The sequence below is a fragment of the Rhinatrema bivittatum genome, chromosome 6 (genome assembly GCF_901001135.1).
Source record: "Rhinatrema bivittatum chromosome 6, aRhiBiv1.1, whole genome shotgun sequence".
Classification (NCBI taxonomy): Eukaryota; Metazoa; Chordata; class Amphibia; order Gymnophiona; family Rhinatrematidae; genus Rhinatrema; species Rhinatrema bivittatum.
Genome location: NC_042620.1, coordinates 50,188,514 through 50,645,115, shown reverse-complemented (window position 1 = coordinate 50,645,115; position 456,602 = coordinate 50,188,514). Strand labels below are relative to the sequence as shown.

Sequence of the window (456,602 nt, the reverse complement as noted above, 5' to 3'; positions counted from 1 at the left end):
CTCCCTCTTCCAGTCCTATGCTTAAGCACCAGGACTCCCCTCAGTTCCCTGTGGGTGTTCCTGACAGGAATACTGATAGCACTGATGATGAGGTTGATCCAGATTCCCTGGAAGATAGGGAAATTCCTCCACGGCTGGAACCATATCGAACCATGTTGTGGTTCTTTCATACAGATGAACTTCCAGCCCTGATTTCCCAAATCTTGAAACAGCTGGGTGTTCCTGGTTCGGATGCTATGTCAGAGCCGAGGAAGAATCCTATTTTGGTTTCCTTACGTAAAGCCTCTTGTTTTTTCTTGGTGATGGATGCCATCCAGAAATTGATTGATCTGGAATGGGATGCCCCAGAGGCAAATTTTAAAGGAGGTCAGACATTGGAAGGCCTGTACCCCCTAGATCCAGCTGTTACAGAGCGTTTGCGTTTTCCCAAAGATGGTGGTCTGGTATGTGACATGTCTAATAAGATGACTATCCCCATAGAGAAAGGACCAGCCTTGAAGGATGTACATGATAGAAGGATTGAGGCTATTCTTAAGCAAGCCTTTGAGGCAGTGGCGATGAATTTATATATTGCCTCCTGTTGCACCCTAGTGGTGAGATCTTGTCTGCTTCTCTCTCAGGAGGTTGATGAGTCTGGAGGGAATTCCAGTGCGGTTATGGAGCCTGCTGCCGCCTTTTATCAGTCGCAGGCTGTGATTTTGTCTGGACCTCGGCAAGAAGAGTGTCTTCAGTGATAGTGGCCAGGCATCAACTCTGGTTATGAAATTGGTCAGCTGACGTCTTCCAAAGCCAGTCTTACCAAGATGCCCTTTAAAGACTCACTCTTGTTTGGGAGTGAGTTGGAGAAACTGGCCAGTAAGTGGGACAAGTCTCCGGTGCCTTGGTTGTCGGAGGATAAGAAGCAGTTACAGCGCTGCGTTGGTATGAGGGGTCATTTCTGGGGTTCCAGGCATTTTCATCCCTCAGAAGGATGAACTTTCAGCGGATTCGGCCTTTCGGTAGGTGTCAGTCCTTTCGTCCCCAGCAGCCTAAGAGAGGAGCGGGCTCTGGTGATGGACCTTCCAGAGCTTCCCAATGAAGGTTTGTTGACCCACCTTCTGCAACAGGAAATAGGGGAACGTCTCTCCTTCTCTTTTATCAGAGGTGGGTCAAGATCACGTTGGACCAATGGGTTCTGGAAGTGATACGCGAAGGGTATGCACTGGAATTTCACAGAATTCCTCAGGACGTGTTCATGGTGTGCCCTTGCCACTCCCCCGAGAAGAAGCAAGTAGTGGCATTTGCGCTTCAGAAGCTCCTTGGACTGAGGGCTGTGGTTCCGGTGCCCATGTCTCAAAGTATGGGGCGATATTCCATTTATTTTGTTGGGCCCAAAAAGGAAGGCTCCTTTCGTCCCATCTTGTATCTCAAGAGGGTCAACCGTCACTGAAGGTGACTCATTTTCGAATGGAAACCTTACACTCTGTAATAATGGCGGTGCAGTCGGGGAATTTCTGACCTCCTTGGATCTGACAGAAGCTTACTTTCATATTCCCATCTGATTGGATCACCAACGCTTTCTACGCTTTGTGGTTTTAGGGCACCATTATCAGTTTTGGCCATTGCCTTTGGTCTACCCATCGCTCCCAGAACATTTTCCAAGATTATGGTGGTGATAGTGGAGGCCTTGCAAAAAGAAGGAATCCTGGTGCCACCTGTATTTGGACAACTAGCTGATTCGAGCCAAGTCTCAGGAAGACAGCCACCTGGTGACACACAAGATAATCTCCTTATTGCAGGAGCTCGGTTGGGTGGTAAACCTGACCAAGAGCAATCTTCAACCATCCCAGTCGTTGGAGTATCTGGGGGTCTGGTTCGACACGGGACAGGACAAAGTTTTCCTACCAGAAGTTCGGATCCAGAGATTGATGTCTCAAGTGCATCAGTTGATGAACACCATACACTCGACGGTGTGGTCCTACCTACAGGTACTCAGCTTGATGGCAGCTACCCTGGAAATGGTGCCATAGACAAGGGTGCATATGCGTCCTCTTCAGCGCTCTCTGCTATCTCGATGGAACCCAGAGTCTCAGGATTATGCGGTTCAGCTCCACTTGCTGATGGAAATCTGCTCCTGCTTCCAGTGGTGGTTGCAGGAAGATCATCTGAGAAAGGGAGTTCTCACAGGACAAGCAAGGATGGTTGTCCTCACAAATGGGTGACATCGATGGCATGGAGCCCACCACGGAAAACTTCTGTCAAAGTTTAAACAGAACTTTGACTGGCCCCTACTGGGCATGCCCAGCAAGGCACTGACCCTGCAGCCAGCAGGGGTCTACCCTTCAGTCTTCTTTTTTCCGCGCAGCAGTTGCCACGCGGTGAAAGGAGCTCTCTACCACGTTCCTGACAGGATTTGGAAATTAATTCCTAAGAAAATTTGCCCCTCAGGGGTCTCCCTTCGACAAATTTTTTAGTCATCTTACGGAACCCGGTAAGTTTTTTGCCTTCTTCCATAGACTACCGTCGAATTGGCCTCGAGGCCGTTGGCACTTACCGATCCCCAGCCTAATTTGGCTTTCAGCCATGGCACGGGGTTCCGTCGTTGTCCAGATTGTACCCGGACTATGTTCCATCACGACCCCCACAGGGTTGTGTAATGTGCTTGGGGTAGTGAGCATGATGTCCTGACTTGCACCAAATGTGCCTTAATGACACCCAAGGGTCGCAAAGCCAGGATGGAGAAGATGGGGCTCCTCTTCCATGCACCCACCCCAACGCCATCGATAGCATCGACGTCATCGGAACCGGCACCGTCGAAGTTGTACCATCATCGCCAACCCTTCCGGTGACCGTCCGCCATCGATCGCTCTCGGCCGTCGACTCCCGTCCCTTCCCCAGATGGGCGAGGGGATCGGAAGAAAAGCATCGCCATCGACGGCACAAGTCTCGGCCTGTCGAGGATCCACCAGCCATCGACCTCTGTTCAAGCCGAGCCACCGACAAAGAAGCCGCGAACAGACCGGACACCCTCCACGTCTCGTTCGCCCGGCATCGAGGAGGAAACCCTCACCCTCCCGGGGTGCGGGGGCCGTGATCCCACCGGTTACGGTGGTACTTCCGGCCCTGCCTCGGCCCTCCCTCTCCCGTTGAGCCGGGTATAGTTACCCCTGGTCTCCGGCAGAACTGACCGGCTGGTCCAGGAGGCCATCGAGAAAGCGATGAAGAAATTACAACCTCCATCGGCACCGTCTCCAGGCACCGGTTCCAGTGCCCGCCCCCAGCACCGACACCGGCACCGGCTTCGCCACCGAGGAGGGAACCGACCACCGAGCCGTTGGTACAAGCGTTAGCACCGCTACTCAGCCGTATGGAGGCGCTCATGACGGCCCTTCCATCGGTGATTCCAGTGCCATCGACAACACCACACCGTCTCCGACGGGATTCTCATCGGCAGGAGAAACACAGTTTCGAATTCCCCCTTCCGGGGTGGTTCCATCGGTACCTCCTGGCATATCTCCAACCGATAATCCTTCGGCTCCATCGATTCCGCGCCAGGCACCGATTCCATCGGCATAGCACCCGACGCCATCGATGCCATTTCTGATTCCACCTACGGCACCGATTCCACCTCGGTTTCCATCGATGCCCTCAGAACCTCAGCCAGGTCCATCGGGGCTACAGCCCCACATGATCCCTATGATACCTGGGGTGATGATGATGATACATCTCTGACACAGATTTGCCTTCGCCCGCCATCTCCTACAGAGAGTAGAAAAAGATCTCCTCCTGAGGATCTCCTCTTTCATTAATTTTGTAAAAGAGATGTCAGAAGTTGTACCTTTTCAGTACAATCTGAAGCCGATTGATAGACACCAGATGATGGAACTACTTCAATTTCTGGATGCTCCAAAAATCATCGCTTCCATCCCTATACACCAGGTGTTTTTGGATCTGCTCAAGAAAAACTGGGAATCTCCTTCATCGGTGTCTCCAGTTAATAAGAAAGCTGACTCCACATACCTTTGTCCAGTCAGCACCAGGTTTCCAAAAGCCTCAACTGGAATCATCGCTCTGTTGTAGTTGAGTCTGCGCAGAAGAAGGCCAAGCGTCTTAAGCCACACTCTTCTACCCCACCTACCAGGGACAACAAGTTCCTGGATAGTGTGGGACGAAAAGTGTACCATGGAGCTATGTTGATTTCACGCATAGCTTCATATCAGCTCTATATGACTCAATACAACAGAGCTATCCTTAAGCAGATGCAAGACTACGCTGACACGTTACCGGACCAGTACCAACCGCAACTTCAAGCCCTTCTTCACAAGGGTTTTGAGGCAGGGAAGCACGAGATTAGGACCGCCTACGATATATTCGATGCTTCCACGAAGGTTTCAGCCACAGCCATCTCAGCCAGACGCTGGGCTTGGTTAAAGTCATCCAACCTTCGCCCAGAGGTCCAGGATCGTCTTGCTGATTTACCCTGCTTAGGCGACAATTTGTTTGGAGAACAAATTCAACAGATTGTGGCAGAGTTAAAAGACCACCATGAGACGTTGAAACAACTCTCGTCTATCCCACCTGAGGTGACCTCCAAGCAACCGCAAAAGAAGGACTCTAAAAAGTCGTTCTTTCGACCACGTCGCTACTACCCTCCGTCAACTAGGGCTCGTCCTGTACGGTCCTCTAACAGGCCTCAGCCTCGTCAGCCGCGAAAGCAAAGGCCTACTGTAGCCCCACCTCCTGGGCCTGCGGCGGGCCTTTGACTTCCCTGTATTGAGCACAAGCCAACTCCCTCTTCCACACATCCCTGTGGGAGGTCGTCTGTACCACTTCTTACACCGTTGGAAACAGATCACCTCAGATCAGTGGGTGCTAGCAATTATCGCACAGGGTTACCACCTCAACTTTATAACACTTCCGCCAGACTCCCCGCCCCTTCAGGCATGGAGTCTAACCAGCCATTTGACTCAATTACAACAAGAAGTATTCCTTCTTCTACAATCAAATGCTATAGAACCCGTCCCTCCTTGTCAACAAGGGAAAGGATTCTATTCCAGATACTTCCTAATACCAAAGAAATCAGGGGGACTTCGTCCAATTCTGGACCTTCGAGCCCTCAACAAGTATCTGCAAAAAGAAAAGTTCAAGATGGTAACCCTGGGCGCCTTGCTCCCTCTGTTGCAAAAGGGGGATTGGCTGTGCTCTCTCGACCTCAAGGACGCTTATACCCACATTGCGATAACGCAATCTCATCGCAAGTATCTGCGTTTTCTGATAGGCCACGACCATTATCAATACCGGGTACTGCCTTTCGGTCTGGCATCTGCTCCACGAGTCTTTACCAAGTGTCTCGTAGTACTAGCAGCATTTCTCAGGAAGGAAGGTGTCCACGTCTACCCCTACCTGGACGATTGGCTCATCAGGGCCTCTACCCCTCAGTTTGCTCAATCCTCCCTAAAATTGACAATTCACACACTCCTTTCCTTAGGGTTTCTTGTCAATTACGAGAAATCTTGCTTGGTCCCATCTCAGACCTTATCCTTCATTGGGGCAGACTTGGACACCTTACAGGCAAAAGCCTACCTTCCAATTCAACGAGTCCACACTCTCATGTCCTTAGCTCGCCAGCTCCAGTCGCAACACACTGCCACGGCTCGCCAGTTCCTCATTCTCCTAGGACACATGGCATCCTCGGTTCAAGTCACTCCCATGACCCGACTAGCCATGAGAGTAACGCAATGGACTCTACGACACCAATGGATTCAAGCTTCTTCAGCTCTGTCTCCATTATCCACAGTCACCACAGGCGCTACGCCTATCCTAACCTGGTGGACGACTCGGGTCAACCTCCTTCAGGGCTTACCCTTTCTTCCACCGGATCCGCAAGGTAATCCTAACCACCGACGCTCTCACATCGGTGGGGAGCCCATGTGGACGACTTCCAAACCCAAGGGTTATGGTCTCCAAAGAGGAAGCGAACACCAGATCAATTTCCTGGAACTTCGAGCAATCCGCTATGCGCTCCGAACTTTCAAAAGATCATCTATTCATCAGATAATCTTAATCCAGACGGACAACCAAGTGGCCTGTCGGTACATAAAACAAGCAGGGAGGCACAGGCTCCTTCCCTTCTGTGTCAGGAAGCTGCGCAGATCTGGGCGGAAGCCCCTCTCCACTCCATGTACCTCAGGGCCACTTACTTGCCGGGAGTAGACAATGTATTGGCAGACCAGCTGAGCCAGTGTCTTCCACCACACGAGTGGTCACTCGATCCTCTGGTAGCGACCTCTCTGTTTCACAAGTGGGGGTTCTTCCCCGCATAGACCTCTTTGCGTCCCCTCAGAACCACAAAGTGGACGATTACTGCTCTCTCATTCGGAGCCGGCACTCTCGGCCGAGGGATTGCATTCTCCCTCAAGTGGACAACCGTCTGCTCTATGCATTCCCTCCACTTCCTCTTGTGTCAAGGACTCTCGTGAAGCTACGCCAGGACGGAGGAACCATGATCCTGATAGCACCTTACTGGCCACGCCAAGTATGGTTTCCAATACTCCAGGATCTCTCCATCCGCAGGCACATTCCTCTGGAATGGACCCGCATCTTCTCACTCAAAACGACGGATGCCTCCTCCATCCCAACCTCCAAGCCTTGTCCCTGACGGCATGGATGTTGAAAGGTTAGTCCTTCAACCATTTCACCTTTCGGATTCAGTTTCTCGGGTCCTGATAGCTTCACGAAAGCCTTCCACAAGAAAGTCTTACTCATACAAATGGAAAAGATACACATCATGGTGCACTTCTCAGTCCCTTGATCCCCTTTCCTGTCCACTCTCCAAATTCTTGGACTATTTATGGCATCTCTCTGAATCAGGTCTTAAAACCTCTTCTATCAGAATGCATGTCAGTGCGGTAGCCGCCTTCCATAAAGGTATGGGGGTACTCCTATTCAGTACAACCCCTAGTAACACGCTTTCTTAAGGGCTTACTCCATCTGAAGCCACCCTTACGTCCTCCGGCCCCCATCTTGGGACCTTAATCTGGTTCTTGTCGTCTTATGAAACCACCTTTCGAACCTCTGCACTCCTGTGATTTGAAGTAGTATCTCACATGGAAAGTATTATTCCTGTTAGCTATTACTTCAGCTCGCAGGGTTAGTGGAGTTACAGGCCTTAGTCACCTATTCCGCCTTACACTAAACTCCTGCAGGACAGGGGCGGTACTACCGCACTCACCCTAAATTTTTACCCAAGGTAGTTTCTGAATTTCATATCAATCAATCCATCATACTACCACTTCTTCTTTCCCAGGCCCCATTCCCAACTCTGGGGAACAGACTCTGCATACCCTAGACTGTAAACGAGCTCTAGCGTTTTATCTAGGACCGTACAGTTGCTCACAGAAAGAGCACTCAATTGTTTGTCTCCTTCCATCCTAACAAGTTAGGACAACCTATGGTAAACAGGCTTCTTTCCTCCTGGTTGGCGGACTGCATTTCCTTCTGTATCAGCAAGCTGGCCATTCCTTTCCAAGACCGTGTCAAAGCACACTCTGTGAGGGCCAATGGCGACTTCAGTAGCACACCTTCGATCGGTGCCGCTTCCTGACATCTGTAGGGCTGCAACCCGGAGTTCTCTCCAATACCTTTGGCAGCCCACTATTGTTTGGACACAAGGCTGGAAGACAGGACTCCATCTTCGGCCAATCTGTCTTGCGTAACCTTTTTCCAACATGATTGTACCAACACCCTTCCACCTGCCCGGTGGGGTGCGGATGCCCTTTCCCAAATTCCACCCCAGTTGTTGTGCCTGTTTGCACGTCGTGGGTGCATTTGGGTGCAAGCCAGGACATCCTCAGCTCGGTACTCACCCATTTGTGAGGACAACCATCCTGCTTGTCCTGTGAGAAAGCAAATGTTGCTTACCTGATGTAACAGGTGTTCTCACAGGACAGCAGGATGTTAGTCCTCACGAAACCCGCCCGCCACCCCGCGGTGTTGGGTTCGTTTTATTTTTACTTTCTAGGCACTGCCTGTAGCTTTGAAAATCAGACTGAAGGGAGACCCCTGCTGGCTGCAGGGTCAGTGCCTTGCTGGGCATGCCCAGTAGGGGCCAGTCAAAGTTCTGTTTAAACTTTGACAGAAGTTTTCCGTGGTGGGCTCCATCCTCGATGTCACCCATTGTGAGGACTAACATCCTGCTGTCCTGTGAGAACACCTGTTAACATCAGGGTAGCAACATTTGCTTTCCCTTTCCTCTTCAGCCTGGTTGGTACTTATGATGGATGTGAGTCTCCCTGGTTGGTACTTATGACGGATGTGAGGTTCTCCACTATTGGGGGGCTCACTGTCTGGCGTTAACGGCCCAGGGGCGCTGAATGCTGAAGAGTCCCGCTGGAATATCAATCTCCTGGGGCCCGGGTGGTACGGCTGGCATGTTGCAGTTCGGACGGTGGGGGTTCATCGGTTGTTTGAAGCCATCATGCTGTTTGACTGATTTTTATGGAATTGAAATGCAACAGAACACTGTGCGGGATTCGCTCTGCATAATTTTGCAGTGGAGTGTGTGAGACAGTACAATTTGAGAATGTTACGCTTAGAAGCCCGGTAAAGTGATAGATACACAAGTGCGTTCTTGTTGAACAATATTGGACATCTCGGAAGCAGTGAATAAGAAGCAGCGATATGGTTAATTGTTGCAGTACTCAGCGTAACAACTTATTGCGGATACATGCATTTTGATTGAGGAAGGAGCAATCAAGAATTTAGGATAGTGATAGACACGGAGAAGAGAAGAGGAAACAACATCCCTGGGGGGGCCGTAACAGAGACTTTGTTGGGATTGATTGGAGACTGTCCATTTGGTGATTTTGGATGGGAAGTTTTTTAAGTGAATGAATGGGTTATGTATGGTGGTATGTGTGTGATATTTTAACTGGGGGGTGGTATTTTGGGGGGGGGGAGGTTGTAATGGTACAATTGTTGCAGTGTAGCTGGGTATGCCAGGTTGTGTTGTATCAATATAATGTTGTATTATGTTGGGATATAACTGTGTTGAAGTTGATAAATAAAATGTTGACTTTTGTAATTCATAATATGTATATTAATAGCCGATTTCTTTGATCTGTTACTTCGAACACCTCTGTTTCAGTGTATAGTTTATGCTTGCAGTTCAGCCACAGGCTGTGGTATCAAGTAGTTTGCATGATGTCAGACAACGCGACGATGGTGGCATATATCAATCACCAGGGAGGAACCAAGAGCCAGCAAGTGTCGCAGGAAATAGACCAGCTGATGGAATGGGTGGAAGGTCATCTGCAGATGATCTCGGCCTCTCACATTGCAGGAAAAGACAACATAAGAGCGGGCTTTCTCAGCAGGGAGAGTCTGGACTCAGGAGAGTGGGTGTTGTCAGCCAAGGCGTTTCAGCTGATTGGAGATTTCTGGGGCCTTCCATTCCTAGTTCTGCTGGCGGACTTCCTCGAAATGCGAAGGTTCTTCTTCGCTTCTGCAGTCGCAGGAGAGGTCCGTGGTCTCTGGGAAGAGATGATCATGTTCAGGTCTGGCCGGAAGACAGATTGCGGGGGCTAGTACTCCTGGTAGCTCCGGATTGGCCCAGGCATCTGTGGTATGCAGATTTACGACGACTCCTGGTGGAGGCCCCCTTTCGTCTTCCGCTGCACATGGATCTGCTTCAGCAGGGACCAGTTCTTCCGAGGATCTGACTTGATTCTGTCTTACAGTTTGGCCCTTAAGAGGACTCGCCTGTTAAAGCATGATTATTCCTCTGCAGTGATTGCCAGTTTACTCTGTGCTCGCAAGTTCTCCATTTCCTTGGCTTATGTGAGGGTTTGGAAAGTTTTTGAGGTATGGTCTGAGGAGCAAAGGTATTCTTCCTCATTCAGTTAAGATTCTTCTCCTTCTGGATTTTTTGCAGGATGGATTGAATAAAGGCTTGGCCCTTAATTCCTTGAAGGTGCAGGTTGCAGCTGTTGCCTGTTTCAGAGGCCTGGTGAATGGTGTTTCCTTTTTGTCTCATCCTGATGTGGCCTGTTTTTTGAAGGGAGTGAAACAACTTAGGGCCTCCCTTGAGGTTACTGGTTCCATTGTGGAGTCTAATTTGGTGCTGGACTTTTTGACAGGCCCTATGTTCCGATCCACTGCGTAGCCTTTCCTTACGGTTGCTGACTTTGAAGACTGTGTTCCTGGTGGTTATATGTTCTGCCCAGCGGATTTCTGAGTTGCAGGTCTTGTCTTGCCAGGAGGCCATTCCTTCGGGTGACTCCAGGGGCATTACAAGCTGTGTACTGTTCCATTCTTCTTATCCAAGGTAGTCTCGGACTTTCATTTGAATCAGTCCATCTCCTTGCCATCCCTGGATAAGGTCATGGATGTGGAGGAGTTTCGCCTTTTGCGCTCCTTGGATGTTAAGCGTCTTGTCGTACGGTATCTGGAGGTCTCTGAGTCTTTTGAAAGACATATCGCCTGTTTGTTCTCCTTGGCAGTAGTAAGCAGGTCGCTTCGGCTTCGCGGGGCTACCATAATTCACTGATTAAGGAGGTGGTCACAGCCACATATGTGGGGATGCTGGAAAGCTATAGCATATTCAGGTTAGGGCTTCATTTCACTAGGGCTCAGCAGTGTCATGGGCGGAGGTTAGTCTGTTTGTCTCCCATCAATATCTGCCAAGCTGCGACGTAGTCCTCCTTACACATTTTTGTCCATGTTTTATTGTCTGATATGCAGGCCCAGAAGGATGGCAGCTTTTGCATGTGCGGTGTTGACTGGACCGCGGGCAGGCCTCCACCCTGTTGGGGAGTAGCTTGGTACATCCCACTGATCCTGAGTCTATCTGTCTACATGCTAGGAAATTGAAGAAATTACTTTACTTTGATAATTTCGTTTTTCTTAGTGTAGACAGATGGACTCAGCTTTCCGCCCTTGGCTGCTATATGAGTGTGTCCCATAGTCTTTCTGTGGGGCTCTGGGTCCCAAGTGATTACTGGTAAGTGTTTCATCCAGTCCCTTGCTTGGGGGTACCTAGAATCTTATGTGAGTTTCAGCTGATTATGGTTGATTGAGTACAGTTCTAGTTATCTGTTTTTAATCATGTGTTTACTCAAGTTTTTGCTAGTCTGGTCCATAAGTTGCTTTTGAAGCTAATACTGGCAGGCTGGGGTTACTGCAGGGCTATATATACTGTGACGTCAGCTTGCTCCATCTCCATCTGCTGGCAGGGGAGCATAAACCACTGGTCCTGAGTCCATCTGTCTGACACTAAGGAAAACAAAATTATCAGGCAAGTAATTTCTCCATTTCAAAAGTTTAATTGATACACAGTTGGTATTACTACTTGGTGTCTACTGTATATTGTGTGTGTACATTGTACAAGACTTGTTTTAAAAAGGCACAGGAAGGATTCATTTTCATTATCACTGAAACAATGAAGTCTTGCTCATGTTTGTATTTTCTCCTATGAAATTTATATTCAAGTGACAGAAAAACCATATGCTAATTATTCATTGAAACGTAAGTTCAGAATTGAGTTACTGATTGGCTTGTAATATGGGATGCAAAAAGGAGTGATAAACTATTAAACTTTGATTTGTTCTATACACTAGGAATCAGCAAATCATCAGTATTTGCTGATTTCTCCCACCCACATCCTCCATAAAATTCTGTGAAATTAATTTGGAGGGATAATGTTTGTCATTGGAAAGTGTTTGTCAGTTTAGTTCTTGGTTCTGAAATTAGACAAATTTAAAACATTAGGTATGCCTTTATATATTGTAGTTTAGATTCCCTTTTAAGGTATGCATACTGTACAATCTAATTACATACAGTTCAGGACAGGATACTTAAATGAAAAATGATCTCCTCTTACACCATCCCTCTTCCCCCCCTTAACCACTGTGGATCAGTTGTCAGATATGTTTTGTATCATATTAATGATGTCATGAAGTATGTCTTCTATAACAGCTATGCACCTCTAACTGCTTTCCTAACTGCTCGTATCCACTGAAGCAAAAGCACTAATGAGTACCTAGGGTGATCTGAAAGGTCTATAAAAGGCATCACATTATCAGAGAATTGAGTCATTGTAGAATAGAGAAAAGCATCTGCACTGAAAATGGACATGTGCAAAGCTACAGTTAATCTGTTTTTGTTGAAAAAAAAAGGTGGGAGAAAGTCTCCAAAATAATGCCTTGATAGTAGAACAACTTCAAAACTATTTTCTTATTTAATATTTGTTAAATGTTTTTATTATTGTGACATATAAAGCGAGAAAATATATCAAAATTTGAATGCAAGGAATTTTTTTTGCCTTCCACATATCTAAATTTAATGAAGGCACTGTAAGTCACAGAACATATTTTATACCAAAATAAATATATTGTACATTTAAAGGACAACTAGAAAATGAGGTTCAAAGAGAACGCCAAATTTTGTTGGCAAGCAAGATTTATTTTACTGAATTCAATTTCTACTCTGAAATGTCTTAGCTATTGCACAGTAACATTTGTAAAGGCATGATCAATCGAAATCTTTGTTCCTTTAAGGGACCAACCCTAAAAAAATTGCATTTAAAAAAAATATATTCATTATGAACTTTTTCTTTCCAACTGTAATTAGTACTGCTAACTATTTCAGAAGAGCAATGACACTCCTGACCCATGGATTTATGAGGATTCTTCCACTGAACAGCTTTCTTTATGAATATAATAATATCATAAATGCACTAATTAATTGTACCTTGGTGTAGAATACTAGTAATAAAATGGATTTTATATGTAGTTTTAGATTTAATTACTTGCCTTTCCAAATCAGAGTTCAAAGCAAGTTAGGTTCAAATACAATAGTAATTTCTATGCCCCATGGCACTTATATTTTAAGTTTGTATGACTGTTAATGCAAATATATCAGTCCAACTAGTATGTGTTGGTGGTAAAAACTGTGAAAGTTACTTACCTGCAACATTTGTTTTCTTAAGAATATTTCCAGTATAGATCCACAACAAAGTATATCCCATGCTACTGATGCTAGTAATAGCAGTGGCTATTTTCTAAGTCAACTTGATTAATCGGCAGGTAATGGACTTCTCCTCCAAGAACTTATCCAAACCTTTTTAAACCCAGCTACACTAACTGCACTAACCACATCCCCTGGCAACAAATTCCAGAGTTTAATTGTGCGTTGCGTGAAAAAGAATTTTCTTCAATTAGTTTTAAATGTGCTACATACTAACCTCATGGAGTTGCCCCCTAGTCCTTCTATTATCCAGAAGAGTAAATAACTGATTCACATTTACCTGTTCTAGAGCTCTCATGATTTTAAAGACCTCTATCATATCCCCCCTCAGCCGTCTCTTTTCCAAGCTGAACAGCCTTAACCTCTTTAGTCTTTCCTCATAGGGGAGACGTTCCATCCCCTTTACCATTTTGGTTACTATTTTCTGAACCTTTTCCAGTGAATCTATTTCTTTTTTGAGTTGCAGTGACCAGAATTGCACACAGTATTCAAGGTGGGATCTCACCATGGAGCGATATAGAGGTACTATAATCACTCTGTTTTATTCACCATTCCTTTCCTAATAATTCCTAATATGCTATTTCCCTGTACGTACCCGGATCAGTCCAGACTGTGGGTTGAGCCTCCTTTCCAGCAGGTGGAGACAGACTAAAACTGAAAGGATATCCTATATGAGGACAGAGCCTATCCTGTAACCCTTCAGTATTTGTCTGTCTCCAGCAGGTGCATCAGCTCCCCTTTGGTTTCCTGATTTAGGCTAGTCAGCCTTCTCTTCTTCCTTTCTTCGGATCAAGCAAGTACTTCTTCTTTAGGATCTTGATTGGCTTTCTTTCAAAAAAAAAAAAAATAGAAATATAGAAATTAGTTTTCTTCTGTACAGGAGACAGCCCCGTCTCCTGGCTTTTGCCGGACTCAGGGGGGCTTTGCCCCTTGTGCGGAGCATAGCCTGAGACCATAAGTGATTCCCGGTGTGGGGACCGACGCTGTTAGTCCAGTGGTCGTCTCCCCCCCTTCCTCATCCTTGCTGCTGTGGGGACTGAAACTGGTGGTCCAGTGCTAGTCTCCCCCCCCCCCCCCCCCCCATTTTCGCAGCTGTGGGGCCCGAGGCTTGTGGTCCAGTGTTCGTCTCCCCTCCCATCCTCGCTGCGGTGGGGACCGAGGCTGGTGGTTCCAGTGCCTGTCTCCCCACCCCCCTCCTCTGACTGCCCAGGGAGCCTAGAGCTCCATTGCTGTCCTCAATCTGTGTTACAAAAAAAAAAAGGACATAATAATTATAATAAAGCAGCAATTTAATACTGATTTTTAAATTCTACTTACTGGGGTTTTTTACCGGCATCCAGACAGGCAGGAGTCAGCAGGGTTTCTCCCCTGCTTCACTCCTGCCAGCAGGCTGTCAGTCAAATCTATTTTTAACTTTGTTTCTTTTCTTCAGAGCCGCAGTTGGCAGCTTGCCTTCTCTATGAGCAGCCCTCATCGTGATTTTCGCGAGGGGGGCTCTGCTCAGCCTGCCTGCCGGGTGGGGAAGGCCCCTCCTCGGCAGGACAGGCAAATTTAGCTCGGGGATTGAGTCCCCTCAGCATGGCCAGGGCTGTTCCCCGGGTCGGCAAAGCCTAGGAACGGCAGCCATCTGGATTGTTTTGGCGGCTTCGTTTTCGGGAGCTGGCTGGGGCCCCAAATTTTTCGGAGGCCCCCCCCCCCCCCCCCCGATTTCAGCCCCGTGGCCCCCCAGGATGGGATCCCTGGCCCCCCCCTTCGCCCCTTCGCCCCCCCCCTCCCCCGGGTAATCCAGGGCCCGTTTTTTTTCTCTGGATTTCTCCTCCTGCACAAATCTTGTTTAACTAGCCTGCAGTAGGAGGAGGGTCCCCCCCCCCCCCCCCCCCGAAAAAAAAAAAGAATGTGTCCGTGCCACGACACATGTGTCCGTGCCACGACACGTGTCCACACGTGTCCGTGCCACCACACGTGTCCGTGCCACCACACATGACCCGGCCGCGAAGCCCCGGGATTGCTTCGCTTGGGTGGGGGTGGTTCTGGGGGTGGCCTCCCTCCCCCGGTGGCCCAAGGTCTTCAGGATCCTGATCCCACCTCTTTTCCTGTGATCACCCTCCCGTTCCTGGAAGGGGACGTTCCCAGGGTCCTCCGCATGTTTTTCAAAGGAGGAATTGGGGCTGGAGGGGCCCTCCGTGGATACTCTTATGGCCTCCTTGAAAAAAAAAATTATACATGGACCCGGTCCTGGCAGGATTTAAGGCTCCGGCAAGTGATTTCCATTTCATCCTCCGCACGAGCTGCTGCTCTTGCAGGCATGGGAGGCTCCCATAGTGGGACTCCGGGTGGAGCGTGCTCTGGTCAAGCTCCACACTCATCCCGAGGTATGTTTTAGATATGTTTGAAAATTCCACTTGGGTACTTCTCGGTCTCTGCGCGGACAGGGCCGTAAACTCGAGGCATATATACCATGCATTTTTTAAGTCTGGCTCTCGGGGTTCACTCGGCTCTCTGCAACAGCCTCAGGCAGTGGGCAGGCCTCAGATGGGTTCAACAATTACTCGGCACCCAGGACCCTCCCGTCTGCAGAGGCAGAGCAGACTGACCGTCTGGAAGCCATCATCGCTTACGGGGCCGCTGCGCTCTGCGACCTCCTCCGCGTCCAGGCCTAGCCGATGGCCTCTGAGGTGTCCGCCACACGACTCTGGTGGCCAAATTGATCGGCCGACCTGTCCTTCAAGGTGCGACTCGGCACGTTGTCCTTCAAAGGTAAGTTGCTCTTTGGGGAGGACCTTGAGAAGCTTATGGATTCCTTAGGGGACAACAAGGTTCATGCGCTTCCGTGGGACAGTCTGAAACATTCACGCTCTTTTTCACCCTTCGTCCACCTTCCGGGGGACCGTGACGGTATATGCCCCACAGACGAGGTAGCTCCTCCGGGAGTTGTCTTCTCACTCTCAGTCCTGCTCACAGCTTTTAGTGGGTGTTGCTCCCTTCGCGAGGGCTGTCCTCGCGCTCTGCCCCAGAGCCTGCCCCGCAATGAAGTTCAGTTGACCCGTCCCTAGGTCCCTTGTTGAAGCGGCCACATCTCCCTTTTCTGGAGGAATGGGTCGAGATCGCGTCGGACCTTTGGGTCTTCGACATTGTCCGAACCCTCACCAGACTACGGAGTCTGGGCACAGCGGTCCCGGTTCTGGAAAGGGAGCGTGGCACAGGCCAGTATTTTACTTAGCACTCAAGGGGATCATCCGGGCCCTTCAGATCCCATGCTTCCACATGGACTACTTGCGAGCGGTCATCGCGACGGTTCGCCCCGGAGAGTTCCTGCGTGCTCCCATACTCCGCTCCTCTGCGATTGCCTGATGTATCTTCGCTCCCTCATCCTCTACAGGTCTTTTCAGTCTAGGGCGCTGCCCTTCAGCCTCACAACTACGCCGCGCTCCTTCCTCGAGGTCCCGGTGATGGTGCTTAACCGGGCCCAGTCGGTGGCTCTTGCCAATCAAACGGTGGATTGGGTATTAGCTCTCCTCGTGTCTCTCAGGTGGATATTGAATTCTTCAGAGAGCAACCCTTAGCCCTCCCAGGACTAAGAGTCCCTGGGAGCCCACTTCGACACTCGCAGGGGGCGAGGCCTTCTTGCCTCGTGCGCAGGCCCTCAAGTTGCTTGACCAGATTCGGAATCGACTCTTGCTGCCTCTTCCCACGGCCTGGGACTACCTGACTGTCTTCGGATCCATGGTCCTCCTCCATCGACCTCGTCCCCTGGGCATTTGCTCATATGCGACCGTCACAGAAAGCTTTGCTATCCCGTTGGCAGCCGGTGTCGGAACAATCTCACATGCAGTGGTGGTTTTCGCTTCCTCATCCTCTCCAGGGAATGCCTCTCCTAGCTCCATAGGGGACGATAGTAACCACAGATGCCAGTCTCTGGGGCTTTGGTGCGGTCTGCCTATCCCAGTCCACCCAGGGGATCTGGTCGCCAGTCCAGTCTCGCTGGCACATCATTCGGTTGGAGGCTCCGGCGGAGCGTTTGGTTCTGCTGGAGTTCTTCCCCTGCCCCACGGCGAAGCGATCATGGTACTGTCCGTCTACTCCACCGTCGTGTCTTACATCAATCATCAGTGGGGCACCTGCAGTCATCTGGTGGCTCTAGAAGCCACCGTCTCTTCGCCTAGGTGGAACAACACCTGGTTTGCCTAGCGGCCTCCCACATCGCAGGCAAGGAGAAAGTTTTCAGGCCGATTTTCTCAGTCGCCAATCACTCGATCAGGAAGAGGGGGAACTCTCGGACGCCGACATAGCCCTGCTTGTCGGCAGGTGGGGTCCCCCCCATCTGGACTTAATGGCGACCTTGCGCAATGCCAAGGCCAATCGGTTCTTCAGCGCTGGCGGGAGCACGACTCGGAGGGCATGGATGCTCTGGCTCCCTCCTGGCCCACGAAAGTCCTTCTGTACGTGTTCCCTCCGTGGCCCCTGATGGGAAAAGTTCTCAGGAGAATAGCATTCCACCGAGGGACAGTGGTTCTGGTAGCACCCGAATGGCCTCGCAGGTCATGTTTGGTGGATCTTGTCAACCTATCAACGGCTAGACCACCTTCCTTGGATTCCTTGGCTGGAGCCCGTATTTTTCGACCAGGCCGATCACTTCTGTCTAGCAGCCTGCTTTTGAGCGGCGTCGCCTGAGGCGTAAGGGCTACAAGGAAGAGATTATCCCCACCTTGCTCGAGCCCGGAAGCAGTCGACTTCTCTAGCCTACGTGCGCGTTTTGAAAAGTCTGGACTCAGGTGTCCCAGTATGTCCGTTCCGGTCTTGGTGGTCCTTTGCTTTCTTCAGAAAAGTTGCTTCATGGGTCTCTCCTTCAGTTCCCTGCGCGTGCAAGTTTCCACTCTCTGCTCTCTCCTTGGACGGATCGAGGGTCATTCTTTAGCGGGCTACCCGGTCGTGGTTTGGTTCTTGAAGGGAGTCATCGTGTCCATCGTGGAGTCTTAATCTGGGCCTCCAGGCCCTCTACTCTGTTGCGGTCGAGCCTCTCCTTCGGGCTCCATTCAAGGACCTCATGCTCAAGGCAGTTTTTTTCTTACTCTATCTCCTCCGCTCTGTGTTTTTCTGAGATTCAAGCATTGTCCTGTTCGGGACCCTTTGTTTTGCGCTTCTCCGATTCCGGTGTTCCCCTCAGGAAGGTGTCTTCCTTCTTGCCGAAGGTCGTCTCCACCTCCCATGTAAACCAGTCGGTAGAGCTTCCAGCGTTTTCTCCGGAGCAGATTGCAGGTACCGCTGGCAACCACCTTCGTAAACTGGATGTCAAATAAGTTCTATTTAGATATCTTCAGATCACCGATGGCTTTCGGGTCTCGGACCATCTTTTGTCCTCTTGTGTGGTCCCACTCTGGGCAAGCTGGCTTCTCAGACCAACATTGCGTGATGGTTGACGGAGGCCATTTTCCTCGGCCTCTCTTTGCCAAAATATAGCGGTTCCGGAAGACCTTAAGGCTCATTTACTGCGTTCTCAAGCTGCTTCCTCGACGGAGAGCCTATCAGTCACTCCGCAAGAGATTTGCAGGGCCGCCACCTGGCCATCTCAGCATACTTCTACTCGCCCTTAGTGTCTCGATGTGCAAGCACTGTTTTTTTATTTGTTATTTTGGGTGGCGAGTGCTTCGAGCGGAACTGTCTCTGTCCCACCCGGGATAGGGAAGCTTTGGTACATCCCACAGTCTGGACTGATCTGGGTATGTACAGAGAAAGGAAAATTAGTTCTTACCTGTTAATTTTCGTTCCTGTAGTACCACGGATCAGTCCAGATGCCCTTCCTTGTTTGTCTTTCTTTCTGTTTTCTCGAAGCTTGTACTTGCAGATTTGCAGATTTTGATACTTCATTCTTCGGAAGAATACTGAGCAATTACACCGGAAGCCTTGGTTGTTCAAGTACCAAGTGTATGCAAGAGTGGTTAGTCATACCATGTTTCTTACATTGTTCTACAATTACTCTTTTGAGTTTTATGGTTACTTGCTTGATCCTATTCTGGTTTTGTTGTTTTCTGCTTTGACAATGGTTATACTGAAGGGTTACAGGATAGGCTCTGTCCTCATATAGGATATCCTTTCAGTTTTAGCCTGTCTCCACCTGCTGGAAAGGAGGCTCAACCCACAGTCTGGACTGATCCGTGGTACTACAGGAACGAAAATTAACAGGTAAGAACTAATTTTCCTTTGCTTTTTTGGCCACTGCAACACAATGAACTGATGATTTCGATGTATTGTCCACTATAACTCCCAGAACATTTTCCTGTTTGGTAATTCCTAACATGGAACCTAACCTCGTATAACTCCAACGTGGGTTGCTTTTCCCTATGTCATCACTTTGCACTTGTAATTTCATCTGCCATTTGGAAGCTTAGTTTTCCAGTCTCACAAGGTCCTCCTGCAATTTATCACAATCCACTTGTGATTAAACCAATCTAAATTATTCTATATCATTACCTCATTCGTCATTCCCCTTTCCAGATCACTTATAAAAATATTAAAAAGCACTGGTCCAAGTACAGATCCCTGAGGCACTCCACAAGAGGCACTTACTGAAGCAGCCCACCTCCTTCTAAGGCACTAGCTGAAATAAAACAATTTGATTATGGAGAGAAACTATAATTGATGCTACTTACACTGATCCTGGTGCACCATGTGGCCAACAAAAACAAAGTAAACTTGAAAGATGGATGAAAAACCTACCTAAAGAAATTAGAAGGGGTGAGACATTATTGTGGGGCCATGTGCTTTAGATGAAAAATCCCAGCAAAGAAGAGAGCGAGAGATCAGAGTACTGCAATCTATGGGCTCTGCTGAAAAGATAAGACAAAAGGCCCTGCTAGAAACTTTGATGTGAAACTTTTGCATCAGGCTTCATCAGATGATGTCACCCATGTGTGAGGACTTCCATCCTGCTTGTTCTCAGAGAAAATTTAATATCAATCTCTTCCCCCCCTCCCTTTTTTATCTTTTTGGACCTCTAATTAGATGTATGATTTACAAATCTATAACATGAATGTCTCAATCCTACTGCAGTCCAATGTCGTAAAACCGGTTCCCCGACTACAGCGAGGAAAAGAGTTCTACTCCCGATATTTTCTAATTACAAAAAAGTCAGGCAGCATTTGTCCTATACTGGACCTTCGTGCCCTAAACAAACATCTCCGCAAGGAAAAGTTCAGAATGGTAACCTTGGGCACCATGCTCCCTCTCCTACAAAAGGGAGATTGGCTCTGCTCTCTAGATCTTCAGGAGGCTATGCCCATATAGTCATAACTCCTCCTCATCGAAAATACCTCAGATTCTTAGTCGGCCACAAACATTTCCAAAACTGAATGCTACCGTTCAGCCTAGCATCAGCACCCCATGTAGTTACAAAATGCCTCTCAGTAGTAGCAGCTTACCTACGACAGCGCAGTATCCACGTCTATCCATATCTAGACGATTGGCTACTCAGGGGTCCTATCAAGGACATAGTGCTTCAATCCTTCCGTCTCACTATACAACTGCTACAGTCCTTGGGATTTCTCATAAACTATCGCAAGTCAAATCTGACTCCATCTCGTTTATTTATGTATTTATTTAAAAGTTTTTATATACCGTCATTAAGTTATTTACCATCATAACGGTTTACAATAGGGCACATATATCAAAGAAAATATAGATCATAATTTACATGGATGGTGCCATTATCATTCAGTAACAAAACAACATTAAGTATAATATGGTTTCTGACGTGGAATTTACATGAAAGAAATTCACATGGGGGATTGTATGTTTTATTGCAATTCAACCTGTCTGTTTGACTTCAATTATCAGAGGGATAAACTAATTTCCAGGTAGTATCTGGAAATTGTGCGTTAGGTGCTCTATGTCCGCTTATCCTTATTTATTTATCGGAGCAGATCTAAACACCATTCAAGCCAAAGCGTTCCTCCCAACAATCCAAGCACGTGCTTTGTCAACCTTGGCCAAAGCAGTACAGACTTGCCGAACCACTACAGCTCGTCACCTACTAACCTTGCTAGGTCACATGGCATCCACGGTTTACATTACTCCAATGGCTCGACTAGCCATGAGAGTAACACAATGGATTTTAAAGTCCCAGTGGTCCCAATCACATCAACATATGTCCTACATTGTCCACATCACCAGTCAGCTTCGCGTCTCACTAGTTTGGTGGATACAGGAGTCCAATCTTCAGATTGGACTACCTTTTCAACCTCAGGAACCTCAAATTACATTAACAACAGATGCCTCCAACCTGGGTTGGAGCTCAGGCGATATGATATGCCCTCTTCATTTTTCAGGATTGCTTGTCCAACAAGGTAATCCTAATCCAAACGGACAACCAGGTAGCAATGTGGTACCTCAACAAGCAAGGAGGCATAGGCTCTTACCTGCTATGCCAGGAGGTGGTGCAGATCTGGGCCTGGGCTCTCTCCCATTCCATGCTACTGAGAGCAACCTACCTGGCAGGTGTGGACAATGTGATGGTGGACAATCTCAGCCAGCCATTCCATCCCCACGAATGGTCCCTAGATTCCACTGTAGCAAACCAAATTTTCCACCAGTGGGGCCGCCTGCACATAGACCTCTTTACGTCAATTCACAACCACAAAGTAGACAACTTCTACCTAGCTTGATGTTACCCAGGTAGAGAGTCCATCAAGCTAGGTTGAGAGAACATTGCCCAAATCTCATCTTGGAGTGAGTTTCCTCACTCCGAAGGCCAGCTAATCTTCACAAGAGACCACTCTTCTGTTCGTAGATGTCATGTAGCATGTCAAAGTGGCCCCTAACCCCCTACACACTTACCTAATCCCCACCTCGAGTTACTAGGTGGGCCTACCCTAGGGATACAAATACCTGCCTATGGGCAATGATATTATGGCCAGGCTCGTGCTATCTCTCTCTCTCTCTCTCTCTCTCTCTCTCTCTCTCTCTCTCTCGTCTGGGATCATTGAAAACCTGGTCCCCCAGTGGTTGAATGCAGGAAAGACATCAGGTTTGGCACTTATCGCAGAATCTGAAATGGTATCGCAATGTGCACTAACTTATTGCGATAAATACTATATTAGCATAAAACATGCCCCTTTTGCTATCGCATGCGGTACTTACCGCATTTTGATAAATCCAGGCCTAAGTTTTGTACCTGAGGCAATGGAGGGTAAAGTGATTTGCCCAAGGTCACAAGGAGTGACAGCAGGACTCGAACTCAGGAAGGTATGTACCATTTATATGAGGTGCCTAGTGCAACATCAGCTGCTATTAATGGTGTACAAACAGTTTATTTCCCTTGCTCATATACTGATTTATTGGCTATTGAAAGTTCATTACTGAATTTTAAAAAACACCCGAAAAAATGCACGCTCCAACATTTAGGGATCTCAATCAGCTTTTGACAATAGTTTTGCCACGTGACTTACAAAGTATTTCTTTACAGGGCTTAATCCTAAATTGAGAGAAAAAGTAGCAAATGCATGCATCACTTAGGCAACTGAAATTCCGTCCAAAGTTTGTGCCATTGCCCAGACATGCTGTAGGCAAATGATGTCAAATAAGAGCTTGCTCACAAAAAAACGTATCCACCACAATTTATAGTAATGTTTTAAGGGACCTTCATATCATCCCCTCACTTTGACATCTTTTAGAGCCTTACGTAATGCTCTATCGATGAATCAAAGGGGTATTCCTTTTAATCATTGGTCCAGCATTTTTAACAATTTTTTTTGAAATATTTTTGCAAGAAACGTTTAAATATTTAAAAAGTGCACTACTTCCCTGTTTCATTGAAGTTAATTCATGCCCAACACGGTACCATGTTTTGCAATCTGCTGCTTCAGGGGCTAGAATCAGCATATATTCAATCCGGGATATTTCTCCGTATTCAGTCCCAATTTACTCTTCTGAAATACAGCAAATATACACTTTAGAGTCTCACCAAATAATCAGGAAAGTCCAAACAGAAAAGATTTACATTGACTGAAAAAGTTGATCGTCTCTTTTTTTTTTTTTTTTTTTTGCATTTTCAAACTGTATGCAAACTAGGGATGCACAGAGACTGTTGGGGATTTTCTTTCTCTTACTGTATCTTCTGCTCTTCAATCTGAACCTATATATGTCCTGTCAGTCTCTGTAAAACCAGTTAAATGCTTTGTGGATACTGGGGCTTCTTCTACTTTACGAATGGAATCTACACCACCAATTCCATTATCAGCTGAAAAGGTAAAAGTTGTGGGTGCGACTAATAATGTGGAGACCCTCCCCCTGTACAGACATGTCCTCTGCAAACATCACATGCTTTTTTGTTGTCTTCCTCTCCTTTAAATTTATTAGGAAGGGGTTTATTATGCAAATTGGATTGTACTATTTCTTGCTCTCCTGATGGGATTTTTCTTACCTTTCCAGAAGAAATTTTTTGTATGGTACATTTAGTTTTGGATACAGCCCCTTCAGCTTCTGTGGGGCCAGTTTCATCAACATGTGTGTATCCCCCTGATTTAGATCTTTCACAGGAGCCTGACAGTTTGTGGGCTAAAGAAAGTAATGATGTTGGGCATTTACATATTGATCCTGTTGTGATTTCAATTAATCCAGCTAAAAGGTTGCCATGGAAACCACAGTTTGCATTGAAACCTGAGGCTATTGAGGTGATTCAGCCAGTGCTAAGGGATCTACTGGCTCAAGGGGTTTTAATAAAATTGTCGCCTGCAGATTCATTTCTTTGCAATACCACCTATATTGCCTGTGTTAAAATCTCATTCTGATAAATACAGGTTTGTACAGGATGTCTGCTGGATTATTGATGTAGTTTTATCTAGTACTCCCATAGAACCTGACCCTTACACTCTCCTATCTATGATCCCACCTGAAGCTCAGATGTTTACAGTGGTAGATTTATGCTCCATGTACTTTACTATTGAAATTTCCCCCAAGTCATGTTATTTGTTTGCATTGTCATTTGAAAGTCAAAGGTTAACCTGGACTAGGTTACCCCAGGAGTTTGTACATTTACCTTCTATTTTTTTCAGAAGCCCTATACATGGTTTTGGGGTCCTTTTCTATGTTAAAACAGAGCCTCGCATCAGCCCTGGCATTAAGCTTACCAGCTATACCTTATCTTTTTCATTATTTTGCCACGAGCAAAAGGGAGTTGTGTCAGGGGTTTTAACTCAGCTACATGGAGGACATCATAGACCTGTAGCTCATTTGTCACATTGATTAGATTCAGATGCTCAGGCACTCCCTACCTGTTTGAAAGCTTTGGCGGCTGCTGCAGACCTGGTTGATATGGGTCAGCCCTTCATGCTAAGTCATAATTTTATATTTATACACCCCACATTCTGTAATGATCCTACTGAACCATTCCAAAACTCAGTTACTGTCTAATGCATGACTTACTCGTTATGAACTATTACTTACAGGAATTTAACTATTTATCGGTTACCTCCTTTAAATCCTGCATCACTGGTGCCCATCCTAGAGGATGGAAACCCACATGTTTGTGAAGAAGTAGTGCAGCAGGATGCTAGATTTCAGTCTGATGTTTTAGATGTTCCTATTCAGTATTCAGATGTTATCTTTTTTATGGATGGCTCTTGTAGCTGTGACCCTTCAGGGGCTTTGATTGCTAGTTATGCTATATGTTCTCCTTTTCAGATGATGGAATCAAGAAGGCTCCCTTCACAGTGTAATTTAGCTCAGATAGAAGAATTAGTGGCATTAACTAGAGCTTGTCAAAGAGCTAAAGATGTCACAGCTACAATTTTTACAGATTCTCAATATGCCTTTGGATTTGTGCACAATTTTGGAGTTATATGGAAGAGCCAGGATTTCTTTACTACTTCTAGGTCTCCCATTAAGAACACTCAATATGTAAAAGATTGTTAATGGCTTTATTTTTACCCAGCTCAAACTGTACAATATTCATACCAGTGATTTATTGACCCTCATAACATCCCACGGTCTCTTTGGGCATCTCTGCTCTTTATCAAGCCGCAATTGGGATCATCTTTAATCATAGGTCATAGATTCACTTGTGTGTAAAACACTTTTTGTTCATTTTTTTGTTTTGCCGATTTTTCATTTAAATAAAATATTCCTTGAGTGAATTAGCTCAAGAATACTTCCCTTTTGGGGATGAACGGAGCACAGTCCATGGAGGGCGCTACCCTTCCAAGAAGATCAGACTGCAGTTCGACGTGCACGTTTCGCGTCCAATGCTGCTTCAGGAACTCCTCTGACTGTGTATTGTTTCCGCATTTGCAAGCCAAAGTATCTTCGGTTACGCTTTAATTTAACATCGCGAACGTATACATTGCATCGAAAAATCGGCAAAACAAAAAAATGAACAAAAAGTGTTTTAATTGCGGCTTGATAAAGAGCAGAGATGCCCAAAGAGACCGCGGGATGTTATGAGGGTCAATAAATCACTTGTATGAATATTGTATAGTTTGAATTCGGTACTGACTATCTTACTATTAGAAGTAATTTCAAGAGAAACTGACGTATAATCTATTATCTGTTGTGATCTTCATTGGTTCAGAAATAAGTTTGGAGTGTTTCTTATAATTTATTTTTAACCAAACAGCTAACAGTGGTAAAGTGTTCTGGACAATGATCTGGTTGTTGCAGCTGCAGGTGGAGCAGCTCTGACTTTGCCTCAGGACATAAATATAACTATTTTGCTTTCTTCACAGATACCTGAACAAGTGACGTTTGTTGAACTCTGTACCTTGCAGCATGATGCTTCTCCAGAGCATGCATTATGACTGAAATAGGGTTGCACCAAAGCACTGGATGGCCTATGGAGGGGATCTAATGCATTGCCTGTTGCCCCTTCTAATTTGTTACCTTTCTTATCTAGAGTGGTACATGCCTGTTCTCATTCTAGCAAGCCAGATGTGATGAAAGAAATTATCTCTCATTGGTGGGCTCCTAAATTGGAACCTATAGTGCAAAGTGTGGTTAAAAGGTGTTCTACTTGTACAATCCATAATAGAGAACGAGTTATGAGTTGCACCCTAACATCTGATTGCAAATGGATTTTATTTGTAATTTTGGGGATGTTTAGGGTATCCACATGTTAAGATAGTTGCTTGCAAATGAAGATAAATAAATTTGAAATTATTTAATTCAAATGGTTAATATATCATTTTTTAGCAAACATTATTTTTGGAATATTGTTTAAATTAATTTATGCTATTTTGAGAATTGATTATGATGTATTAAGAAATAGGATTAAGTAATTCCATAAATATAACTAATTATATAAAAAATGAAAAAATAATTAGTACAAGAGGATATGAGATATTTGTGAGAATAAACATATGTATGTCCTTATGTGTTGATAGATATTTTATTGTAATGACACAGGTATTAAAATGGAAATATATCCTCACGGTAGCCTGCATGTTTAATGAGTGGATTGAGGCATTTCCTACAGCTAAGTCTGACGCGGAGACTGTAGCAAAAAAAAATATATATATATTAAAAGAGCTTATGCCTTGGTTTGGAATTCCTGAACTCATTGAAAGTGACAGAGGTCCTCATTTTGTTGGATAGGTGATACAAGAAGTGGGAAAAGTATTAGGGATTAAACTACATCTGCATTGCCCTTATAGACCAGAAGCCTCCAGTCCTATTGAGTGGTTGAATCAGACTCTTAAGGTAAAATTGGCTAAAATATGTGATGAGACTTCTCTTAAGTGGCCAGATACTTTACCTTTGACTTTGATGAGTATCCAGAATATGCCAAACCATAAGCATGGACGTAACGCCACATGAGATTTTGTTTGGGAGATCTATGCCTATGCCCACAATGCCTAAATTGCCAGTGGATTTAAATTTTGCACAAGATGAACTAATTCTACATTTTGTATCACAGTTGCTCCACCAAACCAAGAAAATTCATCAACAAATTACATCTGTCTTCAAAGAGCCACCAAATACCAAGACACCAGAATTGCAACCAGGAGACTTTGTCTGTTTCAAGGTATTCAAACATGCACTGCCTGAGACCTTGTTGGAAGGGCCCTTATCAAGTACTGTTGGTGAGTCATTCCGCACTGAAGTTACAAAGACTAGATCATCGGGTCCATGCCAGTCACTGCAAGAAAGCTTATGACACAGTACAAGCTATCCTTATTGATGGAGCTGAAGTCGCCACAGGTCCAGTAAAGCCAGTGTCAAGTGATTAAAAGTTCTTGGGTCGTACTAGAGAAGGGAAGGCCCAGCTGGATCCCTTGTCATCTGAGTGTGTTGATCCAAGTGTTCCTGCTGCAGGGTATGGGAAAACTGGCCAAGATGTACCTGATGTGTTTTACAATGTAGTGGCCCTTGATTATGCCATTTCTGCTCTTTGATAAAAAAAAATGGCTATGTGCGGATCATCAAAGCCCTCCAAAGCAAGTTTAACCTCACAGAATTTTGGATTTGTGCATGAATACCATCTTCAGAGCTGAGGCTTACTGTTAAGGTTATAAGGTGTTGGAGTGGGTTCTTGGGTATTTATTTATTTATTTATTTTTAATTTTTATATACCGATGTTCCTGTAAAGAATACATATCGCACCGGTTTACAAGGAACTGAACAGTCGCCTCCAGGGCGGAAATACATTAAAACAGTCGCCTCAAGGCAGAATACATTAACACAAGTATACAGGAAAACTATTAAAAGAGAACTTTCATAAACTCAATTACTGCTGTGATGGCTACTCCCATGGGGAGGAGCCCCGTGAGGAGCCCCGTAAGGAACCGCAGTACTAGGCTAGACTATACACGCAGACACAGAGAGGTTGTATTTATTGTACAGCTCGATGGTACTGCCCGGGGAGCGGGCAGCAGTGAAGGTAACCCAGCAGAAGTAGTCCAGGGGTCCTCAGCAGAGGAGACCAGTCTCATACTCGAGTCAGTGATAGGCAGCGCGGCGTAGCAGGGACAGGTCCCAGATGTAGACACAGAGCGCTGAAAGTGAGACAGACTGAGGGTTAGTACTCACTGAAGCAGAAAGCTGTATTGTTGCAGGTCCTGGCAGGCACCAGATTAGGGAGAGCAGGCCCTCGAGGAGCGAGGATCCGGTATCCCAAGATTGGTACCTGAAATAGAGCAGAAGGGCCCCCGAGGAGCGGGTACCCAGGTTAGTGAAGAAATACCCCAAAGGGCAGAGAGAGCTTCCTGCGGCAGCTGGGAAGTGGCAGAGCAGCTTAGACTGGAGGTAATCCAATCCTTGCTAACTCAGTTTGTTAGCAAACGAAGGGCAAGCTAAATACCAGGATGTGATGATGTCATTCGAAAGGGACACCCCCAAGGTTCCTGCCATGATGTGGATTAAGACCCTCAGGAAAATAATGGCGAACACAGTCGCCATTGCCAATCCGGGGACACTGGAGAAAACGGCATGAAGACGCAGCAACAGCCATCTTCCCAAGGCTTGAGGAGAGAGAAGGAAGAAAGGTTAGGCATAGAGGTTGAAGCCATCTGAGACCGGACGCAACACTTACTTACCTTCTTCAGCTTTTCGGGCACTGCCAGCAAATCTGACAGATCCTAGCATCACTCAGGTGCTGACATACGCAGGTAAAAGTGCTCTACCACCAGGAATAGATACTATTGATTTAATGGCTCCTGCTATGTTTGCTGACTGGTGTCATCAATATATACCAGACAATCAAACTGTGCCTTACAATATTCATGATGATTTTCCTCACTGCCACGAAACCATGACTGTTGCAAATGACACTTATACAGGTCCTCTTGGGTGGCAATCTAATGGTTCATGCATAATGGTGATTGAAAGTGGTGGGTTGCTTTTTCCAGTAAATATATATTTCAATGATACTTTTGCTAAAGTATACTTATATAAGGAAGCTTATGAACAATATGGAACATTTGGTAATTATTTAGCTTTGCCTAATACAACTGGACCAACATGTAATTGTACCCCTGCTGAACATTTATATCTGATGCCTCTTTCTTGACTCATGCACCTCCTTATTCATCTCCATTGTTATTACAAAGTTGTTCTTCCCACGCACAGATATGAATAGGCTGTATACTCCTCTACTCATCCCAATAATGCCAAGGGCAATGTAGGAATTAATGCCCCAGGATTATTTTTTATGAACAGAAAAAATACTTTTCTCTATTTATTGTTTTCCAAATCTGACCAGTCAAAGTCCTAAAAATTACTACCCACACATTCAGCCCAATAGACAGGTAAAACGTACTTTTAAGACATCTGTGGAGCTCCTTTATCCAGGAGTAGGTGTATATGAACTGCATTCCGCATTTATGAATTTGGCTTCAATAGTGAACAAATGGCCCATGAAAGTAGTACAGCTTTATCAGGGGTACAAGGGGAAATATCTTCCTTGGCTGGAGTTGTGATTAATAATCACATGGCACTGGATATGTTGTTGGCAGAAAAGGGAGGGGCACATCAAGTGATAAATGTTTCTTGTGCATATAGGGGTAGATTTTCAAATAGCGCGATTTGGCGTACTTTTGTTGGCGCATCAGGCGCAAACAAAAGTACGCTGGATTTTAGTAGATATGCGCGTAGCCGCGCAAATCCGGGATCGGCGCGCACAAGGCTATCGATTCCGTATAGCCGGCGCGCGCCGAGCCGCACAGCCTACCTCCGTTCCCTCCGAGGCCGCTCCGAAATCGGAGCGGCCTCGGAGGGAACTTTCTTTTGCCCTCCCCTCACCTTCCCCTACCTAACCCACCCGCCTGGCCCTGTCTAAACCCCCCCCCCTTACCTTTGTCGGGGGATTTACGCCTCCCGGAGGGAGACGTAAATCCCCGCGGGCCGCTAGCGCGCCGGGACGCAACCTGGGGGCGGGTCCGGAGGGCGCGGCGACGCCCCCGGACCACCCCGGGCCGTAACCACGCCCCCGGGCCCGCCCCCGAAACGCTACGGCCCGCCCTGAAAACGCCGCGCGGATCGGGCCCACCCCCTCGACACGCCCCCGACACGCCCCCCTCGGAAAACCCCGGGACTTACACGAGTCCCAGGGTCTGCGCGCGCCGGTAGGCCTATTGAACATAGGCGCACCGGCGCGCAGGGCCCTGCTCGCCTAAATCCGGGCGGATTTAGGTGAGCAGGGCTCTGAAAATCCGCCCCATATTGATCAATCAGGAAAAATTAATCAGTCAATCATTACTTTGAATGATTTGGCTCACCAAGCCAATATGTTGCAAAAAGAAATGGGAGAATGAAATTGGGAAATTGTGGGGATGGGGTCATGATTTAAAGGGCTAGGTAGGAAGATCGCAGGTTGACTATTGGTAATAGTAGTCTTTTTAGTGGGTATATTGCTTTTTTGCATGTGTGGGCAATATATTTTTCCCTTACCAAAGAAATCTGTCCACTGCTTCTACTATTATGGCATTCAAAATTTCCGAGTTGCCCACTGCTCCAACTGCTACCTTCATACCTCACGTGGAAGAAATAGATAAACTTCCTATGGCAGCTCTTGACATAGAAACCTCTAGAGTGTAACTGACCTATTTTTAAGACCTAACACAAGGGAGGAATTGTCATGATTAGCCAAGCACTGCTTTTACTTGCTTCATTCAGTGTTCGGTATCCAAAGCAGGCCAGAGGTAAATGATTGTGCAGTGTAAAGATTAGCAATTAATGACATATATTAACATGTCTGAAATGTATCACAGTTGTGTAAGAGGATGTTAAACGTCAGAATTCTGGTGACAGGATGAAAGAGGAAGTAGGGCTAAAGGTTATAAAAATATGCAAAAAAATAATTATGCTTGTTTAAAGTAAGAAAGAAGAAATAGCAATGTACAGGTCAAGATGACCTAAGAATGCTGAGATATGTGATTCATGCTGATTTTAGAGTATAAAAGGAAGCACTGTGGTGGTCAATTTTAGAATTCTCTGATGAGATGTGTTAAGTCAGAGAGATTTTCTTGTTTCGCATATCAATAAAATTGATAATACCTATTGCAGCCAAGTTTGATTTGATCATTCTTTCATCTCAGTAATGAGAAGGCCCAGGGATAAGAACATAAGAAATTGCCATGCTGGGTCGGACCAAGGGTCCATCAAGCCCAGCATCCTGTTTCCAACAGAGGCCAAAACCAGGCCACAAGAACCTGGCAATTACCCAAACACTAAGAAAATCCCATGCTACTGATGCAATTAATAGCAGTGGCTATTCCCTAAGTAAAATTGATTAATAGCCATTAATGGACTTCTCCTCCAAGAACTTATCCAAACCTTTTTTGAACCCAGCTACACTAACTGCACTAACCACATCCTCTGGCAACAAATTCCAGAGCTTTATTGTGCGTTGAGTGAAAAAGAATTTTCTCTGATTAGTCTTAAATGTGCTACTTGCTAACTTCATGGAATGCCCCCTAGTCCTTCTATTATTCGAAAGTGAAAATAACCAAGTCACATCTACTCGTTCAAGACCTCTCATGATCTTAAAGACCTCTATCATATCCCCCCTCAGCCGTCTCTTCTCCAAGCTGAACAGCCCTAATCTCTTCAGCCTGTCCTCATAGGGAAGCTGTTCCATCCCCTTTGTCATTTTGGTTGCCCTTCTCTGTACCTTCTCCATCGCAACTATATCTTTTTTGAGATGCGGCGACCAGAATTGTACACAGTATTCCCGGTGTGGTCTCACCATGGAGCGATATAGAGGCATTATGACATTTTCCGTTCTATTAACCATTCCCTTCCTAATAATTCCTAACATTCTATTTGCTTTTTTGACTGCTGCAGCACACTGAGCTGACGATTTTAAAGTATTATCCATTATGATGCCTAGATCTTTTTCCTGGGTGGTAGCTCCTAATATGGAACCTAACATCGTGTAACTACAGCAACGGTTATTTTTCCCTATATGCAACACCTTGCACTTGTCCACATTAAATTTCATATGCCATTTGGATGCCCAATCTTCAAGTCTTGCAAGGTCCTTCTGCAAAGTATCACAGTCTGCTTGTGATTTAACTACTCTAAATAATTTTGTATCATCTGCAAATGTGATAACCTCACTCGTCGTATTCCTTTCCACATTATTTATATATATATTGAAAAGCACCGGTCCAAGTACAGATCCCTGAGGCACTCCACTGTTTACCCTTTTCCACTGAGAAAATTGACCATTTAATCCTACTCTCTGTTTCCTGTCTTTTAACCATCTTGTAATCCACGAAAGGACATCGCCTCCTATCCCATGACTTTTTAGTTTACGTAGAAGCCTCTCATGAGGGACTTTGTCAAACGCCTTCTGAAAATCCAAATACACTACATCTACCGGTTCACCTTTATCCACATGTTTATTAACCCCTTCAAAAAAATGAAGCAGATTTGTTAGGCAAGACTTCCCTTGGGTAAATCCATGTTGACTATGTTCCATTAAATCATGTCTTTCTATATGCTTTACAATTTTGTTCTTGAGAATAGTTTCCACTATTTTTCCCGGCACTGAAGTCAGGCTCACTGGTCTATAGTTACCTGGATCGCCCCTGGAGCCTTTTTTAAATATTGGGGTTACATTGGCCACCCTCCAGTCTTCAGGTACAATGGATGATTTTAATGATAGGTTACAAATTTTAACTAATAGATCAGAAATTTCATTTTTGAGTTCCTTCAGAACCCTAGGATGCATACCATCCGGTCCAGGTGATTTGCTACTCTTTAGTTTGTCAATCTGGCCTACTACATCTTCCAGGTTCACAGTGATTTCGTTCAGTTCGTCTGACTCATCACCCCTGAAAACCATCTCCGGAACTGGTATCTCCCCAACATCCTCATTTGTAAACACGGAGGCAAAGAATTCATTTAGTCTTTCTGCAATGGCCTTATCTTCCCTAACCCCTCTGTCATCTAATGGTCCAACCGACTCCCTCACAGGTTTCTTGCTTTGGGTATATTTTTAAAAGTTTTTATTATGAGTTTTTGCCTCTATGGCCAATTTCATTTCAAATTCTCTCTTCGCCTGTCTTATCAGTGTTTTACACTTAACTTGACAGTACTTATGTTTTATCCTGTTTTCTTCAGATGGATCCTTCTTCCAGTTTTTGAAGGATTTTTTTTGGCTAAAATAGCCTCTTTCACCTCACCTTTTAACCATGACAGTAATCGTTTTTCCTTCCTTCCACCTTTCTTAATGCGCGGAATACATATAAACTGCGCCTCTAGGATTGTATTTTTAAACAATGTCCATGCCTGTTGAACACTTTTAACCTTTGCAGCTAAGGCAGAGCTCCCCCCATTCTTATGACTATCCAGAAATATACGCAGTTGGTCCAGCTCAAAGAAAATATAACGAGCATTATTCCAAATTAAAATACATTTACAAGGATATCTAATATTAACCCTGGCTCCCATCAACCTCGCTTCCTGGCGCATCTCCAACAGCTTTTTTCTTCGAATTTGTGTAGTTTTAGTAATATCTGGAAAGATCCAAATCTTTTGTCCATAGAACTCTTTCTCCCTGTTTCGCTGAAATAATTTTAGGACCGTATCTCTATCAGTAGAAAAAACAAATGAAACTGAGACAGTTCCACGAGACTCGACTTGATTCTCCGATGAATTTTCTAGAAATGCTGTTAGATTATCACCATTATTCAAGGGTGGATTAGCTGGGTTCAAACTTGATGTATAAAATATATTTGCTATTGGAGGAATGGCTTCAATAGGCATAAGTAAATTCTCTATAAGAAACTTTTTGAATTGATCTCTCACAGGGATCAATCTCACCTGGGGAAAATTCAAAACCCTAAGGTTTAGATATCTTTGAGAATTCTCCATATTTTTCATCTTCCTATTCAGCATTATATCAGATTTCACTAAGTTAGATTGTATTTCTTGAAATATAGTCATTTTAGTATCCAATTCTTTAATTTTTGCTTCATGCTGTGCCACGCATGGTTCAATCTTTTTAATAGATTCTTGATTACTAAGAAATGCCTGTGTTAAAGATGTAATCGATTTCTCCAAAGTTAATAAAGCACTCCAAACCGTCTCTAAAGTTATTTCACTTGGTTTAACCAGTCTCTGAACAGGGATTATGCCTACCTTATCCCCTCGACAAACTTCTGAAACCATAACGATTTCGTTAGTCGAGTCTTCTTCCTCCAATAGATCTACCAGGGCAGCATTTGGCTCCAAAACTGCCCATCTCACCATTTTGGGCTTCTGTTCTTGCCGTCCTCGATGCTGTCCCCCATTTCACTTGCTGCAAACATACCCTTTCCCGCCTCTGTAGCCGTTTCTCTCTCTGCTCCTCGCTGGGAGATAATCTGGCTCAGGTTAGGGTTGTTGCTGTGAGTCGGAGGCGAAGGCTTCTAGGGCGCACCAGGACTCAACAATGTTTGTGGATCCTGAGGTGAGTCGGTGTGTCCCTCGCCCAACACCCCTGTGGATCTCTCTCCCGGTGTCGATACCAATGTCGGAGTAAAGAAGCCCTCTATCGTAGGCTGGGAGGGAGTCATCACAGCAGGTATAGAGGTTTCCTGTCAGACTCGCCCCTTCCTCTTGGTATGGGACATAATGATAATAGTAGCGGTAATAATTCCAAAGAGAGCAGAGCCAGCTTTAATGCGACCTCTCCTCAGGGCGCCATCTTGGATCGCTTCCATTCTAGTCTTTTCTAAACCTCTAAATAAGCATCAAAACCATTTCGGTAACATTCAAAAAGGTATCTGATTTACTTCAGCTTATTTTCCAGAGGTCAAAAAAGTCCACTGACCATTAATTTCACCAACAATTTGCATAAAAACATTACTGATTTATTTCATTTCATTTCTATTCCATTTTACTTGACAGAGGAAACTAGCATGAGCTTGCCCTCTCTACAGCAATAATATGCAGCTGAAAGAGGTATGGGTGATGATAAGACTTACAGAGGGAGACTTTGAACAATAAGAACCCTTTTATCTTAACAACTGTTCATTAACAAATTTAATTTAGCGAAGCAGCTTGATCTTTTTCCACAGTCAGGGGTAGATTTTAAAAGAAGCGCGATCAGCCTACTTTTGCTTGCGCATCAGACTCAAGCAAAAGTACGCTGGATTTTAGTAGATACGCGCGGAGCCGCGCGTATCCACTAAAATCCTGGATCGGCGCGCGCAAGGCTATCGATTTTGTATAGCCTGCGCGCGCCGAGCCGCGCTGCCTCCCCCCGTTCCCTCCAAGGCCGCTCCGAAATCGGAGCGGCCTCGGAGGGAACTTTCCTTTGCCCTCCCCTCACCTTACCCTCCCTTCCCCTACCTAACCCACCCACCCGGCCCTGTCTACACCCCCCCCCTTACCTTTGTCGGGGGATTTACGCCTCCCGGAGGGAGACGTAAATCCCCGCGCGCCAGCGGGCCTGCTGCATGCCGGGCCGCGACCTGGGGGCGGGTACGGAGGGCGCGGCCACGCCCCCGAGCCGTAGCCACGCCCCCGTACCCGCCCCCAAAACGCTGCCGACACGCCCCCGACACGCCGCGACGACCGGGCCCGCCCCCCGACACGCCCCCCTCCGAGAACCCTGGGACTTACGCGAGTCCCAGGGCTCTGCGCTCGCCGGGAGGCCTATGTAAAATAGGCTTCCCGGCGCGCAGGGCCCTGCTCGCGTAAATCCGCCCGGTTTTGGGCGGATTTACGCGAGCAGGGCTCTGAAAATCCGCCCCTCAGAGTTGTGCACAGAGGGGCGGATTTTCAGAGCCATGCTCGCGTAAATCCGCCCAAAACCGGGCGGATTTACGCGAGCAGGGCCCTGCGCGCCGGTAAGCCTATTTTACATAGGCCTACCGGCGCGCGCAGACCCCGGGACTCGCATACGTCCTGGGGTTTTCGGAGGGGGGCGTGTCGGGGGGCGGGCCCGGTCGTCGCGGCGTTTCGGGGGCGTGTCGGCAGCGTTTTGGGGGCGGGTACGGGGGCGTGGCTACGGCCCGGGGCGGTCCGGGGGCGTGGCCGCGCCCTCCGTACCCGCCCCCAGGTCGCGGCCCGGCGCGCAGCAGGCCCGCTGGCGCGCGGGGATTTACGTCTCCCTCCGGGAGGCGTAAATCCCCCGACAAAGGTAAGGGGGGGTTGTAGACAGGGCCGGGTGGGTTAGGTAGGGGAAGGGAGGGTAAGGTGAGGGGAGGGCAAAGGAAAGTTCCCTCCGAGGCCGCTCCGATTTCGGAGCGGCCTTGGAGGGAACGGGGGGGAGGCAGCGCGGCTCGGCGCGCGCAGGCTATACAAAATCGATAGCCTTGCGCGCGCCGATCCAGGATTTTAGTGGATACGCGCGGCTCCGCGCGTATCTACTAAAATCCAGCGTACTTTTGCTTGAGTCTGATGCGCAAGCAAAAGTAGGCTGATCGCGCTTCTTTTAAAATCTACCCCAGATCACTCTTCTACTGAAGTAAACTGGTTTCAGTTTCTTGCCTGTTTTTCGGGGTGGATCACATAACTGTTTGAAAGTAACAAAACCACATCTCATAAGCCTATTTATATTGGATCGGCGCGCGCAAGGCTATCGATTTTGTATAGCCTGCGCGCGCCGCGCTGCCTCCCCCCGTTCCCTCCAAGGCCGCTCCGAAATCGGAGCGGCCTCGGAGGGAACTTTCCTTTGCCCTCCCCTCACCTTACCCTCCCTTCCCCTACCTAACCCACCCACCCGGCCCTGTCTATACCCCCCCCTTACCTTTGTCGGGGGATTTACGCCTCCCGGAGGGAGACGTAAATCCCCGCGCGCCAGCGGGCCTGCTACACGCCGGGCCGCGACCTGGGGGCGGGTACGGAGGGCGCGGCCACGCCCCCGGGCCGTAGCCACGCCCCCGTACCCGCCCCCAAAACGCTGCCGACACGCCCCCGGAACGCCGCGACGACCGGGCCCGCCCCCCTCCGAGAACCCCGGGACTTACGCGAGTCCCGGGGCTCTGCGCGCGCCGGGAGGCCTATGTAAAATAGGCTTCCCGGCGCGCAGGGCCCTGCTCGCGTAAATCCGCCCGCTTTTGGGCGGATTTACGCGAGCAGGGCTCTGAAAATCCGCCCCATTATGATAACACCAATGACATTAACAGGCTGCTTGCTTACTTCCAATATACCTGCCAGCAATCAGGACTTAGAAAAGATGTTATTTTGTTCTAGTTTATTTGACAGAAGAAGCTGACATGAGCATGCCCTCTCAGCAACATAAACAAACTTTTGCAAGAACATGGTGGTAACAAAGAGGTATTTCATTCATGAAATAGAGCTTTCAAATAATTAACTTTTTCAATTCACAAATGTACCACACTTTAGGTACTTGTACATGTACACAGGTTGTTGTTTTCTAAAAAGAAATTGCTCTCTCAGCTTACTGCTTAGCTTCCAAATTTAAATCATCATGTTTAATCCCAAAACCGCCCTGAAGAAACAAAAGTTAATTTTCAAGCTTTTCTTTATATCATGTTACTTAGATGGCACTTATCGACATATTACAAGATAATACTGTTTGCCTTGTCTATTGCTATATCAGCTACATTTAACCCAATTTGCAATACAGTCAATAGAAGCTTTCCTATAATGGTTTGGAATATGTTAAACTCCTTTACAGATTGATGGTCTCTATTCCATTTACAATTATTCATCAATGAAGACCCATGGTGCTTGAATTTGGTGAGTGATTATTTTGATATAATTGATATTTATATTTCACTCAACTTGCCTCTTTTTGAATACTAGCTGAGAAAAATTACCTATCAGTCCCTAACCTTTCTTCTGTTCTGCAAGTAAAATCAATTTGTTTCTTTCCTGTGAAATCTATATTCCACTCACTCAGTCAGATTGTTGTCTTTTTTTTATTGTCCACTTGTTTCTTTGAAGCATGGAATGGTTTATCTTATTTTTATCCTTTTAGACTACTATATATATACTGTGTGTGTGTATATATATATATATATATATATATCAGAACATAAGAAATTGCCACACTGTGGCAGACCAAGGGTCCAACAGTGGCCAATCCAGGCTATAAGTACCTGGCAAGTACTCAAACACTAAGTAGATTCCATGCTACTGATGCCAGTAATAGCAGTGGTTATTCTCTAAAGATCAGATTTTCAAAGCCACTCGCGCTCATCCATGTGCGTGGTTCCTGGCACGCACATGTGGATGCACCAATTTTCCTATACCCCTACCTAACCTTCCTACCCTTTCCCCTCTCTTTCCTGACCCCTAACCCCTTCCTAGCTACTTACTGCACCTCCGCAGCAGAAGTAACCTCTGTGTGCCAGCCGGCTGCCAGTGCATGCTTCCCCTGGACAGCAGCTAATGACACTCTCCCGGACTGACCCCCACCCGCCCAGACCATGCCCCCGGCCTGCCCCTTTTGCAGGGCCTGGCACTTCTGCATGTAATGGGAGTTATGTGCGTGGACGGGCCCATTCTAAAATGTGCACGGTGCGTTCAAGGCACGGCCACACACGTAACCCCCGTTTTTTATGCACGCAGCCGTTTTAAAATGGGGCCTTTTTTTTTTGTCAATTATAGTTTATTAACCATGTAACATAGAATACAACACCATTAATTAGCAACCGTTAACATAAGTTATACACATGGTTTGGTATATTACATGTCGGGAGGTACACTGCTAGACTTACAAGGAATCATCTTCAAATAAAATGGCCATGAGCTTTATCCAACAACAGAGCAACCTAGAAAGAGATCAAACTGTACATTCAAGGAGAGCAGGATCATGGTAGCTAAATCTTCTCATTGGAAAGTGAACAACCGCTATTTCGCCAATTCAAATAAGGTTGCCATATATTCAAAAATTTAGATTGGCTACGGTGTTTTTGTGCTGTTAATTGATACAGGACTTGCATAGTGTCCAGCTTTTTAAGGAGCACCGGTAAGGTAGGAGCATCACTCTGTTTCCACTGTGCCGCTATTACACACCGGGCCGCAATCAGAATTTGATGAATCAACAGCCAGGTATACCGGCTATCTGTAACCGGAACACTGAGTAGCGCCTGTGCAGGCGATAAAGTGTAAGGCTGCCCAAAAATTTGTGTAAACAGATTGGACACCACCTCCCAGAATTGCTGAAGCTTAGGGCATTCCCACCACATGTGGAGAAACGTTCCTTCCTCCCCGCATCCTCTCCAGCAGTCTGCCGACGACCGGAGTTTGGCTTTCCATAACTTGTAGGGAGTACAATACCACCTCAATAAGACCTTATATCCATTTTCGGCCAGTGATGCAGAAATAGAACTACGTTTAGTAGTCATAAAAATAAGGTCCCATGTGTCTTTATCAAGCGGAGAACCTAAATCCTTCTCCCAGGCCTTTACAAAGTTGGGGACGTAGGCGATATCAGTATTTAGAAAGTCATAGAGTTTTGAAATGATTTTACAAACCTTATCAGCCCCGTTACACCAATGCTCAAATTGCGTCATCCCCAAGGATAGGTCCTGACGGACGGAGCTGGTGTTCAAGAAATGTCTAAGGCGCAAGTACTGAAATACCTCGCAATCCCCTAAATGATAACGATCTTGAAGGGTTTGGAAGGATAAGATGCTCCCCGCTTCCCACAATTTCCCAAAGGTTTGGAGATGCTGGTCTTTCCAACCCTTATAGCTATTAGTAGTCCACCCAGGGGAAAAGGTCATGTTGTGAAATAAGGAGGAACTCATGAAGTACAGTCTGGAGCCTCCAATCTTGCACCTCCAATTCCGCCACACCAGTAAGGTGGTATGGAGAGCTGGCGTTACCTGGCCCCCTGGTATCCACGTAAGCCGCGGCTGCCATGTCACCGCCCACAGCGGCATCGGTCTCAATATCTCCTGTTCTATATCTGCCCACCGCTTTCGCTCCCCTTCCTTATGCCAATCTATGATTGCTCGAAGTTGTGCAGCTGCGTAGTAGTGCACGAGGTTAGGCACGCCCAGCCCACCCTGTAGTCTATGCCTATATAATGTGGCCCTCGCCACCCTTGGAGGTTTACGCTTCCAAATGTAATCGAAAATCTTTTTCTGCCAGCATTAAGCATGGTGGTAGAGATCGAGATTGGGAGAGTCTGGAAAAGATACAGAAACCTTGGGAGGACAGACATTTTAACTGCGGCTATACGGCCCATCCAAGATAGCTGATGCCTTGTCCAACTATCTAACTCCTTGAAGATTTTTGCTGTAAGAGGAGTATAATTAAGGTGAAAGAGGTCCTCCAATTTGTTACTAATAAGTATCCCCAGATATTTTAGCCGATGAGGGGCCCATTTAAAAGGGAATTGGGTCTTAAGCATCTTGATTTGATCGGCCGATAGTGAAATGTTTAATACCTCTGATTTTTCCAAGTTGAGCTTGAAACCAGAAACCGAACTGAATTCAGCTAAAGCTGAAACCACCTGCTCTAAAGAGCGAAGTGGGTTGGTCAATGTGAACAGAACATCGTCTGCGAACAGAGACATCCGGTAATCTATGCCCCCCACTTCTATGCCCTTAATTTGTGTCGCAGATCTAATTTTAATGGCGAGAGGTTCTAGAAACAAGGCAAATAGTAATGGAGACAGAGGGCAGCCTTGTCTAGTCCCTCTCCCGATCCTGAAAGGCTCAGAGTATGCTCCGTTCACCTTGACGCAAGCCTGTGGGGACTCATATAATGCATGTATCCAACTAAGAAAAAACGGCCCAAAGTTCATTCGCCTCATTGTGTGAAACAGATAAGACCAGTGAACCATGTCAAAGGCTTTTTCCGCGTCAATAGATAGCAGGAGGGTAGGGATATTTAACCTCCCTGCCCACCATATTAGATCTAGGATCTTCCTAACATTGTCGGCCGCCATTCTGCCCGGTATAAAGCCTGTCTGGTCTGGATGAATTAAATGAGCTAGTACCAAATTTAGTCGATTTGCCAGTACTTTCGCCAATATTTTCAAATCCAGATTTATGAGAGATATAGGACTAAAATGGGGCCTTTTAATAGCATTTAATGGACTTCTCCAAGAACATATCCAAACCTTTTTTGAACCCAGCTACACTAACTGCACTAACCACATCCTCTGGCAGCAAATTACAAAGCTTAATTGCGTGTTATGTGAAAAACTTTTCTCCAATTACTTTTAAACGTGCTATTTGTTAACTTCATAGAGTGCCCCCTAGTCCCTCTATTATCTGAAAGAGTAAATAACTGATTCACCCTTACCCATTCTAAGACCTCTCAAGATTTTAAAGACCTCTATCATATCCCCCCTCAGCCTTCTCTTCTCCAAACAGAACAGCATTAACCTATTCTTCCTTTCCTCATAGGGGAGCTTTTCCATCCCGTTTATCATTTTGGTTGCCCTTCTCTGTACCTTCTCCAGTGCAACTTTATCTTTTTTAGATGCGGTAACAAGAATTGTACACTGTACACAAGGTTCAGTCTCACCAGGGAGCGATACAGAGGCATTATTACATTTTCTATTTTATTCAACATTCCCTGCCTAATAATTCCTAACATTCTGTTTGCTTTTTTGACTGCCGCAGCACACTGAGCTACCGATTGTAATGTATTATCTACTTTGATGCTTCGATCTTTCTTCTGGGTGGTAGCTCCAAATATGGAACCTAATATCGTGAAACTACAGCATGGGTTAGTTTTCCCTATATATGCATCACCTTGCACTTGCCACATTAAATTTCATGTGCCATTTGGATGACCAATCATCCAGTCTCACAAGGACCTCCTGCAATTTATCACAATCTGCTTGTGATTTAACTACTCAGAATAATTTTGTATCATCTACAAATTTGATTACCTCACTCGTCGTATTCTTTTCTAGATCATTTATAAATATATTGAAAAGCACCAGTCCAAGTACAGATCCCAGAGGCACTCCACTGTTTACTCTTTTCTATTGAGAAAATTGACCATTTAATCCTATTCTTGGTTTCCTGTCTTTTAACCAGTTTGTAGTCCACGAAAGGACATCACCTCCTATCCCATGGCTTTTATGTTTTCTTAGAAGCCGCTCATGAGGGACTTTGTCAAACGCCTTCTGAAAATTCAAAAACACTATATCTACTGGTTTACATTTAGCCTCATATTTATTAACCCCCTTCAAAAATATGAAGCAGATTTGTGAGGCAAGACTTCCCTTTTTTCAATCTATTATCCACAATGATGCCCAGGTCTCTTTCCTGGGTGGTAACTGTTAACATGAAACCTAACATTGTGTAACTATAGCAAGGATTATTTTTCCCTATATGCATCACCTTGCACTTGTCCACATTAAATTTTACATTAAAATTCTGCCATTTGGAAGTCCAATTTTCCAGTCTCACAAGGTCTTCCTGCAATTTATCACAATCCACTTGAGATTTAACTACTCTGAATAATTTTGTATGATCTGCAAATTTGATTACCTCATTCATATTCCTTTCCTGCTCATTTATAAATATATTGAAAAGCATCTGTCCAAGTACAGATCCCTGAGGTACGCCACTGTTTGTCTGTGAAAACAGGCCATTTAATCCTCTCTTTTAACCACTTTGCAATCCACAAAAGGACATCGTCTCCTATCCCATGACATTTTAGTTTTCTTAGAAACCTCTCATGAGAGACTTTGTAAAATGCCTTCAGGTACTGTGACTGTTTATAATGATAGGTTACAGATGACTAGAGCCAGATATAAAATTTTACATTTGAGTTTTTTCAGAACTCTGGAGTGAATACCACCCAGTTCTAATTATTTATTTCTCTTTAGTTTGCCAATGTGGTCTATTATATCTTCCATTTTCACAACAATTTATTTTAGTTTCTCTGAATTATCACCATCAAAGAATGTTTCCAGTGTGTGTATATCCCCGACATTCTCGTCAGCAAAGACCAATGCAAAGAATTAATTTAGTACTCACTAGCCTTGTCATCCCTCAGCGCCTTTTGCCCCTTGGTTATCTAGCAGTCCAATTGATTCCATCACAAGCTTCTTGCTTCAAATGTTCTTGGTAAAGTATTTATTATTACATTTTGCCTCTATGGCAATCTTCTTTTCATCCACAATTATCAAGGACCCACTTCCTTATTCCAATACGATTTTGACCTTCATACTAGGCATCATAGTGTGGTAAATTCTTACCCATATCACTCTGCCTTCTTTATAATCATCGGTCAGTCCATTTCATTTTTATAATTTTCTTGATGCAATTAAAACACCCGGTGATGATAAAACTATTTTTCTTTGTAAATTAATAACCAACTTATCTGTATATCGCCGTGTTCAGTTCGTGGTATATCGCCGTGTTCAGTTCGTACTTTTTTCTTTTTTCTTTTCCCGTGTCAAGCTCAGATGCCCTTTAGTTAAATCAGCAATACATCCATTATTCATATTGCTGAAATTTGCCCGACATTGCACAATGTTTCGGACCCATGTTCAGTCCTTCTTCAAGGGCGAAATTTTCTTAGATAGCATGGCGGCTCTCAGCGTTTTTCCTGAAAAGAAAGTCAGGAAAAACGCTGAGAGCCGCCATGCTATCTAAGAAAATTTCGCCCTTGAAGAAGGACTGAACATGGGTCCGAAACATTGTGCAATGTCGGGCAAATTTCAGCAATATGAATAATGGATGTATTGCTGATTTAACTAAAGGGCATCTGAGCTTGACACGGGAAAAGAAAAAAGAAAAAAGTACGAACTGAACACGGCGATATACCACGAACTGAACACGGCGATATACAGATAAGTTGGTTATTAATTTACAAAGAAAAATAGTTTTATCATCACCGGGTGTTTTAATTGCATCAAGAAAATTATAAAAATGAAATGGACTGACCGATGATTATAAAGAAGGCAGAGTGATATGGGTAAGAATTTACCACACTATGATGCCTAGTATGAAGGTCAAAATCGTATTGGAATAAGGAAGTGGGTCCTTGATAATTGTGGGTGTTTGCTAAGGGACGAGTTTTCCTATCATCAAACAGATAGGCTGGTTTGAAGACAATTTAAATCTTCTTTTCATATCATCTCTTGGCCTACCTTATTAATATTTGACAGGTAACTTGTCAGTGTTTACGCTCTTTCCTATTTTCCAAATTTGGATCTGCTTTCCATGTTCTGAAAGATGTCCTTTAGGTTTTAATTGACTCTTTCACGTCTCGTCACGTCACGTCCTTTCACGTCATACTGGCAGTTGTTTTGTTTTCCTTTGAAATTCTTTTGTAACCATATAAGGGTGTTCTATAAACTGTCTGATACTGAATACTTCCTTCTCCCCCCAGGCACCACACTAGTCAGGCCGGGCAGTGCTACAGACAATTACTTCTATCACCTCCTTATACATATGTAATCCAAATAGCTCAGAAAAGACCACAGGATTTTCCTCAGAATCAGACTTCTGTTTATCAGACTTTTCAGGTTTAGCAGTTAGAATAAAACAGACAACACAGGCCTCTACCGTCCTTGCAGCTCAGCATAGGCTTATACTCAGTAAAGTTCTGCAATCATTAGTGAACTTAAACATAATCAGAGACTTGCTTAGGTTATATTAATAAATGTAACTAACTCACTACCCCTATAACTTTAGCAGATTACCTTCCATTTCACCCTAATGCGGCCTCTGAGGAGAGGTCTTGGAGGCGGTCCTTGCCGAAGCGTTCTTGTCACCTGTAGCTTGCTGAGCTTGGGAGGCTTGACTGTAAAGGAAAGACAGGTTCCACACAAACAGCCAGGCTTTCTTATGTGCTACCTTCCTGGATGCCGCATTGTCACAGGGAGGGACAGGGGTGATGGCTCGGGCATCGTCTTCAGGTGTTAATGGTTCTTCTTTTTTCAGCCACTTGAGCCCTCTCCCTGGCTGCTTTTTATTTGAAAACGGTTTTTATTATTTTGCCAACATACAAAACGCAGGAGAGAAGCATGACACTTCATCTCTCTCCCACCAACAGTGCCATATAGTACAAACCATAACTAACCCCAACTTCAATTGACCTCTCAGTTTCCCACCCTCCCTACCCACCCCCCTCCCTCCTTCCCAATCGCCCCTTGGGGTCAATATCAAAGTCAAGTCCAACATCCATCCCTACGTATATGAAAAAGAATAATGAGTCCAAAATTACTAAAGCATCTCCACTCAGTCCAGAAGGTCAGCTTGAATCATTCATTAAGAATCGAACTGCGCACAGTCTGTGGTAATGATTGTAGGTAAACATCCCATATGGCTAGAAAACGTTTCTTGTGGCACGGAGTATGTCGCATTGTCGCCGCATCTAGTAGCATCATTCGATGAAAGCCATTTCTCCAGGTCCAGTAAGAAGGGGGTGACACCTCTTGCCAGTGTAATAAAATAGTTTTCTTCCCCACCAAACAAGCCTTATGTATAAGCAAGCGACTTCTCAGCCCTCTAATTCACAGTGGAGAAATGCAACCAAACAGAAGCCATAGCGGGGATACTGGGATAGCGACCTCCATCAAAGTCTCTAAGTAGTGAGCCACTCTAGCCCAAAATTGATAAATATCGGGACATTCCCAGAAAGCATGGGATAAGGTACCCCTTGCATGTCCGCAGCGGACACAGGCCGCCGAGGGAGAGTTCCGTAAGTGGAAGGCCCCCTGCGCTGATACGTAGCTTCTCCGTAAGAATTTATATTGCATTTCTCTAAAATAAGAATTTACCGAGAGCTGGGATATCCGCTTAAACCTTGCTTTAATAATATAAACATTGACTTTGAACACTCCATCTCCATTCCATCTATCAACCAAAACAGAACAAGTATCCACCGACACCAATTGCCGGAGGCGCTTATAATAATGAGATAAGGAAGGAGTCTGGTCTTTATCAAGAGAAAACATAGCCTTCAGTGCCTGAAGATGGGATGTTTGCAGGAGGGAGGGAGGAAGGGAACTGACATAATGCCTTAACTGCAGATATGGAAAAACCTCCACTGCGGGTATTCCATAACTTCCTAATTTCCTGAAAAGGCATGAGGGCTCCCTCCGGAGTCAGTACATGACCTAACAGGTCTATACCCTGCCTACTCCATCTTTGAAAGGCTGCTGTTTGGGAACCGGGAGTAAAATCGGGATTCCCCTGGATTGGCAGCAGCGGAGCGCAAACCCGTGGGATCTGCAATAGCCACGTAAGGCGCCCCCAAGAGGCCCGAATAGGTCTGGTAAGAATATTTTGCACTAGATAAGAGGGCACTGAGGAGGCCCATGCCTGTAATAGAAAGTGCAAAGATGTGGAGGCCGCCACCTCCAAATCCGCTGGCAAACTAATAACCGTAGACGTAGTCAATAACCAGTCCCGGATTAGGCGTAAATTACTAGCCAAATTGTAAAGGGCTATGTCCGGGATTCCCAAGCCCCCCCTCCCCCACTGTTCACGCATCCAGACCAACGGTATACGAGACCTGCCCCCCTCCAATAGAAACGGCGTTGAGCCTTGTCCAACTGTCTTAGCTCCATGGCCCGAAACTGCAAAGGAAGATTCTGAAACAAATATAACCACTTGGGCAAGATGATCATCTTGAAAAGATTAACTCTGCCTCCCAATGACAGCGGTAAATGGGCCCAACTGATCAACTTGTCCTGAGTATGTTTTAAGAGCGGATTGACATTCAATTTATAAAGCCGAGAGAGGTCTTGGGGGATTGTAATTCCAAGATAACGAAACGCTTCAGCCGCTCGTTTTAAAGGGAATTCCCTGTCCCATCCATCCAACAGAGAGTCCGGATAGGCCAGAGCCTCTGATTTGTCTAAATTTAACCGGAATCCGGAAAAAATCCCATAATCCCAAAACATTTTAAGAAGGGGATGAAGAGACTGTCGGGGGTCAGTAATAAATACCAAAATATCGTCCACAAAGGCGGCATATTTAAAAGTAATTGATTGGAGACGCAGCCCCTTTACCGTCTTGGCCTCTTGTATTTTTAGTAGCAAGGGCTCCAGTTGGAGATTGAATAAAAGGGGAGAAAGTGGACACCCCTGCCTCGTGCCCCTAGAAATTGAAAAGACCCCGGAAGAAGAACCATTCGCCACAATGATGGCTTCCGGGTCTTGATATAATAAGCGAATTACATTTAAGAAAAATCCCCCGAAACCCATCCGCTGCAAAATCCAAAAAAGATAGTCCCATTCCACCCTATCGAACGCCTTTACAGCGTCAAAACTAACAGCGAGGAATGGGGCCTCCATCAACTGGCACATAGTCATAGCTGCTAGCACTTTACGGATATTAGTTAAACCATAACGCTTGCGGATGAAACCCACCTGATCAGGACCCACCAAACTGGGGAGCACAGCGGAAAGATGGTCTGCCATAATCTTAGCCAATAATTTTTGGTCAAAATTTAAAAGAGAGATAGGGTGGTATGATTCAGGAGTCAAGGGATCCTTACCCGATTTCGGGATAAGAACAATATGCGCCCTATTGCTATGAGCTGGGAAGGAACTACCACCTGCCAAGGCACCCACAACCTGGACCAAAGGGGGGACCCACCAGGTCCAGGAGACATTTATAAAATTCTGCCCCATATCCGTCCGGCCCCGGAGTCTTGAAGGCCTTAGCTCCCCCAATTACAGCTTGCACTTCAGTTAGTGTCACCGGACTGTTTAAAAAAATCTGCTGCTCGCCAGTTAGCTGAGGGAGGTGCAGTTGCGCACAAAACTGGGCACAAGCTTCGGGGTTCCAATGTTCAGAGGTGTACAAACCCTTGTAAAATTCCTGAAACCTATGTAATATGTCCTCTGTGGCAGTAAGGATTCGACCCGCAGAGGCTCGTAGGGCCGGTATATATCTAGACCCTCGAGTAGCTGGAACCAAATTTGCAAGTAATTTCCCGGATTTATTACTATGCTGGCAAAGCTTATACTGATAATATAAGAAACTCTTTCGAGCCCGCTGATGTAGCAATGTGTTAAGTTCCCCCTGGATCGAAAAATATTGCACCCGAGCCCCTTGTGAGATCCTACGAGTCAGGGAAATCTTGGCTCTCTGCAATTTGGCGGTTAAGGTCACAATCAGGTGATTAATGACTTTTTTCCTGTGAGCCATATAGGAAATAATGTCACCTCTTAAAACCGTTTTGGCTGTGTACCAAAACAATACCGGATCATCCACATGTTGCGCATTCAGGGGTGGCGTATTCTAACCAGTGGGCTCACAAGTACTCCTGAAATTTGACATCATGCACCAAATAGTAGGGGAACCTCCATTGAAAGGCTGTAGCGGGACAATGCCCAATCTGCAATTCCAGACATACCGGGGCGTGATCAGAGATAACAATTTCCCCAATAGTCACTTCTCCCACCTGAGACAGACAATGTGTGCTTAGTAAAAAGTAATCTATACGGGATAACTTGCCATGTGCCCAAGAGATGTGTGTAAAATCTTTTTCCCTCGGATGCAGGAGATGCCAGACCTCCACCAACTGAAGCGATTGCTCTAGATAGGAAGGACCCTTACCAAAACCCTCTCTCGCCCCCGAGGGCGAGGACCGATCCAACTGGTCATCTCGAATAGTGTTGAAATCCCCACCTACTACTATGCAATCATCAACGTAAGGTAAAAGCAGTCGGTAGATCTCCTGATAAAAGTTTGGGCTATAATTATTGGGAGCATAAAGGTTACATAAGATTACCTTTGTTTGGTGAAGTTCAGCTATCAATATAATATACCTTCCCATCGGATCCTTAATAGTGGAATGAACCTGAAGAGGAACCTGCGGGCTGATCCATATGACCACCCCCGCAGATTTCGTAGTACCAGAGGCATAATAAACTGCCCCTCCCCATAATCTACTTAATTTATCATGCTCACTATTAGTTAGATGGGTTTCTTGGAGGAACGCAATACTGGCCCGCTTACGTTTAAGAAGAGCCTGAATTTTTGTTCTTTTAATAGGGGAATTTATCCCACAGACATTCCAAGTAATCAGAGATGTGGTACTACTAATGAGACATCATAGTAAATTTTTCCAAAAGATTAACCAAAGCTTCCCTATGGCAAGGGTCCTCCCAGCCGGAACCCCCACCAATACAATACCAAAGGACTGAGTGAGAATTTAAAAAAATGAAATAGGTCTGAGAAAGAACAATCAGATGAACCCCAAGTAGCCTTCTACAATTTCCCAATCCCCAAAAACCCCCCAACTCTCCCCCCCCCCCCTCCTCGCAACTCCCCTGGCGAGGGTTTCTCCCTGTCCCAAATGAGAGATCACTACCATGTGCATCCATTATCCACACACTTAACATCAGAACAATTTTAAGGACTAACAACAACAATAGGAACAAGTAAGACAATGTCCCAGCTCTTCTCAGCCAAGAGAAATGAAGTACCCCAGCTTCGGACTTCTAGACAGCATATGAACAATCATAAGCAGTAGAAATTATAAGGGATATAAACAATTATAAACCCAAATATTGTCTCAGTCCGTTCAGAGTTTCATAATAGGAGCATATCTAGATTAAAGAAACGGCGGAGTGAAAAAGGAAAAAAAAATAAATGAGAACAAGCAAGTCAATGAACAATCGGGACATTCAATAAAGTAAATTTCCAAAACAAGAGGAAAAATTCCCCACAGTCAAATCCCACAGCATGGGCGCCAAAAGGCTGGAATATGAAGATAATCTCGAACTCCCCGCAATGGCTGTAAAAATGACTCGATTTCTTAAACACTTCCAAAAAGGAAAAATTAGGGTTATCACTGAAGACTGTAAAGAACGAGCCAGTAACGACTCTTAGTTGCGATCCCACCAACGATCTCCAAGCAGTAGAGAGAGTAGACATGACACACACAAAATTGAAAACAAAAACAGGCTGCTTTCAATCCACTGAATCAAACAGGTACAGACCAAGTTTAGGTGGTCTATCTTGCCTTTATCAAGCAGTTTGAAGTAAGGCTAGCAGTGCAAGTTATCGGCTAGGCGAGGCTGCAGTCCCATTCGCCTCCCCAGTTCCCGCCACGTGCAAGAGGGATCGGGCCTCCTGAGGCGAGGTAAACCACTTCACCCCGGCCTCGGTTGTGACCCGCAAGCGAGCTGGATAAATCAGAGAGGCCCGCATCCCCTGCGCCAACAACTGGGTGCATATGGGTGTCATAGCCCGTCTCTGCGCGGCCACTGCCGCCGAAACATCTTGAAAAATAAGCACCTTTTGGTTATCAAAGTGAAGCGTGCGGCCTTTTCGTTTTGCAGCCAGAATTTCTTGTTTATGGGCAAAATTAAGAATCTTTGCCACCACCACCCTGGGTTTCTCTGCGTCGGACCGCCTAATTCCCAGCCGGTGCGCTCACTCAATTCGCAGGGTGCCCTGTGCAGAGGACAGAGAGAGATCTTTAACAAGCCAAGTTTCAAGGATAGACGGGAGAGCTCGATCATCTAGGGCAGAGCTTTCCAAAGTGTGTGTCGCGACACTTTAGTGTGTCGCCTGCAGTGTGCCGGTGTGTCGCGCAAGCCCAGTGCACGTGACACACCGGCAAGTGGGAGCCAATGCGGCCGCCGGTGGACCTCATCCCACTGGCGGCTGAGCAGTGAGGTTTTGCTGGGCTGGGCTGGGCTGTGCTGTGTGCCGGAGACACACAGCAGGAAGATCGGCATGGCCGTGGTGGAGTTCACGTCACCACGGCCCGAAGAACAAGGTCACGTCTAAACGTGCAGGTGCTCCGCCTCCTTCCTGCCCACACGGCCCCAGAAGAAAAATGTTGCCAGAGCCGCGTGGGCAGGAAGGAGGAGCATCTGCCACGTGCAGAAGAGGAGCAGCGTTGTTGCAGCGGTCTGAGAAGAGGAGGCGGCCCAGTAGCAGGGTCCCCACCGCGGATCGGCCCGAGAAGATCAGGGCCGCTGCAGAGCCCATCCTGCAGCGACCCGTGAAGAGGAGGCCCAGAGGTAAGAGAGAGGCTGAGGGCCCGTAGAGTGCGTGTATGAGATGAGTTGAGAGATTGTGTGCGTGTATGAGATGAGTTGAGAGATTGTATGTGGGAGTGAGGACCTGAATGTTTGCAGAGACAGCATGTGAGAGCCTCTGTGTGTGTGAGAGAGACAGCATGTGACAGTGAGAGCCTGTGTGTATGAATGATTGTCTGTGAGAGCGAGAGGTTATGGTGGGTATAAGAGCATGAATGGGTATGTATGTGACAGTGTATGTGTGAAAGAGAATGGATATGTGAGTATGTGTGAGAGAGAGAGAATAACTTCCTAATCCTTGACAAAATGAGGGTGACTGGAAATCAAAAGCTCCCACGTATGGACAGCAGGGGCTTTTTAAAATCCTTATTAGGTTTAATTATTGGGCGTTATTTGATATATGTGCTGTTTTGAAATATTTTATTGGTGTTTGGGAAAATGTAAAAAATGTATATGATTTTAATTAATAGAAATTCTATTTATCAGTAGTTTTAAAATATTCTTTTATTAGTATGGTTTTACTATTATAACTGATGCTTTATGTTTCTTGATTTTATTTGTTTTATGAGGAATGGTGGTTCTGTTTTTCCATTGTTAATACACAGAGTCTGGCTTCTTGGGGTTTCCATTTCAGTTTTTGTCTAATTTGTGCCCCTTTATTTTGTATTCTGTATTTGGTGAGGGTCTGTCTCTGCTCTGTGTGTGTGACCATGATAAGAGATTCTGCTAGCATAGGGATCTATAGCAATCTGGTTTGTTTTGTTTCCTCAGTAGGTGGTGTATTGGTATTCTAGGACCCAGTGTAATATTTACCCTTGCTTTTTCACAGGTAGGATTATTGTTGTTTGAGTCCTTGGTGTTATTACTGTTATGTTACGATGGGATTGCAGTATAGATTTTGAGTGTCTTTTTTGCGGGGTTTTGTGTTAGTTCACAACGTGCCTGGCAGTGGAAGGTGTTTGTGCTGCTGTTACTGTGAGGTGACACCATCTTTTAGTATGATGAGCTGTAAGGGAAACATCCAAGCTCCATTGTTTGGGGGAATTTCAGTGGATGCACAGAGTTACAGAACTGGAGGTGCAGGATTTGTATTGACATTCTGTCCCTTCCTATAAATTCCAGACTTCACTCTCATAGACATATAGAATTAGTTTAATGAGGCAATCAAATAATTATATAGTGTGAAACTGGCCAGCTTTTTAAAATTACGCAGAAGACCCTTTGGACTTTTTTTTATTAACACCAAATATTCAAACGCCGTGTTCATCGCATCAAGCTCATATATCTCATTAAAGAGGTAAATTGAATAACACAATAACTTTGTTTTATTATTGTTACTCATAAATTATAACAATAACATTAATCTTGGAATATTATATATTTTTAATATAAATGAAAGATTTTCACAAGATAGGTTGTGTCGTGAAACATTTTATTATGTATATATTTAAGGAAACATACGTAAATTGTCGAAATACATTTCTTTCGTTTAACCTTTAACCTCTGGTTTGCTAGTAGATGAATTACTGTGTCCCGAAATTATGTTTGTCTAAAAAGTGTCTCACCAACATGAAAAGTTTGGAAAGCTCTGATCTAGGGACTCAGGTAAGCCGATAAACTGCAAGTTAGATCTTCTCGAGCGGTTTTCTAAGTCCTCAATTTTTGCCGTATTTTTATCAAGCTCAGCTCGTAGTGCCGCCATCTCCATTTGCATCGTGCGGAGGCCATCTTGCGTATCCGAAACACGGCTTTCTAATTCGGTACATCGGCTTTCAAATTTATTTAAATTTGTCAATATGTCGGCGACGGCCGAAGAAATAGACTTGAGCTCGGGTCCCAGCGTTTCTATGACCGCAGACTTAATTTCGGCAAGCACCGGTGCAGAGAGCTGTTCAGTGGGCCCAGCCGCGGCAGCCATGATAGGCTCTGTATGCGGCAGCAGCACATCTTTCCCCTTGTCCTTTGCGGTTTTAACAGATCGAGTCGGCATACCCAAATGATGGTCGCCGTGATGAAGAGGTCAATGCCTCCGTAAAAAAAAGGGGCACTTAACTGATCTTTGCGATGCAGATGGGGGTCGATTTCAGGGATCAGCCGCCGAGAGGGAAGGAATCACATCCTCCACCCTCAGTACACCACGCAATCTCCTTCCCCTGGCTGCATTTAACAGGTAACACACAAATATGTAAGAGACCACATGCATGGTCAAGCAGCGGGACAGATGGGGGTCATTTCTTCATTTCAGACTGCTGATCCCCTTTCCCATCAGAGAGGGGTCACTGCTTCTGCCGTGTGGTGACTCCAGAAAAGGATCTGATCTCGGTCATGTAATCTCTTAACCAGTGAGCTATCCTGCGGTGTCAGCATTTTTCTGTGAGCCAACCTGTCTGATAATCTCGCCCTTTGGATAGGCTATTTTTCATCTCCAGGCAGATTTAGGCTGTTTGCAAGTCTGTGATCTGTCCCTGTCCTGGGCAGCTTAGTTCATTGTTTGCAGAGAAAATCTATAGCCCTTAAGTTAAACAGGCAGATCAGATAACCAGAGCATGTATTGTTATTCTGGTCAAAGTTCTTCATCTTGTTTTTCTGCTAAAACATGCACGTCAGTGTCCCTCTTGTGATGTCGGTATTCATTTAGTTGCATACAGTGGTCAAAACTTCTGGTATCTCCTACATTTTAATGCATGAAATACATTTTATCTGAGCTTTCAATAAGGCATTTTTTAAACAGTCATGCTTCATGCAAACCTTCACTCTTTTTTATTATTTTTTTTAATCTCCTCTTTTTATCGTATTCTCCATTTTTAAAGTTGAATGCATCTGCATTAATTTTACTTAATGTTCTCCTGCCAGTGATTATGTCAAATTTGATTGTAATTTAATCACTAATGCTAAGTGGTCCCACTGTTATCCTTTGCACCATGTCCAGCATTCCACTGAAGACTAGATCTAAAATAGTTCTCCCTCTTGTCTGTTCCAGGACCAACTGCTTCATGAAGGAATCATTTATGGCATCCAGAAATGTTACCTTTCTAGCATTTGGAAAATATTAGACTAGCAATAGTCTAATATTTTCCAAATTAGACTATTGCAATTCTATTCTACAAGGTCTTCCCGCCTCTTCCACCAGACCTCTTCAGATGCTTCAAAACTCGGCTGCTAGAATCTTAACAAATTCCAACAGAAGAGACCATATCACACCCATCCTCAAAAATCTGCACTGGCTCCCTGTAAGCTTTAGAATCTTATACAAGTGTCTCACTACCATTCACAAAACCGTTTACAACCGGACCCCTATCGATATCCAATACCCACTCACACTCCACACCTCTTCAAGACCCATCAGAGAAGCTTACAGGGGATCGCTACATCCCCCCTCCCCCCAGCCAAATCCACAATCCATTCAGCCACCAAAGAACGAGCCTTCTCGACAGCGGCGCCAACCATCTGGAATACTATGCCCCCTGACCTCAGACAAGAACCCTGTCTACTGATGTTCAGAAAAAAACTCAAGACTTGGCTATTTCAACGAGCCTTCCCTTAATCTGGGACCCCCTCAGCCGCAGTCACACTCCAAGTTTGAGTTTGTTAACGTTATTTCCCCCTTGTTCTTTGTAAACCGATACGATATGATCTGTATCATGAATGTCGGTATAAAAAAGCACTAAATAAATAAATATCCAAATTAGATTCTGGTATAGTTAAAATCTCCCATTACTTAGTGATCAAATGACACTTTTTTTTTTTTTAATTATTATTACCATCAGTATGGTCTCTATATCAGGGTGTTTAGCATTTGTTAACATTTTTATTTTTATTTTTTTTGTTTGGCAGAATCAAGGGTAATTTCTTTTGTGCCTGCACCCTACCCTTCTGGATTGATATAATATACTTTAGAAAAATACACTTTCTTATCTTTTTTTCTGGAATGCTCAGTAAAAACATAAGGTGGATTTTTGTTTTAATTGCTTGATTCCATTTTAGAAATATTATTTTGGCAATAAAATGCTCCAGGTTCATGCTTTGGTTACAAATCATTGCATGTCTCAGGTGCTTGAGAGATACAAGACCAAAGTACCAAGGGCTGGAAAGAATTTCTCAGAAATGCACAGTCTTGTGCCTGTTTACATAACTGACTTCTGCGGTTCACCGGGAGGGCAACTGATTAACGTACAAGAGAACAGATAACTTTGTGATTGTAAGAATTTACAAGGGGAGAAACTGTTATGAAATCAGTTTTGTGGAGCACTTTCTGTAGGTTCATTATATTCTGTGGCCACCAGCTCCAAGGACTTGATAAGGAAAGGATAACAAAAGTGTTTATTTTTACTTCTGATAAAGAAAAAAATAATAATCTAGAGAACATTCCAAAATGACTCTGTTTGAAGAGGGAACAAGAACTTTTCAGACCTCTTGCAAAGCTGATGGCACAAAAAGGATTTGAGCCTTGTTTTCCGGTTTAATTGTTTTTTCTTTTTTTTTTTGTGTGTCTGTGAAACTTTTTTTTCATTTGCTTTCTTCAAATGTAACAAATATGGTAATTTGCAACAGTCACAGAAATATAAATCTTGTGAATTTTGTCTCCCAGAACCTGTATTGTAACTGGTAAGAAGGAAATTGAAGCCCTTTGAGTGACAAAACTATTCAATATAGATGCTCAGAATGCCAGTCTTCTAAATCATTCTGCAGAAGTAATAACTCATCCCGTCATATGTTATTAACCTGTCTCGGATTCAGAATTCTGTTTTTTTATTTTGCATTGGAAAGTTACAAGCCCCCCCCCCCCAAAAAAAAAAATGCCACTGTGCAAATCCAGTTGTATGTCTGATGCAAACCCCTACTGCTCTTTCCCATTTTGCCAGTGCTTCCAAAAATCGTTGAATGTCATCCATCACCACCTATAATCATGTTGGTTATAGAACAAAGGAATAAAAAGTCACATTTTAGACAATTACACTGCACTGAAAGTGGTCTCTTTTGATTTCCTTCTGTCAATGTTGAGAAACTCTTTGCAACTGATAGAACAGTGCTTTTTTAAACAGGATTCCCTCTGCAGGGTCTGGGAGCAGAGCCAGAATTTTGGTGCTCATAGGCACCCTCTGTGTGTGAGCGGAGATGGGTCCCCTGGAGTTGGGGGGGAGAAAGGGAGGTCTACTGTAGTGTCACCCTGCCTGGGTCTTCATCGTCTTTTTCCAGATCCTCCCCTCACCATCATCTATGGTTGGTCCAGCGCTGAAGGAATACTGCTATCAGAAATCCAGGTGGTACTGTGCCTTCAGCAGTAAACAGGAAAGATCAGTGTGGGGGGCCCTGTGAACTAACTGTACTCCTAAACCCTGGGGAGGCTCTGCCTCCTCCTGCACTGGCTTTCTGTTATTAAGAAGACCTACGTGAGGGGTGGAGGTCCCCGAAGGCCTTGTGAGCATGCACCGTCTCACAAAGCCAGAACTGAGCTTTCTTGTTTACTGCTAAGGGGGCAGCACTGCCCGGATCTCCACTGGCAGGGTTTATGCAGCGCTGAACTGATTAGGTAGTGCCTTCAAAAGTGCCTGCATTTGCCTATTTACTAATCTTTGTCTCCTTTCCTGCAGTCATTCCCAAACCTGTCCTAGGGGCAGCTAGTCAGGTTTTCAGGATATCTGCAATTTAAGTTCATGAGATATAGTTGCATACACTGCTTCCACTGTATACAAATTTATCTCATACTTTAAATCTGCCAGTTGCCAGTTTTCATGGAGTGTCCACTAGCCCAAGTGTTTCTCTATTTACCTCTTCCACCCCATTCATGATTTAAAAAATCTCAATCTTATCCCCTCTCAATTGTCTCTTTTCCAAGCTAAAGAGCCATAATTTGTTTAGCCTTTCTCCATAAGGGAGTTTTTCCACATCCCTTTATCACTTTTCTTGCCCTTCTCTATACCTTTTTTTATGTCAGCTATATCTTTTTTGAGATGGGGTGACCAGAAGTGCACGTAATACTGAAGGCGCAGTTGCACCGTGGATCTATACAAAGGCATTATGTTATTCTCAATTTAGATAGGAATTATTTGGAAAGGAATAGAGAACTGTAAGTTACTTGCTGGACAGAGTGGATGGACCATTTGTTGTTTATCTGCCATCATTTACTATGTTACTATCGTGCTGTTTGCCTTTTTGATTGCCACACTACCAAAGAGCCAAAGATTTCAGGGTATTGTCCACAAGGTCTCTAAGACAGTGGCGTAGCCACGGGTGGGCCTGGGTGGGCAGGTGCCCACCCAACTTAGACCCAGGCCCACCCAACTGGCACCGGAACTGCAAGGCTGTCGCGGGATCCCATCCCCGCGACAGCGAACAAGAGAACCCACACCTCGCGCGCCATCACGGCACACGTGGGGAAGCGCTGCTGCGGCCGTATGGCCAACCGGTCTTCCTGTTCGGGGGGGGGGGGGGGCGGAAGCGCCGCGCGCAGCTTCCGCTTCCTCCCCACAATGCAGGAAGATCAGCTGCCTCTCCTGCTGCCACCCGTTCTCCTGCTGTCTTCGGACCAAACGGCCCGCCAAACTTCCTGTTTGGGGGAGCGGAAGCGCCGCGCACAGCTTCCGCTTTCTCCCCCAAAGCAGGAAGATCAGCTGCTGCCACCCGTTCTCCTGCTATCTTCGGGCGTCGGGCCGTACTGCCCGCCGATCTTCCTGCTTGGGGGGGAGGGAGGAAGCGGACGTTGTGCGCTGCGCTTCCGCTCCCCCCCCCCCCCCCGACAGGAAGTTCGGCGGGCAGTACGGCCCGACGCCCGAAGATAGCAGGAGAACGGGTGGCAGCAGCTGATCTTCCTGCTTTGGGGGAGAAAGCGGAAGCTGTGCTCGTGCTTGAATGTGTATGTGTGGATGAGAATGGGAGTGTGTGTGGGTGAAAACTGGAGCCTGGGTGTGTATGTGGTTGAGAATGGAAGCTTGAATATGTGGGTGAATGGGAGCTCGAATGTGTGTATGTGTGGTTGAGAATGGGAGCCTGGGTTTGTGGGTGGGTGAGAATGGGAGCTTGAATGTGTGTATATGGGTGAGAATGAGAGCCTGGGTTTGTGTGGGTGGGTGAGAATGGAAGCTTGAATATGTGTATAAGAATGGGTGCTTGAATGTGTGTATGTGTGGGTGAGAATAGTACCTTAAATGTGTATATGTATGGATGAGAATGGGAGCTTGAATATGTGAGGGTGAGACTGGGAGCATGGGTTTGTGGGTGAGAATGGGAGTCTGGGTTTATGTGTGTGGGTGAGAATGGGAGTCTGGGTTTATGTGTGTGGGTGAGAATGGGTGCCTGGATGTGCGTCTGTGTGTGCATAAGAATATAAGCCTGGGGAGGGGTGAGAAAGTGAGAACTTGAATGTGAGCTTGGGGGGGGGGAGAGCATATGAGAGTGACAGCTTGAGTGTGTGAGAGGGAGTCTGTGAGAGAAAGCGTGTATGAGTGTGTGTGTGTGTGTGTGGAAGGGAAGAAGACAGTAATAGAAGAAAGACACTGAAAAGGAATTAGGAAATGAGCTATAAGGGAAAAAATGGGAAAAAGACCAGGACCAACTGATTAGAAAAATACAAAGATCAGACAACAAAGGTAAAAATATATATCTATATTTTGAGATGTTAGCAATTTAAATATAAGCAACACAACCGCTCTCTCAAAATTTATGGACAGGTAGGAGCCGTGTATAAAATCGTAATAATAAGAAGGCTAAAGTACCACAAATCACCGTGAATTATGTTTGGATCATTAAGTAAACCTCATACTTAGGCGTAGATGTGAATGCTGTGCTGCATAATTTGGCATTATTTATCAGTAAAAAAACAACTAGTAGCCCTGCATGCCTACAGCCCACCCATGTTAACCTTGTGCCCACCCAAAAAATCAATTCTGGCTACGCCACTGCTCTAAGATGTTTTTCCTGGGTAGTGACTCAACATGGAATCCAGTATTGTGTATCTGAAGTTGGGATTATTTTTCCCTATGTTTACATTCGTTTACATTAAATTGCTTCTGCCATTTAGAAGGCCAGTCTCCTAGTCTCGCAAGGTCCTGCTGCAGTTCCTCAGGATCTGCTGATGTTTTAACAACTCAAAACAATTTTGTGATTGCCTCATTTGTTTTCCTTTCTCCAGATCATTTATGAATATGCTAAATAGCACAGGTCAGTGGCGTAGCCAGAATTGATTTTTTGGGTGGGCACAAGGTTAACATGGGTGGGCTGTAGGCATGCAGGTCTACTAGTTGTTTTCTTTACTGATAAATAATGCCAAATTATGCAGCATAGCATTCACATCTACGCCTAAGTATGAGGTTTACTTAATGATACAAACATAATTCACGGTGATTTGTGGTACTTTAGCCTTCTTATTATTACGATTTTATACACGGCTCCTACCTGTCCATAAATTTTGAGAGAGCGGTTGTGTTGCTTATATTTAAATTGCTAACATCTCAAAATATAGATATATATTTTTACCTTTGTTGTCTGATCTTTGTATTTTTCTAATCAGTTGGTCCTGGTCTTTTTCCCATTTTTTCCCTTATAGCTCATTTCCTAATTCCTTTTCAGTGTCTTTCTTCTATTACTGTCTTCTTCCCTTCCACACACACACACACACACTCATACACGCTTTCTCTCACAGACTCCCTCTCACACACTCAAGCTGTCACTCTCATATGCTCTCCCCCCCCCCCCAAGCTCACATTCAAGTTCTCACTTTCTCACCCCTCCCCAGGCTTATATTCTTATGCACACACAGACGCACATCCAGGCACCCATTCTCACCCACACACATAAACCCAGACTCCCATTCTCACCCACACACATAAACCCAGACTCCCATTCTCACCCACAAACCCATGCTCCCAGTCTCACCCTCACATATTCAAGCTCCCATTCTCATCCATACATATACACATTTAAGGTACTATTCTCACCCACACATACACACATTCAAGCACCCATTCTTATCCACATATTCAAGCTTCCATTCTCACCCACCCACACAAACCCAGGCTCTCATTCTCACCCATATATACACACATTCAAGCTCCCATTCTCACCCACCCACAAACCCAGGCTCCCATTCTCAACCACACATACACACATTCGAGCTCCCATTCACCCACATATTCAAGCTTCCATTCTCAACCACATACACACCCAGGCTCCAGTTTTCACCCACACACACTCCCATTCTCATCCACACATACACATTCAAGCACGAGCACAGCTTCCGCTTTCTCCCCCAAAGCAGGAAGATCAGCTGCTGCCACCCGTTCTCCTGCTATCTTCGGGCGTCGGGCCATACTGCCCGCCGAACTTCCTGTCGGGGGGGGGGAGCGGAAGCGCAGCGCACAACGTCCGCTTCCTCCCTCCCCCCCAAGCAGGAAGATCGGCGGGCAGTACGGCCCGACGCCCGAAGATAGCAGGAGAACGGGTGGCAGCAGCTGATCTTCCTGCTTTGGGGGAGAAAGCGGAAGCTGTGCGTGGCGCTTCCGCTCCCCCAAACAGGAAGTTTGGCGGGCCGTTTGGTCCGAAGATAGCAGGAGAACGGGTGGCAGCAGGAGAGGCAGCTGATCTTCCTGCATTGTGGGGAGGAAGCGGAAGCTGCGCGCGGCGCTTCCGCCCCCCCCCCCCCGAACAGGAAGACCGGTTGGCCATACGGCCGCAGCAGCGCTTCCCCACGTGTGCCGTGATGGCGCGCGAGGCGTGGGTTCTCTTGTTCGCTGTCGCGGGGATGGGATCCCGCGACAGCCTTGCAGTTCCGGTGCCAGTTGGGTGGGCCTGGGTCTAAGTTGGGTGGGCACCTGCCCACCCAGGCCCACCCGTGGCTACGCCACTGGCACAGGTCCTAATACAGACCCCTGGCGCACTCCACTAATGGCCTTTCTCCATTCAGACATTTAGTCCTGTCCTCTGTTTCCTATCTTTTATTCAGTTACCAATCCACATTGCCTCCGATTCCATGACCTCTCATGAGGGACTTTTGTCAAATGACCTCTGAAGATTCAAATACATGATATCAACCAGCTTACCTTGTGCTTGCATGTTTATTTACACCCTCAAAAAAATCTAATAAATTGGTAAGGCAAGGCTTCCCTTTGGTTATCTAGTGGCTCCACTGTCTGCCTCACACACTTTTTGCTTTGATTATATTTTATGTTTGAAATCTTTTTAATAACATTTTCAACAGATAAGACATTTCCAAGACATCTCCACATGACGATGAGGTGTTTCTGCACACCACCGTGAAATACTAGTGTCAAATTAACATTTAACTATTGACAGCGTTAAGAAATCCCCATCCCCTGTACCTTTATAATCCAATCCCCCCTTACCCCCCACCCCCACCTAATCCCATACCCAAGGAACAAGCATTCCAAAATTCCTGAGCATTATCCTTAGTCTCATGCACATCCAGCATTTTATGATATATCATTTATAAACAAACTTTGAGCTCTAGAAGATAAAATCTGCAAATAAGACTCCCAGATCTTCAAAAATAGTTTGCCTGTTAGTTACATCCACCTTTTCTATGTACTTTTCCATAACATACATAGTAGGAATATGATTCAGCAATTGCTTTACAGTAAGGACTTCTGGCATAATCCATTGCCTAAGGTAGTCCTCCCAACTCTTGACACCATCCCTCCAAGATACCAGTGACTACTGTTGGTAAATGCCTATTTCTTGATCCTTCTACAGAAGGAAGAAATAGTATTCCTCCCAGGATCCTCTAAGTCAAAAATCTCAGCCAAGTCTTCCCTCTTTTCCTGCTTTAATCTCTTCTTGTCCAAGGATAAGGCATAATATCTCACCTGCAAATATGCAGCATAGAAATGTTGATGAGGAATATTAAAATTTTCCTGAAGGTCTTGGAAAGCCCTTAATTCACCCTTTTCTGTGAACATTTGAAAAATTATCTGTACATCTCTTCTCCTCCACTCCACAAATACAGCAGAATGTAGTCCCAGATGAAAAAAGCTGGTTTTCAACCAATGGTAAGTAGTGTGAGTTTTTATTAATTCAAATGTAATTTCCTTCACAACTGTTTCCAAGCACCCCTCAGAGGAGCAAAGAACAAAATTGTTTGCAACTGTCCCAGAAGTGCATTACCAGTGGAATGAAGGAAATATCTAGGCTCCAAAGGCTTCAACAATTCCTTCTCCGTGTCCATAAGTCACTCTCCTACATGGTGGAGGAAACAGACTAAAATATACTGCTTAAGATCAGATAACCCCATGCTCCCCTCTCTCCAAGAGTGTCTGCAATGTTTGGAGTGCTATTCTTATTTTTCCTTATATGCATCACTTTGCCCTTGTCCATATTAAATTTCATCTGCCATTTGGAAGCCTAGTCTTCCAATCTTGCAAGGTCCTCCTACAATTTATCACAATTTGCTTGATATTTAACTACCCTGCATAATTTTGTGTCATCTGCAAATTTGATCACTTCACTCATCGTACCCTTTTCCAGATCATTTATAAATATATTAAGCACCAGTCCAAGTATGGATCCCTAAGGCACTCCACTGTTTACCTTTTTTCACTGGGGGCCGGATTTTAAAAGGGTTACGCGCATAAGTTATGCGCGTAACCCTTAAAAAAGCCCCTTGCACGCGCTGAGCCTATTTTGCATAGGCTCGGCGGCGCGCATAAGTCCTGGAGCTTCGCAAAGGGGGCGTGTCGGGTGGGCGGCGTGAATTTCAGGGCGGGGCAGGAGGCATGTCGGGGGCGTGATGCCGGCCCGGGGGCGTGGTCAAGGCCTCCAGACCAACCCCTGGGTTGGGTGATGGCGTGCCAGCAGCCCACTGGCGCGCGCAGATTTACACCTGCCTCGGGTAGGCATAAATCTGCCGACAACGGTAGGGGGTTTAGGTAGGGGAAGGGAGGGGAGGCAGAAGGAAAGTGTTCCCTCTGAGGCCGCACCGATTTCGGAGCGGCCTTGGAGGGAACAGGCAGCACGCGCTGGACTCGGCGCGCGCAGGTTGCACAAATGTGCACCCCCTTGCGTGCGCCGACCCCGGATTTTATAAGATACGCGCGGCTATGCGCGTATCTTATAAAATCCAGCGTACTTTTGTTCACGTGTGCGCTGTTTTTTAAAATGTACCCCATTGACATCAGACCATTTAATCCTACTCTCTATTTCCTATCTTTTAACCAGCTTGCAATCCACAAAAGGACATTGTCTCCTATCCCATGACTTTTTAGTTTTTTTAGAAGCCTCTCATGCAGGACTACTTTGAATGCTTTCTGAAAATCCAAATATGAATCTACCAGTTCACCTTTGTGTTCACATGTTTATTCACCCCGTCTAAAAAATATAGGAGATTTGTAAGGCAAAAGAATTCCCTTGGGTAAATCCATGCTGGCTGTGTCCCATTAAACCATGTCAATCTAAATGTTTTGTGATTTTATTATTTATAACAATTTCCATGATTTTTCCCTGCACGGAATTCAGGCTCTCTATGGCCTAAAGTTTCCCGGATCACCCCTGGGGTTACATTGGCCATCTTCCAATCTTCAGGTACAATGGATGATTTTAATGATAGGTTACACATTAACTGAAATAGGTCTGAAATTTCATTCTTTAGTTCTTTCAGAACCCTGGGGTGTATGCCATCTGGTCCAGGTGATTTACTTCTTTTCAGTTTGTCAATTTGGCCTACGACATCTTCCAGGTTCACTGTGATTTAGTTCAGTTCATATGAATCATCACCCTTGAAAACCATCTCCGGAACGGGTGTCTCCCCAACATCCTCTTCAGAAAACACTGAAGCAAAGAAATCATTTAATCTTTCTGCGATGGCCTTATCTTCCCTAAGTGCCCCTTTAACCCCTTGATCATCTAACCGTCCAACCAAATCCCTCACAGGCTTTCTGTTTTGGATATATTTTAAAAAGTTTTTATTGTTAGTTTTTTCCTCTATGGCTAACTTCTTTTCAAATTCTCTCTTAACCTATCTTATCAATGTTTACATTTAATTTACCAATACTTATGCTTAATCCTATTTTCTTCTGATGGGTCCTGCTTCCAATTTGTGAATGAAGATCTTTTGGTTAAAATAGCCTCTTTCACCTCACTTTTTAGCCATGCTGGCAATTGCTTGATCTTCCTTCCACCTTTCTTAATGTGAGGAATACATATGGCCTATGCTTCTAGGGTGGTATTTTTTAACAATGTCCACACCTGTTGCACACTTTTTACCTTTGCAGTTGTATCTTTCAATTTTTTAAAAATTATTTTTCTCATTTTATCAAAGTTTCCCTTTTGAAAGTTTAGTGCTACAGCTATGGATTTACTTATTGTCCCTCTTCCGGTCATTAATTCATTTAAAACCAATCTGGCATTATTATCGGAGAGATTGTTTTTCCACTGGCACAGAGTATCAGCACAATTTAAAAGAAGCAACATCCCCTGAGGAAAGACTTATGTCTGAAACACAGCCACATTGGGAGGGCAGTAAGAATCTTTACAATTAGTGCTTGATGCTATGTGTTGTTCATTGTTGATGAGAATGGACAGTTCCTTTAGAAAACAAATACTGTTCTGTTGAGTTGGGAAAACAATCCAGTGACCATAAGAAAATTTAAGATGAGGACATTTTTGAATGGTAAAAAGTACAGGCACATTTTTTAGTGCTGTATAATATTTGTTCCTACAAACAAAACACACTTTATTTTCAGAATGAATTCACATCAGTCTGTTAGGAAGGTTAATGATTATAACATGTCATGGCATTGATTACCAGGTGGTAACAGATACAAATTAATTATGAAACCACAACCCTTTCCATTAAAAAAATTTTTTATTGTGATGAAGGATTCATTAGAGAGTTTCACTTGTGAGACTTTTTTTTGGAGACTAACTTGATTTAGAAGAATGTTAATCTTTATAAGAAATAATTTCACAAAGACTACTGCTTATTAAAAAAAAAAAAAGAATTGTGTAATATATAGAGAATAGGCTAAAAGGTGTGAGCTGAGTTTTGGTTAATATGTTGCTTCAGGCAGTAACCATCTTCAGTAAATATTTTCTCATTGTCTTTCTACATCAGGGATTCCCAGATCCCATACAGCCAGTCAGGTTTTCAGAATATCCACAATGAATGTGCATGAGATATATTTGCATGCATGGGAGATCCAGAATAAGAAAATATCTCTCATATATTTTAATTATGGATATCCTGAAAATCCAGCTGGCTGTGAGGTCAAGAGGACAGGATTTGGAAGCCATACTCTCCACTTTCCTCCCTGCAACTTCACATCATCTCCCCTGCACTTGTCCATTAAACTTTTTTTTCCCCATAAACATAGAATGGGGAAAAAAGCGATGGAAAATCAGGCCCTTAGAAAATAAGAGTTTGGTTGACACAGTCCCTTTTAATTAATGCATTTCATGCAATTAATGCAAAAATGCTGCCCTTTGTAACACACCTTAGAAGGATTAGTATAGAAGAAGCCTTAAATGAGTTGTTATCCTCAAGGTCATTTGTCTTGGGATGCAGGTCTGATCTTTAACCTGTTTTTGGAGGTGCACCACCAGCAGTTCTTCTTCTTCTCACTTATGTTACGCATTAATCATTCTGATGTTTGTACAGAAGCTATGGTCATGCTGTGTGCTGTCAACCCCATGCTGTTACTCCGTATCTCATCTGTCTCTGTTGTAGCTGAAACCTTGTCAGCAATATCTTTAGATTTTCAGTGGCTGCCCTTTTACAACCTTGTTCTTAACCTTGATGAAAACTGGCTAAAGATAAATGATATGGTATTGTGAACAGGCTCACTCTGTTCAACAGAGTCTATTCATTAAAGAGTAATCAATGTTACTTGAAAGGACATAATAATGCAAATGCAAAATTTGTGCTATGAAAAGACAAGTTTCACCTTATTAATAATAAGCTATTGAGGAAAACTGCATCAAATTTTTGTATTTATATACACTTTTTCATGCAATAATTTGCATCTTGTCCTTACTATGATGGAATTATGGGAAAACACTGACCAGCAAGAGAGTAAAACTAGCAACATTTTTTTAAAATGTAAATCTTTTTATTGAAAGCATAGAACACATAACAAACATGGACAGTAGGCATTAACATTGCAAGAAACCATCTATGTCAATATCACATGCTTATAGTATAAATGCATCACAATTCAAGAAAATCTGATTGAATCTTCATCCCCACCCTATCCCTTCCAATGATCACATAATGGAAAAGATTAATATCATCAGGAAACATCCCTTTCATACAAGTGTAACCACAACAGAGATGGATAATTGGTCTTCTTAACATGCTTTGTATTCATAATTATAAAGGCACAATCTTATAGTACACTGGGTATCACTGGGTAAGCCTCCAGGGTCTTAACCAATGGCTCCAGAGATACAATAAAAAGGAGTGGGGACAGCGGGCATCCCTGTCTCATGCCCCTTGTTAATGAGAGTGGAGAAGAAGAAATGCCATTAACCCATATGCTAGCTGTTGGATTTGATTATAAAACCTGAATGGCCTTCTTTATAAAACCTCGAAATCCCATAATGTCTAAGACCTCATGTAGGCAGGGCCGGCGGAAGCACTAGGCGAACTAGGCGATCGCCTAGGGCGCTGAGCATTAGGGGGCGCCGAGCCGCTGATGGCCAATGGCCGCCGGTGGACGTCATCCCAATAGCGGCTGAGCGGTGAACTACTGCTATGCTGTGTGCCAAATACACACAGCAAGAAGATCGGCGGGGCCATGGTGGAGCTCAAGTCACCACGGCCGGAAGAAAACAATCGCGTCTAAACATGCTGGTGCTCCAGCTCCTTCCTGCCCGCGCGGCCCCGGAAGAAAAATGTTGCCGGAGCCGCGCGGGCAGGAAGGAGGAGGATCATCAGCCAATGCAGGAGCTTCTCCTCCTTCCTGCCCGCGCGGCCCCGGAAGAAAAATGTTGCCGGAGCCGCGCGGGCAGGAAAGAGGAGGAGCATCAGCCGCGTACAGAAGAGGAGCAGCGCGGCTCGAGAAGTCCGGGGCCGCTGCAGAGCCCATCCTGCAGCGGCCGTGAAGAGGAGGCCCAGAGGTGAGAGAGAGACTGAGGGTTTGTACAGTGTGTATGTGTGCGTGTATGAGATGAGTTGAGAGACTGTGTGTGGGAGTGAGGACCTGAATGTTTGCAGAGACAGCATGTGAGAGCCTCTGTGTGTGTGTGAGAGAGACAGCATGTGACAGTGAGAGCCTGTGCTTGAGCAAGACAGCATGTGGGAGTGAGAGAGAGCCTGTGTGTGTGAGAGTCAGACAGCATGTGCAAGAGAGAGACTGTGTGTATGAATGATTGTATGAGAGAGAGCATGTGACAATGAGAGCCTGTGCTTGAGCAAGACAGCATGTGGGAGTGAGAGAGAGCCTGTGTGCCAGAGTCAGACAGCATGTGCCAGTGAGAGACTGTGTGTATGAATGATTGTATGAGAGAGAGCATGTGACAATGAGAGCCTGTGCTTGAGCAAGACAGCATGTGGGAGTGAGAGAGAGCCTGTGTGCCAGAGTCAGACAGCATGTGCAAGAGAGAGACGGTGTATACATGATTGTATGAGAGAGAGCATGTGAGAGTGAGTGCCTGTGTATGTGTGTGTGTGAGAGAGAGAGAAAGCATGTGAGAATGAGAACCTGACTGTGTGTTTGAGGGAAGAAGACAGATGGAGAGAAAAGAAATATGTTATAAAAGGAATTGGCAAAAAAATAAGAAAGGGAAGGTGGAAAAAAAAAAGCCTGTGACCAACTGATTAGAAAACTAAGATCAGACAGCAAATGTAAAAAAAAATAAATTATTTTTTACTGATTGGAACATGTAATCTTTGGGAATGTGCAAGAGTAGCACTTTCTCTATGCGGATCTCACAATGTACCATGAGGCCTGCACAGAGGAGGCAGCAGAATGGGCTTCAGTGCCAATAGTAGCAATCAGCACCTCCGCAATAGCCATACAGCAACAGTGACAGTGGCAGCAGAGGAATGAGAGAGGCTCTGAGGTTGCTGGCAAAAGAAAGAGAGGGGGGTCTCTGCCTTTAGTGTGTGCATGTGTATGAATGGGAGTTTGCCTGGCGGTGTATGTGTGTGAATGCATGGGTGCCTGCCTGAGGGTGTGTCTGTGTATGAGAATGAATGGATGTCTTCCTGGGGTTTGTATGTGTGAGAATAGATGCCTGCCTGTTTGTGCTGTATGTGTGTGTGTGAGAATAAATTGGTGCCTGCCTGGGGGTCTGGGTGTGAGAATGAATGTGTGCATGCCTGGGGGATGGGGAGGGAGTGGTGTGAAAATGAATGGGAGCCCGCCTGGGGGTCAGTGTGAGAATGACTGGGAGCTTGCCTGTGTGTGTGTGTGTGTGTGTGTGTTTGTGTGAGAACGATTGGAAGCTTGCCTGGGAGTGTGTGTTTGTGTGTATGTGAGGGAGCCAGTGAGAGCATGAGTGTGTATGAGAAAATCCAGGGGAGTAAGAGTTTGTGGGGGGGGGGGGGGTGTGGAGGGGGAGAGAGTGCCTTAGAGCCTGAGTGTGTCAGTGTCTGTGAGAGCGAGAGGTTATGGTTGGGTATAAGAGCATGAATGTGTATGTATGTGACAGTGTATGTGTGAGAGAGAATGGACATGTGAGTATGTGTGAGAGAGAGAGGATAACCTCAATCAAGAGCTCCCATGTATGGACAGCAGGGGCTTTTTAAAATCCTTATTAGTTTTAATTATTGTGTGTTATTTGATATATGTGCTGTTTTGAAATATTTTATTGGTTTTAGGAAATTGTAAAAAATGTATATGATTTTAATTACTAGAAATTCTATTTATCAGTAGTTTTAAAATATTATTTTATTAGTATGGTTTTACTATTATAACTGATGCTTTATGTTTCTTGATTTTATTTGTTTTATGAAGAATGGTGGTTCTGTTTTTCCATTGTTAATACACAGAGTCTGGCTTCTTGGGGTTTCCATTTCAGTTTTTTCTAATTTGTGCTCCTTTATTTTGTATTCTGTATTTGGTGAGGGTCTGTCTCTGCTCTGTGTGTGTGACCATGATGAGAGATTCTGCTAGCATAGGGATCTATAGCAATCGGGTTTGTTTTGTTTCCTCAGTAGGTGGAGTATTGGTATTCTAGGACCCAGTGGTGCACCAAGGGTCTCCGGTGCCCGGGGGCCAATGCATGTGTGCCTCTCCAGCATCCCCCCTTAATCCTTCTTGTACTAATGCTTAAGGTCACAGAAGGTCACATCAAATCCAATGAACATTAGATCTGTGACATTGAAATCCTGACAGAATGTTAGAATGTTAGAAGAGCCGCCAGGAGTCGAATATTTTTGCTAGACGTATGCCCTTTCACGAAACCTGCCTGACCGTTGGAAATTAAATCAGGCTGAACTAGTTTTAAACGGTTTGCTAGCACTTTCGCAAACAATTTAATATCTAAGTTTAACAAAGAAATGGGTCTTGATGAGTGGGCCTGAACAGAAAACCAACATGGAGAAGGAAATCCCCAGAATCCTCTATTTTTATTTAGCCTGCCTGTGCTGAATGAACTCTAAGTGACTTTCTGAGCATGACTTGCAGAATTTCCCTAGATATCTATAAAGGCAGTCAAGCTGGCACCAGAAAGGTAAGGCCTATTCATAGGGTCATATAGAAGAAAGCAACGGCGGGAACTTAACAAAGGAGAAACCAACGGTGGGACCTTCAGGCCATACGAACACTACAGAGGCACTCTTTCTCAACACAGCCATGTGTTAATTACCTTGACCAGTAAGATTTTAACAGAACAAAGGTCTATCTCAAGAGTGAGGGCAAATGGGCCACACCTGGGAAAACTAATCAGGGCAGTTCAGAGATAGTCATTATGTGGTTACATGACAACCTATGTAAATGATTCTTTGGGCAGTCACGTACACTAGAATCTTCCACAATATTGAATGTTATCTATAAAAGAAGGATCACTTCCTGTATACGATGAGGTGCTGGTAGTCAGTGTGTAAAGGACATGGCATCCGCATCTCCCAAGAATACTTATACTAAAAAAAATAAAAAATTATGCTTTCTACCAAAATCTAAGTGTTCTTGTCTCCCTGGCCATAAGCGTCATAAAAAATGGTGTGGCACTTAACAGTCTATATGAAGATGTCAATTGGAGATTCCTGCCAGGTTTGGGTAAAACAATAATCTGCACCTGTTTCATAGTATCTGGAAAGATACCCGCATCTATCATATCTGTGAACACTTTTTGCAGTGAATCCAGCACATCTGGAGTTAGTAATTTATAAAATAGAGCAGTTAATCCATCTGGATCTGGAGCTTTTAAAAGCTTAAGCTCTGTAATGGCTGTACCAATCTCAGAAACCTGAATAGGGTGATTTAAGTATTCTAGTTGCTTCTCTGTCAACATCGGTAAAGACATCTGTGCAAGAAGCTACTCCCCTTCTTTTGCATTTATTTATTTATTTATTTATTTATTTAACAGTTTTATATACCGAATTTCTTGTATCAGGATTACAAATCAAAACGGTTTACATAATAACAATAACAGTGCCTCAAATAGTGCAATTACATAAAACAGAGGAATACATCTATATGTTCTTTCATCTACATGTTCTTTCATAATATACATCTATATGTTCTATATGTACATCTATAATATATACTATATATTATATATATAGTATATATAGTATATATATAATATAATATATATATATATATATATAATGTATATCTATAATATACATCTATATGTTCTTTCATAATATAGTCTAAAAAGTTCCCCAACAGCATCCAATGAGGTCACTACCTTCCCATCTTTATCAGTCAACGTAGGGATAAAGGATGTCCCCCCACCTTAGGTTTAACAAGACCAGTTAATAGTTTACCCGCTTTGAAACCATATAGGTATACTTTATGTCGAAGGGCAGTTACCGAGGATAACGTTCTATGGTGTAGTTTATCATTAATTACCTTTTGTACCTGAACTTCTGTTTATCCCCTTCTAAATTAGATTGGACATATTTCTTTTTCGCTTCTTTTAACTTATCTGTAAGATCTAAAATGTCCCTATCCAGCTCTCTTTTCTTCCGTAGTGTATATCCAAGGATCTCCCCGCGCAACACTACCTTTACAGTTTCCCAAAATAAAACAGGCTAGTTTTTATGTTGTTCATTTTGTTTCTCATACTCCTGCCATTTATTTTGTAGGAATTACTTAAAATTCTTATCTTGAATCAGCCAACTAGGCTTTTTCCAATTATTCTTACCACTTCACAAGTTCTCAAATGCATAATACATGTAACCGGACAGTGATTCAAATCTTCAATTTCTACCTTAGAGCAGCAGGGAAATAAAGATTGGGAGACAAAAAAATAATCTATTCTTGATTATAGGGATGTGACTTGGCAATGTGAGTATAATCTATAGCACTAGGATTTAGAGTATGCCAGATGTCAATAATGTGTAGAGTGTCACAGAAAACATTTTATCCTTTTGAGGACCTTGCATAAATAGTCAGATTCCCTCGTTGCCAATCCAACTGAGGGTCCATGACACAGCTCATATCTCCTCCCATTATTACATTTGCTGTTCCCAAGTTAATTATCTTCGCCATCAGGTTTGTGAAAATGTCATAATGTTTTGGGCCATATACAACTACTAGAATAGTGGGTTTCCCAAATAAAATTCCTTGAACTATCACAAATCTCCCATTTTCATCCAGGATAGTTTTTTGCTCTGTAAATGTTACAGATTTGTGAATTAAAATGGCCACCCCTCTACTTTTAGAGGTACCAGAAGAGGCAAATACTTGACCCATCCACCGTTTCTTGAGTTTCATGTACTCTTTGTTAGACATGTGCATTTCCTGTAAGAAGGCTATAGTACCTTTTAATTTTTGTATGTGCTTAACACCTTTTCCCTTTTAGTGGGTATACCTAGACCTGCTACATTCCAAGAAAGCATTTTTATTTGGGAACCCATCAGCTGTAATCACCATGTTAGGCGATATGTTAATACTCATAAAATGTCAAGTGTCAACCGTAATTTCCTTGATCCAGCTCCATAATAAACAATGAATACATACATGCTCCTCCTGGTTCTCTGTATCCATACACAGGTTTTCCTCCTGACCCCCCCATGGATCCTGTCCCCTCTCCCAATTTCCCTTTCTCCCCCCCCCCACGAATCATCCAATCTACATAGTCATCCACTCCACACATCGGAGAGTGGGGCATCATAACTGATGCGCTCGGGTGTTGTTCCCATAACTTATCTCCCCAAATGTAAATGGGTCTCTTATCGGTTGAAAGAAGGAAAGAGGAATCAGTAATAATAATAATAATAAAAAAAAAAGATAAAGCAAATAAGAAAATGAACGCTCCTCTTGCTAATAAAACACCTTCTAGCCATGCTAGTGTAATTAGTGTTCTTTGCTAAATAGCACTGAGGTAACTATAAATATAACAAAGGCGCTGTCAGTATCTAACTTAGTCTGTATCAGAACAATGTTCAAGGATATCACTTGCAGGCTTCCTCATTCTCGCCGGTAGTTCGTGGTTGCATTTGGGCAAAACACATAGACCAAAGGTCAGTCTCATCAAATTATTTCTTCTGCTGCTTGCTGCTCATTAATTGTTCCCGCCAAATCTCCTTGTTGTTTCTTGAACGCCATTAAAAATGTCCATGCGGAGATCGGAGGAAGTGATGTCATCAGGCTGAATGGCTGTTGATTTTGACTTTAATACAATATACGAACAGTAATTTTTCGCTTTGAAAACAGAATATAACAACAGTGTTATTGATCATTTGAAGAACGGAAATTTACAGGCCGGTTATTCCTTTGATGTAGTTATCCACATTAGTTTAAATTCTAGTTAACTATTGATAAATCATTGCGTTAAAACAAACCTCTAATTAAAGGTCTATGACAGTTCGTCATCACGTTGAGACGTGATTGATGATTGGTTCACGTAGAAGAGCGTTTTAAAAAGCTGTAGCCATTTTGTTGGCACTGCTGCGCCGATAAACAAAAAACCCACCCCGACCCATTTGGACAAGAGCAAGGTGTTGCATATAGGGAAAAATAACCCTTGCTATATAGAGATGTGAATCGGAACAGGAATCGGTTCAGATTCCGGTTCCGATTCACATGTGGGTTTTTTTTCATCGGGCCCGATCGTGCTTTTGTTTATCGGCTGAGCCGATAAACAAAAAACCTACCCCGACCCATTTGGAAGATTGGGCATCCAAATGGCAGATGAAATTTAATGTGGACAAGTGCAAGGTGATGCATATAGGGAAAAATAACCCATGCTGTAGTTACACAATGTTAGGTTCCATATTAGGAGTTACCACCCAGGAAAAAGATCTGGATATCATAGTGGACAATACATTGAAAACACCGACTCTGTGCTGCGGCAGTCAAAAACAACAAACAGAATGTTAGGAATTATTAGGAAGGGAATGGTGAATATTATTAGAATGTTAGGAATTATTAGAAAGGGAATAAAACAGAAAATGTCATAATGCCTCTGTATTGCTCCATGGTGAGACCGCACCTTGAGTACTGTGTACAATTCTGGTCGCCGCATCTCAAAAAAGATATATTTGCAATGGAGAAGGTACAGAGAAGGGCAACCAAAATGATAAAGGGGATGGAACAGCTCCCCTATGAGGAAAGACTAAAGAGGTTAGGGCTGTTCAGCTTGGAGAAGAGATGGCTGGAGGGGGGATATGATAGAGGTCTTTAAAATCATGAGAGGTCCAGAACGGGTAAATGTGAATCGGTTATTTACACTTTCGGATAATAGAAGGATTAGGGGGCACTCCATGAAGTTAGCAGACTAACTAATCAGAGACATTTTTTCACACAACGCACAATTAAGCTCTGGAAATTTAAGCCAGAGGATGTAGTTAGTGCAGTTACTGAAGCTGGGTTTGAAAAAGGTTTGGATAAGTTCTTGGAGATGAAGTCCATTAACTGCTATTAATCAAGTTGACTTAGGAAATAGCCACTGCTATTACTTGCGTCAAAAGCATGGGATCTACTTAGTGTTTTGGTTCTTGTCAGGTACATGTAGCCTGGATTGGCCACCGCTGGAAACAGGATGCTGGGCTTGATGGACCCTTGGTCTTACCCAGTATGGCAATTTATGTTATTTTAAATTTTTTAATAAACATAATTGATATAAATATATTATCTAGTAATTTCATTGTATGTCCCCTAGTGTTTGTATTTTTTTAAAGCATAAACAACAGATTCATATTTACCCATTCTGCTCCACTCATTATTTAATAGACCTCTATCATATCTCCCATTAGTCGTCTCTTCTCAAAGCTGAAGAGCCCTAACCTCTTTATCCTTTTTTCATAGGGGAATTGTTCCATCCCCTTTATCATTGTCATTGCCCTTCTCTGTACCTTTTCTAATTCTGCTATATCTCTTCAGAGATTCAGTGACCAGAACTGCACACAGCACTCAAGATGAGGTCGCATCATGGAGTGATACAGAGGCATTATGATATTCTCTGTTCTATTGTCCATTCCTTTCCTAATAATCCCTAGCATTCTATTTGCTTTCATGGCTGCCACTGTACACTGGGCAGAGGATTTTAAATATATTATCTATGATGGCGCCTAGATCTTTTTCTTGGGTGGTGCCAGTGTGGAACCTTGCATCGTGAAGCGATAATTTGGGTTCCTCTTCCCTATGTGCATCACTTTGCACTTGTCTACATTAAATTAAGTCTGTCATTTGGATGCCCAGTCTGCCAATTTCGCATATATGCACACAAGTGTCCCTTACTCTCATGTTCCATCTTTTATAAAAGTTGAAAATATATGCAGACTTTCACACGCACAGATATGCATGTAAAAAAGGGGCAGTCTAGGGGTGGTGCAAACACTTATGTGCGTACATTTGCCAACTTACTCGTGTTTTTTACATCTGTTCATTATCTGGTATAAGTGATATTAAATATGTTTATTGTGTTGTAATAACTGGATGGGAGGTCTGGGTGGAGTTCAGGTAGAAGAACCAGGAAGATCTCCATGATCTGGGGAAGGACTGGTGGAATTGTTAAACTGGTTCATTTCATTTATGCGCGCATGTTTTAAAATTGGCCAACTTGAGTAAGTCCTACTTTGCATTAATGTGCAAAATATACGTGTGTCTATTTTTTAAATCGGTAGAAAAATTACATGCGTTCAATGCATTGATATATATTTTTCAATGCATTACATATATTTACATGAAAGCTTATGTTGTGGGTGGATATATATTATATAACGGGTGTATATCAAATCGTGCAGGTTATAAAATACTTGCATATATCTGCTCACAGCCATTTGGTGCATATATGCTGCCACGCACATTTATTTGAAAATTATTCTCTCTGAGGTCAATATTCAAAATGATTTCGTTGGATAACCTAACAGTTATCCATCTAAGTGACATAGCCAGCTATTTTTAGCCCTTATCTGGCTAAATTCTAGAATTTAGCTGGATAAAAAGGTGGTGGTGGTGGTGGTGGGGGGGGGGGGGGGTTTGAGGGCATTCTGGAGAGGGACTGAGATATCCGGCTAATCTAGCCGAATATGTGTATATCCGGCTAGGTTAGCCTGTTAACTTTAGACCTGCTGCTGAGCAGTTTTAAAGTTATCCAGCCTTATGTGGCCGGACAATGTGTAACTTAATTGGATATCTTTAAAAGATATACGACTAAGTAGCGCTATCGGTACAGAATGGAGAGACCCATTGTATGCAGCGTTATGTCATGAGTATTCATTGTGGCTATTCAGAAAACTGGGCTAGTTAAATGTGCCTCCAGCATCCCACTCCCATGCCACACCAAAAAGTGATTATCTTAGCTACATCTGAAAATTTTGCAATTTCACAATTTAAAAAAATTTGAGGTTCATATTCAGAGGTATTTAGCTGGATAACTCACAAGTTATCCAGTCCTTAAGCAAATTGGTGGACAATCTTGTTACATCCACAACCCATCTCTTATAACTTTGGACCTTAGACCTGACTGCACCAAATCTGATGTTAGGTACAGCTGGGGAGAGGGGCGGGGGTGTTGTATTTTTAAGGCTGCAAATACTTTGCAAGGGTCCACCCCAGAATATCAGATCTTCTACTGGTTTAAATGCTCAGCATGCCAAGGAAAATTGTCTTTTAATCTAATGGAGGTGATAGAGGAAGACAGCTCCTTTACTTAAGCTCTCCTGCGTTATGGAGAGCCAGGAAGCACAGAAGTAAAAGTAACTGTCCCAGTATGTTTCTGCATTGGTTACCAGTTGAACAAAGAGCAATTTATAAAACATAATGCATTATACATAAGATACTTTATGGAGAAATGACAGATTGGCTTAATACTACTATCAGACTACATATCCCACAGCGTGCACTGAGATCTGCAAACAAGGGTCTGCTCACAATACACACAGTCAGAACTGCCCATTTATGTGAAGTGCGAGATCGATCTATTTCAATTGCAGGTCCCAAACATTGGAACAAATTACCACCTGAGCTGAGACTTCAATCCAACAAGAAACAATTCAGGAAAGATTTTAAAACGTGGCTCTTCCAACAGGCATACATGAGTGAGAATCAAGCCCAAAGCTAAACCCATTTTTAGCTTTGTATGATTTTTATAGTGGTATTATCTTAAAAATTGTTTTAATTATTGTAACTAATTTATGTTTGTTATCGTTTTAATTGTTTTTAGGTGTATTTGTATTATTTTTATTTTCTGATAATGAATTTATTTTAAACAGTCAAGATGGATATTCTCCATACAACGGTATATAAAACTGTTTAAATAAATAAATAAATAAATAAATAAATGTATGTTTCTCAGTGCCAAAATAACCAAAGTGCTGTAGTACTAGAACCTCACATAGCCCATGGACCCCCTTATGGAAAGGCTCAGCCTAATGCTATTTGTAAAGAACAAAGGGCTTGAATGAGTGGATAATTTATGGAACTTTTTGAGACAAGAAAGAATATAGAGGTTAAAAGGCTCCTTAAGACAGATTGAGTTCTTTTGATCCATTATACTGTTTGGGTATTACAAATTTAAAACAAAAACAAACAAACAAGAAACATAGCACAATTAATGGCCAATCTTTTCTCCAGCTCATCCCCCACTTCTAAAATGACAAGTGACAAGATAGAATAACATATACATAATATAGTAACAAATTAATGATGGTCCATCCAGTCTGCCCAGCAAGCTTTATTACAGTAGTTGCTGCCGCACTGTGATCGTTAGCCCCATGCTTCTCTTTTACTAAGTGATGAGCCACCTTGAAAACTCAAACAGTGTGCGTGTCGTGCACGGCTTATGGACTTGGCCATTGAAGCAGTCCTGTGCTTTTTCCCTTATGTCTGCATATCAGTATCCCAGAGCATAAACGTCAGGGCCCATGGTGGTAATCTGAATCCAATTCTTCTCCACCCCACTCCCTTTGCATTTTAGACTTTACAACCATGCTTCCTTATCGTTCCCCAGATCAGTCCAGATGCATGGGTTTTTCTCCCCTACCAGCAGATGGAGACAGAAGAAAAGCTTTACTGACACTAGTGTGGCACCTGCAGTTCCACTCTCTCATGGAATTACATTTTAAAATATGTGGCGTTTATGGCTCTCTCAGCCAAAAAGGTTCCTGACCCCTGCTCTAGCATATGATAGAGGTGCAAAACCTGCAGTCTGGAGATTTAAAAAAAAAAAAAAAAAAAAAGGTAAATTGCTCCCAGAGTGTTAAGTGCCGTGAAGGGCCATCCCCCTGGTAGAGTAGCACGAGCAGGGGGTTGGTAACCCTTAATTGACTTTTCCTAAAGGTGCTGAGGAGATTGATAGCCAGGAACCTGGCTCCCTCCATTTCCCTGCATGGCTCTCATTTACTCTCTCATGGGCAGTAAGGAGAAGACAGCTAACAGGAAAGTATTATTGCCTTTGCCCTTTCTACATCACTTGTGGACTCTGTCACTTTAAATTAAAAAAAAAAAAAAGACAGAGCTGTTTGGCTCAGGAGAGCCGACAGAGGGGAGAGTGAATATGCAACAGGAGAGGCCAGGGATTGGCTATGTATTGCAGCAGGGAGGTTTTAGCTGTGCTGGGGTAAGTCCACCTTCTGGGGGGCTCATGTGGAGGAATGGCAGCACCCTCCGACTGAGGGAAGCACTGCCAGGCATGTGGAGAGTGACAATCATGTTTAAACTCATCGGTGCTATGCAGCAAGGGGTAGATTTTCAGACGAGCGCGAACAGCCTACTTTTGTTTGCGCTCCAGGCGCAAACAAAAGTACGCTGGATTTTAGTAGATACGCGCGTAGTCGCGCGTATCGGCTAAAATCCTGGATCGGCGCGCGCAAGGCTATCGATTTCGTATAGCCTGCGCGCGCCGAGCCGCGCAGCCTACCCCCGTTCCCTCCTAGGCCGCTCCGAAATCGGAGCGGCCTAGAAGGGAACTTTCCTTTGCCCTCCCCTCACCTTCCCCTCCCTAACCCACCCGCCCGGCCCTGTCTAAACCCCCATCCTACCTTTGTCGGGGGATTTACGCCTCCCGGAGGGAGGCGTAAATCCCCGCGCGCCAGCGGGCCTCCTGCGCGCCGGGCCGCGACCTGGGGGCGGGTACGGAGGGCGTGGCCACGCCCCCGGGCCGTAGCCACGCCCCCGTTCCCGCCCCCAAAACGCTGCCGACACGCCCCCGCAACGCTGCGCGCTCCGGCCCCGCCCCCCGACACGCCTCCCGACACGCCCACTCCGAAAACCCCGGGACTTACGCGAGTCCCGGGGTTCTGCGCGCGCCGGTGAGCCTATGTAAAATAGGCTCACCGGCGCGCAGGGCCCTGCTCGCGTAAATCCGCCCGGTTTTGGGCGGATTTACGCGAGCAGGGCTCTGAAAATCCGCCCCCAAATGTGTTGGAGTTGGGGAAGGTGGTTCTGAGCTGGCCAGCGCAGCTTCGGAGGGTAAGGAATGCTCCTATGCAAGGCTGCTCTGTAGCACGAGAACTGTGACCATTTTGGAATTGGCACCCATGCTGCAGGGGAGGGGCATGGCTCTCCTCCTCAGTTATCCTCAATCACTGAAGGCTTTGAAAAGGTGTGAGGCTGGTGGGAACTCTCTGTGTCAGAATCTGACTCCAAAAGATGCTTTATCCAGAGAATTTGTGCTTCTAATGCACAGAAACATTTTGGCCAAGACGGAGACATTAGGGAAACACTGCATTCTGCAAGCCTCCCATGTTGAAGTAAGCCACAGAAAGTATCTTTCCCCCCGAAGAGGGCTAGGGGGGCCGCTGCATACTCTGTCATAAGAGCCGTATGGATGAGGCATCAGAGAACTCAGGAGATGAAGGGGATCCCTCATCAGACCCTCTGCTGGAAGAAGAAGGGGACAATGATCCCTCAAGAAAGGGGATCATTGTAGGGGAAGGGGAGTTAATGAGTAAAGATGGCCGGCGCCATCTTTAAAGATGGCGCCGGCCATCCAGTGCTCCTACCATGTGCCAGGGGCCGGCCAATGGCACGGATACCCTGTTACATGGTAAGGGCAAAGGGGCATCGGCGCCATTTTTTTTTTTTAGAACAGCTGATGCCTGGGAACAGGAAATCTTTCCCTGAGGCCCCCCTGGATCTCTCCCAGAGGCCCCCCTGGACCACCAGGTAATTTTAAAAGGTTTTGGGGGGGTGGGGAGGGGGGGTCGATTTAAAGGGTTGGGTGGGTTGTTTTTTTTTAGCAGCGCGGGCCTCCCTAAAAAAAAAGGGTCGGGAGGGTGGGGGAGGCTAAGGGGGCTTGATTTAAAGGGTTGGGTGGGTTTTTTTTTTTAATCGGGCTATTGGCGCCATTTTAGTGGCAGCCAAAATGGCGCCGATGGCCCGAGAGCGGGAGATCGCGCCGGGACCCCCCCACTGGACCACCAGGTAACTTAACATTTTGGGGGGTTTGGGAGGGTAAGGAATTGGTTTTAAAGGGTCGGGGTGGGTTTAGGGGTTGTTTTGGTGTGCCGGTTTTCCCACCCTCCCCCAAATAATTCCCGTGCCCTATTTAACAATACAATACAAATGCCCCTGACGATAAATCGGGAGCATTTGTATTGTATCGTGCACTCTAATGATTTAGAACGATTTTAAAATTATCTGACAATAATTTTAATCGTTCAAAAACGATTCACATCCCTAGCAATTAGTTGCTCTGGAGGAGATCTGTCAAGGGGGAATTTTGTCTTCACTACACACTTTCATAAAGCATTAATGGCTGGATGTGTGGGCTACATAAGCTGCTGGTTTTGGAGCGAGTGTGCTACATGCGGGTTTCAAGTTCCTGCCCAGTTTAGGGGAGCTTGGGTAAATCCCCTACATCCAAGCTGAACTGGGAAATAAGGAAAGAAAAAATGGTTCTTACTTGCTAATTTTCTTTCCTTGAGTTTCACAGATCAGTCCAGAATTTCACCCTCTCTGGAAAGATCTAGTCTGTGTATAGATAGTAAGAATTTTAGGGAGTTTGAGAGTTTTCAATCTCCTTTACGGACTGAAGGGCTCCAAGTTAGGGGTTCAATCTTTCCCCTGCTCATTTTGGGAGAGGGAATTGTTTACTGTTCAGTAACATCTTTGCTTGTGGATTCTGCAACCTGAGGTACTGCAGGAGGTACACTAGCTTAAGTAACAGTATCAGTAAAGCTTTTCTTCTGTCTCCATCTGCTGCTAGGGGAGAAAAACCCGTGCGTCTGATCTGTGGAACTCAAGGAACAAAAATTAGCAGGCAAGAACTAACTTTCCTATTTATAACTGTGTTCTGATTTGAGTTCTAACTATGCTATGATTTTATATATTTACAATTGTTATTAGCTGTATTTATTTTGTCAGTTTTCTCTTATTGGTTATGTTTTTATTTGTTCATATATTCATCATGTTTAGCTTTAATTGATTTTGATTATTAAATTATATTTTTATTAGTCATTGTTTGTCATCATCTTTTGGAAACCATATTGATGTCTTTTTAAATGTTGTGATTAATCAAGAAATAAGCTAAGCTAAAATATTGGTCTTATATAGAATCCATAGCAGACAAGAAGCATAGCTTCTGATTTTGTTGACTATAGCCCTAATGTGTTATATTCTTAATTTAGCTGCTAAAACCATAAAGTCACCTGTCTAGGAAGTCTGAGTTAAACCTCCATATTTATGTTGATATTCAGCTCTATTATGAATGGTTAAGAGATACTGAAGGTTCTCTGGAATTGGCTATTTCAAGGCTTCAGCGTTGGCTGTCCTAACCTATGCTCACATGATTCCACATCTGGTTTAATGCAATGCCATATTTGTGGGGTTACCCATTGATGTAATTGCAATCAGTCTAGAACCAGGAAGCTCGTATTCTGGTTGGAAATAGCTCAAAAAACCATATTTTCCCCCATCCGGATCAGTTATATTGGCCATCAGCCACTAGTCAAGCAAAATTCAGTCTTGAGTCTGTTTTAGAGCTCTGAATAAGCTGGGTTAAAGTTATTTTTTTCTATTGGTCTATCCCAGTCTGCTCTCTGAGATCACATAAGTTGCTAGTTATTCCACCATGCCAAATGAGCAAATCTGTCATGGCTCACAATAGAGCATTCTGCTGTATCACACCCACCCTTTGGAACAGCCTTCTAACTGAAGGAGCTTCACATGCAAAATGGCAGTAGGCCTTTTATGAAGGTAAAAATTTGTCTTTCTAGCTTGCTTTATGGCCCCTTGTCAAACTAGTCCTGCTTGACTGGGACCTCTTAGATGTTTTATAGAACTTTTATTTAAAGACAATTTTGGAAAAAAAATGTTGTATGGTCCTGAAGAATGGTTGGCAGGATAGGGGAAGCAAGTTCAAACCACTAACTTCAGTCATTTACTACCTGCCACTAAACACCCCTCTATTTCCCTCTCTTTACACCTAACTGGTTTGTTGAGTTTATGGTAACGTTATTGTTATGAGGCTGGCTATTACTAAAAATACTTTGCTTAAATGACTGAGTTAAATTATTGCTGTAAATGTATTTTATGGCTGCCATTTTGCTATTTATTGTTCAACTCTGTATAATTCATTGCTGCTTGTGCTTTTTGACAATTTTTTATTGAGTCTCACCCAGGGCACTCTTGTAGGTAGGGTGCATAATTGAAACTTGTAAATAAATAAGGAGGATGCTAGAGAGATAATTTGAAACAGCAATAAGACTTAGCAAAGTAACATACAATGTAGATTTCTGGTGGCAGTGGTATTTCTTCACAGCCTCCCTCCTGAAGAAAATATGCAAAAATTGATTGTGTAATCTCTATGGTATAGAATGAATGTTGCCATAATAAATAATTCAGCAGTAATAAAAATGTAATTTATATTTTATGGGCTTTGTTTTATTATTTCAAGTACTCTCATTTGTATAGTATTTAAACTATCATCTTTATTAATTTATACTTTGCAAACCAGTCTCAGATTAATTGCATTTTTCTTTTTTGATTGAGTGAATGTTGCACTTAATCAATGAAAAAAAGAAAAGTCAGGCTTCTTGGATGCTGTCCCTCTGCCTCTTAAAGTTAGCTCATCTGGTACAGTTGTATAGTTCTTTCACAGCCAAAAGTCGATAGTTGGGTTGGTTTTTTTTAAGTGATAGACATTTTTTAAAGACAGGAAGAACCACTACATTTCTATTAGTGAATCAAGAAGTTTTAAGAAATGAAAAGAAAGTTGCAAAAAAGGTCACCTTTGGGAATAAATACTAAACGGCATCCAATCTGAGGCTTTTAATACATAATTACTCCACACAGCGCAATATATAATACGAGACCAGGACCTTACCAGATTTTTCCTCAGTATGAACTATGATGTTAGGCAAGTGATAGCTCCCAGGGTGCAGATGTTTAACCACGATCTCTACTACATGACAGGGGGGTGCACAATGCAAAATAAACCATTTTCTCATTATTGAATTCATAGATTTTCATTGGTGATTAGAGACTAAACTATTAGGGATGTGAATCATATTTCTGACAATTGAAAATATCGTACGATATTTTCAAAGTTGTCAGACATCGGGGGCTCCCTGCAACCGATAGGAAAACCCCACAAAATTGTTCGTGGGGTTCTCTTATTTTGGGGGAGGGCGGGAAAAACAGCACACAAAAAATAATCCCTAAACCCACCCCGACCCTTTAAAACATCTCCCTTAGCTTCCCCCCCCCCCCCCGACCCCCCCCCTCAAACGTTTTAAATTACCTGGTGGTCCCGGGAGCGATCTCCCGCTCTCGGGCCATCGGCTGCCACTAATAAAAATGGCACCAATGGCCCTTTGCCCTTACCATGTGACAGGGTATCCGTGCCATTGGCCAGCCCCTGTCACATGGTAGGAGTAATGGATGGCCGGCACCATCTTTAAAAATGGCATGGGCCATCCAGTTTTGGGGGAGGGGGGAAAGCTAAAGGAGCTGTTTAAGTGCCGATAAAAAAAACCCCAAAAAAACCTGATCAGGCAGCACGAAAAAAAATTCACGATGTGAATCGGAACCGGAATCTATTCCGGTTCCGATTCACATCTCTAGAAACTATGCTGATCAGAATACTAGAAGATGCTTCACTGCAATAATGTGCGGATGAGAGAAATCCACAGATTTGGCTAGGCTGGAGATCCAACAACCTTTTTCCGCATACTAAGAGACTTTCTGCCAGAGAACACAAATGTTTGTAAAACTAAAAGTCATATTTATATAACTGCCAAATGCAAATTTTCCTCAAACACATTTTTACACAAAACCCACCTAAAATTTGGCATTTTGTGCTGCCGCAAGAAGAGCCACTACTGCAGCTAGAGCCAGGAATGAAAGGAGCTGCCTGCACCACACAAACAAAAACTTAAGCCTTGGCTCCTGACAAGTTTTGGCTGCACCCAACTTTTCTAAATTAGATCTGTTAGAATTAGCAGACAAGATACCCATTTCACCCCAATCTCGTTGCTGCATATTGACTCTGGATTAACACATTTCTTTCTAACAGTTTTCTCCACTAACCAGTACAAGAACAGACAGGTTTGAAATGCCTAGTTTACTGGGGCAGGGTTCCATTAGTCATGCTGGCCCTGAAGAAAGCCAAACTGTTTACAAGTACCCCATGTAAGAATTATTGACAATACATAATGGGGTAGATTTTGAAAGGGATAGGTGCATAACCCTTTAAAAACACTCCTGCGCGGGCCGAGCCTATTTTGCATAGGCTCAGCAGCGCGCGCGCAAGCCCTGGGACGCGCTTATGTCCCGGGGCTTTGAAAAAGGGGTGGGGTTATGGGTGTGGCACCGGTCCAGGGGCAGGACAGAGGCCTCCAGCACAGTGGCTGTGCCGGGGGATGGCGTGCCGGCAGCTGGCCGGCACTCGCAAGATATGCCAGAGGCAGGCGTTAACTCCTTGAAATAAGGTGGGGAGGGGGGGGATTTAGGTAGGGCTGGGGGAGCAGAAGAAAAGTTCCCTCTGAGGCCACTCCAATTTCAGAGCAGCTTTGGAGGGAACGGGGAAAGCCATCAAGGCTCCCCTAGGGCTTGGCACACACAGGGTGCACAAGTGTGCACCCCCTTGTGCGCACCGACCCCGTGCGCATGTTATAAAATCGGGTGTGCATTTGTGCATGCCGGGTAGCGCGCACACATGTACCCCGCGCACGCTCGTTTAAAAATCTACCCCAATATGTCAGTACTTCAGGCTAATTCAATAAAATGTTCTGACTTACAAAGAATCCCTATCTTCCTATTTTGTAATAATGGGTTGTCCTATGTTGAACCTTTGAGAATTACCACCAGGCCTCTACTCCAACTCTTTGTGAATGATTATATGACTGAACCTTGCAAATTTTATTTTCTGGAAATAAAAAGTCTGAATTCTGCCAGTGGATAGGTCAATGTTTTTTTGTTTTGTTTTTTTTTAAATAATGACAGCTCCAAAACAGCCATAAGAGTTTTTAAATCAGACCATTAATGAGCAAGGCTCGTTAACAGCCTTAATTTACAATTACCTTATTTTAACCCTTTACTAACTTATGTTAAAAGATACTGCTTTAAAAGAAACAGATGCCAATTACATGTTCATTTTATATTCAAATCACATTGCTTGCACAGTATTTTTCACATGAAGAGTTACAATTTATAGCCTATAATCCATACTCATGTAATGGCAATTGCTACAATATCGAACTGGAGAACACGAATTCAAGCTGCACAGTACATCCTACCATAAAGACATTTCATTAGCTTCTGTTTACAGACAGGGGAGCCATAACACTGGACAACTCACAATTCGTGCATGTCATGTGAATACAGTATTTTCATATTCCATTGAGGAAAAAAAAAGCTAAATTACACCAAACATAGTGCAGGTATTTTGACACTATGCATCATAAGAACATTGCCACAACATAACAACTTTTCAGTAAAATGGATTTTTAAAAAGCCACTATGGTTTGGGAATCATACTGCTTTTCCAAAATGTAGATTATTACATCCTTTGTGCTGCATATCAGAAAATAATAAATAGAACAAATTTGCCAAAGTGAAAAATATTACACTGTACAGGGTGCCTTTAGTGTAAAATGCCTGGAGTCAGTCAAACTGTTTTGCTAATGGAGGGCTTTTGCCTATTGCAGGCTGCTTTGCACTGTCTGGCATTTAATACCTGTTAGGACCCCAAAACATTTACAGAGAAATTAAAGTTTAATGCTTTATTATACAGTAACTTCCAAACAGCACATTTAGCTCCTATAGACTTCACTTGAACAAGTTAACTAAAATACTCTCCTGAAGATTATTAAAAATAAATAATCTACAGTAATGTAACTATTGCACTTACAAAACAAGTATCGATTAGGCTCTCCCTCAACCAATATCAAAATATTTAGCCAGGCTTAAGGCTGGTATGCAGTTCAAATGCTGCCGGCCTCGCAAAGTTATCCTGGGCTTTAAATGACATGTGCACTACACTCATGTACAGTTATTCTGCTGCACTGCTCACGTATGGAAGGAGAGGACGGTACAGGAACTCTAAGAATTACAGGGTTTAGAAGAATGATGTGTCAGCTGAAAAGGCCCCAGCCAGTCGGAAATCCTCTTTTGTTAAGACGCTGTACATGCGTTGTGGCAGTGCCTTAGAGTAAGGTGCAGGTCGGGGTACAGTCGTTCGCAAAATAATTTCACGGCCAGCAGGTGGTGGAAAATCCGAAACCGCTCCTGAATTTTGTCTTCGATCTTCAGACTTCTTCAGTTCATCATCCAGTGGAGACATTGTTGCAACCTTAAAGGGAAAAAAAGACAAAACAATTAATGGATGCTAAGGAAAGATGCGATACCAAATGAAACATGTAGATGATACCTTCATATGAGCAGATGTTTCAACATCAATATGGAACTCAATCAAATCTCAACATGTACACATACAAGACAGACAAAATTATAAAAAAAAACCAAACCCTTATAAAAACTGTAAGATACCTAACTCAAGCTATTGATGAATTTTTGCCTAGCAGGGGGTCCCAAACAACTGGGTTTTTTTTGTTAATTTTCTATTTACAAATATAGCACTCATGAAAGATGCCAGACTGACAGTACCAAAAACAAAAATAAGAGGGGGGTGGCACCTTATAGACAATTTATCGAGGCATGAACTTTTGAGGACAGTCTAAAAAGGTGCCACCCGCCTCTGTCATTTCTGCTACAGCAGCCTAACATGGCTATCCCTCCGCTGATCTGAACCAAAATCAAAGCTCTCCAATTATCCAATTCATAAGCTGTGTACAGGCAGTGGCCGTAAACATGTCCCCCTCTGAAGGGATTAACTCTAAGGGAGATTTGGGAGCTTAGACTCAGTGGGCCCCAGCTGCTGGCAATGCCTAGAGTAGCAACACAATTGAGATTTTTATTTTAAGAAACCATGATCTCATTTTATGTAGAAGAAACAGAACCCTCTAACATGAGTATACGGTTTTATATTTAAGAAAACTATGTCATCTTAATAGACCAGTGGTTCCCAACCCTGTTCTAGGGACCCCCCCCCCCCCAGCCAGTCAGGTCTTCAGAATATCCACAATAAATATGCATGAGAACATTTTCATGTTATGGAGGCAGTGCATGCAAATTCTCTCTCATGCATATTCATTGTGGATATCCTGAAAACACCGGTAAACAAATTTCTGGGAACATTTTGTTTCCTCCACAACCTACGGTGAAACAAGTAGATTTTAACAAGCTGAACACAAATATGCATTTATTATGTCTGTATCATGTACAGTTTGCTAGAAATGTGCGATATACATTAAGCATTGTTACATGTCTGTTGCGGCATAAGCTATAATGGCAATGTTGGCACCAGAAAACAAAATTAAAATGTTTTGCCACTGTTCTTCGTTTGTAATCACTGTCCGACACTTCACAGATGAGAGTCCAACAAGTCACCCAGCATGGAGGGGTTCCACTTGCCTTGATACCGTTTCTCCATTTTGACAATGTCTTGATGAAACCTTTCACGATGTTCGTCACTCACAGCGCCAAGGTTGTCTGGGAAGAAGTACAAGTGGGAATGAAGAAAATGTATCTTCAATGACATGTTGCACTTCATCAATTTGGATGCCTGAAGCAGATTTTCAACCTGTTCGACATAGTCTGCTGTCTTATAGTTGCCTAGAAAGTTACAAACGACATTCTTGAAGGTTGTCCACACAACACATTCTGTACCTTGCAGAAGACTTTCTTTCTGTTCCCTCCATATCATTGGGATGGTAAACGGCATGGATGGTCGCACACCTTTCAGCCAAGCTCGCAGACTATTGGGCGCAAGATGCACAACATATGAGGAACCCATGCTCTGTCCTGGTCACCAATTTTGCACCCGAAGTATAACTCGTATGGCCTTTTTTTTTTGGAATTTTCAACAATGTTTACATTTATTATAATGTCTCCAGAAAAATACAGAGATAAGGAAAAGAAAAATAAGCCATTACATCTGGCATTAATACCTATTCAAGAAAAAGATATACTTTTCCCCCTCTGTTTATCATAGGTAAAAAGGAAGATCCAATATGTTAAGAAGCAGATATTACAAGTAATAATCAAATAACAAAGATTAGCATTAACATAAGCTCACCCGTTACTATCTTTATATATGACCTAACCTCCCCTGGAGACAAACTTAGGAGTGAGTGTCCAGATATTTCCATAGATGCGATGGTTCTGTGAAAACATATTTAGTATTTTGAAACAATAGTATACATTTGCAAGGAAACTGTAAATTAAACTTTGCCCCTCTAGTTACAACCTCATTTCTCATAAGAAGAAATTTTTTTCTTTTCTCCTGAGTTGTTTTTATAATGTCAGGAAAGACCCGCACTTGCTGACCATGGAATTGTTGATCCGGATTTCGGAAAAAAAGTCTAAGTACGGAATCTCTTTCTGAAATATAAGTAAATGTCACTAATAGAGTTGCTCTTGATGTAATGGGAGTCTCTGTAGATTTTTCCAGTAATTCTGTCAAATTTAATGACGATATTTCCTCAATAACTTGTATCTCTTTTCCTTTTTGATCTTTAGGTGATGGTATATAAAATGCTTTTGATATGGTTGGAATATCAGTTTCTTGGAACCTCAAAATCTTTAAGAAATAACTTTTAAGCATTTCTTTAGGTGGAATAATTCGAGATTTGGGGAAATTCAGAAACCTCAGATTGGATCTCCTCATTGTATTTTCAATCACTTCCATTTTGTTTGACTGCAGAGTTTCTGACTTAATTGACTTGAATTTCCTTAATTTTCATTATTTCTTGCTCCATTTCTGATATAGATGTCTCCATCTGACTTGTCTTGTTCTCAATACTTTGCACTTTATTAGCCTGTTCTTTTAACATTATGGAAATGGATTTAATGGATTTATGCATGCCTAAAAGTAACTTCCACACCTCATGTAAAGTAATTTTTTCTGGCACAGTCATCAACATCTCACTCGTATCTGGCATTATCACTCCTACCTCCAAGTGGTCTCCTCTGTCCGCTTCTACTTTCCTTCCCTTCTGATCCTCGGCTCTTGGAGCCCTGCTCTGGGCTCTCCGAGTCAGTCAGTGTATCACTACCAACTCTCTGGGTCGGTGAGATCACGAGGGTGACTGGGACAGCTGGACTCCCAGATTTTTCCTCCGTTCTCTTGGGAGGTCCTATTGGCGGACTAGGAGTCCTAGGTGCTCCGGAGCTGAGGGATGTTTCCTCGGCCATCGCGGTCGACGTCTGCTTCTCGTCGAGCTCGCCAGCAGCCCCTCCCTCCGGTCTCTCAGTAACGGGCCTAGCAAATACCTCCTCAATCCGCGGTTGTCGATCTTTAGATGTCGGCGTTGAGGTAAGTGTCTCTCGAACTCGAGCCTTTCTTTTAGTATGTGGCATCATGAAAAAGGCAATATATTTTGAAGAAGAAAAAGAATATAGAAAGGCTCGAAAGAAATCTTTACTGCGGAGCAGAGGTTTCTGCGTGTGTTTATGCAGGCGCCATCTTGGATCCTCCTCATATGGCCTTCTTAATGAGTGCAGTCATACTCCTTTTCTGTGCTTTCAGAATAAACTCACCACAGATGTAACAAAACATGTCACGGCTATTACGACATTGACGCAACATTTCAAAAAGTATATGAAATTAAATTCACAAGCTTTAAACTCAACAGTTTTAGCGATACGATTTGCTCATTCACACAGACGCTGCTGATTATATAAGGCTGCGTCATCATGGAAACAAGTTGGAATCTTGCAGCCAAGCTGGGGCTTGCCCGAGCAAGTTCTGGCATGATCAGGCAGAGTTTCTTAGTGTATTTTTTAAAAAGTTAGTTTCTGATACATTGCTTGTGGCTGTCAAAAATACGACATGAATTTTAAAAATCATAAAAACTACTGTCCAGCAAGAAAATATATGTACGCGTGATTATGTTTTAAAATTTCACAATTATTGTAACACAAAATTGGCCATTTCTCAAAAACCTTATGTGATGTACAAATTTCGAAGTAATATCTGTGATCAGCATCAAAAAATCTATTTGGAACACCAAAAAGCCTGAAGGAAACAAAAACTTTGTTTACCAGTGAAACCTGTCCCCAGGACAGGGCTGGGAACCACTGTAATAGATCTTCGTAATAGGCACTTCCAGCCTGAAAGACAGCCTTCAATTGTCTTATGCTTAATCATTGGTCTAGTCCATCAATCCAGCAATTTTTTATTTTTTGCATGTAAATAAATTCAGACTGATCTGGCTTAATGTACTTGAGTAGTTATTTTCAAAAAGCAACATATCAGTCTCATGGGGTTCATGACATTAATTTCTTAAATATAAGATTATATACTCATGTTTTAGGGTTCTGTTCTTGTATTTTTTCCTCTGTACTTACTGACATTTTATGCAGACCATGAAAATGTTTTCAGATGATGAGTTTTTAGCAGACTGCTAATTGTTACCCACATTTTACTGACTAGCACCTTTACTAACTTTTTTTTGTCTTTATATGCAGTCATTTACTATGTTACTATGTTAGAGTGGATTCACAGTCTCTTTTAAGACTTGGGGGCCGATGTAATAAGACCTGCAGTGAAATCGGTCTGTGCATATTTTATTTTTGTGTGTATGCAGAAAAAGCAGGCGCCTCCAAGGGATGTAATAAGGGAACAGCATGCAAATGAGATATGTGCAGAAAATCATGCAAAACAAATATCTGTGAAGATATGCACACTAAAACCAGTGTTGAGGGCCCTATGCAATAAACTGCACACAAGGAGAAATTACTACTTGCTTGATAATTTCCTTTCCTCTAAAAATTGGCCTGCCTTCTACACCAGTGGGTTATGCACGCCTACCAGCAGATGGAGCTTGAGTAAAGCTGACTCACTGACATCATCGACATATAGCCCTGCCCCAACATCAGCCCGCCAGTATTCCTAGAAAAGCCAAACTGTGGACAAACTGATTAGATTTGAACATGACAACTTTTTTGAGGAGCTCAGTGTTTCCCAATTTATTATTTTATTTATATATTTATTTATATTTATTATTTTTTTTATATACCGACATTCATCTCAATTGAGATATCACACCGGTTTACATTCAGGTACTGTAGGTATTTCTCTATCCCCAGAGGGCTTAGAATCTAAGTTTTATTGACTGGAAGCATGAGTAGTTAATTGTTAACATTCACTAATCTTAGAGCTGGTTATGTCACTTACCAGTCCTTCAAAAGAATCAATAGAAATAACACTTTGTCATTTGCATATCAAGGACAAACTAAAAATGAGTAGGCAGTCCAGGGTCGGTTGTGGATTGGCATGCCTTCAATAGAGGAAAGAAAATTCAGGTAAGTAGTAATTTCTCCTTTCTCTGCCCTCAGGCAGGCCAATCCACGCCTGTGGGATGTACCAAAGCTACTCCCAAAAAGGGCAGGAGGCTGCTCATGGTCCTGTCAACACTGCCTGCGTAAAAGCCGCGTCTTTTTGAGCCCTAACGGTAATGCTTGGAGGAAGTGTGAAGGAGGACTATGGTGATGCTTGGCAAATCTCAACAACCGAAGTTCTGCCCATGAAACCACCTATGCCCTATTGGAATGCACTGTGACCTGGGTAGGTAAAGGGAGATCTGCATCCACGCAGTCATCCATGATGACTTCTTCTATCTAACGTACTATAGTTGCCCGCATTGCCAACTCACCTTGTTTACCTCTACCATGGAGCACAGTCGATCAGACTTCCTGAAAAAGTGAGTAACCTTCAAGTACCACACCAGATGTTGCTTGACATCCAAGACATGCAACAGATGATAATCATGCTCATCTTTATCCCTGTCCAGCGTAGGCAGGAAATTACTGATGCAAATGAAACAAACTACTTTCAGCAAAAAAGAATGTACTGTCCTCAGTTATGCAAATGAAACAAACTACTTTCAGCAAAAAAGAATGTACTGTCCTCAGTTATGGAGAAAGTTGTCAACAAACAACTTACAGAATTTCTTAACGAAAATAATATCCTCACCTCAAACCAATTTGGCTTTCGTAAGACTATGAATACCGAATCGTTACTAACATCTTTATCAGACACTATCATCTTCAACCTTGAAAAGGGCCAACCTTGCCTCCTCGCTCTCCTGGATCTCTCATCAGCGTTTGATACCGTAAACCACACGTACCTCCTGCAACGATTAATAGACATCGGCATTTCAGGAGCAGCTTTTAACTGGTTCAAATCGTTTTTGGAGAACAGATCATACAAGGTCAAGATAAATAACAAAGAGTCCCACACCATCGAATCCAAGAGGGGGGTACCGCAAGGATCATCCCTCTCTCCGACTCTTTTCAATATTTATCTGCTCCCGCTATGTCAACTACTCACTAACCTTAAGCTAAGACATTACCTATACGCGGATGATATTCAAATCCTCATCCCTATAGAAGACTCCCTACACAAAGCCATATCATACTGGAATAAATGTCTGTCTGCTATCAACAATCTACTCACCAGCCTCAACTTGGTCCTAAACAAAAACAAAACCGAAATCCTCATTATAGCACCGGAAAACTATACCCCCCCTTCACATTCTAACACTAATCAACATCCGGACACCACCGGGCACTTCATCACGCAACAAGTTAAAGACCTGGGAGTCATCATAGACAGCAGACTCAATCTCAACAAATTTGTCAACAACACAACAAAAGAATGTTTCTTTAAACTTCAAACATTAAAGAAACTTAAACCACTCCTCCTATACAGGGACTTCCGCATGGTTTTACAATCCATCATACTCCCAAAATTAGACTACTGTAACTCTCTCCTCCTAGGCCTACCAGCATGCACCACCAAACCACTTCAGATGGTCCTGAACGCCTCAGCAAGAATTCTCTCAAATGCCAAGAAAAGAGATCATATCACCCCAATCCTCCACTACCTCCACTGGCTTCCAATTAAATACAGGATCCAATTCAAGTCTCTAGCGATGATACATAAGGCCTTATACAACATCGCGCCTCTCAACTTAACATTTCAAATTCAACTACACACATCCGTAAAACCTACCAGAAGCGCTTATCAGAACAGACTAATCACACAACCGGCGAAATCCGCTCTAAGGAAACGTGCACTGTCGACAGCGGGCCCTTCACTTTGGAACTCGCTCCCTCCAGACCTGCGTCTGGAACCATGCCACACTACATTTAAAAAGAAACTTAAGACTTGGTTATTCAAACTAGCCTTCCCCTAGAACCAAGAACAGGAAAAAAGTCTTTTCACTCCCACAATGATATTTTTCAGATCTTTTTTATTCTTCATTATTCAATTAGAGATTCACATATTCATGCTGTCTACATACAGTCTACATACATATATTCATGTGGACTTACATATCTCCATGTTATTTTTTGATTTATTAACCGCATGTCTATTAATGGTTTAATAGTATTTACTATTTGCCTACTTCTAATAATTTGTTTCAAAGTAAAAACTTGTTTACTTCGTTTGTTTCAATGTTAAAACTTGTTTACTTATTTTTGCTCAATGTAAAACTTCGTTGTTTAATCCTGTTCTATGTAAACCGCAAAATGTAGCGATTGTTACTGTTCTATGTAAACCGGGGTGATATGTATATTATACAGGAACCTCCGGTATATAAATTATTTAAATAAATAAATAAATACTGCTCTCAGAATAATTCGTAGAAACAGATCACGACAAGAAAGAGCTTGCAGCTCGGAGACCCATCGTGCAGAACAGATTGTCATGAGAAAAACTGTTTTCAAGGTGAGCCGCCGCAAAGAGACCATATAGCGGCCGAAAAACAAAGACCAGATTAAGGTTCCAAAGAGGCACTGGGAACCACAAGGGAGTATGTAAATGCTTCACGCCCTTTGAAAACCTGGACACATCTGGATGAGAAGACAAGGCTGCACCATTGATTCACCCCTATAGCAAGCGAGAGCTGCTTCCTGCACCTTCAGAGTGTTAAAGGCCAAGCCTTTAACCAAGCCCTCCTGTGAAAATTCCAATATCAGTGGAAATTTCAACTTTGAGCGGATGAGAACCTCACTTTTCTCACTAACTCTCAAATGCTCTCCAAACTCTAACATAACCTAGAGATGCAGAAAATTCCCTGGCCTGGAGCAAAGTGGAAATCACTGCAGAAGAATAACCAAGGGCCAATCCGTAAGACAAAACCGACCCCAATTGTCATGCAGTATGGGCCCCTGGCATAATAGATACTGAGTGGTAGTCTGAGAGAATTGTCCACCAGTAGCCTCTGAAGATCAGCATACTATGGCCTCTGGGGCCAATCCGGCGCAAACAGAAATACAGTTTTGGTCTGACTTGCAGTCTTCTGAATGACCCTGACTATCATTGGTCATAGCATGAAGGCATACAAAACTCTGCTCTGTAGCCAAACCTGAATGAGAGCATTGATGCCCATCACTCTCGGATCCCTTCTGTGACTGTAAAACCATGGCACCTTCACGTTGAAGAAGGTTGCCAGGAAATCTAGGTACGGACGACCCCAGCACTTCACTATGAGTTGAAAACCTTTGTCTGTCAACTCCCACTCATCTGGGTCCATGACTTGCCTGCTGAGGAAGTCAGCCCTTACATTGTCCTTCCCGGCAACGTTGGAGGCAGATATGTCCTAGATATGTTCTGCCCACACCATGAGCACATCTACCTCAACCAACACCTGTTGGGTTCTGGCCTCGATGATTGATATAGGCTACCGTTGTGGCACTGTCCGACATTATCCTTACTGCTCGAACTGCCAGCTGCTACACGAGCTACAAGCACGCCAGTCGAACTGCACATACTTCCAACCGATCAATGGTCCACTGCCATTCCTCGGCATTTCAGCGACCTTGCGCCACCAACTCTTGACAGTGAACCTCCCAATCCAGAAGGCTCACATCTGTCTTGAGCAGTAACCAATCCGCACCTCCACAGAAACCTCCTTCTTGAGAAGATCCATTTGTAGCCACCACTACAACTGGACATTCACCTCCAATGGTAATTGGAGTCTCACTGTGTACTCGAGATTGTGGATTCCACCAAGAAAGCAACGTGTGCCGAAGGGACCTAATGTGCACCCTCACCCAGGGGACTACATCCATTGTGGCTGCTATTGATCCCAGATCCTGCAAATAAGATCACAGCGTTGGACCAATAGCCATCCTCAGGGCCTGAACTTGAGCAATTAACTTCTGAACGTGAATCTCTGGCAGAAACACTCTCCCTGCTCTGCATCAAATTGCATGCAGAGATATTCTAGCATCCAAGATGGCTGTAAACTGCTCTTGGCCAAGTTCACCACCCAGCCTAGTTGCGAAAGCAAGGAGATCACCTTGCAAGATGCCAAGCAACTCTTCTGCAATTTTAGCCCAAATCACCCAGTCATCCAGAATACCCTCCTTGCGTAAAGATGCTGTTACCACAACCATGACCTTGGAGGTGGTCCTGAGTGCTGTAGCCAGCATGAAGGGCAGGGCCTGAAATTGATAATGATGACCCAGAATGGCAAAGTATAGAAAACACTGATATTACTGGTGAATGGCTATATGTAGATAGGCCTCTGTCAGGTCAAGAGAGGCAAGAAATTCCCCCGTTTGTACTACTATTATGATGGAACTTAGAGTTTCCATTCTGACATGAGTCACACGTAAATGTCGATTGACCCCTTTTAGATCCAGGATAGGCCAAAAAGACCCCTATTCTTTCTTGGGAATGACAAAATAAATGGAATAGAGCCCTGTATTTTCTTGTGATCTGGGAACAGGAACTACGTCCTTCAAATCCAACAGCCTCCTTAACGTAGTTTCCACTGCCACTCCCTTCTGTAGAGAGTTGCATGGAGAGACCACAAAGGCATCCGGAGGAATTCTAGAGCATAGTCATCCCTTACCACCTCCAGGACCTATTGGTCTGTCGTAATCTGGGCCCACCTTTGAGAAAAAACGAGACAGACGCCAATCTCCTGATCCAGTAGGTGAGCCCCCACACTTTTATTGTGAAGAGTGAGGTGGCTCCAGCCCTAGAGCCTGCATCTTTATGAGGCTTCTTAGGCCGAAAGGACTGAGATCTTATGATGAGACCCTTGAGTAGTTGCTCCTCTGTAAGGACGAAACAGACAAATCCCTGAAGCAGCCCCTTGAACCAAAAGGATGCGCTGCTGTCTTGTCTTCTGGCAATTGAGGAGTCTTGATTTCCCCTAGCTACTTCACCATCTTCTCCAACTCACTGCCAAAAAAGAGTTTGGACTTGGAAATAGTGTCTGCTGACCAATTTCACAGCCAATTCTCTAGTGGCCATCTACACCAAGTCACAGCCTGCATCAGCTAAGAATGTGGCCCCAGGTTCCATCACTGATCTGCCATCGGACCCCACTCCTTGTGTCTCTTGAGAGAGACGCAAACCAATCTGAGCCACCAGGCAGCAGCAAGAAGCAATTTTCAAATTCATAACAATGGTCTCAAAGGCCTGCTTAAAGAGAATGTCAATCCTATCCTGAGCATCTTTTAGAACTGCCCTTCCTTCCAACAGAATGATGGTTTGATTGGTCAAGGCATCCATCTTTCAGAATTGCAACTGATTCTGTGCCTCCAGAGCCAAGGGGTACAAATCTATTAGAGCGTGTCCTCTCCCCCTTAAAACTTGCCTCCGGGGCACTCCACTCAAGATCAATTAACTCCTGAGTTGTATCCAGGATGGGAAAAAAACAGGATGCTTTGTGTAAGGTTATCAAAATAGGATCTTTATTTGTAAGCCTGTAGCGTCACCCCCATCCAAATCGAGAGTCTTCAGGGTCTGAGCCAATAGACTTGGCAACCTATCTCTGAAAAAACCAGAGTAAAGTCCAATGTGGCTCCAAATCAGGTGGAATTTCTCCCTCCTCTAGAGGAGAGAAATCCAAGTCCCCATCGGAGTCATCTGACATATCATAATCCACATCCCCTAAACATCTCCAAGGACAGCCTTGCTGCAAAGCTTGCCCGCAGTGGCTGACAAGTAGGAGCCCCAAGCATGTGAACCCTGTTTAGAAAGCTGGTTTGTTTCTGCTGGGCGCTCCTACAGAAAAGCCTGCAGACCCTGGAAAAAGTCACCCAGGAGAAGGATGGAGCCATACCGGGGCCCATGGGCCCTCTGACATTTCCAACCCTTCCCTCGGAGATGCCTTTGTTACCGGGTAAAGGAGGGAGGGGACCTGTCCACTGTGTCACTTTGTGCCCCACTCCCTTCTGCAGTCAGCACAGCCCGAGGGGATGTATTAACATTGCCAAATTCTGTATCAGCCAAATTGCCTTGAGTATCTAAATGGCACTGAAACCAGCCCTTATATGGCAACCTCACAGATAGTAAGGCACTTAGACTTTTTTGTCCCCGGCACCATAGCTTTCCTGCACTCGGCTCTAGGCAGCCTCCTGTGTGCACACCAACCATCCAAGTGTGTGTGTACAAATATGTGCCCAAAACTGGGCCTTGGCCTTCGCACACAAACACCCCACATGCGCTAATACGTACTCAAATCTAGGCCACGGCCATTACACACACAAGTACAAGCACATGTGCGCGCCTGCTTCAGGCCACCGCCGCATGGTGAGAATGCATGCACACACCTACGCGTGCGGGAAATAATTTGCTGCTGCAGCCTACTACACAGCTGACTGAACCAAGCCGGAGGAGCGGGGCCTAGCCCAAAGGTTGCTCAACCCACCCAGCCTGAGCCACCTCCACTCTACTCAAACTTCCCAGAGAAGAGAGAGGGAAAAGGGGATAAGATGCTGAAAAACAAATGAGGAAAGGAAGAACCAGTAAGGGAAAAAAGAGGGGACTAAAACTTCCTACTTTTTTTTTTAACCTAAGCTCAGCCCTCCCTGGCTGAGAGTACGATTGGGTCACTGGCTACAGGGACAAAGGGCACAAACCTTCACTGCCAAACACTTCCTTGTCCTCACTACCGCCTCTCTCAAAAAAAAAGTCTAGACCAGGCTCACAGATTTAAATCTCTCAACTGATGGAGGGACCAAACAGGTGTCATCTCAGGAGCTCAAGCAATGAGTTTGAATCTTCTATCTTCTAGAATCCTCTTTTTTTTTTTTTTTTTTTTAAAGCGCAAGATATTCCCAGTAGGGAAATACATGTCCACCATCTGCTGAAGATGGAGAATATTGGTGGGCTGTCAGGGCAGGGCTATATGTTTGTGACGTCAGCGAGTCAGCTTTTCTCTGTCTCCATCTGCTGGCAGGAGTGCATAACTCACTGGTGTGGACTGGCCTGCCTGAGTGCAGAGGAAACCTGCATTAATGAAGTGACCCGTGAATGATTCTTGGTTGAAAGCCTTTAAGAAAGTAGGGAGTTATTGGTCCAGGAGTGGGACTGAAGGTGGGTTGAGTAATGTCTAACCCCTTCATATGTCATGTCACCGACTGCATGGGAGCTATAATGGCAGATGCAGATGAGTGGGGGACATGCAGCAGAGATCGGGAAGGGGCTTAAAAAAAACCCATTCATTATTTCTGACATGTGCCTGTTCCCTCTCTTCTGGTTTCTGTTGCTTAATTTTTCAACCTCCAGACAGGCACTTACACTTAACTCCTGCCCTGACTCAGGCACTAAAGAAACCTTCATAAAAAAAAAAACCTGAATCACCACCAGCGCAGCTTTCAGCATTGCCCTTGAATAGTTAATTGCCTCTTTTGCATGGCATTAGTATGGACTTGTGCTAAACCACAATTCAAACACCCACAAGTCACCCAGTGATATTTAAATACTTTGATTGTATGCACCAGTCTTGCTCTTTTTCAATAATTTATATTTTTATTTATTATTTGTGGGACCTCCAAGTACACAGCGTATTTAGATAACACACAGCTTTTACTCGAGTCCAACTTTATTTTATTTTATTATGCTGATTCTTCTTAAAAACTATACCCGGACCTCAGGAACTCACAACTTCTTTTTCATTAAATTTTTCTATACAATCAAAGTATTTAAATATCACTGGGTGACTTGTGGGTGTTTGAATTGTGGTTTTCTATAGAAGCCCCCAGCTTACTTTAAGGATTGGGTATGGAGTTGGTGACTTGTGCTAAACCAGCCATGGGTTTCTAGTGGGTTTGAGTGTGCATATTTTCCACACTAATCACGTTATTACGTACACTTTTAAGATTAGCGCAGAAAAATGCGCACAATACCAGGGACACAAACCAGTGGCAGATCTACTGCAACTTATTACATTGGCCCCTTAATGACACCCTCCATATATTAATTGGAAGAAGTCTGGAAGAGGAGCCACTACCTGTTCCATATCATTTGTCATCTCTGCAATGTCTCTTTTGATCTTCATTGGTTCCTTTTCTAAAATGTTTCCTATATGACTAGATTGGCAATTTTTAAGTTATTTTAATGAAAAAAAAATGTATATCCCCCTATCATACTGAATCAAATGTCTATGCTGAGCCTAATGATTTTGTTAAAGCATCTCTTTTTTTGAATCCCCTATGCCTGATCCTTGAGGGCCACAACCCATTCAGGTTTTCAGGATTTCAACAACAAATACGCATGAGATTTATTTGCATAAGGTGGAGGCAGAGCATGAAAATAGATCTCGTGCATTCATTGTGGCAAACCTGGAAGTCCAACTGGGTTGCAACCCTTGAAGACAGAGTTGGAGGACCCCTGTCCTATGCTGTCCGAAAGAGAGGTCAGGAGTACCCAGTTATTCACTTCCAGATTGCTACATTTTTCCTGCAGTAGCATAAAGCTTGACTTTTGGTATTAACTCCTATATAATATCAGCTTATGTTAATGCAGGCCAGTTCTGACTTAGTCATGTGCCATATGGTGGAATGTAAACATCTGCTAACAGGAGCAGCACAAAAGAACGTCAAACTAAACATGATTTTAAACTATTGCTTATTCTTTTGCAGTGTGTCCTACTCGCCCTTATTTTAAATGTGTCCTAGTGGTGATAAGAGTCCGTGTACAAAAATAAGATGTGCATGATCTGTGGATTTCTAATGATTAAAAAAAATAAATAAAAACCCCCCAAAAAAAACAAACCCACTCCTTGTGCATTCAATTAATACATAGAGATAACAAAACAAACCAGGATGTGTTTCTTTCTGGAGCTGCCAGTGCAGCAATCACTCACTCTCCCATTGTCCAATGAGATCAGCTCCAGAAAGATCACACCCTGATCCGCAGATTGTTTCCGCAGCATGCAGTAACAGGATGCACACAAAAAACATGGATTTTAGCCAGTAAATCCAGCAGGCCCAAACAACATCTCGGTTTTTGCTCACTGACGTTTGATCCCCAAACCAACACTTCAAAGAGAATGCAAAATAGCATAAGCCTGTAACATTGCTTAGCACAGTATACCTCACTCAGCAGCTTCGGGAAACCCTGACTTTATGAATGGCTCATTCAACTTTCTTTTAATCCATTTTTGTTTATTCAAAGGTTCAGTTGGATTTTTATTTGGCCCTGGCAACTTCCTCCTGCTCCTCTGGGCTTCCAAGCTCAGACAGAACCAGGGCTGGGATCGGACACAAATGAGCCCTCATGGAAAACTATCTGGGGATTTTTTTTCTTCAATTTTATATCCTCTCCCTCCTTACTTTAGTCCATTCATTAGAGCGACAATCCTCAGCAGGGAGCCATTCACCAGGGCTTCTTCTGGAATCCAGCCACTGGGTGTCACTATTGCACAATGACTAATCCCCCCCTCAAAATCCGGTGGCTGCAAATGTTGCCTCCGCAGCATCCTCAGCCCTCGTCAATATGGAAAGTGGAAGACCCGGGTGGAGAGCTGAACTGGACAAGCATTTTGGAAGAATAGGCAGTTCTTCCTTATATCAAGAGGTTTTAAAATCCACAAAGTAAAACATTTGTATTTTGGGATAGTAGCATGTTTTCTGTACAAGCAAGTATGAAGTCAGCTGATGTGTCAGTACTATAATCTACTGCAGACAGTGATTAGTTCAAGTGCACCTACATGAAATGTAAAAACGGTGAGGGAAAAATGAGGTAAGAAAGGCTAGTTGTTACCTCATCAGGAGATTCAGTCAGCTTGAGAAAGGGTGAGACGAGAGACCGTGATAAAGACAGAAACAAAGCCAAGTCTGAGATGGTTTATAAGGCAGTAGACAGTTTTCAAGATTTTGGTTTTAAAAGACAAGGTACTTAATGTATTTCCCTCAAAAAAAAATATCACGATAAACATGCTGTGCACACAATACACGACATACACACCATTGAACAATATACACAAATTCTCTTGCTCATTCAGTTTGATAAAACAAGTCTGAAGAAATGAGCACAGGCTACTGAACATCTTTTAAATGGAGGACATATGATCTGTTTAGTTTGTGTGTTAACAAACGGGCTTTGCTTCATGTAAGGAAGTAAATAAATGCTGGACATAAAACAGAAACAGAGAATGTCCTTTTGGATCAGAAAGACAGAGTATAAGTAAATCAAAAATAGGATTAATATATTATGTTTGGTTAAAATCACCAGTTTTTCCACCTGGGAGGCACAGTTTTGGTATGTGGAACAAGGAATGCTGTTTAACAGAAAATGCAGTCAACTTAATGGAATTTGTCCTATCCTGCTGTTTATTTTTCATGAAAAAACCAAACCTTAGTCCTGGACTATTGTTCAAGGAAAAGTGATGCCATCTCCCTGTTATGACACGTCATCTGACGTTCAGCTCATAGAGCCAGGAATAGCGCAGTCATGCACTGGATCGGACCAGAGCACAGCCAGGCTGGATCAGGATTTGGGATAACTGTGCCAAGAGCATTCTGTTAGGTTGCTACTGAACACACACCAGAAATGTTTAAGTGCTTTAAAAAAGCAGGACTTGCAAACCTTTTAGAAATTATAACTTACCTGCTAGTTTATTTTCCTTTCTTTCTGCTACCCCACTCAAGCACATATGGGTTACCTCCCTTGGTTCAGAAGATGGAGGCAGAGGTTTGATTTTTTTTTTTTTAAATTGATGACACTAGTACAAATGTCACAGCTAGAACCGGTAGAGCCAGGATTCTGACAAAGCTAAACGTACTAAACGGTTGCATCCTCTACTTAAAAATAAGCTTAAAATTTCTAAATAAACTTTCGTTTGAAACTTGAACTGTCTGAAAAATTGAAAACCATTAGCATAAAAAAATACTTACTTAAAAGAAGTTATCTATTAAACGTTGTCACTTCACTCATGCTTACGCTGTTTAAAATAGCATCTTGTAAATTATCTCGACTATCTTTTGATCTTTTAACTATTTCTTTATTTTCTTTTTAAAACACTTCCCAGATGGGTTTCTTGACTCATGAAACAGAAGTAAAGGAAAGAAAATTAACAGGGAAGTTATAATTTCTCCTGCCTCTTCTTTCTGCTACTCCAGCCAAGAACATATGGGGAGCACCAAAACCCATTTATTCTGGTGGATATTATTCCCACCTTTAGGACATCGCGTCACATGTCACATCCTGTTTAGCAAGAACATCCAATAAATGTCTTGCAAAGGGACTTAAGGTCGACCTGGGCTTACAGCTCCTAGCTCTGCCCAGGAAGAAGATTGTGCTCTAGTTGAATGAGCCTTGATAATTTTCAGGAGGTGGTCATCCTTGCAACAAGTATGCTAAAGTCATTGCTTCTTTAATCCATCCAGCTATGGTAGCTTTAGAAGTGGCTGCCCCCTTCCAAGGACCGCCATACAGAATGAATAAATGATCTGAACTATGGAGTGCATTTGTTTCTTCTAGATATTTTATTAGAACTCATCTTATGTCTAAACATTTTAGAGATACTTTCTCTCCTCTACATTCTGCCGTATCAAAGGATGGCAGGTCACTTGTTTTAGGCGGAAAGCAGAAATTACTTTTGGCAAGAAAGGCAGCACTGGACTTATCACCGATTTATTTGTGAATTTGAGAAGAGGATCCCTGCAAGATAATGCCTGCATCTCTGAAATTCACCTAGCAGAGAAGAATATCATTAGAAAAAGTCTTCATAGTAATAGGATTCAAAGGTTCTAAAGATGTCTTTGCTAAGGACCTTAATACTAAATTTAAACTCCGTTGTGGAATCACTGTCCTAAATGAGGGACATAAAACACTTTACACCTTGAAGGAAACGTGTAACATTCCTATAGGCTACTATAAATAGTCCTTTAGATTTTCCTCTAAAACATGCAATTGCTGCTACTTGAACCTTCAATGATTTGAGAGCCAAACCTTTATCTAGACCCTTCTGAAAAAATGATAGACTTTCTCCTATTTCAGAACGCCATGGAATAAATTATTTGCAATGTGACTCAAAAATATGCCACATGCACATAGGCTAAGAAAGTTGAATTTTTCTTAGAATTCAATAGTGTTTTTATTACTGATAGAGAATAAGCCTTTTTAACTAGTTGTGCCTTTTCAAGAGTCATGCCATATTCGAGAATCAGCATGGTTTGTCCATTATCGGGCCTTGTTTGAGAAGGCCTCTGAATTTGGTAACTTTAAGGGTTCATCAGCTAAAAGTCTCCATAAATTCACATACCATGGTCTCGTTGGCTAATCCGGTGCCATTAGCACCACTTGTGCCCTTTCTTTCTCTATTTTCCTTAGCGTGCACCCTATTAGTGGCCATGGAAGGAATACAGATATTAAAAGTCCCTTTGGCAATGTTTGTATTAGAGAATCTATGACTTCACTGCTGTATTCCTTTCATTGGCTATAAAGCCTTTTTACTTTTGAGTTTTTGTGGGTTGACTTCAAGTTTAACTTCTTCACTATTAGCTGATATGCCTCCTGGGTCTATGGGATTCCGACTGAGAACGTCCATTTGCAGATGTGTGTGAAGCAGATATATGAATTAGATTCTCTTCTGTCCAAGCAAATAGGAGTTCGGCCTCCTCGGTTGTTCCATGACTTAGAGTTCCCCCTAGTTTGTTTATGTATGCTATTGCTGTGGCTTTGTCACTTAGAACTCACTATATTCCCCTTGAAAATCCTTTGAAAATGAAGCAAAGTCATTCTTACGGCCCTTATTTCCAGACTGTTTATAGACCACATACTTTCAGACCTTGTACATACTGATTCTGACAACGGGCTCCTGGCCACTGGCATCTGTTGCTAATGTATACAACTTGGATATTCTATCAACATACCCTTTTCTAGATTTGGCCTGTGAGTCCACCAATGCAGACTCTCTCTTACAGAACTGAGTAGGGTAAGATAATAGTTGCAGCCTTGTAGCTGGAATTTCCACCTTGAGAGCAGTGCTAATTGCAGAGGCCTCATGAGGGTTCTTGCCCATGGTACCAACTCTATTGTAGAATATATGATATCAAGAAGTTGGAGATAGTCTCAGGCTTGAGATGCTTTTTGAGTAGTGAATTTCTTCACCTGCAATAGAATCTTTGATAGTCTCTTTGGAATTAGAGAGATTAATTCTATCAATCAATCTAGGCACCTAAGTGCTCTATCATTGGCAAAGGCTGAAGATTGCTTTTCTCAAAATTTATTATACAACCCAGACTTTGAAGCAGGTTTACTACTCGATTTGTTATTATGACCCCCTCTGAATAGGACTTTGATTTGATTAGCCAAATGTCCAAATATGAATGAACCATAATTCCCTCTCTTAAAACTGCTGCTTCTATTACCATTACTTTTGTAAAAGTTCTTGGGCTGCTGCTACGCATAAAGATAGGGCTCTGAACTAATGTCTCTCGATTATACAAAACTGAAGAAACTTCTGGCAGCTTTTTCTTATAGGGATATGGAAATATCCCTCTGCGAGCTCTAGTGAAATCAGAATTGCACACTTTTGGATTGAAGACACCAGTGAGCGTGAAGCCTCCATACGAAAATGTGGCATCCTTATAATTTTGTTCATTCTCTTCAAATCTAGAATTGGTCTGAATGAGCTTTTTTTTTTTTTTTTTTATTTAGAAAATAGATTGAACAGCCTTGCCGCTGCTCCCTTGAGGCACATAGCTTGCATCATTATTAACTTCTTTAAAGTTGTGTGAATAACATTTATCTTTGAAGGTGAATACTTCGATAATACCATGACGACTTCCGCACTGGGAAAACCAACTCTAGCGCATAACCATTCTGGATAATATCTAAGACCCATTGGTCTGCTGTTATTTGGATTCACTACTTGATGAACTGCTTGAGATGGCCACCTAATGGCTGCATCAAAGAATGGATCTGCAGACCTTCAATGGGTATTCTGGGTTGAGGTTGTGGATCTAGAGTGAACTTGGTTTTCTGGCCCCTCAAAAGGCCTGCAACTTTCCTCTTGTTCTTGTATTTTGTGAAGTAAACTGCCTGCCAGGATGTGCCTGGCTTCTCCATATTGAGCTCGCTCTCTAAAGATATGGTTTCTCATTCTGAATCCATCTTCAGACAACCTTTGTGGCTTAGAATCTCCTAAACCCTTAACCTTTTTTCCTGTTCCTTTCCAAAAAGGAGTTTCCCTTAAAGGGTAACTTGCACAGGTGAGTCTTAGACCACGAGTCAGCTGCCCAACAGCAGCCTTCTGGCACCCACTGAAAGACCATCTGAAAAATGCTGTCACTGACTCTATCCTTGCTATCTCTTTCTGCAAGCTGTTGGATCCATTGCAGAAGGGCTTTTGCAACATAGCTCGAACAAAGTGCTGCCTGCAGTGAGGAAAAGCAGAAAAGAATTGCTTTACAATTAATTCTATTTTCCTATCCTGAGTATCTTTAAGCACTGTGTTACCTTCAACAGGAATAGTTATCTTTCTGGTAACTGTAGACACCATTGCATCTACTTTTGGCTTTTTGAAATAAACATGTCTGTATTTCAGCTGGCAAGGGGTATAATTTATTAAACATTTTTAAACGCTGGTGCCCAGCTTCTGGAGACTCCTATTCTGAGAAAATCATATTTTGTCTCTAGATGTAGTGGGAATGTAGTTGAGGCCCTTCGCATACCCTTTATAATTGGTTCCAATTGTGGGGACTCCTTCCACTTTACTCCCTGACAACCTTAATGCAGAGCTAACCTGAGATATTAAAGTTGATATTTCTTTCTTAAGGAATAGCCTTATCACTACATTCTCATCTCCTCCTGAAAAAAATGTCTCCCTCTTCTAGTGAATTGTCATTGCTGCCTGCATTTTCTTCATCATTACCCTTATTCAGAAATCTTATATTAAGCTTCTTTCTCTTCTGAGGTCTGAATGCTGTTAGCTGCTTAGTAGGTGACTGGGAGTTAGTTTCATAACTTTCCTCTTGTCCTTACAATGCCTGAGAGGCATGATAAAGGAATTAAAAAAAAATTGGGGGTGAATAACTGTTTGTGGAAGGCAAGCCTAAATCCATATTCAGACTCAACTAAAATTTCTCTGGCTGCAATCTTGGGGGCTCCAGTGACACAGAGGAGATATTTTTAATGGAGCCTGGACCTGATCACACAGGCTGCAAAATGGCTGCGTCATCATCAGCAACGGAATTCTGAAGCTCAAGGGGCTCCTATAAATTAGTATCGGTCACTGACTGCAGTTTTGTTGGCGGCCCTGGCTCTGCAAGCTGTCTTTTTGAAATATGTCCCGATTTCAAAACCTCAGCTTTCTCTGTGGTTCCACTGCAAGCAGGACAGCAAGAACCATTTGCAGAGGCCGACCGCTTACAACTGCACGAAAGACAGCGGCAGCTCTTTTCTGACACTGATAAGCTGTTTTATTAGCTTGGCTTATTTCAAACTTTAACGTTACTAATTCACACTAACTCCGGAGTAATAATGGCAGAAGGTTATCTTACCTTCGGAGCTTCATTTAGAAGAGCTGAGTTTGTTAGAGTCAAATCTCACCGCTCTATGGCTTTTTTTTTTTTTTTTAAGTGTAGGGAAGGTAACAATATCCTAAAACAGCTCTCCTTAAAAACTGTTCTTTTTGGAGTGATGATGGACTTTATAGAATTTCTGTGAGCGTATTGCAATGAACTGAGATTTATCAGCAAGCTTGTAGTTCCTTCTTAGGGGGATATGTTTGAACTGTTAGATGGTTTTTGTTTGTTAGTTTCCCTTTTTCCCTTACACTGTGTATGTACTGATATATACATGAAGAGTTATATTAAAAAAAAAAAAAAAAAAAGGCTTTTTTTCAAACTCTACCTGCTTTCACACCTGGGGCAGAGAGTAGAAGTAAATCTAGGCTTGCCTCAGAGTATAAATTACTTCAGAAGAATGGTCTCTGCTCAAAACTGCCTGCAGCCAGAATAGTAGCTATAGCAGCCAATTTTAAAATTCCCCCTTTTGGTGGGAAAGCTTTAAATGGTGTGCCTGAATCAATATCTGTCCATCCAAAAATTGGAGACAGACAATACTGGAAGTTACATAAGTACTGTCATCAATTTTAAAAAAGGACTGCCTCCATCAGCTAGACGAAGGGATATAACCTATATGTTCTTGACTGTAATAGCAGAAGGACGATGAAAAACTGTTTTTCCATCATAGTCTGCTTTTATCTGCGTGTCTTAAAACATCAGGTACACAAATTAAAAAATAAAGCGCCAAATGAGTTTCTGTCAGTTAAGAACACGTCTAATGTAGACTTAGAAAACTCTACAGAAAACAGTTAATTAGGTCTGAGGGTGAGGGCAGACTATTCCACTTTCCTTTGGTGTTAAAGGAAAGTGATGCTTAATCAGCTTTAACTTATGCCGGTTTCTACTAATTCATTCTATTTGTAAAGTCTTGTGGATACTCTCAACACATACTGCCTCCATAAAACATATGCAATGCCATCACACTCTGCTTCCCATAATTTCTCTCATTTGATGTATTCAGGCTGACTCGTCCTCCCTTGATCTACTCACCAATTGTCTCTGGCTATACTATCGGGCCACAATATCAGTGACCAGAAGGGCTTTGGCTGATCCCGATGGGATGGAGTGCTGTCTTGTAAAGCAACAAGGACAGACTCAAGAGGACTTTTGGTTACTTCAAAACAAGGTGAAAGCCTGCCCAGACACGAGCAGAAGCTTCACACTGGGATCAGTTCCCAGCATGGAGAAAAGCAACTACACTAGGGACAGCGTGTGAACCCCTGGGGCAACGGTGTTCTTCGCTCGCCAAGCATGATGGAAAAATTAGTTCTAGAAGCTACTTTACCTACGAGTGATACCAATGTCTGAACTAAAATCTGATGAAAGAGTAAACAATGTTCTGTAAGCATCTTGAATTTGTAATCTAGTCACTCATGTTATAACAGAAACAAGAAATTAATTTCCCCCTAGTCAAGAAACTCAAATTCCATGATTATATCTGCTGGAAAAATATTTGAAAATCCTAGGTATACGATAATTTTTATGGGCCATGCAGGGATGACTAACTCCAATCCTTGAATGCCACAAAAAAAAGTCTGCTTTTCAGGACAAATTATACAAATAAAATATATCTGATTCATAACCTAGGTTATTTTGCCATATTTGATTTTCCATCATTCAGATTCTTATCATAGTGAACTACAATATATAAAATTAAAATACATTACTTGTTAACTAATATGTAAAACCAAAATCTCTTTTCACATATACACTAGTTAAAACCAATCCACCCATTTGTAACCCTGCAAAGTAATGCCTTTTGATTCTTCGTTAGACATTCAGCAAATTCCCCCAAAACATAGAAAGATGAAAGCAGAAAAAGACCAGCCTATCTAATCTGCCCATCCATACAACTGCTAGGCTCTAAAATCCTTCCCGCTCCCTCAAAGATCTCCTCTCCTTGTCCCATGCTTTCTTGAATTTAGATATTGGCCTTGTCTCCATCACCTTCACTGGGAGGCTGCTGCATGCATCTACTACCCACTTTCAACTTCATCTTATGACCCTTCATTTCAGTCCCCTTTCCATTGAAAGAGACCTACCTGTTATGCATTGATACCTCTGAAGCATTTAAATATCGCCATCATATCTACTATATCTTGCCTTTTCTTTAGAACAAAGAACATTGACAATTTTAGTAACCAAACCACCCTCTTGACAGACTCTATATCCTGCAGTCTCCAGAATTGTATACAATATTCCAAATGAGATTTCACTATGGACTTATGCAGGGCCAATATCACCTCCTTTTTCTGCTGACCTTTCCTCTCTTTATGCAACTAAGAAGCTTTCTGAGTTTTACAGTCTTATTCGCCTGTTTAGCCAAATCCCAGATCCCGCTTTTGGTTTTGTGTATAGAAGAATTCAACCCTCGACACTTTACTGCTCCCTTGGGTTTTTTGCAGACTAAATACCAGCCAATCTCATCCCAAGGTCTGGATAAATAACTAAGCCTTGATTTGTCTGAAAAATGTAAGTAATTTTTAATATGGAAATATATTGCAAGTATTCATTGTAGGAATCCTCAAAACCAGCCCTGCATACAGAATTTGAGGATCAGAATTTGCCAATTCTGAGACAGCAAAAAACAGACACCCTCTTCCTCCCATATGCCTATTCTCCACCCCATCTCTCCTCATGGGGTTTCTCTTCTTCCTCCCCCACCTCATCTTTCTCCATAGTGCCCCTCTTTCTTCCTCCTTCCCCATCATCTCATCTCTTTTCATGATGCTCCTGTTCCTCTCCCCCTCACTACCCCCCATCTCTCTCCATGGTGATCTTCATTCTTCCCCTACCCCCATGGCACTTGTCTTTCCCACATCTGTTCTCCATGGGTACCTAAATCCGTCCTACCTCTTCCATCCTGCCTCCATAACAAAAACTGGGAAGACAAGAGCACAGGGATGGCACAAGATCAAATACGTTTGGGCTCTGGGGTCCTCCCCACACTCACCCTCTTTAGAAAGGAAGTATGCCTTTGGTATGAAGGGGGAGGAAAGCAGTTGCAGGGACACCTGTTGTGTCCTCTTCATTGCAGATTTCATTTCTGTGGGAGCCCAACGGAGGAAGATAGGATCCTGTGGAAGCAATAGGGCTTTTCTTTGGTGGCCACCAAAAGAGCAATACTGGCTGCAGACAGTACTTCTTACCAGCTTGAAGTTGGGTAAGTTGCCAGCAGCCGACTAGACCGCCCTACTTAAGAATTTGGGTGCCAGCATTGAAATTTTGGGCACTTGATCAATTTCTAGCTCCAGTTATATCATTAATTTTATGTTCAAATCTTTATTTGAAAGCCAAACCACAACAGCATAATACATAGAGTTCCTTGTACATATGCACAGTAAGGTACAAAAACAGCATGATTACAATTTAAATTCTCTCCACTAACACATTGCCAGAAAATTGCCTTTAATTGACAGTAATATAACTACACAGTAATGACAAGGTTCCCTAATAAAAGAATAGGGATTACAAGTTTATAATGCTAAAAATCATTAAGCAGAATACCTGTCGTGCTCTATGGCAAGGAATGAATTTAAGGCTCTCAGATATCCAGGAAATCTTTCCTCTTCTTAAACAATCCAAATTTTGTAACGTTTTCCCAATACAAGAGGATGCAACGCATTTCTCCAATGCATCAGCGAAGGGGGGAGTATGGAGACCTCCAATTCCTCAATATCAGTTTTTAAGAATCATCAAAGCCTTCCACAACCACAATTTCAAGTATTTACTTCCAACAGTAAAATCTGTCAGATCATCAAATATCATAACTAGCTGTTCCTTGCATTAAGGTTAAGACAGACCTGTAATCAAGCATTCTTAAGAATACGTCCCTTCTTGTAGAATAAACTTACACAGGCCTTGCATCAATTACAAGTTTACAAACTTTTTCAGAAATTGTTAAATCCCATCTATTTCAAGAAACCTTTTCAGTCCCATGATTAGAGAATGCTATTTTAAAAATTGTTATTAATGATTACAGTATTTGACTGTATGTTTATTTTATTGGTCATTTTTTGTAAACTGCTAGACAGATGTCTCGGCAATATGCAGAATATAAATTTTTTAATAAATAAACCTAATTCATTTGCAAAGAACATCCAACAACATTACCAAGATATTTCAAGATGCACAACCCAAAATCATTGGATAAATTTACAAGACCAGAAAAGAAATGACACCAAGTTCCTACTTCCTGTTCACATTTGATACACCCAGTCTCTAAAATTTTTGAAAGAAAAGCCCTTCTCTGTGAGAAATAAAATATCAAGAATTTGAATTGTGTGAAATGCAATAAAGTATTTTCTGTTAGTATATTAATCTGTGTGAATCTTGATAGACTTTTGTATCTATCTGCAAACTAAATTTGTTTGCATTTTTGCACTACAACATCCACATTATATGTTATCTCCATTTGTAAAAATGTGGAATAAAATGATGAATTCATATTTCCCGATTTTCCAAATTAGCTATCTCTTTTATGGCACTGCATGCTTTCCTCAAATATTCTTTCCCCAATGAGTACATATAGTATCATGCTTGAAGATAAGCAAAAAATTGTTTGAAATCCAATATAAAGCTCTTCTGCTGAGTTGTAGCTCTCTGCAGATTGTTATACACCTGCATTCGAGTTCTCCAGAAATGTTGGACCAGTTCATCAGCTGCAGGAATTTCAATAGCCAGGATGGAAAAAGGCAAAGAAACAAGATGCCAAATGTAGATTTTAAAGAACAGGGTCATCCCTGTAGATTCACTGACATGCTTAGTGTGGGCAAATTCGGTCCAGGAAGAAACTTCATCCACGCATTCTGATGAGCAGAAGAAAAGTGTCACAGTAACTACTCAAGGTTTGATTGACCCTCTCTATCAAGCTGTTAGTTTAGGGATAATACCCTGAAGAGCAATAGAAATTAATATCCAAATTCTTACAGAGGCCCTCTAAAACCTGGCAATGAACTGAGTCCCTTGATCAGAAACACTGGAGATTGGGATCCCATGTAAGCAGACAATTTTATAAAAATGATGGCAAGTTGTGGTGCTTATGGCATGAAAATGAAATGTGCCATCTGAGAAAAACAATCCACTATCACTAGGATCACTGTACATTTGGACAAGGTCAAAAGATCAGTTTAAAAAAATCCATGAAGAGATGGATCCAAAGTATTGAAGGAACAGAGAGGGGTCGTAATTCAAATCGGTTCTGGCACAGGCCAAGACATAAATCTACAAACCTTATGCAAGAATGGCCACCAAACGATTCTAGAAATTCAATGATTTTCTTAATTCCCAGATACTCTGAGATCTTGAGTCATGTTCCCATTTGAAAACATCCGGGAGACATGAAGGTACAGTCAGAATTGATACCAGAGGTTCCTGAGCTGTGGATTTTTGAAGAGATTTCCAAGATAACAATCTTTATGGTATTTGTGACACTCTTAGAAGCTTATTCTGAAGAGTGAGGGCTTCCTCTGAGGAGAACTGTTGAGAAAGGGCATCGACCTTGACATTCTTTGAACCAGATGGTAAGAAATGATAAACTATAAGTGGGCAAAATAAATGGCCCATTGAACCTCCCAAGGATTCAATCATCTAGCAGCCTAAATACAAAATAGTTTCTTATGATCCATAAGGATTATAATTGGAAAGCTAACTGCTTCCAACAGATGTCTTTATATATTTTATGGTGAGGAGCTCCCAGTTTCCAATGTCATAATTAAGTTCTGCTAGAGCAAATTTATTAGAGAGATAATCACATGGAACTAGGAAACTGGATCTGGTCCTTGACAATATTATCTGGCTCCAATTTCAGAGGCATCAACTTATAGTACAAAAGGCAATGCTGGATCAGGCAGACATATGATTGAAACAGCTCTTCACATCAGCTCCAATCTTTTCAAAGGCTTGCTGGGATTGGGGGGTTCCAGGTCAAGGCAATAAGTGGAGCCACTATCCTTGAGAAATTCTGAATAAATAGCTGATAGGTGCTGGCAAAATCCAGGAGAGTCTGGATAGCTTTAAGGCCTGAAGCTACTGGCCAGTTAAGTACTGTAGAAACCTTATCTGGATCCACCTCGAAGCCTTGGTCTAAGATTATATAACTCAAGAAATGGACTTGTCTTTGCTCACACATGCATTTCTCAAATTTAACAAAGAGCTGGTGTTGGCGAAGTTGGGAGAAGACTTCTGTAACATACTTCCTATGAATGGTCAGGTCCAGGGAAAAAAAACCTGAATGTAGGCCACCACATATTGAAAGAGGAGGCCCCCAAAATATGGCATTAACAAAAGCTTGAAAGACAGCAGGGGCATTACAGAGACCAAATGGAATAGCAATATTCATAATGGCCATCCCTGGTATTAAAGGCAGTTTGCAACTCATCTCCTTGTCTAATCTAGATGAGACTGTAAGCTCCCAGTAAATCCAAATTTAGAGGAAATCTTAGCTCCCTGAAACTGGTCAGAGCTCGTAAATTAATAGCAAGGGATAATCTTTAACATTAATCTTGTTAAGACTCCAATAGTCAACGCATCTTCTAAGGTATCTGTCCTCCTATACCAAGAACCACCTTATTCCGAGAGAAAACCCTGAAGGTTGGATAAAGCCATAAGCCAGATTTTCCTGTTCATTCTCTGAAGTGGCTTTGGTTTCCAGACCTGACAAGAGATATGTTAACTACACAATGGCATGGTTCCCAGGAATAATTCAATGGCACAGTTGTATTCCTATACTTTTTTTTTTTTTTAAACTAAAAGACATCCACAAAGGAGTGGTAGTACATTAGGAGACCTGGGGCTACCGCTACCACAGATGCTACAAAAGTGTAATCCATACATCCTGGGTCTGGAAAACAGGATTTAAAAAAACACAGAGAACCAAGAGACAATTTGCCCTGATTGTCATTCAATAAGTGAGCTGTTTGATTGGAGTCATGGTAAGCCCATAATGGAGAAATTACTTACCTGCTAATTTAGTTTTCCTTAGTGTAGACAGATGGACTCAGGACCAGTGGTATTGTGCTCTTCTGCTAGCAGATGGGAGACCGAGTCAGATTTCAAAGCTGACATCACTCTAGATATACCCCTGCAGTAACCTCAGCTCTTCAGTATTCTCTTTGAAAAGCTATTGTGGATATATCTTTGCTTAAATAACTTGATTAAAACTTGATTGAACTGGTTCAACCAATTTCCAAACTAGAGACCGCCAGTGCACTCATCCAATTAATGCTGACACCGGACAACTGTGAGTGTCTTGAACTAGGGGTATTTGCTTATTCTTGAGGTTTGCTATCTGAGGCAGCCATGGGCAGGATGCTGAGTCCATCTGTTTACACTAAGGAAAACAAAATTATCAGGTAAGTAATTTCTCCATTTCCTAGCATGTAGCCAGATGGACTCAGGACCAGTGGGATGTACAAAAGCTACTCCCGGACATAGAGGGAGGCTGCCCGTGGCCCACTTAGTATTGCCCTTGCGAAGGCTGCGTCTTCTCGGGCTTGAACATCCAGGTGGTAGAACCTGGAGAAGGTGAGTATGGAGGACCATATTGCCGCCCGACAGATTTTGGCGGGCGACAGCAGCTTGGTTTCTGCCCAAGAAACTGCCTGTGCTCTCATAGAATGAGCCTGAACCTGTAGTGGTAAGGACTTTCCTGCCTCTATGTAGGCTGCCTTGATTATTTCCTTGATCCAGTGGGCTATGGTCGCCCGTGAGGCCGCTTCTCCTTGTATCTTCCCGCTGTGAAGAACGAACAAGCGATCCGTTTTGCACACCGGTTCCGATCTTTCCAGGTACCACACTAGGAGTCTTCCAACATTGAGATGGCGAAGAAGGCGTGAGTCTTCCGAATTCTTATGTTCATCCAGAGATGGTAGTGAGATGGTTTGGTTCAAGTGAAACTCAGAAACCACTTTCAGTAGGAAGGAGTGGACGGTGTGCAGCTGTATGGTTCCAGGCGTGAACCTAAGGAACGGTTCCCGACAGGATAGTGCCTGTAGTTCGGAGATGTGACGAGCTGAACATATTGCCACCAGGAATACAGTCTTCCATGTTAAGAGGCGTAGAGACAGACAGCGTGTTGGTCTGAAGAAAGCCCCGGCTAAGAAGTCTAATACTAGATTAAGATTCCATAGAGGCACCGGCCACTTTAGGGGTGGTCGGAGCTGTTTAAACCCCTTTCAAGAAGTGGGAGAAATCCGGATGGGTGATAGCCAGATACTGTCCACTTTGGCTCTGAAGCAGGACAGTGCGGCTACTTGGACCTTGAGGGAGTTGAGTGACAACCCCTTCTTCAGAACTCCAGAATTATGGGAATCTTGGCTGTCTGCAGGAGTATCCTGCGGTCCTCGCACCAGGCTTCAAATACTCTCCAGATCCGTATGTATGAAAGGTATGTGGAGAACTTGCGCGCTTGGAGAATGGTGTCAATCATGGCCTTTGAGTAACCGTGCTTCTTCAGAGAGAATCGAGATGGATCTTCGTTGAGAATCGGGCCCTGCCAGAGAATGTCGGCACAGAGGGTTCAATGCAAGGAGTCTTTGCATGTCTGCGTACGATGGTCGTCTTGGCCAATCTGGGGCCACTAGTAGAACTAATCCCCTGTGATGTTCTATCTTGTGGATGACCTTGCCCAGTAGCGGCCATGGGGGGGGAAGGCATACAGTAAGTCTTCCTCTGGCCAAGTCTGGATGAGAGCATTGATCCCTTGGGAGTGTGGCTCTTGCCTGCGGCTGAAGAACCTTGGGACTTGGGCACTGAGCCGGGTGGCCAGTAGATCCATGGCTGGGAGGCCCCAGCAATTTACTATCAGTTGGAAGGCTGTGGTCAACAGCGTCCATTCTCCCGGGTCCAGGCTCTCTCTGCTGAGGAAGTCTGCTGAGACATTGTCTTTTCTTGCGATGTGGGAGGCAGAGATCCCTTGTAGGTTTATCTCCGTCCATGCCATGAGAGGGTCTATCTCCAGCGACACCTTCTGGCTCCTGGTTCCTCCCTGGCGGTTGATGTAAGCAACCACTGTAGCGTTGACAGACATTACTCGAATCGCTTTGCCTCGGAGTCTGTGGCTGAATTGCAGGCACGCTAATCTGACTGCTCGAGCTTCCAGGCAGTTTATGTTCCATTCAGTCTCTTCCTTGTCCATTGTCCCTGGGCCGTCAGTTCCTGACAGTGGGCTCCCCACCCTTGCAGGCTCGCATCCGTGGTGAGCACGGTCCAGTTCGGTGGGGATAGGCTTACTCCTCTGCTTAGGTGGTCTTCCTGTAGCCACCACTGAAGCTGAGAACATACTTCTGCTGGTAGATGGAGGCGAATTGAGTAGTCTTGGGACAGTGGATTCCATCGTGATAGTAAGGAGCGCTGGAGCAGTCGCATATGGGCCCTTGCCCACAGGATGACCTCCAGGGTTGATGCCATGAGGCAGAGGACTTGAAGATAGTCCCATACCTTGGGGTGAGCATTGTCAATCGTAATTGTTCCATCAGTTTCTTTTTCTTCGGGGGAGGGAGGAAGACTTTGTTCTGTTTGGTGTCGAAACGGGCCCCCAGGTACTGTAGAGATTGAGAGGACTGCAGATTGCTCTTGCCCTTGTTTACGACCCGAGTTCCTGCAGTAGGCTTTTGACTCTGCTGGTCACCTGCCGGCTCTCTTCCGAGGACTTTGCCCTGATCAGCCAGTCGTCCAGGTAAGGGTGTACCAAGATCCCTTCCTTCCTCGGAACTGGTAATAGTGACCCAGTATCGCAAAGTGTAGAAAACACTGGTGGTCCTGATGGACTGGAATGTGAAGGTAGGCTTCAGAGAGGTCCAGGGAGGTTAGAAACTCTCCTGGTTGTACTGCCATTATGACAGATCGAAGAGTTTCTATGCGGAAGTGTAGTATCCGCAGATGCCGGCTGACGTTCTTGAGATCCAAGATGGGCCAGAATGATCCTTCCTTCTTGGAATAGCGCCCTGTATTTTGTTAGGGCGTGGGAACCGGAGTTATTGCCTTCAGACTGAGTAGTCTTGTTAGAGTGGTTTCTACTGCCAGTCACTTGGTGTGGGAGTGGCAGGGTGGCATCATAAATTTGTCTCGAGGGATGCTGCGGAACTCCAGAGAGTAACCTTCTTGAATAATGTTTAGTACCCATTTGTCTGACATTATATCGACCCATTTTCGGTAGAAGAGGGCAAGTCGACCCCCTATCGCCTCTTCCTGTGGATGGGTCAGCCCAATCTCATTACGGAGCATGGCTGAAGCCTGCTCCCGGGCCTGCTCCTCTCTTGGTCTGTCGGTTCCAAAAGGGTTGGGACCTTCTGGAGGGACGAGGTGCCTAGAACTGCGAGTTCCTGTAGGGTCTAAAGTGCTGTGAGCCTCTGCCCTTGGTTCTTCTGGGGGAGGGACGCTGAGATCTTTTACTTCTATCTTCCGGTAGCCGAGGCACTGGGGATTTGCCCCATTTGCTGGCTAACTTCTCCAATTCGCTTCCGAACAAGAGAGATCCTTTAAAGGGCATTCTTGTGAGATTCGCTTTTGATGTCGCGTCCACAGACCAATTCTGTAGCCATAATTGTCTTCTGGTTGCCACTACCAAAGCAACACCCCTGGCTGAGGTACGCACCAGGTCTGAGCTTGCGTCTGTCAGGAAGGCTGCTGCAGGTTCCATTATCTCACCGGTATACGTTCCGGAGTTACTTGCCTCCCTCGAAAGGAGCAAGCAGGAACGTGCCACCAGTGCACAGCAGGAAGCAATCTGCAGTGTCATTGCTGTTGCGTCGAAGGCCTGCTTGAAGATGGATTCTAATTGTCTATCCTGAGTATCCTTCAATGCAGCCCCTCCCTCAACAGGATTCGCTGTTCTCCGAGACGGCACAGACCATAGTGTCCACTTTTGGGAAACACAGGCGTTCCTTGGTTGCTGGCTCTAAAGGATATAGGGCCTCCAAGGCCCGACCCCCTTTGAAACTGGCCTCCAGGGTATCCCATTCCAGGTCAATCAGTTCCTGGATGGCTTCCATCATTGGAAAATAGCATGAGGCCTTACGGAGGGACACCAAGATGGATTTCTTCTTTGGTTCTGCCATTGGGTCCGTGCCTGGAATAACCAGCATCTTCAGAGTCTGGGAAACAAGGGCTGGTAATTCATCCCGTGGAAGAAGCGAAGGATGGTTCCATTCTTGGAGGGATTTCTCCTTCTTCCAGGCAGTCACCTTCATCATCTGAGGTGTCTGGATCCCTGTCAGGGAAGTTCTTGGTTAGGAAAGGCATGTCTCGAGGCATCCGAGCAGGGCTGGGAGGATCTTGTGCTTCCGGCAGGGGTTGAGCCCAGGGCACAGCCAGGGCTGATTGCGCCTGAACGAAGGCTTGCAGGCCTTGGAAAAATTCCAACCAGGAGAAGGTCCCTGGGTCCATGTTAATCCCAGGGGGAGTCGGAATAGGGGCCCCAGAGGTGCCCTCCTGTGGAGAAGCATAGATCCGGGGAGCTATCGTTGATAGTAGATCTGGACCCATCCCCCGACAGTAAGGGACCAGGTTTTGGTTCCCCCTGGGCTTCTTCGCAATGTTGACACAAGCAGGACTCCAATTCAGGCTGTGCAGCTCTTATGTGGCAGGCTGTGCAAAGAGCGTGCCTTCTGGCCTTCTTGGGCGCCCGTGCCATTGTGTTTGCATGCGTGCAGTTGTAAACACGTCTGTGCGCTCAGCTGTGAGCGCAGCTATGTGTGTCTGAATTGGACGCGCGCAAGTTAGGCACATCAGCCGCCCGGCCTGCCCCGCACGTACCGCCGGTCAAGAAGGGAAGATGGCGCTGACGACCCCTGCTTGTAAGATGGCGCCCCCCCGAGGGTCTCCACATCTATGAACCCTTGCACCGGATCGGGGCCTAGCCTAACCAAGGCTGCTCAACCTGATCAGTGCTCCTTTCTAACCTTGCCAGAAGAAGAAATTTGGTATGGCAATCCAAGCTCTGGAGAACAGAGGCCTGAATTTAAAGATTTTTTTTTACCTGCTCTTGGCCCTTACCGATCGTGTGCTGGATGGTCTCCAGCTGCGGTGGGGGGGGGGGGGGGGGGGGGGAAGAGAGAGGGAATCACCTTCACCACTGGGCTCGGTTCTACACCCCGCTGCCTTTCAGCCACACTGGGGGCTAAGTCCACGTCGGGAACTGGCTACCGGAACAAGGCACACCTCTGAGGGATATCGGAGATCACCTCAGGAATTCTCGACTGGGGGAGGGTCCCTTAAGTATCACCGCAGAAGAGTGGGGCTCAATCTTCTTTAAGGTAAATTTTGTTTCTTCTTGCTGTAATTCTTAACACTATTCTAGTGTGTGGGATAGTGTCCGCATCTGCTAGGAGACGGAGAGATACTGCTGAAGTTACTGTAGGGGTATATCTAGAGTGATGTCAGCTTTGAAATCTGACTCCATCTCCCATCTGCCAGCAGAAGAGCACAATACCACTGGTCCTGTGGTACACGCTAGGAAAGGACCATTCATGAAGGTGATTCAAGAACCCAAAACGAGATAATCTCAGAGTGCCACTTGTCCACCCTTAACTTCAGATCAATGGTGACCTATTGCATTTCACCTTAAGCAAATGCCCTATCACTGATGGCTATTACACGATTCAGTCTTAAGGGTATCCCATGTAGACAAACAAAATCCTGACTGATGAAATTCCCAGCCATCCTAGAGTCAATAAGGGTATATGCTTCTGGGGATCCTGAAGGCCAGTGTCTGAAAACTGAGAAAGGTAAATGCTGCGCCAAATGAAGTACTGGAAGAGAGACAAGGCCAAACAGATCTCTTATGTCATGGGCCATGAACTTTGACAAGAGCTGGATGTGCAGGGCAATTCTTGGCCATGTTCAGTACAATAGAGGCACAATCCCAACCTCCTTCTTTGGTCCTACTCTGAGATATCTAAACCCCAATGCAGCCTAATTCTATGGGCTCTTTGGTCCTTGCGACAGGGTCTGGTTGGGACACAGGCAAGTACTAAGGCTGGCATTCTCAAATGTGAGTGTTAAAGCACAGACAGAAACCATGGTGTCTGGTTGGAAGATAACTCCTGACAAGCCAATTAAACTTTAATCCACTCTATAGGATTTTCCAAAAGGCTGCCAACAAAGCCACATCATTCCAGATAGTCTCTGCTGCAATTGTATGGAATTAAAAAGCATACTAATCTACTGTACGGAGGTCCCCTGTTTAACCTGCAGGAGAGAAGTGGAAACAAACTAAATGCTTGGATTATTGAAGATGAACCTAAAGGCAGAAATAAAAACATCAGAATAAAAAAAAAACAAAATTAAGGGGATCTTGTTTGCCCCAGAGCAGAGAGGCCCAAGCCAGGGCCTCCTCTGTTAACAGAGAGATAAGATAAGCTACTTTGGAGTAGTGATTAGGAAAGCAAGAAGCCTAGATAGCGAAAACAATTGAACACTGATGCAAAAGTCTCCTATAGGATTCTGGGTCCCCAGAAAAACACAGGGGAGTCTAAACCCAGAGCTCCCTCTGTGGCCACTCAAAAACTGCAGGACGCAGAGAAAACTGACAGCCACTGCTTGCGGCTGCACCTCTTTAGATCCCAGGTTGGAAGACTACCAAAGCTGTGGGGGTGTTTCAAAGGAATTTCAATTTTTCTATCTTGAGGATCTTTTGAGGGAAATGTTGTACTCCTCAGGATCCACAGAAGCTGGACGATGCCTGGCGACTGCTGTACCAAGGCATCTTCCTGAGGTGTCTGTAACAAGAACCGAACCATGACTGGAGAGAGAGGATACAACTTAAGTTTTTTTTTGTTTTTTTTTTTTTACTCCTTTGAGGCCACCTTCCAGGGCCTCCCATACCATCAGCACCATGACTTCCACCTCAGAGTGCAGGCAAAAAGCTCTGGTAGATTTGAAGACGCCCTTAATAATGGGATCCTAAACTGGAGCCTCTTCAATCTTGGGATCCACTATTCTGAGACAGGAAACTACTCTAACAAAACTCTCTTTGAAACAAATGAATAACGATCTCATTCTCTCTCTCAGAAGACACCTGCCCTTCTTCCATAAAAGTACAGCTGGCTGGGTCCACCTGGTCTTAGGGATCCTCTAGTATCTTTCTATAAGATGAAGGATCAACTGCCTCCCTAGAGCGCTTGTGGAGAGCTAGGTCTCCAGAAGGGTCTTTACTAGTCCCAGAAGAGGCCTTGCACTTTCCTCCAGGCTGCTGTAAGGCATAGAAAGCGGAAGAAACCTGGGCCCATAACTCTGTGTCTGGCTCACGTAGGGGCTATCTGCAGGGCTGGATTCGGAGGGTCACCAAATTCTGTGGCAGAATATATACAAATCTGCTAAAATATTGAGACACCTGCAGGAGCCTGGCCTAAAATGGACAACGCTCCCGCCAAAACCCCTGCACCCGAGGTCTTCTCCAACATGGGCTTCAGCCACAGATCATCTGAGGGAGACTTTTCCTGAAGTAGGAGGAGCTACAGCTCCACCGGAACCTCTCCCCCCACCCCTGTTGGCGCACTCCAAAAGACCGCCACACCTGAACCACCTCCCCAGCGTACACTTGCCCCAAAGGAAGAAAGCCGCACAGCCCGATTCATTCTCTGCCCGATTCAATGGGCCTCCTAGTCTCATAAATGAGGTAACCCTCATCTCTGGGTTCTACCAAGTTCCCTCTGGAACTGAGAACCTTTCCAAGTGAGTTCACTCTCCTGAACACACCAGGGGCCTGGCCCAATGCAATGTCAGTGCCTTCCAGAAATCCTGCTGCACCACAGAGTCCTATCACCTGCTGGAGGCGGCATACACTGGGCTGTTGCCATGCTACACTGTCTCTAGATAGTGGCGATGATGTCACGGAAGCAATCTGTGGGCTCTACCTCTATCTACTGGTAGGGGTGATAACCCACCTGCTTGGACTGTATTGGACTGGTGTAGCAGGATAAAATGGAAATTCTGGAGCAACAGATTTCAATTCATAGACCTGACCCCTATTCTTTTGTTCTGTGAGCACCAAAGAGCGAAGGTTATTAAGACAAAAAAAAAAAAAAAGGGAAAACTGGACCATAAAGGTTCAGTCTATGGTGCTTCAGAGGCATTTCTATCTTATGACATAAGGTGGCATATAGTTAATCTCTAATATACTCTAAAACAATAACTAGAGGTGAGAAAGCCCTCATAGAAAGACTACAGATCTGCAAATGTGCTGCAATAATGTAAAGGAAGTTAAACGACTGACTGACTGTCCACCAATGGTATCCTATAAAATATATATGAGGCAAACCACAAACAAAGACATACAGTAACTGCAACTGTTTATGATTTCTCTGCTAATCAATGCTAAAATATCAGATTTCATGTAGAGATTCTCAATGCTGTTTCCATTCCAGTGTAAGTAGTACAGGTTTCTGATAATACTGCAATTAGGCAGAGTCATCTATTATAAATCTGTTTCCTTATTCTTCCTTGCTTGATGCAGCTTTAGTACGGAGTAGCTACAATAAACGTAGGTTTCCAAAATTTCATTGCAAATAAGGGAACTTCACAGCTATGCTGAGGTCCAATAAAAATGACCAATCATGCAAAAGAAAGAACAAAGTATAAAAATGAAGAAATGTCTACCTATTTCACTAAAAAAGAAAAAAACCCCTCCAGTATGGTAGAAAAGTCCAGTTTTCTAGAACTGCAAAGAAGTCTGGTTTCCAGGATAACCAAAATATTCTTATTAACTTGGTTCTTAGATCAAAAACTTGCAAATATATTAATGGGATATCTTGAAATTTAGACCTGTTTGCAGCTCTTAAAGATTGGCGTTGCTTATCCCTGATGTATGAAAAAAGGATCAGCAGAAGCATGAGCCTCAAGAAGTTGAAAGTTATAAATGCATTTTCTTTTTGTTAGAACATAAAACAGATCTGTTGCAGATACAAAACTGGAAACAAGGATGGCAAAATGAGGAATGTGCTGTAGCCTCTTTATCTGGCATGCATTCTACTGCTGAGAACAACAGTTACACCAGCTCCCGAAGGAGTCTGCATTGTCCAGTCTATTGCACGCAAGTTCCAAAACCAATAAATTCAGTCTAAAGGGAATATCATGCTATATTAGTCTGTCGCCATGATTAGGGCTTCAAAAGAAAAGGGAGAAGTGAAATTTCCAGCTTACCCGCTGAGCATTCACAAACAGCTTGTGAATGATGCTACCAGCTGGCCCTCTGCCTGCTCCAATGACTGACACTTCTGGTTGCTCTAGAAGACAACTCACAAACCTAGTAACAAAAAAAGACAATAAAAGGAAGCAACTCATGAATAGCCAAGCTCATAACTATGTCAATCCTGCATGTTATTATCCTTGACTGGAAGTTCTCAAATGTGATTCTTGCAAGAATTACAAAAGCTTGCCATCTGTCTGGAAAGCAAATATTGTCAAATGCTTGCCAGCATTATCTAGCTAAGCGACATTTTGAATTAAACTGGGATCAAATATCCATAATCTGTTAGCCATCTCTTCCGTGATCTCCATACCATGCTCCTTTAAAAGGGGGAAGACTGCATCAAATATTTCACCAAAGATACAATTTTGGCATTTCAATACAACATATTACTCTAGTCTGTTTCAGGGCTTGCATTACGGGGATGTTCTGATGGCTGAGATAGGCACAAAGCAAAATAAAACAGGCATGTCAAATATATTTATATTACACTGTAAATACAGGTACATGCAGTACTGCATTTTAAATGTTCCAGAAGGTGTATTTTACAGGTGAAAGAATATACATCAGAGCCCATTCAGCTGCAGCTGGCAGTAGCCCCCAAACACAAGTGAAATATAGTATTTAATTCATGTACTGGCAGCAAGAGTCATAAAAACAGCACATAATTGAGTGGTCCAAAAGCTGATTGATCATGGTTTCTCACAGGTTTGTAGGTCTGTTACGCTCAGAAATCTGTGAAGTATGTACCAGAAGCAAATATCTGCTACCTTTCCAGTTCCTGCTTTTCCTCCGCTTGCTCGCATTTGTCTACTGCAAATTTTGCTTTCAGGGATCTTGCTCTGGCGACAGTAGCTTCAACATTTATGATCTGATTAATAATTTCCTGCAGGAAGAAAATATACATTTGAAGCACTACTACAAAATGTGTCAGCACCAATACATGACTTCATTTTTTAACTGAAAGACTTACTTCTAATTTTTTGTCATCTGAATTTGGATAGCGTAAAACTTTACTGGAATGAGAGATTATCTGCTTAATAATCTTCTTAACAGAGGGAATATCTTCAACCATCTCTGTAAGAATATAAATATATATTTATATACTGTGTGTACATGTGCGAGATTTTTATCCCAATTATAAATTTAACAAAAATATGGCAAGAAAAATCATACGACATGGAAAATAACTGTACAGTGATATTAGAGGAAAAACAAATCAAACTGTAAGCACTTACAAACAGAAAAAACACACAATCTCAGACCAAGTCCACAATAAAGGCAGGGGAAACAAGGCTGAAATAATAATGAATAATAAGATTATAGGCAGTTATTATCAAACACCAAGCAAATTCTAGAAAGATCACCTCACATGTACCTAAACAGGTATCACCCCCCCACACACACACACACGTTAAAGGAAAACAATTCAAGCAGAAAATAAATGAATGGTCCTAATGGGTGACTAATAATCTGGAGAAGGTCAAAGAAGGGTGACCAAAATGTTAAAGGGGATGGAACAGCTCCCCTATGAGGAAAGGCTGAAGAGGTTAGGGCTGTTCAACTTGGAGAAGAGACGGCTGAGGAGGGATATGATAGAGGTCTTTAAAGTTGAGAGATGTCTAGAACGGGTAAATGTGAATTGGTTATTTACTCTTTCGGATAATAGAAGGACTAGGGGGCATTCTATGAAGTTAGCAAGTAGCACATTTAAAACAAATCAGAGAAGATTCTCACACTCAACGTACAATTGAGCTCAGGAATTTGTTGCCAGAAGATGTGGTTAGTGCAGTTACCGTAGTGGGTTTAAAAAAAAGATTTAGATAATTTCTTGGAGAAATTCATTAACTGCTATTAATCAAGTTGACTTAGGGAATAGCCACTGCTATTACTAGCATCAGTAGCATGGGATCTACTTAATGTTTGGGTACTTGCCAGGTACTTGTACGCCTGCAATGGTCTCTGTTGGAAATAGGATGCTGGGCTTGATGGACCCTTGGTCTGACCCAGTATGGCAATTTTTTATGTTCTTTCCAACTGAAAAAGGTGGGGGGAGAATCTCTCCTCCAAAAACAAAACAAAATTCAGGATACTTTATAACAAAAAAAACAAATAAACAAACAAAAAAACCCCACATCTGCCCCCAACAGAACCACCTGTGGTCTCAGCCCAAGAAAAGCTTCCTGCTTGCTCTGGCTCATCTTATACAGTTCAAGAAAATCACTGACCTTCTGATTATAGAAAAGGTCTTTATTGCAGAAAAATACTTTCAGTGTCCAGCACCTATCGGGCTCTGGAACATTCATTACAGCCTCACTTCTAGTCACATCTATTCCTGAGTCTATTCCAAGGCAGCTGAAATGACCAAACTCCATGTAGACACCAAGCTGTCATGGGCTCCTTCCTCCTCGTTTGCAAGTAACCAACCTTTGAGGTGGCTGGCATTGACTTGAGGGTGGGGGATAAGAGGGCACTTCAGATTTTCTGTCAAATACTTTGTAAACGTATCTTGTGAAGAGGTAAATAGGAGATCCAAGGAAATCCACAAAACTTAATTGTTGAATTTAAGATTTTCTAGTTTATTTAATAGAATCAAATTATCTTGATTTTGCTTTCACAACCCTGTGGACGCGATTTATGATCTTCAAATGTGTTATTTTGATTTTAATATTTAGTAACAGTAACATAAGAAAAGATACACGTGATTAATGCATCCAGTTGTGGAAGATTCTATTCACTGTCCAAACTTCCTGCAGAGCCATGGTTTTGGACACAGATGGGGCTGGAGACAGTATAAGTTTTACTGAGGAGAGAATCAATACTGGCACCAGCAGGCACTGACGAACAGTCGCAATCTCTCACACACCTGCAGTACTTCTGGACAAAACCTCTACCATGGGGGAAGCAGATCCTCCTAACAAGAGAACGTACATCCAAGACTTGGGCCCAGAATTACAATCTGCTCTATAAGTACATATATAACTATATAAGATTTGCCATACTGGGTCAGACCAAGGGTCCATCAAGCCCAGTATCCTATTTCCAACAGTGGCCAATCCAGGTCACAAATACTTGGCAAGATCCCAAAGAGTAGTAGATTCCATGCTGTTTATTCCCAGGGATAAGCAATGGATTTCTGCAACTCTACCTTAATAATGGTTTATGGAATTTTCCTCCAGGAACTTGTCCAAACCTTTTTTTTAAATGCAGCTACACTAATAGCTTTCACCAAATCCCCGGCAATGAATTCCAGAGCTTAATTATGCGTTGAGGAAAAAAAAAAGTTCTCTTATTAGTTTTAAATTCATTACGTGTGCTCTAGTCTTTGTACTCGATGAAAGCATAAACAACCAATTAACATGTATTCATTCCACTCCACTCATTATTTTAAATACTTCTATCCTATCTCCCCTCAGCTGTCTCTTCTCCAGGCTGGTGTCCTAACCTGTTTAACCTTGTCTCATAGGGGAATTGGGCTATCCTCTTTACCATTTTGGTTGCCCTTCTTTTACTTTTTCTAATTCTGCTACATTTTTCTTGAGATGTAGTCACCAGAACTGCAGACAATACTCAAGATGAGGTTACACCATGGAGCAATACAGAGACATTATGATATTCTCTGTTTTATTCTCCATTCCTTTCCTAATAATTCCTAGCATTCTATTTGTTTTCTTGGCTGCTGGTGCACATGGAGCTCCAGATGTTGACTTGTTCCCAAAACTGCTGCCCATTCTCACTGAGATTGACTTCCTCTTGCAGTGACTCAGTGAGAAACTATGGTTAGGAGAAATGGAAAGAATCTCTTCTCAGAGCTAAGGGCTACCTCCAAACTTGAGAGTATCACATTCACCTGCAGCTGCTCTGTGATGAACATGGAGAGTATAGATGACACCCGCCATTGGACAAAGGAAGGTATCCATAGGGACATACACCTGAGTAGAAAATTCAGCAGGGTAGGGTCTTGATTTACTGTTTATGTTACACCTTATGTCAGTAAAACACAGCAAATATATTGCTGAAATCCTGGTCTTAGCCCACACCCAATAGAGCTGCCACAGTATGTATTTACATGTCGGCCATCTTGACCCCTCCCTGTGATATGTAGGTTATGAAGCCTATTACTGGTCCAACATAGAAATTATCTTCATAGAAGTCTGTAGTCTGAATACATTGTATATTATAACATTTTTGGACAATTTTTATACCAGGCCAACAAAAGATATCAGTACCTATAAAGAGCTGAATTTCCACCAGTACCAATAAGGTCACTAGACATTCTCTTTGGGGCGGATTTTAAGAGCCCTGCTCGCGTAAATCCGCCCGGATTTACGCGAGCAGGGCCCTGCGCGCCGGTAAGCCTATTTTACATGGGCCTACCGGCGCGCGCAGACCCCGGGACTCGCGTACGTCCCGGGGTTTTCGGAGGGGGCGTGTCGGGGGGCGGGCCCGGTCGTCGCGGCCTTTCGGGGGCGTGTCGGCAGCGTTTTGGGGGCGGGTACGGGGGCGTGGCTACGGCCCGGGGCGGTCCGGGGGCGTGGCCGCGCCCTCCGTACCCGCCCCCAGGTCGCGGCCCGGCGCGCAGCAGGCCCGCTGGCGCGCGGGGATTTACGTCTCCCTCCGGGAGGCGTAAATCCCCCGACAAAGGTAAGGGGGGGTTGTAGACAGGGCCGGGTGGGTGGGTTAGGTAGGGGAAGGGAGGGTAAGGTGAGGGGAGGGCAAAGGAAAGTTCCCTCCGAGGCCGCTCCGATTTCGGAGCGGCCTTGGAGGGAACGGGGGGAGGCAGCGCGGCTCGGCGCGCGCAGGCTATACAAAATCGATAGCCTTGCGCGCGCCGATCCAGGATTTTAGTGGATACGCGCGGCTCCGCGCGTATCTACTAAAATCCAGCGTACTTTTGCTTGAGTCTGATGCGCAAGCAAAAGTAGGCTGATCGCGCTTCTTTTAAAATCTACCCCTTTGTGTGTTATGTCTGTGTGTTTAGCAAAGTATTCCTGGACTTACCAAACCTTTCATGGTGACTCTAAGGTCAGTCAGGTTTTCAGGATACCCATAATGAATATGCATGAGACAAATGTGCATATGTTGGGCACTCAGTATATACAAATTTATCTCATGCATATTCATTGTGAATATCCTGAAAAACTGACTGGCTATGGGGTCACCAGGATAGGTTTGGGAAGTCCTGCTCTATTCCCAAATATTTATTAACTTGAAATATTGTCATTTACCTTCTTCTTTCACTTTGAGAACAGCAGCATGAATGACACAAGGCAAAAGATGCCTTGTAAGGTCAGCAGGTTTCTGAACAGCAAGATAATGAAGCACCTAAGATGACAAAAGAGAAAGAAATATCCCTAAGTTTTCCAACTGATTTATCACAAAAAGTACACTGAACTCAGTTCGGAAGCAAATGGAGGAGGGGTGGGCATAAGATGAGGCAATGACTTCAATCAGTCCTTCAGAGGTTTTTGTCCCAGGTCCGCCAACAAATTTCTGTATGACGACTGCGTTCCCATGACCTGTTCGACTGAACTTTAAGAAGTCCATATTCAAAAGTCATTTAGACTGATAACGTAATAGTTATCCATCTAAATAGCTTACCTGGCTATATTCAGCCCTTATCCGGCTAAATTCATAGCCACCGCACCGCTGAATATACTCTGTTAGTTACCGGTTATGTATCACTGGCTCACTAGCACAGCGGCTGAATATGGACTTCTAAATATATAGAAGCACAGAATAAAAAACAAACCACACACGAAAAAAAAAAATCACTCTCAACTCTACTTATCCACACAGTAAAATGTGTATTTGTTCATCATCCCTTTTCCCATGACTATTGACAAGACTCGTTACAAAAAGTTATATATAATTTACCTCAACTAAATGATAATCTGAACCAATAATATAAATAAGAATACTTATAAAACTGAACTAATTTTTTGTTGAATGACAGTAAAGGTAATAAGATTAAAGCTATGCAGGCAGGATGACTTGAGACACAAATATCACATTCTCTCGTATTTCAACAGCCAGGCCATAATAGATTGGAGGTTGGAGTGCAATAGAGTGGGCCTGGTTCTGAAAGATTAAAATTAGGGACAATCCTAATCTGATCAGTTCTACGACAGTCTTATCAGAAGAGGGAACTAAGCTTTCTTTGTCCAGTACAAGGCATAGAAAGTAACTGCAAATAAGGGTCTGCCCAACTGCAATTCTTCCCTTGGTTTTCTACCACCCTGGGGAAAGAAGCATACAAATTTCCATATGCAAACCAACACAAGCTTTCCCCCTTCTCACCCTTCTCCTTCCCCCACATTTCTTCCACTTTACCTTTCAAGCCCCCACTACCACATCTCTCCCAAGTAAATCCAAAATTTGTCACACAGCTCTCCTCTGTTGGAAGGCCATTTCAGTCCTTAGCTTCCTCTTTGATTCTTACAAGATCAAATGTAATCCAATACTCAGGTCCCATTCCATATGATAGCAAAGAGACTACTTGGGTTATCTAGTCTGCTCATCCTCAACTATTTAGCTACACAACCCTTACCATTTTCCTCAGAAATCCCCTGTGCTTATCCCATGTTTTCTTGAATTTAGATACTATCCTCATCTTTAACACCTTCACTGGAGGCTGATGCTTGCATCCATTACCATTTTTGTAAATAAATATTTCCTTAGATTACTCCCGTTTACCTACATCCCATGACCTCTCTTTCCAGAGTCTCCTTTCTGTTGAGAGACTTCCTGTGCATTGATACCTCTAAGTAAATGTCTCTTATCATATCTCCCCCCCATCTTACTTTTCTTCTGTATGCTTAAATCATTAAGCCTGTCCCCATATGCTATACAATGAAGATCACTGACCATTTTAGTAGCCACTCTCTGGAACGACTCCATCTTGTTTATATCCTTTTGAGGTGCCTTCTCCAGAACCATACACAATATTCCAAATTAAGTCTCATCATGAATCATTCCTCTCTCTACACACCCAAACATCTTTTCTGGCTTTTTTTGTCTCTTTATTCACCTGTCTGGCCACCTTATCATCAGATACAATCACCCCCAGATGATCTTAAGGTGGCCAAACAGGTGGAAAAAACGACAGCAAAAGCCAGAGAGATGCTCGAGGGAATAGGGAGAAGACTGATAAGTAGAAAAAAAGGAGGTGTAATAATCCATATAATCCACACAGCCAGCAAAAAATTGGTGAAGTTGTTATTCAAAATAAGTGGCCTACCCAAGTCTCATATATAGTTGGGTTTTAAGCAATGCAGCCATATCACTACTATTAAAGATTATAACCACAATGTGCATATATTTAGCCACATTGAAAGGATTCCTGGGGGAGTTTAAGTCTCTCTCTCACCACAAACATTCGCTCCCTTTTTCTCTCTACACACATGCTAGGTCTCTCTGTCTCTTCTTTGGTTGCTACTGGGATAAGCTCCAACTGAAGCACTATGGGCTGCTCCCTCTACTGCTGTTGTTGCCCCCTCACCTCCAACCCCAGGTGTGCCATCCCGTGCAACTGCACAGTTTGCACAACTGGTGGTGCTTAGCCTGGATGGTATATGCATACTTGCTGGAGTTACAAAATACTATCCAGAAATTTCCACCCGTTTTTTGTATAGGTTTTTTTTATGATTTTACTATTATGATTAATGTTTATATTTTGATGTTTAATGAGGAATGGCAAGGATTCTGTTTTTTCATTCTTGAATTGCATACAGAATCTGGTTTGTTGCATTTCCAGTTCAATTTTTGTCCGGACACTCCTATATTGTCTGTCTATTCTATATTTGGTGAGGGTCTGTGTGCTCTGCATGTATCACTGAGGTGAGGCATTCAGGCTGCTATATATCCCAAAGCTAGAAAGCTTACTCTGTTTATCTAAGAGGTGGTATATTGGTGCTTTAGGGCCTGGTATAATATTTGCAGTGTTGCCTTTTCATAAGTATGGTTGTTAGTATTTGAGAGCTGGCAGTTAGTGTTAGTTTGGTATGGGAGGTTTACTGTATTGTGATTCAGTTTACTTAACTTTCTGAGGATCAAACTCACACCCAAATAGTGTTACAATAGGCTTAATACCACATGGGTTCCATGTATCTTTTTATTTTCTGCAGGGTTTTCTGCTTGGCATCACAGCAATGCATGTACATTTAATATACAGCATATACTATAAGTGATATTTTTACCTCAGAAGATTAATTTGAAAAGTCCTTTTCATGTAAAATCTATTATAAATACATAATTTTTTAATTGTGGCAGGGAGGAGGGAAGGGCACAAGACTATAAGGTTCACTTAGGACACCCAGTACCCTTGTACCAACCCTGCAAACTCTTATATACTTGGGCCTTCCCCAACCATCCTCCCTCCCTCCACCAAATCCATCTTACCCCGTCCGTGGGTCCAAAATGAGTAAATGGGGCAAGAAGCGATCCACAGGCACCCCCCCCCCCCCGCCGCCTTATCTGCTGATATATTAAAAAAAAAAAAGTGCCGGCTGGCTGTGCGGCCAGCACCATTTTGTTGTATGGCTTCTGTGCAACCAAATGTCGCTGAGCACAGGGCCAGCTGGGGATCGTGCCTGCTCCATTCAGGCAGGGGGTTTTCCAGGTACAGAGAAGGAACAAAACTGAGACAGAGACAGATGCATAGGGGTAATCTATCTGCTTAGATTGGGCAAGCAGGGGCTAGGGAGGTGATATGGTAGAGGGGGAGGAGGCAGGCAACTCAGCACTAGCCCGGAGTATGTTGGGGGCACTGCCCCTCACGTATTTCCCCTAAACTATGCCTGTAAAGACAAAGTGTGAGAATGAAAGACTGACAAGCCCGTTTCTATTGAGCGTTGGTTACTGGAAAAACAAAAATTAAGTGTTACATAAAACAGAACAAGAAGGGGGGAAGCATAGTAATTGTTCACACAGGGGAGTCAAAAAAAAAAAAAAATAGTGCTGGCCCTAGTACTGTCCCTTTGAAAACTGGTTCAAAGTCCACGAGTTAGAAGTGCCAGCAGACTTCGTCCCAGTGCTTTCAGTCTGAAAATGCTTGTAGGTTTATAGTTCCTAAATTATGGAACCAGCTCCCATTCCAGATCAGAAGTGTTCATGATTATCTGCAGTTCCATAAAGAAGTAAAATCGTGTTTTGTTTTTTTTTAAGTCACTTTACTAATGGCAGATTATGATGCAAGGATATAATAGTTATTTTAATGATGTATATTTTTTTGTTCCTATCTCAGAGATCTATTAGGCATGTAATATATTTAAAAAAAAAAAAAAAAAGTAAAATACCCCCCTTTATGCACAAAATAAAATTTAAAATGTTACAAACATTATGCATTTAAAATCCATCAGACAGCATCGCACCTTTTCTGCTTCTCTTGTGTCATCAAACAGTCGTTTCTGCTTGCGTGCTGGAATTGGCCTAGCCGTCTCCCAGGCCTCTACCCACATGTTGCTAGGAATCTTCATCCTGGCGCTCAATTCTCCCTTAATAACTATATTTCCTTTTTCATCAACCTCTTCTTCTTCCACATAATCCCGAGGAGAATACCACCTCACAAAATCTTCCAATGAACAACCGGGATTGGCTGCCTAAAATGGAGATAAAACTGTTCATAAAAAAACCCTTGGCAGGGTTAACCCGTATATACTGTAGTACCAAACGGTCTCTATACATCTTCAGCAAAACTTGCAAGTTTGGTTCCTGCAGGCTTGACACAAATATATTTTATGCCTGCATTCATAATTATTTGTGTAATGAGTAATGAGAATTCATCTGATAAAAAAAAAAGTTCTAGCATTCAGATGCATCAATTATTTAGAATGAATATCCTTTTAATTCCCAATAGAAATAAATAGTAATGGTAAGATGGAAAACCTCCCCTTCTCTTTGAAAGCCAAAAATTAAAATCATAAATCAATCTAAAACACTATCTATTCTTACAGGTGTACAAACATAATTAACCATAAAAGGCCCAAAGGTTTTAACAAAATGCCTGTTGTATAATTAGAAATGACCCAAGCAGCAGGAAACAAGGAAGAAAATGAATACTGTACTTACTGATGGATTTTCTAGCCTAGTGCTTTTCAATTTTGACTCTACTGAAAAGTGATCAATATAATTTTCAATAGAGTAGGTTCAACCCAGCTCCTCTTCCCCCGCCCCCAAAGTTGGGACCTGATTAGTGAATTTAATGGAAGTTACTGTGATTCCTGAGGATTGGACAGATCAAATCAGCCCTTTAATGCTTTTCTGTGAGCTAAAGTGTTAAACAAATTACCTTCATAGGAAACAGAATACACCCACATTCAAGAAGGATTACACGCAGAATATTGATATTGGCAATATAACTTTCAAAATAAGAAAATTCTATTTAAACCCTTCCCATGCATTAAGACATGGGAGACAATTTATTTGCAGCGAAGTAAAAGTGCCATTAATGTCAACCTTTAGATTTCTAAGCAGATTGCTCAATATTACTTATGAAATAACAAACATAGAGATCAGTCAATAAGGACCATTTGGCCTATCCATCGTCTTCTCTCTATGGAAACAGATTGCCTAGTTGCCAATTGTATAAGTTTGACCACCTGCAAGCAACTCCTGATCCTTTTTGCCATTAGCTGGGAGTGTAGACATGCACCCTGGCACTCATGCTAGGCAACCTGCACTTAACCCAGTTATATCTGGGAATGTGCCAAACACCTTTCATCATACTGAGCTGGTTAACCTTGACATTGAAGAAATTACTTACCTGATAATTTCGTTTTCCTTAGTGCAGACAGATGGACTCAGGACCAGTGGGTTATGCTCCCCTGCCAGCAGATGGAGATGGAGTCAGGTTTCATAGCTGACGTCACCCTAGACACACCCCTGCAGTGACCTCAGCCCTTCAGTATTCTCTTCAAACGCCACTGTAGACATACTATTGAAAAAACTTGATTAAAAACAGATAACCATAACTGTACTCAACCAAACAAACACTGAACCCAGTAAGGTTCTAGATGGCTTTGATCTAGGGACTGGATGATTGCTTACCCGTAATCTCTTGGAAACTATATTCCCTCCATGGGTTCTTGGGCAGCTGTGGGTGGGATGCTGAGTCCCATCTGTCTACACTAAGGAAAACAAAATTATCAGGTAAGTAATTTCTTCATTTCCCAACGTGCAGCCAGATGGATTCAGAACCAGTGGGATGTACAAAAGCTACTCCTGATAGGGGTGGGAGGCTGCCCGCGGTATGGTTAACACCACCCTTGAAAAGGCTGCATCCTCTCGGGCCTGAACTTCCAGGTGATAGAACATGGAGAAGGTGTGCAAGGACCACCATGATGCTGCTCGGCAGATGTCGACGGAGACAGCAGTCTAGCTTCTGCCCATGAGACTGCCTGAGCCCTAGTGGAATGAGCTTTAACCTGAAAAGGTAATGGCTTTCCTGCCTCCACATAGGCTCCAGTGACCACCTCCTTAATCCAGTGAGCTATGGTAGCCCACGAAGCAGGTTTGCTCTGCCTCCTTCCACCGTGAAGGACAAATAGGTGGTCCATGTTTCAGACCTGTTCTGAAACTTCCAGAAACCGCACCAAAAGCCTACTGACATTCAAATGACAGAGAAGGCGGTATTCTTCCACGTCCTTGTCCTTATCTAGGGATGGTAACGAAATGGACTGATTCAAATGAAAGTCTGAAGAATGGGTGAGAAGAATGGAATTGTACGAAGCTGTAACGCTCTTAGAGACATCCAGAGGAACAGTTCCTGGCACAAGGCCTGTAGTTCAGGGATGTGACGTGCTGAGCATATTGTCACCAGGAACACTATTTTCAAGGTTAATAAACGCAAAGAAAGACTGTGCAGTGGCCAAAAGGAGGGCCCTGCCAAAGTTCCAATACTAGATTAAGATTCCACAAGGGAACTGGCCACTGTAGGGTTGGCCGAAGGTGCTTCACCCCTTTCAGAAAACAGGCCACGTCCGGATGAGCTGACAGGGAGGTTCCATTCACCTCACCCCTGCAAAAATTCCAGAATAAGTGGGATTTTGACCACCAGAGGGGGGGTGGACTTGGCATTCCTCGCACCAGGCCTCAATATACTCTTCAGACCCGCACATATGCTAGGGACGTAGAGAACTTCCGAGCGCGGAGTAGGTGGCAATTACAGTCGCAGAATATCCTCGCTTCATCAGGCGAGCCCTCTCAAGGGCCAGACCGTAAGACAATACAGTTGGATCCTTGTGTCGGACCGGTCCCTGCTGTAGCAGGTCCCTGTGTGGTGGGAGGCATTGGGGGGGGGGGTTATCTCCACCAGGAGTCTCCGCATGTTCGCATACCACAGACGCCTGGGCCAATCTGGTGCTACTAGTAGGACTAATCCCCTGTGGAGCTCAATTCTGCAAATGATCCTGCCCAGCAGGAGCCACGGAGGGAAGGCATATAGCAACTCTTCTTCCAGCCAGGTCTGAAGAAGAACGTCGATTCCCAGGGACCATGGATCTCTTCTGCGACTGAAGAATCAGGGAACCTTCGCATTGTGAGATGAAGCCAACAGGCCAATGGATGGGAGGCCCCAGCGATCTGCTATGCCTTTTTAGTCCCTTTTAATTTTAGTATTAATGCATTTTTTAGTGATTAACTCACTATTATTCCTGTTATTTATTTGAATTATTAATGTATATTTTAGGATTTAAGTTTTTGTTTTTATTTACATTTTAGTTATTTATAATTGTTGTTACTTTATATACAGGAGTTTTATGACTGCATTTGTTATTGTATTTTGTGCTATATTTTGAGAACCGTTACGATGGCTTGTCTTAGTGATGGTATAGAAAACTTAATAAATAAGTAAAATAAATAAATAAAGGCTTCTGCTGACACTTACTCCCTGGGTCCAGACTCTCCCTTCTTAGAAAGTCTGCTCTGACGTCTTTTCCTGCAATATGTGAGGTTGAAATAGTCTGTAGATGTATTTCCGCCCATTCAATAAGGTCGTCAATCTCCTGAGACACCTGCTGACTCTTGGCTCCTCCCTGGCAGTTGATGTAGGTTACTGTCGTTGCGTTGTACGACATTATGCAGACAGCTTGACCCTGGAGACTGTGACTAAATTGCAAGCACGCCAGCCTCACTGCCCAGGCTTCCAGGTGATTGATGTTCCAGAGGGCCTTCTGCTGGAGACAGAGAAATACTGAAGGGCTGAGGTCACTGCAAGGGTGTATCTAGGGTGATGTCAGCTTTGAAACCTGACTCCGTCGCCATCTGCTGGCAGGGAAGAATAACTCGGTGGTCCTGAGTCCATCTGCCTACACGCTAGGAAACTCCCCTTTAGCCCTTCCACCATTCCGTAGCCAAACCCAAAACATTTCTTTACATTTACCATCACCCTTTTTGCTTGACACCACTGTCCTAGTTTTGGTCAGTACCACCTCTGCTAATAGGCTAATTCAGGCATTTACAACCCTCACAGTAAAATAGCATTTCTCTATATTTCCTCCAAGCATCCTCCATCTAACTTTATATCATGAGCTCTGTAGCGACCAAGAAGAAGAGATCAGTGTATAGTGAAAGACCTTTATTCTTACAGTATTCAAGCCAGACTCTGGCGGAGTTTCGCTCTACGGGATAGAGCTGCCTCAGGGGTTATTGTTTAGAATATTCTTCCTTTTATTTTTTTCAAATGAGAATACTTAGGTCATATGTAAGCAATGGAATGTACTTTAAAACTGTGACAATTGTGTCTGCAAATGTGACTAGGTTTACTCTCACTCTAGTATAATGAGCGCTGGCACAAAACTCGCACGAATGCCACATTTCTTCTTTATGTGATCTAACGCGGAGGAAAGCAAAAGTTTTAACGTTTAAAGGGCAATTTCATAAGATTAGTCTTTAAAACTGTATTGGCTGACTAATTCCACAGCTGACGTCTGGCCACTATCACTGAAGCCACCCCTCTAGCAGGTGGCTTTGGTGATAAGAACATAAGAAATTGCCATGCTGGGTCAGACCAAGGGTCCATCAAGCCCAGCATCCTGTTTCCAGCAGAGGCCTAACCAGGTCACAAAAACCTGGCAATTACCCAAACACTAAGAAGATCCCATGCTACTGATGCAATTAATAGCAGTGGCTATTCCCTAAATAAACTTGATTAATATCCATTAATGGACTTCTCCTCCAAGAACTTATCCAAACCTTTTCTGAACCCAGCTACACTAACTGCACTAACCACATCCTCTGGCAACAAATTCCAGAGCTTTACTGTGCGTTGAGTGAAAAAGAATTTTCTTCGATTAGTCTTAAATGTGCTACTTGCTAACTTCATGGAATGCCCCTTAGTCCTTCTATTATTTGAAAGTGTAAATAACCGAGTCACATCTACTCGTTCAAGACCTCTATCATATCCCCCCTCAGCTGTCTCTTCTCCAAGCTGAACAGCCCTAACCTCTTCAGCCTTTCCTCATAGGGGAGCAGTTCCATCCCCTTTATCATTTTGGTTGCCCTTCTCTGTACCTTCTCCATCGCAACTATATCTTTTTTGAGATGCGGTAACCAGAATTGTACACAGTATTCAAGGTGCGGTCTCACCATGGAGCGATATAAAGGCATCATGACATTTTCCGTTCTATTAACCATTCCCTTCCTAATAATTCCTAACATTCTGTTTGCTTTTTTGACTGCTGCAGCACACTGAGCCGATGATTTTAAAGTATTATCCACTGTGATACCTAGATCTTTTTCCTGGGTGGTAGCTCCTAATATGGAACCTAACATCGTGTAACTACAGCAAGGGTTATTTTTCCCTATATGCAACACCTTGCACTTGTCCACATTAAATTTCATCTGCCATTTGGATGCCCAATCTTCCAGTCTTGCAAGCTCCTCCTGTAATGTGTCACAGTCTGCTTGTGATTTAACTACTCTGAACAATTTTGTATCATCTGCAAATTTGATAACCTCACTCGTCGTATTCCTTTCCAGATCATTTATATATATATTGAAAAGCACTGGTCCAAGTACAGATCCCTGAGGCACACCACTGTTTACCCTTTTCCACTGAGAAAACTGACCATTTAATCCTACTCTCTGTTTCCTGTCTTTTAACCAGTTTGTAATCCACGAAAGGACATTGCCTCCTAACCCATGACTTTTTAGTTTTCGTAGAAGCCTCTCATGAGGAACTTTGTCAAACACCTTCTGAAAATCCAAATACAATACATCTACCAGTTCACCTTTATCCACATGTTTATTAACCCCTTCAAAAAAAATGAAGCAGATTTGTTAGGCAAGACTTCCCTTGGGTAAATCCATGTTGACTGTGTTCCATTAAATCATGTCTTTCTATATGCTCTATGATTTTGATCTTGAGAATAGTTTCCACTATTTTTCCTGGCACTGAAGTCAGGCTCACTGGTCTATAGTTACCCAGATCGCCCCTGGAGCCTTTTTTAAATATTGGGGTTACATTGGCCACCCTCCAGTCTTCAGGTACAATGGATGATTTTAATGATAGGTTACAAATTTTAACTAATAGATCAGAAAATTCATTTTTGAGTTCGTTCAGTACCCTAGGATGCATACCATCCGGTCCAGGTGATTTGCTACTCTTTAGTTTGCCAATCTGGCCTACTACATCTTCCAGGTTCACAGTGATTTCGTTCACTTCGTCTGACTCGTAACCCTTGAAAACCATCTCCGGAACTGGTATCTCCCCAACATGTTATTTAAACTTCGGTATAGAAAAGTTATAAATAAATAAATTAGTAAACACGGAGGCAAAGAATTAATTTAATCTTTCTGCAATGGCCTTATCTTCCCTAAGAACCCCTTTAACCCCCCGGTCATCTAATGGTCCAACCGACTCCCTCACAGGTTTCTTGCTTTGGATATATTTTAAAAAAATTTTATTATGAGTTTGTCTCTATGGCCAACTTCATTTCAAATTCTCCCTTCGCCTGTCTTATCAATGTTTTACACTTAACTTGACAATGCTTATGATTTATCCTATTTTCTTCAGATGAAACTTCTGACAGGTCTCCCTCCGGTTCCCTTCCTGCAACCTGTTGGGAAGGGCCGGGCTCAGCGAAATCAGTTGGAGACAACTTGCCCTAAGCCTCCAGGCAATGCTGAGAAATATTAAGAGGACCCCCAGCTTTGAAGTCCAAATATGGCAAGCTATGCAAAACACAAGGCACTTAAGCTTCTTTGCTACCGGCGCCATGGAAAAAAGGGAAGTCCAGAGGCAGCATGCTCAAAAACACAAGTGCTGAACAATTGTGTATCCGTACCCAGACATATATATATATAGATAGATAGATAGATAGATAGATAGATACATACATACACATATATGCACACACTCTGCTGAATGCTTGTACAACGCATGCCCAAAATTTGGACATCCAACCAAGCGGTCCTGACAGACGTTCAAGCCTGGACGCGTGAACAGACATTAGGCACCGCTTTTGCAGGCAAATTGCGCAAAGGTCGACAAGGCCTATCCCATGGCATCTCACCGAAGCCTGGGAGTGGGGCTTAGCCCAAGCAGCCATTCAACCCGCCAAACTACCGCAACTCTCCAAGTCCCCTATGGAGACGGGAACGCATGTGTGATTGGTGCGCCAAGGCTCAGAGACCAGAAACAGAAGAGAGGTCCCTAATTCTCTCTCCTCTTCTTCTTCTTGTTTTTTAAACTCTTTACCTGAGCTCAGCTCATCCCGACCAAGTACAGAGTCTGTCTCCAGCAGCAGGGGGAAAGGGCAATTGCCTTCACTGCTGCGCTCAGCTTCCTGCACCTGCTAAGCCTCAGCAGAATCTCTCCTGGCAGCTGTCCATGCCAAAAACGGCTACTGGAGTGAGGCACTCGACTGAGGGTGGGATCACCAGATCTCAGGAGAACTCAACTGAGGGAGGGACCATAAGGCACTGCCTCAGGAAAAGCGGTGCATTTGTTAACTTTTTTTTTTTTTTTAAACAAGCAATCCCCAGTAGGGAGATGCATGTCCACCATCTGCTGAAGACGGAGAATACTGGTCTCCAGCAGATGGTGGACATGCAGAGCAGGGATACATATACTCAGACATCAGCTTTGATCAGTCTCCATCTGCTGGTAGAGGTGTGGATTAACTTGTCTGAATGCTGAGAAACTGGACATTTCTATCATATTCCCTTTGCTTTCTTTCCTCCAGGGGCAACATTTTGAGTTCTTTAAGCCTACCTGTATAAGGTTTGTGTTGTAGGCTCTGTACCATTTTGGTGATTTTCCTCTAAGCTACTTACATCCTTTCAATGTTTTTATACAATGAAAACAGTTCTCAAGGCAGGACCTCACTAGTGACCCATATAAAGGTAATGTTTCTTTACACACGTCCCTGCTTCTTTCTTACAGTGGCAAACTTCAGATCATCGGAGATGATTACTCCTATGTCCTTTTCCTATTTGGCAGCTGACTGTTTCGATGCTCCTAACTGATAAGTAGCTGTTGGGTTTTTCTGCTCTAGATGCATCATTTGATTTTCCTGCACTGAAGTACAGTTTCCAGACCCCTTATGTGTTCCAGGTTTTTCAAGTCACTATTTTGCCCATGCCTTCTGGTGTTCCTAGCCTGTTACAGATTTTTGAGTCATCTGCAGACTGACAAATTTCCCTTAAGCTGTTTTCAAGTGTTAAGATATTGAAAAGAATTGATCCTTGCATCAAACTTCACTAGAGTAAATGCTAATGGCTCCAAATTCTGTTTCTTAACCCCACTCGTCAACAAGTTAATTTTCCGTTCCACTCCCATGCTGACTAGTTTGCTTACTACTCTTCCATATGGAACAGTATCAAAGGCCTTACTGAAATTCAGAGAGGTTATACTCGCCTCCCTGATCCACAGATTACCCCACTACCTACAAGTATATACATAGATGGAAAAATAAAACTACCCTAATAGTTGTTTATGGAGAATACTCTATATACCATGAAAAAAACACAGCTCTCCAACAGTAAAATTATCTTTAATGTATTATACATGGTGACCTCATACTAGGCATTATCAAAGTGTGATTGCACGCAAGTGTTTTTTCTGCCTTATATCTAATCACAGGTAGTAATTCTGATCTCAGCAACACACAACATTATATTAACATTACTCCTGTTTCCCACATGAAATGGATTCCAAAATGACAGCAGACGCCACCAAGGTCTTATGATTTAGTGGCACTGAAAGACATTGAAAGATAAGTTCAAAATTTAAAATTAATCAAGAATATTGAACGTGGGAAGACAAGAATTTTAATTGCAAAGAAATATATATAAAAAAAAATCTTAAGTAGGTTTATGCATTTGAAAAATCTGATTAAGAGATCAGCAGTACCACCACTAGCCTATGATTAGACATAAGGCAGAAAGAACGCTTGTGTGCAAGCACACTTTGATCCCTAGTATGAGGTCACCATTTATAACATAGTAAGGAGAACTTTACTGCTGGGGAGCTGTGGTGCTTTTCATGGTACACATAGATTGATTTATGCTACCAGAAAAGTACCAATTACCTTAAAAGCTTCCATATCTGAAAGCAAGCAGGCACTCTGCATCCGGGCCCGTAGGTGTGCTCCTTCTGCTGAGGTCCCCAATTTAGCCAATACCTCGGACTGCTCTTCCAGCAAATCTTCAGTCATGGGTGAAGGTTCCTGAAAAGTCAACGTCTGTAAGTCATCCTTCTAGACAGGATTCATTAAACATCGCACAAGAACAACAAGGATGACAGCTATCATAGGAGCAGCAGCGTTTTAACCTTCGCTGATACTTGAAAAGCATTTTAATGAGCATGATGTAACCTAATGAAACCCTCAAAAATCTGCTAGTGACTGCTCAAAGCGCTGGTGCTATGCAGGTAACAGCCCCTCCCCAAGAGCACCTCTATTTTCTCTGACCCCTGTGTGCTGCCACTGAAAACAGTGCACTGCTCCTGGACAAGCCCTCCAGGAGTACAGCTGTGGAAAATATTTAGAAAACTTAAACACACCAAACAAAATTTATAGGACATGGGGAAACATTGTTTTCCCTTAAAATATACTCTGTTTTTCTTTTGTGTTTTTCTGCTTTGATTTGGCTTTTCTTTTAATCCCCCTTCTTCTTCCTCTCTCCTTCCAACCTCTTCTTCACCTAACTTTACAATGCCAAGGCTGCAGTGAGTTTCCAAAACCTGGAGCAGTAGGTCTACAACCTTTTGATTTTAGTGAGCCCTCTGACAGGAGCATTCTGTACAAGTCAAGGTGATGTGGGAAACTCTGGACAGAACGCATGTGGCTGGCAGACTTATTAGGAAATGGATCAATATCTTGCTGTTTCGAAGATGTTAACGATCAGAAGAGTAAACTAAGAGATCTCTGCAATGGACTAAACATTTACAATTATTTGTTCAAATAAGAAAATCTTAAAAATGAAGAGCGCTAAATTTTTGTTCCCTAAGTGGGATAATAACTATGGAATCAACAAAGAAGGGTGCATGTTCCTGAAAACAACAAGGCAGTGTCAAACACAGCCAGCGAAATAAAGTTCAGTGAGTGCTAAACTGAAGAATCCAGACTTAGGAACTGATTTACTAAACCTTTTCTCCCATTCTGTCTCTTTGGGAAAAATGCTTAGTAAATGAGGCCCTTAAAAAGAAATGAAAGATCTATTATACTTAATCTTTTCAAAATATTTAACGATGTAAAGGTAGCAAAGCCCACTTACTCAGGTAAACACAAGTTTTGCATGCGTAAATTCCTTTTGAAAATTACTGTATTTTTCGCTCCATAAGACGCACTTTTTTCCCTCCAAAAGTGGGGGGGAAATGTATGTGCATCTTATGGAGCGAATATAAAAAAACAAAACAAAACAAACCCTAAAAATCTAACAAAATCCCCCCACCCTCCTGACTCCCCCAAGATCTGCCAATTTACTACAACCCCCCACCCTCTTGACCCCCCCCCCCCAGACCTGCCAAAAGTCCCTGGTGGTCCAGCGGGGGTCCGGGAGCGATCTCCTGGGCTTGGGCCGTCGGCTGACAGTAATCAAAATGGCACTGACGGCCCTTTGCCCTTACTATGTCACTGGGGCCGACCAATGGCAGCGGTAGCCCCTGTGACATAGTAAGGGCAAAGGGCCGTCGGCGCCATTTTGTTTACTGGCAGCCGACGGCCCAAGCCAAGGAGATCGCTCCCGGACCCCCGCTGGACCACCAGGGACTTTTGGCAGGTCTTGGGGTCAGGAGGGTGGGGGGTGGTTTCCCAGAGAAAGAAAGGTTTTCTGATCTGGGGAGTGGACCGAAATCAAAATGGCCCTCCCCAGACCCAAAAGCAAATGGGGAGAAAATAAAAAAGTTATGCACTCCCCTAATTTGCTCCATAAGACGCCCGGGGACAGAGCCAGTTTAGCACAAATTTTTTTTTTTTTTTTAAATTTTCCCCCTCTGAATCCTAGGTGCGTCTTATGGTCAGGTGCGTCTTATGGAGCGAAAAATACGGTACCTCCTAGCTGAATAACTCCATGAGGGGTGCCTGTAACAGGTGTTATCAGATGCCTTTCAACAAAAAAGGCATCCATTAACACCGTTAATTGCTAATGAGTGGAGAACATATTTTGATTACATTTACATTTTAATTTTTTTTTTTTTTGGGAAATAAAAATTCTTCTAAATAAATATTTTAGGTTAATTCCTATGCCCTCCAAAATTCAGGGCAAGGTAAAAGTTTACATACATAAAATTAGTGTACATCATTAAAAGAACAGCTGAACATAAAAAAAAAAAAAAGAATTTAAGAAAATATCTGCAGCAGAAGCCAGGACAGAAATGCACAATTATTCATAACCTGGGGCAAATGCTTGACGGAATCTCTGCTTTTAATGATTTATTTTGAATTCTGCCTGGTTAGTAATGTTGCAGATGGACAGTAGAACTGGTGAAGGAAAATGCTCATTCTCAAGTGACATCAAGACATGCAGATCTATGGGAAGGTATATCAAGAAAGTTTTGAGAAGATGAATGGAGTGTTCTAACCAGGGGTATAAATGTGAAGTACAGAGCTACTCCAGGATGAGGTGATGGTATAACTGTTACTAATTTATATTGAACTTGCCAGGTGACTGGGAACCAATATAGCAATCGAAGAACAGGGGATATATGTATCAGATAATAGCAGAGCCGTGGCATTGTGTGTTAATTATAATGGTCATAGGGTGACTTTAGGAAGACCAGTATATAAAGAATTACAGTAAACCAAGCCAGTAAGAACTAAAGCTTGGCAAAATGTTCAGAAATCATGTGTTTAGATGATATGGCGCAGAAATCACATTTTGGCAAAGGAGGCTTGAATGACTGATTTGATCTGAGGTTTCATTGAGAATGTTGGATCTAATGTTATACCTAAATTGTGAGCCTTATGTGTAATATGACGAGTCTGATAATCAAATAGAAAGGAATCGGGAACTGAAAATGGTGAAACACAGCCAGCTATCATGATCTCAGTTTTGCAGAGATTCAATGATAGTTTGTTCCCATTTGCCACCTTCTTATGGTTGAGACACACGATGAAACGAAGTGAGTAGAACATAATGGGGTAGATTTTCAAAGGGGTACGCGCATACCCCTCGAAAACCTACCCCAAACCCCCCCTGCGCGCGCCGAGCAAGCCCTGGGATGCGCGTAAGTCACGGGGCTTGCATGGAGGGACGTGTCGGGGGGCGTGCCGCAAGAGACACGGCATTTCGGGGTGGGCCCGGGGGCGTGGTTGAAGCCTCCGGACCAGCCCCCAAGGTTGGGTGATGGCGCGCCAGCAGCCTGCTGGCGCGCACAGATTTACGCCTGCTTTCCACAGGCGTAAATCTGCCAACAAAGGTAGGGGGGGGGGGTGGGTTAGGGAGGGGAAGGGAAGGGAGGGGAAGGTGAGGGGAGGCGGAAGGAAAGTTCCCTCCGAGGCCGCTCCGATTTCGGAGCGGCCTCGGAGGGAACAGGCAGCACGCGCTGGGCTCGGCGCACGCAGGTTGCACAAACGTGCACCCCCTTGCGTGCGCCGACCCCGGATTTTATAAGATACGCGCGTAAAATACGGCATACTTTTGCTTGCGCCTGGTGCACGAACAAAAGTACGCCCGCGCGTACATTTATAAAATCTACCCCAATGATTTTAATGGAAAATGAACTGAATGTCATCAAAGTACAATCTATATGTAATGCCAAGTGGGGAAAGTAGTGTGCACAGTGGCCTCAGGTAGACATTGAACAGTACAGCAGACAAAGCAGAGCCTTGAGGGACTCCAGTATTTATCGAGTGCCAAGATATTGAGGTTTAGGAGGCTATATGAATTAGTTTTGAATGTCCAGGCAGATAATGGGGCCCCTAAGAGGGATGGAGCTGATTCTACCACTCAGAAAGCATCTGAAGTATCGAATGACCAAATCTGATGTGTCAGGAGTCAACATCAAGATAATAAAGGATGTGCACCCTGCGTTGCAGCCTTGCAAATCTTCTCAATGGAAGCTAATCTTAGAGGGGCCACAGATGCTGCCAGGGCTCACATTATGAGCCCTAACATGTCCTTTTAGAGTCAGACATGCCTGGGCTTAAAAGATGATGCAATCTGCTGTCCATTTGGCTACAGCAATATCAGGCTTGTTTGGGTGAAAAGTAACAAAAAATTGAGTGGACTTTTCTAAGGGTTCTGCTTCAGAGAGAAGGCAACAGATGTTTTGTAACCCAAAGGATTCAGGGCTTGTTCAAGTTTACAAACATGAGGTCTGGAAAGATGACTGACTAGGTTAAGTGAAAATCGACCACCACCTTAGCAGTAACTTAGTGTGAATATGCACCACCCTGTCATAATGAAACTTAAATATAAGGTGGATAAGGTCTAGGGCATGCATCTCACTGATTCTGTGGGCTGAAGTGACTGCCACCAAAAACTGTGACTTTTCAGGTCAGGTACTTTAACCTATGAGTCTAAAAACTCAAGTGAATTCTCTTCAGCTGGGTAATAACACTACTGAGTTCTCATTGCTCAGTGAGCAGCTTGATGGGAGGCTTAAATTGAAGCAAATCCTACACAAATTTGAAATTTCTATAAGAGAATTCATGAATAATTTGAGAATTCTCAAACATATCTTGCAGCATCAACCATCTCGAAGATAAGTTTTGTTTTTGTGTCCTTGAGTTTGTCATAAGAATTGATAAATGTGGTATTTTCCTGAAAATAAATTGCTGGGATCAGTAGAATACTTTTGAAAATACTAATAATAATTAAACAAGCTTTAGGCCTGGATTTATTAACACCGCCGAGCTCTCTGAATCCCGCGGTAATGGGGTGGGGGACCACCAGTGATAGCTGGCATGCGTGCGATAGATTTAGAAAATAACCCCCTTAGAGTTTATATAGGAAGAGGATGAGGATCATGGGAAGATCAATGGCATGCTATAATGTCTGCTATTATTTTTGTGATTTTAGTCTCAATCCCCAGGACAGCATCCAGTTATTTATTTTTTTAAATAAAATGTGCTTCTCTTCAAGATTCCCCCCTTCCTGGACAATCACATCCACCTACAAATCTGTTCCTCTACTGATATTAACATTTCCCAAGAAAACTCCATAAAGCTTGCAGACTGAAGTTTCAGCCACTTTTGATCCAAGCATGAAATAAATGTGGAGAACATAGTTCACTTTAGCTAGATTTTTGAAAGATGATGAGTTCTGAATGTATATGAAAGATCACAAATTGGCAACAGCCACGGCTGAAGCCTTGATAATTGGGCTGTTTCAGAGTTTCAAACTGGTGCTAATTTAACCCCCTCTTGGTGCCATTAATTTAAAAATCTTAAAATTGCAACAGAGAGCGATACTAAGATAGTCATTTATTTTGCAAAACCGAATAAAATAGAACTAATCCAGAACATGGTGCCTAGTTATGTAATGCAGGAATTGGTGCTTGGCTCACAGCAGTTGGCACTGCATTTATGTATCCTGGACCTGTACAAAGAAATTGCAAAGGCTGAGATCACCTGCCACCTGTGAATGCACAGTTATGTAAGTGCCGAAGGGCTAAAGAAGGAAACAGGTGACGTGGGCACTGCAGCAGAACGAAATGAAATGCATGTTACTATAGAAACAAGGGACCGCTAGTGCCCGGCACATGGTTCCAAAGAAGGAACACCGCAGGAAACAACTGCGGCACTAGAGAGCAGAACAGAAATCAAAGGTGCTGATTAGATCCCGCTTCATGGGGCTTTGCATACGATCAATCTGCATACTTTTCACTGTATCTTTAAAAAAGATAATTTGCTCTTAATGGGATGCACTGTGCAGCAACAAGGGAGATATGATTATACATAGTTTTTATGTACTGTGTCAATGATCAATTAAAAGTTAAATCTTAAAGAAAAAAAAAAAGCCACATAGATCGGGGGGGAAATGAATGTAATGAAGATTCAAAACGGTCTATGGCACAGAAAGAGTTAAACATTTTGCATACTACAGCCTCGATCACCAATGGATATTTATAAACATTTGTATACAGACAACCAACCACGGGTGCCGCCCACTTCCTGCTTTGATTTCCACCCTTCACATATAATAGGTTCACGTGTCCACAGCCGTGCCACAACATTGTATATGCTCAGAACCAAAAGCCAGAGATGGGGCCCCAACCCCATGCCGCTCTCGGGATGCTGTAGAGAGCATTTACAACCCTGGGGGTACCATTTCCTTTTACACAGCACTCAGTGGCTGGATTTAGGGTCCATGCTTTCAGGGTTCCAGAAGGAGCCCCGGCACATGACCACCAGTCAAGGCCTGCTGCTGCCATGAATGGAGCAGGCGAGTTGGAAGGGGGATATAAAATTAGAGAAAAGAAATTTCTGACTCATGGCACCGGATTCCAGACCTGGTTCCGACTGAGCTTAGGAACTCCAAAGGAGCAGGGGGGGGGGGGGGGGGGAAGAATGCTATTAACACCTCAAAATGCTAAGTGAATTCTGCCAATAAAAATATGAACACTCTAAAATCGTATCCCAGGGAAGCTGCAATGGAAAAGGAGGATACCCACAAAGCAGCAACCTACAAGCCAAAGCTGAAAAATTATTAAAGACTTATAACCACTACTAATCAGCGAAAGAAATATTCCCTGCTCTTCCAGTTCCAGCTTTCCAGCAGTCATTTAATTTGAAGCAAAAACCAGTAAGACTCAAGCTTCAAAGAGAAGCTCAGCGAGAAGAAAATGACACAAATCCTTCCATGATACCAATACTAATGATATCAGCACCTACCAAAGGGCCTTCCTGTTACCTCTATGGGAAAGTCATGTTACATACAGGGTTCACACATTTGCTTTCCTCTATGAACAAAGTGCATATTATCCAATGTAGAAAATGTGAAGATCTTTACATCAGTGAAATAGATAGAAAAAAATACATTTTAACAAATGCAAGATAACATCACAGAGAAGAGCAACCAGACCACTGCCTCATTGACATTATAATCAGAATACTAAAAGGGAGCTTTGAATCTCTCCAAGAATGTGAGATACTGGATATTAAAATGAGCACACGCTTTGAGATAGACACAAAAGGACTAACTCCAGCTATTACCGGCAATACCTTCCTACAACTGAAAATTCTGTTCAGTTCTATCAGTTCTCACGATCTTCTGGAAGCACATCAGTGCCCTCCCCCATGCAATCCTTTTACTCTGCACCTCCTGTACAGCTTTAAAATCACCACCACCATAATACAACCCATAACTTGCTTGTATAGTTGATCATCATCTTTAGCTCTTTGCCACTGACCTGATGGAGGAAGCATAGCGCCCAAAAGCTAGCCACAAATGTATTAAATTAGTTTTATAAAAAAAATTCTAAACACAACTTAATTACTATCCTTCAGTTCTTTGTATAAGATCTTTAGAAACTCAAATGGCAGACAGGGAGTAGACAGCAAAAAGATTAATGTAAGTTAGAGATCCAGGATTAAAGACAGTTTTCCCTTTTTTCTAGATTTCTCATTGTCTTATGTTCCATGTAATTGACAACAGCTTGAATATTTTGCGCTTCAGAATATTTAAATACATTTCTAACAAGATGAATATCTGGGGGAAAGCAGAGTTGCTTACCTGTAACATGTGTTCTCTAAGGACAGTAGGATGTTAATCCTCACACATGGGTAACATCGTTTGATGAAGCCTGGCACAGAAAACTCATGTCAACGTTTCTAGAACTTTGTCTGTGACTCACTGGGCATGCTCGGTGTGCATTATACCACACGTCTACATGGGCTCCCTTCAGTGTTCTATTTCAACATTAAGAAAAAGGAGATGCCAAATCCGAGGAAAGGTGGGTGGGTTTCATGAGGACAGACATCCTGCCATCCTGAGAAAACACCTGTTATAGGTAAACAACTCTGCTTTCTGTGAGGACAAGCAGGATGGTGGTCTTCACACATGGGGAATTCCTAGCTAGAGGTTGCCCCCAAAGAAAGAAAAGGAAACCGCAAACAAATACCAACAGGCAAAACAATATTTTTGTTGGTGAGAAGCTTTTTTCGTTTATACACTTAACCTATGCAGGAAGCCTGGAATAAAAAGAACGGGCCCTAGGAGGGAAAAAGATTTGGGTTCTAAACCTCAAAATCCAAAAGACAGATTGGTAAAAGCTATTGTCACAACAGTCTTCGCTATCTAAGCAATAATGAGATGTGAATGTGTGGTGAGAACTCTATATTGCAGCTTTGAAAATCTCCATGGGGACTGATCACAGGTGAGCCACTGAAGCTTCTATGGCTTGGATAGCGCGAGCCTTGATATACTCTACCAAATTCAGCCCCACTTGGGCATACAAGAGGTGATGCAATCTTCTAGCCAATGAGATATAGTCTGTTTGGCAATAGAAATCCCAAGCTTGATTGAGTCAGAAGAAACTAAAAGTTAGGTGGACTTTCTATGAGCTTCAGTCCACTCCAGGTAGAAGGCTAAGACTCTCTCTTGCAGACCAAATTGTGCAGTGCTTGTTTACCTTGATGGACATGTGGCCTGGAAAAAATTTTTAGAAGGATGATTGGCTGATTAAGATGGAATTCAGATACCATATTAGGTCAAAACTTAGGATGGGTGTATAAGACGAACATATCGTGATAACATTTGGTATAAAGTGGATAAGTTACTAGAGTCTGGAGCTAACTGACCCTATACGTTGAAGTGACTCACCAAAAACATGACTTTCCAGGTGAGATCCTTCAAGTCACAGGACTGCAGCAGCTTCACAAGCAGTTTTCACCAGTTGAGACAGAGCCACACCAAGATACAGCAGGTGGCCTGATGGAAGGCACAAAATGGAGAGACGCTGCATAACATGGACAACTAAAGTCTGCACAGAGATGGGTTTACCCAATAGATAACCTTAGTGCCAAGCGCACTAAGGTTATCTATTGATCTTGAGATCAGATCCAGACAACTGTAAAATGTAATCAAGCAGTTTTTGGGTAGAGCAGGACAAAGGCTCTAGGGCCTTCTGTTCACACCACCCGACAAACCTCCTCCAGTTAAATCCATAAGGTTTTCTAGACATATCCAGCTGAAACAGAAGGGATGGAAAATGGAACTCGATGGTGGTAGCAGATCAATTGCCAGTGGGCACTGATGGCGCATTTCTATGGAAGAGAAACACTACCAAAAGAAAAAATGACCTAAAAATCTTAAAGGTGAATTTTAAAAGCCTAGTGCGCTCCAAAATCAGCACATGTAGGGTATACATGCACCTGCCGTATTTTAAAAGCGGCTCAACTGCACACATCTCCTGCAGCAAGCACATCTCACTCTGATTCAAAAAGAGATGTGGTGTGGGCAGCGTGTGAGCATTTTGGGTCTTGGCCAATAGATATACGCATAAATACTTATGCGTCCCAACATGCACCTAGGTCCAGTGCTGCAAAACTTCACTTCTGCTATTGACGAGGTGTAAGTCTAAATAAAACCAGTTCCAAGCTTTGCAGAAGGGTTTGAGGGATCTGGGTTAACTGGGGGGAGTACAGGCTATTAAACCTGGGGGGTGGGGTTATCTTGAGGACCTGTCCCTATACACTGGATGAACTGGTGAAACTGGTTATGGCAAGGACGTGCGCCAGTTTTAAAATTCCCTGACTTGCGAATCTGAAATCCAATTTATGCAGTTGGGTGTGCACAAGCTTAAAATTGTCCATACTTCTGTATGTGTCCAAGCTATTTTATAATGTGCGCGCAAGTTATAAAATCCCCGTGTCCCTGAGCAGGCTCATATGTGTGTCTGTTTGAAAGTTACAATATCTTACAGAAAACTATGAGGAACGAGAGCGCAGGACAGTGTGACAACCTATCCAATTATCTGGAAAAAATTACCAAAAACCCAAAAAGAGGAGGGTGAAGTACCACACGGTGATCAAAGAACTCCACAGAAAAAGAAATATTAAAGGGACCTTGCATGGATGTGTAATCCAATGGCATGTGTGGGCATGCCCAATAAGGCATAGTCTATCTTCTGGAAACATTGCCATACTTTTCAATGACTAGCTCCCATGCATGAGGGCTGCCATCCTGCTTGTCCTCAGACTGAAAAAAACATGCTCTCCAGGCTGGTTGTTCTAGTGGTGCAGAAATTAATTATTCACTGACATGCACTCCTCACTTTAACTGCCTATACCAATAGATGGCTTAAATGACTTCTGAGGGGGGTTTGGTGCTGCTACCTGATTTATAAGCTGTCACTGACAGAAACTTTACTGGACATTGCATCACTATTCCAACCAGCAAAAGAAAAGAATGTAATAGTCAGGAGATTTAATCAGAGCAATCTCCCATAACAAAAGGGTGTGCAAAATCACTGGACATTGAATTGAAAGAATAAAAAGATCTTATTCATTTTTAACACACTACCCAAATTAAATAATTTTATGACAGCAGATTTATCACTCAACACAGCTTTATCCTACACTTGTGAATTTTGATAGTCAATTTACTTCTGGTATCCTTAATTAAACAACTGCTCTGAGGTCTTGACAATATTATAGTGGAGTGGAAGAGTAACCTAGTGGTTACAGCAGGGGGCTGTGAACCAAGGAAGCCAGGGTTCAAAATCCAGCTACTGCTCTTTGGGACCTGTTGGGACCTTGGGCAAGTCACTTCAACCTCCATTGCCTCAGATTATGAGCCCTTTGGTACCTGAATGAATGTAATCCACTTTGAAGTGTCTGAAAGGCAGAATATAATTAAATAAAATATAGGAAGGCAGGATGATTTGCCACCTTTGATAATGAAAGTGCGATTAAAAGAAAATAGGGTAAAGCTGTATAACAGTGCAACTGTGATAATCACTCAAAATGGGGTCAATTGGCTTGTGAATCATTCCTAACCTGGTTTGTGTACTGGGACAAAATTTCAGAACAAAATTGCAAAACGTATGCACAAAAGAGAGTGGCAGCTTCACATTATGCCACACCAGAGCTTTTGTGGGATATTTTCAAGAATGATCCGATGATTCTAGGAAAATATCTTTCCACTGATTTTAAAAAGGAAGAAAGAAATATCAGGTCACCAAAAAGTATTTTAATGTTCTGTGAACAAACTTTCTAACCTGTGTTACCGGGATGTACAGAGGTTCCCCAGAATGCAGCAGCGTGAGCTTTCCAGACTGATGAAGGCGACCTTCTGGTTTCAAGTTGGGAGGTTCTTTGTTTCCTTCTTTTGGGGTGCTTTTCTTCACCCCCTCTTCACCATTTCCTTTCATTTCCTCCGTATCACTTAAACATTCAAAAAACTCTTCTTCACTGTCACTCCAGGAGTCCCAGGATTTTCCCGTCTCCCCCTTTTCTTTCTGATGGTCAGTGCTGGAATGATCGCCTACGCTGCCAACATCTCTCGATGATCTTGTATCCAAGAACTTACTTGGAGAGCAGACTGAATTATTTCCTTTCTTCCCTTCATCTCTTGCCTTCTTTCTTTCAATACAACAATTTAGCATCTGTAACAAAATCCTCAAGTTAAGTAAAACCTTTGCGTACAGCAAGAAGGAAGTAACTTGAACATGACCTTGTGAAAACTATTTTAGTCAGAATTGCTTATTCAAAATTGAAGAATACTGCATGCTTGTATATGGGCTATTAAAGCATGCACATTTATCAGCTCAGCAGTGAGGATGAATTTACAGTCAAGGTATCACACAGTTCCACAGCTAATTTAGTTCCAAAGAGAGATCAGTTCAATTTATTTCAAAGTACACATTTGGAAAAAGTATTTGTTTATGAACCTGCAGAGAAGCAAAAAAAAAAAAAAAAAAAAAGGCATGCAGAATTTGACAATTATTTTCCCTAGTAAAAAAAAAGTCCTTTTTGACTCAAAGATAATCCATGAAAGCAAATTCTGGATAAGAACATCTCTTACAAAAACAAAAATTCAACCAATATCATCTTAACCTCCAGGAACTCAATCCAATTTAATTTTATAAATGTTTGCTTTTGTGGCATGTTATACAGAAGCTGGTAAAGTATTTTAGTATGTTTTTTCCTTACATAAGCTTGTTTCTTTCAAAAGCAAAATTCGTCTACATTGCAAATTTTACCTGGAGTTTCTGATGCAGTAAGCAACATTTCAGATCTGGGGGTCCATTAATTAACCTACAAAGAAGGGAAAAAGCCACTGAATATATAGTACGGCAACTGAAAGCTATATATTATCATAATTACCAGGACGTTAAAAACAATACAGGAATGTTAGACTCATCTATAGGTAAAAAGAAAGAAAAGTTCTGCCTACTTTCCTTATGAGCAGCACTTCCCATCAAGGAGGATCATTCCCTCCACAAACACATTTCAACATTACACAACCAGGAAGCATCATTGTTCACCAAGTCCATTTTAGGGTGGCAGGCAACAATAGCTCTACACTGAACACCTAGCAGAGGGGGAAACTGACATACATGGCCACACGTGTTTACCTGAGCATTTAGTTATGCTGAAGCTCACTGGGAAGGGCACGATATCCCATGGCCTAAAATTCTTATACTCACAGTGTAAACTGGGGTACATGTTCCAGGCCACAATGATTGGCTCTTTTCTGCCACCGCTGTAGTCAGCTATGAGGCTATAAATACATTTCCTTCACGTAGCTTTTGTCATTACCCGACTAATCATGGTGGAGGCTGCAGCATGCATTAGAAATGCTTTGGAAGAAGCACAGCTCTCCATTTGGTCGTTACTTCAGGGTCTGATAACTAATATTACAATGTTAAATGTTAATATGCTGCTGCCGTTTCAGCTTTTCATGGTATTAACAATGTTATCACGTGCCATTCTCTGCCACTTGCTTTATCCTCATCTGACTACCTTATAGGACTTGATATAGCCAGGGTCTACATCTTAGTCATTGTAGGCAAAAGTTTAAGGAAGTTTTACAGAAGAATGTTAATCATTTTGTTCTACAGAATGGCATCTTCCCCCAAAGCAAGAACATAGCTGAAGCCCCCGACCTCTGTACCAGCAGGAAGGCCAACACGTCACATGCTGAAGGGCAAAAATGATTTTTATTAAATATTTTCAACTGCTTGAAGCATAAAACTAAATGAATTTAATGGAAGGTCTTCATATCCAAAAGAAACATTTCTACCAAGAGGAATGGCTGCTTTAAAATCTCAAAACGTAACTTAAGCAACTTACAATATTCAATTGATAAATCATTTAATGCTCTTACCCTGGAATAAGATAATTGTTTTCCCATCTGTAGCGCATTTCCAGTACAAACTCCTGCCACAGGTGTGCTACCCCTTTCACACCTCCATGATAGAAGTTAACCATACACAGGCACAAAGCCAGCTTGTATGTTAGACTATCTGAGGGTGCCGATTTGAACTGACTGAAGAGGTTCTAAACGTGAAGAAAAAAATAATTTTAAAAAATACCAAAAATATGCTACATGTGTGAATATGTTTTTAACAAAGATAAAGGCTTTCTACAGATAAAACAAAACTACCATTTTTCCCCATAGACAAAGAATTGGAGAAAAGCTTTAGTGAATCAGGCCCATGGCTAGGTATGGTACTGCAAATGTACAAATAGATGTATTGATTGAAAGACACTTATTTCAGCACATTAGATCACATGATTTTAAAAAGTGAAATTGGGCTGATAATTGATAACTAAGAAGAATTTTCAAAAGCCATTTAGCTGGGTAAAAGGGTTGTCTGAACACTGCCTATATCCTGTATATGGGTAAAAGTATGCACGGGGATAAAAAATGCACATATTTTTAGCCATGGGAAAATTAGGTGGGCTTAGGTCAGGGAAGGCAGCACAGAGTTTTACATTTTTAAAACTATTATGCATTGTTTTTCAGGGGAAAAAGGAAGTGCAAATCTCTGGAGTTTCTTTTATCCAAGCAATTTCCAAAAAGGGAAGTATGCATATACATTCCCTTTGAAACTGATGCAAAATCTGTGAGGGAAAGCACCCATGGACTTTGGGAAAATGACCCCCTAAGAGTAAAAGTGACATTGCACAGTGTAATCTTTTCAAACACTTCACACATACACTTTCTGGGGCTGGCCGAGTGGCAATCCCTGGGAGGAAAGGAAGTCTCAATCATTGCTTTTCATTAATGCCTGCTGGCTGAAATCATGGCCCATGGCTACATGCTGTGACGGAAACTGGGCTGCATGGACTAGCACTGCAATGGCTGGGCTGAAGTGGGAGAAGAAACAAAAACCAAGGGGAAAACTCCAGGTAGCCGTGAAAGGAAAATTGGTTCTTACCTGCTAATTTTCATTCCTGTAGTACCACGGATCAGCCCAGCCTGCTGGGTTATGCCTCCCCTTCCCGCAGATGGAGACAGAAAAACTAAGTACGGTGCACCCCCTGTAGCCCCCTTCAGTATAAACAGTATCAAAGCAGAAAAGGAATTTGAACTGGTAACAGGAATCCAAATTCAAATGGCTAAACCAAATCTATGAAAAATCAACCATGTACAAAATAAGAGCACTTGTGAAGTCTTCACCCTGCTGTGTAGTATGACAGTAAATTAAAAGTTTTGAGCGGATCCAAAACATTTCAGAACATGTAATCTGGGCAGGCGTCTGGGCTGATCCGTGGTACTACAGGAATGAAAATTAGCAGGTAAAAACCAATTTTCCTTTCCCTGTACGTACCCGGATCAGCCCAGACTGCTGGGATGTACCCAAGCTGCCTTACATAGGGTGGGACCTAGAAAGCCCTGCTCGAAGCAGACTGCTTCTGAAACTCTCTGTCGGGAGCCCTAACATCCAAGCGGTAATGCCGAGCAAAGTATACAAAGATTTCCAAGTCGCCATCCTACAGATCTCCTGGGGGGAAACCAACTGACTTTCTGCCCAGGATGCAGCTTGAGACCAAAGCGAATGAGCCTTAAGACCGTTTGGAACCGCTCGCCCGTGACATATGTACACCGAAGCAATAGCTTCCTTCAACCACTGGGCAATGGTGGTCTTGGAAGCCTTATGCCTTTTCTTAGGACCCGCTCCACAAGACAAAAAGATGATCCGACAGACAAAATTCATTAGTGACCTCCAAATAACGCAGAAGTGCCCGCCTGACATCCAACATCTTCAATTCACGTGCATGCGGAGAATCTTGATCCAAATCTGAAAACACAGGCAACTCAACTGACTGATTCACATGAAAGGCTGATACAACCTTAGGAAGAAAAGATGGCATTGTTCGCAGCAAAATGACGGAATCTGAAAACCTAAGAAAAGGTTTGTGACAAGATAGAGCCTGAATCTCAGAAACTCTCCGAGCCGAGCAGATAGCCACCAAAAACACCATTTTGAGCATAAGATCCTTTAAAGTAACGCGCCTGAGCGGTTCAAAAGGAGGTTCACACAACGTTCGAAGGATCAAATTCAAACTCCAAGAAGGACAAACAGCCTGGAGGGGTGGATTCAAGTGCTTAGCACCTCTAAGAAAAAACACACCACATCAGGATGAGCCTCTATGGACACTCTCCTTCCACCTTCCCTTGTAAACAGCCTACAGCCGCCACTTGAACCCTTAGAGAACTGAAAGCTAACTCCTTCGCCAAACCATCTTGTAAGAAGGCTAGAATGTGGACTATCGAGGCATGCCTAGGGGAAACTTCCGACCTACTACACCAAGATTCAAAAACTTTCCAGACTCGGACATATGTAAGAGAGGTTGAAGTTTTGCGAGCCCGCAAAAGAATGGAAATCACCGGATAACCCTTCTTTCTCAACTGTCGCCTCTCATAAGCCATGCCACTAGACAAAAGCGATCCACCTGGTCAAAAAATACTGGACCTTGCCTCAGGAGATTTGGAAGATGACCCAGACGGAGTGGGCCGTTCACTGCAAGGTTGATGAGATCTGCGAACTTCGGCCTCCATGGCCATTCCGGAGCCACCAGAACCACCGTCCCCAGATGGGCCTCTATTTTTAAGACCTTACCCACCAGGGGCCAAGGAGGGAAGGCGTAGAGCAGAATGTCGTGGGGCCATGGAAGGACAAGGGCATCCACTCCTTCCGTTCCATGCTCTCTTTTGCAACTGAAGAAGCGCAGTGCCTTGGCATTCCCCTGAGTCGCCATTAAATCCAAATGGGGAATCCCCCACTGATGAGTTAACAACTTGAACGCCTCTTCGGACAGCTCCCACTCTCCGGGATCCAGTCTCTGACGACTCAGAAAATCCGCCTGAATGTTGTCTACCCTGGCAATGTGAGAAGCCGTTATCCGGAGCAGATTTCTCTCCACCCAGGCCATGAGCTCGTCCGCCTCCACTGCCACGAGATGGCTCTTTGTTCCTCCTTGCCATTTAACGTATGCCACAGTCGTCACATTATCGGAGAGCACTCTCACCGAGCGATGATGAATGAGAGGCAGGAACTTCTGCAAGGCCAATCATACTGCCCGTGTTTCCAGACAATCGATGGACCATTGCGCTTCCTGCTGTGTCCATTGGCCTTGCGCCGCTTGAGACTGGTAAACTGCTCCCCAACCAGAAAGACTGGCGGTCTGTCGTCACAATGATCCACTGAGGGACTTCCAGATCCACCCCCTGAGACAAGTGTTCGGGGATCAACCACCAAGCTAGACTGGACCTGGCAGGTTCCTGGAGCGGCAAGGGAACTTGAAACTCCTCAGATTTGGGATCCCAACGTGAGAGCAAAGCCCTCTGCAATGGTCTCATATGAGCAAAAGCCCAACTCCAGAGTAGACGCCATAGGACCAAGCACCTACAAGTAGTCCCATGCCTTGGGAACCGGTAGGGACAATAGACGACGAACTTGAGATGTTAGCTTGTCTATCCGTTCCTGAAGAAGGAAAACTTTCTCAATCTGAGTATCGAATCTCGCCCCCAAAAACTCCAGGACCTGGGTAGGACACAACTGGCTCTTGGCAGAATTGATGATCCACTCCAGAGAGTGAAGGGTCTGCACCACTTTGGCAACCGCCGTCTTGCATAGATCCTCTGACTTCACTCGAATGAGCCAATCGTCCAAGTAGGGATGGACTAGAATCCCTTCCCGTCGGAGAGCCGCTGCCACTACCACCATTACCTTGGTAAAGGTGCGGGGAGTGGTAGCCAGCCCGAATGGTAGGGCCTGAAACTGGTAATGTTTACCGAGGATCATGAACCGGAGATATCTCTAATGGTCCTTCCAAATCGCAATGTGCAGGTATGCTTCCGTCAAATCAAGGGAAGCTAAAAACTCCCCACCTCTGAAGGAGGTGATTACGGAACGTAAAGTTTCCATGTGAAAATGGGGCACTCGAAGAGCTCTGTTGACTTTCCTTAGATCCAAATATCTGCCGGTCTTTAGTTTGTTCGAAGGGACTGGGATCACCGCCTCTAGGTCTATCAATCGACGAAACGTTTGAGACACTTTTCTCCAGGGACCCAGCAGGGAGACACCAGAAACAGATCACACAAGGGACGAACAAAATTCAAGGCGTAACAGTGTTCTATAATGTTTAGAACCCAGTGGTCAGATGTGATTTTGACCCATTCCTCGTAAAACAGGGACAGCCGTCCCCCGACGACTGGAACGCAGGAGTGGGTCGGCGCTATTTCATTGGGATGATTTAGCTCCTGTTACACCCACGGTGCCGTTGTATCGGGCAGGCCTACGGCCGCGAAAAGAATGAGACCAAAACTGAGACCTCCTGGCCGTCTGCCTTTGGCCAAAAGGAGCCGGTTTAGACTGGCGATAATGGCGCTGACCTCTAAAACGAGAACGGGAAGGACCAAAACCCCTAGAGGCTTTCAGCCTATCCTCCGGGAGCTTGTACATCTTATTCTCCCCCAAAGACTTAATGAGCTGTTTCAAATCATCCCCAAAAATAATTTCCCCCTAAAAGGAAAAGCTTCCAGCTATGATTTGGAGGAAACATTGGCTGACCAATTATGGAGCCACTAAACCTTGCGGGCTGACACTGCCAAAGCCATAGTACGCGAAGACGTACAGAGGAGATCGTACAAAGCATCGGCCCCATACGCCACCGCAGCTTCCAAATGATCAGCCTGCTCCACTTCTTCCGGAGAAAGATCCCTGGCACTCAGTAGCTGTTGTACCCACCGGAGACTCACACACTGTATCAAACTACTGCAAACAGCTGCCCTAACCCCAAGAGCAGACACCTCGCAGATGCGTTTGAGAATATCAAGCTTACGATCCTGGGGGTCCGTGAGGGCTGCTGCCCCAACAACTGGAATAGTCGTACCCTTCGTGACTACTGACAAGGCCGTATCAACCTTAGGACCCTTATGAAGATCCAGAGAGTCGTCTGGCAGCAGGTACAATTTGTCCATAACTTGGCCTACCCGAAGGCTAGCTTCCAGAGTATCCCACTCCCGAAACATCAGCTGAAGCAACATGGGATGAAATGGAAAAGTTCTAGTCGGGTGGGGGGGGGGGGGGGGCAAAATACCGGATCCACTGTGTCCTGATCCTGAGGCTCCTGTCCAGCCAGTATGCCCAGCTCCACGAGGACATGCGGGATCATCGGCTCCAATTCCTCCCTACGAAAGAGCCGAAGGACCCGAGGATCATCCCCTTCCACCAGCACCACACGCTCGGAATCTTCATCCAAATCCACTTGAAGCGGATCCGCTGGCACGGTATTTCCCTGGGACCAGACCCTCCCCCGACCACCCTAATCCAGGAGAGCTCAGAAAGATCCGGCCTAGGAACCTTTGCGGGAGGAGAGGGCCCAGCCACAGGCCAACCCAGAGCAGGCTTCAGATCCCCCGTGGGCATAAGGCTAGCTAAGTATGCCTTATGCATCAATAAAACAAAGTCTGCCGAAAAGGGTGGCTACATTCTCCTGTGGGGGGGGTTCCCAAAGGAGCAAGGGAAGTGGGAAAGGAGTCGCGGGGAGACCTGGGGCACTGCGCCCACGGGGGATCCGAAGCCTGCTCCGGGTTGGCCTGTGACTGGGCCCTTCGGCTCTTTCGTAGGGAGGAATTAGAGCCAATGAGTCTGCATGTCCTCGCGGAGCTGGGCATACCGGCCAGACAAGAGCCTCAGGATCAGGACACGGTGGATCCGCACCCTCGCCCCCAGGGAGATACCAGGAGCAAAGGTTCTTGTGGGAGAGTCGCGTTGCTGGCTCCCTGCAGGCACAGCATGCCGAGGTGCGCAGCATTGCTGTGGTCTAGAGAAGTGGAAGCCTCAAAAATGACATCTGGAGCCCGGGAGGCCAAAACAAAAGCGTTTGTCTTTTTTTTTTTTTTTGTAAGTCGGCAAATCGACGCGTGCTGGCCTCACCAGAACACAACTCGTGGTTGTCTGGGCCAGGGGGGAGGGACCGGCTCACCGGTAAATCCCCCCCCCCAGTCACTCACCGCTGAGCTGCTCCGGGAATGTGGGAAGCTAAAAGGAGCCTCCGGCAATCCTACCACCGAGAAGGGAAGGAGAAAATTAACCGTCCCCTCGGGAGGCTTTTTTTTTTTTTTTTTTTTTTTTTAGAGCTACAGTAGCTTTGAGTTAGCCAAACAAGTAAAATGATTCCTGAACATATCTTTTTTTTTTTTTAAGAATCAAGCTACCAGGACTGCAGGCTCTGCCACCTTCATCTGCTGGAGACAGAGAAATACTGAAGGGGGCTGCAGGTGGTGTCCTTCAAGTTCTTCTCTGTCTCCATCTGCTGGAAGGGAGGCATAACCCAGCAGTCTGTGCTTATCCGGGTACATTTGTATAAATCACTGCTAATTTGTATTAGATGTGCTAAATATTTTCCGTGAATAAAATTAAACACAGTAGCTCATATTTCTCACCTGTTTGACTTCAGGAGAAATGGCTTATTTAGGATCACATTGGAAGTCATGTTCACGCCCTGGGAAGCTAGCCAATAACTACTTACCAATCCATACCTTTCTAGCATCACTCAATAATAATTTGGCAATGCATTAAGAAAGCATTTTATGAGGCTTGTTTGATTTTAAACTTGAGCTCCTGGCTTTCTGGTGTTTATCTGTGTGTGCTTTTCAGTTTGTATTTTTCCCATTTACTTCTGTATTTTTCCAAATGTATTTTTTAAATTTATTTTACTTTAAATAAATCTGGATTGGAATCTGCATCTTTTCACCTTTATTTCTTTTCCTTGGCTCTTTGGCATTGATATTTAGAGACTGAAGAAAAACTATACATTTGCTTCCTACATATAAGAACTTTCTTTTAAACCAGTTCATTTATTGGTTTTTTTTGGTTTGTTTTTTTGTTAACACTGGATTGGCAAACATGCACATCTCCTTCATCACCACCTATTCCTTTATGGCATTTACATGTTTACTAGCTAAAAAATATAAGGATAAAATGTAATCACAATTCCATTTGTGCTTTATTTTTAAAAATGCAATACCAGGAACATTATTTAAAACTTGTAAAATAAGCCCTTTTCCACATAAAAATAATACAGGCAGATAAACAATGGCTTACAACTTGATCCTGGCTTTCTTTTTAGACTTGCAAGACATACGAACACTTGAAATACAAAGTATTTTTCCCTTTAATCATGCTCAGTAAATGTCTACTCAACATATCCGACAGAAAACAACTGTGACTTTGTGGAAGCTCTGATCCCTTAATACAGAACATGTTCCCTAAATAGCAGAGTTACTCACAGTAGAGTCCCTGCTTCCCTTCCCAAGTGTACAATCTTTCCATTACTCATTCTTCAACTCTGATGGGAAATTCTCTTGGCGGTTAAAGAGTGATTTCATCGCCTAGGTCTGCACTTTATGTTGTTAAAGAACAATTTAAAAACATGGCCGCAGTTCCTATGGTTCTCAGAAAGATATTTTGAACAGACATTTACCAAGCTGAAGAAGTAAACGAAATATGAATTGAGGGAGTTATGCTTGGAAAGATTTAACTGAATGGTAGGTAAACATACTATTGGGAAAAATATGAGTGTAGTGAGAGCTCCTAACAATCAATCCATAGCAAACAAGAGGAGTTAGCGCTCACCTAGGGATACATAAATGTGTCAATGAACAAAAAACAGAGAAATTACTTATCTGATAATTTCGTTTTCCTTAGTGTAGACAGATGGACTTGGGATCAGTGGGTTATGTTCCCTTGCCAGCAGATGGAGACAGAGCAAGCTGATATCACAGTATATATACTCCTGCAGTGACCCCAGCCTGCCAGTATTCCCTTCAAAAAAGCAACTGTGGACAGACCAGCAAAAAACATGATTAAAAACCAACAATAAACGCTGAAATTGAGTAAAAACATAGGTACTCCAATCTAGGGACTGGAGGAACACTTACCAAAAATCCAATGGGATTAGTATCCCTACAAGAGGACCATGAACAATCAAGCAGCAGGTGAGGGCAGGAAGCGGAGTCCATCTGTCTACACTAAGGAAAATGAACTTATCTCCATTTCCTAGCGTGTAGACAGATGGGATGTACCAGTGGGATGTACCCAAACTACTCCCGAACACGGCGGGAAGCTGCCCTCGGTCCATTCAACACCACACGTGCAAAGGCTGCATCCTCCCGGGCCTGCACATCCAGACAATAAAACATGGAAAAAATATGTAAGGAAGACTACGTCGCAGCACGGCAGATCTTGACGGGACAACAAACGAACCTCCGCCCATTACATTGCCTGAGTCCCAGTGGAATGAGCCTTAACCTGAGCAGGCAATGGCTTCTCAGCATCCACATACATGGCAGTTACCACTTCCTTAATCCAGCAAGCTATAGTAGCTGGCGAAGCAGGTTCACCCAACTTCCTTCCACTATGAAGGACAAAATAGGCGATCTGATTTTCAAAAAGGTTCAAAAACCTCCAAATACCACACAAGTCTCGACATCCAAGGAATTCAAAAGGCAAAACTCCTCTGCATGCCTGACTTTATCCAGAGATGGCAAAGAAATGGACTGATTCAGATGAAATTCTGAGACCACCTTAGGCAAGGTCACCCGAAGGAATGGCTCCTGGCAAGATAATGCCTGCAATTCCAAAATGCACCGCACAGAACATATAGCCACTAGGAACACTGTGTTCAGGGTCAACAACGGTAAGGAAAGGCTGCACAGCGGTCAAAATGTAGGACCCGCTAAAAAAAAAATCCAGCACCAAGTTAAGATTCCATAACGGAACCAACAACTGCAAGGGAAGCCAAAGGTGCTTTACCCCTTTCAAGAAACGGGCCACATCAGGATGGGGAGACACCATTCACTGTGCCTCTGAAACATGTAAAAGACGCTACCTGAACCTTCAAGGAATTAAGAGCCAATCCTTTATTCAAGCCCTCATGTAAAAATAAATAAATAAATAAATAAATAAAATGGAAAAGAAGTGGGATCTTAACTGAACGAGGAAGAACACCGCGCTCCTCGCACCAAGCCTCAAACACTCTCCAAACCCACATGTATGTTAGAGAAGTGGAGAACTTCTGAACGTGGAGTGATATGTGTGCCTGAGCTTGAGACCAACATGGAGACGGCAACTGTCCCAGAATCATCTGCTATCTTAGCCTTTCTGGCCATGTGAACTTTAAATGCCCTACTAAGCCTGACCTGGAGGAATTCCAAGGACATCTGGACAGCAGTTGAAGCTGGCAACAATTTGTGATGCCTAATTACAGGGTCACAAGAGCAGAGGGCAATGGTTAGAAACCTCAGGCTAGAATGTCATTACAGGGGCATCTGTAAACACAGCCTAAGATGTAACGATTGCCCTGAACAGCAAGATTTTAACAGAACAAAGGATTATCTAAAGAGTGATGGTAAATGTGCCCCAACTTGTAGAACTAACTGGTATGGGTAATTTAGGGATAATTTATCATGCTGTTGACATGACAACATATGTAAATGATACTCCAGGTGGTCACGCAACTTAAGAATTTATGACCTATTACTGTATTGTATTTTACCTATATAAGGATCAGTTCATGTATACAGATGAGATACTGGTTAGTCAGTTTGTCAGAGAACTGGCATCCAGCATCTCCCAAGAATACTTATATTACTCAATAAAAAGTTATACTTTCTACAAAATCTAAGTACAGTGTTCTTGTACCCATGGATAAGCGTCATAAGCGTGTTTGGCGCATAACAGGAGTAAGGTGGCAATCGTTGCAGAAGAATAACTACATTTGAACAGGTGAGCCCTCTCAAGGGCCAAACCATAAGACAGAATCGAGCTGGATCCTTGTGAAGAACCGCCCCTGCTGCTACAGATCCATGTGCAGCAGAAGACGAAGAGGAGTTTCTGTCAGAAGCCTCCACAAATCCACATACCACGGATGCCTGGGCCAATCTAGAGCCACCAGGAGTACTAGCCTCTTGTGAACTTCGATCTTGCGAATGATCATGCTCACCAAGGGCCACAGAGGAAAGGCATAAAGCAGCTAATCTTCCAGCTAGGACTGAACAAGAGCATCGATACCCAAGGACCATGGCTCTCTCCTGCAACCGAAGAAGTGAGGCACCTTTGCAATGTGAGAAGTAGCCAGCAGGTCGAGGGACGGGAGTCCCCAGCGATCCACTATCAGCTGAAATGCCTCAGCAGACAACCCCGGGTCCAGACTCTCCCTGCTGAGAGAGTCCACTCATACATTATCCTTGCCTGTGATGTGGGAAGCCGAAATCATCTGTAGATGATGAACTTCCGCCCATTCCATAAGGGGGTCTATTTCCTGCGACAATTGGTGCAGGCCACAGTCGTCGTGTTGTCTGACATCATGCAGAACGCTTGAACCTGTAGTCTGTGGCTGAACTGCAAGCATGCCAACCTGAAGGCCCGGGCTTCCAGGCGATTGCTGCTCCAAAGGACCTCTTCGGCCGTCCAATGGCCCTGTGCTGCCAATTCCTGACAATAAGCTCCCCAATCCAGAAGACCCACATCTGTGAGAACCAACCAGGTTGGGGCGGACAAGGATACACCATCTCTCAGATGAGCCTCCTGCAACCATCACTGGAAGCGAGAACAGATGTCCGTCGGCAAATGGAGGTGAACCGAATATTCAGAAGACTGCGAGTTCCATCAAGACAGCAGTGAGCACCGAAGAGGTTGCATATGCGTCCTTACTAACGGCAATGACTTGGCTCGAATCAGCCAGTTGTCCAGGTATGGGAGGATTCCATCCTTTCACTGCTGCTATGACTACCATAACCTTGGAAAATGTTCTGGGAATGGTGTCCAGTCCAAAGTGCAGTGCCCGAAACAAATAATTGTAACACAGCACTGCAAAGCGCAGAAAACGAGGGTGCTCCGACCAAATGGGAATATAAAGGAAGGCCTCGGCCAGATCCTCTCCCAATTGCACTGCCATTATCACAGAGTGCAAGGTTTGAATCTGAAAATGAGTCACCCGCAGATGACAGTTGACACCCTTGAGATCCAGGATGGGGCAAAAGGAACCTTCCTTCTTGGACACCACAAAATAAATGGAATAACGCTCTGTACTTTCCTGAGAAGTGGGTTCGGGAACCACAACCCTCAGACGGAAGAGCTGTAGAAGCGTAGAATCCACTGCCTGCTTCTTCTGCGGGGAGTGGCAAGGAGACACCATGAACATGACCTGAGGAGTTCCGCCCCTTATCACTTCCAGGACACACTGATCTGATGTGATCTTGACTCACCTCAGATAAGAGAGTGATAGGCAGCCCCCTATCTCCTTGTCCTGAAGTTGGGTTGGCAAGCCTTCATTGGGAAGCAGAGACAGGCCTGAACTAGAGCCTGCTCCTCTCTCGGACTGCCAGAAATCCCTCATTTCAGAGGCTGAGACCTCTGAAATGAGGGATTCCTGTAGGGACAAAAATGCTGGGAGCCTCTAATACAACCCCTCAGAGAAAAGGGGCATTGCACCTACTTCTTATCCTCCAGCAATCTGGGAAGTGAAAACTCGCCCCATTTACTGGCCAGCTTTTCCAACTCATTCCCAAACAAGAGCAAACCTTTAAATGGCATCTTCATAAGATTCCTTTGGACCAAAGTCCACTACCACAGCTTACATCTGGCTGCCACCAAAGCCACTCCGCTGGCCAAAGTATGGACCAAATCACAGTTCACATCTGCTAAAAAAGCAGCAGCGGGTTCCATAACTGCTCTGGGACTGATCCCAGAATCATCCACCTCCTGAGAGAGAAGCAGACAAGAATGGCCACAAGAGTTCAACAGGAGGCAATCTAAGTTCATTGCCACTGCATCAAAGGCCTGCTTAAGGATAGACTCAATCCATCTATCATGCACATCCTTCAAGGCTGCTTCTCCCTCCACGGGAATAGTTGATCGCTTAGAGATGGTGCAAACTAGTGTATCCACCTTGGGAAAAAGCAAATGCAAATGCTCTCTCGCAGCTGGATCCAGAGGGTAAAAAACATCCAATGCCTAGCCTCCTTTAAAACTTGTTTCCGGAGTGTCCCATTCAAGATCAATCAGCTCCTGAACAGCATCCATAACAGAAAAAAAACCAAGAAGCTTTGTGCAAGGAAACCAAAATGGGATTCTTCTACTCTGACATAGGATCCTTCATCTAATGCAGCTAATTATAGAACTCATTTGAGCAAATACCAGACAAACATTTAAGGCTAAAAAAGAATACCACTCACATAGAATCAAAGATCTAGAAAATAGTCCTAAGGCTTTATTCCACTTTGTGCATAACCTTACTCAGGATCATAATTTGAATAGTGTCTTTGACAAATTTCTCTCTGCTGATTCTTTTTTAAAGTATTTTATACTGACGATAGAGAATTTTAGCTTAACCTTTAAAGATGTTGCTCCCAGGTTTCAAACTAATACTGCTGAGTGCCCTCCGAGGTGGTTTCTTCATTGGAAATTTCAATATTGTTTCACACATGAACAATGTCATTTGTCCTATGATGAATGTTCCGGTTTCTGTTTTTAAGAGTATCATTGATATCCTTAGCTCATCTCTCACATGTATAGTGAATGCGTCTCTCAATATAGGCTCTTTACCTAAAAGCTTAAAACAGGCAACCTCTCTTGAAAAAATCTAATCTCGATGTTAATGATCTACCAAATTACAGACCCATTTCGTCACTGCTATTTGTTGCCAAGATTATTGAATGCGCTGTTTTGCAACAGCTCACTGATTTTCTTGAACATAATGAAATTCTCAATCCCCGTTTGGTTTTCGTCATTCCATGAATACTGAACTTCTTCTTACTTCACTTATTGATACTCTTAAACGTGACCGATAGTGGTTAACAATTTCTCTTTGTTTCCCTCGATATATCTTCAGCCTTTGACACTGTGGATCACATTTTGCTCTTTCGACTTCGTGATTGCGATGTTGCGGGCTTAGTTCTCTCATGGTTTGCTAACTACTTAGAGGGTCGTTCACAATCTGTTAAATTTAAACAATTAACTGCAGCTCATTCTCTAAAATCTGGTGTGCCGCAAGGTTCCGCGTTATCTGCGATGCTTTTTAATGTATATCTTGCACCAATTACTAAATTACTGGCCAATGTTACAGATGGGTTTAAAATCTATGCAGATGATATACAATTCTTCATCAAAGTTCAATCTTCTTGGCAAAATACTGTAGAACATCTTCAACTATATTTAATAACGATTAAACAGTGGCTACACAGAATAAACTTTCCCTCAATACTAAAAAAAAAAACAAAAAACGGAGTTTTTGCTAATACATCGACCTCCCTCTGAGCCTCAGAATGATTCTTTCATTCTAGATGATTTGTCCTTTGCTGACAATAAACCTATCAAAAGTTTTGTCTTCTTTTTAGATGCCACTTTATCATTTAAATCACAAATTAAAGTACTTATCAAAATTGGGTTTTTCAAATTACGTTTGATATCAGGTTTACGTCATCTACTTTACAATTCTGACTTTCATATTATTGTACAGGCTATTATTTTTCCACATCTTAACTACTGTAATAGTCTGTTCTTAGGTTTACCAAAGTCCACTTTGCAACCCTTACAGTTATTACTTAATTCTGCTGCGAGATTAGTATCGAACACAAAACGATTTGAACATATTTCACCCATTCTTTCCCATTTGAAATGGTTATCAATTTCTGAACACATTAAATATAAAATTTCCATGATGGTGTTTAAACTTCTTAGCCCTGACACGCCTCCATGGTCTAATGCGTTATTAAGAATATATCAGCCGACTCGTGAATTGAGGTCATCTCAACGTGGATTACTTGATATACCCTCCATCTGCCTTGCTCATCTTACTACCACACGAGAAACAGCTTTTTCTGTTGTGGCCCTCGCGACTTGGAATCCTTACCTTTTGGGTGCATGTACAAGATAATATTTAAAAATTCAGGTGTTCTTTAAAAAGCTTCCTCTTGCAATACGCCTACGGTGGGTTCTGAATAACTGACGATGGTTAAGGTATCTTTTTGATTGATCTGGTTCAATACAGATTATTGTTTGGAATTTTTTGTGTTTCTTTTATTATTTTATTTTTCATTTATTTCTTTTAATTATGTGATGTTGTTTTGTAATGTATTATGTATTGTTTTTTTATTTTTGTTTGTTTTTTATTTTTGTTCTTTATTTTTATATATAGTATTTTAATGGAACAAAGTCAGTATGGCTTTACCCAAGGCAAGTCTTGCCTCACAAATCTGCTTCACTTTTTTGAAGGAGTTAATAAACATGTGGATAAAGGTGAACCGGTAGATGTAGTGTACTTGGATTTTCAGAAGGTGTTTGACAAAGTTCCTCATGAGAGGCTTCTAGGAAAAGTGAAAAGTAAAAAGTCATGGGATAGGTGGCTATGTCCTTTCATGGATTACAAACTGGCTAAAAGACAGGAAACAGAGAGTAGGATTAAATGGACAACTTTCTCAGTGGAAGGGAGTGGGCAGTGGAGTGCCTCAGGGATCTGTACTGGGACCCTTACTTTTCAATATATTTATAAATGATCTGGAAAGAAAGACGAGTGAGGTATTCAAATTTGCAGATGATACAAAATTTTTCAGAGTAGTTAAATCACAAGCAGATTGTGATAAATTGCAGGAAGACCTTGTGAGGCTGGAAAATTGGGCATCTAAATGGCAGATGAAATTTAATGTGGACAAGTGCAAGGTGATGCATATAGGGAAAAATAAACCATGCTATTTATTTTATTTTTTATTTATTTAAAAACTTTTCTATACCGTCATATAGTAGAGCACCATCACAGTTTACAGTTAGGCACAAATATGTGGTTTCTAAGTTATCCAAAGGGTGCCATTATTATACGGTTACATAGTTCAATAATATACTCTAAATGGGAATGGGTGTGGTTACCATTTACTATTAACTGTCTTTATAATTTAATACTTAATTGTGAGAGAATAACTAAAATAAGCAATACTGCTTTTTCTTGGTGACTTCCTGCTTTGTGTATGTGTTATTCCACTACCTCACTGTGAAATGCTTTTTTGAAGAGCCATGTTAGGTCCATATTAGGTGCTACTACCCAAGAAAGATCTAGGCGTCATAGTGGATAACACATTGAAATCATCTGTTCAGTGTGCTGCGGCAGTCAAAAAAGCAAACAGAATGTTGGGAATTATTAGAAAGGGAATGGTGAATAAATGGAAAATGTCATAATGCCTCTGTATCGCTCCACGGTGAGACCGCACCTTGAATATTGTGTACAATTCTGGTCGCCGCATCTCAAAAAAGATATAATTGCAATGGAGAAGGTACAGAGAAGGGCCACCAAAATGATAAAGGGAATGGAACAGCTCCCCTATGAGGAAAGACTAAAGAGGTTAGGACTTTTCAGCTTGGAGAAGAGACGGCTGAGGGGGGTTATGATAGAGGTGTTTAAAATCATGAGAGGTCTAGAACAGGTAGACGTGAATTGTTTTTTTACTCTTTCGGATAATAGAAAGACTAGGGGGCACTCCATGAAGTTAGCATGTGGCACATTTAAAACTAATCGGAGAAAGTTCTTTTTCACTCAACACACAATTAAACTCTGGAATTTGTTGCCAGAGGATGTGGTTAGAGCAGTTAGTATAGCTGTGTTTAAAAAAGGATTGGATAAGTTCTTGGACGAGAAGTCCATTACCTGCTATTAATTAAGTTGACTTAGATAATAACCACAGCTATTACTAGCAACGGTAACATGGAATAGACTTAGTTTTTGGGTACTTGCCAGGTTCTTATGGCCTGGATTGGCCACTGTTGGAAACAGGATGCTGGGCTTGATGGGCCCTTGGTCTGACCCAGTATGGCATGTTCTTATGTTCTTATTTAAATTGCTTTATGTATGTTTTATTATAAATCGCTTAGACCTTTTTGTGTTTAGCGATCAATACATTTTAATAAATTAAATGAAATGATCCACCTCAGGCACTCCCAGCATTTTCAACGTCTGGGAAATCTGGGCTGGCAGCTCATCTTTATGAAAAAAAATTTAACATGATCCAATATGGCTCCAAACCAGGAATCCATCTTCCAAGGAACCAGGATCTGACTCATCGCCCATGCCATCTGGCTCCCTTTCAGGGAAACCTGTGGTGAAACGAGACGTGCCTCGATGCTTAACCATAGTAGTGGAAGAGGGAGGGGCCACCGGCTGAGGATCCGACCTGACAGTAGAGGGCGAAGCCAAGGCCTGAACCTAGGCCTGTAAACCCTGAAAAAAATTCCACCCAAGAAAACGCAGCCAGATCCAGGCCAAGCCCAGAAGGCATTGGAAGGGGCCCAACAGAACTGCCATCTCCTGCAGAGGATCCAATCAAGGAAGCACCCAGATCTGGCGCACCTCCAGTCAAAACCGGAACTGGACTATCATCAGAATGGGAGGATCCAAGCTTAGCAAAATCCGAGGAAGACACCTCTCCCTCAGCATCTGCATAGTGCTGACATATTGGAGTACAGGTCAGACTGAGAAGCCCTAATGTGACAGGCAACACAGACATCAAGGCACTTAGGCTTCTTGGTTACTGGTGCCATCAGCAATGGTAACAGTGCGTGAAAGCAGCTTGTGCAGAAAAAATTACGCGCATAAAAATTAGGCGCCAAGGAACAAGCGTGACAAGGCTTGCACACGTGTGCCAAGCAAAGCATTGTCGTATGCACTAAAAAGTTCTGTACACAGGGGCGCTTGCTGAACACGAAGTGCACAACGTGTGTGCAGAGCCGGCACACTGCGCACACCAACGTCCTGTAGAGGGCAGTAAGAGATGCAGAAAAGCACATGAAGAAACCACCAACACAGCCTACCATGGGGAGCGCTGACAAAGCCTAAAGCGGGGCCTAGCCCACTGGGGCTGCTCAACCTGCCAGGCTGCCCAGATCCCAAAAACTCTGATGGGAGCGGGAATAGACGTCAGTACGGCGTGTCGAGCAACCGGATGAAGCTCTGAAACACTGACTGCCTATATTGCTAAGGGCAAAACCCTGGTTTGGGGGGGGTTTTTTTGGGTTTTTGTTTTTTTTTAAAACACTTACCCGAGCTCAGCACTTACCGACTGAGTACAGGGACAATCTCTGACTGTGGGAGGAGAAGGCTTTAGCCATCACCGTCGCACTCAGCCTGCGCACCCACTGCCTTTCAGCTGCACAAACAGCAAAGACCATGCCGGAGCCTGCTACCGGATCAAGGCAGATCTCTGAGGGACCACGGAAATCACCTCAGGAATATCTTAAACTGGGGGAGGGACCTTTAGGTATCACTGCAGAAGAGCAGAGCTTTTCCTTATCCTCAATTTAGAAATCTCCTTTCAAAACAAGGCAATCCCCATAGGGAGATGCATGTCCACCATCTGCTGAAGACGGAGATTACTGGTAGGCTGGGGTCACTGCAGGAGTATATATACTGTGATATCAGCTTGCTCCGTCTCCATCTGCTGGCAGGGGAGCATAACCCACTGGTCCTGAGTCCATCTGGCTACACGCTAGGAAAGTAAAATTTCTCCTTCCAAAAAGTCAGAAAAATACGTGTTTAGCAAATCAGGGATATTTCCAAAAGATTTTCATAAGCATTTCAGCAAAGAACGGCGGCTATTGAAAGTTAGTCCAATAAAAAAGGTACTCCCTACAACTTGTTTATTCACCTTTAATTCTACATAAGAAATGTTTCAGAAAGTATAGTAACTTGTTCAGACTTGGTCCTCTGACTTCGCAACTGCAAGATCAATTAGCACAATCATTGCAGATATTATATTGTACATTTTTTCCCAAAGGAAAAAAACAGGGCTTGTCTCCATTCACCACAAGTAATGTTAAATGAAAAACAGAATGGAGAAATTACTTACCTGATAATTTTGTTTTCCTTAGTGTAGACAGATGGACTAAGGACCAATGGGTATAGTGTACTCCTGATAGCAGTTGGAGATGGATCAGATTTCAATCTGACGTCAGCCCTAGTACATATACCCCTGCAGGAAGTGCAGCTCTTCAGTATGCTCCTCGAAAAGCATTGTGGATATATGCATGACTGAATAATTTGAATAACTTAATTAACTTTATAACTCTGTTAACTTAATTAATTTGAACCGGTTGAATTGGCTATAGCTGGAGGCCGCCTGTGCCTTCAACCGAGAAATGTCAACACCTGGTAGGATGGGTGCCCTAGATGAAGGGAAGCATGGCTTACCCGTGAATCACTCGCTCCCGGGGATGTCCCCCGAGAATTCCATGAGTAACGGCAACCGTGGGTGGGATGCTGAGTCCATCTGTCTACACGAAGGAAAACAAAATTATCAGGTAAGTAATTTCTCCATTTCCTAGCGTGTAGCAGATGGACTCAGGACCAATGGGATGTATAAAAGCTACTCCCGAACCGGGTGGGAGGCTGCCCGTGACCCACTTAGTACTGCCCTTGCAAATGCTGTGTCCTCCCGAGCCTGAACATCCAGGTGGTAAAACCTGGAGAAGGTGTGGATGGAGGGCCATGTTGCCGCCCTGCAGATCTTGGCGGGTGACAGCATCTTGGTTTCCACCCAGGACACTGCCTGAGCTCTAGTAAAATGGGCCTTGACTTGTAAGGGCAGTGGCTTGCCTGCTTCTACGTAGGCCGCCTTGATGACTTCTTTGATCCAGCGGGCTATGGTTGCGAGGCTGCTTCCCCTTGCTTCTTCCCGCTGTGAAGGACGAATAGATGGTCTGTTTTTCGTACGGATTCCGACCTTTCCAGGTATCGGACTAGGGGCCTGCAGACATTGAGATGGTGTAGGCTTCGAGCATCTTCCGAATTCTTATGCTCATCTGTCTATGGTAGCGAGATGGTTTGGTTGAGAGGAATTTTGGGGAGGAACAACGGAACTATGCGTAACTGGATGGTTCCCGGGGTGAGTGAGGAACGGCTCTCGGCAGGACAGTGCTTGTAGCTCAGAAATATGACGGGCCGAACAGACTGCCAGCAGGAAGGCTGTCTTCAGTGTTAATAGTCAGGAGAGACAGGCCGCGGAGAGGTCTGAAGGAGGTTCCTGCTAGAAAATCTAGGACCAGGTTGAGGTTCCAAAGAGGCACCGGCCACTTCAGGGGTGGTCGGATCCGCTTGACTCCTTTCAGAAAGCGAGAGACATCTGGGTGAGAGGCTATATGCTGCCGCTCTCGTTCTTGGTTCCGTAGCATGACAATGCAGCCACCTGTACCTTGATGGAGTTGAGAGACAATCTCTTCTTTAGGCCGTTCTGCAGGAATTCCAAAATCGCAGGAATTTTGACTGAGCGTGGTATGTCGTCGCAGTCCTCGCACCAGGCTTTGAACACTCTCCAAATCTTTATGTATGTTAGGGATGTGGAGAATTTGCATGCTCTGAGTAGGGTGTCAATTACTGCCCCCAAGCATCCGCTCTTCCTTAGGCGAGTCCTCACAATGGCCAGACCGTAAGAGAGAATCTAGCTGGATCCTCGTGGAAGATCGGTGCCTGTTAAAGCAGGTCTCTGTGTGGAGGTAGCGGAAGGGGGCTCCCTGTCAGCAGTCTTCGCATGTCTGCATACCACGGTCTTCTTGGCCAGTCAGGGGCCACTAGAAGTACTGGTCCCCTGTGGTGATCTATCTTGTGGATGATTGCGCCCAATAGGGGCTATGGTGGGAAGGCATATAACAGAGTCTCCTGTGGCCAGGTCTGTACCAGGGTATCGATTCCCTGGGACTGGTGCTCCCGCCTGCGGCTGAAGAAACTGGGTACTTGGGCGTTGGACTGGTTTGCCAGGAGGTCCATGGTTGGTGTTCCCCAATGGTTTACTATCAATTGGAAAGCTGTGGTCGACAGCCTCCATTTCTCCTGGATCTAGTCTTTCTCTGCTGAGGTAGTCTGCAGCGATGTCTTACCCGGTGATGTGGATGGCCGAGATCTCTTGAAGATTCACTTCCGCCCATGACATTAGGAGGTCTATTTCTAGAGACACCTGTTGGCTTCTGGTTCCTCCCTGACGGTTGATATAGGCCACTGTTGTGGCATTGTCCGACATTACTCTGACCGCTTTGTCTCGGAATCTATGACCGAACCTTAGGCAGGCTAGTGTAAAGGAAGGAAAATCACCAGAAGATATCAGAGACTAGGAATAAGTTAAGGTAGCTGTAAACAGCATCTGAAGGAAAGCTGAATATAGGAATCATTTAAGGTCTTTTGAAGGTGGAACTGGTAGCTGATTCATGAAGGTTGAATAGTTGCAAAATGCATCTGAAAGTGTGTTCTAAGAGGATAAAATATATATGTCTCTAAGATGAACTTTTTCTAATTCTCTAGCTAGTTAGCATAAACTGTAAAGAAAAACTTGAACTATGAAGAGACACTTTGTATCTATACAATTCTGAAAGCCCAATATCTCTTGAGGTGCTGAATAAGGGAATATATAATGTTGGTCATACATATTCACCTTTAATCTGAATGGCAATTCTTCACATGAACACAACATTTACAGTAGTGTTATGCAATTTGAGGAAAAGGGGAAATGTATTTTATGATTCTCAAAAAGTAGATTTTGGATCTGCAAATACATCTAACATAAAAGTTCAAAAAGGGCCTGTGTGGGCCCCGCAATCCCTTTTTGAAGCATCTGTTGCCAATGTTACTTGGTGAGGAGTTAGACGTAGTGATGCTTCTTCCCTAAGGAGACTAGCCACCAACATAGCTCCTGCTTCATTTCTGTTGAGACTTCCACTTTAGTAGTTAAGGGTTAAGTTAGATGGCCCCACTGGAAATGAAGGCCTTTGTACAGATGTATGTGAAGATAGGTAAATCACACTACGTCAATTGTTATCACTCTGTGGCCGAGAACAACCAGCAACTCACTGGCTGGGTTCAGCAGTCCATAGGCCAGAGACCTATGAGTGTGCACTTGATCTGACAGAAGAAAATTGCTGTAGAATCTATTTATGCACCAGTGAAGTTGATTTTCTGAGAGGGAATTGGAGATTTCTCAGAATTCACTACAAATCTAGCAACTGCAGGAATCATATTGATTTCTGCAGGGAGGTTAGTACGCTTTCTTGGGATATCGCTGTCACAAGCCAGTTGTCCGAACATGGGAAGACTTGGATGCCCTGACACTATAGATGAGCTGCTGCGACAGCTAGGCACTTGGTGTAGACCATCTGTGCTGCTGATAGGTCAAAGAGGAGCATTTTGTACTGATAGTGGGAAGAATCTACCATAAAGCATAGGTAGTGCCAGTGTGAGGGATGGATGAAAATAGGAGCATAAGCAATTTTTGATCCAGATTATCAGAGGGATAGCTGTGTTAATCTGGTGTAGCAAAACAAGAGCCAGGTGGGACCTTATAGACTAACCAATTTATTGAGACATGGGCTTTTAAGGACAAAGTCCGCTTAGTCAGATGCATGAAGTACAAAGGTGGGTAAAATATATAGGATTTGGGTGGGCGGGGGGGGGGGGGGTGGAATATAGAACAAAAAGAAGGCACTGAATTAGGCAGGATGTCGAAACAGTATGATAGTAGACTATTGAGGTAAGCATGAAAAGACAGAATGATGTGAGAACAGTTAAGGTCATAGATAGTTGTAGTATGCCATGAAACCATTGTCTCTGTTCAGAGAAATGGCTTAACACCATCACAGTAGGTCTGAACAGAGCCAGTGGCTTCATGGCACACTATAACTATCTATGACCTTAACTGTTCTCTGATCATTCTGTCTTTTCACACTTACTTCAGTTGTCAGTAGTCTGGACTATAAAGCTGTTAATACTGATTCCATATCCTGCCTGCCTAATTCAGTGCCTTCTCTTTGTTCTGTATCTCCACCCTACCCGATTCCCATATATTTTACCCACCTCTGTACTACCCTTCATACATCTTGGACTCTGTCCTCAAAAGCTCATGCCTTAATAAACTGGTTAGTCTATAAGGTGCCACACACCTCGTCACTTTAGATCCAGAGCGCGCATCCACTGCCCCTGCTGGATAAAGGGGTGGATGGTATGCAGGAATTTCATTTTGAATTTCTCCCAGAGTATGCGCTCATTCAAGCTTCTTAAATCCAACATGGATCTCAGTTTCCCAGGCTTCTTGGAGAATAAGGTGGAGGGAGTAGACCCCCTGGCTATGGTGATGTGGAGGAACTGGTTTGATCGCCTACTGCTTGCAGAGTGACTCCACCTTCAGGCAGAGTTGCGCTGAGTGAGATGGATCTGCACTGAAGGCTGAACAATGAGGAAACCTAGAAACATAGAAATGATGGCAGAAGAAGACCAAACGGCCGATCCAGTCTGCCCAGCAAGCTTCGCACGTTTTTTTCTTCTCATACTTATCTGTTTCTCTTGGCCCTTAGTAACCTTTTGGTTCTATTTCCCTTCCAACCCCACCATTAATGTAGAGAGCAGTGTTGGAACTACATCTAAGTGGAATATCTAGCTTAATTAGTTAGTGGTAGTAACTGCCGCAATAAGCAAGCTACACCCATGCTTATTTGTTTACCCAGACTATGTAATTCAGTCCTTGTTGGTTGTTGTCTGTATATAGATCCACTTTTCTTCATTCCCCCTTCCGTTGAAGCAGAGAGCTATGCTGGATATGCATGAAGTATCGGTCTTCCTCCCCTGCCGTTGAAGCAGAGAGCTATGCTGGAAATGCATGAAGTATCGGTCTTCCTCCCCTGCCATTGAAGCAGAGAGCTATGCTGGATATGCATTGAAAGTGAAGTATCAGGCTTATTTGGTTTGGGGTAGTAATCGCCATAACAAGCAAGCTACTCCCCACTTTTTTGTGAATGCAAATCCTTTTTTCCACATTTCCTCTTGCCATTGAAGCTTACAGCAATGTTGGAGTCGCATTAACCGTGTGTATGTTTATTGTTATTAACTCCAGGCAGTAGCCGTCATTCCCGCGAGCCACCCACTCTTCATTCACATCCTCTAGACTTTATGGATCCACAGTGTTTATCCCACGCCCCTTTGAAGTCCTTCACAGTTCTGGTCTTCACCAATTCCTCCGGAAGGGCATTCCAGGCATCCACCACCCTCTCCGTAAAGAAATACTTCCTGACATTGGTTCTGAGTCTTCCTCCCTGGAGCTTCAAATCGTGACCTCTGGTTCTGTTCCCGATGGAAAAGGTTTGTCCTTGTCTTTGGATCATTAAAACCTTTCAAGTATCTGAAAGTCTGTATCATATAACCTCTGCTCCTCCTTTCCTCCAGGGTGTACATATTTAGATTCTTCAATCTCTCCTCATAATTCATTTGATGAAGACCCTCCGCCTTTTTTGGTCACCCTTCTCTGGACCGCCTCCATCTTGTCTCTGTTTCTCCTAGCAAATGGGTAGCTGGGAGAAACACAAGTGATATCGAGGCTGCATTATCCTAAGAAACTCAGTGATCTTTGGTGATTTTGCACCATTTCCTCAGGTAGTGTTGGAATCTCCCACCAGGATAATTGCTGGATCCGAAAATTTGTCAAAAACTTGGTCCAGGCTTGGGCTGGACTTGCTGTGCGCATTCCTGCTGTTGACTTCGAATTGGAAGTTATTGCCGTTGCGGAAGTAAAGAAGGCATCCAATATTGCTGGAACTGCCAGAAGGGATGTCTCTGGAAATTTGATCTTTTAAAAACATAGAAGGTATGTCTTGCAAAAGACTATCATACTATTCCCATGAAGAGGGATTGTACCATCATGTGCTGATCCTTAAATTTGAGCTACTGTTTCTCTGAGTTTTTCACTGAAAAGTAATCACTCAGGCAGGGTATATCTGCTAGCTTTTCGTGGACAGTCATGCAGGCTACTGGCTCTCAACCAGGCCACGTGGTGAGTTCTGATGGAGTTGGATGAGGAGCATGTGGTGATACGGAATGCTTCTTAGATGGAAGTGTTACAGTTATGTTACAGTTGTACCAGTTCTTGTATTCTCTTGTTTTATGTACTGCCTTTGGGCGAAGTTGCAGTTTCTTGTAAACCGGGGTGATTTGTATCCCATACAGGAACCTCGGTATATAAAAGATAAAAATAAATGGAAGCGTATACATTCTGCAGCATCTAAAAGAGCTGAGAAATTTCTGATTCTGCATTCAATAGCTGGAAGAAAATGTTTCTCTTTTTGCATACAATCATATTAAGTACTGAACCTTGTAGAACTGGTAAGCAGAAATGCATTAAGCATGGAGCTTTGAAACATCTTTTTGGCAAAATTGTCCAACAGTTTGAGATCCTTGTTTTCTTTGGTCTTAAGTGCTGATTCCATTACTACAGACTGATGGGACAATTGCACTAATCCAAATACCAAGGATGTTTGAATTTAAGGTCAAGTTTCCTTGCCACAGGGGCACAGGAAATGCACACTCTTATTAGTTTCCCACATTCTTATTTCTAATTATTTGAAGGTTACTATGGACTGGGATAGCTGCTGGCTCCATTCGTATTTCCAGAATTGGGAGGACCCCCAAGACATTTGCACAAAGATCTTTGTTCTTATACACATTTACTCTGAGTGCCTTTCCCAGCTTGTCCAGGAATCTGGGATAGGAAAGGTCTTCTTTTGGAGACTAGTGTTCTGGATGCTCAGGCGGGAGGTTCCTTCTTATAATTTTGCCACCAAAGAAGTAAAGATATGTCTCACTGTTTCCACTGCTTGGTTGAGAGGCAGACGTGTCCTCTGACCTGGCATCAGTGGTGAAATATCCTCTTCAGATACTAGAATCTAATCTTGCACATTCTCCAGACTCTGCAGGTTCTGGGTCAGACGCCAATCAGAGATGAGGGAAAGCAGAGAGCAAATAGCATCATGTGTTTTGAAGTGTAGTCCTTGTTCCAATCATTTTGAACTTGAGAGTGCTCTGGTAATTGGTGGTGGTAGGGGTATCATGTCCCTTTCCGCTCCCATCAACAATATTGGCCATGCATACAACCATGTAGGGATGTCTGCAGCACACTGTGTCGATGTTTCCAATGGTTTAATGGTCAAGGGCATCTAGGTTTAATGTTCTATGGCTCTATACACCAAGGACGTTTGCATCGGTGGTGCAGAGTTGAGCTCTATGCATCGATGGCAATAATGCACCATGTGTTGATGCACTTGAGCGCCTGCGATTTTCTGTCACAGACTGTTCTCTGGTGGTTCCACAGAGTGGCATCTCTTTTTCTTTGATTCATGTCAGCTTTTACTACTTGACCCAAAGGATCCGGATTGTTCTGCCAACAGGGGAGATATTTTGGAGGAGCTCTTGCTCAACTCCATTCCCAGTAACACAGATGAGGCTGTACTTTGCAAGGAGGGCTAACTGTCTCTTCTCTTGAGACTTACGCAGTTCCTCCGTTTTCCAGGCCCTCAATCTGTGGGGATACGGGACATCTGTCAACAATCGTAACAGTTGGCTTGGTTGTAGTCTGCAATCAGCAATGGTAGCAGAGCCCATGTCCATCGGAGATGGACATTTTCCTTCCACAAACACAGTCCTTGAATCCACCGACTGTGGCCTTTTTCTTGCTGGAAAAGGGGGAAAGACACCGGTACTCTTATGCAGGAAGCATTTTTTTTTCTTTGAAGGACCATAGGGCAAATCAAACATGTGAAGGAAAAAGGTGCTGGTACTTAGTATCAGCAAATACTACCTGAAAAAAACCCCACATATTTTCACAGTCTCTGACACTAGTGTTGACCCTCCTCCCCTTTCTTGAGCTGCAATAACACATGCAGGCAATCTAAGACTTACTGATTCTGTATTACTTAAAACACTGTGAAACAGTGCATTTTCTCAATGACCTGATGGAGAGAGGATATCTTTAGAAAGTTACTCACAGATGCATTATTTTAGTCTAATAAAAAATATCACCTATAAGTTGTTTGTTGTCCCTTATTTCTACAATTTCATAAGTAATAAATGCAGTGACCAACATACAAAATGTGGGTAAGAACTGTTCTCATACTGCAGCATAATACTAGCAAGGCAGCTCAGTGCATTAAATGGAAAACAGCTTATTTTACTGAACAAATCCTTGGGATTTTTTTTTGTATGTGGTAACTGGACAAATATTTGGATTTCAAGAATTGTGATCTAAAAATGATGCTCAACTCAGTTTTTTATTCAAGGTAGGGGGCAGGCTTTCTAAATCAGGAGAATATTTTTCTAGCATCATGTCCAGTAAACTCTTCGGACTATCATGACTGGTCAGGCAAATTCAAAATATCTCAATCAGATCAGGGACTATTATTTTTACCACAATTTTTAGTAAAGCCATGGAAATCAAGGTCAATAAAACAAGCCATAAAATACAATTAGGAATGCGTTCTGACAGGCTCACTACCTTTTTTTTTTTTAATTACAGGTTTTTAAAGGTCAATACTTTTTCGGGCTAAAAACACTTCAGTCTGACTTACATATTCCTCACTGTCTGATGGAGTATTGTTTCCCACAGAGGAAGTGCCACATCTAGCTTCCGATCCATCTGCTGATTTGTCAGTTGCATCTGGGAACAAGAACTTAAGAGGAAAAAAAAAAAAAGCACAGTGTTTTCACATACATTTCCCCAGACATACTGACATCTTTTGCAAAATAGTTTTAAAAATAAATTATAATTAATTCTACAGCTAGGTGACAGCAGCACAGGGGCTGTGCAGTGCAAGAGAATCATTTAGCATTCATCCTCAAGCCTGTGTGTAATGGGGAGGGAGGATGGGATTGTTTCAGCACCCTGCTTTATACTACTATTTAATAACACAAATAAATGTTTAGCCTTTTGAAAAAAAGGGGCTTCTCTGAATTGCAGGAAGGAAGGATTCAGTAAGTACATATTTTAAACTGTTGACAGGCATATTTTCAACCTGTATATATTATATAGTCAAAAGGACAAGGGGCACTCCACTCTAAACTGTGGATTGGACAGAAATAAATTAATATTAAGAATATAAAGAAGCCCCAATACCCTTATCACACAGATATTATATACATACCAAAATATAAACACCAAATTCAATAGACTTTTCTATATCTTCAAAGGCTTTAATCAAACAACATATTGATTTCTGTAAAATATTATTGAGATCCCTGCTACCTAAAACCAACTCACAATAAGCATTCACACACAGACACATACGCCCACCAAAACCTTTTTAAAAAAAATAAGCCCTGCAATAAAGGAACAAAGTATCCCTTGTAATAGTGAAACAAAGTATCTCACCCTTAATAGCCCAAAGTCTATCCCTAAAAATGAAACACAGTAGCACTCTATAGATTTAAATGCAGTTTGGAAGGCAGATTAATATTGCAAAGTCTTTTGGCTTAAGGGAAGAAAACTCCCTTCAAAAGCTTTTTTCAGATAAAGTGCCTCTTTCAAAAGTTATAGATGTACAAAAAATCTTTGTCCACAGAGATCAAAGGATTCAAACAAGTCTTCCCTTCTTCAAACCTTCTCCCTTTGCCTGCTTTGCAAAGAACAATCCTGTATTTTTAAATGGCAAACTGTTCACCCACTAGGCTTACATCAAGCTATTGAATGGGAAGCCTTTTTTTTTTGAGGTTTTAAATAAAGTTTTGCCGTTCAAAATATTCAGGATATAAGAGCGTCACCCGTGGTTGATATTCTTTCAGTCTGACTCACCAGGGAGCAGTACTTCTGTGTCCGTAGTTTGGAATCATACAGGTAAAATGGGGGGTTTAAGTTTTGTTTTTAATGGATATTTAAAATGCAATTTGAAATACTGAAGTGATTTGAATAGTCTGCAGTAAAATGTGATGAGATTTGTAGGTGCTCATATTGAAGCATGGATCATTACCATGTTTTGCTTGTTTGTAGTGGCGATAACCTAAACGCTGATTAACAGCGCCGCTGAACAAGATGTACTGAATTTAGTGCGTCTGACTATGAAATAATAGTGCTAAATGCTAAGCTGTACACCTGTGCCGCTGGAAGCTGAAGAGTAGCAGCTTTGGAGACTGTCTGCAAAGAGGCGGCTCTTTTTTGAGCTTTTTTTTTTGATTCAAGTATGGTTTGAATCTTATTCAGCTGACAGAGATTGGGCGGGCGATTTAATAAAAGTACCGCTGAATGATCTTTCTGAGTATGCCCGTTCACGGGTAAAACGTCAGATTCTTCAGAGCAGGCCTGAATGCGGGTGAGAGGTCCATTTTGAGTCCCCCTGGGTTGATATGAATGACGCCGCTGTGAGATAGAAAAGTTTTGCTGAAAGATCCCCCTGAGGAAGTTTGATCACGCGTGAAACAGACTTTGTAGGAGCTTTCCCCCCCCCCCAATTATGGCTATGTTTAGCACACAAGAACCTGTAAGGAAGAACGTCCTTTAAAATAAGGTTTGAAGGAGGAAGGACTTGTTTGAATCCTTTGATCTCTGTGGACAAAGATTTTTTTGTACATCTATAACTTTTGAAAGAGGCACTTTATCTACATTATAAATGGGCTCTGACCAACGGCCCGCAAATGCGCAGTAGATCGCGGCTCAGCCCGACGTTCCGCACATGCGTGGGCACGTCGGGCAGAGCGGAGTGGCTGCGGGAGGAAATGGAGCCGTGTGAGGGCTGCGGGGAGGCACGCGCGCAAGAGAGAGAGACTGTCTGTGCCATCTAGCGAAAGCGAGGCCGCGCGGTGCTGGGGGAGATGGGGATGGAGTGCTGTCAGTCTCAAACACATAACAGACGTGAGAACTTTGCAAGGTCTGGCAAGAGCACAGCGAGAAAAAATGAGGGAGTTGAGAAGGGCTAAGGGAGAGGGAAGGTGTTGTGGATGAGGTGAGAGGGGAAGGAAAGGGAAGTTGAGGGGATGGACGGAAAAGGGAAGAGGATATGAGTAAGTGGGAAGGGTAAGACGTTCTGGAGAAGAGAAAAAGAGGGAATGGAGGAGGGTTGAGGGAGAGGGAAGGTGTTGTGGATGAGGTGAGAGGGGAAGGAAAGGGAAGATGAGAGGGGATGGAAGGAAAAGGGAAGAGGATATGAGTGAGTAAATGGGAAGGGTAAGACGTGGTGAAGAACAGAGCGGCTCTGACCAACGTGCCGGTCTGACCGATGGAATCTCGCCCGTTTTAACAGGCTTAACGGCTTGTCTGATATAAGCTTTTGAAGGGAGTTTTCTTCCCTTAAGCCAAAAGACTTTGCAATATTAATCTGCCTTCCAAACTGCATTTAAATCTATAGAGTGTTACTGTGTTTCATTTTTAGGGATAGACTTTGGGCTATTAAGGGTGAGCTACTTTGTTTCACTATTACAAGGGATACTTTGTTCCTTTATTGCAGGGCTTATTTTTTAAAAAGGTTTTGGTGGGCGTATGTGTCGGTGTGTGAATGCTTATTGTGAGTTGGTTTTAGGTAGCAGGGATCTCAAAATATTATAAAGAAATCAATATGTTGTTTGATTAAAGCCTTTGAAGATATAGAAGAGTCTTTTGAATTTGTTTATATTTTGGTATGTATATAATATCTGTGTGATAAGGGTATTGGGGCTTCTTTGTATTAATATATACACATATATACATATACACACATACATACACAATAAAAATATTAAATTGGTTGACATCCACTAGTTTTTACAAATCATAAACCACAAATGAAGATCAAATGCCAAAAATCTACAGAATGCATATGGTATGCACACAGGAGAGGAGTTAGATATCATGTTTGCTTACCAACAGAACAGCATTTAGGACTTCGTTATTTAATGGAGATTCTTCTGGCCCTCTGTGTTTGCGAATTTTTTTCTTTGCACTGTGAACCATGCTCGTGACAGATAATTTATGAATGGGAACTGGTGCTGGCTCAGTGAGTTTTGACAAGGCATGGCTTATGTCAGCGGTCTCTGTAAAAGAAGAACTGAAACTAATATGCTCTGAATAGTTAAAAAGTATTGTTTCCAAACCAGTGATAATTACAGATTTTGCAACCTACTTGGGAGAATAAGTATACTGCAAGTCATGCTATCAGTCTGTACTGTATATTAACAAAATATATGCCAGATCGAGGTAAAAATAGCAACTGAGGGATCCTTCTCCCAATTTAAACTCACAATCTGGGGGTGAAGATGATTCCCCTGCTTTTGTGTCCTCTAATGGCCAAATCCCAATCAATGTGCATTGATTGGGATTTTGGGGCAAGTACGACAGGCAGGGCAATTTCCAAAAGGAAGTCCCCAAGGTAACTAAGTAGATACCTGGATAAATTCCCCAGGCTGAAAACTGCTCACCTCAGTCCCCATCAGTGGCAATAAAAGTACACATTTTCTCAGGACTGGAACTGGAAGGTATGAGTGGGAATTTCATTTGAAATGAAATGTTTAAATAAACAAACATGAACCCAAGTTCCTTGTTGATCCCAAATTTCCATAGGCAAACTGTTGGCAGTTTCAAAATTACACCAGTACTGTTTATTGTCATTAAAAATAAACAGCACTTTTGAAGTCTTACCCCACCTTTTCCATTCTCTTCAAAAGCTGACCGGCCAAGAAGCTCATCAGTTGATTCCTTTCGACGACAAAGCTTGAAGAATTCAGTTAGGAAATCGCCTAGAAAGGAAACAATCGCATCTTCTAACATTAGAGAAAACCAACTTTAGAAACAAACAACACTTCTGCAAATGTTATTTGCATCTTACCCAACAAACACTGAGGATTATCAGCTTTTCTGACTCTCACAGACCACTGGGGAGCTTGAATGGGATCCAAATCACTAAAAATACAAAAGATAAGCATTCACATACTATTTTTATTAAGTCAAATTGTTTCTAAAAGTTAAATTTTGATTACTGCTTCATTTAAAGCAACAGAAAAGATACCAGATAAACACTGCCAGTGACATTATTATTTATTGAGGTTTTTTTATATACCGACATTCGTTTAGTAACATCAAATCGGTTTACAATCAACAAAGATATAGCATCAGCGCTAAAAATGAGAAAATAGCGATTAGCAGCAGTGCTTTATAGACATGCAGTCTATTTTCACATTATACTGCAATGCTGATTGCTTACTTTACCATCTTTTCCCCACCTAAGGATCTTAAAGCCCTGGTAGAAAGGGGACAGGATAAAGAACATTCAAATACCTCAAAGGCATAAATAATGTTAGAAGGGAAAGAATTATTCATTGGAAAGAAAGCTCCAGAACAAAGGGATGTATTATGTTTTTTCTTGTATTTATTCTATTATGCTATTTTACTGTTTTATGGTGTTTACTGATTTATTACGCTATACTGAGTTATGTTATTCTTTCTAAAAATATAAACAGCTTTGGGGCCCCTATTGGAAAGGAAGGTGGTATAAAAGCCAAAATAGAAAACAGAAATATAAGGCCTAAAGCGGTAGGTGATACATAACATAAGGAAATACTTCCAATTGTTTTGTTACAGCCAATTCACCGCCACATTTTTGGTACTTTCAAGAAATAACTGCAATTTTAAACCTTAACCACAGTTAACTCAAATTAAGAAAACACACAAAAGTAAAAGGATTAGAATAAGAAAACTAGGCAAGGTAAAGAAAAAAGAAGGAACTGCAATAGTAGGATATTGCAAGGTCTTTCGGATTCCAAACTTGATGGAACCTATGTACTCATTTCTTTTCTTCCACTGTCAATCGCACCATAAATTTTACTCAGCCCTCACCATGAATTTAGTGATAGACCCTTCTTTCAGTCTGCTGCAATGGCAGCACCTTGCAATTAAGAGGTGATTGATAAGCTTATTAATCAGAGATGTGTACCTTCCCCCCCCCCCCGTTTTGTGGTTCAGTTCGGGTCCCCCACGGATAATTTCGCTTTTCCCGCGGTTTGGGATTTTTTTTTTCATGGTTCCCAAATCTCAAGTTAGTGCACACTAACACAAAATGCAAATTTTTCCAAAATCTTGGAAAAATTTGGTTTCAGAGCACTCCTGAACCATGACGAATTAGACAATTTTGTTGAAATTGTCTAATTCGTTTAAAATGAATTCACATCTCTATTATTTATACCTCTAATCTGTAAATCAAAACAAGAAAATTCCAGGATCCCCGTTACCCTTCTACTTTCATGAATCTCAAAGTGGTAGAGCGCTCTCCTCACCACAATTTATCCGAAACTTTGGAGCAGATTTTCTGCAAATGTACCAGAGCAAGGTACCACCATAATCAAATTTTATAGCCATTCAGTGGGAAATTAGTGGAAATGGAAGATCTGCTCATTTTTTTTCTTTTCATTGTGCTTTTTCGCCCAAGCTTTTCTATACTGAAATACTGGTTCTAATTTCTGACACTGTAAATTATACATCTTAAAAATCAGTGCCGTCATATGGCTGTATATTTGACAAAAAAGTCCTGCATCTGAAACACCAATCTCAGAGCTTGTTATTTCTTTACTCTCTAGGACGGGGTAGGAAACTCCGGTACTGGAGTGTCACAAAGAGGCCTGGTTTTCAGGATATCTACAATGAATATGCATGAGAAATATTTACATACAATGGAGGCAGTACAAGCAAATATCTCTCATGCATATTTCATTGTGGATATCCTGAAAACTAGACCTGTTTGTGTCACTTTAAGACTTGAGTTTCCTCCCTCTGCTCTAGAAAATCAGTAATCAACATTAGGAAGCTGGAATTTCTCTTTCAAGAACTGAAAATTTAAGAATCCATCTCCCTCAACTTCTCAAACCTACCACCTCTGAAAAATGTCAGATTCCAAAACTGGAAGAAAAAGCACATCATTCCCAATAGATATAAGAAATGAAAGAAGCCTCTTTACAGTATTGCTGAGTCTACTCCCTCCATCCTCTTACATGAACTCTAGTCCAGGGCCATTCCTTGGGGATAAGAGAGCAAATGGGGTTGTGGTGCTGAATCGGGCACATTGCTCCACACTCTGCATTTTGGGAGCTGCCTTGCAGTGGGTAACCAGCAGCTACAGAAGAGGCATCAGCTGCATGTCTGCTTGTGCAGCACAGAGGAAGGGGCAGCGTTATTAACTGCTCAAAGCAAGTCTCGGACTGCAAAGCAAAACAGGTGCTTGAGAGGGTTAAAAAGCTGGTGATGGGATGGAAGGAAGAAGAGTGCTTGCTAAGATCCTTGATCTTACCCAGAATGGCAACTTATGTTCTTATGAAAGGAGGGGAAATGGGAGAGTGGCTGGCTAGGGTCTGGAAGAGAGAGAGAGTACCGCCTTGGATCTGCAGAGGGGGTAGAGTGGAGGGGTAGCCTAGTGGTTACAGCAGAGTGGAGCAGTAGGCTAGTGGAAGAACAGTGAGCTATGAACCAGGGAAGCCAGGGTTCAAATTCTGCTGCTGCTCCTTGTGACCCTGGGCAAGTCATTTCACCCTCCACTGTCTCAGGTACAAACTTGAGGCCTTACTTACTAAACAATTTTCCTATAGACACAGCATGAGAGAAAAGCCTTAGTTAATCTGGTGATTAGATTGCAAGCTCTCTGGGGACAGGGAAATATCTACAGTACCTGAATGTAATCTACTTTGAAATGACTAAAAAGCAGAATATGAAGCTCAGGGAGAAGCCCCTATCCACTCCGCTCCATGTGTTTCAATCTCCCCCCCCCCCCACCCCCCCAAACTATGAGGATTGTCAGCCTGCTTGTCCTCAGAGAATCTATTTACCACCACTGAAAAGTGCTTTTCTCTTGAATTCTTATACCCTTGAAGAATTTGAGCATGTCTATCACATCTCCCATATCGATATCCATAATGTGCATATTTAGGTCTTTCAGTCTTGACTGTACTGAGCTCATGATTCGGACTTTATACCATTTTAGTCATTCTCCTCTACCGTACCTCTAGAATTGTGGCATCTAGAGCTACACAATATTTCAAATGAGATTTCAGCAATGAATTGTACAGAGCTATCAACAACACCTTTTTACTGCTGTTTGCTCTGCCTTGTCACACCAATTTAACAACCCCAGTCCCCTTTCCTGTTCAGTGGTCATCAATTATTCTCCCTCCCCCACTTCCAACCCACCATCGTGTACAGCTCTACTGGAGTTCTGCATGCCAGTACAGGTGCTGCACTTTTTTGCATTAAATTTTAGCTACCATAGCAATGACCATTCTGCAAGTTCTTTTAAATCCCTTGCCATTTCCCATGCAGGGTCTACAGGTCTCAGATCGGGCTTCTGCAAAAGCTAACTCATTAGACTATGATTTAAAATTGTATACTTACGAATAAACATCATTATCCACAATGATACCTTCTGTTAGATAAGGCCATGTTGCTGCTAAATGCAGTTCACTGAAAGTATATTTAAATCAATTAAATTTGCTTTTGGACATAAAAAAATATCTAACACAACTGAAAAAATACCACTAAAAAGCAGGAAACATTGTAAACTCCCTATGGAAGTTTTGTAGTGATACCAAGGTGTTAATTTCTTTTGTTTAAAAAAGGAAAATTGGTTCTTACCTGCTAACTTTCGTTCCTGGCATACCACAGATCAGTCCAGACTCCTGGGTTTTGCCTCCCTGCCAGCAGATGGAGACAGAGAAGAAAAGCTTTACTGACACTACTACTTAATCTAGTGTGCACCTGCAGTCCCTCAGTATGGCCTATACCCAAGCCAAGAAGAGAATAACTATAACAATAACTGAGACCCTCAACCCCCATCAACGAGCTGAAGGAAGGTGGAGCCTCTATGGGAAAACTCATTCCAACAACATTAAGCAGAACATCATGTAACTAAACAAACCACTCTGCATTATTTACATACTGCCACAATGAGCGAGCTTTACTGAATGGATGGGGTTCTGGACTGATCTGTGGTATTCCAGGAACAAAGATTAGCAGGTAAAAACCAATTTTCCTTTCCTGTTCATATCCCAGACCAGTCCAGACTCTTCAGATATTCCCATGCAACCCTATACTGGGCAGGAACATGACAGCCTCACTCATAGTCCATTCGCACCAAAATCAGCCGAGTCCAGCATCCGGACATCCAACCGCTAATATCAAATAAAAGTGAGTAGTGAAACCCAAATAGCTGCCTGACAGAACTCCTGTGGGGAAGCTAGCATACTACACCCACGATGTTGTTCATGCCCCAGTAGAAAGGGCCCTCAGTCCCTCAAGAACCAGTCAACCCCTGCAAATGTATGATGATCCAATTGCCTCCTTTAGCTGGTCTCTTTGGACCATTTCATAGTGTGAATAGGTGATCCTATTTCCGAAAGCTGATGGTAACTTTCAGATCCCACAACAATGCTCGACCGTAGCCTAACCAATGAGGCTCTCTGACTAAGATGAAATGCAGAGAATACCATTGGCAGGAAGAAAGGCAGTGTGCGCCATGACATGCCTGCCTCTGAAATGTGTAGAAAAGGGTCCAAAATATTTCTCACAGAGCAAAGAGCAACCAAAAAGACTACCTTTAAGGTGAGATCCCTTTAGAGACACCCTTATCAATAGCTCCAATGGAGCTCCATGGACCACTTGCAACATCAAATTAAGATTCCATGAGGAACACATTTTCTTCACTGAAGGATGCAAATACTTCTCCCCCAAAGAAAAAAAATCAAGCCACATCCAGCTGAGAAGCTAAGGCCACCCCTTCACCTTACCCCAAAAACAACTTAAGGCCGCCACCTGCACTTGAAGGGAATGAAAAGCTAGTCCATATAACAGACCCCTTTGCACAACAAGTCAAACTATGTGAAATCAAAGCTTCAGAAGTTTCAACTCTACCCTGAAGTTTCATGTTTCGAAAACTTTCCACCCTCTAATATAAGCAAAGGAAATGGAAGGTTGTCTAACTTGTAGCAAGGTGGTAATGACCTCTCCGGAGTATTCCTTCTGTTTCAACGAATCCTTTCAAAAGCCAGACTGTGAGACAGAGCAATCTGTCTGATCCAAGAGCACTAGGCCCTGTCTAATAAACACACGAAGATGACTGAGTCTTACTGGTCCCATCTAGGGACCCGTATAGTTACTAGGTCCACCAACCACTGCCACTGTGGCCATTTCAGAGCCTCGAGTATCATCTTTTCCTTGAGTCTCTCTATCAGATGCAATGGTCTGCCCACCTGAGGCCATTTGGGGGGGGGGGGGGAGAACATGTATGAGAATCGTTGTTGGTCACGGTAGGACTAGAGCGATGATACCCTCTATTCCTCTCTCTCACCTGTGACTAAAAAAGGATTCGCCTTGGTACTCTGTCTTGACACCATCTGTTCCATCTGGGGTCTACCACACACTGTACCCAAACCTAGAGTAGTGCTCAATGTATTCAGTTCTCCTTCTCCGAGGTCCAACCCTTGCTGACTGAGAAAATCCTAAAAGTCATCTACACTGGCGAAATGAGACACCGGTAGAGCCATCAGGTGCTGAATGTACTGCATATATATATATTTTTATGGTGAGGGTTAGGGGGAGGTTTTTTGAACAAAGATTTGTGAAATAGAGGTTATGTGAGTGTTGTCTATTTTCAGATTTGCATGGAACCAGTGGTCACAGAATGGAGACTAGTACTCAGCCGCAGAGTATTTTGAAATGTTGATATCCATTAAGGATTTTGCAAGCTGGTCTTAATATAAATGCGATATACAAACTTTCCCCTGATGCAGTTTGGCAAAGGAGCTGCCGAAACGCCATGATGTCAGGTATTTCTGAATAAGGATGAAATATGTTGGTTGATATTGAGGCGGTCTGCACATCCCACAAGGAAGGATTGTGTTTCCTACACAGGTGACACAGATGGAGTTGGAACATTGACGGTGATTTGTATACCCTGAAATAGAAAACATTATGGCAACAAAGTATTGAATTGCTCTACTAACTTGAAGGTTTTTGCAAATGAAAGAGATAATGACTTTTAAATGATCATCATATTGATATGGCTATACAATGATATTGTTAAAGCAAAAGGATATTTTTAAGACAGTGATTAGATTGCCCTGATAATATAGGTTAAGTTATAGGGGATAAATAGTTTACAGGGGGTAGGCATGCGGTTTGTGTGAGTTGAAGAATGAATCGGGATGAATGAATGGTTGGTTGGGCTGGTTGTTTTAAGAACATGAGTATCATTGGTTAAAGATATATTTATGCAGTTTAAGAAATAAGAATAAATTGACAATTGAAAGAACTAAATGAGTATAATGTTATTTGGTGAGCAGAAATAGGGGGCCTTGTCTTTGATGTATTTCTGGTTGCTCCGCCTAGCCCAACAACTCCTTATACTCCTGAGAGACCTTACAACATTTGGTTCTCCTCTATCGGTTGATATAAGCCACTGCATTGCTTGATAGGATTCGCATCATTCTACTGTGCACCCACATTCTCACTTCTGACAGACTGATAAACCATGATGCTTCCTCCAGCCTTGAGCCGTCTGCCCCCAACAAACAGCTCCTTAACTCCAAGAGGCTGGCCCTCAGTGGTTACTACCCTCTGTTGTAGTGTTTACAAGTCCACCATTACAGAATGAAAGTGGTGAAGAAGCAGTTAAACACCTTTTGACATGTCACAATTAAAGTCAGTATTTTTGTTCTCAGTTTTGTTTCTTTTGTTTTGTTTTTTTTACATAAGCAGTTTTTTTTTAAGTACTAACATAAACTTGCACTTCTTGTCCTATTTTATTTATTCAGTTTTATATACACCAATGCTTGGTATTTACCTTCACAACGGTTCACAATTTCTGATATAATCAATAAAATATAAAGAAAATACAATCATAATAAAAGTAATTAAAAAGAATTAGTTAAGCGGATCAAAGGAATAAAAGTAAATACATTTAAATTAAGAATTGATAAGAATAAAATAGATAAAATAATTGATAATCAATTAATTAGTAAATTAAATTAAATAGCACTGAAATAAAATACAATTACTGGCTGACATCTGTTCTATACACTTGTTCAAAAAACCATGTTTTCAATGCTTTTTAAAAAAATTTCAAATCCTTTTGGAGTCTAAGCTCAACAGGTAAGGTGTTCCACAATTTTGGTCCAGCTAATGAAGCAGCTCTTTCTCTGACAAAAGTTTAGCAGATGCAGACGGAATAGTAAGGAGACCTTTATTAGCTGAACGCGAGTTTCATTGTGGGGTATGAATAGGAATAACTGCGTTCATCCTAGACAAAAGGACTCTTGGCCTTGTTGTCCTAGACAGACTCACTCCATAAATTAGGTAAAAGATGCTGAGCTACAAGATTATAGAACATTTTTTGAACAGAAACAAGGCCAGTTTACATTCCATCTAACTGCAAGCCATAGATAATTATTTTTACCTTGTATGCAGATTAGGTTAACATGGAAGCTGAAGGCAAATTACCATATGCCCATTCAGATCATTTGTTTATAATAAGAAAACCAATCATAGAAATTTTTTGCAAGTATGTAACCTAGCTTAGGGGTGGATGAAACAAGTGAAGAAACCCTATAAATAGTCTTGCTATCAGTAAAATCACTTTAGAGAGTGTGTTATATCGGTGCTTTGCATAGCACACTGCCTCTCTCTCTCTCCAAGGTATACCTTATATTATTGTGTATTGTATTAATAAAAGAAGTTTGTTTTTTTCTACAGCTGTTGGTTTTAAGCATCTATTTTCAGAGAACCACAACTCCTCCAGTCTGGGATGTCCAAGCCAATTCTTGCTCCAGGCTGACCAGAGAAGGCCACAAGAAACCATACCTGGACTCTTCCCGAGCAGCAATGGAAGTTGAAAACTTTACAAATGACAGGTTCCAATGAGAAAGGATTGCCCTCTGAAAGGGCCGCATATGAGCAAACGCTCAGGGAAACTAGATCCAGCATTGATGCCATACAACTCAGAACCTGTAGATAGTCCCCAACCCTGGGAAACGCTAGCCTCAATAAATGGCGAATTTGTATCTGCAGCTTCATCACCCTGTCCACTGTGAGAAACACCTTGCCTCTCCTGACGAAATGGGCTCAGATATACTTCATGGAATTGATTGGAGCAAGGTTATTCTTTGCCAGGTTCACTGTCCAGCCCAGAGACTGCAACCTCTCCATGAACCACAGCATTGACTGTTGTCACATGGCTTCTGACTTCATCTGAAAGAGCCAGTCATCCAGATGAGGATGCATTAGGACTTCTTCCTTCCATATAGCTGCAGCTACTGCCACCACTGTGGAGAAGACTTGCGGTGCCCTTGCTAATGGAAAGTGTTAAAATGAAAATGATCATCTAGAATCATAAGTGTTAGGAACTTCAGATACTCCATCCAAAATGGTGTAGATAAGCCTTGGTTAGAACCAAGAATGCCAGGCATGCTTCCTTGCGGACAGCTGCTAAGACCGATCAAAGAGTCTCTATACTACACATGATACCCTAAGGATCATAGTCACCCTTCTGCACCTCAATAAGGGCCTGTAAATTCCTCCTTTCTTTGGGACCATGAAGTAATTGGGATATCTTCCTTTTCCCCCGAGATCAGACTGGCCTTAAGTCATTATAAGGCCCCATTTACAGCAGCTCACTAACCAGAGCTTTCACAAGCTTGCTCATGCCCTTTACAAAAAGACTGTACTCTGCCAGAGCTTTGCCTCTGAAAGAAGGAAGATACTTTATTCTGTCAATTTCTCCTGTTGAACCCAAAAAGCGGACAAATTGGGAAAGTTGTGCTTGCTTCCTTGTGGTCCATGCTTGGATAACTTATGCCTTTTGGACTCTCCCAGATGTTTCACCAACAGCTCCTGGTCCTCCCTGATCAAGAGCCTGCCATTGAAAAGGGAGAGAGCCCAGTTGAGATCCAGACCAGATATCCACCAACCAAATCTTCAACCACAAGAACCTTCTGGCCGATACCAAAATCATAATGCTAGGGAATGTCCCATTCAAACCATAAAGTGCCTGCATGGTAGACCATTTCCACCTCCCAGTGTCCCGCATGCCTGGCGGGAGCAGAGGAAACTTTGCCTGCTCCTAATGCATGCCGCACCTAGCAGAAACATTCGTGTCGCATAAAGATACTGCATACCACTGTCCACCTTCCAGTCCTGCGCAACCTTCAGAGTGGCGGAGCTAGCACCGGGATGGTGGCTTCCTGGATCACCGCAGACACCGAAGCCTCCATCTTTGGCAGTGTCAAGAGCTCCAAGGCCTCCTCCTGCAGTGGGTACAGCTTCACCATGGCTGTTCCCACATTATGCCAGTCTCTGGAATATCCCACTCCCAGTCCATCAGTTTTGTTTTTTTTTTTAAACCTTTGGAAGAGAAAAACCCTCACCGATTCTCGTGAGCCCTTCATGATGGGGGTCTATCCTTCCATGACCTGACTCTTCCTGTAGCCACTAAATTTGTAACTCCTTCAATCCATGCTGAAAAGGCAGACCACCTTAGGATCAACCCCTTCAGTCAGTCAGTCAGTCAGTCAGTCAGTCAGACACCTCCGCAGGATCCTGCACCAATTTTCCTGCTGGAAACTTGGCCACCAGAATATCTGCTCCTTCGCATTGTCTTGCTGACCTCGCAAATCAAATAATTGCAAAATATTCCTAGACTTCCGATTTTTTTTTTTTTTTAAATAGCCTTTGGCAACTCTGGGAGCAAGCGTGCTTCTCCCCTGCCACCTTCCAAGCAGGAAGATCTCATGCAGAAGCAAGACCAACTCCAACACAAAACCTTGTGATTATATGCAGGACTATCCTCAAGGGGATCCTCAGTGATTTCTAAGATATCCCGCACCTGCCCGAGGCTGGAGATAGAGAAAAGAGGGGATTTCCCCCTCCCCTTCCTAGCTCATTCTTTTCTCCTACACAGGTGGACAAAATGGCCACCAATTCCACGCTTGCTGAAATAGCCGTGGCACCTGCACCCGATGATCAGGATACACTTTTCTCATCGGTGGAGATGCAGCAGCCACAGAGGCTTGTCCCATATGTGGCTCACCATATCACCAGCTTCTACCACAAACTTCTGTCAGTGCCATCAATGCCTTTGGGGCAGACGCTGAGATCCATGTTCATTTTCCCCCCTTAGTGGCCCTTCACCGACAGAAAGCTGTCTGCCTCGTGGTTAGTCTCCAAACACTGGCCAAGTCAGCCATTGCCTATCAGCAGATGCTGCTGTGCCCGACTCCCTTGCAAATTTTACACTTCTACCATCCTGCTGGGGACAGAGATACTGAGGGACTGCAGGTAGCACACTAGGTTAAGTAGGAGTGTCAGTAAAGCTTTTCGCCTGTCTTCAATCTGCTGACAAAGAGGAAAAATCCAGGAGTCTGGACAGATCTGGTGTATGAACAGGAATTAGCATGACACTGTTTTAGCAAAATCAATTAAAATATGTAATTTACTGCTGATCATCCTTCTCATCATAACTCTAGAAATGGTTGATTTGTACAAGTCACCTACAGATTAGAACAATGGGTTAAGGGCCAAGGAAATCACAATTCAAATACTTTCCCCAGTGATATTCCTTGTGATCTTGGGGAAGTCACTATCTTCCTGGTGTCTCAGGTATCCATTTATACTGTAAGCTCTCTGGGGCAGGGACTTATTCTACCTGAACTACTACTAATGCTGTAAAATGCCTTGTATTTGGGGGAAAAAGAAAAAAGGAAAAATCAAAACTTATATTACTGTATTACTAACTTTAGGTGTAAATATTTGCATGCTGGCTATATGTCATACAGAAGCAATACAGAATAAAAACTCAAAACTATGTTGAAAACTTTCAATACCAATGAAATACAGTGCCTTGTAAAAGTCTTCACACCCTTGTACATTTTTCACATTCTACTGTCTATAAAATACAAATCAAAATGCTTCACAGTAGGAATTTGTTTCACTAATTTACCCAATATATTCTAAACTTTCATTGTGAGAACAAAAATAAATATGTCAAAAAAGTTAAAATAAAAAAATAAGTCTTCACACCCCTTGTCACAGCAAACCCAAATGAATTCTGGTTCAAAAATTGCCTTAACAAGACTCATGAGACATTAAATAGAGCTCACCTGTGTCTAATCAGGGCAGTTGAGCTGATCTGATTACTTCTCCATGAAGAATCAAGCTGTTTCTGTTTTATTAAGTGAATAGGAGCTGTTGAAAGAACTCCAGGATAACATTTTTTAATATATAGCTTGGGAGAAGCCTATAAGAAAATGTCAGTGTGTTTGAATATCCCATGGGGCACTATCAGGTCCATCACTGTAAAGGAGAAACAGTTTGGTACCACCAAGCCACTGCAGCAATCAGTGTCCCTCCAAGGTCAGTAGCCATAGGTTAAGAAAGCTGCTACAGAAAGTCCCTGTGAGGCCTAAGATTACTTTAAAAGAACTGCAGAGGTTTCTGGCTGAGACTGGGGAAATATATTGCCTGTTCTACAATTTCAAGAATTCTCCACAAACATGGCCTCTGTAAATGCAGTGGCTTCCTTCTTGCCACTCTCCCATAAAGACACACCGAGGGGACATTGCATGCATGTAGGATAGATTTTGAAGTTTGATGGCAGCAAAATGAAAACTTTTGGTCTTGATGCTAAGTGATATAAGAACTTAAGATTTGACATACTTGGTCAGACCAAAAGGTCCATCAAGCCCAGTATCCTGTTTCTAACAGTGGCCAATCCAGGTCATAAGTATCTGGCAGGATCCCAAGAGGTAGATAGATTCCATGCTGTTTATCCCAGGGATAAGCAATGGATTTCTGCAGCTCCACCTTAATAATGGTTTATGGACTTTTCCTCCAGGAACTTGTCCAGACCTTCTTAAAATGCAGCTATACTTAACAGTTTTCACCACATCCTCTGGCAACGAATTCCAAAGTTTTATTATGCACCGAGTAAAAAAATATTTTATTAGTTTTGTATGTATGTATGACAAACTCAGGATATCACCCTCTTAACACCATCCCTACAATAGAGCATGGTGGAAGCAGCATTATATTGTGGCGATGCATTGTAGCAGGAGGGACAGAGAAGCTTGCGAAAATTGAGGGAAAGCCAGATGGTACAAAATACAGGCAGATCATGGAAGAAAATCTGTTCCAATCTGCTATAAATCTGGGATTTGGGGGGGGGGGGGGGGGGGCGCAGAATAATGATCCTAAGCATAATGCAAAAGCAATAATGGAATGGGTCAGCAAGAAGAAAGTGAATGTCCTCGAGGGGCACAGTCAAAGCCCAGATCTGAATCCAACAGAAAATCTGTGACAACTGGACTGCAGTCCACAGATGACTCCCAGCCAACTTGAAAAAACTTGAGCATTTCTGCCAAGAAGGGCAACAACTGCACCATCCCGCTGTGCAAATTTGGTAGACACGTATCCTAAATGATTTATGACAGTTATTACTGCAAAAAGGACTTTTACCAAGTATTGAATCAAGGGGTATGAAAAGTTATGCAATCAACCTTTTGGTGTTATTCTTAAGTACTTTTGGAATATTTCCATAATTTTTCTCACAATGAAAGAGCATGATGTGTATAGATCAGTGAAAAATCACTTTAATGCATTTTGATTTGTATTTTTTAGACAACAGAATATGAAAAATGTACAAGGGTGTAAAGAATTTTACAAGGCACAGTTTTTCACCCTCTTTTCTTATTATATATTAATGTGTCCACTTTACTCCCAGTATGGATTTCTCTCTTTGTATATTTAGAAGCTCACCTAATAGGATCTTCACATGCACCGAAAGGTAATTTTCCAAACTCTAGGCCACCAACCTCTCCTCCAATTAATGCATCTATATCTGAAGAGATAAAAGTAAGTTTGAGGTAAAAGAAAAGGACACTATTTACTTTATTATGGTAAAAAAAAAAAAAAAGATGAAAAATGGAAAAGCAAGTTTGCTTACCTTAAACTGCATTTTTCGTAGATAGCAGGATCAAATACCCATTACATGTGGGTGATGTCATCTGACAGCACTGAATGAACTTCTCTCCAAGCTATTAGAACTTTGAGATCTACTGAGCATGCGTGGGAGGTCCCACACAGGTTTTATCTTGTGAGCCTCCTCAGTCTATATCAGAGCTAATCTAGCTATGAAGTCAATTCTCCAGGAGGTGGGAGGGTATTCCATGGCTAATTCATCCTAACTACAGAAAACACCATTTATGGTAATCAAACTTGTTTTTTCCATCGATAAGCAGGCTGAAGGAGCCAATAAAAGTGGAGAGTCCCGAGCTGAGGGCTGCAGCAGAGCATTTGCTTAGTAAGCAATCCGGCCCACACCATGGAGAATGGAGTACAGTGAAAACAGATGTCGCAAAACTTCTTGTACAAATTTACTGTCAGTCTAATAAGTTATCAAGACAATAGTGGGATGTAAATTTATGAATGGAAGACCAAGTTGCAACTTTGCAGATATCTTCAATAGGTACTTCTTGAAGATGAGCAACAGAAGCAGTCATGGCTCTCACTTAATAAACCTTTGGAGAAGCTGTGACTTGCAGTCATACTAAGGTGAATGGATTCAAGACAGCCAGACAGATAAGGTATGCTTGGGTATTGCTACTCCTTTTGGGATTCTATGAAATAAACAGTTGAAAAGTTTTACGATGTGGCTGAATTTGTTTCTTGTAATACATTAAGGCCCTTTTGCAGTTCAGAATATGCAGGGCTTTGTAACTTTCATGCACATGGGGCCTAGGAAAGAAGGTAGGCAATATGATGGATTGATTGACATGGAAAGCCAAAATTACCTTTGGCAAAAACTTCGGGTGAGTATGAAGAACCACCCTGTTGTAGAAGAACTGCATGTTATAGAGGATGTGCATGAGAGCTTGGAGTTCACTGACTCTTCAAGCTGAAGTCACAGTGACAAGGAATACAACCTTCCAAGTCAAGTACTTCAGAGGAGCTGACTCCAGTGACTTAAAGGGAGACTATATTAGTTGGGAAACGACTACATTCAGGCCCCACAAAACAGGTGGTTTTTGTTCCAGGGGCCTGACATGCCATAGACCTTTCATGAAATGAGTTATCAGTGAACAAGTAGAGATTGGATTGCTATCCAATTGTACATGGTAAGCTGTTTAATGTTGAGGTGCGAGACCTGCGTGAGCAAGGTGGAGCAGATATTTCAACAGGTAATTTTATTTATTTAAAAACTTTTCTATACCATCGCAACGGTTTACAAATAGGTACTTCAGTTCAAGAGAGAAAGGGGCCAAATAATTTTTACAACACTTTTTGGATTATCTATTCCATTTGAAGGGTTTCAAAATGAGATTAGTGTGTCCACAATCTCTGTGGATTAAGTGGAGATCAACAATCACTGAGGGCTCAATATCTAAATTGTGAGTTTGAGGGCTAAGTGGTTGGGCTGATATGTCCTGTCTCCCCCGAGTTAACACAGGGTCTTGTTCCCAGATATGTGGGGGAACTACTTGAAAGTTGTTTGAGATATGCATACCAAATCTGTCTAGGCTACGCTGGCGCTATAAGGATCAGCTGAGCGCAGTCCTGAAGAACCTTTTGTATTGTTCTGATGATAAATGGCAACACTGGAAAAGCGTACATGAGGCTTTGTCGTTAGTTGAGGATTAAAGTTAGTCTGTGACTGTTTGGCAGAACGGAATAAATATTTATTTAGTTTTGTGTTCTGTTGTGGTGCAAATCGGTTCACCAATGGTAGACCTCAAACTGAAGTTTGTGAGCCATTGATTATTTTATTTATTTAGGGTTTTTATATACCGACATTCTTGATATACATATCGAATCAAGTCGGTTTCCATAGAACAAAACTGTTGCTGGTAAGGCGTTACATTAAACAAAGAACAGGGTATTGAACAAAAAACGTACGGCGTTACATTAAACAATAAACAAAGAATTGAACAATAGAAAGTAAATCAATAAATATTAAATATTGAATATGAAATATAAAATAGACTACAAAATTTGTCAAATAACATGAATAAATGGTACGGTTAACTGCAAATAATTGGTAGGTAAGGTTGAAATGTACTGGTTGGGGTATACAGGTGACAGTGAGCACTATTGTAGGGCTAAATATGGGAAGAGCATGAGCTAGTGAGCTAATGCATCAATAAAAGGTCACTGTAGAAACCACTCATGTAGTTGAAACACTGCTGAGTCAATCTACCAGAGTGCTTGAGATGCCCAGTAGATTTTTAGGGCATTGTAGCAAAGAGTTCATGATCCCATTCCTCTTTGCTTGTTGATATAAAACATGGTTGTCAGTTTGAATCAGTACGCTTTTCTCCTGAAGAAGATGCGCAAAGGTTGACAGAGCATATCTGACTACTCAACTCAAGTAGACTGATTTGACAGCAGCTCTCTTGAAAAATTTAGAAGCCTGTGTTTGAACAGTCTTGGTATGTGCTCTCCACCCTTTTGGGAGGCATCCATCGCCAGCACCACTTGATAGGGGAGCGAGTGAAGAGAGACGCCTTCCTTGAGAATCTGGGAGTGCAGCCACCACTGTAATTCCTGTTTCATAGACACTGTGATTTGTACTTGAGACAAAAGTGGTTGAGTTAGTTGATCCCACTGGGTAGGTAGACCCCACTGGAGATAGTGGATATGACGATGGATCAGTGGGATGACACAAATGACCATTGCCATGTGACCGAGGACTATGAGGAGTTTTCTGGCTGTTGAGCGAGGAAGAGAGGAAGTTGTAGATGAGCGAAGTCATGGTATTCACTCAGTCAGGAGGCAGGAATGCTCTTTCCTACAGTGAGTTTATCAAAGGCCTGATGAATTTGAATCTGAGTGGGCTCCATGCTTGATTTCTCAATATTGACCAGAAAACCTAGGCAGTGTAGACGTTTTGTTGAGCTCAGGGACCAGAGCAGCTTGTCTCATGATTTTGCTGTGATGAGCCAATTGTCCAAGTACAGGAATACTTGTGTTCCTTGATGAAGGAGATGGGCGCATTTTGTAAAGACATTCTGGGCCAAGGAGAGTCTAAACAGGAGTACTTCGTACTGGGAAGAATCCACCTGAAAGCAGAGGTGGTGCCAAGGCGAAAGGCAGATGGGTATGTGGGCATATGCATCCTTTAGATCCAAAGCATACATCCATTTATCTTTCTGCATGTAAGGAAAGATCATGCTGAGAGAGTTCATTTGAATTTTCTATGTTTATTCAGACGTCTCAAGACTAGAATGGGCTGCAATCCTCCCATTTTCTTAGGGATAAGATAATATTGGGAATAGAAATCTTGCGTATGTTGAATTGTTGGGATTGGCTCTATCGCTTGTTGTTGGAGAAGTAACTGGATTTTCAGACAAAGCTGCGGTAGATGAGATGAATCTGGATGCAGAGCCGAACAATGTGGAATAGTGGCTGGGAGAAATGCAACCGGTACCAACCAAATATTCTTAGTGAACTGATGTCACTTCTTTTTAAAATTCTGGATTCTTCTCCCTACTGGGAGAGTCAAGAATGGATTTTTTGGACGGATCAAAAACTAGGCCCTGATTTGAGCTGGGCGTGTTGTATGGTGTGGTTTTTGGCTGATGGCGTTCTTTGTCAAGGCCTGGCAAAAAGTGATTAACACTGGGCTGGAAGGGGTGGGCAGACTGTACTGTTGAAAATACTGGTAGGGCCTCCTGTGGAAACATGGTTGGTTGTATGGGTATAAGTGACTTTGCACTGTGGAGGACTGTTCAATAACAGCTGAGAGTGATTTCACTGCCACATTTTGGTCCTTTACCTAAGTGACCACTTCCAGGAGCTTTTAGTTAAAAGACTGTCCCCAAGCAGGGGAGTTCTGCCAATTTTTCATGGACATCCTTCTGTATGCTACTTACTCAAAGCCATGCCATACATCTAGCCCCTATGGAGGCTGAGGACGTACATGAAATGGAATCAAAGGATTCTTAGATGGATTGAATTAGGTGGCGGATGCCCTCTTCCACATCCAGGAGCAGTCTTGGATAGTAGTTGCTTTACTCAGTGGCAGGTAGGAAAAGTTTCAATTTTTGAATGCAGTCATGACTATAATGCACCATATAGAACTGGTGACCAGATAGAAAGGCATTTTGAAAAATGTTCTTGCCAAAAGTTATCTAGAAGTTTGTGGTCTTTTCCTGGAGGAGAATTTGAGTGAATCCATGTCTTTTTTGCCTTTTCATGGTGGACTCAACCTCTACCGACTGAGGCAGCAGCTGGATGATACCAGAGTCCAGAAATTGCTGGACTGTATTTCAGGTCCAGCTTTCTTGCTAAAGGATTGACCAAAACAGGAGTCTCCCATATTCTCATCTGTAGAACACTGAAGATGTTGTGAACTGGCAGGGCCCGCTGGTTCAGCTGGAGCATCCCATATCTGAAGGCCAAAGAGCCCAAAACGGGATTCTTTGTCTTTGCAGACATGGGTACTTAGTGCTGTATCCCTCTTTTCCATAACTTAAAGTAAGAAAGAATCTCTGGAGGTGAGGCATGATCCTGAGGATCTGGAAGTGGATTGGAGGATATGCTGGTAGAATCTTCATCAGAGCCTAAAGGACCTGGCTCACTTATCCAAGACTCCAATGACAAAGAGGGAAAATCATGATGGGTATCCGGTTGACTCAGAGGAGGGGGGGGGCCTGGTCTAAAACCTCTGCTGCAATAGACGATTAACCCCTAATGAAGAGTTCTTATTATGAATTCACTACTATAGGTGAGATCAGGACTCCGGTCTGTTGCATAACCATAGCGATGGTGGACAGGAGAGGCTGGAACTTTCCTTCCATCTCCTTGGTCAGAGAGGTAAAGAAACCACCAAATTTGTGATTTGGTCGAGCGAGTGATGTATCCTCTGGCCTGTTGTAAATGGTAGGACAGGATAGGCTCCTGCATAAGAATCGTGGCCTGTTAAAAGTAAGCGGTACAGAGGAAGGATGTTGCAGTCTCCAGGCAACGTCTTTCCACCACTAGTCTAGGTGAGGCGAGTGCCCTGGTTATGGGAGGGGGCAAGGGCAATCTGACCCCTTCTCCTGCAGATCTAGGATGGGTGTGTAGAGCAGTCTTGGAGAAGCAGCCTGATAAACTGAAGCTCAAGGTAGATGCATCAGTAGCTTCAATATGGAGAGCATTTGGACATATTGGATGTTCTGGTATGCTTCAACAGGTCTTTGGAGATGCACGTCGAGGAATCCAGTGCAGGTTAACAAGATTGCACTGGCTGTATCAGAACTGCACCATGTCTCCTTGCATAGTGCATTGTAGGATTATGTGGCATAGAATCCTGAGCATCATGTGATCAAACAATACAGATATTGGTGTCCTTGTCGAATCATGCACCTCGGAGTCTCAAATGCATCGGTTCAAGATACACTGGGCGAGTTGATGCATCGTGCATTAGGGAACGTTGATGCTGTTTATGCTGACAGTGCCAATGATTGTCACATCGACTGTGCTGGTGCCAATGCACTTTGCTTACAGTGGTTGTGCTTCTTCGAATCAGGCTACGATGGCTCCAGTGATTGATGCTGATTTGACCCTGTGGCTTCAGCCTAATTGGTGGTGGTGGGGGGTGGGGGGCGTAGTGGCAGTTGTGTTTTAGAGGAGCTCCTGCTCAACTCCTTTCCTGGTGAGGCAGTCGAGGCTGCACTATAGGACAAGAACCTACTGCGACTCTGGAGAGATTTATGTGGTTCTTCAATGCAAAGTGCCCTAGAACATTGTGTGCATGGGGACATCTGTCCAAAGGAATAATCAGTTCTTCTGCTTGTGTTCTGGGCAGAGGCATCGGGAACAGTTCATACCCATCTGTGAGGGATAATCTTTCCACAGATACAATTTTTAAAACCGCTCATCATTATCAACTACTTCTTCTGGCCGGACATGATGGAAGAGAAGGCCACGTTTCTTTGGGGTTTTTGTGGTACCACTGAAAAGTGCTGCTGTGGGGCTACAGAGGCAATTGAATAAGAGGCTGAAGAAAAAAATATTGAATTTAAAATGAGAAAAATTATTAGGAGAAGCTGAGTTCACATTCATGCTGTGCTCAGACAAAAAAAAAAAATGACTGAAAAGGCTCACAAGGCAACACCTACGCAGGAACTCCCGCACATGCACGGTAGAGCTCAAAGCTCCAGTAGCTTGGAGAGAGGAGTCCGTTTGGTAATGCCAGATGACATCACCCACATGTAATGGCTAATTCAGCATGCTTATTGACGAAAAAAAAATACAATTTGCAATGAAATATAAAAATATTAATACACAGAGAAAGCCAGAAATGAAGGCAGAATCAAGCAGGAGTAGCATGGCTGACAGGATTCCCAGGCTCCACCAACTGAAGATGAGGAGCTGCTGAGAAGATGGTCAGCAAAAGCCTGTTCTGCCCTAGCATCATGAGCATGTTCAAAAGTCATGGACCGGCACTTCCTGCTGATGATTTTAAGATGCCCAAGATCTGCAGCAGGAAGTACCAACCCATGAGTTCTAATTGTGGTGAGGGTAGACAGGAAGCAAAATGGTGGGACAGGCTTCTGCCACTCATGTTATTTGAGGGCAGGAGGGAGGGAGGGGAGAAATAGGAGGCAGACACTGGGGAAGAAATGGAGAGGTGGCAGCAGCAAGGGGTAAAATGGAGGCAGAGAGCATGGGAGAAACAGAAAAGGAACAGAAGAATAGGCAAGAGCTGAAAAATGTGGAAAAAAAAAGTTAGGAATAAGAAAAAAAGACAGCAATGAAGGGAAGCTAAGACAAGAGAGCTTGCATCCCCTTGTGGCAGCAGCAGTAGATGGTGGTGGTGTTGTAAAAACAGAAAAGAGCAATTCTGCTGGGCGGGGAAGCACTGTGCTGGAGTCAGGTGTGAACACTCTCTCTCTCCCCCAAACACACACACACACTCTCTTGCAAACATATACCTGAATACACTTCCTCATCCCAGTGATTCCCAATTCCCAGCCCCCAGCAGTGCTCTACCCCCTGCCCGCCAGTATTCATCTATCCCCTCTTTCCCTGCAGGCTGCCTGGAGGAGAGGGACTGGAGCAGAACACCCCTGGTGCTCTGCTTCTTAAGTCTGAAAAGAAGTGGTGAAATCTGTTCCAGGTAATTCTGCTACAAATTAAGCCTTGGTTGGAAAAATAGCTGTCCTAAAGTTAGCTGGATAAAGTTATACACGTAATTATCTGTAAATATTCAGTGGCAGACATAAACAAGCCCCTTCGAATATTTAGATAGCTATGCACATAGCTTTTCCTCTTAACAACCTACTGAATATGTTGACCTTATTGTGTCTATTCTTAACTATAAGATAAGGGGACTCTTCTTTCAATTTTCTACCTATCTGCATCACTTTCTGTCTTTAGCAAAATTAACACCACAAACGATGCAGAAAATTAGAGGAAACTTGAATATAAACTCTTTTTCTTTCGAGAATGGCGGCTTTAGCACAGCTCCTAGGAAGTGCCATTCTTTAAAAATGGGAAAAGAATCTAGTAGGAGGAGACTATTGGGTCAATATTCAGTAAGCCGGCAAGTGGCAAAATTATGTGGATAAAGTTACTCAGATAACTTTAGCCGAATATTCAACAGGATGAGTTTCGTGCTGAACATACTCTGCTGAATTTACCTAGATAAAGTTACTGGGTAACTGTTGCTCTGACTTACTAAATATGGCTTTTAAAAATAATAATCAATAACAGAGCCCAACAGCAGTCTAGCTCCCCCTCCCCATCACAATAAATGATTGCACTGTAGCCAGCTGGACCCCTCCCAACTTGCTTTTTACTTTTGCTGACCTGAGCAATAAATTCAGGTACAGCTCCCAGCTGTCCCGGCATTTAATATTCACGTATTCCCTTCACTTGCTACTGATTGGTCCTTTAACTGACAGCTGTGAAGGCTACAATTTAATCATTTAATTATTGGGATCCAGAAGGGGTGACTCACTGGCTAGAAATTTTCATTTGCTGTGATGGTGGGGGTCCCACAGTTTACAATTTGTTTTATTTATTGGGGAGCTGTGGGTTGTCGGCTGCTGCTTTTGTTGTTTGTTTGTTTTTTTTGCAGTTATCAGTCTAACTTTAGGCTGGAGCTTTTTTCTGACCAGAGTAAGCCAGGTAAATTTAAACTGTTCCCTAAGAACATCCACATCTTGACTCTATCATCCAAGCTAAGCAGGGCAAGAAATTGAAACCCCATTTGAATACTGACCCTCACACTTTTAAAGACCAGCATCTCAGGAATTACCTAAAACTCGAACTGATTAAGATAATAGCTGAATTTTTTTTTTCCCCCTAAACATGCTTCAGTGGCCCTGCTGCTCAATTCCAGTAACACTTTGCATGCCCCAGACCCAGTAATCTCCAGCAGAAAGGAGGCAAACAGAAAAGAAACAGTTCTCTCTGCAAATAACCGTTTTCTCCTTCCTCTTCTCATTCACACCGACGAGGCATGCGTGGACTGGCCCGGGACTGCGTGTGTCTGGGGAGCTACCATTCTTACTGAGGGAGCAAGAACAAAGGCGACAAAGACACCAGCAACCATGGCAACAGCCGTGGCAGCAAGATTCTTTCCTTTCTGCACGCCGGGGATCTGCCGTGCCTTCCAAGGGCTTTCAAAGCTGTGATAGAAATTTTTTCACATTTTTTTCCCCCGATGAGGTACTGATTTTGCTAGAATTCTGGGCTCTCAAAAACTCTGAAAACATAAAAGATGCCAACAAAATGCCGTATACTTTCAGGAGATGAATTTCATCTTAAAAATACCCCCGTCAGTAATCTGTCAGCCTGTGCTCCAAGGTGAGAATTTTTCAAAATTTAAACCTCACATTTGGAACATCTAATTGATCTGCCTGAATAGAAAACTTGACATTCCTCCAAAGCACACATTTTCTGGAAGAGTGCCTTACAGAAATGAGTGCTCACATTAAAAACAATTTTCTGACACTCAATTTTTTTCTGTGTCTTACAATCAATTTATTTGGTTTCCAACCATTTAATATGAAAGACACATCTAGCTATAACAAACAGCAATATCCAAAACGTAAGAGAAAATCAAAATCTTAGAAAAATATTAAAGCAGCATAGGTGGAGGAGATGGACATAAGAAAAGCACTCTAGCGTTTTCTGGAAAAAAAAAAAGATCAAGATCAAAGTCTATTAACAAATATAATATAAATTTTATTAAGACAGTTTAAACTTCAGACAAATTTATTCAACACGAATATATGAAAGAAAACTGCATGCTGAATTAAGAATAGTATTTGCCAGGGATCTACATTAAGTAGTGAATCACATACTTTGTTTCCTATTCCTTTCCCTTACAATCTCTCCTTCTAAGGATCAATTTCTTTTGCCAAGGTTGTTTTAGTAATAATAAATGATAAATCGGTTGTAAACCGTGCAGAATTATGTGAGCTCAGTTCTGCAGAGGGATTCCTACATACAGTACCTAACAGTTACTCAAAGCGCATTAGGCATAGCCACCTCGAAGTGCACAATTTTCCAAAGGATTCAAGGATAACCAGTGTCACTCTTGGACAGTGGCTAACAATCTTCAAAGTAAGAAAAATTAAAAACAAATATGGTGAAATTACTTCTTACCTGATAATTTCCTTTCTTCGAAGTAGGGTATGCCAGTCCACACCAATGGGTTGTGCACGCCAACCGGCAGATGGAGACGGAGAACGACGACTCGCTGAAGTCACCCTCATATAGCTCTGCTCAGGCATCAGCCAGTCAGTATTTCTTCAAAAGCAAACTTAACAAGAAATATCGCATCTTACAAACACTATTCAAAATTAACCTTGTGGGTCTTCCCCCCCCCCACAAAGGGAACATTGGACTCAGCTCCACTAACAAACAGAAAACCAGAATATCCTAGAAGAAAAACAGGACTCACTTACCCTGTGTTTTGTGCTGGTCCAGCTGCATGAGAGATCCTTTAATCTCATTCCTTCCTTGACAAGGATCTAGCAAAACAGAAGAAAGTTAGCCACCCCAAAGGAAACCCAGGGTGGGTTGGCGAACTGGCTTTGCCCTAATTCGAGGAAAGGAAATTATTGAGTAAGAAGTAATTTCACTTTCCTCTTCATCCAGGCAAACCAGTCCACACCAGTGGAATGTACCAAAGCTACTCCCCAGAAGGGCGTGAGGCTGCCTGAGGCCCAAGAAGCACTGCCCTAGCAAAGGCAGAATCCTCTCATGCTGCCACATCCAGCAGGCAAACCTATGCAAAGAAGAACATGTCGCTGCTCTACAGATCTCTGCTGGAGAAAGCAAAAACAATTCTGCCCAGGAAACCACCTGTGCCCGGGTTGAATGCACCAGAACTTGCCTTGGAAGAGGCTTCCCAGAATCCACCTAGGTCACTGACACTACTTCCTTAATCCAACGAGTTACTGTACCCTGAGAAGTCACCTCAACCCCCCTTCTTCACCCCTGGTGAAGAACAAAAAGCCGATCTGATTTCCAAAAATCATTCATAACCTCTAGATAACCTAATAAATGCAGCTGCACATCCAACAGCCTCAATTGCCTTTATTCCTGTCCATCCATATCCGTCTAAGGATGACAACAAAACAGACTGATTTCAGTGAAAATCCGAAACCACCTTCAGAGGAAAGGCATGTACTGTCTGAGTCTGCACCCTATCCGGCATGATAATCAAAAAAAGGCTCTCTGCACAAGGCTTGCAATTCCGAAATCCGCCTCGCTGAACAAATAGCGACCAAAAACACAGTCTTCAGGGGCAGTACACTGAAGAAAATGACCTGAAGAGGACGAAAAGTCAGACTCGCCGGAAAGAGGACCAGCTTCAAACCCCACAAGGGTACTGGGAAACACAAAGGGAATCCATAGGATACAATACTGCTAAAGAGCGATCACCTCTTCTGCTCCAAATCTATCAGCTAAACAAAGATAGGGAATAGATGCCAGAAGTCTTTTCCAGTACTTTATTGTGGTGGAGACGTTAAAATTAAACAGCCCGACTCAGGCCGAGTTTCGCCGTTCTCATAACGGCTGCCTCAGGGGCTTAGAGAATCATGGATAATGAAAATAAGATATTTCAATGCAATTAAATTGTGATCCGCAATGGAAGTTTCTTTTTCATTCAGTGAAAACTCTTAAACATGTGGACCATACATCTAATGGTGCCTTGTATTCCATGCCAAACTCATTATGAGTGGAGACTACATGTTTGGCATGGAATACAAGGCACCATTAGATGTATGGTCCACATGTTTAAGAGTTTTCACTGAATGAAAAAGAAACTTCCATTGCGGATCACAATTTAATTGCATTGAAATATCTTATTTTCATTATCCATGATTCTCTAAGCCCCTGAGGCTGCCTGAGTCGGGCTGTTTAATTTTAACATCTCCACCACAATAAAGTACTGGAAAAGACTTCTGGCATCTATTCCCTATCTTTGTTTACCCGACGTCTTTTTTAGATCGCCTACCCTCTTGTTTCCTGAGTCCAAATCTATCAGCTCCTGAACGCCCTTGTGCAGAGGAAAAAAAAACAGGATGCCTTGCGGAAGCTAACCATTTACTGGATTCTACTTTGGATCTTAGCGACTGCTGGCAAGGTCTCCTCATACCCAAGGGCTTTCAAGGTCTGCAAAATTAAACCAGACATCTCGTCCCTGTCAAAGAGCCGAAGCATCGTTCCATGAAGCTCATAATCTGGGGGAATCTCCCCCTCTTCCAAGAATGGCTCATGAGGAGGATCCAGATTCCCCACCCGAGTCTCCTGAAGGATCCCCATCTTTGCCTTCTCCTCCAACCTGTCTTCTTTTCTTCTTCCCCCTCCTGAGAGTAGACAAGGACTCCTTGGAACGCTTCCTAGGCCCTGAGGAAAGAGACTTCTGAAGCGGGCGATCCCTAGCTTCCTCCTGGGGCCCTTCCTACCCATGGCAAAAAGCCTGGAACCCCTTAAAATTTCCACCCATGAAATGGCGGAAAGATCCATCGCCAGGGGTAGGCAAAACCTTCTCTGAACCCATTCCTGAGGGGACTGGTAGGAGAGAAGGTGGAGAAGACTCCTCACCCTCCCTGGTAGGAGCAGCTGCCAAGCCTTCTTTTTGTAAACCAGGAGCCTCAAGTCCCTGCAGGGATAAATTCCCCCTGAGGAGACATCTCCCTAGGCCTCAATACACTTCTGGCACACATTGAGGGACCTTTATATGGCATGCAGAGCAGACGCAAAGCTTCTTCCCATGCTGCTCCCCCGATGCCATCTCACGTTCTCTCTCTTCCCCTGATAAGCTGAGCAAATGCTTCCTACTGAGTGTCTCAACAGCACCTGCCACATGTCCCTGTACTGTCGCACTAATATCCAGCCGGTGCAAAAATTGCCCGCAGCACTCCTTGACTAAGCGGTCCAGTGCGGCTGCGATCACAGCTGCCTCTTTGACCAGCCTAGTAATAATCACGTCGGCACCTGCTCTCAGCGCTGCCTGACATGCACTTTTTTTTTTTTTTTTTTTAATAAATTAAAAAAACTCAGACAGATATGCAGAATGGCAGGGAGGAGAAAGAAGAGAGCAGGATCAGACAAAGAAGAGGACTATGCAGCAGGGCTGAGCCCAAGGCCTCCTTACCCTACTGGATCTCTTGTGTCAGGAGGAGAGCTAGGGCCACAACCTTCACCTCACTCCTGTCCTGATCCGTCTCCTGAAATTTTTCCAGACTCTCAACTGAGGGAGGGAGAGAATGCTATCACCACAGAAGGTCAAAATGGCCTGTTCAATCCTGGCAGGCTGAAATCCACAAGTAAGAATGCATGTCCATCACCTGCTGGAGACAGAGAAAAACTTACTGGCTGGTGCCTGAGCAGAGTTATACGAGGGTGACATTGGCGCTTTGTTCTCAGTCTCCATCTGCTAGTTGGAGTGCATAACCCACTGGTGTGGACTGGCTTGCCCTCTTGAAGAGGAATACCCAATTACTTTGCGATGGGCTAGAAAACAGATAGAAAGTGACCTGGATGTGCCCATACAGAAAATCTGCAGCAGTATGCAGAGTCCAGAAATGTCCAGTTCGATGCTGCATGTTACCAATTAGATTCATCCCGTTCTTCCCATTTTCTGCTATTATAGGAATGGCTCTGCGGGCCTTTTAACTAATAAGCCAATTGTTCTGTGAACAGCAGGGAAGAACAGCACAGCACAGCAAACCACCTTCTCTTCAATACGCCTGCCAGCCTACCCTGACACTATATATGAAAGGCTGTCCCTGTGCTATAAATGCAGGGAGACACAAGTCTAAAAAAATAAAATGACAGCTATTGAAGTGTGGTTTGAGCTTTCTTTAGTGCACATGCCCCCTTTTTCCTTAATTGCAAGCTGAGCAGGAAGGGCACCTCATAATGTAGCCAGATGACATCAAAATGTTTTTCTGACCCAATTTAATATTTTGGATGAGTAAGTCTAGACTTACTTGGAGCTTATTCATGCCTGCTAGGTCTCCAAATCAAACCTTTAGTAATTTTGAAATAAATGTCAAGAATGTGTTCCATCTTCTGTTTCAATCTCATACCTGGTGGTTGCTGTGGCCAGAAATACTGTAGCCAATCTTGAAGAACATAGGTAAAACGAATTGCTATGCTAACCGGAGGTAGTGGAGTTAAAGGACATCCCTGAAAATATCAATAATAATGGTTTCTATTAGCAAACTGCATGTAAAAATAAAAAGCCTGAAACAGTAAATGAACCACAGTTTTCCAATTGCCTCCATATCTTCAAAACAGTGCATGTTCTCCCTGTATATGTGCTAACAAAGAATGCATACGCAGAGACATTCTGTGCTTTCATGCAATCCTGTTACATGGTTTCAGCTGAAAGCAGCAATTTATCACTGTCTCTAGGACATCCAATCAGAAGACAGAACTGAAATCCTGACCTATTTAAACAAGGTTTGAAGTTTTCAATAAAATCTATAGGGAAATGAAAAAAAAAAAAAGCCAATTTTACCATCGTTTTCTGAAATTAAAATATACAAAAGAAGATTGATGTCGGTTTCACATGATTCCATTTGTCAAAAAGAAGAGCTGAATAACCAAAAAATGGCCTAGATGGTATGAAACGCACATTAAGCAGAGCTGTAAGAAACACAGCACAGCAGGATGTTGAAGGCAGCAGTGCCACCTAGACCATTTTAGCAAAAAGAGAAAAGAAAAAAAGGTTGTCACACAGTTACTAAACCTCATTAAATTCTGTCTGCCAAGACTGTAAGCTTTTTATTAGGAGTCCACTATTTCTATTTTACTCTTTGATTTATAATCTGCTTTTCTTGCAATGACAAAGTGGCTAGCATCAAAGAACAATAAGTACAATAAAAACATCCATCATACACATTCTGGAAAAGCATCCTCTCTGTGAAAGAGGGGTTAACACTTGGCATTTTGATTACATATTTTATTTTATTTTTTTAATGTTTTATGCATTTGATTAAGTTTATTATGTGCTTTTGGTTTTCTGTGAACTGAGGTGCATGGTCCTTTGATGGACCCAAAAGGCAGTAAAATAAACTTCAGATTAGATTATACATACCATAAATTCAATACATTATACATAATAGTGATGTGCAATCGTTTTTCCCAAATTATGCAATTTCAACAAAATTTCCTAATTTGGAATGGATCGGAAGAACCGAAAAACGATTTAACTTTTTCCGAAATTTTGTAAAAAATTCATTTTCGCTTTAGTGCGCACTAAGGGGAGTTAGTGCACACTAAAGCAAAAAAAAAAAAAAAAAAATCGGAGCCCCCGAAAAAAAAAACACCCTGAACCGCAGGAAAAACGAAATTCCCGCAGGGGGGGCACCGAAACGAAGCCCAACATGAAAACTGATTCCGAAGCACATCTCTAATACATAATGAAATAAAACGAACAAGTTTTAATCACAAAACATTCAACCAATCTAACTACCCACTTTCCTGACCATCCTCTTTTTCTCATCAAGGGGCTGTACTGTCTATTCAGTTTCCTCACTTCTCTAAACCTTGGGCATCTTATCCTATTTGCAAAAATAATTTTAAAAAGATGTATTTTCTTGTTCAGTAGTACTGTGTTAGTGCCATAACCTAAAGAGTCGTCCTCTCCCAGAGGCATTTCAGGCTACCAGTTCTTTGGAATCAGCTAGGCTAACATGCTTCTGGGTTTATGGAAAAACCACGATCTTTTTTTGCCAGGCAGCAACAGAGAAAATGATGGCATATAAACCAGTACGGCCCATCTAGTCTGCTCAATTTACTCTGTTGGACACCATCGACAAGGTGTGCTAACTCCAGTTCTGAAGAGCCACAAACAGGTTGGTTTTCAGGCTGCTCACAATGAAGATACATAACGCCATGCTGGTCTGACCACAGTTCACTGAGCTCAGCATCTTGCCTCTAACAGAGACCAGTCCGAGTCACAAGTACCCAGCAGATCTATTTCCTGTTAGTCCCAGGAATAGCAATAGCTTTCTTAAGTCTACTTGGCAAATAATGTTTTATGGACTTTGCCTCCAAGAACTTGTCCAAACCGCTGTGCTAGCCATCTCAATCACATCCTCTGGTTACAGATTCCACAACTTGATAGTGCGCCGAGTGAAGAAGTACTTTCTATAATGGGTTTTGCATCTACTGGTTATTAGTTTTATGGAGTTTCACTTTGTTTTAATATTTTTTGAAAGGGTAAATAACTATCCTTTATTTACTAGTCGCACTCCACTCATAATTTTAAATAACCCTCTCTGTCTCATCTCTTTTCCAAGCTGAAGAGCACTAACCTGCTTAGCCTCTCATCACAGGGGAGCCATTCCATCCCCTTTATCATTATTACCCTCCTCAGTAACTTTTCTAGTTCCATTATGTCTATCCTGAGATGGGGCAACCAGAACTGCAGACGATACTCAAAGTGCAGTTGCACCAGTATGATATTTTCAGTTTTATTCTCCATTCCCTTTCAGATCGTTCCTAATATTCTATTTGCTTTTTTGACTGCCATCACATACTGAGCTGAGGATTTCAATGTATTGTCCACAAGGTTTCCAAGATCCATTTTTTTGGGTGGTAACTCCCACTACAGAACCTAGCACTGTGTACCTGTAGTTGGTATTATTTTTCCCTGTGTATATTACTTTGCACTTTTCCACATTAACATTTCACCTGCAATTCAGATGCACAGTCTCCCAGTCTCACAAGATCATTCAGCATTTCCTCACAATCTGCTGTTTCAAAAAGTTTGAAGAATTTGGTGTCATCTGCAAATCTGACCACCTCACTTATTCCCTTTTCCAGACCATTTATGAATATGTTAAACAGCATAGGTCCTAGTAGACTGGTATGGTATCAATTGCACAAGATAATTAGCAGGTGTAAAATTATGCAAATAAGTTTACAAATGTATGAGCTCTTGGCCCCTCCCCAAAACGCCCCTAGACCACCCTTTTTTTTTTTTATGTATGTATTTTTAAAATAGCATGTATCCGAGTACAAGCTACTTATGAACTTATATACTAATTTTATATGCGTAAATGTTTTGAAAATTCACCCTTTAAATTGTAAGCCCTGTGGGGACAAAGAAATACCTACAGTAGCTGAAAACAATCTACTCTGAAGTGCATGAAAGGTAGAATACAAATCAAATAAATAGGTCATTATTTGTTTGGTGGCCCCACCACAGTAAACCCTTGCACCAGGTCTTGCTCTCCACCGATGACCTGATCTAAAATAGTTGCCCCCTCATCTGTTCTAGGTCAACTGCTTCATGAAGCAGTCATTCAAAAGCTTACTTCTCTAGTGTATCCCGAAGAAACGCTGACCCAGTTGCATGCCTTACCCTCCACTGTATACAAATATATCTCATGCATATTAACTGTGGCTGCTCTGAAAACCAAACCTGTCTTTGATTCTTTAAGGACCAGATTTGACCAACCCTGCAATAGATCCTAGTCAAGTTAAGAGGAAGAAAAGAATGGGAGGAGGAAGAAAATGGCAGAGTCATTGATACACATCAATATTTAAGAATTCTTTTGTTTTCCACTTTTTCCATAACCTTTATGGAAGCTGAGGAAAAGAAAAGAAACTTTCATTCTGATACACAAGATGACTGTTGTACAGGATCTTAATGTACTTTTTAAAACAAAAATACTTACAATTTTTGATTTAAAGATATCCAGTAACCCTGATAAGTGAGTATACTGATTTGGTACTTTACGAAGGTGAACCATTTCAAAATCAGTTCGAACTCCAGGGCCCTGACATTCTCCAACATATAATCTTCGCCATTTTTGATGTATTTGCACAAATAATGGCACCTGACTGCAAAGAAACAAAAAAATCTCCTAATATTACATTAGAATGCATATCACATCCATTATTCTGGACGCCTTAGTACATAACACGTAAATAGTGATTTTATTCAATTTTACTTATAGCTTGTTTGTTAGATAATCATGCAAAAGCACCAACAATAGATTTCATGCAAAGCAGGTATGGTCACATGTGACAGGTTGTATTGCATATCTGAGAGTCACTTAGTTTTGGCTTGCCAAACTTACACAAGTAGCTCAAGGCATCGCTTGTACCGTACAAAACCTGCTCATTTATGCAAGTGTACCATCTGCAGTGCCTAGTTTCTTAATCTTCATTTGTTGGCAGTTTACAAAGCCACTGAACTATTAATTATTACCTACCAGCCAGTGTTCCCCAAAGCAATAGAAACTGAACTAAGAAGAAGGTTGCACTTAGATTCACTTATAACCGCATCATTGGCAGCTGGAGCAATTACTACAAATTCTCGAAGACCATACCTGTAAGAAAAATCAGAAAAGACTTAATAAACTACAATACAAAATTCCACACTAAAATTACAACAGTAAGTTTGCTTACCGCAAATGGAGGTCTCCTTAGACAACAGAATGAATTAGCCATGATGTGTGAGCGACATCATCTGTTGGCGCTGAATGGACCCATTTTTCTAGCTCAGTAAAGTTTCACTATAGAGCATGCATGGGAGTTCCTGCATGTGTGCTGCTTTGTAAACCTCTCAGCGAACTATAGAGCTTAGCTTTAGCTGGGTAGCAGACTCTCCAGGGAGGCGGGCTAATTCATCCTCTTGTTTATGGAGAACCCATTTACAATAAGCAAACTGGCTCTCTCTTGACAAGCAAGGCTGAATTAGCCACGATACATGGGGAGTCCCAAACTGAAGGTTGCATGGCAGAGCACTTACCGAAGAAGCAACTCTGGCTTCCTGTGGCGAGTGGATTACTGGATGACCAGGCTGTAAAAATCCATTTGCCCAAAGCTACTGTCACTTTTGGAGAGATTGCTGAGACAGTAATGGAATGTGAAGGTGTGAACTGACGACCAAGTTGCAGTTTTGCATGTGTCTTGGATTGGGACAACTCTCAATTGATGAGCTTTGACAGTTTGTGATCTGAAGGCTAGCCAAAGCATAGCAATGCTTGATACAATCTGTTAGCCAGTTGGACAATGAGCAATTGGCAGCAATTACACCCAGTCTCTGTTAGGAGACAAAGTTGACAAATCTGATAATGTGGTTGATTCTTTTCAGAGAATAGACTAAAGCCTTTTTACAGTCTAGTGAATGGAGAGCCTTCTCCCCTTTATGAACGTGAGGTCTTGGAAAGAATGTAGGAAAAACAATGGCTTGATTCAAATGAAGTGTAAAAATCACTTTTGGAAAAAACTTAGGATGAGTGCAGAGCACTAATCTGTTGTGAAAGAACTGTATGTACGGAGAGTAACGAACCAATGTTTGCAATTCACCGACTCTTCTAGCTGAAGTGATGGCCAAGAGAAAAACCCCTTTCAAGGTAAAGAACTTTAAGGAAGCAGATTCCAACAGCTCGTAGGCAGGCTTCATCAGTTGAGCCATGACAACATTTAGATCCCATGGAACTCGTGGCTTCGGCACCAGAGGCCTCATATGCCATGAACCTCTCAAATTTCAATACCAGAGGATGGATGGAGGATGAGTGTGGTAAGCGACAATAGCACTGGGTTGTATTTTGATCAACAACTTGCTGAAGCCCAAAGAGGAAAGGGAGAACAAGTATGAAGCCAATCTTTTGGAGCATAGGCAAATGGCTTCAGTGAGCCAGCCTGACACTAGGATGAAAAGTGCTTCTCATACTCTCATCTAGTAGCAGCTTCCTAGCCGAAATCACAAAATGTCTTCGACCATCCTTGATAGTGACCAGGAGACTATTGAGCACTCAAAATCCATGCAGTCAAGTAGAGGGAGTATAGGATAGACGCCAGTTACCGAAAACAAAGATGTGCACAACTCAACTCTACAGCTGTGCACACAGACTGAACCAAATTGCAATACAAAGATGGAGTCTTCAGCTGTGTGATGATTTTGGCAACTTAATATGAGACTGTGAATCACAGAGAAGAAACTGCAATTATTCTTCCATATCAGATATCTGTTTACACCTCCCCAAGTGCTAGTACACCTCAGACACACAAACTACTGAGGATCATCCTTGGTGAAAACTTTGTATCTAGCCATACTCATTGAAACCAGCTATGAATCTCATTACCAACAATGAGAATATTCACATACATCCGGACTCAGAAGACATTATCAGTATTCCACCAACCTGTGTATGGATGGTGTGTATGAATGCCTCGGCAAGAATTCTATCAAATGCTAAAAAAAGAGACCACATCACCCCTATCCTTCATCATCTACACTGGCTACCAATTAAATACAGGATCCAATTCAAGTCCTTAATGATGTTACATAAGGCCTTATATAACATCGCTCCACTCAACTTAACTTTTCCAATTCAGCTACACACATCCGTGAAACCGACTAGAAGCGCATATAAGAACAGGCTTATCACACAACCGGCAAAATCCTCTCTGAGGAAACGCGCTCTATCCACAGCGGGCCCTTCAATCTGGAACTCACTTCCCCCAGACCTTCGACTTGAGCCAAGCCACGCTACATTCAAAAAGAAACTTAAGACTTGGTTATTCAAACAAGCATTCCCCTAGAGCTAATGAGCAAGAAAAAAGACATCTCTTATCCGTTTTTTTCCCCAGCATATATCTCCCTGAAGAAATCAATACTTAACTGTACTTAAAAGCATATGTAATTATATATATTACCCTGTTACCTGGATTAATTAAGTTCAATGTTATTTATTTACTTTCTTATTTAATTACTTATTTACTTATTAACCCGCATGTTATTTGTTAACTGTTTAGCAAGATTATATCCTATTCTGTTTCTCAGATTAATTATGTTCAATGTAAATGTAACTGTTCAATGTAAATCGCTAAATGAAGCGATAGTTACGGTTCCTTGTAAACCGGAGTGATATGTATACTATACAGGAACTTCCGGTATATAAATTTAATAAATAAATAAATAAATAAATGGTGGTGACATCCAATCAAGATCAATGTTGGAGCCTATGGAACTGAATATGCAATGAAATTCTGAGCAGAAAAAAAGGACTCTAAACTGCAGATTTTTTTCCCAAAGAATCTTTTCCCAAGGAATTATTCCTCAGTACTTGCAGATATCTTGCTGACAGAACTTTTAACTGTTGTAATTCACTACACCTGTGAACTAGCAAGCTTAAGGTTAATTTCCTTGCCTGGGATAGCCTACTCTGTTAACCTTGGAGTAGCTGCCTTGTCATACTTGCCAACTTTACCCCTTCTGGAACCTTGTCCAGCCAAGTCCTTCTTTACCCTGTCCCTGCTGACACACCTCACAGAGATATCAGTGAGATCTTTGGGTTCTATTTTCCTTGAGATTGTGATATAACCTCTCATTTGTCTGTCAGGGTGTTGCTGCATTCCTCTGTGCCATGCTGTGAGACAGGTCCAAGATCTCTGCAGAAGTGTGACACGCCAACGGTTAAGGGTGAGATAAAACTGGCTTTATTTTTTCAGCTAGGTTAATTAGTCTGGCATTGTGTATTTGTCAAGTGCAGGTTGACTGAGATAAATAAGCATAAACTCATACATTATCGTAACAGTGTTTTACTCTGTCAAAAACTTAAAAACAAAACTATATTTACCATATTAAGTCCTGTAAATCATTATACTGCTATAATAAAATGGATTGATAACCTTACAAAAAGTACAAGCTTCTTCTCCCTTAACTATTAAACTATTACAGGTTTTCGGTTAAATCAAATAATCATCTGTAAATCATCCTATAGAAAGAGTTGCTCGGATTGCATAGTTGATCCTCTTCTTGAGCTGTTAGAGCCAGATCAGATCCCAGGGGGATTAGTGGGTGAACCAATAACCTGACAAGGTAAGAGAACCACACTTGCCTGGGCCAAGCTGGATCAACAAGGATAAGATATGTCCAGTCCTCAAGTACTTTCGGTACCATCCTGACCACCAACAAAGGAAAGGCATGCAGCAGATCTGCATCAATTTGAGCAGAAAAGCATCTGAAGCAGATCTCAACCTGTTTTGACGAATGGAGCAAAATTTGCAGACATTCCTTTTTTTCTGACACAAATAAGTAGATTGGCAGGCAACCCCAGAGGCTGAATAATCTGTCTGCCACACCTAAGGTCCAGGGATCATTCATTGGGGTGAAAAACCCTGCTGAGGTGGTCCATTAGCATGTTGGAGATTCCAGGAAGGTAAGTCACTCGGGGGAAAGCTCTGTGAACGATGGCCCACTCCCAATTTTTCAGATTCCTCACAGAGGATACAGGACCCTAAGCCCCCTTTGTTCATGTAGAACATTTCTACTTGTTTATCGGTTTGGATCAGAATTATCTTTCTCTGAAAAAGTTGTGAGAAAATTCTTAATGCATTTCAAATAGCTCACAGCTTCAAAAGGTTTATCTGGAACAGCTGATCTGCTGCCAATTAAATCCCTTGAGTAGATGCATCTGTTGCCAGCATTACTTGATGAGGCAGAACTTGAAGAGGGGCACCTATCTCCAGGATGTCTGGATATCGCCACCAAAGGAGGGACAATTTCATCTCCAAGGTTACCCAGGCAGGGTGTGATAAGGAATAATGTAGCTAATTCCACTGAGAGCTGAGGCTCCACTGAAGAACTCTCATGTTGCAGCACATCATAGGGACCACAAACACCACTGCCGCCACATGTCTGAGGATGAACAAAATTGCTCAGGCTGGTACTTGATCTTGCTTCAGCAAGTTCTGTCCCAATTTGATGGAAGAAATGCTTTCTCTTCTAATTACTCTATCCACGCCCCTATGAACTCTATTCTCTGTTGTAGGTTTGACTGAGAGAATTGACTATAAACCCCAGTCCAACACCCCTGCTTGAGAAGGTCCCATCACAAGCCAGTCGTCCAGGTAAGGGAAGACAAATTCCTTGAAGACAAAGGTGTGTTGCCACTACTGTTAGGCATTTCATGAAGACCCTTGGGGCCATATTGGTAGTGAGAAGAATCCACCACAAATCTGAGGTATTTCCAGTGAGACAGATAGATAGGTATGTGTGCATAAACATCTTTCAAATCTAGGGTGCAAATCTAGTCTCCCACTTGGATAAAGAGCTGGATGGTATGTGGAGCATTCATTCTGAGCTTCTATAATAAGTATTTGTTCAATCTTCGTAAATCTACGATTGGTGTCAAACTTCTTAGGGATGAGGAAATAGTGGGACTAGAATCCCTTGCCATTTTTTTTGGGAGGGGAAAGGTTCTATCATCTACTGGCTGAGAAGAGACACTATCTTGAGATGGAACTCAATCAAGTGAGATGGATTTGGATTGAAGGCTAAACAGTGATGCAGCACTGGGGGACAGCAAAAGTGCAAACAGCAATCAGATTCCACAATTTTGGAGGACCCAATCATCCTTGATTATCATCTGTCAATCTTCGATAAACAGGTGAATCCTCCCCCCCTACTGGAGGTGTCGCAATCTGAATGTCTAAGTCTGGTCAAAAACTACACCTGGCTTGAACTGAGCCTGTTGTAGTATTTTAGGCTGATGCCTCTCACACAGTCATCCACATGCCGAAAGCTGCTGCTGCTGCAGCAGTGTAAGTGGAGCATAATACTGTTAAAATTTGCAGAATGGGGGCTTCCGGTAAAGATGGTGGCAGGAAGCAGACGCTGAGAAGATCGCATCCGAAACATTTCTGAGTTTTGCAAGTCATGCCTTCTAAACGCAAAGGAAAAGTGAGGGTATATCCGCCCGAGATAATACCCTCACCCATACAGCAAGAAATTTTTCGTTATCTACTTACACCTGGAACTCCAGGATCCGAGGACACCGCTGGATGCAGAGACTTGGGAGAGTCTCTGGCACCCTTGGAGGAGGTTTCCCTGAGCCCAGATCTGCGTCGGCCACCAGAGCGGAGGGGCGATGAGAGTGACGCGAAGGATGACCCGGGAAATAGCATTGCTTCCGGGGTCACCCGCGGAACCCAAGGGGGAGCTGGATCCCCCTTGGGGGAAGACATCGCCTTTGACCCCAGAGAGGTTTCCCATGTTGCAAGAAGCCGGGGAACCGGGAGAGCTACAGAGGCTGAAACACCTGATCGAAGGCACGATTGTGGAGACTCCGGGCACTGCTGGTGCAGTTGAGGGAGAGACCAGCGAAGGCGCCGGATTCAGAGGTGATCCCCCTCGCCCGTGACCTTAGACGGTATCTGGGACCTAGTAGTGGGATTCAGATCTGAAATGAAAGCTGCTTGTTTAGAATTAAACCAAGCCTCACTTAAACAACACCAGGAATTAAAAGTCTTGGAAGGGAAACTAACTGAGACTAATTCTAGGATAACCCTACTGGAAAAAAAAGAAGAAAAGACTTTGGAATTTAAAGCTGTAGTAGCCAAGGATCGACTGAGGCTTGAAAAGCGTATGGAGACTCTGGAGAATAATTCTAGGAGTTTAAACTTACGGTTCTTAAATTTCCCCCATATTGTAGGAGAGTCACCATACACTACATTAAAAAAGTTCATGGAGGAGATATTAGGTTTCTCAGAGTTAGATATGCCTGTGGTGAATTCTTGTTATTTTTTACCTGTTTCTAGAAGTAGAGAATCTAACATTCCCTTTCAAGGAGATTTGACCAATTTTTTGGAAAATTCTAATTTAGTGGTAATAGATAAAGGTACTTTATTAGTTTCTCTACTTACATCTCTTGAAATAAATAAGGTTATGAAGGTGTATTTTAGGAAATATCCCGTTATCTACCATGATTCGAATGTAAAAATTTTCCCCGATTTAGCCTTGGCTACACAACAAAGAAGGAAGGTGTTCTTGAACTTGCGTCAAGAAGCAATAAACTTAGGTTATAATTTTCAACTGCATTTCCCTGTAAATGCTTGATTAAAAAAAGGGATGAATGTAACATTTTTTACTCCAGAGCATTTGGCTAGGTTTATACAACTTAAAAGACAACCCACTTCAACACCAGATACATAGATAAATTATTACAGGTGTTATCCAAGCCACCATCTTGTTTTTTTCCTAAAAATTTGTGTATAATTTATCCCTACTAATATCAAGCCCTCAATTCGAATCATTGATTGTTATATTGAGAATTACCACATATGTTTCTATTTTATTTTTTATGTTTCTTATGTTTAATAATGATATGTGATAATGTCTGAAATTTTGGTTATGAACTATTTTGGTTTGTAAAAATATTTGAAAAATTAATAAACAAAAAATTTAAAAAAAAAAAAAAATTTGCAGAACGGGAGTTTCTGGAAAAAAGAGCCCTTAAAAAAAAAAAGTAAGGACATCTGAAGAAAGAAGCCTGTTCTTGTTGAATGGCTGCATATTGCTCTTATTTGGGTCACTGTTTCTCTGATCTCGACTCCAAAGAGACTATCTTCAGGATAGGGGGCATTTACCAACTTGTCATGAACATCCTCCTGCAGGCTCTCACACGCTATTGTGGTGTGCCCAGACAGCAGCTGCAGAGAATCTCGCCACAGTATCGAATAACTCGTATACTGACTGGATGAGATGGTACTCACACTCCCCTGCAACCAGGAAAGCCTGTTGATAGTCTCTGGACAGATAGCAGGAAGGCTATGAGAGGCTTAAGCTTATCATCAACGCAGTTGTTTTACTGCACTGCATATAGTTAATGAGCTACAATGTAGGCGTTGAGCACAGAACTTTGAAAGACCTTCTCAAAAATTGTCCAACAACCTTGTGTCCTTATCTAGATGGGTACTGGAAAAATTTCTGGTCTTTTTAGCTCATTTAAACAGACTCCACTACCACAGATTGATACAGTAGCTGAACTACCCCAAACCTTGGGGTCTCGAACTCTGTATTTAAAGTCCAATTTCCTGGCTTCCAGGGGACAAGAGGCTGGAATCTCCCATATTCCCATTTGTAAATCCCACAGGATCTAATGGATCAGGATCATTGCTAGTTTAGAAGACATTTCCAAATTCTGATATAGTCTGAGGACTTCCATGTGGGGGCCCTTATCCCTACAGAAGTTGACCCAGATAGCCTTATCCACCTTGCCAGGAAAGTATGAGAGGTCTTCTGGATGAGATGAATACTCCAGCAGGCCGAGTAAGGGATCTGAGGTATCCTCCCTCTTAGACTCTTCCTCAGAATCGAGAGGTGGAGGACACTAACCCATGACCTCGAAGATGACTGATTCAGAAAAGGTCCTTGGTAGTCTTGGAGGGAAATACCATCAAGGCATATCTAAGACAATGGTGTCCTGTGCTCCTTCCTCGAACTGCTGGGTAGATTGCTGTGCAGAGAGGGATTGCTCGCCTGACTGATGTGGGCTGCTACCCACTGTTGGAGTACTCTGATGGAAGCTCCAGAAGCTTGCAGGCAAGAGGGTCTCTTCCTTGAGGAAACAATTCTAACATCTAAAACAGGAGAGGTTGAAGGGTGCTCTCCTTGTCACTAGCTGCCAATGAGGTAAAACGTTTTCAGTTCAGTCATCTGATCTATTAACTGCTGTGTCTTTTGTCCCAGAGGTGGGGAAAAGAGATCATCTTCAAAACTAGCATATGGTCATCCTCTTGAGAAGCAAGTACTGGACTCCAGAAAGAACTGCCCTCCTGGGCTAACTATCCTGATGGCCACAAAGAGATCAAAGGCATAATGGAGCATATGGGATTTGGTGTCTCCAAATGAAGCCCATAGGCAGATGAGAGAAAAGTCTGGAATCTGGGAATAGGTAAGACAAAGACAAGGGCTCCAACATGGAGGAAGGTAAGCAGAAGGACTCTCTTCCAGGTCTTTGCAATGCCTTTTCCTGCACAGAGTGCGAAAAGGGCGGGTGTATCGACAATTCATGCTTCAACACAGACTTCTGGTTTGGCAGTGTAACCACACCACCACCTCTGATGAATGGTGTTTCTTCCCTGTAAAGAGGGAGAAGCGGCCTGCAAGTGCACAGAACAGCCTCCCAGCTCCTGTGCTTGATGCTTCCATATTTTGCTTGACCCCTAAACTGTGGCAGATCTGGAGCCCTGCGCCAAAGTTGGGGAAGCTTTTCCCAAATAGCTCCTGTTTAACTCTGCATGGAGGGAGCCAGAGGAGGCCCCTATCCGAGAAGAGGAACAGCTCCAGCTTTTTACCGACCTGCAAAGTTCCTCCATCTTCCAGGCTCTGTTCCTCTGGGATCTCAGCAACATATGACCACAATCATAACAGTTAGCTGAATTATGACTGAGTACGTATAATAGATATCATGGCCATCAGTAATGGACACCTTGCAGCCACAAAAGGACCCTTGAGGTAGAGGGATGGTCCATTCATCACTGGATAACATCACTCACATCATGGCTGATTCAGCCCTGCTGGTTTGATAGAGGATTGCAAATTATATTATGTACCACAATTATTGGTTGTGTCCTTGCAAACCCTATGAATCTCTGGATGAAGTTATTTTTATAACAATGGAACAAATTATCCCCACAGACACAAAATGGGAGGAAATATTTAGGACATCTAGCCCAAAGAATGGGATCTGATAGGTCCAAGCAGTGTGTACAACATCACTTGTGCCACAATAGTCACAAAAGGTCCAATCAGGTCCAGTAACAGAGGCAATGCGTGATGCTTCCTAATATGACTGTTCTCAGATTTTCAAACTGTGAGGTGCTGCATGAAGAACTTAAAAATGATTTTACAGTAACATTTTACAATTTAACTATGTGAAAATCACTAATTGCCATATCTACTTTTGAAACCCTGCCCAACACGTAGAAGGCAGAGTTTTATTTCAAGGATCTACTGTCATTTGATGCAATTACTAACCTTATAAATACTGCATATTTTGAGAGGAAAGTTGAATTATGATGTAATTTTCTACTGAATTAAGTTTTTTGGGGAATTGCACATTTTTAATCAAATATTTTTGGTTTATCTTTCCTTCTGTAAATCACCATGAGCCTCAAAGGTAGTGGTATATATATATATTTAGGACTTCACTGCATTAGACAGAACTCTTTAACCTGTTATTGCACAGCATAGAACTAAGAAAACATGGATGGTGCAACAACTTATCATGGCTTTTGACTTTGGAAAAACCAGATTTGATTCTGGATCTGTTTCTGCTCCTCAGACTAGCAGAGGATGCTGCGAAGACAGCATTCAGAGCTCCTGGGGACAGAGAGACCCAACCATCACTTAATAACAATATCTATGAGCCAGATTCAGGTTGAACAAGTTCCAGACGGAGCTATAGTCTGTAGTGCCAGGTCCAGGATTGTTGCTGCAGTGGCTGATTAGACAGGAAAGGGTTAATTATAGAAGATGCAGGGAACAATGCTCCAGTAAAGCTTGTTCTGAGTTTATCTTCCCCGGCATATCCTTCAAAATTTTTGTATCCTTAGGAAGCCAAATGGAGAAATTATTAAAGGGGGACTCATAGGCATACATACGCATAGAGATAACACTAAGCTTTCTTTCTCTTCAGAAAGTAGCCTAAAAATCATTTTTAGGAATAACAGACAGGACTGCTTACAATTTTAGTGCATTAAAATGTACTGGAAGCTTGCAAAATTTGTTTAATCCTGGTATTTACAGTTCTAATAGTGAATGCTCTTAATTTTAGCAGAATAATTAAGGAACCTATTTTTAGCATAGGACTCCTTGCCTTTGGAAAGTAGATTAAAAATCACTATTTATAGAATGGCAATGCAATATGTTTCCTCTAGCCATTAGTGACATGGATTCTAGTGTTCAAAACACTGAACTACAAGTCAGAAGTCTTGAGATGTTTCTTCAAAACTCCCATATGCCATCAACTTTGTGTGAGATCTTGGACAAGTCATTTTTACCTCTCAATTGATTATACATGGGCAATATTACTTTTCTCTCCCTTTTGTAAATGTCTGTGTAGTCCAGGCAGCAGAAATTTGTTGCCATTCCATGCTGGCTGAATGTAGATTCCCCTAGTACTAAACAGGGTCAAGAGCTAGGATTCTATATGGAGAAGTCTCTGTACATTTTCATTCTTCTCCCTGCTGCCCACAAGTTTCAACAAGCATGAGATCCAAGAGCAGCTCATAGATAATAGCACTAACCCTTGACGTGTTCCAACTGGATTAACTGTTACAAATTACAGAAACCTCCCCCAGTGTCAGTGCTCCCCAAATTGCTTTACTTGTTTCAAACCCTGCCCATTAGTATACCTCATCGAATTCTCGCACAGTGGCAGAAGAGGTTGTTGATGTACATATGGGGGGGGAAACATCCCCGCATTGCTCGTTGCACTTTATATAGACATAGAGCTCGGGGAGGCATGGGGGTTCCGAATTTGGAGCGCTATTATAGGGCGGCTCGTTTTAAATCTATAGTTGATTGGCTCAAGCAGACCAGCCCGAAGCAATGGTTTCGCTTCAGTCAACAATTATACGGGGAGGTCCCGCTCTGTAGTTTATTATGGCAGCCTAGGAACACTTGGGTGGTAGATCCCACGACTGTCCTACCGCCAACTATGCTTTTCGCTCTTCAACATTGGGATACTTGCAAGAGGGCGGTGTTGGGGACCCGTGACTACCACTTGTCTACTTACTTATACGCAAATTCAGCCTTTCCTCCGGGTTACGGGAGTACGACGGCACTTAGATGGAAGACCAGAGGTATCAGCAACTGGGGACAGATAATGGGTGCTAGAGGTCCACTCCCCTTCTCAGATTTACAAGTACGATATGGACTGGAGGAGGGCGATGTCTTCTTCTACTTGCAGTTATGCCACTATGCGCGAACGTCGTTGGCTTCCACTCATATTCAACAGGGGCCATCTGAGTTCGAAAAGTTGTGTCAGAAAGCAGACTTTACGGTTAAGCTTATGTCTAGTCTGTACAATTTGATGGGTCTGGGTGCGGGGGGGGGGGGGAAAATAGAGGGCCATGTTGGCATGGGAGCGCGACTTACAGTGTACCTTTTCCACTTCCGATTGGGAGGGAATATTCGTGGGCGTAGGAAAGGGCCTCATTGCAGCGTCGCTGGTGGTAAATTCCTTAAAGATGCTGTTTCGTTGGTATTTCTATCCGACCCGTCTACATAGTATGTCCTCCAAGTACTCTAACCTGTGCTGGAGGGGATGTCAGTGTGTAGGTACCTACTTACACATGTGGTGGACCTGCCCTGTGCTACGTACATTGTGGCAGGCAGTGGAGACCTGGATTCACCAGCTGTGTTTAAGTTCGGTGGCTCTATTACCACAATATGCCCTATTGGGTATCCCAATGATCCCGAGTAAAGAGAACCATTCTCGGCTGGTGAATTTTATTTGCACAGCCACTAGGAATGAAATTGCCAAGAAATGGAAAACAGCCATTGTTCCAAGAATAACCGAAGTGCAAGCAAAATTGAGCCATATATATATCATGGCGGAAATTACCGCCAAACTCCGCAGACAACAGCGGAGGTTTGGGGACATTTGGTTGCCATATCGGACTTGGTTGGAGACCCAATCGAACTCCACCGCCGCTTGAGACCCTGTCTTCTCTGTGATACATGAGAGTTGTGTTTTCCCATCGCAGCATACTGTCCCTTCTTACCATATTCCTGATTCTGTATATTGCACATCACCCTTTTGAGCACACTTGGGGGGGGGGGGGGGAGGGGGTTAGTTAGTTTCGATAAAATGAGACAAGGACACATGGGTCATTCGCAGTTATCATTTCATTTCATTTTATTATTGTATTCAATACTGTGTGCATCTCCATCTTATGCTATGGTTGGCATTATTTCGTATGATGTATCACCCTATGAATGGCTGTATTTTGAATCTGGTGATTTTCTACCTTCCTGGTTGGAATAACTGCCTGTTGTTGAACCTGATACCTGTTGTTCGTGTCACTTGTCTTGAATAAAACATTTCATTTCAAAAAAAAGAAACCTCTCCCAGTGCACTTACCATCTTACCAGACAGTGAGCTCTTGGAGGAAAATCATTATTCGTACACAGCACATCTTGCATGGACTCTGGAAGGGCATCTGTGAAACCATTTGATACAAATAAAATATTAGTATTTATTAAGAGCTGGATTTAAGGACTGGGGAAAATGTTCCAGCATTGTTTGTGCAAGGCGTTCATTATTTTTTTTGGCACATGTTTAGGCTACGTGGAAACTAAAGGCTTGGGCTAAAAAGACAAATATAAAACCAAACAGGTAAACAATTGCAATTTTCAGTTCAATCTGTTTGCCATAATATTTTAATGAGATTTTGTCTTTGTGCAGGCAAGCTCTGTAAAGTTACTTTTGCATTAAAAAAAAAGTAAAACAGGTGAATAGAGACTTACTGTAAATAAACTGGAAAAAAACCAAACAAACAGCAACCAAAGCAGTGTGGGTCACAGAAAATAAAGACAGTTAAAAGGAAGAATCTATTCTGCAGGGCTAGGTCAGAAGAGGATAGAACAGTAGCTGAACACACAGGCAGAGCTGACCTGACTGCATGCATGCACACAAGGAAAAAAAACAAACACCCAGGTTTGCCTGCTTTCAAGTCAGAGGTTAACTCTTTTGAGCTAATCGCACCGAATACAAAAGAAGCAGTGAATGTGTAGGCCAGCCACCATTTGCAGTATAACAGAAAACAAAAACTTTATGCAGAGTAAAAGCATGAATAGCAGCATTAGCAAACAGAAAAGGAAGCTGTGGAAACAGGACACTGTGAAAACAGTGCTACTGTATTCATATTTTACATATAGGTGTATTCTTACCAGAAATCCATAAAAGCATAACATAACAAGTGGAGAAATTACTTACCTGATAATTTTGTTTTCCGTAGCGTAGACAGATGGACTCAGGACCAATGGGTACAGTGTGCTCCTGATAGCAATTGGAGACAGAGTCAGATTTCAATCTGATGTCAGCCTACATATACCCCTGCAGGAAGCTCTGCTCTTCAGTATTCTCCTCGAAAAGCAATTGTGGATATGTGTGTGTATGTGTGTTAATAACTTGGACTGGTTGAACTGATTTCCAATTGGAGACCTCCAGGGCATTCAACCGAAAGACGCCGACATCCAGCAACTATGGGTGTCGTAAACTAGGAGTAAAGTCTGGCTTACCCGTGCTTGTCTTGCTCTTGGGGATTGTCACCCGAGGTTTCCGGATTTTGGAGCAGCCGTGGGCGGGATGCCAAGTCCATCTGTCTACACTAAGGAAAACAAAATTATCAGGTAAGTAATTTCTCCATTTCCTAGCGTATAGTAGATGGACTCAGGACCAATGGGATGTACAAAAGCTACTCCAGAACCGGGTGGAAGGCTGCCTGTGGCCCACTTAGTACTGCTCTTGCAAATGCTGTGTCCTCCTGGGCCTGAACATCCAGGCGAAAGAACCTCAAGAAGGTGTGAATGGAGGACAACATTGCCACCCGACAGATCTCAGCGGGTGACAGCATCCTGGTTTCTGCCCAGGACACTGCCTGGACCCTTGTGGAATGGGCCTTGACTTGTAAAGGTGGAGGCTTCCTTGCCTCTACGTAGACCGCCTTGATTACTTCTTTGATCCAGCAGGCAATGATTGCTCGCGAGGCCACTTCCCCTTGTTTCTTTCCGTTGTGAAGGACGGACAGGTGGTCCTTCTTTTGTATGGATTCCGATCTATCCAGGTATCGAACTAGAAGTCTGCAGACGTTAAGATGGCGAAGAAAACCTGAGTTTTCCGAGTCCTTGTGCTCGTCTGGCGATGGCAGCGAAATGGTTTGGTTTAGGTGGAAATGAGAAACCACCTTCAGAGGGAAGGAGGGTACAGTGCGGAGCTGGATCCCGCTGTGGATCTAAGGAGCAGTTCCCTACCAGATAGCGCTTGAAGCTCGGAGATGAGATAGGCTGAACGTATTGTCACTAGGAATGCAGTCTTCAAGGTCAGGAGATGTAGGGACAGACCTCGTGTTGGTCAGAAGGAAGCTCCTGCTAGGAAGCCCAATACTAGATTGAGATTCCATAGGGGCCGCGGCCCCTTTAGTGGTGTCAGGTTTGCTTGACCCCTCTCCGGAAGCGGAAAACGTAGACTGATGCCGTCCACTTTGGCTCTGAAGCAGGCCAGCTTGGCCATCTGAACCTGCAGGAATTCCAAGACCATGGGAATTTTGACTGTCCGCGGAAGGACGATGCGTTCCTCACGCCAGGCTTCGAATATTCTCCATATTTGTATGTAAGTTAGAGACGTGGAAAACTTGCGTGCTCGCAGCAAGGTGTCAATCGCTGCCCCAGAGTATCCGCTCTTCTTCACGCGAGTCCTCTCAATGGCCAGACCGCAAGAGAGAATTTGTCCTTGCTGGAGCAGGTCCCTGTGTTGAGGTAGACACAGAGGGTTCCCCCGCCAGAAGTCTTCGCATATCTGCGTACCATGGCCTTCTTGGCCAGTCCAGGGCCAGTAGAAGTACTGGTCCCCTGTGGTGTTCTAGCTTGCGGATGATTCCACTCAGTAGTGGCCATGGGGGAAGTGTACAGCGGGTCTTCCTGTGACCAGGTCTGGACGAGGGTATAGATTCCCTGGGATTGTGGATCTCGTCCATGGCTGAAAAACTTGGGAACTTGGGCGTTGGACCAGGTTGCCATGGTTTACTATCGACTGGAAGACTGTGTTTGATAGCATCCATTCCCCTGGGTCTAGACTCTCTCTGATGAGGTAATTCACAGTGAGGTTGTCTTCTCCCACGATGTGGGTGGCTGAGATCCCTTGTAGGTTTGCTTCCGCCCACACCATTAGGGATTCTATTTTCAGGGAAACTATTTGGCTTCTGGTTCCTCCCTGGCGGTTGATGTAGTCAACTGTTGTGGCGTTGTCTGACATGACTGACAGATTCACCCCGGAGTTTGTGACTGAATCGTAGGCCGGCTAGTCTGACTGCTCGGGCTTCTAGTCTGTTTATGTTCCATCCCGACTCTCTTGTCCCATTGCCCCTGGGCCGTCAGTTCTTGGCCGTGGGATCCCCATCCTCGCAGGCTTGCATCCGTGGTGAGTAAGGCACGGATCAGTGGGGATAGTCTTACTCCCTTGCTCAGATGGTCTTCTTGTAGCCACCATTGGAGCTGGCTCCGAACCTTTGCCGGTAGCTGGAGGCGAACGGAGTACTTCTGGGACATTGGGCCCATCGTGACAGTAGGGAGCGTTGTAGTGGTCGCATGTTGACCCTTGCCCATGGGCCGACTTCTGGGTGTACTCCCATATCTTGGGCGAGCACAGTTCAACCGTTTTCGCAACTGGCTCATCAATTTCCTCCTCCTTGCAAGGGAAAGGACGACCTTGTCTTGTATGGTGTCGAACCGAACTCCCGGGTACTCTAGCAATTGGGAGGGCTGCAGGCAGATCTTGGTTGTGTTGATGACCCACCCGAGATTCTGCAGTAGATTCTTGACTCTGGTGGTCGCCTGATGACTTTCCTTTGGAGGTTTTGGTGAACGTCTGAGAGGTAGTAGCTAGTCCGAAGAGTAGCGCCCGGAACCGGTGATGATGGTCCAGTATTGCAAAGCGTAGCCAGCGCTGATGGTTGTGATGGGCCGGGATGTGGAGATAGACTTCTGACAGATCCAGAGAAGTCAGGAATTCTCCCAGTTGTACTGCCCTTATGACAGAGCGTAGGATTTCCATGCAGAAGTGCGGTACCCTCAAGTAGCAGCTGACGGTCTTGCGGTCCAGGATGGGCCGGAACGTTCCCTCCCTCTTGAGAATGATAAAATAGTGACCAGTATTTTGTTGGTGCTTGGGCACAGAGGTTATCGCCTTTAGGTTGAGTGGTTTTGCTAGTGTGGTTTCCACTGCTGTCCTCTTGGGGGGGGGGGGGGGGGTGTCACGGTGATCTCACAAATTCGTCTGGAGGGATGCTGTGGAAATCCAGGTAGTATCCCTCTTGAATGATGGTAAGGACCCAATTGTCTGCCGTTATCTCGCCCTATCTTTGGTAGAAGAGGGTAAGTCTGCCCCCTATGACTTCCTGTGGATGGGTCTGTTGATTCTCATTGTGGGGCGCGGCTGGGACCTGTACCCGAGCCAGCTCCCCTCGTTATTTATTTAAAAACTTTTCTATACCATCGTTTAGTGATATACCATCACAACGGTTTACAAATAGGCACATAAATAAGTTTGAAATGGATTTACTTTAACCAGAGGGTGCCATAGTTGTTCAGATACATGATTCGGTATTATAAGCTATATGTAAAGTGTATTAAAATTCTCTTTATGAGTTATGCCTGTTCCAAAAAGGCTGACTCTTGCCTGCAGGGCGAGAGAGAGAAGGGCGCAAAGGGAGAATAGCGCTGGTTTCTTTTGTTCCTGTCCTCTGGTAGCCAAGGTACAGGGAATTTGCCCCATTTGTTGACGAACTTCTCCAGGTCGCTTCCGAACAGGAGGAATCCTTTAAAGGGTATTCCTGTGAGGTTCATCTTGGAGGCTGCATCGGCTGACCAATTTCGGAGCCATAGCTGCCTTCTGGCTGCCACTATGGATGAGACGCCCCTGGTTGAAGTACGTATCAGGTCAGAGGTCGCATCCATGAGGAACGATATCGCAGGCATTGTTTCGGCTGAAGTGGTTGCGTCCCTGGAGAGAATCGAGTAGGCACGTGTTACAACGGCGCAGCAGGAAGCGATCTGCAGGGTCGCTGCTGCGACATCAATTAACTGTTTAGGAATAGATTCCTGACGTCTGTCTTGGGCATCCTTGAGTGCAGCTCCTCCTTCGACTGGGATCGTACTGGGCTTTGAGATAGCGCAAACCATGGTGTCCACTTTTGGGAACCCAGGGAGCTCTTTGGCCGTGGGTTCCAGGTGGTATAGGGCACCTAGGGCCCATCCTCCTTTGAAGCTGGCCTCCAGGGCATTCCATTCCAGGTCAATCAGTTGTACGGCCTGCAGCATTGGGAAACAGCATGAAGCCTGGCGGAGACTGACGTAAAGCTGAGTTCATCTTTGGCTCCGCTGTGGTACTTGCGCCCGGAATGGCCAGCGTCTTCAGGCTCACAGGCCCGAGATCTGGTATTCGTCCTTAGAGAAGCATCGCATCATGGTTCGGTATAGTTCCCTCCCTGGAGGGATTTCCCCTTTCTCCAGGGGTTCAGGCTCTTCCCCCGAGGTGTCAGTGTCCCCTAAGGGGAGGCTTTTACTCGGATGTGGCACATCTCAGGAGTGGTCCGATAAGGGTTTGGAAGGTCTTGCTCTTCCGCTTGCGACTGGACAAAGAGTTTGCAGCCCTTTGAAAAATTCCACCCAGGAAGGGGTCTCTGGGTCCCTATTGACTCCAGCGGGGTTCCCCGAGGCACCCATTTGAGAAGGGGCCGAACCGGAGGTTCAGAGGTCCGGACTATCATTGGTGGAGCTGGATTCCTCTACTGGCTGAGGGGGCCTAGTTTTGGTCCCCCTCCCCCCCCCGAGTCTCTTCACACTGCAGGCGTAGGGCAGGGGCCACTTCGGGTTGCGCAGCTCTCCGGTGGCAGGCTGGGTTACTTGGCCGGCGGTACCATGGTTTGTGGAGTGGCTCAAAACTCGTGTGCGCGCATAGCTGGGCGCGCTGGGAGACTTAGTTGTGCACTCTGGGTGCATAGACAATGTGCGTGCAAGCCGCTATTTGTGCGTTTAGCGGGGATGTGTGTGCCACTGTGCGCACAGGCTGGTTTGGGCGTCCAGTGCCGCTGGGCGCACGGCTCAGTTGTGCGAACATTACGGCGGTCAAGAGGAGGAAAATGGCACAGACGACCACGCAGTCAAGACTGCGACCCCCCCCCCCCCCCCCCCCCGGAAGGTCTCCACAAGGGAGGACCCTCACACCAGATCGGGGTCTAGCCCAGACACGGGCTGCTCAACCCGATTTAACAGACGCCGGATGGACGACCTGTGCAGCTAGCCGAGCCTCGGAGACCGGAGACTTTAAGAAAGTTTTCTACCTTACCTTGTCTCGGCGCTTCCCGATCTCGTGCTGGGCGGTCTCTGGCTGCGGGGGGAGAGGGAATATACATTCACTGCCACGCTCGATATTGCACCCGCTGCCTCTCAGCCATTCCCGTTCCTGGGGGCTAAGTCCATGCTGGGAACCGGCTACCAGACCAAGGCTTACCTCTGAGGGATCTCGGAAATCACCTCAGGAATTCTCGACTGGGGGAGGGACCCTTAGGTATCACCGCAGGAGAGCGGAGCTCGTCTGTAGAGGTAAGATTTTCTTCTTTGTTTTGGAATTTTCTCTCTTCTTTGGTTTGGATTTTCTAACGCTGTGCAAGCATGTGTTGAGTCCCAAACTGCTATGGAGACGGAGAAATACTGAAGAGCTGCACTTCCTGCACGGGTATATGTAGGCTGATGTCAGATTGAAATCTGACTCAGTCTCCAACTGCTATCAGGAGCACACTATACCCATTGGTCCTGAGTCCATCTGCTACATGCTAGGAAAACCTTTATTTACTGGGATTCATAATAAAGGAAATGATTAAATAGATCAATTTCAAATCTTTAGGAATGAAATAAAAGAAACACACAAACTGTCAACCTTAATGAAGGAGAAATTACTACTTTCCTTTTCTTTAATTAAGACAGGTTAATACACACCAGGGGGTTATGAACCTCTACCAGCAGATGGAGACGGAGCAAAACTGACGCCACACTATATATACCCCTGCACTGACATGCAGTATTCTCTGCAAAAGTCAACTGTGGACAACTAAAAAAAACATGAACAACATTGAGCTCAGACAAGGAGTGTAATATCACTAATCTAGGGACTGGATCTGACACTTATCAATAATCCACAAAAACGCAGCCACTCAGGAGGGCAGTATCACCACTATCAGACAACCAAGGGCGGGAAAGTGGATTAAACTGTCTTCATTAAAGAAAAGGAAATTATCATCAGGTAAAATAGTCATTTCTCCTTTCTTAGCATGCAGACAGGTTAATCCACACCAGTGGGATGTACCAAAAGCTACTCCTGAAGAGGGTGGGAAGCTATCTGTGGTCCAATCAACATCATACGCGTGAAGGCTGCATCCTCCTGTGCCTGCACATCCAGGCGGTAGTGCCTGGAAAAGGTGTGTAAGGAGGACCATGTCGCAGTTCGACAAATCTTGATGGGAGACAATCGAAGCTCCGCCCTAGTGGAATAAGCCCTAACCTGACTAGGCAATGGCTGCTCAGCATCTACATATGCAGCCATGATTACCTCCTTAAACCAGCAAGCTATTGAAGCCCGTGACGCCGGCTCACCCAGTTTACTCGCACCGTGGAGTATAAACAGACAGTCCATCTTCCTGAGAGGTTCAGAAACCTCCAAATACCTCATGATATGCTGCTCGACATCCAAGGTCCGTAACAGGCGATATCTATCCACATCTCTCCCTGTCCAGAGTCGGCAGGGAAATTGATTCAAATGAAAATTCGAGACCATCTTAGACAAAAAAGATGAAACAATTCACAGCTGTTCCACCCCCGGATTAATTTGCAGAAATGATTCTCAGCAAGACAAGGCCTGCAGTTCGTAAACTCTATGCGCAGAACAAATTGCCACAAGAAACGACGTCTTCAAAGTGAGTAACCTCAAGGAGAAGCTACGCAGAGGTTAAAAGGTGGGACCTGCCAAAAAAATCCCAAACCAGATTAAGTCTCCACAAGGCCACCAGTAACTGCAAGGGAGGACGAAGATGTTTCAACCCTTTTAAGGACTGGGCCACATGCGGGTGGGCCAACAAGGGTTCACCATTCATCTGACCTCCGGAAACAGGCAAGAGCCGTCACCTGTACCTTCAAGAAATTAAAGGCCACCCCCTTGATCAATCCATCCTGCAAAAAATCCAAAATGAGCAGGATCTTAAACGAAGATGAACCCCTCGTTCCTCACACCAGACCTCAAACACTCAACAAACCCAAACATAGGCTAAGGAAGTAGAGAACTTTCGAACTTGAAGATAGATGGCAATCACAGCAATGGAGTATCCACGCTTCAGCAACCAAGCCTTCTCAAGGGACATACCTTAAGACAAAATTGAATCAAAGCTTTGTGAAGAATAGGTCTCTGCCACAGCAGATCCCTGTGGACCGGTAATCAGAGAGGAGGGCCACCAGGAGCCTTTGCAGATCGGCATACCACGACCTCCTGGGCCAATCTGTCGCCACCAGAAGTATCATTTGGGGGAGGGGGGGAGGACGACTCAGAACCAACTGAAGAGAACAGGCAAAGAACTCAAAGGGGCATGGGATAAACACTGTGGATCTCTAAAAGCTAGAGGACGAAAATGAGATAAGCATGCAGGGGGGTAATTTGCTGGTACGGCGGTTACTACCCTTAGCAGAAGGCATGGAGATTACTATCCTTAACCGTAATGCTTTGATGCTTTTAATGCAACTACAAAATTACTCCCTGCTTAGACGGTGGGGGGAAAAGAGGAACTGGATTCAGAAGACAACCGAGGGGGGAGAGAGAGAGAGAGAGAGAAAGAGAATTCAGGGCAGGAGAACTGCCTCATTTACCTGGTGAGACATTTCCTTTTCTTCATTGACTGTGTCTCCTTTGCAATAGGGGTGAGGGCGTGACCCTAGCCCCAACAGAGAGTGTCCACTGCTGATGACATCATGGGCTGGAAGGCCTTAAAAGAAAAAGCCCCCAGTGGCACGCAGTCGACGCCGGCACGCAGCTTAGCAGCAATTTGTCTTTTGGAAATACTATTTACCATTTAAAAGAACTTCAAAGTGAGTAAACAGTTTTCTTTGCCTGTAACTCTCCCTGAAACTCTCCTCTCCCTCCTGACCAGGAGATAACAAGAGTACTCTCTCAGAGAAACATAAAAGAGGTGATTTATTTGTTACCTATTTTACCATATGCCTCATACAAAAAGAAAGGCACGGTTGAGGGAGGCTACTACTTTGTCTCCCTTTCCCCACACCATCACAGCCTCAGATTGAGTCCTTTTTTATGATGCAAGCCACTTCTACGCCGGTGGAAGGTGCCGCAGGGGATGTCACTATAGAGCGAAATGTGGCCCCCAGGGCAGAGGTCATCTCTTTGAGTCCCGGCGCTCCTTGTACCCCTTTCCCCACCAACTAAAAATCTAACAAATATTACAAGACCCATCTTGCTAGATGAGAGTCTTAATTCAATTATTGAAAAGGGAAAGGAGGACCTTGCTGTGGGGGGCAAAGAGGATCATAAGTCTGAGTTTGACGTAATACTTCCTTCAGTGGCACCGATTACCCTAGAAACCTTGTGGACGGCAATTAAATCTTTGGAAAAGGCAATTATAAATTGAACTCAGTCAACATCTGATTATCAAAAAAGAGTTTTGGACTTGGAAAATGCAAATATTTCTAGTAAGAGCAAAATAGATGAAACTGTGAAGCGATTAGATAATGTAGTGTCTTTACAATCGAATTTTGTTAATGAAATGATAAATGTAAAGAAGTTAGAATATATTGAGAATGCATTGAAATACCCTAATTTAAGGGTTCTAAATTTTCCTATTCAAAACCTAGTATCAGCTAAAGATATGTTTGTAGATTATCTACAGAATATATTAAAAATGCCACAACAGGCAGTACCAGCTATAGCCAAGATATTTTATATAACAAAAAGGGGGGAAGACTGAGAATCAATTAGAAACTCCACAAGTAGAGGAACTGAACCTGACGGAGGTATTGGAAACCTCCATGAGTACTGAGATTAGATCACGATCCACTTTGTTTGTACAATTTCTATTTCAATCTGAAAGAGATACAGTCTTAAAGATGTTTTTGAGACATCGAGGAGAGAAATTCTATGGACAGCAGATTTGGATTTACCCAGATTTAGCCAGAAGTACCCAAATAAGAAGAAAATAATTTTTGAAATTTAAATCTGATCTAACAGCTAGGGGTGCCAGATTTATGCTCAGATATCCATGCAGATGTTAGTATATAAAGAACATAAATATGTATTCATGGAGGTTTCTAGTCTTCAGTCTTTTTTAGATTCTCACCGCATAAATGCAGCTAATGGTTAGGAGTAATCTAAGGATAGTGGCTTATTATCTCTGAGAATAAGAGGTAGGGGAATTTACCCCCCCTAGGTTTCTTTTTTAATTACCGTAATTTCTTTTTGTTGAACTCGCTCAATACTTTGTCTCCTGGATTACTTTAGTGACGATAGATATTGATTAATAATATATGAAAAATAAGAAATTCTTGTTCAATTATGATATCAATATGTATGCATTATATAATGTTTAGTCATTATATTCGTGAAAATTCATAAATTTAAAAAAAAAGAAGACAACAGAGGGCTCCAACTTCCATGGTCTGGGATACCGATACGCAGATATAAGGGAAAAAGCACAGGACTGCTTCTATGGCCAAATCCTAAAGGAAACGAAGAAAGCGTGCATAGGGGTAACTTGCTGGTGTGGCAGTACTACCTTTAACCAATAAGCCTTGATGCAACTGCCACATCACTCTTTGCTTTAAAGGAAGGGGGTGGGGGGTGGGGGTGAAGGGAAGAGGAATTTGGAATCAGGGACAACCAAACGAGCCATGGCTTTTTTAACAGTCTGGAACACTGATGCGCAGACATTAAGGACTGCTTCTACGGACAGGCCCAGAAGCAAAGCATGTCAAGCAGCATGGGGGGTAACCTGCATGGCAGATACTACCATGGGAAGCTTGCTGAGCAGAGCGGATGGACCATTATTCTTTTTCTGCCGTCGTTCTATGTTTCTATGTACATAAGACGTCTGGCTTGCCTGCCACCTCTTGCAGTATGGCCTATATTCTTTGGATTTTGCTTACATGTTTACCGAATATAGAATGCCATCAGTACACCTACCCTAGGACATTTTAAAGTACATTGATAAAAAAATAAAATACAAATACAATTTGCCAAGTTTTGGGAGTGCCTAATATTACATATAGTGTAGACCCACAAGAATATGCTCAAAGTAGTACAGAAAAAAACATTTATCTACCATCTCCCGATTCTTCTCTCTCTTCTCTCTCACAGGACTCTTGTACCAAATAATGATGAGTTACTGAGAATTTGAAATCAGCAAAAGAAACTTCCTCCAATTTCTCCTCCCATGTTCCAGAAGTATATTCACCCTGCACAGAAAAAAGGGAAAAATAAGGTCAATATGTACTGGTCCCCTTTTCCTCCACATACATATGAAAGCAATACCATACAAACCAAGATCCCCCACTGGCTAAGGATTAGAAGCCTAAATTCTACCAGTGCCTTCTTTTTGGTTGCCCCTGCAGTGAGCAACCACTGCCTTCTACTATGAAGCATATACACAACTCCATGGAACAAACAAATTCTACTGAATTTAAAACTTATCTGTGCTGCGTCCAGTCACAGACAGCTGCGACCGCTCTGCCTTACCTCTTTTCTTCCCTTTTCTCCCTCCTTGGGCAAGATGGCTGCCTCCGGTGCAGAGGGCCTCAGAGTCTCCAGCTTAGCATGGGAGTTCCAGTCCACCATACTCACTTCCCTTGGCCTCCTAGAGCGCGCGCACACATCTCCTACGCTCAAATACACGTCATGGCAGAAACCTCGGGGGCGTCCCCACCGCATGACATCAATACCTCCGGGTATATCAAGCCTCTGCTTCGCTACCACCTTTGAGTTAGCAAGGACTTCGGTTTAGCTACTCTGACCGCTCTAAGCTGCACGCTTAAGACGCTACTTTCACTCCAAGGGCCTCGCTCCTCTAGAAGCTCTAGACACCCGCTCCTCGGGGGTCTCTCGCTTCCAACTACCCTTCGGGGCTTCTACTAATTAAGACAACCGCTCCTCGGGGGTCTTCTCTCTCTTCTCCATCTCAGGATCTCGGACTATAAGAAAATTATTCCTTACCTGCTAATTTTCGTTCCTGTAGTACATAGGATCAGTCCAGACCGTGGGTTATGTCCCCCGTCCAGCAGATGGAGTCAGAGCAAACTTCCGAGGGTGCTGACATATAAGCAGGTGCACCCTCCAGGGATCCTCAGTATCGAGAATATCAAAGCCTAGCGAAAAACAACACTAGACAGAAAGTAGGATGGATCAAGCGCCAATCAAATTGTAACCACAGAACATATAACCAATGCAACTTGCAAGGAGAACTGTGAAGAACTAGGCAACCACAACAAAACATCAGAATGCAGGAGTTGGAGGGACAGGAGATAGAACGTACACGAGCAGGCGTCTGACCATTACTGAAGAAAAGAAACCTGGGTGGGCGTCTGGACTGATCCTATGTACTACAGGAACGAAAATTAGCAGGTAAGGAATAATTTTCTTTTCCCTGTACGTACTAGGATCAGTCCAGACCGTGGGATGTACCAAAGCTTCCCTAAACCGGGTGGGTCCCTGAAGACCCTGCTCGGAGGACCCTGTCCCCAAAGGAACCCGCCTCATCTACCGGCATTTGCAACCGGTAATGCTTCGAGAAGGTGTGTAGCGACTTCCATGTAGCCGCGCGACAGATTTCCTGAATTGGAACATGTTGAGACTCCGCCCGGGACGTGGCCAGGGCACGCAACGAATGAGCCCGGACCCCCTCCGGGGGAGCCTTCCCGGCGCCTATGTAGGCCGAGGACACCGCTTCCTTGAGCCACCTTGCGATGGTAGTCCTAGACGCTTGCAGTCCCCTCTTGTTCCCGGACCAAAGCACAAAGAGATGGTCGGACGTCCGGAACTCATTGGTCACTTCCAGGTAGCGCAGCAGAGAGCGCTTCACGTCGAGGCGCCGGAGGGCCTGGGGCGCATCTGCCGGGAAGGCCGGCAGTTCCACCCACTGGTTCAAGTGGAAGGAGGACACCACCTTAGGTAGGAACGAAGGAACCGTTCGAATGGAAACTCCCGAGTCCGTGAAGCGTAGGAACGGTTCCCGGCACGAAAGCACCTGAAGCTCGGAGATGCGCCTTGCCGAGGCTATGGCAACCAGGAACACCGTCTTAAGGGTGACGTCCTTAAGGGAGGCCTGTCGCAGCGGTTCGTAGGGAGCCTTACCAAGGATCCGGAGCACCAGGTTGAGATTCCAGGAGGGATAGGGATGTCGCACCGGCGGCCGCAGGTGCTTGACTCCTTTGAGGAAGCGCGAGACGTCCGGGTGAGACGAAGGATTTGGATTTCCCGTGGTACGAGCCAGGGAGGCTAGAGCAGAGACTTGCACACGCAGGGAGTTGTAGGAGAGACCCTTCTCCAAGCCCTCCTGGAGGAAGGCCAGGACCTGACGGAGCGAAGGCGCCGTTGCGGAGGCTCCATGTCCAGCACACCAGACCTCAAACACCTTCCAGACCCGTACATAGGCGACTGAAGTGGAGGTCTTACGTGCCTTGAGAAGAGTGTCTACCACGGTTACTGCGTATCCCTTGCGCAGGAGACTCTGCCTTTCAAAAGCCAGGCCGCGAGACAAAAGTGTTCCGCCTGGTCCGAAAATACCGGACCCTGATGGAGTAGCCGCGGAAGGTGTGACAATCGCAGAGGTCCGTCCACTACCAGGTTGAGCAGGTCCGCAAACCACGGGCGCCGCGGCCATTCCGGCGCCACCAGAATGACCTGCCCTGGATGATCCTCTATCCTTCGCACCACCTTGCCCACCAGAGGCCACGGCGGGAAGACGTACAGCCGAATATGAGGAGGCCAGGGTAGCACCAGGGCGTCCACTCCTTCCGCCCCGTGATCTCTCCTCCGACTGTAGAACCGCGGAGCCTTTGCGTTGCCCGACGTTGCCATGAGGTCCATGGCGGGAGCTCCCCAGCGCCGAGTGATGAGTGACATTGCCTCGTTGGAGAGAGCCCATTCCCCCGGGTCCAACGTCTGCCGACTCAGGTAGTCCGCCTGAATATTGTCCACGCCTGCGATGTGGGAGGCCGCCAGGCGGTCGAGGAACCGCTCTGCCCAGGCCATGAGACGGGCCGCTTCGAGGGCCACCCCCGGGCTCTTGGTGCCTCCCTGTCGGTTGATGTAGGCTACCGTGGTCGCATTGTCCGAGAGAACCCGGACCGCACGTTGCCGGATGAGAGGCAGGAATTGAATGAGCGCCAGACGGACTGCTCTGGTCTCCAGGCGGTTGATCGACCAGGACGCCTGTTCCTGTGTCCACTGCCCCTGAGCTGAGCTTCTGAGACACACGGCCCCCCAGCCGGTCAAACTGGCATCGGTTGTGACCACAATCCATTCCGGCGACTCCAGGGGACAGCCCTGCGCCAGGTTCTTGGGGTCTAGCCACCACCGAAGACTGAGTCTGGCTGCCGGCGGCAGAGGTAGTATCGCCTGATAGTCCTGCGAGACCGGTTTCCACCGCGAGAGTAGCGCCATCTGTAGGGGCCTCAGGTGTGCAAAGGCCCAAGGTACCAGGTTGATTGCGAAGGCCATCGAGCCCAGGATCTGCAGGTAATCCCTCGCTATTGGGACCTGGAGAGCAGCAAAATGGAGGATTTGCTCCCTCAGCGACTGGGCCTTGTCCGGCCGCAAGAAGACTTTGCCTTGAGCGGTGTCGAAGCGTGCTCCGAGAAAGTCCAGCTGCCGAGACGGAAGGAGACTGCTCTTGCCGAAGTTGACTACCCAGCCTAGAGACTGCAGAAATCCGACCACCCGGTCGACCGCCTGCTGCCCCTGAGAGAGGGACTTCGCTCGGATGAGCCAATCGTCCAGGTAAGGATGTACTAGAATGCCCTCTCGCCGGAGCGCAGCCGCCACCACCACCATGATCTTGGTGAACGTCCTGGGTGCCGTCGCCAACCCGAAGGGGAGGGCCTGGAACTGGAAGTGCTGTCCCAGTATCTTGAAGCGGAGGAGCCTGTGATGGTCCGGACGTATCGGAATGTGTAAGTAGGCTTCCGTCAGATCCAGGGAAGCTAGGAACTCCCCCGGATGAACGGCCGCTATTACCGAGCCGAGGGTTTCCATGCGAAACCGGGGTATCCAGAGGACCTTGTTGATTTCCTTGAGATCTAAAATGGGACGAAAGGATCCATCCTTCTTGGGCACCACGAAGTAGATGGAATAATGACCCGAGCCCACCTCTCCGGAGGGGACGGGAGAGATGGCCCCCAGGGCTAGGAGCCGGTCCAGCGTGCTTTGTACTCCCAGGCGTTTGTGACTTGCCCCGCAGGGCGAGAAGACGAATCTGTCTTTGGGGCGATGCCGCAAATCCAACGCGTAGCCGTGCCTTAGAATATCCAGGACCCATTGATCCGTGGTGATGTTGGCCCACTCCTCGTAAAACCCGGCTAGTCGTCCTCCGATCCTCGGGAGGGGGAAGTGGGCCGGCCTGACATCATTGGTTGGACTTGCCGGAAGCTCCCTGCGCCGAAGAATCCCTTGGAGGTCTGCGGCCACGAAAGGACCGGGTCCAAGACTGAGACCTGTTCAAGGGGTTTCTCGGACCCTGGGGCTTGGCGCTCCGAAATCGCCGTTGAGAGCGAGACCGATTCCTGGAGAAGGAATTGGGCGGACGATATGACCTCTGGCGGTCCTCGGGCAACCTATGTACGGAGTTTTCCCCCAGGGATTTAATGATCTGGTCAAGATCCTCGCCGAAAAGGAACTTCCCCTTAAAGGGTAGAGAGCCTAGGCTGGACTTGGACGAGGCGTCCGCCGCCCAATTCCGAAGCCACAGCAGTCGCCTGGCGGAAACAGCCGAAACCATGGTCCTCGCCAGGACCCGCAGCAAGTCGTGGAGAGCATCGGCCCCGTAGGCAATGACGGCTTCCAGCCTGTCCGCTTGCGCCGCTTCCTCAGGTGGCAATTGCTGTGAAGTAAGGAGCTGCTGCACCCACCGTAGCCCCGCACGCTGAGTGAGTGAACCACAAATAGCTGCGCGGACCCCCAGCGCAGAGACCTCGAAGATCTTCTTGAGGCAGACTTCTAACTTCCTGTCTTGGACATCGCGGAGGGCCGTTCCCCCTGTAACGGGAATCGTGGTCCTCTTGGTGACGGCAGAGACTGCCGAGTCGACCTTGGGTACTTTAAGCAGGTCCAAGAAGTCTCCGGGGAGAGGGTAAAGCTTGTCCATGGCTCTGCCCACTCTGAGCGACGCCTCCGGCGTGTCCCATTCCCGTACCAAAAGGTGTAGGAAAGACTCATGAATCGGGAACGTTCGCGCCCGGGGACGTAGGCCCGCCAGGACAGGGTCCCCTTTGGAGCTTGCTGAGGCTACGGAGGGAGCCGGAGGCCCAGGCGGTTCGACGGGCGGGTCGAGATCCAATTCCTGGAGGACGTGTGGGATGAGGTCAGACAGCTCCTCCTTTCGGAAGATCCGGAGCACCCGTGGGTCGTCACACTCCAGGTGCGCTGCCAGGAGCGAATCCTCATCAGCCGAAGCCGGGTCACTCCCAGGGTCCTGCGGTGGGGTCGCTCCGCTGGGTGGAAGAGCCAGGAGCGTCTTCTGTCCACCCCCCGAGGGCGCTGGATTGGCCCCCCCACCCCCACCAGCCGGGGCATCTTCGCGGGCGTGGGGTTCGCTTGACCACCGCCGGGCGACCCCCCCCGCCGGCTGCAGGCTCTGGCGGTACGCCTGGTGCATTAGGAGAACAAAATCCGCCGTAAACCCCCCTGCCGGTGGAGGGACGGCGAGGGCGAGGTCCGTGGAGGGGCCCGAAGCGATGGGGGGGGAGGATGAGGCTCGAATCGGCCTCAAGCGCGGCGAAAACCCATGCTGTGACTCCTCAGCCTCCGAGTCAGCAGCGCTCTCTAGCTCTAAGATGGCCGCCGCTCCCGCCAAAGAAGGGGGCGGGGCCTTTCCCCTCAAGCCGCGGCGCTCCGAGCCTGACGGCGAAAAAGGCGGGGAAGCCGGTCCGGGCTCCCCCCCGGGGAGAGCGACGCCGGAGGAGACATCCCGTGATCCGCCCTGCCCCGGGTCGGCGCCGGTAGCCCCCTGAAATCGCTGCATGGCGTCCGGTCGGGAGGGAGAACCCCTTCAGCGACCGCCCCTGGGGCCGGATCCGGGGAAACCGCGCCGCGGGAGGAGCAGGCTCGTCCGCCCAGGCTCAACTCCGCGAACCCTCCCCTCAGGAGCAGCAGGGGAATGGGACTTCCCTGCTGCCGCGGCCCCGGGGAATGAACACGTCGCAGGGCCGAGGGGGAGGGGTGCAAATCGCGGCGCTCCGAACAGGGGAGAGACTGGCTCCACCAGCGTGCCCCTGAGCCGTCCGACGGCGAAGCTGTGAAAGGAAATAACAGCAACAGAAACTTACCGCCGGAGAGAGGAGGAAAAAACAGAAGAACAAAGGGCAGACAAATGAGAAAATTAGTCCTGCTGGCAAGCTAACCAGGGCTGCAAGACCCGGGCAGGGGCTCAGAGAGACTCCCTGAGGAGAAGAGAAAATATATATTTTTTTTTTTTTTTAAACTCTATTTAATAATTTAGAACCCAGGCCTGCTTGATCCTGTCCTGAGAAGAAAAAGATAGAAATAGTGGGGCAGAAGCCACCAACTGGGGAAGCAAAGGTTCCCCCACTCGCATCTGCTGGAGTCAGAGAGATACTGAGGATCCCTGGAGGGTGCACCTGCTTATATGTCAGCACCCTCGGAAGTTTGCTCTGACTCCATCTGCTGGACGGGGGACATAACCCACGGTCTGGACTGATCCTAGTACGTACAGGGAACAGGTACTCGTTCCTCGAGGGCCTATCGGTCTATGTATCCTGCACCACGGACCTTCGGTCCCACCATCTCATCATCAGGAAGACGCCTACACTCCTGCGAGTACCTCTACGATCCGGTGCTCCAACTCCACCCACCAGCCGTGGCGTTACCCGCTCTGCGGGCTCCTGCCTATCGTGAACATCTGGGTGAGATTCTACATCAGAGCCTGTTGAACATATTGGCACCTCGTGGATCTCAGTGCCTTACCTTCGTGCTCCACACCATCTATCTACAGCAGTACAATAAAGCCTTCCATCCAGCTCTGTGTCTGCTGAGTTCAGCCTATTGCTGTGGTTCCCCATGGGCGGAGTCATCTCCACAGAGACCAAGGGTCCACAATGCCACAAACACAACAATTTGTAAAACAGTTTCTATTGCTTGCATCTGCCTTTTGCCCTCCAGTACTTCCCTGGGCTTTCGTCCTGCTAAATCTCTCACTGAAGCACTGAATGGTACTCTGCTCTCAAAGTTTACAGCAGAGGGCTAGAGAAGCTAGAATAGTTTGTAATTAAGATGAGTTTCCATGACACAAACACTTCATATGCAAAAGAAAGAAATCTTAACTGTAATAAATACAAGAGTTTATTGTGAACCGGTATGATGTGTCCCACGAATATCGGTATATTAAAAGTTCATAAATAAATAAATAAGTCATTGCACTTGATTCCTCCTCCTGTCCTATGAACATAAAAAAACCCAGAGAGCTGACAATGCACCGGCCATCTGATTATAGCTCAAAACACGTTGAATGAAAAAAAGATGCTTTTACCCGCCCACCCCACCCCCTCCCAAAAAAGAGCTACCTGAGTTTAGTCCTATCGCATCAATGATTGACTGTATGAAAAACAAATCTAATGCCACCTATATGACAGTGTCTTAAGAGGAAAGGGTAACAGATCAGCTTGCACAATAAACTTAAAAATAAAACTACACAGGGCCATCCATTATGGATTCTAGTGAATATTACAATTTTAACATATCAGACCTTTTCTGGAGGCTTTCTTGAAGAATGTCCAATTAATTTCCAGTCATTCAAAACTTCTTCAACTTTTGAAATAAATCTGAAAGAGAAACAATGAAAGTATTTTTACTGCACTGCAAATCAGCTACCCCTTTGGGGCCCAGCAGCTTCCTCCTGTTCTCCTGGGCTTGAAACAGCTCCTACCTGAGATTTTATCTCCATGTTTAACCCCGTGCCAGTCTTCCACTGAAAGCATGAACGTGTGCACCCTTCAGTCAGCCAAGAGGTCAACGCTGCCTCCACAGCATCACCAGCCCAAAAACCAGAAGAGGAGCTTGGAAATCAAACCTGGCCAGCTCATGTAAGGTTTTCTTTCAACAAAGAGAAAATCTTGTATCTCAAAGTACTTAAGAAGCAGCCTCAAACATGGACCCTGGGGTACTTTTGTTTTCGGAACAATTCCATTTAAGAATTATTTTTTCAATTCACATTTTAGTAATATGTGAATGAGAATGAGCTGAGGGTTTGCTGTATTTTGCCTATGTATGGTAAAGGAGAAATTACTTACTTAATAATTTTGTTTTCCTTAGTGTAGACAGATGGACTCAGGACCAGTGGGTTATGTGCTCTTCTGCTAGCAGATGGGAGATTTCAAAGCTGACGTCACCCTAGATATACCCCTGCAGTGACCTCAACTCCTCAGTATTCTCCTCGAAAAGCCATTATGGAAACATATATTGACTGCTTAAATCAACTTGATTAAAACTGATTAAACTTGGTTAAACTGATTCAAACTGATTAAAGAACTGGAGACTGCCAGTGCACTCAACCAATATAACGCCAACACCAGCCGAACTGCGGGTGCCCTGAACTAAGGGTAGGCAATGGCTTACCTGTATTTGTATAGTCTAGAGCAGTGGTTCTCAACCTTTTTCCCCATCGTGACACACCTGACAGACCACGCTCACGTGTGACACACTGCTCATTACAATTCACGGCGGAAATAAAAAATAAAAGAAAAAGATACGTATTCTGTCTGAACAGAAATTGCATAAATAGAAAACAGCCCACACCAAAACAGCACCAATTTCCAGCACTTAAACAGTAACCACCTTACCTAAGAAAAGGCAACACTGAAAATATTACACTAGGCCTTAAGACACCAATACATCTTCTATTAGGAAAATGGACCAAGTCAGGCTATTAAAGAGCCCTACACAGAAACTACACATCAGCAGAAAAACTCACCTGAATCACATGTGCTGACCCTCACCTAACAAAGAATAAAGAGATCAAAACGCATAACTAGAAGCATGCAGAAAAAACTGAATTGGAAACCGCAACAAGCCAGAGTCTCTGTATGCAGTGTAACAAAGGAAAAAAGAAACATCACCCATCCTTATAAAACAAATCAAGAAATATAAAATCAGTAGCAGTAAAACCATATTAACAAAAATCACAGATTATTTTAAAATAGCCGATGAATGGAATATCCAATAATTAAACTCATATCAAAAATTTCTAGATACCAATAAAATATTTCAAAATAGCAGATACAAAGGCCCAGTAATGAAAAATAATAAGGATACAAAAAAATTTTTGCTCTGCATACCTGGGAACATTTGATATCCAGGTGTCCTGAGATTGTTCTGAATTAGCAGGAGGAGGGGTGGTTTGCTTGCAACTTTCTCCTCTCTCTCACAATCATTCACATATACACATGCCTTTTCTCTCTCTCTTATATAGGCTCTTAATTACACATTTACACACATGCTGTCTATCTTTTCACACTTACACACACAGGCTTTCAATCACACACATACATGCTTGTCTTTCTCTCTCACACAGACTCATTCACATGCTTACAAACATGCTCTCTCTTTTTCTCTCTCAATTACACACAGGCTCTCAATCACATACTCACATGCTCCCTCAATCACACACAGACACACATGCTCTATTTATACATACACATTATTCAACATAAGTATTCAGACATTACATTACTTCAGACATTACATACAGTCTCACTTCTTTCAACATGATCTCTTTCACACACAAAAGATCTCAATCACATACATACTTTTTCACACAAACAGGTTTTCAATCACAAATTTACATTAATGCTCTCACACACAGGCTCTCAATCATTCACATACATGCTATCTCACTCACACACACAGGTTCTCAAACACACATGCTTGCTCATTCACTCACTCCCCCCCCCCCCCTCCAAACTAGCGGCAACCTAAAGACAGCAGCAACCTCCTTCGTTTTCAGCCCTCGTGGAGAAAGGAGTCCCATCAGCTGTGGGGGGTTGACATTCTTCCTAATTTTACTCTGAGCCATGCTGCACATTCTTCAGGCTGCTGCACATGCTGCACATTCTTCAGGCTGCTGCACATTCTTCAGGCTGCGCCTCTCTTCTTTCCTTCAGGCTGATGCCGAGCGCACTAGCAAGGTCTCTTCTTCCTGTGCATGCACCTGCTGCTCACCACTTCCTCTTCCGGGCCGCGGGGACGGGAAGAAGAGAGAATGCTGGTGCTGTTGACTCCAGGTGTCCTGCCGCGTTCCGCCCGGGATATCAGCATTTTAAACCTGGGCGGAGGACCTATTTCGCTTGAGTAGGGGGAGCAGCTGGGTCAGCGGAGGACCGGGAAGTGTGGAGACATCTGCGTGTTCTTGGCGTCACACTAGTGTGTCGTGACACACCGGTTGAGAACCGCTGGTCTAGAGGTTCGCTTCCCAGGCTCCTCTGCAGTGCTTCTCTGGGGCAGCTGTGGGCGGGATGCTGAGTCCACCGTCTTCAATGTTAAGAGGCGTAGTGACAAACTGCACAGTGGCCTGAAGGAAGACCCTGCTAGAAAGTCCAATACCAGATTGAGATTCCATAGGGGGATCGGCCACTTTAGGGGTAGTCGAAGTTGCTTAACTCCTTTTAGGAAATGGGCCAAGTCCGGATGAGCTGACAGACGGATTCAGCTTACTTCAGCTCTGAAGTAGGAGAGGGCTGCTACCTGAACCCTGAGGGGGTTGAGTGACAACCCTTTCCTTCATATCGTCCTGCGGAAATACCAGAATCATTGGAATCTTGGCCGTTTGAAGGGGTACCCCCGCAGTCCTCGCATCAGGCTTCGAATATCCTCCAGATCGTTGAGAACTTCCATGCGTGGAGCAGGGTGGTGGTCACGGCCTTCAAGTAACCGGGCTTCTTCAGGCGAGTTCTCTCAAGGGCCAGACCGTAAGAGAGACTCAAGATGGATCTTCGTGAAGGATCGGGCCCTGCTGGAGAAGGTCCCTGTGTGGAGGGAGGCACAGAGGACTCCCCGCAAGGAGTCTTTGCATATCTGCGTACCATGGGCGTCTGGGCCAATCCGGGGCCACTAGTAGGACTAGTCCCTGTGGTGTTCCATCTTGCCCAGTAGAGGCCATTTGGGGGGGGGGGGGGGGGGAGCGTACAGTAGTTCTCCTCTGGCCAGGTTTGGACAGACGAAGGTGACGATCCCTAGGGAGTGCGGCTCTCGTCTGCGGCTGAAGAATCTGGAGACTTGGGCATGTAGAGATGTGGCCAGTAGGTCCATGGCTGGGAGGCCCAGCAATTTATTATCACTTGGAAGCCTCTGGTCGACAGCACCCACTCCCCAAGATCCAGGCTTTCTCTGCTGACGAAGTCCGCTGAGACGTTGTCTTTCCCTGCGATGTGGGAGGCTGAGATCCCTTGTAGATTTACCTCCGCCCATGCCATGGGGGGAGGGGGGTCCTATCTCCAGGGACACCTGCTGGCTCCTGGCTCCTCCCTGGCAGTTGATGTAGGCAACCGTTTTTACGTTGTCCGACATCACTCGAATCGCTTGCCCCTGAAGCCTGTGGCTGAACCGCAGGCATGCTAGTCTGACTACTTGAGCTTCCAGGTGGTTTATGTTCCATTCCGCCTCTTCCTTGTTCCATTGTCACTGGGCCGTCAGTTCCTGACAGTGGGCTCCTCACCCTCGGAGGCTCGCTTCTATGGAGAGCACAATCCAGTTCAGTGGGGATAGGCTTACACTATTGCTTAGGTGGCTTTCCTGTAGCCACCACTGAAGTTGAGAACATACCTCCGCTGGTAGGTGGAGGCAAATTGAGTAGTCTTGGGACAGTGGGTTCCAGCGTGATAGTAAGCAGCGTTGGAGTGGCCGCATGTGAGCCCTTGCCCATGGTATTACTTCCAGAATTGATGTCATGAGACCGAGGACCTGAAGGTAGTCCCAAACTTTGGGGCGCGTAGTGGTCATCAATCGGTGTACTTGTTCCATCAGTTTCCTCCTCCTCGGGGGAGGAAGACTTGTTCTGTTTGGTGTCAAAATGGCTCCCCAGGTACTCTAAGGACTGAAAGGGCTGCAGACTGCTCTTGACCATGTTCATGACCCAACCGAGTTCCTGCAGGAGGTTCTTGACTCTGCTGGTCACCTGAAGGCTCTCTACCGAAGACTTCGCCCAGATCAGCCAGTCGTCCAAGAGAGAGTATCAAGATCCCTTCCTTCCTCAGTGTTGCCACCACAACCACCATAATTTTGGAGAATGTTCTGGGGGCGGTTGCCAGGCCGAAGGGTAGCACCTGGAACTGTTAATGGTGGCCCAGCACCACGAAACATAGAAAACATTGGTGGTCGTGATGGACTGGGATGTGAAGGTAGGCATCGGAGAGATCCAGGGAGGTTAGGAACTCTCCCGGTTGCACTGCCATTATTACTGAGTGGATAGTTTCCATGCGGAAGTGTAGGATCTGCAAATGACTGTTGACGTTCTTGAGGTCCAGGATGAGTCTGAATGACTCCTTTCTTGGGCACAATAAAATATATTTTGCTGGGGTGTAGGCACCGGAGTTATAGCCTTCAGACTGGAGTAGTCTTCTCGGTGTGGATTCCACTGCCAGTCTCTTGAGGTGGGCGTGGCAGGGTGATATCATAAATTTGTCCCAAGGGAAGCTGCGAAATTCCAAAAAAAGAGTAGCCTTCTCATATGTTTAGTACCCATTTGTCTGACGTGATCTCGATCCATTGTTGGTAGAAGAGGGAGAGTCAGCCCCCTATTTCCTCTTCCTGTGGATGGGTTGGCCCATCCTCATTGGGAAGCTCAGGTCGATCTGCCCCCAGACCTGTTCCTCTCTTGGGTTGTCGATGCCAAAAGGACTGCGTCCTCCCGGATGGCCGAGGTGCCTGGAACTATGAATTTCTATAGGGTTGGAAACATAGGAAGCCTCTGCCCTTAGGTCTCCCGGGGGAAGGGCGCTGGGATTTTTTTCCTCTGTCTTCCGGTAGCCGAGGCACTGGAGATTTGCCCCTCTTGCTGGTTAACTTCTCTAATTCGCTTCCGAATAGGAGATCCCTTAAAGGGCATTCTTGTGAGGTTAGTCTTAGAGGTCGCATCTGCAGACCATAACTGCCTTCTTGCCGCCACTACAGAGGCTGCTCCTCTGGCCGAGGTATGCACCAGGTCTGAGCTTGCATCCGTCAGGAAGGCTGCAGCAGGTTCAATCGCTTTTCCGGCATCCACTCCAGAACTATCTGCTTCTCTCGAGAGGAGCAAGCAGGAGCGAGCCACCAGTGCACAGCAAGAGGCGATCTGCAGCATTATTGCTGTCACGTCGAAGGCTTATGGATGGATTCTAATTGCCTACCTTGAGCATCTTTCAATGCTGCCCCTCCCTCAACAGGAATGGTTGTTCGCTTCGAGATGGTGCAGACCGTGGCATCCACTTTCGGAAAACGCAGGTGTTCCTTGGTCGCTGGTTCCAAGGCCCGACTTCCTTTAAAATTTGCCTCTGGGGCATCCCGTTCCAGGTCAATCAGTTCCTAGATAGCTTGCAGCATTGGGAAATAGCAAGAGGCCTTACAAAGGGACACCAAGATGGGGTTCTTCTTTGGTTCCGCTATAGTAGGAGACCAGGGCTGGCAATTCTTTCTTGTGGAAGAAGCGAAGCATGGTTCTGTATGGTTCTAGGCCTGGAGAGATTTCCCCTACCTCCAGTGAGCCTCCATCGTCATCTGTGGTGTCTATTTTAGATTTAAATCTTAGTGGAACACAGGATTTGGTGAGAGAGGTAATGGTGGTGGGGCCACTTGGAAACAGTGATCATAACGATCAAATTTAAACTAATAACTGGAAAGGGGACAATAAGTAAATCTGCAGCTCTAACACTAAACTTTCAAAAGGGAAACTTTGATAAAATGAGGAAAATGGTTAGAAAAAAACTGAAAGGTGCAACTGCAAAAGTTAAGTGTTCAACAGGCATGGAGATTGTTTAAAAATACAATCCTAGAGGCGCAGGCCATATGTATTCCACACATTTAGACAGGTGGAAGGAAGGCAAAACGATTACCATCATGGTTAAAAGGTGAGGTGAAAGAGGCTATTTTAGACAAAAAAAAATCCTCCAAAAATTGGAAATAGGATCCATCTGAAGAAAAAAAGGACAAAACATAAGCATTGTCAAGTTAAGTGTAAAACATTGATAAGAAAGGCAAAGAGAGAATTTGAAATGAAGTTGGCCATAGAGGTAAAAACTCATAATAAAAACTTTTTAAAATATATCCGAAGCAAGAAACCTGTGAGGGAGTCGGTTGGCCCATTAGATGACCGAGGGGTTAAAGGAGCTCTTAGGGCAGATAAGGCCATTGCAGAAAAACTAAATGAATTCTTTACTTCGTGTTTACTAATGAGGATGTTGGGGAGATATCACCCCTGAAAACCATCTCCGGAATTGGTGAGTCAGATGAACTGAACGAAATCACTGTGAACCTGGAAGATGTAGTAGGCCAGATTGACAAACTAAAGAGTAGCAAATCACCTGGACCGGATGGTATGCATCCTAGGGTACTGAACGAACTAAAAAATGAAATTTCTGATCTATTAGTTAAAATTTGTAACCTATCATTAAAATCATCCATTATACCTGAAGACTGGAGGGTGGCCAATGTAACCCTAATATTTAACAAAGGCTCCAAGGGTGATCCGGGTAACTATAGACCAGTGAGCCTGACTTCAGTGCCGGGAAAAATAGTGGAAACTCTTCTCAAGATCAAAATCGTAGAGCATATAGAAAGACAAGGTTTAATGGAACACAGTCAACATGGATTTACCCAAGGGAAGTCTTGCCTAACAAATCTGCTTCATTTTTTTGAAGGGGTTAATAAACATGTGGATAAAGGAGAACCGGTAGATGTAGTGTATTTGTAATTTCAGAAGGCGTTTGACAAAGTCCCTCATGAGAAGCTTCTAAGAAAACTAAAAAAAAGTCATGGGGTAGGAGGCGATGTCCTTTTGTGGATTACAACTGGTTAAAAGACAGGAAACAGAGAGTAGGATTAAATGGTCAATTTTCTCAGTGGAAAAGGGTAAATAGTGGAGTGCCTCAGGAATCTGTACTTGGACCGGTGCTTTTCTATATATAAATGATCTGGAAAGGAATACGACAAGTGAGGTTATCAAATTTGCGGATGATACAAAATTATTCAGAGTAGTTAAATCACAAGCGGTTTGTGATACATTACAGGAGGACCTTGCAAGACTGGAAGATTGGGCATCCAAATGGCAGATGAAATTTAATGTGGACAAGTGCAAGGTGTTGCATATAGGGAAAAATAACCCTTGCTGTAGTTACACGATGTTAGGTTCCATATTAGGAGCTACCACCCAGGAAAAAATCTAGGCATCATAGTGGATAATACTTTAAGATCGTTGGCTCAGGGTACTGCAGCAGTCAAAAAAGCAAACAGAATGTTCAGAATTATTAGGAAGGGAATGGTTAATACAACGGAAAATGTCATGCCTCTATAATCGCTCCATGGTGAGACCGCACCTTGAATTCTGTGTGCAATTCTGGTCGCCGCATCTCAAAAAAGATACAGTTGCGACTGAGAAGGTACAGAGAAGGGCTACCAAAATGATAAAGGGGATGGAACAGCTCCCCTATGAAGAAAGGCTGAAGAGGTTAGGGCTGTTCAGCTTGGAAAAGAGACGGCTGAGGGGGGGGATATGATAGAGGTCTTTAAGATCATGAGAGGTCTTGAACGAGTAGATGTGAATCGGTTATTTACACTTTCGAATAATAGAAGGACTAGGGGGCATTCCATGAAGTTAGCAAGTAGCACATTTAAAACTAATCAGAGAAAATTCTTTTTCAATCAACGCAGAATAAAGCTCTGGAATTTGTTGCCAGAGGATGTGGTTAGTGCAGTTAGTGTAGCTGGGTTCAAAAAAGGTTTGGATAAGTTCTTGGAGGAGAAGTTCATTAACTACTATTAATCAAGTTTACTTCTGCTATTTATTGCATCAGTAGCATGGGATCTTCTTAGTGTTTGGGTAATTGCCAGGTTCCTGTGGCCTAGTTTGCCTCTGTTGGAAACAGGATGCTGGGCTTGATGGACCCTTGGTCTGACCCAGCATGGCAATTTCTTATGTTCGGGTCCCTGTCAGGGAAACTCTTGGTGAGGCGAAGCATGTCTTGAGGCACCCGAACAAGACCAGGAGGGTCAGGTGTTCCCAGCTGGAGTTCCACCTGGGTCGCGGCCGGAAATTACTGTGCCTGAACAAAGGCTTGTACTCCCTGGAAACATTCCAACCAGGAGAAGGCTCCTGGATCCATACTAATCCCAGGAGTAGTCTGAGTAGGGGTTATTGACATGTCCTCTCGTGGGGAGGACGTCATCTTGGAATTGCAAGGTTCCAGGGAGCTGTCTGAAAAGGTAGCTCCCGACCCGTCCTCCCGATCAGGCTTGGACAACTTTTGGGAATCTAGTCCTCCCTGAGCTTTCTCACAATGTTGACATAGGCAGGACTCCAGGTCAGGCTGTGTGGCTCTAATGTGGCAGGCTGTACAAAGGGAGTGCCGTCTGAGCTTTTTTGCCTCCGACGCCATTGCCTCTGTGAATGGTCTTTAGGTAGCCGGCACGCACAGGGAATGTGGTGCTCACAAGTAATGCGCCTCGATATGCGTGCTGTTATGTGCGCGGCTATGAGCGAAGTTGTGCGTGCGGTTAAGTTGTGCGTCCAAGCAGTGCAACCTGTCCTTCGCATACCGACAGCTGAAGAGGGAAAGATGGTGCTACAGCCCCCCGCGCGCAAGATGGCGCCACCGAAGGTCGCCACATGGCTGGGCCACTGAGCCGAAACATGGCCTAGCCCATCCAAGGCTGCTCAACCCGTTCGGAGCCCCCTGTACCTTGTCGGATTGATAATGACTTCAGTAAGGTGCGCCGAACACGGGGACCAGGGGAAGACTCACTGGAGCCCTTCTTCTTCCCGCGATTAAAGTTTCCTACTTACCTGGTCTCGGTGCTTACCGGCCAAGTGCAGGAATGGTCTCCAGCTGCAGGAGGGAGAGGGCTTAACCTTCACCGCTGCGCTCAGCTATGCACCCGCTCCTTTCAGCCGCTTTTGCGGCTAAGTCCACGCCGGGAACCGGCTACTGGACCAAGGCACACCTCTGAGGGATCTTGGATATCACCGCAGGAGAGCGGGGCTCGATCTTCTTAAAGTTAAGGTAACAATTTGTTTGTGCTGGATTCCCGCTAACACCGTGCTAGTGTGGGGATAACATCTGCATCTGCTAGGAGACAGAGAAATACTGAGGTCACTGCAGGGGTATATCTAGGGTGAAGCCAGCTTTGAAATCTGACTCCATCTCCCATCTGCTAGCAGAGGAGCACATAATCCACTGGTCCTGAGTCCATCTGGCTACACGCTAGGAAAAAATGGATTAAAAATGAAACAGTATAGTGGTAAGCCTAAAAGCAGGATAAGTCAAACCAAACCAGAATGATACTTGAGAATTCTGACTTAACACTAAGCCCAAGAGCTGAGCCAAATTAGTCAGTAGAGGGAAAACACAGGCAGGCAATCTTAAGCAAAACGTAAAATCTTTTTCCAACCCTTTTATACTTCTAGTTTGATTAGTTTTTGCTTCTATGCTTGTTCTTCATCATCTGTTCTATTTTGTTCCATTTTTTCGTTTCAAACTTGTCATCTTCTAGTTTTCAGTTTCTCTTTCCTCCATCTCTCTTTGTTTCTGCCTCTCTACACCTTTCCATTTTCCCCAGCCCAGCTTGGTTTTGCCATAGCTCATAAGAACACAAGATATGTCATACTGAGTCAGACCAAGGGTCCATCAAGCCCAGTAACCTGTCTCCAACTGTGGCCAATCCAAGTCACAAGTACCCAAACATTAAAAACAGATCCCATGCTACTAATGCTGGCAACAAGCAGTGGCTATTACCTATTGATGAACAGCAGTTTGTAGACTTCTCCTCTAGGAACTTATCCAAACCTTTTTAAACCCAGCTATACTAGTTGCCTTAACCACATCCTCTGGCAACAAATTCCAGAGCTTAGTTGTGCATTGAGTGAAAAATAATTTTTTTTCCAATTTGTTTTAAATGTGCTACTTGCTAACTTCATAGAGTGCCCCCTAATCCTCGTATTATCCAAAAGAGTAAATAACCGTTTCAAATGTACCCATTCAAGTCCTGTCATGATTTTGTAAACCTCTATCCTATCCCCACTCAGCCATTTCTTCTCCAAGGTGAAGAGACCTAACCTCTTTAGCCTTTCCTCACAGAGGAGCATTGCTCGCCCTTATCTGTGCAACTATATATTTTTTGAGATGCAGCAACCAGAAATGAACTCCATATTCAAGGTACAGCCTAATCACTGACCGATACAGAGGCATTATAAACAAACATTGTTTTATTTGCCATTCCCTTCCTAATAATGTTTGCTTTTTTGACTGCCACAGCACACTGAGCCAATAATTTCAATGTCATATCAACTATGACACCCAGATCTTTTTCCTGGGTGGTAACTCCCTAAAATGTAATCTAACATTGTGTAGCTCCAGCATGGATTATTTTTCCTTATATGCATCACCTTGCAATTGTTCACATTAAATTTCATCTGCCATATTGACGCCCAATCTTCCAGTCCCATAAGGTGGTCCTGCAATTTATCACAATCCGCTTGAGATTTAACTACTCTGAATAATTTTGTGTCATCTGCAAATTTGATCACCTCACCTCTTTCCAGATCATTTATAAATATATAAAAAAGAACCGGGCTAAGTACAGATCCCTGAGGCAATCCACTGTTTATCTTTTTCCACCTTAAAAGAGACCACTATATCACAAAAGGATATCTCCTTCTATCCAATAACCTTTTAGTTTTCTTAGAAGCCTCTCATGAGGGACTTTGTCAATACCTTCTAAAAATCCAAATACACCACACAGACCAGTTCACCTTTAGCCACATGTCTATTAACCCCTTCAAAATAATGTAGCTGTGTCCCATTAAATCATGTCTATCTGTGATTTTATTCTTTATAATAGTTTCCACAATTTTTCCCGGCATTGAAATCAGTCTACAGTTTTCCAGATCACCTCTGGAGCCCTCTTTTTATATATCAGGTTACACTGGCCACCCTCCAGTCTTCAGGTACAATGTATGATTTTAAAGACAGGTTACAAATTACTTATAATAGGTCAGAAATTTCATTTTTTAATTCTTTCAGAACCCTGGGATGTATACCATCCAGTCCAAGTTATTTATTACTCTTCAGTTGGTCAATCCACCGATTTCTGACTAAGAATGCTTTATGACCGCTGATTCTTGTACATTGTTAATTATGTTATAGTTGTTGTTTTTATTTATTGATTTTGTTATGCCTCTCAGTATTATCCCTCTTCCTGTTAATTGTATTCTTCGGTTACTTGTAAGGGCTCTGCCCAAAAGTTTTTGTTTTTTGTGAACCGATACGATGTGCGAACGGCTATCGGTATAGAAGAGACTTTAAATAAATAAATAAATAAATAAATAAATAAATAAATAAATCTGGCCTACTATATCTTCCAGGTTGGGTGAGTTCATCTGAATTGTCACCTTGAAAACTGTCTCTGGAAGGGGTATCTCCAACATACTCTTCAGTTTTTATTACGAGTTTTTGTCTCTACAGCCAACTTCTTTTAAATCCTCTTTTAGCCTGTCTTATCAACGTTTTACATTTTACTTGCCAATGCTTATGTTTTTTCTAATTTTCTTCAGATGAATCCTTCTTCCAATTTTTGAAGGAAGAGCTTTTGACTAAAATTGACTCTTTCACCTCACTTTGTAACCATACTGGCAATTGTTTGGTGTTCCTTCCACCTTTCTTAATGCATGGATTACATCTGGATTGTGCTTCTAAGATGTTTTGTTGGGGTTTTTTTGTTTTTTTTAAACAATGTCCACACCTGTTGTACACTCAACCTTTGCAGCTGCACCTTTGTGTTTTGTAACTATTTTTCTCATCTTATCAAAGTTTCCCTTTTGAAAGCTTAGTGCTAGAGCCATGGATTTACTTACTGTCCCCCTTCCAGTCTTTAGATCAAATTTGATCATATTACCATGCTGTCCCTATCCTTTTTCAATATTCAATTGATAGGGAAAAAGATCCCAATAGTTCTGGACCATCTTAAAGAATTCAAACCAGATATTTGTGGTATCCCAGAAACCTGGTTAAAACCTACGGATACAGTTTTGATTAATCAATTACCCCATTCTGAATATGATATATTTTTCTAGCCCTAGGCTAGAAAATAAAAAGGGAGGGGGTCTTTTACTCCTGGTCAACAAAAATTACCACATGATACTTCAAAAAGTAGTTTTAGCAGCACGTTACGAGGTGGCTTTTTACAAATCCTGTCTTTTACAGATTTGTTTAGTATACATGCCTCCAGGACTTCTTGACCATAACTGTTCTCCACTTATTGAATTCTTTACATCTATGCTAGATCCAACTATCCCTGCACTAATTATTGGCAATTTTAATTTACATGTAGATATTTGGCCACGTTCGCCTAGCTGTGAGACATTTATTAATACTCTAGAAACCCTGGGTTTCTCTCAGCTTATTGACACTCCTACTCATAAAGCAAGCCATACTTTGGACTACTTGTTTGTGAATGAGGCTTTTGAAACTACTACCATTCCTAATAGTTGACTGGTCCCTTGGTCTGACCATTATTTGATTACCGTACTGCTGTAATTTCGTTAAAAAATACTCAATTGAAAACCAGCTTTAATGATAAAATGGAAATTGAATTTTAAAAATCTTGTTCATTAGAGGACTTAAGTATTCTTCTTGAAGCCTTAGAAAAAGTGGATTCCTCAAGCACGCTAGAGGCAGTTAACATCATGGAATCAGGCCATGGTGGACCTTGTAAATAGATTATGCCCCACGATTAAGAAATTGATTCCTTTAGGGGCTAAATCTAAAGCTCCTTGGATCTCTGCACATCTTAAAACACTCAAACGGGGACTTAGGAAACTAGAAAGAGTGTGGCATAAACTTCAAAATGATACTTGTTTAGCTTCAATATAGAGAAGCCATTAATTCAGCAAAGAGAGACTACTATTCTGACCAAATTCATAAATTTCAATTTAATCCCAGGATACTATTTTCATATGTAGCCGAGCTTACTAAGATGAGAAGCTCTTCTTGTTCTTGGGATAATCTAAAAATTAAAAGTAATGAATTTGCATCTTTCTTTAAAAACAAAATCCAAAATGTGTTAAAGGTTCTTAATTCCCAACCACCTCAGAATATTATCCTTCCGACGAATCCTTCGGTAAAGTGGTCAACGTTTGATTCTGTCTCATCTATTGAAGTCACTAATCTCATCAAAAGGATGAAGCCTGCCAATCATCCTTTAGATGAGATGCCTATAAAATATCTTAAAACAGCTCAAGATATTATAGTCAAAAGAGTGGCTATGATTATTATTTCACTTGAGGAGGGTCTGTTTCCAGAGTCACTGAAATGTGCTTCAGTGAAACCTATTTTTAAAAAAACCTCAGCTAGATCCGGATATTCTAGCAAATTACCACCCTAACTCTATCCTCCCCTTTTTGGCCAAACTACTTGAGAAGGTGGTGAATACACAATTGATGGAGTATTTAGAAGATAATCATTTGCTATTTCCCTCTCAATATGGTTTTCGGAAGAACCACAATACAGAAACTCTTAATTTCATTAATCGATACCATCCAAAGAGGGTTTGATCAGAACATATCTTATCTATTAATACTCTTAGATATTTCAGCAGCATTTGATACCGTTAATCAAGAAGCTCTTCTAGTAAGACTCCAAGAAATTGGTCTGACAGATACGACATTAGCCTGGTTTAGATCCTGTCTTACGAACAGATCTTTTATGGTCAAATTGGGAACAGTAGAATCAGATAGAGTAGATTTAAATACAGGGGTTCCTCAGGGCTCTTCATTGTCCCCAACCCTATTTAATATCTACATGGCCCCCCTTTGTAGGTTTCTTGCAGGGTTGGGCTTAGTAACTTTTTGTTTGCCGATGACGTCCAAATTCTTACATAGAAACATAGAAACATAGAAATGACGGCAGAAGAAGACCAACCGGTCCATCCAGTCTGCCCAGCAAGCCTTACACTTATTTTTTCTCATACTTAACTGTTTCTCTTGGCTCTTAGTAACCTTATGTTCTAATTCCCTTTTCACCCCCACTATTAATGTAGAGAGCAGTGATGGAGCTGCTTCCAAGTGAAATATTAAGTTTGATTAGTTGGGTAAGCGGCAGCATAGCTCTCTGCCATGAAGCAGAGGGCAATGCTGGAAACGCGTGAAGTATCAGCCTTTCTTTTCCCCTGTCAATGAAGCAGGGAGTCATGCCGGACATGCACCGAAAGTGAAGCATGCTTTGAAAGTCACATTAACTATCATCAAATATTGAAAAGCCTAATAATTGGTAATACCTATAGCCCATGAACCCATCCCTGTTTTTTTCTTTTTTTTTTTTTTAATTGGGAGATGGATGCCCTTCGTCCTTCTACTCTGTGAAGGTGGACACCTACCACTGGCATCCCGCTCCGTGAATGCCTCTGTGGCTACTGCCGCTCCATGCAGTGTTTTACTACCTGCTCTTTATATGCGTCCTCTAGAACTGATGGATCCCATCCCTGGTTTTTTTTTTTTATTATTTATTTAATTGGGAGATGACAGCCCTCCATCCTTCCGCTCCGTGAAGGTGGACACCTATCACTGGCCACCGGCATCCCGCTCTGTGAATGCCTCTGTGGCTACTGCCGATCTGTGCAGTATTTTACTACCTGCTCTTTATATGGACACCTACCACTGGCATCCCGCTCCGTGAATGCCTCTGTAGCTACTGCCGCTCCGTGCAGTATTTTACTACCTGCTCTTTATATGTGTCCTCTAGACCTGATGGATCCCATCCCTGTTTTGTTTTCTGTTTTTTTTTTATTTAATTGGGAGATGACAGCCCTACATCCTTCTGCTCCATGAAGGTTGACACCTACCACTGGCCACTGGCATCCCGCTCCGTGAATGCCTCTGTGGCTACTGCCACTCTGTGCAGTATTTTACTACCTGCTCTTTATATGCGTCCTCTAGACCTGATGGATCCCATCCCTGTTTTGTTTTTTGTTTTTTTTTATTTAATTGGGAGATGACAGCCCTCCATCCTTCCGCTCCGTGAAGGTGGACACCTACCACTGGCCACTGGCATCCCGCTCCGTGAATGCCTCTGTGGCTACTGCCGCTCCGTGCAGTGTTTTGCTACCTGCTCTTCTTCCCATTAAGGGCTCCCTCCATGATACATTGAGACTATGAGATATGTATTATAATTCGATTAAAAGCTTCTTACCCACATGTCTTTATCATTAAATAATACTAAAACCGAGATTATGCTTGTTACAAATAAAGTTACAGGAAAAATAGAGTCAGACATTTCAGCTTGTGCTTCTTCCTATAAAATTTATTTATTAAAAAATTTTTCTATACCATCACAACGGTTTACAAATAGGCACAAAAATAAATTTGAGATAGATTGTACTTTAACCAGGGGGTGCCGCAGTTGTTCAGATACATGATTCAATATTATAAGCTATATGTAAAGCGTATTAAAATTCCCTTTATGGGCTAACCGTAGATGCAGTATACTGTATAACTTAATACTTAAGTGTGATAAAATAAAAATAAAAACATATGTTCTCAGGTGACTTTCGCTTGTGCGTATAAGTCCTTTTCTTGTTTCTTAGTACTACCTATTTCCCATTCTCACTTTGAAAGGCCTTTTTGAAAAGCCATGTTTTTAAGCTTTTTTTTGAAGAGTTTTTGATCCCTCATTAGTCTTATTTCGGGTGGCATTGTGTTCCATAATATAGGGCCGGCTAATGACAGTGCTCTTTCCCTTACTTGTGTCAGTTTAGCTGTCTTTACAGAGGGTATGGTTAGTAAGGCTTTGTTTGCTGATCTGAGATTTCTTTGGGGAACATGTAGTCTTAATGCAGTGTTTAACCAATCAGTATTTTCTTCATTAATTAACTTGTGGATTGTGCAAAGTGTTTTAAATTGTACTCTTTGTTCGATTGGCAGCCAGTGTAATTCGGCAAGAGTTTGAGTGATGTGGTCCCTTCTGCTTTTTCCAGTTAGGATTCTGGCTGCAGAGTTCTGTAAGATTTGGAGTGGTTTTAGTGTTGAATGTGGTAATCCAAGGAAGAGTGTGTTACAATAGTCTGTGCTAGCGAAAATAAGTGCTTGGAGAACGGTTCGAAAGTGCGCTTGGGTTAGTAGTGGTTTTAGCCTTCTAAGGACCATTAGTTTTGCATACCCCTCTCTGACTTTCAATGATATGTGTTGTTTGAGGTTGATTTCATTGTCAATTACTACTCCTAGGTTTCGAGTTTTTTTGGTTAGTTCCACTGTCTGATTGTTTCTGAGTTTGATGGGATTCTGGGTTAATTCAGTTGTTTTTCGTTCAAGGTGTATGAATTCTGTTTTTTTCAATGTTAATTACTAGTTCCATTTGGCACAGCAGTTGTTTAATTATGCCTAGGTATAACATTGCTAGGTTCAACGTTTTTTCAGTTGTTTCGTCTACTGGTAAAATTAGCTGGATGTCGTCCGCATATATGTAATGTATGATACCTAGTCCGGCTAAGAGGTGGCATAGGGGCAGCATGTAAATGTTAAATAGAGTCGCCGAAAGTGCTGATCCCTGGGGCACTCCGGTTTTTAGCTGGATTTTGTCTGAAATGGTGTTTTTTATCTGTACCTGAAAGAATCTATTGTCTAGGTAGGACCTGAACCATTCAATTGTTTTGTTTTGAAGTCCTATTTCTTCAAGCCTGTTAAGTAGTATGTTATGATTTACTGTGTCGAATGCTGCTGATAGGTCTAATAATATCATAATGTAGTGTTTCCCACTGTCAAACCCACGTAATACATTGTCTGTTAGAGAGATAAGTAATGTTTCAGTACTATAGTGTTTTCTAAAGCCGTGTTGTGAGGGGTAAAGTATGCTGTTGTTGTCTAAATGTTCAGCTAGTTGTTTTTGTATCGTTTTTTCTATTAATTTAGCGAGCATGGGTAGGTTTGAAACAGGTCTATAGTTACTCAAGATGTTTGGGTCGCTGTTTTTTTTCTTCAGTATTGGTTTAATTATAGCCCCTGTAAGAGAGTCTGGCATAAGGCCTTCATTAAGCGATAGGTTAATTATTTTTGCTATAGTAGGGGAGGTTATGTCAGCTAGTTTTTTTATATCCATGGTGGGAATGGTGTCAATTTTATGAGGGGCGGGGTTCAAATTTTTTTATCATGGATTCCACTTCGAAGCAAGAGATCTGGGTTGTGTGCTTGATACTGAATTAAGTATGAAAGCGTCAGTTAAAGCTGACTTTTATGGTCTGGGAAACAGATAAGCACAGCACAAACTACCATAAGCTTACTAGACAAACTGGATGGAGCATTTGGTCCTTTTCTGCCATCATTTCTATGATAGAGGAATTAAGTTCCAGTTAATTTTCAAAGGGATTTCTGCAGGTAACGTAGTGCTCTACCCATGAGAATGGTCCTTTAGAAAATGGCACAACCAATAAGTGCAAAATTACATGCACATACTGTTTTCACATGCACATACTGTTTTCACATGCAAAGGGGGAATGAAATCTGGGGGGGGGGGGGGAGGGGGGGGAATTGGGGTGTTTTGCAAGCTATTTGATTTTTAAAGTAGTATGCGCAAATTCTCTTTGCAAGACCACATGCAGCAAATAGAAGGAGTAATTGTGTACACACGGTTTTGACAGGGTAGCTTTCAAAGATGAATTTAAACTAGTATAACGTATGCACTATATTACAAAATTACCCTCTGATTCCACTACTAAGTGGGATCAGTTGGATTAGTCTATAAAAGAACTGATTTTCATAGAGAAATCAGTGGGACAATCAGAACTACAAATCCAGGTAGTAATCAATAGGGTACAATCAGAACTACATAAACTTGTTCCTTATGACATGGAGGAATGGAACAGCTCCCCTATGAGGAAAGACTAAAGAGGTTAGGACTTTTCAGCTTGAAGAAGCAACAGCTGAGGGGGGATATGATAGAGGTGTTTAAAATCATGAGAGATCTAGAACAGGTAGATGTGTATCGGTTATTTACTCTTTCAGATAATAGAAAGACTAGGGGGGGCACTCCATGAAGTAAGCATGTGGCACATTTAAAACTAATCGGAGAAAGTTCTTTTTTCACTCAACGCACAATTAAACTCTGGAATTTGTTGCCAGAGGATGTGATTAGTGCAGCTGTGTTTAAAAAAGGTTTGGATAAGTTCTTGGAGGAGACGTCCATTACCTGCTATTAAGTTGACTTAGAAAATAGCCACTATTATTACTAGCAACAGTAACGTGGAATAGACTTAGTTTTTGGGTACTTGCCAGGTTCTGATGGCCTGAATTGGCCACTCTTGGATACAGGATGCTGGGCTTGATGGACCCTTGGTCTGACCCAGTATGGCACGTTCTTATGTTCTTAGGCAAGAGATAACCCTAGTGCCTAACAATATTCAAGCTCTCTCCTCTCCTTCCTTCTCACGTTACCAGTGCACTCTTTTGCCTCCCTTCAATGCCACTGATCTTTCTCCTCTACAAACTCTCCCCCACATCCTCCCAATGTCACTGTATTCTCTGCTTTCCACTACCCTGCCCTCCCGCTACATACAACATGCTACACTCTCTCCCCCACATATTCTGCCTAGTGCTTTTTTATCCTTCTACTGCCCTTACCCCAAATCGATAATCTCCATCTCCTCCACGCTGGCTCCTTCTCTCCCAGCTGGTGCTGTCACACTTCCCTTTCTATTTATTGGCTTCCTCCTTGCTGGCACTAGACCCAAACTGGGGGTAAGTCAGCCAACACCAGAAGAAGCTAGTGGGACTATCACCACTACCAAGAAGGTGGGGACTAAGGGTACCAGAATTCTGTTCTACCTATATATGTTTTTTTAAAAAGAGAAAACATTCAAAAACCAGTTGTTTTGTAATCCTAGCAAAAAATGTGCAATACAAGTGCACACACGTAACCAGAATTAGACTGCTAACTTTTCATAGACACCTGTATAGTTATCTAACCTAGAGAAACTCAGGCTAAATTGTTCCAACATGGAAAGTAAACCTGTGTACTGCTTTGCATGCACAATCTATGAACAAGATGGCTTTAATAGCAAATAAGAGCACCGATTGTTAAATAGGCTGAATTATAATTATCTCCAGTAGCACAGTCAAAGAAGTTGGCTCCCGTAGCGCGTTTGTATTTGTTTTGACTGCTGCTGATGTGGAGGTTGCGAGCTCCTCCGCCCCGCCTACCTTTACCTTTCCCACTCTGAAGCTGTCGTAAAGTCCGTGATCTCAAACACCTCCGACTCGGGCTAGAAAAGAAACAAGCGACATTAAAATAGGAATCCCACGGGAGGCGCGAAAGAAATTCCCCCAATCATCCGCGGCAGAGAACTCACATCACTGTCCGCCGCCATCTTGCAAGGCTCGGGGGGAAGTGTTGAGGGAGTGCGCGGTGCACGCTGGGTAATCGGCACCGGGAGGGGGAGCGTGGAGGAGGGCAGGGCCGGAGGATAAGGGGAGGCGCTTTGTGATGAGTGTTTCTCCCTTAGCTTCAACGAAAGTTTAGTCCCCGACTAGAACTGGGCGGTTGTGGTGAGGTGACTGTCATTTATATCAGAGACACTCCCGCAATAAATAAATAAATAAACAAACAAACAAACAGTTGTAAGGGGATTGGGGACAACAATTTTTATACTGACAATTCGAGAAAACTGTTTTTGACGTGTATTTGCGTACGTGGGTCCTTCTGAGTTCTGCTCACCCTGAGATGGAGGGAAGGTGGGGACTACACAGACTCTCTCTTCCCTATCCATGGAACTACTTTATTTTCAATTAATATCCTCTATCAGGCAGTACAATATTTTTGGTGTCTGTGGCTTTTTCTGGCTCAGTATCTCTTTTTCCTAATTTTCTGCTCGTCTCTATTCCTTTTTTTTGTTTTGTACTTCTATGGTGTCATTTTTCTTTTATTTCAGTTCTGTTTTTTTCCTTTGTCTTTCCTCTTTTCCTTCTTCCCTTTCTATTCTTCCTGCCAGCTTTCCTTTTCTCGTTCCCCTCCTCTCCTCCTCTCCTCCAATCCTTATCCCCTTCGAATATTGGCTTCCTGCTCCCTTTCCCTCCCTGCTAGCTCTAATCTCCACGGACAAGCAGGAAGAAGGGACCCACATGTGGGTGATGTCATGCCACAGTGCCATATGTGGAGAGTGTCAGCTCATTGGCTCAGAAGCCTAGAAAGTTTTGCACACTGGTAGGGCTCCTCCCTCATTTTCCATTGGTGGAATGGATAGTAGTGTTCAGCAGCAGATCCTCTCTTCACTCTTTTTGTAATTATTCAGGATCCCTTTTTATCTAACAATGGCTAAGAAAAAGGCTCAGATTTCTAGAATTGCGCAGCCTGTAATTAAAAAATGTCCCTCACAAACACATATATTCACTGCCTGGGAATGGAGCCATTCAGCATGCTCATGCTGGTCTCCCAAAATTGTTAAAGAGGAAAGGTTCATCTGCAAATACTGTTTTCAAATAATACTGATACTGGAACTGGTTTCACTAACTTTGTGAAATCACAAGTACTCAGGTGCACAGAAGCTGACTGAGGCCTGGATTTTCTAATATCGCACAGGTTTGTGAATCCTGCGGTAACGGAGGGTGGGGGCAAAGCGGGGCGGGCCTGCGAAAGCCAGCAGCAATCGCATCACCGCAGTGTTATCGCTGCCGGATTTCGCACCAATAGTGCCACCATGAAAGGTGGCGCTATTGGGTGTGCTACTGGCGGCGATAACGGATCTTACCTTATCGCCGCCAGCGAAGTTACCGCCGCGTTCGCCTTGACGCCGCCCCGACGACTCCTCTTCCAGTCCCGACTCTGCCCCTATCAAGCTATCATATTGATAGAAAATGACCCCTTAAGGGTTTAACTAAAATGAAGTTGAATGACACCTACTCTCTACTCCAGTGGATGGCAACTTTGATCCTGAAGTGCCACAAACAGGACTGGTTTTCAGACATTCGCATAAGATAATTATGAATGTAGTGGAATGATGCATGTAAATATATCTCATGCATATTCATTGGATATCCTGAAAGCTTGTTTGTGGCACTCCAGGACCAGAGTTGCCAATCCCTGCTCTAACCACTTCCTTGCTTCTGAAAACAGATAATAGTGAGAGAAGGAGAAATTCAGATTCTGAGCAAGATGCCTAAGGTTGCTCATTTTTGCAGCCCACTAGATGTGTCCACTGGTCCTGAGGATGAGGTCAAAGCAGTATGACCTCCAAAATGCTTTCTAATTACTTTCTTTCCATGGAAAGCAGGTTATAGTGAGAAAGTTAGAGCTTAAGACTATGAGCAAGGCTCCTATGTCTTGGCTTACTTATCTTCCTAGCCCACTAGACTGGCACTGATGTCCATGATGGTATTGATGCCATGCCAAATGCATTTACCACCGAGGTGGCCAACTTCACACCTCAGGCAAACTTTTAACTTTGACAATCACTCCTTTTAGTTTTTTTCTAACTGATTTCCTCAATTTATTGTAGTCTCCCTTTTAAAAGTTAAATGCCACTGCAGTAGTTTAAATAGCATCAGCTTTCCAGTGGTAATTTAAATGTATTTGCATTATGATAATTATTGTCAAGCAGAATCACCACTTTTACTCCTTGTACCAAGTCCTATGTTCTATTGAGAACTAGATCTAAAGTAATTCCCTCCATCCGTTGATTCCTTGATCAGCTGCTACAGGAAGCAATCATTTATAGCATCTAGGAACTTTACCTTCCTAGCATGTCCTGATGTGACATTTACCCAGTCAATATTTGGGTAATTGAAGGTCTCTTAATCTTCTGCATAGCAATACACTATACTACCACTGAGCCATTAGGTTGACCCCTGGATTGTATTTATTTTCATTTTTAAATGAATTATGAAATTTGGGCATTCATTTTGATATAATCTGCAGTCTAGAAAGATTTTTGTATGTTCTATTTTGGGCTGCAGTCTTTAAATTATAACTAGAATATTGAATATCTCTCTTCTATGAGAATACACTAAGCAACATTTAAAAAAATATTAGGGAACTGGATGAATAGTAATAAAAGTTGAAATTAGGATATTATATTGGTAATTGTCTGGGACAAGGAGCTTTGGGTAGAAATAAAGATTAAGTAATAAAACTGAACATCTTTCAATAACCTTGAGTTCTGTTCTTTGTCTCAGTACAAGCCACTGAGAAATACTCAGCTGACTCTCGGTTGCCTTAGTAGCAAAGAGTAAACTAAAGATGCCTTTTGTGCTGCTGGCTGGATTTCTGCTGGGAAGTGGCTGCTTACTTTGAGGGATACGGACTGCAGGTTTTCCAAAGTCTGGAGTATGTGGAGCCTGTAAAACTCATAAATACCGGATGAGTACAGATGCCAATATTATTTTATTGCTAAACTATGGTGACGTGGACCTGGCACCAAGATTCTTGCTGTCAAGCAAGGAAAGCCTTCCTAGGACGAGCATGCAACAGGTGAGATATACTCTGTTTTATCCACTTACGGAATCAAAGTCAAGCACTATGAAGTAATTAGAAGTAAAAGCATTCTGACCAAAAGCCATAGAGAGAAGTCAATAGAAATGGAAAATAACTATTTAATGCTATTATTAAAACCATTTTTTAAGACATTCTTTATGTTCAAGCCACTTAAGAATGCAATCTGTCCATGCAGCATTTATTCAGTACATTTTCCAGTGTAGCCAGGATTTCCTTGGTTCATATCCTGACTATCACAAATTCCCTGTGTGAACAAGTCATTATCTCATTGCCCCGAGGTTTATCCAGCTGTCATTTGATGACAGTAAGAATCTTTTGCTGACTACAGTTATAAAGTGCTTTCAGGTCTTTCCTGGATATGTTTCTATCTATTATTATTGTTTTAATTTAGTAGTAGCAAAAACTGTTGGTGTTCATTTCCTGAATAATATTGCATTGGATAGTAACAAAACAATTGCAAGTGAACATTTCTAAAACACTGTATGTACTGTTTTGTCTGTTATAAGACTGTCATCATTTGACATCTGTATTAGGCAGGTTTCCATGCCAATATGGCAGATAATCACAAGGCAATGTAAACTGAAGTTGCAGTTACCCCTGATGCTCCTTTTGATTTTCTCAGATTTGCTATGAAAGATAACAGTCAATAGGGTCTTGTTTCCGGGGAAGCCGCTCAGCATCACTGAAGCCAATGTTCCATTTAGAGAGTTCCTTCCGGGTTCCCAGGAGCCCCATTTCATTTGTATTAGGAAATGATAAGCTTAATAAAGACTGTTGGCAATCCACAGCAGGACACTGCCACTTATTCCATGACTTTCTAATTTCCTAAGAAGTCTGTCATAAGGGACTTTCTCAAGTGCTTTCTGGAAATCCAGCCTCACTATATCAACTGGCTCACCTTTATCCACATGTTTATTTATGTCCTCAAAAAAATGTAGCAAATTTGTGAGGCAAGACTTCCCTTGGCTAAATCAATGTTGGCTTTGCACCCATTAAACTATGTTTATCTATATGTTCAGCAGTTTTGTTTTTTATGATGGTTTCTACCATTTTGCCTGGCATGGATGTCAGACTCGCTGGTCTGTAATTTCCTGGGTCATCCCTTGATCCCTTTTTAAAAATTGGCATTACATGTCACAGTATTTCCCCGTCCATGCACAGGTTTTTACTACTAGTACTGTATAATGTAAAAATAATGTGGACTTAGTTTTTATTTCATAAAAAGTACTTGAGTGAACAACTCTGATAGCTGACATATTCCATTAACCAACTTGGGCTATTCCCCATACATGCCAGATAATGGGGATTTTTCTGTACATATAGTATAGTATAGTATTATCTCCTCTGGATAAAATGAACAAAAGCTGAATGTACAGCTGCATCTCTATTAAAAGTTTGGTAAGTGTGTGTGTATGCGTGTGCGCGAATGTGTGTGTGTGGTTGTTGTGGGGGTGGAGGGGATAGGGAAGGGTCTCCTCTAAAAATCTTTAAAAAATCTTAAAATGTCAGTGAAAAAGCTTTGAAAAACAATAGTGTAGCATCTATATGCTCAAATTCGGGCAAACTAAGCTGAAAAGTAGGAAAACAGTGACATTTTTTTCTGGTTGATGCACATTATTCTCGTAGGAGAGGATTTAATTGAGGCATCAGTTTGCTGCATGGCTCAGTTTAATCCTGGCTATACAGTCAATGTACCAAACAATATTTTCCATAGTAGGCATATTTCATGTTGATTTTATTTGGTTTTAAGATTTTTTTGTGGCCACCTGAAAGATGAATGACAATACACTCATCCACGAATTTCTAGAGGCTGTTGCAGAAGGTGATCGGGAAGTAATAATCAGCAAAATCTCTGCAGTTCATTCTATCCTTGGAAACATAGACTTCCAGCACCCTGAAACAGGAAACACAGCTCTCATTATTGCTGCTAAAGGAAATCTCAGTGAGGTAAACAGTGCTTTCTTTAAAGTGCTTTGTCAACCTTGGTTCTTCTTATTCTGTATGGATGATGTAAATACAACAACTATAATTTTATATTTAGGTGGTTTAGCCAGATACCTGCATTAGGATTAATCACTGTGATATCTCTTTCATATTTGTGGATCAGGAATTGAATTGTAATAGGCTCCTTGGTCTGTTCTGGATGGCCCAATCACACACTGAAATCTTCAATTTTCTACTTGTGCATCAAGTATTTGCATCTCCCCTGGTTTCCTCAGATACGGTTTAGAGTTGTCCTGAAATGACACAAAGATTAAAGCTAGTTGTACATGCATAAGCAGCAGATTGAAATAAAAGTGGTTGCAATGCATTTCTGGAGTTGTATTCCACATACTGAATACTATGAAGATTGAATTGTAAAATGTGTATAAAAGTTAACTGTTAGTAGTTTATTATATTGATGCAACTGCTAATGTATTGCAGAGTTCTTTGTTAATATTTTCTATATTACCTTATGTTAATTTTATAATTAAAATAACTTTAGAGGTACAGAGATGGGCAGATTGTAATTTTATGGCGCTTTGAATGCTATCAGCCTGCTCCTGAACCTTTAAGGGGTTGGGTTCAAAGGAACACTGCTGCTTAGGCCAAGTGCCGCTGGGATGGAAGAGAAATGACCCTTTCAACAGCATCCCAAGGCAGCTGCCTACACTGCCTAGTGAAAAATAGCACTGATCTACCGGACCAGCCGAAACTATTAACTTGTGGGTTATAAAAGAGATCATATTTTCTATGCATTTCATAGTCAAGACAGATTACAAAAATACAGGTAGAAATTTCTTAACTGTTAGTAAGCCTGACCTTAGTGATAGCCCATCAGTCGGTCTATGCAACAAATCATTGTGGGAGATTCGAGGAAGAATGGTAATCAAGGAGCCAGGCATGAAAAGATTGACAAGGTCCCCATGAAAAGTTAATTTCAAATAGCATCTGCAATGTGGCTTCTCATCATATGGTTTAAGATTATATTGAATATCACTTTATTAAAATCACAAGCATGCAAATATACAAGCTTGCTTACATAATCAACTGTGGTCTATGACATTGCAAAAGAAAGCACATTGGGCAGACCAAATGAGCTTTACAGCCTTTATCTACCATCATATTCTCTGCTTCTATGTTAATAGCATGAAAAGCTGATGACAACATGGGATAAAATCAATAAACATACTCTCTATTCAAGGCCATAATTCCCTTTTATCTATCCACTCCTTGTTGCTTTTGTAGTCAGAATGAGAATTATAAGCAACAAAGCTTTGATTATGTCATCCCTTTAGCATCCTCCTGAATGAAGATTAAACTTTATTTATTACATATTGCTTAATACTGAATACATTTGTTTGCAAGCTTCTAGAGAAATTAAATTACAGCAGTGTGATACATTAACTCACTGAAACATAGCATGTCCAAAGGGGTTACAATAAGTAATAAGGGAGAAAAGATTACAGATTACAAAGATTTACAGTGCTGTATTATTACAGGGGTGATTCATTACTTTTTACACATGGGAAAAGTATCAGTGGTATCAAATTTATTTTGCAAGGAAAAGAAAGTTTTTTGTTTTGTTTTTTTAACAAAATGTAAAGATCTTTTAGATTTCTATGAAAATAAGACCCAATGATTTATTAACCCATTCTGCATTCATTGTGTAATTTTGTCCTTTTCATGGCATTGCAGGTAGTGGGAATCCTTTTGGAAAAAAGAGCAGATGTCACGCTGTGTAACTATAGTCATCAGACAGCTGTACATGTGGCTAATCGTGCTATCCAGAGACAGCTCCTTTCTGGTATAAACCGAGCCTCTTTTCCCCAGATGCAGCTCATGCAAACAGCATGGCAAGGTGATCTCCAAGTTCTTCAGCACCTGCTGGTGAGTTAAATGGAACTTTCTTTTTACAGGATTATATCGTGGGAAAAAATGTATTGTCTATTCCCCGCCCTGCCCAACCTTTCTTCCCTCTTTTCCCTTCCAGCTTCATTTTTTTTCTCATTTACCCTGATTTTATTCTGGTTCCACAATAACCCACAAACCATTAACTGAACAATGTCCTGTTCCCTCCCCACAGAGTTGGGCTCTGTCATAGGTGCTCAGCTAATATTAGAGATTTACATGGGACAGGAATGACAGAATTTTTTATAGGGCCTAAGGCAGAACACTTAAATTAAACAGTGAGAGTCCCTGTACTACTTTTAGTAACACAGTGACATAGTAGATGTTGGTAAATAAGGAGACAGCATGTAATGGTAAATGGAACCTACTCTGAAGCAAGAACCATGAAGCGGAATGCCACAAGGATCAGTGTTGGGGCCAGTTCTGTTCATTATATTTGTAAGAGACATTGTGGAAGAGAGAGAAGGTAAAGTTTGTCTATTTGTGGATGATACTAAGATCTGAAAAAGAGTGGACATGCCAGAAGGAGTAGAGAGAATGAAGTTTGCTTGGGGAATAGCCACTGCTATTGATTGCATCGGTAGCATGGGATCTTCTTGGTGTTTGGGTGGTTGCCGGGTTGTTGTGGCCTGGTTTGGCCTCTGTTGGAAACAGGATGCTGGGCTTGATGGACCCTTGGTCTGACCCAGCATGGCAATTTCTTATGTTCTTAAGAAAGCTTGGGCACTGGGATTTAATGCCAAGAAGTGCAGAGTCATGCATCTGGGATGCAGTAATCCAAAAGAGCTGTAAGTGATGGGGGTGAAAGACGATGTGCATGGACCAAGAGAGGGATCTTTGGATGATAGTGTCTGGCAATCTGAAGATGGCGAAGCAATGAGACAAGGCGATAGCTAAAACCAGTGTTAGGATTGTGGACCCTTGTATCGGGGTGAGTTTGGCACAATCTACAGGGAAGGCCGTGTAGATCCTCACCACCAACTGGTGGAACAGATGGTGCAGAGACTGAACTGGAGCTTCACCTGTACCAACCCCTTTCCCCTCAGATTGAGCCTTTGGGTTCTGGGGGCTGCCCGATCTTAGGTGGCAGCCTCTGAGAAACAGGCAGAAGAGTAAATCTGGGGTCAGGCTAAGGTCAAAGGCAGGCAGCAGGCAAGGATAATGAGAGTCCAAGCTATGATCAGTGGCAAGAGGCAGGCAGGGACTTCGAGAGTCCTGGCTAAGGTCAGTTACCAGTAATCCATCTAAGGATAGGAATGTAGAAGCTGAAGAGGATAGAGAGAGGAAGGCAAGGGTGGACGAGGCTGAAGAGATGAAGGCAGATTGGATGAGGCTGAAGACATGGTAGGTTACATGAGGCTGAAGACTTGAAGGCAGGTTGTACAAGGCTGAAGACATGGTGGGCAATAGGCTGAAGACCAGAGGAGCAGCAACTCACACTGAAAGCTGGCGACCCGATGCTGAGGCACTGTAGCATTCCACGATCAGGGTTTAAATACCCGGTTGTGTGATGTCATCTACAGGCACCAGCAAGCACTGTTCCCAGAGTGGAGCCTTTATGGGTTGGTGCTTGTGATGTATACATGCCTAGGGGAGGTTCCGGCAGTCGATGGTTGTGGCATCTGGCTGTGAATGGCGGTCAATGGTGGTGGAGTTCAGCTGTGAATTGGGGTCCTTGGCGGGCCTGGCAGTGCAGGGTGAGTGAGCCATTTTGTGGGGGTAGCCCACAAGCTGGCAAACGTAACAGCCAGAATACTGCTGGGCTGCAAAGAAAGAGAAATAACCATTAAGAAAAAGGAGGTGATAATGCCCTTGTACAGGGCCTTGGTGAGGCCTCTCCTGGAGTACTGTGTTCAGTTCTGGAGACCGTATCCAAAAAGGATAGAGACAGAATGGAGGTGGCACAGAGAAGGGCAACCAGAATGGTGTGGGGTCTCCATTGGAAGACTTATGATGAGAGACTGAAGGATCTAAATATGTATACCCTGGAACAGAGGAGGTGCAGGGGAAATATGATACAAACCTTCAGATACCTGAAATGTTTTAATGATGCATGAACTTCAAACCTTTTCCATTGGAAAGGAAACAGTAGAATTAGGTGTCACTAAATGAAACTCCAGGGAGGGATGACTCAGAACCAACATCATGAAATATTTGTTCACGGATAGAGTGATGGGTGCCTGGAATGCCCTTCTGGAGGAGATGGGGAAGATGAAAGCTGTCAAAGAATTCAAAGGCGCATTGGATAAAATACTGTGGATCCCTAAAGGCTAGAGGATGGAATGGAAATGAAGAAAAGGGGGAATGGAGGTAACTCTCTCGGTGCAGTGGTTACTACCCTTAACCAAATGGGGATTACTTTAACCAAGAAGTCTTGATGCTTTTGTCGCAACTGTAATATCACTCTCCACTTTGAGAGTGGGGGTGGGGGGAAAAGGGGAATTGGATTCAGATGACAATCAATATGAGCCCCCTGGTCTAGGGTATTGATATGCAGACATAAGGGAAAAAGCACAGGACTGCTTCTACAGCCAAGACCAAAAGCAAAGCAAGTCAAGCAGCATTGTCTGAATTTTCAAGAAGGCTAACAGTAATTTTTTATGGGTTTGACAGGTTTTGCTTATAAATAAAATAACTCGGCAGACCGCCGTATTGCGGCCGTTTTCATTACTGGCAGTCAGGCAGCCGCAGCGGGTCGCATTAGCAAGGAGGTGCTAAGGTCGCACAAGCTAATTTACATATTGCATGGCGCCCCCCCCTTGCGGGCGCCATGCGTGCTTTAAGAAAGCGGGCGCTGAAAAGTCAGCGCCTGCTTTCCGCGAAGATTATTGCATTGGCCCCTATGGCTCTATACACAGCACAACAGCTACTGGTTCAAGGCTGGCTGCAATATCCTTTGCCCTAACATTTTCTATTCCTAGTCCAACAGTCAGGACTCACTAATGTTTTTACCCCTTCTCTCCCCCAGCTACTGTTACCACCGCCCCTCTGTCTCTGTCACAATAGTGCTTAAATTCTTTCCTGATTCTGGTTACTGCTACCTCTGCTAATAGCTGTACCAAGTATCTATCATCTTATTTAATTTAGTTTAAAAATACTTATAGCCCTCAAAATCCAATAAATCTTGTTCTGAGCAGGTAACTAAGTCAACATACATAATGAGTAACATAAAATAAATACAAAACAGTATATCAATACATACAAAACAATCCATCAAATAAAAACCAAGGCTCACTTTAAACAATTAAATCAGAAGCCTGAGTAAAGAAAATTGCTTTAACTTGCTTCCTAAAATCTTTGTAGTTAGGCATTTTCCGCACATGAGCTGGGAGTGAATTCCAGAGGAGAGGACTGATAACAGAAGACATTCCTTTTCTTTAATTTTTATGGTGAACTTCTCAGTAAAGAAGCATTTCTTCCCTTTTCTGCTGAACCTTCTTCCTTCCTTATCATGCCGTCTTGTCCTTAAGGTTTTTTTTTCTTAAATGGAAAATACCTCCTCTTATGCTTTACTAAAACTGTACATATGTGAATGTTGCTATTATATTCCCCTTTTCCTTCTCTCGTCCAATGACTACATTTGCAGTTCTTTAAATCTCTGTATAGTATTTGTGTTCCAGACCCTGTATCATTTTGTTAGCCCTCTTCTGAATTGTTTCCATCCTTTCAATGTCCTTAGAAAGGTCTGACCCTCCGGAAGTGAACACAGTACTCAAGGTGGGGGTCTCAGTAGTGATCTCTACAAGGCAATGTTGCCTCCATTTTCCTGCTGATGATACTTCTGCTTAGGCAGCCAAGCATTCTGTTAGTTTTTCCTGTCACTAAATAAACCTGAGCTGATTACTCATAGGTCCTTTTCCTGTTTGGCAGTTGCCAGGTCTTGTCATCCTATTTGGTAAGTATCTAATGGACAGTAGTAAAAGGTAGCAGGTTGGGTCCACTGGCAACGACCACCTTCTGCTTTTCGCACAGGGGGAAAAGGAAACAAATTTAAAAAGATTCTGGGTTGTGACCAAAAATCACCACTGCTAATGGGTGGTGTTCATGATTTCACACTCTTCTGATTTGAAATACACCTTCTAAACCCTCGACCACTCTCGTGTTTTGTAAGCCTCCTTCCAGTTCTTTTTCTACCTCTCCCAGGTGTTTCTTCTTTGTTACGGATTTTATGTCACCTGCATTTTTTTTCCTTTCAGTTGCTTTGAGATAGCTCTAACAAAATGTATTTGAAAGGACGGGCCTTAGCAACGAGCCTTGATAAACCCCCACTTGTGACTGGTCACATTACCCTCACCAGCGTGGGTGCCATGGACTGTTTCTGTATGTGTTATGCTGCATAACCAGTTCCTCACCGCTTGACAACTTTCTGCCGCCAGTTATAAACTGGTTAGTTTGGATTCCAGCCTTCTACGTGGAAACAGAGTCAGAAGCCTTACTGAAATTCAGATAGGCCACATCCATCCATTTCTCCCCGATCCTCTACTTTTGTCACTTCATTAAACACAGTAAAGTTTGTTTGACAGGATCTCCCCTTGTAAACCCATTGCTGTTGAGGCTCCTATAATCTACCTGTCTCAAGGTACTGCACTATCCTTTTCTTTACTAGTGCTTCTATAGCTTTGTCCAGTACTGAAGTTAGACTGCCAGGACTAGGGTTAACTGCCTCCTCCTTCTTTTCCACTTTTCTGGCATGAGACTACGGGCCTCATTTTCAAAGGAGTTTACCGCGTGCGATAAATTCGCAAATCGCGATGCCCTAGACAGGTATTTTAACCCCTATGGGAGGGCCACCTAATAACTCGGGGTGGGGATTAGGTATGAGCGTCGGGGGTTGGGGGCCACTTTCGCATTCCACATGAGACCTACGGACAGAACAGTGGTCTCTAGTGCAGATTTGCTGGCCGTCGGAGTGAGGACGCTCACTCCAAGAAGTGGTTTGGGCAACGTTCTCTCCACCTAGCTTGATGGACACTCTACCTGGGCAACAACAAGCTAGGTGGAGAGAATGTTGCCCAAACCACTTCTTGGAGTGAGCGTCCTCACTCCGACGGCCAGCAAATCTGCACTAGAGACCACTGTTCTGTCCGTAGGTCTCATGTGGAATGCGAAAGTGGCCCCCAACCCCCGACGCTCATACCTAATCCCCACCCTGAGTTAGTAGGTGGCCCTCCCATAGGGGTTAAAATACCTGTCTCTCTCTCTCTCTCCCCCCCCCCCCCCCCCCCCCCCCCCCCGGGAGCCTGACACACTGAAAGAATCATCGCACACTGGGAAAACATCACGTGCAGTGCTAATGTTTTCGCGAATGGCGAAAACATCGCCGCACGCGATGTTTCCCCACTGCACGAAAGAAGCCTCATTTGCATTGGTAACGCCCCCTAATGCGTTACCAATGCGATATTGGAAAATGAGGCCCTACATCTGCTTATCTTCCAGACTCTTGGGACCTCTCTTAATTCCGAAGACAATTTGAAAAGGGCTATGAGGGGTGCAAGCAGCACTTCCTTAAGATCATGTTATTTAAAAAAAAAAAAAAAAAGGCATTTGTATGCTTAAACACAGGGCTAGATGTAGATGTACTAAGGGTTTTTCCCATTTTCTGACTCTGGGAAAGGTACTTAGTAAATTTGGTCAATAGAGGTCCAACAAATCAGTTTCCCTGAATCTTTCAATGCAGCAGATGGGACTCAAATGGTAGTCATTTCAAATCCTGATGGAGTTTATATAAGAATTACGGTAATGTTATTTGATTTTCTTATAGTGAAAAACACATACATTCTCATTCCTTTTTCTGAATAAAAACAGGAGTGGTATCTTTCAGCTATGTGTGGTGGCATATGCATGTGATTATCGCCGCATGTAGATCTATGACACTATTTTATAACCCACGCATATCATACATGCACATATTACAATATACGCATATCTTTACCCCGGAACATTCGTGTGTATGCATGCTTCTGCACGAATACATGCAAATACTTTGAAAGTGAGTATTTCCATGCATTGAATGTGTGCGCTTTTTTCTATTTTAAAAATATATATACGCACGTATATTTTACATGTGAAAAATACAGTAGGACTTACTTGTGTAAAACCTGATTTATACACATAAGTCAGCATATTATAAAACATGCACACACAACTGAAATTAACCAGTTTACCAATTACTCCATCAGTTAGCCCTGCACCTTCTCCAGATCATCGAGATCCTACCGGCTCTTCAGCCCCAACTCTCCCTGTACACTCAGACCTCCCATACACCAATAATACACAATACACAAGTCTATTTTCAGTTACACCAGATAATTAGCAGGTGTAAAATTACGTGAGTAAGTTAAATTATAGATGTGTAAGTGTATTTAAATAGCAACTTAGACATGTAACACCCCTACATTGTCCCTTTTTTACATGTGTATATGCACGCGAAAAATAAAGTACATACGCATCTTCGACTTTTAGAAAATAAAGGTTACGCGAATACAGACTTCTTATGACAGTAACTTTCAAACTGGCGCGTGGGTGCACATGTGCGTGCGTTCATCGGCCTGCACCCAGGGACATGGCTTATTTTATATCTTGCCTGCGTATATGTGCACGTATTGTAAAATAGGCTGGCCGCGCGCACATGTGCCCCAAATTTTAAGTGAGCATGCGCATGTGTGAGCAAATGCCACTTCTACCGCTTAAATCAGGGGATTTTAAAAGGGGCGTGTGCTGACGCCATTTCTGGCTTTACTAGTTCGTCCAGTTAAAAGGTCTTCCAAACCCCACTGGTTTAATAGCCTTCACTTTGCCCAGTTATCCCCAACCTTTAAAACCCCACCGATCGACCTATTTGTCTTTTATTTTATAACTTACACAGCAACCATAGCAAAAATAAAGTTACAGGGCAGGGGCGAACAGCATGCGCTAGAGCGCAGACGCATTTAAGCACACATCTCAGCTACACATCCTGAAATGCCGATGCTCTGCCCAGACCATGCATATGCCCACTCCTTTTTGAAAACTTCTGAGATGTGTGTGTTCCGGGAGATAAGCTATATCTAGGCAGCTTTTAAAGTGTGCTCGGCGCGCATCAACCCAACATATGCGTGCATCCCCTAATTAATGTGCAAGTTGGGCTAATTTTTGGATGCTTAACTCTTTGAAAATTCACCCAAAACTATAATAGGTAAATTAGAACCTTCCAAGTTAGAGGAAAGAAACACATGGAGATGTAATATCTTTAAATAGAGCAATACTATAGAATGGTTGCCATTCAAATGACCTAGTTAACAAAGATTTTGTGTTCTGCCATAACGTTAATTAGTAAATAAGGGTCAGTACATTAGCAATGTCATGTAACTGACTTTTAATTTTGCATAAAATATATAATACAATATAAAATAATATGTTTGCAAACAAGCAAAACAAGAAAATAATTGTGACTTTAATGATTTTAAGTCAACAGAAAAATTCCTGGATATAAACTTTAGAAACCAGCATGGTCTTACTGCTCTGATGTTGGCAGTGAGAGATTTGGACCTGTTTGAACATTTTCTTGACATGTCAACAGACTATAGACCTATTGATGTGCTAGAAGAGCTTCTCAAACATCATGCGTGAGTATCAGATAATATTAATTATGCTATGGTATTAGCATCCCAGCTGTGACTTATAGTGAATTCATGACTATTACCAATTTGTGAAATGAAAATTCAGGGATTGCACTGGAAATTATAAATGTGATTACTACTAATCTTCTATCCAGTAGTAGTTATGATCCAGTAATGACTATGAACATGCTGGGAAAGCATGCAGAGGCATCACTTTGGGAGTGCTTTCCAGCCTAGATTTGCAGACGTTGATGGTAGAGTTCTCACAATACATATTAGGGCGAATTTTAAAAGCCTGGCACGCGCCAAAACCGGGAGATACATGCATAAGTCGGGCTGGCATGTGCCGAGCGGATTTTAAAAGCTGCCTGTATACCGCGCACAAATGAAAATTTCCAAAAAAAGGAGTAGGGCGTGGGCTTTCCCAAATTTCAACTTGAAATTAGCGCGTAAATACGCGCACAAGCGTGTGCTGGGGTTCCCTGCCATTTAACTTTACTTCTGCTATGGAGAACATAAAAGCTGTAAAACAAAAAAAATCTAGACAAATCAGTGGGGTTTTAAGGGTCGGATCTAACAGGGGAGAAGGGAGGCTATTAAACTAAAGGGTTTGGAAGTCCTATCCCTTCACTGGGCGAAATAGGAATGAACTGGGAAAACGGCTAATGGCGTCGGCTTTTAAAATCCCACCACTTACGCAGTAGAAGCATCATTTGTGCACGTAGGTGCGCGTCCACTTAAAATTGCGTGCACTTGTGCGCGCGGTCAGGTTATTTTATAACATGTGTGCATATACGCGCATGTGTTATAAAATGGTCACGACCCCGGCGCATCTGTTTACCATCATTGAGTACATGCTATGCCTTAGTATAGTTTTTCCACTTGTTGCAACAGGGGTCTGTGTTGGGGGGGGGGGGGGGAGGTAAGCAAGTTTAGGGGTGCAAGGTCCTGTCTGCTACAGGACACTTTCAGTTGCCCTCCCACCTCACTTTGCGATCCTGACTCAGGAAAAAGACAATGTGTTATCCTCAGAAATAAGCTTTTGTTTATCAGATTTGGCAGGATTTAGCATTTAGAAAATGACAACAATTCCTGTCTCTAACATCCTGGCCACTAAGCACTAATTTACCCTAAAGAAACTTCTGTACCATGGGTGGTTACAAACCTTAGCCTGCATAATATATTAACACTTGTAGCTAACTTATTTACCACTGGTCCAGACTTCAGGTGATCTCCCCTATTTACCTCTGAAGCAAGCTCCAGTTGGAGAGCTGGAGAATGTGGACAGACGAGGAGGCTTGACTCTGGGATGGGTTCTGCCAGAGCTGCCGGCTGTCTGGGGCTTGCTTCTGGGTCCCTTCCTGTACTGGCAGAGCTGTTGGGCTGCTCTTGGTTCCCCTTCGCCTTAGAGAGCTCACCACCATCTCTCGTCAGGGCATCTCCTCTCTCTGATCTCCTGGCCATACCTAGTCTTCTCCTCGATAGTAGGGAGTGCTGGTCTGCTTTGGACTCCCCTTTCACTCTTCCTTTCCTGGTCACTCTCAGGGTTCACTCCCCTTCTCCTTATTTCTCCCCTGTCTTATACTTTCCATCTGATAAACATGCATAAGCTCATGCATAATCACGTGGTGGGTGGAGGGTCTTTGCTGCATTGCAGGTCTTTCTCCCCCCATCTTCGGGAGGTCCTGCCATGTTGCAGGTATTTTTCTCCCTCCCCATATCTTCGGGGGGGAGAACCGCCACGTCTGTATGCCAAGCTGTTATGCCAGAGTGTTTTTCTGTCTCAGACTGCCCCCTCTCTTCCAAGGTTGGGGATCTTTCCCCCTACATTTCTCCCTTCTTAAGCGGGATGGGCCAGCAATGAAGCTTATCTCACTTAAGCCTAACTATTGGCTATTTATGCAGGCCTTAACTGTATGACATATTTGACCACCAATGATATCATCATATTGTTAACCTGCCCGCGACTGTGCGGGCAAGTCCCCTACCTCTCTCCCAGCTGCTTACCTGAACGCGGCTGACCACCGTCGCTGCAGTCTCCTGTCCTGCGTGGCAGGGCTGAACCCTCACCGGGGGTCTTCCTCCGTGGCTGGGGCATCGGGCCCCTCCTGATGACGTCTTCTGGGCATCCTCTGGCTAGCCCTATAAAAGGGCTTCACTTCCAGTTCTGCTTTGCCTTGCGTCAGAGTTCTTAGCTCCTGGAATCTTTTGTATTCCAGTGCTCCACCAGGTCTTCGTTCTTCGTTGGAGCTCCATGTCCTGTCTTGGTTTCTGATCCTTCGTTGCCAGTCCTGATGTTCCGTGATCCAGTCCTGATGTTCCGTGATCCAGTCCTGATGTCCCTGATGTTCCGTGATCCAGCCTTGATGTCCTAAACCCCTGGTTCCTCATCGCCACCTTTCCTGGCGTGCCATGTCTGGTCCGTGACCAGCCCCACGGGTGGGCTATGTTGGGCGCCTCGTGGCACAAGGCCTGCCTTCTCGCCTGCAGCACAAGCCTCTGGATGGTCATCCTTGTCTGAAGCCAAGTCCCATCTTGGTCCTGTGTCCTAAATCTCGTCTCGGCCCTCAGATTCCCTTGTGTCTGCTCCATCCATGTGTTAGACGCTGCAGGAACCTGCACCGCTTCAGCGTGGCCACGACTGGCCACAGGCGGCTGTGTAGGGCGTGTCCTGGTGCAGGCCTCTACAGTATCTGGGACATGTTCCTCGCACTTGCTTCACTTCTCGTCTGGAGTCTGCTGCGCATCCAGCATGGTCTGTAACCAGCCTCGTGGGTGGGCTGTGTAGGGCGCGCTGTATCGCAGCCTCAACCTAGTACTTGATCTTGAATCCTCGTTTTCAGTACCTTGTTCCTGAGTCTTCGTCTTCTGTACCTTGATCCTGAGTCCTCGTCTTCAGTATCTTGATCCTGAGTCTCGTCTTCAGTCTCTGCCTGAACCATCGTCTGCCCTCGACCTCCGTCTGTCCCGGCGTGCCTGCCATTCCCCATTGGCGGGTCCAAAAGGACTATCGGGTGGCCGGAGGGCTACCTCAGAGAACAACATTGCATTGTTGGTTCTCACCTGGCTCGCTCGGGTTCGGTGGAGGTCAGGGTCCTGTGTCTACAATCTCCACCCATGCTCGGACACGTCTCGCCTGCCTCAGTACCGCCTTGGAGCCCACTGGGGTCGTGCCGTGGCCCAAGGGCACACAATCCCCTCGGAAATGGGACTGCTCTCCTAGCGCTCCCTAACACATCATCAACATGAGGTAGGAATAATAGTAGTCATGGTACTTATAAGGAATCATAATAGTAATAATAGAATGGGAGTATCATAATAATGTAATAGATAGGATAATAGTGAATAAAACCATCATTAAATAAAAGACAAAAAATTTAATGCAGAAAAATAAATGGGTAATGTAAGTAATATGGCTGATGGGGGCGGGGGCAGGCAGTACCTCCTTGGATGACATGACTGGCAGCCATATAGGGGCTGATGAGGTGCATTAGTGCCCCCTGGGCCTGGCACTCTGGGCAGTTGTTTGCCTCTTCTGATAGCCCTGGTTCTCCCCTCTAGTCCCCCTTTCCTGCCCAGCTTGCTTCTGACCTTCTGAGATCATGTGTGAAAGAGAGAGAAGGAGCATGTATGAGTGTGTTTGTGTGTGACAGAATGAATGTGTATGTGTATGGAGAGGGACACAGGAAAAGGTTTGTGCTACCCACTAATGCCGGCTTACAATCAATGAGAAATTGAAATGGGGAGCTGCTGAGTATCAGGGGCCCCCTTTATTGCCCTGAGAGGCTGTAAGAGAAATTGTTGCCTGTGTGCAGCCTGTCAATTCATTATTGCCCTTTAATGCATACACAGATACAGTGATTAGGCAGTTCACTGGATGGATATAAAATCTATGCTAATGAGGGACACCATGTCTCTTCTCCCCACCCCCGTTCCTCAAGTGTCCGGACCTAGTCTGTGTAAATGTTGGCAACCCTAGTTGCGGCCTGAAGAGAAACTTGCAGGGCCAGGAGAGAGGCCTGCAAGGCCACGGCAGAGCTCATCCTGCCGCGGCTGGAAGAAAGCTGTTCCAGGGCCAGGAGAGTGGTCTTCAACATTGCGGCAGAGCCCATCCTGCCGTAGCTGGAAAAAATCCATTCTGGGGCCAGGAGAGAGGCCTGCAAGGCCATAGTTGAGCCCATCCTGCTGCGGCAGGAAGAAAGCCGATCGGGGCCAGGAGAAAGGCCTGCAAGGCTGCAGCAGAGCCTATCCGGCTGCGGCCGGAAGAAAGCCCTAACAGAGGCGGGAAAGAGGCCTGCAAGGCCGTGGCTGTGCGCATCCTGCGTGGCTGGAAGAAAGCCATTCCAAGGCTGGGAGAGAAGCCTGCAAGGCCTCAGCAGAACCCATCCTGCCATGGCCAGAAGAAAGCTGTTCCGGGGCCGGGAGAGAGGCCTCCATGGTTGTGGCAGAGCCCATCCTGCCACTGCCGGAAGAAAGCTGTTCCGGGTCAGGGAAAGAGGCCTGCAAGGCCGTGACCCAACCTAGCCTGTCGTGGCTGAGAGACAGCCGTTTGGGGCCGTCGTTCAAATGTCAGGAGAGAGGCCTGCAAGGCCGCGTGACCCTCCCCCTTCCTCCTAATTTAGCAGGAGCCGCGCAGTAGCAGTGGCTTCCTTCCATCTCCCTTTGGGCAGTGAGGAGCAGCGCTGCCATCCAGTAGCAGCAAAACAAGGCCTAGAAGAAAGGGGGAGGCCTGAAAGCTGTAGGTATGTATGCTTGTGTGTGTGTGTGTGTGTGTGTGAGAGAGAGAGAGTGCCTGCACTGTATGTGTGAGTCAGCCTGCATGTGGTAGTGTGTAAGAGTCTGCATGTGTGCATGAGAGAGTGAGCGAACATGTGTGTGTCAGAGCCTGCATATATATGAGCGTGACAGAGCCTGCATGTGTGTGTGAGATCCTGCATGTGTATAAGAGAGTGAGAGAACCTGCGTATGTCTGAGACACTCTGTATGCATGAGAGAGCAAGACAGCCTGAATGTGTCTGTGAGAGTCTGTGTGTATGTGAAAAGGAGAGACACTGCGTGGGTGTGTGAGAGCAAGAGAGAGCCTGTGTATGTGATAGCATACATGTGAGTGAGAGAGAGCATGTGTGTCTGGGGGGGTGGGGGGAGAGGATAAAGAAACCCCCCTTCCCCAATCCTCATGTGTTTGCTGTTTGAAATATTTGGAATTTGGGAAATAATTTAAAAAAGTGAGTCATTTTAATTACTGAATTTTCATTGGCTGTTGCCTGCTTGACATATTTATTCTTTTTATTAGTATGGTTTTAATATTTTGAGGTTTTGTATTTCTTGACTTTATTACTTAATGTTTTATGAGGAATGATGATGTTTCTGCTTTTCCGTTGTTGCACTGCATAATTATACAGTCAGGCTTGTTGTGGTTTTCAGAGAATATGTTTGAGCGAGAGAGAACAGTGAATCAATGAGCATATGTGTGAGCAAAAAAGACTATTTAAACCAGTGACTATGTGTGAGCCAGAGTTTGTGAGCCAGTCAGCATGTGTGTCAGAAAATATAAGGAAGTTTGTGTAAGAATGAACATGTGTGCTAGTGAATGTGTATATTCGAGAGAGAGGAGAAAGTTTATGCATATCTCCTATCCTGATTAATCCTGACAATCTCAGGGTGACTGGAGTCTAAAGTTCCCAGGTATGGAGAGCAAGGGATTTTTTTTTAGATTTAGCTTTAATTATTGGGTGTTATTGTTTTGAAATATTCTATTGATATTTGGAAAATTTAAGAAAACAGTGTTATATGTTTTTAATAATTGGTTGTTCTATTCATCAGCTGCTTTGAAATGTTATTCTTTATATGAGTACAAGCCGTTAAGCCCGTTAAAACGGGCTACATTACATTTTGTTTTCAGTCCATTTTCTAACACAGCACCCTTCTACACTTTTTCTCCCTCTCTCCCCCTTCCCCTCGTTCACTCCTCCCCTTTCCTCCACTCAGTCTTACTCACCCTCTGTCTCCCACTGCCTTCTTCCCCTCACTCTCACCTCCCTCCCCTTCCCTCAGTCACTCCCACCTCTCTCCCCTTCCCTCAGTCACTCCCCACCCTCTCTCAATCCCATCCCTTCCCCCTCAGCCCTCCTCCACTCCCTTTTTCTCTGCTCCACAACTTCTTACCCTTCCACTTACTCACATCCCTGTCTCTCACCTCTCCCTCTCCCCCTTCCACTTACTCACATCCCTGTCTCTCACCTCTCCCTCTCCCCTCACTCTTCCCCACCCCCTACCTACCTCCCTCCCACACACTCACCCACTCCTCCCTCCCTCTCACTCAGTCCCTCCCTCTCACTCCCTCCCTCCCTCTCTCCCTCCCTCTCTCTCCCTCAGTCCCTCCCTCCCAGTCCCTCCCCCTCTCAGTCCCTCCCTCCCTCAGTCCCTCCCTCCCAGTCCCTCCCCCTCACTCAATCCCTCCCTCCCTCCCTCAGTCCCTCCCTCTCACTAAGTCACTCCCTCCCACTCCCTCTCTCCATCCCTCCCACTCCCTCCCTCCCTCTCACTCAGTCCATCCCTCCCTCGCTACTGGCCGCTACCGCCCGCTGCCGCTACTGCCGCCGCTACCGCCGCCTGCTGCCACCGCCGCCGCTACCGCCGCCCGCTGCCACCACCGCTGCCGCCGCTACCGCCGCCCGCTGCCGCCATGTTTTTTTTTTCCTTACCCTGCCTAAGACCGACGTGCTCGCCCGCACATGCGCATTAGAGCTGCTCTCTACTGCGCATTTGCGGCACGTCGGTCAGGCATCATTTATCTAGTTAGATAGTTTTACTATTATGATTGATGGTTTATATATCTTGATTTTATTGTTTGATGTTTAATGAGGAATGGTGATTGTTTTTCCATTGTTGCATTGCTTACAGAGTCTGTCTTGTTAGTTTCCAATTTAGTTTTTGTCTACATGTTTCTAGTTATACTTTCTCTTTATTCTGTATTTTGTGAGGGTCTGTCTGTGTTCTGCATGTGTGACTGAGGTGAGGTATTCTGCTAGCATGTAGTTTTTGTCAGGCTCTTCAGCTTGGCTTGATCTGTTTTCTTAATATTAGGTGTATTGGTGTTTTGTGGCCTGGTGTAATATTTGCAGTGTTGTCTTTTCATAGATAAGGTTGCTATTGTTTGAGTGCTGACAGTGCTGTTTTTGTATGGGAAGTTTACTATATTGTAATTCAGTTTACTTAAAGCTTTCTGATGGCCGACATGCTTTACAATATTCCCAATTACATATGGCTGCAGTGTCTTTTTTTTTTTTGCAGAGTTTTCTGGTTGGTACCACAGTGGTGAATGTAATTAATTCATATATTATAATGATATTTTTACCTTAAAACACTGAATATTCTTTTTCATGTAAAATCTGTTACTATAAATGGTTGTTTTTAAATTATTTGTGGGAAGGGTAGGGTTAGGCATGTGTGCAAGGCTGTAAGGTTCACTTACGATACCTAATACCCTTCACCAGCCCTGGCTGCACTAGCTCCACAAGAGAAAGCAGGATTCCATCTGGAGCTGTGCTGCTTTAGGTTAGTGGCTCTCCCCAGTCTTGGCCAGGGCTTAATATTCCCTTTTTATAAGCCCAGGGAACAGTGTGGATCATTTCTGGTCCCTCCTCCCCTGGGGTCTGTAGGCAGAGCACAGCCTGAGAACCATAAAAGCCGCAGACTGTGTAGCCTGCAGCCAGTGGGAATGCACTAGAGAGGTGGGAGGGTTGCAGAGACGTGGAGGCAAGGCACAGGCACAGGTCAGAAGGGAGTAAGGTAGGAAAAAGTTCCTATGCAGTGTCGGCGAGGCTTCTGTCTGAGGTGACTATACTGAGCTCTGAGAGAAGCAGCTGGCCCTGGAACCAGTGAGTCTCTTACAGAATGAGATTGGGAAAGGGAAGAGGTTGCTGCAGAATCGGGAAGGACTGGCAGCAAGCAAGAACTTTACACCACGATGAGCAGTGCTCACTGTAAGCAGTACAAAAGTAGCATGTCAGAGAGAGTATATGTGTGTCTGTGTCAGAGAAGGTGAGAGAGAAACACACACCCATACCCACTTTGTCTGTGAGAGAGAGTATGTGAGTAGGTATCTTTCTCTCTGAGATACACACACACACACACATTCTGTGTGGGGGTGAATTTTTGTGTCTGAGAAAGAGTATGTGTCTTTGTGAGTGTCAATGTGTATGTGCCAGTAAAGTTTCTGCAATCTAAAAATCTGTTTGTGATTGACTGTGTGTGTGTGCCTGACACTGGCTGGCAGTGTCATTACTTGCAACTGATTCAAGAACTAGACTGAGAATCCAGGATATATCTCTATAAGAGAGATAAGGAAATGTGTAGGAGGCCCAACCAATTTGCATGGATGGAACAGAGGCTGCAGTTCTGCTCACTCCTGATCTAGAATGTCTTCAACTTCTTAGTTATTTAAGAAAGATGAAGTTTATTTTGGAGATATTTTGGCTCAGTGCTACTAGGTTCCAGTTCCAGAGTTGACTTGGTGTGCTTTTGAGAGCTGTTGATACATGTGCTGCAGGGAAAGTGCATGAGGGCGATAGATACCCCATGGGCAAGTTTTGAAAAAATCCCCTGGGCCGATATTTTCCTGCAGTCCTCCCCTACCGATGCCTCATACAGTTCCAGAGATGGGAGCTGTGGGAGGTTTCACAAGTGCATAGCTTTATGGCGAGACCTTCCCCGTGTGTGGCTCATTAGGGCCTTTATTTTTTTTAAAGAGGGTGATTGAAAACAGGAAGTGGGCTACAATCATCATAGCTAGGGCAGGTAAAGCATAAGACAGTATATAGTCACTTTGTAAAATATCTTCATCTCTGGAATCATAGTTGTAGTCAGCAATTTCTGCTGTGTCTTGGTCTACAGATAGTTCCACAGTGTGAGAGTCTTTATAGCCTAAAAGATATACCAGGTTTATTTCAAAGTTGATTTCATGGCCCCAAAACACATCTAGGATTTCTACCTCTGTGGGAACTGGGTCTGGTTCTAGGTAGTATAAGGACACACTCCCTACAGTAACTATTGAGTTCTTAGGTACTGTGACTAAAGAAACATTACTGGGTAAGGGAACCTTACTGGTAACATCATGCTCGTTAGAGGGGTGCTAACTAACCAAACATTATTTACAACAGCAATCTTGGTTTCGGAGAATTCATCATACTTTGTCATGGTAACCTTACATTTCTCTCGGACGTTGTCCGAGGACAAACCACACAGAGCTTCTATAGTATCCTTAAGGAAAGGCTTACTGGAACATTACCAGTGTATCTCCTTTGTTTGTTGGCATAGGCCTAAATTAGGAACTAAATATTGCTGTGGGTTGTCACTCTGATAGGCTAGAAGGGCAGGGGTATCTACATGCAGGTATACATTGTTTGTCCACGTACCTACATTAATTACTGTTTTCAATTGATAAACATTCTCAGGCAAAATGAAAGGCAAATTTAAAACATACGCAACCTCCATATTCTCAATGTCCACATACAGAGGTATAGCATAACACATATGATAAGCAATATAGACCTGGATAGGCTCGATGTAACTTTAGCGAAAGCCTCTATAATGTCAGCTGGAGAGACTAAATAGGTTGGAATCTGTCCTTTCATTAAGTTACTCATGCTGTTGTCCAGCTCTCTAAACAAGTCATTAGTGAGCATTTGAATGGGCTGGATAAAAGTACGGTCTTTACTCAGTATGATTTTAATGGTGGTAATGTACTCTTGGTTATGCTCAGTTGCTTGAGAATGTAGGTTAACCAAGGTGACAGTGTTACTTAGTGTTTTACCTTGAGAAGCTAACTGTTCTTGTTGGAGTCGTATCTGCTTAGAGATATTTATCGTCCTGCAACGGACAATGTCATAATGCTTCTGTATCGCTCTGTGGTGAGACCACTCCTTGAGTACTGTGTACAATTCTGGTCGCCGCATCTCAAAAAATATATAGTTGCGATGGAGAAGGTATAGAGAAAGGTGACCAAAATTATAAAGGGGATGGAACAGCTCCCCTCTGAGGAAAGGCTAAATAGGTTAGGGCTGAAGAAGAGACGGCTGAGGGAGGATAAGATAGAGGTCTAGAATGGGTAAATGTAAATTGGATATTTACTCTTTCGGATAATAGAAAGACTAGGGGTCACTCCATGAAGTTAGCAAGTAGTATATATAAAACTAATCGGAGAAAATTATTTTTCACTCAATGCACAATTATGCTCTGGAATTTGTTGCCATAGGATGTGGTTAGTGCAGCTGGGTTTAAAAAAGGTTTGGATAAGTTCTTGGAGGAGAAGTCCATTAACTACTATTAATCAAGTTGATTTAGGGAATAGCCACTCCTATTACTAGCATCAGTAGCATGGGATCTACTTAGTGTTTTGGTACTTGCCAGGTACTTTGTAGCCTGAATTGACCAGTGTTGGAAACAGGATGCTGGGTTTGATGGACCCTTGGTCTGACCCAGTGTGGCAATTTCTTATGTTCTTTAACAGTGTTCTGCAAATTTTTCAAGGAAACTTCATTGGCAATGGGCATGGATTCACCAAAAAGGGAACCAAGGGTAGAAAAGATAATGGATCCAGCAATTAGTCTAATAAATCTTTTTGGTCGGTCTAAGGCTTTTCTAATGGGCTGGATCATAATTTTGTCCAATTGGCTAAGAATGTTCTGCAAGTTCTGGGTAAAATATTTCAGATGATCCTTGAACCAAGCTTTAGTTGCAGGCAAATGCATGTTAGTGAGGTTAAAAAATTTCTGGATCACATGTTGGGGGTCCAGCAACACAAAGACTTTCTGGGTGACAATCTGGGACTGCATGATTAGGAAGCCAGAGGTGTCTTGCATCATGATGCTGGAGGAGGGACCAGGCTCGACCAGCTTGGCAGTTTCTGCTCCTGTCAGTAGCAGCACTAGGATGATCACCCTCAGGGATTGGGTCTTCATCTGAAAAGCAGTAGAGAACTACTCTTCTGCTTTATTGATAATGTCAGTGTAACTGGGCACACCAATTTGATCCACAAATTTACGAGAATGACAAGGTCTGAGCTGGTTAATGTGGACCCATTTAAGGACATCGTCACCATCAGGACGGTAAGCCTATTGGGGGTGTTGGCCTCTGATCCCAGCCCCCCTTCTGGGAGGATGGGAGGAGCAGCTCCCTCTCCCTGTCCCAGGCTGTATAGAGGGGGGCGGGTATGTGCGTCTCTTGCCTTTGTTCTGGCGAGAGATTACGGCTGTATTTAGAAGCTAACACTTCTGCTTTGTCCCTTGGTTCTGATAATTTGCCAGTCTTGGGAAAAAGGCTGTCTGTGGCTCTGTGTTGTGCACCCTCACCGATCCTTAGGGAGGTGTGGGGTCAGGGGCACTGCTTGAGCTGTGCTGGAATTTTTACGCTCACCGCCCGCTCGCAGCAGCCCTCGGTTTTCTGGCAGTGGCGAGGAGCCACTGCTGACGCACATCGCCCCAGCCCGGGCCCTCTGAAGCTCTTGCCTGCGTGGCGGCCTAGATGTTGCTGACCTCCTCTCCTGACCGGTCCTCCCTAGGCACGTGTGCATGCGCTGCTCCGGCCCATTTAAAGGGCCAGCAGCGGGAAAAGGGTGCTCAGCCCCCACTGATGAATTCGGTCCCTCCGGCATATTTAAAGGCTGCCTCTGGCTCCAGCAAACCGACTTGGCAATGTTTCCCATGTTCCTGTCTCAGCGTTTCTGTTTCAACGGTCCTGTCTCAGCAGTTCTGTCTCAGTGTTCTTGTTTCAGCGTTCTTGCTCCAGCACTCTGATCCCAGCTCTCCGGTCCCAGTGCCTCCACTCCGGTTCTGATCCTTGCCCCCTTCGGGCCCATCCTCTGGCTTTGGACCTTGGACTGGACTGACCACCACCTACTGCTGCCTGCCTCTGACCGGACCTGACCTATGCCTATTGCTGCCTGCCTCTGACCTCGGATTGGACCTGATCACCTACTGCTGCCTGGCTCTGACCACAGACTGGACCTGACCACCGTCTTCTGTTGCCTGCCTCTGACCTCAGACCGGACCTGACCTGACCATGCCGCCTCCTGCCTACCTTCAGCCTTGCTTGACCCATGCCTGTCTGGCCTCCGGTCCCTGCTCCAGTCCCTACGGACCAGGCTTGGCCTGCCTCTTGCCTACCTTGAGCGCATGGCCCCAAAACATCTGTCTCTTATGGCCACTCTTCTGGGACCAGCCACGCAGAGGCCCACTTAAGACCAGCTGGTCCCAGCACCCAAGGGCTCAACCTGCGGGGAACGAAGGCTGGTAATGGCGAAGCTCCTATTGGCCTCTGCTTCCGATTCAGTCTCCCCTCGCAAGGGTGGAGACTTATGGGTTCTGTCCCCATAGGTAGCGCCAACACCACCTCGGGCAAGAGTCCTCAATCCCTAACAGGAATATTCTGCTGCATGCATGCCCAGCTTTGGAGAGACATGATTTGGTCTAACATAAGTTATTTTTTCTTTCAGTAACTTGACCATACTTTGTGACAGCTGGAGCTGGTACTGGGATTCATTTAAATTAAGTAACAATTCTTGGTTTTCTTTTTCTAACTTTAAATTGGCTTCATGCAGCTGGCAAAGATGAGCTGCATTTTGTTTGCTTTGTTTTTCTGCATAGAGCTGTTTATCTTAATTTTCTAGTGAAAGCTGTTGGGTTCATGTTTTATTTTCAGTCTTTACTAAGTCAGTCTCAGCAAGGTATGTCTCTTGAAGAGACAGGCTCTGTAGTTCAAGCTGCTGGATTCTTTGCTGTCTTTGATATCCAGTCACAGCTAATTTCAGTTGTAGGTCTAACTGGTTTTCTAAAGACTTAATTTTTTTTCTGACTCTTCTTGCTGAGTTTTAATAGCTAATTCTAATTCCTGAAATTGATGTTCATCTTCATCTGAATCTGTCTCTCCATCTTGCTCTCTGACCTTTTCCTGCAGTTCCTGGATTTTTTTCTAGGTGTGCAGGTAGTTTATCTATACGAGGGTCTGTGGGCTGAGCTTCAGCAATCTGTGTTTCTAAAGCTTGTATTTTATTGTTAATTCCAGGATTTCTTTTGCTATTAAATTGTGATCTGCTTCTTGCAGTGCACATTTTTCAATAATGCTATTTCTTTCTTAGCTGACTAATATCATTTTGTAATACCTGAACATAAGACTTGCCATACTGAGTCAGACCAAAGGTCTGTCAAGCCTAGTATCCTGTTTCCACAAGTGGCCAAACCAAATTGCAAGTATCTGGCAAGTACCAAAGCATTAAATAAATCTCAAGCTACCATTGCTTAATAATTAATAGCAGTTTATGGATTATTCTGCTAGGAACTTATCCAAACTTTTTTAAAACCCATCTACAATAACTGCTGTAACCACATCCTCTTGCAATGAATTCCAGAGCTTAACTATGTGCTGAGTGAAAAAGAATTTTCTTCAGTTTGTTTTAAATGAGCTACTTGTAAACTTCATGGAGTGCCCCCTAGTTCTTCTATTTTCTGAGAGAGTAAATAACCTATTTGCATTAACTTGTTCAGGTCCTTTCATGATTTTGTAGACCTCTATCATATCCCAGTCGTGCCTTCTCCAAACTGAACAGCCCTAACATCCTTAGCCTTTTCTCATAGGACAGCCATTCCATGCCCCTTATCATTTTGGTCGCCCTTCATTGCACTTTCTCCAGAGCAACTATATCTTTTTTGAGATGCAGCGACCAGAATTACACACGGTATTCAAGATGCGGTCTCACCATGGAACAATACAGAGGCATTATGATATCTATCGTTTTATTTTCCATTCCCTTCTTAATAATTTCTAACATTCTTTTTGCTTTTTTGATAGCCACAGTACACTGAACCAACGATTTCAATGTATTATCCACTATGATGCCTAGATCTTTTTCCTGGATGGTACCCCTAAGATAGAACCTAACATTGTGTAACTACAGCAAGGGTTATTTTTCCCTATATGAATCACTTTGCACTTGTCCACATTAAATTTCATCTGTTATTTGGAAGCCCAATCTTCCAGTCTTACAAGGTCCTCCTGGAATTTATCACAATCCACTTGAGGTTTAACTACTCTGCATAATTTTGTGTCATCTGCAAATTTGATCACCTCACTCATCATTCCCCTTTCTGGTTCATTTATAAGTTATTTATTTATTTAAAATATATGTTATATATAAATTTTTATATATTTATTTATATATGTTATATATTTATATTTATAGATTTTATATGTTTATTTATAAATATATTAAAAAGCACTGGTCCAAGTACAGATCCCTTAGGCACTCCACTGTTTACCTTTTTCAACTGTGAAAATAGACCATTTAATCCTACTCTCTGTTTCCTGTCTTTTAACTAGCTTGCAATCCACAAAAAGACATTACCTCCTAATCCCATGACTTTTTAGTTTTCTTAGAAATCTTTCATGTGGGACTTTGTCAGACACCTTCTGAAAATCCAAATACACCACATCTACCGGTTCATCTTTGTCCACATATTTATTCACCCCTTTCTAAAAAATGTAGGAGATTTGTGAGGCACGACTTCCCTTGAGTAAATCCATGCTGACTGTGTCCCTTTAAGCTATGTCTATCTAAATGTTTTGTGATTTTATTCTTTTGTGATTTTATTCTTTATAACAGTTTCCACAATATTTCCCAGCACTGAAGTCAGACTTACCAGTCTATAGTTTCCTGGATCAACCCTGGAGCCTTTTTTAAATATCGGGGTTACATTGGCCATCTTCCAATCTTCAGGTACAATTTTGCGCAAAATGGCGCCGGCCGTACGGCAACACGATTCGACTGCAGGAGGTCGTTCCGGACCCCCGCTGGACTTTTGGCAAGTCTTGGGGGGTCAGGAGGCCCCCCCAAGCTGGCCAAAAGTCCCTGGGGGTCCAGCGGGGGTCTGGAACGACCTCCTGCAGTCGAATCGTTTTTCCGTACGGAAAAACGATTCGCGGTAGGAGATCGCTCCCGGACCCTCGCTGGACTTTTGGCAAGTCTTGTGGGGGTCAGGAGGCCCCCCCAAGCTGGCCAAAAGTCCCTGGGGGTCCAGCGGGGGTCCGGGAGCGATCTCCTACGCTCCTGACGTCGGGGGACAAAAAAACAAAATGGCGCCGGCACCATTTCTACAACGCACGGAGGTGCGAGTGTAAAAGATCACACCGGGACCCTTCCTCTGGACCCCAGGTAATTTAAGGCATTTTGGGGGGGTTCGGGAGGGTGGGGGATTTATTTTAAAGGGTCGGGGTGGGTTTTAGGGTTGTTTTAGTGTGCCGGTTTTCCCGCCCTCCCCCTTCCCCTCCCCCCCCACTGGACCCCAGGTAATTTAAGGCATTTTGGGGGGGTTCGGGAGGGTGGGGGATTTATTTTAAAGGGTCAGGGTGGGTTTTAGGGATGTTTTAGTGTGCCGGTTTCGATTTACATTATTTACACGATTTACACGATATTTAAAAAACCCAAACTGCGACGATCCGATTCCCTCCCCCTCCCAGCCGAAATCGATCGTTAAGACGATCGATCACACGATTTACATCTCTATAGATTAGTTGACTTGGCAATTGCTCCTTTTAGATTGGTCCACTGTTGATCCACATCTCTCACATTCTCCCAGCTTTTTTTTTTTTTTGGACCGACTGGCATTTTTTTTTTCAAAATTCTGCAACTCTTTGGTCTTTCTGTGCCTACTCCAGTGCTTGCTATTGTGTTTCCTTATTTTAAAATGTATAACTTCAACAAACGTTGATTTTATACATGGCTTGATAAAATAGAATTCTCAAGTAGCAGAACAAAATAACCACAGCACTTATTTGTAGCTGTATATGCAAACAAATGTAAATTTCCTGCTGAAGGATCTGGTCTTTTTTCAGTCTGTAGATTGAATAGGTGAAAGGATAGTAGTACTTTCTGAATGAGAGGTTTTAATAGAGTTGACTGATAAGTAACTAGAAATGCCTGGGCTTCAGCTCCCTCCTTGCTGGTATGCTGTCACCACTACTATCTCCCCTCATCTTATCATACTCAAAGCAGGTGTAACTTGCCTTCATGGGGTGCACAGAATAAAGGGGGTCACCCAATTCCCAGATATTTCCGCTACTTTCCCGGACCTCTCTTTCGCTCAACATACCTAACGGCAGCTCCTGGGAATGGCTGGGGGTTCAACCAGTGTGGGGGTGGGGGAGGTTCAACCTCCTGAGCTCCTGGCGTCATAGTGGATAACACAGTCTTTGGCATCTAACTTTCACCCCACTCTCTTGCACTGGTCAATAGAGATGTGCATTTGGTTTTCCTGAATTAGGCAATTTCAACAAAATTGCCTAATTCGGTATGGTTCGGGGGAACCGAAAAACGAATGCAATTTTTCTGAAATTTCAGAAAAATTCATTTTTCGGGTTAATGCGCACTAACTCCTGATAGTGCACACCAACCTGAAAATTTAGGCCCCCCCCCCCCCCCGAAAAAAAACCCCCGAACCACGGGAAAAACAAAATTTCCCACGGGGGGGCCGAAACGAAGCCCGAAATGATTAAAAAAAACGATGCACATCTCTACTGGTCAGTATATACTCACAAGGCTGGTTTTCTCAAATGGCTTTGAAAATAAAGCATGGAGTCCAATTGTGGGGTTCATCTGAAAAAATGTTTAACTTAAAAAGGGTGATCCAGGATAGGATAGCGAAAATCATGAATAGCAAAATGAAAATCATGACAACAAAAACTGTGGTTTCTTTCTCCATGGTGCAACCTTTGTTCCTTCTCTTTTTTTTCTAACTGAACCAGTGTCTTCTTCCAAAATCCTTTCCCCCTGGAGGGTAAGATAGATCTCTTCCACAACCAGCATCACAGCCAGGATAGAATGGAAAAAATCCCTTTGTTCAAAAATAGATATCCCCAGAACTTCTTCTCAAAACGTATCCCCATAGATATTCACCCTTTGCTATTAACTGGATATAAAGGTGAAAACCAGGTATCCAGCCCCTTCAAGAACTGTCTGTCAGGAGCTGGATCACAGGGTCTCAATAGCAAAACTTCTTCCATACAAACATCTTCCAAAAGTCCAAACTAGTTCAAACTCCTTTCTTAGCAAACTTGGAGGCTCACAAGACTACTCAGTCAATCCTAAGTAGCAGAAGAAAGACCTTTCTGTCAAGGAGCAATTTATACCCCTGAGACCTGTCTCAAAAAAAAAAAAGACAGCAAAAAGTAGTGGGAGGACCCAAAAAATGCAAAACAGCCAATAGCTGGAAACAGGGATATTATTGGTAGCAGCGGCAAGGCCGGGCTACACAGGAGAAGCGGTTGGGGCCAGTCCTAGGCTCAGTGGGTGTGGGGGCCTCGCAGCCCATACGCGCATGGGTCTCCTTTCCAATCAGAAAGCCAGTGTGAGGGAGGGGTTTGACCTGGCCTACACGGGCCCCGTGCACACTGACTGCTAGCAGTGCCGGGCCCAGAACTGGCTCCAAGCGCTTCTCCTGCGTCAAGAGCTATGAAATGGGAGGAAGTGGTGGCGGTGGCAGATAGGAAGGAGAGCTGAAGGCCTGATTGGGGGGGGGGGGGGAGAGATAGGAAGGAGGAAAGAAAGCACGAAGGTCTGGGGAAGGGAAGAATGAGTGGAAGGCAATAAAAAACACTTTTGCCTCATAATGATCTAGTTTGTTAGGAGTGGTTGTTTCATTGTGCTTTACTAAATTGAACTCTTGTTAGATTTTTTTACCCCTCTTTTTCTCTGCTGTTTTTTTTTTCTAGAGACCCCATGCTCTGTGATTTTAGCGGAAGATCTGCCTTGTATTATGCATCTTGCCTGAAGAGTTCAAGAAAACAGCAACTGATTGATATATTAATGAACTCATTACCTCAGTCAGGTATTTTATAACAAGCCTTCTAACAAGCCTTGAAAATTCTGCTTTAAATATTAAAAGCTAGAGTCTTGTCATAATTGTTGCAAGGGAATTATTAAAATAAGTTTACAGTAAATACCAGTGCTTCTCAACCAGTGTGTCGCGTCTCCCGGTGTCCCACTGCCCCCTTGTACTTTCCTTCTCTCTTTTTCCAGCCCCCATGGGCCATTTGGAAGCCTCCTTTCTTCCTACCCCCACTGCCCAATGGGAAGCCTCCTTCATTCTGCCTGCCCCCATGCAGGCCAGTCGGAAGCCTCCTCCCTTCTACCTGCCAGTGGGAGTAGGAAGACGGGAGGAAGCTTTTGATTGGCCGGTGAGGCAGGCATCGCATAGCCCAGAGGTGGGGTGGGAGGAATGGCAGTGTCAAACCCCAATGAAGCAAGGCCGCCACGGGAGCTCATCCCCATGGCGGCGAAGAGGAAACACTGACCCCGAAGAAGCAAGGCCGCCACGGGAGCCCATCCCCATGGCGGCGAAGAGGAAACCCAACCTTGACCAAGGCCCAGGTGAGAGCTTGTGTGAATGGGTGCTTGGGTGAGAGCTTCTGTGTGTGGGTGTGAATGGAAGCCTGGGTGAGAGTTTGTGGGTGTGAATCGGTGCCTGGGTGAGAGCTGGTGTGCATGGGTGCGAGAGCATTTGTGTGTGATTGAGAGCTTGTATATAAGAGAGCATGAGTGTGAGTGAGAAAGAGACTGGTCAGGGAGGTGGTGCAAAAAAAGAAGGCCCCCCGGAGTAAAGCTGTGGCGGACCTGGAGCCCATCTCTGCAGTGAAGGAAGAAGTTTTTGGTGAGAGTTTGTGTGTGTGGGTGTAAATGAGTGCCTGGATGAGAGCTTGTGTATCTGTGTGTGAATGGGTGCCTACGTGAGAGCTTGTGTCTGTGGGTGTGAATGGAAGCATGGGTGAGAGCTTGTGTCTGTGGGTGTGAATGGATGCATGGGTGAGAACATGTGTCTGTGGGTGTGAATGGATGCATGGGTGAGAGTTTGTGTGTCTGTGGGTGTGAATGGATGCATGGGTGAGAGCTTGTGTGTCTGTGAGTGAATGGCTGCCTGGGTGAGAGCTTATGTCTGAGGGTGTGAATGGAAGCATGGGTGAGAGCTTGTGTCTGTGGGTATGAATGGGTGCCTAAGTGAGAGCTTGTATTTGTGGGTGTGAATGGGTGCCTAAGTGAGAATTTGTGTCTGTGGGTGTGAATGAGTGCCTGTGTCTGTGGGTGTGAATAGATGCATGGATGAGAGCTTGTGTCTGTGCGTGTGAATGGGTGAGAGCTTGTGTGTGTGGGTGCCTGGGTGAGAGCTTTTGTGTGTGTGGGTGTGAATGGGTGCCCGGGTGAGAGCTTGTGTGAATGGGTGCTTGGGTGAGAACTTCTGTGTGTGGGTGTGAATGGAAGCCTGGGTGAGAGTTTGTGGGTGTGAGTCGATGCCTGGGTGAGAGCTGGTGTGAATGAGTGTGAGAGCATTTGTATGTGATTGAGAGCTTGTATATAAGAGAGCATGAGTGTGATTGAGATAGAGACTGGTCAGGAAGATGACTAGTGTGCATATGTGAGAGAGAGACTGGTCAGGAAGATAACTGGTGTGAAAGAGACTGAGGCTGGTCATGGGGTATAAGTGTGTGTGTGTGTGTGTGTGTGTGTGAGTGAGTGAGTGAGAAAGTGAGAGTGACTGGTTGTGGGCGCTAAGAAAGAGGACTGTGAGGACAGAGCTTCAGCAGCCCTTGCTGCTTCTGGTGAGTGCTATTGGCCTGGAAGGGAAAGGAGTAAGAGAGTTGCTGGAGAGGGTAAGTAAAGGTGGCTTTTAAAATTTATTTTTCTTGATTGACTGCCATTTTAATTATTGGGTATTATGCGATGTCTGCTTTTTTGAAATATTTTATTGATATTTGGACATGTTTTAATAATTTTTATGAGTTTTTAATTGTTGGATATTATTCTGTTCAGCAGCTGTTTTGTAACATTTTTACTATAGCTTTACAATTATTTCTGTGTGGGGCTCTATAGCAGCTTGGCTTATTCTGTTTTCCCAATAGGAAATGTATTAGTGTTTAGGGCTTGGTTTAATAGTTGTATTTCTTAGATAGGATTGTTACTGTTTGAGTGTGTTCCTTAATGCAGGTGTAACTTTGTGCGGGTTAGTTTCTGTGCATTATTGCAGATCCTGGGATTATGTTAGGTGCTATATTTCTCTTTCCATTTCTCCAGGTTCGCACTGCATGCAGAGTGGCTTTTTTGGTTTTCCATTCCAGTTTCTGTCTCCATATCTATAATTTGTGGTTTTTCTGTACTTGGTGAAGGGTGTGTGACCGAGGTGAGGTATTTTACTAGCATGTAGGCATTTGTATCAATCGTATTTGTTGTGTTTTCTCAATAGGATATGCATTAGTGGTAAATTACTGTCTTTTCATAAGGAAGGCTATAGTGCCTGGTAGTAAAGGGAGTTTGTTTTGCTTTTACTGAGATGTCATCAGAACCAGAATATCTTTTTTGTATGGTGAGTTGTACAGGGTAATGCCCTAGATCTGCTCTGCACTCATTGCTGGGGGTTGAGGGGATTCCTGTGGATGCAGAGTGCATGTTTACATTTAGCCCCGTGATGGTCACATGTTCAGTGTCACGCATGTGAGAACCATCTGTCAGGTGTGTCCCAGCCAAAAAAAGGTTGAGAACCATTGGTATATACTATACAAGCAAACTGCTTTATGAATGTGAAATCGGGGTAGTATAGTTCTACATGTAAGAAAAAAATACAGGTTTCAGTGTATGATCATAATGTATGTATTATCCCAGCATTGCCTACAGTCTTCTATTAATAGGAGCTAAGCATTTCTAAGTTAGGGTAACCCACTATCTCCATTTTTTTTTCAGTCAGTGTTTTACCTCCCTGTATGAATGAATTTGTAGTTCTGATTTCCCTAAGAAAAACAGGGCAAGTCCATTTATGCAGTGGGATAAAACCTAGGCTGAATCAGTCAGCCCTGGAAAAAAATAAAAACACCAGAGACAATTGGTAATTCTGTTCTAAACAGTCTAATGATATTTATGCTGGAAAATACAGTTTCATACAAACTGGCATAATTTGTGCATCTTTACAAACAGGCTGATACAGTAAAGTGCGGCCGCGGTTACCCTGCTTCTAACCCGCTTTCTACTGACAATTTGGCCGCGTTAGCCCAACCCGCGATTCACTATCCCTTTTAACCCATCCTTACCGCTTCTTTAAATCAACGGGTACCCCTTTCCGCCCGCGGCATGTATATGAGATGTAAACGATCGGATTAGCTATTCCCCCCCATTCAGTAACGCGCGTCCTGACTATCGCCTTTTTAACCTGCAGTTTAGCCGTGTGTTTAACCTGCTAATTTACCGCCTACCCCTACCCCTGCGTTAGAGGCAGGGGTAAGGGTAGACGGCAAACTTTCCCCCAAAAGAAAATAGCAAGCAACGAGGGCCTGACTTTTACGGTCTGGGAGTCTGTTAAGCATGGAAGTAACCTGCACAGCATGGCAAATGTTGCCGTGGGCTTGCTGGGCAGACTGGATGGGTCATTTGGTCCTTTTCTGCCATCATTTCTATGTAAGTGGGCTTTTGAAAATTGCTACAATAGATGTCATTGAATTGTCCATAGGTTTTACACATGTAAGTGCACTTTACATGTGTAAATGGCTGAGAAAGAGGGAGAGACAGAGCCTATTTATAAGGCCTTCATAGCAGTCAACTGTGTATATCTCTATAGGAGGGCCAGCTAATAGCTCTAGATGAGGTGTTGGTGGTGGTTTAGGGGCCAGTTTTAGATGCAGAGTGAGACGTACAAACAGCCCAGTACACCAAGGTGAAGATTTGATGTCATTTGAAGTGAGAAAAGTCTCACAAAAATGAGATTTCTACTATGCTATCTCACCCTAGCTTGATGGCTCCCTGTTATAGAGTCCATCAAGCTGGCCCTCCTATAGAGAGATAAATAGTTGAATACTGTGAAGGCCTCCCCAGAGACTCTCTCGCTTTCTCTCACTGCACTCCATTGCACTTCCCTCTGCCTCTCCCAAAAATGGCCGAAATGCAATTTGCAATCGTTAACACAAATTGCGTTACAGCTGTTTCTGGCATATCGCACAGCTTAATGCCAGGAAAAAAGGTGTAGTTATTTCCGGCATTAAAACCATGCAATAGCACACGTTGTGCTATCGCACAGTGAGATATTGCCCCTCATTTTAATTTATCCCGGCCAAACCTCTCCCCAGTCTCGTCCTTTCTAAAAGTTTGCATTCACGTCGTGCGGTAACACAATTATCACGTGCGTTAAGGTCATGACGCATTTTGATGAATGACCCTGTTAGCTTGAGAGCCTATACAGTCAACTAAACGTTGTCTTCCCAACTTCCATGTATCATAGAACTCAGTTCTTAATGCGGAACAATGTTTATTAGAATGAAGAGAAACAGTTTCAACACTCACAATGACTTGCAAGGTGAGAAGAAGAGCTGTACAGACAGCGGCCTGGTTAGCTGCTATGAGTTCTGGAGCTTAGCAATCAGACAAAGACCACTGCGGCTTGTAGTAAATGTTGTAGCTGCTAGAAAGTAAGGCAGACTAGCAGCGTACGGGAAATAGACGTAGAAAGGATGATGGCTTTCTGGGAGCTTGAAGAGTAAGAAGGAGAGCTGTTAGCTTGTAAGAGTCCGCTTCTAATGGAAACCTCAGCAGGAAATTAGACAATCCCAGATTTCTTTGAATCGAAGGACAAATAGGAAGAGGAGGGAGAACACAGGGAGGTAGGGAGGGCAGACAAGAACATATGCAATAAGGGGTAGATTTTAATACATGCGCGCGCATGTTATAAAATCGTTGAGCTAAGTGCACATGTGCACTGGATTTTGTAATCTGTGTGGGCATGGGCATGTGCGTGCAGCGCGCACAAGGGGAGAGGGGAAATTATGCAGTTCTCGCATGGCGACACATCGTGGCCTTCCCCAGTTCCCTCCCTGTCCGCTCCAATTAAAGAGCGGACTGGGAGGGAACTTCCCTACCCCCTACATTAACCTCCCTTCCCCCTTCCCCTCTCCTCCCCAGCCCTAAATCAAAAATTATTTTTTGGCTACTTTTGTTGAGCAACTTACTTCAGCTCCCGAGCTGAAGTAAGTTGTGCGTGCTGGCAGCCGGCCGACGCGCGAGGCTCCAGGACAGTAAATAATGGCGCTCTCCTGGCCCGCCTCCCACCCCACCCCTTACAAGAGGCCTCTTGGAAAATACGCCCAGCGCACGTAAGGCCCGGCCACAGGCATAAAGACCGGAATTTACGCGCGCCGGGCTTTTAAAATCTGCTCGTAAGGGTTCAGCAACATTTAAACATTATCTAATAAGGAGAGCTCTACATGCACAGAATCTAAGGTGTGCAATTATCATAAGATAACACAGGGTGGCAGCATATTAAATATATACAAACACTGCATTGGCAGAACAGTGTGCGTGCATTAACAGCGCGCATACTTTTATCCACAGTGAAATAATGGGAGCAGACAGGGGTGGGGGAGAGGGAAATTACATCCGGAGATTGTATGATCAAATCTTCTTGCATAATTTCTAATGCATATTTTGAAACTGCTTCAGTGCAGGCACCAAAATATCCCAGTACATTTTATCTGCATTATCCGTCCTGGCCATATGTTCAAAGGGAAACTGAGCAAGGAGCTTCCCTTTGAAAGTGAGCTTGCAGTCCTGCGATCACTCTCATTATTGTCCTCTTAATTGTAAATTAGACCCCTGCATAAGTCCAATTCCTATTCATCATACATGGGAGGAAGAAACAGGCCAAGTAGGAGGTTGCTGGGAATGGATGAAGTATAGTGTGGTAGCCATAAAGGCCAACCTAGGTCATCCTGTTCAGCATGGAGAAGAGATGGCTGAGGGGGGATATGATAGAGATCTTTAAAATCATGAGAGGTCTTGCATGAGTAGATGTGAATCCGTTATTTACACTTTCGGATAATAGAAGGACTAGGGGGCACTCCATGAAGTTAGCAAGTAGCACATTTAAGACTAATCGGAGAAAATTCTTTTTCACTCAACGAACAATTAAGCTCTGGAATTTGTTGCCAGAGGATGTGGTTAGTGAAGTTAGTGTAGCTGAGTTCAAAAAAGGTTTGGATAAGTTCTTGGGGGAGAAGTCCATTTACTGCTATTAATAAAGTTTACTTAAGGAATAGCCATTGCTATTAATTGAACCAGTAGCATGGGATCTTCTTAGTGTTTGGGTAATTGCCAGGTTCTTGTGGCCTGGTTTGGCCTCTGTTGGAAACAGGATGCTGGGCTTGATGGACCCTTGGTCTGACCCAGCATGGTAATTTCTTATCTTCTTATGTTCTTATCCTGAATTTCACTAGCTATCAGGGCTCTAATGAAGATATGACAGGCCTAGTAAGCTGTTGATGGATATAAATTGCTAAAGAAGAAGAAAGAAAGTGCAAATGAATAGGTCGCAATGGGCTAAATGGACGTGAAAAAGGATTAGGAAATGGAAAATAGATTTCAAACATTGCAGCAATAATTATCTCAGGGATGGGGAACAAACCTGAAGACTTCATCAAGACCATGAAAAGACTGGGCATTAGCATACCGAGCCTGGCAAGAATAAAGGGCAAGAGAAAAATAAATTAATAAAGGGCTATTCAGGTATACAAATGAACAACACGTAGTAGCTTTTATAATTAACCCAAAGATGGAAATTAACATCTTAGAAATAAAAAATTTGTTCAGGAGAATATTTAAATTACAAATACAAAATAGCAAATGTATGCCCCCTGCACTGAAGAAGAATTATATTATATGATTTTTTTTAGATCCATGATCACCTGGCAGTAGCAGATCCACATTACAAAATACATGCAATGGGTGATTTTAATAGGAAGATTGGTACAACTGTAACAATCTAATAAATATCTTATAGTATGTCAGCAAAACACATCAATATATCAGTTCTGTTTAAGGAGCTGCCGTCTCCTTCTCCCCAGTTGTCCTACACAAAGCACGTTTATCTTTGACGCTAGGACTTTATACGTATACAGCCCCTGAGGCAGCCAAGCATATGGTGGCGAAACTCGGCAAGAGTCGGGCAGTTTTAATGTAATACGTCTCCATCAAAATAAAGTGCTATTACGGACATTTGGCATCTATTCTACTTTGTTTATCCTTACAAATCTCTCTAATGCATATCAATTCTGGCAATCCTGGAAACTTGACTGACTAGGTGTGGCCTCCCTGGGTCTTTCCCTTGCATCCTCCCTTTTGTACCAACCACGTCTTCTCACACTGCTCGTTGAAGATCCTTACTGAAGCAGAAGACAGAGGGCTCTAAACACGCACCATTGCCAGTTTTCTACTTTCCTGAAACTTTCCCCACACCTTTGACCTTCCCTTCTGGCGTGTGGCAGGTCTTCCACTTCTTGCCCCTGCACTGACAAACAAGCCCTATATGCCAGACTTACTTGTAAAGCCCTTGGAAGCCAGCAGGAGGAACCAAGTGAAAAAGAGAACTGGGCATGCTCAGTTTAGCTTCCTCATTATTTAGAGTGCTTGTGCTATTTAGTTTGTCCTTGGTATGTGATTTGGTCAGGTTGGTAAGTTATTTTTTTTTTTCAACAAAACAAGAGAACCTTTCTGTTCTGCTCACCAATTCACCATTCCATACACCTCATCATATTGATTAAATGATTTTATTTCCAAATTTCTACATTTACAATATTCTCACTTATTTAAATACACCAATCACACCTCATTCACACAACCACATCCCACTAAAAATATATACTGGTATTTCTTGTATAGATTAAAACCCCACTCTTATTTCATACCCACAAATGTGCAAAAATCCACCTCAGCATTTCAAAATCCCTTTTTGTAAATGAACGCTGCCTTTTTGTTAACATTTAAATCTTTTTCTTTGTTTCACAATAGACCCTCAATAATTCAAGATTCAGTTCCCAATGATGGCTCAATACTAGATCCTTAATAATTCAGTTCCTAATGATGGCTCAATGCATAAAAGTTATTGTTTCAAACGGCACAATTCTCAAGGCCCACTCAATTCCCACTGGTGGAAGATGCAAAATTGTTGTTTCAAAAGCCTGAATTATTAAGGATCTAGTATTGAGCCATCATTGGGAACTGAATCTTGAATTATTGAGGGTCTATTGTTGTGAAAAAAAGAAAAAGATTTAAATGTTAACAAAAAGGCAGCGTTCATTTACAAAAAGGGATTTTGAAATGCTGAGGTGGATTTTTGCACATTTGTGGGTATGAAATAAGAGTGGGGTTTTAATCTATACAAGAAATACTAGTATATATTTTTAGTGGGATGTGGTTGTGTGAATGAGGTGTGATTGGTGTATTTAAATAAGTGAGAATATTGTAAATGTAGAAATTTGGAAATAAAATCATTTAATCAATATGATGAGGTGTATGGAATGGTGAATTGGTGAGCAGAACAGAAAGGTTCTCTTGTTTTGTTGAAAAATAATTTATTATTGGACAAGGGATTGTCGGTATTGATATTGCTCAGGTTGGTAAGTTACCAGGTCAGAGCAGATTTTAAATAATGTTCATTTATCAAGCTCTTGCTAAATAGTGTGGACAGTGAGCATACCTTGCTGTTTAGGTAGAGCTTGCAAAAACATTTCATTTGGATATGATGTTCTTTGATTTCCATGTGCAGGTGCACAATTTTTTGCAAGCCCGCACAAACATCTCTTAGGACCCCTTTAGCATGCCCTGTAAAACCTTCCTGCATAACATGCTATTTTACTGTGCATGCTGAAGTTAATTGCTTAGGTCCCAGCATGAATTAAATTTCATATTTATATTTGTTCTGGAGTAATTTAACTTATTCATAGTTGAATCAGATCTTATTCCTTCACAGGCTCATTGTAGTGAAATTGATTCTCTGTATGTCTTTACTGCACAAACTCTTCTTGACATCTCTAGCCTTCATCTTTTCTTCCATTTGTAGAATATCTAGCAGTATATCCTGTCTTTCATATTACTTTTCTCCTGTGATGGCATATTCTGCCAGAGATATGACTCCAAAGCCAAGGGCGGATAGTGCACAGACAGGACAAGACTGGCAGACTCTTATTGGAGTAGGAGCAGGATGTCTTTTACTTGTGAGGGTTACCTTTCCCATGGGTTTAGCCCTCAGGTACTGATGGCTAGCAGGACTTGGAGAGCAGGAAATACAAGGCACACAGAGTCAAGGAAGAATCCAGATTTGGAGACATAAAGGCTCTCACAGAATCAGGGCAGGACCACTGTAGGAGCCAGGAGACAGGAAGGCACCTATAGAAGCAGTGTAGGAACACTGCAGGAAGCAAACTAAGAATAAACAAGAATACGAAATGTAGGCCTGAGGCTAAGACAAAACATAGGACTGAATGTAGGACCAAGCCCTCTGAACCTGAAATATAACTGTGGATAGACAGGAACAAGATGGCTATCAGCCGGGCATATGGATCACAGAATTGGGAGGACTAACCAGAGTGTCCAAGAAGCCCTCTGCTAGCAGGAGGCAAGAAAGCTCAATAGGGCTTCACATCTCCACAACATTGCATATGACTTGCTGATATTTCTTTATGAAAGATACTTTATTATTCAAGTTATATTGTGTAAGGCTGTTTAAGCTGTCACCATAGGTGAAAATTCCAGCAATGGAAAGTTCCAGGGTTGTAGAGTGTTTTGTGATTGATTTTTCTGGTCCTTCTCAAAAAGGGTGGGTCTTTTTCTAAAATGTACATGGATGTCTCCACAAAGCAGTAAAGGCAGTCATCAGCTAAAAGTTGCAAGTGAGAGAGGCAGTTAGGAGCTGGACTCTCTCTTGGAGAGGGGAGGAGAAATCTCCTTCCTCGTCTGTGAGTTCTCCTTATCTGTGGTGCTCCAAGGCTGGAGTGGGTGGCATGAGGGGCCCAGCTGCAGTGATGTTAAATTGCATCTGGAAAGGAAGTTCCATGTTCAGCCCACGTCCTGGAGAGAAAAGGAACCTGGGGAGCCATTAGAAATCCAGTTGCCACCTATGACATCTTGTGATTTTTCTCTACTGGGACTGTCTGTTGGTTTTTATGAAGAACTGTTTCTTGTTCTTTTTGGATTTGTGTTAATTGTGGAAATTTGGTAAAGTATATTTTTGTTTTGGAACACAACCCACTGTGTGAGGACATTTTATTGAGAGACTATTGGAATCCCCTCGAGCCTTGCAGTTTCTTTTGCTGCCTCCCCCTCCCCCCCCCCCCCCCCGGATAATCTTGATCCAAAGTTGCACCCGATTTTTTACTAATTCTGCAGCATCTGAAGGTAACCCCTTGCCTTTTACAGGAAATGACCTGTAAATGAGGGTGACAACTGAATTAAAGTTATTTTGCATTTCAAAATGTGTAAAATATATAGAGGTGCATATTCAAAAGCCATTTAGATGGATAACTCACAAGTTATTTGTCTAAATGGAAAATTAGGCATATTCAGCTAATTATCCATCTAAATTATAGCCGGATAGCTGCTTATCCAGCTATAATTTAGCCAGATACACAAGGGGCGTTTCGAGGGTATTGCTTGGAGGCATCGAGTAAGCCGGCTAACTTAGCCGAATATCGCATATATCCAGCTAGGTTAGCCAGCTAACGTTAGACCTGTTTCTGAAGTTATCTGGCCTTGTGTGGTGGGATAACTTCCTACTTATCTGGATATCTGTGAGTAAATAATGCTGGGAAACTTAAAAAAACAATTGAAGTACAGGGCTGCAAATTGACCTTTATAAAGCATTTACATATTTAAATTGCAAATACTCCTCATGCTTCAAGAAAGAATTACCAATCCAGCTCTAAGTTACAGTGAAATCCTTTTTCTTTTGACTTAATTTAGACAGAGCTGAATAAAATTGTTAAAGTTACTATGACATCATTTTGCTGTTACAGAAATACAAGATGAACCGTCCTGGGACTTCTGCCCTAATGTAAAGCTGCCTTTATCCAACTCGTTTGTCGCCTCCTCAGAAGAGAATAGCTTAGTCATTCAGAACTCCCAGGTAAGGTGCTTCTTTTAACAAGTCTTTACATAGCATAAGAAGAAGACTGTTGAGTCGAAACATGGCCCATGTCAGGTTTTGAATGAATTAGTGCGGCTAAATATTCTTTTTAATTATATGCATTAGGCTGATATACACAAGAATAGATGTGGTTAAAAAATTAAATATTGGTTTCAATTAAAAAGGTAAAGGGTATTGTGAAATAGTTAACACAAGAGGCAATAAATGATTATATAAAATCCGCTCAAAAGGCTGAATACTGCCTGCGGCCCATTGCGGGCGAGAGACAGCAGATTATACATCTTTGAGCATAGCATATGATATTGTCTCTTGTTGGGAAGTATTTATTGGTAATAGAATAAAATTCTATTTCCTTCTCTGTTTTGCTTTATGTATTGAGTGATCATTAAGAAAGGAGGTGCTTCTGTATTTGTGATCACAAATTAGTATATACATATATAAGTAGTTTGTATTTATATATATGTTATTTTATAAATGTAAAAAATACACACATATCTTTGGTCTCAAGCACACATTTGCACAAAAAGAAGGGGAAATCTAGGGGCATTCCAGGGTGGGGTCAAGAGTTTTACGCACAAGTTGCTATTTTTTTTTTAATTAATAGTTTTATTAATTCAACAACCACTGCATACACCAATAGTCAAATTTTACAGATAAATAATGCTTGCTACAATAACAATTACTTTGACTAACTGTGTGGGCCTCGAGAGGTTATAGACATAGTCAAACCACATGATGTCATAGAGAGGATAATAAACACCACACTGCCCCATGTAGCATCAAGTCCTATTATGATGATTGGAACTTTTATCATTTATTAATTTGTACAATTTTTATATACTGTTGCACAGAAACAGGTTCTATCTCTACGGTTTACATAGATCATATTATAGGAACATGATAAAAGGAATAAAATGAAAAAATACAATATCAATTAAAATCAAATTAAAATAGGAACTAAATTAACATTAAAAAGATAAGAACAGGTTAAGAACAAAAACATAATCATACAGAAGGCCTAGATTAAACTTCATTGACCATTTCAAAAGCTTGTCTAAAAAGCCATGATTTAAGATCTTTCTTAAACCTCTTCAAATTTTCTTGCAGCCATATTTCTGAAGGCAATTTGTTCCAAAGTGTCGGCCCAGCAATAGAGATAGCCCGTGCTCTGACTTCGCTTAAGTGTGCAGACCTGACTGTTGGAATTGTCAAAAGTGCTTTATTTGTCGACCTCAGATTGCGTTGAGGGACATGTAATTTTAATGTAGAGTTTAACCAAGCAGACATGTCATTATATCGTACCTTATGAATAATACATAAGGCTTTGTAAGTTATCCTACTTTCAACTGGTAACCAGTGTAAATCCTTTAAAACTGGCTTAATATGGTCCATTTTTCTAGTGTTCGAAAGGAGGAGCCGTATTTTGAAGAACCTGTAGGGGACGGAGTGTTGCTTTTGGAAGGCCTAACAGGGTGGAATTACAATAATCAAGTTTGGTTAATAATAAAGCCTGGAGTATTGTTCTGAAGTTTTCCCTAGAGAGATAAGGTTTCAACCGTTTTAGCATCATCAACTTGCTAAAACCTTCTTTAACTTTCTTCGAAATATGAGCCTTAAAATTCAGTTCATAGTCAAAAATTACTCCTAGATTCCTAGTCGTATCAACTAATTTATAACTAGTTATATCATTAAGGGTAACAGTTTTCATTTCTGTGTTCACGTTTTTTTGGTCTAAACGTTGAGAACCTTATCCCTTCTCTTTCTTTCCCCTCTCCATCCCGATTCCCCTGCATCACTCCTCAGGAGGGCTTCTGTTCTTCAACCAGACTGCTTCTGTCTGGTCATTCTATATTAAGGTGGCAGGTCCAACTTTATGCAACTCTATGCCACCAGATCTCCGCCTAGAACACTGCACTGCCACCTTCAAAAAAAAGCTTAAGACGTGGCTGTTCGAACAAGCCTACACTTGAATTACCTCCCCCCACCATAGCTCCTTCCCTCTCTACCACCCTCCTCCAGATCTATACAAGCAATGATATTATAGTTATTGTTCTATCTATTTAACTCTTCTCGCCTAGGTCACCTGACCATTTTCTTCAACTCTTCCAAGTTTTTTATACCCCTGTTACATGTAACTTTATACTTCCCTCTCAGTTTCAATATATTTATCCCCCTGTTATTTGTAAACCGATGTGATATGTCTATGAACGTCGGTATATAAAAGTTTTAAATAAATACATAAATAAATAATCAGCAGGCTTAGGTGGCTTCACTTGTAACCACTGAACATAGAGTACTCATGTCCTTTCAAAATTCTACAGTCTCTCTTGTTTGATTGCTGTACATCCTCTCTATGCACAAACATACTCGCCCCTCTGAAGATAAAGAGGCTTTTCTCTAATTACTTGCCAATTCACATCTAGTTGCAATTGAAGTGCCAAAAAGCGGAATATAAAAATCAGCTAAATAAAATAAATAAATTTTACACCTGCTAATTGTCTTGCAGAATTGATACCAGACTCATCTATTTATTTTTGGTTGGGTGGAAGGACTGGATGAACTGGGGAGTATTCAGGCTGAAGGAGTAGGAGGGTCTCAATGACCTGGAGAAGAACTGGGTGAACTGGTGATGGAATCAGAAAACTGGTGATTTTAATTATGCATACATGTAACTCACCTATGATTTTAGATAGTGGGAGTCATTTATTTATTTATTTATTTATTTTAAAGTACTTATTACTCTCTCCCTCTAGTATAGTTTAGGGGCAAGGTACAATAAAACATACACATTCAAAAACAGAAAATACATTAAAAACAGTATAAACAAAATAATCAACAAATATTCTCAGTTAAATCTATAATGACAGAGCTGAATATCTTTAGCACCACTTAAGAATTATTGAGATGAGTGAATGCCTCATTAAATAAATAGGTCTTCAAGAGTTTCTTGAAGTCTTTAGTATCGCTGGTTAGTTGTTTATTTAATGGTAGAGAGTTCCAGAGGGTAAGGCCAAAGATGGAAAAGGACCATTTGCCAGTTTTGGAGAGCCTTGCTACCTTTGGAGAAGGAATATTGTGAAGAAATTAGGGGGAAGAATGGGGAGTACGAATGGGTGTGTGAATGCATTTTTAAATAACATTTAAAAAATATATACATTTTCATTTAGCTGAAGAGGCTGTACATACATGGGGGAACTAGCAGCTAGGTGGCAGTACAAGTTGAAGAAGCCAGTTTTAGAATCCAACTTAGCAGCCATTTTTCAACAGAACTGAAAATGTCTCTATCCATTAATTAGGTAATCCCCCCTTCACAAGGGGCCTCTCTTCAGAGACAGTTGAATTTAAACAATTCATTGCAGCATCTGGGAACCAGGTGTTCTGTATGGGGGATGGGTTTAACCAGTAAGGCCCAGGGGAATCACACTTGGTAAAAATGAACAGTCCACACCAGTGGTTGTGTTCCAAACCAAATCATTTACTGATAATCTACTGATAGCACATGCAAAGAAAATTTCAGAAAACGAAATAAATAAGTAAAACATGTAGCATAAAAATCCCAAAAGTCAAGGATTTCTCAAAATTCTCAACCAACTTGGGTGGAAATGAAACATAAGATGGCCTTTCTCTTGCCTCGCCTTGGGTACTCCTTCCTTCAGACCTAACTCTTGCTCCAGGAGTTACTCGCTAGCTGTAGACATTCAGGAAAATAATTCAATCTCTACTATCTGGGATTAGAATCCTCTTAGGTCACCTGGCACCAAATGCAGGAAGGAGAGAAACCCCGCCCACACACTTCTGACAATTCGAGCCTAAATCAGAGCTCAGTCCTTGGCCACGTCTCTCTTGTTCTCTCTCTAAGACTTCTCTTCTAGGACTCTGAGTCCTCCTTTTATAATTTTTCACGACTGACCCACTCCTTGAAGGATGGACCATCAATGTCACATAATATTACTAATACCCACTGAATCTCTAGTGGGCAAGAAATAGTCTATGGTAAAATCTTGTTAGTTAACCCCATAATCACCTTACAACTATAGTGAGGCCTGACCAGCCTTACAGTTATAAAGAAACACAACTTGAACTTTTATAATGATTCTAAAATATGCCAGGAAGAGCATACAAAATGGGAATTCCCACACTGCTCGACTGCTTTAAGTATGGTGTCCAGTAGGCTAATTTTGGACTGTTGTACAATCAGTACATTTTGGAAAGAAACAAGCATCCAATAACTACAGTTACTGAATTTATATTTCCAAGGTAAAAAACATTTTAATGGTTGAGATAGATAGGATTTTCACACTTACACATTTAAAAAAAGGTACTTCATTAAGGTAGCCATATTAATGGGGGAAAATGTCAGGAGTCGGTGGCACCTCCTGTCATTTTTGCTATACCAGACTAAGGCCTGGATTTATCAAAATGCGATAAGTATCGCATGCAATAGGAAAAGGGGTGTGTTTTATGCTAATATACAGTTTATTGCAATTTGCGCTAATTACCTATGCGAAGAGCTAAGTTAGCACAAATTGTGATAACATTTTCTGATTTTGCGATAAGTGCCAGACCTGTTGTATTTCCTGCATTCAACCACTGTTAATGGTTGTGAGAGAGAGAGAGAGACTGACTAGCCATAATGTCCTCTCCCTAGATAGGTATTTGTATCCCTATGGGTGGCCCACCTAGTAACTTGAGATGAGGTGTAAGTATTAGTGTAGGGGGTTATGGGCCACTTTGACATTCAACGTGAGACATACGAACAGAACAGTGGTCTCTTGTGAAAATTTGATGACCTACGGAGTGAGGAAACTCACTCCAAGATGATATTTATGCAAGGTTCTCTCAACCTAGCTTGATGGACTCTCTACCTAGGTAACATCAAGCTAGGTAGAGAAAACATTGCCCGAATCTCATCTTTGGATGAGTTTCCTCTATCCAGAGGTCATCAAATCTTCACAAGAGACCACTGTTCTGTTCGTACGTCACGATGAATGTCAAAGTGGCCCCTAACCCCCTACACTAATACTTACACCTCACCTCGAGTTACTAGATGGGCCACCCATAGTGATACAAATACCTGTCTAGGGAGAGGACATGATGGATAGGTTCTCTCTCTCCCCCCTTTCCCCCCCCAGGTAGCTAGGCTGGCGCCCTGGGAGCCTCAAATCTACTAAAACAGGCCTTTCAGGAGGCATCACAAAATGCAATAAAACCTTACCGCCCTGTAATGCAAGCTATCGCATGGCTTAACACTAGTGAAAAAGGTGTAGTTAAAATTGGCATTAAGTCTGTGCGATAGCACGTCACAGACTGGCAAACCCAGCCCACTCCCCGCCCCTAACTCCTCCTCTTTTTCAAATTTGCATCGCCCCATACGATATGGTGCTATCGCATGTGTTAAAGACATGTTCGCATGCGGTAAGGGCCTATCGCATGCGTTAACAGGGCTTTTCGCATGCGATAAGCCCTTAACGCATGCGAAAACGCCTTAGCGCATTTTGATAAATGACCCCCTTACATGGCTATCCCTGTAAAGATATTAGTGAGGGAAAATTGTATCTTTAAGATGTGTGTTTCTAGGGAATCATCCACTCTGTTTTTGTGGTACAGGATGATGATTTGCTATCTGGAGTCAGAAAATATACTTAGAAGTGACTCTCTAGAGGCTTGGACATGAAGGTCCTCTTCTGTGGTGTATGTGGAGGACTGTGAAGTCAATATATTCCTTGCTTGCCTTCCTCGATCAGTCGGTGCACTGACTGGAGTCTGCTTTTGTGTTCTATGTTTACAGGATGGCTTCTTCTCCCTTATCTTTCTTCACTTTGCTTTTTTCTCTTTATTTGTATGCATGCTTCCTATATTTGCTTTATTGATTTTCTTTCTTTTCCAATATGATCTTATTTGAATGCTGCATTTTATAATTCTTAGTTAATTTACAGTTTTAAATAAAGCAGTCTTAGAAATGTATTCGAAAGATTAATTACTGAATTCACTATAGAGCCTTCTCATTGCTGTGTTTAGTGTTTCAGGTCTTGAGATCCTCTTTTGTTAGTCTAAGTGTCAGGTGTCAGTGCCCTGTTTATTTTACCGCAGGTGGAAATGTAACATCCCCAAGGTTAGCACAAAATTACATGGTGAGTGCATAGCACCTGTGTCTTGTTTAATTATATCCCATTCATTTTGTGTTAAAACAGATGGCTGACAGTGTAAAAGGAAACAATGTCATTCTTTTTGATTACTCTTTGTAACGAAAACTTTATGAATGGTAAATTGTGCGGTACGATATCTATTATGATTGCTTGTAACTTTAATATAGTGTCAATGCTTTAAAACAGGGGTCAGGAACCTTTTTGGCTGAGAGAGCCATAAACGCCACATATTTTAAAATGTAATTCCATGAGAGCCATACAATATGTTTAAAACTAAATACAAGTAAATGTGTGCATTTTATGTAAGATCACACTTTTAAAGTACAATAAGTCTCTGAAAATATTACACCAGGCCTTAAGACACCAATATATCTCCTATTAGGAAAACGGACCAAGTCAGGCTGCTATAGAGTCCTACACAGAAACTACACGCCAGCAGAAAACCTCACCTGAATCACGTGCTGTCCCTCACCTAACATAGAATAAAGAGACCAAAACGCATAACAAGAAGCATGCAGACAAAAACTGAATTGGAAACTGCAACAAGCCAGAGTCTCTGTATGCAGTGTAACAAAGGAAAAAAGAAACATCACACATCCTTATAAAACAAATCAAGAAATATAAAAATCATCAGCAGTAAAACTGTACTAACAAAAAGAACATATTTCGAAACAGCTGATGAGTGGAATATCCAATAATTAAAAACTCATATAAAACATTTCCAGATACCAACAAAATATTTCAAAATAGCAGACACAAAGATCCAGTAATGAAAAATAATAAGGATACAAAAATTTTTTTGCTCTGCATACCTGGGAACGTTTGATATCCAGGTGTCCTGAGATTGTTCTGAATTAGCAGGAGGTGGGATGGTTTGCTTGGAACTTTCTCCTCTCTCAGTCACATACCAGCGCTCTCTCTCACACTGGCTCTCAATGACACACCTATACACACCTGCTCTCAGTCACTCACATATACAAATGTTTTTTCTCTCTCACTTATATAGGCTCTTAATTACACATTTACACACATGCTGTCTATCTTTTTCACGCTTACACACACACAGGCTTTCAATCACATAAATACATGCTGTCTTTTTCTCTCACACACAGACTCTCATTCACATGCTTACAAACATGTCCTCTCTTTCTCTCATTTACACACAGGCTCTCAATCACATACTCACATGCTCCCTCACCTAAATCAGCTCTCAATCACACACAGACACACATGGTCTCTCTCTCTCATTTAAACACAGGCTCTCAATCACATTACTCACATGCTCCCTCACCTAAATCAGCTCTCAATCACACAGACACACATGGTCTCTCTCTCTCATTTAAACACAGGCTCTCAATCACATACTCACATGCTCCCTCACCTAAATCAGCTCTCAATCACACACCAGACACACATGGTCTCTCTCTCTCATTTAAACACAGGCTCTCAATCACATACTCACATGCTCCCTCACCTAAATCAGCTCTCAATCACACAGACACACATGGTCTCTCTCTCTCATTTAAACACAGGCTCTCAATCACATACTCACATGCTCCCTCACCTAAATCAGCTCTCAATCACACAGACACACATGGTCTCTCTCTCTCATTTAAACACAGGCTCTCAATCACATACTCACATGCTCCATCACCTAAACCAGCTGTCAATCAGACACAGACACACATGATCTCTCTCTTACTTATACACACAGGCTCTTAATCATACATACACATGATCTCTCTCACACACAAAGGATCTCAATCATACACACATACTCTTTCAAACAAACAGGTTTTCAATTACAAACTTACACATACAGGTTCCCAATGGTAAACTTACATTCATGCTCTCTCTCTCACAGGCAGGATCTCAATCACAGACATACTCTCTTTCACATATACAGGCTCTCAATCATTCACATACATGCAATCTCTCACTCACACACACAGGATCTCAAACACACATGCTTGCTCGCTCATTCACTCTCTCTCTCCCCCCCCCCCCCCCCCGGGAACTCGCGGCAGCAGCAGCCACCTCCCAACGCTAACCTCCTTCATTTTCAGCCCTCGCGGAGGCGAAGGCGGAGTCCCATCGGCCGCGGGTTGAAGATTTTCATTTTCCCTCCGAGCCGCCGCTGCAGTCTTCTTCCCGCGCAGGGCACCCGATGCTCTCCACTTCCTCTTCCGGGCCGCGGGAAGAAGAGAGCACCGGTGTGCTCTCTTCTTCCCGCGGCCCGGGAAGAGGAAGTGGAGAGCAATCGGGTGCCTGCGCGGGAAGACCCGCGCAGGCACCCGATGACTCCAGCGCTGGCACCCGGCTGACACCCGTTGACCTCCCGCGCAGGCACCCGGATGACTCCAGTCGGCGTGCTCTCTTCTCCTCCCCCCCGCGGCCCGGAAGAGGAAGTGGTGAGCATCGGGTGCCTGCGCGGAAGAAGAGACCACGCTAGGGTGGTCTCTTCTTCCCGCGCAGGCACCCGATGCTCTCCACTTCCTCTTCCGGGCCGCGGGGGGGGGAGGAGAAGAGAGCACGCCGGTGCCGCTGACTCCAGCTGTCCTGCCGCGTTCCGCCCGGGCTGACAGCATTTTAAGCCCGGGCGGCGGAGGACCGGGGAGCAGCTGGGTCAGCGGGGAACCGCGAAGTATGGCGACACGTGTCTGCGAGCCAGATGCAGCCCTCAAAAGAGCCATATCTGGCTCGCGAGCCATGGGTTCCCGACCCCTGCTTTAAAACATTAAGGGGTTGATCCACCCCCATTCTTGCACTGTTTTTTTTTTAGATCCAGAGGGCAGGCATCTGCAGTAATTCAGGTTTTGACAAATAGTAGTTGAGGTAAAAGGTCTATTTGGGAGATATTCAGGGTGGATGAAAAATGTTCTGCATGGCTCATAAAAAGTTAATCAGGGTATTCAGGAGGAGCCACCATGGATACCTCATTAATGCCCGCTACTCTGCCCACAAACTGTCCCACAAGAGGTTAGTCACCCATAACTTATGGCCTTTTTATGCTCCTCCTGGAGCCTTCAAGCCTGAATATATTTATTGCAGCTCAGGAAAGGTCCCTTGCCACAACCATGCAGCTTCCCCGAAGTTCAGAAACCCTCCGTGAGAAGGCAGGAGGAAGATGCCCCATTCTGACCTCCTCTTCTGATTACCAGGGTTCCGTAAAGTGCACTAACAATCGCCTATGCAGTAAGACACATACACACAATCTGTAGTTTAAGCAACTTTCTAAGAAAGCTACTTAGCTAGAACATAAGAAATTGCCATGCTGGGTCAGGCCAAGGGTCCATCAAGCCCAGCATCCTGTTTCCAACAGAGGCCAAAACCAGGCCACAAGAACCTGGCAATTACCCAAACACCAAGCAGATCCCATGCTACTGATGCAATAACAGTGGCTATTCCCTAAGTAAACTTGATTAATAGCAGTTAATGGACTTCTCCTCCAAGAACTTATCCAAACCTTTTTTGAACCCAGCTACACTAACTGCACTAACCACATCCTCTGGCAACAAATTCCAGAGCTTTATTGTGTGTTGAGTGAAAAAGAATTTTCTCCGATTAGTCATAAATGTGCTACTTGCTAACTTCATGGAATACCCCCTAGTCCTTCTATTATTCGAAAGTGTAAATAACCGATTCACATCTACTTGTTCAAGACCTCTCATGATCTTAAAGACCTCTATCATATCCCCCCCTCAGCCGTCTCTTCTCCAAGCTGAACAGCCCTAACCTCTTCAGCCTTTCCTCATAGGGGAGCTGTTCCATCCCCTTTATCATTTTGGTTGCCCTTCTCTGTACCTTCTCCATCGCAACTATATCTTTTTTGAGATGTGGCGACCAGAATTGTACACAATATTCAAGGTGTGGTCTCACCATGAAGCGAAATAGAGGCATTATGACATTTTCCGTTTTATTCACCATTCCCTTCCTAATAATTCCTACCATTCTGTTTGCTTTTTTGACTGCTGCAGCACACTGAGACGACGATTTTAAAGTATTATCCACTATGATGCCTAGATCTTTTTCCTGGGTGGTAGCTCCTAATATGGAACCTAACATCGTGTAACTAGAGCAAGGTTTATTTTTCCCTATATGCATCACCTTGCACTTGTCCACATTAAATTTCATCTGCCATTTGGATGCCCAATCTTCCCGTCTTGCAAAGTCCTCCTGTAATGTATCACAATCCGCTTGTGATTTAACTACTCTGAATAATTTTGTATCATCCGCAAATTTGATAACCTAATTCATCGTATTCCTTTCCAGATCATTTATAAATATATTGAAAAGCACGGTCCAAGTACAGATCCTTGAGGCATTCCACTGTTTACCCTTTTCCACTGAGAAAATTGTCTATTTAATCCTACTCTCTGTTTCCTGTCTTTTAACCAGTTTGTAATCCACGAAAGGACATCGCCTCCTATCCCATGACTTTTTACTTTTCCTAGACGCCTCTCATGAGGAACTTTGGCAAACGCCTTCTGAAAATCCAAATACACTACATCTACTGGTTCACCTTTATCCACGTTTATTAACCCCTTCAAAAAAATGTAGATTTGTTCATGAATTCCAGAGATTGCAGACATGGAACCTCTTTTTAGGGGAGGCAGGTTTCTGGATACAAAGTCACCTTTCAAGAAAGCAGTTTAGATTGTTTTGTACTTTGCTAAGCCATTGCTGGTTTTTCTTTTTTGCTCTAATAAAGGCTTTATGGGTTTGGTTCACTACTATTTATCATTTCGGGTTGGGTTTTTTTTGGTGTTCAAATAAAAGTTTACTTAAATTTGAAAAGTAAAAACCAGGCGAAAATTATCAAAATTAAAAATAACATCAGAAATATTAGAATAATAAGCACAAGATGTTCTTCCTCTAGCATCTGAATGGGTGTCCAACTCAAAAAGTATCTTCCCCTATGGAGGGAAGAGTAGGCCTCTAAAACAACCAACATTAACCAGGTACTGGGTGATAATGAAAAATCCTTTTGTAGAAAAACAGATATCTTCAAAATGTCTCTCAAAACAAAGCAATAATATCCAAGTCTTCTCCACTGCTGTTTTCTCTTTTTGTAAATTGTAATTTTATTGCACACACAATAAGCAAGATAAAATAAATGTCATGCCATCATTGTAAAACTATGTTACAAAGTTTGGCAAGCAAGAAAAGTACAGTGTGGTACAAAACAAAGCCCATTCAAAACCAGAAAGAAACCTCTATCCCCCTTATCCACTTTATTCACATATAACCAGCAGGACAATATAAAATTTCCTAATCAGGAATCTTGAAGCGGAATGAGAATTTGAACGTCAGCATACATGAAAAACTTTAGGCCAAGATCAGAGAGGAGATAGCAGAGGGGAAGGAGATAGATATTGAAGAGCGTGGAAGAGAGGGAGGAACCCTGTGGGACGCCCTGTGTGAGGGGGATGTGGGATGATTTACAGTTGGCTATTTTTACGGTGTAATTTCTGTTGTTGAGATAGGACGAGAACCATTGCAACGCAGAATCAGTGACACCGATTTCAGAAAGGCGGGTGAGGAGTATGGTATGATTGACGGTGTCAAAGGCAGCACATATGTCAAGTAGGGCCAGTATGTATGATTGACCGTGGTCCAATCCCTTGAGTATAGTGTCAGAAAGGGTGAGAAGGAGGCTTTCAGTGTTATGGGCTTTACGAAAACCAAATTGAGCCGGGTGAAGGGTGTTGTGCTCTTCAAGGAATTCGGTGAGCTGGATATTGACTATTTTCTCCATTATTTTTGCTATGAAAGGCAAGTTAGAAATAGGGTGATAATTAGCTGGGATACTGGGGTCAAGGTTAGGTTTCTTTTAGGATGGGTTTGACTATTGCATGTTTAAGGGGGTCGGATACTTTGCCATGTGAGAGGGAGCAGTTTATTATGTCTACCAGGAGTTTCAAAATGGTGGCAGGGATGGAAAGAGGAGTCTTAGTGGGGATTGTATCTGATGAATGAGTGGCGGGTTTAGCCTTTTGGAGGATTCGTTCAATCTGTTTAGGAGAGGCGAGTTCAAGGGACTCGAGGTTAGCGCTTGAATTTTTGGGAAGGGGTTGACAGGGGAGGGATTAACAGGGAAACATTGGAGGACTTCTTGTGCATATAATACTTCTTGTTCACACAAAAGATTTATATGCATCTCTTGTAAAAATATATTTTACCATTTACTGCTAAACTCAAAATACTTTCTAAGTACTTGAAATGCGAAAAATACTGCCTATACAATCCCTTGTAACTGCAACCAGTATATAACTTTTTAAGGTATGTAAATGTAACCCAGCAGCACAATGGGAGGGGCCACATAAATAACTCTACCTCTCAACTGTGTGATTTAGAATGAGCAAGTGTACCATGCCCACACAACTAAAGGTTTTCTGAGGGGTGGAAAGGAGAAGTCGGAGCAGAAAATAAAAACATCATCAAATAATATAAATCCACAGGGACAGATTTTAAAAGCCTACGCGCATAAATCCACCTGCATAAAGCCCCGGGACACCTGTAAGTCCTGTGGCATGAAATAATGGGCGGTCCAGGGGCATGGCTGGAGGCCTCTCCACTGCTGCTGGGCCAGGGGATCTCGAGCCGGCAGTTGGCTGGCAGGCGTAACTTCTGAAATAAAGGTACCGGGGGTAGGGTATGGGGCTGGGGGGCGGAACAGGTAGGGGAAGGGAGGGGAAGGTGGGGGGGGGGGGAATGGGGAAAGCCAGCTGGTCTCCCCAAGGACTCGGCTGCGCGTGCATGTTATAAAATCAGGCGTACATTTGTGCGTGCTAGTAGGGATGTGAATCGTTTTTTGACGATTTAAAATATCGTCCGATATATTTTAAATTGTCAAAAATCGTTAGGGCCACGATACAATACCAATTCCCCCGATTTATCGTTAAAAAATCGTAAATCGGGGGAAGGGGGAGGGCAGGAAAACCGGCACACTAAAACCCCCTAAAACCCACCCCCGACCCTTTAAATTAAATCCCCCACCCTCCCGAACCCCCCCAAATGCTTTAAATTACCTGGGGATCCAGCGGTGGTCCAGAACGGTGGTGGTACGGAACGGCCCCCTCAATTGAATCCTTTTGTCTTCAGCCGGCGCCATTTTGCAAAATGGCCGCCGCAAAATGGCGGCGGCCATAGACAAAAACGATTCGACGCCACCGTTCTGGACCACCGCTGGATCCCCAGGTAATTTAAAGCATTTGGGGGGGGGGGTTCAGGAGGGTGGGGGATTTAATTTAAAGGGTCGGGGGTGGGTTTTAGGGGGTTGGCTCACGATTTTAACGATTTTTCACGATAGTTTACACACCCAAATGGCAACAATACGATTCCCTCCCCCTCCCAGCCGAAATCGATCGTTAAGACGATCGAGGACACGATTCACATCTCTACGTGCTAGGTAGCGCGCACAAATGTACTCGGCGCACGTAGGTTTTAAAATCCAGCCCTCAATGTATTGCTATTGCAGGTGATGCAAACAAAATCAGTGCATGCACATCTACAGAACACATTTGGATTCATATACTCTATAGGAAACACAAGCACATAACATTATAGTAAGAGAAAAATTAATTAACATTGGAAAATTAAGAAAATTAGCTTAAGTGTGTTAGAACAGAAAACCACTCCGATGCCCTATATCTCAGTTTAGTTCAAGAAAAATTTCAAAATTCTCACCTAAGTTCTGGCGAGAATAGTAGCATAAATTCTCAGTTAAATCTCATGTGACCTTTGGTTCTCTGTCATCCAGAATGTTGATGAAGCCGTTGCAGATACTTGAGGTCCAGCTCTCTGCCTAGATTCTGGGTCAACTTGCTTCCCAGAGATGAATGTTCAAAACCTCACAAAAAGAGACAATATTTTCTCTCTACTCTAAATAGAATTGCAATAAATCTGCAATTTCCCTGAACTTACTCTACACAAAACAAAATTTATCTAAGAAAATCACTTTAATTTTCTTGCTAAAAATACCCCACAACAAAAGGTGTTGTGGAGTTAAAAATTAGGGAAAAAAATAGATAAAGAGGCTCAGGTTATCCCTATGTAAAATGGATCACAATGAATCACTGCCAAGGACCACACACATATATACTGCTTGCTTATACACAACAAAATGTTATTACTGATTATATTACTTGGTGATGAACAGCATATTGCAGAAAGCAATGCATGTTGCTTGATTAGAATTTCTATAGGTTTTAGCCATATGAAATTGCATTTATGATTTTAGAATATTACAAGGCACTTTCCCCTGACAGAAAAGACAAGTCTTTCACTATCCCTCTGACCATCTCAGAATTCTTAGAATAGACACATTGGCATTAGAAGCAGATAGCTATGTGATAGCTAGGAAGTACCAAGCTTACAGTAGTGCATTTGCTTCTGTAAGATAGGAAGTCAGTCTCAGGAAGATACACTTGTTACTTTAAGATTAAGGAACTAGACCATCTAGGTTAGGGAAGTAGATCATCCCTGGCCATACGCCCATAACTGGACTGCTGCTGAGAACAGCTAAGGCTGCAAAAGAGGAACTACCTGTCTACATCTATAGTTTATTTATTTAATTATTTATTTAGGCTTTTTTATATACCATCGTTCCAACAGAAGATCACAATGGTTCATATAAATTGCATTCAATTACATTGTATAATATTGTATTAATAGGTTCCTATTTAAATTAATTGTATCTATTGAATAATCAAAACTTTCAAAGTTAACAATCTAATATTGATATTTACTGTTTCAGTTTTGAATAGATTTTAGTCAATTATTATTTGCTGTGCTGAGAAGAAGTAATATTCCTGGAATAATAATGTTCATTAAATAGTTTATTTGATATTTTTTTATATAAGTTCATAGGCTTTTCTGAATGTTCTTGTTTGAATTTCTTTTTTTCCGTTAACAGTCTTATTGATTCAGGTAGTTTGTTCCATAGTTTGGATCCTGCTAATGTGAACATTCATTCTCTTATTTGGGTTAGATGAGTGTTCAGATTTGAAGGAACTGTAAGAAGATTTTTGTTTTGAGATCTGAGATCTCTTTGTGGGTTGTAGCTTTTTATTGCTATTCCTGGAGGAGGTGGATCATAATTGTTTATAATATTAAAGATGAGGGATAATATTTTGTAATGGATTCTGAACTTTATTGGAAGCTAGTGAAGGTTGATTAGAGAAGGGATAATATGATCAAATGATTTAGTTCCTGAAGCATTTTGGAAAAGTTGTAGTGGTTTAATAGTGCTTGCGGGAAGGCCCAACAGAAGTGAATTGCAATAGTCCAGGTTTGAAAATATTAGTTTGTAGGACTGAGCGGTAGTCTTAGAAGGTAAGTAATGGTTTTAGACGGTGTAAGATTCTGAGTTTGGAATACCCAGATTTCATTATTTTACTTATATGTTTTTTCATGTTGATGTTTTCATCTATCTGTATTCTAAGGTCACGGACTTCATCTGAGGGTGTAATGTTGGCTATTCCAAGGTTGAGAGTGGGTTGTTTGAGATTTTTGTTGTCTCTTCTTAGCCATATTATTTCAGTTTTATTGGTGTTAAGTATAAGTTTTAGAAGAGAAAGTTCTTGTTGGATTGATCTCATATATGTTGTTAAGGTTGCTGTAGTTCTTTCAAAGTTTTAATCGAATGGAATGTAAAATTGAATATCATCAGTGTATATGAAAAATTTCATGTTCAGATTTTCTAAGAGAGTGCATGTTGGTAGGTAGGAAGTAGATGTTAAATAGGGTTGCCGAGAGTGCTGAGCCTTGTGGAGCTCCTGTGTCTATTGTGAATATGTCTGATAATTGGTTGTTTAATTTTACTTGAAAAGTTATATTCTTAAGGAAGGAGGAGAACCATTTGTGAACTTTTCTGTCAATTCAAATTTTTTTTAGTTGTTGGCAGTGTAGATGATGGTACACAGTGTAAAATGCTGCTTTTAAATCTAGTAGAACCAGTAAGTATGATTCATTGGGGTACATTTTAAGAAACAGCGCGCGCGCAAACAAAGGTACGCTGGATTTTATAAGATACTCGCGTAGCCGCGCGTATCTTATAAAATCCTGGGTCGACGCGTGTAAGGGGGTGCACATTTGTGCAACTTGCACACGCCGAGCCCCGTGCGCGCTGCCCGTTCCCTCTGAGGCCGCTCCGAAATCGGAGCGGCCTCAGAGGGAACTTTCTTTCCACCTCTCCCCACCTTCCCCTACCTAACCCCCCCCCCGGCCCTATCTAAATCCCCCTACCTCTGTCGCAGAAGTTACGCCTGCTCGAAGCGGGCATAACCTTGCGCGCACTGGGCCGGCTGTCGCGCGCCGTTTTCTGGTCCGGGGGCTGCGGCCACGCCCCCAGAATGCCCCCCGGCTGAAACCACGCCCGCAGCACTGCCCCCGGATGACGCGCCATCCGCGTCACGCCTCCCGACACGCCCACCCCAAGAAAGCCCCGGGACTTACACGCGTCCTGGAGCTTTGTGCGCGCCAGAAGCCTATGCAATATAGCCTCGGCACGCGCAGGGGGTTTTAAAAGGGTTATGCGCGTAACCCTTTTAAAATCCAGCCCTATATGATCAAATCCTTTTAGTATGTTGTTTGTTAGGGATATGAGTTTCAGTTGAATGTTTTTTTCTAAAGCCAAATTGGTTTGGGAATAAAATATTGTTGTCATCAAGGTGATTTTCTAATTGAGATAAAACTGCTTTTTCTAAAGCTTTTGAGATGAAAGGTAAATTTGAGATTGGTGTATAGTTGTCCCAGTCATGTAATTTTCCAGTTTTATTTTTCAAAGTCACAATAGCTTGTTTTGCCATCTTGGGGACTATTCCTTGTGTTAGAGAGTGGTTTATTAATGTTGTGATTATTGATGTGATTATGGTCTTTACTTTTTTAAGGGTATTAACTGGGATAGGATCTAGTGGATGGGACGCAGGTTTCATTTTATTGATTATCTGATTCACTTCTAATTTTGAAACTGTGTTGAAAAAGGACCATTTTGGTTTGGTAGGGTGAGTTTCTGAATTATCTACTTGATGGTCATTGGAAAATTGTGACTAGAGAGTATTTATTTTATGCAGAAGATAGTTTGCATAATCATTGCATGAGGTTTTTGTGAAGTCATAGTTGTTTGGAGGATGTTGGATCTTTGATAAGGTTTCTTACTGTTTCATAGAGAAGTTTAGAGTTGTAGATTAGTCCATGAATTTGATTAGCATAGTATTGTTTTTTTTTGTTTAATTTTTAGTTCTCGGTATTTAGATAGTTGTAATTTATATTTTGCAAGGTTTTCTGTTGATTGTTTTTTTTCTCCATTGCTTCTCATATTTTCTTAGGGTTTGGTGTGTCGTAAGTCTTCGTTGTACCATGGTTTCTTTTGTTTTGAATAGTTTTCTTTTTTGTGGAAGTTTTTTTCAGATAGGCAAGAAGAGACTTTCTGTTGCTTAAAATATACTGGCTTATAATATTTGTATTTAAAAGACATAAACCATTCTGGAATCATTCTTTATACTTTAAACGCATTTCTTTCAAATGTTTAACAAGAGACAAATATTTCCCTTACAATAAGAAGTTAATGCAAAGGAAATATTCCAGTAAGAAAAGATGTTTAGAATATACTGCAGTGACATTAAATATCTTGCAGTATCTAAAACAGGAAGTAACTATAGCAAGTTCAGACAGCTCAGGATTAAAAAGTATCTTTCTGTAAGATTTGAAACGCACTTGTGCACCTGAGAGCTAACATATAACTTGTGGACCCCACAAAGTATGATGGCAAGAACAAGGAAACAAAATATGTTCACGTACTCAGAGAGTCCTGGACTGTAGCCTAGTCTTGGCTGTCGACCCAAAAATGGGTGGCAACCCAGTGCTAGTTCCACAATTAGGTGTTTATAAGTGGGAGGTTTGGAAGCAGTTCTGTGTGCTGAGTGAGCAACTGACCTGATATCTGCCTATGACAACCACAGTGTCCGACATGTCATCTCCCCCACCGAGACCCTTCTTTGTAACATTGCTGAGGGTGAGACGGGGGAGCCATCACTCAGGGAAGAGCCTACTGAAAATATTCATTTAGACCATTCTCTTATATGGTATTGCTTCATATATTCAGTTATTTGCTAGGCTAAGATATTGGCATGCTTTGCTGTTATATTGCTGATTTCATTGCCTATAATTTTGGGGGAAGTGTTTGCTGTGACTTATATTACTGCTAGTTCTTATGTAGAAATAAAAGCTCACATATGTTCTTTTGCCAATTTCTTTCAGTATTTGTGCCTTATTTCCGCTAGGTCATTCAGGGCAAACATCCCACCCCACCACGGCCACACTACAAAAGGCTATGCTTGTTCCTGCTGCAGGATGGAAAAGTAGCAAAAGAGAAAGTTCTTTACTTTTTTTTTTCTCTGCAGACACACTGCAGATAAACATCTCACCTCATGGCTACATTCCTGTATCTCTTGGTCTTTCTAAAAGAAAGGGAGCCATTTTTTATTCTTAATTAAAATTGCTCATTAGTATTCAAAAGCTTGATCCTCATTAGCTCCAGGCAAATATCGCTCACCCAAGCACTGATACAAAAGCCTACAATTGGTCTTTTTCAATTAAAATAGTGTTTCATGGAAGCTAAATGATGATAATTTATAATATCTTATCCTGTCCAGTTTATGTCCACTTGGTGTTGGTGTAATAATACAGCACTAGCTTCCAGCCCAAGGAGACCCTGCTGGGATGAGGTAAAGTAATAAACTTCACCAGGAAGGGTGAAAGACCCATCAATTGAACTTCAAAGGAACATCTATCATTTGCATTCCTTTGTAACCAACAAAAGAACAATTTCAAATAACTTTTATCTTTTTACCTTTTATGCTTGCTGCAAAGGAAGAGAAAATTCAACTTAATAAATATTTTTAAATTATTGAGTTACATAAGGTTGAACATGTAGTTTACAAGAAATCTAAAATTCTTGAAATTTAGCAATGAAATTGTTTTACAAACTTTCAGGGACTTAGCAGAGAGGAAGATGTCAGAACTTCAGCAGTGAGTACTACTGAGGAAGATTTCAAAAGTAAAGAAGAACTACTGGAAATCAGTAAAAAAGGTACAGGAAAACAGTTAAAAAAGTGTAAAAAGTGAAAATCTCTCTATATTATATTGCTTTTGGAAGTGAATAATAAACTTAAAACCCAGCTGTGACTGTATTCTTCTCTTTATTAAGTACTTCTGTGTACAAGCTTGTTTTTTGTATTCACGCAAACTAAGACGTTTCAGTATTTAGGTAAACTAGAGAAAGCAAAGTTCTACCTTCCATTTTCATTTCATTGTAGGTACAGAAAAATTCATTTTAAGGGATGTTTTGTAGTGATATAATTTTTTTTTGCAAAAATCGTTATTTGCTTATCCTTCAACATTTAAGCCTTGTATGATTTTATGTAATTACTGTATATTGCAAGAAGTTATTCTTTTTCATCCTCATATATGAAAGGGAACATAACCACTTGCTAAATTTAAAGTAATGCAGCGGGGGAAATGTTATATTTTATGTTTCATAGGAAACATGATTTATCACCTTAAAGATTCTGAATTTTCATGAAGGTAAAGGGATATTTTGTGCCTCTCAGGACCTCCTGCCCTGTTTTTGTAGGATATAATTCATCATCTTTTATTACTTCAGCTTTTCATGAGCCAACTGGAACCGACTTTGGGGCAGATCAAAGAAAACACTATAAGGGTTTCAACTTGTTTAAAAAGCAATTTTCAAAGCAAATGGATCTCAGTTGTCTACTTTATGTCATCAAAGCACAAAATTAGAAAAGGAAGCAATTAGTCTGAAAACTTTTATGGGTATTTTCAAAATAATTATATTGAAGCAATACATTTTTTTCTTTTTTCTTCAAGACAAACCAGGCCTTTTATAACAAAGGTTTTCTAATATGTTGCTATAGAGATTCTTAGATAAGTATAAATTTACGAGTAATAAACTTTCTTTTACTATACATCATACTAAAGTATACAATTTGTTAAATCTCAGTATTGGAGGCTGAACATTTTTGTTATTTTCAAATATTGAAAAGAGAGCCTTATCACTGAAATTATTTATGTGAATAAGGGGGTCATTTATCAAAATGCGCTAAGGCTTTTTCGCATGCGTTAAGGGCTTAGCCATGCGATAGCACCATATCATATGGTGCGATGCAAATATGGAAAATAGGAGGAGTTAGGGGTGGGGTTTGCCTGTCTGCGAAGAGCTATTGCACAGACTTAATGCTGATTTTAACACACAGAGAGAGAGAGAGAGAGAGAGAGCATTGTTACCCAGGTAGAGAGTCCATCAAGCTAGGTTGAGAGAACATTGCACAATCTCATCTTGGAGTGAGTTTCCTCACTCAGAGGGTCATAAAATGTTCACAAGAGACCACTGTTCTGTTCGTACGTCTAACATTGAATGTCAAAGGGGCCCCTAACCCCCTACACTGATACCTAAACTTCACCTCGAGTTACTAGGTGGGCCTACTATAAGGATACAAATACCTATCTAGGGAGATGACATTATGGCCTCTCTCTCTCTCATCACAATTTGCACTAACTTAGCTCTTCACATAGGTAATTTGCATAAACCACACCCCTTTTGCTATCACATGCGATACTTACCACATTTCAATAAACCTAGGTCTAAGTTTGTGAGACTCAGTGTATTGATCTTATCAGGGTTATTGCTTTGTGTTTTGGAAAACCTAGTATATCTAATAAATGCAGAATTTTCTCAGCTTGAGCTACTGAATTTTGTAAAAGATTCTAAGACTTCCTATACAAATATACTAGGTACGCTCTAGAACATTTCAATGCATTAGTAATGTGTGAATGAGAGATGTTTTAATGATGTTCAAGGAAGCTAAATTGCAGGAGCCTTTTAAAAGAGCTGTACAGGCAGGTTCCAGTACTATATTTAAAGTTAGCTGCATGGAAGTGACGATGCAGGACATGTTCCTTCTGGCTACTATAAGGCAGTTGCAAATAATAACTTGTATAACTGTACCTTTATGACCGATCTGAGCTTATCAGAAAATACTACTCTACTGTTTGCCTTAGATAATAGATATTTTATTAGGGATTACTTTAGGACTAACACAATGATCTTACTGCTGTAACTTATTACTTGTCAGATGTTATAGGGATCATGGATTCAGAAAGTTTTACAATCAGAACATATTTTGTTGTTATAAAATAAATGAGGCACTAGCATATCAAATCAGCTGTAGCTTGCACGTAGAAATTATCAATGAAGTATTCTGAGTACCCATAAAAACATAAATGTCCACCTTACAAGGTCTTTGACTCATCTGGGCTACTGTAAAGGGAGATCTGTCTGCTGTACTTCGTCATGGCTGTTAAAGTAGCTGGATTAGCCAGCTCTGCATTTGGTGTTAGCCTAGCTCTTGGGGGAGGGGGATTCTTACAGCTCAGCGAGATGGACTGCCAAATCCTACCTCTAGGTTAGGAGTGCAGAGGAGATGTGAGGGTCCTTGAAGATGTTACATGTGGCTGAAAGCAAAATTAGTCCTTTGTCTTTTTTTTTTTTTTTTATATAGAGATTCATCTGTATTTCTTAGTTCATTTCTGCAGAGCAATTAGCTTTCAGATGGACAATCCGATTGATTCAACACTGCCAGTTTTTTTTTTTTTCCAAAACAGTGGGTCATTCTTAGGCCAAAATGACACTGACCAGGCTTTTGAAGCAAACATCTCTCTGATAAATTCACAAACACTGATAGGTAGGTTTGGGAAGCAAAGCTGTAAATTCCCGCCACATACGCGCCTAGCCTGCTCTGGTTTTGCAGGTACACAGCCTTCATTGTTCTGTGTATAAAGCAGTTTTTTTTCTTGTGCAAAGATGCCAGCTCCCATGCAGCTTTGCAGCAGAGACTCATTTTGTTAGCCATATACATACAATCAGAATGTTTTCTGGGCTTTTCTCCTACACTACTCAATATCTTTAGAAGCTTTTGACTGAGCAGTTATGTTAAAATAATCATTTTCCTTTCTTTATGTTACCCCCTATATTTAGTAGAATATGATATTGTCCTTCAGACTAGCCCACTAAAGTTCTATATGTGAAAATGAAGATGTAGTATCCAAAAAGAAAAACTGATAAGATGCAGGTGCTTAAGTTCAGTCTAGATTTATACTCTGCTGGGGAAAAGATGTTTGATCAACCAGATAAATGCAACCAAAATATAGAATTAGTCATGTCTGGTTTATTTAAAAAGTTCACAGTAATGCTTATATGGCAGTCTATAGCTTACAGTACATCATGTTCACTGTATATCACTACAGGTTATAGAATTCTTGTTGAATTTCAAAATGCAAATAAGACTCTACTAGAGATGAGCCAGGCTTACAAAGAACTAGAATCCAATGTGTAAGTAACAATTTTTTTGAGCGTTTTAAGTTCTATTGTAGTATTCTTCATAATTGAGGCACAGTGTAACTATAATGTTTCAATACATATTATAGTAATGTATAGATATAAGTAGATGTTTACTACTGTTTTCAATCTATGTTTACTAGTGTCCAGTAAAAGGAAGAGGTCAGCATTTGCTTTTTTTTTTTTCTGGCTGTTTATTTGTAGACCCATATACATATGTATATTTTTGTGTTTGTTTTTCTTGTTTAGTCAAGTAACTTCACTTCCAAGGCTATGGGCATCTTCTCCAAGTGAAATGACCATCTCAGAAATCAAGATGGGAAGAAAGGCTTCATTACCTTTCTGTCTGAAGAGAGATGATAGTAGCAAACTCCTTCATAATTTTGGTGTTGGTTATCTTGTAAATGGACATCACTCTGAGCCCAGCATCTCAGAATCTGTTATGGGATTAGATGTGCTCCAGAACATTAAAGAACACATTCAACAAAGTAAACATAATTTCATCTTCTAATCTATTATATAGTATATTGCAAATATTTATAAGAAATTGATGTAAATGAAGGTAGGTATGTGCATTCGGATGATTGAATGTGAAAACTGATCTAAATGAGGCAATTTTAGGTTTGGTTCAAGTCATCTAAATCAAATGGGTGTAGTCATAAAACTCACAGTCCTTTTTGGCTCTTTGTTTCAATTCCATTAAAGTCTGAGGAAGCAAGCAATGCAATGCAAGACCAATCATGTTTTCAATCAGCCTATCCCAGATGGCAGTTGCATAGATTGGCTTCATCATTTTTTTAAAAGTAAAAGTGAAACTGAAAGCACATCGAGCAGCCATCGACCATTTTGTTCAGTCATTCCTCTATTGGATCTCAGAGAGGAAAAACAGATTTTCAAGCTCCTTGCTTGAAAATAGAATGAATAAAAATATTAGATCTCATTTACAGGAGAAAGCAAAGTGTTACTTAGAAGCGGCTTCCTGCTTTCTCTCTGTAAAAGAGTTAGTATGAAAATGTGGTGTACTAATTCTTGTGTGTGCATTCTATGGCTTGAGGTTTTCATGCCACTGTATTTGCTGCTGTACCATTCATTCTGTGCCTTTGAGTGCTGATGGCACTGTTGGTGCCCTTTGCCCCTTTTTTGTTGCATTGGGTATTCTTGCCATTGTTAATGTTCAGCAGTCAGTTTAGCCATAGGATTTAAAACAAAATACATTTTTTTTCTGTTCTTTCTAGCTAGTGACAGTTATATCCTGCCTTGGAAGTGACTTGAAACCCTAGAAATGCTTGGTGGGTGTTACAGAAGGGGAGCGTTAGCAGAGCGATCCTATCTTGTGGGGATAGTGTGTCCTTGGGCCTCGGCACGACCCCAGGAAACTCCAAGGCAGCACCGAGGGTAGGCGAGGCGTGTCCCAGCATGGGTGGAGACGGACGATCTGACCCTCTGCAGACCTGCATGCTTCTGGATCCAACAGATAGTGTTGGTTAATGAACAGTCCTCCAACCGTTCCCAGCCCTTTCGGACCTGCCACAAGGAATGACAAGAAGCAGCAGGCCAGACTACGGATGAGGGCAGACGAAGGTTCTGGAATATAAAGACTCTAGACATAGACAAGGAACTTGGAAGCCTCTGGACGTAGACAAGGAACTTCAAAGACTCAGGATCAAGGTTCAGGAACAAAGTCAAGTACTGGATTGAGGCTGCCATGCAGCGCAGCCTACACAGCCCACCGTAAACGGGCAGACCCAATGGGCTAGTCATGGACCACACTAGAATGCGAAGCAGGCTCTAGACGTGGTGTGGAATAGATGAAGCTGGAACATGGCGAAGATTCAGTAGAAGCCTGTACCAAGGCGCGCTCTACACAGCCCATCCTAGGCTGGTCGCAGACCACGCTGGAATGGCACAAGTTCAGTCAGAGTCTTAGGCATGGACAGAGCAGCCCCAAGAACATCCAAGGGCTGGAATGAGAGTCAGGACAGAGGACCAAGATGGAACTTGGCTTCAAACAGGAAACAGGACCAAGATGGGACTTGGCTTCGGGCAAGGATGACCCTCTGGAGACTTGAGCTGCGGATGAGAAGACAGACAATGTACCATGAGCACGCAGGAAAGGGTGACATCGAGGAACCAGGGGTTCTGGAAGCAGAGGTGAAGACAAGGCATCAGGAAGCAACATCAGGAACCAAGGACATCGGACAACAGGAACATGGAAACATATTAAGATGAGACATGGAGCTCCAACGAAGAATGAAGGCCTGACGGAGCCCTGGAAAGCGAGACATCCAGGAGCAAGCAACTCCAAGAAAACAAAGAGGTAGGCGATCTATGATAGCCGTAAGGTAAACACAAACAATAGATGCCTGATCTTTTTCCAAATGTTTATTAAGCAGAGACGTGTTCAAAAATCGCCCGACTCAGGCCAAGTTTCGCGGTTCAAAAACCGCTGCCTCAGGGGCTTCAACACTCCACAATTATGAAAAAATCTCAGTAGTGTATTTCTCATCCGATGTACAGAGACCGGGAGTGAAGTGCTGTTTGCAGAAGCATTGCTGACAGTAATTGACTGTACATCGGATGAGAAATACACTACTGAGATTTTTTCATAACTGTGGAGTGTTGAAGCCCCTGAGGCAGCGGTTTTTGAACCGCGAAACTCGGCCTGAGTCGGGCGATTTTTGAACACGTCTCTGCTTAATAAACATTTGGAAAAAGATCAGGCAAGTAACTCCAATGCAAGGCCCCGGCTTCAGTGCTGCCTCCAGGGAAAAGGTGAGAGGCCTCTTGTGGCACAGCTACGAGAGGAATCGTAACAGTGAGTGGAGGGAGAATACATGAGTAGCGAGATAGATCTGAATTTAGTTGCTTTAAATATTATTGGCAAAAGAAAAAAGCAGGATATGAGTTATCAGCAGAATCTGAGACCAGACAGAGCTCAGCACATTACAGGAAAACATCTGACCAACTAAATACAGATGAAAAGTACTGTTGACCTTTTCCTGAATAGGTCATGATGAACAAATAAGGTCTGACACTAATTTGAGCCAATTAAAGCTTGATAATGTACTTTGACATAGCTGGGCCTGCCCCAGAGTCAAAAGAACAAATGATATCCTGATGGCCTGGCCATAAGAAGCCAATCAATTAAGTATCTATGAAGTTGCTCCCAGCAATCAAAAGTCAGCTACTCATGAGCCAGATACTTATGATGATGCGCTAAGCTCTGCCCATGATGACTCCCAGCATGGGAATTTAAACTAGCAACATCATAACAAGAATTGTTGATAAATTAAGTCATTGCAGAAGCTTCTGGAAGCACAGAGACATGATCTGCTTCAGACTTCAAGTGGCAAATTACTTCTGAAGCAGCAGAAATTCAGGCAATATAAATCTTAGATGGGGTTAGTTATTTCTGTTGAGGGAGAACTAACCAGTCTCACAGGATAGCAATGAAGACTTTTTCTTTTCTTTTCTTTTTTTTTTAATAAAATGTTGGTGTGACTTCTTATTGTGTCCTAAATTGTGTTGTGACTTGTAAGTGTCCTAGGTTTGGGAATGCTAATTCCTAAGGATAATCCCAACATCCTTGTTTGTGTCACTTTGCTTTTCTCACAGTGGTTTGGGCTATTCATGCCACTCAGTGTCCTTTGCCCCTCTCTTGCTACCCTGGAATGTTCATGCTACTCTTGGTCTTTCAGGGCACTGTTGCTCTGCTGCTTGCCAGCAAGTTTCATTGAACTTGGGTGAAAAATCCCAAAGTTAGAGTAAAAAGTAGGATGCAATGAATCCCTCATTGATTTCAATGGAAATAAATGAAACAAATGAGCTTCTGATGCAAACTAAATGAATCAGGACACTGAACTGAAAATCAGAACCAACAATTGTTTCCATACACCCCCCTAAAATGTGGTAATATAGAATCATAAAATACAGCCTCCATGATGCATTAATATATTTATAGACAGCAAAGGGTTTTTATTAATGATTCTGTTTCATCAAAAATTTTACTTGACTTACAAGAGGTATGTGAGCCCTTACTGCTGTGGAGCAGTTGAACCCCCAAGGCCCATGCTGGTAACAGGCAAATGAACCCTGCAGCTGGACAGTCTGGAGCTTCATCTTTACCAGCTATCTCCTCTGCAGCTTGGGCCCTTGGATTCTGGTGGCCAGCAGGACTTAGCTGGGTCCCTAGGACAGCGGTGGTAGCTACAGTCCAGAGACAAGGCAGACTGCAGGCTTACAGCAGTCAGAGGAGAGGGAAGATTGGGGCAGGCAGTGAGCTAGAATAGTCGGGTCCAGGCTAGAGATCAGCTCTAGGTGACAAACCAACATGGTCACATCCAGGCAGGACATCAAGTCCAGAGGAGCAAGCTGAAGGAGACGTGGATACACAGAAGACACTGAGGATGGGAACAAGGAAGACAGGCTAGACGAGGGTGGGCCGGGTGACAAGATGAAGCTGGGCTGGAAGACGAGGTGAGGCAAGGTTGGAAGAAGGAACAGGAATGCTGGCAACTTGCAATGTAGAAAATGCAGGAGACCCATTGCTGATGCAAGGCCTGGATGTCTGAAAGGCCCTTTTAAGGGCTGAACCTATGAAGTCATCCAAGGGTGCCGCAGCCTGTTTCCCAACGCTGGTCCTTTAAGTCTGGATGGCCGGCACATGCGCGCACCTAGGGAGAGCAGGGCAAGGGCAAGGATGGCAGCGGCCATGCAGTGCTTGGGGGTGAGTGTACGGCTTGCGAGGACATCCCGTAAGCTGGCAAACATAACACAAACTTTCTGTAGTGCCCTACCTAAGGCAAGCTATTAAAGAAAGCTCAATTATGGTCACTTGAATTCGCTTACTTCTAGAGCTAAAATATTTTAAGGGAGTATTTGAACCAAGGAGAACTCACTTGTACCTCCTGTTCAAAATGTGAAGAACTGAAAAGTGAGATAGGATCTGAAAGGGTAACTGACCAAACTTTACACTATATCTTCAGGGTTAGCATACTATCATTTCAAGACCAAAGACTGATTGACCATTTCTTTACAAAAGGCTTCACAAATCTTGCCTCATGATTCTATTGCAGTCAGATTTTCAGGATATCCATAATGAATATGCATGAGATAAATTTACATACATAGGAGACCCGGTATATGCAATTTCATCTCAAACATATTCTTTGTGGATAACAAAAAAAAAAACCATGATTGGATGTGGGGTCGCTAGGACAGGTTTGCAAAGCCCTACTATACAACGAAGTTTATAATATTGATTGCTTGTGGGGTTTATCAAATTCTTCCAACCTCCTTTGAATGTAAATAATTTTAAAATTGCTACAATTATTCCCATCTAATATTCTTTTATTAGCTGTAAAATTAAGATGTTTAAAACAAATGCAAGTTTTTATTATATAACCAGTGTATTCCCATTATACCTACACCATAAAATACCTCGTAATCAGCGTTTGAAGAGGAGGTTGGTTTTTAAGGGTTGGAACAAAGTATTGATGGCAAATGTTCAACACCAACAGCATTTTATCCTCCTTTTCATCTATTCAAATTTTCTCTTCACATTTTGTAATAGATATTTGCTTCTCTATGGGAAAATGAATGGTTCAGAAAAATGTCTGAGGGTGCAATTTTCAAAAGCCCCTTTTTATCAAGATAAAAACTGACTTATCCGGGGTGAAAGGGCTGTTTGAAGATTGCCAACCCTGAGCCCGGCTGAAAATGCACGTGGCACTTCCATAGCACAAGTACTCTAAGCTGGGTTAAAAGGAGGCATTCCCGAGGGAGTGTTTACATTAGGGAGGTAAAAATGGTGTGTGTGCTTGATATTTTCAAAAAATCTGTATGCCTTTTCCCAGCCAAAGGTTAGCTCACGGAAAAAAGCTGGCATGGCTGCTTTTGGTGCATGCAATAAGGAAAATAAGCATAGTTTTCAAAGAGGGAGGTTTCTCTTTGAAAATTCAAGTAAAGTGCGAGTGCTAAAAGTGGCCGTGTACTTTGCACCAGCATGAGTTGTTTGAAAATACAGCCCTTAATGAATTGTTGAGACTATGTTGACCACACTGCACGTTATCAGTTTATCACAATTACTTTACCCAAGGCACTCGAAAATGAGCATACAGGAAACTTAAAACTTTTCGCAGTTTCATCAAAGATCTCTTTATTTGTTGACTTATAAAAAAAAAAAGTTACCTAAAACTATTGTTTTTTTTACCCTAAGTTTGTTATGAGGTAAATTTTCTGTAGGTGCCTGTCACTCTATGGTGCCTAATGTTTGGCCTGCACAAATCCAGCTAGTATTCAAATATAAAGTGCTAGTGTACATTGGGCCTGATTTTCAAAAGCATTTGCATGCTTAAAACAGGGTTTTACAAGTGTAAATGCACTTTACCTGTGTAAGTGGGCTTTTGAAAATTGCTACAATATGTGCCAATGAATTGTCCATTGGATTTCCCCACGTAAGTGCACTTTGGAGCAGATTTTCAAAGACTACGAGCGTAACCTGAGAAAATCTGCCCCTGCGCGTGCCGAGTCTATTTTGCATAAGCTTGGCGGAGCGCGTAAGCACCGAGACGCGCGTATATCCCGGGGCTTCGAAAAGGGGGCGGGTCAGTGGGCGTGGCAGTGGTCGGGGCGGGCCCAGGGGCGTGGCAATGGTTCGGGGTGGGGCTGAATCCCCCGGCACAGCGGCCTGTGCTGGGGGATGGCGAGCCAGCAGGCGTAACTTTTGAAATAAAGGTAGGGAGGACGATTTAGTTAGGGCTGGGGGGTGGGTTCGATAGGGGAAGGGAGGGGAAGGTGGGGGGGGGGGGGGGGGTGGCCGAAAAAAAAGTTCCCTCCGAGGCCGCTCCGATTTTGGAGCGGCCTTGGAGGGACCACGGAAAGCCATTGGGGCTCCCCTCAGGCTCGGTGCGCGCAAGGTGCACACGTGCACCCCCTTGAGCGCGCCGAGCCCGGATTTTATAACATGCGCGCGGCAGCGCACCCATGTTATAAAATTGGGTGTAGATTTGTTCGCGCCGAGTTGCGCAAACAAATCTACGCCCACGCGTATATTTTAAGATCTGGCCCTTTGTGTGTGAATAGCTATTGGAAAATGTTACAATAATATGCTACATTTGCATGTGTAATTCCTTTGAAAATTCACCTATTAGTGTTTATATGTTGGCGTGTTATGCGGCTAAATGTATGATGGTGTCAGGTATGCATTTCTGCTATGTGCTTACATTTTTATTCTTTTTTTTTAACTTTAATGTACGTACATAATTTTCTTTCCAACCAACTTATACCCTCAAGAATATCTCTGTTTACTGCAGCTAAAAGTATATGCACTATGAAACTATGCACATGCTTTTAGCAGGCTGAAAATCTGGTTAGGTGGGTTCAACCATTTTACCCATGTAAACCCGGTTTTTACCTGTGGAGTTCCTGATTAAGCCTGTGAAAATTTACTTTGACAAGAGCATTGCCACACTTCTGTGAAGACAGGGTGTATTGTCAGTCACATGATTAGGTGATGTTGTTGCTCAACACCAATTGCACTCTGTATAAAGCTTTCTAGGAAATTTGAAAACTCTTTAGGGAATTTGTAATAGTTCCTGTGCTGCCATGGCCATTTCTTGCATCTCAATTCATTTTTTCCCAGTGGCAGAATGGATGGTTTCTCAGTGGCCTCCCAGCTAATCTTCGGCCTTATACAGAAGTTTTCCTGCTTTTCTGGCTTTTTACATCTAGAAATTATTTTCTCCTCATAGTTTTCTTTAGTCATGTTTTTATAGCAACTTAAAGTTATTGTCTTTTTGACAGTCCTATGCGTGAGCCTACTTTTTAGGCCGAGGCATCCTGTGACATGCTAGCGGGAGAGTTTCTTCCTCAGATGGTCTTTTCTAAGTAAAAATTTCTTCTGTTGATTTTGTGTCAACTATTTTTCACACCTTCTCAGAGAAGGCCACAGCTTTAAGTTTTGCCCCACGTGCAGATAGAAGATGCCCATCATGAACCACCACCACCACCACCACGTCTGCTTCAAATGCTTGTGAAGGGAATTTGATTGACTCTTCGAAGTATCTGCTTCAGGATGTCACCAAAGATTGTCGCAAGATTAGACTTACTGCATATCTTGCTGACTTGAAGAAGACTATGTTTACCAAACTAATCCCAAAGGCTAAAGCAAAGGAACAAGAAATGCACAGATTGCTGGTGGCATGAAAGTACCAAAGGAGAGACCAAGGAGATAAGAGAAATCTCCCTTTCCTAGCTTGTGCTGTGCATTGGGTAGTGCTTGAGCCAGAAATTTAAAAAAATGAAGTGCAGAGAGTTCAGCAAAGGTGCAGAAGGATTCGATTATTTTTTTCATAATCTCTTTTATTGTGGTACTGTAAAAACACAGCAGTACAAACAAAGCATGCATATACATGACAATTTAAACTGAAACACATAAGTATAGCATACTGTGAACTAGGCACATTACAGCATTCCCATTTACCATTTTCAAAAATATAATGCCCTCCAACCCATCCATTCAATCCAGATGCAGATTTTTAACTGCATTCAGACATCATTTGGCCCAGATGTTGGAGGAATTTTTGTAAATATGCAATACCACCAGTATTTGCTTATTGGAAATTCTTTCTTAAAAAGAAAAAAAAAAACACCTTATGTCCTGGTCCTGTACTTCCATCCATCTGTGACCTTTCTCTTGCAGTGCTCTGAGGTCTGCTGTGTTGGGGCAGTGAGATGGGGAGAAACTAGACAGCAGCCACAACCCTGGAGCAAAAGCTCAGTGAAATGTGTTTGGCCGGCCCAGGAGACTCAACTGCACGGGAGGTCTGTGGTGAGGGAGAGAAGACGCAGTAGCCGTGTCTCACAATCCTTATGGTGGGCCCGGAGGGACGGCTGGACGAGAGTGCAGTGCCGAGTGAGAACACATAGAAGCTGCTGCACCTGGTACACAGGATCTGCCTGTGCAGCCTGGCAGGAGACAACAGCTTGCATGGAGGTCAAATTGGGCCACTTGGGATGGGAGAGAGTCCCATGGCACCTGTAGAATATGGAGCTTCTACCCAATGGTCTTGCGGAAGAGAAAACAGAGCCCCCATGCCCCAAGAACAAAAGGCTGCCTACGGAGCTTTGAGAGTGCCGCGGATGCAGTGGTAGGAAGGGGCTGAGGGGCAGAGAGCTTGGCTGGGAGGGTGGAGTGGGAAGGATCATTGCTGCCCTTGCCAAGAAAGACCTGGGGAAAGACTATTACATTCCCTCTATACAACCCTGAGCATACTGGTACAGCCTTTTCTGCTTGTTGGCCTGGTATTGGTACTGTATGATTAGAAGTGGTTGTGAATTATCTACGTGTGCAGCCCCATCCAGTGATGTGGTTTGAGTAGAACTGGATTCCCCCTCTGCAAATACACTTCTGAGGGGAACTGTCCCTGTAAGCCTACAAACACTCGCTGAAATAAAACACTGGGTTTATTATTACGGGTAGCAGGGCTGTATCAAACTATGCATAAAAAAAAAGCCAAGATCAATCATTCAAATGGTACTAGCTTCATAAAAGCTCACATTAATAAGCAACACAATGGTTATATCACACTCCCTTTTCCGTAGAATGCTCATCCATTAATATTGCTTTTATGTATTACTGGTACTTTAAATTATTGGTGAGCTCATTTTAGCCCTCGAGGGTATATTGCTATCATTTACTGGGCCCAGTATTAGTCACACATAAGCAAATCCCTCTTTCCCTCCCCAGAACTGTACTGCAGTGCTCAGTGTTTCTTGACCCAGTGGAGCTGCAGCTATGAGAGGTGCCTTTGATTGTCAGAAGGGCAGATAAAAATGAACCACAGGACCAATGCAACTGGGATGAACAAACAAATACTCTCTGCACCCAGGGACTAATGGGCTCAGGAATTCAAAAGCAGATGTTTAAGCAGTTCATAACTACCTTGGGGCCTAGATTCATCAAATTGCTGTAAATTCTGGGAAAATATTAGCATATTAGCAGCTGCAGTAAAAAAGGGGCATGGTTAGGATAAGTTTCTTAAATACCTCATTGCGTAGGTAAATTTCAAAATCCCCGATAAAATCTTGAGTTGCAGGACAAAGTATCACAGTGTGCAATGCCTTAGCGCATTGTGCATCCAAATTGGGAGACACGCACAAAACCCAGGCCGGCATGTGCTGAGGGAGTACGTGCACATCTCCCGCTATGCGCACATGTGAAAAATATAGAAAAAGGGATGGGGAGGGGGCATAGGTGTTTGGGGGGAGGTCAATAGTTGTGTGCATATATACTTATGCGCACATGTGCACGTCCATTTCAAATAGCATGCGCTTTCAGCCTATGCTATACCGTGCGCACATATACGCACATATGCAATCCAGTGGCCGCGACCATTATAACATAGGCATGAATATGCGTGCACGGTATAACATAGGCTGAAAGCGCTTATACGTGCCCCCTATTTGAAATGCCGAGCCCGTAAGTGCAAATCCCGCTTCCATCGCATAAGTGGGCCAGTGAACCAGCCAGTATCCCACTACTCGTATACTTCCCCCTAACATCAAAGATTTAGGAAGACAGGGCAGGTAAGAAAAGGGGTTTTTTTTTTGGTCCAGCAATGGTGTGTGTCTCAGAAAAGCCCTCATTTTATCGCTCATGATATTAGCCACGATAATGGCCACTACGGTGCGATATAAACTGTTTTTTCCCCTCTACAGTCCAAAAAAACCATGTAGTGCATCGAACGTTAAATCCTATGTTAGTGTGCGTTAATTTTCCATGAAGTTGGGTAAGAACCCTCAATTCCATAATTTCTAGCTTTTGCAAACGTGATGTGATAAAAATTGCCCGTTTATTGCGCGTTAGACCCCCTCTTTGCGCCATAAGGCCCCCAGCGCAGTTTGATGAATGACCCTGTTTTTTGAGGTTGATGCAGATATTTAACTATCTTTTAAGTAATGAGAGATGTCCCAGTAAAATAAAATAGCAGTTAGGATATTCACATAGAGCCCTGATCCACTATTGCTTATTAATACTCACAAAGCTGCTGAATGGTTCTCTGGTCTCCACCAAGCAGGAGGTGCAGCGAAAACAGCCTCCAGCCAGCTCCAAGATATCAGTGATTTCTTTCTTCAGCTGCATCACATGGTTCTCTTATTTAGACTGCCCAGACCAGCAGGTAATTTCACTGTGCAGATACCTGCAGTGACCAGCAAATTTCTTCTGCACAAGGCTTGCTTGTTGTAAACTGCTCCAGCAAGCAGGAAATTCTCAGAAACAAACCTGCAGAGGGTCCCAGATGAGCATCTGCTATTTCTCTTTGTCTACCAACTGATTTTCTCTTTAAAAAACCCCAAAAAACCCGGCAGGCCACTTTCAAAAGACTCTCCTCTTTCTTATTGGTTCATAAAATCAAGTCTCCTGCAACATGTTGCAGCCTTACCATGCAATGACAGGTTAGAGCAGCCTACAGCACTTTGACCTTCCTTCTGTGTCAGAACCTGTAGAGCAAATTAGGAGAGTACTACATACACAAACAGCGAGTGCTTTTGAATAGAAATTTATCAGAAATCTGTACGCATACAGTGATGGATTTGGGCACCTAAGTGTTGGCGGTGACAGTTGCTTTCTCCCCTCTCTCCACCTCACCAAACCTCAGACTTCTCCCCACCTCTGAAAACCTTCAATGTCCGTGCAGCTTGCTTGCATTTCCTCTCTCTGCTCTGGCAACACAATCCTTACAATGTATTACAGCGGCCAAGCCTGCACGCACAGGTCCCCATCCCTTGGGCTTTCATGCAGGAGAAGGGGCCTATAAGTGTAGGTGGAGCCCCCATACAGCACTGTGAGAATGGAGTCACTGGTGCAGAGGTCTAGATGGAAGAGGAAATGGCGGTAGCAGTGGTAGTGGGAGGGGCGCTTTTAGAGTTCTGGGATAGGATTGCCAGTCTGCAAAGCAGAGAACATTTACTGCCACCCTACTTTTTGCTGCCCTAGGCATATACCGAGTAGGCCTATGTGTAAATCCACACCAGTGTACAGACTAGTATATGTAGCTAGGAAGTATGTATACATTCAAAATGCAGATATTAGAAGTAAATTTAACAACAGTAGTTTGTGCTTTAGTCTTACATAATCCATTAAAATGTGAACTAAGCCTAATCTACACAAAATGTCACTGGGCAGCCTGTAATTGTGAATGGGGGCACAAAACAATTATGTGAGGGTCTTCTGCATAGATGAAAAATGTATGGGTCAAAGTAAATCTAAACAATTTAAGGTCTTTAAGATCATGAGAGGTCTTGAACGAGTAGATGTGACTCGGTTATTTACACTTTCGAATAATAGAAGAACTAGGGGGCATTCCATGAAGTTAGCAAGTAGCACATTTAAGACTAATCGGAGAAAATTATTTTTCACTCAATGCACAATAAAGCTCTGGAATTTGTTGCCAGAGGATGTGGTTAGTGCAGTTAGTGTAGCTGGGTTCAAAAAAGGTTTGGATAAGTTCTTGGAGGAGAAGTCCATTAACTGCTATTAATCAAGTTTACTTAGGGAATAGCCACTGCTATTAATTGCATCAGTAGCATGGGATCTTCTTAGTGTTTGGGTAATTGCCAGGTTCTTGGGGCCTCTGTTGGAATCAGGATACTGGGCTTGATGGACCCTTGGTCTGACCCAGCATGGCAATTTCTTATGTTCAATTTACTGTGTTTACTAATTCTGTATGAAATAATTTCTGTCAGTTCTGAAGTAACAGCACTGCACAATAGTTAAAGAGAAAAATAACTGTGGGATTGTAGAATGGAAAATCATCTGTATTTTCAATTGTGTCATGTTACTGGGCTATGCATGTTTGAACGTCTGATTTTTGTGCATTGGTGTTTCATGAGAATACATTTTTTAATTGGATTAAGAACTATTTCATTACAGTAATGATGCACTGTATGCTGATGAAGTTGCTTGCCCTTTGTTTCTGTACAGCTTTCTCACACAAATTAATATTCTTATAAGCAAGCTACAATTTATTGTAACAAAGAGAAAACAAGAAATAATATGTTTACTTTTTTTTTAAAGGGCTAAAAGCAGCTGACACAAAACAAAACAAAAGATCGATGGAGGTAAGATATCACTTGAATTAACTGGGATTTACTGACAGCAAAATATTTATTTATTCTAAAACCAAATAAAACCCAGCATAGCCATCCTAGCCTGAAAAATCCTGCTCCCGTATCAAATTTTACTAATTTGTTCACAAATATTTGCAAATAACAACTTTTGATTCATCTGACTTGGCAGAATATTTGTTAAATTCTAAACGTCATCAGAGGCTACAGATTTTGAAGAAGTACTCAGTCTCTGTGCAGTGCCAACTTCAGTGCTTAAACTTGTTTGTCTTTTATGTTTGCCTGTGTTCTGAAATGAGAGATGCCAGGTTGAGCAGAAGTAAGAACTTCAAACCCTATTTCTTAATTCTTACTATTTAGAGGAGAGGATATGATTGTCTTTGCTGGAGTAGTGGTGAAAACTGTTATAATGTCCGTGTTCTAATATCTTTCAGGTCTATTTACTATACTTCATTAAAGCCAGCATTAATGCCTGGTTTTAATGTAGGTCAGTGCCCGCGGGATTCACTAAACATACTGCAGTGTAGTGAATACCATGGTAAGGAGCCGTTTCCAGAGCCAGGAAAGTGCAGATGTTACCAGCAGCAGCAGCAATGTCCGTGTGTTTCCACCCATGAGAATGTGTGATCCCAATCCCTTCCTAATTGAACCTAAAGTGACCTGAAACCCCATAATTCACCTTCCCCCATCAAATTCCCTTTTCGCAAAAGACTCCACAACCAAAGTATAAATTGTTAAGCCATGTGCCCAGGTTCAAAACTGCTCCCTCGCCCAAAATTTAAAAAAAAATACTCTCTACCTGCTGACAGCCCTCCACTCCTTCCCTTCTGGACCCCCTTTTAGTATTAGAAGCCCCCGGGTGGTTAAGGAGCAGGAGCGATCCCCAGTTGTTGCTCCTGCTCCATTGTTGCAGTCATCCAAAATAGCGTTGGCTGACCCAAAGCTCCCTACCATTTGAGGAACTGTAGCAAGAGCAATGGTAGGAGGAGACTGATTAAGGCAGCGATATAATTGTGCTGGCAAGAGGGGAACAGCAATCATGTGGCAGAAACGCAGAGGCCCAGACGTGGAGGGGAGGAAGCAGCAGAGTCCAGAGAACCATTGAGAAGGGAATTGGAAGAACTGGATAGGAGGCATTGGAACTGGAGAGCAAGATGACTGGGGAGAAGTGATAGAAAAACCTAGGGAAGGCGACAAGGAGGGGAAGGGGCAGTGGAATGAATGCATGGAGACATCAGGATTTTGAGCTTTTTTTTCTAATATTAAATAATATAGAAAATTAAAAAAAGTATACCTGACTTTTGGTAAAGTTTATGTATGTATCATAACTTAGTTAATTTTAATATGCGGTGATTCTTGCTGATTTCTAGCATTTTAAACAAATTGACCAAATGTCAAGCATTAACCTGGAGATGCATAGCACTAGTTTTGGTCTTTGTACTCCAGGTCAGTTCAATAAATAGTGCTCCTTTGAGAGTTATTCATGTAAGCTTGAAAAAAGACATGGATGCACACAAACTCTTTTTGGAAGTTAATGGTCAATGTCTTTGGAAATTTTGCGTATTCTATGGAATACATCTGTCTATTCTTGTTTCTGAAAAGTTTCTTTATGTTTGCCTATTCGTTTTCTGATCTCTGAGAATGCTAATTGCTGGATATTATTTCAAGAAATGTAGTTGTTCTGTTTCCAGTTTCTGCTTTTTGCAGCAATCTATAAATAGATATTGCTGTTCTTTGTATGTTCTAGTATCCTCTACCACCAGTGAAATTTCAGCCTGGAAGAATCGTGCGACTTACTCCGTTGGAAGATAACAAGTTCATTAAGAAAATTGACAGCAACCATTCAAGTACTATTCAATCTGTACATTTGCCTATAAAACCAGTTCTTAAGTCTCTGCTTCCTGAACTATCAAAGTATAACAAGAAAAAGTCCTATGAAATGTGTGCCCATGGAATTTCTGAGAGTACTGCGTTGTCTTGCAGTCCCTCCTTAAATATGAGTGAGTCTGGCAGATCTTCTGGAGGCATGAAACAGCAATATGAAAATGAAGGGATGCTATATTTTAGTGAAGATGAATTAGATATCTGCACGGAATATTCCAATACTAAAGGACACCAACTTTTGGCTACCTTTGACAATTCTGCTAAGATGAGCAGCAGCATGGTTCACCTCAACTCAAGTAGGATAAAAGAAACCAAGGATGAAGATGAAACAAAACCTGTGTCGAGAAATACAGATAGTTTGAAATTTGGCAGTTGTGAACAAGATTTAGCAGTGCCATGTGCCATTACCACAGAAGTGGGAAAGGTTATATCTTCTGAGAAGATACCGAACTGTGTTTCTGAATCTGAAAAAACCTCTGAATTGATACATTCTATAGCTGAAAACCAAGAGATAAGAAATGGAGCTGAAATATGCCAAGCTGAAGCCTCAGAAATAAATCATGCTACATTACAAAGTCGTTCAGTAGCTCAAACGTATCCTAGTACAATAGTTCACTTTTCTCCAGATAAGCAGTTGGCAGATGGTGCATGCTCCATGGAGGCACCTGCAATAAACGACCAAATGTCAATGTCAGTGGTAACTGAGATGGAAGTTAATGAGTCGGTGCCAGTACTGCACATTACACTATTGGACTACGACCCACTGAGGGACTCGCATGTCCCATGTGCCAAGCAAAGGCTGGTTAAAAGAAAAGGTATAATTAATAGCATACCTTATAATGTCAGTCATAGTTTCAATATATTTGCTCAAAAGGAAAATGACAGAAATAAGAGAATTAAAAAATATAGAAATAAATCAGCTCCAGCAAAGGCTAAGATGAATGGTCGGACACCTGAAGATTATATTATGCCTGAGGAGATTTGTATAAAACACAACATGATACCTCAGATAAATAACAAGAAGATTAATATGAATCATGCAGGACTATCATCAAAATGTCAAAAAAAAGGACCACAGGTAACATCAAGCCGCGTGGTTAAAAGCCCTCAGAAATCTAGAAAACAAGGTTTTCCCTGCCTCTGCAAAAGTTTAATGAACATAAGTAACCCTGCACCTCGGCCACAGTCAACCTCTGATTTCATGGATCTGAAGTACAGTGACATGTTTATGGAAATACAGTCACATGACCAAGGCCCAGGAATTTATGAAATGTTCGGCACCCCAATGTATTCTAACATTCGTGAGCCTTTGAAACATGACAATGAATACTGCAGGGATGCCTTTTCTGCCCCGCCTAGGAGATGCCTTTCAAACAAGTGCTGCAGATCTACCACTACAACTGAGAACAGCAGAATTAGGAATACCCAGAACAGAACACATTCTAAAAATAAAGTGCATTCTCATGGCATAAGACAAAAGCATAAAAAATCAATTCCCAAAGAAAAACATCCACTGATAATAGATAGTGACAATGAGCTAGATAATGTTGTAATCATCTCAGGTCTAGACTGGCAAATAAAGGCATCAAGAAGTGAATCGGTGTGTTCTGATGAAGAAGCTCAGCTGCTTCAATTGTCAGAGGCTTCAATTGCCAGTAGGAATAGGGAATTACATCTCAATTCAAGTCTGTCGGTCATTGAAGAATCCACTTTGGAACAGGCTTCCCACAATAGATATAGAGAACGCAATAACAATGCAGTTGACTGTGACACGTATCGCGGCTTACCAGAATTGGTTGATCAGAAGTCTATAAATTTCATCACGTCTGGAAATTATTTAGAGGTGGCAAGCCAAGAAAGTTACAAGAAAGCCATAGTCCAAGAAGGGGTTGATATGAGTTTCACAGAGCTGAAATTTGATCACAGTTTTGATAAACCTATACAGCTTGACAGTTTTCCAAACAAACATGAAGATGCAATTGCACTGTCTTTTAGAGGGAAGGAAGAAAGAATGAACATTTCTCGAACAAACCAAAATGAAATTATTTCCTACTTGTGTGAAAATAATTCAGCACATTTGTCAATTCAGGGTAAAACTAATGCAGAGGCTTTAGGATCTGAGGCCTCAGTTTCAGAGACCTATCAGAAAATTCTTGACTGTGAAAGTAATGAAGAACTGACTGATGAATTGCTGTGCTGCCTAGCAGCAAAACTTTTATCCCTTGATAAAGATGATGCTAAGTCTTACAAAACACTTACTGAGAACAGAAGTATAGAAAACCTGAACGTCTTTAGTATAGAAGAAAGAAGCATGATGCTTGGAGGTGACAGAGAAGAAATGCAGGTAAATAAATTGAGGATAATTAAAGGACACTAGTCTTTTGGGTGGTACATTTTCAAAAGGATTTACAGGCATAAACCATAGTTTGTGTAAATTGCCTTCTGAAAATCAACTAAGGGGTTTGTTCAGGGAGAAGTACACACAAAACAGTTTTACATTTATTTATTTAAAAGTTTTTATATACCGCACAATGGGGTAGGGGTCTATCCGTCTAGGCGGTTTACAAAGTAAAAACATACATAATATTGTTACAATACATCATTAAAATACAAATACATTACATTACTGAGTGGTGCTAGCAAGATTATAGTTCGTAAAGCATAAATCTTATTTTAAATTATAGGCACATGTGAAGAGGTGAATTTTTAATAGTTTTTTTTTAATTCTCTGCGATTTGCTGTTAAACGGATATTGTCTGGGAGGGAATTCCATAACCTTGGTCCGGCTACTGAGAAAGCGCATTTACAAGTAAGTGCTAAACTGACAGATCTTATAGATCTGTACTAATCTTGCGCTCATGGTAGGTATTTCAAGGGGTGGAAAGCATTTACGCACATAATTTATATTTTCAAAAGTATGTGTGTAAACGTACATACAGAAAGTTATATTTGCCTGGAAGCATTGTGTTATTTCCTACATGTGTACCAACACACACCGGGAATTTTCCCAGGCAGACTCATGCGTGTAAGTGCACAGCAACTAAAAGGGACACACAATGGGTAATTTGTGCATCCCTAATGCTCTGCACCGGGTGGGAGCCCAGGAGACGTGGTTGTGTGCCCACCATAGCCTGACCACAGCTCCCTCCCCACCCCCCTGGCAGTACTGTTCCCGATAGGACCCTTTCACTAACACTTGTCTGTGAAAGGACCAATCTCCTATCAGGACAGCCTTCTGAAAGGGGACTGGTCCTTTCACTGACTTGTGACAGTGAATGGGACAATTGCCAGTAAGTAAAGGAGTGCCCGACGCTTAATATTAATTTATTCACTTCTTCACTTACTGCCGACAGGGGTTCTAGTTAGGCCAGACATTGGGGATGCTGCTTGCTGTGAGGAACACAGAAAGCAGGATTTCATTTTGTGTTGAGCTCATGATGATTCTGCTTTCTGTAGTTCCTCCTACTTAGTATAGCGATGATACTAATAGGAAGAATCACAGAAAGCATTTTTAAAGATGGCGCCGGCCGTCCAGTGCTCTTACCATGTGACAGGGGCCAGCCAATGGCACGGTTACCCTGTCACATGGTAAGGGCAAAGGGCCAATGGCGCCATTTTTATTAGTGGCAGCCGACGGACCGAGAGCGGGAGTTCGCTCCCGGGGCCCACTGGACCACCAGGTAATTTTAAAACATTTTGGGGGGGGGGGGGGGGGGGGGGGGGGGGGTGGTGGAGGCTAAGGGAGCAGTTTTAAAGGGTCGGGTGGGTTTTTTATCGGATCGGGCACAGCCAATAAAAAAAAAACCAAACGATCGGGTCGGACGAAACAAAATGCACGATTTGAATCGGAACCGGAAATGAACCGATTCCGGTTCCGATTCACATCTCTAATACAAACTGCACAGTACCCCACAGTGAAGATTTGACATCATTTGGAGTGAGGAAAGATTCACAAAGATGAGATTTCTACGGTGTTCTCTTGCGTAGCTTGATGGACTCTATAACAGGGTACCATCAAGCTAGGGCAAGATAACATAGTAGAAATCTCATCTTTGTGAGACTTTCCTCACGCCAAATGATGTCAAATTTTCACCATGGTGTACTGTGTAGTTTGTACATCTCACTCTGCAAGTAAAAGTGGTCCCTAAACCTCCACCAACACCTCACCTTGAGCTATTAGCTGGCCCTCCTACAGTTATATAAATAGTTGAATTCTGTGAAGGCCTTCCCAGAGGCTCTCTCTCTATATTCCACTTCTTTCCCCTCCCAAGCTCAGAAATGGCCGAAATGCAATTTGCAAAATTTATCATGATTCCGTTATGGCTGTTTCGGGCATATCGCACAGCTTAACGCCAGGAAAAAAGGTGTAGTTATTTCCAGCATTAAAACAGTGCGATATTATCCTTCATTTTAATTAATCCCGCCCCTTCCAAAAATTTGCATTTGCACCGTGCAATAGTACTATTATCGCATTTTGATGAATGACTCTACAAGTTTGAACCTGAGGCTAAAGTGATTAAGAGGAGTAACAGCAGGATTTGAACTCTGGCTTCCATGATTTGCAGTCTACTGCTCTAACCACTAGGCTGCTCTACTTTTTAAATTTAAAACCTAACACTTATTATTTATGCTATATTAGTAGACACATGCAAAATAAAAGGATATCAAGCACACATTCCCAAAGTTGACATATTCCATTCACTAAACTGAAAATAAAGTGTTTTTCTACCTTTGTTGTCTGGACATTTTTCTAATTACTCTGATCTTCCATCTTTACCAGGATCTCCTACCCATTTTCCATTTGTTCTCTTTCCTCCTGTGTTCTTCAGTTCCTCCCTTACATCTCCAACATTACTCTTTCCCCATCATCTCATTTCTCTCTTTACCTCACTATAAGCTCATAGATTGATTTCATCCTTCCTTCTCCCCCTCCAGTTCTCCCTCTCCCAACACCTCTATAACTCCCCTTCTTAGCACCTCCACATTCCTCTGTTGGTTTGCTCCCTTTACTATCTCCAGCTATCTGCACCCCTTGCCCTTCCCCTTCACAGCTGCCTCCATTTCTGCTTTTTGATCCCCCCCAAAATTATTCTCCACCTCCCAACCTCCTCCCCCCTTCAGTCCCTTAATTTACACCTCCCCTTCAACTTCCATCCTTCCTCCTCCTCTTTCATCTAAAAAGCCCCGCTTTCCATCTTCATCTTCTTCCTTCTTTTCTCAGCTTCCAATACTCCCTCACTTCTATCCTTCCCTTGTCTCGCCTTTAACATCCCCCCTACCTTGTAACCATTCCTTCATTCTCACCTTCCATCCTTTCCTCCTTCACTTCATCTCCCTCTCCCGCCAAACACCATCCCCTGTGAAAGTCTGACGAACGATAGAGAGGGAGCCGGCAGCCAGTATTTCTAGCATCCTTCTGCTGCAGGCTCCTCACTCTTCTGCTCAGAAAAGCTTTTGAACCACAGGCACAAGCGAAGCTGGCAACAGGAAGAGGAAGTTAAAAGCACAGGCTGCCAGCTTTGCTCTCCTGCTGGTCAGACTGCTGGGGGGGTGGTAGGGTGTACACAACTGTTAATCTTTGGACCTGCAGGTCATCACAAAAAAAAAAAAAAAAATGCAAGAACCACCAAATGTTTTTCTGACAAACTAATAGGAGCAGCGGTTACTTCTGGACTACCTATGGAGCTGGGATTGGGGGTATGGGGGGTAGGAGTAACAAGTCATCTTCAACCCTGGGGCAGCTGCAGCAACTCAGACCTGAAAGCAGGATGATAGAAGCAGCTATTTTGCAGCAATATTGGGACACAATATGGGCAGGGGTTAGGCCTTTGCCTCTACCCCCCCCCCCCCAGTCCCCAGGTCTTGAAATTAAAACCACCACACTTGTTAGAATTCAATGGTGTTTATTATTGGACAGATTTGGCCGGAGCCTCAAGGCAGTACAGCAAACAACTAATACAATTAAAACAGAACTAATAATATGACACCCTGGCCTAAATAATTTCATAAGATCTTCTCTCCAGCTGGTGACCAGTGCCCAAAGCAATACATTAACAAACCGCTGACAACCAAGATAAAACCGGGCTGTAACAGCCAAGGCTCTGACAGGGTTACTGGCATGCTAAGGTCCCGACCGTAGAAGTCACTTGACCTCGGCTGAGCTCTGCTCCTGCCCTGCCCCTTTTCTTCTCCCATGGCTGCCTTCGAAGCACCAGGGATCCAGATTCAGTCTACTGGTCCACTGGCCCTGTTACGTACTTGCCTTCGCCCCCCCTGGGCAGCTGCCCTCAGATAGCATGAATGGGAGGTTTTTAAGGGGGAGGGCCCTGTTAAATTGCTGATCACCACACCCTGAGCTGCAACTGTCCCTTAAATAACCCCACCTGACAACCGGGGGGGGGGGGGGGGGGTGTGCCAAATGACATGGCAAGCCGGGGTGAAAAGGGGAGCTCTGCTTGCAGGCTACCCTTTTGAATTCCCGCCTCGGCCAATCCCGTGCCTTCCTACGCCCCCCCCCTCAATCCCCCCCTCACATCCCACCCATCCTGAAACTTAACCCCTTCCTGCCTACCTAAAATACCCACAGATTTTCTCAGGCCTCTCTGCCCTTATTGTGCCCTGCTCCCTAAGTTCTTGTCGCAGGGTCTCAATATGGGCAGGGGTTAGGCCTTCACTCCTGCCCCCCTCTTATACCCCCTTCCCCCTGTTCCCCCCCCCCCCCTCCACACGCAGTACCCAGGTCTTGAAATTAAAACCACTTCACTGGATAGAGTTCAAAGATGTTTATTATTGACCTTACTCACCACAGCCCAATCTGTCAAGCAGCGCTTCCAGCACATCCTGGAAGTCACTACTGAAGATATCCCAGCCTATGTCTGACAAATGCACCCAGTCTGGCCGAAACAACCCAAACTCTCATCCATCAATTCATTTTGGGTGTACAGCCCCAGAAAAGTGGGCATGAATCTGCACATCCACCTGGTTTTTTTTTTTTCCTAGCCCTATCCACCGCCTGATGCGATCACTCCCCTCCTCCAAACACTTCTGTGAATTCCACTAAAATCTTTTTTGGATTTTCCGAATCAGCTCCATTGTACGTGTGGCTGCCATGTCAATGCCCCCCAGATGGATAATTATCGCAAGGGGAGGGCAATAAAACTTTTCTTCCCATGTGCAGAATGGTTTGCATCAGCTGGTCCCACCTCCTCCCCGGTATCTTTTCCAAATTAATATCAGGCGATGCCCAGGAGCTTGTCCAAAGGTTGACCCATGGCTCTCTTACGCACCCATTCAACATATGAATGCTCTATTTACAGATGAAGCGCATTCGTGACATTGGACCTGGAACAGAGAAATTAGATAAATGACTAAGGCAGGAAATATTGTTTTGGTCTAATGTACGAATTGAACCTCTTTGAGTACTATCTACCAAAGGACATTATCGCATTAGGATGAAAGCCCAGCTCGGCAGCCACCCCAGTCTGAAAATAGTGCATACCATAACCTTCCATGGATATGCCACTAGCCCGCAGGGCCAAACGGAGCATCTTTCAGAATTGGTATTGGGTCAGCGGATGACCATCAGCATGTATCAATAGCTGCCCACCGAGGAAAGGGTGCTGCCCCAGGTAAAGCCTTGTGCAATGGATCAGTCAAGAGCCTTCCCCAACCCATTTCTGCAAAATGTAGCACCTTTTGCACTCTGGTCCATTTTGGACCTTCGAATGAACAGCACTAGCTTGTCGCGCTCTAATCCAAATCACCCAACTCTAAACTAGCCTCACTTGGCTTAGTGACTGACTGAACAGTCAATTCACTCATACGTAGCACCGCATAAAATGTTATAGAGAATGTGAAGCAAAAAAGGCAGGCCTCGAAACTGTCGAAACAGACATCCTCCAGAGCCTTCAGGAGGCGAGTCAACAAGTTGTATGTGATGGGTTGTCGCATGTCCCGGGGGGTCTGCCCTTCTCCTTTGCCCAGTCTATCAAGTGCCTTTTGATAAAATAGCTCAGAGAGGCTGGGGAATCCAATGCCCTCGAAAAGAATGATAGACTTGCCAGACAGGTTGTTACAAAAATCTGGCTATGCCCTGGTCTTTACAATGCAAGATGTATCTAATCAACATAGGTGGTGGTATGGGCCATATCCCTGAACTACCCTCATCCACGACGAAGATATGAAAGTTAATAGCTCTTCCTTGTGTTCTCTGCTAGGGAACCCAGGATCAACTCCCAAAAGTCAGAGGGCCAAGCTGCCATATCTCTTCGGGCACAGGAACTGAGACACGATCTGCCTCCGGATCGAAGCACCTGAAAGACGCTCACCTAAAGCCGGAAAGAGAATTGGTGATATTATTCTCGGCACCAGGGATGTGCGCTGCGCAGCATGTAATATTATAATGTAAGCACAGAAGCACTAACTGTCTAATGAGTGCATTTTGCTCCTAAGGCTCTCACAGATAGACCATTAATTACTTGCACCACTGACATGTTATGCGATGTAAAAATTATGCTGGCTCTATTTAAGAGCCTCCCCCACAGCTAAAGGGCCTCAATAATATGAAAGGGTTCCAAAAATGTTAGGTCTTTAAGTAATCCCATACTCGTGCCAACTTGGAGGCCAAGGGTCGGTACACCAGGCTCCCCTGAAGTACATGCTGAATCCCATGCCTCCGGATGCGTCGGTGAAGAGTTCCAATTCATTACTACACCTAGGGGGGTCCTGCCAGAAAGCCATCCATTGAAATCCCGGAGGAAGAGGTCCCATATCTGCATGTCCTGCCTAATCGCCCTAGTAACTCTGATGTGGTGATGTTTTCTTGCCACGCCTGCTGTGGCCAAGGCTAACCTGCATTTGAACATCCTTCCCGTCGGGATGACCCGGGATGCAAAACTGAGTAGACTGATGAGGGACCGAAACTGACGCAAGGTCACCTTCCTAGTGCTGCACATGTCCCGAATAGCTTCGCATAACTTCCAAAGCTTATCCCTAGGTAATCTGGATTATCTGTGCCTCTACATCCAGCTCTGTACCCAGGAAAGTTATTGACTTGGATGGCCCTTCAGTTTTCTCTTTTGCTAGTGGGATGCCAAACTCCTCCTTGATGCCTTGGAATATGGCCAGTAGGTGCCTGCAATCCTGAAAAGCAATCCTGCACAAGCCTACCCATGAAAAGGAAATTGTCTAGGTAGTGTATGGCAAGTTTGGATCCCAACCGCTGCTCAACCATCCAATACAGAAAGGAGCTGAAAAGCTCAAAGTACATGCATGAGATCAAACAGCCCATCGGGATTCACCTGTCAAAAAACTGGCCTCTAAATTGAAAACCAAGTAGGTGAAAGGAACCGGGTTGGACAGGCAACAGATAAAACATGGACTCTATGTCTGCCTTTGTCAGCTCTATCTGGTCACCTGCCTCCCTGATGATTGCTATCACCGAACCGAGGGATGCATAAGATACTGCACATAACTGAGGGTCAATCGGATCATTCACAGAATTTCCTGGCAGATAGGATAAATTGTGAATGAGCCTGAACTTCCCTGGCTCCTTTCTTTGGAACCATTCCCAAAGGGGATATCACCATATTCAGAAAAGGGGGGGGGGGGTATGCAAAAGAACCCACAACCCTACCCAGAGCAATTTCCAATAAAATATTTCTCTCTGCCTTGTCCTCATGGGCAGATAAGGATTTTACATTGCGAATGGGATGAACTTGGACTTGGAGGGGGGTCAGAATAGCAGGGGATAGGAAAACCAGCAGTGAAGCCTGCCGTAAGCTCTGTGGCTTCACTTCACAAGGAATAGCGCTCTAACCATGGCTTCATGGCCTCAGTGTTGACCAGTGTGGACGCTAAGACCCTTGGCGCTGCGAGTAGAGTTAGGGGGCTGCTGCCTACGATCCCTTGAAGCCCAGCATTGCTTAGCCGGGTGCGAACCAATGCTGCAAGAGGAGCAGACATGCTTGAATTTGCAGTGGGCCCACATGCAGTGACCAGCATTGAATTGCCTACAAGTGTCCCGCCTCCCTCCGGTGAGCATCAGCGTTCTATCCCATGAGCCACTAGTGTTGAACCCCTAACTTTCCAGTACTGATGATCTATGCATCATCATCTCATCCAGCCAAAGGTCGAACACCCTATACCTCCAGGAGACAGAGCTGTCCTCCGTCATGCACCTCCAAAACTTCATGTCATACTTCAATCATGCCCAATCCCCCTGCTTGTGGGCTTTCATGATTGTGTCTAAATATCTGATTCACATTCCACTATGACACTCATGAAGATGTGAAATGCTGCTACCCAATTGTGTATTTTTCAAGATTTTGGGTCTCTTCTTTTTTGCCTCCCCTCCTGCCTCCTTATCCTTTGCTTCACCCTCACCACTGTCGTGGACCCTGATCAACAGAGAGAATATATCTATAAACTCCGTTTCCAAATTTTTTTCTTGATCTTTTTGAGAACACTACAAGAAAGAGAATTAACCCTACATAAAACTTCCTCCTTGTGTGCAGGTGTTGAGACAGACTGCACCAGGGAAGCCCCTGCTGGGGAAGTCATACTCTGTGAGCCAAATGAAGGCCTGGCATCTGCACCCCACACACTCACGGCTGAACCAACTTTTCCAGCAATCTGCTTTTTCTTAAATTATTTCAAGGCGTTCTGGCATGACAATGGCTAGAGCTAATTCTTAGTCACTGCTGTTGGAGGAAGAGTCAGAATCAGAGTCACTCCAGGCTACCATAGTCTTACCTTGGCCCACCAATCACGGACTGGCACTGCCCTTTGAAGAAGGAAGAATATTGCAATCTTGTGGGGAAACTCCGGCCCTTCCTGTCTGATGGCTGTTATCAGAGACTGCTGAGCCTGATATGCGCTGTTCCAGCCAGTCCGTGCCATGCATCTCCACCTGCTATCAAAGCTCCAACATGAGGTCATCTATATCTTGCTGGCATGTAGTGGGGCTGCCTTTATCACTGTGTGGGCAATTGCGGTTCAACAATCTTTTTCCTACTTATTTATTTATTTGCTTTTCTATACCGACATTCGATTTGGCATATCACATCGGTTTACATATAACATGATGTCAAAAGGCAAGCCTTACATTGACATAGTTAATTAATTCTGTTACAATGTGCTAACTAGATACTTATAACTTGCTTAACAAATTTACTTAATTGTAAAATACATTGAAATAACTTTTTTAACAGAATATGTTCTGATTTGACTTATGTACAGTGGCAGGGAGGGGGGATGGCAGGGCCCAGGGGAAGGGGGGAGAATTTTATTTGGGGGGGAGGGTGGTATAAGGAGACGATTATTTATCTGGAGGGAAAGCTTTCCGGAAGAGCCAGGTTTTGAGGTTCTTTCGGAAGGATGGCGTAGAGGGGTCCGTTCTGAGAGAGGGTGGAAGGTTGTTCCAGAGGTGAGGGCCAGCTATAGATGCGGTGCGTTCTCTTGTGGTGACTCGATGCACTTCCTTAATGGAGGGAGTGGTGAGAAGGCCTGTGTTGGTTGAGTGGAGATTTCTGATGGAGTTGCTAGGGGTCAGTGGTTTCTGTAACCAGCTGGCTTTATCATTATGGATTGCCTTGTGTATAAGCATGAGAGTTTTGTTTTGAGATCTGAAAGGGACAGGCAACCAGTGGAGTTGTTTAAGTGTGGGTGTGATGTGATCCGTTTTTTTGTTATTCGTTAGGGACCATGCGGTTGCATTTTGGAGGAGCTGGAGGGGCTTGAGGGTGGCTGCAGGGAGGCCTGTTAGGATGGCGTTACAATAGTCTAACTTGGCAAAGAGGCGGGATTGCAGATCTGTTCGGTAGTCTGGGGGTGAAGTAGGGGTTGAAGTTTCTTGAGGATTTGAAGTTTGTAGAATCCTTCTTTTATCAGTGTCTTGATATGAAATTTGAAGTTTAGTTCCTTGTCCAAGGTCCAAGGTCTCTAACTGTCGTGAGCATGTTGTATTTGGTCAGAGTTGTGGGGTCGGAATTGGGTATTGATGTTTTCCTGGAGAGGTGAAGAATTTCCGTCTTGTTCTGGTTGAGTGTTAGTGCCATTTGGTTGAGGATGGAAGTTATATCTGTCAGGTAGGATTCCCATTGGTTTAGAGTATTGTTTATGTTATTTCTAATGGGGAGCAGGATCTGTACATCATCTGCGTATAGGAAGTAGGTGAGCCCTGTTTTGTCTAAGTAGTTGCATAATGGCAGCATATAGACGTTGAAGAGGGTGGGGGATAGAGATGAGCCTTGTGGAGCTCCCTGTGGGAGAGGGATTCTTTCTTATGTTGTGCTTTCATGGGTTACCTTAAAAGATCTGTTGGTGAGGAATGATTAAACCATTGGAGAATGGTGCCACTGATACCTACTTCTCTTAGCCTGTGAAGTAAGATCTTATGATTGACAGTGTCAAATGCGGCGGAGATGTCAAGTAGGATTAGGAGGAAAGATGTGCCCTTGTCGTATCCTCGTATTATTGTGTCTTTGAGGGTGAGTAGTAGTGATTCGGTGCTGTGGGATTTTTTGAAGCCATGTTGAGCGGGAGCTAGTATATTTCAGTTTTTGAGAAATTCTGATAGCTGGTGGTTGACTGTCTTCTCAATTATCTTGGCCAGGAACGGCAGGTTCGAGATGGGCCGGTAGCTGGCACTGGTTTGGGGGATAGGTTAGCCTTCAACGCTCTCCCTGCACCTACCACCCCTGTCCTCTGAGTTGATCTCCAGGCCTTACTAGCAAGCATATGGGGTTGCGAGCCCTTGTGAGCGATGGATGCAACACACCTCTTTGGAGCCATCAGAGTACTTTGCTGTAGCACCTAGCTTGTGTGACAAAAGCTGGAAGTGAAGGAGAGAAACATGAAAAATTGAAATTCTGTATTTGTGCCATTTTCCCTCCACAGTTTTTTTTTTTTTTGTTTTTTTTTTTAAATAAAAACCTGAGCCTCCTGGATCAAAAACTGGACATAGCCATCTGTGCCCAGTGGAAGTTTCCAGAATCATTAGCCTGTTAGGACACCTGGAAAGGAGGGAAAGAATAACTGCCTCTCCCAGCAATGCTGGCAATGACGGGCACATACCAGGCCTAGTAGATGTATACAAGGATGCTTTCCTTTTTTTTTTTTCTTGTTGTGAGAGATACTCTGGGTAATTGCTGTATCCTCCCTCCTTTGGGCTGCTTCTGGGATATCTCTTGCAGGAGCCAATCAGCATAATGAAGATAATACCCATCCCAGCTTAAAAGTGCAGCATCCCTTACATAAAATAGCTGCTTGCAGTTCTCTGCCCCATACAAAAATGGCTGCTGCCATTCTATTGTCTCTTTACAAAGATTATCACCATCATATGCAAATACCCACAACAAAAATGTTTGCTCCCTGCAGGAGTGACCACAACAAAGATGGCTAATACTATACTAGGCTTATAAATAAAAGTAACCAGCAACCACAGAACCCCCCCAACCTCCCCCTCCTGGTACATCTCCACTCCTAAATGTAACGCCCCCTTGACCGCTTACCTCATGGGATGTTCCTGGGTCTGGACCAACCTGGCAGAACTCCCCCAAGGGAAGATTCTTCCGGTCCTCACATTCTTGGTACCTGGTGCCTCCATCTCGGGAAGAAGGTGGTAGTAGGTGGGATTTCCCTCCCTTCACCCTAGGAAAAACAAATGGGACTGTGAACAAGCATGGCAGTATGTATAAATATTTACAGGTTTATTAGACTATACAAGTATATAATTTCTACATGACTATGTACATTGCTAATAGGATGTCAAACAGCACTTATCTACTTGTGGTTAGTAGTCTCAGTCTACACAACTATATACCATTCTACAAGGTACCAAGAATATTTAATATTTAGCAATTCAGGGTTGTTGGTCCCCACAGTATACCACCATATAGAATAGAAGGGACCTCTTGCATTCCCGCTAACTCAAGCATTACTATTATCCTCCTCCTTTTATCCCAAGTCTCACCCATGTGAACAGATGCAACTGGACTGGTGAGCAGTGTTGGCTGGGGGAGGGGATTTCTGCTCCTTCCACTCCACTGAAAGGTCCGTGCCATCGCTGGGGTCCACACTTGGCCATTCCCCTGTTGTCTGGGAACTCAGCACCCAAGTGTCTGAGTAAGCTTTGTTAGTCAGGGTGAAAATCTGTTTGCTTCCTAGGATTGATTTCCAGTACATTTCTCTCATAGATTCCTTTCCCAGTCATAGTTCCGTAATTTAGTAATTTGAATCCTCTGATTTTTGGTGCTATTTCTTACAAAATTACCAACAGGGAGCTATGACATGCAAATCCCCTACTTGAATCTGTGTCCCATTCTGAAACTTAATCCCTTCCTTTCTACTTAAAGTACCCACAGATTTTCTCAGGCTTCTCAAGCCCTATTATTTCCTACTCCCTAAGGTTTCATTGTGGGGTCTGAGCTGTGGTGCTCCCTAGTAGATGGCATCTGTGGCCACAGCCATACTGGCCATATTATAGCTCTGCTTTGAAAGGATGTTTTTTATGACCACTGATTAAAGAGGTGTCAGTTGTTTAACTCGTTTTTAGATATGAATTGTTCTGAGATCTTTTCCTCCTAAAATATCAGAAAATGAGTGAGTCTTCATTGGTTCTTCACATTTTGAATTTTAAATTTTATTGGCTTAGGTTTTTAGTTTTGGTTCACAGTCATATTGTATTAAAATCAAACAACACAGCAAACAAAGTTTGTGTTAAACCGCAGATCTACCTCTTACCAATTCATATAAGCACTTTACAAGAATTTAAAAGGATCATATCACTTAAAATCTAGAATATTTTATTTTTCTTTATGGCTTATATATAGTAAACATTGAAACTGTATGATTTGCCAGAATCTCAAATTCAAATATTGTTTAGTATTTATTCTCATAGAAGAATTTAAAAAATATATAATTCATTAATTACATGCAGTGCGATGCTGTAGCAGACACTAAATGTCTAATGATTAAGATTTGTATAATTTTGTAGTCCTTTTAAGACAGCTATTAATATTTCTAGGTGTGTTTTGCTAGTGTGAGAGCACCTGTTTTCAGTAGTAGCTCTATCCATTCACATGTTGGAACTCACTGCACTGATCTGACTGAAAATTAGCATGAGGAAATCAAGACTAAAAGGCGTTGAGGGAATTGTGATTTTGGTTTGAATCTGTACAAAAGTGCCATTGCCTGACAATTTTCAGTCTCAATCCCTCATGCCAACTTTCATGGGAAACATACCTTTGTGTGCTGCTTCTAGCATGCACTTACTGATATGTTTGATTTTATACTCTGTTCTGATGGAATATAAATGCCTTAATCAATTTAATTCATTAATTAATTAAAGGCACATCATTCAAATGGAACCAGATTGAAAGATTTTCTGTTATAAATTTGAAAACAAAAAGCAGGATAAGGAAGATAAATTTGATACTGTTTAACAATTTATTTTTTTTTTATAATAAACTCCACATTTTTAATCCCTTCCAGAGAATGGTTGTTAGATGACATCACTTATACAATTTGTGCTGTTCTCGTGTTATTAATTTTACTTGTTTATTTCATTTCTCAGAGTAAAAGTAATCCTTCCAGCCTATCCATCACGGATGATGACTCGCTCAACATCATAGAAAACACGGTGTTTTCAGAATTCTGTTCAATAAATGATGATCCTATCATGTGGACCAAAGGTGAAATCCTTGGAAAGGGAGCGTATGGCACTGTAAGTTTTCTTATTAAATGAATTTTGCAACCAGGATACACATTGACATTTTTGTTTCATGGGTATTGTTTTTCTAGTTTAATTTATGAAATGCTGATTTATTTACAGGTTTATTGTGGTCTGACCAACCAGGGAAAATTAATAGCTGCTAAGCAGGTTGCTTTGGATACTTCTGATCAAGTCTCTACAGAAAAGGAATATCGAAAACTTCAAGAAGAAGTAGACTTACTGAAAACACTGAAACATGTTAACATTGTGGGCTATTTAGGGACTTGTTTAAAAGACAACATTGTCAGCATTTTTATGGAGTTTGTTCCAGGGGGATCAATTGCTAGTATTATAAAACGTTTTGGGCCACTACCAGAAATAGTGTTTTGTAAATATACAAGACAAATTCTACAAGGTATTGCCTATCTCCATGAGAACAGAGTCATACACAGAGATATCAAAGGAAATAATGTTATGCTTATGCCCACTGGGGTAATAAAACTAATTGACTTTGGCTGTGCAAAGCGTTTAGCGTGTGTCAGCATGAGTGGTACTCACAGTGAAATGCTCAAATCGATGCATGGGACACCGTATTGGATGGCACCAGAAGTGATAACTGAATCTGGATATGGAAGAAAATCAGATATCTGGAGTACAGGCTGCACTGTGTTTGAAATGGCAACAGGAAAGCCACCGTTGGCTCACATGGACAGGATGGCGGCAATGTTCTATATCGGAGCCCAAAGAGGACTTATGCCGTTTTTATCGGACCATTTTTCCAGAAAAGCAAGGGAATTTGTGAACGTGTGTTTAACCAGGTACGTTTAACCAGGGATGTATGAAAAATAACCCAGCTTATAAACAAGACATATTTGGCTGAAACAGTGAACTGTGCCTTTTGTGAGAATGCAACTCAGACAATATTAAGATAAACCAGAAACGAAAAATGGGTCTTAACTATAAAATATTCAGAGATTGGAAATACACAACTTGTATTCTATACTTGCAGCAAGTTTAGTGACGGTTGCCATTACATATTGGTAAACCAAATCTCTAACATGATGGAATGTTATTCTAACCAAATCATGCAGGTTAGAATAAATTACATTTCCTGATTTACATTAAGTTGTGATAATTTTGGTGATTAGTGCTTTACAAATTTAGATCACATGACAAGGTCTAATCAGAGGGCAGCTCATCGCTAGACTTCATAAAACTGCTTTGTAATTGGACACTGTTGCAGGTTTGAAACAGAAATCGTATAAAAAAAAAAGAAACGGAAACTGTTATAATTGTGCCTTTTTAGAAAAATGGTTTTCAGAGTAGATTTTAGTTGACTGGTGGTATAAGTGATAATTTTTCAGTGAAATGCAGTAATTGTCTTTTGTATTACTGTTTTCTTAGGCCAGAGATGTGCTATTTTCTATTTGTAGGAAAAGGCAAGGCAAAAAACATAACAGCTCAAAGGTTTTAAAGCAGTTAAGAAATCAGAACGGAGCTTCTTAGCTACATCAGCAAAAAGCAGATGATGGCTACTGCACCACTGTTGTATATCCATTCATCAGTGGGGTATCCTAGAATTCAATCTTAGCACTTCCATGCTATAGTTTTTACAGTATTAATGATGATTAAATATATTGAGGGAACCAGATTGATTTCCTAATGTGCCAAAAGAACCAACATGAGAGGAAAGCTAGTAACCATGGAAGCCAGGAGAGAATATTAGGCAGATGTGAACTAAATTTGCTTGGAGTTTGAGAATCAGCAAATTAGGTCCATAACAAGGCATAAAGAATTGTTCTATAAACATTTACTGGCTACCAAGACACATGATCTGGACATTTTGTAAAACAATATTGAGTCCACAAGGCACTAGTCAGATCTCTGTTTGCATACAGCATTCTATGATTCTGTGATTGGATATAAAAAAAAAAAAAGGTCTTCTAGAATGGTTCAGAGAGGAGAGACTGCTAAATCATGGTCCCTCCACCTCCATTAAAATGAGCTCTACCGATTGCAGGCAAGCCATAGGGAAGTAATTTGTTTTTTAATTAATGGCTTTAAAAGTAAATATGATAACCTGCCAGCACAAGTATGAAACCTGGGGAGCATGCACTATAATCTATAACTAAAAATAATCAATAACTATAGCTAAAAAAAAAGGGATGTTTTCCTGCTTCACCTGGGACCCTCTTTCCCTTTTTCTTTCAAATGAAATGTACTGTTGCAGCATGAGGAGGACACTTTTAAAGGCTTTGAAATACAAAGGAGCAATGCATATTCCTGCACTAAATTGACTTTATAAAGAAAACAGCTTGTTACATCATGAATAGAAAGCTGATAAAAGATTAGATTTTTCCTGGAGGCTGGGGGACATTTCAGATACCTGGTAAAAATATTCTCTCTCTCAGTGACTTGTCTCCAGTCCAGTTTATGCTTGTACTCAGAGCACACAAGTTTCTGGTAGATGTGGAATAGAGATTAGCTTTACAGCAGCACTGCTGCCAAAAAGACTTCACTGAACTATTTTGCATTGCATTTGAAACCAGTTTAAAGGCAGCCCATGTTAGCTGAAGATCCTATGTTTTGCAGTTTGAAACCTTGCTGGGTAGGGAGAATAAGTGAAGACTGCATACTAGCTCCAATCCTCAAACATCAACTCCGCCAGTTGTTTGGCGTCAATGCTTTCTCTTAGGGATTTATCCCTAGGTCTCCTTTACTTTCTGTTTTGTTTTGATATTTCTTATAGCTTTACACATTTAAACAAAATGTGTGCACGTTTTATTATACAATAAAAAGCAGCATGAAACCCAAAGGGACCGTGTCGGGATGGGATATGTGTCTTCTGAACACTAAGTGCAGATAAGTTTTTAAATACATCTTACAAAAATTATTTTGAAAAAATTATAAATTGTGCCAGATGACTATATGTTTTATTATAGGCATGCCCTATTTATACTTGATCTAAAGGGTCAGTACAGTAGCATTCTAATTTACCTACATTCATAATAGTGAGACAGCTTTCAAAATCCTTAAATGTAAGTATCGCCACTAGAATGAAAGGTCTCTTTCTGACAAATTACCAAACTTTTTAAAAAGTAATGCAGATTTAAATAGCTATTGGGGTCATTTATCAAAATGCGATGTGGCCTTATCGCATGTGTCAGGGCCTTACCACGTGCGATAACGCCCTACCACATGCAATAATGGCCACGTCACGGCGGTATTATTTAAATGAGGGGAAGGGGATGAGTGTGGGTGGGGTTAGGGCCCAGCGGCGCTGCAGGCGGTAATGTTTTCCACATTATTGCTGGCAGCACTGCAGGAAATAACTACACCTTTTCCCGTGGTGCTATGGGTGTGAAAAGTGTGCCGCCTGCCTGCGACCGCGGCTGGCGAAAACGCACCGCCACGATGCGGCCGGCTGCACAATTTCACCCCTGCCCATTTTTTTTTTTAGCAGAATGATGAATCTAGCTATCAATTTGTTATGGACAATCAAATCATGACTATACCATCCTTTATGCAGACTTATTTCTGTCTGAAACTTCCTCCTTACCACACCAAGAATAAATTGATTTAGTTGCTTGTTTTTTTTGAGAATTGTCTTTAATGCTGTGCTTTACACTCTTTTCTTGAACACAGGGATCAATGTGAGCGACCCTCAGCATTCCAGCTGTTGCACCATCCCTTTATTAAGCGGAAACAGTGAACCTATTGAAGGACATTAGCTGACAACTGTAATTGTAAATATTCCTACAACTGTATTTGAAACTATATGCCTCATTAGAAAAAAATTACTTTGGCAGTAGCAAAATTGATTTAACATAGAACTGTCAATATATAGTGTTACAGTAACAATTGCTAAATCTGGTTCTTATAGCAAATACAGAGATCATGTAATTTAGAAACTGTAAATAAAAAGAATGCTTCTGTTTACAAAATGTCAGTTTGATTGCTGTGAAATAACTTTGTGTAACTTGTTTTTTTCTATTCAGTAGAGGGGTCCTTTTGCAATAATCCCAGACCACCTTTTGTGCTGATGGGGGGATAGAATGAGCAGGTTAAAAGAAGGATGACTATCCAGTTGTAAAACATTACAGATTTGCCTTATTCAACAAAAGGATCCAAGTTCCAACTATGATGCAAGTAATGGAGTTTGAAGAAGTTTGGTAATTCTTTCTAACATAGATCTGTAGGAAGGGATATTGGGTTTCTTGCATTATGTATTTTGAGTACAGGAAGTCCTCAGTTTAAAGCATTGAGTTACAATTATTCAGATTTACATTTCTAAATTGATACCCATTATCCAGTTTATAACACTTGTTGCAATTTTAAGATGCCTGAGCATCTCTCAGCAGGCACACATTGCTGTGCTGCTCACAATGAGGTCTGGCAGAGTGAAATCAATAGGAAGAGTACCCAGGACTGCAGGTCTTCAAAACTGTGTCTGTGCAATATCCTGTATGCCTGACTTGGCGCTTTCCTCTCAGACAAAAGAAAAGTAATGCTTTTAAATGTGTCTATGCTTTTTACAGTACTATATATTACTAAATTCTGGGTATTGGGCTCTAGTACTGAAACCTATTCCCTATTTATAACATTGTTCTTATGGGACAATCTGTTATGACTTGTAACATTTTGACTTAAGACATTTTCAGGAACCAATTGACTCTTAAGTCTGAGGACTTCCTGTATGTGCTTTTTTCCCCCATTTGATGCAATATGTTCAAACCATTTTCTGGAAAACAGGAGTCAGGGCTGTTTCAGAATAAAACATTTTGTTTAAGACATCCACACATGTTCAAGATACAGTATATGTATGTAGATATGTGTGATGCATAGGTAAAAGATGTGCTGTATATATATGTGCTTGTGTATTAATATGATGGTGAAAGTTATGTGGAGATTGCTGGTGGCTGTGTGACTTTGGAAGTTTGGAGATGCTGGATTTAAAGGCACTTTGTGGTGCCATCTTTTGTAAGCTGCTTTAGTTTTTTTTCCTCATTTCTCTTCCTGTGTTGCTCTGTATCAAAGTGAAGGAAAGGGAAGGGGTGTTTTGGAATGAGCACTGGTCAATACTCTGAAGCCTTTATCTGTTTCCCATAAAAGCAATGAGGATTTTTTTTTTAGGCTTGGTTCTCTAAAAATACAGATCCAATTGTTATAGTTTTCAAACTCTTCCAAGAGATTCATATTTTCTTCCTGCATGCAAACCTTGGTACATTTCCATCCCTTTTTTGTCATTATTGTGCCTACAGAGACATGAATCCTTTTTACATAATTCTAACATTCAGTATGCTGGAAAGCTTAACAACTGGGGAAAGCATTTAGAGGCATGGCTTTCTGAATACTTTCTAACACAGAAGGGGTGTGTATGGGGAGCTAGGAATATAGGAAGCATACAAATATGGAGTGTTTTTGTGTGTGTAGTGGAGATGTGTTTTTAGAGTTGTGGGGGAGTATATGTGGGGCTATATATAGTGTAGGGGACATGTGGTGGGGATGGAGGTGCATGTTTGGGTGGGTAGGAGGTTGCGGGATATGTTTTTGGGGTATGACTTTAGGTAGTAGGCATGGTAGTGAAGGAGTGGGTGTTGTATGTATGTGTGTGGGGGTTGTATGCTAGCTGGATGTGTGTGTGAGTGTGCAGTTGTGGTTGGGCAAGTGAATATGGAGAGAGGTGAACCGCTAAGCTGTTTCTTTTTCTCTGTGCGCGCAGTCTCTCCAAAGGCACTTGTTTTACACATAGCTCGATAGGAACATCATTCATAAATCAGGGCATGCTGAGAATTCTCATTCTCTCAAAATGTACTGCTAATACCCTTCTTAATATTTGCAATGTGCCAAAGAAAGCCTCCTTCTGAAATTCATAGAATGTACTATGTATGGGCAACATATCAAGGTATGCTTGGAAATTCTTAATCAGGTCTATGGCACCTCCCTCCAGACCATCCACAAACATACCAAAAAATAAGGGTCCCAAAACAGATCCCTGAGGCACTCCACTGCCCACTCCCCTCCACTGAGAAAATTGTCCACTCAATCCTACTCTCCGTTTCCCGTCCTTCAGCCAGTCTGCAATCCACAAAAGAACATCGCCACCCATCCCATGACTTCCCACCCTTCCCAGAAGCCTCTCATGAGGAACCCCGCCAAACGCCCTCTGAAAATCCAAGCACACCACATCCACCGGTTCACCCCCATCCACATGTCCATTAGAGATGTGAATCGTGTGCCAGATCGTCTTAACGATCAGATTCGGCTGGGGGAGGGGGGGAATCTGATCGTTAAGATATGTGAATTGGAATCGTTTCCGATTCCAATTCACATCGCTAGGGAGGCCTGCGCCGCTAAAAAAAACAAAACAAAAACACCCGACCCTTTAAATCGACCCCCCCCCGACCCCCCCAAAACCTTTTAAGATTACCTGGTGGTCCGGGGGGGCCTCGGGGAGAGATCCAGGGGGGGGCCTCGGGGAGAGGAGAGATCCAGGGGGGCTTGGGGGAGAGATTTCGCGGCATCAGCTGTTCAAAAAAAAAAAAGACCACAATAAAGATGAACGCGTTACCTTGTTTTCGGCGCTTCCCGGCTGCGACCCGGGGGGTCTCCGGCTGCGGGGGGAGAGGGTAAGTACCTTCACCACCGCGCTCGAGGAAGTGCACCCGCTGCCTCTAGGCCGCGCCCGAACTCGTCTCGCTCGGGGGCCAAGTCCACGCCGGGACCGAGGCTGCCTCTAAGCCGCGCCCGAGCCCTTCTCGCTCGGGGGCTAGGTCCCTGCCGCGAGTCGGCCACCAGACCGAGGCTCCTACCTCCGAGGGACCACGGAAGTCAGCTCGGGAAACTCAACTGGGGGAGGGACCGACTAGTATCACCGCAGGAGTGTGGGGCTCGTCTTCAGTAGGTTTCTTCTAGGAATTTAGTCATTAGAATTTGGAAACACGCTCAGCGAGCGTGAGGTAGCTCCAAACTGCTTTGGAGACGGAAATGACTGAATTGCTGCACTTCCTGTGGGGGTGACGTCAGATCCGTCTCCGCTAGCACGAGCTCACTATACCCACTTGTTTTGAGTCCATCTGCTACACACTAGGAAATGTCCTATTGTGAATTGCAAACTGGTTAAAAAAGATACGAAAGAGTAGGATTTAATGGTCATTTTTTTCAAAGGAGGAAGGTAAACAGTGGAGTCCCTCAAGGATCTATACTTGGACTAGTGCTTTTTAATATATTTATAAAGGATCTGAAAGAGGAAACAATAAAAGAGGTGATCTAATTTGCAGACTACACAAAATTATTCCAAGTTGTTAAATCACGAGCAGATTTTGGAAAATTGTAGGAAGAGGTTGCAAATAGCAGATGAAATTAAATGTGGACAAGTGCAAAGTGATACATATAAGGAAAAGTAATCCAAAATGCAGTTACATGATGTCAGGCTCCATATTAGGAATTACCACCCACAAAAGGATTTAAGCATCATTGTGAATACTACTGTGAAATCCTTGGCTAAGTGTATGGTGGCAGTCAAAAAAGCAAACATAATATTAGGAAAGGAATGGAGAATAAAATGCAGGTCATAATACCTCTGTACTGCTCCATGGTGAGACTACACCTATACTGTGGATTCACCGTGTAAGGATGCTTCAAGAGGATTTCTGTGGAGACAGACCAGTTGGAGAAAGCAGAAAGGTAACAGCAGCATAATAAAATTGAACTCAGACTTGTGGAAATATCCAAGGTAGCATGTCAAAGGTCAGCAACTTACAAGAAATCATATGACTTATAAGAATGCAATATTATTAGCATATATAAGATAAGATAATAGTACTAACCAATTGAAAAATGTAATGCTTACAAAGAAACTAACCCATTGCTGTGCAGGCTTGGGGGCAGTGACATATCACTTATTGCACCACCGAAAATCTCTTGAGCTATGTATTTACCTCAATCCACATTGCTCCGTAAGATATCTTACTAATAAAAATAATTTCTGTTTGCTGTCAGTGATCTGTGTCTATTCTTACAGTGGGGAGAGCCCACAATATTTCTAGTGACCGTGTGAGGGGGCTGAGGGAGGGTGGGAGCAGTCCACATGGTGTTCCTCGGTTGGTAAGTAAGATTTTCCTTTCCCGTATGCTGAGACCCTCTTTTCTTCCCTTCTCATACCCAAGAAAACACATGCGATTTGGGTTTTGCAGCGTATTGACCTTTGATAGACAAAGTTGGCTTTTAGAGTTTAGGAGTTTACCTCAGATACACAGGGAGTATTTGCTGTGGGGTTCAGCCAGTGAATAGCTGACTCTTGGGATACTGAGCAGACTCCCCTAGAAAAGGACAAATATAAGTTTGGGTTGAGCCTAGGCATGACAGATTTCACATCCCCAGACACACGGTGGGAGATTCTGCTGATCTGGGCTTAGATGAAGAACAGTCAATCCCTGGGGTGCTGGGAACATTCCCTTGTACAGATCAGGCGGAATATACCGTAAAATTTCTTTAATTAAGCTCAGGAAAGATATTGTCTCTCAAGGTTAAAGTCTATGGGAGGACATCAAACTAGTAAGGGTGTTTAGGGCATCCAGCACGAATATATGTTTGATGCTGATTAACTGGAGTGTTTACATGTTTATTTCGTCTGTTTTGACAGGAAGCACGATAACTTTAAATCTTGGGTAATGCACGAGTGGCACTGCTGGCAGCCCATAGAAGGGGTGAGAGCCGACTTACAGGGTCATTCCTCAAAATGTGTTATGGCGTTAATGCCATAACGCATGCGACAATGATATCACAAATGCAAATTTTGGGAAGGGGCGGGATTAGGTAGGGGTTTGGGTGGGAATTATGGAAATGAGGGACAATATCACACCATGCGATAGCATAACACATGCTATTGCATGGCTTTAATGTCAGAAATAACTACAACTTCTTTCCTGGCATTAAATTGTGCGATATGACCAAAATGGCCATAATGCAATTCATGATAAATTTTTGGAATTGCATTTTGGCCATTTCTTGAGAGAGACAGAGAGACTGAGACTGTATTTATAAAGCCTTCATAGTAGTCAAGTATTTTTATGCCTATAGGAGGGTCATCTAACAGCTCAAGGTGAGGTGTTGGTGGTGGTTTAGGGTTCAGTTTATCATGCAGAGTGAGATGTACGAACAGCACAGTACACATCAGTGAAGATTTGACTTCATTTGGAGTGAGGAAAGTCTCACAAAGATTAACTTTTGTACTATGTTATCTCGCCCTAGCTTGATGGTACCTTGTTATAGAGTCCACCAAGCTAGAGTGAGAGAACATAGTAGAAATTTCACCTTTGTGAGACTTTCCTCACTCCAAATGAAATCAAATCTTCACCAAGATGTACTGTGCTGTTTGTACATTTCACTCTACATGAAAAACTGGCCCCTAAACCACCACCAAAACCTCACCTCGAGCTATTAGATGACCCTCCTATAGGCATATAAATATTTGACTAGTATGAAAGCCTTATAGATATTCTCTTTCTCTCTCTGCACAAGGTGCGAAATAGGAAGTATCGTGGGGCTGGAAAAGTTTACCGCACCATGTGATAATACCTATGCAAAGCGCAATGTTACTGCACCATGCGGTAATTCAAAAATTACCCTAACACACCTCTTTTTCTTATTGCAGGCATTAACCATGCGTTATCGCATTTTGATGAATCTAGGGGTTGGTGTTTAATCATCTTTAAAAGTTTCATTTCTTCTTCTCATAAGCTCTGGGTGACCAGAGATGTCATGTTAAGTTTATTGCATGGAAGACAGGGTTCTCCTCATGGAATTTTACCAGATCTGATAAGGAACTGCTATATTTTCATGGCTGTTCTTGAGGGTTTGCTCTAATTTTACTTCATAAGAATATAAGATTTGCTATACTGGATTAGACCAAAGGTCTATCAAGACCAGTATCCTGTTTTCAACAGTGGCTAATCCAGGTCACAAGTACCTGGCAGGATCCCAAAAGGTCAAAAGATTTCATGCTTCTTATCCCAGGGATAAGCAATGGATTTCCCCAAAGTCCACCTCAATAATAGTTTATGGAATTTTCCTCCAGGAACTTTCCAAACCTTAATTAAACCCAGTTATACTAATAGCTTTTACCGCATACTCTAGCAACACATTTCAGAGCTTAATTATGCATTGAGTAAAAAAAAAAGTTCTCTCATATTTGTTTTAAATGTACTGCTTAGTAACTTCATTGCATGTACCCTAGTCTTTATACATTTTAAAAGAGTAAACAGATTTGTGTTTACCCGTTGCATTCCACTTATTTTATAGACCTCTATCAATGTCCCCTCAGCTGTCTCTTCTCCAAGCGGAAGAGCCCTAACCTCTTTAGCTTTTCTTCATAAGTGAATTGTTCCATCCCTTTTGTCACTCTTCTCTGTACATTTTCTAATTCTGCTATATCTTTGTTGTCTGTTGGGATTCATAACAGGAGACCAGCTTTGAGTTTGTTAACTTGTCCTGTTTTATTTTCAACAATAAAATAAACACAAAGAGGAAGTCCTAGTTTGATGTGAAATAATTCTATTAATGCCACTATTATCCCTTGTAGCTGCTCCTAGAGATAGCTTCCAGAGGAGGTCTGCCAATGGCCTTGCTCAGGTGGGTACAGTAGAGTCAGGAAATGCAGCAAATTTTAATGAGTCCCAAAACAACTTCAACGTTGTGAAAAATTTAAATCTTTATTGGCGGCAACTCCATTGCTTCAACAAAACACATATTTTAACCAAGGTCCCCTGACACGGACCCGTGTTTTGCCAAACCCGGCTGCATCGGGAGGGACGTATTTAAGGCGGAGTTCATATGCTGTAACGAGAAACAATGTTTCAAACAAAGGAGGGACTCACGGTACAGGATCCATACAGTGATACAAATCTAGCGAGCAGAGCATACACTTTAACACTGAATTCATACAACAAGAGGGGTTTCTTCTCTGAGAGTTGAGTTGGAAGTGAAATGTAATAATAGAAGAACATTCCTAATAGACAATAATAAAAATAACTATAAAACAAAAATACAAATAATTATAAATAAAAATAAAATAAAAAGATTACTAAGCAATAAAAAATTCAAATATTTATCACAAATATGTACTTAGTATGCACTCCCAAACTAAACAATAAAAGGAATGTATGCAAGCTTCTATCTCACCACATCAAACTTAACCATTGACGGCAAATCACATCTTAGCCTCGGGAGATAACAACAGTGAGAAACATTAAATTTTTTCTCACTAAAACATCAAACTAACCCCCCATTAGTACTAGAATAATACTTAGAATGTTGCTGAACTTATCAGGTACATTCAAAATTGAACTGTCCGAAAAAATAAAGTAAAAGTAAAAATAAAGGATGCTCCTACGCAAACGGCATCCGACTAACCCCGACAGTGAGAACAGTTACATATAATCAATTGCATAACATAGTTCACAGAATATTAGGAGTCTATAATCACACAGGAGGAAACTTTCAATATTTATGAAACGAGCAGAGATTAATTATCCCGGGTACATACCTTAGAAGCTACGCGTTTGAGGAAGTAAATTTAGCAAGGAGAGCGGGCGGTATCAGCGAAACCAAACATTTAAAGGACCTCAGAATGGCACCAAAAAAGGTAAGCCAATCACAAAGCCTAAAAGGATGAAACGTGATTTAAGGAAGCTTGAAAGGTGGTCTAAGACATGGCAGCTGGAATTCAATGCTAAGAAGAGCAGAGTCATGGCATCTGGGGTGTGATAATCTAAAAAAGATGTATGTGATGGAGGCTGAAGGGCTGCTGTGCACAGAGCAAGAGAGGAACCTTGGGGTGATAGTGTCTAGTGATCTGAAGATGGCGAAGCAGTGTGACAAGGTAATAATTAAAGCCAGAAGAACCCTGGGCTGCATAGAGAGAGGAATAACCAGTAAAAAGAGGAGGCGATAATGCCCTTGTACAAGTCCTTGGTGAGGCCTCACCTGGAGTATTGTGCTCAGTTCTAAAGACCATAACTCAGAAGGGACAGAGGCTGTCCAGAGAAGGGTGACAAAAATGGTGGTGGTGGTGGGGGGTCTCCATCAAATGACTTATGAGGAGAGGCTGAAGAACCTAATGTATACCCTGGAGTAGAGGAGGTGCAGGGGAGATATGATATAGACCTTCAGAAACCTGAAAGGTTTTAAAGATGCACATTCAACAAACTTTCTCCGTTGGAAAGAAATTAGTGGAATTTGGGGTCACAAAATGAAAACTCCAGAGAGGAAGACTCAGAACCAACATCAGGAAATATTTCTTCACGGAGAGGGTGGTGGATGCCTGGAATGCCCTTCCAGAGGAGGTGGTGAAGACAAAAATAGTGAAAGATTTCAAAGGGGCATGGGATAAACACTGTGGATCCTTAAAGGCTAGAGGGTGGAAAAGAAGAAAAGAATGCATGGGAGTAACTTGCTGGTGTGGCAGTTACTACCATTAACCAATAAGCCTTCATACTGTTGATGCAACTCCAATATTGCTCTTTGCTTTAATGGTGGTGGTGGTGGTGGGGGGGGGGGGGGGCTAATCAGACTCAGACAGCAACCAACAAAGACAACTTTAAGGTCTGGGAAAACAAATAAGAATGGGGGTAACTTGCTGATGCAGCTGTTACCCTTAACCAATAAGCCTGATGGTGCTACCACAAGCTTGCAGGGCAGACTGGATGGACCATTCAGTTGTTTTCTGCCATCATTTCTATGTATGTTTCTATGTATATTTCATTTTTTAAGGAAATGGGATATCTCCATCTGCAGTTTCTAGATAAGTGACTGTTTCTTGTATAACAGTTTAATTGGCAAACAAAAAATCTGTATAGAAAATAAATTTGATGAGAGATTTTGCTGAAAGAAAGGATAGAGAACTATCTACAATCTGGTGGGTTGCTGGACCCAAGACAACATGGTTTAACCAGAGGAAGGTCCTATTAAAAGAACCTGTTTGATTTTTTTGATTGGATGGCTAGAGAATTAGATCAAGGAAGAGCACTCGATATGACCTACTTGAATTTCAGCAAGGATACTCATGATTAAAATGAGAAGCCTGGGAATGGAAGACAAATTGGTTGACTGTAACACTTGGACAACTGTGGTTACCAAGCCGCAGCCAGTCCTCACTCACCTCTGGAACACCACCATGCTACCCTCTTTCTTTAGTAAGAACCTGGCCTTTCATAGGCAAGCTACCAATGCTCAGAAGAAAATTCTATAGTGGAAAAAAATTCTACAGTGGAAAACCTCCCCACAGCTTTGGGTAATAGCAAATAGAATTTACACTGAAGAAAGAACAATGTTAAGTGGAGTGCTTCAACAATCACTTTTGGGACTGATTTTGTTCAATATCTTTGTGACATTGCAGAGGGGATAGAAGAAAAAGCTTGTCTTTTTGCAGATGACACTAAAATCTGCAACAGAGAGGACATGCCTGAAAAAGAAGGGTGATTTAAGAAAGCTTGAAGACTGGCTGAAGGTTTGGCAGCTGGAATTCAATACCAAGAAATGCAATCATGCATTTGGGGTGCAGTAATCCAAAAGAACTGTATGAGATGGTGGGTGAAAGACTAATGTGCATGGAAAGGGACCTTTAGATGTCAGCTTCTGGCAATCTGAAGGCAAGCAAACAATGTGACTGTCATGAAGTGCGAGTCCTGGGTTATGGCAGAGTTGATACTACCCAGCTCATGAATTACAGGCTGGTACATGCTGACAGCAGGCAGGTACTTCTGAGTGCCAGCCAGTATCGCAAGCTTCACTTATACCAACCCCTTTCCCATGGATTGAGCCTTTGAGTTCTGAGGCCAGCAGGATGTAGGAGAATATTCACATTAGACATGCAGTCCAGTGGTCAGGGCAGACAGCGGTCAAGCAGTCAGTATCCAAGCAGAAGTTCAAGGCAGATGGGATCAGGCGGAGTCGGTATCCAAGCAGAGGGTCAAGGCAGAATCAGTATTCAAGCAGAGGTCCAAGTCCACAATGAGAGATCAGTCCAAGGTGATCAGAAAGAGGGCAGGAGACAGGGATCAGAAAGTTAAGGCTGGAATTGGAACAAGGCCAGGTTGGGACAAGGCAAGAATCAGGAGAGCAATGAACACCAGCTAATGCAGGAGGACCTGTTGCTGAGGCATTGGCTTGTGGAACAACTGGAGCTCAAATAGCTGAGTCATACTGATGTCATCCATTGGTGCTGTGGGGAGGTTTTCCACTATAGAATTTTCTTCTGAGCATTGGTAGCTTGCCTATGAGAGGCCAGGTTCTTACTAAAGAAAGAGGGTAGCATGGTGGTGTTCCAGGGGTGAGTGAGGACTGGCTGCGGCTTGGTAACCACAGTTGTCCAAGTGTTACAGTGACAAGGTGGTGGCAAAAGCCAGAGAGATGCAGGGCTGAATAGAAAGCGGAATAAGCAATAGGAAAAAGGAGGTGATATGCCCTGTACAGGTCTTTGGTGAGGTCTCACCTGGAGTACTGTGTTTAGTTCTGGAGACCTTATCTCAAAAAGGATAAGGACAGAATGGAAGCGGTCCAGAGAAAGGTAACCAAAATGGTGTGGGGCATCAAAAGCCATATGAGATGATACAGAAGGACCTGAATATGTATTCAGGTGGAGAGGAGGAACAGGGGAGATATGATACAGACCTTCAAATACCAGAAAGATATTAATGATGCACAAACATTGAGAAATTTCTACTTGCCTGATAATTTCCTTTTCCTTAGCCTAGACAGATGAATCCTTTCCCTGCAAATAGAGACAGAGCAAAACTGGAATCACAGAATATATACTCCTGCAATGACATCAGCTTGCCAGTATCCTTTTCAAAAGAAACTGTGGACAGACTAGCAAAAACTTGATTAAAAACAGATAACCATTTCAATACTCAGCCAACAGGAAACATTGAGCTCAGACAAGAAAATGTGTTAACAGTAGTCTAGGGACTGGACTAACACTTACCAGTAACCCCTGTAACAACTAGCCACGCAGGAGGACCATAACAGAATTAGTCGGCAGCCAAGAGCAGGAAGCTGAATTCATCTATCCAGGCTAAGGAAAAAAATTAAAAATCATCTAATTTGATGATTAAAAATTAAAAATCATCTAATTTGATGATTTCTAATTTTAAATTTATAGGATGAACAGAATATTTTGGCCTAGATGTAATTAAAACAATTTCCCTGAAGAAGACTGAGATTCAGTTGAAACATGATTCATGTTGGGAGCATCTATAAACAGTATAGCTGGATGATTGAACAGATTTGCTGGCTAAGTATTCTTTTTATTTTTGGTGGTTGGTAAAAAAAAGTGTAAGATACGCTTAACACAATAGTAGCAAGATACGTTGAATACAATAGTACAGAGTTGATTAAATTTTAAAATTAATAAAGTAATTGTGTATAGATTCAAATGACAATAAATTATTACAAAAAATGCTCTAAAGGCTGAATACAGCCTGCGGCCCATTGCGTGGCGAGAGGCTGCAGATTAAAGCATAACAGAACTTGAGATCTATGATATTGTCATTTGATGAGATTAAGGATTAGGTTAAAATGTTTTGTGGAGTTATAGATTAGAGTCTGTCTCCTCTCTCCTTGTATCTGGTTGGTGATCACTTAGGTACTTCCATTTATAAATAAATAAATAAAAAATAATTTCTCCCATTATAGATCTTATGTTACCATCCATTTTCTTTTTGCATTTTTTCCTTTGGTATTTTTCCTCTTCTTCCATTTTTTGATGCGGTCTCTTTGCATACCCTAAAATTTTAAATATGAGGTTTTAGGCATAGAAGTAGAAGTACATTATCTCCATTTTGTCTTCAGGGTTCCACTTTAGGTAATCCTCAATTTTTTTTCCCTTAATATCTGTGGTCTGTCTATTGTTGTGGTGGGTCCATGAACAGGCATACCCTGGCCTATAGCTGCACCAGGATCTTCATCTTCACCTGAAGATTCAGCACTATCGCTACCATCTTCATTAGCCCTAATGTTAGGCCAAAGGTGGGCACCATTTTATCCTGGTCAACGTGTGGCCAGGACAAATTTTTCTTTTTGCATATCACCATACTTCAGTAGTAGAAGTCACCTAGCTGAGATTTAGTCTAGGTATTATGTAACATGGTCACCATCTGAAAGTACATAGCGAGACTGGTTGAGAGACATTTATCCCATCCAATTATTGTTATCCCTAAACTTTGAGGGTGTCTGTCTGTGGGGAGATGGTTTGGGTGTGCTGCTGGCAGCAGGTATGTATGTGTAGTATGTGGGGATGGGAGGGATGGCATGGAGTATGAGGGTGTATTTTGGAAGCTCTTTTTTTGTACCACTTTTTGCCAGTTTCTTCAGTTATTTTCCGTGTCTTTACCTGTACTGCTCTATCCCAAAATGCTGGAAAGGTGGGGTGGGGGAAGAGTGAGGGGAGGGGAGTGGAGAGGAAGATTTGGAATGGAGCACTGGGTCAGCATGCTAACAGTTTGAACAACTTCTAATACTTTCTCATAGAAAGCAATGGGGGTGTTTTTGAGGATCTATTTTCTGAAAATACCGACCCAGTGTTTCTGGTTTTCTAACTCATCCAAGAGCATTATTGCTCCTACAAACAAATGGACATCAATCCTGTTTATATAATTCTTTCCAACATTCTGTATGTTGGAAAACATATAAAGCAGTTTAGAACGGTAGAGACTAATATGCGGCTCAGTCTGCCCTAATGACATGGGTGCTGTATGTGAGGTTTGTGATAGCCAAAAGGACACATACTCAGAAAGGAAGGGATTTAGACACATTATAGAAGCAGCTCAATACACAGGGGATAGTGAATACAAGACAGTAAATGACCGCATCACTTCAAATGTGTACATTATTATGGACATTAGGTAGGAAAGCGAATGGAAGAGTGAGCAACTTACTGAAACACTGAATATGAAAGCAGATGAAGCTTGCAAGGTCCTTCTAAGTTTGCCAGTTTTCCTTTTCTGTTGCACTCCTGCAACTGATAATGCTTTGTGATTAATCCCAGGCTTTCTTGATTTCTCCACAGTTTTATTTTGCCTTCAACATTTCATTGGGAGGCAATTTCATGCCTTTGTTAGCCTTTCTGTAAAGAAATATTCCCTTATGTTACTCCTCAGTTTATCCTCGATTCTCATATCATGATCTCTTATTCTAGGACGTTTTTCCACTGTAAAAAGCTTGCTTCTTGTGCTTTATATTGATGCCACCGATTGTCCTAGTAAGCATGCACACACTACTCTAAGTTCATGGTCCATATCCTGTTTTTATTATAAAGAAATCCCCAGAGGTAAATACAAACCTTTCATACCGCCATATATCAGGAGTATTCACAGAAGATGGCCAAAGAAGTCAGCCATTTCAAACTTTTCCATTGACTATTCACCCAGTTTGTAGATGATGTGCATCAGATGTATACATTTTGAATATGAGGTGCCTTGTAAAAGTCTTCATACCCTTATATTTTTTTTTCACATTTTACTGCCTAAGACGTACAAATCAAAAATACATTAAAGGATGAGTTTCACTGATCTGTACAACACAATCTAAACTTTCATTATGAAAGAACTATAGAAATATTCTAAAAGTAATTAAAAATAAAGCAGAGTTGCATATCTGTAACAGGTGTTCTCCAAGGACAGCAGGATGTCACTCCTCACACGTAGGTGATATCTGATAGAGCCTGGCCTAGAACTTTTATGTCAAAGTTTCTAGAACTTTGTGCCCCACTGGACATGTATGGCATGATACCAGATGTCCACATGAGGGCCCCCCCTTGAGTCCAATTTCTTAGCTATACTTGGAGAAGTCAACTCCAAAGGGAGACAGGTGGGTTTCATGAGGACTGACATCCTATTACAGATAAGCAGCTCTGCTTTCTCCGAGGACAAGCAGGATGGCAGTCTTCACACACGGGGGGGGAATTACTAGCTACAGACTGCCCCAATAAAAAAATGGGAAACCAAAACAGTACCAATGTGGCATTCAGCCTTTTTTCTTAATATTTTTCTTGTAAAATAGCACCTGGAAACAAAACCAATGGGCCCTGGGAGAGATGCAGTTGGCTGCTACACCTCAAAGACAGATTGGTCGAATCTATTATGTCAGGAGTCCTATGTGAATGTGTAGAGAGAACTCTATGTTGCAACCTTGCAGATCTTCTCCATGGAGACCAATTTTAGGTGGGTTACTGATGCTGCCATGGCTTTGACACTATAAGCCTTGACATGACCTACCAGATCCAGGCCCACCTGGGCATAAAAGAGGAGATGCAATTTGTTAGGCAACTGGATAAAATGTGTTTAGCAACAGCAATCTCCAGTTTGTTGGTTTAAAAAAAAAACTGGGTGAATTCTCTATGGGCTACAGTCTTATAGGTAGGCCAAGACTCTCTTGCAGTCCAAACTGTGCAATGCTTGTTCACCTTGGTGGACATGTGGCCTGAGAAAGAACGTTGGAAGGACAAATGACTGATTAAAATGGAATTCTGATGTCACCTTAGAGGGAACTTACTATGAGTGCATAGAATCCTCTATCATGAAAAAACTTGGTGTAAGGTGGAAAACTTACTAGAACTTGGAGTTCACCGACTCTGCACACCGAAATCACTGTCACCAAAAATATAACCTTTCAGCTCAAGTACTTCAGGTCACAACTGCTCAAAAGGAGCTTTAATCAGCTGGGCCAACATCAAATTGAAGTGCCAAGACACAGCAGAAAGCTTGACGAGAGGCTTTAAATGAAGCAGGCCCCATACGAACTTAACAACAAAAGGCTGTGCAGAGATGGTTCTATCTTCTACATAGTGATAATAGGCATCAGCTGCATGGAGGTGAACTCTTACTGAGTTAGTCTTGAGATTTGGCTCGGATAGAAGTAGAAGGTAATCAAACAGTTTTTGTATGGAGTAGGAGAAAGGGTCTATGGTTTTTTGTTCACACCACAAAGCAAACCTCCATTTTAGTCCATAGAACTACTTTTTGATTCCTTTCTTGAAGCCAAAAGAACACAAAACATCCTCCAAAAGATCCAGGGCTTGCAAAGCTACTCCCTCATCATCCAGGCTGTGAGAGCCAGGGACTTGACTTTGGGAGGTCTCAACCGTTGAGTGTTGGGAAATTCCCCAGTCTGATCAGATCCCTGATGGACATCTCCCTCAGAAGTGGGAACCAAAGATGTTTTGGCCAAAAGAGAGCTATGAGAATCATGGCCCCTCTGTCTTCTCTTAGCTTCAACAAAATCTTCATGACAAGCAGAATCAGAGGATAAACATACAGCAGGCTCTCACTCTGATCAAGGGCAAAGGCATCTCATACTAGTTTGCTTTGCATCCCTTTCTTAGAACAGAATAGTAGGATCTTCCTGTTCTAGGGAGACACAACCACTGATGTGCCCCAGTTGCAGAATATCTGGTCTGCTATCCCCCCCCCCCCCCAAGTTGGGAATCACTCATGGGGCTCCTGGATCCAAGTCAATCTGTCTGCAAGAACATTCTTCTCACCTGCCAAATACTGTATGTGGCTATGAGGGCCAATCCTTGAGAAAGGGTCCAGTCTCAAATCTGGACAATTTCCTGACACAGGAGATACAATCCGATGCTGCCCTTTCTATTGATGTAAACTATCGCTTATTGTCTGTCTGGACTGAGGCTACTTTGTTGGCCAACCAATCTCCGAAAGGCTTCAGAGTGTGCCAAACCACCCTTAGCTCCAGGAAGTTTTATCTGATGAAGCTTTTCCTTTCCAGACCAAAGACCTTGGGTGCATAGCCCTTTGACATGGGCTCCCAAGCCCAGATTGGATGCATCCATGGTCAGAACAATTTGAACTGGAGAAATTGGAAAGGGTATGACTCTGGTCAGATTGGAATTGATCTGCCACCAGGACAGAGTCTGAGTGGCTGCATGATACAGATGCTGTCTCAATAATCCTGAATGGCCTGAAGCCATTGTGATCTGAGGGCTTATTGGGTTCTCCTCATATGGAGACATGCCAAGGGAATAACATGCACTGTTGACATCTTGTTAATCCCTTGGCCCAATAACCCCTACATATTGCATGCTGACACCTGGTGACTCATTTGAATCCTTTCCACTGTAGATATCAAAATGATAGCTTTTTGTTTTGGAAGGAAGGCTGTTTTCTGAGTCATGTCTAGCAGTTCTATAAAATCCAATTGAGATGATGGGCTGAAGTAGGATTTGGGAAAGTTGATGACAAACTCTAGTAGCTCCAATACCTAAATAGTTCTGGAAACTGATTCTGTGGCACCTGCCTGAGATGTACTCTTCACTAGCCAACTGTCCAGGTAGGGGAAAATGTACACCCCCAGTTTGTGTAGATGCACTACTCCCTGGTGAGACATTTTATAAAGACATGTGGGACTGACATTAGGCCGAAAGACAACACGCGATACTGAAGGTAACTATCCCCTACTACAAAGCTGAGATCTCTATGTGGGTGTACACATCCTTGAGATCAATAGAGCATAGCCAAGCCCCTTTTTGAAAAAAAAAAAAAAAAGGAATTAAGGTGCCCAGGGAAACCATCTTGAAGTTTTCCCTTTTCAGAAACGTATTCAAGGTCCTTAGGTCTAGGATGGGAACGAGTCCTCCCTGTTTTGTTTGGAATCAGGAAGTACTTTGAGTAGAATTCCCACCCCTCTTTCCTTTGGTGGAATGGGCTTAGATTCTTTGGTCTCTTAGATGGAAGAGAGCTCCTTCTGTAGCAATTCTTGATGTACAGCCTTCCCCCAAGGTTGATTTGGAGGGACATCTAATAGATAAAATCTATACCCCCCTTTTTTTTATTTTATTATGCTGAGGACCCATGAGTCTAAAGTTACACTGGGCCAATAGTTTACATAAAACAACCTGCCTTTGGCAGATTCAGGCTATACTGTCTGCAATCCAGTCAAATCCCATCCCAAGTTTTGGCTGAGGTGCTGACTGTGGCTTCCAGGCCCTCTGCTTCCTTGGACAAGTGTGAGGGGCTTGTCATGCACAGGATGGAGGGTAACATCTCCTTGTTTGGAAGTGTTGTTTCTTCAACCCCATACTTGGGGTCTGAAGTGGCTGTGGAGAGCTGCAAAAGTGTAACACAGTGTTCTTGGATCTTCACTGCTACTTGTTTGAACCAATCTCTGAAGAGATTTTCTTCCATACAAGACACTTTGGCAAGTCATTCCTGGACCTCAGGACAGAGGTTTGAAGCTTGCAGCTAGTCTGTGTGTGCCAATCCCCACAGAAGAGACGCTTGAGATCATCTCAATAACATTGAAGGTACACCTGACCTTGTGTTTTGCACATCCCATCCTCTTATCCACCAGTGACTGGAAGTCATCACACTGTGTCTGAGGAAGCCACTTTGCCACCTCCCGCATCTGCTTCAGCAGGTCCTACATATATAAGCTCATAAAGAGTTGGTAAAAATATATGTGGGCATTGAGCATAGTTCACTCCCAAGAGTATCTGGGGTTCTGGAATCCTTTCACAGGGGCACCAAGGAATGTGTTCTAATCCTCTTGGCTCTCTTAAGAGTGGATTTAACCATACTTAAGAGAGCTAAGATGGTATTTGCCTTTTTACCAAATCTGGGAGCTTTTTGGATGAGATAAACCACATTCACCTTCTTAATGATAGCAGCCATAGAGAGGGCATTTTCACATATCCTCATCTGTACCTGTTGAAATAGTTCATGTACTGGGATTGCTGCAATCTCCTTAGGAGGCTCCACATACTGGAGGATGTCCAGCATTTTGTTTCTGGTCTCAACATCCTTCAGAAAAGGAAATAAAATGGCTTCCACCACTCTCAGGACAAATCCAGTCAAGGAGAGGTCTTCCAGTGGAGACTTCCTTCTTTCTGAGAGAGGAGAGAAGTTGGAGAGGAGACCTGTCAATTCCTCTTTTTCAGAGACATCTCCAGATCTGTCACCATGACATGAGTTTGAGCCTGACTGGAATGTCAGATGGTGTTCATCCTGCAAACAAGGCCTTAGAGAGGGGAGCACTTATCTGTTGGGGCCTGGAACCCGATGAGCTACTGAGAGCTCCCCTCCCTGATGGGCTGGAAATCACCACTGATGCAGTCACCATTGATGCAGATTCCTCTCCAGGAACTGGCATCAGTACTGGCATCAGTATGAGGCTGCTGGGCAGCAGCAAGGACTCAAGCAGCAGCTGGATATTGACCTGTATCCATACTGATGCCTTTGATGCTGGGGCACCGATGTTCTGTCTCGCCTTGTCCAGCTTCACCTCAACGATTGCCAATGCCAACAACCAACTGAAAGACAGAAAGGATGGCTGGATCTTCCTGAGAATTCAGAGGTATTAATGGCAGACATCTGGATTCCTAGAGACTGTCACAGTTCCATGAACTGCTTCAAGGATGAGCTCTCCTCTCCATTGAAATGCTTCAGGGGATTCACGGCAGCTGGAACATCCCTGCTTCCGACTTTGTGCATTAAGTGAGACTGATGCCAATACTTCTTGGTCTTCACTCAATTCTCAGCATTGGAATTCCTGGATACTGGAACCAAAGGGGCAGAACCCTTCACTTTCTTTGGGTGGGAAAAGGGAGACTATGGCTTGTCCCTTAGGGAGTTTTATGCCCTCCCAATGTTGATGTGTCACCAGTATCCAGGGCAGCTCCTGGGTCAATCAATGTCATAGAAACATAGAAACATAGAAATGACGGCAGAAGAAGACCAAACGGCCCATCCAGTCTGCCCAGCAAGCTTCACACATTTTTTCTCTCATACTTATCTGTTTCTTTTAGCTCTTGGTTCTATTTCCCTTCCTCCCCCACCATTAATGTAGAGAGCAGTGATGGAGCTGCATCCAAGTGAAATATCTAGCTTGATTAGTTAGGGGGTAGTAGGGGTAGTAACCGCCGCAATAAGCAAGCTACACCCATGCTTATTTGTTTTAACCCAGACTATGTTATACAGCCCTTATTGGTTGTTTTTCTTCTCCCCTGCCGTTGAAGCAGAGAGCTATGCTGGATATGCGTGAAGTATCAGTTTTTTCTTCTCCCCTGCCGTTGAAGCAGAGAGCTATGCTGGATATGCATCGAAAGTGAAGTATCAGGCACATTTGGTTAGGGGTAGTAACCGCCGTAACAAGCCAGCTACTCCCCGCTTTGTGAGTGTGAATCCTTTTTTCTTCTCCCCTGCCGTTGAAGCTATGCTGGGTATGCGTGAAGTATCAGTTTTTCTTTTCCCCTGCCGTTGAAGCAGAGAGCTATGCTGGATATGCGTGAAGTATCAGTTTTTCTTCTCCCCTGCCGTTGGAGCAGAGAGCTATGCTGGATGTGCATCGAAAGTGAAGTATCAGGCACATTTGGTTTGGGGTAGTAACCGCCGTAACAAGCCAGCTACTCCCGGCTTTGTGAGTGCAAATCCTTTTTTCCACATTTCCTCTTGCTGTTGAAGCTTAGAGTGATGTTGGAGTCACAGTAACCATGTGTATGTTTATTGAATAAGGGTATTGTGTCCAGGCAGTAGCCATCATTCTGGCAAGTCACCCACTCTTCATTGGCGGCCTCTTGACTTTATGGATCCACAGTGTTTATCCCACACCCCTTTGAAGTCCTTCACAGTTCTGGTCTTCACCACTTCCTCCGGAAGGGCATTCCAGGCATCCACCACCCTCTCCGTGAAGAAATACTTCCTGACATTGGTTCTGAATCTTCCTCCCTGGAGCTTCAAATCGTGACCCCTGGTTCTGCTGATTTTTTTCTTATGGTAAAGGTTTGTCGTTGCCTTTGGATCATTAAAACCTTTCAAGTATCTGAAAGTCTGTATCATATCTCCTCTGCTCCTCCTTTCCTCAGGGTGTACATATTTAGATTCTTCAATCTCTCCTCGTACGTCATCCGATGAAGATCCTCCACCTTCCTGGTCGCCCTTCTCTGTACCGCTTCCATCTTGTCTTTGTCTTTTTGTAGATACGGTCTCCAGAACTGAACACAGTACTCCAGGTGAGGCCTCACCAAGGACCTGTACAAGGGAATAATCACTTCCCTTTTCTTACTCGATATTCCTCTCTCTATGCAGCCCAGCATTCTTCTGGCTTTTGCTATCGCCTTGTCGCATTGTTTCGCAGACTTCATATCATTAGACACTATCACCCCAAGGTCCCTCTCCTGCTCCGTGCACATCAGCCTTTCCCCCCCCCATCGAATACAGTTCATTCGGATTTCCACTCCCCATATGCATGACTTTGCACTTCTTGGCATTGAATCTCAGCTGCCATATCTTCGACCACTCTTCCAGTTTCCTTAGATCCCGTCTCATTCTCTCCACTCCTTCCGGCGTGTCCACTCTGTTGCAGATCTTAGTGTCATCCGCAAAAAGACAAACCTTACCTTCTATCCCGTCCGCAATGTCGCTCACAAAGATATTGAACAGGACCGGTCCCAACACCGATCCTTGCGGTACACCACTTAAAACTGCTCTCTCTTCAGAGAAGGTTCCATTTACCATCACACATTGTCTTCTGTCCGTCAACCAATTTGCAATCCTGGTCACCACCTCGGCACTCACTCCTAAGCTTCTCGTTTTATTCACCAGTCTCCTGTGCGGAACCGTATCAAAAGCTTTGCTGAAATCCAAGTATATGATATTGAGTGCTCTTCCTTGATCCAATTCCTTGGTTACCCAGTCAAAAAAGTCAATCAGATTTGTTTGACAGGATCTTCCCCTGGTGAATCCATGTTGCCTCTGGTCCATCAATTCTCCGGACTGTAGATAGCTCACTATTCTCTCTTTCAGCAGTGACTCCATTACTTTTCCCACCACCGAAGTGAGGCTAACCGGTCTGTAGTTGCCAGCCTCCTCCCTGTTCCCACTCTTGTGAAGCGGGACCACCACCGCTCTTCTCCAATCACTCAGCACCACTCCCGTTTCAAGGGATCTATTGAACAGGTCACACAGCGGACCTGCCAGAACATCTCTGAGCTCCCTCAATATCCTTGGATGAATCCCATCAGGCCCCATGGCTTTGTCCACTTTCAGGTTCTTTAGCTCTTCCCACACATTTTCTACTGTAAAAGGATTTTCATCTATTCCATTTCCTTCCAGTTTCTTGTTGTGTAGAGATGGTCCTTCTCCAGGGTCTTCTTTAGTGAACACAGAGCTGAAGTATTCGTTTAATATTTCTGCCATTTCTTCGTCTCTCTCCACACATTGATCATTTCCACCTTTCAATTTCACTATACCACTTTGGACCTTTCTCTTTTCGCTGATGTATCTGTCAATGCCTTTGATGCTAGTTCCAATTGTCACTAAAACAGAAGAAAAAAAAAGCTGGAGCCCTATGATAAACAATTCCTGCCAGCAAAGCAAGAGAGTGAAGATCTGCAATTGGTGGGCTCTGAAGAAGAGATGAGAATGAAGGCACTCCTGTATAGATATATGGTATAATGGCAAAATGGGCAAGCACAATAGGGCACACTCAGTTCTAGAAACTTTGACATAAAAGTTTCGGGCTGGGCTCCATCGGATGATGTCATCCACTTGTAAGGGCTGCCATCCTGCTTGTCCTCAGAGAACCCCCCCCCCCCAAAAAAAAAAAAAAGTCTTGACTGCATGTCAGGGATCCCCAGACCTTTTAAATGAAGGGCCACATGTGACATTTCAAATCACTAAGAACAGGGAGTGGAGGGTTGTCCCTTGAAGTCTGTCCCTTTCCGTAATTTGAAATGCTGCAGAAAAGGGTAGGCTGGTGGTACTTTTCCCACAGAGGTATGGTAGATAGGTTGCCAGTAAAAATATTCTTAGAAAGTTGGCAACCTTGCCACACTCCTGGAAATCTTATTACTTGCCTCCCCTTCTTCACCATCTGTATTTGCTCTCTGGAAGAGTGGGTGGGTAGGGATGGTGGGTGATGAATGGCAGGGAGATACATTTGTGGCACACACTCTCCCTACTTACACACCCCCATACACTCTTCCCTCTCTTCTACCTGTAGGAAAGTAAAGTATTCTGTAGCATATGGATTGCTGTCTACTTCCTACCCCTCTTGTCTCTCCGTCTCTGAGGAAGGGGCAGCACTACAGACATTGACCACTTATTACCTCTTAATGTATTTAGCTAACTACCCCTATAACTTTAGGAATTTACCTTCAGTATTGTTCTGGAACAGTCGCTGTGGCTTGAGGTCACAGAGGCAGACTGGAGCATACGTTTCTTGGCCCTTGTCACTTGCGGGGCTAAGGAAGCTTATCTGAATCCTGGAGAATAAGAGACAGGTTCGACAACAGCCAGATAACAGACAGGACCCAGGAGCTCTTTTGCTTCAATGTAGGGAGGGGCATGGATGATGACTCAGGCATCATCTTCTGCTGGTGTGAATGGACTTCTTCCACTGGCCCTCTCCCCTGCTGTTTTTAACAGTCAGAACATGCATATGTAGGAGCTCATGCATAGTCAAACAGGAGCATGAAAAAGGGCTCTCTATTTCAGACAGCTGTAGCCTTCTTCTGGCACACGACCACTCCTGCCACATAGCAACTCCTGGCTAGGGTGCATGATCTCAGTTCTGTGACATTTCAACCAGAAAACTGATATGGCTGCAGCAGTTCACCTGCCTGATAAGCTCGTTTCTTCTTGGATTGGCTGTTCTTGGATTTAGGACCTGTCCCTGACACACTTACCTAGGCTGCTTCTTAGGTCAGTGTTTATGGAGAGAAGTTGTATTCCTTAGTTAAAACAGGCAGATTAGATAACTTAAGATGGTTATTTACTAAGCATTTTTCCCATTGACACAGAATGGGAGAAAATACTTAGTAAATCAGGTCCTTAGCCATGTATTGTTATTCTGGCCAAAGTTCCTCATCTTTATATTTCTGCTGAAATACATTGTTAGTGTGTCCATCATGTGACGTCAGCAACCATCTTATGGAGACAGTATTCATATTCTGCTGCATACAGTAGTAAACTTTCTGGTATCTCCTACACACACCTCCTCTCACTCCTTTTCCTTTCTCCCCTCCTTTCCTTTCATTCACACTCTGTCCCCCTTTGTCTCACCCCCTCTCCACTCCTTCCCCTGCTTTACCCCTCTCCAGTTCTCTCACTCATTCTTTGCCTTGCTACTTACCCCCTCCACTTGTCACCCCCCTCTCCTCATTTACACTCTCTCCCCTTCCTTTCATGCCCACCTTTCTCACCTCACAGGACTTCTCTTTTGCTGGTGTGGGTTGGGGACCCAACAAACTTCCTTCTTCTGTCACCTCATGTGGACTTGCTGGCAGGGACTGGGGACCCTTACCAACACTTCCTGCTCCTGCCACCACCCAAGACTTACTGGCAGAGGTTGGGTTCCTTGCCAGCATGTTCTGTGAGTCACCATGTGAGATTTGTCTTACTGGGTGGAAGTTGGGGACCTCACCAGCACTTCCTGCTTATATTGCTGCTGCATGTGCTAAAAAATAAAAATTAAAATAGAAGGTAACCCTTACTGTATGGGGCTGATTTGGCCATGGGCAGGAAAGAGTTTAGTGAGCCAGACAAAATTTGGCTGGGGGCCGGATGCAGATCAAGAGCTGTATTTTGGGGACCTGTGATGACTCCCTCAAATCTAACTTAAGAAGTCCTATTCAGGTTTCTAACCCAGTTCTCCTTAAGGCCTAGAAAGCTCGAGGAGGCCCCAGGGAGCTGGTAGGTCCTCCTGGTATATTTGTATAGAGTATCTTTACTAGGGATGTGAATCGAGCTTCGGATGATTGAAAATATCGCCAATATTTTCAAAATAGTCAGAAATTGGGGGCTCCCCCGAAACGATAGGAAAACCCCACGATATTGATCGTGGGGGTTCTATCATTTTGGGGTAGGGCGGGAAAAACGGCACACAAAAATAACCCTTAAACCCACCCGACCCTTTAAAACTAATCCCTTTGCTTCCCCCACCCTCCCGACCCCCCCAAAAACATTTTACAGGTACTTGGTGGTCCAGTGGGGGTCCCGGGAGCGATCTCCCGCTCTCGGGCCGTCGGCTGCCACTAATAAAAATGGCACCAATGGCCTTTGCCCTTAGCATGTGACAGGGTATCCATGCCATTGGCCGGCCTCTGTCACATGGGAGGAGCACTGGATGGCCTGCGCCATTTTTAAAGATGGTGCTGGCCATCCAGTGCTCCCTCCATATGACAGGGGCCGGCCAATGGCATGGATACCCTGTCACATGGCAAGGGCAAAGGCCATTGGTGCCATTTTTATTAGTGGCAGCCGACGGCCCGAGAGCGGGAGATCGCTCCCGGGACCCCCACTGGACCACCAAGTACCTGTAAAATGTTTTTGGGGGGGTCGGGAGGGTGGGGGAAGCAAAGGGATTAGTTTTAAAGGGTCGGGGTGGGTTTTTTGTTTATCGGTTCGGGCAAGCCGATAAACAAAACCGCGATCGGGCCCGATGAAAAAAAACCCCCATGTGAATCGGAACTGGAATCCGATCCGATTCCGGTTCACATCTCTAATCTTTACCTGACAATTGTACCTGACCCAAAGTGAGCCATTATTTTGTTTCTGTAAGTGCGAAGCACTGTAAATAAATACCTGCACCAGAACTGGACTAGTCAAATTTAATTATGTTCCTGGACTATTCCTGAGGCCACAGCAGGCCCGAACATGCTACAGGATCCTCAGCATAAGTCTTCACACCTTTTGACATAGAAAATTCAAACTAACTACAATTCAAAAAAATTACCTTAATATGGCCTATAATAATTTAAATAGAGACCACCTGTGTCCAATCATTGTAGTTAAGCTGATTGCAAGACTCCTAGATGAAGAATCAAACTTTATCTGTTGTATAAATTGATTTTGAAGCAAAGGTCAAAACTTGGACAACAAGAAGCTTCCAAACTATGGGATAACGTTATTGAAAGTTACAGATTGGGGAAGACCATAAGAAAATTTTGGTGTGTTTGAATATTTTATTTATTTATTTAACACTTTTTTATACCGACCTTCATAGTGAAAAACCATATCGGATCGGTTTACATAGAACAAGGATAACTGAAGCAATAAATAAAGTGATTAACAATAGAGGAGAAAAAGGTAAAGTTACATTTAACAAGGAGTAGAAACTTGGAAGCTAAAAATAGCTGGAAAAAATAAAGGCAGGAAGTATAGTAACATAATAATAAAGGATGTGGGTTAAAGCTTAAGGTGCTTTAACCTGGAAGTGCCTGAGTCCATCTTTCGAGAGGATAGCAAACCATTCGTCTGGGAGGGGATAAATTCGTCCAGGAGAGAATAATGGTGACTAGAGATTGTCTGGAGGTTCAGCAAAGGCTTGATGAAATAGCCACGTTTTGAGTTTTTTTCTGAACGTTAAGAGGCAGGGTTCTAATCTGAGGCCTGAGGGAATGTTATTCCAGATAGAAGGTCCTGCTTTTGAAAACGCTCGGACTTTGGTCGAGGAAAGGCGTGTGGCTTTAGTTGGGGGAAAATTCAGAGTACCTTTGAGAATATCTCTAATTGGTCTGTTGGAGGAGTGTAATTTGAAGGGGATTTCGAGGTCAAGTTGGAGTTGATGATGAATGAATTTGTGAATTAGGGTGATTGATTTATAAATTATTCTAAAATTTACTGGTAGCCAATGTAAAGTTTTAAGGATGGGAGAAATGTGATCTCCACGGCTGGTGTTGGTCAATAATCTCGCCGCAGCATTTTGAATCATCTGCAGTGGTTTGGTAGTAGATTTGGGGAGGCCAAGGAAGAGGGCACTGCAGTAGTCTATCTTGGCAAATAGCAACGCTTGGAGAACTGTTCTGAAATCTTGGAAAAATAGTAGTGGTTTCAGACGTTTTAGAACTTGAAGTCTATAAAAGCAGTCTTTGGAAGTGTTGTTAACCATTTTCTTTAGGTTTAGCCGATTATCCAGAAGAACCCCCAAGTCTCTCACATGCTTATGGGTGATGAATGAGTTGTGAGAGGATAATGGAAGAAAATTTTCATCGTTTGAAGAGATGAGGAGGAGCTCAGTCTTTGAGGCATTAAGGACAAGGTTTAATCTATTGAGGAGGCTAGTGATAGATAAAAGGCAGCTATTCCAATGGGAGAGCGCTTTTGAAATAGATTCTGTAATAGGGATTAGTATTTGCACGTCGTCTGCGTAGAGATAATGGATTAAATTAAGATCAGTTAGCAATTGGCAAAGGGGGAGGAGGTAAATATTAAAAAGGGTAGGAGAAAGGGAGGATCCTTGTGGAACACCAAGGGTGGATTTTGTTAGGAGCGATTCTGTATTATTAATTTTTACTTTGAAAGTTCTGTTGCAAAGGAAGGATTTGAACCAACTGTGGGCTGATCCGGAGATGCCGATGTCTGCTAGGCGGTCAAGGAGGATGGAGTGGTTGACGGTATCAAATGCCGCCGATATGTCTAGCAAGACTAATAAAAAGGAATGGCCTTTGTCTAGACCCATAATGATATGGTCTGTAAGTGAGATGAGGAGTGTTTCCGTGCTGCGTGATTTACGGAAGCCATATTGTGAAGGGTATAAGATGTTGTGATCTTCTATGTACTCTGATAGTCGGGAGTTTACCAGCTTCTCCGTTAATTTAGCTAGAAAAGGGAGATTGGAGATGGGTCTGAAGTTGGCTGGTTCATTGGGGTCTAGATTGTGCTTCTTAAGGAGGGGTTTGAGTGCTGCGGTTTTTAAACTGTCAGGGTAACTTCCTTGAGTTAGAAGGCAATTTATAATATTTGTCAAAGGTCCTGAGATAGTGTTTGGGATGAGAAGCAATAGTCTCGATGGGATGTTATCTGCTGGATGGCTAGGTGGTTTCTGTCTTTTAAGTAGGGATTCAATCTCTTTGGTGGATGTTGATTCGAAACTGTCGAGCTTGGCTCTCAAGAATGAGTGAGGATTTTCGTCTGAAGTGAGAGGTTTGGTATTTGGAGGTAGAAGGGCGAGCGTATTCAGAATCTTCTGTTGAAAAAATGAGGCTAGTTCATTAGCCTTGGATAGTGCTTGTTCATCTGGAATAGGCGGTGGGGTTGATTTCGTGATTTGAGAAACGTATGAGAACAGGGCCTGTGCATCATACTGGAGATGATGTATTTTATTGGCATAGAATTCCCTTTTTGTTAGTTGAATAGAAGTCCTGTAATGATGTAGAAAGCCTTTGTACGTTGACAGGGTAGTTGAATTGGGGGTTTTACGCCATAAATTCTCCTTGTGACGTAGCTCCTGTTTCATCTGTTTTAGTTTAAGGGAGAACCAAGGTTGATTTCCTTTCTTTGTAGGATTGAATGTTTTGGAAACAATTGGGCACCATTTATTAGCTACTGATTCCATGATCTTATGCCAGGAGGATAGGGCTGAGTCAGGATTGGAAATGTCTAGATTTATGAGTTCCTTGGAAAGCCGATCACTAAGTATATCGGATGGGCAAGATTTCCTGAATTGAATAGTAGAAAGATGAGGAGAGGAGTGTGTCTGTTTATCTATGGAGAAAGAGGATTCTATCAGGAAGTGGTCTGACCAGGGGATTGGTTTGCAAGAGGGTTCAGAAGTGCATAAGAAATTGGAGTTGATAAAAATTAGATCCAAGGTGTGTCCTGCTTTATGCGTAGGGCTATTGATGATCTGCGTGAATCCCATAGCACTGAGGGAGGTGAGTAGCGCTTCACAATTTGAGGAGCGAGGTATGGTATCAATGTGAAGGTTGAAATCACCTAAAATCATAGTTGGGAGGTCTAAGTTGATATGTTTCACGATGGATTCAATGAGTGAAGAAGGGTCTGTTTCTAAAACTCCAGGGGGGGCGTAGACTAGAAGAATTTGTAGCTGTTTTGATTTAGCTAGACCCAATTCCAACTTGGACTCAGTCTTAAAAGAGTGTGCAGATAGCTTGAGTTCTTTCTTGGTAGCTAAAAGAAGGCCGCCTCCTCTTTTTTTGTATCTGTGGAAGGTGAAGATGTCATATAAATGGATAGGAAGTTGGTTGATTAGCGCAATGTCTGAATTTTTTAGCCAGGTTTCTGTGATAGCACAGATATCTGGATTTGTGTCCTGGAGGTAATCATTGAGGATGTGTGTCTTTTTAATTAGGGATTGAGCATTGAAAAGGGTTACAGACAGAAGCGTAAGGCCTAGTAGTTGGTTCAGAGGAGAGGTCATGATTGGGATAATTCTTTTGTGTATGATGTTGGTGGGATTGGTTATGTAGGTTCTCCTTCGGTATTGAATGATTGGGATGTTATAGGTATGCATGATGAAAAAAGGGGTTATGGAAGAGAAGTTTTAGAGTGCTGGGAGACTAAAGCTGCATGCTGGTTGAATGGAGAGATGAAAGCTGATAGAAATGAATGATGGTTGCCTGCAGAGTGGTGGGAAGTTGTTGTCTGTTACTGGAAGAATGCTGGGTGCTGTTGGATGCAGAGATGAATGCTGGAAACACTTGAATGCTGGTTGAAAGCTGGTTAATTGCTGAAAATGTAGATATAGAACAGGCTAGGAACCAGAATACACAACAAGTGTTGAGATGTAATTTCTGGAGCTGAACACAAAGAATATCCCTTGAGACACTATCAGGTCCATCAATGTATTTTGGAAACATTGTGATACAACCAAGACACTGTTGTGATCGGGTTTTCCCTCCTAAATCATTAGCCATGGGTTAAGGAAACTGCTGTGGAAGGTCCCCAAGAGGCCTAAGATTACTTTAAAAGCACTATAGAGTGCATTTGACTATGTCAAACCTGTGTAAGAAGTGTGACATCAATATTGTAACTTTTGGTCACCAATTTTGGACATGTCTGAGGCTACAAGGTTTCTATTTATTTTATTTATTATTAATTTTTATATACCGAAGTTTCATGAGAACATATCACATCGGTTTATATTAGTTAACAAATATTCATTTAAAAATATTTGCATTTCCAAAATTAAATGAAGAGAAGTAAATACAAAAGTTTCATAATAAGCTATAGTAAAATAGTAAAATAGTAAAATAATTAATCATAAAATTTAAACAGTTAAAGAAGCAGAACAGTAAGAGCAGAGATAATACAATTAACTAAATATTTATATTATATATATCTTTCTTTCTTCCTAAGTATAGTTTTAGTTTGTCGTAGTTCGCTGTTATACCAGGGCTTTAATTTTTTTGTCAATTTAACTGATTTAGTTTTGAATGGGTTTATTCTTTCAGCTATATCCTGAGTTACTTTATACCATTGTTTTAGTATCATCTATCAGTGGGTCCCGTATATCTGATAGTTGTTTGGCCAATTCTCTCTGAAGTAATTCAATATCATACGGTTTCTTATATTTAAAAGAGGCATTATGACATTTTCCGATTTATTAACCATTCCCTTCCTAATAATTCCTAACAATCTGTTTGCTTTGACTGCTGCAGCACACTGAGCCAATGATTTTAAAGTATTATCCACTATGATGCCTAGATCTTTTTCCTGGGTGGTAGCTCCTAATATGGAACCTAACATCGTGTAACTACAGCAAGGGTTATTTTTCCCTATATGCAACACCTTGCACTTGCCACATTAAATTTCATCTGCCATTTGGATGCCCAATCTTCCAGTCTTGCAAGTTGGATGCCCAATTTGGATGCCCATTCTTCCAGTCTGTTGGAAGGTCCTCCCTGTTGGAAGTTGTCTGATTTACATTCAGACAACTTCCAACAAGGCATTGATCCGTGCAGTCTGGGTAAACAAGCATCGGGGTAACTTGCTTGATGTGGCAGTTACTATCCTTAACCATTAAGCCTATTAATGGTTTGATGCAATTCACCTTTGATGCAACTCCAACATTACTTTCTGCATCAATGACAGGGGATGGCAGGAAATTTGAATCAAACAGTTACCAACAAGGGCCCTGAACTTGGTGGTTGATGAAACAGATAAGTATGGGAAAACAAGTGTGGAAGCTTGATGGGCCGTTGGTCTTTTTCTGCCATTATAACTATGTATCTATGTATATTTATGGTGTAGAAAGTGTTATTACTTACCAAAAAGGCCCTCTTGCAGAAATGGCTCTTGGCCAAGTCTGACAATTACACAATGCTACTTTTCAATTTTGTATAATGGAAAAATGTTAAATATGACATGTTTAAAATGAAACCCATGATCTTGCAAACTTCGAATATATATTTACAGTCACTAGCACCCACAGCCTGTAGTATGATTATCAATAATTTGAATATGGAGTGATGTGGTCACACAATTTTGTAGATATTTTTTTCCTCTTCGATGCTGAAGGATGTATGGTAAGGAATATTGGGATAAAGTTCTCATCCGGTTGTCCATGTATTTGATGTGGATTCAACCTCACCATTGGCAAGTTAATATTGTATGGTGAACAATTTTAAACATAAAAGAAGTATAGATGTCTCTGGCTAGAATCTTCCACAAACATGGCCCATATGGAGGGGTGGCAAGAAGGAAGCCACTGCTGAAGAAAAGCCATATGACATGCCACATAGTGTTTGCAAAGAAACACATACTTTGGAGGGGGGAACGACACTGCATGGATGTGGGAGGCTCTGTGGTTTGATGAGACCAAAATGATACTTTTTGGTATCAAAGCTAAGTGATATGTATAGTGTAAAACATAAGATATCACCCTGTTTACTCTTTTGAAAAGTACAAAGACCAGGGGACACACAATGAAGTGTTGTGCCCGGTCGCAGACGGCTGCGACCTCTCATGCTCACCTCTTTTTTCCCTGCACCATCAATCATTGGGAGAACGGCGGCTTCCACCAACCAACGCTGACTTCCCCGGCGTCCCTGGAATAGTGTGGACACTGCCGACCACCATCTTACTTCTGGCATCACTTAGGCGCTTGCAGGGCCTCCTTATGAATATGTCATGGCGGGAACCTCGGGGGCTCCCCTCCCAATGATGTCAACACCGCTAGTGTACTTATATGGACTGGCCTATTGCTAAGACGAGTTAGCAAGGAGTTCTCTCGCTTGTTAAATCTGCTCTGACTTGAATCTTCTGTTTCAGACTCTACTCCTGGCATTCGGACGCTCTGAGTACCCGCTCCTCAGGGACTCTTCCGCATCTTGGCTATCCGCTCCTCAGAGGGCCCTCCTGACCCGCTCCTTGGGTATCTCTGCTGGGACATCCTTGTGTGAGTACATTATCCAACTTCTATCAACTTTACTGAAGATTCCACGGCGAACCCCGTTCCTCGGGCCACTACCGTTCTTCACTTACTCTACTCTATTTGTGCCTCAGGATATTCCACCATCTCTACGAGGTCTATGGCCTGGTTCCTGTATCACTGACCTCTGCCTCCTTGGCATCTACAGTACAGCTTCCTCAGCATTCCCCGCGCTGTGAGCCACTACCGGACCTTCGTATGTACATCATCATCCTGACTACTGTATTTGCTCAAAGACTGTTTATTACATTTCCCGCTCCTTGGGTTATGTACTATCTTGTCTCCTTAATAAAGTCTCTCTCACAGCTGTGTCCTACGTCACTGAGACCACGCCCACCAACGGTGAGACCCATGGAGCTCCTCCCTGTGGGCGGAGACATCTCTCACCTCGGCCCGGGGTTCACAAATTCTTTAAAACCATAACAGAAGTTATTAGTAATACATTTAAAACTAATAAGAGAAAATATTTTTTACTCAACGCATAATTAAGCTCTGGAATTTGTTGCCAGAGGATATGGTGAAAGCTATTAGTGTAGCTGCATTTAAAAAAGGTTTGGACAAGTTCCTGGAGGAAAAGTCCATTAACCATTAAGGTAGAGTTGCAGAAATCCATTGCTTATTCTTGGGATAAGGAGCTTGGAATCTATTTACCCCTTGGGATCTTGCCAGGTACATGTAACCTTGCTTGGCCACTGTTGGAAACAGGATACTGAGCGTCATGGACCTTCTGTCTGTCCCGGTGTGGCAAGTCTTATGCAACACCAGTAAATTGTGATGATGGCAACATTATGTTGTGGAGATTGTTGCAGCAGTGGGGACAGGGAGGCTTGTGAAGACTGAGGTGCAAAAATGATGCAAAGTATAGGCAGATCCTGGAGGAAAACCTGTTTGCTATAGACCTGTGACTGAGAAGAAGATTCACACTTCAGCAAGACAATGATCCTAAGCAAAAGCAAATTTAAAAGCAACAACTGAGTGGTTCACACAAAAGTGATTGCTCTTGAACTGCCCACAGTCCAGATCTGAATCCAATACCAAATTTGTGGCATAACTTGAAAACTGCAGTTCACAGATGATCCCCAAACCAACTTGAAAGAGCTTGTAATCTTCTGCCAAGAAGAATGGGCAAAGCCTGTACCATCTCACTGTGCAAAGTTGGTAGACACTTATCCTAAATGATTCATGGCTGTTATTGCTGCTAAAGGGGTTTCCACCAAGTGAGTCAAGGGCTGTGAAGTCTTATGCATCCATGACGTTGGGGTTTTTTGTTCTTAATTACTATTTCTAAAATTGTTCTTTTGTGATGAAAGTGCAGAGTATGCTGTGTAGATGAATGAAAGAAAAATCAAAATGCATTATAATAGGAGTATTTTTTGGACAGCAGAATGTGAAAAATGTACAAAGGTATGAAGATTTTTACAGGGCATTGTATTTCTTCTCTCTCTCATACTGTTACAACTGTCTGTGAGATGCTATCAAGAAAACACTTGGAAATGGCTTTTTGCTAGGTTCCCAAAGTGATGTCATAAAACATCTGAGTTTATAATCCCCTGAACATCTGATGTTTCAGAGAAAACCAAAATTCTCCTTCTGTGTGTACATAGTGCTACATTTAAGCCAGAGCTTTCCAAAGTGTGTGTCGCGACACTTTGGTGTGTCGCCTGAGGTGTGCCGGTGTGTAGCGCACACACCGGCTCCTACTTGCCGGTGTGCACGTCACACCGGCTCCTACTTGCCGGTGTGCACGGCACACACCGGCAAGTAGGAGCCAATGCAGCTGCTGGTGGAGCTCATCCCACTGGCGGCTGAGCAGTAAAGAATCGCTGTGCTGTGTGCCGCGGACACACAGCAGGAAGATCGGCATGGCCGTGGTGAGTTCACGTCACCACGGCCCGAAGAAAAAGGGCACGTCTAAACGTGCAGGTGCTCCGCCTCCTTCCTGCCCATGCGGCCCCGGAAGAAAAATGTTGCCGGAGCCACACGGGCAGAAAGGGGGAGGAGCGTCAGCCGCGTGCAGAAGAGGAGCAGCAGCGTTGTTGCAGCGGGTAAGAAGAGGAGGAGGCTGGATGCAGGGTCCCCACCGCGAATCGGCCCGAGAAGATCAGGGCCGCTGCAGAGCCCATCCTGCAGCGACCCGTGAAGAGGAGGCCCAGAGGTAAGAGAGAGGCTGAGGGCCTGTAGAGTGCGTCTGTGAGCTGAGTTGAGCGATTGTGTGCGTCTGTGAGCTGAGTTGAGCGATTGTGTGCATCTGTGAGCTGAGTTGAGAGATTGTGTGCGTGAATGAGGTGAGTTGAGCGATTGTGTGTGTGTATGAGGTGAGTTGAGAGATTGTGTGTGGGAGTGAGGACCTGAATGTTTGCAGAGACAGCATGTGAGAGAGCCTGTGTGTGTGTGTGTGAGAGAGACAGCATGTGACAGTGAGAGTCTGTGCTTGAGCAAGACAGCATGTGGGAGTGAGAGAGAGCCTGGGTGTGTGAGAGTCAGACAGCATGTGCAAGAGAGAGACTGTGTATGAATGATTGTATGAGAGAGAGCATGTGACAGTGAGAGCCTGTGCTTGAGCAAGACAACATGTGGGTGTGAGAGAGAGCCTGGGTGTGTGAGAGTCAGACAGCATGTGCAAGAGAGAGACTGTATGAATGATTGTATGAGAGAGAGCCTGTGAGTGTGTGAGAGAGAGAAAGCATGTGAGAATGAGAACCTGACTGAATGTGAGGGAAGAAGATAGATGGAGAGAAAAGAAATAGAAGAAAAGACAATATGAAAGGAATTGGAAAAAAAATAAGAAAGAGGAGGTGGAACAAAAAAGCCTGTGACCAACCGATTAGAAAACTAAGATCAGACAGCAAAAGTAAAAAAAAAAGAAATAAATTACTTTTTACTGATTGGCACATGTAATCTTTGGTAATGTGCAAGAGTAGCACTTTCTCTATGCTGATTTCACAATGTAGGAGATCAACATGGAGGAAGTGGAAACCCACGGGGCCTGCACAGAGGAGGCAGCAGAATGGGCTTCAGTGCCAATAGCAGCAATCAGCGCCTCCCCAATAGCCATGCGGCAGCAGTGACGGTGGCAGCAGAGGAATGAGAGAGGCTCCAAGGTTGCTGACAAAAGAAAGAGAGGGGGTTTGCCTTTAGTGTGTGCCTGCCTGAGGGTGTGTCTGTGTATGAGAATGTATGGGTGTCTTCCTGGGGTTTGTATGTGTGAGAATAGGTGCCGGCCTGTGTGTGGTGTATGTGTGTGTGAGAATGAATTGGTGCCTGCCTGGGGGTCTGTGTGTGTGAGAATGAATGTGTGCATGCCTGAGGGAGTGGTGTGAAATTGAATGGAAGCCTGCCTGGGGGTCAGTTTCAGTGTGTGAGAATGACTGGGAGCTTGTCTGGGTGTGTGTGTTTGTGTGTATGTGAGGGAGCCAGACAGAGTATGTATGAGAAAATCCAGGGGAGTAAGAGTTTGTGTGGGGGTGTGTGTGTGGAGGGAGAGAGAGTGTCTTAGAGCTTGAGAGTGTGTCAGTGTCTGTGAGAGCGAGAGGTTATGGTGGGTATAAGAGCATGAATGTGTATGTATGTGACAGTATATGTGTGAGAGAGAATGGAAATGTGAGTATGTGTGAGAGAGAGAGGATAACCTCCTAATCCTTGACAATATCAGGGTGACTGGAAATCAAGAGCTCCCACGTATGGACAGCAGGGGCTTTTTAAAATCCTTATTAGTTTTAATTATTGGGTGTTATTTGATATATGTGCTGTTTTGAAATATTTTATTGGTGTTTAGGAAATTGTAAAAAATGTATATGATTTTAATGAATAGAAATTCTATTTATCAGTAGTTTTAAAATGTTCTTTTATTAGTATGGTTTACTATTATAACTGATGCTTTATGTTTCTTGATTTTATTTGTTTTATGAGGAATGGTGGTTCTGTTTTTCCATTATTAATACACAGAGTCTGGCTTCTTGGGGTTTCCATTTCAGGTTTTGTCTAATTTGTGCTCCTTTATTTTGTATTCTGTATTTGGTGAGGGTCTGTCTCTGCTCTGCTCTGTGTGTGTGACCATGATGAGAAATTCACTAGCATAGGGATCTATAGCAATTGGGTTTGTTTTGTTTCCTCAGTAGGTGGTGTATTGGTATTCTAGGACCCAGTATAATATTTACCCTTGCTTTTTCACAGGTAGGGTTATTGTTGTTTGAGTCCTTGGTGTTATTACTGTTATGATGGGATTGCAGTATAGATTTTGAGTGTCTTTTTTTTTTTTGCGAGGTTTTATTTTCGTTCACAATGTGCCTGGCAGTGGAAGGTGTTTGTGCTGCTGTTACTGTGAGGTGACACCAGAATTTGAAAACATCTTTAGTATGATGAGCTGTAAGGGAAACATTCAAGCTCCATTGTTTGGGGGAATTTCAGTGGATGCACAGAGTTACAGAACTGGAGGTGCAGGATTTATATTGACATTCTGTCCCTTCCTATAAATTCCAGTCTTCACTCTCATAGCCATATAGAATTAGTTGAATGAGGCTATCAAATAATTTTATAGTGTGAAACTGGCCAGCTTTTTAAAATTACGCAGAAGACCCTTTGGACTTTCTTATTAACACCAAATATTCAAAAGCTGTGCTCATCCCATCAAGCTCATATATCTCATTAAAGAGGTAAATTGAATAACACAATAACTTTGTTTTATTATTGTTACTCATAAATTATAACAATAACATTAATCTTGGAATATTATATATTTTTAATATAAATGAAAGATTTTCACAAGATAGGTTGTGTCGTGAAACATTTTATTATGTATATATTTAAGGAAACATACATAAATTGTCGAAATACATTTCTTTCGTTTAACCTTTAACCTCTGGTTTGCTAGTAGACTGAATTACTGTGTCCCGAAATTATGTTTGTCTAAAAAGTGTGTCACCAACATGAAAAGTTTGGAAAGCTCTGATTTAAGCAATAGTCACCTATAGATAGCATTTCAATTTTTTATGTTTTGATTCTGCTAATTTAAAGAATCTCAATTTATATTTTAGTGAATATCAACACATACTATTGTTTTTGTAAGGTTTGACTTTTTCTTACTTCAATGAGAAAAATATTGACATTTGTTGAGCCACTTTTATCCAATGCACATAATACAAGGGGAACAATTAAACAGGATGCTGTTACAAGAAGTTCAGGGCCTGCAGAAAGGATTAGTTGAAGAAAACAGGTACTGTGTCTGAAGTGACCTGAAGGAAGATATGATCTACCAAATGGAAGAATCCTGCTCTAATAGAATAGAACAAAAAGCAGTGATCTGAGCTGGGGAATAGGCAAAAAATTAAATGGGGGCCATTAAGAGGAAGTTTCTGAGCTGATAACTTTTATTAGCAGCTTGGGAGATAGGATTGAAAGAAGGCTGAACCAAATCCAAAAACCTAATTTTTACATATTTAATAGTCTATGAGTAGGACTCTTTGTAGAATTCAAGCCCATGTAATCTGCGGAAAAGGGACAGGACTTCAGAATACATGGGTTCATTGAAAATGAACTCAGACAGGGAATGTATTGTAACCCAACCATCCTGTTGGCTACTAGTAAATACTGGGAGATGCCAGTATAATAGGTTAGTGAATGGGCGGAGGATCCATTCAAATTCAGTCCCTTCCTTTGAGGGGCCTGGGAATGGCCAGCCCTCTGAGAGGCTTTATAACAGCTCTCCCCTGAGAGTCTGGAGGCAGTCCCTTATAAGTTTTGGAGAGTTGGGAGAGTTGTGCTTATCAGGCCCAGTCAGAGGGAACAGGCTAACCCAGCCTGTGACACCCAGAGAAAGGGTGGCGACGCATTATGAGGAGTAACTCTGGTATTAAATTTGGTTAAGGGAAAAGGGCATTAAGTTGAGACATCCTAGAGGAAGATTTTTTTGGCTGCTCATTTCTTTCTGCATTGGAGCAGGGTACAAAACCTGCATCAAGGGATCTCGTCCATAAGGGATCGAGAGGAGAGATTAAGTCTGTATAATTCTAAGAAAGTGGAAGAACTGCTAACGTTGAATACAAGAACTGTAAAGATCCTGGAGGACAACTATCCAGAGTCTTTAGCCCCTGGGGAAAGAGAACGTTTACTCTCTGTGTAAGGATAGGATTTTTGGCCACCATGGGAGAGGTTTTCCTGACCAATTTAAAGTTTACTCTGCTCACCAGGACCTCCTCCTCACCTAATCCAGGAGGGTGATGGGATCCCTTGCTTATTGAAAAATTCCTGCACAGATATAGCTGAATATTATAACCAAGGAGAGAAAAAGATTGTGGTGCTGGAAACATTTATTGTGCCATTTGCAACTAATTTATCAGTAAAGACTTTAATTTCAGACACTAACCCAGTGCATCCAGCGTCTTTATTTGGGCACGCAGTACTCACAGAGAAAAGAAATTACTCCTTTCCAGAGATAACCAGAAGGATGTCAGCTACTCTTGCAATGGGCCCTGAAAGGATACCTTTCCCTCAACCAAAATGATCCACATGCTGGGGAAGGTGCTGGGGAAGGGGCAACAGAGAAGAGCTAGTCAGGGGTTCCTGCACCAAAGAACTTACAAATTTTCTTATGGCCCCACCCGTGCAGGAGATGCACACCAGGCTGTGGTTACAGTATTATTTCATTTGAAATGGAGAAAGCAAATGTTGCTTACCTTAACAGGTGTTCTCACAGGATGTTAGTCCTCACATATGGGTGGACATCACAGGATGGAGCCCTGTACGGAAAACTTTTCTGTCAAAGTTTCTATAAAGCTTTGACTGACACTGGCACACTGAGTGCACTGAGCATGCTCAGCCTGCTATTATCCCTGTGACCACAGGTGTCTCCCTCAGTCTCGTCTTATAGCTAAAAGCGCAAGCGAAACTAAAATAAAAGTAAAAACGTATATGGACCCAACTCCGCGGGGTGGCGGGTGGGTTTCGTGAGGACTAACATCCTGCTGTCCTGTGAGAACACCTGTTACAGGTAAGCAACATTTGCTTTCTCACAGGATAACAGGATGGTAGTCCTCACATATGGGTGAGTACTGAGCTGAGGATGCCCGAGAGTGCACCAAATGCACCCAAGACGCGCAAAAGACGCAATGACGGGGTGGAATTTGGAACGGAGGGCATCCTGAAGCCCTTAAAGGGTTGGTGGAAGGATGTTGGATAGTTAACCCGAAAGGAATAGGAGTAGACGGACTGGCCAAACATGTTGTATCGAAGCAATAATGGCTGCGAATGTATGGAGAGAGCTCCAGGTTGCAGCCTGATAAATATGTACAAGCAGCACCGGCCGAAGGGAAGCTATTGAGGCTGGGACAGACGCAACAGAGTGTGGTTACACACAGTGTTGTAGGGAAATGCCTGCTTGTTGGTAGGAAAGAGATACAGACCGTCAATTAGGAGGAATAAGTCTGTTTGCCCATTGGAACTTGCAGCTTGACTCTTGCCACAGAAGGAAAGAGTTAGGTGGAATTCCTATGTAGTGTGATCTAGATAGAATGCAAGTGCACTATTACTGTCCAAGGAGTAGAAAAACCCTCTCGCTTTGGTGAGAGAGAGGTGTTGGGAAAAATGGGCAGAGTATATTCTGAGTAAGGTGAGATGCAACATCTACCTTAAGAAGGATATGAAGTTGAATATGTAAAACCACTCAGTCACAGAGGAACGCAGGGTCGGAGTTACAAGGTGTGTAACTCACTGACCCTGTTGGCAGAAGTGCCAAACTGTGAAGAGAGGAATGGAAAGGCTCGAACAGAGAACGTATGAGACTTATAAGCATAAGATATAGGTTCCATTCCGTGACTAGTGAAAATAGAGGGTTTACCGTTGATCGGGGTATCCCCACTCCCAAATGATACACCAATTGGAACAGAGGTGTACCTATGTGGAGGATGTCTGGGGAGCAGAATCCGAGGGAGCAAGAGAAAAGAGTGGTGTAGAAAAAAGAAAAAGGGTAATACCCTTTTGTATGCGTCATGTGGTAAATCATGCCATTTTGAATGGCAGGATTTATGTGTGGAAGGATTTGTGATGCTACCAGTACCTGAGAACATCAGTAAGTCTACGATTTGAGACTGACTTGTGAGAAGGCGAATTGGTTACTGGTGTAATAGATTGAGAAGTATGGGAAGCATACTGGTCTCTGCCAGGACATGGGTCTGAGGAACAGTGAACTCCGTCCCGGTTCAGCATTATAAGACTGCTGGCTATGAGAGGCAGCAGAAGAGACACATTTAAGAGGCCCTTGATGGAAGAAAGGCGTCTATGGGAACACATTGGAAACATGTGTAGGGAGTAGAATCTGTGCACCGTATGGTTCGATTCGGACGCAGAGGGCAAGTTCGGTTGACCTCAGTGCTAGAAGATTTTTCTCGCTACACACGTAGTCCAATACCATTCGAGAGGATGGAAATCTATATGGAGAAGGTCTGCTAGTGCGTTCAGTAAGTCTCTTAGATAAGTGGCCCGAGGATGCATGGAATGAGCAAGGGCAGAACTGCGCAGCTTCCTTGCAGAGCAACTAAGAGGTTGTGCGTGCTTGTGTGTTGGAAAGCACAGTCCCTATGCTGTCTGTCTGTATGCACAAAGATTTGTTGCAGAGGCAGTACTGGAAGGCATAAGGGTATAACTCATGGCTACAAGCTCCAGGAAGTTCATGTGAAACTGTGCCTGGAGCAGAATAGACGCATATTGGGTTGAGAAGATTTTAGGCCAAACTTTACAACCCTGAGTAAATGTGAGCATGAGCAGGATTAGACTAGGTTTTGGTTCTAGATCTGCAATATGGATGAGGGACGAAAGCGGTTGAACAGCTTAGACCCATTGATAATGGAATTTCACTGAATCCAACCCATGGCAGTTTCGGATCTATGAGGAAAGTGCATAGTGAAAAAACCCATGGCCCGACAATGAAGAATTGAGGGGCTGAGGTTATGGAATATGCGTGCAGGGACATGTAGGAATTTATTAGAATGTCTGCGCGGTTGCTGGACAGGAAGGTCATTGTGACTGTGGTGCCCAGAAGTGTTCTATAAGGGATTTATGGCAGTGACAGTAATCCCAGGTAGTAAATTTATAGTGAGTCATGATGAAGTTATAGCTCCTTGCGTGGAGTGACTGTGGTTATGCAGCTGTCCGTGCAAGGAAAAGCGTGAATGATGTTGCACTCCGTAGAGAAACAGCAGTGATCGATAGTGATTCAATGAAATATCCCAGTTGCCAGAGCTGGTGCAACTGGCAGGTTTGGGATTGTAATATTGTTGACTCACCATGAAGCACATAGAAAGATTAGAGGTAATGTACTTACTGCGATATGGAAGCATGGTGACGAGAGATACCATTTTACCTGTGCCTTCTGAAGAAAGTTGGTATTTCTGAGGTCCAGGATGGGCGGAGAGTAACTACTTTCTGTTGAAAGAAAGAATAGTGTAATTAAAACTCCCCAACCCCCCTCCCTCCTGCGCTTTGTAGCGTCTGGGGGAGTGTACCGGGAACCTTGGTACAAAGTGGGGTGGACGCTCTGATATCTGGCTAGTTGGGAGAACAGGAGGTGTCCAAACTGGTGGGGCTGATGTAATCTGGATATCATGTAACCTCCCACAGGAGCGTGAGCGGTAAAGTCTTACCCGCATTACTGTGTGCTGTATAAGGAAACATCGACACCTGTCGTCAGGCTTCAAGGTGGACTTGCACTTGAGGCAGTATTTGCTGGATCTCGTGTTTAGCAGATCAGCAAATGCATCTGGAATGTTGCTTCTGAATTAGGAACCAGAAGCCAGAGCATTAATCAATACAGAGTCCCGTTACTGAAAACGGGAGGATGTCCTGATGCAATCCCAAAGAGATGATAGAGAGGTTCTCTTGGTATTGTGGCTGACATAGCTGGCAATAGCGATATGTGACACTAATACGGTTCTTGGAAGGTAGATGACCTAGAACTTTTTGAACCATGTGGCCCGAATTAGAGAACACATTTCAATGAGAATGCCGCAGAAGCGGGTACTTACCATCCGACGTGGATCGCCGAAGGATGAGCCGGTGAAGATTGATGGCTCCGTGGATTTCAAGAGTCATCGAGGGGTAGCCTGTCGCACATAGATGTCCATCTCAACTCTGATGCCTGGTATGGTGGCGCAGGCATAGAGGAGACAGGCTGAGCGGGGCTGGCGCTATCACAGTAATTTGTGGAGGGCCACAATCCCGCACCGATGTTGGTGGGGCACGATTCGGGAACAGGGGACCATCTTTGGCTCGTGAACCCGGCCCTCGTCGCAGTGGCTTGATGTCTCGTGACGCCAGTGCAGAATTCTTCGGAACTCGTTCCGGTGTTTCTGGAGCACCAAGGACTGCCAGCACTGTGCGGAACAGTGGCGATGGCAGTGGTGATGTTGCTCGGCCCAGGCATTCTCCAGCACCGAGAAGGATACCGATGTACTGGATGGCGTCGGTGGTGGATGGTCACTGTGTCGGTGACGATGAGTGCCACGTGCTCGGCCCGGTCTTTCCCCAGCGCAGAGGTGGATGCCCTCGCTGTCTTGGATGGCGACTGATGACGGACTGTCAGCATGCCTGCACTGCTCCTGGCACTATGTAGTGTCGTAGGCTAATAAGGGGCTTTAATAAGAACCCAAAACATGGAGCACTGTGTTTAGGCAAGGACATTAGGTAGAGGTGCTAAGTCGGTATTGACGGTGTCAATGGCGGCCGAAGCGGCCTCGAGGGTATTGTCAAAAATATATATGAAAATACGTCGATGACCCAGGCAGAACAACGATGACAGTGGCGGAAGCACTGACGGCATCGGCGTAGGTATCTATGGAAACAATGTGGCATCGAATAATCGAAAAACCATTGTTGGCATCGGAAAAATGATACCGGCATAGATGGAGTCGATGACTGCATCGATAGGAATGTCGAAGATACCGATGGAAACGACGTGGGCGTCGACGGTATTGATGTATGGAGGCGGGCGCCGACGGCATCAGTGGCATAGCCACGGGCATTGACTGCATGGATTGGATCGACTCGGGCACCAATGGCATTGATGCCAACATGGGCAATGCCAACGACCCGGGCATTGATGCCACCGACGGAATCAACCCTGGCATGGATGCCATCGATGGAATTGACTTGGGCATTGATGGAAATGTCCTGGGCATCTATGACATCGATAAAATAAACGATGGCATCGATGGAAATGACCCTGGCATCGATGGAAGTGCCCTGGGCAATGGTGGCATCAACCGGGGCATGGATAGCACCGACACCAAGGTGTACATCGATGGCATCCATCCAGGCAATGATGGCACAGATGAAACCCAAGGAAAAATCAGTGCCATGGATGAAAAACATGGATGGCACTGATAGAAAAGATGCAGGGACTGATGGTATCAGAGTACCGTGGGGGGAGGGGTACCGATGGCATCTAAGAATCCAGGGTGGTCTGAAAGGAGTACCGACGGTAGCGATGGGGGCATCGACTGCGCGAGAGTACTGAGGAAATCGAAGGACCTGAAATCGACAAGGGCCCTGGCGGCAACGGAAACCGTGGAAGTCCCTGTCCCACTAGTGCTAATAACCAGGCAGATTGTCACAGAGGGACACTCGCGGGCTGTGTGGCTAACAAACATAGGGAGAGGGAAGGCCGCAGTCTGTTGGCAGGCCAGGGAGGTGACAGGAACCGACCGAAAAACAGGACATAGTACTTACCGAGCGTCGAATAAATGTATGCGAAGGGAGACCCGTGCAGGGAAAAAGTGTTTGTGAAGTAAAAGTTTAAGTGTTTCCATGTGGAAAAAGTGTTAGAATTTCTCACAGAGCTCCTAACTGCTATGCTTACTGCAGAGCGGAAAAAAGAAGACTGAAGGAGACACCTGTGGTCACAGGGATAATAGGCTGAGCATGCTCAGTGCACTCAGTGTGCCAGTGTCAGTCAAAGCTTTATAGAAACTTTGACAGAAAAGTTTTCCGTACAGGGCTCCATCCTGTGATGTCACCCATATATGAGGACTACCATCCTGCTTGTCCTGTGAGAAATTACTTACCTGATAATTTCGTTTTCCTTAATATAGACAGATGGACTCAGGACTAATGGGTATAGTGTGCGCCAGATTGCAGTTGGAGGCGGATCAGATTTCAATCTGACGTCAGCCCTAGTACATATACCCCCTGTAGGCAGCTCTGCTCTTCAGTATTCTCTTTGAAAAGCAATTGTGAATATGTGTGTGACTGAACAACTTGATTAACTTGGTTAACTCTGATTAACTTGAATAACTCGGTTAACTTGATTAACTTGAACTGGTTGATGTGTATATAGCTGGAGACCACCAGTGCACTCAACCGAGAAATGCCGTCACAAGGTAGGTTTGGGTGTCCTAATTAGAGTGAAGTTTGGCTTACCCGTGTTTGTCTTGCTCTCGGGGAATTGTCACCTGAGGTTTCCGTGATTGTCGGCAGCCGTGGGCGGGATGCTGAGTCCATCTGTCTACGCTAAGGAAAACGAAATTATCAGGTAAGTAATTTCTCCATTTCCTAGCGTGTAGCAGATGTACTCAGGACCAATGGGATGTACAAAAGCTACTCCCGAACCTGGTGGGAGGCTGCCTGTGACCCACTTAGTACTGCCCTTGCAAATACTGTGTCCTCCTGAGCCTGAACATCCAGGCAGTAGAACCTAGAGAAGGTATGAATGGAGGACCATGTTGTTGCCCGACAGATCTTGGCAGGTGACAGTATCTTGGTTTCCGCCCAGGACACTGCCTGGGCTCCAGTGGAATGTGCCTTAACTTGTAGAGGTAGAGGCTTGCCTGCCTCTACGTAGGCCGCCTTGATAACCTCTTTGATCCAGCGGGCTATGGTTGCCCGTGAGGCCACTTCCCCTTGTTTCTTCCCGCTGTGAAGGATGAAGAGGTGGTCCGTCTTTCGTACGGATTCCAACCTTTCCAGATATTGGACTAGGAGTCTGCTGACATTATGATGGCGAAGGCGTCGAGATTCTTCAGAGTCCTTATGTTCTTCTGGCAATGGCAGCGAGATGGTTTGGTTTAGATGGAAGTGAGAAACCACTTTTGGGAGGAAGGAGGGGACCGTGTGTAGCTGTATGGATCCCAGTGTGAACCTGAGGAAGGGTTCTCAACAGGACAGTGCTTGAAGCTCGGAGATGTGACAGACCGAACAGACTGCCACTAGAAAAGCAGTCTTCAATGTTAATAGTCTGAGGGACAGACCGTGGGTGGGTCTGAAGGAGGCTCCTACTAGGAAGTCTAGGACTAGATTGAGATTCCATAAAGGTACCGGCCACTTTAGGGGTGGTCGGATCTGTTTGACCCCTTTCAGGAAGTGGGAGATGTCCGGATGAGAGGCTAGGCTGCCGCCCCCCCCCCCCCTTAGCTCTGTAGCAGGCCAAAGCGGCCACCTGCACCCTTGATGGAGTTGAGAGACAACCCCTTCTGTAAGCCGTTCTGCAGGAATTCCAGAATCGTGGGAATCTTGACTGTCTGCAGGAGGATGTCGCGGTCTTCACACCAGGCTTCGAATATTCTCCATATTCGTATGTAGGTTAGAGACGTGGATAACTTGCGTGCTCGGAGCAGAATGTCAATCACCGCCCCTGAGTATCCGCTCTTCCTCAGGCGTGTCCTCTCAATGGCCAGACCATAAGAGAGAATCGAGTTGGGTCTTCGTGGAGGGTTGGGCCTTGTTGGAGAGGATCCCTGTGAAGAGGTAGAGGGAGAGGGCTCCTTATCAGTAGTCTTCGCATGTCTGCAAACCAAAGTCTTCTTGGCCAGTCCGGGGCCACTAGAAGTACTGGTCCCCTGTGATGTTCTATCTTGTGGATGATTCTGCCCAGTAGCGGCCATGGTGGGAAGGCTTATAGCAGGATTTCCTGTGGCCAAGTCTGGACGAGAGCATCGATCCCTTTGGATTGTGGTTCCCATCTGCGACTGAAGAAGTTGGGAACTTGGGCATTTGACCGGCTTGCCAGGAGGTCCTTGGCTGGTGTTCCCCAGCGGTTTACTATCAATTGGAAGGCTGTGTGTGACAGCCTCCATTCCCCTGGGTCTGGACTTTCTCTGCTGAGGTAATCCGCAGTGACGACGTCTTTTCCCGCAAAGTGGGCGGCTGAGATCTCTTGTAGGTTTGATTCCGCCCACGCTATTAGGGGTTCTATTTCCAGGGACACCTGTTGGCTTCTGGTTCCTCCATGGCAGTTGATGTAGGCCACTGTTGTGGCGTTGTCAGACATGACTGACTGATTCGCCCCAGAGTCTGTGGCTGAACTGTAGGCAGGCTAGCCTGACTGCCCGTGCTTCCAGTCGGTTGATGTTCCATCCTGACTCTTCCTTGTCCCATTGCCCCGGGCAGTGAGTACCTGGCAGTGGGCTCCCCACCCTCGTAGGCTCGCATCTGTGGTGAGCAGGATCCAAGTCGGCGGGAATAGCCTTACTCCCTTGCTCAGATGGTCTTCTTGTAGCTACCATTGTAGCTGGGTTCGAACTTCCTCTGGGAGCTGGAGGCGAATGGAGTAATTCTGGGACATCTGATTCCATCATGACAGAAGGGAACGCTGTAGGGGTCCGCATATGAGCTCTCGCCCATGGGACCACTTCCAGTGTGGATGTCATAAGACTGAGGACTTGGAGGTAGTCCCACACCTTGGGGCGAAGACTGCTTAACAGGTTTCACAATTGGTTCATCAGTTTTGTTCTCCTTGTAGGAGTCAGAATGACCTTGTCTTGTCTGGTGTCGAACCAGACTCCCAGATATTCCAGAGATTGGGAGGGCTGCAAGACAGCTCTTGTTTGTGTTGACCACCCGCCCGAGGTTCTCCAAAAGAGTTTTGACTCTGGTGGTCGCCTGATGACTTTCCTCTGGGGATTTTGCCCTGATCAACCAATCGTCCAGATATGGGTGTACGAGGATTCCTTCTTTCCTCAGTATCGCCGCCACTACAACCATGATTTTGGTGAACGTTCGGGGTGCTGTGGATAACCCGAAGGGTAGTGCCCAGAACTGGTAGTGGTGGTCCAGGATCGCGAAACGTAAAAAATGCTGATGCTCGTGATGGACCGGGATGTGAATGTAGGCTTCTGACAAATCCAGGGATGTGAGAAATTCTCCCAGCTGTATCGCCCTTATGACCGAGTGTAGGGTTTCCATGCGGAAGCGAGGTATCCTCAGATGGCGGTTGATGGACTTGAGGTCCAGGATGGGCCAGAAAGTATCCTCTTTCTTGGGAATGATAAAATAGATCGAATAGTGCCCCATATTTTCTTGTTGCGTGGGCACCGGCGTTATGGCCTTTAAGTCGAGCAATTTGGTCAGTGTAGATTCCACTGCCGCCCTCTTGAAAGGGTCGTGGCAGGGAGATTTCACAAACTTGTCCGGAGGGATGTTGTGGAAGTCCAGATAATATCCCTCTCGAATGATGGTTAGGACCCACTTGTCCAAAGTTATCTTGACCCATCTTTGGTAGAATAGGGCAAGCCTGCCCCCTATGGCTTCTTCCTGTGGATGGGTCAGCTGATCTTCATTGCAGGGTGCGGCTGGGGCCTGGACCAGCGCCGGCTCCCCTTTTGTTGTTTGTTCTGAAAGGACTGCCGTATGCCTGCAGGGCGAGATGCTTGATATGTACTTCTGTACTGTTTAAGTGCTGTGATCCTCTGCCCTTAGATGTTTGGGTGGAGGGGCGCTGGCTTCTTGCTCTTGTCCTCCAATAGCTGTGGTATTGGGGATTCACCCCATTTGTCGGCTAACTTCTCCAGTTCGCTTCCGAACAGGAGGTTTCCCTTAAAGGGCATTCTCGTGAGTCTAGTCTTGGAGATTGCGTCAGCTGACCAGCTTCTGAGCCAGAGTTGTCTTCTGGCTGCCACAACAGATGAAACGCCTCTGGCTGCGGTGCGCACCAGGTCGGAGGTCGCATCCATAAGGAATGATACTGCTGGTTCTAGTGCTTCGATGGGTGTGGTGGCGTTCCTAGTCTTTGATAAGCAAGCGCGTGTCACCACAGCACAGCAGGCCGCGATCTGTAGTGACATAGCTGAAATGTTGAATGACTGTTTAAGGATGGATTCGAGATGTCTGTCCTGGGCATCCATAAGTGCTGCTCCTCCCTTGACTGGGATGGTAGTGCGCTTTGAGATCACGCAGACCATGGCATCCACTTTAGGGAATGTCAAGAGGTCTTTGGCAGCGGGGTCCAGGGGATATAGGGCTGCCAGGGTCGATCCCCCCTTGAACGTGGCCTCCGGAGCCTCCCAATTCCAAGTCAATCAGATGTTGAATGGCCTGCAGCAAAGGGAAATGGCGGGACGCCTGATGGGAGTCCCTCGAGGATGGGGTTCGTCTTTGGTTCCCCTGTGGCACTCGTGCCTGGGATAGCAAGCTCTTTCAGGCTGTGAGCCACGAGGGTCTGATAGTTCATCTTTAGCGAAGAAACACCTCATGGTTCGGTAAGGTTCCGTTCCTGGAGGGATTTCCCCTTCCTCCAGGGAGTCAATCCTCGTCCGAGGTGTCCGTTTCCCCAAAGTTGGGGCTTTGAGGCGGGAGGGGCACTTCTCTGGGTTTAGAGGGTCCCGGGATGTTCAGGTCCTCTGGGGCAGGCTGTGGCATCAGGGGCGCCGGTTGCATGTGGACAAAGGTATATAGGCCTTTGAAGAATTCTACCCAGGAGAAAGATGCTGGGTCTAAATTGAGAGGCACCGCGTCCCTGGGGAGCCCCGTTTGAAGGAGGCTTCTGCTGGGGGTAGCCAGATCTGGTGTACTGTCAATGGATCTGATCCCAGTGCCGTCTGGAGAGGTCCTTGGCCTGGTTCACCCAGAGCCTCCTCGCACTGTAGATAAGGCTGTGGCGTCTTCGTGCTGCGCAGCTCTGATGTGGCATGCTGGGCAGAGGCCCTGAGCTTCTTGACTGGTGGTACCATGGTTTGTGTGTGTAGGATTGCAGAAAACTCCCGTTTGTGCGTTCAAGTGTATGCCGGGAGGCTTAGTTATGCACTCCGGGTGCGCCGAAGTTGTGCATGTAGGTCAGATGCGCGCTCAATAAGATGCGCGTGCCATTGTGTGCACGTGTTTACTTATGCGCCTGGCACAGTGAAGTGTGTGGCTATGCGCCCGGCACCCTTGTGCTCGTCGCTGTGTGTACGGCCTTATGCGCGCACAAGTGATTTTGTGCGCATGGATCGAATCGGCGGACAGGGAGGTGATCAAGTGAAAATGGCGACGGCGACCATGCGAACAATATGGCTACCACCTCGGAAGGTCTCCACGTGGGAGGACCCTCGTGTCAGACCAAGGTCTAGTCTGGAAAGGGCTGATCAACCCGGTAGCACTGACGCTGGCTGGCGATCTGTGCGGCTATTCGAGCCTCGGAGACTGGAGACCTTTAGAAAGTTTTCTACCTTACCTTGTCTCAGTGTTTCACAGTCTCGTCCTGGGCGGTCTCCGGCTGCGAGGGGAGAGGGAAAAGTACATTCACCACCATGCTCGAAGTTGCACCTACTGCCTCTCAGCTGCACACCCGTTGCCGGGGGCTAAGTCCATGCTGGGAGCCGGCTGCCGGACCGAGGCCTACCTCTTAGGGATCGCGGAAATCACCTCAGGAATCTCGATTGGGGGAGGGACCGTAGGTATCACCGCAGGACAGAGGGGCTTGTCTGTAGAGGTACGTTTTCTTCTTTGTTTTGGATTTCTTTGGTTACAATACTCTAATACTGTGCAAGCATGTATAGTGTCCCGAACTGCTATAGAGATGGAAAATACTGAAGAGCAGAGCTGCCTCCAGGGGTATATGTACTAGGGCTGACGTCAGATTGAAATCTGATCCGTCTCCAACTGCTATCAGGAGCACACTATACCCCATTGGTCCTGAGTCCATCTGCTACATGCTAGGAAATAGGAATTCTAGCAGCTGGAGCATGGAGAAAACTGGAATCTTGGCAGGTCACAATAATTGTCATTGGACCAACATAAAAGGTGCTGTAGTACCACACAGGCCTCTTTTTTTGATTTGGACAATACATAATTCTTAGTTGGAAACAGTTTGATTACCAAATAGTTGATTAGATGTGTTGTGCTCTTCTGGCCAGCTGTCATTTTGTGAAACACTATATATGATTTAGAGCTTGGGGCTCTTATCGGCTAGTGCCTTCCTTACGACCTCCAACTTCCATGTGCGGTACTGTTCTGGGGGACATCTGAGAAGAATCAGAATGAACTAAATGATCTCACAAGCTAGTTCCTCTAGTATAGGTAATGCGTGGCGTGTCCTTAAGAATGCTGTGTAATTGTACAATATGAATCTACATTATACAGGCCATCACATATTTGTCCCTGCTCATTAATTAATATCAAGGGTTTTATATACAGGGTTTTAAACCCAGAGGTTTTCGCGGTTAAGCTCACAGCCGCGTTGAGAAGTGTTTCTTCAGAACTCTGTGATAAGGTATGGTTTTCTAAGTCATTTTGTTTGATACTGCCAAATATTTATTGTGAAAATTTAGTTTGAGTGAAAATGCTTTTGTGGGATATGGACTTTGTGTGTGTATGGGAAGAATGTATGGTTGATTTTTAAAAGCTTTGGTGGGTAAGGGATTAATGGGTGTGCTGTAAAACAAGACAGGCCACATTGGAGAAGTAAAGTTGATGACCATTAATTGCAATGGACAGCGATTCAAAGTGACTTTCTTTTCAAGTGTCCTGTGAGACAGATTTAGTCTGGGAAGTGGCGTCTGTGACCATAAGTGGATGACAGTCTTTTACATTTAAAGTGAATGCCATATGTGAAATAATCAACTTTGATCAGCAAAAAATTTTTTTTCACATTTGAAGCATCATTTTTGGAACATTTGAACATGTGATCACTAATTCATTTACAGGAAGTAAAAAACATATGGTTCATGGACTGAAGTATTCACTTTTACTCTGATGGTTACAAAGGAATTTGAGGTAGTGGTGGTATATGTTAAGGGTATGTATGAATGGGGTAAAAATATGCGTGAGTGCGTATGGGGTAGTGTAGTGTGAATGGGGAATTGGAATATGTTGATCGATGTGTGGATGAAAAACAATATATATCTTTATTTGGATGTTTTATAGGCATAATATTTATACATGAGGTTGTGATTTAATAAAGTAATTTTTTCACTTAAAAAGTGATTCATTTGCTTTGATATAAATTAATGAGCAGGACAAATATATGATGGCCTGTATAATGTAGATTCATATTTGATATATCACAGGCGCAGTGCGGTTTTGTATGGTGTTAATTGTACAATATGCCAATTTCATAAAATAGCTGTCTTAACTAAACAAGCCGAAGGTGAAAATGGAATGACAAATGATCCGTTGTGAATCTTGTCTTGTTTTTGGAAGAAAAAGCCCATCTCTATGGGTATATTTAGCCCTTAGATAGGTTCTTTTAATGCATCTTGATGGATAACCACAGAGTAAAAATCTCTCACTTAGGCTTTTGCCTGATATCGGTAATCAGCTATGGTTGTACAGAGCCTCTGTAGTAAAAAAAAAAATTGTCTCATAGGTAAGCTCTCTTTTAAAGGTCATGGATGAGCACTAGAAAAGTGTAAAACTGTGTTGCTGCAAACACATTTGTGGAATAAAGAGGTAATAAAACCATTTGTTTTATAAATAATGTCTAAAAATGAAATTTGTTTAATCTGTATTTCTGCTGTAAACCTCAGATAAGATTAAGAGAGTTTAACCAAGTCAGAAATTCTCCAAATCAATCACATACCTCTCCAAATGACAAAATTGTCAATGTAATGTTTCCAAGTTATAATTCAGATTGAAAATCATGTTGTTATTGAAGCCTATGGGCTTCAAAATCTTCCATATACAGGCCGATACAGTAAAAATCGCGGGAGAGCGGCCCACTCTCCAGGGCGCGCGATATAGTAAATTAATTTATTTAAATTAGGGCCCGCGGTAAAAAGAGGCGCTAGGGACACTAGCGCCTCTTTTTCGACAGGAGCGGCGGCTGTCAGCGGGTTTGACAGCCGACGCTCAATTTTGCCAGTGTCAGTTCTCAAACCCGCTGACAGCCAAATTGAGCGTCTGGTTTTCAAACCGCGAGCTACGGGCCGATTCCAAAATTTTTTTTTTTTTTTTTTTTTTTTTTTTAACTTTTTTTAAATTTTCGGTGCACTTTCCAGGTGCCAAGAGAAATTAACGCCTACCTTTGGGTAGGCGCTAATTTCTGAAAGTAAAATGTACGGCTTGGCTGCACATTTTACTTAGTGAATCGCGCGGGAATAACTAATAGGGCCATCAACATGCATTTGCAAGTTGCGGGCGCTATTAGTTTCGGGGGGGGGGGGGGGGGGGGGGGGGGGGGGGGGGGGGGGGGGGGGGGGGGGGGGGGTTTGGATGTGCGTTTTCGGCGTGCTATTACCCCTTACTGAATAAGGGGTAAATCTAATTTTTTGTCTGCAGAGATATACATCTCATGGGAGCAGAAATACACAATAAGCAGCCAAATGTCCAATCTGTATTTATTATGTAGAGACAAAATATGTGCACATATTTGTCTCTACATAATAAATACAGATTGGACATTTGGATGCTTATTGTGTATTTCTGCTCCCATGGCTTTATTAAGCAGCCTTCCTTGTTGTTTTGTCAGAGATATACATCTCCCCATCAATGAATAACAATTGGAGGTTTTTGTTTTTTTTTTACCCCTAAAGGACTAACAGTCGTTAAGATTATGAAGCATTTAGCTGGGATTGAGACATCATCAGCTGACAGGACATTAAGAGATCTCCTGTTAAGAGATGATCTACAGCTGTCACCGTAATGCATCCCATTTAAAGGCCTGCATACAGATCAAGGTCCAAATAGTTGGGATACTACTACAAGAGTTTTTTTTTCTGACTGGTCACGCAGCTACTTTCATTGTGAAATTGCCTCGAGATAAGTTTGTCCTCCATGAATGGTATAATGTCAGCTATAAGATACATATTAAAGTTTAGATTGACTATGATATTCTAATAATCTTGACATGTTTTTATGTCGTTTTAGTTTATTTAAATGAAACAAGAAGTTATTAGTGGTGAAGGGCTGTTTGTTTAAATTGAAATTCACATCGTGATCAGAGAGCTCCTGATGAAGCTGAGTGCAAAACAATGGCCGCTTTTGGGCTTAGATCACAAATAATTTAACATGACCACTAATTTTGGGTCACTGATTGTTTTTCAACAACGTTTTAATTGCAATTTAAAAAAGACTGAAAAAACTATTTGTCTGATCCGCATGTGATTGAGCTGTCCAGGTGGCCCGTGCATTGCAGGGCACACTGTTTGGTTTGCTGATGCGGTATCAATTAATAAGTCATTGATACAAGACAGGGCTATATGTAAAAAATTTGGCAGTATTAAGAAATTCCTTGTGATCCATTGTTAAAAATACAATCTTAGAAACGCAGTCAAGATGTATTCCACGCATTAAGAAAGGCGGAAGGAAGCCAAACGATTTCCAGTATAGTTAAAAGGTAAGGTGAAAGAGGTTATTTTAGCCAAACGATCTTCCTTCAAAAATTGGAAATATTCAACTGAAGAAAAGAGAAAAAAGCATAAGCATTAGCAAGTTAAATGTAAAACATTAATAAGAGAGGTTAAAAGAGAATTTGAAAAGAAGTTGACAATAGAGGCAAAAATTCATAATAAAAACCTTTAAAAATATATCTGAAGCAGGAAGCCTTCGAGGGAATTGATTGGACAGTTAGATGATTGGAGGGTTAAAGGTGCACTTAGGGAATAGAAGGCCATTGCGGAAAGACTGATAAAACAAGAGGTAGGTTGTCTAAGAACGCCGTTTGGGCAACAATGTGGATTAGACACCAAAGTAGTCCAAGTGTAAACTTTTGAGTGGAGACAAATTCATACAAGTGCCCTAGACATAAATTCATACAAGGGCACTTGTATGAATTTATGTCTCCACTCAAATAAAAGTTTACACTTGGACTACTTTGGTGTCTAATCCACATTGTTGCCCATTGTGGAAAGACTACATGAATTCTTTGCTTTGGTGTGTACTGAAGATGATGTTAGGGAGGTACCCATTCTGGAGACGGTTTTCAAGGATGACAATTCAGATGAACTGACCCAAAGCACAGTGAACCTGGAAGATGTAGTAGGCCAAACTGAAAAACTAAAGAGTAGCAAATCACCTACCCGATGGTATACATCCCAGGGTTCTGAAAGAACTAAAAAAGTTTCAGACTTTTTACAAGTAATTTGTAACATATCATTAAAGTCATCCATTGTACCTGAAGAGTGGAAGGTGGTCAATGTAACCTCGATATATAAAAAGGGCCCCAGAGGTGATTTGGGAAACTATAGACCGATGAGCCTAACGTCAGTGCAAGGAAAAATTGTGGAAACTATTATAAAGAATAAAATCACAAAACATTTAGATAGACATGGTTTAATGGGACACAGCTGGCATGGATTTACCCAAGGGAAGTCTTGCCTCACAAATCTCCTACATTTTTTGTTGAAGGGGTGAATAAACATGTGGACAAAGGTGAACTGCTAGATGTGGTGTATTTGGATTTTCAGAAGGAGTTCGACAAAAAATGAAAGGCTTCTAAAAAAATTTAAAACTCATGGATAGGAGGTGACGTCTTTTTGTGGATTGCAAGCAGGTTAAAAGACAGGAAACAGAGTAGGGATTAAATGGCCTGTTTTCACAGTGGAAAAAGGTAAACAGTGGAGTGCCTCAGGGATTTGTACTTGGACCGGTGCTTTTTAATATATTTATAAATGATCTGAAAGGGATATGACAAGTGAGATGATCAAATTTGCAGATGACACAAAATTATACAGAGTAGTTAAATCTCAAGCGGATTGTGATAAATTGCAGGAAGACTTTGTGAGACTGAAAGATTGGGCTTCCAAATGGCAGATGAAATTTAATGTGGACAAATGCAAAGTGATGTATATAGGGAAAAATAACCCTTGCTGTAGTTTCACAATGTTAGGTTCTATCTCAGCAGTTACCACCCAGGAAAGAGATCTAGGCATCATGGTGGATAATACATTGAAATCAGTGTGCTTTGGTGATCAAAAAAGCAAACAATGTTAGAAATTATTAAGGGAATAGCAAATAAAACGATGGATGTCATTGTTTCTGTATCGCATTTGAGTACCGAGTGCAATTCTGGTTGCCACATCTCAGAAAAGATATAGTTGTACTGGAGAAAGTGCAGAGAAGGGCAAGCAAAATGATAAGTGGCATGGAACGGCTGCCCTACGAAAAAAGTAAGGAAGTTAGGGCTGTTCAGTTTGGAGAAGAGACAACTGAGGGGGGATATATAGAGGTCTACAAAATCATGAAAGGACTTGAACAAATTAATGCAAATCAGTTATTTGCTCTCTCAGTTAATAGAAGGACTAGGGGGCACTCCATGAAATTAGCAAGTAGCTCATTTAAAACAAAATGAAGAAAATTCTCTCTCATTCAGCACATAGTTAAGCTCTGGAATTCATTGCCAGAGGATGTGGTTACAGCAGTTAGTGTAACTGGGTTTAAAAAAGATTTGGATAAGTTCCTAGAGGAAAAATCCATAAACTATTATTAATTAATAAGCAATAGTAGCTGGAGATTTATTTAATGTTTGGGTACTTGCCAGGTACTTGTGACTTGGTTAGGCAACTGTTGGAGACAGGATACTGGGCTTGGTGGACCCTTGGCCTGACCCAGTATGGCATATCTTATGCTCTTATGATGACAGTATGAAGCAAGTGTAGGAAATGGAAGCACACGGCAGAGCTCGATGACTGTACACAGGCCTTAGAAGCAGAGGTAGCAAATTTAAGTTTTGAACGCTAAATGAGAGGAAAAAATGGAAGACCTGGAAAATAGGTCCTGAAGGGGCAATTTAAGATTAATTGGCTTTCCTGAAAATATTTCAGATAGTGATTTAACTCCACTATTAGAAAAGTGACTTGTTCAGACCCTGGCTTTAAGCAATAAGCATGGCACACAAAATAGAGGAGACTCAGACTGGGAGCAATGGCATCTTCCTAGAACAACCATGTCCCATCATTGCGAATTTGCTGAATTCAGCTCATAAACAAGAAATTCTGCAAGTGTACTGAAAGAATAGGAGTATCTAGTACAAGGGAGTTCAAATCTTGATTTTTCAAGATTATTCCTGGTGGTATCAAGCTAGTGAAATGCATTTACTTCAGTTTGCTCGAAATATCAGATTTTGTTTCTACAATTTCCAGTGAAATTAATGCTGTGGAGGACACAAAGAATTTTTTGAAGTTTGTTGTGACTATGGAGAAGGAATATCATCACAGAGTATATTCAGTTTTTATTGGCTTTCTGGCATGCCACATGCTGTTCAAGCAGTTTTCAGTAACTTTGTAGGTAAAACAAGTTTCCAGCCATGGGTGATTGCCTGAATTACGAGGTTAAGTCAGTAAGTAAGTCACAAACATACATGGGATTAATATTCATGAAATTTATTTAAATGCAAAAGATGAATTATTTACTGTGAAATATATAGAATATAGTCACAAACAGTTTTTCTGGAAAAACCAACTACTTTTCAACGTAATTGCCGTGAACATTTATACATTTGTCACAGCGTTTGAAAACTCCGTCAAAACCTTCTGTGGAAAAGTCTTTTGGCTGGCATCGTAACCAGGCCTTCACCTCTTGTTCCACTTCTTCATCGCTGGTGAAATGTTTACCACCGAGATGGCTTTTCAGTTTGCCAAACAAGTGAAAATCGCTGGGTGCCAAATCCGGACTGTATGGTGGATGTTCAAGAACTTCCCAGTGCAGGTTCACAATTGTCTAACGAGTCTCATTCGAAGTGTGTGGTCTGGCATTATCGTGAAGAATCAGCACTCCTCTTTTTTCCAGATCTGGGCGTTTTCTACGAATAGCTCCTTTAAGCTTTAATAGAGTAGCACAGTAGGAAGCCGAATTAACAGATTCACCATGCTTCTGAAAACTGGTTAAGAGTATCCTATCTCAGTCCCAAAACACAGTCAACATCACCTTTCCTGCAGAAGGCACAAGCTTGAACTTTCTCGGTGTCGGTGATAGTGGATGCTTCCACTGCATGGAATCGCGTTTCGCTTCTGGTTGATAGTGATGCACCCACGACTCGTCACCAGTAACAATACGTGCCATCATTGATTCACCTTCGTTTGCATAACGGCAGAGATTTTCCAGACAGACACCCATCCGGTTGTTCTTATTGTCTTTGGTCAGCTGTTTGGGAACCCATCTTGCACAGACTTTGCGAAAGTTCAATGCATCGTGCACTAAGGAATATGCTAATCCGTGAGAACACCCAATTTCTTTGGCAAGTTTGTCAATTATTACCCTCCGGTTAGCGCGAACCATCTCGTCAACCTGCTTCACAGTTGCCTCTGTTGCAATCTCTACAGGTCGACCAGGTCTGGTTTCGTCGTTCACGTTGGCACGTCCTTGTGCAAATTTATCAGTCCAGTTATAAATTGCTTTACGCGAGAGACATTTCTCTCCATATACTGGATACATTTCTTAATGAATGTCTTTTGCCACTAAGCCCTTAGCCCGTAAAAATCGGACAACAGCACGTTGTTCTTCGACCGTACAATCTGTCAACACGGCAGCCATTTTCCTTGTGTACACAGCCCCTGCGCATGCACAGTTTAAATAACTATTTATGTACATAAGCACTTCTAAGGTGCTGCCATCTATGGAATATGACATTACAGATATATGTTTTATTACCTTAGTAGAGAGATTTGTGACTTACTTACTGACTTACCCTTGTATATTACAAGAACATTTGCAAGCAGAAGATTTAAAGATAGCTGAAAGGTGCAGATCCACTATAAGCCGGCTGCAGACTGATACACTGGATACTCACTTGTGAAGCTCTGGAAGCACTTATTTGATGCACCCGATTTGTTCAGCTATAAATGGGCACTGGAATAGAATCTATGGAGATCTAATGTCTTATCCCAGGGAAAACCCCTGTATATATGCCAAATGTGATATTTTCAGTTCTGAATTTATTTTTGCTGGTGTCATATTTCAGTAGAGCTCTGGAGTGCAAGCCAGTGACACACGGAATCAATAGGTAAACACTAGGGAGAGTTCAGACCAGTGGTGGTCACCAGCTTGAATATATTGCAGTAAGAAGTTGAGAATTCAGTGGCTTTTTCTTCTTGAAATTTGTCTGTCTGATGGGGTTTGTGTCCCAATGGGGACAAGGCAGCTACTATACTGAGCACATATGAAAAACAGAAGACAAAATAAACAGAAAGCCAAACAAGAGCTAAGAACTGAGGCAAAAGTAGTACTAAAATGGCCACAATGTAAAATGCAGAAGACTCCAAGATGAGACAGGAAGCAGCACATGAGGCAAGCTTATATAGGTGTGGCAGTGCCAAGTCATTATTGCCAACATGGCTGCCAGGAGAACCTCCAGCTATAGGACTAAGGACCCCTGCTAGTAGGACAACATTGCAGATAAGAGTCCTCACACTGATGAACCTCATGGATTGTAAAATTTTCATTAAAGTATGGAGGAACAAGCCTATAGCAGCATTTGGCCTGATATAAGCCAGTTAATCAGATAATGGCTAGTGCAAATCACAGAAATTTTCTGTAATTCTTGTGAATTGGAATGTGGGTGTATGTACATTCTTGAGACCTATAGTGGATAACCAGCCAATGATCTGTAATTGAGGGAGCATGATAGTTAAAGAGTTCATCTTGAACTTTTTATTTTTCAAATGCTAGTTGAGATTTCTGAGGTCCAAGATGGGACATAATCCTCTGGTCCTCTTTGGGATTAGGAAATACTTGGAGTAGAAGCCTATGTTCCTTTCCTGAACTGGAACATAGGATTCTACTGTATTGGCTAAGAGAAGAGCTTCTTTCCAGAGAAGTGTTTTTTGGGTGATTGAAAGTGACACTTTGGAGGCTTGTTTGGGAAGATTTGAAATGGAGAAATTACTACTTACCTGATAATTTTGTTTTCCTTAGTGTAGACAGATGGATTTAGGACCAGTGGGTTATGTTCCCCTGCCAGCAGATGGAGACGGAACAAGCTGATATCACAGTATATATACTCCTGCAGTGACATCAGCCTGCCAGTATTCTCTTCAAAAGCAAATGTAGACAGACTAGCAAAAGACTCGATTAAAAACAGTCAACCATTACTGTATTCAACCAACAAGAAACATTGAACTCAAGCAAGGAACATATCTACCCCAATCTAGGGACTGAACACTTACCAGTAATTTCCTGGAACGTGGAGCCCTACAGGAGGGCCATTAACACAATCATTCGGCATCCAGGGGAGAGAAGCTGAGTCCATCTGTCTACCCACTAGGAAATGGAGAAATTACTACTTACCTGATAATTTTGTTTTCCTTAGTGTAGACAAATGGGATGTACCAAAGATACTCAAGTAGGGCAAGAGGCCACCCGTGGTCAACACTGCATGTGCAAAGGCTGTGTCCTCCTTTATCCTGATGATAAAACCTGGAAAAAGTATGTAAGAAGGTCCATGTCGCAACTCAGCAAAGTTAACAGGAGACAATCTAACCTCCGCCCATGATACTGCCTGAGCCCTAGTGGAATGAGCCTTAATCTGAGTAGGCAACGGCTTTCCAGCATCCACGTACGCAGCCGGACTACCTCCTTAATCCTGCGAGCTATAGTAGCCTGCGAAGCTGGTTTGCCCTGCCTTCCTTCCACCATGAAGGACAAACAAGCGATCCATCTTTCTGAAAGGTTCTGAAACCTCCAGATACCACATGACAAGTCTCTTGACATCCAAGGGATACTGGAGGTGATACTCCTTGTCCCTGACTTTATCCAGGGATGGCAAGGAAACTGACTGATTCAAGTGAAATTCTGACGCCACTTTGGGGAAGAAGGATGGAACAGTATGCAGCTGTAACACCCCTGGAGACACCTGACGGAATGGCTCCCAGCGAGACAAGGCCTGCAGCTTGGAAACTCAACACGCAGAACAAATAGCCATCAGGAACACTGTCTTCAAGGTCAATAATTGCAAGGAAAGACTATGCAACGGTCAGAACATAAGGCCAGCAAGAAGTCCAACACCAAATTAAGACTCCACAAAGGGACTGGTAACCTCAAAGGAAGACAAAGATGCTTCACTCCCTTCAAAAAACGGGCCACATCAGGATGACACGATAAGGAATCACCATTACCTGGCCCTGGAAACAGGCAAGAAGCTCAACCTGTACCTTCAAGGAATTAAGGGCCAATCCTTTGTTTAATCCATCTTGCAAAAATTCCAGAATGAGCGGGATCTTGACCGAACGTGGAAGAACACCCCGATTCTCACACCAGGCCTCAAACACTCTCCAAACTTGCACATAGACCAAAGGAAGTAGAGAACTTCAGAGTGCGGAGTAAGGTAGCAAGCACCACAGAAGAATATTCCCGCTTCAACAAGCGAGCCCTCTCAAGGGCCAAACCGTAAGACAAAACAGAGTCGGATCTTTGTGAAGGACAAGTCCCTGCTGCAACGGATTCTTGCTCAGCAGAAGACGAAAGGACTCCACCAGTACTCTTCGCAGATCAGCATACCACGGTTGTTGGGGCCAATCCGGTGCTACCAGAAGTACCAGCCCCCTGTGGCTTTTTATTCTGCGAACCATCCTGTTCAACAATGGCCATGGAGGAAAGGCATAAAGCAACTTGTCTTCCAGCCAAACATGTACAAGAGCATCTATGCCCAGGGATACAGATCTCTCCTGCAACTGAAGAATCAAGAAACTTTCACATTGCAAGAAGTTTCCAGCTGGTCTAAGAATGGAAGGCCACAATGATCTACTATCAGCTGAAACACCTTGTCCAACAACACCCATTCTCCTGGGTCCAGACTCTCTCTGCTGAGAAAGTCTGCACTTACATTGTCTTTTCCTGCAATGTGAGAGGCTGAGATCATCTGTAGATGTCCTTCCGCCTATTCCATATGTTGGTCTAGTTCCTATGACATTTGCTGGCCCTTGGTTTCTCCCTGTCGATTGTTGTAGGCTACCGTCGTTATGTTGTCTGACATCATTCGGATCGCTTGACCCTGCAGTCTGTGGCTGAACTGTAAGCATGCCAACCAGCGTGCCCTGGCTTCCAGGCGATTAATGTTCCAGAGGGACTTTTCGGCATTCCAACACCCTTGGGTTGTCAGCTCCTGACAGTGAGCTCCTCAACCCTGGAGACGCACATCTGTCGTGAGTATCAACCAGGTCAGGGAGGTCAAGGAAACACCCTCTCTCAAATGAGCCTCCTGCAACCACCACTGGAGGTGAGAGCAGATTTCCATTGGCAAGTGGAGCTGAACCGAATAGTCCTGGGACTGCAGGTTCCAACAAGACAGCAGTGAGCACTGAAGAGAATGCATACATGCCCTCGCCCACGGCACCACTTCCAGGGTTGCCAAACTGAGCACCTGTAGATTGGACCTCACCATCGGGTGTATAATGTTTGCCAACTGACACACTAATGACATCAATTTCTGAATTCGAATTTCTGGCAGGAAAACCTTGTCCAGCGTTGTGTCAAACCAAACACCCAGATATTCCAGAGACTGAGATGGCTGAAGACTGCTCTTTGATCAGGTAACCACCCAACCGAGCTCCTGCAACAAAGAGATCACTTTGTGGATCACTAGGTGGCTCTCTTCCTGAGACTTGGCACGAATCAGCCAGTTGTCCAAATACAGGTGTATCAAGATCCCATCTCTTCTCAACACCACCATTACTACCACCATAACCTTGGGAAAACATTCTGGGAGCAGTGGCTAGACCAAAAGGCAGCACCCAAAACTGATGGCACCAAATGGAGCTCCAAATGGATGGGAATAAGAATATGAAGGTAGGTCTTGGACAGATCCAGGGAGGTCAGAAATTCCCCGATTGCATGGCCATTATCACTGAGCGTAAGGTTTCCATGTGAAAATGAGTCACTCTCAAATGACAGTTAACACGTTTGAGATCCAGGATGGGACAAAAAGGAGCCCTCCTTCTTGCGCACAACAAAATAAATGGAATATCACCCCATTCTCTCTCGAGACATAGGCACTGGAACCATAGCCCTCAACTGGAGGAGCCTTAGAAGCATTAATTCCACTGCCTGCTTCTTTTGTAGGGAGTGGCAAGGGGACACCATGAACATGTCCCAAGGAATACTGCGAAATTCCAGCTCATATCCTTCTTATATCACCTCCAGGACCCACTGATATGATGTGATCTCGACCCATCTCTGATAAAAGAGAGGCGTTCCCCTATCTCCTGTTCCCAAAGGTGGCTTGGAAAGCCTTCATTGGGAAACTCGGGAGGATCCACCCCCAGAACCCACTTCTCTCTTGGGCTGTCTGGGACGAAAGGACTGAGACTTACCAAAAGGCAGAGACCTTCAAAAGGTCGACTCTCTGTAGGGATGAAAATGCTTGGAACCCCGGAGACGACCCCTCATACCAGAGGGGCACTGCAACTGCTTATCCTCTCGCAACTGAGGGTTTGGAGTTTTGCCCCACTTACTGGCCAATTTCTCTAATTCGCTTCCAAACCAGAGCGAGCCTTTAAAGGGCATTTTTGTAAGATTAGCCTTGGAGGCTGCGTCACCTGACCAATGTCGCAAATCATAGTTGACTCCTGGTGACTATCACCGAAGCCACTCCACTGGTCGAGGAATGGACCAAATCGCAGCCCGCAACAACTAAAAAGGTGGCAGCGGGTTCCATAACCACTCTGGAATTCCCTCCAGGATCAACTTCCTGAGAAAGAAGCAAACAAGATCATGCCACTAGGGCATAACAAGAAGTTATTTGTAAAGTCATCACCGCTGCTTAAAAGACTTGCTTAAGTATCAATCCGCCTATCATGCATATCCTTCAGGGTTGCTCCTCCCTCTACAGGGAAAGTCGTCTGCTTAGAGAAGGCACAGACCAGCACATCCATTTTGAGAAAACAAATGCTCCCTCACCACTGGATCCAGGGGTTACAGGCCTTCCAATGTCTGACCCCCTTTGAAGCTTGACTTGGGGCTCCCCATTCAAGATCAATCATTTGTTGAATGGCGTCCATAACAGGGAAAAAATAAGAGGCTTTACGCAAGGAAACAAAATGGGATTCTTCTTCGGTTCAGACATGGAATCTGCACCAGGAACACCCTGCATCTTCAAGGTCTGGGAAACCAAGGCCGGCAGTTCATCTCTATGAAAGAACCACAACATGGTCCAATACGGTTCTAATCCTGGAGGAATTTCCCCCATCTTCCAGGGAATCAGTATCTGCCTCATCAGTGCCATCGGGGTTCCTGTCAGGATTACCCGCAGTGAACCAAGGTGTGCTCTGATGCCTAAAAACATAGGACTGGAAGAGGGAGGGGCCACCAGCTGAGGGTCTGACCTGACAGGAGTGGGCGAAGCAGAGGACTGTGCCTGAAGAAAGAATTGCAATCCTTGAAAAAACTCCAAAGAAAAAGCAGCTGTACCCAAGCCAAACCCAGAAGGAACTGGAGTGAGGCTCACTTAACTGCTATGCCCTGCAGTCAAGGAAGTTCCAAGATCTGGTGAACGCCAGACAGATCCTTAACTAATTTTTTCCAACCTGACTGCTTTTATAGATCGCTTTCCTCTTTGTTTTTTAGATCCTTAACTACACCATCATCAGGCTGGGAGTATCCAGGCGTAGCAAAATCAGGAGAAGACAACTCTCCCCAAGCCTCTAAACTGTGCTGACAGGTTAGAGGACACGTCAGGCTGAGATGCCCAAATATGACAGGCAACAAAGAGAGAAAGGCACTTAGGTTTCTTGTTCAATGGCACCATCAATGCACAGGCGACGGAGAATATGCATCCAGCCGGCTTGCGCTGAAAAAAGTTCAAGCACACAAAACGTATATGTACAAAAACTAGCTGCCCCAAAAAAACACAGCACTGTGCATTAAGGCCTGGGTGCACTATCAGCATTTAGAAATTTGTGCGCGCAAAAAGCGTGCCTAAAGCAGCGCAAAACGCATGCGCAGAGCTGACACACTGTGCACACCAATGTCCTGTAGAGAGCAGTAAGGCCCGCACAGAAGCACTGCCCAATCTACCAGCTTAACTGCAGGGCCTAGCCCACCGGGGTAGCTCAACCCGCCAGGCTGCCCAGTTCCCCTAACCACGGGAGTGGAAACAAACTTTGGAATGGCACGCTGAGCACGGAGATTGGAGGAAGACCTGTAAATCCTACTATACTGTCTCTCTTTACAAACTTTCTATTTTATTTATTTATTTTTTTTAAACTTATCCGGGCTCAGCCATTACTAGCTGAATACAGAGACAGTCTCTGGCTATGAGGGAGAGAGGGCATGTGCCGTTACCACCACCGCATGCAGCCTCCTGCCTTTAAGCTGAACAATCAGCTAAGTCCACACCGAGAAACCCATTTACTGGATCAAGCCACACATCTGAGGGACCACAGAAATCACCTCAGGAATTCTCAACTGGAAAGGGGCCTTTCTTTTTCTATCTGCTGGAGATGGAGAATACTGGCAGGCTGGTGTCACTGCAGGAGTATATATACTGACACGTCAGTTTACTCTGTCTCCATCTACTGGCAGGGGAGCATAACCCACTGGCTGAGTCCATCTGTCTACATTCTAGGAAATTTTGAAATTTAATCAGCATCCCTGCTGTACCATCTTTAGTACCCAACAATCTGTTGTCATTAAAGACCATACATGAATGAAGGCTAGAGTCTTCCCCTCATTGGAATAGACTGTTCAAATCTAACTTTCTTTTTGTGACACTGACTAATGACAATTCTGGTTAGATCTGGATTGGAAGAGTTGCATAAATTTTGTTTCCATTCTCTATTTCTTCATGCTGTCTAGGCTGCTGCTGCTGTGACTGAGGGTAGGAATGTTGGAAAGGATAACACTATCTTCTCCTTGAGTAGAAGTATCGTTTTACATACTAATGAGATTGCTGCTTTTTAGAAGTGGAAGGTTGTTCCATTGTTGCTGAGCAAAATGAGTAGCACTTTCTCACCAAAAAGATGGTCTCCTGTACATGAAGTGTGAGCCAGTTTTTTATGCACATCTTCTTGGAGCCCTGAAGCTTTAAGCCATTTCTAGTCTTTTGGCCCCAGTAGCTATTGCTGAAATTTTAGAGACATTGTCATATGCATCATATTTAGATCTGATTAGGTGTTTACCACCTTCTTCTGCTGCTTATAGCAGTGGTAGGAAACGATGTTAGATATCTCAAGGAAAATGTTGCATTGCTTCTAAAAGCTTTTGTAGACATGAAAGCATATAGTGTACCATATAGAGTTGATGAGCGGCTACTCTGGAACTTAATATGGTCAATTGGAATATCTTTTTAGTTGTGCTAACAAAGCTGGATCCTAGCCAGGAGGGGTATTGAAATGTGTGATTTTGATTTCTTTGGCTTTTTTTTTAAGCTGATTCCACCACCACTGACTGATGAGGAAGTCTGATCTTCTGAAGTGCTGGAAAAGGTTGAGTTTTGTATTTGATATCCAGTTTTCTTGATACTGGCAATGTTGTCAAAGGGGTGTGCCACATTATTGTTTGAATGTCGTTTTAATTGCCTATGTTGGGATTGCTACAACCTGTTTTGGAGTTTAAACTTCAATAAATTGAATGTCTCTTCTAGGTTTTGTCTCTTGATGTAAGGTGAAAAGAATTTCCTTGGCCATCTTTAAAGAAAAGTGGGATAAGAGGTACTTTCACGAAGTGAAGCTAGTGAGCCTTTAGGCCACTATTACGTTTATACAGCCTATCTTGTGCGAGCACAAGATAGGACTTCAGGCGGCAGCTGATATGCCACAAAACTAGCTCTTCTGCCTGATCAACTGCCTCCCCCTTGGGTTGAGCTTGCAGGTGCTGGTGGCTGGCAGGACTTGTCGAAGTAAAAAGGTTTTATTGTATCTCTCTGTTCAAGTCAACGTAAAATGTCCTGTGCATATTCTTGCTCTAAATACTATTTCTTACATAAAACCAGATGTATTAGCTGTTGCAAAACTTGATCCCTGCATTAGGTTCTGGTATATCTGGATGATATCATGATCCATAGATAGGCATATCATCACTATGCCAAGGTTGAAGAATTATGTGCAGAAGAAAATAGAATGCTGAGATGTCCTTGTTTCTAAGTGTACTGCACTTGTATGTAATTGCAATGAGGGCCTGGAAGAGGGAGGAATGAGACGATGAAACAAAATGTAAGAAGTGAAATTATGATTAGTTCATCTGAAATGTTTTTTAACCATGATTTTGTAATAGAGAACAAATAAGATTGGTTGTATGCATTAGTTTTTCAGAAGAACCCTGAGTGTACTTCTCATGTAAAATTACATTAAATAAAAAGATACTTATGTTTTAATGACTTGTCTATTTCTATTTTGGCTAACAGAGGGAAAATGTTTAAGTTCTACAGACTTTCCAGAACAGGTATAAGGATGATAGAAGCAAGGTCGGTGGAAGGGCTGAGGTCAGGGCTGGTGGAGAGCAAAATGAAGTCAAGATCCAGGCTGAGGTCAAGGCAGGCGGACAGCAAAAGAAGTCAAGGTCCAGGCTGAGAGCAAAGCAGGCGGAGAGCAAAACGAAGTCAAGGTCCAGGCATAAGGTCAAGGCAGGCAGAGAGCAAAACAAAGTCAAGGTCCAGGCTGAGGTCAGGGTAATTAGAAATCAGGCTGGGGGGGGGGGGGGGGGGGTGGGGGTGAATACAAGATAGACAGGAACGGGCAAGACTGGAACAAGGTAGGGCAAGGACACAGAAACAAAATCAGGATCAAGACAGGAACACACTGAAGCAACTAGTACTATAGGATACCCGATATGAAGGAATTGGAAGGCAACCCTGAACTTTCCTTTACACTAGACAGGATGTGGTTTCACCAGTGTGTGTCACACAAGTCCAGCCAGCAGAGTCTATAGAAGGGCTCAGGAACTGCAGGAACTTCAGCCCTGTTCCCTTGATGCATGATGTTAGAGGCATTTCAGACTAGAGCAGTGATGGGGAACTCCAGTCCTCAAGTGCCACAAATGGCAAGGTTTTCAGGATATCCACAATGAATATTCATGAGAAAGATTTGCACACAATAGAGGCAGTGCATGCAAATCTTTCTCATGCTTATTCATTGTAGATATCCTGAACACCTGGCTTGATTGTGGCACTTGAGGACTGGAGTTCGCCATCACTGGACTAAAGTGAGGGGTGTTACAGTACCCCCCACCTTAAGCCCTTCCCCAGGCTTAGTTTTACAGAGAAAGAGCTGGTGAAACCTCTTGGTTAGGAGAGGGCTTGGACGTTGTCTACTGGAACCCAGAAGTTTGCCTCAATAAATCAGATAGTGGCGTTTACCTTGCCACTAAGTGACCAAAGTTTCCTGCATTTCAAATTCTGAATCAGGGTCCGAGAAGAATGTCATGGGCACTGGTGGTTGCCTGTCTCTCCACTTAAGGACCACGGGCTTCAGTAAAGAAACATGGAAAGCATTTTGGATGCATAGGGTAGGAGGTAGCTTAAGTTGGTTTATGACAGTTCCAACATATCTCAGGATTGGATAGGAGCTGATGAAGCAGGGAAAGAATTTAGTGGAGGAAAGCATCAAATGAAGGTTCTGCATGCTTATCCAAACCAATGTTTAAGAATTGGGGTATAGGGCACCTTCTCTTGTCAGCACTTTCCTTAAATGTTTTGACAGCCTTGAGGAGTTGAGTTCTCTCCCAAAGCTCCAGAAGATTATATGTTGTTTGGTCAGCTGCTGGTGTCGCAGTGGCCAAGGGTAATGGAAGGGCTAGATTGGGGTACTTGCCAATGATGATGAAGAGAGAACCCTGAAGATTCTCACGTGTGATTATAACAAAAATCCACCTATGGCAGTAAATGGGCCCAGCTGTTCTGCTCAGAAGCATAGGCCCAAAGTAAGGCTTTCAGAGTCTGATTGGTTCTCAGCTCATTAGGTTGAGGATGATTTGCAGTCGAGGGACACAGTTTATTACATAATTTATTACAGAAGCTAATCCAAAACTTTGAAGTGAACTCTGAGGTAGTGGGGAATGAAATGGCGATGGTAATTTGCAAAGCCCAAGAAGCCTTGTAGTGCTTTAAATCCCACAGGCTGGGTGCAATCATTGATGGCCAAGAGTTTGTACTGAAGCCTTGTGCTGAGATCATATAACCTAAAAAGGACAATTCTGATTGCTCAAATGAACATTTTTCCAATTTTGCATATGGCCTGTTTTCGCGAAGCTGCTGGAGGACCATTCTTACTTGTGAGTAGTGCTGCTCAAGGGTCTGAGAGAAGATCATATCACCCAGATATACCAGAACACATCTACAGATGGACTCTGAAAATGTCATTTACAAAGTTCTGAAACACCGCAGGGGCACTGGAAAGTCAAAATGGCATGACAAGATATTCATAATGTCTCTCTCTCTCATACTGCATGTGGTCTTCAATTCAGCCCCCTCCTTAATCCTTATCAGGTTATAAACTCCATAAAGATCCAACTTGAAAATCTAGGCATCTTGAAGTTGATCGAACAGCTCAGAGATGAGAAACAGTGGATATTTATTCTTTATTGTAATGGAATTCAAACTATGTTAGTCAAAACAGGGTTTAAGGGACATGTCCTTTTTGCTGACAAAGAAAAATCCTGCTCTTGAAAATGACTAGAATGGTTCCAGGTTTTCCCTGATATATTTTGACATTGCCACATTTCTGGAACAGATAGTGGATATACCCTTCCATGAGGTGGCATTTTCCCTGGTTGAAGGTCAATCGGACAATCAAAAGGTTGGTGGGGAGGAAGGATCTCCACTTGCTTTTTACTGAAAACATCCATGAAGACAACATAGACCCAAGGAAGAACAGAGGATATTGCAAGATCTAGTGGTAGGTTGGACAACTGAGCAGAGGCAATGCTGAAAGCAGTATGGGCTCCATGACTGGATGTGTCCAGTGCACTAGTCTATAGCAGGGTCATAAGAACATAAGATATGCCATACTGAGTCAGACCAAGGGTCCATCAAGCCCAGTATCCTGTTTCCAACAGTGGCCAATCCAAGTCAGAAGAACCTGGCAAGTACCCAAACATTAGATAAATGGCTTATTAATTACCATAATAGCAGTTTATGGATTTTTCCTCTAGGAACTTAATCCAAACCTTTTTTAAACCCAGTTACACTAAGTGCTGTAACCACATCCTCTGGCAATGAATTCCAGAGCTTAACTATTCGCTGAGTGAAAAAGAATTTTGATTTGTTTTAAATGAGCTACTTGCTAACTTCATGGAGTTTCCCACTGGTCTTTCTATTATCTGAGAGAGTAAATAACCGATTTACATTAACTTGTTAAAGTCCTTTCATGATTTTGTAGACTTCTATCATATCCCTCCTCAGAGTCTCTTCTCCAAAAAGAACAGCCCCGACTTCTTTAGCCGTTCCTCATAGGGCATCTATTCCATGCCCCTTATTTTGGTTGCCCTTCTCTGCACTTTCTCCAATGCAGTTATATCCTTTTTGAGATGTGGCGACCAGAATTGCACATATTATTCAAGATGCAGTCTCACCATAGAGCGATACAGAGGCATTATGACATCTGTTTTATTTTCCATTCCCTTCCTAACAATTCGTAACATTGTCTGGTTTTTTGATCGCCACTGCACACTGGGCCGACGATTTCAATGTATTATCCACTATGACGCCTATATCTCTTTCCTGGGTGGTGACTCCTAAGATAGAACCGAACATTGTGTAACTATAGCAAGGGTTATTTTTCCCTATATGCATCACTTTGCACTTGTCTACATTAAATTTCATCTGCCATTTGGAAACCCAATCTTCCAGTCTCGCAAGGTCCTCTTGCAAATCATCACAATCCACTTAAGATTTTACTCTGCCTAATTTTGTCTAATCTGCAACTCTGTTCACCTCACTCATTGTACCCCTTTCCAGATCATTTATAAATATATTAAAAGGCACTGGTCCAAGTACAGATCCCTGAGGCACTCCACTGTTTACCTTTTTTCACTGTGAAAACTGACCATTTACTCCTACTCTGTTTTCTATCTTTTAACCAACCATAAAAGGACATTGCCTCCTATCCCTTGACTTTTTAGTTTTCTTAGAAGCCTCTCATGCGAGCCTTTGATGAACACCGTCTGAAAATCCAAAAACACCACATCTACTGGTTCACCTTTGTCCACATGTTTAATCACCTCTTCAAAAAAATGAGAATTTGTTGTCTGTGTCTCAAACCATGTCTATCTAAATGTTTTGTGATTTTATTCTTTATAACATTTTCCACGATTTTTCCCGGCACTGAAGTCAGGCTCGCCAATCTATTGTTTCCCGGATCACCCCTGGATCCCTTTTTAAACAGAGGGTTTTCACTGGCCATCTTCCAATCTTCAGGTACATCAGATGATTTTAATGATAGGTTACAAATTAATTGAAATAGGTCTGAAATTTCATATTTTTTTTTAAGCTCTTTCAGAACCCTGGGATATATACCATCTGATCCTGGTGATTTACTACTCTTCAGTTTGTCAATCAGGCCTACCACATCTTCCAGGTTCACAGTTATTTGGTTCAGTTGATCTGAATCATTACCCATGAAAACCTTCTCTGGAACAGGTCTTGTTGCTAAATCTATGGTAGACCCAGGGCCAGCTGGTTAACAGACCTTCGAAGAACATAAAATGAGATCTGTTCATGATGAAGACCTACCCTGAGAATTATGGGTTGGGTAACAGTCATGATATTCCCAGGCATAAACTGAAGAAATGGTGAGCATTTGGTGCAACTGATCCATGGAGATGGTGTGACTATATACCACACTTTCCTTGATGAAATTCCCCACTGCACTCAAGTCATGGAAGGCTTTGGTGAGGATAACTTCGGTGTTTGTTTGAAGATGGACAGGCAGGACAATCTGAGAAAGGGGAATGTTTCCAGAGAAACCAGCCCTAGGCATTGAAGTTTCCCAGCTTCAATGGGATGGTTTTCACATGGTACCCTGAGGCAGCACAATAGAGGCACAGATTTTGGAGCTAGTGACACCTCTCTTCTGTCACAGAATGGCCCAAATTGCATAGGTTCCTCCTGTGTAGGCGTAGGGGTAAGATCTTTTGCTGTAACTAATAAAAGGTGCTGGAATCTTGGAGCAAGAAGTGGTACTCCGAGGGAATAGCCCCACTCCCAGGACCTCTCCTGAAATGACCATCATCAGTGCATCAAGGGATGTGGAAACCTCTCACTCAGGGAGTTCATCCTTGATCTGGGCGGCCAGAATCTGCCAGAATATGGTTATGCTCTCTCCATTCCACCATAGCTCTGCAACCAGAATACTGAATCACGTAATATCCCATTTGAGATCCCTTGCGGAGATGCAGGAGATTGGCCGCGGCAGAAGAGGACAGCCCAGTTCTTTGAAGACAATGAGTAAGTGCTCTAGGAATTCAGCTCAGTTGCTCAGTGTAGCATCATTCCTCTCCCATAGCAAGGATGCCCAGGTAAGCACCTGCTTGGTGAGGAGGGAGGTGATATAGGCTACTTTAGCCCGAACAGACAGGAAGCTCTCAGATTGCAGTTCAAAATTGATTTGGCACTGGTTCAGGAACCCTCTGCAAGTCTTGGCGAGAAGTATATGTCTGATGTCACGGTCAAAAGTTGTTGTGGCAGAGAATTCTGCACTGCAACTGGTGTCAGTGCAAGTGAAGGCTGGACTGTAGTACTGTCTGTATGGAATCCAAGCAGTTGCTTTGTGTTTGTATGGATCCTGCGAGCTATTGACCTTGCAAGGCCAGATCTTGCTAGAGCTGGAGTGCTGGCAAATCAGTGGAGCTCATGGCCTTCACAATCTGTCATGAAGTGGGGGTAGTAAATCCTTGGCCACTATAAAGTTTATACTGCCTATCTTGTGTGAGAACAAGGCCCTTAACAGGCAGCAGCTGATATGCAGCAAGACTAGAATACTGCCTATCTTGTGTGAGAACAAGGCCCTTAACAGGCAGCAGCTGATATGCAGCAAGACTAGATCTTTTGTTTGACCAGCCGCTTCTTTAGGTTGACCTCGCAGGTTCTGGCGACTGCACATGGATAGAAGCAAGATCGGTGGCTGAACTGAGGTTGGGGCAGGAGGAGAGGAAAGCTAAGTCAAGATCCAGGCTGAGGTCAAGGCAGGCAGAGAGCAAAACAAAATCAAGATTTAGGCTGTCAGCCAATGAGAAATCAAGCCAGGGGGAGAAACAACAGGACAGACAGGAGAGGGCAAGGCTGGAATAAGGCAGGGCAATGACATACAGAAATAGAACCAGGTTCAAGGCAGGAACTCACATGAACAAACCACGAACAAGGTAAGAACAATCAGGAACAAGACAGAACATGCTGAAGCAACTAGCACTGCAGAACGAGTAGGAGACCTGATGCAAAAGCACTGGAAGGTGGTTCTGAGTTTTTCTTTATACTAGGCAGGATGTGATGACACCAGTGCGTGTCACAAGAAGTCCAGCCAGCAGACTCTATAAAAGGAACTTCAGGAAATGGAGCCTTGCTCCTTGGATGCAGCATGATGCCGGAGGCACTTCAGACTAGAGGTGATAGGCAACACAGGTACCTTCAGGAGGTGAATTACTTCTAGGAGGTTGAGATGAAGAATTGGATGGTGAACCTGTCGAGTCTTCAACATTTGACTGAAATATTGGTGACATATATGAAGACTGACTCTTCCTATGAATCAAAGGGTTCTTCTGATGTCATTCTGTCTCTAGATAAGTCACGGGACTTAGGTTGAGATGCGTCATGCTTAACTTGATAGGAAGGAATAGTAGATGGACTTTATATTTTGATTGTTACTGATTTCAATATAGAAGATATCTGCTCCAAAGACAGAGTTGGTGGCATATTAACAATTTTTTTTTTTTTTTACAAATTCTATCCACACTTTATAGCAGGAGTTATTTTCTGTTGTGGGGAATACAGTGAATGAACCATTATCATTCACTTATTATATACCTTTCCAGCTAAAGCATTCAAAGCATGTAAAAGCAAGCTAAAATTTACATTCACAATGTTTAGGAATACAATAGTTGGGTTAACAGTTGTTTATTTTCAGTTTGTAGCTATCAACTCAAGATGAATAGCTACATTCTATATGTATATATTACATATATATTTATTTTTAAACTTTTATATACAGATGTTCCTGTATAGGATACATATCGCACCGGTTTACATGAAACTGAATTGTCGCCGGATGGCGGAATCAATGAAACATGGGTATAATGAACATGCGAAAACAATAACACATGTGAAACATTAGAAATACACTATCATATAATGTTGAAATGATAGTAATGATAAAATAAGGTAATAACATAATATTAAAAAAATAATAACTTTAATAATAAGAAGGAAACGAAGGCCTATGCCTGGAGAGATATCGGGGAAGGGGGGAGTAATTGATGGGTAACAAGAAAGAACTGACTTAGCCAGCGGGAGAGTTAAGAGGGAAGAAATCCACAATGTGCATTAGGACGTTTAACTTGGAAGGATTCATAGAGGGAGTAAGTGCAAGGGCGAGGAGATTATCTGTCTGAAAAAGCCTGGCTGAAGAGCCAGGTTTTCAGTTTCTTTTTGAAGACCAAAGGGCAGGGTTCTTGGCGGAGGTCTGGCGGGAGCGAGTTCCAAAGTGGAGGCCGGCTGTGGAAAGGGCGCGCTTCCTTAAAGAGGTTTTAGCAGGTGGGGTATATAGCATGTCTTTGTATGCTCTTCTAATGGGTCTGTTTGATATGTGTGGCCTTAGTTCGAAGGTTAGATTGAGGGGGGAGATATTGTGCAAAGCCTTGTGGATCATGAGGGCTTTAAAGAGAATCCTGAATTTGATTGGTAACCAGTGCAGGTTCTGTAGGATGGGAAAGATGTGTTCTCTTTTGTTGGCGTTTGTGAGGATCCTGGCTGTAGCGTTCTGGACCATCTGTAGTGGTTTGATTGAGTTGGCGGGTAGACCCAGAAGGAGGGAGTTACAGTAATCCACTTTGGATAAGATGATAGATTGTAGCACCAGACGGAAGTCTCAGAGGAGTAATAGTGGTTTTAGTTTTCTTAGTACCTGCAATTTGAAGAAGCATTCTTTAGTGGTGGTGTTTATGAATTTTTTTCGGTTAAGTTGATTGTTGAGCAGAACCCCCAGGTCTCTCACATGTGCTGAATTATTAATTGTTGTTTTGGCTAGTTGCGAGAAACTTGAGTTGAGAAGAGTGTTGTTGTCCTGAGCTATTAGAAGAATATCAGTCTTGTTAGTATTGAGGACGAGATTGAGGCTAGTGAGAAGTCAGTTGATTGCTTGAAGGCAGCTATTCCAATGGGACCAGGTTTTGTGAAGAGACTTAGTGATAGGGATGAGGATCTGGATGTTGTCTGCATAAAGGAAGTGAGTTAATTTTAGGTTAGTGAGTAAATGGCAAAGCGGGAGGAGGTAAATGTTGAATAGAGTGGGTGAGAGAGATGATCCTTGGGGAACTCCCTTGTTAGCTCTGACTGGGTGTGATTCTTTGTTGTTGATCCTCACCTTGTAAAACCTGTTTTCTAGGAAGGATTTGAACCAGTTGAATGCAGATCATTTGATGCTGATGTCTGCGAGTCGCTGTAATAAGATTGTATGGTTCACGGTGTCAAAAGCCGCAGAAAGATCCAAAAGAGCGAGTAGGTATGGTTGTCCTTTTTCCAAGTTTAGGAGGATGGTGTCTGAGAGCGTAGATAGTAAAGATTCAGTGTTTAGTGCCTTGCGGAAGCCAAATTGTGTTGGGGCGAGAATATCATTTTCCTCCAGGTATTCTGATAGTTGTTTGTTAACGATTTTTTCCATGAGTTTGGCAATCATAGGCAGGTTCGCTATGGGGCGGAAGTTGGCTGGGTCAGATGGAGAAAGGTTGGGGTTTTTTTTTTTTAATAGCGGTTTGAGCATTGCAAGCTTGAGTTGGTCTGGTACATGACCCTGAGCTAGGGAGCAGTTTATAACGTCTGCTAAAGGCTTAGCAATGATATTCGGGATGGTACAGAGCAAGTTGGATGGTATGTGGTCTGATGGGTGTGAAGGGGGTTTAGTTTTCTTGAGGATGTTTTCTATTTCTAGAGAAGACATCGATTCGAAGGAGACTAGAGATGTGTTTTGTTGACGGCTGGTGGAGAGTGTGGGAGGGGCGCCGTGAGGGGCACGATGAGACTGGAGATTTTTTTTCTCGAAGTAGTAGCCAATTCATTGGCTTTACTGGTGGCTTGGTCGTCTGGAATGAGCGGTGTGGACGGTTTGGTGAGGGCTGATACGTAGGAGAACAATGCTCTGGAATAAAAAATGAAGTGATGGATCTTTTTTGAGAAGAATTCTCTCTTTGTTCTGTTGATAACATTCCTGTAAACATTTAGGCAGGATTTGTAGGTGGCTAGGGTAGTTGTGGAGGGGTTTTTACACCAACTATGTTCTTTACTTCTGAGGTCCTGTTTGAGGGACTTCAGTTCCGGTGTAAACCAAGGTTTCCTGTTGTCCCTCTTTGGGATCTCTATATATATATATATATATATATATATATATATGGATATATATCTATAATATCAAAGTTTAGTTAAGAAGAGGCAAAGGGAACATCAGTATATTTACATTCTCTACATTAATAGACAAGGCTTAGCTAAAGGGAAACAAGTGAAATATCAGTATATCTATTTGGTAGAATAAAATTGCTTGGTAAAAAGGTATTGGTAGCAGTCTATGTAGTTAGTTTGAGAAGTGGGCAGGGGCCAGATGACCTAGATGGATATCTAGTAAATTGCAGTAATCATTGGCAGTTTAGATTTTGCCTTAGGAATTTGGCTTGGGCCAAAACTGTCTGGAAAAGTCATGTTTTTAGTATCTTCCTTAAAGCTAGGAGATCCAAGACTGGACCTTGGAAGGTCCTCTTTCTGGTGCTTATAAGGTATAGTTCCTTGAGGGCTGGGACAGCTAGTCAGGCTTGTGACAGTGAGTACAAAAGGTATATATGGGATGAGATGACAGCTGAAGTAGAGTGATACGTTGCTTGAGCAGCAGAATGCATAGGGGTAGCCTGCATAGAGCAGCAGTTACTACCATAAGCAATTTGCTGGATAGACTGGATGGACCATTTGGTCTGTATCTGCCATCATTATGTTACTATGATTGCATGAGGGGGCCTTGTAGGCAAGAGTTGGGATTTTAAATTATGCACAATAGATGCTGGAATCCAGTAAAGGGCCTTTAGGGTTGGGATGTTCTTCTCAAACATGCTCACATTCTTCATTTCAGTTGCAGCATTCTGTATGAGTTATGGCTGCTAGTTTCGTTTGGTGGACTTCCCAGTGTAGCATGAGTTGCAGTAATCCAGACAGGATATCATGCAGGTCTGAATGACTGCTGCAAAAGCAGAATTTTCAAAAGGTCTGAGATGAAATAGTTGTCATAATTAGAAGAAAGCTGCTTTAGAGAACAGTAGGAATCCTAGGCTCTGGACTTGGTGGCTCTAGGGGAGGCGTTATACCTCCTATGGTTAGCTAGGAGCCTTGACAGCTGGGATCTTCCTTCCCAACCCACAGTAGTGCAGTATTTTTGTGGGTTGCATTTCAGTTTTGTTTAGATGTAGACAGATTTTTCTTGAGATTGTTAATTGCTTTGTCTGAGGCTGGAATAAGTGGAACAAGTTGAATTATCTGTGTATGAATTGGCAGATATATGGTGGGCTTTGATAACTTTGCTAAAGGGGGGAGTAAGGGGATCATGTAGATAGCATGGGAGACAGCACACATCTTTGTGGTACTCCACATGAGCAGGGATGGGATGTGAGTGTGCAGTTCCCATACAGTTTGGGAGCAGTTCTGAAGGTAGGATTTCAATCAGGTGAAAGCTGAGCTTGCTAGTCTTAGATCCCTTAGGTGAGGAATTAGAACTTCCTGGTCCTCAGTATTAAATGAGGTGGAGATACCTGAGACAATCAGTAAAGCAGTTTGACCACAATTCAAGCAGTCTTAGCTAATATACACTAGGCTTACCAGAACAGTTTCTCTATTATAATAAGGTCTGAAACTGAACTGGTATGGGTCAAGGACATTCATGGTCTGTAGAACTCAGCTGTAGTAGGACAGTCTTTTCAATGATATTGCTTAGCAATGGAAGGATGGATATTGAGTGAGGCCAGAATAATCCTAGGAGGACGGGGCCACATTTGGTACAAAGCACATCTTGAAATGGTGTGGGTGAGAATGGTCAAGTGGTGTGTAGGGCTAGTGAGGTGAGATGTGTTACCACTAGACGGTCTAAGCTGGTCAAAGGATGCAAATGAAGGGCTGCAGATTCATGTACTAAAATTGATGTTTGATGAGGATTGGCCTTGTTTTGATGCTTCTGTATGGACCAAGGACTCTTGGCACAGAGAATACTTTTGTGCCAAAGGCGATGCCATATTCTTATTGATGGATGGTGCCATGAATTTTTCAGTGCCACGAAGGGATTCTGCTGTGGGGGATGGTCTCCATGCTAAAGGACTGTTTGTTGGCATGGAACATATTTGTTTCAGAAGAGAGGATTCTGAGGCAGGAATATTATTGTAGCAACTCCTTGGGAGAAGTTCCATGGTGAGCCAGTGTATGAGTGTGGGAATGGTGTATGGGTTGGTATGAGTCATATGACTGCAGGAGTAGAGGGGGAATAAGAGGGTGTGGAAGTAGTTATAAAAAAAAAAAAAGAAAGAAAAAAAAATCATATTGCAGTGTGAAGCACCAGGAATATATTGAAATTGTATTGGTGGATCTGGATCTGTTTTCAGTATGTATTAATATTTCATGTACATTTCATTGCCCTCTGCTGAGGGTTGTTGTATTTTCTTGGATTTTCTAATAAAAAGTTAAAAAAAAAAAAAATGAAAACAGGATTCCAATTTCCCATTCAGATCCTTGGACAGTGAATGGTGTCTGCACCAAGACTTGTTTTTTGGCCCTGATAAGAACTTTTTTTTTTTGTTGGCGAAGGTTGGTGCAGAAGGTTGTTTCTAGTTAATTGTAGAGGTAGATGGCTGCAAGACTCAAGAAAATCGTTGAGCTTAAATTCTCATTTTATGGCTCTTGGAGACTTCTGAACACAGGCTACACAGTTTGCCACATCATGGGAAGGGGCCCACATAGTGGAGGTATCTATCATGTTGGTCTAACAAACATCTCATAAGAGTAATGGGATATGCCTTGAACCCTGGTTTGATGTCCACCATGCTGAAGAGCACTGCAACTAAATCAAACTCAGTGTTGGAAGAATTTAAATAAAGAAAAAAACTAATAAAATAGTTGAAAAGAAACCTCAACAAATGGCTACAGGTAGAAAGCACAAAAAAACACATCCTTTGTGCTAGCAGAAGAGAACTCAGAAAACCCCAGGTTTCTCTGAGTTCAGAGAGCTTTTTCATCTTGTCAACACTGGATGACAGATTGCTTGTGTGGCTGATCCTGGATCTTGAACATTTTTACAACAAAATTCCATTCCATTTAATAAATGTAATTATGCAAATTACCGAAGCATCTAGATTGCAATAAACATTAAATTTAAAATAATTACATTAAGAAAACTCATGTTCTATAACTAAAATTTTAAAAATTCAGATTTTCCTTCCCAATCTAACAGCTCCCTACACTATATTTAAAACCTTAATCACAGATCACCAAATCCATGGTTAAAATCATGCCTTGACCTTTTCACAAAGCTGAAGACAGCTTGCTTCTTCCATCAGCTCCAGTGGAAAGTCATTTCTCTGTCTTGATCCATGACTAAGTTCACTAAAACAGACCTATCTATGTAAAGATTTTTTGAGGACAGCAGTTGGGTCTCAAATGTCACAGGTAAGATCCATATCCTTCTGGTGTTCTGCCTGCATTTACTGGTTGGCAAGAAGTAAACCTTACAGAGGGTACTGTTTCATTAGAGAATCTCCATGAAATCATGTTTGGTATGGTTAACAGCATCTCCATGGGGACACTAGTGAAGTTCAGAAAGTAAGTTCAGGTGCTTAGCATTGTTCTCAAGCATCTCAAGTTTGTGGTGTATCACCAATGTATCTTAACAGGCCAATTTTAAAACAAGCGTGCACCCATACACATGCCATTTAAAGAAAAACCATTCTGCACTGTTTGTTTTTGCATTGTATTTTATTAGTTATTCAATAAACATATTATACATAAAATACGCCTACCATGCATAAGTATGCTCCTAATTTTAAAAGTTACTTGAGCAAACCTACTTTGCATATCTTCCATAAGACTTTGCCAGCTTTAACTCGTGTATGTAAGCGGATTTTAAAACATGCTTGCATGAGAGATATTCTCAGTTTTTCCAACTAGTCCAGTTTGCCTGATTAATATAGAGGTCTTCCAGACCCTTTGGTTCTTCATCCTGCAAGTCTTCCAGTTGGAGTGGGACCTCTCTCCCTGTCCTGAAAGCCCCAAAACGCAAGATTTAAAGACTTACTCATCAGGAGCAGCAGTAAATCTGCCACACCCTGCAGCCTCCAGTTTTAAAATATGGAGTTATGTGCATGTTGGCCCCCAACTCTGGAATGCCCATGCTCCACCCCTTTTCTTCCCCTTATTTTTGGTGCACGCATGGGTATATATGGGGGTAAATCACAGCTTTTTAAAATCTGTGCTGCTCATGCATATGTGGGCATTTTTGCATGAGCAATGCTTTTAAAAATGACATCTAAACAAGCATCATATAGTCTGCTTGAAGTTTCCCTGTAGTTTATTCCAGCATTGGCCCCAACATTCTTAAATACGTGTAGGGCAATCTCCTGTGTTTAGACTTGATTTTGCTATTTAGATGTTAAGGTCCTAATGTCCAAACAGCACCAGCTATCCAGATTAATCCATATTAAATCCAGACTTATGTTGGTTTTTGGAAGGTCAGAGAATAAAGTTCACCACATTCCCTATTCTTACCCAAAGTAAAAAAAAAAAAAAAATTGTCATAGAGATGCTTTTCTCAGAAGCTCCAAACAGCCAATCAATCTATACCACCTGTCATTTTATGCAGAGCGCTGGGAGTAAACAGGGCACTGACTTCTCCATTAGTATCTCTTGGCTGCCTGAATTGGACACTGCTGATGACACGAGCGAGTATGTTCTATCTTACAACATGGGTTTCCTTAGCCAAACTATCACTGAGGCAGGTGCTTTGGCGGGTGTGACAAATTCTGGGCTTTTTTTTTTAACTTTCCTTATCATACCACAGAGCTAGTGTTCTCTTTGATATTTATAAACTCTGTTCCATAGTTTGATGTTTCAATGATCTTAGGTGTATAATTTTCACTTGTGTTGCAAGATTGTTTTTTTTTCCAGTCATTTGTTCCTTGAAAGGCTGTTCATGCCTTAATCTTTTATCAGTAATTTAGACTTTTTCAAACAACCAAGATCTCAACAATTTGTAATCTAATACCTCAGAAACCTTAATGCAAGGCTGTTAGAGGTGGACTGAATGGAAACCTAATGTCATTTGGACCGTGAGAAAGCTTTTATAGGGATGCTGGCTTTCAAAACAAAATTCCCCAATTGTAGAGACAAGTGGAAATACAGGGGGATAAATTAGCTTCCATAATGCCACAGGTTGAGGAGTACAGACAATTTAAACTTGTATCCTAGAAGTTCAATGCTTTAGATCTCATCTCTTCAAGGTGAAAACAGAGTTAGGTTATTTCAGACAATGACTCTCACCTTGTGCCTCCTTTTGAAACTGGCACATGCATATCTTCCTTTTTGAGATCAGCAGTCACATGAGTTTATGACAACCATCAAGGATTAATTACATGACATCTTGGACTGCACATTTTATAGTAAAGTCCAAAAGGAAATCATAAACTACCATGGTATAGCAAAAAAAATAAAAATAAATAAATAAATAAAAGCTTTCACATTCTAAGAAAATTGTTAATTTTCACAATTGTTAGTCTGGAAGCATTTCACTGATATATATATATCTATATAATATATAAAAAACAAAAACATGTCCAAGTCATGTTTTTTTTTAAATTTTTTGGATTAGTTGAATTCTTTAGATTCTCATTTGACATTCACTGCTGGTGCTGGTATTAAAAAACAGATTTCTTTTTGGCTATATGGATTTATAAAATGCGTTTGGGTTTTACCACGTCCCTTTACCGCAAACCCGTGAGTTCAAACGTTTTGTTGCACTTTACAAGTACTCATCCGCAAGCTCTGAAGGAAAGTTTACCTCTGAGCCAATTTTTCAGGTTACAGCATCTATGCACTTCAGTAACTTGATTATTAAATACAGGCGAAATCTATGAGAACATTTTCTTTCATGAGGCTCTCATGTATCTTGAGTTTGAAGAGTACATCTTTGCGCTAAATATAGTCATCATGAGTGGTTATTTTTACAACAGCAAAAATGTGGAACATATTATTTGTGCCTTAACATTTTTGTCAAGGGTTAAGAATATTGAATTTTCTATTATGAAACACTGGAAAGTTGCAAATATATAAAACTTAAGGATTTTCCTCAAATCGCTTTCACTAGGGGTAGCAATCTGTGTGACAAAATTGCTAAAATTGGATTTTCATATGTGGAGATGTAAAGCAATCTGTTCTACTCTAGCGGTGCACCAGCCATGTGGCACTTGCTCAGTATGTCATGTTTCTATGCGCACATCGGGGCGGATTTTAAGAGCCCTGCTCGCCTAAATCCACCCGGATTTGGGCGGATTTAGGCGAGCAGGCCCTGCGCGCCGGTAAGCCTATTTTACATAGGCCTACCGGCGCGCGCAGAGCCCCGGGACTCGCGTAAGTCCCAGGGTTTTCTGAGGGGGGCATGTCGGGGGCGGGCCCGAACCACGCGGCGTTTTCGGGGCGTGTCGGGAGCGTTCCGGGGGCGTGGCTACGGCCCGGGGCGGCCCGGGGGCATGGCCGCGCCCTCCGGACCCGCCCCCAGGTCGCGTCCCAGCACGCTAGCGGCCCGCTGGCGCGCGGGGATTTACGTCTCCCTCCGGGAGGCGTAAATCCCCCGACAAAGGTATGGGGGGGGGTTTAGACAGGGCCGGGCGGGTGGGTTAGGTAGGGGAAGGGAGGGGAAGGCAAAAGAAAGTTCCCTCTGAGGCCGCTCCGATTTCGGAGCGGCCTCGGAGGGAACGGGGGTAGGCTGTGCGGCTCGGCGCGCGCCGGCTATACGGAATTGATAGCCTTGCGCGCGCCAATCCAGGATTTGCGCGGCTACGCGCGTATCTACTAAAATCCCGCATACTTTTGCTTGCGCCTGATGCGCCAGCAAAAGTACGCCAAATCACGCGGTTTGAAAATCTACCCCATCATCTGTATTTATACCATCTGCTAACTTTGTCTTTTTGAGATATTCTACTACTTGCTTATCTGCAGGAGTGACATATTATACAGTGCCCGTGCGTGAAGTTCTAAACCAAGCCAATGATTAAAACAAGGATGGCAGAACATCTCTCTAATTTGATCCTTCATTGCTCTGTGGCATCATTACTGTCACATTGTGAAATCGACCAGCGCTTTGATATTTTTTTTTTGTGTTATAGATCAGCTGGCTTCAGATTGGCAAGGAGATTTACATATGAAATTACTATGCTGAGAATAATGGATATACAAAAGCTCCATACATTAGCACCCAAGGATCTTAATGCAGAATTAGACTGATATTTTCTTGTGACTTATTTATTGGTAAATTGTTTTATTTTATATCTATTGGCATTTGCTGATATCAACACATTTGTGAATCTTATCAGCTGTTCATAAATTTAGCTTTCAGAGAAAGATGGAGAACCTAAGGTTCTCCATTTTGTAATTTGAGACACTGTAGTCATCTGGACTTATAAATGCCTCTATATTTTTCAGGTAAGTAAAAGGATTTTTGCTAAACCAATCTTTCATGCCTTTATTATAATGATAGAATATAACTGATTACAAATGCCCCTGAAGAAGCAAATCATGAGAAACATCGGCAATGGTGGGCTTGGTATTATTGGTGGGCTTGCCAATAAGATTGATTGAGAAAGGGTCATTTCATTTTATATGAAATAGACATTTTTATATGCAACAAAAAAACTTGAAAAATCTTTCAACAGTCATAAAAGGTCACTGGGTGACCTATGGTGTTTATAAGAACATCAACAGGCTTGCTGACACCTTCTCTAAAATTTTCTTAGAATATGTGAAAGTCTTCTTTTTTGCTATACATAGTGGTTTACAATACCTTTTGGACTGTTCTTTATCATTTTGGGGATTTACGGGCTCTTTCTTTGTTGTTACTGCAGATTTTATGCCAATGATTCCCAAATTATATTTGAAAATACAGTATTTATGAATCAATCACAATAGTTGATAAATGTCGTTATTTTCAGAAACTACAAAGCATGTGGAAAACAGTGTACATTTATTCATATCCAAAATGTTGTACAATATTTTAAATATAATTTCTATATAGTTTTCTAAATGTTGGCTATGTTGACCTGCTCCCCATATGAATATATAGCATTCTTTCTGAATGCTGCTTGCTGAACTTCTTTTCTTTCCTATGTTTGATGTGTCAATTATGTTATCTATGCTTAGGGTTTCAATATTATCATGGTCCCAAATGCCAACAAACCAGGAAAGGCTGGCTAATGCACAAAAACCCCCCAAACAAACAAAAAACAAACAAACAGGTGAGGCCTCTCCATTTCTCCCACAATCGTTAGGACTACCAAGCCCTGCTCTCTCCCTGTGTCTGCCTCTTCTGCCAGTCAGCTTCAGTCTTATTTGATTCACATGGTGTAGAACCTGCTAGTACCATGGAACAAACTTGAGTCTGAAGCTAGCCAGAGGATACACACGTAGGTAAACAATGCTCTTTCTACTAACTAGGGGAGAGGGGAGATTGTCAATAGACAGGAGATAATGAAGTCTGGGGGAGCTGCTGGTGCTCCAAAGTGGGAGGAATGTATATCAGGCAAGTAGCAGGGAGAACGAAAAGGGCATATGTTCTGCTGATTTTGTTGGAGATAGAGACAAAAAAAAAATTATATGTATTGCCATCTCCTATATTCCCCAACAAAATCACCAACAGTGAACCATAACAGAAACAGGTCCCTGAATATTATCTAACCAGTCCTTGAACATCCCCAGCTAGCCAGGTCATCAATATAGCTCCAAAAATATGCATGCTTGAATGCACTGTCTTCAAACTATGCAAATCTCTCACACATTCATTGGATATCCTGAAAACTAGCTTGGCAGAGGGGCAAGAGGAGGAATCGGTCCCCCAAGGACTGGTTTGACCACCACTGCACTATGAACAGCTTTTTCAAAAGGGGCTAGGGCAGCCAAACTGTTCCATAAATTTGTTTGCTATTTTATTAGATGTGACTTCATGCAGAATCTAATAGGTTTTTAAAACAGCAGTTAAATGCCATAACCCAGTAGGATTTTTCAGGATAACCAAAACTATAAATTAACCATAAACTTGAGTGCGTGCATTGAAATATTTTATTTACATTGGTCTGGTTTTCAAGCCATCAAGAACTGGTAGCATTCTAGGACCAGTTTTCCATCATTGGTTTCAAAGGCACCCACTTCAATGAACTTTCAATAAATGCAGGTTTATTTCTAAGGGCCTAATTTTAACAATGGTTTTCTCCCATTCTATGTGTATGGGAAAGAAAGATCCAGACATCTTTCTTTGCTAGGTTCCAGCTACCTGCATACAAGTCTGAATACACTGAAATTTATCAACACTTTCTCTTAACATTTCATTGTTCATTTTCCATTTCCCCCACCAAGAAGCAGGCTCAAAATATGGAGAAAAATAACAGTTTATTTTATTGCAGAGAGGCTACTAAAAAGTTCAATGGTTCTGATTTTGTTGGCCATGTTAAAATGCTAGTATAATCTATAAACATCAGAACAGATTTTTTGTAATCAATATAGCATTTAGGAAGAAATCTGAAAGGTCAAATTATAACTAGGAAATGAATATCCTGGCACTTGAAAGAACACTGTGAAATCTTTGATGTTCAGATATCCCTTCAATTTAACAATTCCTCTGAAAACCAGTCTCATTCATAAGCAGTGTCCCCTGCCACAAGAGGAAATGTGTGCCTCCTGCTAAACTATCTTGCAAAACCAAATTTTTGGAGATACTGTAATAAAAGTATGCATTGTGTTGGATGCTTCTATGTTTTTAGACATCTCACAGGACAAAGCTAAAACTGGTCTATGTGGATATAACATGACATTTCAGAATGCTAGCAAGACAACTCAGAGGACTTCACTATTCCTAAGAAACAGTTCTAGAAAGAAATGTTCTGCATTTTTGAAACTATTAAATAAGCAAAATATCACACAGGATGGATTTATTCCATTCGTTAATTCACGAATGCTTTCTTTTTAAACCTTAAGCTTGCTAGCAGAATTAATATGATTAAAAGCAACCTAAACACTCTTCTCTTATTCATACTATCTCAGTTTGTAAAAGCTAATCAAAATTGACACCTTGAAGTGAGGTTATTTTACTGCTGTAGCGTGGCTATGTACAAATGTCATCTGCTACTGGGGTAAGCTGCTCTTCTGCCATAGTCTATTGCTGAAACAGCCATGAATAACACATCTTTGAAATATCTAACCTAAGTGATACCCAACTTGGTTAATGATGGATAAAAAGAAATAATGTAGACAATTTTTCCCATGCGAGTCATACATACCAAAACATCCACAGATACTTAACAATTCAATATATAATAAAATGGTTATTTCCTTTTGCTGAAATCCTCATCACCTGTATTTCATTCTTTGCACCATAGTTTTTGAAACTATTTACTTAGAACTATGTTGATATCAGAAATCAGAGTAACTCTACAGTCTTTAACTTCACCAACATGAGGCTACATTTCTAAATTTAGAACATTAAACCAGGGCTGCCTACTTATTCCAAAATACATTTGCTTTTATTAGTATACAGAATATTTTAAAATTAAACATTGTTTTACAGCAGAATGTATCAACTATGTAATGCATTTTCTTCTTGAAAACCAAACAAAAATACCTTCAAGAAATTTGTTTTGCTAGAAATCCTTTTCATAGTAAATAAATTCTATTTTAGAACATGTGCAAGTGTGTGTATATATACATACAAACATATACATACACACACACACATATATATATATATATATATATATATATACACACACACACACACATATGCGCACAATATTTTCTGCTTATTGATTACTAAGAGGATTTCAAAAGAAATAGTGATCCAGGAAACTAAAGCTTTCATATTATGTAACTAAAGCATTCAAAAAATATTCACAAAATTTTGTATTGTGCTCCTTATTCTACTGATGATAGAAACCTTTCCTGGTGCAACTCAGTTTAACATAGAGTGGGTACTACTGCCCTATAATTTCAAGCTCAACTGAAGATCTTCACAAATTGACAAACATTTAGAAAAAGTTGTTTTATGAATAACCTTAATTAGAATGAAATATAGCCTCATTCCTCAAAGTTAACTTCTAAATAAACATCTCCAACTTACATTAAATTGGTTTTACTTCACAAAATGGGCTATAGGTCCCGTTTCAAAAAAGGAATGCATAAATAAAGCAACAAATACAAATAAGATGAGTTGTAATAGACTGTACATAAAACTTTAAAAGAATATCTTGATTATGACAGTCTCCCACTCTCAACATCCTTTCTTCATCTAATTCTGCACGAAACCAAACAGTAGGATCACATTTTCTTCCAGTGCTCACTCACATCATGGCCTCACTATTGTTTCGCATGAAAAAAAAAAGTCTTCACCTCAATATTGATTTGCAGTTAAAGAGGATGATTCTGTTGTTGTACAATACAATTCTTAGCATTTTATTCCATCTTATTTTCTTAACAGTGCCAGTGCTTATTTTCTTCTTAACAATATCCTGTTGTTTACGTCAATCATTTAGAGCAAAAATGATACAACAAAAATGTCCAGTCTCTGGAGACATGGAATTGGTTTTGCAAGTTCAGTTGTTTCTGGATTTTAATCTCCTTAAATATACAATACACAAAATAAAGAAAAACCAGCCAACATGCAAAGGCTTACAAAACAAGAAATGCTGTCTTTTTCAATTTTACACCAGAATACGGGTTGGCAACCTTTTTGCTCAGTGAGCCCAAAAAAGGCAACATTGCTCATAGTGATGTTGCCAAATCATAGGAGACTTCCCACCAAGAACCAGTTGCCTGGGGTGATATGGGAGTGGGGAGAGGAAAGGAGACCCCCCAGTAGAGATCCAGTCTTGTGATGAGAGAAAGTCACACTGGAGTGGAAGTGGCCCCACCAAGAAGAACCAACTTCACTTGTCCTCAAACCCATTACCTGCCAGCATCAAGAGCAGTTTCAAACTTCATGGGCCAGATGTGCATAGTAAAATTAGCACAGTCTGCAAGTTTTGAAACTGCTCAAATGTCTACATCTGGGAAAAAGCACTATGCCAGCTGGAAAGAATGGCACATGCGCAAGGGGTTGCCAACCATTGCACTAGAGAATCATTGCCGAAATCCCTACTGCAAAGAAAATCACAAAATAAAATTCACTGTTAAAAATAAACATGAAAAAAACAAGCCAATTTCTAATTCTCCCACCAGGAGTGTAATATCAATACCAAAAAACACACTTGCTCCACTCCTCTCAACCTAAAAAAGCTTAAATCATTAATTGTATGAAAAAAAATATGAGTGGAAAATGCATAGCTCAAATCTGTATATCCTGGTTACCGTGGCTTCCAACTTAATCATTAACTACCATCCAACCACCTCCTTTCAAACAGTTAATTTTAAATGTGTATTTTATATATATATATTTTTTTTTTTTAGGAATTTTTCTCACAATGCATTTTTAAATTAAATTGCCATCATTAATTGTTTCCAAGATATACAAATATTTAATGATGCTTTAATTCTAAAGTTCATTGTGAGAAAAATTCCTAAAAAAAAATACATATACAAAAATTAACTGTTCGAAAGGAGATGGTTGGATGGTAGTTAATTATTACGGTGGAAGCCATGGTAACCAGGATGGTACCGAATTGAGCTATGTATGAAACTACTATTTTCAATTTTTTTTCAGGTTTTTTAGGTTGAGAGGAGTGGAGCAAGTGTGTTTTTTGGTCATGAAAAAACAAGCACACCTGAAGTTACATGAAAACTAGAACAAAGTAAATGAATTGCCAAACGGGTTGGAAAAAAAAAAAGATACCAGAACAGATCTCATATTCACATATATCACCAAAGTTTAGAGCTAACAACTGTGGAAAGCTAGGTGCAACAATTAGCATTCTGAATGGGATTGGAGTGGCTCTTTTTGCACCAGTTGCCCAACAGGAAATCAGTCCCTTGGAACAGACTATCGTTAAGGAGTTAAAAAGTATGCTATACTTACTACCAAAAGAAAAAAGGAACCGTAAAAAGGAATTACTAAGTACTGCACAGAAGTGTACAACAAAGGTCTTTTCAAATGGTCTCAGTCTTATAACTGAATGTTATAGATGTACAAGCAATAAACTGTTAATTGGAAGGGCTAAGTAACAATTGTGCATTTATCGGTAGCTCAGTTTCATAGATAGATAGATAGATAGGTAACACTGGTATAACTTATAGAACCTCATCTACCATCTTTCAAACAAAAAGAAGCTCCTGAGAGGTCAGGTAAAGCCACTTGTAGTGTGGAAAATTGTAGGTGGTCACCCTTTTACGGTGCCAGAGCACGTCAGAATTTTAAAACATAGAACAAAGATATCTTATAAATATGTACTACATTAAAACAAGATAGATTTTTAAAATAAAAGTTCCATGAAAAAAAAACCTTGCTATTCCACTGCACCAGACAATCTCTTCTCTGAAGAGAATATTCAGTGAATCAAGCACTAAATCTCTCCTTCAAGTTTAAAACAGAGTGCCAGAAAAACCCTTACAAATACATTTTATAAAGATTAAAACTATTAACACTGAATACATTCAGGAAACAAAATAAAA

At 43.3% G+C, this 456,602-nt stretch overlaps 2 protein-coding genes and 2 long non-coding RNA genes across 7 annotated transcripts; 1 reads left to right on the top strand and 3 right to left on the bottom strand.

Moving 5' to 3' along the window:
• Positions 1 to 84,780: 84,780 nt before the first annotated feature.
• On the bottom strand, positions 84,781 to 267,568 carry RAB3GAP1 (RAB3 GTPase activating protein catalytic subunit 1). 3 transcript variants are annotated; one of them, XM_029605371.1, is made up of 25 exons: positions 267,406 to 267,568; positions 267,263 to 267,318; positions 247,583 to 247,658; positions 239,933 to 240,065; positions 228,925 to 229,003; positions 216,256 to 216,372; positions 215,716 to 215,881; positions 212,113 to 212,212; positions 198,329 to 198,410; positions 188,921 to 188,989; positions 185,376 to 185,449; positions 185,194 to 185,286; positions 184,415 to 184,584; positions 181,158 to 181,259; positions 154,622 to 154,794; positions 153,495 to 153,549; positions 152,511 to 152,897; positions 141,436 to 141,573; positions 132,277 to 132,504; positions 128,134 to 128,230; positions 123,879 to 123,982; positions 123,676 to 123,791; positions 122,860 to 122,962; positions 100,910 to 100,930; positions 84,781 to 86,122 (listed from the first exon to the last, which is right to left on the bottom strand). In XM_029605371.1, exons 1-25 carry the CDS (start codon positions 267,421 to 267,423, stop codon positions 85,889 to 85,891), a joined length of 2,991 nt encoding a protein of 996 aa, XP_029461231.1. In that variant the 5' UTR covers positions 267,424 to 267,568; the 3' UTR covers positions 84,781 to 85,888. The 3 variants fall into 3 exon arrangements, with proteins under 3 accessions (XP_029461231.1, XP_029461233.1, XP_029461232.1); XM_029605373.1 differs by having other exon boundaries at positions 267,257 to 267,318; positions 267,406 to 267,424; XM_029605372.1 differs by lacking the exon at positions 100,910 to 100,930 and having other exon boundaries at positions 267,406 to 267,567.
• Positions 267,569 to 270,312: 2,744 nt separating this feature from the next.
• MAP3K19 (mitogen-activated protein kinase kinase kinase 19) lies at positions 270,313 to 369,173 on the top strand. 2 transcript variants are annotated; one of them, XM_029605369.1, is made up of 14 exons: positions 270,313 to 270,518; positions 272,293 to 272,489; positions 274,221 to 274,412; positions 281,880 to 282,037; positions 299,792 to 299,907; positions 310,892 to 311,001; positions 330,165 to 330,261; positions 333,495 to 333,579; positions 333,835 to 334,073; positions 346,664 to 346,707; positions 348,461 to 350,941; positions 364,172 to 364,321; positions 364,430 to 365,127; positions 367,955 to 369,173. In XM_029605369.1, exons 2-14 carry the CDS (start codon positions 272,316 to 272,318, stop codon positions 368,019 to 368,021), a joined length of 4,611 nt encoding a protein of 1,536 aa, XP_029461229.1. In that variant the 5' UTR covers positions 270,313 to 270,518; positions 272,293 to 272,315; the 3' UTR covers positions 368,022 to 369,173. The 2 variants fall into 2 exon arrangements, with proteins under 2 accessions (XP_029461229.1, XP_029461230.1); XM_029605370.1 differs by lacking the exon at positions 367,955 to 369,173 and adding an exon at positions 367,059 to 367,948.
• Positions 355,340 to 372,123, bottom strand: LOC115093531. Its single transcript, XR_003857335.1, has 3 exons — positions 371,890 to 372,123; positions 362,109 to 362,247; positions 355,340 to 361,429 (listed from the first exon to the last, which is right to left on the bottom strand). It is a non-coding gene; the product is annotated as an uncharacterized LOC115093531 (long non-coding RNA).
• A 7,104-nt stretch (positions 372,124 to 379,227) lies between these two features.
• LOC115093198 lies at positions 379,228 to 384,762 on the bottom strand. Its single transcript, XR_003857213.1, has 3 exons — positions 381,648 to 384,762; positions 381,244 to 381,431; positions 379,228 to 380,092 (listed from the first exon to the last, which is right to left on the bottom strand). It is a non-coding gene; the product is annotated as an uncharacterized LOC115093198 (long non-coding RNA).
• Between the last annotated feature and the right edge of the window lie 71,840 nt (positions 384,763 to 456,602).

Bases quoted from the DNA above. Each gene is read 5' to 3' on its own strand.
- RAB3GAP1 (XM_029605371.1), bottom strand. The intron at 153,550-154,621 runs GTAAGAGCATTA...CCTTCTTTGTAG, and splicing joins AACAATTATCTTATTCCAGG to GTTAATTAATGGACCCCCAG. The intron at 128,231-132,276 runs GTGCGATGCTGT...TTGTCATCTTAG, and splicing joins ACACAAGAGAAGCAGAAAAG to GTGCTTCATTATCTTGCTGT.
- MAP3K19 (XM_029605369.1), top strand. From the start codon at position 272,316: ATGAATGACAATACACTCATCCACGAATTTCTAGAGGCTGTTGCAGAA. The intron at 330,262-333,494 runs GTACAGGAAAAC...ATATCACTACAG, and splicing joins ACTGGAAATCAGTAAAAAAG to GTTATAGAATTCTTGTTGAA. The intron at 333,580-333,834 runs GTAAGTAACAAT...TTTCTTGTTTAG, and splicing joins AAAGAACTAGAATCCAATGT to TCAAGTAACTTCACTTCCAA.